This window comes from Triturus cristatus, chromosome 7 (genome assembly GCF_964204655.1).
Source record: "Triturus cristatus chromosome 7, aTriCri1.1, whole genome shotgun sequence".
Classification (NCBI taxonomy): Eukaryota; Metazoa; Chordata; class Amphibia; order Caudata; family Salamandridae; genus Triturus; species Triturus cristatus.
Genome location: NC_140590.1, coordinates 1076162409 through 1076692511, shown reverse-complemented (window position 1 = coordinate 1076692511; position 530103 = coordinate 1076162409). Strand labels below are relative to the sequence as shown.

The 530103-nt window shown below is 45.9% G+C and overlaps 2 protein-coding genes across 2 annotated transcripts; both read right to left on the bottom strand.

Moving 5' to 3' along the window:
* Positions 1 to 63859: 63859 nt before the first annotated feature.
* PPARGC1B (PPARG coactivator 1 beta) lies at positions 63860 to 250469 on the bottom strand. Its single transcript, XM_085618187.1, has 12 exons — positions 250336 to 250469; positions 147567 to 147740; positions 134640 to 134849; positions 109676 to 109786; positions 106372 to 107374; positions 102469 to 102499; positions 101603 to 101667; positions 100155 to 100914; positions 80358 to 80415; positions 78456 to 78577; positions 77248 to 77399; positions 63860 to 70197 (listed from the first exon to the last, which is right to left on the bottom strand). Exons 1-12 carry the CDS (start codon positions 250405 to 250407, stop codon positions 70091 to 70093), a joined length of 2865 nt encoding a protein of 954 aa, XP_085474313.1. The 5' UTR covers positions 250408 to 250469; the 3' UTR covers positions 63860 to 70090.
* Positions 250470 to 253970: 3501 nt separating this feature from the next.
* On the bottom strand, positions 253971 to 393581 carry LOC146811117 (uncharacterized). Its single transcript, XM_085615035.1, has 4 exons — positions 392945 to 393581; positions 392537 to 392778; positions 368203 to 368307; positions 253971 to 254884 (listed from the first exon to the last, which is right to left on the bottom strand). The coding sequence occupies exons 1-4, from the start codon at positions 393579 to 393581 to the stop codon at positions 253979 to 253981; spliced, it is 1890 nt and encodes a 629-aa protein (XP_085471161.1). The 3' UTR covers positions 253971 to 253978.
* Positions 393582 to 530103: the final 136522 nt, after the last annotated feature.

Sequence of the window (530103 nt, the reverse complement as noted above, 5' to 3'; positions counted from 1 at the left end):
GAGTCAATCGACAACAATGAGGATAAAACATAATATTTAAATAATCTCAAAGTCTGATGATATTGCTGAATTTGAAAATATACAAAAGAAAGAAAATTTGGACAAATAGCACCTTGGCACCTTTGATGCCAGTATACCTGGGTAACATTTGGGTCTAAGAACTAAAGTTGCCAGAGGGCCAGTCTTGGCGTCTGAGCAACCAGATGACAGAGTGACCTGAGCACTTTCATCAGGCTATAAGTGCCCGCTTGAGTCTAAAGATGCTGAGTGTAATAGCAAAGTGAATTCTACCCTTGGCTCGCACTGTTCGGGACAAGGTGTCATAATTTTAAAAGTGCGTTGTGCAGTACTGAAAGTACAAATGTATTTATGTTCAATTAATTAAAATCATAACGTATTTATCTTTAAAAAAAATAGTTGGATAGTCCGATAAATAAATAGTATAAAGCATAATATAAAAATGCTTAAAATTTGGCATTTAAAAAGATTTTTTCCTGTGAAAGGCTCAGTAATTCAAGACTTGTGTCCTCTTAGCCGGGAGTCTTGCTGTCGTGGTCGTGTTCCGCCCGGTGGTCTGTGCTACAAGCAATGCAGCTCGAAATATGTTGATGAATTTCCCTAGCTTTGCAAGAGACTGTGGCGTATTGTCAGAAAAGCATATATCCGATGCCTCCCTGCTGAGTCTGAGGCCATTGTCTCGACAAAGAGGAATTAAAAGGCGACTTCAATCATTGGCAAGTTGGGGGCAGCAGCACAGCAAGTGCAGCCAGGACTCGAGGTGGTAGTTCCCTAACCTGCAGGAAGCTAGCCTGTCCCTGCGTGCCCAGTGTGGATTAAAGTTGGCGATGGGCAGCGCTAGTAGCCTCATGGAGGTGATTTTCTTTTGAACCTGAGGAGACAGTGAGTACTTGAAGTATGGCTGGGCTTTCCCATGTGGATGTATGACGTTACAACGCATGCTGTTACAACGCATGCTGTTACAACGCATGCTGTTACAACGAAAGTTTTACAACGCGAGTGCATTGACAACGCAGAACATTACAACGCAAGTCTTTACATCGACTTGCACTAGATGGCGTGCTAACATTAAAAAAGTGTAATTTACTATTCCAACTCCAGTCCACGTAACAGTAGGGAAGGTGTTGGGATAGTAAACTAGACTATTTTTAATGTTAGCACGCCATCTAGTGCAAGTCGATGTAAACACTTGCGTTGTAATGTCCTGCATTGTCAATGCACTCGCGTTGTAACAGTTTTGTTGTAATGGTAGTGCGTTGTAAAAGTTGCGTTGTAAAGGTTGTTCCCCTTCCCATGTATGTAGGAGGCATCCAGGGCTGTGCAGAGTGGTCTGTGTTGGCACATTTCAATGTCTTTTTCGAATGAGGCTTGAATAATTTAATCATTCACTGCCTTTTTCCATGATGGGAGGAGAATGTTTGGGTTGGTCAAGTTTGTTGTTTTGATCTTCAGTACACTGACTGCTAGGAGTAACTGTGAGCGCCATGGTAAGCCTTCTTCTTCAAACATTAGTTTGAGTTGAGCTTTTAGGGATGGGGCTGGGCCCAGCATGGTTCTGATGTAATATTTTATTAGGTCGCCTAGGCAGGTGAGATCCGGACTTGTCAGTCCCAGCTCCAGCCTCATCCTGGCCCTCCTTGCATGCCAAGGATAGGTAAAGATCTTTTTGTAAGCTGTTGTTTGGGAGTTCGTGAGGCACGAGACGAGTTTTCCAGGGAAGGCTAGGTGGCCATAGTGAAGGGCAGTACTAGCTTGGCTCGCAGGACGTTTAGTATTGATTCAGCTGTTAAGCTGTGTAGCTGGTGGGTTATGCGTTTGAAGCTACAGATAACCCTGCTCCCTTTGTTCTGAGGTGTTTGAGATGGGCACCTGGTTTGCCCCTTCGTTGAACCAGACGCTTAGGTAATTATAGCTTGTGCAGGTGGTTATTTGCTGATTGTGCAGAATCATTGGGCTTACGATGCAAGCCAGGTTCAATGTATACATTATACAATGTCGAGGGGCCTATCAGGTCTGCCTGGCCCTCATCCCAGGCTAAAAGCACATAATCCGCACTAGTCCTAGCCAAGGTGTCGTGAAAAGGCTGCGGGATGAATAATAAAGTTCATAGTGCAATAACATCAGGCTTAAGGGGTTATTCTTAGGCTAGAGTCTGGTGACGGCATAAAGACTGCCCTTTTAGCTATCTGAAGGGCTTGGATTCAGTAACTTAAGGACTTCCCTAAGGAATTTCACACGCCTAGCTGAAAGCTGTACATCGACACCACCCAAGCATGCAGTGATCACCTGGTTACATTGATATATGCCCAAACGACGGAATATCGGCTTTAACTAGTAGCACCTTAGACTTTTTAGCCAAGAGCAAACACAAACAATGTGCATCAGAGATACCTGCTTAAAGTTGCTCAGTTGGCCATTATGATCAGAGGAGCCTTTTAGGTGTCCAAATTTGTATGCTCTCAGTGGCATTAATCCGCATCTGAGCCTGCTAATTTTTTTTCTAAAGACCACTTTCATGTGGCTGGAAAGATATGAGGCTTTTCCCAGATCTTGGTAGAGAGACATGCATAGATCCACATGAGCCACTCGTGCAAGTTCCTGCCTCTCCTCTTCTGATATTATTTTTGAATTTTTAGCTAAAGTGTTTGAGGTTAGCTTTGGTGTAAGATTTTGGTCCATGATGCTTTGCATGCCGAAAGGTTTTATTGAGCTCCTCACGAATGATTCCCATTGGAGATTGTGATCTTAAATGCCTAGCCAAATCAATTCTTTAAGGCTTCCCTTTGGGGGCCGACTTGAGTTTGACATAGCAACCCATGAACTGTGTCTTTGACATGAATGACTGTTTGTATAGAGCAAATTCCAATCCTATTTGGGACAACAGATTGGCATCTGGCAGATGGAACAAGCACCCGTAGCATCGGGTTTGAGCTTTGTCCAGCCGTGCTGAGATACAGTATTTGACTATCAATAAACCATAGGTTATGGTTGGCATGAACTTGACATCGATTACTTTGCAAAGACCTGTGAGATATGGGCCACATATATTTTTTTACCTAATTGTTTTAAACTTAAACCATATAATACCATCTCGAGACACACAACAGCCAGAATGCAATAGAGAACACACGTGCCTCACATGCTATGACACACGCGCACAATCAGCCTGCATTTGATGGAGTGCACTAGTATCACCGAAATCATGCTTGATATAACTCATGCTCTGATAGATATTCTGAATTTGATGGAGTGAATTGATATTCAACATTTAATGAAAAAATGGGTATTGGATAAATGTCTACAGGCTGCGTGTCTAGTGGGTTCTAGCCCACTGAGAGCTCTGCTTGTGTTATTCCTAAAAAACGTCTATTTTGGGACCTAATGTTTATGCTGTTTGTTTATATACTTCTTGTCTGCTCCATTGTCACTGTCAAATTTTAGTCCTACTTCTATGTCTGTGACATGTCTGATTGCTGCTTTTGAATATCTAGCCTCTCCATCAATACTCAGACGTACATTCACCACAGAGGCACGACAATGGCCTCGCCGTGAGTTAAACTCATGGAAGGATCAAGCAGTCGCCTCACCGTATTTCACACACCATGTTCAGGGTGAGGCATCACAGGCTTCACACTAGCTCACAGTCAGTAAGGAATCTCAGCAGCCTGCTTTTCCAGGGCTCTCTTCAAAACTATTTTATCCCAGCTGAGATGTTAGAAGGCCTCTGTACAACAGGATCCAAATTTCGCCCATGAAAACTACAGAAATGCAATAAATACTCCCCTAGGCCCCCAGCAGCAGACCTATACCTCCTCCAACAGTATCTTGTTTTTTACAACCTCAAATTAATTGTTTTCCCCCACAAGTATTTTCTTTACATGCACTGAACTTGAATCTCGTCAGGAGTGATATTAAATATCACCTATTCAAATTTCTTTTTAGTTAGGTAATTTTTTAAGGAGTGTTTTTTTTTTTAATCTTTAAGGCAGTCCTCTCAGCTAGAAACAATAGGGCAACTATCAAGCACTTTATTTTTGTGTTATAATCATAGGCAACACAATTACAATGTTATGAACACATTTTTTAAATCTGATTCAGAAATATAACAGGCTTAAGCAAATGGGCAGTTAACACAGACAGGGTTTATGAGTTGTTACAACACAGATCTTCAACAGTTGTTCCCAACCGTAAACTACTCTTCTGCAATGTGGGCAAAGACAATGCTGCCCACCAGCCAGCACTAAACATAAAGGGCCTCATTTATATTATTTTGATGCACGGCAGCGCAGCTAGCCTTCCAGCTGTGCTGCCCAGCGTTAAAAGAAAAGGGCAGGAATACGCGGCATGGCGGATTCCTGTCCTTTTCTCCTGCGCTCGCGCACAATGGGCTGCTATGCGCCCACGCAGGCACGCTTGCGCCATGGTACAAGGGTGTCTGCGTCGTAAGGGTGATTGTTTTTGTGCAGGAAGGGACACCTTCCTGCACAAAAACAATCACAAGAGGTGTTTTCCTCTTTCTATGTGTGCTGCAGAATGCAGCACACATAGAAAGAGGGAAACAAGGAGAAATAAAGGTAATTCTCCTTGTTGTGCGTCCCTTACACCTTCCCTGGGGAGGCGTAGGAATCTGATGTACTCCCAGGTTTACAAAACCTTGTAACTCTAGGAATGCATCAGGTTCCATAGTTGTTGCGTGGGAACACCCACAGCAACAACCATGGAACACCCCTGACACGCATTGCACTGTGTGAAAGGGATGTTCAATGGGAGTTGCTGTGGGTGTTCCCACGCAACATCCACGGAAACTGATGTATTCCCATGTTTACACGGCCATGAAAAGCCACACAAGGTGGCTTTACCTGGCCTTTTTAATATGGGCAGGCACACTGGGCAAAGGGTGTGTCGAAAAAAGTGAAGCACCGGCGACGCAATGGGCTTGTAAATAAGTCCCAAACTGTTTTCTTACTGTATGGACCAACAATAAACTAATCCCCAGCATCTCAAGCAGCTCTCCTACTGAATAGGTGTTGTTAGTTCGCATACCATTAGTGCGCATACCATTAGTGCGCGGATTTTACTTCGCATATGGCATTTCTACGCATTTTTCTACTTCGTATGCTTTTACTTTGCATCTGCTTGTAAATCAGTTTGTGATCATTTTCATTCTTTTCATACATTAAATAAATAAACACCCCAACACTACACAGATTTCTAAATGTAAAAACACTACACTACACACAACAAACTTCACAACAATACTCTAATCCCTTCAACACTACCCCAGAACGACACTAACCTGTGCCCCAGTCCTGCCACTACATGCAAACACTTCCCTACATGACCCCCTGACACTACTCTAAACCCTAAAACACTACTTTACACTACACAAACACTACCCCCAGCACGACCCTACCCCTAACCCTACCCCCAGTCCATCCCCTACACTTAAACACTACCCTACACAACCCCCTAAGACAACCCTAAACCCTAACGCACTACCCTACACTACACCTACACTACAACACTACCCTAACCCTACACCACTACCCCAAGGACGACCCTGCCCCTAACACCACTCCACTCCACTACAAATACACAACACAACCCTTAAAACTACACAGCCCCACTTACCTCTCTCTCCTCGTTGTCCCTCTCGTCTCGCGTGGTTCCTCTCTGCTCCGGCTTCCTGCCTCGTCTACAAACGGATGCGCCTTTAACATAACGATGGCGATAGCGCATACAATTCCTACGCATGCGTTGTACAAAGCATGTGATGTAACAGCATGCGTACTAACGGCGACGCGTTGTTCATCGCATGCGTACTAACGCTTGTGTAGTAATGGTACGCAAACAAGTGTCCGCGTACTAATGGATGTTTCCCCTCCTACTTCTTGGTCCAACCGTAGGCTACTCTCGTACAATCTGTGTTGGAAATCACCTACTCCCTGAACCAATTATTATTACTCTTCTCTAGTGCCGCTCAATCATAAACTTCTCCCTAGCAGCCTGGGCTAACCATAACTTCTCTCCCACTTCCTGAATCACTTGTGGCTTTTTGAGCCTAGCTCATTCATGTCACAGACATAACATGAAGGAAGTTGCTTCTGGATTTGTGTGATGCAGACACAATTATCCCAGTGAGTATGTGTAATGGCAGCAGTGGAATGACAGGATATGCCGACTGTTAGCTGGCCTGTACTCTGGCACTAAACTGGGCGGCTGCCGCGAGGACCCTGTGAACATGTTGAATGCCCTTCTTCTTGGAGAATCACTCCAGGCCTTTCAATATTCTTCTGGGTCACTGGTGAACAATATCAAAAATCAGCAGTTGAGCAGGTGTATTTTTTTAATCTACATAGTGCCTAATCTGGTATATAAAGTGATCTCCTAGTTGCTTCAAGCAATGAAGAGATGCTTAATCAGGCAAATTAATGCAAAGATATCATATAAAGGAAGTGGTTGCTTTTGCCAGGGCAAGCAGCAAACCTTCAGGAAGCATAGGCCAGCGCATCTAAGATATGGAAACAAGGTTCTTTGATGTAGCAATATGTGTACTATTTAATATATTCAAGGCATTGTTCATAGCTATCTTTTATTATCAACACCTTGATACTATGCACATGTAAATTTCACTGTCCTATTTTTAATAGAGCTTAGTATCACCAGAGACACTCTTGTAAATTGATAACCAGGTTGTTTGATTGGCTTAGTGAAAGTAAACATATGGAAATGCTGTAAAAGCCAACATTGTTTGAATAATGTCCATAATGTAGGCAGAATCAAAGGCTGTAAACACTGCATTTTTAATGTATATTATATATATATATATATGTACATAAAATTCAGCGTTTACATCTTTTGATTCTACCTATATTATATATATGAGTGTGTCAAATGTAAGTGGAATCAGGCACAGGCAGTAACACCGATTGTAAACCCTGCTCCACTCAAATGATGTGCCACGGATAGGAGCAGGGTATCACACCACAATAGGTGAGTGTCCCATGACTCCACTATGGAGATACCTGTAGTCACTTCATATAACTTCCTTATAGGGAGCACAACACTTCCAGTCTTCTTTTTTTAAATTGTTTTTAATTTCACTTTTGTAGGAGAACTCCTACTCACTGTATAGGGTATGTTGACACTTGGTGACAAAGGACGTTTACTTGTGCCATTTGGTCAAGGGGGTAATCACCACTATGTGAGATCGACCTGTACAGTACTTATTTTAATCACTGCCTTTGCTTGGGATGCCTTCCTTAAAACTTTCCTTTCTTTCTAGGTTCCCTTAGGCATATGGCGAGATCGTTTTCCATATAACAGGTGGCAGGTAACAGTTGTACTTACCACGTTGTGTAGATTATTGACAGTTCAATAGGTCCTGAGGAATTGCCACGGATCAATAGGACCACCGGGCAAGAAACATGTCGACCACCACAGAAGAGCTTAGCCAAGCTGAATCATAATATCAGCCAGCTGCCACTCTGTTTTCATTTTTAATCAGGTGGAGAGCCACCCTTAATAAAATTATATTTCTGGACTCTCCAACTTGTTTTAACCCACACACCTGCACTCACATCTACACCACTAGGTTCCTCTCACACACACTGCATCATACGTCCAGGAACTAAAGATCTCCGCCAAAGAGCCCCTTTTTAGGGTGCCCGTCGGGCATTGCAGCGCCGGCCCGACGAGGAGCAGGTCCATATGATGAAGCATGACACCTAGCTTGCTGGGTGTGTGAGGACCCTAGTTCCGAATAGAGGAATTCCTCTTTCTTACGGTCTCTTCTCTGCACCCACACTCCCCCGTCTCGCTTAGGAACTGCATACTCTTTCTTTTCAATACGACTTATTGGGCATGTATGCTGGACCTTCTTAAATAAAAGCCCGCCAGTCCCTCTTTTGATAACATAGAATATGCACACTTGACACAGAATTTACGGATACTGTTGGTATTATGTCCTTAGTGTAAGCAGACAGGCTTTACATGGTGCACTGTCTGTATCATTTGCATAATATATGTGAACTGCACTTTTTTACCATATACAAGTACAACAATACACAAAACCACAGGCTGTAAATACAGCGCTATTCATATAATCCTACAATATGCTTGGTGTTGGCAGAACAACAGACACACAATAAACCCTATACTTTTTATATCATGCTCTGCATAGACAAAAGTTCTATTTGTGGCTCGTGCTTATTGTAGGCAGACACACAAACTGTAAACATACTGGAGCATATTTTTTATCATTTTATGCAATTTGCTGCACTACATTGCATGACTTGAGAGAGCAGAAATGCTCCACATTTACACAGATATTTAATTTAATTTTGGCATTTATAGAGCGCGAACGAATACCCGTGGGCGTCTCGGCGCTAGACTGAACGACTGAATCTCCACAGCATTGGAAAGACCAGGGGGATTACTGATTAAACAACCAAGTTTTCAGGCTCTTGCGAAACTGAAATAATGATTTGCTGGATCTGATATGCTGAGGAAGCATATTCCAGATCTTGGGAGCTGCTACCGTAAAGCGGCGGTCACCCCATGAGACAGTTTTAGAGCGTGGGACCACTAGATTATTAAGAGTCATGGATCTGAGTTGTCTAGTTGGTCTATAAAGTTTAAGTTGGTCCTTGAGAGGGCGTGGACCTTGGTCGTGTAGGGTTTTATAAATTATACAAAGAGATTTGAAAGTGATCCTGTTCTTGATAGTTAACCAGTGGAGTGTCCTGATGGTGTCCGAGATGGGTGCAAACTTGGGTGTTCTTGTCAGGAGGCGTGCTGCCGCGTTCTGTATGGTTTGTAGTTTTTTTATAACTCTGGTTTGACCATTAAGAAAAAGCAAGTTACAGTAGTCCAAAGAGGGAAGGACCAAGGAGGTCACCAGAGTTTTGGCAGCAGCATCTGGGAGAACTGGCATGATTTTTCTTATCATCTTTAATTTGTGGTGAGCTGTAGCTGCTACTTTATTGGCATGTGCCATAAAGTTGAGATGATCATCAAAAATAATTCCCAGGTTCCTAACCTTGGAGGTCGGATTGGGTGGAATGCCGAACTCGGGGGGCCACCAAAAAGCAGGCCAGATCGGAGAGAGGGGTCCAAAGATGACCACCTCCGTTTTATCGGAGTTAAGCTTTAGGCAGTTCCCTGCCATCCACTCTCCTATCAGGCTCATGGTATTTTGAAATCGTTCTGCCACTTCCGTCCCTTTATCCTTAATGGCCAATACCAGTTGTGTATCATCAGCATAAGAAGTTAGGCTCATCCCAGATGCCTTTATTATACTTGCAAGGTCCGACACATAGATATTAAATAGCGTCAGACTCAGGGATGAGCCTTGGGGAACCTCACACGGGAGCGACAGCTTAGCTGACTGATATGGTCCCAGGGTGACCACCTGAGTTCTGTCGGCTAGGAAAGACGAGAGCAACTCTCTAGCCAGATTGTCAATACCCTTCTTCCCGACACGGTCGACCAGGATCTTGTGGTCGACCGTATCAAAAGCCGCTGAGAGATCCAGCAGTACAAGCAGCGCTGTCATGCCCTGATCACGAGTGGTTCTAATATCATCGGCTGCCTTGAGAATGGCAGTTTCTGTGCCGTGGTATTTACGGAAACCGTAATGTGTGTCATCCAAGAGCAGGTTTGTCTCTAGGTATTCTGAGAGCTGCTGATTCATCGCCTTTTCTGCCACTTTAGCTAGGAAGGGAAGACTAGCTATGGGCCTATAGTTCTTGAGCTCTTCAGTATCAAGACTGGGTTTTTTCAATAGAGGTTTAATCAGCGTGTTTTTAAGGCAGTTAGGGTAGATCCCAGAGGTCAGAATGGTATTACAGACCTGGGTAATGACAGGGGCGGTAGTGTCCATCGCCATGGAAAATACTGCAGGAGGGCAGGGATCCAAGGCCGAACCTGATTTAATAGATTTCATGATAGTGATTATCTGATCAGTGGAAAGGGTCCTAAAGCTGGTCATAGAACTACTGGGGCTGGTATAAGCAGGGGGAACTTTGCTGATGTAATTTTGAGAGGAAAAGGCTTGGTAGATGTTATTAACCTTGGAGTAGAAAAATTCTGACAACGCGTCACAAAGTGATTGGGACGGGGGTGGATGTAGATCTGGCGCATTACCAGTCAGAGTTTTTGTAATGGTGAACAGTTGTCTGCTAGAATTTTTAGATGTTTCGATTTGCTCGGAAAAATATATTTTTTTGGTAGCCACAATCGTGGATTTATAAGTGGCCAGGGATTCTTTATAGATAATCTTACTTTTGGGGTCATAGCTTCTGCGCCATTGCCTTTCCTTGTTCCTGCTTATTTGTTTTAAGGCTCTTAGTTCATCGGTGAGCCACGGAGCAGTAGGAGTGCTTCTGTTCCTGGAGTAACGTTTAATGGGTACCAGATGATTTGAAGCCTTGCTGAACCAATCGTGAAATTGGTTGGTAGCGGTGATAGGATCAGCAGATAAGATAGGGCGGGTTTCATCTAGTAATGCTACGAGTTTATCCTGGTCTAGACTCTTCCAAACTTTAAAGGGGAGTGTTATAGAAGATACAGCCTTGTTCTTCGCTGCTTCCTTAATTGTTAAACCGCTGAAAATGGCATAATGATTCGTCCAAGGCATGGGCGAGATGTGTGATATATGTAGGCCCTCTGCGTTGGAGAAAATACCATCCAGTGTATGTCCTGCTTTGTGAGTAGGGGCGGTGACTAGTTGTCTGAGACCCATGATTTCTAGGTCCGAGATGAGGGCAACGGTGTCCCTGTCCTCCAGTTGTTCTAGATGAAAATTCACATCGCCCATCATTGTAACAGATGCTTCTGTGGCTATGACTTCTGTTATAACGCTGAGGTTGGTGAGGAAGTTTGCTTTGGTCCCCGGGGGACGATATAGAAGTACACCCTTAAAATTATAGAGGGCTGTAAGTTTTATATCGAAATACATAGCTTCACAAGCGGTGACAGGTATGGGTGATGTTCGAACTTCGAGGTACTCTCGAATTATGATCGCTAGCCCCCCACCCTTTTTTCCAAGCCTGTCCTGTCGGTAGACTTTATAACCAGAAGGAACTGCCACAGCAAGATCGGGGCCTGAAGCGTCATCTGCCCAGGTTTCCGTGATGTACAGTACATCCAAGTTATTGTCGATAATAAGGTCAGCAATTTCTTGGCTGTGTTTAACTAAGGAGCGCGCATTAATAAGTGCCATGAGAGTGACCACTTCATTGGTGTCATTCTGCTTATTGACAGCCAGCATGGTGTTATAAGTCCGGATCATGATGCTGCAGTGTGGGCAGGTCAAGTAGGCATCCTTATTTAATAGTGAAGGATCATATATGATGCATTGTGAGGAGGGGGCGAGTTGGAGCCTCATAAGAGTTGAGCGGTCATATGTTTGCTTGATTTGTGAGGAAAATACAACAGGGGTCGTGGCCCCTGGCCCGGAACAGGCGCGGACGGGCGCAGACGGGCTTGCCTTTGGCGAGCCGCCGGCGCGCCCGCTGCGCTCGCCCGCTGCGCGGACGAGTGTTCCTTCCCATTTATCCGTGTGAGGAGGGCGTGAGGCGTCGAGCAGCTGCAGCGCTACCCCTCCCTCACCCAAGATGGCCGGCCCCTTCCTTCACAGCGCGAGAGTGTGACAGAACGCGCGAGGAGTGATGGCAAGGCGGCGAACAAGTAAGTAGCAGCAATTAGGGTTTAAAAGGATTTAAAAAGGTTAAACAGCAAAGTATACATCAAAGTTAAAAACTATGAGATAAAATTGCTAAACGCTAAGTAAAATCCCCCGGCTTCCGCCTCAGGGGAGAGACCAGTGCAAGTCAGCGCGATGCAAAATCTGGCTGGTTAAGTACTCTGGGAGGGCGGGAGGTGTCGAGCAGCTGCAGCACTACCCCTCCCTCACCCAAGATGGCCGGCCCCTTCCTTCACAGCGCGAGAGTGTGACAGAACGCGCGAGGAGTGATGGCAAGGCGGCGAACAAGTAAGTAGCAGCAATTAGGGTTCAAAAGGATTTAAAAAGGTTAAACAGCAAAGTATACATCAAAGTTAAAAACTATGAGATAAAATTGCTAAACGCTAAGTAAAATCCCCCGGCTTCCGCCTCAGGGGAGAGACCAGTGCAATATAGAGCATTTCCACTCTCTCCTTGAGCTGGCGCACTGTGTGCTGCCTAGGACCAATGTAGGCACCCTTGCACCATAGTGCACAGGCGCCTACGTTATGGGCAAGATTGTTTTTGAGCAGAAAGGAATACCTCCCTGCACAAAAACAATCCTTAGAGGCATATTCCTCATTCTGTGTGGGCTGCAGAGTGCAGAGTGCATCGCATATGGAAAGGGGAAGTAATGAGGAAAATTTTTTATTTACAAGTCTTTGTAAATTTGGGTTTGCATCAAAATACATAGGTAGTTGCATAGGAATGCTCATGCTCCACACATGTAACGCCTTCCTGAAATAAGGTAGCTCAAGGCAGTGCTATGTGCTGCGTTACCTTGTATTTACTAAACCCTGCAAAGCCACACAAAGTGGCTTTGCATGGCTTAGTAAATGCCAAAAATGTCGGGACTATGCCACAAAAGTGACGCAGCCCAAATGCAAAATCAGTAAATCCTTTTTTTGCATCATGAGCTGAGGGGCTTACTCATGAGAGGCTTGAGCCGCCAGATCCTCACTTTTTGTGATGCTCTGGGGGTGGAAGCCTCTCAGTCATATCTATGAGGCTATGTAGCGCCACTCTGCGTGGCTTTGCATGGCCTCAGAGATATGGAGTAAGACAAAGCAGCTCAAGTCACCGCTTTGCCTTACCTACTCTGCATCTAGGAGGCGCTCCATGGGCGTTGTGGTGGATTTTCCTACGCAGCACCCATGAATTTGGATGCTTCCCCAGATTTACTTAATCACGTAAACCTGGGGCAGCGCCAAAACCTTAGGCCACCCCAGAACAGGCGTAACAAGGAGAAATATTTGTATTTCTCCTCTTTATTTCCTCTTTCCATGTGTGCTGGATTCAACAGCACACATAGAAAGAGAAAAACATTTCTACGGAATTTTTTATGTGCAGGAAGGGGCCCCTTCCTGCACCAAAACAATTCTGCCTGCAACAGAGGCCCCCTTGCAACATGGTGCAAGGATGCCTACTTTGGCGCTAGGCAGCAAATTGTTCACCAGCGCAGGAGTATTTCGTTAAATATGGTGCATTCCTGCCCTTTCATATTGGTATAGGCCACCGCAGCAAGAAAACTTGAAGTGCTGCTCTATGCCAATTCCTCATAAATGAGGCCCTTGGTGTAGAGAGACAAATACAGACAGGAAAAAGTACTACACCACAGCACTTCCTGTTATGTGAAAATATTTCCCATAACAGCCTCTTGCTGTGATGTACGCCTTTCCTGTGAGTCTGGAAGTCTTTGAATTAGGTGGTAAAATGGATTATCACCTTCAGTATCCAGAAGTAAAAAACAATGGTTTACAAGCCCCATGCGCCACCATTATGTCACTTTTTCCCATATTAAAAGTGACGCATCGGCGGCGCAAGGGGCTTGTAAATAAGCCCCGATGACGTTTGGAAAAAGGGTTCTCCAAATACCGCAACAGCGTTGGGTTGCTGTGCTAAAGTTTCTGGGGAGTGTGTGAAATATATAGCACAAGCAGAGAGAGATAGACAGAGACAAGACTTCTTTCCAGTAAATATTGCACTGTAACGCGTCATCTTTAATGGGACTTATAAGATCTGGGCGCTCTAGGACGTTCATATTCCCATCTGGCTGCGTGTATACACAAGTTACATTTTGACCACTGGAGGGTGGGACACCTCATGCCTTCTGTTTTCCTTACACAAGGAAGTGGCATTTTTTTTCCTGACATCCTTTTTTTACCAGTGCTAAAGTTGTTTAAGTTGGAATGTTTGTCTGCACATTCAAAATGATCCCCGTATATGGCAGGACAGCTAATATTTGACGAATTATCCAATTTATTTGTTTTATTAAAACTCGTAATGTACAATAAATAGGTATATTTGTGGTACGGTTGAAATATTTTAACAATTTTCCTTGTTCAAATAGAAACAATAAAATACAAAAAGAACAAACGAAAAAAAAAGAACTTATATCTAGCAGTTATTTGTCATTGAATTATTGTTTGTACATCACTCAGATTTTTTGAGAAAAGCAGAAGTTGAAAGCTTCCTACGAGTGTTTACTTTCCAGTCGATGCGGCCTATTCTCAGAGGTAAAATTTGTTGTAAATGTATGTTTGGAGTCAAATTTACCTTTTCTACGCCTGCCATGAAGTTATGAATGGTTTCCTGGCCGGTGTAAACCCATTTACGGGTGCAAAGGCATTCGAAGGCATGTCAGACCCTGTTCTGGGGCCTCTGGCAGGGTCTCCGGGGCCACTACTGAGGTGGTTGGGGCTTTTGCATTTGGTGTCTTTGAGTCCATCCTACCATAGTTGTGCAATGTAGGCCAAGTACACCCCCTCAGCACTTGACTCTCACGGTAGCGAAGGAGAGCAGTCAAAGAATTCTCATGCAGGTTGTGTGTGGCGGACATGAACTCAGAACTCAACAGTCAACAAATAGACACAATATAATACTGTCCAGCCCATTGCTTTTCTTGTAACAGGTACTTCAGTAACAGCCCAATATTTTATACCACATCAGGCATGGGAGTCACTTACAGGGTTCTTCTACCATTATGGTTACAACCAATCATAAACCTCCTGCACGTTTCACCTGGGGTTCTAGATCAGGGCCATTAATTCCTGTCCTACTACAGTGATCCAGAACCGTGGCTCTAGCTCCCACTTTTCTAAGAGGGTGTGTTTGTGTGGGGGCACCAAAGGCAAGAATCGACTCAGGTGCGAATGCACTATGTGGGTGACAGTGTAAAAAATGGCGATTTGTAGGTTAGTTCAAATTATAACTTTCTAAAGAGTTTGTGGCTGAACTAATGCAGGATTTCACTGCACAGTTCTGGTGCAAGACACAGTCTCTCAGTCATTTAAACATGGCCTCCTGTTATCTGTCCGTAAGGAATATTGCTCAGCATTTCTGACGTCTTTCTGCTCCCTTTGAGGTCACACCAGAGTCCTCTGGCAGAAAGAGCATGGTTGCAGTGGTGGCTGTGACTCTTGGATCAAATTTGAGTTGTGGCACAGCCGCTCAGCTTTTCCTTGGCAATCACAGACTCTAGGCCATCAGGGAAGCCATCAGCTGCAGCAATGGTAAAGACTGGATGCACAGCTCTTTGGCGGAAGGAGGCAGGCTTCACATTCTTGACAGAGATTCCAGGCAGCCCTGTGGCACTTAAAAGTGGATGTTGCTTCATGTAGTTGATAAAAGGAGCCATATAGGGAGGCCAGGTGACCCCTTGCAGCTTGGGTCGGCTCATTTCTGAACTCAAGTCTGCTTCTTCTGAATGTTCCATGTTACATGCAGCAGAAACAAGGCTGGTCCTCTCCTATTGGACAGTCACTCCTCCAGTAGGGTGAGGCACTCTCCTTCCCTCTCTGAGCAGGCAGGCATGCTTCTAGTCTCCATGCAAACCCAAAGCTTCTTCAGCAAGTTGCAAGGACTTTAGGTGGTGTCCCTTGGCTCTTGGGAGACTGCCTGTCCTACAGACACCAGCCCTGATCTTAGCTGTGTGAGTATCCTGTGGAGCACTCCTTTCCTTGGTCAAGACTAACATGGAACAGGAAAAAAAGTGGGGTAGTTTAGGCCCACGTTTATGCTAATTTTCCAGAGGGGATATGGATTCACTGTCCAAGGACCTAGAACCTGTTTGAGGTGGTCCCCTTTCAAATGTCCTTTGCTCGCTTCGGTGGATACACATCCTTTGCACAATGTGATGGTTCTCACAGCAGGTAGTAATGATTCTGGCTCCGAGCAGGAATATCCAAACCATGGGCAAAATGGAGTGTCGAGTCTCTGCACCTGACTGTCATTTGCATTTGAGAAGAAGAAATCAGGGACAGGCCAAAGGGATGGCCCTGCCTAGGAACTTCCCCACGTTTAACAACAGAATCTGCTGCCTCTCCCTCTTCCTCCTACCATCCTCCAAATGGCAGTGCTCAGGAATGAGTAATTAGCATTCCTTTGCTATAAGGTCCTCACAGAATTTCTAGAACTATCCCGTTTTCTATCTTCCCTCACGTCAGTATTTCTGGGAGTCCATCCTCTAGCCACAGGCATGCAGACAATACACTTTCACTGTCTGTGGAAGCTGTATCCACCCATCATCTTGTTGCATGTTAAAATGGTCTTGCAGCCATGTGCCACACATCCACTGTGTATTCATGCACCCAACACATGCACAGGGTAAGCACAAGGCTCTGGGTGGTAAACACCTGATGCAAAATATTTGTAGGTGTAAATTAATGATTAGACGAGGTGTCAATGATGATATGAAGGGGGGGGCAATGTACATCCAACTGCATTTAGAACCAAATTGCTGAAGGAATCTCTAGACTTAAAAATTCTGCAAATGGCACGAAAAGAAGGGCTAACAGCGGCTCATGCAAAGGGCATGAAATCAGAAATAATTACAACAGAACAAATACAATGAATGAATGGAAAGATGAAAAGTATAGCTATAACTAATAAAGTGTGCAAAGAAAAAAAGTTATCAGATTAGTGTGGGTTTGTGTTCCCACACACAGGAACCTGTTAGACCTTAGTACAAAAATGTTGATTTTTTTTTTTTAAATTAATGGACATATTTCTGTAGGATTTGCATTGTGTTTGCATCACGTAACGTGGTGCATGCACAACACAAACCTTCAAATGAGATTTATCAAGCCACGCAAGGCCACTTTGCTTTGCCATGATTGGCTTGATAAATCTTAAGTAATGCAACTCTGCGCAAATTGGCAGATTGCGTTAATCTGCCCCAGGGAGGTGTTCCATGGGCATTGCACAGATGTTACACGCAACACCCATGGATTTTGACACATTCCCAGATTTACCATTACTGGTAGACCTGGGAATGCTCCAAAAAGCTTATCCTTCCAGCTGAAGCATAATGAGGAGAAATATCTTTCTTTTTCTTCTTTACTTCCCTTTTCTTTGTGTGCTGCATTCAGCAGGACACATAGGAAGAGGAATTTCTCCCTGGAGACTGTTCTGGAGCAGGAATGATGGATTGAAAAGAGAAATGTTAACAACCTGGAAAAATCTATGAATTAACCTGCTCAACAGAGATCAAATTAATCAACAGCATCTTATAAAGCTTTAAGAGGGGCAGCGCACCTCTGCATTTGAACTTGATAGAGCTCCTTGTAATAAAACATGTAAATCTGAATACGCGAAAATGCTTATTAGATCTATACTTCATCCATCAAGTGTTAATACCTTTCCGTGGAAGCCTGTCATCCAGTCATCAATTTAGGCAAAATTGAGGAAACAATTATAAATGGAAACATAGCAATGAAAGAGGAGATAGATGTATTGAAAGGGGAAATACATGCACTTTGAGGAGCAATATTACTGTCCAAGTTAGGAGTTTAATGGTAATGACATTTAAATTGACAGAGGAGCCTTGAATTCAAAGGAAATTCCCAAAGTTGTTAAAGATATTAAGGAAACTCACATATAAAACAACATGTCAAAGAACCTGATTGCCTTGAAACACAAACACTTAGAAGAGTGCCCATAGAGTTGCCAAAGAAAAACTAAAAAGACTTTGATAGACTGCTGGAACAAAATATAATAGAAGGAATGTCAGAGCCAACACTCTTGGGGGCAGTTTTGAAATTAGATGCCTCGCCCTTACGCCATGCAAGAGGGTGCAAGGGTGACACAGCTAGATTTATCAAGCCATGCAAGGCCACCTTGCATGGCTTGATAAATCTAGAGTAATGCAACGCAGCACAAGCCGGTGTGTTGCGTTACTCTGCCCCAGGGAGGTATTCCATGGGTGGATGTGGATGTTCTAACGTATCCAACCATGGAATTTGGCGCATTCCCAGATTTACCATTAGTGGTAGACCTGGAAATGCGTCAAAATCCTACGTCTCCCCGGGTGAGGCGGAACAAGGAGAAATATTCTTATTTCTTTTCTTTTTTTCTATGTGTGCGCATTCTGCAGCCTATATAAAAAGCGGAAAATGCCTAAGGGGATTGTGTTCCTTTCTGCACAAAACCAATACTGTCTGCAATGCAGGCACATTGCACCATGACTCGAGGGTGCCTGCATTGGCGCTAGTTAATACATTGTGCGCCAGTGCAAGGAAAGGACAGTTATACGCCGAATCATGTTAAATATGGCACATTGCTGCCCTTTCACACAGCGCAGCAAAGCAGCTTGCTGCATGGAAAAATTATAAATCTGCCCCTTGGTCATCCCGATTGTAGCAGTGTCGAAGAAAGAAACTGACAAAATTTGCATTATTGTATGCGTGAATAAGAAATAAAGTAATTGAACAAGAACGGCACCCAGCACCTCTGTTAGGAGACATGATAAGCTTATTTGTCTCGACCTGTTATGTTTCCAATAATAGAAAAAACTATTGGTTTCCTCTGACTGTAGATTTTTGTGGACAAACAGACACAGCTTGTCATTTTTTTTCCCATAGTTATTCGAGTGAGGTTCATATGTCTTGTTGGAAATTTGCCCTTTTTACAGGGTCATCCCAGATTTTTGCCTGCTGTTACTGAACTCGTTTTGAGTTAGCCACAGAACTCTGTGCACTTTATCCTTGCTAACTATTGGTAACGTGCTTTTTGCTCTCCTCTCTAAGCATGGGTAAATCGACATACACATGATTGCCACATTTAATTTATTTAAAAATCCATAGTATGTGGTACTAAATGTACTTAGGTCATGTAAGCTAAATGCTGAGAGTGGGCTGCAGCACTCAGCATGCTTTAAAGGGCTAATGTTTGGGGAGGGGTTAACCCCTCCCCAAACATTAGCCCTTTAAAGCATGTCTCCAAGCCTGCCCTTGAACCCTGAGTGAGCAGTTTTAAACTGCAATTGCATCCTGTCAAAATATACCTTTTGCCAGTCTCAAACCTTCCTTTTTAATACTTGTAAGTCACCCTAATATGGTCCTAAATGCCCATAGTGCTGGGTGCATGGTATTTAAAAAGTAGGGCCTATATATTTTACGTTTTTCGTGCCCTGACAGTGAAAAATCTTCAAACATATCTGAGGAAAAATCCCCAAAGTTTGTTTTTTCACTGTAGCAAGGCCAGCTCTCCCATAGGAAAACTCTGAGTTACATTATAATAATTTATAATGCATAACTTTTTCGTACAGTTCATAATTTCTCACTAAAATTGTGCGTTTCTGGAAAGTATAAACGTCAAAACTGTGCGAAACTGAGTCCACAAACACCATCAGGATATGTCGGCCTTAGATCTGGCTAGCTCACAGTGCACCATCTGTACCCCTAACTTTGCAAGATAACAGGTGGTATGTGCAACCTCAGAACTTGACAACACTGACTCCCCAACTATATATTGGAAACAGATCTAAAACCTTTTCGTTTGATAAATCATGCTTGCCCAAAGGGAAACACAAGAAATACTCACATTGGCATTTTAAATATTTATTGAAGCAATAAGATTCTTGTGTAAAATGCGGTGCTGCATTATCATTAGAGGGAAACAAAACAGAGTAATCAGCATCACAAGAATGGTAAGGAAAATGAACAATTAAACGATTGTGCTGCTACATAGATTATATGCTTGCATCTGAGAATGGTTATGCTCCTACCTAGCGCTCCCTATTCCAGTGTCCCTAGGGTGGGGGAATCTGCCAGAATCCCTGTCGGTATGTTTAATCTGAGAGCCCGTTTTGGTGTAGAGCTGTGCGCCATCCTTCTCAGGAGGTAGACAGGATTCAGCTGGGCTGGAATTCCACCATGGGGTGACCTTAACTGTGTCAGCAAATGCTCCTCTCCCTAAGCAAGGGAGTGATGTTGTTTACATAATAAATGTCACCCATGTTGCCATGCCGAAGCCCCAGTCAGGCCGCCATTATTGATTCTATCTTTACAGAACTGTCGAAGAGTGGACGATAACAAACAACAACATTTTGCGCAGTGAACTTAGCCCTGTTACAGAATCTTCAAGGCTCTGATAATATGCCTACAAAGAAATGTAAATGTAAGCAACGTGATTTCAGAGAATATTATCCCATACAAGCACGCAAGCAAATATGTGCCAAGTGTCAACATTCAAGAAAAGATGTCAACTCTAAGTATGTTTGTGTAGCACAACTCTACATATGAGCATCTAAAATGGTGGTGTTCTTGCCCGGGCCGAATGTGACCACATAACTTCAGTTTGGGAGCACCTAGAGCCATACGTCAAGGACTCATTTTAATAGTAATTTAAAATCCAGCTTAATGGTCAAGTCAGATTTTATATAACTATTTTAAAAATAGCATTTTTAGAAAGTCTTGCATTTTTCTGCCTAAACTAAAAGGGCTTTTCCACCAGACATCATGTAAATGATTCAACTATCAGGCCACAAGATTAGGTATTTGTGAGACAGCCTTAATTGAAGAAAACTGATGCGTTGTTCCAGGTACTTAACTATATGTAAGCCAAGTGAAAGGGATGATGATCACTGCAACTTCTTTACAAAAGTCCATTAGGAGAAATGTGTCACATTTAAATGGTGATAAATTCAAACTTATTATCCATGAAGTTAGAATCTGCAAAGAAGCTTTAACTCATATCAGGAGATACCAATTAAATATCACAAGATCAGAATGTTCCACCACAAGACAGTTCTGACCATGAAGTTACACATGGATCACCTCTGAATGGATCTCCCGTGGATGCTGCTAGTACATCTATTTGTATATCTATCCGAAATATTCGCAGACTACAGTTTTTAATTGAACATATGTGATAAAACAGGGTTGCACTCTTGTTTCATGTGTTTAAATTTTTAGTTTTTTTCAGTATTTTTTCTTTTTTCTTTCTTTTCTCTCTTTTTGCTTCTTTTTTTTCACTTACTTGCTCATTTGAAAACAGGGCAGATGTAAAGTCCAACACCTTGCCCGGGCAAAGATGGGCAGCTTCCTTCTGAAGTGTAGCTTGACTGGTTCATATGCTAAGGTAGTTGGAGAGTTATGAGCTTTACCAATGCGTCATCACGGGCCCACTTTAAAACTCCAGGCCGCAGCAGGTAAAAGATATATATAAAGAAAATCGGAATAGAGGGATCAATCTCTGGTTTATTTAAGCACAAGAAACAGTAAATTATCTTGGCAATATATTTTTTCTTTTATCAAAACTTCAATGATTATTTTTCAGAAGCGGATATCTCTTGGTGAACATCAGAGTACTTTACACATAATATATCCAAAACAATCACAAAAAAATTCATTACACAACGACCCATATATACAACTTCATACAACATATATACATCTTATATATATACAACAATATATCACATATAAATTCCCCTAACTATTAATAGTAATATGTACACTTCTTATTCACAGTAATACATTCAGAGGTAATCCTCTTGGCGTCAGAGGTATTAATCCTCTATCGTGATTTATTATATGCGCCAGATAACTAATTTTTTTAGTCAACCCAGTCTGTGGATTCCTCATAGATCAGTTTGTCGACGCGTTCGCGTTTCAGCCTCCAATTATTTGGCTTCCTCAGGACGGGAATTACGGTCTATCTGTAAGTAATCCGAGCGGGTCCCTCTTCAAGAGCGGCTCTAAGTCAATTCTTCCATATCGGCTCCCTCTGTGTACTTGCTGAAGTAAAGGGGCGCCTCATGTTCATCCTTTAAATCTCGGCAACGTCTTCCAATAATTATAGTTGCGGTGCTCCGTCAATAACTCGGACGCTTCTTCCAAACGCTCAAATCCGCAGCAGGTAAAAGAGGCATGGTACTGGTCCCATTGGTTTGAGGAAATGCACAGCTGACTCCAGGCCTCAAAGACCGGCCCAGACAGGGTGACGCCACTGTTGGCCTGAGCAGGGACCTACAGTTAATGTAGCTCAGGGTAGCCACCCAGGCAATCAGTGTGGTTCCCCACTATGCCACAGGCCCAGCAGTAGTAGGTAGGTAGCCTCAGGTAGTATAAATGCCTGAACTTGCTCTGGGCAACGCCAGTCGGAGAAGTAACAAGGCCGTCACCCTTCAGCAAACGCAGCCAGCAATATAGAGTAATGGGAGGTAAGGCTTAGCACAGTCCATTATCTCAGTCCATCACTCCCAATGGCTAGGGCTCCATGGGCTACAGAGTGGGAATAGCTCCCCAGGAGTCAGGAAGAACTGACAGGGCAGTGGAGGCAGGGGGGAGAGGACTAGGCCCCAAGCAGTACAACGATGGTGGTGCTGCATACACTGTGGACAAAGCTAGGCTGCTGATGTAGGAGGCCGCTGGAACCTTTTGAGCCCCCCATAAGGTACAAATTAGCACCAGGAGAGGCCTTGTGGACTCCATCATCAGAGCCTGGACTTGGCGCACCTCCGTCGAGGCCCAGCAGGACTGCAGAACAGCTGGACCAGAGTGGGACACCATATGTCTCCTGTGTATGAAGTAGAAAGTGCTGAGGCACAGCACCAGATGGCAACTGGAGCCAGGCCAAGGCTCGGGTTTAAGAGCTGCCTCCACTGCCCCTGCAACATAGGCTGATCTCCTGATGGCGGCCGACGTATCTGAGCAGCAGCGACTACCAGACTCCAGGTGGTTCCCCAGAGGATAAAACAGATCTGGCAGGGCGGCTGGGTTGTCAGGATCCACCACCTAGAGAAACCAGCTGCAGGCTCCAGCTGCGGGCAGCCAGTGGAGAAAGCTGGCACCACTACAGAACTAGATCAGACAGCGGACATATTGGTCGACTACAAGCTCCACCTCCTTAAAGTTCTTCCTAAAGAGGCCTGACAGACATCTAGGGGCAGATTTACAACTTCTGGCGCATCTCTGCAAATCAGCAGGGATGCGTCAGAACAGATGCGTCACATAATCCCCCCCTTGCGCCACCACAGATGCGCCGCATTTACAATGCGGCGCACCATGGTGCAAGGAGGGGAAGATGCGTGACGCATCTTGTGGCATACGGGGGCCGCCCATACTTAACGTGGTGCATCACTCCTTAAGCCTGCTTCAAGCAGGCATAAGGATTTGACGCAGCAGTGTCGTAAAACTGACTCAGTGAAATCTTGTGGATTTCACTGTGTCAGTTTTACGGGGCTTTCCTGCGAGGGAACGCCCACCCTGCGACAGAATGCCCACATGAAACCTGACGCAGGTTTCATGTGGCGCAGGGCTTTACAACGTGACGCATCTGCCTAGATGCGTCACGTTGTAAATAATTTGCAACGTGGCGCATGGTTTACGCCGCCGCTGTGTCACAAAGTGACGCAATGGCGGCGTAAAAGTGTGGCAAGGGGCTTGTAAATCTGCCCCCTCGAGTACAACTCACAGATTATAAAGGCTTATCGTAGAGGAAAATAACCCCATAAACCTAGAGTGCTCGCTGTATCCTCACAGATAAATTGTCTCCTAGAGACCCCAAACATGGAAAACCGCAATATCCCAAACTATGGACTTAGTCAATATAATCACAAACAGTAAGAAAGGCCTACTAACATTGACACTGCATTCACATTTGTTAAACCAGTCTTCTTAAACCAATCTACAACAATCAGGTAGACCCAATGACAAGTCCCTCTAGTGAAAGACAATAAATGTAGCTACACTTGAGAAAATGCATATTTCTGTTAACAATGGGCACTGACCCTAGAGCTAAGCAAACCTCCTGATGTGCTGTGTTTTTTACTTCTTCGGGGTCATTCGTACTCCTCGAATCTCACCTGGTGTACTTCGGTTGCCTAGCAACCCCAGGACCTTGTTACCTCTACCTGGTCAAGGCTATTGAAGGCCTTTCCAACTGTTAGACCCTGGTGGGCAGCTCTGAACAGATGCTCTCCTGTTCCTGGGCACTTCGTGCTATAGAGCTTCAGCCAAAGGCACCACTTTCCAGGAGTTCCCTGGCTCCCGGACTTGGTTGATCTCAGTTCTTTTCCTTCCTATGCAGCGGTGCCCTCCTTTTCTAGAAGCCGTCTTCTTGCAGAATACACTTTTAAAGCCCTTTGTAACAGCAAGTTTACAATGCTTCCTCAAGGCAGTTGCTGCATCTCCAGCAAGATTAAGACTCACAGCCCTTTAGCCACCAGTCTGATGAGAATGCAAGGCAATCTTCTCCTCTAAGGGATGCAGTCCACCAACCCTCTTTCTCCAGCAGACAGTTGCAATTTTGTCCAGGCCATCTACAGCTCTCTTGTCAGAGGGCTTGGCCCAGGTGGCTCACCCCTACCCCTGTAAGAAAGCAAGAAATCTAGGGGCATATTATCAAGCCAGGTGATAAAATTATCACCGCTTTATCGGCAGAAAACTGCAGCTGAAGCGGCGATAAAGGGCTTGATAATATGCTCTATGGAATTCCAAATGAAGCCCATGTTAGATGTCCTTCACATCTAACATGGGCTTCAATTGGAATTCCATAGAGCATATTATCAAGCCCATTATCGCCGCTCTAGCGGCAGTTTTCTGCCGCTAAAACTGCGATAATTTTATCGCCTGGCTTGATAATATGCCCCCAAAGATCTTGGCCCTGGATCTCGCATAATCCCCATTGACACTGAGGTGTGGGGCTTTCCACTGACCACTAAGAACACTGGCACAATGACCTGGGATTCTGTTCAGTATTTTTTTTTTTTTTGTAAAAACATTTTTTATTGTTTTCTCAACAACACAACCCCCCAGGGCCCCCGAGGGTACCAACAGGTCACAAGAGAGTATCATATGAGTCCGACTACACAATTATACAATGACATAAATACTCTTCCCTTGTGGGCCCCCCCTCCCATCCCCCCCACCCTTGTCAGTGTGCCCCCTACTCCTAGTCTTCCGATGGTAAGCCCTACTCCCGTAACATATTATTTGCAGGGGTGGTCCGTCCCAGTTCTACCAACTTAAGTGCGTTCCAGGAGCCCTCCCTGGCATGGGTCACCGTCCATCATCCCGATTCTGTTCAGTATTTATCCTAGTTTTGTAGGCAACAACATGGATTTCAGGGATCCATCTTTACACCGGGTGTCATTCAGTTTCTGACATTTGATTTATTAGCCCCAGACTGGTCAGGATAAATCATATGTCACCCAAAGTTCGGCAGGAAGAGGGAATGGAGCTGGGGGTATTACTCAAAGAAACCCAAAACAAAGGCAAAGGAAAAAATAAGCCGAAAGGTGTCAGGAACTGCCCTAGTGCTTCAAACTACCACCTTCTTTTCACTAGAGCACCAATACACAGGACCTCTGGATTATTCTGCAATCTGCACCCCCCTCTGACAGTGTCTCTCCATCCTCCAACACAGGGATTCAAAATATATTCCTGCCCCATATGTAGTATTTCTATAGAGCAAACCAAGGTAAAAGGCAGCGTTGCGAGAAACAGGGCGAAACGCAAGCATAAAGTAGACGAGTGATAGGAAAGAGAGCTGGTTTGTGGACTGTTTATGCATCGTGATGCGGTATTCTTTAAAGAGGTGCGTCTTTAACTCTTTTCTAAACTGGAGCAGCATCGGAGCAGTCCTGGTGGATACTGGGATGTTGTTTCAGATGCTGGGTGCATAGATGAAAAGGGCTTACTGCCTAAGTAAGCACAACAGACATATTCTATAATTACCTTAAGCGATTCACACAACCAGCATAGTGCACATACACTCTTCACTTGTCCCTTGCAACCTAGCCAAAGCTCCTGACCTTAGCAATCCACAGGAAGTTGGATTTATATTAAAAGACCGTCACTAAAGGTGAGAGCTCATGATCGGATTTAAACAGAGCTTACAGTGTGTGAGATTCCATTACGGACACTGCCCACAGAGCAGTAGGTTAAATATCAGAGGCTAGAAAGTGACAAAAATGTAGTTTTTACAGGTTAGATTCCATTTTCCAAGCAAGTGGATACAGCTTTGAGGAAGCATGGAATCCCTTAAAATATTTTTGAAGTCAGGGCCCTGGATTCCTCTTGGGCAGTATTTGGAAGATCTGGAGGAACTGGAGGATTTCTGCGGTCTATGTCCTTGTAGAGGGTGGAGGTGGAGCAGGACAATTAGCTTGCTGCCATGACTTTGTGTCAGCATTCAGAGATCATGGTTTTAATTTTTTACCTTGTGGGTGATTAGGTAACATCCTGGCTAATTATTTTCTGCGCTTTTGGTTGTGTTAGCATGGTTTGGATTGGGCAACATTTTGGCAAATTCTACTTTTCCGTATAAGTTCCGTATAAGTTGCAATCAGTGAGTGTGGGAGCCACTCTTAAAGTTCCTCCAATGTCTTTCTCCTGCGCTGCCATTAGAGCCCTTCCTTTCTGGGATGGGCTGAGGAAGGTGGATGCAGTACTAAATTTAACAGATTGCAACAAAACCTCGGGCCTCATTTACAAGAAAGTGCTGCAGCAGGGCACCGCAAGCCCTTTGGCTGCGCCACGCTGCAGCACTTTCAAAGCACAGGAATGCACCATATCTACAAGGATATGACAGATCCCTTTGCTCTCCCCTGCTCTGGTGCACAATTTGATGCCATGTGTCGACAAAGGCACCCTTGCACCATCGTGCAAGGATGCCTGCTTTACGGGGATCATTGTTTATGTGCAGGAAGGTGTTCCTTCCTGCACGTAAACAATCTGAAATTGCGTTTTTCAACTTCTATGTGTGCTGCATTAGCACACACAGAACTTGCAAAATGTATTTTTTTAATGATTCTTTATGTGCAGAAACGACACCTTCCTGCACATAAACAATCACCAGAGGTGATTTCCTTGTTCTATGTGTGCTGCAGAATACAGCCTGCAGAGAAAGAGGAAAAAAACGAGGAGAAATTAATACATTTCTCCTCAGTGCACCTCCCTACGGCCTCCTCTGGGAAGGCGTAGCATTCAGACGCATGTCCAGGTTTACGATTTCTTGTAAATGTGGAAATGTGTCAGGTTCCGTGGGTGTTGCGTGGGAACACCCACAGCAACACCCATGGAATGCCTCTTTCAAGCAAGGTGCTGTGTGTAAAGGGGCCCATATTTACAAAGACAGGAAAAGCCACCCTGCATGGCTTTTCCTGTCATTGTAAATATGGGGCAGCAAAATGTGCCGCCGGTGCATCACAAAAAGTGACGCACCGGCAGCGCAAGGGGATTGTAAAGAAGCCCCCTCAAGTTTAGGCCTCTGCCTATTTGCACACCTGGAGAGAGGATCTTTTTCTGTTCAACTGCTTCTTTATATAACCAGATGGGTCGGTTTGCAGTGCTGTCTCCATCCAAATGAAGCCCTTCTTTCTCTATTACTGTTTAATACTCTTAGCAAGAAGATCTTTGATTATTTGCTCACTTTTAAGCAAATTGAAGTACATAATCTGGAATTCCTTCTGGGGGCTTAGAGAGTAAATGAAGAGATTTACTGATCATTTCGAAATACAATTATTTGGGCCTTGTCGTGGTTGGGCCACTGCCTTTTTCGTGTATTGTGATTCACTACAGCATTTTCATGAATGTTTGTGTGCTTTGCTGCCACTGTGTTTACAACTAAAAACGGAGCATCACTCACTATGAGATTCTTTTATAAACAAATGACTGACAATGTGTTCTTTCCCTGCTCTACAGAGGACAAAAGAGTCTCCCCGAATAAGTAAGTAAGCACTCAAGGTTGTGTGCATGGTATGAGTTGATTAAAAAACTTTACAAGCGGAAGGACAGTATTGATTAGGGTTAGTGATGTTCCTGAGAAAGGCCTACTGAACCATAAAGGAAAATGATTTTGACGTGGCATATAGACCAGAGGCGCAAGGGACAGAAGGGCAGAATTACAAGCCCCGTACGGCACATTTGCGCCACCGTTGCGTCACTTTTGTGATGCAGCGGCGGCCCAAAGCCAGTGCCATGCTGCGGGGTATTTACAACGTTCTGTAGCACGCATAGAAAGAGGAACAAGCCTCTTGTGATTATTTTTGTACAGGAAGGTTTCCCTCCTGTACAAAAATAATCATCCCCGCAACGCAGGCACCCTTGCACGATGGTGCAAATGTGCCTGAGTTGGCGCACGGCAGCCCATTGTGTGTCGACGCAGGGGAAAAGGACAGGAATGATCCGTATCTTATAGATACGGCATATTTCTGCCCTTTTCTTTTGCCACAGGGCAGCGCAGTAGGAAGGCCTGCGGCTCTTCCCTACGGCAAAACCTCATAAATGAGGCCCCAATTGTCCATTTCGGCACAGAAAGTTTCCAGTCTTTTAAACCCTATTAATGTAACGTACGTATAAATTAAATCTTTAGGGTTTTATCCTAGATAATTTTAAGTCACCTTGATCCATATAATATCTAGGAGCTCCCTGAGATAGATAGAGGCCACTCAGAAGTATCACCACTGCCTGAGGATCCCAATGATGAATCATGGGTGAGGAATCCTTTAAAACCCAATAAGGTTCTCTCTATTCTCTGAGCCGGGGATGGGAACCTGTGGGGAATATTTCCTGACAATCCTGTGCGAAGAAGGGAACCTTACCTTGCTGATAGATGATTTATAGTATGGCAGATGGTAAGTCTCCCAGAAATTTCTCCTATTTCCTCCCCCACTGTTAATTAAAAAGACCAATAGGACTAACTGTGACCAGCCTGAAACTAATGCTCAAGGCTAAGCAAATCTAAGCTTATCCCCCCTATAACCCCCCCACACCCGCACATTCCGCACAAGCGGAGCACCAGCCGTAAGAAAATTGTCATTAGTTCCTCTGAAGTGGGCTCTCTGCTCAGCTGTTCAATGGCAGTGACTTGATACGATATACTGACAGTACCCACTCCCCAGAAATCCCACACCCAAGGCATTATAATGAAAGACTTTGGTAACACCATTCAAAGGCCTTGGGTGTCTAAAACCACCTCCCATGAAGCTGCAAATAGACCCAACATTGAAATCCACTGCACTCTGTCATGGAAGAATATCCTATCTGTGAGACCAGGAGTTGAGGCTGAGCTCACACAACTGGAGGAAATAGAGGTCATTGAATAAGTGTCCATCTCTACATCTTGAGTCTCCCTACAGTAGCTGCTACCAACCCAAAGAAACCCAGAGCCTGTTGGATATTTGTCAAAATGAGACTCCTAAACAAGGCAATAAAATGATGCTTATCTTGCACACCCCCATCAATGACCTTATCAGAGACCTGAAGAGGGCATGATGGTTTTGAACCTTGATTATGCTGTTTGGAAAGTCACTGGAGAACACAATACCAGTGTCGCCATCTTGGCCCCTGGAACCACCTGACCATGATCTTGAGTGCATTATTTCCCTCGGCCACAAGCATTTACACACTTCACAGGGTAAACGTAAATGTTTTGCGCTTGGAGAGTTATGTGTACAAAGTGGAGAGCATGTTAATGCACTTGAAATCAAATAGCATCATCTGCCCTGGGATACCAATGGAAAATAAAAATAGTATCCATGTGTCCCTTCGTCTTCATGTTACAAAAGTGACTTCCAGTGAAGTTGTGTTGCAGCTCTGACGTGTGACAGACAGGCAAGTGCAATTTTTTCTTTAGCTGGTAAAAGACAGAAATAGAGAACACCATAAGGCCAGGGGTTCTGGAAGTTGGAGAGGTGCTGCAACACCCCCAAGATATTCCTGCAGGAGTTCAGAGGGGGAATGAGCACAGAAGAAACCTTTCAGTATAGGTTTTACCATGTTGCATTTGCTGTGAGGTCTCTTGAAGGTGGCTGAGTTTGTTGGGGGGAACCTTGATAATAGCACACCTGTTATTGTGTTGCTTCTTGACCTGTTGGCTGCATTCGGCACGGTGCCCCATTCCATTCTGGTGAATAGACTCAGTCATCTAGGAATTCAGGGTAAGGCCCTCTCTTAGCTCAAGTCCTCCATGGAGGGCAGATCCCAATGTGTGTACCTACACCCTTTTTCTTCAGCATCTAAATCTGTGGTGTGTGGGGTACCACAGGGATCAGCCCTTAGCTCGATTTTGTTCAACCCTCACCTCAGCCCACCGGCAGAACTCATCAAAACCTCTATTATGAAGGTAGTGTCATACGCAGATGATACCCAACTGCTATTTTCTTTTCAGGATGGCTCAAAGGCAGCCTTTCATAGCTTCAGAGAATGACTCAAAGAACTTGTGACATGGATGGAGTTTAATTGTCTGAAACTAAATTCCGATAAAACTGAAGTTTTGGTTTTCAGTCAAGACGGGCCTCCGCTGTCTAACCTCTGGTGACCTGATCCCCCCACCCAATGCCAACTCCTTCTGTCAGAAATCTTGGCATCTTGGCATCACATTTGATTCGGCACTCTTCTTTGCCACTCAAGTCAAACAGATCTCTGTGGTCTGTTTCCTAAATCTCAAAACCATAAGAAAGTTCCTTCATTTGGTCCAGAAGAGACTCGAAAAACTGTAGTCCATGTTATGGTAACTTCTCGATTGGACTACTCGAACAGTCTCTATCTCGGTGTGCCTGTGGGCTTGATACGCAGACTACAGTTAATCCAGAATGCAGCCGCCAGACTGATACAGAGAGTCCCTCCCCGTCAATAAATCTCTCCCCATCTAATGCAGTTGCACTGGCTTCCTGTGGTACAGTGCATTAAATTTATAGCTGTGATGCTGGCCTTTAGAGCACTCTGCAGAGCTGCCCGGTGCTATTTGAAGAACAGATTCATCCCGTAAATCCAAGCAAGAGTACTAAGGTCTAATAGCCTCTACCTGTTCAGGATTCCTAAATTCTTAAAGATACTCCACGAAGGAAGCTCTTTCACAGTTCTTACTGCCAAGCTTTAGAACAGTCTGCCATCCTAACTGCGCGATGAGGGGGGATGCCCCGAAACCGGTCCCAGGATACTTGTTTCCGGTCCAGGGAGGACATGGCTTGGCAGTTCAGGCTGGACTGTTCCCCTAGGCACAGGGTCAAGACTGATCAAGACATATGGCTGGGTCCAAACCGGGATGCCATGGTTTGCACAAGAACAATGGATTTAGCCCTGATCTATTTACTAGGGGTGAATGTTTGATTTTCTCTGCATTCCTTTGAACATATGTGTGTCTTTTGCTTCCTCGCCCTAAGTGCGCCGAGTATGCCCAGATGTGGGTCCCGGGCTCACTGTGTTTCTGTGTTCAAGCTAGCCTGTCTGATGAGGGATGATGCCCCGAAACCGATCCCAGGATGCTTTTTTCCGGTTCAGGGAGATCTCTTGACTGGGGGTGAATATTTGATTTGCTCTGCATTCTGTCCATCACCTGTGTGTCTTCTTATGTAGAAAGAGAGGCAGGGAACACGAAAGATTAAGTTACAGGGTGGCAGAGAACTATAGAGATTAAGATGTTCTTATGTAGAAAGAGAGGCAGGGAACACGAAAGATTAAGTTACAGGGTGGCAGAGAACTATAGAGATTAAGATGGATGAGCAAGGTAGGGAGAGGAAGATGAATAAGAAAGGGATAATAAGGCAGCAAATGAAAGGTAAATAGAAATGTGGAGATTGTTGAGGTAGGAATAGGCTGGAGAAGCAGAGGTAGTCAGAAAGAAAAATAGGTTTAGAGATAAGAGAAGTAAGGCTAGGAGATATTGGGAGTATGTGAGAAAGAAAAAGAGAGTTTTGTGAGTATCCCAATAACTTTACGAAAGGGCCCTTGAAGGTGGGGGGCCTTTGAAAAGGCCCACATTGCCCATGCCTTGAAGCATCTCTGCTGTGAAGCTGGAACCAGTCATCAATTTCAGAAGTTATACAAGGATCAGGCCTTCCACTTCGGGCGATGCTTTGGTTGGTCTCACTGGAAACCACTGTGTTTTCAGTATTAGATGTGATCAGTGGATTCCATCCTATGTGGGTCCCGTAATTGGAGTGTCACTGTGTAATATAGAATGTGGGGGGCACGGGATTCGGAGAGCTCTGTGAGGAAATTCGAATTAACATTCAAGGAGAAGGGTTTCAAGGATCACAGGTAATTTCACAAAGCACACAGGAAGAACACGAAATGGAAGAACAGGTACTTACTCAAAGAGAATGAAAGAACTGAGAAGCATAAAAGAGAGTGAAAAAGAGAGGAGGGGCAATTTTGGTAGGATTGTTAGAAAACCAATGAAATGTAAAGATTTGTGTTGTGATTAGTTTTTTCATATAATTGTTTTACTAGCACTGATATTATCGGATATGTTAACTTTTTTACTTTTGTAAGATTTTCTGTTTTGTTTAGTATTCATATGGTTCCTCTTTGTCAATAAAACGGAGTGTGTTGTGTTGGTGTTGCAAATGGGATTTGTCCTATGTGGGTCCTGTAATTGGAATGTCACTACGTAATATAGAATGTGGGCGGCACGGGATTCGGGAGTGCTGTGAGGACGGTGCTGTTTCCGAAGTACTACACACACTGCACCAAGGTTTACTTAAATAAATGAAATCTGGAACCTAATGTTGCAGGACTTGGATTATAGCGCCTTGGATCCAGCAGCAAAGCATCAAACAATGTGCTTAAGGAGCGTGCTCACCCAAGCTACAAAGCTTTCCCCTCAAGCAGCACAAACATCACCCTCTGTACAGTTGCCATTTCCAGAGTCGAGTCCATACACATAGCTTTTCATTTGCTTCAGTGCTCTGTAGTAGTTACATATTTGCTGGATCCCCATTGGCTAAGCACAATGCGTATTTCTTTAAGTGCAAAATATCAACCAATCGTCTGCCTCAACTGACAGACTCACATCCAGACCCTTTCCATGCACCTGACCCTGCCATCCATTTCTGATGCGCAACAGACCTAGAAGTGGAATAATAACAACAAGGAGATGAAGACGTATTTTATAATGTACAACTAAAAAATATAAAACATAACAAATAATTTCTTGATCCTTATTTTCTTGCAGGAAAAAACTTGTCCATCAAAGTTAACGTTACACTTGAATATATTCAGGTTGAACAAACCTGTAAATTCGATACAGGCCACTAGATGGCAGGCCCACATAAGTAACCAGCGCCGATAATCTCAATGTGTTTTCGTGCCTATTTATTTCTGTGTGATTTGCAAGAGTTTGAGGGGCATATGTACAAGCCCCTATCACCACTACAACGTCACCTTTATCGACATTGTGGTGGCAATAGGGGCTTAGCCTTATTTACAAGGCAGTCTTAAGCCACTTAACGTGGCTTAACGCTGCCTTGTAGATAAGGCCCCCTTTCACGCTATGGTTAGCGTGAAAGGGGTGGACAGTGGGTGTTGCGGTCGGTGTTCCACCGTGACACCCATTGGTTTTGACGCTACCCCTTATGTACAAGGGCATACATAGGAGACTTTGCCAAAATTAAGACGAGGTAAAACCTGTTCTTAAGTTGGCGAAACGATGAGAAATGCATTATTTCTCCTCATTTTTGCTTTTTCCATGTGTGCTGCCTTGCGCATCACACAATGAAAAAGCAAAATGCCATGGATTTTTTATGTACAGGAAGGGAAATCTAGATGCAAATGCAGATCTAGAGCCTCATACCTGATGCAAAAGCAGATCTGGAACCCCACTCCTAGATGCAAATGCAGCAGGGGGGAAACAAAGGCTCCCACCTTGTTAGCACTTCACACACTTAAGAGAGGCAGCTTTTCACTTTGTTCTGTCCCTGTTTACAAGATATACATGCCCTGTAAGAATGACAGATGTGGTGGTCTTTCCCAGTATTTACACAAAATAAATGTAATTTATATAGCGCGTACTACCCCTGAGGAGGCGTTGTACTAATTTAAATACCACTATTTTTTCTTTTAAAGCACTATGGGTAGAGAAAGTTTACGCTGACAAAAGGCAATATTGTCTTCTGTGTAGCTTAAAAAAGTGTGATTCTTCAGCATGAATAAGGGGGGTTTCCCTGTATACTCGAAATGCGCTCAAATGTACTCATGATAGACCTGCTTAACATATATGTGAGGGCTTCAGATCTGATGTCACTTCTTATGATGCCACTTCCTGTGATGTCACTTCCTGTGATGTCACGCACTGTGATGCCACGCACCGTGCTGTCACATGCCGCGATATCACATGCCGCGATGTCACGCGCCGTAATGTCACATGCTGTGATGCCACTTGCATTCTGATAAACTAAGTTAGTCCCCCCACTTCTTTTTTTAGGACTTATGCCATGCCTGTGTCTCTACGAAGCTGATCAATGAATCACTGTGTTCCTGGGATAGTGTTGATGAAATTCTGAGGTTATTAACCGTGTCAGTTACGAAGTATAACTGTGTGAACTGCCCTTTAATTCCTCAAACTTTGTGAGAAATAGTATGTGCATGCATTATAAATAAATTTAAAAAAATGAAAATAAAAAACTGATTGAAATATGAGAATATCGGTACACGCCCCTTTAATTGAAGGACATTTGTGCTGTAACATGCCTTGTTGCATAAAAGTGCCTTGGGTGCGACCTCGTGTGCAAGCATTGTTAAAGTGAACATGATAAGCATTGAGTGCCCAAGTGCCATACACTCATGTATATTATCGATATGCGAGTGCAAAAGTCCACCATTTAAAGTAATATTAACGAGATATTCACACAAAATGGCTCACAGTGTATCTCATGTTAGGAGCGTATATGACCAGTCTCTATCGGGTGTATAAGCCGGCTGCCATGTTGCCAGATTTTGAAACCCATCCCAAGCCCAAAGATGCTCAAGTATAAGCCCAAATTCATCTCAATGCAGTCCAGTGTCAGCCCAAAAACCAGCCCAAAGTCGAAACTCTCAAATTTTGCAAAAGTAGTCTCCAGAAGACATTTTAAGGATGTATTTAAATTTTATTCAATATATAGATAGTGGGAGGAGGTTCACTGGGCACCTGTATTAATAAATACTCATTTTCAAGACCACTCAAGGCACCAATACCTGAACGCGATTGTGAATTTTGCAACTATACACACGACCATGGACCGAGATTATGGTTCTGTCAGTGGACGAATATTGGAAGCTATTAGAGCAAAAATGAATGTCTTCGCTGATATACCTTGTGGGTTGGAATTATCACCACATTTGAAATAGATTAGGACAAGTGACATTAGAGCCTTGAAAAAGTCGTAGGTTAATATTCCCACTGTGGCGACTAAACACGTGTTGGCTGGCTAAGAACTTGTACGAATAAAAGAAAAAAGAGGAAAAGAATAAAAGAACCTCATCACTATGTTTGCTTTGTGATTAAGTAGACTTGCATACGCTACTGCTGTCATTTGTTTAGGAAATAGAGTAACCTGTGCTGGGGTTTGCAATTTCCTGTCTTTGTAGCTTAATCCACAAGTTTTGGGGAGCCCGGTGGTTCCCTCCACCCTACAGCACCGTTGAATTGATATAGTTCTTTTGAGATATTGGTGAAATAACCCTTGTATCACCAGTTTCCCTAACATTATACCACCTACCATTTGTTATTCATTTTCAAGACCAGTCACCACTTTGACTTTACATCTTGTAGTTCTGTCACTACTCAACCAAATCTGAACCTGGCATTCATGAATTACCTCTACAAAAGCAGATTATAAACCACTTTAGGTCTATGGATAGGAATTTCAATGCTATCTCAACAATGTGGCTCCAAGAAAGAATAATGGAAAAGTTATGCAAAATTAACACTACATAATGATCAACATATTAAGAAACAGCCCCTCATATTAAAGTAGTTGCAACACAACTTGTTTGGCACTGCTTAACATTCTCTTTACTTGTCTGAAGATATTCAACAACAAAAAACTCCTTCACAATGACAGTATGGGTGGGACAAAAGCAAAAACCAACATTGCAGTAGACATATCTGAAACACAGTTTTTGTGCAAAACAAGTGTACGTAAATGTGAAGCAACAGTGGAAAAACGAAGGGTTGCTACAGTAAGACGAGAGTTCCACACTTTTCCAGTTAAAATGAAAGGAGAGGCTAGAAAAGAGACAGTCACCTAGTCTGACCGATTCCCTGCCCTCTGATCTAAAATCCTTCACTGTGACCACTTACTCTGGCACTGAAAGTATAGAGGACATTGGTGTTTCCATTGTGTTGCAGCAAGCGCTCTACTAAAGCTCCTAGTCTTGGCAAGCAGCAGATGGATTTGGTTGGGTTACAGATGAATGCAAGGCTGTTGGAGCAGAAAGGAAAATGACCCAATTTCCCAGAATTTTTGTCGACACCCTCAACACCGACACTCCCTCAACTCTGATACTTTCATACTGTGTGTGTTCCATCCCACTTCATTCCCCTTCATCATTAGCACTGTCTTGCTCCCAAACCACCATTGGTCTGGGCCCTCTCATGAGGTTCCTTTACTCCTATCACCCAGCCAGGGCTTTAATTATTCTTGCTCTTAACTTCAAATTCATTTATTTATTTTATTTATTTATGGCGTTTGTAAAGCGCTCTACAACCCTACGGGCATCCTGGCGCTGTGTACATATAGCTGAAAAAAACACTGTGCATCAGGGGCAGAAGGGATATCTTATGATTCTGAATAGTTAAATTTTAGGGAAAAGCCATGTTTTCACCTTTTTTCGGAAGGCCATCAGTTCATCTGTTTTCCCGATGTCAATCAGTAGTCTATTCCACAGATGAGCTGCCGCTATGCTGAAAGCTCTGCCACCGCAGGTGGCTTTCCTGATCCTTGGTATGCCGATGAGATTGGAAGAGGAGGATCGAAGGGACCGAGTGGGTTCATACCACTTAAATTTGTTTTGAAGTGGACGGGGGCCCATCCCATGCACTGCCTTAAAGACAGTGCATAGGGATTTAAAAAGGATCCTCTGGTGTACAGGTAGCCAGTGTAAATCTACCAAAGCGAGAGTAGTGGAGAATCTTCGCCCAAGGGAGAGTGTCAATTTTGCTGCAGCCGCCTGGATGCTCTGAAGTCTGGAAATCAGGTAGATAGGGGATTCCAGTAACAGAGCGTTACAGTAATCCAGGTGGCTGAGAATGGTACTCCTAACTATGGTGGCTCTAACTTGTGTTGGTAAAAGGGGCAGTAGTTTACGAAGTCCTCGCATTAAGGCAAAGCAGCTACTAACCTGCTTATTGACATTGGTCTCTAGACTCAGACTGTCATTGAAACTGACTCCGAGGTTCCTCACTGATTTCACTGGGGTTAATGACTCGCCTGGCTCCAGAGGCCAGAAGCCCAAGGGTAGACTTCTAGTGATTCTACCTACTTTGCAATGCATTATTTCGGTTTTGTCACTGTTAAATTGTAATGAGTTCTGATTTAACCAGGATGTCATTTCCAACATACAGGTGTGAAAGGCCTCAAGTGAGTCTGCGTGGGCACCATCAAGAGAGATCATCAGCTGCGTGTCATCCGCATAGTTGATCACGCTACTGCCTTGAGCCTTGATGATGCCCATCAGGGGTTGCATATATACGTTAAAGAGTATCGGGCTAATTGCAGACCCCTGTGGGACCCCATATGGAACTGTAACAAACTCTGACTGGTACGGAGGAATTGCTACTGCCTGCCATCTGTCCGTCAAATAGGAGTGGAACCAGTCGAGCGCAGCTACCCCAACTCCAATGCTCTTCAGTCTTGTCAGCAGAATGTCGTGACTCACCGTATCGAATGCGGCGGACAGGTCAAGCAGGATTAAGATTGCTGATTCTCCCCTGTCCGCCCTCATTCATAGGTCGTACAGAACCATCAGCAGAGCTGACTCGGTTCCATGAGCTGGTCTGAAACCGAATTGCTCCTCTTCAAGGATGTTGTTAGTTTCCAGGAAGAGGGCTAGTGCCCTGCAAACCAGCCGCTCCATGATCTTAATTGGGTATGGCAGGAGCGATATAGGTCGATAGTTTTTATGGCAGTTCGGGTCGAGATTTGATTTCTTCAGCAGGGGGGTGACGACTGCCAATTTCCAGTCTTTTGGTACAGTGCCTGTGTTAAAGGATTGAATACACAGCTGTCGAAGTACTGGAAAGAGTTTGTCCCCGAATTCCTTTACTATTTTATGAGGAAGAGGGTCCAAAGGGGATCCTGATGTTATATTAAGGGCTGTACTTGTAAATTCTAGTTCTGTCGGGGTCTCAAAATTCTCCAATAATTGCCCTTGGAGTGGGGCGTCTTACATTTCCTTCGTTCTTCTCCCTATTCTCGGTGTTACTATTATACTGCACTAGAGGAATGGAGACATCCTTCATACCCTCGATGATTTTGGTAATTTTTTCCTGAAAGAAGGATGCTAGACCATCACATAGTTCTTGTGAGGGCTTGATTGGGCTATTAGCACATTCAGGATGAGACAGCTCTTTGACTATCCTGAAGGTGTCACGAGATTTGTTGGAGCTGTTTAATATTAGGTCTGCAAAGTAGTTTGCTTTGGCTATGGTGATCTCTTTCTTATAATGCACAATTGTCTGCCTCCAGATCAGTTTCTCCTGCTCTAGATAATTTTCTCTCCAATGCCTCTCCGCCTTTTTACAGGCATTTTTCAGTTCTTTCAATTTATCCGTATACCAGAGGGCGGAGGGTTTTCCTCTTTTTCTAATAGCTTTCAATGGTGCAATAACGTCAAGTTTCCTGATTACCTCTTTACATAGTAGATGATAATTGGTGGTAATGTCGTTCTCTAGACCAAACGAGTTCCCAACTTGACGGAAGTCGAACTTCCCTTCCTCTTTCCTTTTTAACAGACCCTTCCAGTCACAGCTAATGAAGGTCCTAGCCTGCGTGTTTGTTGACCCTGTATTAATCAAGGTATGGATGTTAAATAGTAGGAGATGGTGGTCTGACCAATCTACTGGTAGAGGTATTCCCATAGTAATGAGATCCTCTGCAGCAAATATTAAGTCCAGTATATTCCCTTGCCTATGTGTGGGGGTTGTTACCCATTGTTTCAGACCTAAGTTGTTGCAGGATTGTGTAATATTGTAAAAGGCCGTGTGTAGTTGGTCGTTATCCCACAGGTTAAAATCTCCCAATACCAATAGCCTGCTATGTGAGATTGACATGTTATTAATAACAATGATCAGTTCCTGCTGTTGCCTTATATTGATGTGCCCCGGTGTCCTATAGCAGATTAGGCCCGTGAGGCAATGGCCTGAATCGTGTCTGATCGATATCCCGAGAACCTCGGCACATGAGACCGTGTCGATACCCAATGTTACCATATTTAACTCTTCCCTGAAAATAATTCCTATTCCTCCACCTCGTCCCATAGTCCTGGGTTTATGAACAATCTTATATCCTACCGGACATGCCGGCCCTAGCTCTGATTCCATTCCCGCCGCCGTCCATGTCTCGGTTAAAAATAGAATATCCAGGTTGTTGGATTCGATCAGTAGCTGTATTTCAGTGGCATGTTTCGGGAGAGATCTGACATTTAGTAATCCACTAATTAATTCTCCCTTAGTAGTGTGCTTATTTTCAGCATGCTTTAGCGGGATATGCCTGTTGCCTGAGATCTGATCCGGATTAGATAATGATTCAAGTGGGAGGGGATTAGTATGTGGCAAACGCCCTAGGCAATTGGGGCAAGGGTCCTTATCCTCAGATATTATATTAGGGGCTAGGCGTGGGCAGGTAGCTCTGCCAGCCAGTGGGTCCAGCAACATCAGTGCTTCCCTACTATATCTGTATGCCTCAAGGTCCAGAGAAGGTCGGGCGGGGGGGGTTGCCATGAGCCCGGTCTCGGCGCGGACGAGCGCAGACGAGCTTGCCGTAAGTGCGCCTTCGGCGCGCAATCGTCGCGCCCGCTGCGCTCGTCCGCTGCGCTTCCGGCAGAGACACATCCTTTATGGAGGTGGGGAAGGTGACCAGGGGGCGTGGCTGGTGTCAGTGGGCGTGCCTTTGGAATCCGGCCAATGGCATCCGGTTTTCAGAAACCCACCCGCCCACGTCAGCGTTCTGCCCGCTGTATGGGGAGAATAGTGCCTAGATCCTTTTAAAACCCAAATATTGCACAAATTATACATATTTAAAAAACTCACAGAGTCCCTGCTCCCGGCTGTGCCTCAGGAGAATCAGCTAAGACGCCGCGCTCGTAGTCAGCGCGCGTTTTGTGACAGATAGGGGGGCGTGGCTGGTGTCAGTGGGCGTGCCTTTGGAATCCGGCCAATGGCGTCCGGTTTTCGGAAACCCACCCGCCCACGTCAGCGTTCTGCCCGCTGTACGGGGAGAATAGTGCCTAGATCCTTTTAAAACCCAAATATTGCACAAATTATACAAATTTAAAAAACTCACAGAGTCCCTGCTCCCGGCTGTGCCTCAGGAGAATCAGCTTAATTACAGCAAATCGCCATGAATGATTGCTCATCTGCAGGAAGGTGTCCCTTCCTGCACATAAGCAATCATTTAACAAATGATGATTTGCAACTTCTATATGTGCTGCACAGTGCAGCCCACAGAAGTTACAATTCGGCATTCTGGATTGTGCAGGAAGGGACAACTTCTGCACGTAAACAATCATTCTCTTAACGCTGGCACCATTTCAATATTGTGCAAAGGTGCCTACATTGGTGCTACGCAGCCGAGTTTAGAGCCAGCGCTAGGAAAAATGCAGGGATATGCCGCACCATTGTAAATGCAGCACATCTCTGCGTTTTCAGAATGGAGGAGCATGGCATTAGCAATTTTTGCGTAACGCCACGCTTCGCCATTCTCTTGTGAATATGCCTCTTAGTTTGGCGTGCGTGCATATTCTGCATTGCCGATCCCTGGTGAGTGGCACCACTGCTGAAACAAGGCCAATGGAAGTACCAATGGGTGAGGCGGACTGGCCTCAAGGGACCTGTGACTTTAGTGACAGAGTCACTATTGCTCTAGGGTGTGCTGCTTTGTAGGCCTACCTGCAAGACTGGAGTTCAGTATGGATTGTGGTGGACAGACCTTCAAGGTGCTATGACACCAGGGCTTCTAAGGTCTAGCTAGGGTTTCTAAGGTCTAGGGAATGTGCTGCCTCAGGAGAGTGGTCTGGTGGACTTTTCATGAAGGCTGAACCTGGTTCCCCAGTACAAAATTCGGCAGCTCTGGCCATAGTGTCACATCCTTTCTCCCACTGAACACTATACTGTCCCAGTGAGAGAAACTAGCACTGCCTTCAGCTCCATCCCAATTGCGCCCCGCAATAAACACCTGGATGCAACTCAATTCAAATTATGCACAAGAGTAATATGCTGCCTGAAAATAAAGTAACAACATCCTGGAAAAAGCAAACCCTCATAGGGAGTGCAAGATTAAGTAAAGCATGTGAAATGTAAGCAGAACAATATGGTTATTACCTTAACACTTGTGTACTCATTATTTAGAAATGAATGAGTGTTTTTGCTCTGAAAAGAACTGATAAGGATCACAATAAACATTTTACACTCCAGTCATCAACCAGGTATTGCAGTACCTCCTGGAATGGTGCACTACCACACCCAGGGAAAACAATGTTATTCAAAAAATGACGAGAAACAAATGTTGCACTTCAATGGCAAACTCTGTAAAGTGGCGCTAATGTGTTTGTGTGAGAATAAAACCAATCTGGCCACTTTGCAACTGCTGTGTAATGCTTTATTCAGCTATTCATTTTTCCTATTTTGCACCTGTTTTTTCTCTTGGTCCCGAGGCTACACTGTGAAACAGAAATATGTAAGAAAAAGACGACATTTCCAACAAAAGTGTTTCTTTCTTTTTTGTATCCATTTCACATGGGGACGAATGAAGGAAAGTAGAATGAAACAGAGGATAAGAGACGTTTATTGAAGCACAGGTGTCAGCAAGTGAGGACCTGAGAGAGAGACAGAAAGAGAGGGAATAAAAGCAAGAGGGGGCAGCTGACAGCGGCAGCGCAGAAAAAGTGGACACTTCCTACACTAATATCACCTTAATACACCTGCTGGGCACTACACGCGACAGAAGCAGGCTGATGGGTAGGCAAACAAACCCTGCCTTGACACTTGTGACTCCTCCTCTCTTGAGCTCTCGTGGTCTACAGCACTCCGAGTACGATGCGCGCCGAAAAATAGGCAAATTAAAAAGTTTTTTTTTTAAATGATGACAGGCCTGCCCCTCGCAAGATCATTGGTCCATCCTCTCTGCGGGCAGGCCATCAACAAGATGCAGGGCCGTCATACGTAGCGAGTTCACGCTATGAATGATTGACGGCCCTATTACAGCCTATTGCAGATTCTCTGTGGGCGCCGCAGGAACTACTAATTTTGCACACACTAGGGCAAATGTCGCCCAACTTCCCGCAACCCACCAGGGTAGTTTTTTCCCGCACGAATGGGAAAGATTTCGCCCATTTGTGCAGGAAACGCCCAATCTGGCAACACTATTCGCAAGGTGAAATGCATGTGTTAGTTTTGTACATATATTTGTTTACATAGGAGCCATAAAAATTGAAAAGGGACTGAAGTCAAATGTATGACCAGTCAGCGCCATTGTTAAACGATGTTGTTAAACAGTAAATTGCCCTAAGTAACTCTGGTGTACATCACAGAGTGAAAAACACTATATTACACATGTTGGTAATATGAACATCTGTACAAATACATTAAATAATAAACAATAAAGCATGAATAATAGCTTAACATAGATGTCAACAGAGATCTTCATTGTAACGGTATATACAATGTGTGTTAAAAGGTCTCTGACATGTTTCAAACTAAGTCAAAATGACTCAGGTATATTCCATTGTAAAAATTCAGTGGATCACGAGTTTGCGGGATTGACAACAGAGATAGGCACCCTGTGTCTCACTTCAATCACTCCGTTCATGGGGATGAATTGTGATCTCAAATGAACTGCCTTTTCTAAGTGAGTGCCCCTGCTGGGCAATTTCTGACTTTTGTGGGAGGAGGCCATGCAAGCGGAATTGATTATATGTTAATATCCAGAAATTTTACAAGCATGGTAGGGATTACAAAGTCCTTGCTCCCTGTTCTAGTGACCATAACCCCTTAATGGTGTCCTTTTAAATACAGCAAAACCAAAGGGGATGATGGACGGAGTGTTAAACATTGCAAGCACTCACCCCCAGTCAACTGATCTGGGTTTAATCCATCATCATTCTTTAGCTCACTCCGCCACCCCAGTTCAGACATGGCCATATGGAAATCAGTCGGACCCTGTGCATCATGGGAACAGTCCAGCCCAAACTGCCAAGCCATGTCTTCCCTGGACCGGAAACAATCATCCTGGGACCGGTTTCGGGTTCATAACCCTCATCAGCCAGGCTATCTTAAATCCAGTGGCAAAGTGAGCAATGTACCCACGTCTGGGCATACCCTGCCAAATTAGGGCGAACAAAGCAAAACCAAAGGGGATGATGGATGGAGTGTTGAACATTGCAAGCACTCACCCCCAGTCAACTGATCTGGGTGTAATCCATCATCGTTCTTTAGCTCACTCCCCAGTAAATACAGACAGGGGGGTCCTAATTGCCCAAAGTTCCTATTGGATATAATATTAATCAAGGTATTACTATTAGGCTTAAATGGGCTCAGATAAGCCCACAGGCTTTTGTCCGTAAAATAATTTGCAAGAACTTTGACCTTGTAAACAGATGTTTAAGCATTGAGAATCCGCCAGCTGTTATTGTACGGGATTTTTAAATTTTATGTACAGCTATTTCTTCTGTACCTGCGGCGAAATTCCAACGTCCTAAGGAGAAACCTTTAGTACGGAGGTTTAATAGTGCTTGCACAAAAGCCCACAAAGACTTACAAAGCTATAATTAAACAGAGGAAAGATAAGTTAAGGTCAAAGGCTTGGTCAGATTTAGAGGCAGCAAGGATACTTAAAGACATTAAGAAGTTCTGGGACGCTTTTAATCGTCCGGTGTTTGCAGACGCCCCCTTCGATAAAATGGACGTCCTAATTTTAAAGGACAATTGGGTGGCACATTTCAGACAACAAAATTAATACTGCAAATAAGGGGGGAGCTTTGGATGACCAGGAATCTCAAGGGCTTCTTTTGAGTAATTCTATTTGGTAGAAGAGGTGGAGAATGCAATTTCTAATGGCATTTGCAGAAAGCTCTGAATCCAGATGGAATTCCCGTTGACCTTTTTAAGGAAATTTGTACACTTTGTGCTCCCATATTAAAACATATTTTTAAAGCTGCTATTGTTGACCTCTGCCAGCCTCCGAGAGAGAGGAAATAGTGGTTTCAGGGTTTAAAAAGGGTGACACAAATGATCAGGGGTGCTATAGACCGATTTCATTGATTGACTCAACAGTGGAAGTGGAGGTACTCCTGTTCTGTTTGGAAAGCTGTGCCGACGCAAATAATGTCTTGTCTATAATCCACTTTGGTTTTAGGTGTGGAATGGGCACAGTGAAGCAATGCGTCAATCTGTCATGGATTGCCAGCAAATATGTCAAGCCCATGAAGATCTCTTCACATCTTGCCTTCATTGACTTGTTATGCACGTTTGACTCTGTCAATCGTGACAGATTATGGGTCATACTGGGAAAGATGGGGGTACAGGCACAACTAATTATCCTACTATGGGGCATATTATCAAGCCAGGCGATAAAATTATCGCCGCTTTAGCGGCAGAAAACCGCCGCTAAAACGGCAATAATGGGCTTGATAATATGCTCTTTGGAATTCCAAATGAAGCCCATTTTAAATGTGAAGGACGTCTAACATGGGCTTCAATTGGAATTCCATAGAGCATATTATCAAGCCCATTATCGCCGTTTTAGCGGCAGTGTTCTGCCGCTAAAGCGGCGATAATTTTCTCGCCTGGCTTGATGATATGCCCCTAAGTAGGTTACATCTGGACACTACTGTAAAGATTTGTTAAGGCCCTAGTGGTGAAAAAACGTAGTTTATTTTTATCAATGAAAAGGGTCCACCAGAGGTGTATTTTGGCCCCATTCCTTTTTTTATATAACCCAATGGTTTAGAGGTGCTTCTGCAAGAGAAATATCTCGATTATCTTAAGATTGGCGGTGATTTTATTCCAACACTTTTATATGCAGACGATGCTATACTTATGGCTAGGACCGCCAATAGCCTACAGAAATCCCTTGGTGCTTTTGTCGATTTTATGACATCCCTGGATCTAAAAGTTAATCATAAAAAATCATATGTTATGGTCTGTAAATCCAAAAGAACCAAGTCCAGAACATTCATGGTCCAGAGGAATGCAATCGAAAAAATGTAACATTTTCCCACCTGGGAATTGTCTTCAACTCTCAGCTCTTATGGGGCCCTCTACTTACCTTGAGAGCTCTGCAATCCTAAGAGTAGTGGAGGCACTGTTTCGTTTTGCAACTCAATTGGGTCAGAAGTCAGTTAAGGAGATGCTGACTCTCTATAAAGCGAAATGTTTATCAATAACCTCGTACAGTGCAGACATCTTGGGCTATAGCAATTGAGCCAAGCTTCAGGTAGTGGAGAATAACTTCATCAATAGGTTACTGATGGTACCGAAAAGTGCATCGAATCTCTTTAGCCATTCTGAATTGGGATTGGAACATGTTGAGGATGGAATTGGCCAAGCTCCTTTGTTGCTATGGGCAAGGGTTGGGTTACTCCTGAATCAGAGATCTCTAGGTCTATTATTCGAGATTGTCTCTCTACTCTAAACGCTGATAGTTTCCCACGGCTTAGTTATCTGAAACGGATCCTTGAAGACTTGGGATTAAGTAGTTTTTTAAATAAAATTGGTTTAATACCACACCATGCAAGATCTGTGATTAAATTTGCATTTCCGTCATGGATTTGTTTACATCAGTCTTGAATCAGCAGAAATCTGTGACCCATTTAAACAGTAGTGCACTTATAACCCAACCGCAATCTTGTCACGTTTTTAGGTCTCGCTGAGTCAGCGCATGCGCTGCTCTGCGAGACATTTAGTCAGTGGCTTTTGGAAATGCTTCCAAAGGCTGTTGCCAGCCACCAGCTTTCGGTTACGCACACAAACGAGCACGCGCGCCTCGCTCCGCCTCTGCAGTCAACGCTCCAAGGCATCCCTCATGTGCTGAGCACAGAGCGCAGCATCGCGATCGCGATCACTTTCACCGCGTTCGCGATCACTTTCGCTTTCACGGCCGCGCGTCGTTACTTTTACGGACGCGCGACCAATGCTTGTTATTTTTCTCATCTTGCTTGTGTGCTGTTAAACAAGAAAGTGTTGTAACCCTGAATTGCGGGCAGCTTCACAGCAGGTTGTGGGGAGCCTGGCTTGCAACAGTGTCCGAACTGTCTCCATCTGCTGCTGCCCTGCGTGCTTCCCACAGGGGGACCGGGCTAATTTTTCAGTCAATTAGCAGAAGGTCTGCCTTTGTTCTGCAAGTGCATCCCTTTCGCCCCCCCCCCCCCCCCCCCAGGGCTCTTCTTACAGCACGGACACTGCATTTAGATGTGCTTTCTGAAAAAAGCATATCATATTTTATTTCTGGCTGACCTCTATGACATTGTTGGGCAAACGCTGTCTTGGGCAATCACGGAAACCTGCTCTGAAAGTGCTCGGAGCACATTTTGATTCCTTTGTGATGAGCAATAAAAACAACTTGGTTTAACGGGTGTGAGCCTGTTTGACAGCTCGTTATCATTTCTTTTTTTCCTAAATTTGGAAAGCAATAAAGCAAGATCCGCAAAAAGAAAATTGTTTTGTTAATGCCAGACACATTAATAAGGTCGGATGAGTAGAAGAGTGACAACGAGGCAGTCATAAAACTTTCTTGGTAACAAGTCATCTTTATATTGCTTTGAAATGAAGTGTGCAGGGCCATGATTGTGGCGCTTTTGCAGATTAATTCTTATTAGCAGAACATGGCATCAGCAGTTGGAAAGCTTTAATAGTACACTTTACACGCATTTCAGAATGTATTCCAATCTTCTATTCAAACTCTAGCACATCAAATGTGATAGAGTATTCAGATTGTATGTATGCATAGATAATTATGATTGTGATTAGTCTAGAGAAGGAGAGGAGTTAAAAAACTCAACTTTGAAAAATTATTGAACCACATGTAACCAAGTGCACACACACAAACACACACGCACACATATATGCAAAGACAAACCAACTGCTCTCTCTCTTTTTCTCACACACAACCACTCACACTGACATACACGTTAGGTCACACCTATTGTTGAGGACAAGTGTAGCCTCCATATTGTGGGCTATACATGTCCACACATACAACACGTGACATCCATTAACAGATCCACATGCATATTCAAGTATACATGCCCTCTAAATCTCTCTACATTACAGGATATTGTCCTTGCTATAATCAGGATCACTGGAAATTAATGTGGCAGTGCTAGTCAAAAGCATGAAAAACTCTGAGCTCGAATCTTGAGGGAGTTAATCGTTACTGGGCAGTGTAAGTGGTTGGTACTGTCACCATACATGTATCGTTCTCGGATACTCTAACACTCAACTTGGACAACCAAGTAACCCATTTTATACACTGAACCAGTGACACCACACACATATAGGCCCAACAAGAAATTCTCTCTGTCACTTGGAGTGTCTAGTGTTATGTAGGGCAGACTTATAGGACGAGGAACTGTAGAGCTTAAGCTTATTGGATAGTTCAGTTTTAACTACACGTCTAATGTGGTGAATGGCCCTTCACACACAGACTGAGTTTAATTGTTTGAGAGTGCATATGCTAAGGCTCTACTGGAAAGAAAGAGGAAATAAAACCACATATGTCAGCTGTCTAGAGGATGACCGTCTGTATGCATCCCCAAAGAGCATCCAGGCAATGGTGAGGCCCAATATTCACAGTCAGTGTGATTGTCAGTGCAGACATTGAAATAAGGTCAATCACAATGGGGCAAAAAGTACAGGGTTATGAATAGCTGCCCCTACTGAGTCAGTCAGTCAGACTGAATGTGAGCATTGGCAGATGCCACATCCGATGCTGAGGTGCATGGTGGTTGGACGTAGCGAGAGTGTGGGCTAAGACAATGAAATGGGAGCCAGTCTAGGAGTGCCTGACGCAAATAATATGAGATCCTGCTGTGGGGCTGGGAGCTTGGTTGTGTGTGTGTGTATGTGTGTGGGTGGGTAGCTGGGTGGTTGCATCTGTGCATTAGTGCAGGCATGTTTTGTGTGTGCATGTCAAAATGTGTGTGCGCGGCTGTGCGCACATGTGTCTTGTGTGTGTGAGTAGAGAGAGAGGCATAGACTCTCTGACTTGGTAGCAGTGGCCATTCTTTGTGAACACTTTAATCTTACTCCTTTTATCTTAGCCTATCACTTCTTTAATCTGGGGGTAGCCCCCATTACACAGCAAATAACTTTAGCATGATGGGCCCTCTCTTGGCATAATAGTGGACCTTCTAAGAATTTTGTGGAAATCTCTTGACATTATAATGTTATATTGCTGGACTTGGCATAACATTGGCCATGCTTGTTATATTGTCGGCAACCTTTGACAGTAGAGAGGTCATGCCTGAAATAATGGTGTTCTTGTCATAATTGTGGTCCTCATTGGTTATGGTATGTTATGTGATATTATGTGATGTTATGTTATGTTATTATGCAACAGACATTTGTATAGCATTGTATTGCCATTAGTATGGTCTTGCAGTCATGTTGAAGGGTTGGCGTCCTTTGCATCATGCAGACTCCGGCATAACCATCATTCTTGGCATACTGTGAGTATAATTAGAAATTGGGTAGGGTCCAGGGGTGACTACAGACAAGATGAAGCCTATTCATGGCACACTGTGATAATGTTCACATTAAGGATGTCTGTCTTATCATAATGCTAAACTTATCAATATGGGTCCTATTTGTTTGCATTATCTTAGCCTTGCATGTGGTGATGGTTGTTACAGTAAGGATATTGTGCTGCATAACTAAATACTTAGAAGGTCCCAAAGGCGAGACCTATTGGCTATGCCAATGCTTGCTATAAGGGATCAGCAATATAGATTTTACTTGACTAGGTTTCGTTTGTCTTTGGTACACTTTTTGGTAGCTTTCCTGCAGCAATATGACAAAGCAGAGTACTTTACATTTTGTTCTGTTATGTCCTTTATATAAGTCAGTGAGAGCTATATTCTTAACACCACTGTTGATGGCACTTCGCCCCTGTTATATAGAAGGTTTTAACTACCTGCTTTCCCTGGAGTCTATTGATATCTGTCAAGCGGTTTTAAATTTCATTGGAGGAGCCATTGCATTTAGAAAGTGGTATGGATAAGGGTGGGTAGATGTATTATGTAACTGATTGTGTTTTTTTTTCTTTCTTTTAAGTGTATGACATTTTTAGCCACATGAATATGTATTTTTACTGTTGAAAATTATATGATATCGGTGTTAATATTACTTGGGAATGTTATATTGACTAAATACAGGAATTATTGTCTGTTTTAATTGTAACAGGCTGAGCTTGTTTTAAAATGTGATATTTGTGTGCTTTTATGATTTATTTGCTAAATCGAATAAAGCTTGTTTTGAATTTAATTGAATGGACTCAGGTATGACTGTAAGTATACAGCATGCAACACACACAGTGAGCTGAAAATTCTTAACTGTGTGTTTCCCATGTCAATAAACTTCCATACGGAAAAGAGAAAACAGAATATAAATGAAAATGTAGCATAAATGTCTACAAAAATCTTCATGGTAATATGGTGTATACGCTGTGTTTCCGAAGATCAGCTGGGCATTTTTGGCAATCTCTTGATGTCCCTGATGATTTAAAGCAATTGTGATTCTCTGGAGACTTTTGCAGATCACAATCGTGTCACCTTTTAGGCGGTTCACCTCTCCCATTAGACTCAGTGCATGCCTGGCTTTTCATATTTCCACCAGTTTTTGATGTGTCTCTTCTCTTACCTTGCTGCATGCACAGATAAAAACATCTTCCATCCGTTTTCTTGCGGTACTATTTTCGCCATCGGCATGCATAGATGTGTAGTTTCACCACAATCTTTACTAGGGGCAGAGCTTTTGGATAAGCTCCCTGGGATATAAGCTGTACAAAGGCTGCCAAAGATTTGGTAAAATGTTGGTTCTCAGTGGTGGTCTTTGCTAGGTGTCGAAATAGGTAATCAACCGGGTTGTCCAATCCTGGCCTATACTTGATTTCAAAGTTGTGCTAAAATTGTGATGCTCCTTTACAAGGTGGTACCAACAGTTTGTGGTACATTAGACTGAAAAGTCCATCACAACGGGGTATAGATGGAAGTGGTTGCACACTAATCCGACTGCCAGGGCTTCATGTTATGAATCAGACTACCCTTTCTTGTAAATAGACAGCAGCAAATGCTATTGAGTTCCAGTATTCCCGCTGATGTTTCTGAAAAAGTACTATCCTTGGCCCAAAGGGACTTGTGTCCTATGAGTTCTGTCTTGGTTTGGGTGTCAAGCAGGGCATCATGGTGTTCTGCCTTGCCTTGATGTCATTGAATTCCGTCTCATGTTTGCAGTGCCAGAACCATGCAGTAGATGATTTTGTGAAGTTGTGAAAGTGTTGTGACATAGTGGCTAGGTTGTGAATGAAGCCACCACATTAATTGATCATACCCAGGAAGCTCCCGACTTAGAGGCAGTTCTAGGCCCTGGCGCCTTCATGATGTTCTCAGTTTTCTGGAGGTCTTTGCAAATTCCTTTGAGTGAAAATATGTAGCTGAAGAACTTTATATTGTTTCTCACAAACTTATGCTTTTCTTTGTGAAAGGTAGCCCACCAGCTCTAAGACACTGCTGAGTGTCTTGAAGTATTTTGTTGCGCTCGGCCAGCATTTGTGCATAGGCAAGGATAAGATCACGCAGACTTATGACTCCCAGTAGTCCATTCAGGGTTTATCACTCTGCATTCTGCATTCTGAAAGACGTTGGCATCAAATGAGACCTCAAAGCTCAGTCACCTGTACCGTCTCAGTCCAATATGAGTCAAGAATGTAGTGGTGTACTGACTCTCCTTGCCCAACATCAACTGGTGGTACCTTGCGTTCAACTCTAGCTCATAAAAACACCTTGCACTCTTCAAATCTGCCAATGTGTTGTTGAGGTAGGAAAATAGGTCTCTCTCGCTAAATCTCTTTGGTGGGTCATCTCATTTTGATACAAATTCTGATGGCAGCAACCTTGTTGTGTTTTTTGGTCACCACTATGATTGATACCCATGCTGTGTGCAAAGTCACTGATCACTCCCATGTCTTCCAGATGTTCCAGATTAAGCCCAACTTTCTTTCAGAAGTAAAGCTCGTGTGTCAGAGGGCAGCCAGCTTGATAGTGTTATTGATGTGGAGTTTGACAGCTCTCACCTTTGGACACAAGGATTGAGTTAATTTCCCTGATGTTAAGGCAGCATACAAACATGATCAAACCTAGGGTCTCTGCTGTGGCACAACTGATGAATCTGCCCATGCCGTCATTAACAATGAAGAACCTGGTCTGCAAAGTCTGAGATTAGTCGTGCAAAGAGGTGGTGAAAACGCCTTCGACTAGTAGTGGAGAGTGACTGCCGTGTGCAAAGATGTTTTTTGTCTTCGGCTGTGCAGACAATGGTCAGAGGAGGTATGATTGTGTCTTTTCCATGATGTTGCCTGATGTCCCTGTGTTTATTAGTGCAACAATCATTGTCTTGTTGATGTCGATCTCACATTTTGGAGGAGGTCTCCTGCCATTGGACCGCTGATCAATGGCGCAGATGAGTTTTTTTTTCATCTGCTTCAATTTCTCCATCTGGGCATGGTTCTTGAAGGCTTGTGGATTCATCTGGCGGGCATGTCCATCATGCCTTCGTGTCATCATTGGAGTGTACAGTTCTTTTTTAACTCTCCTTCCACCTCTTCTCCTGTGACATCTTCTGCATACTCTTGCACAGTAATTTTGAAGCCCACGTGTGGGCATGTCTTGCCATGCGCTAGACAGTCTGTTGCATAGTGGGGTTTTCCATCACAGTATCCACTTGGAAGTGAGCCACCAGTGTTGTTTCTGCTTCTGGATGGAGACATATTGGGCGCTGGTTTGGACAGTGTCTTCTATTTCTATTTTGATAGTTTGGGTTAGCTCCTCGCTCTCTTCCTGTTCCATTTTTGTCATAGCTGTTTCCATTGTGGTGAGTCAGGCCTCAGCTCCTTTATGCAATCTGCCATACTGGGGATTTCATTGAGAGTTACTCTCAGTTTGGGAAGGATCCATTGTCGTAGACCTGCTGATCAGCAGCTTTGAATCATTTTTACTCAAACTTCTCGTCGTCTTTGGATGGCTGGCTGTTTTCCCTAGGTCCCCTCTATTACTGTTACTTATGTTCCAGTATCCAAGGCCAGAGGCTACATGGAACTACATACTCATCCTATGGTTATTTCAGAATTGGGGGCATGGTTCTGACTTGGGGTCTTCTCCAGGGCTTAGTCATGCATTCAACTTTTATCTCTATAGCAGATTTACTTACATTACTTAGAACACACTGCAAACATACTATTTAGAACCTATTCCCTAATTAGGTGCAGGGGGTTCACAAAGACCCACTCCAAAAATACCACACAAAGCTAGTGGAAAGTGTTAAGCTTCAAAAGCATTGGCAGAGTCGAGCCTTTTCTATTACTTTTTCAGCCTATGCCAGGAAGGCACTGATCTGGGTGAGGGTAGGTATCCTTTTTTGAGTCAAACACAGTTATGGTAGGTGGGGAGGACAGATTTGTCCTAGTAGAGGGCAAGCTAGATGGAACCTCGGTTATACATACATTCCTGAATTATTTGCCAGATCAGCTAGCTCAGTGGACGCATTTTCCAGAGATTCAAGAAAGCGGTGGGGGATGACTTTAATTGTGTACTAGGTAGGTGACATACACCCACCCGCAGGCTGCGATGCTCCCTAATGCAGAGGCACTGTCTCTCTGGCTCAAACAGTGGTTCACGGTGGAGGTGTGGAGGCTACACCACCTTAGGGTCAGGCTTTATTCATGTTATTCCCTCCTACATGACCTATAAGTGCTTCTGCATCAGGTAATCTGTTCCTCTTCGATCTTCCCGCTTGTCTCCTTCTCTGGTTATCTAGCCAGCCAGGATGGTATCTGATGACAATACTGAAGAAAGACTTGACTTGGGCAAAGACCATCCCTTGTCTACTCATTGCACATTCAATGCTCCGTGTTAGACGATTCTGCAATCAGAAGAAAACCTGGCCAATAGAATGCATGATTATGTGGTCAATCTGTCATTACTGTCGCAATATATAAACAGACATTCACAAGAAATAAAGAGAGATTAGGAACAATTACATCCCTAATGCAGCAACAGATTTGTCTCAGCACCTAAGTCAGGACATCTCCACAACTAAACACACAAGGCCAAGTGGGGGTCCCATTAACATTGATGGAAAAGCTAATAATAATAATTATTATTATAATAATAATAATAATAATACAAATATAAAGTCCATCTGATAGCCAGAAAGGTGTCCTGGAGCGAAGAGGTGGAAGTAAATTGTTACAAAGGTGTGCGGCATGCACAGAAAAATGTCTGCCACGTTTTGCCCTTTAAAACCTGAGAACGATAAAGTAGGTAAGCATTCGCAGAAGATGACGGTTGGATCGATACAGATCAAAATTCTGTGGAACAAAACAGGGCCCAGCCTGACGGATAGCTTTATGTGCAATGCAGAGGGACTTAAACATAACCCTCTTCGGGGGTAGCCAGTGTCACGAATCCAAAACGCCAGATATAGAGGAGTAGCGGGAGTGAAACAATGCAAGTCTGGCAGCCACAACTTGGATTGATAGATAGGTTTCAGAATGCATTCAGAGCAACCCAGGAATAATTAGTTACAGTAATCAAGCCTACTCAAAATTGAGACTGTACCACAAGGGAACCCACATGAATTGGGAGAAACATGCAGGACACGCATCAAAGAGAAACATGAGGGTGATATTCTATTAACCTGACTTGACGTCAATATGGAAGCCAAGATTATGGACCGAGGAAGAGGTAGATGGGATAGAACCTCCATACTCTCCTGTCAGAATCTTCTGAGAGTGGCCAAAACGACAGGGACTGCTGATGGAAGAACACAGGATTTCAATCTTATCTGCATTGAATTTTGAGGAGTTCCAATCTAGCCATGATGTAATGGCATGCATACATGCAGTTATGAATGGCCTCAAATGGAATTTTTTTATCTTGGTCAACTGATATAATCAGCAGCGTATCGTGTGAGTAATTCATTAAGTTCAGCCCATGAGCTAAAAGAATTGTGACAGAGGTCTAGGATAAATATTAAACAAGGTCGGACTCAAGGAAGGTCCTCGAGAAACAGCTTGGCCCACGGCTTTAAACTTGGCATGGAAAGGGAGGGAGAGTAACAGCGTGAGATATCGTTCAGGTAAGATTTACACCACCTCATGGCTGTTTCTTCTGTTTTACCACCCACTGCCATCCTGGCAATAAAGACGTTATGGGTGACCATATCAATGGCGGGAGCATCTCTAGTAACACAAGGGACAAAAAGTGGTCCTTGTCTGCCGCCATTCTAATATAATCCAGGACAGAGAAAAACAGATTTGGTACCATGTCCAAGAAATCAGATATGAGCTTGATGACATATTTCTCCATGACCTTCCCCAGAAATGACAGAAACAATATGGGCCAAAAATTGCTCAAGTTTGACGGATCGGCTGTAGGTTTTTTTCTAGTACAGGAACCACCATGTCCTTTTTCCATTCTTAAGGTATGGAACCATCAGATAAAGACCGATTCCGTAAAGAGCTGGCCAAGGAAGAAAACATTTCCCTACAGATCATAAAGGGTAAAGGGTCACTAGGGGACCCAGAAGAAGTAAAATCAGAATTTTTTAGGAACATTTCAGGGACTATATGGACACGATCTGCCAGAATTTGTATTTTACTACCCCTCGTCGGTTAATGCTGGTTCCTTTGCTCCACAACTAATTTCCACACTAGCTAAGCTCAAGTGTCTTTTTGACCTAGGCTACCTACAACATTGGTACTTTTGTCCTCAAAAAGTCAACTGCGTTATCACAGAGTCATTGAGAGTGTGCGAAAGGAGTGGTATTCGCTACCCGTGCAATGGAGAAATACATTTTTTGCCACATTGGGAATATCTAAAATCTACTTGGATAAAAACTATAATTTTTTATTTGAGTGTAACCTCTGTACAAAATATGAAACAAGTTCCAGAATAGACCCATAATGCTCCTTCTAAGGTGCTCAAATATTCTTCTAATATTTGCACTACGGCTTGGTGACTGCCCCACTCCTTCCTCTGGTTTGAATACAAGAGTGACCAGACAATGGACTTCAACATATGTGTCACCCCGTCAAAGGGAACACAATTAAAAAAATATATTGTTCAAAGACGTTAGTTTTTTTCACACATGGCCTACCCTAATTTGTTCACATATTGTCCATTCCATGTTTTTGAGTGACTACGTTTCCAGGGTAACAATTTCTAGTGAAATACCCAGCTGCAGAATAAATAGACAGATATTTTGTATCGAGAGAGATGAATATCTAATTTCATAGTAGAAGTTCCATTAAGTAATTTGAGTGATGTTATGTTTCATATGTGACATTTGTGAATGGAACCAATACTCTTTAATGGTATGGAGTGCAAAATGTCAATTTTTTTATCCAATGAAGAGAGAGCTGTTGTAGCTATACGTGGATGCATAGATTGATAGAAAAGACTTTGTTTGGTGCCAATACTGGTATATTAATAAAATGGTGAATTTATTTGTGTGCTGAAAACTTTATTTGTAAAAAGCTATCTGTATTTTTGTCACATGTTGGTCAGAGGATTGAAAAATCCTCTGTGCAGTCTTTTCCGACAGTGGATCTCCCAAGAATCTCCCAGCACTGCTGACCAAAGGGGAGGTCCCGTTACAGGGAGGGGGAACATAGGGGAAGGGGGGTCGTTGTGCAGCCCTGAAACCTATGACAAGCCAAGTCCAAAAAATTAGGGCTTGCTCTGTATTAGCTAGGCTCCAGTCTATTGTAACGTATTGTATCATTTGTAAAGCACTTCATAACCAGATTTGGGTTCTGGGCGTCCTTTCGAAGTTCATGGATTACAAAGATGTTGGTATAAGTGTGATCTATGCAGAGGGGGTGAGTGAGGTGAATGAGATTTGGAGTGTGCACCAAACATGGGGTGGCGGGGCCCGCGCTTAAGTATTTAGGAGCTTATTTAGGGGTTGCATAGAGTGAGGATCGCCATTAAGCAACGGCTTTTCGCTCTTTACCGCTCTCACGGTATGATACCGTGAGCGGAGATTCAACTGTTTACGCTGATGGTAACCCGTAGACTGACAGTCCGTCTGCCATGGGACCACCAGGTCATAGTGTCACTCACCGCACCCTATTTAGAGAGGAGTGACCATCATGCACTTTCCCTACCAAGAGAGAGTGTGAAGTCAATGACTCAAACGTATGCATTTATGTTAGTAAAATACTAGAGGGGAGGATGCAGAAGGGTGAAGGTGGATGAAAGGGCAGTGAAACTGGACTGGGGTCCAGGCCATAGCAAGCCAAGACAGGAAAGTTGACATATGAAGATCCTCTTAGCTGCTCTTAGGCTGCACGCCCTAGGAGGCATGGTTAACAATCTTGAGATGGGGGGGAGGAGTACCAGCGAAAGACGGTGCAGCCAGGGTAGGAGCTAGCAAACAGCAGGTAGAAGTAGAGGTACAGGAGCCAGGCTCTCCAAATCTGTGGTCTAAAGGATATCTCGGTTAAGGAATTGGTCTCTCTAGATCTGAAAACAGCTGCCCATCGTAATTAAGGGGTGAGCAGCACCATAATATGGTCAGACCATCCAGATTCAGATCATGGGTAAGGACAGGCCTCTTAAACCATGAAGTGTTTGAATTTACCCTATATAGAATCCTCCTCATAAAGACAATAGCATCAGACATGTGGACAGCGCACAACAAAAACACAAATGTGTCGGAGTGCTTAAATAGTCGTTTCTCTAACCTGACTCCTTGTCAATGCTAATTTGTATCCTTATAACTTTGTGGATCAGTTGAATATCGTGCACCGGAGGATCCCTTTTGGGCATCTTTACCAAATGAACCAGTGTGATCAGAACACTAACAGAGTACACTCCGGGTTGTGAAAAGAGCAGTTCACAAGGAGTTTCATATTAGAGCATTTGTATGCCTAACCAAGTTTTCTTTCTTCAAGGCATAGTAACAAGTAGCTTGTTCATATCTCAAAGCTAGATTTATATTTGTTTGCAGGAACAATCAATTATTTATGCAAGGAATGGTTGTGGTACTCCCTTGCTTTCTTGTAGGTTCCTTGTCCCAAATCTCAGCCACTTCACCCAATGTCGAGTTTATTGGTCCCATACAAGCAAAGCGCACTCAGTCATCCTCTCAGGTTTTGGGATGGGCATCACCACATCTAAACTTCTGGAAGACCCATATGCATCACAAGATCTTGATTTTTATACCCCACTCCAGTTAAGTCAAACCTCGAGATGACAACAATAGCAACCAGAGTTTCAGTGAGGTAATCACAGAAGTACCTGCCACACTGACAATTGACAAGTAGGCAAAATACGTGAAGATATGGGCATGGTAGCTGCAAGCAAGAAGACAGCTTCTGGCCCTTGTAGCTATCACACCACAGCATACAAAAAATACTGCCTGTTCGTGTTGGGTAGAAATGCGAATCTCCTTGATTTGATGTCAGTCAATAAATAACTGGTATGAGGACTGTTCACTTTCCACTTCTGAAGAAAGCTAAACCTGATAGTGAATTATCTTTTGTGTGATATTACCGCAGATTTTTGCCTTAACTTTTTTGGCTGGCAGTAGAACTCCTTTTAACAAGATGAAATTGGTATACTCTTAATTGACATATCTAACATACCTATACGCCCTTAGTATACTGCACAAACTGTACCCAGAGCCTGTAAGTTAAATTTGGTAGCGGACTACAGCACCCATTGTGCCACCCACTACAGTGACAGTGTAAAACATGGCTTCAGGACTAACAGTGTAGCTTGACTGTAGGAGTGCAAAAACTGCAATCCGAACAGTTATAATAATCCCATTTGACGTTAAAATATTAATAAGCCACCATTATGCAGAACTTGTAGCTTACAAGGCAAGGTGCATGGTATTTAAAAGTAATACATGTAGACATTTAATGTTAACATATCCTTAAAGTAACTAGCACCCAAAGCTATTTTTCACCATGGCAGGTCTAGCTCGCCTATGTAGAAAACCAGAGTACAGATTAAAATACTAATACTGTAGCATGAGAATGGGACTAGATAGAGAGAAAAACCAAACATTTTTGATAGTTACTGAAAATCCAATTGAATAGTGAAGTCAGATTTTGTGATAAATATTAAGGAGAATAAACTTTAAAAAGTTTATTTTTCCCTGCCTGAAGTTCCTGAAGGTTAATTCGCATTTGCTCTTCAACTACTGCCCAGCCAGTAATTAGCATTTTAATAGGTGTGAAATTCCTCCCATGAACTACAAAATAGTTCACTGATTCACAGGTTGACCTGAATGGGAAGAGCTGACTCCTCTGAATCTCACAGAATACACAGGGTGAGGGCTAAAGGCATCCTCTTCGACATTATAGTGTCAAATCCTACTTGACAGGTCTGCTGGAGTTTACATATATTACTAGCAAGGCAATTATTGTGTATCCACTCTCTGGTTACTGGAAACCCCTGCTTATGTTCTACCAGACTTCTGTCTCTGGGTTTATTCGGGGTACATAGGCTGCCTCAAACTGGATTTTCGTGTTAGATGTGGGAGGACACTAGTATTACCACAGTCTACTCACCACACACACATACCCAGCATTCAGAGCCCAAGTTGAGTGTGGGCGAACACTTTTACCATCTTGACAATACCCAAAGTGGGTAGGGTTGGCCTTGGAAACCTTTACCCCATTGATTAGGATGTGCTTAAGAGTAATTCCCACCCACTAGCAAGAACAGATATAAATGTGGCACTTCTAGGCACCCAATTCAGAACATGCCTGGACCTGAGAAAGAACAGAAGAGAACTGGACTTGCTGTTTGTGACTTGAGAGGAGCCCTGAAGGACCAGGCCTGCTGCATCTTGTACCCAGTTAACAGAGGGACTCCAACAGTCATAATGCTGACCTCCTGTTATAGCTACAAGGATATATCAAGCTATTAGAGGCCTTTCCTACAACTTTGAAGCCGACAAGTGGCAACTGGACCTGGACTAGCCCATGTCGTTGGCCTCTGCCTGGCAGCTTGTGAGACTCTAAGTTCATCCCCGCAGTCCTGGGGAGGTCTTCAAAATCGCACTGTATAATGAATTGAGTCTTAAGGGACTAATGTCAGAAGATAAGAGTCTTTGACTAGGATGAACTTGGTAGGTGTTTCTGACCTACACTCCATCGCAGTCAGTGTCAAATTGTGCCTAGTCCCCACTATGCTCCTTGATGCTATACCTACTTAAATCTTTAAAAATCCATATCTCTGGTTCCTCTTATTGGATTTTTTCATGTGGGTGTCATTTTGTTTATTCATTTTTACTCTAATTTGGTTTGAGATTTTCATTGTTGCGAATTTTGACTTTATTTGTGTTTTGGTACTTCATGAATACTTTACACATTGGCCTAAAATAAGCCCATTTAGTCTGAGCCATGTCTACCAAGGTGTTGAGCTGCGGTCAATTTAGTGCCTTTGAGGGTTCACCCTGACAAGTGCTGTGATTATTACCCCAATTAAACCAATTTCTTACAGTGCCCAATATACTTGACAACGTTCTGCAATAAAAGTATTCTACATGTGAAACAACTGAATAAAAGTTTATTTTAGTAAATAAATCCAACAGTCGCACTACCATGCTATACTTTTTAGCTTTTTTCTCACAAATGCCACTTTCAGAGCTGCAAATCTGTATGGGATAGAGAATGAATGGGGTAAGTTTATGTTTTGCCTAGATATCCACTGCAGGGAAGCCTTCTAGTCTATGAGCGGAGACAGTTGTATTTATGGTTATTAATAAATGACTCACAATAAAGTCTGTATTAATGTCCTTTAAGCCAATGACATTGATTGGATCGACGAATGTCCATGCATAAAACTGGTTTGAGTCGGTGGAGATTTTTTTTATTATTGCTCTTTGCACAGATCCATGGGTTGGAGGCAGAACATGAGGCATCAATCTCAGTCTCCATCCTGGACTGACCTTGATCAGATGGCTAGATTACTCTGACAAACTTCCCTATGTTGTAGTAAACAGTCTCTTGCGCTATGGTCTGTCAGTCCGGTTAATTTAGGTGAGATTACATTTTATCTGTTGGTGTGCCAGGTTTCCTCATTTATTTACTCCCCTGCACTTGACTTATAATTGCCTTCCTCCTCCGCCTGGACTCACTTCCCAACTAGTTGAGGAGTATGATTTTCCGCACAGCCCAACCCTCTCCTCCCGTGAGGCAGTGTGCTAGGATAAAGAACTACTGCCTTCTCAGGGTTGAGAGACCCTGGAGTAACACCTGCCTACTGTTTTGAGAACCTACACTAAGACAAGATATAAAGCACTTAGCAGGAAACTTTGTTCTCACAAATTTATGCTAAGCAAGCCTTACTTCTTCAAACCCTTATACATTTTTATTCAGAGAGTAGTCTCTGGGGGTATCCAGCAGCGTGGATATAAATATTAAACAAGGAAAACCAGTTTCACACCGAGATTAGTTTTCCAAAATTCCATGTCCCTATGCGGCAACAAGAAATCACCTTACTCTACTATTGCATGGTATTGTCCAGTGCTAGTGCTGCTATACAGAGCTTTGCCCCACTCTGGTAGAATGAACAAGTTGCATACCTTTCGTATCGCTCATTCTAGCAGAAACTCTATCTAATTGTAGATTCCTCAACTTGGAATATTCCCCTGGTGCCAGGCAGATCTGAAAACTTTTTTCAGCGTTACTGCCGCTCACTGCTAGGTGGTGCTGTGTGACTCCGTACCACGTGGGATGCGATGGAGCGGAGCCACATATGGTCGCCATCCCTGCAAGCTGAAGTCTGATTCTTATTTCCCGTTTCAAGCCCTCAGACGTGGAGGCAAGGTACGAGTTCGCTGATCTCTCACATGGGACCCTTTTAGATGTTAAAAAGACGCCACTCAACAGAATGGGGCGTGGTGGAAAGTTAGCATCTATATGTTGATAGAGTATTCAAGAGCATTACAGAAGGTAAATGACTTGTTCTTCTGATGAATACATCTCAGCAAAGGTTCCTCACCTTAAAATAGATACCAAAGAAGTACCTCCACAAGGTGGCAGGTCTGTGCAGTGGACTCGGACCAAAAAGTCCTGTTGGGCCAAGTGGGCAAAGAGTTCTTTCTGACGAACACGCCGTCAAGGCAGAAAGTGCTTTGTGGACATATGGACAGACTCCCACATCACAACCTGGCAGATGTTAAAGACAGACACTGTGAGGAAATGCAGTAGTAGTAGTACTCTTAGACATGGTGTAATGTGCCCTCAGACCTCTTGGGGACTTTCCCATGGCCTGTGCGTAGAGGAATTTCATGCAGAGGACTAGCCATCTCAACAGGGTCCTCATCTGCACAGCCCTTTCTTCACCCTAGAGAACCCTACAAAAAGCTGATGGTCTACATGGTGTCCCTTGCTGCACTCAAAGTAAAAGCTTAATGTTCTTTCGGCGTCAAGCAGATGGAGCCTCTCCTCTTTTGAGGAGTTAGAAGGGGTAAAGAAAGCAGGCACAGTGATGATTGCTCAACATGAAAGGGACACTGGAGTATACAAAAGGTGAAGGAAAGAATGTTTGAATTAATCTAAGCCGCTGGCAACTACTCAAGCACTACCCCAGTCCATAGTTATTTTGCACACAGTGCCACTTCAGTTTAGACCCAGTCGTATGCAAATCAGTCTTGATCCTGCTCAAATGGGAACAGTCCAGCCCGAACAGCCAGGCCAAGTCCTCCCTGAACAGGGACACAAGCAACCTAGTACCTGTTGTGCCCTGATTAGAGCCGGATACAGCTTAGTTCCAGTGGCAGAGTGTGCATGGGAACCACGTTTGGGAATATCCATTCTAATTAAGGTGACCCACTGAAATATACAAAAAGTGATGGAGGGAATGCAGAAATTAATCTCAGCCACAGGTAACTACTGGGGGGGCGCATGCCAGTCGATAATTATTTTCCTTACCATGCCACCTCAGTTTGGACCCACCCATATGCAAATCAGTCTTGACCCTGCTCCAATGGGAACAGTTCAACCGAACTAACGATGGACTGGGATACACATGAGGATTTACTAACGGCTGAGATTAATGGAAGCATTCCATGCATCACTTTTTGTACATTCCGTATAACGGGTAAGCCCAGTTGTGGGTCACAACACAGTCATCGAAACCAAGGTATACTTGGCAGATGAGCACTAATATGGGAAAAATGGGTCCTGGATTCTTCGTGTTCCGGTTCAGGTTAGACCTGGTACTGCAGTTCAGGCTGGACTGTTTCCAGTGGAGGAGGGTCAAGACTGATTTGCATATGGCTGGGTAATGTGTATGCGAGTGACACACACACTCTTTCTTTCACTCTAGCAGATTTCAACAAATGAAACATTGGCAAACACAAAAGGTCTGGCTTTATGTGGTACTGCTTTGAAGCAGACATGCACAAATACAGTTTGCAAGCATAAGCACATTAAAGCCAGAACTATTCGGGGGAATGTTTTTCTCTAGTATGAAGATTTACTCGAATGCTGTTTTGGAACATTTATAGATTTTCTTTCTGAAATAGTATGTTGTGACTCTTTCGTTCCAGAGTTAGCCAAAAGGTTTTGATTTTGTTAAAATTATATGTATACTGTGCTCATCTATAGTTGGTTTCAGCCAGCCCTCTTCATCAATAGGTCTCACACATTTTCTTCCAGCTACTACAGCATACAGCTGGGCCGGCCCTCTTTAACCATTGAAAAACTTCACTGTGAAACTTACTGCTGTTTTGGAACATTTATACATTTTTTTTCTGAAACAGTATGTTGTGACTTTTTCGTTCCAGAGTTTGCCAAGACCGTATGATTTTATTATAATTATATGCATACTGTACTCATCTGTTATAGGCCTCTTCATCCATAGGTATCTCATTGCGTAATTCACATTTTCTTCCAGCCTCTACAGCAAATAGCTGGGTCAGCCCTCTCAGTGGTGTAGCTGGACCTGTGTTTGCCGACTGTGACGGTCCCTGCATTTGCTGCCCCACGAAGGCCGCAGATAAGAGCGAAGAGTGGGGGGTGGCAGGGAGACAGACGACGACAAAGGTAAAAGTGCTTGCTACACTACTGAGCCCTCTTCAGCCATTGGATAAGTTCACAGAGAGAGATGGACTCCTGCTCTCTTTAGTGCTAGAAACTACTATGGCAATGTGTGCATTTTGAAAACAAAAATATTTTTCCTTTTGCCATTTTCTTTTTTAAATTTAGATTAACGAGGTCCCAGTAACTTCCCAAACAATAACGGCTAGCAAAAACCATGGAAAAAACAAAAGAAGCGCTGACAAAGGAAAAAGGCTGGAAGACCAAGCTAACCTATTGGCTTTGTCAACGTTTGCTGTATGTATATTGAAATTACAATTGAAAATCTGAAAAACAACATCTCAAACAGTGCTGTCTAAATGCTAAACACTTACTAAAACTGAGGTCCGGAACAGGTGCAAGTTTTTTTGAGCTGATGTGGTTTTCTTTTAATTTATATTTAACATAGCAGCAATAATAGACGGAGAGTAGCGGTAACTGAAATAACCACATTTGTGAATTAAAAAAGAAGTGATTTTGTTAATTGTTTTTCCAATTTACAGATGTACAGTTGATTACATTTAATGTAGAATCTGGTGTGACATGAAGTTCCTCAAATGGGCAACAAATTTCTTTCATTTACTGTAAACATGTTCGCATAGATGTAATAGTTTTATTTGTCTGCAAGATCACAGTAACTATTTACAGAACATGAGTAGAGAGATTCTACATACAGTCTTTGAGATGTAAACAAGAACCTCCTGAGGCGCAGGAGAAGGAAGATATTGTGGGGCAAGGAGAAACAATCCATGACAATAAAATACAGAATTTAAAATACAAACTTTATAACTTTCTGGACAAAACATCATTTTGGTTAAATTACCTACAAAGCTACAAAAATCAATCATGTAGAAATAAAAAAGAAAAAACAACATAATTTCCTTTATAAGGTAGTTTGTGAAATCACACATAGGATGTAAAAATTTAACAAACGGATAAAGGCATAGGAATTTGTGCCAGCGTTGGTTAAAAGTACTTTACATAAATAAGAGAACAAAATGTAAAAGTGAAATATTATGTCCGTAAAAAAACCTCTACCAATTAAAAAAATAATGTTTTCAATTAATCACTAAAATTAACTATAAGCAGTGTTTCTTGAAAAAAAAAACAAGTAGAAATTAGACTACTTATAAATAAAATGGAGGAAGTACTCCTCCCATCCTTGTGAAATTTCCACACCTTTTTTCCCCCAGAAGTACATTGGGTCACACACAGACACACACACTATGTGCAGACTACCCTCCTGCACCACTAATTCAGATATTTTCTGATATCGTAATGCCCCTTAAAGCCCCTCTTAGAATATGAAAATACGACCTGTTATAGCCGTGATCTATTTCCAAAACAAAAACAAGGCAATATGTTCAACTCTTGCTCTGGAGATAGTTTGGAGAAACCCATGTGGGTACAGTGGGTCTGAAATTTACTGGACAGCAAAATAGGGAAGGTGGCCAGTGCAGTTCCCAAGATGCAACTGAGCAGGGATGTGTGCGCTGCTAAGCTATAGTGAGCATCTTGGAGATGTGTGTGTGGGGGGGGGGCGCAGTAAGTAATACTAAGGGACTTTAATTTCCTATATTATGAAGTAAATGGAGCTATAGATGTGGAAGTCAGGTAAAACTATATATTTTACATTATTTTAAGATCTGTCAATGCTCTCGCGATAAAAAAAAATCCCCAGTATGTACCGCAGGCTTTTGAAGTCTGTTAGCTATTTTGCAATGAACATCTGTGGTGGAAATAAATCGGTGCATGAACCACCGAACTGTAAAAAACATCCTGCTGGTAAACTGAAAGTCCGCCAACAACCTTTGCTGTTCTTTCTGGCTCCATTTTCCAGAGCAGCACCTCTGTTGGAATGTATGAGTGGCATCTCGTCTTTCTCATCTTAGATTGCAATTTCCAAGACATCCCCTCCTATTAACATTTTAATGGATACTTCCTTCAAAATGGAGGAGGAGTTGTGTGATGTCCAGAGGATAATATGAAAATCTCATATGGGTAGTATCTGGAATTACAAACACTAAATTGGGTCTGTGCTAAGAAACAGCATAAGAAGAAAACTCCATATGATGGGAGGAGAACAAGAACTGCAATAGAATTGCAGAAAATAAGTATAGACAGAGGGAAGGACATCTCTGCACCATAAGAATAGGCTGCTATTACTGGTTCGTGGGAGGGACTGAGCTGTAGCAGCTTCCAATGGAAGGTAAAAAGTCTGTGCAGGAGCGCCTCCTGCCCAACAATCTAAAGGGCAAATGCTCCCATTCTCTAGTCTCACCAGGACATATCATTTTTCTTTAACTTTTAATACAGAACATTCAGGACATTAACACCATTTAGGGGTTTTCTCCTCTGCAAGGAACCCCACTTGCATGGGGGAAGCTGTTGATTCAATAGATCACAATTTAACACCCTTAGGACACAAACATTGTGCTGATCCAAAAATAGGTTTTACTTCACCCACAACCGCTGCTCTCACTTGAACCCACCCCCCTATACGTAATGGCTTCTCTTTCGTTTTTGTTACCTCTATGTGTCTTACGAGAACGTCTTAAGTGCTTGTGACTGATTATTCCATTCCACTATAACCCTGCGGGTTCTTTACAAACCCCAACATTTTGTCATTTGTATGTTCTGCTCATGATAGGCTTGGATTTCCAATTTTATAATGCCTTTGCATCCAACCCATGAGAATAACCAGCTACTAAAAACAAGCATTCGCTGTGCATTCACTTTTCCCAGGCCGAAGGTGTCCTGCTCTACGATCAAAGGACCAGACCGGTCACCTGCCTGGTGGTTGGCTGGAAGCAGAAGGGCTGGTTACCCCACTGCTCTAGATAGCTGTGCGTTTCTAATGCGTGTTCTCACGTGTGCATAAGTACCGGTGAATGTTCTTTCAAAATGATAATCTAAAGGCCTCAGGAAATGCATTAAAAAAACACAAAGCAAGCTCTTATTGCATCCTATCCCAGTAGTTCTGGCTTGAATTGTTGCGTGGTGCAGCTCATGTTCAATACATTTGTAGGATATTGGCCACTGTTGCAGCAAGTGGAATTCAGTTTAGGTTCCATGGAGCAGAAAGCAGACTGAGCCGAAACATGTTGGTGTCAATGGTTGTTGCTCACCAGAAGTTGATGGAGGGAAGCAGTTTAGTACAACGCCAACATCAGCGTGTCCACCTTAAAAATGTCTTATTTTTGTTTGGAACCACAGCAAATTAGCCAATGGATTTTACAGGGAGATGCAATAAAGCATTTTGTTGCTGCCTCAAAAATATTCCTTTCGGAGACATAAGCACGGCACAGAATAGTACATTTCCACCCTAAGGGTGTCATTGTTTATACATTCTACAGTAAAGCTCTATTGCAATCACATGTAAACATCATTGTTTAGAAGAAACAAAGGCAGAGCTACAATGAGGCCCTCGCCAAAGACAGACGCTCAATCCTTTCTCTGAACTAAGGGTGGGTCAGAAACACTACATCTTTGGGAAAACTACATATACCTCCAATTTATTCTAAGGCTTTTGAGGCTATTATTGCCTGTCTGTACAGTATGGCTAAATCCCACAGGCCCGCCATTGTCAAAGATCTGCAACATGTAAAGGTCTATGGAATGGGAAAAAGTTTATCCATGACGTAAGCATGTCTGGAATCCTTTTATCCTCCCTCCTGTTTGGACGTCAGGAACTTTATGTAATATCCTGATATCCCAAATCATTTCCATTGGCCAAGTCAATGGAGAATATGGCTTTTATGATACCATGGTGGGCAAATGCATCATGGAATTCTACTCTGCATGGCTTCTAGTTCTTAGACATGTTGCACATAAAAACAAGAAACGAGGCACAAAAGGCCTTTGGAAATTTCTTCGCTTATTGCTAAAAAATATTTTCTGCGGGGTTGGAGGGGAGGAGGCAAAGGCAGAAAATATATTCCCCAAATCCCAGAAGACAGTAAGAGGCAGGCATAATACAGTGGTGGAAATAAGGGCAACTTTAATGGAGCTCTCCAATTGTAAGGCTCCCTCTGCAGTCATATGCTGGAGCTCAGAAGTAACCTCAGATTAGGCATAACCAGGGCCAATGGAATTATGTGATTTTGCAGCCGCAGTTTTCCACATCATTATCGATTTGCCGCTCCTGCCACATAATTCATCTGCTGCATAATCTGCAGATTTTAACAAAAAAATGTTTATATCCCAAATGGATTAAAAGTTACTAAAAATGTGATAACGTGTACCCGTGCAGTGGAAGGCCCTTCACAAAGGTTGACTAGTCATTTTAAAGTTGCAGATTGCAGCATTCGATTATTAAGCAAGTACTAATGAGGTGAAATCTTTTCCCAGACACCTTTAACATGAGTAAAAAAGTGACAAAATAATACAATACTAAGACCACAAGATGTGCTGAATTATGCTACATAATTTGCCTCTTCTTGCAACATATTTAGTCACCCCTTTGCATAAAATTTGTCCATCACATAATTACAGTGGTCCTTTATATAACTCAACCAAGGGAAAAACAGTATGGAGTTTAGGAATTGATGTGTGACCCCTTGTTAAACAAATGGACGACTAGCATCTTGGGACAGGCCATGGTAATTTCTTATCTAAAAACTCCTCCAAGTCAATACCTAATTGCCGCTATTTATTTTAACCTGCTTAATGGAAATTAGTTAAATTGCCAGATATTCACAGCTTTAATTTGGGCAGAAAATGGTTTTTTCGGACCATCCTCGTCAACAAAAGACTTGTGTTGTACAACACCTATCCGCTAAGGAGAAGAGAAGACCATCTAACAAGTTCAGCAGCCTTCGAGCACCTTTATCTTGCCTTCTCATGAATGATTTTAGGTTTCCAGCCACAGCAGAGACCCTATAGCGACACAATTAAGGCACATTACACTACGCAGATCAAACATCTTCTATGGCATTTATTGCAAGTCTTAATTTCCAATAAGTGGGATTCCATGTTGTGCGGGGCTAATGCAACCACACCAACTTCCCCCTCTTTCACACAGACGGGGGGAAAGGCCTATGCGGCAAGATCTGACATTCTACTAATAATCAGCACCAGCAATGCCAGCAGCAATTTGGGAAATATATTCCCTCTTGCAGCAAGCTTGTTCACCTTTTGTCAGTCCCTCATTATTTTCCCCTTGCTTCATAACCCACTCCCATCCATCTGGGAATTTGGAAAGTGCTCCATTTGCACACAGAAGACAAGTAGAGCTTATTTTTTATAAATAAAGAAGTTCTGGGGCCCATGGTTTTGCGCAAGAAGCCACTGTAGGGTGCTCTCCCGACTGGAGCTAACATCACTGCCACATGCCAGTATAAACACTGCCTACTAAACATAACACCACTAACAATGTAACAGTTTGGAAAATTCCAGGTCATCCAAAGCAGTAGATTTTTTTTGTTTTTTTAATGATCAAAATTATTATTAATCTGATGTGCTTCATACAAACAATAGACAGACAGCACCTCCATGTGGTGGGCTGTCATTAATAAATGCTGGTGTTGACAATAAGTGCCAAACACGGGAAAACACCAGCACAAATTCAGCACTGAAGACAAGTTACACATTTGTAACATTAGTTGTCTATCCTGTAGATTCCTGCCTGCCACCTAGGACTATGCTAACTATCCAGGACCTGTTCTGTCCATTGAATATTGCAAACAATATTTATAGGGCAGACAAGGGTTGGAGTGCACACACCTCTCAAGCTAAATTCTAGCCTTCAACAAAGCGATTCTAGAGGTGTCTGTTGGTATGTTTTAAGGGGTCTCTCAGTGTCCCACAGATAGAATAAATAACGCAGAGTGTTGATAACCCCTGAAAGTGTCTATAATCTGCAAGATTCAGGGTTATCGATTTACTAACACCTTAATGGAGATTATTGTTTTAAGCAGATTCTGAATAAGTCACTTTCCAGAAGGAAAGCCAGCGGTGGTTGAACCCCTGCCAAGGCAAACCAGTCAGTTATCTGTCTGAGGTCGCAACACTAACTTCCACTAAGCAGGGTGACAATAACATACATTTTTGAAGCTACAAAATACAATTCAGCAGGTCGCGCCCACCGTTTAGATGGAGAACTTCATTGTGTGCCAGAAAAACACCTTATCATTGGTTAGTTAATGAATGCACCGATTCTTGGAGGCAGCTCACTTCATTAGGAATATTACAATCGATTATGTCTCTGATCAACACTTTTGGGAGCTGGTGCCAGGGTATGGCCTAGTTAAAGTGGCTTTTGTACTCTTGTGGTATTGCTGATTGAACGTCATATATTCTTTGGCAAACACCTCATTACAATGCATAGTTTTAAACCAAGGAAACACACATTGAACCAGGAACATACAGTACAGGGCTAACAATAAATACATCTTTAGGATAGAACTTCTCTTTTTTTATATTAAAAAGTAGTTAGGAGGTCCACCTCTATACACAATTGACATCTTTGTTGTCACACACAACAGATGGCAATGGCAAATGGAAAATACATTTGGAACTCCATGACGGGGACAGGTCAAGGGCGAAGGAGGACCGCAGGAGGGGTCAATGTCTACAAGCACACCAAGAATAACCAGTCTGAAGCGACGATGCTATAGTGTGGCAGTGGGACATCAAACACCGGTGAGACTCACAAACAGAAGCAGCTTTGCTCAATGTAAACATCAATTTAAAGGGATACAAGTCTTTGTTCCTTTCTCTTTCTGGTCTCCCTACCCCCAATAGACTCAGTTTTTTTTTAGAACGTAAACATTTCCGAAGTGCCTTGACTGAGGTATTGAGGTGCTTCTGGAGGGGTAAGGCCATTACCGCTGTAGGCTGCGCTGTGCTTCCTTCAACAGGCTGTCGAAGTCCATGGTCTCATACTTGCTCTTCATGGAGGCCGACGGGGACATGTCCTCCATGTTTGAATCTGAGGGCGGAAAAATTAAACGGGCTGCGTGAGAGACTGTAAGTGCAACGGATCGTCGTAAGCTAAGCTCTCCAGACATATGGCGGATGTAGGTTGTGTGAGATTTACCCCACCAGGATGCAACTGGGCCTATTAAATGCAACAGATTAACATACTTCATTCTTCCCAGAAAGCACCTCCAGAAGGAACGCGTTACTTACCTGTAACTGCGGTTATCCAGTATTGGTATCTTTCATAGATTCACATGCCTGAATCATTCCCCGTCGTCGGGAATGGGAGTCACCGGTAAATAACAAAGTAATGTCCAGAAGACATAAGACAGTCATAGGCCTCAGAGGCCTTAGCTTAGTAAGCTATCCACGTCCTTATGTAAAAAGGACCAAATTTTGGCCAGAGCCAATCAGCTAACACCACCCTCTAGAACCTTCCTGGTAGGAGCTCTAGTCCCTCAGATTTTCGTGAGCACAGTGCTAAGCAGCTGTATACTGAGAGATCCGAGAGAGCCCTTCCAGGGGAGGCGGGTGGGTTGCATGTGAATCTATGAAAGATACCAATACTGGATAACCGCAGTTACAGGTAAGTAACGCGTTCCTTATCCAGTATTAGGGTATCTTTCATAGATTCACATGCCTGAATCAGAGTAGCAAGCAGTGAATAAAGCACATTTCGAAAGATATGGATAACATACAGGTATTAGATAACCACATCTATCCGAGATAAACAACAGTGCTACCGTAAAGCAATGAATAAGTAAAGCATACATTATAGTGCGAAATGTGCATAAACTGAGGATGGTGGGATGAAAGAAAGGGCTCACCTCTATTTAAAAAGATGACGTAGTACCGCTTGACCCACTGACGCATCCTTCATGATCTCCGCATCCAGGCAGTAATGCTTGGTGAAGGTATGCGGCGTCTTCCATGTGGCCGCTCTACAAATGTCCACAATGGGCACCCCAGCAAAAAGAGCCATGGAAGTAGACATGGCCCTTGTGGAGTGGGCACGGACCGTTGTTCTCAACGGACGTCCTGCCTGTTGGTGACAGAAAGAAATGGCCGAAGAAATCCAGCGGGAAATGCTCTGTTTTGTGAGCGGAAGCCCTCGTCGAGGTCTGCTGTAGGCTATGAATAGCTGATTTGATTTTCGAAAAGATTTCGTTCTCTCAATGTAAAATTTCAAGCAACGTTGAATGTCTAGTGAATGTAGAGTTCGTTCCGCCACTGTTTGTGGATTTGGGAAGAATGATTGTAAAACAATAGGTTCGATGAGGTGGAAGTGAGATGGAACCTTGGGGATGAAAGCTGGATTTGTGCGGAGAAGGACTCTATCCTTTCTGAATTGCAGGAATGGGTCCTGGATAGAGAATGCTTGGAGCTCTCCCACTCGCCTTGCCGAGGTAAGAGCTAGCAGAAGTGCCACCTTCCAGGAAACAAATTTAAGGTCAGCTCTGTGGATGGGCTCAAACGGGTGCTTCATTAGTTGAGCTAGAACTATGTTAAGGTGCCAGGCCGGTGGAACAGGCTTTACTGGAGGGAATGTGCGAAACAGTCCTTTCATGAATTGCTTTATGAGTCTATGAGACCATAAAGAGGGGCCGGAAGAAGATCTTCTGAAACGTGAGATTGCAGCTAGGTGAACTTTAATGGAGGCATGAGCAAGACCAGATTCTGCTAGATGTAAAAGGTAGGGTAAGACTTGTCCTGGGGTGGAAGAGAAAGGATGCAACTTATTCGTCTTACACCAGATACAGAATCTTTTCCACTTGAGTGAATAGGTCTTGTTGGTACTATCTGCTCGAGCCCGAGCTAAAATTCGCCTGCAGTCTGGAGGAATGTCTAGGCCCCGAAACTCTCTGAACTCAGGAGCCAAGCTGATAACCTGAGAGAGGCTAGATCCGGATGTTGAATCTGCTGATCGCTGAGCGTCAGAAGAGATGGAAAAGTTTTCAGCCTGATCGGAGGTTCCTGGGAGAGGAGGTGAAGTTCCGAGAACCAGTGTTGGCGTGGCCAAGCTGGGGCTACCAATATCAAAGTGCAAGGCTCCGCCTTCATCTTCCGTAGTACCCTGGGGATCAGGGGAAATGGCGGAAAGGCGTATGCAAAGACGTTGCACCATGCTATCGAAAAGGCATTCCCCAGGGATCCTGGTTGGGGATGCCAGCTTGCAAAGTATTGGCATTTGGCGTTGCGTTGGGTGGCGAATAGGTCCAGCTGAGGTGTGCCCCATTGGGCGAAGATATTGTTGAGGACCTGCTGATCCAGCTCCCACTCGTGGCACGCTGCCTGCCTCCTGCTTAGATAATCTGCCAACACATTGTGGGTGCCTGGAACATAATCTGCTCGGAGAGAGATGTTGTGGCGGAGCAGCCAGTTCCAGATTTTCTGCGATTCGCGCGAAAGTGTCAGTGAACGGGTCCCTCCCTGCTTGTTCAGGTAGTGCATTGTCGTGGTGTTGTCTGTCCGGACAAGCACTACTGAGTTCTTTATCCTCGGGAGGAAAGCCACTAGAGCTAGGTAGACTGCTCGGAGCTCTAAAAGGTTGATATGAAGCATTTTTTCCGAAAGGGACCACTTTCCGCTTATCTGTAGCTCCTGAAGGAAAGCTCCCCAGCCTTCTAAGGAAGCGTCCGTGGTGATTATATGAGGAGTAGCAGGAAGCAAGAAAGGCAAGCCTTGCGAAAGGTTCTTGGGGCAAACCCACCATTGCAGAGCCTGTTTGATCGCCGGGGTTACTTGGATGACGTCGTCGAAAGACCCTGTACACTGGATCCACTGGTTCGACAGAGCCTCTTGTAGGGGTCGCATCCGCAAGCGGCAATGTGGGATTAAAAGAATGCAGGAGGACATCATCCCGAGGAGGGATTTGAAGAGGCGCACCGAGAGTGTCTTTCTTGTCATTACCTGGAGTGCCAGAGATTGAAGTTTGTCCTGGCGTTCCTGTGACGGGAATGCTTTCCTGTGGATGGTGTCTAGTGTGGCTCCCAAAAATTGCATGCATTGGGATGGTTGCAGGACAGATTTGTCGTGGTTGAGAGTGAGCCCCAGTGACTCGAAGAGTGTCAGACAAGCGTTGGAAGAACTTATCACGCCTTCTTGTGATGGGGACTTGATAAGCCAGTCGTCTAAATACGGGAAGACTTGGTGGTGGAACCGGCGTAGGTACGCCGCCACTGGTGCTAGGCATTTGGTGAAAATGCGTGGCGCCGATTTGAGCCCAAATGGCAGAACCCGAAACTGGTAATGCCTGCCCGCCACCATGAAACGCAGGAACTTCTTGTGGTTGCGGTGTATTGGGACATGAAAATAGGCGTCTTGAAGGTCCACCGACACCATGTAGTCGTTTGCGTTGAGTAAATGCAAAACCTCCTGTATGGTAATCATTCGAAACGACTGTTTTTTCAGAAATTTGTTGAGATTTCTGAGGTCCAATATGGGTCTCCATTTCTTCTCTTTCTTTCGGATGAGAAAGAAATGGGAGTAGAACCCTCTCCCTCGTTGGCTGAGGGGAACTTTTTCTATAGCTCCCTTTAGAAGCATAATCTTTATTTCTTGGAGTAATGGGCGTAGGTTTTTGTGAGCCCTCTGGCGGGGAGGAGTTTGAGGAGGAATTTGTGTGAATTCCAGGGAATGGCCGAATTGTATTAATTGAAGGACCCATCGGTCCGTAGTTATCGTTTGCCAATTTTTGAGAAAATGGGAGATTTTTCCGCCAATCTTGTAGGGTGGAGACAAGTTTGAGCCCGGCTGCATCTGGAAGTCATTGCCGCCACGCGGCACCTTTTTGTCTTCCTCCTCTGTTACGAAAGGAAGTTTTGTGGTAAGACGACTGTTGTCGCTGCTGAGATTGTGGACGGTACTGCTGGGAAGAGGAGAAAGAGGAACGCTGTTGAAAGTCTCCTCTGGAGGAAGTCTGGCCTCTTCCTCTTGACCCACGAAAGGAAGGGTTCCGAGATTGCAGAGACCCCAGGGCTCTGGCAGTATCTGTATCTTTTTTGATACCTTGCAATGCCTCGTCAATAAGAGAACCGAATAGAAACTGGCCATCATAAGGCATGTCCAGGACTTTTGTCTGGACCTCCGGCCTGAAAGAAGTTGCCTTGAGCCAACCCTGGCGCCGGAGAGCAGCCGCACCAGCCAGCTGTCTAAAGCCTGTGGAAGCAATATCCATTGCACAGTCTATCAGTTCCGTGGCAGATCGCTCACCCTCCAACAGAATCTTCTTTGCCTCTTCTTTTAAGTCAGAAGGCAAATCCGCTAGATATGGGGCAATGTCCGCCCACATTTGTCGGTTGTACCGTCCCAATAGTGCAGTAGCGTTGGAGGCACGCACTGTCAAGGCTGACATAGAGGAGAAACGTTTCCCTATGTTATCCATACGTCGCCCTTCTTTATCCGGCGGAGCTGTCAACAGCGCAGCTGGGTTGTTTGACCTCCTCTGCGCAGCCTGAGTGATAACCGAGTCCGGCTTTGGGTGGCCTGTAAGACAAACCGGAGCAGTGTCCGGAGCTTTATACTTCTTGTCCAGGCGTGGTAGAACCGGTGGCATTGATGAAGGGTTCTGCATTATCTTTATGCCCTGGTCCCAAATATAATCTATTATCGGAATTGCCCGGACGGTCTTCTTGAAGGGTTCCTTAAAGTCATATAAGAAACAGTCCTGTTGATGCGAAGGCATCGGGATCTGGAAGCGCTGGGCCGCCCTTTCAATGATGTTGTGGAAACCGCCGATGTCGTCGGGCGGTGAGTCGGCTGTGGTAGGGACAGGCGAAACAGGAGCCGGAAGGATGTAATCGTCCCATTCATCTTGTTGGGATTGGACGTCCTGGAGTTCTCCTTCCTCAGGTTCCTCCTCCTCCTCCTCCTCCTCGTCGTCCGTGGCGGGCCGAGGCGGAGGTGCCGTCCTCTCCAAACGCAGTGGAGGCGGTCGTGGCCGTGTAGCCTCCTCCTTGGAAGGCCCCGCAGGCATCGGTGGAGGTGCCGGAGTCGGAAAACGCTGCTTATAGTCCGTTATTAAGAGCTGAAGGTCTGTGACCAAGGTTGCCGGTAGACACACCATGGAAGGTGGAGGCGGCATGTATTCTCGATGAGGAACCTCCTCATAATCCTGGGGATTGTCTTCGTAATCCGAGACATCCTGGTACTTCACATGGAGTTGTGATGGACTAGTCGCCGCAGGAAAGAGACTAGCGTCGTCCGAATCCTCCTCTTCAAAGAGGCGAGTGGGAGGCAAGGTTGAGACCTTACTGGGCGAAGTGAGGGCCGGAGTCAATGCACGCTTGGTTATTTGTACATGCACAAATGTACTCTGGTCGTCCGTGTCCATACTCCTCAAGGGGCTCGATGGTATAGCTGTAACCGACGTTACAGGTATCAATGCCGTCGACGGGATCGTCGTCGGGGTCGTCGTCAACGACGAGGATGATGAAGACGGTCTCCTCGTCGACGATGACGTCGACGACGGCGTCGTCGGTGATATTCTCGTCGACGGTGTCTTCGTCGTCGACGGTGTCTTCGTCGACGACGGTGTCTTCGTCGTTGATAGCTTCGTCGACGATGTTGTCGTCGACGATGATGAAGCTCTCGTCGACGGTGTCGTCGTCGTCGACCCTCCCGTCGACAGCTTACTCGACGACGCCTTTTTTATGGCTAACGTCGACGGGATTGACTTGCCTGCCGTCGACGATGGAGTTGTCGTCGTCGAGGACATGGAATGGGATGTCATCGTCGATAGAGTCGTCGTCGACGATGTAACTGAAATCGCTGTCGAAGGAGATTTTCTCGTCGACGCTACTGTCGACATTGTTGTCGTCGACGAGGTGGCAATAGGCTTTTTGAAGGTGTGGGGCATCACCTTAGGAGACGAGCTCCCTGGAACAGGCGAATCCTGGACCTCTGAAGACTTTTTCTGCGTCTTCTTTTGAGGTGGCTGCGACGAAGGGCCCGGCGATGCCACCCTTGGTCTTTTAGATGAGGAGTGAGACGCAACTGAAGAACTCTCACTCTCCTCAGAGGCCACATCCTCCTTGTCCTTTAGCCTTTGCAGCCAGATTAAAAGGCGCCCCTCTCGGTCTTTCAAGGTCTTAGATGAGAAAGTCCGACATACCTTGCAGTCCTTAGAACTGTGACTGGGATAGAGACAATACAAGCAGTCCTTGTGTTGGTCGTCGATATGTAGCCTCTTTTTTCCACAAGAGGCGCAGGGCCTGAATAAACCCTTCTTAGGTGTATCAGCCATGCTGAAAATCCAGAATGTTGAGAAGAAATGCTGTCAAATCCAAAGAAATGAGCAGAGCTCAGTGGAGACTCCCTTAGCACGACGTGCGGTAGAAAATCTGAGGGACTAGAGCTCCTACCAGGAAGGTTCTAGAGGGTGGTGTTAGCTGATTGGCTCTGGCCAAAATTTGGTCCTTTTTACATAAGGACGTGGATAGCTTACTAAGCTAAGGCCTCTGAGGCCTATGACTGTCTTATGTCTTCTGGACATTACTTTGTTATTTACCGGTGACTCCCATTCCCGACGACGGGGAATGATTCAGGCATGTGAATCTATGAAAGATACCCTAATACTGGATAACCATTTTTCTCTCCATTCCTGCCAGTTATGCTTTAACTCATTTTATATGATCTACAAGTGATTAAAAAAGGAAGTTGTTGAGTGCTAAGATGCGCACAATACAGCATTTGTTCCTCGCCCTTAGTTAATGGAGGAGTGTTCTGCTGCTGGTATATCAGCCTGAAGCCAACAACTCCAGGTTCTATCCAGTTCAAGGAGATTAAGGAGAAAGTTGCACAGTATGCTAGACTTTCAGTGAAAACAGACCCATCTAGAATTGACCTCCAAGCGCAAGCATGAACTCTGGCATCCATGTTTATCGTTTAATGTCACTGATAAGAAAGAGACCCAAACAACTTCTGGAAGGAGGCTCATCATAGTCATCTTTACAAGATTGCTAAGACTGGTCCCCTTATATCTCCCACCTGCACCACCCTATTATCTTTTGAGAGAGTTTGATCTCCCAACAGGCACATTCCGTGTGGTCACCGGCCTTACCGAGGTCAGTGTATCTGGTCCAGAAGGGCCTCAGGCCCCCGTAGCTCAGCTGGAAGGCCGGCTCCTGCCTCTTACGCAGGGAGGCGCCATTCTTCAACGACAGAGCAGCATTCTCCGAGCATCTGAAGGTGACGAAGCCATACTTGCCCCCTCTTGAGCATTAAGAAAAGAAAACAGGTCTTCATTATACCTTCTGTTTATGGTTCGTAACTTTCACATTTCAACACGACCTCTGCATTTCGCGACTTTGTGCAAACATTGTTATGAGGTGTTATCAGTTCAAAGCAAAGCATTTATACAAAAAACACACCAACCTGATCTCCACAAACATAATCATACGCACACATATATCACAACTCTATACACAGACACTATATGGGTAGATGAGAATCACCCATTGCTTTAATTAACTAAAAAACCTCTAAAAGTCACTGCTGACATTAAAAAGACACTATCTTTAAAGCCCGGATGCCAGAAGTATGGGACTGTCAGGGATCCAGAACAGACCTGGCAGCCATATTCTATCCAGCAACATGTTTTTCCTCAACACTGTGTAATCGTGGGTTTGAAACCCTTCCGACTGCTTTTCTCATTTTCCAAAATTTTGCCTGATTTTGGATTTACGAAAATTTCAACAAGCACCACTCCACCAAACATTAACTGCAACTCTTTGTTGGTACCGTTAACTCTAAGTTACCATCTGAAACAAAACCCTTGGTGGATGAACTCAAACTTCTAGAGCCCAAAATTGATAAAATAGTGGGAGGAACTCCACAAACTGTTAAAAGGTACAGTGAAATGTAAGTGCTTCCAAACTGCCACAGCTACACACCTCTGATGAACTTCAAAGAAGTGATATTTTCACTAGGAGGTGCACGGAAGCAAAAATGTGAGGAAATGTATTACCACACAAATATCAACACTGGCAACAATGTGCTTGGATATGAGATTTTGGGATAACAACCCAAGGACTGATTGCGATTGTGACGAAGCAAATTAACCCTAGAACCACTAAGAGCAAAAGGCCATTAAAGTTGTGAACAGTTGGAGGTGATGAATTAGTCTGGCTTGCTGTACTGCATATACATTAAGCATTTTGCACACTTAAAAGTGCACGTAATCAGTTTTTAAAAGTGTACAGGTTAATTTTCAAATAATGGCACATGGATTTTTTCCCCCAAAAAGTACAGAATTGTAGATTATCTTACTTATTGTTTCTAGTGAGCACCCTGCACTCTGTGATCTCCCCGAAAACTTCAAAACGCTTCTTTAGCTCACCAGAGCTCATGCTGCTGGAAAGATTCCGGATATAGACCATCCGACCCTCGTCCTGCACAGGAAGAAAGAGAGAGAGAGTAGTTAAAACCACCCCATCAGAACCCTCATGGAGGTCATTCTACACCATAGCCGCGTTTCATTTTTCTATTAACCCTTCGTTCTCCAAGCCACTTGGAAATCTCCCATGCTCAATCTGCACTACCGCTGCCTTGTGAATGGAGTCCTGATGTGGGTTTAAGGCCCCTTCAAGCTTGAGCTTACGGTGGGGTGGCCAACTTTCAATAAAACACCCGTCGGACATTTAGAGCGTTGCAAGTACGTTTACAATAAAGTCATAGGTGAGATGCTTGAATTAATCTCAGTCACTAGTAATTACTCGGGCCACATTCCATTCCATCATTTTTTGACTCTGAATGCCACCTCGGAGTTGACCCAGCTATTTGCAAATCACTGCAACATCACATTAAAGCAAGCATGCATTCCATCCATCACTTTTTTGTTTACTTTAGAGCAACGTTGCAAGTGGGATCAGTAGTTCCAGATAGGGGTCCTGTGCACACTACGGCTAAGCTATGCTTGTCTGGTGAGCCCTAATAAGGATGACACCGATCTAGGGTCGCTTGTGTTCTGGTTCAAGGAGCACATGGCCTGGCAGTTCAGGCTGGACTGTTCTGGTTCGAGCAGGGTCTAGACCGATAAGCATATTGCAGAGTCTAAATTGAGGCAACATGGCATGCAAGACAACTCGGTACTTAGCAGTCGCTGAGAATAATTCAAGCATTACATCCATCGCTTTTTGCATTCTTAATTGGTACATCTAGAACTAAGTATAAAATGAGATGTGAATATCTTTAGGGACAGGACAAATACATTGATATACTTTTAAAAAGTAGGGACTAGCCCTCAAAAATGACGACTGTTTGCAAGAAGTACCTCTGGACATAAACCTATCAGGAGTCAATTCCAACCATAGTACTGTCTCAAACAGAACCTTCATTTTGACACACAACAGTCGGTGTTGCGATCAGCAGGTGACCCTCTACCTAATACTTTCCTATAAAGTGCTGTGTTGCAGGCTTGCCTTCATCTAAGCATATGGAGATTACCAAACTCCTCATAGCGCTCCAAGGTCCTCAAATTAAGGAATAACTTCACGTAGATGAATAATATTTAATCCCACAAATGTGCAGGAAATCAGAATCATTGGTCTTTTTTCTAAAATACCCAAAACCAATCTACTTACTTTTGCCTCTTAATACTGAAATCTAATCTATTACCATTACGAAAAACTGTGGATTGTTTTTTACGTTTTCCAGTTTATCTAAACATTTTCTTATGAAGAAAAGAATCACACCATTCTATTTTTGTAGGACATTTTGGTGGAGCTTCATTTGTTTTAGAGTAAATTCACCAAGGGAGTAAGGAGCAAAAGATTCGGTTTTTAGTTAGTCACAATTTTACCTGAAGAAAAGAAAAATCTGCTGGCTGCTCACGAGAATCCAGTAAATCCTCAGAAGCTCTCGAATGGAGTCATAACACAGTATACTATTGCCTTGGTCTTGTCAGCAAGTCAGCTAGACCACTCAAGGGAGCATGGCCACCAGTGCCCAGAACTCAAGAGGACAGAGAGTATTTACTCCAGTGTCATTGCAGGCACACCGTACTCCGTCCTTACTATCTATGCTGCCATTTTGCCAACTATTTGCACTTTTCAGCTTATGAGAGGGGTCCCTATAATAGGTGCACATCTGCAAGCTCCTGGTATATATTTTTTGATTAAATCCTGCAGGTTTAGGGCACAAATCTGGTAAAACATTTAATATGGTACTTACAATTGCACGTTGACGACTTCGCTGGACGTGCCCATGGCTCTGCTCACTGGTTTCACACCTGGTTGAATAAAGAAGGATGTGGTTTACTTATCTGACCAGCGATTTAAGCAAACCAATGAACATATAGCAAAAAAATTCAGATAGAGACGGTAGAGAACTTCTACTCTAACAGATGAAACAGAAAAGGCAAATGGTTATATGGAACAGCAAATTGAAAGCCACCTACTTCCGATCATATTAAGTGGACTAACCGCACGCCAGCATCTAAAAGGAGCTCTACCATAGGGACTATGGGGACACGGGAAAGGGCATGGAGGTATGACCTTTGTGCGAGCAAAGCATGGTGGTATTTACCCTTCTAAGAAAGCCCCCAAATCAAATATCGACCATAGACATGCAGTAGCTGAGGTGAGCAAGAACTGTAGCTTTCGGCGGTCCATACATAAAATTCACTAGGGGTTCGGCCACAGCAAGGTCAGGTATAGCATGCAAAAGACGAGAAGAAACTCACTAGAGATGCGCTTTGCTAGCCTTTGGCAAAGAAGGTTCATTTAATATCTTAGTCCAGACACTCTACACTCCTGTGCTCGTGCACCTGTGTTTGTCGACTTATTTCTCTGAGCACATATCGCAGATCCGCTCATGATCTTAGGAGTGGCTTGCAATGCCCGCCTGCCCATGCCCCGCGCCACTCTGACACCACAATCTGTTCCTCATTCCTTTGTTGTAGAATGGGAAGTCCTGCTTTTTTCCAATCCGTGTGACTTTCCCGTCAGTGACAACAAAGACCTTGTTAGATGTATTATGCAGAAATTTAAGGTCACACTATGAGCTTAGGGCACTCTCTCGGTCAATATTACATTTTAAGCTAACTTCATGTCACAACGTTTGGTTTACAGCGCATCCCGAATGTATGTATTTGGTATTTGTATAGCAAAACCCTAGTCAAGAGTCAGCAGAGCGATGGGCAGGATTTAAAGCAGCAATACAGCCAGAGAGGGACTGCAGAGAGAAGCAGGGCTCAGCAAGGAGAGGGGGGGGGGGGGGGGGGGCGTTACTTCGTTGTGATGTAGTGTTCTTTAAAGAGATGTGTCTTATTTTAATTTTGAGTTTTTTGTGCTTGAGTTTGTAATTTCTCACTGTAGCTCGGCGAAACTCTGTTATGTACACGTCAAGAGAGATCCCAGCGACACTGCCAATAATCAGTACTTGTGCCTCTGCAGTGCCTACAGTGCTTTGTGTTACCCTGGTATTTCATCTTCTACTGGCAATGAAAGATTCGTACAAACTATTTGGATATCTTTCCATTTAGAACTAGTGCTCTTAAATAACTGGAAGGTTAGATGGTAGCATGTTACAAAAATTCAGTGGAGAATAAGTGGTCATCTTGTCCTGACAACAGGAGACTAAGCTGCGAGTTTGGAGTTTCATGGAACAACTCGAGAAGAATTTCTTGTGCTGCTGTGATAGAGTCCACTTGTGAATATAGAAAATTGTGGACAGAGGATGGCATAGGAAATGAATGGAAACACTTAACTGATTCAAGGGTGACACTACATTGTCTCTATGGTGGCAAAAAGTTCTATCGAAGGCACGCCTGACTGAGTGAATATGCCTTGAACCACTCCAAGGCTGCAGACGCCATTGATGTTCCACCAGGTGACACCTGCTGAGTCTCAGCGACTCCTGGCAGTGTCCAGCACCCCAGACTGCCATGCTTGATACAGTACAACATGGCGGTTGTGTTGTCCGTTAGGATCTGGATCTGTTTTCCCTAGATGAATGGGAGAATGACCTTTGGGGTTAGCTGGACAGTTCGCAGCTCCTGAAAATTGATATGGTGCCTCTTCTCCAACAGAGATCAAAGACCCTGGATTTCCATCTCGTCCAGGGGACCATTCCATCCCGAAATTAAGCATCTGTCACCACTGAGACTTCTGGGTGAGGGTAGGATAACAGTCTTCCATAGGTCAGGATGGCATCCACCACTCAACATTGAAGATCACGGGCTGCCCCGTGTGATATATATTTATGCTGTCCAGGAGACAACTTTAAGGCTGAGCGCCGTGCAGGCAGAGGTTCACCTGCAGCTTTCACATGTGCCAAAGGGCGCAGGAAGCCAAGAGAATGGAGGAGGCAATGAGACTAAGAAGCCTCAGAACTGTCTGCACCGTAACAGATGATTCCAATGTTTCAGGTACAGCCCTAACATGAATGCCCCAAACTGGCTATGGTGATGGAGAGGTTGCCCCAGTGAATGAAATCTTCTGCACGGTTTGCAGATGGGGCTTATTGATGGAGAACCTCAGGAATGACGTTTAGAATCAGTCGGAGTATGCAGAGTTTTCCAGGAATGAAAGCAGGAAAATTGTGGACAGAGGATGGCATAGGAAATGAATGGAAACACTTAACTGATTCTTGGGTGACACTACATTGTCTCTATTGGGCCATCCTGTGGTCTTCTCCTCGGGTACGCTCTCTACAGGTCCCTTGGCCAACAGTGATCGAACTTTCAGGACGAAGATGGAGGCATGATGAGGACAAATTCAAGCAAGAGTGGGAGGAACAGGAGTGGGAAAAGATATCAGCAGGAGGGTGTAACCATGCTGAATATCTTGTAAAACCCAAAGGTCTGAGGTAACTGCGAGCAAGATGGGCAGGAGAACAAATTGTAACCTGCCCTCCATGCTGCAAACAAGGGAAGAAGCAGGAATCATAGTGGTTCAGCTTTAGTTGTGGCAGGGGGACGAAGAAAAACATGAATGCTGTCTCTGCTAATGACTATGAACTGTGCCACCACCACGTCCTCTCAAACCTCGAAAGGACTGCTATGGTTGCAGCACGTATTGCCTCTGGAAACTAGCAAGGTCTTGTTCGTACCCTTTGCATTGGAGTACTGTTGGAGGAATTTACAAGCCGGCAACAGTTGGCCCAAAGAAAAGGGCCATGGTGTGGCTCCAAGTAAATCTACCTTATCTCCACAAAACCTGGAGCCTTCAAAATGCATATTCATAAAGGATGCCTGCGAGCCCTCAGAAACCCCTTTGGGGTGCATCCATGCATGACAACAGAACACAACACTAGTGCCCATGGCATGGATAACGCAATCTGCTGTGTCAGGGCGGGCGCCCAAAATATACTTAGCAACATCCTGACCATCATGGATTGCCTGTGCGAAAGCATTCCTGAATGTTTTTGGAATGGCTTGCAAGATCTCGCTGGCCATATACCAGGAGACGTGTATGGCAGCATGGCAGACACTGCGTTCAAGGACCGCAATACCAAGAAGATCTCTCTTCCCATACAAGTCAACGCACTTCAACCCCTTCTGAGACAAGGTCATAGTATAAGCATTAGGGTTGATCTTCCTGGTGGAGGCTTGAACCTCTAAGCTTTCAGGAGTCAGATGCTGGTTCAGAAAAACTAGGTCCACCAGAGCAGAGCTATCACACCTCACAAAGAGGCAACTCACCAGCAGAGCCGAGCATGGCTTAAACCAGATCGCAACCAATGTTCCCATCAGAGCATCATTAAAAGGCTGCAAGGGCTTAATATGATGAACTGGTTATACTGTAGTCCAACAGCCATAATACCTTGAAAAAGCTTCCCATCAGACAAAATCCTTATCAACAGAGGTACCAGGCAGGGTTGTCCCCTGCCCCCCTCTTTCTACTAGCGTTATAACCGTTAGCAATTGCCATTCACTGTTTGCAGGAGATGGTGGGCATAGACAGTCCAGCTGGCGATGTAAAGATTATGTTGTAGGCTTATGACGTCCTGATGATGTTGATTTCCCCGGAGATATCCATCCCAGCTCGGATGGATTTGGTTCAGATTTATGTTTTCTGGATATATGATTAATTGGGCTAAGAGCGACGCCATGGCAACGGCATCTCATAGGACAGCCCACTCTTTACGGTCAGCCTTTCAAATGGGTGCAGAATAAGATCAGGTACCTAGGAATACGGATTAGTGGTAACATTCAGAAGATGGTAAAGAACAACAAGGATGTTCTTACTGAGCAGATAAGAGATATTTCTTGAAGTGGAATTAATTGACGTTTTCCATGTGGGCCTGAACAATTAAGATGGTGGTAACACCCCCATTTTAATTATGGTTTTGGTATGCTGCCACTTACTGAGTCATAACCAGCTTCAACAAATTGACAGTCTGATCAAGAATTATATTTGGCAATGTGATTTGCCGAGACTGGCAATGGTTAAGTTACATATTGCAATACCTGGAGGTGGCCCTAGACTGCCAAAAATAGAACTTTATCACACTTTCAAGCACCTGTCTTAATTAGTGTACCACGTCACCTCGGACTTGGAAACGCCAGACTGGGTTGAACTGGAAAACCATTTACAAGGCTGTGTCAAGGGCCTGCAGCTGATTTATGCCAGTCACCATAAGACAGACAGAAAAGACAATCCTATAGTGATAGGATTCAGGCAAATGTGGATAGCTGGGCTCAAAACTTACAGCAAAGAGTTTCTCAATCTGCAGGCATCCCTCTGAAACAATTCTGATATTCATATGATAAGAAAATGCTGAACTGGGTGTCGTGGACACAGAAAGGCAACTTGTGCATTAACCTGTAAAACTTTAGACGATCTATGTGCAGAATTCCAACTGGAATCTATCCAATTATTTTATTGTTGGTAATTTAAGAACTGTGTCAATGCAAACTGACTAAAATAGGGATAGCACAAGAAAACTGGTCAAACCACATGTACCTAGAACGTTGGGGCAACCTCTGGTATCTACGAAACACTGATTGAAGAGGCATATTCTAAAGTCATTGCGAAATATATCCAACCAAATAACAGCTATATATTCAAGTCCCTTTTACTGATCCAGAGTGATTTACTCTCCCGGCTAATCATGATTGCAGCCTTCGGAAGGCCAGACTGACATTCAATTATTTTAAAGGTAATTCATGATTGGCACTGGTCTCCAAATAAACTACACACAGCAAAGCTGGCTCTGGATTTGAGATGCTGGGGGTCGGAGGAGATATGGTGCTTATTTTATGGCATAGTCTGGTTTATCTGAATTTCTGTAATTCAGTCTGGTATCAAATTAAATACACAAGTGACTTAAATCTAAAACCCCCTCTAGACTTGCTATACTCCATGATGTACGTGGAATTCCTGGAATCCCAAAAGAGATGGCTGGACTTAGCGCTGGCAGTAAGTACCTTGTGTATCTTGAGGTAGTGAAAAACAAAAATGCCTCCCACGCTGGGAGAACGATAGAGGTTATGGCATCAAACACATGAACCCTTGATTTATAAAGTAGATGTTCAACTGCAAATCTTTTGAAGCAATCTGGGAACTGTATGTCACATAATGGCTTACGGTCGCCCACCATCGGCAGTGTTAAATGGTAGCGGCAGTTTCAGTCGATAACCTTTCAAGTATTGCCCGGCGGTAATCGCCTCTCATACCACTCGATAATTTACCAATGAAAGAGGCAGGCGCCGGAGACTGGAAGGCAGGAAACAAGGTTTTATTCCGTCGGAGCAGAACACATCAGATCAGACAGCAAGGTATCGTCACGAGGTGCTCTAACTGCATCTCTGAGACCTGGTCTCTTATACACTGGTTTATTGCTTTATTACACATAGTACATTCTTGAGATTCCCTTGATGCCTGAAAGAACATCCCCTGAAGCCCCGGCTCAGATCCGATCCCACACATAGATACAGTAGAAGTTCCCACCCTACCCGCAGTGGGAGATGGCTATCGCGCAGCAGGGAATTCCGCTAATTCCCGGGGGTGTGTGCAACTGGCCGGGTCTCAGGGGGTAGGGGCTTTGATCTACTGTAATCCCTTTGATGTGGGGTGTTTCCCTTACAGTAGGGGCAGTAAACTGCATCCGCAGGGCTAGGTGATGGCCTGGGACCAGTTCAGACAATGGGGCGCAGAGGAAGGGGGTTATCAAAGGAGAGGCATGACCATGTATGGGTTGTCGGTTGGGAGTGGTTCCGTAGCAGGGTCGCGCAGAAGGAGAGGGTTTATGGCCTGTATGAGAGAGCGGGGGTGGCCGGCGCGCGGGGGATGCTTGCAGCGCCAGGGGAAAGCGCTGGCGGTCGAGAGTGAGCGGGGAGAGAGTGGGGTGCCTAAAATGGCAGCCGTGCATTCGTTGTGCGTGGCGCTGGGGAGAGGCAAGATGGCGCAGATGATGTTCAGTTTGCACGCTAAATTTCCACAGTCCTCCCTTTTAACATATCTCGCCAGCTTGCCTAGTTTGGATCTATCCCCATAATACCCCGCACCTCCACCTCGTTCAGAGCTCTCATCCGCTCAGTTTCAAAGTCCAAAGTCTTAGGGCAGATGCGGTTCATAAAAAGCGAACATAAAGGTGGCAGACACTGAATCCCCAAGCAACATCCACATAGTATCACAATTGGTATCAGGATAAATGAAAACAGCCTCCATCCCCAACCTTTAATAGTGTCCCAAAACCAACTCCCCAGTGACCATTCTTCTTGTTCTTGATGGACCTCTGCGGACAGTCTGTGGAGGTGTTCAATTGCTTTGTAGACTGAGGGTGAGTTATCCGGTACGTAGGTACAACAGCTGGACCCAATGATGCGGCATGCTCCTCCACGATCTGCCAGAACCACGTCTAGAACAAGGCGGTTCTGGAGAGCCACCAGGCGGACGGCCTGAAGCTCAGCGGTGTTGTTGGCGAGGGCGCCAGCTGTAATGTTCATTGCCGTTTCGACTGCCTGGGTTAAGTGGCGGATGGCACGGCTGTTTGCCATTGGACCCCAGAGTGGAACAAGGCCTTTGACTGCGTCCATGAACTGTGCTCCGGTGGAGTCGGCCTGTACAATGTCTTTGGCCCGTTTCTGTCGGTGATGGTTTGCTGGAGCCACATACGTCGGAGGAAGGACAAAGGCGATGTAGCAGGTGCCTCCCCAACCTTTCGGAAGCCAGGTGTAGGCCTTAGTACCACAGATGAAGTACATATTCGGGGAGGCAACAAAGGAGGGTGGGTCAACTGAGTCCAATGTTCGGGTGATGAGGCAGGAGCTGTGGCCCACCAGCTGTGCCCCCAGGCCTTCGAGGCATACAGACCCAGTGATGTTGATGACGGACAGGGCCACTGTTAGGGTGGCGGCCGTCCGTTTCCGGAGGTAAGAGAAGGTGGGTCTGGCTGGATTGTTGAACACTTGCATTTCAACTCGTTCTTTGGCAGGGATGTCCATGTGAAAGGAAGTGTTCGATCTCAGAGGGCAGAAGAGGGCAGAGGTTCTTCCAGTTTTGTTCAGCCAGAACCCATGGTAGAAGTGTGACATGGTTCTGCCGGAAGTGGCGTTGTCCTTGTAGCTTTCTTGCAGGAGGATTAGCCAGGCGAGGCAGGAGCCATGGACAGAAAAAGGTGAAGGGATGAAAGGGATAGAGTGTCCAGTGGCATGTGGTAGCAGTCCACAGATCCAGCAATTAGTGGCGTTGGTAGCAAGATTGTGTTGGTGGAGCAACTGTACAAAAGAGTTATTCCAGAACTCCTTACGCCTTTCTCGGAGTTGGGGTGAAAGCGAGATCAGATGATGTTCTTTCGTGGTGGTAGGTTGAACGGTGGCCAGTAATGTCTTATGAGCGGGTGTGCTCTCCTCCATGATCCAGAAGGTGACCATGAGGAGAAGGCAAAAGAGAAGGGTAATGAAAAGTGCAATAGTCTTTAAGCTGTGCATTCGGTCAGCCTTTGGGTTTCTGTAGTGGATCTTCGGACGTCCCATTGCTTCCATCATCTTCATGTTGGGCGCTTCCATCACCTTCAAGAGACTCGGTAGCGGGCAGAACCACAGACTTTGTTTGGTTTCTCTTCTGGTGGCCTTCGAGGTGACTAGGCTACTGCTTTGAGATTTCCACCTAGCTTGTGGTCTGCTTAGCCGAAGTTCTCTCCTTTCGTCGCAAGTTATACCCTTCTTTGGATGGCACAGTGGGATCAGGATATCTCACTAACTCGAGTGTCTCTGTATCTGGGCAGTGGCTCAGGGGTGGTCGGTCTTTGTCCAGAAGTTCCTCTTGGGCGGTGATGTTGTCCGTGGTTGTCAGGGTCGGTGATACCTTCTTGCAGTGGTGTGCATGCAGCCAATTGCGTTTCCCCTCCACTCGAAGAGCTGTTCGGGTGGTGATCAGGACTTGCAGGGGACCCGTCCACCGGGGCTCCAGACTCTTGGTGCGCTGGAAGTTACGCACTAGGACGAAGTCGCCGGGTTGGATGTCGTGTCCCGGGCCCCTGGAAACATCGGGAATGGCGTGCAGCACCTGCTGATGGATAACAGACAACGTCTTAGTTAGGTTATACAAATAGTCAGACATGAGGACGTCCGGGACGTCGTGGATGGACGATGGTTTTGGTGCAGTCCAAAGGTTCATGGGCCGCCCGAAGACGACCTCGTAGGGGGTTAAGTGGTGTTTGGTGGGGGTGGAACGCATTGATAGCAATGCTAGTGGGAGAGCGTCTGGCCATCTTAGCCCTGTGGTGGCGACTATTTTTGCTATCTTAAGCTTCAATATGGCATTGTGTCGCTCAACCAAGCCTGCAGATTGGGGATGGAAGACCGCGTGGAACTTCTGTTTTACACCCAACCCTTTTAAGATGAGTTGGATAACTTCGGCTACGAAGTGGGGGCCATTGTCGCTCCACAAAATTCGACAAAGGCCGTATCGGGGGAAGAATTCCTTCAGTAGTACTTTTGCGGTAGTCATAGCGGTGTTGTCGTGGGTTGGGTAGGCTTCCACCCACTTGCTGAAGGCACACACAACGACAAGCACATACTTTAAACCTTGGCACCTTTCTAGCTGGACGTAGTCCATTTGTAGGACCTCAAAGGGGTGATTGGGGACCCCAAACCCTCCCCGGGGTACAGCAGTTCCTTTCCCAGGGTTGTGTTGGAGGCATACTAGGCATTGTTGGACCAGTCGTTTGGCTGAGTCTGGTATTCTGTCGTTGTGCCAGACTTTGGAGATGAGTTCGATCATGGGGGCAGACCCTATGTGTGCGGGGGAGTGTGCCATGGTCAGCATGGGGATCAAGTATGAGTCGGGCAGCAGCCATTTGTTCGAGTCTTTAGTTCGCCAACAACCGTCATCGTCCTTCAATCCTACCCGGGCCCAATCAGTTAATTCGTGTGGTGTGCTGGCTAGTTGGATATCCCTAATCGTTTCCCTAGCATCCTTCCAATTCTCAGTTTGTGACCTGGTCACGTACATGCGGGTCGTGGACCTATTCTCGGCTGTGGTTCGGGCAGTAATGTCAGCTAGTGCGTTTCCCTGACCTATAATGTCTGTCACCTTCTTGTGTGCCTGGCATTTGATCACGGCTATCCGTGTGGGGAGGAGGATTGCTTCGGTCAGGGCAGAGACTAGATCTCCATGCAGGATGGGTGTGCCATGCGAGGTCAAGAATCCCCTCTCTTTCCATAAGAGCCCGAAGTGGTGAACTACCCCAAAGGCGTATTGGCTGTCTGTGTAAATGTTTGCGGTTGTCCCTGCTGCCAGGATGCAGGCTCGTGTGAGGGCAATTAGTTCAGCCGCCTGTGCGGATCGCTGGGGGATGCGGGCTGTTTCAACAACGGTTCGGGCCGTGGTGACTGCATAGGCAGCTGAGGTGGTGCCATCGGGGAGCTTGATACATGAGCCATCCACCCACAGTTCTCCGTCAGGGTTCGGGAAGGCAGTATCCCGGAGGTCAACCCTACTCTTGGTCTGTTCGTCGGTGAGGGTCACGCAGTCATGTATAGGGGACGCATTGGGGTCAGTGTCAGGGAGAGGTAGTAGAGTGGCTGGGTTCAGAGTGGTGCATCGTTTCAATGTGATGTGGGGTGCAAGCAGAGTCAGTTCGTACCCAGTCAGTCGTGCGCTAGTCAGGTGTTGAGTTTTGGTTTGGTTCAGGAGGGTATCAACAGCATGGGGCACCAATACAGTGAGGGGGTTCGAGAGCACGATCCCCTCACTTTGTCGGATAGAGACAGCAGCGGCGCCTACTGCTCGAAGGCAGGCGGGCAAGGCTCTGGCTACGGGGTCGAGAGTGGCAGAGAAGTAGGCACAAGGGCGTTGTTTAGGGCCTATGGACTGGGTTAGGACAGACAATGCGCATCCCTCCCTTTCGTGGGTGTAGAGGGAGAAAGGTTTAGTGTAGTTTGGGGTTCCTAGGACTGGGGCTGAGCAGAGGGCGTCCCGTAATTCTTTGAAGGAGGATTGGCATTCGGGTGTCCAGGGGAGGGGGAAGGGGGTATCTTTAGCCAGCAGGGAAAGCAGAGGTTTTACGATAAGACTGAAATTTGGCAACCACTGACGACAGAAGGAGGTGAGGCCCACTAGGGACCGCACTTGCTTCTGAGTTTTGGGAACAGGGGTTTCTAGGATGGTTTGAATTCGGTCAGGGGTAAGTTTCCTCCCGTCTTTGGATAGTAGGTGGCCTAGATACGTTACTTGGGGCTGGCAGAATTGCAATTTCTTTCTGGAGACCTTGTGACCGTTCTCCGCAAGGAAGCGGAGGAGGTGAATGGTGGCTGTGACGGCAAGTGGAGTGGTGTCGGCCGCCAAAAGAATGTCATCAACGTACTGTATCAACGCCACTCCATCGGGTAGTTGGACTGCATCTAGTTGCCTCTTGAGGGCCTGGCTGTAAATACTGGGACTCTCAGTGTAGCCTTGGGGTGCCCTACAGAATCTGTACGAACGGGCTTTTAAAGTGAAGCCGAACAGGTAGCGGCTGTCTGGGTGGATGGGGATGGAAAAGAATGCGTTCTTGAGGTCAATAACAGTAAAGATGGTGGCGGTGGATGGAATCAGGGTGAGGATGGTGGTGATGTCTGAGACTACGGGGTACTGGGGTATGACTACTTTGTTAACCTCTCGCAAGTCAACAATGAAACGGTAGGCTTTCTCATCCCCCTCGCCTTGCTTCTTTACAATGGGTAGGATAGGGCTGTTGCAAACATTACTCGCTACTTCTTCTACCACTCCTGCCTCGACCAGGGACTCGATGATTTCCACCAATGCCTTCTCGCCTTCGGGGGATATCCGATACTGAGGAAGCTTTGGGAGCACTGCGTCCGGTCGGACGGTTATGTGTACCGGGTCGATCACCATGCGCCCTACATCTGAGTCGGTTTTAGCCCATAGATGTGAAGGTAATGTGTCGAGTAGGGACATATCGGCATCGGTTATAGAGAGCATACGCCGAGTGTGACAGGGTCTGGACAGATCTGGGTTATCGTGTAGGATGACTCGAACTCCGTCTGGGGAGCATCTGATAGTGGCTCGAAAATGTTTTAGCAAATCAAGTCCCATAATAGCATCGGGGGTGTTGGAGGAGAGCAGAAAGGTCGTGTCAGTGGTGTTATCTTCTAAATCAAAGGGGATTGGTGCTGATAAGGGGTTAGTGGAGGGCGTTCCGTCAAAGCCTATTGAGGTTACGTGTGAGCCAGACAAGGGTGCCCTAGGAATCAGTCGTTTAGATAACGCACTACGTGTCGCCCCAGTATCTACCAGGAATGGAGATTTTGTGCCCAAGACCTTAGCGGTGACGTAAGGACCTTGCTGGTCAACACGGAGTTCGACTGGATCCCTCCCTTGCCCCTGGCGGTCCTATGCGAAGTCATGAGTGCTTTCATAGTCGGACTGCTGACACTGGTTTTGTCGGGGGAGATCAAAGGTGTTTGGTCTGCCTGGCCTGTCGTTGATGGCGTCGTTCGTGTGCCCTCGTCCCCGTCCTCTATTTCTGGGGTCATATGCAGTGTCTCTGGGGTTTCTATTTTTATTCATTTCCAGAAGGACCGGGCACTGGGATTTCCAGTGTCCGAACCCTCTACAGAACGCACATTGGTTCCCATCTAAGTCTCTCCGTCCGTTGTAGGGTGTAGGTGTATGGTCTCTAGGGGGTAGCTTTCCAGGGGCGGTTGGTTGGTAGTTCTCTTTCGGGGGTTCCCTTCCTATGGTCACCCCTTGCAACTGAGCTATCATCACCCTCTCCTTTAATTCCTTTTTCTTCTTCTCTGACGCTCTATCGTTCTCGTTTTTCTGGTTTTCGTAGTATTGGGCCATCTGGAGAATTGCTGCGGGTTTGGAGGCTGCCCAACTGCTCTCGCTGGTCTGTAACTTCTGGGAAACTTCTGGCGACAGACCCTTTACATAATTCTGGACAAAGAGGTGGTGTCCGGTTGCGGTGGTCATGTCTTGGCCACTGTAATCGGAAAACACAGTCTCGAATCGGGAGAAGTATTCAGACACATCTTCCTGGGGTTTCTGGCGGCAAGCCGTCACTATCGACCAGTCTACCTTTCTTTCTGGGATTAGAGTCTTCAGCTTTTGTACAATCTTGTCTGGGAGCTCTAAGATGGCTTTCGGGGGTTTCTGTCCTGGCTCTCGCTGTTTATCTATGGTATCGAGTTGTACCCAGGTATATCCGAACGGCTCAGCGTGGTCAACTTTCCGGATTTGTTTCCACACATCAGCCGGCAGACATAGCCCAAAGAACAAGTCGATATCTGCTAACGTCATTATCGTTGAGCCTAAGGCTGTGCCTAATTCAGTGTAGAAGGCAGTCGGGTTCTTTCTCAAGTCGGGTAGGGTCTTTCTAAAGGTCAAAATATCTTGCCGGTCCCACGGCTGGTAGACCCAGTTATATACAACCCTTCCCTTCGCATCTTGGTGGTTGATGTCGTCGTGCGTTCCCTGACCTCGTGGGGGGACCCAATAGGGGGCAGCTTCTTTAATGGGCATCATGGCATCGGCCCTTCCTCCCTGGGGCTTAGTTGCTATGGGGGTTTCTGTTTTGGTTGTCTGTCCATGTTCTTTAAGGTGTCGGTAGACCTCGAGTGTACGAGTGAAGAGGTTCGTTACATCGCCCTCTCTTTCTTCCCCAATGTCTACCTTCCTATATAGGGCCGCTAGGCCTTCGGGACCTTTATCGTGGTACCTATCCTCATATGTATTCAGGGTGTGATAACAGAGCCGTACGACGAAGTGTCGTCTGCGGCTGTCGGCATACGATTTATACACGTCCGTTATATACTCCTCACTTTCTTTTCGCTCCACCAGCGTCCCTACTATCTTGTCAATTCCTGCTCGTTCATCTTTAGTTAACCGATTCATTCTGGTGGACTCTTTCTTTCCTATCTCATGGTCGTCTAGCGTTGTAGTCGACGTTAGGTTCAGTACAAGAGGCTCAGCCGGCGCGGAGGCCGTGAGGGCCGAGGCCCCTGTACTGCTTTCGTTCGTGTTCGGGGGTTGTGGGTGTTGCACTACCGATTGGGAGGGTGCATACGGAGGGGGCATGTAAATGGTCGGGGGACCTAACAGTAATTCGTCATTCGTTTGCTGCTTGGAGGACAATACAGGGTAGAGCAAAGAAGGGGTTCTAACAGCGTACTGGCCTGAGGTTTCGGGCTCCTGTCTTAGTTTAGTTTCCCTTCTCTCCTTTATGTCTTCTTCTAACTTTTTAGCGGCTAGGTGAGCTGCCTTTCGTAATTCCTTTTCTGCTTTTACTTCTTCCCTCTTTTTCCGTTGCGTCGCTTCTTTGCGCCACATGCCAATACTGTCAAGCATAGTAGGCGTCGTCTTATTGCTACGCAGAGCTACTTCTAGCGCTTCTATCTTGCGGTCGTCGAAGGATCCCATCAGTGGCCACTGACTTTCGGGGTCCTTCTTGGTATATTTATGCCACAGCTTGCTATAAGCCACGGCGACTAGTCCGTATTTAGTGAACATGTCCTTATTAGGGGTGCCTTCCAGTGGAGTCGGGTGGTTCACCTCTAATAAGCGGTCCGGGCAGAACCAACTACCAATCAGTGGGGAGAAGATAGGCATGACGGGTTTCAACGGGGACAAAAGTCAGCACTACCTATCTTTTCACTGCTTGCAAAGACTAGACAGAATATCTCTATTCCTCGTTATTTGTAAGCAGAGAATACCTCCAAAGAACCAATATCGAACAACTAGTGTTCGGACAATCAATCAATCAATCAATGGGGAGATAAAGATAGGCACGACGGGTTTCAACGGGGACAAAAGTCTGCGTTACCTACCCTTCACTATTTGCAAAGACTAGACAGAATATTCCTATTCTACGTTATTTGCAAACAGAGAATATCTCAAAAAGTACTATTCTTCAAAACAATCAATGTTCGGACAATCAATCAATGGGGAGATAAAGATAGGCACGACGGGTTTCAACGGGGACAAAAGTCTGCGTTACCTACCCTTCACTATCTGCAAAGGGAGAGAGAGAGAGTATTTCTACTCCTCCCCGTTTGTAGACAGCGAATATCTCAAAAAGAACAATCAATGAGCAATACTAGTATTCAAACAATCAATCAATTATTTCGCACTTTTGTCGTATTTCACGACCTTACCCGGACCGCGTGGACAGTTTCTCGTCTTCCGCCTCCAGCGCCCGATCGTCCTCTATTCTCCGTATTTGCCGCGGCACTCCTGATGGTTCCCAGTCAGGACCGTAGATCACTCGAGAGAGGTCTGCTCGGAACCAGTGAAGTTCGGATGATCGGCTGCCAGACGAGGGTCTATTGGGCAGGAGCTCTCCCGATCGTTGCAGTCGTTCACTCTGTCGTCGGGACCTCTCCCACTGGATCCACGTGTCGCTGATGGGCCCCACGTTTGGGACGCCAATTGTTAAATGGTAGCGGCAGTTTCAGTCGATAACCTTTCAAGTATTGCCCGGCGGTAATCGCCTCTCATACCACTCGATAATTTACCAATGAAAGAGGCAGGCGCCGGAGACTGGAAGGCAGGAAACAAGGTTTTATTCCGTCGGAGCAGAACACATCAGATCAGACAGCAAGGTATCGTCACGAGGTGCTCTAACTGCATCTCTGAGACCTGGTCTCTTATACACTGGTTTATTGCTTTATTACACATAGTACATTCTTGAGATTCCCTTGATGCCTGAAAGAACATCCCCTGAAGCCCCGGCTCAGATCCGATCCCACACATAGATACAGTAGAAGTTCCCACCCTACCCGCAGTGGGAGATGGCTATCGCGCAGCAGGGAATTCCGCTAATTCCCGGGGGTGTGTGCAACTGGCCGGGTCTCAGGGGGTAGGGGCTTTGATCTACTGTAATCCCTTTGATGTGGGGTGTTTCCCTTACAGTAGGGGCAGTAAACTGCATCCGCAGGGCTAGGTGATGGCCTGGGACCAGTTCAGACAATGGGGCGCAGAGGAAGGGGGTTATCAAAGGAGAGGCATGACCATGTATGGGTTGTCGGTTGGGAGTGGTTCCGTAGCAGGGTCGCGCAGAAGGAGAGGGTTTATGGCCTGTATGAGAGAGCGGGGGTGGCCGGCGCGCGGGGGATGCTTGCAGCGCCAGGGGAAAGCGCTGGCGGTCGAGAGTGAGCGGGGAGAGAGTGGGGTGCCTAAAATGGCGGCCGTGCATTCGTTGTGCGTGGCGCTGGGGAGAGGCAAGATGGCGCAGATGATGTTCAGTTTGCACGCTAAATTTCCACAGCAGTGAAACAGCAAGATGAGCAGGTGTGCTGTAATAACGTTCTTGGGAATGTTCCGTACGACGAATATATCTAGATTGGCCTTTGGATGGATATATTAGAAGTCATATCACCTCATTAGTTAATTAGGGTTCTGAGTACTGTTTGAGGAAACACCACATTATTAATGTTTCTGAGAGTTTATCATTGCGATCATATCTTCTGTTTTTTTGTGTAAAATGAAACACAAAAAAGCAGCAAAGGCTCCAAAGATGCAAGCTCAGGCTGCAAAATCTCAGTGAACAGATTTGCCTTGGTTTCATCCATGGGCTACTGGAGGTCTAGCACTGCTGGGCTCTGCGGGTCTACCAGCGTGACCAGGACACTCCCCTTTGTAGAGGGACCGTCTGCGGAATCCAATTCTGCATTAGGTGATGTGCATTTAGGTCACTAGCATTCTGCAAATCAACTTTCAAGCGGTAATTGATATAATGGGGAGGGAGGAAGTTAACTACCTCTTTGTCATGATCATTTTGGAGGCCCTGGTCAACTTCTGATTCAGATCCAAACAAGGTCTCAAGCCTTCGGTACTTCAGAGGTTATGGCAATATCACGGTCTGGGATTCCTCCCAAAGGCTGTACTTTTGTTATCTTACATTGAGACAGACTGAGATGACGCTGAAGGTGGCACTGCATCCAAAACTGGTCTCTAATGCGAAACCTCTGGAGCAGAGACTGGTGCCAGAGCAGTTGGGACAGACGTAGCCTATGGCACAGCTACTGAAGTACAGGGTCAAGACTGATTTGCATATGACTGGGTCCAAACTGGGGTGGCGTAGTGAGCAAAAGAATGATGGATTTAACTCAGATCTTTTGCCTGGGGATGAATGTTTGATTGCTTCAGCATTCAATCCATCATTTGTTGTCGCAGCACTTTTCGCCCTAAGTAGGATGGGTATGCCCAGACGTGGGTCCCTTGCTCGCTGTGCCACTGGATTCAAGCTAGCCTGGATGATGAGGGGTGTTACCCCGAAACCGGACCCATGATGTTTGTTCCATTCCAGGGAGGACCCGGCTTGGCAGTTCGGGCTGGACTGTTCCCAGGGACTGATTTGCATATGGCTGGGTCCACACTGGTGTGGCGTAACGGGCAAAAGAACAATGGATTTAACCCAGATCTTTTGACTGGGGGTGAACGTTTGATTATTTCAGCATTCCATCCATCATTTGTTATTGCACCACTAAAGTATGGGTCGGCACTGGCTGGGGGCTCAGTGGGCTCTAATAGGGTCAGTCGGTGACAGGACAGGCCCCGCTGGCAGAAGTCCAAACGTGAGATCCAGCAGGTCCATGGGCCCGCAGGCCTTCCAGATAGGCCCAGAATCATCCCAAACCATTGCAATTTTGTCTCATTAAAGGCCTTCACTTGCAGATGATGGCCTTGGAAACTGAGCGTGATGGGACCACTTATGGGGTAGCTCTAAGTTGGATGATTGAGGTGAAGTTGGGTCCTTCTAATGCAGACTAGGAGACATCTCTCAAGAGTGTGAGTGACGGGAGAGAGACAACTTCTATTTAGATTTATCGTGTTTATGACAAGGACTATCTTTCAACGTAGTCTTTGACTTACACAAGGATGGTGACTTTGACTAATATCAAGACTTAGCATGGGAACGGGCCCAGGACTTGGCACACAAGTTATCCAGCTTCTTGTGCTTGGCAAAGTAAAGCTTTGCCAAGTGATTTCTGGTGCATCAGGGAATATTTGTCACAGTACTTCAAATCATGCAGACAGCCTTTACACTGAAGACAGACGTCGTGCCGGTTCATGATCAACATGTGTTGACTGCAGTTATGACACAGTTGGAAGCCTTTAAACATTTCCCTAACACACTTTCCGACACGGAGATTTTGTAGTGAATAAGGCACAGAATAAAGGTGGCAAGCGGAGCTCTAGATCCGCATTAAAGGACGCAAAAACAATGGGAACCAACATAAGCACGAAGAGATGCCGTCAATATACTCAATTTCGGAGGAGGTGCGATTCAGCGCTGGTTCTTCAGGCACCAACTGCTTGCACCCAGGAGTAACTGCTAAAAACGTTCCGGATCCACTCTGGAATTCAAAAGGTGAGGAACCAAAATGTGAAACATCTGCAGTTAGGAGTAGCCGAGAGAAATAAATGGGCATACAGTGTCTATAAACAGAGCTCATTTACATGTACATTGGTTATCCTGTAAGTTTGGTGTGGATGTAACCCTCCTAGAAGTACGTTGTACAGCTGTGTCTTACAGAAATGTTAAAGCTCCTCTTCACTGGTGGATGGGAGAGGGCACCTCACCTGGGGAGCCAATTACATAGCAGGCCTTGCATGGACTAGCATGATCAGCTCCACCTCCAAAGACTGCAACCATCCCTGCTCCTGCAATAGAGGGCACCTCTGAAAGCCGGTGGAAGTGCAAGGGATGAGCACTTACATTAATCAGAGCGTGAAAATTTCAACCCAGGCAAAGGACTGAAGACACTAAAGTTTAAAAACTATGTTTCAAGAACATTGTTATAAAAGTGGATTTGAAAGAGGAGCACTTCCTCAAGCATAAATGCTTACAGCGTTTGGACAATTCACTGACAGTGCTTGTATGTGCATATGAACATACATACCTGAGTCTCTATACATATATGTTGAGGTATAAATAACACACAAACCCATCTGAGAAGCAACAAACCCCTGCACAACAATGATTTAGGGAAGTTACGAACATTTCATGTAAAAACCTCAAACAATCATGAACCAATGTTACAAGTGGAACACCACTTCAGACACCAGGGCCATGTATCTAAAGGCACACTCGCCCTCTTTAAAAACAAGCTCAAAGGTGACCGTTATCTGGAGACCAATGAGTAGGATAAATTACTTACCTGTAATCCAAGTTCTCTTCCAGGGGAATACTCATCAAGGTCATAAGCACTGAATAGACCCACCTATGTGTGGGGACCACGGAGCATACAAAAAATACATATGTATATACACATGTATGTTTAAGGAATTAAAAATACGAAGTACCCTCAAAACATATATATATATATACATATACATACATACACACACACACACACATATATGCAGCCTAGAACACCAAGCGATAAAATGCCAAAACGGCATTGAATTTTGGCAAAGGTTATTTGTGATTTTCATATTAATTCAGTCAATTACCCTTACTTTTTTCACGAACCAATCCACACCTCCAGAGAAGGCGTTACATTCTCTTGATCTCAAAAAGGTTCTTAAATGTGATCTGGATAAAACCAAGGACATAAGGAAATCAGACCGTTTATTTAAAAATTATGGTCCCATGTGCGCTGGTTTCCCTTCCTCTAAACAAACCATCTCTAGATGGATAGTCTCTTGCATCTCCTTTTCTTACCAGTTAGCTGGAATGGCCCCCACTATGGCTCTTCTCAGAAATATACCCATTGCAGAAATCTGTAAAGCTGTGGCAATCATTACCCACCTTTGTTCGCCACTATTGCTTAGATTGTGACACTCAGGCGGATGCTCAGTTTTCGCAAGCCTCCTTTAGGAACTTGTTTGGGTAAATTACCCTTAGGGTGTGTTAACGGTTCTGGTTTTCGTCCGCAGGGCTTGCTATTCCATTCAGTACTTATGATAATTGAGAAGTATCCCGTGGAAGAGAAGGATAAGTTACTTACCTGTAAACCTAATTCTCTTCCAGGACTATACTCATCAAAGTCATAAGCAACACAACCTCCTCCTCCCCGGACGAATACCATTTACAGTAGCACTCTTATTCCTTACGATCACTACACATTGTGACACGCTGTAAAAAAGACCTGACCTAACTGTCGCCTGTGGGGCATGATGGGAGCATGGAGGTCTTAAAGGCAGGGTGCCAGTTATATTCTGTTGTTTATGCAGGCTAAGGGCTAACATGCCTTCTATTACCTTGACTTTTGCTTTGAAAATAAAGGCTATGTTTAAACAGTGAAAGCGTACATGTTCTTTGTAACAGAAATTCTGTAAGTTATATATTTATTTTAAATGAAAAATTCAATGCATTTTTTTAATATATATTTGAGGGAACTTCGTATATTGAATTCCTTAAACATACATGCATATATATGTATTTTTGTATGCTCCGGGGTCTCCTCATGTGGGCGTGGCTATTCAGGGCTTATGACTATTGATGAATAAACCCTGGAAGAGCCTTAATTATACACCTGCTCTTGCCTGCATTTTGTGAATCCCACACCCTCTTATTACCATGGTTAGCCTCCCTAAGACACTTCTGTTGTATTCCTCAAAAACATACCTTAAATTTCTGCAGCTTGCTGGGGATCTGGACCTGCAGGTGGACCTGGAGCCGGACAGACTGCGGTAACGTGATTGACTGCTGGTGCGGCTTGTAGGGCTCCTGTGTGGGCACTGCTTGGACTTGAAAGGGGGGCTGTGTACATCCTCTGCCTGTGAGCCGTCAGTCTCACTGCCACTGTCCTCAAAGACTGTATCCTCACTAGGACTCAGGCTAGGCGTAATGTCCACGTCCTCCAGAGCCTGGTCAAGGAAGCCAAAGTGCTTGGTGAGGCTGGCACGAATCTCAAAGTCTCTGAGCTGATTTTCATCCTCTGTGGGAGACTCCTGCAGCTTTATGCCATCCGTGCTGCCCCCTGAAAGTCTATGCTTTGGTGGCACTGACGCTAATGACAGGTGCTTGTTCGCCAACTTGCTTGGGGGTTCCCACGACTTCAACACTTTTCTCTGTGTCAAGGCCTCAGACCGCACAACCTGACAGTAGTCATGGTCACCAAAGGAGCGGGACAGAGGCCTCTTGGTGCTCTGTTGCTCCTTCCAGCACGGTCGCCCTGCTGCACGACTCAGGTGTGCAAACAACTCTGTCCTCGCCGGCTGCCTCCTGCAGGACTTGCCAGAGATCGCCAAGGAGCTTTCGGCGCCATCGCCGGTAGGTGAGGGGAAGTTGGGGACCTTGTCCTTCACAAGTTTGCACTCTATGTCAGGCTTGAACAAATCGTCATCAGCTGACTTGTAGGGTGGCGTCGTTGGTGGTGTTAGACCTTTAGAGAAAAATAATGATATTAAAGTAAACAAATAAAGGAGCAAACAAAGCAGGGTGCAAAGAGCAACTCATGGACGGCACAACCCAATTTCTTTCCAAAGAATATCAACTCTTATCTTCCTTAATTGGCCACTGGGGCCCCATAATGCTATACAAACTGCTCTATGGAGATTGAAATTGTCTTCATGAGAAAGAGGACCATCTCGTGAGGCAGGGATGGCAGGGATCAGAAACAGAAGAAAGAAACCAATCCGTAAGAGCAGAGGAACAGAGGTAGTTTCTTCCAATGAAAGACTCCCAGTGGGTTGTGGGCGCTACTGGGCTCATGACAGTCATTAGCACAGAAGAGGAACCCACTTGACCCTCCACTGCACCCAGTAGAGAGCTGCAGGAGAAGCACATCCAGGGACGCTGGTCTATTTCCCCCAGAGCCTTCTGTCAAAGCTGCTGTGCTCTCCTCTACAGTTCAGTCCTCTCTCCGGTGGAGTGGACACTATTATGTTCTCACTGCTACACGGGAAAACTTGATAATAATGGGCCACAGCAGCCACCATTTCTTTGCATACTTTTTCCCTCCAGATCCACCTCTTCCTTCGGCCTCAGATTGACTTCCAAACGAGCTCGTAAGCAGTACTGGGAGCCGCCCAGCCACCACCACGACCACCGTAGGTCACCTATGTGCTTACCTGCTGTCCCGCACAACTCCACGGAGACGCCCTGGTCAAAACCCTTCTTCGTATATACAGAATCACTGTGGGACCAAGAACAAGACAGGGTTAAGGATGGGGATAGCAGCACAAAAAAAAAATCTGTTAGAATCCTAATAACAAAGAGTCACTTTAAAGCTAGTCCTAACTTCATGCAGGCCCCTAGTCTCTAGAAGTGACAGAACAGACCCAGGACTCCAGATCAGGTCTCCTCTGTTATTCGGACTCCAACCTTCCCTGGGTGCCTCTACTCTGTGGAAGTGAGATGCTTTGGGTCGGAGAGTGTGCTGGGTCTTTGAGAACAATACCCTCTGGTTCCCGGTGCGTGTACATCAAGAGAAAAATATGCTATGGTCCCCAATGCATGCGTGGCAATTGAGTGAGAGGATCCTGTTCCTGGTGCATGCATGTCAGAAGAGGAAGAGATGCTCTGGTTCGCAGTATATGTATGTCACATGAAAATGAGACTACAGGGTCTCTAGCATTACCCAGTCACATAGTTCACTTCAAGTCTGAGGCATGAGTATATGACACAGGGTCACCGACCGATGGCGCATCCTGGTATAAACCCAGCTGATGTGTAGGCCATCTACCCAGAGCAAGACATTCAGTCTTGTTGAGAGGAATAAAAACATCTGCTGGAGAGACGGAATAAATGAGGATCCCCGACACTCTCGAGGGCACTTGTATGTGGACATTTGTGTGCGAAGACAGACAAGGTTCCAAAACTCAACTATTATGCTTTTCCAAGGAGGCAACAGCTGTTGCACACCTTTTGCCATGAACAAGTGTGGGCACCTATGCCTACCATCATCAGGGGGCTGAAACATTCTGGAAATATTTACCTTTCAGGTGAGGGCAGCGTGAAGCCAAGATCTGAAAAATAAAAAAGGAAAGAAAGAGAATGCATCACACAGATAGTCTTCAAAAGAATACAAATTTAGTACACAGTACAGAAGGCAAAGGTAAGGAAGATAAGGAAAAGTATGCCAGTGACCCAGACTGCTTTTTTGGGCTTTGGTGGGAGGGAGGATGGGACAAAGTTATCCACCATGTGCGATCCATCAGCATTCCTGAGAGAGAGAAGCGTGTTGTGGGTTAGGTTCATAGTATGTGTGAGACTTGGGATGGCTCAAGCCCCAGCATGGAGCCACAGATACATCACAGAGGATATCCAGCTCCAAGCAGGGATTTCATAACTCACTGCCATGCAGCGACATGCCAAGGATTAAAATAAAACTCCTAACCTAGTCACAACCTCAGTGGTGGAGTTTAATTCCATTTGAACCCAATCCTTTACACCCAGATTTATTCAACTACCCACTAAAATATTTTCATGTTAGAAGACTGTGGTGGAACTTCATATGAGTTACTCTGGCCACCTGTAGCATCTATTTACTTGAACCTTTTCCTTCCCATATGGTGAACACTCTAGATTATTACCATTTGGTGTCCATTTCCCTGCTCTTTTAGAAAGGTAAGGGCTGAGCTGTGCGCTTTTGCTGCATAAATCTAGCTTTCATCGAGTGATAATAAAACGTGAGCTCGAAATGTATCCCTTTGGAGGAGTTTGCCTATTGTAGAGATCATTTTTTTCAAAAGCCCATCCTTTGACCCAGACGATATAATCTGTACAAGAATATGGACAATATAATGCTACTCTGTCCCAAACCATAAAGATGTAGATCTAAACCTCCTAAACGTGTGACATGCTTTGAGAAGACAATACGCACACCTGCGGCCAGGGCTAACATCTTTGTATCAGTTTGCAGGCTACAGCAAGGTCAATGGTGAAAATCCATACATATAAAAGTTCAATCAGAAAATCACAGGTATTGGAAGAGCAAGCTGACATATGCAAACTGTGTGCCGTATGCATCTTCAGCCCCTCATCTGGGGAACCCTAGCAAGGGGGAATGTTTAGTCCTCGCACTCTAAGTTCTGACCTTTCAGCTTAGAGTTTACAGAGCTATCTGCGTGGAAGTGCAACAATGGCCTTTATGTGGGAGGACATAGGAATCCCGCTGATCAGTAAATGGACAGTGACCATCTGAGACACTGCTATTATGAGTGATATTTAGCATGTGTGTACCTACCATTAATATTTATTTGAAAAGTTTTATAGAGCGCGAACAAGACCCCAAAGGGGTATCAGAGCATTGTACAGCGTTGTCATCAGCAATTATACAGAACATAAAGAAGGTGAGTGAGATTACAATCTGAAGGAAAACATTCACAAATAAGGAGTAGTGTGTATCAGAGGTGCCCTACAGCGCTCCGAGTAAAACATCATACTCATAGTAAGAACCAAGCTGTGCGATGAACATCCCTGAATAGCAAAAATCAGCAGTTGATGTAGTTGAAAGGAGCTATCGAGGACTAGAACAAAAAGAGGGTGAGATCATATCATACAACATCAGTGAAAATATTTCACGTTTTAGGTTATTAACAGAACATACGAGTATTATCAGCGCATTAGTGTTCCTTCATTAGTAGTCTTTTGACCAGTTTTTTCAAGGAGGTAGTGGAAGGATTTGACATTGCTTTTTCAGAGCGGCAGTGACATTCTAAAACAGTCCCAAGGTTTCCAACACAGAATGGAATTTGATAGTGTGTGGAGCTGTGTGTTCAGCAGAGTGAATGGAATGATTCATCTCACATTGGATACCAAAGATCAGATACTGGCCACAGAGAGGTGATGTACATTTTTTTGCTCCTGCCCCAATTGTAGGCTAATGTTCAACCTTTGGACGTCACAACATGTCTATACTCTCCTAGGGCTGAAAAGATGAGTTTGCACTTTTCCGATCCTCGATTGTATGAATTTTTTGATTTAGGACTCCTGGGGAATCTACAAATGTGACCAGAGTAAACATGTGTTTTTCTACTTTGTAACTCTCAAATCGGTCTCTTGCAAAACAGGTAAAACAAAGTATTGCAACGATACACCATTTTGGGACACGTTTTTCGATTTTTGCTAGTTTTATCAAAATTAGGATATGCAAGGAGTACACTGGAGACGGTGAATTTGTACACAAAACAATGAAATCCAATCCTGATTTTAAAAGACCACAGAAAAGGTATATTTTGCAGGAATACAACACTTCCTGTTCATATTAAGGGACAACAAGAGGACTGTGTCAACCTCGATGGATGCAGCACTTTATTAACTTTACAAGGTTACGCCTGAATCCCTGCCAAGTGATCAATTTGTTCTTGGCGATTTTTCTCTCTGGCTACCAAGCCCCATGGATTGACTATTGTGATATGGGAGCCTGGCTATGTGTTTGTTAAACTGTGGCTTCCATTGCATTGGTGCTTTGTACCACCATGCTGCAGATGTTTGGTCACCAGACTGTGATGGTTTAGATATTTGGTTGGCATGCTCTGGTGCTCTGACTGCCAACTCATGCTTCGTATATAGGTTCAAATGGCCGCTCTTTCGGCAATCACCTACACCATTGGCTGCACACAGATCAACCCACTTTCAATTACCTATGACTGATGCTGTCATCCCACCCTCATCACATATAAAGGTTGCCGTTACACTGGACCCAACCAATAAACTGTAGCTTTGGGAGCTTGTTTAGATAATGAGGTCTCTGTAATCCCATTCATCTAACTACCCCTGAAAAAGGTAGACCCAATGTCAATGTTGTTATCTGAATCTGGGGGGGCCTTCTATAAATCGAGCCCCGGACAGACGGACACACAAAGCCTGTGCCTACAGCCCTCGAGGGATGCTTTGGTTACCTCGTTTAGAAAAATCGCTCTCCCATGCATCTACCGACCTAAGGCACTGGGTAGGGAAGGCAATCTAAATCGTGGGGGAAGAGACAGTAAATGTGTCAATCTCCTCCTTCTTCAAATCATATCTGTTCCTTAACAAGGGGCTCAGGAAGTGAGAGGAGAATTTTAAAGCGTCAGTGACATATATATCGCTTCTAGGGATTGGGGAAAGGTGCCCTGGCCAACACTTATTTATTGATTCTAAGTGGATGGGCAAACACTGTTCCTGATTCAGAGGCAGAAGGTGTCTAGGCCTTGGTTCCCATAGAGTCCCTTAGAGGTCCACAAAAAACTGACATATAATCTGAAGGGCTAAACTCAGAGGATCCCCATTTACCGTTTTAGAGGAGTGCAGTATTTTTCCGAATCCTTGGACACTAAGCCAACTTGGTGGAACACGATTACCTTAAAGTCAGGTACATAAGACTATAAAAACACATACAAGTCTAAAATACTTCCAAGTTACAGAAGGGACCAAGAACCCAGATGCTGGACCCTCCCTGACACAAGAGGGGCGATTTAATGGATTAACCACGGACCACAAAAGGCGATAACTATTGCCCATCACCTATTTCATATATATGAGTTTCAGACTCTTGTGGCAGTAACTAATACTTAACTAAGAAGATTTTTTATTAAATATCCAATTTAGAAACGATTTTAGTGTGCAACTCACGTTCTACTTTTTAATGGTCTCTTCTCTACTAAGGACTTTCATTGATTTGTCGGTTTTGTACAGTATAGCGTTTCCAAAACATTGCAGGATTATTAGGTGAGCAATAATGTGTCTTGAATATTGGACCAAGATGTGAGGTGCCAGTCTGATTTTTCACTGCCTAATTTTGTGAGTGACATTCAAATGGGGGAGCTTCCAGCAGTGCACAACATGGTGGTGATTTCAGAATTTAGGTATCAGCTCCAGCTTACTCCCCACCTCAGTCGCCCCCGTTTGTCGTTACCTGTTTCTGTTCTGTGTGGCTGGAGCAGTTGCTCGGAAGCTTCCAGGTTTTCCACTTCACTCTTTACGCTCACAGCCTCCTCAACTGCACCGAGCCCACTCTCCACCTCACACAGGGCTTCATTGAGGTCGTCTTCTGTGAAGGACAGCCACTGGCCAAACTCTGGATTCAACCGGCCAGAGCGCCGCACGGCATGGATCGTGCTCTCTGGTTTTGGGGCAACCTTTGCAGATGCACCCTCATGTCTTACTAGGGATGGCCGTCTCATGTCCCGCCCAGTGCCACCTGCCTTGCTTTGTGCAAAAGGACAAGGTATGAAGGCTGCTTTCACCGGGAGTTGCATTTTGCCCTTAGATGCATACATTGTGTTGTTCTCCACCTCTTGCTTGATTTCTGTGGGCGACTTGCACCTGGAGGGGCTAATTAATGAGGCATAGGTTGGCTGCACCAGTCGATATGGCTTACTCACGTCGCTGGCGACATCTTGAGCCAGCAGCTTCCTCAGTATAGAATTTTCTGAACACAGTTTTTTCGGACGACATTTTGTTGAGCTGGCTAGGTTGAAAGTGGTCTTAGAGATAATGGGCTTTTGTGGCAGGGACGTCATCTTGGCTTTCTTGAAAACACTGCCATCATGCCGATGCTTGCCATGTGAGTCCTGGGCACTCAGCTTCCTGAGTGGGAGGCAGTAGGTATGCATGTACTGGATAAGCCCCACCATAGCCTGTTGCTCCTTTTCGCAGATAAACTGAGGTTCCACCTCACACTGAGGGCTCTGCTTGGAGTCGCTGGCACCCTGGGGGAGCTTGTCCTCGCCATCGCTGCTCCCTCCATCCCCAGAGTCATTATTGCAGGCCTGGGACACGCTCTCGCTAGTGCTCTGACTCTCCTCGGTCACAGATTGTGGAACATGTTGAGGAGACACTAAGTGCTTGTGTAGTTCGGTGCAGCTACGGCCCTGCCTGCGGCTTGATGTGGACTTCCTCTCCCGCGAGACCTCAGCCTAGGAGCAATGGAAACAAAGGCACAGTCAGGCGAATAGTTTCTAGTGGGTACGAGTAAAAACTTCAGCATGGTGATTGTAGTGCATAAGCGAAAACAATAGTGTCAAGTACATGGAGCAGGGCACTGGACAGGGCTACACTTGAAACCTCATTCTCCCAGCCACAGTCTCCTTAGGAATTGCATGGGCGAAATCGTGCAAAGAAGACTTGTACAAATATCCGACCATTTGCTCTGGAGGGGGTCATTCCAGTGTGGGTGAGGCAAGGATTAAGAATGATTGCAATCTGAAGGGGTGCAGGCGGGGTGAGCAAATCAGCAGAGTGCTTAAGGATAGAGTGGCGTGGATTCTGACAAGTCCTAGAAAAGGGGTGGGAAATCAAAGTCATGATTAGATTTGAAGAGCAGGATCAGGGACCTTTCAATGAATCAGTGGTAAGAGAGTCTGCCTACCCTCTAAGGGGCTGGTGGGTGACGTAGTCGGAACACCATTGCTAGGTGGTGATATGAACAAAGTGAAAATCAAGCTCAAAGAAAGCTACAGAAGTTGTGTTGATTAATGGCATTCACAGAGTCCCTTTCAAATGTGCCACCGGATGTCTTAATCTCACAGCCCAAATTTTAAGCAATTTCAGGTTTTTTGTTTTTCTTCCAAAGAACCTTGATAGAATACGTTCAAAAGTGGTGAAAATATTTCTTAACTTCAGCCCTGAAGCAGACTGACAAAAGTTTTAGCTCATAAACAGTTCGGGTGGATGGATCTTGTGAACATTTAGGAAGTTGCAATGAGTGGCAGTGGAGGTGAGGACCATTTAGGTTTATTTCAAGATCAAAATGGCTGCTTAGTTTCCAGGTATGGAGAGGATGGAGTGCAGTCTGAGGACATTACATGAAGAGTTAAGGAAAGTATGCCATTCCTTGGTTAGGTTGAGCATCAAGTAAAGGGTAGACCTCCAGAAAGGTAGTCGCGGGTGCGGTTGTAACGAGTGACCTTTAGAAGAGGGAAAAGAGACCAAGATTAGGGTCGCACGCAATTAAGATGCATGCAAAGCAAAAGAAGGATATGACAGTGGCCAGACCTGTGGGGTAGAAGCAGTGGAATAATTTTGCCGGAACAGAGCCTGACAGGAGGGAGGAGGAGAATGGGGTTTGGGGAGAGGGGCTCAGTTAGTCAAGCATAGAAGAGAAAGTTCCAATGGTGAAGAATGTGAAGAACGTGGCATGCGATATTTCAGTGAGGCTGTGAGAAGGTCCTGGTCTGCAGTATGGCACGTGGTAGACAGGTGAAAGAAGAGGAGATAGGCAGTCCTAGTGGGAATGCTCTAGAGGATGGATAGTGGGTTGGATGTCCTGAAGTAAGTGGTAATGACAAGAGTCTTTGGAAGTGGAGTAAAGAGGTGGGGTGGTGGCTTCAGGAGGATAGTGGTTGCAAAGTCATCAGCAGGCAACCATGAAAACTTGGTGAATGTAAAAGACGAACAAAGGTGGGCCTGGGTTGTGTATGTGAGACAGTCGAGAGAAATTTTGAAAGGGTGACTGAGGCGAGAGTATACGTGTTTGAAAGTATTTGGATCTGACATGCCAAGAGCAGCAGAATTAACAGTTCACGCTTTTATGTACATTGCTGGCGATTTTGAATAGGAAGGTTGTTTACATCTGAAGAGGTGGAATGAAGTGTGTGATTTAGATTGCAGATAGTTGTCACCACATATTACAAATGGAATTGTTGTTTTGTACTGAGATATATAGATTGCTTGTGAAATGCTCACTATCAAAGCCCGAGAACGTGGAAAGGGCCCCATTAAGTCACCCTCATTGTTGGTCTGTCTTGCTCATAAGGCAGTGTCAGGCTGGAGAAACATCTGAAGGTATAAAGGAGTGACCCTGCGGCTGATGGGCTGCCAGAATGAGGTTTCCACTGGTAAAGCAAGCTGAGGCTCTGCCATGCGACACAGGGGCATTACTCCACCTCTACACGAGGGAGGACAGAAGTAAGTTTGGTGGGAGAGTGAACAAGCTGACTCACAGTGAGTCCTCCCATTCCACCAGCTTCGATGGCCCCCTATGTCTTGAAACAATGACTCTACAGTGATCATCTTCAGTCGGATCTCCAGTGCCCGCACCGTGTCACCAGGACTAAAACAGTCCATTGGCTACTTAAACACATTGTTGTGGAACAAAGGTTACAAAGGCCCATTAAGGGTCCCAGCGAGCAGAGGTATCATCTCCAAGTTTGCGAGTAAACTAATATTGTGCCTAACATGAACTTCCCTTGACACTCACCAACAATCTCAAAACTTACCTTAAGACAAGGTCTCTGCAGCCTGGGCTTAAGCCCCACTTTTCGCTGGAAGCTCTCCTCCTTGGGCAACTCGCCCCCTGAGGGTGCCGCAGTAAGTAGTAGCTTCTTGAGCTGTGGAGACAACCCGGGGAGAAGAAATCAGCCATCTAACACTGTCCAAGCTTAATCCACATAACTCAACCACATTACTTAATGAAATTACAGCAGATAAGCAGTAAACAAGACATTAATAAGGTTTCTTCATTGCTCAGTCTCTACACCAACTACCACCATCTGAATTCTTCCAGCAACACTGGCGCCCCGAGGAACCTTCTGGGCAGGAGCACTTATAGCACATAAAAGCACTACACCAGCCCACTGTACAAGTCAGGGGGGTATCCCTAGAGACCTTACAAGGGAATGGAATACAGGTGACCATGGTGAGAAAACGGAGATCAGGCCCTCTTACAATCAGCAGAGTATGGGCAGTGAAAGCTGCTCGTCTGCTGTCTGAGTGACTCGCCACAGCGCTCCAACTTCCAGGGGAATGGGTCTGTTGAGAAGTGTCCACAGTTCCCCTTGGACCTGACTAAGACTGCAGCCTTAATGCAAATTGCAATATAATTCAGTGCAGAAAAGCTTGCAGAAATGTGGGGTAAGCCCGTGTTTGCAGCTCTGCAGAACACCACAGTAAGTAAAAGGGGATGTCCTTGCACTGTCTTAAACTCAAAGGGTTTTGTGAGGGCTGCAGCAGGAGTTCAAAAGCTAGATTTTCCCATTGCTAAAGCTACCATGAACTGAACTGGGAGGAGCTTGTCCTCCTGAGAGGCTCTGCGACAGAATGCGTCAAGATGTTGTGATGGCTGCTATGTAAATCGTGATGAAATTCAGAAATCTTCAAATAACTGAAACCCAATACCGCAACCCATAGCCTCAGCCTCAGGCCCTTGGAGATTGCTGTACTACCAACAGTTGATTGAAGTCTGATCACCAATATGCTCCTGGGAACAAAGCAACTTCTTCCACTGAAATGGAAATCCCCAACCGTACTAACGATGCAAGCATGAGGGGAAAAGCACAGGCCGTTATTGGCCATTGAGAAGCAGTCCCAAGACCTCAGATGAACCAACCATAAATTTGATGGCCAGTGGCAAGCATTGTTAGATTATTTTACCGACCAAAGGGCTGCAGTATGGTGGACCCAGGCCACTGAGATCCCTTCGACTGTCGATCACTTGAGAGAATACATGCGAGTAACGCTACCCGTGTCTAGTCGAAGGGAAAGATGATGCAGTGTAATACCCCAGGTGGACTAAAAAGTGAGGTCATAAAGTTGCTTATTGTATGACCATTAGAGGGCTGCAAGTCTGGGGGGAATTTTTGGTTGATAAGTAAGTTCTTCAAATTATGGTTTCTACAGTATGTTGTAAGATATGGTCAAATCAACAAACAATTCTTTGGGACAAATTTCTTCACAAAGCTGCCTTTATGGGTACCTAGCATGATTCTTTGGTAAAGTAAAACATGACAAACTATGCCAAATACAGCGTCAAGTTTAGCCAAAAACAAGCGCGTTTAGAGGAACACTGCCCGCGTAGCTACCAGCGTACACAATTACATGTGCAGTCTGCTCCTCAGAGGTACTTCTAGTCTGTTCAGCAGACTCGTGGAATAACAAATTAAATAAATGAAAACACTACTATCCGGATTCGATGGGGAGTTTATAAGGCGGACGCACTTACCTTTCGGTAAGGCGTGAAGGGTATGCGTGACCGAGTGTATGAAGGGGCAGGTGAGAACACGAGCCCGGAGAGCGAGTTCTCATTTTTTACAAGTAGCCAGGCGGATTACAGAAGTACTGAAGCTCAGCAGAGAAGGACGACACTTAATGGAAAGGGCACACCCTCAGAAGCTTGGCGGCATCACATTCTACTTGTGGTAACCTGCACCCTCCAGGTCATTATGGAGAGAGTTTTCATTCCTTGACTTCTGTGTGATACCCCAATGTATTCTGGGGGCAGTAATCTTGTTTTGCTTCCAGTAACACCTAGATTGGAGACCGTGAGGTGCTCGCCCTAGCCGTACTAGGCAGCTCATTGGAATCGTGCACCGGCAAGTGAAAATTTTGCTTTCCAAAAAGTTGTGTTCATTTTATTTTTTGTTTGTGTGTTTTAATTTATTTTCTTGAAATACAGATAAAGGAAACAATTTGCAATGCAACTATCTTGCTCGAGTATTTTAATTCAGCATTGGGAGGGATTAACAAGTGAAAGGAAAAGAATAGAAAACCCTCTGTGGTAAGAAAAGAAGGGCGTGAGAGGATTGAGAGTGGAAAAGCTGTGTGCCTGGTGCAATAAAAAGCAGTGGGCTTGGCAAAGCTCCTAAAAAATGCAATAGATTCAATTTAACCACTACAGTGGTGGCCAGGAGGATTGCCAAGCAAAGGGAAATTGTCACCAGATGTCCACGGTGTGGCAAAAAATATTTATTTTCCCCTTAAATGTGGTTTCCTGCACTTGGAACCTACATCTCGAAAAATAAAGGCCTGTGGTTAGTTAGTTACATTACACAAACTGGACAGGGTGTATGTAGCGCACTGCGCCCTTCCCTTTATCCCCAATGGCCAGTGTTGCTCCTGGGAGATTCAGATGCTGGCATTCTGTGCAGAGCGGAGATAAAAACGAGTAATACACACATTTTATCTGAATTGCTTTTTAGAATATTATAATGACTGTACCAATGCAGAAAATGCAACAGTTAATTATATACGATATGAAAAAAAAACTTCATCTAAAATGAATATTAGAATAACAAACATATATTTCTAGAGCGTAGCAAAATAATTGAAAATTAAATGAAATTCCACAAAATGCACAATATAGATTTTTCAAACCACATAAGTATGTATACATATACAATTTTCAAGACGATGTGTTCATTCTTTTTCAACTATGTTTCGTAGAATCCCAATATTATTATCAATATTTTAAATTTGTAAAGCTTTTGTTTAGTGAGCATGGAGAGAACAGCGAATAAAAATCCCTGCCATGGAGTCTCCCCGGAACCACGATTCCGCATCTTCAGAGTATTTTGCATAATTATGGATTCATCACATTTGCCACATAATCCATCATATGCTGCACAATTTGCAGATTTCAACAATCGTTTCTAGCTTAAATGGATCATGAATTAGTACTCAAAGTGTCACATACTGTGCAACATTGTATAAGATGAAGATTAACTGGACAACTTTCAGTTTCCGTTTCCAGGTATTGAATTGGTACAAATGAGGTTCAAGTTTTAACCCAGCAGTATTCATTTTTTTTTAAATGACAAAATAGCAAAAGAAATGTGGCACCGAATGATAAGCCTAAAGCACGCAGCATGGGTTTACTTGCTGCATAGATTAGTCAAAACTATTGCACAATGAGTGCAAATGCCACATAGTTCCAGTGGTCCTTGTGATAATCGATCCCTGCGAAAACAGGCGAATGCACTAGTGCACGAACCGGCTGACATAAAGGTAAGCATCTCTACTACCCATGGAGGGACCCTACCATTAAAGCAAAGAGTTTAGGCATACGACGTGTGTTGGGGAGACCAGGTCCACTGGCGGAGCTTGAGTGAGTCTGGTGAGGGAGGGAGTATGTAGGCGCCTGCAGGGTAGAGTCTGTGTGGAGTTCAGTTGAGCTGAGTTGAGTTCAGTTGGTGTTAGGTCAGACTAGAGCTTTATAGGAATATTGATAGCACGGCCAATCGGGCTGCTCACGGAAGCTGGGTGCGTGCTAACTCGCCACAGACAGGCTAGAGGGGCACTGCAAACTTCTGATGGAAGGTCCCAGTCCTGGAAAGGTCAGCACTAGGCTGTCCTGAGGCAGGTTCCCCTGGGATCAGGCTGTTCTCAAAATTCTTGCAGAGGGAGGTGGCCCTGGGGGCAGCCAGATGGTGGAAGGAATCATGACCCACCAGCAGCCCAGATCACCACAAGGGCTCCCAGCTCATGGTTGAAAGGCGGAGAGAATAACTCCAAGCCATCACCCACTGGAATGAACGTATACCCACCTAGCACACAGCCAGGCATACAAGGATAGCCTTACCTTCAGGGAGTCTGAGCCTGCATGTCTAATTCAGGAGCCCACGGAGAGCACTGGGGAGGCCCTCTCTCACGGCATACTGTCTTTGCATCTTTAGACAGTGATGAGCTGAGATCTCCACCTGGGAGTCCACGTGGGGGAGGAGCGCGATCAAATACACAAGCGGGAAACATCTGGCTCATTTAACACCTCAGATCAGGGACATCTGGGTGCTGCTAGGGCCTATAGTGAACACGAGGCAGCGTGCGCCACCTCCGAGGCTTCTGTTAATCGGACTTCCAGTTCGAGACAAGCAGAGCAGAGACGTTCAGAGGGTGGTTTGGAAGACGGCATGGTGGGGGGGCCTTAATTTCAATGTGCCCCTGCACTTTTGTTCCAGCCGGCACGATTTGTGGCTGCTTGGTTTGGTGCCGCAACGGTTGGCGCCTGGCGCCTGCTATGTTGCTGGAGGGCGCAGGAGGATTTTGGCTGGGTAAGGCTGGGTAAGTCTCAGACACCCCACGCCGCCTCGCTGCAATTTGGTATAACGCTTAGTCACGTTGCTCCCTGCCATAGCAGCAGCCCAGCAGTAGCAACAGCGATTGGGGATATAAGGAAAGCATCCAGCGTCTGGGAGGGGCATGAATACCAGATGGCGCAGAATTTGGAATCGACCACCCCAGCCAATCATGAGAAATTAAAAATGGTTCCCCAAGACAGCATAAATAAGCAAGGAGGCACTGAGCCCACTAAGGTCTTAAGCAACCAGGAGCACAGGCAAGGCCTAGTGGCCACTGAGTTCACACCACCCAACACTCTAGCACCTTATCGCATGAGGAAGTGGGAGAGAAAATGTACAAGGAAAGACAGAAATCGGGCATATTCGGCGAGAACCATCAAAGGGGAAGTCTACGAAAAAAAGGCGACAAGGGTAACTGTTAATGCAAGTTTTAGAACCTACACTGGTCACTTTTAATTTGCCACACATTCAAGTTAAAGTTATGGCTTGTAAGGAGTTATTGAAGAGTTGGGGCATAAAAATAGTGCCCTTCAAGGAGGATTGCTAAGCCTCCACCTGGTTTCAGTACCAGATAAACCTGCAAGGGAGAGCGGAATTCATACCTCAACCTTCCAGAGAAGAAAAGTGGGTCGGATGTAACAGGTACCCTCAATCCTGAAAGGTGCAGTGGGTTGGTCTTCCTCCTCAAGAACTGATGATACAGACAACAAAGGCCCACACGGTGGAAGGCTTAAGGTCAAGACTAGTAACTAAATTTGGTGAACTGGACAGTAAGCTCTAGTTCCCAGTTCCTGAGTGTAAGAACGATTGCTGAGCTCTGTTTTAAACATTTTAACTGTTTTTAAAGCCTTTTTATTCCACTTTTACCTCTCTGAGTGTGATTTCCCACTTGAGCCTCATTCGCCTCACCTGGCCGGTACTGAACTCCTCCCCCGCACGCACTCACAAAAGTCTTGCGACCGTGAGGGTGTCAGCTGCTGCACAGCAGGGCTGATTGGCGGGGAGGAGCCAGGGGTCACGGGGGCATATATAAAGCACGCTGGAGCGGACACGCAGCGGACGCGCGCAGCGGGCACGCCGAAGGCGCGCCTAAGGCAAGCCCGTCTGCGCTCGTCCGCGCCCTGACGGGCCCAGGGGCCAAAACCCCTGTCCGACTTCTGTCGTACTCCAGCTCAGAACTAAAATCACTTAATCTGCACCGCTGCCCCTTATATATCGAGACTACTATTGCACTCATGAGAGAAGGTCTCCTCCTGCCCACGAAGGATAGGACTCACTCCAAATCCACCCTCATTCAGGGTCGTGCTCCCCCTCTCACGTTCGATTCTGAATATGCTACTTACCAGTATGCATCTGTTCTTGGCATGTAGGGCTGCTGACATTCATATCTGTGCATAGATCGCCGCCTAGTGTTGGGTCCGGATGTTTGCACGTTGTTGTCCTGGAAGAGTCTTCGAAGTATCCTTGGATAGGTGACTCCTCCCCTGGACTACAGTGCGCATGGGCATCCTCTCCATCCTCAGATTGTTTTTCGCCATTGTGGCAGTGATGGAGTAGATACAGAAAGTGATGACCATGCTTGCAATAATTCTGAGAGCTGCAGCTGCGACAGGCGCCGGGGAGGAGGGAGGGCGATATGAATGTCAGCAGCCCTACATGCCAAGAACAGATGCATACTGGTAAGTAGCATATTCAGTTCGAGGCATGTGGGCTGCTGAATTCATATCTGTGCATAGAATACATAGCAGTGCCCTCTATTGGCGGCGGCTACCCGTGCCAGCTGCAGCGGTCTGAAAAAGTGTTTTGAGAACAGCCTGTCCTACAGCTGCCTGCTGTTTTGACTGCACATCTACGCAATAGTGTTTTGTAAATGTGTGTGTAGTGGACCATGTGGCTGCTCTGCATATATCATGCAGGGGAATGTTTCCTAGGAAGGCCATGGAAGCCCCCAACTTGCGTGTTGAGTGGGCTCGTGGTGGAATAGTTAATGTGCGTTTTGCCTTTTGATAACAGATTTGAATACACTTAACTATCCATCTGGCTATCCCTGCTTTGGAGATGGCGTTACCTTTGTGGTGTGGGGCAAAGGCAACGAACAGTTGTTTTGTCTTCCTGAAGGGTTTAGTCCTGTCGATGTAGTACATGAGGGCCCTCCGTACATCTAGTGTATGTAATGCCCTCTCTGCAACAGTTTGTGGGTTTTGGAAGAAAACGGGCAGTTCAATAGTCTGGTTCATGTGGAACTGCGATATTACCTTGGGCATGAATTTGGGGTTGGTACGTAGTACGACCCTGTTGGCGTGAACCTGAATAAATGGCTCTTGAACGGTTAGTGCCTGGAGTTCACTAACTCTTCTTAGGGAAGTGATCGCTACCAGGAAGGCTACTTTCCAGGTAAGGAATTGAATCTCGCATGAGTGTAGAGGTTCAAAGGGTGGACCCATCAGGCGTGTGAGGACCAAGTTGAGGTTCCACATTGGAGCCGGTGGGTGACTAGGTGGAATGACTCGTTTGAGTCCTTCCAAGAATGCTTTGATGGCAGGCACTCTGAAGAGAGAGAGGTGCTGCCTGGTTTGCAGATAGGCTGATATTGCGGTCAAATGGACCCGTATAGAGGTGTACGCCAGATTGCATCGGTATAGGTGTAAGAGGTAACATATGATGTTGTGGATGGATGCGTCCAGCGGGTTAATGTCATTATTACCGCAATAAATGACGAACCGTTTCCATTTGGCTGCATAGCAAGCTCTTGTAGTGGGTCTCCTGGCCTCCTTGATGATGTCCATACAGTCAGGTGGCAGATTGAGATAGCCAAACTCTAGGACTTCAGGAGCCAGATCGCCAGGTTCAGCTGTTGCGGATCTGGGTGCTGAACCTCTCCATGGTTCTGCGTCAAATGCGCGGGTTTGATCCGCAGCCTTTGATGCGGTACCACGGAAAGTTCGAGGAAGGTGGTGTACCACGGCTGGCGTGCCCACGTGGGAGCAACTAGGACGAGTGTCAGGGAGTGTTGTCGGAGTTTGCGAGCCACCAGCGGTATCAATGGTGCTGGAGGAAAAGCGTACGCAAATTTGCCGGACCAGTTCATCCATATCGCATTGCCCTGCGACTGCGGGTGTGGGAATCTGGCGGCGAAGCTTTGGCATTTTGCGTTTTCGCTTGTCGCGAATAGGTCTATTTCTGGGTGACCCCACTGCTGGAAGTACGGTTGGAGTACCGATGGGTGTAACTCCCACTCGTGCATCTGGTGGCTGTGTCTGCTGAGCAGATCCGCCATCTGGTTGTCCTTGCCGGGGAGGTGTTCCGCCATGAGGAACATGTTCCTCTGAATGGCCCACTTCCACATGCTCTGAGCCAGATGAGACAACTGTGGAGAGTGTGTCCCTCCCTGCTTCTGTATGTAGTACATTGCGGTCATGTTGTCCGTCCGGATCAACACGACCTTGTTGCACAGATGTACTTTGAAAGCCTTCATGGCCAGGAAGATTGCCATCAGTTCCAGAAGGTTGATGTGCATCTTCTTCTGTTGTGTCGTCCATAGTCCCTGCACTGTGTAGTGGAGTACATGAGCTCCCCATCCCTGGAGAGACGCGTCCGCTGTCAGTACTATTTGTGGAACAGGCTCTTGGAACGGTCGGCCCTTGCAAAGGTTTTGTGGATTCCACCAATGCAGAGAGTTGTATGCCCGACCGCTCACCAACACTAGGTCTTTCAACTGTCCTTGAGCCTGATTCCACTGACGTGCTAGGCACTCCTGAAGTGGGCGCATATGTAATCTCGCGTGCGGGACTATGAAGATGCAGGAGGCCATCATGCCTATCAACTGCATAAACACTCGCGCTGGAAGCGAGTGGTTGGGTCTGAACTTGGAGATCAGCGCTTGTATGCCGTTGATCCTCACTAAATTTGGCTGAGCTGTGGCCGCCAGAGTGTCTATAGTCGCACCTAGGTACTGTTGTACGTGTGCGGGCTGGAGATGAGACTTTGGGTAATTTAGTGAGAATCCCAGACTGTGAAGAAGGTGAATGGTACGGGACACGTGGCTTGCACATTGCTGGGCCGATCTCGCTTGAACGAGCCAGTCGTCTAGGTAGGGGTAGACGTGTATGTGCTGTCTCCGTAAATGTGCCGCCACCGTAGCTAGGCACTTTGTGAAAACCCTGGGCGCTGTTGTCACGCCGAAGGGAAGGACTTTGAACTGATAGTGCTGCCCCTGAACAGTGAACCTGAGGTATTTTTTGTGTGAGGGGTGGATGGGTATGTGAAAATACGCATCCTTGAGGTCCAGTGATGCTAGGAAGTCTCCCTGCTGGAGAAGCGGAAGGACTTGCTGTAGAGTGAGCATGTGAAAGTGCTCCGAAAGAATGTACTGGTTCAGGGGTCTCAGGTCTAATATAGGCCTGAGCGACCCGTCCTTTTTTGGAATTAAGAAGTAGAGGGAGTAAACCCCCGTGCCCCGCTCGTGGACGGGTACGACCTCGATAGCGCCTTTTAGAAGCATACTTTCTACCTCTTGCTGTAAGAGCGTCAAGTGCTCTGAAGACATAGGACGGTTTCTTGGTGGTATTGTGGGTGGAGTGGAAGTTAACTCCAGACAGTAACCGTATTTTATAATATCTTTGACCCACCTGTCCGTGGTGATGGAGTTCCACGTGGACAGGAACCGTTGTAGCCTTCCCCCGACAGGTGTTATGTGGTCGGGAGGAAGGGAGAGGGCGTCACTGCTTGTTCTTGGGGGAGGACCTGGTGTTGCCGTAGCCACGTCCTCTGCCCTTGGTACTGGAGCCACGATAGCCACCTCGGGTGTTCTTATCGTAGGTGGTCTGCGTATTACCCTTGTTATATGTTTGTTGTGACCCCTGTCCTCTGCCTGCTCCCTTGTTTCCGGGGCGACGAAAGGAGCCGCTCCGAAAGGACTGAGTTTGTAGGGCGCCCATGGACTTTGCAGTGTCCGTGTCCTTTTTTATCTTCTCGAGGGTGGCGTCAACCTCAGGCCCGAACAAAAAGTCGGGGTTGACAGGCTGATTAAGGATATTGTTTTGTACCTCAGGCTTGAATCCTGAGATACGTAGCCAGGCGTGACGTCGTAGGATGACGCTAGTGTTGATGGCCCTGGCAGCCGTGTCAGCAGCGTCTAGTGCACATTTGATGGCAGCATTTGTGAGTAGCTGTCCCTCTCTGATAAGGATTTCTGCACCTTCTTTGTAGGGGTCAGGGAGGTGTTGAAGGAGTTGCTCCATTGTGTCATAGTGCGCCCTATCGTAGCGAGCGAGGAGCGCTTGAGTGTTAGCTATGCGCCATATGCTTGCAGCTTGTGCGGCAACTCGCTTGCCGGAGGTCTCCAGCACCTTGGACTCCTTGTCCGGGGGAGGAGCGTCACCCGTTGTCTGCGAGTGTGCCCTCTTGCGGGCATTCGCCACAACGATGGAGTCGAGTGGTAATTGTCCTCTGATGTAAGTAGGATCCCCAGGTGCTGATCTGTATTTCTTATCGATCCTGGGGTTTATCACTCGTGCCCTGGTGGGTTCCCTGAAAATGTCAGTGGCTGGCTTAAGGACCCCCTTCAACATTGGCAGAGTCTTTACATGTCTTTCTGAGGATGCAAAGGTGTCCATTAGAAAGTCATCTTCGATGATATCAGAGTGAAGCTGTACATCATGGTTGTTCGCCGCCCGTTCAATCAGAGCGTTGAACGCCGCAGTATCCTCTGTGGGTGACGTTTTTGCCCCATATAGTTGTGGGTCCTGTGCATCAAGAGGTGCACTGGGGTCTGCAGGGTCGCCCCAAGTTTGGTCAGGGTCCTGCTGGTCATCAGGGTCCGTGTCCACATGGTAGGGGACTTGTTCACCCATGTAGTCCTCCAATGCATCCGTGTCGGAGCGTGTGGGGGAGGCCCGGTGTGGATCCTGGTAGGGTGAATGAAAGGGTTCATACAGGAGAGGTTCTGTGTCCACAGGCAGCTTCCTCTTTAGCGGGATCCTGAAAGGTTCCAATGGCGGTTCCGAAGTTATCCTTCGGTCGTGGAGAATCATCCTGCCAGTGTCGGCGTCGATGACGCGTGACGGTGACGGCTCGACAGGCGTAACCGCAGTTTTGGTGGCCTGTGTCCTGAGTTGAAACGCCTTCGGGATTGTGGATGGAGGCAAGCCGAAGGTAATGCTGGTCGGCACCGACGAAACCGCTGGATCGATCGAACCCGACTGGTCCTGGAGGGCAGCCTTGGTTTTGCAGCCTGGCATTGCGCCAGGCCGTACTCGGGGCGCCTTAGAGGTCGTGGCCCCCGCCAGGGTCGTCGAGGCGGCTGCAGATATCTTCTGCGCCCGTGGTGCATCGAGCCGAGGTGCGGAGATCACCGTCGACGTCTTCGACACGTGAGGTTTCGGTGTCGTCGAGGGGGTGCTGCGAGGCGTAGCAGGCGGGACGGCCCTCGGTGTCGGTGGCGTCGACGCCGGTAACCGAGCAGGTTTTTCGGCGCCGATGGCCTTCTTCCGTTTGTCGACTCCCATGTCGCCCGTCTCGAGTTCGGCACCGAAGTCCCCCTTGGTGCGGTCGGTGCCGACACGGTGCGCCGGCGTCGAAGGTGTTGAAGGCCTCGATCCGACTAGCGCCACTTTCAGTTTCGGTTTCGTAGGAACCTGAGCAGCTTTCGGTTTCGGTTTCGTGGAAGGGAAACCAGCTGGCTTAAGCGGTAATGGCTGCCGCTGAACGTCCGAGGCCGGGCCCGAGGGCGGGGCCGAAGGACTGCGTGATAGGTCTCGGGTAAGGCCCGAAGGCGATCCCTCGACCGGAGCCATAGTCTGTGGCACTGGTGAATTCTCGGTTTGAACAGGTAGGCCTTGTTCATCATCGGAGCTACTCTCTTCGGCCCCTAAGGCCTCCTCGTCGTCTCCTACCTCGGTGTCGTCTTCACCTCTGTGGAAGAGTGACTCGTCGGCCTCGTCCGATCCGGGTTCTTGGTCGGAAACGGGACTGGAGGGTAAGACTTCTACTTCTTCGACGTCGTCCGCGTCGTCGAAGATGTCAGCTGGGGCCGGTGCCGCGTGCTGCGCTTCGAGCCTCGCCGCTCGACGATTCCGCAGAGTCTTCTTTGAACGGAACCGGGCACAGGCCATACATGTCGACTCGTCGTGGTCCGGCGAAAGGCATTTGTTGCACACCGGATGGACGTCGATGTGTGGGTACTTCGCATTACATACCGGACACCTTTTGAATGGCGTCCTCGATTCCATCGTCGAAGTAGTTGATGGACAGGTAAATGCGAACAAAGTCGGTGCTGGAAGTTAGTAAACTAACAGAGAGTATCGAAAACCGATCGATAAACAGTACCGACGCGAACTAAAGGCCTCGACAAAATTTTTTCCTAACTTGAGCTAAGATAGCACATCCGAACCCAATGGCGGAAAAAAACAATCTGAGGATGGAGAGGATGCCCATGCGCACTGTAGTCCAGGGGAGGAGTCACCTATCCAAGGATACTTCGAAGACTCTTCCAGGACAACAACGTGCAAACATCCGGACCCAACACTAGGCGGCGATCTATGCACAGATATGAATTCAGCAGCCCACATGCCTCGAACACTGAAATTAATAGCCCTGAATACGCGCTCCCTTCATAAGCATGCCACCGAAATCTTTACGCTCCTACAAAATGAGGCCCCTGATATCCTCGCCCTGTCTGAAACTTGGTTGGACGAAGAGTCCGGCCCTACCCTACTGGCTGCAATGCCAGATGGCTATGATGCAGTCTGGCACAACCGACCTGCCGGTAAAAGAGGCGGAGGGGTAGCGTTCCTTTTTAAAAAATACCTGAGCATAGAAAAAGTGTTGGCTGAATCCCTGGCTGGGGCAGATATGCTAACCATCAGGGTCTGCCATCACTCCTCAAGTATTACGATCTCCATGCTCTATCGTCCCCCCAAATGCTCCCCCAACTTTACTGATCTCCTCACCGAATGCATCTCTAACCTCCGGTCACGTTTTCAACATCTCCTGGTAATGGGAGATTTTAACTTTCATTGGGATCAACAACCCAAGGAGGCTCAGGCCCGCCAACTAGAAGAGACTTTCACCAACCTTGGTTTCTCCCAATTAATTACAACCCCCACCCATGTGCTGGGACACACTCTAGACCTGGTTTGTTCAACCGCCCCCTTCATTACACTAAAAGAGGTCACCCCTTGTCCTTGGTCGGACCACTTCTGCATTAACCTGATACTTCCTCTTACCAAACATATAACTCCGCCCCCTGCGGCCTGGAAACGGGTGCGCACCTGGTCAAAAATAGATGGCCCGACACTGTTAAGCGCCCTCCGCGCCCGCCCATCTAAGAAGCAGGTGCAAGCGGACATTGAAATAGGGACCACTGCCCTTACCGACCGACTTCGTGCGGCCATCAACACAGTTGCCCCTGAAAAGAGAATAAAAATCTGCAATAAAGGCAAAGGCGTTCCGTGGTTTACGGAAGAACTCAGGACTTCCAAACGCACGCTACGCCACTACGAACGACAATGGCGAAAAAATTATGAACTTCAGGTCCTGACTGATTATAAAGCAAAACTAGCCTCATATAAAAAGGCGCTGCTGTGCAGAAAGGCGGAATTTTACGAAAATAGGATTTCGTCTGCAACCAATAAACAAAAAGAAACGTTCAGAATCCTGAAGGAACTTAGTCAGAAAAAATCTCAGTCTACCCCATCCTGCCAGGAACAATGCAATAACTTCCTCGAAAATTTCTCCAATAAAATCCAGGATATACTGACTGAGATTGACAACTCCCCCTGTATACCATCACCTTATGCAGAGGATGCCTCACAGGGCTCTAGTACAGATACCCTTTCCTTTTTCCAACCCCTTGACATAGAAACCCTCCGATGCCTGGCCAAAAAGATCAAATCAGGCTCGCCAGCCGATCCTTGCCCTCCTATAATATTCAATCTAGCACTTCCAGAAATTGAGCAGGACATCCTCGCACTCCTAAACTCCTCTCTACGGATGGGGGAGGTTCCATGCTGCTTCAAGGAAGCCAGGATCATCCCCCTTCTCAAAAAACCCGGTGCGGATATTTCGAACATGAAACATTTCCGCCCTATCTCCCAACTCCCCTTTCTTGCTAAAATACTAGAACAGCATGTCCTGCAAAATCTTTCCAGGTTCCTTGAGGATCATCACCTCCTGGGGGACAGGCAAGCCGGCTTCCGAGCTCACCATAGCACAGAATTAGTGATGCTATCAGTACTGGATGATATTAGACGGACTGCCGACATTAAAAAGCCCTGTGTGCTGGCTCTTTACCCTGTGGAGTCCCACAAGGGTCCGCACTCTCACCCCTTCTCTTTAATATCTACCTCAGTCCACTTATCAAGGCTCTGGCGGCTATGGAGTGTCAGATCTTCAACTATGCAGACGACACCCAAATCATCCTTCACATTGATAACTCCCCTCAAGCACAATCCCGGGCAAAAGAGATCCTACGCTTTAGTCAACTGGATGATGGCTAACTCTCTTAAAATCAACCCTGACAAAACCGAAGTCCTTGCCATGACGGATGACCGCAACCCCTGGAACTCCTTGTACTGGCCCCAGGAGTTGGGCGAGGCCCCAGTCCCGATCCCAGTGGTTAAAAGCCTGGGAATTAAAGTGGATGACAAACTCACCCTAGCCAATCAAGTTTCCACGGTATTTGGCACTTGTGTGGGCCTTCTCCGGCTACTCAGGAGGCTCTCCCCCATTCTCTCATTCTCCGCCATGAGAACTATTGTGTCTGCCATTATCTTGGCTCGCCTTGACTACGCCAATTCCTTGTATATCGGACTCCCGGACTCCTTAGTGAGAAAACTCCAGATAATTATGATTGATGCTGCTAGGCTCATTTTTAAACTACCAAGGCACACGCGAGCCTCAGCCCTTCTACAACGCCTCCACTGGTTGCCCATAAAACAAAGAGCTAAATTTAAGGGCCTGTGTATCGCCCACAAAGCTATCTATGGCCAAGCCCCACACTACATCAAGCAAAGACTCACAAATTACGTGCCAGGGCGCACACTTAGGTCCTCCACAGGGAGCCTCCTATACTGCCCAAGGTTCAACTACGTCACCAAAGGAGGAAGGATCTTCTCCTCCCTCCTCCCCACTCTATGGAACAGGCTGCCTAGCCAACTCCGTGCGGAAAACCGCCTTCTCCCCTTTAGAAAACAACTAAAAACCATCCTGTTCAAAGAAGCCTGGGCGTAACTGTAACTGTATTGCTTGGATTCAACGCTACTCTTCTTACAGCGCTTAGAGACCTTTTGGGTATTAAGCGCTCAACAAATCTAAATTAACATAACATAACATAACATAACTGGAGTCGGCTGCCATCTGTTCTGTCAGCGGAATACCATGAAGACTGAAACAAGAAACCCTTGGGCACTACACAACACAGCATGGCGTGTTGAATATCTGCTCTTGGAATTTGGGAGGTCATGCCCAGAAAATCGAAGATGCTTTGATATCTGAGTACTATAAGTTTGATATCGTTGCTGTATAGGAGACATGGGCACAATCTAGCATCCAGGTAATTGGGTTAATTGAATTTAACAGATTGGAATGCAAAAGTAGCACCCATGAAAGAGCTAAAGGTGGACTAATGGCCTATGTGTTGTCCACACTTGCAGCAAAAGTCGCAATGCTAAATATAAACGAGCCATGGCTATTGGCGCTGGTTCTGGATGAATGGGACAAGCAGATTAATACCCTGCCAGCTCCAGTTCAAATCAACATCAATCCAAGAGAAAAAACAGGCATAGTGGAAAATTTGGGTCAATCTGCTATTGGAGTGGAAAGGAGACCCACGGATGGCAAAACTGATGATCACTGGTGATTTCAATTTGAATCTTTTTCAAGATACTTACGAGGATGGCGACGAAGCGCCATATGCCCTGCCCGCTCGAAGTTATCCTTCACGTAGCAGACAAGACATCCTTTGTAAAAAAACTTTTGAGGGCTTGTGATTTAGCCAGATTGGTAATGTTAAATGGCCGTCTCCCGGGGGATATCCCACCGGCCTGGACAGGGTCCTGCAGCAAGAAAAACTCCTACCTTGGTAATACGATAGGCTGACTTACAGATTGCGTGTAAGGTCCTTGAGGCGAGTAGCCGGGGACATTTTTAACTTTTAAAATTGTAAAACCGTATTTCTCTGTGTTGAACTTTTTTTTAAAATAATTACATTTGTTGGTGGAATCAACACTAACAAACCCCCCCAGGCACATCCTTACCTTGCCTACGCTCGCGCTAACTCCCAGAGGCTTCCAGCAGCCGATTAGGCGCTGCTCGAACTACATTCAGGGCCGCCATTTTGGGTGAGTCAGAGGACGAGCAGAGCAAGTGCTCGGTCCTCCCACCCTGACCAGTATAAAAGCGACTCTGTAGCTCATAGCGCGGATTGCTGACTTACAGATTGCGTGTAAGGTCCTTGAGGCGAGTAGCCGGGGACATTTTTAACTTTTAAAATTGTAATACCGTATTTCTCTGTGTTGAACTTTTTTTTAAAAATAATTACATTTGTTGGTGGAATCAACACTAACAAACCCCCCCCAGGCACATCCTTACCTTGCCTACGCTCGCGCTAACTCCCAGAGGCTTCCAGCAGCCGATTAGGCGCTGCTCGAACTACATTCAGGGCCGCCATTTTGGGTGAGTCAGAGGACGAGCAGAGCAAGTGCTCGGTCCTCCCACCCTGACCAGTATAAAATGTGCCCCCAACCTCGGAAGCGCAGCGGACGAGCGCAGCAGGCGCACCGAAGGTAAGCCAAAGGTAAGCCCGTCTACGCCCGTCCGCGCCACGGCGGGCCAGGGGCCATGTCTCCCTGCTCAACCCATTCTTAACTCTTTTGCATACTCAAGTAATGCACTCATGCAACTAAGGAGCTCCACATCTGTCGCATGTCTGCACTCATTAACGCTTCAGGACCGCCATTTCAAATGTCAAACCTGTCATTTTAGTTTAATCCCACCACTATCTCCATACATCTGCAATACTAAATTGGCCCTGCTTAATTGCAGATCACTTCCGAAACATAGGACAGAGATAAATCTTCTGCTTCTAGAAACAAACATCGAGGTCTTGTTTCTGACCGAAACTTGGATCACTCCCTCATCAAACCCTGATATCGTTCAATCCCTACCCACGGGCTACCTTATTAAACACTATGACAGAACATTAGGAACAGGTGGAGGTATCGCCGTCATCTTCAAGGCCCACCTGACCTGTCTATTCAAGGAAAGTTCAATTCAAGATTGTGAGAATATTCATTTCTCCATCTCCTTGTCCCCTGAAACAACTCTTTCTGGACTACTAATTTACCGACCCCCGGGCCCATACTGACATTCCTCAACTCACTGGTGGACTCAATCACCTCGTTAGCTTGTCTTTTCCCCAACTTCACAGTATTGGGTGATTTGAATATCCACTTTGATGACCTTGAGAATAAACAAGCGGTAGATCTTATAGAAGACTTAGCAGCCATAAACCTAAAACTGATCAATAACTCCCCCACACATATTAAGGGCCACTTATTGGACCCAATCTTCTCAAACATCCCGGAACTTATAATGGACAGGCCCACACCCATCCCCTGGTCAGACCACCACATTATTACTTTCAAGTACCCACTCACTGTCCAAGTCCCTCACCCCCCCGTACCCAAGGCCCCCACACGCCCTTGGTGTAAACTAGACACAATAGATTGGTCTAGCCGTTTAGCGGCGTCTATTCCTACCATCGACCCGGACCCCTCCCTAGCGGATGCTCAAATCCGGTCCTGGATAGAAACCTCTCTGGACGACGTTCTTCCCGTTAAATTACTTCCTAGTAAGAGAGGCTCACCAAACTCACCATGGTTTACCCTTGAACTACGCCTACTCCGGAAAACCTGCAAAAAACTAGAACGTCTCTGGAGGAAAGACTGGGGCATGATAAGTAGAGGAAGCTATAAAGCAGCATTAAAGCTTTATAAAAACTGCATAAAAAGCACTCAAGCCGCATATTACGAGGGAAAAATACTTGCGGCTGCCAACTCCTCTAAGGAGACATACTGGATAATCCGTTCATTAATAAAAAATACCCGAACCAGAGCCCATCGCCGACCCTTCTGGCACCAGATGTTCCCAGTTAGCCGAGTTCTTTGCATCTAAAATTTTGAAACTTGTGGAATCTTTCCCCACTCATCATCCACTTTCTGGCACTCCCCCCTTCCCTGCACGTTCGGAGGTCCCTCTCCTTACCACTTTCTCCCCAGTATCCACTGAAAAGGTCACCAGCCTTTTGAATCTAATAAAGAGCGGATCTCCCGCTGACCCTGCTCCCATGAGCAAACTAAAATTGATCACCCCCATCCTAACTCCCCCGCTCACCAGTCTGATCAATGCCTCACTTACGCAGGGGACGGTCCCCGCCGCCTGGAAGAAAGCGGTGGTGCGAGCACTTTTAAAGAAACCACACCTTGACCCCACCAACCCCTCCAATTTCAGACCCATTTCACTTCTCCCAGGATTCAGCAAAATGACTGAGAGAATTGTGAATGAACAGCTCTCCTGTTTCCTGGAGACCCATAACCTCCTACGTCATTCCCAGACTGGGTTCAGACCAGGTCAAGGGACCGATACCGCACTCCTGGCCGTAGTCGAAGAAGCCAGATCAATTTTGGACGCAGGGGGATCAGTGGCAGTGATCCCCCTCGACCTAAGTGCTGCTTTCGATACGGTAGACCATACCATCCTCATCCACCGTCTTCATCTAGCTGGCGTCACCGGCCTAGCCCTAGCATGGCTGAAATCCTTTCTGGACGATAGATTCTTCAGGGTATCTGATGGCTACGGCCATTCTAAACTTCTCCCCCTGAAGTGTGGGGTTCCTCAGGGTTCGTCCCTGAGCCCCACTTTATTCAATGTATACATGACCCCTTTGGATGACATCGTCGAACCCTTCGGCATAAAGGTGGTCATGTATGCAGATGACACTCAGCTAATCGTCTCCATTAACCAGTCGAATCACTGCATGGAGAATCTATCCTCATGCTTACAAAATATCTCAAAATGGATGATCGACTCTCGTCTCAAGTTAAATGGGGAAAAGTCCGAGATCCTGCTGCTAGGAGACCCCTGCAAACTGCCTAGATACTCTCCTGGCCCCCCTGTATGGGCACCCCTCCCTCCCCAAAGAAAGAAATTAAGAGCCTGGGCATCTGGCTAGACCAAGATCTAAGCTTCAGAGCCCAAGCAAGAAGGACGGCTGGTACGTGCTTTGGCCTCCTTCGAGCTGCACGGAAAATCTTTCCCCTGATCCCTGCCCAGGCCAGAAAATTTTTAATCCAAGGCCTTATCCTATCACGACTGGACTACGGCAATGTCCTATATTTAGGTGCCCCCATTGCCGTTTCGAATAAACTCCAGCATGTACAAAACGCCGCAGCAAGGCTACTCATAGGGATAAAACCCAGATGCTCAGCCAAACCCGCCCTTAAAGCCCTCCACTGGCTTCCAATAAAGGATCGAATCATCTTCAAAACCCTGTGCATCTCGCATAAGATCCTTCAGGGCAAAGGTCCTCCAATACTAAAATCAATCATCAAATGGCATAAACCTGCCAGACAGCTGAGATCAGCGGCCCTCTCTCTAGTTTCTGTCCCCAGAATTAAACGAGTACGTACAGGAGGTCGTCTCTTTGCTCATAACGCCCCCAAATTGTGGAACACCCTCCCCCTCGCCATCCGGGAGGAAACTGACCTGCTGCGATTCCGCAAGCAACTAAAAACCTGGCTTTTCCCTCAATAAACCTCATCACGAACTCTGCAACAGTCTCCATAGCGCTGGGACGCCTACGGGTAGCTACGCGCTCTATAAATCAGACAATAAATAAATAAGTGCCAGTTTATATAGTAGGATAGTTGATTTCAAAATTGATCAGAGACCTGAGAATAATTATAACCCACAAAACCTCTGGATCAGTGCCACTACAACCGCTCTGGGCTGTGCACGGATAGTGCAGGTTGAAGCTCATACTGAAAATCTAAAATGCCTTAAATGGAGTGCGGATAAGATTTAGGACCGGGGAAGTGAAGCGATGAGAATTCTGAAAGAACTATCAGTTAACATGCAAAATCCAATAAAGGCATGGGAATGTCTTTTGGAGAAGCTAGAAGCAAGGTATCCGGCTAATAACACACACAACAGCGCAAGCTTCAAGCATAATAAAATCATCAACTGGCCAAAGCTGATTCGCTTTATAAGATCCCGGATCAGCAGAACTCTCCAACAACTATTGCACACACCGCAGTATTCAGCATTGCTAAAGTGCCTACGAGCTGGTCGCAGGAGGTTTAAAAAAAAAAAAAGAGGTTTAAAGCACACTATAAGGATGTACAGATGCCTCTTCTGCCCTTGGTCCTAGTCTTGGTCGATAAGAAATGGAACATAGTATGGGCCCAGCCGACATAGCACTTACTAAAACCAATAGCAATGATGACCTAGACATCTTAGAATATCCAACTGCGTCAATGCAGAAAGTTATCAAGAACTCACGTACTAACAGTGCGCCTGGCCCCAATGGAAAACAGCCAGCCCTCTTGAAGCAAAATGTTATGATTTGGGCAGGTTTTCTGATCTCGATATTAAATCATATATAGCTAACTAAAAGTATTCCAGAAAGCTGGAGAGGGGGGTAGCTGTGTCCCCAAGTAATTATCAGTTGATATCCCTGCTCGATGTAAATCTAAAAATAATTCAACACTACTCCTGCAAGACTTCTTGGAGTGGACGACAGAGGCAAGAAGGATACCAATGAATCAAACATGGTTTACGAAAAAGCAAGGGACCATTTCTAACCTGATAGCAGTGGGTCTCATCATGAAAAGGGTGATTGATACCCGCACACCGTATTCATGTGTTCTGTGGACTTTAAAATAGCTTTTGAGGGTGTTCCTCGAGTTATGCTTTGGGAGAAGTTACAACATTAGGGAATCCCACCAAAGCTTTAGAGGGCAATTCAGCTGCTTTATACAAAAACCTGGGTGAAGATCAAGGTGAGGGGCGGGCAGCACCTGACTAGAGAAGCCAACACTTCCCTAGGACTGAAGCAGGGATGTGTATTAGCACCACTTCAGTTTAACCTGCTCCTTTCAGATCTTTTGCCATCCCTTGCTGAAGTGATGTTGCATGCACCAAGTCTTGGAGGCCAACAGTAGTGCAATATTTTATATGCAGATGACCTGCTCTTGTTAATACTCGAGTAGGACTGCAAAGACTGATCAACAGGCTTGCTGAGTGCTTGGTTAAAAATCAATTGGAAATCAGTCTCAAAAAGACCAAAGTCATACCCTTAAATCGTTGGGGAAATGGTGCTTCAATGGGGCCAATATTGATGAAACAGCAACCTATACGTGTTAGAGTTTAAACTGGACTCAAGGAGCTCCTTCGCCGCGCAAAACTTTGACTTTTCTAATTTAAGGAAAAGCCTTTGAGGGCACAATCTAAAGGCATTGATAACAGTGATGAAAGCAAAACTCATTCCTACGATATCATACGGAGGCGAGGTAATGCTGGGTGAAGATGCTAATATCTTGAAGAAGCTTATAATAAGAACGTATAAACGAGTGTTTCAGCTACCGAAGTCTGCCTCCCAAGCCCAAGTAAGATTAGAATTTTCTTTGATAAAACAATCGCTAGCTAGACAAGGGGGTTTTGTTAAATGTTGTCATCGATTGCGGAGTGCCCCTGAAGACTAATTGGCACGGCTTGCTTGGGTGAAAATCAACTTGCAAATGGGGAAAAGTCAATTTGCTAAGTACCAAGTACCTAGAGAGCAGCATAGAGAATCTTGGTATTTCAGGTTTATGGCAATTGGACACGTATCATTATACCTTCAAGAAAACGCTGAATAAATGCAGCCAACGTACAAGCCATTTGGAGGATAAAATCACATTGGCAAAACGAGCATGAGGGTGGCTGGTAAAAAATTCTTTAAATATCAGCAAGGAACAACCCTACATTGAGGCGCCATTTTCATTGACCATCAAGAGGGAACTTATAAAAATGTGATTTGGTCTGATTCCATCTCTTGACTTCTCACCAATGTGGCAAAAAGATGGCCCAACCGGAGGACAAAATGTATCACTTGTGCCATCAGGCAAATGAAACCTTCATGCATATACTTTGTGTATGCCCCAGCTTACTAGTACATCGGAGGACTCTGGTGCATAAATAGTTTTTAGCCATGAGAGTAAGAACATGTAGGTCGGCGGCCATAGAGGCTTTAAACCCAGAGAACTTTATGCTGAACATTCGATTGGTGCAATTTTTAATAATCGGATAGAAGCCGTGTAAATAGAGATTTTTTTATTGGCTTAGTCAGGTGTACACGCTTATGAGACTCTAGAAGGTCCCTTTTTCACGATGGACTGCTAGGAGCCACTCTATTTACAGGCCCTTGGGAAATGACCCATTGTGTATGCTCCTTTGCACAGTATATTTGCTGGTGTTTGCACAATGCATTTTTACATGATTTTCCTGTGCTTAGCCAGGTTGATATAGGACGGTCCATGTCTTTAAATTGTTTATGCTTGTTTGCACAGTATGTCCTTTGATGCATTTTAGCCAGCTTGATATATATATGTATTGATTATTTAACTCAGTTGACTTTGCTGAAGATGAAATTATGATTGTTTGAATTGTGTACGTTTCTAGTTTTTATTAATTAATAAACTAATAATAAACTGAACTGAACCTCCGGAGAGTGTTTCTACAATACCCACTAACCACTGATTTAATTATCTGTCAGGGTGACAGTCATGGGAGCATCTTCTGACAGAGTGAGCAGTGTGTCTGTCTTGATTGTTGGAGGTAATACTGGCTACTGGGCCAAGACATCCAGGTGTAGGCGCCATATTCCTATTTAAGTTCGAGATTAAAGGTTTAGAACCAGAGTTGGGGGCCACACCCATATACCTGCATCCAGGGGTTTAAGTGCGATGAAAAAACTGTGGGTCTCTCAAAGGGGTGTGGTCGATGTACTTAGGGCCTTGGCTTAAAACTGTGTGAGCTAAAAATCTGTGCTTAGCATGGTGCGCCGCTCGACTGGTATGTTGCTGCCTCTGTCATTGCATCCAGATATTTGATACAACAAGTAATATTACACCTATAACAAGCCAGGACTATTGGTTTTGTCAATGGTCGTTAGTTGCATAAGATAAATCAGCAACAACGATGGCTTCATTGTATATAATACTGAAAATGCTTCCGTTCTGAAGTGATGCGACTGGGAAAGCACTATAACGAGGCTCTTTGAAGTGACATCACAGGCAGTGAAGAGTGACACTGCTACAGACTTCAGATTTATTTCCCACCCTGATGGTGAGGGCAAAAATGGAGAGCCCAATAGAGACCCTCCTCTCAGCACTCACTTATTAGAACGGACCCGGCCGACAATAAGCCCTGGCTGCATCTCAAATAACGCTACTTCTCTCCCAAAATCGGGTGGCTTCCATTCAACTGGGCACGTATAGCTGAATAGGGCTTAGTTTTAAAAATGGTGATCAGCAATGCAAATTCAATTTAACAGATACATTTGAACTCTGACTCACCATGAGCGGCTCTGCCTACCGCTCTGCCTACCGCTTGCTCACTCGACTCGATTAGATGAGACGTTATTTAAAAACAGAGACAAAAATAACCCGAGGTTGTGATTTCTTGGCCACCGGAGAGGGCACCATCACGCAAGCAATGATAACATGTGGAACGCGAGATTTTTTCATACCAGTTTTCTTTTTAAAGAGCAGGTGAGAAGGGAATGTCTACCATTTATAGTTAATCGGATTACAGTTCTTTATACCGCAGAGTCGGCGAGGCAGCGCAGCGAGTTGGAAGCTGCTCTTCAAGGCTCCACCTGAAGCCAGAAAGTCAAATTCGTTCAATCCAGCAGGTCACGGGGTTGGGTGGCCCAAAATGGATGGTTTTGCAGTAACGTAGGCCGCAAGTGGCAGTATTATCCACCTCGGGTGCTATATGAAGACATCGTATTTAGTCAAGGGATAAACCAGGGTTTGGGACTTCCAGGGCAGAGAAAGGCGACCGCCAGGAATAGTGGCCTCTGACTTCGTGTTACGTTTTGCCGTTGCATTCTGGTACATGCAGTCCGATTTTATCCTATTATAAACACAGGACTACAAACACCTGAATGCAGGAAAAGATTAGCAGTGAATGAGCCCCTAAGAATGGAACGTGAAACCTTGAGAGCTCTGCTGATGGCACAGTAACCCTGGTGGGGTAGCTTGACCGGCATGTTGACTGCACAGAAAACAGGCCGGTGCAATTGAAGAAATAATAGGGCAGAGGTTTTAGAACAGTTGCATCAAAGCACTCCAGAGGAGGCTGGGGACGGGGTGGGGGGGAGAAAAGAGAAAACATACCTGCTTGTCGCCAGCCGCTGCCTCTCCTTCAACGCAGGAACCAGGAAAATGAAGCACACAGGCTCCCAGACTCCCCTAGCCAATCACAGCTGCATTGCAGCAGCGTTGTGATTGGTCGGAGCGCCGTGGTCTGGCGCTAATAGATGGACGGGCATGCTGTGCATGTACTCTACCCAGGCTGTACAATACAGCCAGAGAGGAACATTCAAAGTACGCATGAAGGTTTGCGCAGGACGGTTTGGTTGGCCCAAGACGGCTGGCCAAACCGTCACGCGCACCTAAGGTGCAGTAGCAACCACTACTTCTCCCTCCAGGTCACGGGAGCCCAGTCCCGCCCCAACCTAATCTGCAACTGCAAGCGCAATACTAAAAATAAAATGATAATAACGTTCCGACATTTTTTCTTTTTCCTCTGCACTGCTCTTGAAGCAGGGCACGCTCCTCCGCTGTGACTACATCTAATACACCCTAGTGGCCTTTCATATTTACTGGCCTATCATGGAGCCCGACTATCTCTCCACAGGCCAGTCCGTCTCTAGTCCTCACTTGGCTAATTCTCACAGTGGTCCACATTCCAAGTCCGAGTCCATAACAGAGTCAGGCTTGAGGTGCCCGCAGTGCTCGAAGCTGCCAATGGGATGCCTATCCCGGGAACTAACTCTTCACGCTGGGATCCAATGGCCCGCAGGGCCGGATGCTAGGAGCTGGCACGCCAGAGTGCCGGGCTTCTTGGGGAGGAAGGCCAGCGCCAAGACCCTTAAATCATCAGGTTAGAAAACCACAACTGCTTAGGAACAAAACATCAGTAAAGTTTCTACATCATTACTACTACAAATTTAGGTTAAAGCCTTAAATGGAAAAAATTCAGACCTTTGTCGGCTATCATACCCATGCAGCCGGCTAGTCAGGGTAGGCATCCATTGCCACTTTAAACAGTAGGAAGTGGTTCTTACTATAGACAGCTCATCTTCATCGGCGTCAGAGGGCGGGGGCGACTCTGCCACCGCCGTGTAGCAGGCGGGGCTGGCCGGGGAGGCCGGCGGGGCGAGGAAGCCTCCGTCGCGTGTGGCGGCAAAGACAGGCAGGCCAAGATCGTCGTCTTGTATGTTGTCCAGCGTTTGGGTGAGGGCGGCCAGCAGGGCCTCATTTTCACTGTCTATGATCTGCAAGGAGAAAAAGAGAGAACCATGAGGGTGGAAAGGGCTGCATCGTGGGGCGGCATTTGGCTCCTGCCATAAACCTACATTTCACATACATTGTACTGGCACATAAATGCCAGTGCATTAAATGGGCTGGTACTGCCCGGTACAGAGTACTGGCACTTTTTTATTTTGAGAGGGAGAATACCGGCACTTCTCAAGAGAGACGTAATACTTTCAATTGGAGAGTACCAGCCCTTCTCAGAAGCAAAGCAGGTACCCTGGTACAGAGTACCTGCACTTCAGTTTTTCTATTTCAAGCACTGATAACTGCGCATAAATAAAAAGGGGAAAATACCGAATATTAAGCGTGACAGGGAGTGGTGATTGTCAGAAGATAATGGAACCCTAGCTAACACAGAAAAATTATTTATTTAAGAATTATTCTTAAACTTGTTTACCATTTTACAAAGAGGTGTATGCAGACTGATAAATGTAGCAACATATATTTCAAACATGTAGATACATTCTTTACAGCACATGTAAGGCGTAAAAAAATTAAATACATTTAATACATGGCCACCTCTCATACGTACGTACCTTCCTCACACCCACTCATACACCTAAACAACGAGTTGCTCTTTCTACAGGATGTTACCAATTTATTGACACATCTACTTGAGCAGTGCTAGATCCACATATAGTGAAGTCAAGCTATAAAACCGTGACACGTTGTTGTACCTCCACTTGTGATTCTGGAGCACCTTCTTCAGGACAGCACAATGTTTCTGATCAATTCCTGGCCAACAGTCCGATCATTACAGCGGGCAATAGGACAACCAACGTGTATCTGCACCGCGATTCCAGTCTATCTAGTCCAGGTATGTGCTACCAACCCAATTCTTCATTTGACAGTCCTGTGATAGCACCCTACAGTTAAACATCCCCCATCCTTACTTTCCTCTTTCGAGAAAATGAACCTCTGATCCTTTGTTTAGTGAGTTAGATTTTATCAGAGCCAAGATCTAGTTTAGTGAAGGATTCCTCCTGCACTGTGTAAAGAAACATGGATTTCGAACTATCCATCGGAATCACAGAAGCCTTTGATGCTGTAGTATTAGGAAAACATTTCAAGTACCACACTACACATGCCAGTGCGACGACTCTTGGAAAAAGATGCCCAGAGTTTACTCATATTTTGTGTGGTGTTGAAAAATCAACACGATCTAGAGATTCTTCCTGGCTTTTTCCAAACCTTTTGATGAAACTCTATAAGACAGCTGAACTACAGCAAGAAGTTTCGAAGGCAGGGTGTGAAGAAATATATATATAATTATTTTTTTCCAAACAGAACTGCCCAAAAGACGTAGAGCCACACAGGTAGGTTTTTTTCCCTTCAATTTATTCCAAACAGCAATTCAGTTACGCTGGGACCCCACTTCCAACAGGATCGCCAACGTGTTTCGGGGTATGTCCCTTCCTCATGGTGAAAATAGCAAATGAGACAGTCAATATCAAAGCTCTAAAATACAGTTCCCGCCCCAATGGGTGTGGCCTATTCAGGCATGCTGGTCCTTGTAGTTGTATCAAGCTATAGTAGCATGGCTTCGAGCTGTAGTTGCATGTCTCTTTAGTCAGTAAAGTCAATTGATTACCTCAAGTAGGTTAGGATGCAGGAAACCATTTCGCTGACTTGCTCTTTTTGTCTGAAATATGGGCTACCTCCCATTCACTGGAGACTCGTTTCCTTGCTCCAAGGGTCTGCTGTTTTTCCAAGCCATGCTACTAAAGCTTGATATATATATATATATATATGTTGAAAAATCAACACGACCTGGAGCTTCTTCCTGGCTTTTTCCAAACTTTTGATGCAACTCTATAAGATAGCTGAACTACAGCAAGCTTGCTCAGAGGTTTCGAAGGCAGGGTGTGGAGAACTGTATGTATATATATATCTAGTTCAGAAAAGATCAAATTGCTACACTTGAAGGGGCTATTGTGAGTGGATACACACAAAGTCAAAGACATATCATGCTCTAAAGCAACATACAGGGTTCAGTGCAACAAAACACCAACCCCGCACCAGCCACCAGAAGGAATGGACAGCTGACATAGGGGACATCACAAGGTATTTGTTCTGCTTGGAGATATTACTTGTCTTCCAAAGGGTCAGCAGTTACCCAATCTTCTCTAGAAGGACGCCACTGCCCATTCCCCACCAAACTTACCAAAGCAGGACTCATGACATCGGTCCCTTGTTGAAAGAAGTCAACAGGCCGCTGGGGTTACAATGCTAAATTTCAAACAGTGAGGACTGGCCTTTACAGAAACAACATGCTGTTCCTTCGACTCTGCTTCACAACATGTTGCACTATTGAATCCAGCTATTAAATTGACACAGTATCAATATCCTCTAGTCAATTTTATACTCACTCACTTTCTTTTGAGCACTTCCTCACAGCCATCATACGGCGAAAATTCTCCAAAAGATCTCCGCAAAAGTGACCCTTCGGGAGACCCGTAGGACACTGCAGCGCCGGCCCGACAAGGAGCAACCATCCTATGATGAAGCATGACATCCCTTGTGATGCATGAGGGCAACACGTAAAAGTCTCGCTGACTCTCCTATCTACAACCTCGACTGCTTTTCGCCTACTCTTTTCTTTTTTTTAGGAACAGTGAACCCTCGTTTTGGAGAATACTTTACTTTGGAGCACGGGCACTGGACATTTTTTCACTCTCAGTCCCCCCTCCTCTTTTGTTAAGTTGCACTATTGAAACTCCCCAATTAAAAAAAAATACTGAATTTTAAATATTAATTTCAGCCAAACGACATTTTATGTTTCCTTTCATTTTACTGAACACTGCTTGTAACAATGCTGTCGTATTTTCACTCTTTGGAATTTACTATGTTCCGGCTTTTTATATTTGAAGGAAGAGCGTTAACCTCTTCAGTGCCCATGACGAGATAGTCTCGTCATGGAGCACGGTCGCGCTGTGCCCATGACGAGACTATCTCGTCATGAACCCCACCCACTAATAAAACGCCCGGCACAGGAGGGGGAAAGGGCGTGGCACAGAAGGGGTTAATAAATCCTTGACCAGACTAATGCCAAGGCTTATGAAACCCTTAGCAGTTGCAGCCAAAATATTGCAGGTATTCCAACAGAGGAGTGGTGATCCTTCTGAACAACACACTTTAGAACCAAGTGAATGTGTTCCTGTTTTCAGAAGGTGGGAGGCCTGGGAGGTGGGAGGACCGGAGAGGCAGAAGAACAGTACTTAGCCCATGGAGGTGTGCTCAGAGTTGGCTCGGCATAGACTGCCTGTTGGCTGTTCCAGGGTCACTGTCATTTACTAATCTGTCCCCAAAGCTGGGGTAATCCCTTAGGGGTCATATGGCCTAATTCACATCACGGAAATATATTGGGATCTTGAATTACTCTGCGCCTTCTTGGAATTGAAAACTTGAGAAGAATTCCACACTAGACTCATGGCTATGTTTTTGCCGTTACTGGATTACATTTAAATTGTGCTTCACAGGTACTTCAATGGAATACCTGAACGGCCTGTGCCATAGAAGGCTGGATGACCCCTGCCTTCTCAACAAGGAAAAACTTGAGCTGAGATGTGCCCCAACACAAACATCAATCAACCACAGGTAGGGCAAAAGAACTGGACCGCGCGCCACCCATTGTCAAGGCTTCCATTAGGAGACTGGCCTTTTTTAAGACAATGGTTTGATTTTCAACTGCCAAACATGCACAGTTACATCACAAGACTATCTTTTTTGTGAGAAAGGTCTATGGGGCCTGATCCACTGAGACTAACATAGCATACAGTGTAAACACAATTACATTTGCTTGATCAAAGATGCTGAATTAGCAAAGCTTGAGACCATGACAGGCAGCCATGTCTACAAACGTGGAAGTCAATGCTAGCCACTAGAAGACCTACTAAAGCTTGAAGCGGGTGCTGATCTGTGCCAACATTTAGCCATTCGTGATTGAAAACTGCTTAGACTCATCTACCACAAACTTCTTGTGGCAGTTCCACATGAAAAAGTAAGTTGTGGCATGGTGTCTAAGCTCGACGAGGTCAGATCTCGAATCCCTGCTTCACTGCCAGTAAACCGTGTGCAGATTACATCATTTACGTTTAACTAAGTTATCTCATCTATTACACTTTTCAATGTTCGTAACGCACTCCGTGCTTTGCATCCTTTAAGAAGATGCTCTGTAATAAATAGTCCCTTGTGCAAACACGGCAGGCTCCTATCAGCCTAGAGAAGCAGTAAACAGTGGTTAAAGAGCTTCAAAAGTGGACACTGAGTGATTGAATGGTAAGACATAAGAGGGCAAACAGATTTAAGGAGGGGGTATTTGGGAACCAGAACCAAGGTACCACAGTCACTAAGTAACAGGCCAGCACAGTCAAGTGGACAGCCAGCAGTGGGAATTTTGTATGATGTCTATTGACCATCAGCAAGGCCGTATAGGCCACCTGCCAGCATAGTCCCCTGCACTGCCACCGTGCATAGTGCTGCTGGTCTTTCTGTTAGGGCATCAAAAACACAAAGTGATGGATGGAACGCTTGAATTAATCTCAGCGAATGGCCACATCCCAATCCATCGTTCGTCGTCCACCGTGCCACCCGAGTTTGGACTCTGCTATTTGGAAATGAGCCTTAACTCTGCCCCTTATGGGAACAGTCCAGCCTGAACTGCCAAGCCAGGTCCTCCCGGAACTAGAAAGCAAGCAAACTAGGGCCCTTTTCACCCTTATTATTTTTATCAAGGGTGATTTGCAAATGGCTGAGTCCAAACTGAGGTGGCATGTTGTGCACAATAATGGACTGGCATTTGGCCCAGAGTAATTACCAGTGGTTAAGATTAATACAAGCATTCCTTCAATCACTTTAAGTAGACTTTTGTATGTTGCCCCACTTGGTATGCCCAGACATGAGTCCCGTACACACTGTTTCACTGGAACCAAGCTATACTCGGCTGATGAGCCCATAACAAGGGCAAAACTGGTCCTGGGTTGTCTGCGTTTCGGTTCAGGGTCCATCTGGCTTGCCAGTTTGGGCTGGACTGCTCCCGCTGAGGCAGGATCAAGACTGATTTGCGTATAACTGGTTCCAAACTGAGGGAGAATGGTGTGTAAAATAAGGATGGACCAGGGAGTAATTACCAGTAGCTAAATTTAAATCAAGCATTCCATCCATCACTTTTTTGTATACTTTGGTCTTTCTGTTGGGTGCAGTGAGCACATGTGGCCACCAGGGGTCACTGATAACGCGCAACACAGCACATGAGCAAGGTTAGCTGTAGGAACATTCCACCAGCAGCGACAAAAGCAGCGCGATATCCAGTGACAAAGGTCAGTAGAAGAAAGGTGACGCGGAGACGTTCTGCACAGTAAGTACTATTAAGGGAGTAATGGGGGGTGACTCAGCCAGCGTTTCACTGCAAGAAGTGGCTATGAATGTATAACTTGATTCTGTAAATTGTTGCAGCAACCACCTTTTCTTTCAGTCTTTCATACGTCTACATGTATGTATAAGCTTCAGAAGGGTGCGCACGAAAGGGGCCCTAATGATTTGGAAGGAAAAGGGGAGGGGGGGGGGGTAGCACAACATACATTTGGAGATGAAAAATCTGTTCGTGACTGGATATGAATGACATGCTGATAATCTAGGAAAATGGGGCACTCATTTTCCCAGCGGATCTATTCCAATCTCTTTTTTTCTGGGTCAGAGGAACTGCATAGCCTGGCCTCTCCGTCTCATTGACTCGTGCAGAGCCTGGAATCAGAGCGGCCATTCCTAGTCCAGGCACTGCAGCCCTTGCTTCTCCTTCCCCTCACCGCCGGCTGGGCCTCGAGCCCCAAACGCCTCCCAGGCCGTACCCCCCCACCACCACCACTCCCCGACGCAGAGGCTGCGACCAGGCCTGTTGGGCTTTCCCTTGATGCACCCGTGAAGACCCAGGCCTCTGCGTGCCTCTCCCACGTCGCACTGACTGGATTTTGTATTCTTGTCTGTTTAGCATCCTGCAGCCTGGCCTTGGTGCTCTTCTCCCGTTGGTCATGCAGAACAGGGCCACGGCGACTCACTGGCTGCAGAGCCCGTCCTTCTCCATTTGCTCCCCCTTACACTGACTGCAGAGTGGAGCCTCGCCGCTCCTATGCCAGGCCACACTGGCAGAGGAGACTGGCCTCTCTGCCAGCACCTGCCTTCTCACTGTGGCTGCAGGCTTCAGCCCTAAACTCTCCGGTCTGTATGCCAGCTCTGGCTCTGCGGCCCCATCATACACCCTGAACGTTTCCGTTACGAAACAAAGCAAAAAACAGAGGATCTGTTGGGAGGTGTCTGAAAAAAGTGGTTCTCTCTGGGCTTTCCGATGTTCGAAAGAGTACAGCCCAATTACCCTCTTAATCTGTTACGAAATGGCCTCCTTCCTCTTGCGGCCAACACACTTCTGCTCTTAATGACCGAAAGCAAAGCTCTACCATGACAGGAAGATGAAACCAGGAAGCATCCACTCCAAAACCTGCTGCCGAGAAGAGCGAGCATGGTTTGCCCTTTGCTGACTCTGGACACAGCTACTCTCTGAGCTCCACCAGCTCAACTTGTGGTAGATCTACCACCGGATGAGGTGAGGGAAGGTAAACTAGCATCCAGGATTTTCCTCTGTCCCTCTCACTCCCCCTTCGCTTGGACACCCCCACCCACTTTTTTTTCAGTTTCTATATAGCGCAAAGTGGACCCAAAGGTATTGGAGCGCTTTACATGAGCACCAGGTACATTACACAAGGACACATTCATTTTTTGGTAGGCACGGGGCGATTACGTGATTTGCCCAGAATCACAGGATATTGAGCCGACGTCAGACTCAAACCTGGTTCCCCAGCTCCAAAGTCAGTAGGTCTGGTCGTTAGGTAACCGGTCTCAGTTGCAGGGCCAAGTCACGATCTGTTGAAGGGACAATGGGAGGCACAGCCCGCTGAAACTTAAAGAGGGCCTGTACCACCCAACCCATCAAACTATCTGCCTTTCAAGCATATTTGCTTAAAGTGGGTGGTGCGCTTGTTCCCAAACCAGGTGCCATATGGGGAATGGAGAGGAAAGTGAGATGATAAAGGTATCCAGTCACTATCTTTCAACATTGAAGCTCAGTCTTGGCATCACTTCCATACCATCTGGTCTGTAAATCATCTGATAAAAAAGTTGCAAATTAAAACAATGTGAAAGCCACCTCAAACTAGCAGTGGCTGAAAGGGGCAGACCTAAAACCCTCTTCTGTGAATTGTGTTGACATGAGCCCTAAAAGACATTAGCTATCTCTAGCCAGGCCAATTTAAAGAAAAAAATGACAGGGGCCTCAAAGGAAACAAATTCACATTTGAGCTCCTTTTGTGTGGCATGGACAGAAAGCACTGTGGAGAGAAGTCTCTCCCCGGGATGCTGGAACAGGTAATGCGTCGGTGTGCCCTGCTGTTAAATGCACCTGCTGCTAAGATCGAGACTATTCTGTAAGGCCCTGGGGACAGTTCTAATAAGATAGGTCGATGGGCTAATATATCTACTTCCGAAAACGTAGAGAAACCCCTCAATAGTTAATGCAATTGGTTAAGAGATCTCTGTGTGACCCGGCTGTCTCTGGTTTCAACACATCTTTCATGAGCTCCAAGGCAGCAAAATCTGCATTAAATGAGTTACGCAGTTCATCTCTCCTAACCTGGTGCCGGCTGGCCATAATGCTTTCTGAATCATATATCCTTCTAACTTATCAAAAAACGCGGCAAAAAACTTCAAACACAGACTACTTAAAACCCATCCGGAAACCCTTATCTCAGACTCATTCTTCTCCACCAGAAAGGGTGATACCATAAATGATCTCATCTTTTTTTTTACCAAACGGCATGCCCAATGGTCGCAATCTAATGTTATTTGCCAATTTTTCCCCACCATCATGAATACCGCGGCTAACTTCAAATTCACCCCCTGCGGAAGGGCTAGCCCCCCCAGCGGTCCCAGTCTCCGCAAAGGCTATCCCCTACCTCTCCACCAATAGCCTCTGACCCTACATCTGCTCCGAAGTGCTCCATTCCAGCTTCCTTTACTCACAATAACAACTCCCCCTCTTTGCTTGTTTTGAACGAACTGCGTCAGCTCAGTCATCATTCTAGTCTTCCTGCTCTCCCCCCCACTGCTAGATAGCTCTAACTCCATTAGCTCCAGTGTTCACAGCACTGCCCCGATTCTCCCCCAGATCCCTTCTCTCTGCTCAAACCGCAATTCCGAACTGCTCCTACGGGCCTCCAGAGGCCTCCATCCGTCTGACCCCTCCTCCCCTATCCTGCCCAGCCCTATGAGCACGCTACACCATTTCCCAGAATCCCTTCCCACTGGGCACATACATCCACCACCTGCCCGCCTATCCCCTGCCTCCACTAGCTCTATACTTCTACAGGATCCCCTGAACCCAGTCTCCCAAACCCATTCCCTCACTCAAGTGGAAGGCAGACTGAACGAGATAGCACTCTGCCTACAACTTAAGGTAGAGGTTCATAGCCTACTACATATCACCAAGAAACTATCAGCCAACTCCAGACGAAGTTGTTCCATTATGGACAATCGCCATATCCGCTTTGCCCCCTGATAACGGGTGTACCTAGATCTCTCCCCCCCCCTATTCTGCGGTCACCGTCCCACTTCACCCACACTCCCCATAGTTGGGCCTCCACACCATACCCTAACGACCCTTCTTGCCCCTCCAGATGTCGAGCCTCCTTGTCAGATATGGATATTCATTCTCTCCTACTCTCATACGATCCGGCACATCCCTACACCATAACAAACCTCCAACAAATTGAATCCATCCCCACGGATACTTTCAGGGAACCTATGCCAAACACCAGAGCATTAAATGAGAACAACCTCACGAGAGTCACCATCACACTACCTGCACCACCGGACACCAACATAAGTCTCAAATGCGTGCTCCTAAATAGTAGATCAGCAGTTAAACATGCCGCGTAGATTGCCGACCTCATCCTTACCCAGGACCTTGACCTCGTAATGCTGACTGAAACCTGGCTAAATGACTCAGTTGATCCCACCCTGGACATTTCAGATCCTCCCAACTACGATATCAATAGGTTGGACAGAACAAGTGGACAAGGTGGCGGCATTCGTGTTTGCACTGTTGCAATCTAACAGTGAAAGTACTTTAATCCAACCTCCTACAGTCTTGTGAATACCTATGCATTGAAATGACTGGTAGCAACAATCAGTCATGCAAACTTCACACGTTCTACCACCCCCCTCGCCATAACCTTCCCTTCACAGAACAGATCATGGACATTATCTCGGCCAATGCAGATTTCCATGGCCCTCGGGTCTTCTTGGAAGATTTCAACCTCCACTGGAATGATGGGAAAGATGTGGTGCTCAATAGCCTTAAATACTTCCTACTAGACCTCAACCTAATCCAAATCTGTGACAGCCCTACTCATATCAAAGGAGCTACCTTAGATCTTGTCATTAGTAAGCCCAACTCCATCCATCTAGACTCGATCGTACCGTGTGACTGGTCAGACCACTATTGCATCACCTTCCTCATTCTGGAGTCGATAAGAGCAAGCAGAGCCCAACCTAAAAACCCTAAACAGTTGAAAAGATGTCTACGGAACATCAACTCTCAAGATCTGACTGCTCTCTGCGAGAACATACTGCCCCCTCCTGTGAACATGTCGGATGTCCACGACCTTACGGCCCAATACAACCACTCAATGCTCCCTGTGCTAGACTCAGTTGCACCTCTACAGCTTAAAAGAACATTCTCTAAAAACTGTGGCTCAATGATAAATCTTAATTCCGAAAGAAGAAATTTAAGACTTGCAGAAAGGTTGTGGCGATCCTATCCCTCCCTTGAACATCTCTACCATCTGAGATCCCTAAGAAGCATATACAATAAACGCATCAGATGCTCGAAGGCCGCCTTTTATCAGAAATCAGCTAGAGCAAGCAAAAAAAGTCCCAAAAAACGTTTTGAACTCATCATGTCCCAAGCTAACAGTAATCCTAATCTCTCATCACTGGGTCACGGGTCACTGCCGAACTGCGAAGAATTTGCTGATTTCTTCACTGATAAGACCACTAAGATTGAAACTGAATTACGCTCTGCCCTTGATCACCTGTCGCTCAGTCCACTGAACACCCTGCTTCCCCCAGGGTTTGATACCACAGTCCCTGCGCAGCCCCACCTCCCCAAAAACAACGCATCCTGGAGTCTTTTCCAAACTTTGGATGAATGCACTATTCGCGAAATACTGTTGACTCTGAAACCCTCCAATCACTACAACGACCCCCTGCCATCGAACCTTTTCCCGGAAGTCAGAACCTCGTTACTAACTCTTTGGACTACAATCGTCAACAAATCACTTCGGCAAGGTGCTATTCCGGATTGCTTAAATCGGGTCAAGTTACCCCGATTCTAACGAAACCATCTGCTGATCCCACTGACCTTCACAACTTTCGTCCAATCTCTAACATCCCCACCTTGGCAAAGCGTCTGGAGAAATGTGTGCTCGCCCAACTCTGTAATCACATCGACCATTTCCAACTCCTGGACCAATGCCAATCTGGTTTCCGCCCGGGCCAGAGTACAGTCTGCACTAACGCACATTGTCGATGATGCGCTTAGAATGTTGGACCATAATGAGCCGTCCCTACTGATCGTTCTTGACCTTTCGTCAGCATTTGATACTGTTAAACACGATAACCTAATTGACCTCCTAGAACACAGGATGGGGTTGTCAGGGCCTGTTCTAAACTGCTTCTCTTCATTCCTCCATAACAGATCCCAAAGCTTAAAGGTAAACCAATCCCTGTACCATCCTTCGCCGGTCACTCTGGGGGTTCCCCAGGGCTCAGTGCTTTCTCCCACGCTCTTTAACCTGGTCATTGAGCCACTGACAGAAATTCTGAAAGCATCCAGCATTCCCTACCACATGTATGCGGATGATACCCAACTATACCTGAAGATCGCCTCCCCCGAGGACATTCAGTCCCTCAAATCAGTCCTTCTTGAAACACAAAGCTGGCCGACACGTAACCACCTAAAGCTAAATGCTCTCAAAACTGAATTCCTCCTAATCTCACTCCATAAGCAATCTCCGGTCATGGAACAATGGTTGAATCAACTTACTGCTCTTAACTGTAGACCTCACCTTGTTGATTCGGCAACCTCTCTGGGTATTGAGTTAGACAAAAGTTTGAACATGCAGCAGCACATCAGTACCCTCACCAAAGGAGCGAACTTCCAACTCAGCATCCTGAGGAAAATCAAACCCTATCTCTCTGCTCCTGACCTAAAGGTTGTAGTGCCAGCATTAGTGATTTCAAAGCTGGACTATGGTAGAGCAACGCTTTGCCGCTTCCCCAAAATGATGACGGCTCCTCTTAGGGTTGCCCTCAATTCCGCTGCTAGGCTCATAACTGGTACAAAAAAATTCAACCATATTTCTCCGGACTTAATGGCCCTGAATTGGCTTCCACATGAAGCTCGGATACGGCTAAAAATCGCATGCACGGAACACAAAGCCATCCACTTCAATACCCCGCTATACCTCGCTCAGAAATTGGAGCTCTTGTGTGGTTCGAGAGCCTCCAGAAGTGCCAGCACTCTATTGCTCAAACTACAAAAATTCAAGAAAAAGAAGACCTACAATCGAGCCTTCTCAGGGATGGCTCAGAGAATCTGGAACTCCCTTCCCCCCGAAATCAGGGTGAACCCTTCCACTGTCCTCTTCAAAAAAGAAGTCAAAGGGCTCCTGATGAAGAAACTTCTGCCTCAATCGGGCGACACCATTTGATATGGGGATTCTGCCGTGGACTTGTAGCCCAGCGGCCTGGTTCACAAGAATGTCGGACTCTATTAGACTATATTTTTGTTTGCTTGTACCCTTTCTGGATATATAAACTGTAAAGCGCTCCGATACCCTCAGTGGTCATGTTCGCGCTATATAAAACTTTTAAAATAAATAAATACATTTAAAAAATAAAATAAATGGAACGCCACATTCTTGCATTTGAGCCCAACCAACCTGCTGGACCCTTATTTATTTGCCCTGCGCACACCCTTGCTGCATCCAGAGCTGGTCATTTTTTAGTTCTTGCCTAGGCAGCGCTTGTGCTGTCTCTTTGAGACATGCTGTATTCAGGTATGGACTTTAAGCTCCACCCATCTTTTCAATTGGCTCCTATGACTGTCTTTTGTAAATGATGGCTTTTGATTCCAGGCTTAGTAGTCCCTCCTTAGTACCTCCCCCTCTTCTGTTGTTACCTCACATGAAGACAGCCCCTTACATGTGTCCTTACTCTCTTGGTTTCATTAATAGTTAGTGAGCACTATTTAGTTAAGTAATGTCTTGCTGAAGTAGCCACAACATGCTGTCCAGCTTTTGCAAGCCCTGGTAGGATATTTTTTGAGAAAAAAAACATTCTCATTTGCAATGCCATTAGCTCTAAATGTAACTAATGCAAGACCTATTGTATTGCAAATGCTTGTTTTCCCTTGTGGCCTATCGTTTGACATCGGTGAACGAACAACAATTTTAGGCAGCATCTGAGAGAAGTGACCTCAGGGTTGAAGAATGGACTTCCTCACAGCCATACTTGGAGGGGCTGGGCCTTCCTAACTGACGCTGTGGCTGTTTCACAACTGCCCGTACCTTGAAGAGATCAGACTCGTCTGTGCTGTACAGGCTGGACTTGGTGCTCGGCGGTGCGCTGCCCCACGGAAGCTCGTCAAAGTAGCTGGAGGAGTCGAAGTCGCCTGCGTCTAGCTGCGAGAGGTCCAACTCGGAGAAATCTAATGAGAGGGCCTCCTCGCCCGGCACCTGATTCTGCAAAAAAGCAAATGGCAGGACATTATGCAAGGCAGTGGGGTAGGATAAATCAGTGCGAAAAGCTTAACAGTGCAACAACAGAACAAGACACATTCAAGGTGGATAATGTCACAGCTATGCATGTGATAAACAGGAGCATGGTTGGGCTGGCACAGAGCATAGGCCCAGGCAGCAAAATAAAAGTGGCTCCCATTAGCGTATCAGAAAGCTAAAAAAGGCCCACGTAATGCAAATCGACAGCTCTGAACTTTCAAGCACACACTGTCAAGGCCTTTTGCAAATCAAGGCTGACAGCATGCCACTGGAATCAAGCTATCCTGGCTGAAGAGGGGTGAAATCCCGAAACCGGTCCTAGGATGCTTGTTTCCAGTCCAGGGAGGACCTGGCTTGGCAGTTCGAGCTGGACTGTTCCCATGAGGCACAGGGTCAAGACTTATTTGCATATGGCTGGGTTCAAACTGGAACGGCATGGTGAGCAAAAAAACGATGGATTTAGGCCCAGATCACTGTACTGGGGTGAATGTATGACATTGTTCTGCATTCTGTCCATCAACTGTTGTTTTTGCATTTGACAGCATGCACTTGTGCATGCTGCTGGCCATGTTTGCAATAATATTATGGAAAACAACAGTAAAACAACCCAGCAGACCACAGAACAGCACACAAACCGCAAAATACCCACGCCTCACACACTAACCTGTCAGACCTGCCGTTTGGCACTGCCCGACTGCCCTAAATGGCCAGTTTGACCCCAACAATGTGGCAGGCAAATGGCTTCTGGTCCACAATGGACTTAAGTCCATGTTATGTTGTTGAATACCTGGGAAAAAAAAGAGGGATAAGGATGCAACCAGAACATGCAGAGAAGGCGGAGAACTTCTGGTCCTCACAGTGCGACCATTAGAGAACCAACACCGAAGCACTAGCGGCCTCCAATGTAGGCGAGAGAGGGGTCTGACAAGGGTCTTCCTGTGTTTATAGGATCAAAGTCCATAGTTGTTCTATCCAGATGTTTTTTTTCCAGTTTTTCTTTAATCATTCATCTATATTTTTAGGGTATGTCAAAAAACACTTTCCTAAAAAGGCACCACCTATACTTCAACCCTTGTGTGCCCATGGAGAGAACCAGGCTAAGACTGAGAGAGGGTTTGGAGGCCAAAATGACCAACATCCATTTTGTCTTGAAGGGGCACTGCACCTCAACTATTAGAGTGGGTGCGCTGGCTGCTGTGAAATTAGTGTTTTGTTTGGAGGGGCAGAGGCTGAAAGCACTGCAGTACCACAGAGGTATGTATGCCTGCCTAACTAGCTGCATGTAAAGTCCAGTTATGCCATGTAACAGAGGCCTTTTCACACTCACTCAGAAAGTGTGGGGATAGCACAGTATGGGTTTAAAAGTACTCCAAACAAGATGCTGATGCGTGTGACAAGATAGTGAATGCATGTAAAATAAATGGTAGTATTGTCACTCCGATGGAGCTCCGTTCCCCTCTAGGATTCTACTGAGCGTCAGGTTGCCACGACTACACCCAAACTGAGGGAGAACCGTTTGGGAAACTCCTATGCACCCCATTTCTGTCTCTCAAGTCTGGGGGTATACACAAGCCCTCCTCCAAAATAGCCGGGACAGCAGGTATGAAATTACCTTTGAAGATGTGTCTTTCTCCTGAGTGGCTTGGGCATAGAATACACATTGGATCCAAACAAAAAACATCAAACCAAGAGAGATAAAAAGCATGGAAATCTGCGTTTCAGCTTCACAGGCTGGCACTAAAATCTTTAAATATCACAAACCACTTGATCTTAAGAGGGATGTTAGTCAGCTGCAACCAGCTAGTTCTCTTCCGCCTGTTGACAGATATCTGTCTTAGAGAACATCTCCCATGTTTAACAAGGAGAGTAAAGAATCTGCAAAGAGTCTGTTGAAGTTCCCTGGAGGCCAGTCTTCAGACAATAGTAGCTGCTGCAACAATGGCCAAGTGCAGATGAGCTGACTTCCAGAAATGTAGGGGGTGGCCTAGCTTGCTTGAGCCTACAGTGACATTTTTAATAATGTGGAGATCCCCTTCCAATACCCCTGCTAACACCTAGCTTCAATCTGGCGAGGTAGATTCAAAGACCCCCCTTTTTAGGTCGAGGACTACCGGTCTGCCGGAGGCAGAACCGGAAGTCGGAAGATTTCATGTTTTCTAGAGTGGCTATTTAGCCCGCCTCTCTTTTTGCTTCTCCTCCATTGGCTGGCTTCCTAAACGGAGGCCAGCCATTGGAGGAGAGAGCCGTCCCTCCAAATAGGCTCCGTCTTTTTCAGATTCGGGGGCGTGTTTCTTGCTGTTCTTTCCACTTTTAGCCACGCCCTTTTTCGAACAGCAGGAACACGCCCCCGAATCCGAAAAAGTTTGGAAGCTCCCATCCGCCATTTTTTATCTATCCTCTGGCCGTGAGGATCTTCTTGCTGTTGCTCTCGCGCGCTGCCCGCCTGCGTCCTCCTCGCTGCCCTGCAAACCGGGTTTTCAGGCTGTGCTTGTTTTTCCTCCTTTGTGCGTTTTCCCGATTGTGCGAGCAATCCGATGGACCCTGACGGCTCGAATTACAAACTTCGTAAGGATCACGCACTTTCCCGGTTCGCAGCGCCTTAAAGGCTGCTCTCTTTGCTTGTTTTTTATTGACTGGGCTCTTTTTAGCACCACGGTGCAGAGCAATGTATTGTGCACGGAGCTGCAGGGACTTCGCGTGACACCAGTAGATCCATGGATAACTAAAGCATTCGCCTATTATACAACGAGGCTGCATTTTGCGAACATTTCATTTTGGAAAAAAAAGTATGTTCTGTTCAGTAATTGACTGCGCAAACACATAAGAGTTTATAACTTGGCCAAATACTCCTTCGGATACGCAAGTGAGTAGTGCTTCACACAACCAGCGATCAAAGTGCATGAAAAAAAGTACGGGAATTGTGATCCTGGGTTAATTGTGGGGAGGGAGGGGGGGGGAGAAGGGGAGAGGGCGTGGGAACAAAGTGAAAGGCCTGGCTGAAGAGAACTAAATAATCTTAATTATGTTGGTGTATCACCTTTAGGTAACGGCATACAACATAACGCACACCTTAAATGAAAAATAAACGCAAGGGAAACTAGTGAGGGGGACATATGCTATTTGACGTTATGACGACGACTCTATTGATTAATACGATCACTGCGGAGATCTGTCGGTGTAACGAGATCTGAATCCGGGTTGGTGTGGTGGGGAACAATGACGTGTATTTTTAGTACTACGAGGTCTACCCTGTGGCAGAAAGCCCTGTGATTACATTATTTTAAACTAGCATTGCACAGTATGAGATTGGCTGCCACAAGTGTGCAGAAGATTTAGTTTCACGATTAAAAAAGCTCTTCTAAAATATACATTTTATTAATACACAAACTGCACCTAGTCCAAACATTTTTTTAACTGTCCATTAAAAGCACACGTTGGTAACCACCTCAGCATACCTCTGAAAAAGAATGAAGCTTTGTAACCAACAAGCTTCAAAGGGCTCCACCACCGGCCCCCGAGCAGCCTTTACATTCGCAGATCAATCAGTCGCACATATTTACATTTCTTTCAGCAGGCACCCTAGCAAAAAGTCCTGTTTCTTGTTCAGGGTCGTACCTCTCTCGCGCCTTCATAACACCGGAGACTCTCCCCCACCCCCACCCCCCCCCCCCCCCCACCACCCATTTTCACTTCCAGCTGTTTAAGCTAACTGCCCCCGGGATCGTTGTCCTTTACAAAAAGAAGGGGAGCTGTTTTTGTTAAAGGAAAAAATAAATATGGGCAAGTCCTGCCCCACAGATCCTGTCCACTTTGACCTCTGCACACAGTAGAGTGACCACATGGCACCAAAAGCCATATTTATTGCTGGTCCTGGACTCTCTTTTCACAGTGTGTATGTATACTTTGCAAGCCTTCACTTCAGGTCCTACTGAATGAGTTGCAATAACACGCCCAGAGTCGCCTTACAGTGTCGCGGAAGCGTTTGAACCAGAACCCCCAACCCCGGCCATTTTCGTATGGCAGATTGGGATGTAGCCAGCGATGATGCACATTTTGGCCAGCACAATTTCAAAGGGTTCTTTCCTCATTTGCGGAGGTCATATCCTCATGCGAGTGAGGAAACACCCCTACAGGTGGGGAGATTCCTTTGCTCCTATGCAGTTTTACTAACACACGTGCATGTTTAAACCAACATTGTGGGAGTGCAAGCATTGTTTGGCAGCTAGTGCGCTGTATGCACACCTCTGGCGTTGCCCTTCACCCAGGAGGTGCATTTTAGAGGGCGGCGGAAGTGTGGGCGTGTGTGGAGGTCTCTGTGGTCCCTGAAATGAATTCCTTGCCTGCCGCTGCTGTCACACACTTCACTTTGGATCTGCCGCTATAGTATGAAGTCACCCCTCCTCATGGAATTGCGTCACTGCCCTCAAGGCAGACGACTTGAGTGTGCTTCTGGAACACGCATATTTCCCCAAACAATCTCACGCACCGTCACGGTCTTTGCCAGGTACACACGCAAAACAGACCAGCAGTGTCAGGTCCCTAATTTGGCCCCTGGTAACAATGGCCGTTAAATGTACAATACTAGGGTTTGATTACAAAAACACTTTGCACTGGTGCAAACACTTATGCAGCGTTTCTGGTGCTTGAGTAATATGAAACGAAGAAAACAGTATATGGGCAATCATGGTACAAACTTAATATTTCTGCTGTGCTAACATAGTAAGATTTTTTTTTTCCTATTCCAGAAGTTTCACGCAGGCCCCAGACAGCAAGGCTAAATGTCACACATCGCCTTTAAGCGAATTCTGACTTTAGAGCCAGCAGTACTGCTAAGACTTGTAATGCTTGTTTTTTTTATTGTAAGCACGGATATGCTTTCAAAGTCCTGTTGATTAAAAAACATGGCCGGTTATATGTGTCCCTGCATGGGAGCAATCCGGCAGCTATGGCCAGAGAAAGGCACCCTTAGCTTTTTTCACCATGTATTTGTTCCAGTTGGCACGTTTTGCGCAGAAACGAAAAAGTAGTATTGAAGTTTCTCCAATAAAATGTTGGCGTCCATCTTATATGTTCTGCCACATATGACCATACAGGATTTATGGACTCTTGCGTCAATCATAGATAGTAGTCAAAATACCCATGGCAGGTGTGATGCCTTTAGCTTTACTCTGATTTTGTTGTTTGTTGTTACCTCACAACATCCCTCTCCCTCACTCTTTCACTACCTCACTCTCTATCTACCTCACTCTCTATCTCACTACCTCACTCTCTAACTCACTACCTCACTTTCTCTCTGCTAATGCAATAGGTATCACATATGCAAACAAAAACGCTAATGCCAATAGAAATGACAATGCCATTTATTTAGGGATACAAAAATGATAAAAAAATAATGAGCAATACCAATAGCTCTACCTATAATATTGCCGAGACCATTGCATTGTAAATGCTTGTTTATCTTGGGAAAGAGTATCGGAAGACTGTCCTTAGTCACAAATGTCTTCTTAACCAGCCCTAGGCTTCGAGATCCAGTCTGATGACTCACACTGGAAGGTACATATTGAACATTCGCCCATTCAGGCTACGATTAGAACTTTGTCATTTGTGGCTGGAACCAGACCTAACAACCAACATCCTCAAGAAGGTCTTTCAGTGAAGTCAGACCACTGCCCCAGAGTGGCTAGAAGTAACAGTATTAGATCTATATATCTTAAATGCGATTTGGGATACATAAGAAGATGTAAGAGCAGAGGTTCCTCTGTACAAGTCTCAGCTCCGGTTTTATGTCCATGCATAAAAATGCAGGATACTTAAACGACCTGGTACAGATCTCTGCTCCCTTCTAACCATCTCACTGTGTCTGAGAAAATCTTCTTACAAAGGCACATTCCTTGCCCTACTGACAGCGCTCCAACACAAACCTATTCAGACTCTGTCTTGTCCGCGAAGGAATCTATGCAACATATTAGAAGGTCATTCCGTGGGCTATTAAAAGCATTGTGAAGCCCCACGAAAAAGCAAACTATGAGCGGTGTGTTAATTAACAACAACCATCTAGAATAAAAGTGTCCACATGAGGACTCCTGGTCTGGAGGATTTGCTGCATTTCTCTAGGCCATGTCCAAATACTGTGATGGAGTTTTGAGGACTCAAACTCAGACAGAGAAGACCAAGTCAGCCTAGTAAAGTATTACTAACTTTGGTACAGAATTTAAATTACATAGGTTAAAATAGAGAGAAGGAGGGGATACGAATGGCGAATGAAATGGCTTAAAAGGATGAACATACTACAGGAGGTCACATATTGACTGTAGTAGGGAAAAGGTTGATTGAATGCGCGTAGTGCTGCTCTTGTAGTCATATACACTCAATCACAGCTATCTGTGCCCGGTGCTGCATGTGCGCTCCTGCAACCTTTCCAACCCCCTCCTTTCTGCTTTTCACCTCTGTCTCAAAGTCAAGGACTTCAGCTGATCTCTCAGAGATATATCCATCCTTCAAGGGTGCAGCCGTATAATTGTGCTGCATCATTTAGACAGCCCATCAGATCCCTGCCGCAGGTCGCAAAGTGGTCCAATTTGTACCTGGCTCCAGGGTTCGTTTTTAAAAGAGCATTTTTTAGCAGGGTGTTGGCTGTGGCTTGCCCTATATGGGAGATGTTGCATGAGCACCCTGAGGTCTGGAATCATCCTCTAAACTCTATAAAATGTGAGACTGACTGTATGGTGTCAATGCTTATCTTATAATATAACTGATGAACTTCTTACTCTTGGTATGCAGGACCCGAATGTATCCCTTACAAAAGCATCTATTGTCAAGTTTGGTTGATTACAACATATCACAATTCGCTTTGCCTTGCAGCATTGCTAACCTCTATATTACTAGTTCTGCCTATTTGTTTCCAATTGCTCCAGCTTCTCTTTTTGTTACACAAACCTTTAAACTGGGTTTAATTTCATAACTGAAACAGAAGAACAGACTAAGTTCTGCAAAAATGCGACAAACATAAAAAAATAAAACAACAAAAAAGTTGCAGCATTTCCAAGACGGGGCTCCACCTCTTTTGAACTCCATCCCTCTCAGTTGTAAGAACCACTGAGAGACCTGCTTCTGGCATGAATAACCTAAGAAACTGGACACGCTGCACGATGCCATAACCCTGATTTCAACCTGCGTCACTGCTACACGGTTGGTGCTCACAGCATGCCACAGTCGAGGAAAATGAGCTCTATGTACCCTCGGTTGAAAGTCAGGCCGCAGCGTCCACATGCAATCTACCTGCCCAGAGAGGCACCAGGCCCCGGCGGCCTGCTGTAAGAAGGATAAGCCGGGGTGCCCCCACACCAGCTGTTCAAAGGTCTTAAGAGATCTCCACCCGGGGTGCCACAGCCAGGTCAAACGTGGATTATCCCGTGGTTGTCGGTAATTACAGTGGAAACAGGAGGCTTTTAACACGCATAAGGTATAAACAGACCTGCGGGACACTTAACAAATTGTCACACTGCTATAGCGCAGGGACCTACAGCCACGGCCAACATAAGCCCTCATCGGCAGCCAAACAAAAACTGAATTTGAGCATTCTGGAACAAACCAAATTCAACAGGAGGGAAGCGTAGGGCTGTAGAACTGGTAGTCTGGTGTCAACAGTGGGCAGGAAATGGCTAGGCGGGCCTGGTGCTCCCGGGTAAGACGGACCGGGGCTGCTGCCTCACCTCGGATTCAATGGCACTTGCCTCTCACGATGTGGCAAGAGTTCAGCTTGTAGCCTTGAACCCCATGACCGACAGCGCGTGTCACGCAGCATGTGGGCAGAGGTAATTCAGGACCCCCCCCCCCTCCCCCCACTTCAGAGGTTCTGGCGAGTTCTGACAACACAGGAGCCAAAGGGGCACGTGCCACAAACCGTCTGCCACGAAGGCCTGGAGAGACGCCCAAAAACCGGGCACCCCTCTTCATCCCAAGAGCGTGCTATGTCATCTGAATGTAGCGTGGGGGCACTATTTACTCAAATGGTACAGCAAGGGAGCCATGGATCCTAAGGTAACCAGGGCAATAGGGCCGTGCACACTTATGGTCTAATAAAGGCTACCATAATTTGGGTGCCAGGCTCCCCACCCCCAGGAAACACTGAGCCCGGAGCCACAGCACCTTTTGCACCAGTGACAGCAAAGTTCCTGGTTGTTCGAGCACATTCGCTGTGCCCCTCCCCATCCTACCCACTCAGGACACCTGCAATATCTTCTCCCTCCGCGATAACTGCAGCATCCCAGGGCCTCCTTGCCTCCTCCTATCCCTCCTGGAGCCCCCCCCCCCCCCCCGCCACCTCGCCTTTCAAGATCGATGGCTACCCCGTGCAGCATGAAGGCTCTGGGAACATTGCTAAAAATATCCCATCTAATTACAGCGAGCAGCTGCGGCCCTGCAGCGCACTCCGGATTTCCACTGCGCGCGCACCGGGGCCTTGCTGCACTCGAGCTGCCACCTTGCTTCACGCGCCTAAAGACCGCCTTTCCATCCCCGGACTTCGCTATTAGAAATCATTATCATCGGGCCTGTCAGTCCAACTGATTCTGTGGAGCAACCAAGGTCGCGTAGTATTGTCAAACGTAAGCCCAACATGGAAAGATGGCGATCACAGCCAAGACAGCCTTTGCCCCCACGTTCACGGTGTGAATGAGTGAGCTACTTGGATCGCTGGGAGTTCGAAAGCCCCAAATCACGGACGGTGTCGCATTTACTGTTTTGCTGTTTTGCTTCTGAACACAGAGTAATGGGCTGGGTTCCCTTAACACACCGGCGATTGGATGACCACCCCACTCCAGGCCATTACACAGTTTCTAGTCCTTGACTTGTGCATGTCAGCCAGTGCATTCTGGACGTAGTAGTCTAAGTTATGCTTACATGAAATAAATTAGACTAAAACATCTACTAATGATTTGTTGGTGAAACGTCCTCTACTAGAAACACTGTCCGTGATGGCATGGAGTGGGGTCACCCTACCAGGGATCAACTTGGTTATAATTATCATTTGCGAGGGGAGGTCTCCGACAGAGCTTTAATGGCATTGGTCCAGGGAAAAAGCTAATCAGTTAGAGTGCGGAGAGGGCAACTCGACTGAAAAGAAAAGTCTCAAATGGCTGTACTATGCTTTTTGACACTCTGTGACAAGCAAAGTCCAGGATGGAGTCCCCGACTGGTGCTGCTTGAATAACCTCCAGCAAAGAGCCAAGCATGGAGTCTGTGAGTGGTGCAAACAAAGGCAAGCACTGGATTCACTGCAGCTTACAACCGAATGAGAATTGTAGAAACGGGGAGTGTAAGTTTGTTTCGAGTCTCCCATTTTATCGATAAGAACATAAGGCTTAGCCCATTTACTACAGAACACAAAATACTAACTGTTAGACCCAGCGGTTTCGGGCTGGCTGAGACGGATCCAAGTAAGTCAGAATCCACCACTCCAAATAGGATGAGTATGATACACTTGTCCGATAACCTGTGCTTACCCTCGGGTAGCTTGGCACCGAGCAGTCAGGCTTATCCTCTGGGCTCGAGTGTAAAGGGTTGACACAACAACCCCCCTCGCGACACACTGTGTACACCACAAAACGACTCCACACCATATTTATGAACACACTTGTCTTGGTATTACACACACACATTGAAATCAAAACGAGATACACATTGTATATACAATCTACAGTTATACACAACTGTAAGACTTCTCTATTGAAATCAAAATAAAACACATTGTATATACACTTTACAGTTAGATGCAATTGTCAGCCTTTCCCATTGGAGAAAGTTCAAATAGTCACTAGTCTCTGACTATGCCTTGTGACCCAACCCCTCAGTCCTTCAACTCCACCAGCCAACAATACACGTTGCTCCGGCTGGAGCCCTGTTGACTAGACAGTCGGAACCACCTAACACGGAAAGAAACAGTTACTTTGTTTCATCCATCCAGATTAGACCTCCTGGCACCCGACGGCACCTGCACGAGTGCGTGATCGCTATCCCCCGTAGACAAAAATGTTGTGACCCAGGAAGCTAACGTGCTTCCACATCTGGAAAAATGTTTTTTTCACCCTCAAGCAGAGGTGTGCCTGCCGTAGACCCCCTACAGTCAGGTGTAGATGCCCACAAAACACACAAAACCCCTTGTGTCTCGGCACAGTGTTTTCCACAACTAAGCATCCTATGGTGTGGGTCCAGGGAGAGGGAACCAACAACCTCAGACAGAGGCGTGATGTCAAGCACTGTTGCCTTCCCGATCTGGAGGCCGAAGACAGTCTTAGCTTCCGGCTCAGGCTCCCTCAACATCCCTTAGACACCACACGCTCTAGAGTGGGAGCCAGCACAGGTCCCCTAGTTGCAAGCACGGGTCACTTGGACTCTGCGTGCTTCCCCCTTCGATCTCCTCACATCCCGGCACCTAAGATGACTACTGATCTTTGTGCACACATTCCTCGTGCACAGCAAGATAATGGTGTATGTCAATATGGTTCTTGTCCCAACCACGATTACTTCCACTTGTCTCCGCTGCACTCCGTGTGGTCCTTACGATCTTGTGGAGACAGTGAGATCCTCTGTGACCATGGGATTCCATGGCCAGGAGGCCAGCTCACTGGCCCTTGGAGAGTACTTCGAGATCCAGGCCACAACAGTTGGCACTTAGCGGCAGGTCAGCAACATCCAGGCAAAATCCACCAAGTGATATGCTCCTTCCTAGAGCACGACAAGCTCCAAGCCAACACAAGTCTGCAAACAGTCCAGTTGCAACCCATCCTGCCCTAAATATTCCCTGTGTCAATGTTCCACTATCAAACCACCGTAGTATAGTTCCAAATCCAAAAGTGTCTCTACTTTCAGAAGCCGAAGCCCAAGTAGTTGTACTCACCATGGCCTTTGAAGATATGATCAGTTCAAAAGGTCACCTTTGAAATGCACAGGCCCTCTCTGAATGTTGTCCTGTCTGCCATCCTACCCAAGGAGGTTTGATCACCTTTGCGCCTTGGAATGCAGGTGCCAATTCCACCCTCACACAACCGTCCTAGAAAAGGCCCCTCAGAGTCAGAGGTCCGCAATTTTCCATGAATTCCTAGTTAAAGGCCTTCTATCATGATTGTACAAATGTGGATGTCCCTCTAGCACCCAGATGTGAATTAGGAGACAAGCCGCCAGGCACACTGAGCCACGAGCCTTGAAACGCCAACAATTCCAAAGTGACATTTCAATCACATAATGTTGAACCCCCTCCTACTACCGGAGAGGATTCGCCATTACGAACTCATCAATACCAAACACTTTACTGCCCGTAGGAAATAGCCTTTCCCTACACTCCCTCATGCTAATCCAATGCAGGAAGCAGGCTGCATTATACCAAACGCACTATCCGGTGTCATTCATGACTCTTGCAGATAAGACATACACACACCTGCCCGACCTCTTCCCAACACCGCACCTTGTCACTAAAGAGAACTTTGATATTGCAGGAGACATGGCACATTGCTTTTTAAGTGCCAAACTCAGTAATAGTAACCTGTGCACCGTGCACACATGCCTCACCAGGCCAAACCTGTGGCACCATCGATTAGCTCCATCCGTGGATGGCACCACCAGTGCGGCAGGCCCACGGAGGTGCATTAGAGATACATGTAGCAGGTATTGGACTTACCCCATTACAAGGGACTTACAGCTAACTTGAATCAGCCAAACATATATAAACCGATCCACAGTATGCATATGACGAGCACAGCGCTTTGACACAAGGTTAGGAGAGACCACGCCAACAGAGGCCAGGTCTAACACTAACTATATGGACTAGCTTAAACACAAACAAAAATGTTGTGCATAGTGCTGTCTTAGTATATTTTGAGACAGATGCAAAGCAGCTGGATTACAAGCAGGTAGAACTTTTTTTGTACAGAGCCATAAAGTAAGGTGGAGATCCGGGTAGTCGATTTTTTGGAGCCCGTGTTTTTTGCAAAATATCTTTTTTGCAGTTTAGTTATGATTTCACAACCTGCAGAATATAACTCCTGGTGCAATAGCGGCCGAGGAATCTTCAAGATAGATTGACTCCCAGCAGGAAAGCAGTCCTTGCTGCTTTCCGGGTCTATTAAATGAATCCCACCGACAAGGGTAACGGCAGTATTTTTATAGAGGCATATAACTGCAAGATTGCGGCAGCAAGCGTTATATAATAAAGTGAATTATAAGTCACCGTATGTCAAAAAAATGCATATACATCAAAACTATTTTACTGCTTCCAAGAGCTACACCATTGCATATCCCTCGGCTGTGTGCATTCTTGCTGTAATGTCATGGAACTTTCATAAAGCTACTTTGCTTCTGGCTGGCCACCTGCAAGGGCAGGGTCACCTTGCACTTCTCATTGCCGTGCTGACTCTGTGATGAAGTCTTATGAAGCACATTGCATGTGTGTCCTGTAGACGTCATTGCCTAAAGGACTTGCTGCCATCATCACTTGTGCTGGAACACCAGCACACCTCTTATCCTCCAGCTGATGGGAGTACTGGCTGCAGACTGTCCCAGCATTCTGCAGTGCAGTGTTTGGTATGTGAGCTCTGAGCTTGAAAAGACCTCGCCACTCAACAAGGGAACAGCTGAGAAATGAAAATCCAATGCCTCCGGCTTGTAACCTATTATTAAAACTCTGCAGGTATTCGTATGGGAGGAGGGAAGTCCTCTGCCCTTTCAAATGTGGGGAGAGGTGGTGTTTCTGCAAAATGGAGAGCTCCAGATCCTGCATGGAGACCCTGCCTGGTGTAAGTGGCCCTGCATTAAGCCCCCAGTGGTGTTCACTGCACGCACAGGCCTCCTACTGTTTGAAAGTGACAGCTTTAAGTGGAGACCAACCTGGATGTTCAAAATGTAGACACAACCCAAGAAGGAGGTCATTTTTGAGACACTTGCGGAGGAACGCTGAAAGTGCTCACCCAACTTCGAAGGCAGGCTATAGTGGCTAGGTTTGAGGATGGATGGCCGAGGGGATGGTCCAAGGCAAAAGCATTGGTGGAAACAGCTGTGGGACGAGTACATAACACAAAATGCGAAGCACTGTGCGTAACTCCACACTTAAATTCGATATGGAAAATTCCACTTGTATCATTCATTGTAACAACATAATCACAATTAGCATGTTTCTGCAGATGACATTTATGGATATATTCCATGTATGTTTTGTTTGCTACCTTCTTCATTTCAGATTGAGTGTGTGGACCACACTTTACCCGCTGGCAGCAACTGATGTGTAAGATTTAGCACCCAGTATCACTTGGCAACTCTTCACTGTCAGGACCGGGCTGCATGTCTGCACATCTCAGTTGTCACTTTTGCGGTTTTGTTAACTTACACATGTAAAATGCTTGCTGGGGCTCACCGCTCTATGTGTTGTTAAGGCCACAGTCTGTCCCTGGTCGTGTGCTCGCCTTTCAGCCCGCCCTTACAGCCTTTCAGTTCAGCAAGTGGTTGAGCTTTGGGACAGTGGGGCTATGCAAGTGAGCACCCACACATAAACCCAGACTGCTCAAAGCAATCAACTACCACTATGAACTGTATGCTCCACCAGAGAAGGTGACACTCCCTTACTCAGCCCTCCCTGTTCAGTCATGAGACCAGTGAACTTTATCCCAGTTCAAAATGATCAGCATTGCATAACTGCTCTGGACAGCTGGGGCTCTGCCAAGAGACACCTTCTCTGAAGGGAAGGGGGGGGGGGGGTCAGGAAGAGCCACTGCTGCAGGCACCATTTCATCATAGATGCAAATGGGAGTACACGCTGCAAAAGCAGGTCATTCCCAAGGGCATCCAGTGAGGGAGGAAAACAGCCAGGTCCGGCTACCCTTAAAAACTCTCCAGTGTACACAGACAAACATGTTGATATACACACAAGAGCAGTACCAGCGAACCATAAACTCACCAAGCACACAGACCCACGGAACCAAGGATGTGAAAAGTGGTCATCTAGCACCCAGACAACAGCTCGGTGATTGAACCACAAGGCCATCAGTAACAGAGGCGGACAGCACTACTATCGAGCCAGGAGGAAAAAACACCACTTGGGCGCACAAAAACACAAAAGAGCCACATGGAACAGAGCAAAACATTTAGCTATGCAGTCACCAAATGTTAAGACTTGCAGTGTAAACCTCGATCCACTGGAAAACAAATTACCCAGAGCCCACATCCGGCTAACAGGGGAAAAACACATGACCCAGCCTTTGAATACCACAGTCAAACTACAAAACACCTCTACAGACAGTACCATCAGGAGCTGCTAGCTTCACAAGCACCAATACCCACAGCTCCTCCATAGAGCCTTGGTTACATCAATTACACATGCCAATAGCACCAACATCAAGCCATATAGTGTACCCCCCTCAGACCCACACTCCACCTCTGAGCTGCACTAAGACACAGATAGTCAAATACCCAGACTAACATTGGCACCATCAAGCTTAGGTGGCTGCCAAGCACTGAAGACCAGTACTGACCACCAATCAGCACAATATAATCTTCAGGTTACTGCACCAACAGGCGCTATGTCATAGAACATAGAACCACCAATAAGCACTGGACCACAGAACCACTAACAGCAACCAAGAACTCTGAATTGAACAATACACAGGTGGTGTTGGTTTAAGTGAGCTAAGAAGCCGCGAGCAGCAGGCTCCTCTCATTTGCCACAACCCCAGTTACCCCATCATGGTGCAACCTGCTTAGTATGGTTACAGTCGAATCTACCAGCTGCGGGTCGTTGCACCGAGAAGTGTTGTGACGAGACAGGAGCTGCTGCCACATTAACAAGCTCGGTAGAAGGAAGTGGAGTGAAATTGTACACAATGATCCCGTTTTTGGCAGACACCGCTGTATAATGCAATCAAATTAAAAAAAGGACAGCCTTCAACGAGTTTCCCACGGCTCCATGGAGACGGTACAATTTAGAGGCCAGGGATGGCTGTATCTGTATTTGGTAAACACCCCTGCTTATTCAGAGTACAGAGGGCGCCACGAAAAAGTAGCTAAAGCCTGCGGGTGGGCAGGGCATGGTCTCCTTTATACCGCGCGAACCTTCACGCTATAACGCTGGGAAGCAGCACTAATGGCAGGATGCTGGCTATATAAGCATGTCTAACATAATATGATAGAAGACTGGAAGAGGCCAGCTGGGTGACATGCTAGCTCATCCCCACTCAGTGGGAAGAGCGCCCTCTGGAGGTATGCGTGTGTAAAGCGCAGTTTACAAGATACAATCTAGGCGAGAAAATCTCAGCTTTTATCTTGCAGAGTGGACACAATCACACCACCGGGTTGGATAATAATAAGCGCTACACAATAGAACACGTTGCTGGAAAGGTCACCGTCTCCGGCATTGTTGGCTCCCTACGGGAAGCTCCCGGAGGCATCAATGTTTCATATTCAGGAAGGGCTAAACCTTTCCGCTTGTCCCTACACCACCCCAAGTGGAGGAAGGCGTGCACGGCCCTACTTCTCGTCTCTTAATAGTCGATATCTTCATTGTTTGCCACCATCTGTTTGGCATCAGAAGATTCCCTCCGCCGGGCAAACACTGCCCAATGAAACCCACTACCTAGCCCAGCCCCCCAGGGCCCACACTGAGAAAGGGGCGCACCCAGAGCCTCGCCACTGAAAAATCACCCCTTGGGCCTGAGGAAGCGCCACAGTGAAAAAAGGCATCATCCCGACGGACAAATTGTAGGAGTCCAAATGGTAGGGTGGGCTGGGATGGAGTCCGTCGCATGTCGGGAGAACCTTGCCCCATAGTGCATCGTGCACTTGGCCCTTCCTTCTCAGCAAATTGCATTGTATGGCACTGTAGCATTTATGTGGCGCTTAACGCTCCTTTGTGGGGAGCAGAATGGTTTCTGAAAGGTAGCGCTCTATCTACAGGTGGGTGCGTTGGTGGAAGGCCGCTGTATTTGTTTTCGTTCTCTTTCGCACACAAGACCACACTTTCTTTTATCCTTCCAGTTACCTGATGCCGGGTCATCTATGCACTCCGCGATCCTTCCATTCATACCAGTTTTCAGCTCGATGCCTTTTCTCTTTTCCATGTTCCCTGTTCATCCCTGGCTCTTTGCCAACCCCCACCCCACACACCCCCAGTTCATCAAGGCACCCCGTCTGTCGTCGATTTTCCCCTTCCATCCAATTATCCGAGGCACCCTTTCTCTCCCCCTTCTTTCCTGCTCTAGATTCATCACAGTCCCTCTCCTAAGCACCTGCTATCGCTCACCCATCACACTGAACCATAAGATGTGCTCGCACAAACTGAGCCCTTCTTTTCAAAATTTCCAAAATTGTCATATTCGCCTTTTCAGCTTGTGCACACCAGTCTGCAGGGGAACTAGGTAAGAAATGTCTACCTTTCAAAATTGACCTGGGCTCTGCCATGGCCTCCTCGCCTGCATGCCAGTCACCTATTGGCAGAGTGCCCTTTCACACCCACGGCCTTCCTGGGAGCAGGGGATGGGTGCATCAGATTTGCATAAGCCTTGCCTGGAAAAGGCTGGGCACGAGGGCACAGCTACCTGATAAGATACTCTTGTAAGAAAGATCCGTGGCAGAGGGCCTGCTGCAAGGAAATGTGTGTAATCTGCCTGTCAAAGGTTAAACTCCTTTGTAAGTAGCGCCTTCCATCCCTTCTAGATCAATAAAACATGTGTTATGACTCACTGACTTGGGTAATGGTAGTACTTAAATTTAAAACAAAGTCTAGTCGTTTGTTGTCTGGATCCAGAACTTATCCCATATTACCCCAATGATCACCCCTTTCACTGCCACTTATCACCCCTGCAACACTTACAAATATTCTCCAACTACAGGGCCCTCCAATGTTCCAACGCAGATTACACAAAACGGAAGCTACACAACACCAACAAGTAAAACCAATTCAAAGGCCTAAGAAACCAGACTGGTTTAGGGCCATGGGTGGCTGCTTGTTTCCCCATACTTCATGATTCTAAAACTGAATTACTGTTCGGGATTACTAAACACTCCTCCAAGTGAGGCAACCACCATAGCACCAGACATAAAGCACAGTAATCAACGTAGAGGTAAAAAGAAACTTGCACACCATCGATGGTTCTGTGGTCAGCACACGGATCCGTAAGACATGTGTGTAGTACCTACTGCCAATGCTTTGGTCTGTGAGTGCTGCCTGGGGGTCTAAGCAAAATAATACGTGAGAAACGTAGCTTTGGACCACACAATCTGGGGGCACACGCTACAGGTGGCACTAAGCCATTACCCAACAAATGTGGACATTTTAAAGGGGACAAAGGCCAGCTAGTTGCTGTTAGCTAATCACAGCTATTAATTTGGTCATAAGTCAATATTTTAGCCTTCAGATATTTGGGGCCTACCAATGCAGTCACATATGTAGTATCCAAAGGGGTTTAATGGGAAACCTAGATTTCACAGGGAGCCAACACTGCTCACACCAAGCTTTGGAAACTCGATTTGCTTTCCTAAGGACTGCTGCTCAAGTGGCCTGCGCATTCTTGGTCCTTGGAGTTGGGAAATCGTGTGGTCAGGCTGCTCAATTACAGACCATTCAGTAAAGCAACGTATATAGCCTCCTCAGACCGATCTTCTTTTCTGCCCTTGTGCACCCTGCACGCTACATTCCACCAAGAAGCTGTTACTTTGATCACAAAACTTTAAGGCGTGCCCTTCAACGGTTCTTCTGTCTGTACCACAAATACTTTCACTAAAGGGCCAGAACATTTCTCAGAAAGACAGGAGGTAGCCTCCTTGCAGTCCATAGACACCAGCTGAGGCACAAGCTCCTCGCAGACACTCACACAGACACAAACCACACTGCCCCACTGTCCATGCGTCCACTCTTCAGTTCAGTGGTCTCAAAAGAAGCCTGGGGTTGAGGCACACGTCAGGGACACGACAGCCGACTGTTACGCACTCAACGCCGCGCACCTTGCAGAACGCCGACGAAGATGCGCACGTGTCAAGGCTAGCCACTGCCTTTCACCAGGCTGGGAAGATGTTGTCGGAGCACAATTGCCGATAATCACCCGTACAGTTGGCATTTCTATTTCAGAAGGGGCAGGTATAGTTGTTTATGTTTTACTCCCTGTCTTCATATCCAATTACATTGTCTAACTTTTTGGCACACTGGGTTAGAGCATAATGGCGACAGGCTATTATAGATCACTTGGCATTCCCAATTTCCGGGCAAGGAAAGGTAGTTGCTCAGAATGTTCCCGCGGGTTCCCACAGACTTGTCTACCCCCTGGGTCATTCCTCCTATGGGCTAGAACTGAGACAGGTAGGGGACCTTCTGCTACCGGTGTCCCAACTACGTTGAAAGTCAACGCTGGGGTAGACGTACACTGGAGGGCAGGATTACGAATTGGGTTGTCCCTAAGTTTTGGGGTCAAACTAGGTGGGAGCTTTAGGTCCACAATCCTTAGGAAGCATCCAGAATTCCTTTTACCCAAGTAAGGGCAGCAGCGATAGATAAGTATCAGCGAGTGGGTAACATACACCGGCCTTTCAGCGACATCGTGCCCCGCGGGCACGATGGCGTGCCCCGGGGTCACAATGTGTAAAGCCAGTCTCATGTAGAGGTATGCCCAGGTGTATATTGGGTGCTTCTTAAGGGTGTAGCCACCAATTCAGTCGGTGGTATCCCCCAGCAGATCCACTGAAAGTACGCAATACACTTTTGCGAGTTCAAGCATCCAGGGTCTGAGATAGTTAGCAGGCAATGGCATCTGCGATCCAACGTCAGTTAAGCAAGCGAGGTCACTGCATAAGTTGTCACTACATGAAAGGGTGAGGTGTCACCTATAGCGGGAAGAACACATACATGGTCAAACCTGATTCCACACCTATAAGGTGTTCGCCAGGGTTAGCATTCAAAGGGGTTGGTGCAATTGTCTGGTCAACGGGGGGGAAGTAAGTGCACTCCAGAACCAAGGGAAGGTGACCTGTTGCTGCAGTTAAGCTCAAAAGCCCCGCACGGTCAGCTATACTAGCCATGCTTGGTGGGGATGCGGTCAGCCAACATAGTGTGCTGTCGTCCCAATAAATGAGGTACAAGGTGTCAAGCACTTGGGCTACTATGTCAATCGAACATTTGGCACGTCCAGTGTTCACAAAAACCATACTTTTCAGGGCAGGTAATTTCCAGCGCTGGGGATGCTCCGGGGTGGCAGTGGGTACCTCTCCCCCCCCCTCCCCCCCCCCATTATGGCATATTCGCGATTGGGGGTAAGTAGGACTTAGTCTGCTTTTAATGTTAGGCACCACATTACAGACATGGTGCTTGGTGCAAATTAGAAACTGTGCCGCCCAGAGTTGGGACGGGGCGGATGTCATGTGACGCGGTGAAACTTTCCCGCATGAGGTGTATAGTGCTTGCACAGCTTCACAGGCCGATAGCATGCCTTGTTTCTTCAGACACTGCTGTTCCAAGCTACCGTCAAGGGCGTACCGCTTTTTCAGTTAAATTCTCTAAGCCGTATACCAGGGGGTTCCACCACGGGAGAACTGAACGGTCAAATTACTAACGTCAAGGGCTTTGGGATATAGATGGGGTCGTCTATACCAACCATCTAGATTTGCAGGAGGCTCTAGACAGGAGAGTTAGCGGGCAAGACTAAAGCTATTTTGGTGGGGGGCTCTGGCGGCGACGGTGGCCGCCTCCAGAGCTGTGGCGGAGTTACAGGGCAATCTGGAAGCAAATGGGTACCGAAGGGTACCTCTGCGCGGCACCATAGGGGGTGCCAGAGCCCAGGAGCCTCATGGGAGGTTCCTGGAAAACTGTGTCGGCGCCCCGTTATTCCTTCGGGCGGTTGTGGGCCTGAACAACCGTGGGCTTGCCTTGCTACGCTCCGCCCTGAAAGGGGCATGAGTAATAAGGGACCGTGATCCGGGAAGAGGATCACCGAAGGGGCAGCACAGATGGGGTTCGCCCCGGTGCTGCTTGGCTCAGCAGGCGGGCAGGTGGCCCAGATGGTTGCCTGCCCTTGGATCGCCCGTAAGATAACCCACCATATTACATAACGGTGTATGTAATAAACCTGCAGCAGTTTCTTACCCAAACAAAATTTGTGTGGTGTGTTTTATTTATGCGTAGAACATGCGTGCTATTGTGGGGGGGTGGGGAGTGTTGCCTCCTGCTGCCACTATCGCGGGTGTTTGATGGATCCTAGCATTGATATGCGCTCTTGCTTGCGCACGGGTACTCTGGTGAGACCTGGCAGGCCCTGGGTGAGAGACAGCGTCAGCACATCTGAACGACAGCGGCCTGCCCTTCAGCTGCTTCCTTATCACTGTGGTGAAACCCAGAGAAAGCACCACCTAGGAGGTTGCAGGCTACAAAACCAAAGTCTGCTTTCAGGCCTTCTTTTGCGAGTTGGTTCGAGGTCCAACGTGGCAGAAATGCGCTTCGACACATCGTCAGGGGTGGTAAGCGCTATATAAATACAATTAATCTAAGACGGGGCCCACAAACTATCTATCAACTGTGGCAGACAGATTCATGCCACTGAGAGTTTAGTGCAATTGCTCTTGGATCAACTGAGGGGTCGTTTTGTCCTTGGGTAAACCTTTACTATGCCCTAGTTGAGGCATTGTGTGCAGGATGTGTCGTCCTCCACTAGACCACAGTGCAAACCCTATGGAACTTCAGTAGAAACACTTAACGTCAGGCACTACACATGGAACCTTCCTTACATCAGGCCACCACGACCAACAGAGCAAGACTCACATGACGGGGTGCCCGATATCACTGTCATAAGACATGATGTTCTGATGCCCAGTACCTCAACACTGGCAACCGGATGAACAATATTTTGATGACAGACATTCTGATGGCAGATAGTGTAATGAGTGCTATGTTGTTGCCTTAAATTTTGATGCCCAGTATTTTACTACCATATAATCAAGGAAGCGGGAATCCGGTGGCTAAACCTTAGCAGAAGCAATGCTAGAACAGTTTTCCACTACTAGATAAAAGTTATTGTGCCATAGAGAGGAAGGTAAACATTTTAGTGAATACGAGAGACAAGTGCTTCCTGTCCCTTGTCTCCCGAGTTGCAAGACAGGAAATCATGGTTGTGAATTTCGTGCAGCTTCTTGGTCACCGTGTTGTGATCGCAGGGGGTATTTAAAAGGGACCATCTCGCTGCCTCCCCTGATTTGCCAGCCATCGCAACACCGGGACTAGGATGCAGTTCTACAAAATTGATCCACTCACCCAGGCCTTTGGTGACAGAAAGAACACAACTCCTCAGAGAAATAGAAAGTCTTTCGACACCAAAATACCTCCTAGGACAGCATAGAGGGGATGAACAGCAATCCTTAGATATACAAAGAACAGCCACACGGCTCACGGTCATAGTCTCACGGTCGCTAATGCAGAGCATGGGGCACTATCTATCCCCTGTTCTTATAATCTGCCCATTTTGACAGCTTGATGTGTGGGGGGAGCAGGACTATGGCAGGTGGTCCAGAGCAGAAGGGGTTGGGACTGCACTCCAGGGATATAGGTGGCTTCTCCTGTGTGCTCCAGGCAAGTGTGCAAAAGGTTAGGATATTTAGCCCTTAGTGCTGTGACCCCTCAGGAAATCGATCAATGGCTATATGCAGTGTGGCCAATCACTCAGGAGGGTATCCAGGCACTGCGGGTCGTGCTGGTTCACAATGGAATCAGTTAAACAACAGGTCTTGAGTGCCTTCTGCAATGCTAGGAGAGAGGTAAAGGTCCCGAGCTGCAAGAGAAGGTCGTTCCAGGTTTTCGCAGCGGGGTAGGAGAATGATCATCCTCTGCTGTAGCATCGGCAGATGCGGGGGGGGATTGAATGAGAAAGGGATGCAGGTCGCAGGAGTCTGGATGGTTGCTGGAAGTTCAGGCGGTGGTTGATGTCGGCTCGACCTTGGTTGTGCAGGGCCTTGAAGATATGGACCAGCACCTCGAAATGCCATCTTTTCTATATGGGGGATTCAGTGGAGTTTCCTAAAGTGAGGGGTGATGTGGGTTTACCTAGTAAAGTCGAGGATGAGTATAGCAGGGGAGTTCTGTATGGCCTGGAGTTTCGGCAGAAGGTGTGTGGTGATTCCTTCGTAGAGTGTGTTGCCGTAGTCCAGTTAGCTGGTGACTAGGGCTTGATTGACAGTGTCGCAAGTGAATTGGGGGGGGCGTGGTCCAACCTTGGGGTCGTCGGTCACTATCTGTAAGATACATAGAGCAGTTTGGAACACAAACTCCATAACAGCTAGCACCCGTGTTGAAAATCTCAAGAGAGGTCGTACATCGAATGGGCATGGAATCTGAACTATTGTCCCCATAGTTGGTTTGATGCACTCCGGTGGGCAGTGGTACAAGCAGACAGTGGTATGCAGGAAAGGGTTGGCTTTTGTGAGCGACGTGGCTAGGTACTGCTGGGGAGTGCCAAACAAGTGTTGCCACAGACAAGCAGCGTAAGGTGTTGGCATTAACTGCAGTAATTGGCAGGGTGTGTGAAGCGCTTTGATTGGTGAGAAGCCTTAGGCGCTGGCACAGTTAATAAGTGTGAGGAGCCTATCCTTTTGTGAATTCCCTAAGGCCAAAGAAAACTCAATTTGACCCTTTCATGACACTAATAAATATAGTTTTGTATTGAGGAGGGGCAACAAGTTTACTTGAGAAAAATACATGTAGAGTATAGTCCATTTCCAGATGAAATTTTGTACTGAAAGTTTTTATGTAAATGAGTGTGACTCCTATGGTAATAAAACATTCTTTCACAACGCGGACACTTTATCTGCAACCTCTGCATCACAGGCACAGCCAGAGGAGCCACAACCCGCTGCCACTGGCGTCTGAAAACAAAAGAACAGCGTCCCCTCGAGCAGACACAGAATAAATCCATCTGCTAGTGAGAGAGGAGGAGGCCGGTGCACAAGAACCTGCCCCTCAGCAAGACCTAGTGAACGGATGTTGTCCGAAAACACATTAAGAGCTCACGGGCACATTGCAAAATTTATTTTTGAAAGCAATTTGTTAAACCTTTTACTGTGCCTACAGAATACTCAAAATAATGCATACAGGTAAAATGTTTACGTGTTTGCATCCTCAGTGGGAAGCAGGCAGGTCATCCCACAAGGGGCAGATATAGAACTGCACAAGCAAAGGAAAACTACAGGATCTGGTGCATCTAAGTAGGGAAATCTGTGCAGAAGGGCTTTAAGTGGGATGAAAAAACTGGGGGGGGGGGGTCTCTCATAGGGGAGTGGCCGATGAAATTAAAGGTGCGGCTTGAAACACTTAAACTAAAAATCTGTACTCAGCATAGTGTGCCGCCCCACTGGTATTTTGCTGCTTCTGTCACTGCATCTAGATATACCATACAACAAGAAACATTACACCTACAACAAGCCAGGGCTTTTGGCTTTGTCAATAGTAGTAAGGTGCATAAGATAAATAACAAGCAGAAACTATGTCTTTGTTGTATATAATATTGAAAATGCTTCATATCTTGTGTGCGAGCTTGTGGCATAAGGCTACAGCTGCTGACTTTTGAGGTGAAAAAGCAGGTTTGAGCCTGACGTTTGCTCAACATCCTGTGTGATTGATAACAGGAATATGTCCTTGTGTAATGTGACTGGTGCTCATGTAAAGCGTTCCAATACCTTCAGCCGAGTTTGCGCTATATAGGACTGAAAAAAACGAGTCTCTTTGAAGTTAACTCAAAGGCGGTGAGGGATGGCACTGCTGCAAAGATGTTTTTATTTCACCCTGAGGGTGAGGGCAAAAGTGGAGAGCCCGATAGGGACCCGTCTCAGCACCGGCTTTTTAGCACTGACGGTGCTGAGCACCGGGCAGGAGCTGGCCCACTTAAAGCCCTGCTGTGCAGGGACCCAACAAGGATCGCTGTAGGGTATCTTTCTGTGTGTGCAGCTCCATTTTCTCCTCTTGGGCTTCCGGAGCTGCGGTCAACAGTTTTGCACTCCCAGAGGATGCAGAATATCCTATTCCTGGAAATAGAAAAGGGCTGAAGCTGTGCAGTGATAATCCAAGATGCAAAGGCAGAGAGGGGGGTGTGGTGGAGGCAAGAAAAAGAGAGAAGAGATGATACAGTGGATGTGGTGGGGGGTTTAACTTGAAGGAAGTCTGTACTAGTATCTATATCAGAGGATCCCCACGGACAGGAGTACAGAAATAGCTCTAGAGGGCAATGCGCAGCCGAATCCAGCGAAGGAGAAACTAGTGAGATATCCCTTGGAACAGCATACCTCCCCACTCAAACTGCTGTGCATGTTGAAAACTGTACCAACAAAGCTGTGCACAGTGTCAAAATCAGCACCCCAAATATTGTCCTGCTCATGATAAAAGGCAGCCCCAAAGCATGCTTACATAACCTGCTGCAGAATGTCATGTTATGTGGAAAAACAGCGTCGCAGAGTATCAGTCCTGCAGAATTCCCCCACGCCATGAAAAAAAAGCTCACAACCATGTCATGCACCAGGTAAAACAGAGCTCCCATGAAAACAGAACATTATAGGAAATCCTCAGGCAAAGTAACGCGCCACGTGCTATCATAACAATATTACACCACTGGAATGTTGGGAGCACCACTGAAGATGGTGGATTTTGCGTGGGCTAATAATGGCTGGTATAGACCTTCTGCTCGAACATTCCAGGATTTTTTAAATTATTTTCTCACTATAATTTAGAACAATCTACCCTTAGAGAGTGAAATGTTCTGGTAGCTTGATAGCATTTCTGCTTCCAGCATTAGCAATCATTAAAGGCCCTCTCCCTCATTTGGTCCCACATCTGTAGCTTAGGTGAATAACGTGGTAGCCAGCCAATGTAGAACTCAGCAGGGGGGGGGGGGGTGATAATATAGTGAGATGGTCTATGATAAAATAGGATGCCCATTAGAATAAGTAGGTCCAATATAAACGAGCCTCACATGGGATGTTGCATACTACAGATACACCGTTTTACTTAAGACATCAATGGTCAGATGTCCAAAGAATACTGGCAAAAAAAAAAAGCTGTCAGAATTTACCACCACACTTTCTGAGACCAATACTTAATTTTGCAAACCGACCCCGGAAATAATAAATCGGTTCACAGAAAAATAATCACATAGAACAACCTTCCTAATAAATATTTGTTAGGCAGCTCACAATCTGCGACCAACTGTTGCTGGCTGCAGTCACACGGATGTGGGCCTGCTAGGGACAGCAGACCACCATCCCAAGCAATGTTTCAAAATTGACTACAGAAGAAAGTATGTGGGCCTCATCGCCCGCCCTACACCGCACTTATTTCTGGAATACCCGATGGAGTGTGAGAAAGATGGCTTTGGAAGTGCCTGCAGTGTGCAATGCAAAGGCCGCACAGCATCGTGACAGCACTACAAAACGTGTGGCTATATATAGCGCTCCCTGCTCTGCAGACTTCACGAGGAGGCGATAACACACTCATCTAATCGATGGGTTGTTGTTACTAGGGCGACTGACGGATCCCAGCGCACGTGTCAAAAGATGGCAATGGGGGGGTCGGGCACAAGGATGTCAAGCTGCGAGATTCTCCTCCTCTCCTGCGTGAGGCTGACACTTATAATGCACTGTGCTCTTCTGGTGTATGCAATAAAAGACATCCTCGCGTTAGTACAAGCAGTGCGGAATGCAGCATCCCGCGCACCTACAGCCACAATCACATCACCCCACTTCTGATATCACTATAGCGCCTGCCATTTTCTAACCTACGACGCCATCTATATAGGCCATTGTGAAGGTGCACACACACAGTACAGCAAGAACACTTTGAGGCAAATTCAGAATGAAACATTTAGTATAAGACCTTGAAAATTTGGTGCAGACTGGTCAAAGGGTATTTAGGTTATTAGCAAAAACAAACAAACATTGGCAAAGCCAATGAGTTTTATCTCGCTAACCTATTGTCTTTGCCAATACTTTTTACCAATAATAAAAAAAAAGTATATAGAAAGGCCCCTACATAGCCACTTCTGTCTGTTGTGTCAAGTATGATGATGTATACTCCATCACACGTGTGCTTATATTTTGGGGGGAGTTTTATATAGCGCGAACTAGACCCGAGACATCGGGTATCAGAGCGTTTTACATAGCACCAGTTTTGTTACAGAAGGACACATTCATTTTTGTTAGGCACGGGGAGACTAAGTGATTTGCCCAGAATCACAGGATGTTGAGCGGCCTTTCCGAGACTCGAACCCGGTTTCTCAGCTTCAAGGGCAACTGCTCTATCCCTAAGGCTACATCCTTATGGAACAATGCTGGTGCCCTTTTCTTTTTTATTTACGATTTAAGATGGTGCACATCACTTGGGGCCCGATGTATAAAGCAGTTTTCCCGATCCCAAAAGCCTGATTCGCAGACTCAGGATGTTTGTGACCGAAAAAATTCCCTTTTTAATGTACACAAAATGCTATTCTGTAACTTGTTACCGACTAGCAATTTGCATTTGCGATTCAGTATTTGAAAAAGGCGTGCTTTGGGCATCCCTTCCAAATACTGAATCTGTATTGTATGTATTACTGTTTTGGGAATGAATTCAGACTGCAAAACAGTAATACTTTACCAAAATGTAAAAGTGGTGATGACCCATTCGCAAATGGGAAGGCATGGGAGTAATTATTGAAACACAGGCCCTCTGAAGATGTGCTTAATGGAAAAGAAAAAAGCAGTTCCCTAAATGCAAGCAGTGGGAGGATACAATCAAAAAGAATGGATTGTAAAGAGGCTGAACTCCAAGGGAGGGAAAATTACAAGAACATGAAGGCAAGCCAACGAATATGCAAGCAAACAAGAGTGTCATAAAACTGGTGGACAAAGCCCACTGCAAGTTTTTGATATAGACCACCAGAAGCTTCCACCTATGGATATCTAGAAGCTGTCTGGTACACAAGACCTAAGTACTATTTTTCTTAAAAACAGAGATCTATATTGCCCAGCTGTCATATTTTAGAATTGGCGACCGTGACTGTAGGTACAGTTAAAAATGAAAGACCCATATGAAATGTTTTCTACTGATTACTAATAACTTTTACCTCATTTGACAAATCTGTACATCCTTAAACAAAAAAAACAACAAAAAAAAGTAAAATACATGCCTCAGAGACAGCTTTGTGCACGCAAGTCAAATAATTGAGTGTTTGATATTACACTACATTTGCCATAAAAGAAGGCATTTAATCAAATTTAGTCGGTTTAATTTGAAAAACCAAATAAAACCTAATTGAATGAGAGGGTTCATGAGTCAGAATCTGGCAGGCTCTGTCAGTCAGCTCACACTGCAATTCCGTGTTTGTGAACCACTTTATGGAAAGAGAGGACAGTGGGTGACGTTTCAAGAGAATGGTCATGTTGCCTCTCGGGAAGGCTGGAACAAATCCTATAGGTCAGGTGTGAAAAGTGCCCTTTGTCCCAAAATAATAGTTATTTTTGAACAGAAGGCCGACAAACTCAAATTAGTTTCTTTAAGTCAACATGCACGTTATCTTTCCCATGAAATGCCACCCATGCAATCCGCACTAGTTTTGTGTGGTAGCGCAGAGAAACACGGTTTGAGGAGCGCTTCTTAGTGGCCTTACTGTGCGTGAATCGTCCATTCTTTGTGTATGCGTTTTGTGTCCGAGTGAGGGAGCCACAAAGCTCAAACGTGTTTTGTGGTTATGCAAACATGAATGTTGACAATTGCACGTGGACTGTGTTGTTAGGGGGTACCCGGTTGCCAACCCACAAATTGGCTCCATATGCCGTATGGGCATGGTTGTGGACGGACTGTAATGATTAATTATACATGTGTGTGGGTAGCCTGGTATAGCCTCGCCGCAGTATACACACATAGCATGCAAACGAGGGCACAGCTCGGTTTACACTACACAGCGCGAATGCCGAGGCAGCCTTCGTAGAGCCGGCAAGTTTGATCCCCTCCGCAACAGCATTTTATAAACGGTCATGGGGCAGGCCATGGGCGACAGTTTTCACTTGGGCAGGGCAGGTGCAAGAATAACGGCCGATGTGAGCGCTCCATGTGCGGGGACAGGCGCGAGTGCGGGGGAGAAACTGCCGGTGGTGAACGCAGACATCTCTAAGTGGCTCGTGCCTTCAACAGAGGCCCCTCCCTTGTACTTACCTTAGTAAATTAAATCCCCCCTTGGGCATAGTCTTTTCCCTCTTACTAACTGTTTGGATGATTAACAGGTCACCATGGGCCACAATAGGTTATTCCATGTTCTTGCTCACTCTATGTGGGCTCAATCCCTTTCTGCAGGGACTCGAGTATATGTGCGATGCTGGACAGCGATAACAAAGATCACAGTAGAGCGCCTACTGACATTTGAGATTATGTAGCGCTATACAAGGTATTTCATGTGTTCATAAAAGTGAGCAGGGTCGACAGCCCTAGAGCCAGTTATATGGGCTTGCGGGACTTGGGCCTCACCAATAATTTATAATCGGTCAGGACTGGGTCGTTTAACGGATCATTTATTGCCAGGCATCTGCTTTCAGAAAGAGGTGAGAAAGTGTGATCAGCATTTATAAAGGGGATGGGCGAGGGGTGGCAGCGATATATAAAACCCGGAACTCAAAGCCATCTTATTTCTCATGCCTTGAGCAACCAAGCATCACACAATTCAAAGCAATAGAACCCGGACCCCCCCATAGCGACCCCGTTCCACCCATTGAGTACCCACAAACCATTCACTACTCCAAGGTGTGGGAAAATTAGGCCATGTTTAATACAAAACAAGTTATTCATAAACATGACAATCAATAACATTGATAAATTGCTAGGTTATAAATTCTTGCATATCACATTTAATGCTTTCAAGCGTTCTGAATTCATAACCTAATATTCTTGTCCCTAATACCCTCCAGCACTAAGGGGCCTCCAGGCTCGCATCCCCGCCGATTGAGAACCACGCAAGGCGCCACCCACCTGCGTCCTTGAGTAGTGAGCCCCCCAGCCCTTGGTCCTTATCCGTCTATTTCCGGGGGGCCCACCCCTCGCCACCAGGCTGCCAAAGGAGGCTCGTGTGACCTGTCGCCCTTGCCTCCCCAGCAGCCGGTGTCCCCATTCTCCCTGCAGAGAGCTTACCATCTCTCCCCTCAGTGCTGGCCTCAGGAGTATGCCAGCAGGCCTCCCGCTAAAAAGGAGTCCGTCGTCCGGGCAGGAATCGCAGCAAACAGAGGATGAGTGGAGGTGAGAGCCAGGCCTAAATAGCCCCCAAACCCCGCCTCCACTCTTCCCCACCGGAAGTCTACGTTGGGCCCACGTCGTGGTGACCCGGAAGGACTACTACTGGCCAGCAACCAATTGGGTTGCTGGCCACGCTAAAGCATAAGGGGGTGTGTCCCGGGGCGGGGGGGCCAGGCCCTAAGAGCGTGCTTTCCGATGGTCGCGCTTGGCAAACATTTACTTTACTTGTTGCACAACCGCCCTTTTAAAACGCACTAAGTGTATGTAGCCCTTTGTTTAAAATTTAATATTTACTCATTCACAAGGTCAACTACAAAATATTATTTTCACATTTTCATTTGGGATAATATGTAGCTTATTTTTATAGTGCTTAGTCAGGATGAGTCTTCATTGCACTAATAAACACATAACATGAAAGTAAACCTCTTAGACGCCTGCATGTGGTTCATAAATGAAAATATGCACTAAAGATCTTAAATTAACATACATATAGAATACACAGTGGGAAGTTTTTACCTCAACTACGACTGTAAAGGAAGGCGTGGCAACGTTGCAATAGTCATCCATATGATGAAACTACACTGATGCACATTGCCTATGCTAATTCGCCACACAGCACCCACCCCCAAGTAATTTTAAAACGTAATGTCTACTTTCGAAGTGCAGGCGAAAGCAAGCTTAGACGCTGAGTATTGGTTCGTTGGTGAGCAAAATGAATACATAACTTATTGATTTGTGTTCTTGAGTTATGGCGAGTGTTTAATTCCAGGGTCGTTTCCATGGACTTTCTTTGCATGTGTGTAAATCGTGCAGGACATGCGCGTCACCATTCCTCACAGTGGAACTGCCCATACGACCAGACTATACCAACAAGTCGCTGAACCTGGCTTTTATGTAAAAGCAATAAGTAAATTAACAGTGTAGAGGTCTTGGTGGGGACTCGCCTTTAAACGAAGTCTGCACATCTGCCGCTGACCGCGGCCCCCGCAGGGGGCCACTCGGCGGTCGGCGCCTTAGTGGCCCCGGGGCCCCGGTCACCCCTCCCCACTCCCTCCTTTGGGGGGGGCGGGTGCGGGGATCCCGATTGTTGCCCCCCTCCGTGTCAAGGGCCGGAAGTGACGCGAAAGGCGCGTCACTTCCGGGCCCAGGTGTGAGGGGAAGACTATTTAGCCTTCCCCCACCCTCACTGGCGACCTCTTTGTCGCCCACCTCGCCTTTTGCGCCGGACACGCCGTCTCGGGAGGTCGTCCATTGTCCCCCCTGCTGGACACGATTTCAACTGGTTGGCTCGTTGTCTGTCGATCGTCGTTTTGCGGTGAGTTTTGCGTTCCTCGGTGACCTGATGTTGCCACTGGCCACGGTGTTCATATCTAGGCCCGGGTGCTGGGCCTCCAATTTTATATCCGCGGGGGGACAAATTGAGCGGGAGTCGGGGCCCGCAGTCTGTCGGGTGCGCAGGCTCCTGGCATGGATCAGGACAGGAACCGGTCAGAACGAGGCCGATGGGCAGAGAGGAAGACCACCTTCCCTGGGCAGTCTGGTTGGTGGTAATTAGCGCCGTTGCCTTGGGTTACAGGCCCGGGCCTGTGTTCCTTCGTCGCATTATAGAAGAATGTCGGATTTGAGCAGGCGGGTCTTGGTACACTGGGTGACGGAATCAGTCTATGGCAGTTGTGACTATGTGAGCGGTGGCTCTTTCGGGATCCCCCGGTATGTGCCTTCGCCTAAATGAATAAGGAAAGCACACAAATTAATTTGAATGGCCAGCAGGTGGCAGGCAAAGGCTACAAGGGAAGTAAGTTGTCTCATAACAGCTGAGATATGTTTATAACGATCCCGGTTATACCAGTTTCTTGTGTGCTGATTTTCTTTGCCGTATTCATTTCAATATGCTTCCTGGCCCTACCATAGGACAGCTAGACACAGCAGGGAACTGTAAAGTGAGATCGATTTGTTGGCATGGGAGGACATTGAGTTTCACGAAGCAGCATTTCAGCTGAGGTTTCGCCGCAAATAGTTTCAAAGGCTCTTTCATAATTAAAGCTTCTATTGCTACGACTGAATAAGAAACCGGATTAGGATAGTGCCCAGGGGAGGTAGCCAGGATGCTGTTCTTGGTGTATTTTAATGAAGGGATTTCGATTTGCAGGTTAGACGTCGCCGATTTTGTGCCCTAGGGGCCATATGTATGCCCCGGGTGGAGCCCTGTTGGCCTGATTGTGCATGCCCTTCGTGCCTCGGGTTGATCGGCATGTTTCCCTCAGGTGTGGGGGCAGATACTGGTGCTTGTGCAGACACCTGGGGGCAGGTAGCTTACACAAACACATGGGAGCAGGTAGAGACAGTAAAAGTTTGATGGGCGGTGCAGCTCAGCCGGGGTCCCAGGCTGGGCAAAGGAGCGGGCGGAAGTCCACTTCCTACGCCCATGCACATAACTATCGCTGAATATTAAATGTAAATATCATTAGTATTTGTACGAGTGCGCATGTTCATTTTCAATGATCCAGCCAAAGAGGGCATGAAAAAGCTGAAATTGGATCATGAATCCAAAACTGTTCCTAACAGGGGCCCCCAAAATATGCTTGGCCCAGGGCCCCCAAAATCCTTAAAATGTCCCTGGGCGGAACTTCTCGCATCACCGACTCCCGAATGCCCGGCCATGCGTGTGATTTTCAAGCTTGGGGCAAAGGTGACCGTTGCGGAAGTTGGGGAGTGCGGGCCACGCATGGCTGATGCCATTGAGCTGCGGCCCCGTCCCCTTGCGTCGATGGTTGTGCCCTGCAGCCTGCCTGCTCCCGGGCGTTGAAGAGCCTGGGGCGGGCCTTGGGCCGCGTCATTTCGTTGCATCGGGGGAAACGCGGCGAGTAGTGCAGGGCTGCCCTCGCGAGGGCGGCGCCGCCCACCGGGGGGGGGTGGCGTCCAATGAGCTGTTGAGGCTCGCGATACCGACGACTGTATTGCCGGAAACAAAGGGGAAAGGGTTGTGGTCCGTCGGCTGCGCGCCGCCTCTGGTGCAGTAATGCAGAGGGGGCGAGACGCGAGGTCGCGTCCACATTCTGTGAGTCACTTAATCACTAATTCACTCAATTCCCCGTGCCTAATTATATGTACGTAAACATGAACTTAATTATGGTTCTATGTAGAGCGTTCGCTACGATGAGGTGGCCTAACGGCCAGGGCGCTCGACCTCGGACCTCGGGAACTAGGTTCGAGTCTCGGTAATGCCGATGAACTTCCTGTGATTCGGGGCAAAACACTTGATCTCCCCGTGCCTTACAAAACGTGAATGTGGGTCCTCATGTAACGGAACGGGGGCTATGTAAGGCGCTGTAATACTTAATTGGTTTCGGGTCAAGTTCGCGCTATATAAAACTCGGCAAATATTTTCAATGCCTTCGGGTCGAGCTCGCGCTATCTACAATACGCGTAAAGGCGTAACCTATACATGAACCGAGGCTCATGTCCTCAAGGTCCGCTAGGAGCGGTGCCAGTTCACTGAGGCTCGGAGAATGGACGGGAGCGGTGGGAGCATCCCAGTCCCATGGTGTGTCCTCCTGTGCGGGACCCTAATCTTTAAAACGGTGTCTTTTCACCAATATCAGCGTGAGAAAAGAGGTTGTGGCGGAACGGCCAGAGCTGCCGACATTGTAAATAGGAACCAGGTTCGAGCCTCGGCGTCGGCAAAACATCCCGTGATTCGGGGCAATTCACTTAATCTCCCCGTGCCCAACAAGAAACAAGCAACCTCGGAGCGGGGGACCAGGGTGCGAGAGTCGGTATTGTCTTTTATATTGAATGCGGAGACGATTCATAAAATATGCATAAAAGCATAATCGAGACATGAACCACGCCTTATGGCTTCAAGGTCCGAATCTGGTTCGGCAGACACCTTCATCCCCAGCGAACGGATATGGCCCAAGGGAGAGTGGGGAGCGGTGCCGGTTTCTGAGGCCGGGCGTATGGACGGGAGCGGTGGGAGCATCCCTGTCCCATGGTGTGTCCTCCTGTACGGGGCCTTGTCCGCCTGTCGTGGCATCTCCTCACCCCCGCCGCACTGACTCTGGGGGTGCGAGGTCTTAGAGCTTCGGAGCCGCGTCCGCATCGCGAGTCGATAGGCCTCCCTGATTCCACTCGTAGGGAGCAAATGCGTTTGTCGGTTTACATCGGTGCTCGGGTACAGCGCTTTCAGACCTTCGCGATGTACAACTATAGTTGGGTTGTGATTTGAATAGCGAATGGCCCTTGGCCCTGACAACGATACAGGGTACTTAACCAGGGGCGAGCCGCGAGGTCGCGTCCACATTCTGTGATTCGGGGCTAATCACTTAATCACTCCGTGCCTCAATGTGTATGTAAATACGGTGCTACGGGATATATGCATAAAGAGCGAAACGTATACAAGGACCGAGGCTCAGGTCATCAATCTCAATCTGGTTGGTGTTTCGAGTCTCGGGGCCGCATTCTGTGATTCGGGGCACATCACTTAATCTTAACGCCCCCGTGCCTAAATATGTATGTAAATGCGGTGCTTCACGCTCCAATACCTTCGGGTCGAGTCGCGCAGGATAAAGAAGATATGCAGAGATTTCCAACTTAGGGGCAGGGAAGCAAGGTTCGAGTCTCGGGGTCGACGCCACATCCTGGGATCCCGGGCGAATCACTTAATCCCCCCGTGCCTGAATGTAAGCGGTGCTCATGTAGAGCGCTCTAATACCTTAGCGCTATATAAATCTACATTAAATAAATAACACTTGAATGGTGCTTGGCCCTGACAATGATACAAGTGACCCCAAGATGCGGGGGCAAAAGTACAAAATAGCCATTGTCATACAAGGCGTATTTGGTCCCCGGGACATTACGTCACATGCTTGACAGAACCTGGTCGAGCGCCTCCTATACCTTGTTCAATTGCGCTCACCTTTCAATTCTCTCTCCTAGATCGTGCTTGGTGTCCGGTTGACCGACGGAACCCGCTGGTGACAGGACAAGGGTGTAAGTGGCGCAGGGGGCAAATTACCGATACCTTTGCGCTGTTGAAACATGCACAATTGGAACACTAGGTGGGCTCTCCCCACGTTGCCTGTGATGTGTTTATCGCCGGTTTTGAATGAGGGAATGGGACTAGATTGCTTGCTGGCGGTGGACCTCGTGCACGTTAGTTGGTATGGGAGCGGACAGCCAATAACCCGCGCACCCGGCGCACGGTGGGAGCGGGCATGAGCGTGCGTGGGTCCTTTGCCTTGGGACGCTTGCTCGCAAAGTTACAGGTTCAGGTTACATTGATTCTGTATCGGTTGGCGTACCTTTCGTTTGGTCCGGTAGAGCACACAGGTTAGTGATCGCCCGCGGGGCATACTTCACAATGGCGGTCGCCCTCGCGAGCGAAGTAAATTAACGGGGGTGCGGCCGGCTTGAAGCCGCATACCCTGTGCCGTGGGAGCCGGTAGGAGACTAGTGTGGGTTCACAGCCCCAAGGCACCAGCACTGCAAGGCTGGGAGCTGCCTGGGTCCCCGCTGATCGCGGTAAGTGCAACCCCTGTGGCTCTCCCTGGTTAAAGTTAAGGTTATCGCCCCCCCTCCAGTCGGCTACGCTGCCGTCGAGGGTGGGGGGGGGGCATGCAGTGGGCTGCGTGCGGCAGGCGTAATGGACCTGGCTCGGGGATCGTTTAGTATGACACGAATCTGGTAAGCCCCCCGCGCTTGAATGTGTAATGTAAATAAGGTGCTCAGGTAAAGCGCTCCAACACCTTCAGGTCGAGTTCGCGCTATATAATTCTGCAACATGTATTGCTGATTTCCTATAGGGCAGTTAAATGACACAAGTGCGTGCATTGTTCACATACGCGATTATGGGCATTAATAAACCCCCGGCACCTCAATGAAAATCTGGTGCGGTGCTCGCGTGATCCGGTTGGGGAGCGGGTAATATGGTACGAATTTCTTAAGCACCCCTTGCGTAAAGATGTATTGTAAATACGGTGCTCATGTAAAGTGCTCCAAATGCCTTCCGGTCGAGTTCGCACTATATAAATATGCACCATGTAATTGCAGGCTTCCGATAAGGCAGATACATGATACCAATACATGCACTGTTCACAGCATGCGATTACGGGTTTACTAATCCCTCCACGCACCGCAAGGGTTAATCGGGTGCGGTGTTCGCGTGACCTGGAATGGGTTTCGTGTTCTGTGGTACGAATTTCTCACGCTCCCCGTGCCTGTACGTGTAACGTAAATACAGTGCTCATGTGAAGCGGTGCAATACCTTTGGCGGCGAGTTCGCGCTATACAATATGCAACAGGTATGTGCTGGCTTGCTATAAGGCAGATACTTGATAAAAGTGCAGGCATCGTTCACAAGTCTTTGCTCTGATACCTTCGGGTCGAGTTCACGCTAGATAAATATGCAGCATGTATTGCTGATTTCCTATAATGCAGACACATATTCCACTGCAACCATAGACAGAGTTCGGGTTGCTTATGTGGGCCGCCTTCAACGGTCACTGATATGGGGAACTCACACATATCTAACTGTAACCTAGACACCCGGGTGGGTGCCTAGTCGGGCAGGGCAACGCAACCGAGATAGAAGGGTAGTTATTATCTAATGCTAAAGGAAGTCTGGATTGAGCCACTAGATGGTGTAGATATGGGTGCAGCTCAGCGCCCCAATCCCATTGAATTCGGGGACGCACTGGCATAGCGGCAAAAGAATAAGTGGTCACCACATAGCGCATCACTAGGGCCTAATCACGGCAAGGTTACCGGCGTGATTGTCCAAGTGGTTGCGGGTGCGCCGCTCGCGAGCGGATTGCAACCCGTGGTTTTCCTCTGTCTCAAATCGACCGATAGTTCATGGTTAAGCCGTTTGGCCTGCAGCACACTGAGCTGGGCTCCATAACCAAGAGTTAGGCCTGCAGGAGGATTAGCTGAAGGAACCATATAGGAATAGGTCCAGATGTACTTTGGGGGGCATTCCCCTGCAACCAAAGACAGATTTCGGGTTGCGCAATGAAGACCTTCCACCCGGCTGGTGGGTGGTATGGTTGTTATATAGCAAGTGTGCGGTCGTTCAAAGTTTGGTAAAGACCACGTAGAGCCCCAGGGCATCAGGGCATTATTGACCGTGCAGCACTCGCTACGTTCAGAATAGGGCCGGTATTTGCACCAAAGTCTCCGGTTGGTTCCCACAGACTTGTCTGCTCCCAAGGTTATCCTCCAGGGGTAGAACTTGACCTAAGGGGGTATTGCCTGCTTCGGCGGCACAAATAAGCGATAGCTACGCCGGGATGGAGTTACCATGCAGGTCCTGCCACCACTGGGTTCCCCCCAGGTGATGGGATCAAGTTAGGTGGGACCGCGAAGTCTACGGTTCTTGGGAAACTTCCTGCAGTAGGGCATTTAGCAACAGATAAGATACCAGCGTGTGAGTATCAGATATCTGCTTTCCAGCAGCTCCGTGCCCTGGGAGCACACGTGTTGCCCTAACTCTGTGGCCCTCCCACAAGGGAGCCGGGTAGCAAAACAAGTGAATAGGCTCCTTAGGCGGGCCTCTGGCCTTCAGCTGGGTGTAATCACCATCAATTGAAGAGAGGCCCAGGTAAAAGGGGCTTTCCGTAATGCTTGGAGGACCATTGCGGTTGGTGGCACCCCCCACCGGAATCACTGGTCGCGTACGGCAGCTGCAGGAGACTGGTGCTGCTGTTCCAATATCTGGGGTGTCAGCGGGGCAAATACAAGGGGACATTATGACAGCGCGCAACGCTTAAGCCAAACAGATTCCCGAAGCTGGTATGCCTATGGGATCATCACTGAGGGATCCGTAGGGGCATAATTCCTATAAGGTATAAGGGATGGTGGGCAGGGGCAAGAGTCGCCCCTTGCCCATGGTCACGCGCTGGCAGTGAGGTGCACTCCTGTGCCCCAGGTTAACTATCTGAGGGGACTGTACAAATGTTAAGTAACCCTTCTCGTCATAATAGTCAAAGCGGGCAGGCCCAGGATTGTGAATAGGTGTAACCTTCCCGCTGGGGGGCGAATAGTTATCGCACATCTTCACAGGCCCCTCTATTTCAACAGACCCCATCCGATTGGGATAGCGTCTGGAGATTGGGGACATAGATGGGGCCATCTACAATCCAGGAGCTATAGCTCACTGGTATGTCTTGGGCCTGTGGTTATAAGGGATCTCACAGGGTTTGAGTCCCGCCCAAAGGGGTTTGGGCTTTATTCGCCATGAGATGATCCGGGGGAATGTAAAGGGGTACTTCGACTTGGATGGAGTACACCTCTCCCAAAGAGGCATGGATCTGTTTTATTGGATTTAAGCGAAGCATTGGTGAATAGAGGGTGCAGGTAAAGAGCTAGGTTGGTGGGGGGCCCTGGCTGCGACGGTTAGCCGCCTCCAGGGCTGTGGCGGAGTTACAGGGCGATCTGGAAGCAGGCCGGTACAAAGGGTACCTCTGCGCGGCACCACGTGGTGCCTGAGCCAAAACGAGGAGCCTCCAGAGAGGTCCCGGAAGCCGGTCGGCGCCCCGCTAGGCCTGTGGGCGGTTGTGGGCCTGAACAACCGGGGGCTTGCTATGCGACGCTCCGCCCCGAGAGGGGGGGTGTGAGTAGAATCTCAACGGCACGTGATCGAAAAAAGAATCACTTGGGGGGCAGCACTTGCGGCTCGTTCCCGTGCTGCCCGGCTCATCAGGCGGGGCAGGTGAAGTAGATGGCCGCCTGCCCTTGGATCGCCCGTAAGATAACCCACCTATTACATATCCTGGAATTATGTAATAAATCCTGCAGCATTTGTTACCCAGTTACAACTGTTTCTTGTGTCTTCTTTGGGTAACCTAATTTGGGGGAGGGGGGAAAGCGGGGTGCCCCTGGGGGTACTATGCCGCTGACCGCGGCCCCCGCAGGGGGCCACTCGGCGGTCGGCGCCTTAGTGGCCCCGGGGCCCCGGTCACCCCTCCCCACTCCCTCCTTTGGGGGGGGCGGGTGCGGGGATCCCGATTGTTGCCCCCCTCCGTGTCAAGGGCCGGAAGTGACGCGAAAGGCGCGTCACTTCCGGGCCCAGGTGTGAGGGGAAGACTATTTAGCCTTCCCCCACCCTCACTGGCGACCTCTTTGTCGCCCACCTCGCCTTTTTACCCTCCCTACCGCTTACCCGGCGTGGTGTGGTGGGGTGGGGTTTTTGGCTGAACGTTTTAATGTTTTCTTTTCGTTGCAGGCGGAGTTACAGGGCGATCTGGAAGCAGGCCGGTACAAAGGGTACCTCTGCGCGGCACCACGTGGTGCCTGAGCCAAAACGAGGAGCCTCCAGAGAGGTCCCGGAAGCCGGTCGGCGCCCCGCTAGGCCTGTGGGCGGTTGTGGGCCTGAACAACCGGGGGCTTGCTATGCGACGCTCCGCCCCGAGAGGGGGGGTGTGAGTAGAATCTCAACGGCACGTGATCGAAAAAAGAATCACTTGGGGGGCAGCACTTGCGGCTCGTTCCCGTGCTGCCCGGCTCATCAGGCGGGGCAGGTGAAGTAGATGGCCGCCTGCCCTTGGATCGCCCGTAAGATAACCCACCTATTACATATCCTGGAATTATGTAATAAATCCTGCAGCATTTGTTACCCAGTTACAACTGTTTCTTGTGTCTTCTTTGGGTAACCTAATTTGGGGGAGGGGGGAAAGCGGGGTGCCCCTGGGGGTACTATGCTTGCAGTAGGACAAATGAGTCGGCACGAGGCGCCATTACTGACAAGAGTGTCCAAACCACAGGTACTAGTGTTTCACAGACCCACTACCTATCAATAGTGCGGCAGGTTTAGCGGCAGCAGGGACTAGGAGTATGAGGGGGCACTGCCCCTCAATTAGCACTTTTTAATACAGAATATGGCTTCATAAGGTACCGTTGCTACGTCACTGCTTGTGATTGACAGGTCACGGTTATGTACTATGTCGAATGAATCCAACCCACATTTGCAGGATATTGCAACACTGAAGAACCCCATAGACGCCAGGGCCAGACAACGGAGCCGGTTATACCTGCACATTGACGGGAACTGGAAGAACCTGCCGGAGCCCCGCCGCAAGAAGCGGGAACAGCCCTCGGGTCCTTGGCTGGCTTCAACAGCGCAGGGCGGCGCGCGGGCATGACGTGCCAGCAGGAGCACAGAGCGCCGAGCTCCTGCGCGCGCACCAGCGCGAGACACCGCCAAAACGTTGGCGTTCCCCAGGTTCGGGCATGAGTAGTAAGTACGTGCACTCCAAGCTAACTCTTTAATCCCTGGGAGTTATAATCATGGTTTTATAACTGGGTTATGGGGGCAACGGACGGAAGCATACACCCAACTGTGGGTGAGTCCTGTACTCCGTTTATTGGGAGAGCTGCGAGTTCTGTTTTCGCGGCACGTGGGTTGAAGAAATTAACTTGTTTTCAGATTCTAAACATACAACCTATCCCCCTTAACTGACACCACCGACCCGAGCCCAGCGCTTAAGGGAGGAGGCCAGCCCCTGGAGAAAAGGGCTAGCCCCCCCCCCCCCCCCACCCACACACACACACAAACACACATTAGAACACGACAGAAGGTAAAATACACTCATTTCACATTAATAGACTGCTACGGTTATTAATTAAAAAACAAGTCTAGGAACGGTTTCCGGTGAAGATTTGGCAAAACGCTCCAGGCAATCTCCCTCCAGCCCGACAACATTTACCGGAAAGGGGTACAGATAGGGGGTAAACAGGAAAAAAATCCATCTAACAAAACAGGGGCATCCGGTAGCGCTCTGAGGTCCGGTCACCCGCCTGCATGTAGCTCTACTTCGACCTGCGCGTGGAGGAAATACTATTCGAACAAGCCCTCGCAAATGCTCTACTATACAACGAGGTATTCATATTTAATAATGTCTTGCCGGGGTGTAAAGCCCCACCTACATTTTAGGGGAGGAAGCCTATGGTCCAGTGAGCCTGGTTTGTATAGGCCTCAGTGCCACATTTGCATATGGTCCTGCTTTCACTTCAGTATTAAAAAAGTTAACATGTGCACGAGCAATCATCCTGACACGGACGCAGTTACACAGTGCGATCAATTTGTTAATCCCAAAATAACACTCCACCTCCTACTACACGCCTTAGCCCCTAGACAGAGCCACTCTGTGCCAGCTTTCCTGTACTGTTTGTGCCACCTGAGCTGTCTGTGCCTAGCCTAACACACGCAAGAGGATGGGTGGGCTGGCAAAGTTGTGCAACGGGCCGAGAACAGGATTAGGGCCAAAGGTCAGGTGCAGACATTGTTCTGCGTAGAGTAGGCCTATAATAAGGCGCCGCGAGATGTTGGAGGCAGGCAGGTGGGTAAGCAAACCTGTGTGGATCCAGGCCCTGGTACAGTAGGGGCCCTGCAGAACATACACAAGTGATGAGCATTGGCATCCGCCTGCTGTTCTGGATACTGGAGTCGCAGCCGGTGTTGCTGCACGGTGGGTTGGAGGTGCAACGAGAGACCGGAGTGTCACAGTACCGGGAAGCGTCAGCACCCTGGATGAGTACATATCCACTGTTGTGATCGCAGAGGTGTGGGTTTAGAGCATGGGTCTTCAAACTGGGGTACGGGTCCAGCTAGGGGGGCCTCAACTGATCGGGGAGGGGCTCTGGCCAAAAGAAGCATTATGCTAATAACAGTGCTTTGTTTTCAGCGGGTAAAAAATGAGTGTCAGTAAGCTACTCTGTAATGGGCCAGCACAAACATCTTTTGTGATTTATATCCTGGCTGGGAGAAGGTATAAAAAGGTAAGGGACTCAAAATATACTTCAAAACCCTACCCCCATTTCTAATAATCATACTGTGGATATCTTTACCCGTTAGTAAGGTCTGCCTGACCAAAATACTATGTCTGGCAATCATGTATTTGAGTGCATTTCTAGAACAGGAACAGAACTTAACTGCAATGTTCAAATAAGTCTAGGCATTTAAACATTGCCAGTGTATTAGAGTAATCGTGAAAATTTGTAGAGGGGGCCCGATGATTATGGTTGACTACGTGTTATGCAAACGCCAGTAGCATAACATATGTAACTGCCCATCACATTACAGCATCTGGGAGCAATATAAACTCAGCTTTTTATACAGAATATCTCAAGTTTAAGACCCCCGGTGCTCCAGTTGTGAAGTCCTGCATTGATCCAAGAGCTAGCAACAGCAGTCAACCTCTCCCTTCTCCGGGGTGTAGAGAAAATTGTCAGCCCTACACCCATTTGTGTTTGTCACCTGTAGGACGCAGACATGCCCCAGCAGCAGGGGCATGGACCCACTGAGCTGACATAACCGATCTCAGAGTAGACATCAGAGCAGTTGTGCCAAACCTATAGGTTTTGCAATACATAAACTTCCTGGTTGTGCAATCGGGGGGTTTTCACAGAAAAACAGAGAAGCCCAGTGCAGCGGGGGGCTAGGGGGGCCGGTTAGTATGGTCGAGATATTTAAAGTGTGGCAACATTGGGAAAGGGATACTGGAGAAAGTAGACCAGTACAGCTGGGGTGATCAGTGCAGATGAAGACCCCGCACCCCCAAACCAGGGACTGAAGGGCGATCAAAATGGGCGCAGTGGATTAAGATCAACCAACTTAAACTCAGTGACGTGGAAACGGCCAAGTACCAACCAACAATCATCTGACCCAAAGAACTCGAGGCACCAACAGCGAAATCAAAGGAAGTAGAAACATTGGAGTGTTCCAACATATCCCTAATCCTGCACAATGCAGACACATCTTCCATTAGTTGGTATACCTGCACAATGCAGACACATCTTCCATCAGTTGGTATACCTGCACAATGCAGACACATCTTCCATCAGTTGGTATACCTGCACAATGCAGACACATCTTCCATCAGTTGGTATACCCACACACTACAGTCTATTCCCACCTCCTGACGTTGCACATAAACTTTGCAAATGGCTTGTACAGAAGGGCTCTCCTCTTCTACTTCGTAAAATGGGAATGATTCACAACAACCCATCAAGGCTGCTAATACACCTGCATACAAGGGGAACTCATGACATGGGTGCTGCATGCACTCCACTGGCTACCTACCAGACGTTCTGCCTTCATGGCACTTTGTATAGTACACAGATCCTTCCCGTGAAAGGACTATGGTTCCTAGAAGATACATTCCAAAGACAGTCTAAGATTAAACATTTCTGCTCTGGACAAGCACCTCATATAACCCTTGCCTCCTATAAGAAAAGACCGTTAGTGAACCGTCAGCGACAGCGGCACAACTTTGGACCCTTATCAGCTAAGCTACGAAGCATACAAGATCATTTAAGGTTTAGGAACGAAGTATAGACATGGGTCTTTACAAAATAAGGAAGCATAACCACACACGATTCAGCTCTTCGAGAAATAAGGCTACAAACCCAGGTCAAGACATGACTTTTCCAGAAAGAAAGGTACAGGACCAAACTGGCGTCTAGGCACCTTGTTGTCAAACAGATGAGGTCAGAACATAACACTTTACTCAAGAGTGCTCCAAAACAATGGAGCAAGGTTAGTTGCAAAAGTCCCTCACCCCTGATTGTAGGAAGTTCTTGCCTTGAACTAGACTTCTGATTCTCTGGCTGCACTTTATGTATGGCAGACAATGGGGACAGCTTCTCCAATCCCAGCTTGGACCAGTAGACAACTTGCTGCAGGCAGAGGCGTGTCTTGGTCAGTAAGTGAGGTGGGGAGTTACCTTCAGATTTTCCGACAATCACGCTGCTATATCATGTTAATCATTATATATGAAGGCAGCGCTTGAGGGGGGCTGTTAGAAAAGGTAGACGGACCGGGAGGGCCGGCCGGGGTCAGGGGGAGAGGTCTCCGGGGAGAGCCGTCTCCAGCGATCGTACAGACAAGTAACTTCCCCCCCCCACAGACAGATACCACACACGGATAAGGTTCAGTGTTCTTTATAGGTACTTAGTTATGATACGGTAGGATGGTACAAGGAGGTCTGGACGCAGGGGTCCCCTCGATTAGAGTCTCGTAAGGTAGGGAAGGGGGTAGCGGGTCAGTCTATTTACCAATCAGGTAGTTCGGATGAGATGATGATGAGCTCACAATCCTCGAGCTTGGTGGTTAGGTGGTACGGTCCGCGGCAGCGCCAGCAGGTCCCGGTAAGGATGGTCGATACAACGGGCCGCGGCAGCGCCAGCAGGTCCCCGGAAGATGTACGGTCCGCGGCAGCGCCAGCAGGTCCCGGTGAGGATGGTCGTTACAACGGGCCGCGGCAGCGCCAGCAGGTCCCAGGAAGATGACGGTCCGCGGCAGCGCCAGCAGGTCCCGGTGAGGATGGTCGTTACAACGGGCCGCGGCGGCGCCAGCAGGTCCCAGGAAGATGAAGGTTGCAGAAGGCCGCGGCAGCGCCAGCAGGCAGGACGATAGTTCACAAGAGCGGGCTACGGCAGCGCCAGTAGACCGTCAGGGTTGAGTTCACTCGGTGTCTCTCGACTCCAGGATACAACTGCCTTCCTGCTCCGGAGCTGCCTCAGTTATAGGGCTGGTGCCCTTTGATGTCCGGACCCTCGCACTTGGAGGTCGGAGGGTCCGGGATGAAGGTGTCCAGACACCCAGCAGGGGGTGGAGCCAGCGCCTGGGGGAGCTGGAGGCGATCGGCACCTGGCGGGGGAAGAGCTCTTGACACTTCGTTCTCCCATTGACCTGCCAAGTGGTCCGCTCACCTCCTGGGTGGATGGTGGTGCCGGGATGTCGGGGCCGGCCAGGCCCGGGGTTAGGGTCGAGGTGAGGCCACGCGGCCGCGTGGTGCAGGGCCCAAGATGGCGGCTTGACCCGGCCGGGGAAGCCGGTGGGGCTGGACCCCGTGATGAGTAGGGGTCCGAGGGCAGAGGGTCCGTCGGGAGACGGAGTACAGGGGTTTGTCACGGGGGTATGCCTGGGGGGCCGGAGCTCGGGCCCTGTCGTGCGGGGAGGGAGCAAGCCCTCTGTGTGGCCTGTCCAACATGCGTCCCCCCCCAGCTGAAGGCGGGGAGAGTCACCCATCTCCTTGGGGACTCTCTTCGTCGAGGCGGAAAAAGCGGGACAGGCCATCCGCGTTGGCGTGGTCTTGGCCTGGTCGGTGCTCCACAGTGAAGTCCATTCCCTGCAGGGAAATGGACCAGCGCAAGAGTTTTGGGTTCTCCCCCCGCATCTGCATCAGCCATTGCAGGGGTCGATGGTCGGTTTGTACCCGGAAGTGGGTACCGAAGAGATAGGGTCGGAGCTTTTTGAGGGCCCACACTACTGCAAATGCCTCCCTCTCGATGGTGCTCCAACGCTGTTCTCGGGCCAGGAGACGTCGACTGATGAAGGCCACCGGCTGGTCATGACCTTCGGGGTTCAGCTGGGAGAGGACGGCCCCGATGCCGTGGTCGGAGGCGTCGGTCTGCACCACAAATTCCCGACTGTAATCGGGGGCCTGGAGCACCGGGGCGGTGCACAGGGCGGCCTTCAGCTCCTCGAAGGCCGCTTGACAATCAGGAGTCCAGTGGACCCGCTTCGGTTGATTCTTGGATGTGAGTCCCGTGAGGGGCCCCACGATGCTGCCGTAGTCCTTCACGAACCGCCGGTAGTAGCCGGTGAGCCCCAAGAAGGCTCGGACCTCGGTCTGGGTGACGGGGGGCTGCCAGGACTGGATGGCAGCAATCTTAAGTTGTAGTGGGGCCACCAGCCCGCTTCCCACTTGGTTCCCAAGGTAGGTCACAGACCCTTGGCCAATTTGGCACTTGCCGGCCTTAATGGTGAGGCCGGCCCGCTGGAGGGCTTGGAGGACCTCTTGGAGGTGACGGAGGTGGTCGGACCAGTGGCGGCTGTATACAGCGATATCGTCCAGGTAGGCAGCGCTGAATTCTTCGAGCCCTGCCAAGACCTGGTTCACAAGACGTTGGAATGTGGCGGGGGCATTCTTCATGCCAAAGGGCATGACCTTAAATTGATAGTGGCCATCGGGGGTGGAGAAGGCTGACCGTTCCTGAGCCCTGGGTGTGAGGCCGATCTGCCAGTAGCCCGCCGTTAGGTCGAAGATACTAAGGTAGCGGGCGGCCCCCAGCCGGTCGATCAGCTCGTCTGCTCGGGGGATGGGATGAGCGTCGGTCCGGGTGACAGCGTTCAAGCCCCGGTAGTCGACGCAGAATCTCAGTTCAGGGGCGGTGCCGGGGGCAGCGGCCTTGGGAACTAATACAACCGGACTGGCCCAGGGACTGTCCGAGGGCTCGATGACCCCGATCGTGAGCATCTTGGCCACCTCCTCCTGTATGCAGGCCCGTACCCGATCTGGTACGCGGTAGGCCCGGTGCCGGACAGGGGGACTGTCCCCGGTGTCTACGTCGTGCAAACACCAAGGGGTGACCCCGGGGGTGAGGGAGAACAGGGCAGCGAACTGCAGCAGGAGGTCCCGGCAGTCCTGGCGTTGCTCCGAAGTGAGGGCGTCAGAGAGCCGGACCCCATCCACGGAGCCGTCCTTCTCCTGAGTCTTTAAGAGATCCGGGAGGGGCTCGGAGTCTTCCTCTGTACCACTGTCTGTCGCCATCAGGAGGCTTAGTTCGGAGCGCACAAAGTGTGGTTTGAGCCGGTTGGTGTGGAGGACCCGCAGGGGGTTCCGGGTGGACCCCGTGTCGATGAGGTAAGTGACGGGGCTTTTACGCTCGACCACTTTGAAGGGCCCCGTCCACTTGTCTTGCAGGGCACATGGTTCAGTGGGGGACATCACCCATACTTGCTGCCCAGGCTCGAATTCAACGGAGGAGGCATTGTGATCATACCACCTCTTCATGTCCTCCTGACTGGCCTCGAGGTTCGCCTTGGCCATCTCCCTGAAGCGCCGGGTCTGGTTCCGTAGGGCCAGGATGTATTTGAAGACGTCGGGAGGGGTCGTTAAGGGGGCCATCTCCCAACCTTCCTTGACTAGGCTGAGGGGCCCTCGCACAGGGTGCCCGTACAAGAGTTCGAAAGGGCTAAAGCCGAGGGACTTCTGGGGGACTTCTCGGTAGGCGAAGAGGAGGCACGGGAGCAGCACATCCCACTGGCGACGGAGAGGCTCTTCCAATCCCCCAATCATCCCCTTGAGAGTGCGGTTAAAACGCTCCACTAGTCCGTTCCCTTGGGGGTGATAGGGGGTCGTGAATCTGTAGGTGACCCCGCATTGTTGCCAGAGGGACTTCATGTATTTAGATATGAAATTCGTACCTCGGTCGCTGACGACTTCTCGGGGGAAGCCTACCCTGGAGAAGATCCCCATCAGGGCCCGGCCAACCACCGGAGCTGTCACTGTCCGTAGGGGCACCGCCTCGGGGTAGCGGGTGGCATGGTCCACTAGTACCAAGATGAACCTGTGTCCTTGTGCCGTGCGGGGGTCCAGAGGCCCCACAATGTCTATCCCCACCCTCTCGAACGGGGTGGTGACCACAGGGAAGGGTTGTAGAGGGGCCTTCAGCTTCCGACCACTCTTCCCGCTGGCTTGGCACGTGGGGCAAGATCGGCAGTGGTTCAGGACGTCATTCCTCATTTTTGGCCAGAAAAAGTGGGTCACCAGGCGACTGTATGTTTTGTCCTGGCCCAGGTGTCCAGCCAGGGGGACATCGTGGGCCAGGTTGAGCAGAAAGTCTCGGAAGCGGAGCGGTACCACCAGAACTCGACCGGCCCCCAGCTCGGCGATTCTTTGCTCGCTGTAGAGCAGGTCGTTGTCCCAGTAGACCCAGTGGGTTCCGGTGGTGTCCCCTGTGTTTTGGGTATCGGCTTGTTGGCGGAGTCCCTCGAGGGAGGGACAGGTCTTTTGTTCCTGGCGGAACTGTTCTTGGGTGGGCCCCCCCTCTTGACGCCACTGAGCCAGATCCGGAAGGTCCGGGTGTTGCGCGTCTGCTTCGATAGTCGGGTCCGGGAGGTCGGACTCGCCGTTGTCCTCGACGGGGGCAACCGGGGGCGGAGGTGCTGGCCATTCGGTTTCTTCTGATCGGGGGGTGGCACGGGCGGCCATGGACCGGGTGGTTATGCAGGCCCAGTCCGGGAGGCCCAGCATTCCCAGGTGCTCTCTTTTCTCGACGGTGGCCCACGGGGAACTCTCCAGGTCATTCCCCAGGAGGCAGTCCACAGGGGCATCGTCCCGGACCGTCACCTTCAGTAGGCCGGAGACCCCTCCCCATTCAAACGGGACGCAGGCCATCTTACACATACTCTCAGAGTTATCTGCCGAGCGGACGGGGCAGAGAATGTTCGGCAGGATCTGCTCGGGCTTCACCAGATGACAGCGGACGGCCGTCACGCTGGCGCCGGTGTCACGCAAGGCCTCGGCTCTCTGTCCATTAATGGTCACCCACTGACCGTATTTTCTGGTGTTGGCGGGTAGGGGAGCCCGCGGAACCATGTCTCTTCCCCCTAGGCATGCCAGGACCATGGCGGCCGGTTCCCACCCTTGCTGGGCCGGCTCGTACTCTTCGGGTCCCTCCGATGATTGTTCTTCCCCTAGGGCAGCGGCCGCTACCTGGCGGGGCTTGGGTGTTTGATTCAACGGGCAGTTCGGGTCATTGGCGTAGTGGCCTAGTCGCTGGCACCGGTGGCACGTGACGTTGGCTCGGTACCCAGGCCGCAACGGGGGGTTGCCCCGGCCGGCCGGAGGCGGGGTGCTGGCCACGGGTGTTGCTGGTAAGGCGTCTCTCCCTCGCCCCTGGCCCCCTCCTCCTCCCCGAGGACGGTGCTGGCCTTGGTTGCCTCTGTTCTGGTCGTGGGGCCCTCTCCGGCCCACTCGGGTGCTTTCCCACCGGTCAGCTTCGGCGGCGAGCTGCCGGGGGTCGGTCAGCTTACTGTCGAGTAGGTGCTGCCTGAGCTCGACGAAACAGTTGTTTGACAGGTGCTCCCATACCATAAGGTTGAAGAGTTGTTCGTACGTGGTGACCTGACTTCCCTTGATCCAACCTTCGAATGCCCGGCTGAAATAGTTCACGTATTCTACCCAAGTTGTACCTGGGATCCTGGTGCAATCTCTGAACCTCTGGCGGTACATCTCGGGCGGGAGGCCGTAGCGGGTGAGGAGGGCAGCCTTCATGTGGTCGTAGGACGACATTTGGTGATCGGGGAGCTGCAGCAGGGCATCGCGACCCTCGTTGATGAATCTCCCCCAAAGTCCGGCTCCCCAATCACTCCGGTCGATCCGGTGGGAGGTCATGGCGATCTCATAGGCTTTAAACCACTGTTGTATGTCGTCTTCTCGGACATATTCGCGGACAACATCCTTGGGGATGTGAACTTTCTTCTCACTTGGCCCCGGGGTGTGTGGTCGCTCAGGCACCCCCAGTTCCTTATTCTGTTTGCGCAGTTCTATTTCCGCTAGTCGGCGCTCGTGCTCGAGCGTTATTTTTTTCTCTTCCAGCTCTCTCTGTCTCTGCTTTTCTTCTCGTTCCTCTCGAAGCCGCATATGCTCGAGGTTGAGTTTCTGTTCAGCTAACTTGAGTTCCCCATCCATCTTGAGTCGTGCCATCTCCAACTCGTGTAATCTGACTCTGTCTCTTTCTCGGATCTCCTCTTGCGGGAGGCCCGTTCCCCGCTCCTCGGGAGTCGTGGCGTTCCCCTCTGGTGTGATGCTGGTTTGGTCTGGTGTGACGCTGCTTTGGCCGGAGGGTCCTGTGACCCCCGTTTCTGTCCATGACTCCAGAGCGCGCTTTAGATCATCCTTGGTACTCAGGCCGGTGGTAGCAATGCCAAGTTCTATGCAAAATTGTCTCAGTTCGCGGTGGTTGTATTCTTCTAATTTCTCCATTTGGAATTTCTCGGTGGAGCTGCTATCTTTGGTCGACATCGTGCTTATGTCGTGGGGTGAGCTACTTTCTGTACGATTACGCGTTGATTCGGATCCCGCCGCTGGCCACCAATGTTAGAAAAGGTAGACGGACCGGGAGGGCCGGCCGGGGTCAGGGGGAGAGGTCTCCGGGGAGAGCCGTCTCCAGCGATCGTACAGACAAGTAACTTCCCCCCCCCACAGACAGATACCACACACGGATAAGGTTCAGTGTTCTTTATAGGTACTTAGTTATGATACGGTAGGATGGTACAAGGAGGTCTGGACGCAGGGGTCCCCTCGATTAGAGTCTCGTAAGGTAGGGAAGGGGGTAGCGGGTCAGTCTATTTACCAATCAGGTAGTTCGGATGAGATGATGATGAGCTCACAATCCTCGAGCTTGGTGGTTAGGTGGTACGGTCCGCGGCAGCGCCAGCAGGTCCCGGTAAGGATGGTCGATACAACGGGCCGCGGCAGCGCCAGCAGGTCCCCGGAAGATGTACGGTCCGCGGCAGCGCCAGCAGGTCCCGGTGAGGATGGTCGTTACAACGGGCCGCGGCAGCGCCAGCAGGTCCCAGGAAGATGACGGTCCGCGGCAGCGCCAGCAGGTCCCGGTGAGGATGGTCGTTACAACGGGCCGCGGCGGCGCCAGCAGGTCCCAGGAAGATGAAGGTTGCAGAAGGCCGCGGCAGCGCCAGCAGGCAGGACGATAGTTCACAAGAGCGGGCTACGGCAGCGCCAGTAGACCGTCAGGGTTGAGTTCACTCGGTGTCTCTCGACTCCAGGATACAACTGCCTTCCTGCTCCGGAGCTGCCCCAGTTATAGGGCTGGTGCCCTTTGATGTCCGGACCCTCGCACTTGGAGGTCGGAGGGTCCGGGATGAAGGTGTCCAGACACCCAGCAGGGGGTGGAGCCAGCGCCTGGGGGAGCTGGAGGCGATCGGCACCTGGCGGGGGAAGAGCTCTTGACACTTCGTTCTCCCATTGACCTGCCAAGTGGTCCGCTCACCTCCTGGGTGGATGGTGGTGCCGGGATGTCGGGGCCGGCCAGGCCCGGGGTTAGGGTCGAGGTGAGGCCACGCGGCCGCGTGGTGCAGGGCCCAAGATGGCGGCTTGACCCGGCCGGGGAAGCCGGTGGGGCTGGACCCCGTGATGAGTAGGGGTCCGAGGGCAGAGGGTCCGTCGGGAGACGGAGTACAGGGGTTTGTCACGGGGGTATGCCTGGGGGGCCGGAGCTCGGGCCCTGTCGTGCGGGGAGGGAGCAAGCCCTCTGTGTGGCCTGTCCAACAGGGGCCAATAGGCCAGTGGAAGGGGAAAGGTTTGTGGATTGTGAGGGGTACTTAAAACAGAGTATTTTGTCAAATAACCATGTTTGAAGGGCTTTAAAACAGAGACAAGGGTGTATGTGTTTTTATCTGAGTACTTAAAAATCCCAGATGAAATCCGATAGGCACTTTATCATACCAGACTGAAAGCTCCTGCCCCCAAATATTTATTAAATAATACATTTATTATGAGTTGTAACACCCAAAACACACCCCCTGTGGCTACGTCCCTAGCTCCAGGCCACTCAACAATCCGTACAAGCCACGTAAGATAGCTATACATTTAAAGCACCATCACAGACCCTAGTATACAAATTCACTGAATACTAAGAGGGCATACCATTCATTACTATTAACTGGATAAAGTGAGACATTTATATACTCTTTTTATATAATAATGGTTGGTATCCTGAATGACTCTATTGCATCCATCCCTGCAGGCCCCACTGTTATCCCTCAGAAGCCTCCAGTGCTTAATCTGCAAAAAATAAAAATAAAGTGTCACAGCCCTCAGGAGGACACTGGAGCTTGCACCACCCATTGTCACTGCCAGCGCTGACAATGACGGTGCCTACACAACTACTATCTGTTGGAAATGGCCCTTTTTAGGGTGTTTCCCTCGACTTTTTGCTTTTGTCCCTCCTGGTTTTCCGCTGATCTATGTGATAGCCTTAGGACTTTGAGCTCTTTTGACACTGCCATTCAATGCCAAAGCACTGGGCTTGTCATATACATACTGATGATTGGTGTATACATGACTGTCTGACTTGAGTTAGCTGTAAGTCCCTTTAATAGGGGTAAGACATATACTTAGGGCATGGACCTCAAATTCTCCTCCTTGGGCCTGCAGCACTGGTTTTGCCACCCACGGAGGTAGCTCTTCAAACGTGCCACTGGTTTGCCCTGGCAGGGGCCTGTGTGTGCAGGTTACTGTTGATCGGATTGGCATTTTAAAAGCTACTTGCCAAGGTTCTGCATGTTTCTCGCTACATCAGAGTACTCCCTGGGGGCAGGGTGTGGCGTCTGGAATAGGTAGGGCATGGGAGCGAGTGCGCTACATGCACTGGAAGTGAATGGCACTGAATAGTGTGTTTGGTACGGTGGGGCCTGCTTCTCGCATTGATTAACTTGCGGATTCAGTGGACAGTCTATTGAGCAGTACTTCCTACGTACAAAAGAGTAGCAGTATAGTGTTTGATATTGATTAGTTAGTAATGGCAAATCCTCTCCGGTGGTGTTAGTGGATTCAACATTACTAACGTGGAAATCCCACCTTGGGATGGTGGCCATTTCTGTGCTAGTGGCACTGTGTGCCTGTCAACCTGTCTCCAATCCACATCTGAGTGCTGGGGGGACAGCTACATCTTTGCATTCCTGATAGAAGGCCATAAACTAGGGGGTCAAGGGAAACTGCAGACATCTGACCCTGAGGGGCCTTCCTGGGACGGTATGAGGGGGTGGAATTGGCACCTGCATTCCAAGGGGCAGGGTCTGGGCGCCACAAAAGATATTGACCAAGCTTCCCAGGGTAGGATGGCAGACAGGAAAACGTTTATAGAGGGCCTGTGCATTTCAAAGGAAGTGTTTTGAACTGATCTTATCATCAAAGGTCATTGTGGGTATGCCCTCAGGAGCTAGAGAAGCTTTTGGGATCCAAACACTACTATGCTGGTTCGACGCTGGAACATCAACAAGGGGAACCATTGGGGCAGAAGGGGCTGCAACTGGGTTATCCGTTGACTTGTGGTGGCTTGGGGCTTGTCGTGCTCTAGGAAGGGGACTATCACTTGGTGGATTTAGCCTGGATGTTGCTGGCCTGCAGCCAATTGCCAGCTGTCATGGCCGTCCCTAAGCACTCTCCAATGGATGGTAGGGACAAGGACTATCCTGACATACGCCGTAATCACACTGTGCAGAGGAGTGTGCTCGTAAAGAACAGCGGGCCGCCTGGGTGCCGTAAAGTGAGGAGTTTGAGGAGAGTTGGGTAAGTTTTTCGAGTCCGATGGACCCGTGGTTGCAACTGGAAACCTGTGCTAGCTCGCACTCCATAGTGTGTGGTGTATGAGGGGTGTGGGGGTATGTTTGCCGAGTCCACCGGACCCGAGCTGGAAGCCAAGACATCTTCGGCCTTCGGATCGGGAGGACGACAGTGCCTGGCTTCACTGCTTCCATCCGAGGAATGCCGGCTCCCTTTCTCCGGACCCACAAAACAAGGTACTCTGTTGTTGAGAATATCGTGACTGGACCCGAGGGGTCTCGTTGGGTCTTGGTGCACGCATGGCTGGCTGCCTGGAGCAACTGCAGCTCACACCTTCACCTGCAGGGAAATATTTCTCCAATTTGGAAGCACACCAGCTTCCAGTGTAATAGTCTTTTGCCTACAGGAGGGATAGTGATCCCACACTTGTGAGTGTGCTGCTGGGAGTCGGAAGTCCTAATCTGGAGGGACGAAACCAAGTAACTGTTTCTTTCCTCAATAGGTGGTCCTGACAATCTAATCATAGTGTCACCAGCGGGTGCAATGTGTATAGTTGGCTGGTGTTCTTTGAGTGGCTGGGTCACAAGACATAGTCAAAACCTGTGATTTCTTGAACATTACAACTGTACGGGGCATGCAATAGTGGGAATGTTGTGTTTTATGCTAATGTGTTAGCAGGAAAGCTGAATATCTCTGAACAGCCTGCATATATGGTTCTGTCGCTTTTGATGTAGGAGGGATTGCTTGGATCGTGAACACCTTGGGGAAGTACGCACATGGGTTTATGTTGCTTATGAGGCTGAGGGGATAACGGGGCAAGTGGGACAGTTCAACAATTGCATATAACTGTAAAGTATATATGGAATGTGTATGTTGTTTTGATTTCAATGTGTGTAATACAAAGACCAGTGTTTTATACACACGGTATGGAATTATTTTTTAGTGTACTCAGTGTGTTGCGAGGGTGGTGTTGTGCCAATACTTTACACTTTTACCCTGAGGATAGGCCTAACTACTCTGTGTTAAGCTACCCAAGGGTAAGCACAGGTTATCGGACAAAGGTATTGTACTCATCCTATCTAGGACAGTGGATTCTGTTTGGCTTTGATGAGTTTCAGCCAGCCAGAAAACACTGGGTCGAAAACTAACCAGCACACTGCTACAAGTGTGACAATTCAGACTGTTTGAGGACCCCAAAGCTAGAAGAATGGCTTGCCGGCAGGTATTAGTTGTTTTAAATGCATACTAAATTAATAATCAACTGTTTTTCTGCTCATCTTTCAAACAGCGCCACCATGAGGCAGCTGTCATAAGTGCTGGTGTTGACAATTAAGTGCCTGTGCCAAGCACCGGAAACCACCGGCCCAGATTAAGCTCTGCAAGCCTCCTGAAATGTTAATGCATAAAATTATTTTGTTACAACAGCTTACAACAGACATGACTTTAATACGGACCACCCCTGCCTCAAGCGCCCCTCCAAAGGTACGCAGATCTTTTACCTTGAATGCTGTATCCAGCACAAATGATGTGGGTTGGTGGTTCTGCATTCATCCTGAAATTCCATAAGGGACCTGCAGAGTAACTCACAGCAACTGACCAATGTAAACTGTTTGTGTATGGTTTGTCCCTCTTCTCACCACTGTCCATTCACACGTGCCCCACAATGTTTCCCACACAGACCTCTCTGTAAACACATCAATAACTCCATTATAGTACAGCACGCTATCCATCCAATGATGCACTTCGGCACATTATCAGGGCTGGGAAGCGCTATTCACACTACATGGGGATGGTTGAGAAGGGAGGAGGACGAGATATAAACATGTGACTCCCTACAAGGGACAGCGAGTGCAGAGGTGCGATTGATCACTGTAAGAATGGCGTGAGTCTGGATGTAGTGTCAGCACTGGAAGCGCAGCTTGTGCGTAAAATTAGAAAACGCGAATCTGCTTCCAGCAGAGGTGGAGACCAGAAACAGGAAATTAAGGTGGCGTGGGACAGGAGCGCGGGATTAGCAAGGTGGGGAGGAAACCAAAACCAGCCCTGGTAAAAATGCTCAAGCCAGCCAAACGCTGCAGGAGACCAGGGCCAGGGGTTGAAAGGGGCACGCGGGGTATAGCTAGCAGGGGTGCAGCAGGTGCAGTGGCACCAACGCTTAGTAGCCATTAAACAGGTTATTGCTGTATTTTACTAGTCAAGCAGTAGTCAGGGGACGCCTTTTCCTTGCCTCACAGCACCATCACACCCTTGGGAGCATGGCAGGCTGGAGGCCAGGTAGATAGGTGTGTGGGAGTGTGCGGTGACACATTGGTATCCAATGAAAAACTGAGCGACCTCCCTTGAAGACTTCCTCTGCACACCTATATAAACTGAGCTGGTACTCCGCGACCCGGGCCTGTCCTCGGTGGCTCTCGGGGTAGGATTACCCGAATCTGAAGATGCGAGGGGGGTGGGGGGCACAGGCCGCGCGCCTGCTGTTCACAGTTACATCGTTCGGGTTTCCGCGGCCTCCCGCTCTTCTGCGTTGTAAGCAGCGGGTCCTGGGCTCTGTGCACCAGATCCGGTTTATGTTGGACACTTCTGAAACAAAACCCGACCCCGGGCTGTCATTGTATCCGCTGCTCGGAGCACGCGCGGGCCAGGGATGAAAGGGTTTCTCCAATGCACGCAGCTTGGGTTCAAGCATTATTGGAGAGGATGCAAGCTATAGGACCCGGATCCGTTCCCCTCACTAGCATCCCAGCCGCTGCCTTCCCGGGCTCTCTCCGGGTTGGCTTCGTTGCACAGTCCCTCGTCCTTTAGCCTCCGACCTTCAAACGAGAACCGTTCTAGAGAAGTGCCTCAAAAATCTAGAAGCCCCTTCCGCCGGCCCCTGCCGTCCCAGGCCCCAAGCAGTACCGCCTTTAAAAGGCATTAATGGACTTCTCTTCGAAAGACACTTGGGCTGGGTCAATGCCCTCCCATGACTCTTGGCGATCCTCCTGTCCGTTTAAAAAAAAAAACATGTGCTTTATATCACATTCATTCTCTCAGTGACTGCTGGTAAATGTACTCTTACGAAGCGGGGTGATACCCTATACGCGCTATGTGAAATCTCTAAATGAATAAACAAAGAAACAAAGGGGAGAATACACCCTGGAAACACTAGGGCCGGTGACACTGCAGATAAGGCCCCCAGACCTGGACACAATACAAGGGTCAGGCCTGCAAAACGGGGCAACGAGCACCAGATGTGACCTGCAAAGACACTACCGTAGATGCGGGTGACTATGACTGACGGCACGTGAACAGCGGCCTGCAGACCCGGACACGTGCTGCTGCTCACAGGTCCTTACACCTGCACTCTGGGATGCCCAGAAACCGAAACAACTTGGTGGAGAGTGGGGAGGGCATCGCGTACTTACAAATGGACACGTGAGAGTGGGGAGGGTCGCCTCAGACAGGGTCGAAGAAAGACAGTTCCCAGAGTCTGCTCATTAGATTTGGGGTGGAGCGAGCGGGTGGCGGAGTGTCAGGCTGTTCCCAGGCAGTGCCGCCGCTCCCCGAGGGGACGTCTGATAAGGCAGGAGGGTGCTCGGCCAAGGCCAGGCGGAGAACCGCGCATTCCCGCTCAGCCGGGCTGGAGTACCGGCTGTCGCCCTCCCGGCGGCCTGCGCAGGCCCGCGCGGAATGAGGAAGACGAAAGGACAACCAAACAAGGCAAAGATCAGGGAGCCACAATAGCTGGACCGGGCCCAAGATGTGCAAGGAGCACCGGGCCCAGGCTGCGCAAGAAGGGCCCCGGCCCAGGCTGCGCAAGAAGGGCCCCGGCCGGACCCTGCCTGCACGTTATTCCTTTTCAATCCTTTTGTTTACCCCATTTAGCTATTTTTTTTTAATTTAAATTATTTATTTATCAATCGCTTAAAAGGAAATATGACGGGTTTTGCTAGATTTTGGGTACAAGTGTTTGTGCCAGTTACAGTATCTAACAGGTAAATACTTGTTTGTTTTTTTACAAAAACAAACAAACGCAAGACGTCTTCTGCGTCAAAGGTTGCGCCCTACCTAAGATGTCACCCGAGTTGAAAGAGCTTGTAATGTCATTGACTCTACACCTCTGATTGTGGTTCAAAGCTGCTTCCGGCAAGCGGACTTGGGCACAGGCCAGACGGTACAAGTTGGACCTTGTCCGAGCTGTGAGATTACCAGATCGTTCCACGCTGGCATGCTGCAAAGTTTAGAGACCCGGGCTTTCTTTTTTTACATTTTTTTTAAAGAAGGTTATCCGGTGCATCAGCTTCATGGGTCTAGGCGGGTTCCTTCTATCAGTTCAATATAAGCAAACAAACACTATAACGGCCAGAATTCGCTGTTTAAAAAAAAAAAGTAAGAGTAGAACTTGAAACACGGTGCCCTGCCCACATTAAGCTACCTGGCATCCTTGATCCTGTAACAGTGGACTTCGGCATAGGCAGGAGGTGCTGCGCCCAGCCACCTGTGCAAGTCCTGATCTGGGCCAAGCAGGAGAGGCTGTGCGGAGGGGAAGGCCAGGAGGTAAATTAAATTAGGGCCACAAGGGAATAGGTAATGAGGGTAGAAACAGGATTTACTTCACTCTGTTGTAGGTGAGGACTGCAAGTGTAACAACCTTTTCAGAAAAAGCATTATATTCGTAGCTCATCTCCAAGTGGGGTTTCAAAGTATAAAGTGGCCAGTGAAAGGCCAAAGGTCCTGGGATGCTACTTCTGTAATATCGATGAGAGGATAAAGGGCGTAATGGCATTTTCTCTACCCCTGGGATTTCGGTCAAGGAATCTCATTAACAAGGAAGGCTTAGGTGTAGGGTTGATGGGCCCTTCCAGGATGTGCTGGAGTGACCGTCAGACTACGCAAGGCGGAAAGACACGGACTGCCGCAAGAAACGAATGGCCGGCGATCAGTCCTTACTGTGCAAGGAGCTCCCAGAGCTCAGTCCAGACTATCCAAGCAGGCCAAGGAGCGAGATGCACATGGCATGCCCTGAAACCACTTACCGAGGTAGACCCCTAGCCCAGAAAGGCTCTGCAGGGCCTGCCCTGCTACCCGGCCATCAGTGGGGTCTCTGGGGCCAGGCGGTTTTTGGAGAGCCTGTTCAAGGCCAGACCGTGCCAACGGGAGGAGGCACTCATCACATCCGAGCAGGCAGTAGAGCAGTGCCACAGTATTGCTACATCTAAGCCCTGGAGGATGATGACAAAGGTAATTTTACAGTACCACACACATGCTAACAGTAACACACTCTTACGGATTAAGAAAAAGTGGGCTTTAAAAAATAAGCATTTGCGAGGAGTGGCTCAGCACCGTCCTGGCAGGGTTTAGGATTGGAAGTCTACCGGTGGGTAGATAAAGAAAATCCCCTCCAAAGAGTGAAAATGCACCACTTTCAATGTGGAATTTGGAAGCGTCATTAAGGTATCCATACTGGAAGAAGTGCAGATGGTTCAACGTATCAGTCCATTTTCAAAAGAGATGAGGCAGGCCTCACTGAGCCATAAAGCATTTAAGTGGCGAGTATGTCCCATGTTGGACCAATTCATTTTAGTACCTAACTGGATCCGACGCAGTGGGACACACAGTATACCAATTAAGAAACAGGGCAGGCTCTCGGCACCCCATCACCTTTCAATTAAGCAGTAGAGTCAAGAGGGCTTGCAGGGGCGGGGGGCTGGGTGATGTGCAGTGTACGGACAGGCACCACACTTGGCAGCCACAAGACGTAGCTTTATGCCAGTGTTTCCTCTAAACAGTTTAACTTGTGCCTTCACTAGATGGTTATTTTCTGCATCACAAGACACTTCACTGTGCACGCAGCCTTCCATATTCCTCTGTATGTAGTTGCTGCAGGATATTTTGAAAAAGTCCATGCCAACAAGAAGGTAATGTAAATGCAGAACTTGGGTTTTAAACGACCATTCTGAGAAAGCGTAATGTCACCTTTTTAGGATCTACTTATCTTCACAGAGATCCTGAAGTAAATAAATGGTAACCTGAGATTTTAGTGATCCAGAGCAAATGGTGATGGGGCAACTGACGGAGCTGCGAACAGCACATCGTCATGATAAGAACAGCCCTCATTGTTTAGCAGAAAGCACGGCTCGCTTAGCAGCTTCTCAAGGTGATCCTCCTTCCTGGTACATGGACTACTCGTCTTGTTACCAGCAGCATCCCACCTTATCTCATAAAGATAGCCTGGCTAGTGGAGAGTTACCCACTCTGTTCTCAGACGTCCCGCATACAAATTCTGTTCCTGGCATTCCCTAAAGGGGACATCAAAGGACCAGGATATTAGCAGTGTGTCCCTGAAGGAAAATCGCTCATCACCTAGGTGCTAGCAGGTACAACAATGCTGCACCTGGAGTCACAAGGACCAGTCCTCATCCTCCAATCTCCAGCTGGTACATGGACTCCACCCACATCCCTTAGCCAATTAAAGGAGAGAGGTAACCCTCTCTTCGGTTCCAATCAAAAAAGGGAGGGAACCCTCACTTCGGTTTGTAGAAGACTACCACCTCTAAAGCAGCGATGGACCCGCTTCTTTGTAAACTATGACTGGAAGGCTAGCAGTGTTGTCGGTTGTCAACATCGTATACATTTGTCAAAATGGGAGATGGCCGGATCATCAAGGAATATTTCATAAATCCTGATTAGAGAGCCCATCCACGCTGAGACTCAGTGAGACTTGGGGTTATCTTCAGCGGATGCACAAGACAAAGAAAATTGACCACTGAGCCTACCTGCTTGCCCCGAGTTCCTCTCCAGGGAGATGAAGAGCCGTCTTCTAAATATGGGCCAAACCAACTTTCATGTCTTAGAAAGCTGTGGTGAGGGTGTTGAGAGCTGGTACTAACATTGTAGGTCCAGCCCTCTGCTACGTAATCTCTGTTCTCAGGTCAAAGGTCAGTCTGCTGAGAGGGTGCTAGCTGTGGATCAGTGCTAACATCACTGTAGGTAGTTGCCTTATAGTAACACCACAAGAGGGTGCCAGTTTCCAACACATATTCTTCTGGCTAGCGCACTTCTCTACAGAAGTTTACTGCTGCACACCCGTTTCATGTAAAAAAAAAAAGAAAACAGCTATGGGGGGGGGGGGGGGGGGCTCAAAAATGGCAAACACATTGTTTCACAGTTACTTGATAAAACATTTAATAGTTCAAACTCTGCAGTTATGCTCACTTATCCGTTTTAAAATTGAATCAAATTTATGATTGGGAACATGCTGTGGGCAGCCTGGACTCTATAAAGTGTAGAAGTTTCTGCAGAGAGATCAATTTTCTTCAAAAACTGGGTGTAGGGGGAAAATGTGGTGAGGCGAGAAGATTTTGAAGATCATTTGGACCTCCCTGCCCCTTTGATACCTACCCCCAGCCAAGACTTGAGTTACAAAATATGGAATGATAGCCCATTACAGAATGGCTCACTGCCACTTTATTTCCATTAAAACACAGCACTGTTTTCATCATAATGCTTCTCTTGGACATTGTCTTGGCCCCACACATAAAACAATTTCAGACGTGCCGCCAGTGGGGAAGCATCCTCTTATGTCAAGGCCTCTGGTCTAGAGGCACTTAAATGGGTCCAAACAATGATAGCACCAAAACTGGGTGACACTCCTGGCAAGGTCATCTGGTACGGCACAGAGCCCTTGCATCCAGCAAAGCTTCAAATGAATAGAACTTTTTTTGCGGATTTATATAGTGGCAACTCAACCCGAAGGTATCAGAGCGCTTTACATGAGCACCAGTTGCGTTACACAAGGACACATTCATTTTTGGTAGGCACAGGGGGATTAAGTGATTTACTCAGAATCACAGTATGTTGAGCCGAGGCTCGAACCTGGTTCCCCAGCTCCACAGTCGACAGCTCTGGCCTTTACGCAAGCACATGTAAAATGTTTCTGAAGACAAGTTGCAATTTCTCGAGAACAGTATCCAAGAGTGTGCAGAACCAATCTCATCATCTAAAACCACTAAGGGGCACTTTGGCTCGCAAACTGTATAGAACAATCGCACAAACAGAGCCTGAGAATGCATAAGCTCTTTTGCAACAGTCTGGGAACGGGCAGACTAGATAGGCCTGAGCTTCAGACAAGGTGTGCCAAACTTCACAGCACATGCAGACATGCTATTTGTTCCACTCTGCCCTCACCTCCTCCCAAAACATTGTACCTTTTCTTCTGAAGCATAAAAGACAAATAGTGCTGAATGGCAACTTGAATAGAAGTGAAATGCACCCGATTTTCTCTGCTTATAATATTGTATTAAGAAAAATCCCATATCCCATCGCTAACACTCTCCTCCGCCAGAGCTAACGCGAGGCACTCCCCACAGGAGTGCCGAAGAATTCAAGGTGTGCCTTCCTCTGGGTGTGGATCTGCAGGCAAGAAAGGATTTCACACAGTCTGCCGGCCATATCAATCTACCTGCAAACTGCAGGCACATGACCACACTTTTCCCTTCAGAAACCAGGCTTGGAAACCCTGGTTTCCAATACGCCAAGGTGTTGCCTAGCTTCTAGCGGATAGCCCTGGAGATCTGCAGAGTGCTGGAAACAGCAGCCACTAGTCCTGGTTGGGTGAAAGGTACTAAAAAAAGGCAGAATGTCTGGCTGAAAGGTCAGTCGGTGTCTAGCAGTAGCGGCCCGTGCAGGTAAGAGCAGTGGGGCCAGCGTGGGTGATTCGAGAGACGACCAGGAGGGGAAATTAAATAAATAAATAATTTTCTCTTGTCGTCGTCTGTCAAAATTCCACCCTTACCCCCCTCCAAACCGGCCCTACTGCTCTTACCTGCATGGGCCGCTGCGGGTGCCTAGCGCCTACTTGGAGAGGATGGTTGAGCCTTTCCCCTCCCTCCTCCACACCCAAACCCAGTCGGATGAAGCACCACTGCTCGGGGCTTTATTCACAGCCTTCTTGACGGTGGTAAGATGTTCAAGGACCCGAGGTGGGCATTGGTGCTGCTGTACTCTGATGAGTTAGAATTTGTGCTTTTCTCTTTATATCGGACAGCTGCTCCAGTATCAAGCGTATTCATCCCAGCATTAATTCTGGGACGCGCTGGGGAGTCATTTTTAGGTCAAGGTTTAGCCAAGACCTTTTGTTCTCACTACATTTACATTAGAAATGTATTCTTACTTACTGGGGCTTTCTGCCAGCCTTATTCACCCGCTGGTCTGTTGCTGTATCATTCACATTTTTCTTTCGCCCACTTAACCTAGGGTAATGGGTCAGCCCACTTCAGTCATTGGCTAAATGTGAGTGACAGCATTCTGCCATTTCTGAAGAATCACATTGTAGTTTCTTAAGTGTCGGGGACTACTATCTCAATATGAGTTTTTTTTATACAATTTTTTAAAATTGTTTTTTGCGTTTTATTATTATATTGGGGAGGGTCCATCAGCTCCCAAACAATAAAGCTGTACAAAAACAATGACTAATTAAAAATAACCATTGACAAAGCCAAAAGGCGGGAAGCCAACTCTAGACCGACTGGCTTAACAATGCTTGGTTTTAGGCTTTCCTACAAAGGCCTTGCTGTACAGTTAGAAGATAATTTTTTTTGTTCTATACAGAGGTTGTGCCATTCAAGAAAGGGTTATGTGGCGGGGTCAATTTAGAGGCTGCCTGGCCTTATATATGGAGGACTCTCAACCCTTACGGCTTTACTATGGTGCTGGCCATGATCTCTATTTTCTCGGTTACGCAATTTGAGACAGTGGAGTTCAGGATATATTTCTCTGCAGTTTACAGTGCTTTCCACCACGAGAGAAGAGAGATCTAAAAAAAACACCATATGACTCAATGTCACAAGAACACGTTTTTTCCAATCCTGGTCTTTCCTTCCATATGTCACTTCCTCCTTGTATCACAGTCAAGTGGTTACAGTTGAACCAAACCAAGATCATGAGTCCCAGTACATACCAATGTGTGAAATGTAAACTAGAACAAGAAATGAGGCATCTTTATGACATGGAGTAATATTTGAATCCTGATGTGCCCTTACGGGAGGATTTGGATCGGCTGAAGTCAGGAAGAGGAAGCAATAGAAGTCACCGAGGTGTCCATGACTAAGATGGAGCACCTTCGCTGGTTCTTCTTGTTAAGACCTTGGTCGCTCAAATTGAGTCCTTCAACCTAATACTGCTGCGCAGAAGCCATGTTACAATATCACACTGCTTCCATAGGAACTCGGAACTACTTTCAGTTTGCTAGGTTCCCCAATATGGAACTTAACGAAACCAGAATTTACTTTAAGACAGGTGCAGTTACCTCAGGTGCGAGGACTGATCCTAGAGCACGTCAGCTGAGAAGGCTATCTATTGCAAATCCCACTGGGACACATTGCCTTCACAACGAGTTTACTATGGAGTACATTTTATCTGGTACATTACCTGAAATTTTATTTCAATTCATCACATTCGTGCATGGCAATGATGCCCGGGTATTTGGAGGCTGTCGGCTATTTCTTTGGCCATTGGTCGGTTGCTCTAACTTGTAAAGCCCAAAGAAAAGATATATGCCCGATTTCACATGATCCCAGTATGTGCTGGGGCTGAGGATTACACTCTTGACCAATATCTGAGGTGCTCCAAAAAGCATGCTTTCTTTCCTGGGAACAAGGACCGTTTTGAAGAGCAGCTGCATCACGTCTTGAAGTAAGATCATATTGGGTGATGTCTGAGCAAGGCAGAAGCAGGTTTTTAGATCCTTCTCTTTCCCTAAATCCCTCCCGGCAGAAGGCCATGGTCGATTGTGGCTGGGGGAAGTTTTCCTGAACATTGTGTACCTCTCAACAGTGCAATTTGTGGACCTTTAAAATGAGCAATTTGCAATTTCTCTGATTTGTTTTGGTTGGGAGGTTCTTGTCCTCTGTACAGCCTGCCAGAAACTCCACAGGTAGGTGCTACAGAGCCTTAAGTTTCTATATTTTCCAACGTAGATCTTCTAAATGGGTGCATGTGTGCGGTTGGGGCAGACCCACCCTTCATTTTTAAATACACCAAACTACCTGGACTGCAGCACCACATCATACATGGGCCTTGGAAACCTGTCAGGGCTGTTCATAGGGTGTGCACTACGTCTAGTATGCACACTCTCTCGAAAGGACATGTATACTACACCTAGACCCATGGATTGCATGCACATTGTCGGCAGGTCATCTACTTTACATATACACTGTGCCTACGTCCACACAGTATGTACTTTGCACACACCCTCGGTTGTATTACACAGACTATATCAGGCAGGAGTCCAACCAGCGCGCTCTGTACACACAGCTGCCTTCCTCTAACCCGACTTCACACTGAATAAGAGTCTAAAAACCCCTTCCCTTCACAAAAATGTTTCCCCCTTTTTATCCCAGCTGTATATGGGCCCCACCAACGTTCAACACTGACCATTTTATCATCTACATGACTCAATCACCAGACACTGAGCTGCACATGCAAAACTACGAAGCAGGCAACGCAACCAAAATATACAACAAATACAGCTCTCACGCACTTGCCCACTAAAGGGAGTGAGGTCTCAGATGTTTATATACATGAGACCCAACTCCTACTGGGTCCACTAAGCACTTTAAGTCAAGGGAGAAGCAAGAAATGTAACCCCCCCTCCCCCGCCCTACTTTGAACAATACCTGCAATAGCAGCTTGAGAGCAAACTGGACCTGGCTCCCCAGAAAAGATCTATCCGTCCATCCATCCATTCTTTCACCATTCCATCTAGTCATCCATCAATTCATGCTTTCAAAGTTTTTATCTATCATTTTAACCTTCTTTAAATCCTCCTTCCTTCCTTCTTTTCACCTTACTTGCAGCATTCCTCCTATTCCACTTCTTCACCACTTTTTATCTACTCTTCCTTTTCTCTCCTCTCTCCCTCTATTCCTTTCCTTCTTTCTCACTTTTATCATTTCTCCTTTTCTCTCCTCTCTCTTTCCTTCTTTCTCACTTTTATCATTTCTCCTTTTCTCTCCTCTTTCCTTCTTTCTCACTTTTATCATTTCGCCGCCACTGTACATGGCTCTCGCGGAGCTCCTTTGTTCACACCCTTTGCTACGAGCTATTTTTAAGCTATCTGTAGACAAGCAGATCAAACAAGCCTATAAAAAAAACTAATTAATGTTACAGTTACCCAGTGTTATCCCCCACTGTACCTGCTACCGCGGGGTGTTCATGACGCCACTGATTGTAGTGCTTTTCAGCAAGCAGCTCGACACCAGGAGAGGGTTGTAGGAGACAGAGGGAAGAGAGACCCGACGCATTAGATCTTCAGCCACACTGAGAAAGCCAGAGAGCCCCTACACAGCCAGTGCCAGACAACACTGGTGGGACATAGCCTCTGAACGCCCCCGTCCCTCAGGACTGTCCAAGACACCACTGTCTCACGCAGCTTTGTGATGTGCCCATGGGTCTGGTTCAGTTTCTCCATTTGCCCTTAGGGTGACCCTCGGTGCAAAATTCCCCCTGGCCCATGAAAACACCCTTTTTATGCCACCCTCTCTGGATCAGATTACTACCTGTGCCACCATTGGACATGCTCCTGTGGACTGCTTACAAACGTTTCAGTGGTTAAATATTTCAGGATATCATCACCCCTACGGTACTGCAGGACACATCAGCACTCCCATATAAGTTTTAAGGAATATAAACATATATATGGAAATCTCATTGGAAGCAAGCATTGCTACGAATAACCTACTAAATGGCGACATTCCCAAAGGCTCTTCAGTCAGCCATTCACATTAATTTAGACAATCGCATAAGCTAGTATCATCAAAAACAAGCTTTGGCAAAGCTTACAGAGCTGACCTTCGGGACTTATTGGTTTGACCAATGCATCTGGGGAGGCTGTGCAGCATCAGCTAAAAAGCATTTTTGCCAATGCTGTGCTGCTTCGACCATAAAATAAAATAAGGCACGATGACGTGGCTGCTGCTGGTGGCTGCACCATTTCATAAGGACTGAAGGGGAACCGGAGGAGCGGGTAGGGTGTGGGGAAAGAGCAGGGAGAGGGTGGGTAAAATAAGAATTAAAGGTGGGTGAAGGGAGGAGCCCGAAAAGTAGCACAAAAGGGAGAAAACAGTACCTAGGCCAGGGGTTGGGGAGGAGGAGGGGGTGGAGGGAAGCACATGAATGACAGCAGGCAGCAATCGAGGGAGAGAGCAGTGCCAGGTGAATTTGGTAGGAAGTGTTTAACACATGAGTGAACGAGTTGGAAAACACATGCACTCTCATGGAGTGCTAACTGACAGGGGAAAAAAAGTAGTTCTCTTAAAGTGAGCAATAGAATGATACAAGGCAGTCAGTCAATAGTGTGGTAAAGAGGCTATGCTATACAGCAGGGACAAAACGGGAAGAGGAAGGCAAACCATAAAATAAGAAGCAAGTACTTGAGAGTGACAATAAAGCCAAACGCTGATAAGTAATAGGCAGGGCAACTGGATTTATGCTACTGTGCAGCTGCAGTGTTTTTCTCATAATTATAGATTTGCCTCTTTACCCACATAATCCATCACCTGCTGACAATCTGCAGATTTTAAACAAAAAATCGTTTGTAGCGCAAACGGTTAAAAAGTTGCTGAAGCATGTTGCAGTGCAGTGGAAGGTCCTTTTTAAAGGTGGACTGGTCACCCCTCTGTTGCTTAGTACTGTACGTAGGTGTTAGACTGGTAATAAGGAGGTGGAACCAATGCCCAGACAGTGCTAACAAGCTAAAATATGACAAAATAATGAAGTAATACTATCACAAATTTTCCCGCATTATGCCACATAATTTGTTTTTTCTTGCCACATTAGTCATGGGTGGAAACAAAGGATATGCAGTTCCTAAAGTGGACGCAGGGTGTGATAGATTAACTGGAGGGTACCACGGTGATGTAAGGGATCTGATGTGAAAGACAGGAGTTAAGATAACTCCTTATTTGGAAAAGAAGACCCTCACACACCCAACAAGCGGGTGTCTTGCTTCATCACCGGGTCTTTGCTCCTTATCGGGCCGGCAAGTGCAATGCCCGATCAGGCTCCTAATGGGGCCTTCCTAGCGGAGATCTTTTTTTCCAACGCCGGTGGGAGAGGTGTGTGTGGGGGGAGTTAGTTACAATAGTGAGTGTAGGTGCAAATGAGGTGAGAGTGAGTGTATTAAAACAGGGGTAGGTGATCCACTAAATAATTTTAATAAAGCGTGGTCACCATCCTGGTTAAAACAAAACATATAATCCGCACATTTCTCACCTTTAGTTATGTGAGTGAATGTACTAGGGGGATCAATAGGGCAACATGTTTCTTGCCTTAGAATATAGTAAATGGCAATTCTTCAGGACCGGAAAAATAATGCGGCTACCTACACCTTTTTGGTGGTGCCCACAGTCTCTAAGAGTTAATAATTGTGGACACGCATACAGCACCCTAAAAATGTGTGGTACCGTAGATAAAAGAGCACACCCTCCTGGGCTGTGCTGAATTCAAGGCTGGGGTGAGAAAACACTACAATTAGTGTCCCTCCTGGGCTGTGCTGAATTCAAGGCCGGGGTGAGAAAACACTACAATTAGTGTCAGTTCCATAGTATCGGAAGCACCGTCCGCCTAACGTCTCACCAGCCACAACATAATTTAGTCATCCCTGTTGCATAATTCACGTGGCCCTGGCAATAGGTGTGCTGTAAACCCACTTTAAGTTTTTCAGAAGCCCACAAACAGTCTTTTGAGAATAAACAGATGACGGTGAAAGCGGAATCTAGAAAGCCATGAAGCACTAATATAGTCTTTCAGAATCATTATATACCCTACCTTTCTAGATAGGGGCAGACTAGAGAGGGTTTCATTGCAGCCATCGACAAGCAGGCCTTGGCCCTGGCTTCCTTTCAGACCCACCTTAGAGTACACCTCTGCGTAGTCTTGCCCACCTAGAAACCACCACCGTCCTTTCATCATTGCAGGTCGCCTCCAGACCCAATAAATCTATTTAGGCCGCAAGCAGAAGTAAACTTGCTTGAAAACCATTGTAAGATCTTGAGGACTAAAAAGCAGAAGAGCTGCTCCCCAAAGTAAGTTTCAAATCCAAATTTCTTAAGTGTACTCTGTTTGTATATCGGTGTCAGTTTGAAAAACTCAACCGAGGTCCTACTTTCAAAACATGTCACTTCCCCTAACCCTCTACTTATTGGTGTATTCTGTGTCATATTTTAACTCTACTTATTGGTATATTCTATGTCATAATTACTGACACTATCAACCATTCCCCACATCACAAACTTCTTCCACTGAGGAGCCAGTAGCATTTTCGATTCGAACTGAAATTCCTGAAAGGTTAGAGAAAAAAGAAAAACTTGACGCGGCCGAATGCTAGAGTGACCAGGCCTAGAGTGCAAATGTCAAAACTTTCCTTGTACCTTTGAAAGGCTGGGGCAAACTTTCTGCCATGTGCCTCCGAAAAGAGGACTAGTCTACTTGGGCAAATGCCCGAGATCCCTTCTGCTGATCATGTGATGATGCCTCCTCCCCCTCCCAATAATCCGGACAAAAGGGGTCAATTTTAAGACCAGAGCAACCCTGGAACCCTCAACGAGGCCCTGAGACTCTTTTGGTCAAATAATAATATTCAACAACAAATGACTCTTTTCAAACGTCAGTTCCAAACCCACCCTGCACCATTTACCAACACTTGACAGCGCTCACGGCAAAGGTAGGGAGAACACACCAAGAACAAAATTGGTGCAGGTCTCATAACTGTCCAAAAAGCACCAGACATTACTGGAGTTAGGGAACCAGAGATCATCTGGTGTTTCTAGGATGCGGTGAACTAAGCAGACATACAGTGTGGCCTTCGGCACTTCAATGCAAGAATACTTTCTTTCCCAAAGCAAATTGCAGCAAGGGTAAACAGTAGCTGGCCTTGCCTGAATGAGTAACTAAACTGAATACATGTCACCTTCGCACTGGAAGTGCTGAGAAAACAACTCTCTGCAGGCCATAAACATGGCAACAGAATTTTTAAAGGCTAAGCAATGAAGCTTTCGGCAGTAAAATATGGATTCATTCGCTCCTTTTACAGCACATTATAACACTATAATAAGCAAAAGGTTCAATCAACTGCACGCTCTTTTTACAAGTGGCATAGATTTGTGAAAAAACTTCTGAGGAAGAAAATGCACAATGAGTGAAAAAAGAAGATGAAAATCAACTGAGAAAAGCCACTGTGAGTGGAGGAACCTCTAACTCTGGAAATCTTCCATGAGCATACCCTTACTAACGGGGTTCGGACCCAGACTCTGTGGGAGTACCGCTTATGGAATTTAAAAGTCTTCAGGGAGATGTTCCAAAGCCTGAGTCTGTCTCACAGGGGCAGCTTGTACTCCTGGAGCTCTCCAGGACAGGTTCCTCAGTGTCAAACTTCGTCTGACACCTTGGGGTTTTCCTGGACAAGACTTCATATAATATCAAGGTTTGCACCACCTTCAGCACAAATCCACAATGCAGAAGTTCTCCATGCGTTGGTCTCCCTTCCTTGGCTTTATTCATCCAAACTTCTCAAAGAGCGGATCTCTAATCTTAAGGTTCTAAACAGATGTTGCCACCTCCTCGGATTTATGTCCAGATATTGTGAATTTCTCCAAAGTGATTATTACTTCACAGGTTACAGCCACAGACTTTAATTTGTTTTTTGCAAGGCTTGATCCTGGCGCTCTTGTAGCCCAGCCATAGTGCTGTCCATTGAGCGCCCCTAGATACTGTGCATGAATCCTCCTGGGAAGCAAAGCCCAATCTGTGGCAAATGAGCCCCCTGGTAAGTTTTTCCAACATTAACATACAAAACATGGAGTGTAATACGGTGTACATAGAACAACTGACAACACATCTTGGAACTAAAACAATACAGAAGCAAGTAAACAATAAACATCTATAGCAAAAAGAGACATTCACAGAAAAAACATAGAAAAAAACAAACAACAATTGATCAGTCTATACTTTAAATTGATTTATGCACCAATGAACATTTGATTAATTCAAATATAAAGTATAGAATGAACAACTGTTGTTTGTTTTTTCTGTGAATGTCTCTTTTTGCTATGGATGTGTATTGTTTACTTGCTTCTGTATTGTTTTAGTTCCAAGATGTGTTGTCAGTTGTTCTATGCACACTGCGTTACACTCCATGTTTTGTATGTTAGTGCTTCATTAGAGTGTTGTTGGTGGTGCCTTCGAATATATCACATGTAAATATTCCTATAAATGTTTCTGTCCTATAGTATTTATTTATAATGAATATATGTATATAAAAAGGTAAAAAAAGATTTGCTAAATATATTTTTATACTTTGGACTAATAAACTTTTAAAACCACTGGTCTGTATTAGAACAGTTTTTGTATTATGGACGGATTGCTATGAACTGATTGATATTGTTTTGGAGAAGTTTCTGTTGTTGTGTACTCGGTTATTTCCCTGCTTTCTTCTCCAAACTCATTCAGTATAACCAGGGACCCGCTTTTGTCTTCCTTAAGTTTTTACAACATGCCTCGCCCCTGCTCCGAAGAGCAAGGGCAATTTCCCTTCAGTGCGGCTACTTCCCTCCCACCTCCACATATAAAAGGTACACTAGTTATTTTTTATTTTTACTCAAACATTTCCAAGCACCAGCAGAACAAACTGTAATAAACATAATTGTTGCAATATAGACTGAAAAAACACCTCCATTAGGTTCTCTATCAGGATGTAACGCAAGTATGCAGAAATTCTAGTTCACATTACAAAATAAGTATTGGCCAAGTCAAGAGGTCTCAGCTTTAAAAGACCTAGCTTCTGGATTTGCCAATGCTTTTTTATTCGAAATTTGACAAACACGTCATGATCATGGGCACGCACTGATAGCAATCTGGCAAAAATGCACATGCATTACGAAGCATGCCGATCATTTTTTCCTTTTTAATTAATCATTCTAACAGTGCAGATGGCCATGCCAGAACGATAACTGATTTTTTTTTTAAAGCAATTGAACCCTTTGCAGCTGCCAGGCCCTTGTGAAAAAGTGTGGGCAGGGGAGATGAGCAAGGGAGGGAGACAGTAAGAAAACAAAAGAGTCCCCTAAAGCCAGCAGTGGGAGGACATGACTCATCCAATCAGAATACTGTGAGACCAAAATGTTTCCAGGCTGGACAAACACAGGAAGTGTATGAAGGCCATTGATTAAAAAGCAGACAGCTGATAGACAACAAATCCATACAGTCACGAGGAGGGGTCTATCACGATTAGGGGGCTGATCCAAAGCCCATGATAAGTTTATAAAATATATTGGAGACAACAGCTCTGCCTCCTGACAGTTTGAGCTGTATGGAGCAGGGACCTAACCCCAGCTGGTATGATCAATCGACCAAAATGTTATGGAGGTTTTCTACCTGGAAATGAAAACATGAGCAGTGTCTTGGGTTATCACAGGAATCCAGGTCACAGTGTTTGTAGTCCTGGCTCTCCATTTACATATCAATGCTTTTGTGTTAAAATTGAGTAAACCAAGGCTGTAACTTACAGAATCTACTCCTGTGGAACATGAAAGTCTAGGTCTGCAACCAGGAGCGGCCCCTGCAGGTAAGAGTGGTGAGGCGGGTTGGGGGTGGGAATGGGGTGTCAACAGACGATGTAAAATTACATTTAAAAAAAAAAGAAAAACACCTTGCACTCGCAGCATCGCCCACGAGCGCAAGATAAGTGGTTTTCTTTTTTTAAATTTAATTCTACATCGTCGTCTTCTGTCGACTACCTAGCCACCCGACACCCCCGCTCTTACCTGCACAGGCCGCTCCGGCCTGCAACCAAGGTGCCCATTTGACATGGAGTCATGGTGACCCTAATGGAATGGTTCCCCTTAGCTAGAAAACATAAGTGAAGCCTTCACCAATGATCATTTTCAAACCTTGTAAGTGTGGCGAGTAATGGGAGCAGAGCACAATGCACCATTTTCGTTTTACTCTGTGGCTGGTGGTGGAGGTGGGTGGCAGGACACCTGCTATACATTATTTTTTAGCATACACCTTGTGTAGTTCGGTGGGGGGGGGGGGGGTGGCTGAAGAAGTTCCGTCATCTTGTGGACACCTTCCTCATAATTCCTCTACCCATGAACAGAGGAAGGGAGATTTTTTCTAGAGGGGGCAGCCGGGGCACACATAACATAGGATTGTGCATGGGGACCTGTCAATAAATTGGTTGTTTCCCACCTTTGATTTCCAGTTGACATCATGGACACAGAAATAATTCTGATTGGTTTATATCTTCCTGCAAAAGTGTCAATATTTCATAATAAGTATGCAAGATAAAGTTATAAGCAGGGTAGCTAAATTTAAATTGTTTACAATAGCCTGCGAGTTCCCAAGTATTGCAACCTTTGAAAAACATAACAGGGTGCTGCCATGAAGAGGAACCAAGAGAGGTGAGAGGAAGAACATCAAACACTGGTATGACAGCTTGCTGGGTATAGTTGGGAGCTGGCCAGGAACACTACCTCCCATTCCTTGGCTGGCATTTAGCAACTAAATGCATTTTGGAGGTTGGCGGTCCAGGTTCACCTCGACTGAACCGGTTGCATTAAAGCTCAATATTAAAATTGTGAATAGAACTGGATGTTAAAATGGAATAAGGTGTCCTCTTTCTCATAGTTTATTCTGGTAACCTTATCAGTTGGTTGAGGGCCAGTTGCAAAGTCCTGCACGCAGCCCCGCGGTGTACAGTGCAAGTCAAAAAGGTCAGATTTGCAGGTAATCCACAGAGGATAAATATCAATGCAATTACTTAACTAGAACTCATTCACACAGTCATTGATTATCCCGAGAATCCAGCACGGAGCTGACCTCGCGCAATCTACGTGGGACATCTCTGGTGTAACCAGCGCGGCGAATGTTTGAATCCCTGTGGTGCCAAATCAGTCTTTCATCTTTTAGTTTAATAAAATGAGTAACAAGTCAACACATACTGTTTAAGAGCTAACATGCAATCCTGTTTTAGAAGCACCATTTCTAATTATCCAACATATATTAATGGATCTGTCATATTGCCAACCATGGGTATGTCAGAGGCTCATAGATGCAGGAAGGCTTCCAAAAAGAGGAACTGAGGAGCAGTGTCCAGTCAGTCCTAAGTGGCAAGGGTTTTATGTACCCCGTAACCTCAATCAGCTTCAACCGTTAAACGCTCAGCCTTTTCATTAGCAGGGTGGACCAACATTACAGACCAAGAAAGCTTCAAACAAGCTGAAAAGGCATGGAATGTAAGTTTCTAAACATCTGACAAAATTGCCTCATTGAAATCTATCCTGATTTGCATCTAGGGCTCACTCCCCTGGGCAGTGCTCCGGTGTTCGCCAGTTGGGTTTACACTTTAAAAATCCCACTACATATATGCAGTTTTGAATAAAATAATATCGAAAGGAAAATTTAAAAAGATCGACATATCACGACTAGTGCTCTGCCAATACCACAGTGGAGAGGTTTTCAAATTCTTGTACACACTGAGATGAGGAGTTACATGTATACATATGTTGGAACACTGAAAATTGAAAGGCCATTATTGATGGTCCAGTATATACCCCCATCATCATGTACTTCACTCTAGGGTTGCCAACATGTTCCATGTCTTCAGGGCGAATGATTTCCATTCTTGACCTCGTGACCCTCCTGATGACAATGACACGTAACTGAAATGGACAGGGCATAAAACATGGTGGCACTATGACTTATAGTGAGGTTGCATCCCTCACACTTCGACCCTGGCCTGAAATACTTGCTTTAGAGATTTGAACTCGATAAATGCACTCCCAAACCCACACCTTCCCCAATACACGGCAACTGTTGGTGACCAGCCCTAGGACGAACGCCTGTCTGAACCTAGAAACTGAGCCCTAGACCTGGTGAGGATCAGCAGAAGATGCGCAGAAAGAGCAGATTCAGAGAGAGAGGATGGTGAAAACGTGCCGGTAAACAACCAGGTGCTCTTACTTAACACCCCTCCCCCATACACAGACAAACACACACACACCCTCTGTGCCAGAGAACACACCTTCTGCATTGCTGACATTGGGCTCATTCCATTGCTACTATTTACCACTGTCCAGTGCACCGTGGGAATGTTTGAAGACTCTCCAGGTTGCGATTTACAACTCCTGGTCAACTAGGCCCTTGAGTACAGATATTACTTGGAAAGTGGCCACAGCCAGGAGGGATCCACCAACAAAATAATTTTCTAAATGCAAGCCGTTCATCCCAATGCACAGCCATGTAAAGTTCCCAGGGCAGACCTATCCGTGTGGTTCCCAGGGCTCTCAAACTATTACTTTCCTAGACCAGCAAGAAACTAAACTGGAAAACAATCGAAAGAAGGCCTGAGGCACTAGTGAACGCTGGAAAATGTAAACTGTAACCTCCCAAAAAGTCCCAGTTTTCAAAGGATGATCAATTTCCACTTACCTGACATGAATGCTCTGTATCCAAAGCCACACAGCCTCAGCAAAGCCCAGTAAGCTGTCTTGGAATCCTTCCTAGACATCAGGAGTCTGCTGTGCCTGTCCTGTGTGGCAGGCACAGATGCCCTGGAAACTTCTCCTGTTCGCCTCGATGTTTGTAAGCAGAGCAGAGATCCCCATGGCCTCAAATGCCTCCTGCACAGACTAACATCGGCCCATTCCAAGCGTAGGTGGAGGCACCAATTGTATTTGGTTACACTGTGCTATGTAACATATGTGTGGTCTTGTGGGATCCCGTTTCTAAAGCAGTAAGAGTTTGACACCCCTGGTCTTCACCACTCATTCTCATGATCACCGTTGTTTTTTTAAATGCTTTATTAAACATATTCCACTTCTGGTAGTTAACTTGAATCTTATTTCTACAGTTTTGCATCTTAAGAGTGCATGCAATCTCAAAATAGCCTCTTCTGTATTCCTAAAACACTGCATGAAAAACTCTTGTAACCTTTCTTACAAGTTAGACTTTCCTTACTTTCTGCCCTGTACATGCATCCTCTTTCTGGGAACAGCCTACCTTAAAATCACATTATCTTTGTCATTGTATGTCTACGAATTGCCCTCATTTCATTCCAAATTTTCAAAACTCACAACCTCTCCATCTTTGAAAGTCATACCTCCAACCCAACAATAACAAATCTCCTCTCTCACCTGTTAATCCCACCAATCATCTGCATGAACTCACATGCCCTCTCCCACTAATGATGACACCTAACCTCTGTTAATTTAAACCACCAAAAAGAAACTGGAGTAAATGCATGGAATGGAGTTCTTGAGAGCGCAAGACTAATTCTAATACCCACTTGATGAACCACTAACCTTGGATTCAAGTGCAGCTTGCTGCCCCTTGTATACCACTTTTATGCCTCATCGGGGTGGTATGCACTATATAAATGCAATTACAATACAATATGTAACCTTCCTAGCACCCAATAATACCATAACACGCAGGGTTTGGGCAGTCGCTTGGAGTTCATAGAGGCTACATGAGAATTTTTTTATAATGCTTGACACTTTTACATTCACATGAAACAATACTACTATGGTGTGTCCATCACTCAGGAGTGCACCAGTCCACAGCAATAAACCACCCATCGCCAACTGACCAGGCAGGGAACAACTGAAGAGATTGATCACATGCCGTCGGCCAACGATGGACTTTTATTTAGTCTACCACCTCAGGTTCCGACAAGGCACATACCATGACCAATTCTTGACATCTCACAATAACATCAGAACTTGAGTGATAGGAATCCTAGCAGATCTTGCTACCTTTTCTCACTCTAATCATGCCGACAAAGGACCATAAACCTATCTCAGAATGGACAACTACTGAAGTAACCAGCTAAGGGGAGTATGATCATAAACATAAATCCATAAATGCAATTGCAGAGCTGCTCAAAGCTTCTGGTTTACTGGGAAAAAAAACTGCCCACCTCTCTCTCACACGTCTTCCATCTATCACATTGATAAGCGCTTCGTTCCATAAAACGTTAACCGCACCTTGGTGATGATCATGCACGACATGAAAACACTTCCCACACAGGATCGAAACAAAGACAATACTCTTCCACTTACACACCCTATAAGGTGTAAAGTGCAACCCAAGTAGACAAGCGCCCCGCACAAACGGGTAGTAAGCACTATATAAATGCTGCAATACAATTAAAACAGCACCTGGCAACAAACTTCACAACACATCTAGGGTAGGCAGGCTTTGATCGCTGGAAATGAAAGGAAACTAGGTAAGTCTTGGCCAGGCTTTGCAAGCAACAGTGCACAGCATTCTGGACTTGTGAAAACAGGCAGACCAGTCTCTGAAACTTTCCAGCACTGCCCAGGAACTCTAGAACCATTGAAAAGGAATCACAGTGAAAAGAGGTGACACATGGGAACCATTTTGAGAATGAAAGGATAACGAAAAGAGAAAAACAAGTTGAAATAGCGAGAAAAGCTAGACTATTTAACCAGATCCATTTGACAGTGTTTATATAAAGCTCGGATGTGGGGTTCGCAGAATGGAGGGAAAAGAAGGTCTTGTGGACAAATTGAAGCACAACTACTAAATGTGGTGCATTTAGTAGTATAGGCGTGGAAGAGGGGGCAGAGTTGAAGAAAGGGAGAAGTTTCAGACAACAAAGTGGCGCTGGGAGGAAGCTGGTGAGTAGAGGTCAGGTATGCTCACAGCACTGGTGGAGGAAATTACTGGAACTGAGTCCTGTGAGAAGAGCTGGTTACTGTGGTATGGCTTCATGGCTTTGTTCAAGGAGGATGAAGGCCACACTCCTAGGATCACTATCTCCAGCCTGCTACAGTCAGACAAAGTCAACACAGCAATATCATACCCAAAGGTAACCAAGTGTCAAACCTCTCCAAAACTTCAGAACATCTCTCTGGACCTTGGTCAGAAGACCAAAGCATGGCCACACTACAACTCAATCTGTATGGAAGCTCCGGCTGTTAATAAAGCAGTCAAGTCCAACATGCACAGGAGTTCCAGCTCGCATAAAATGGAACAAGGCAACCAGGTGCTCAAGCTCCAGCGTGCATCTTATTGGACAAGGCAACCAGGTATAAAGAGCTTTGGTGAGCAGCTCAAACGACAAGGTAACCAGGCACTCAAGCTCCGGTGTGCATCTTTTAGGACAAGGCAGCCAGGCACTCAAGTTCTGGTGTGGGTCTTATAGGACAAAGTACCAGGCGCTCCTGCTTTGGTGAGCATCTTATAGGACAAAGCAACCAGGTGCTCAAGCTCTGACGAGCATTTTTTAGGACAAAGCAACCACGAACTCAAGCTACAGTGTGAATCTTATAGGACAAGGCAACCAGGCACTCTAGCTCCAGGGTGCATCTTATAGGACAAGGAAACCAGGCACTCAAGCTCCAGCGTGCATCTTATAGAACAAGCCAACGAGGAACTTGGGCTCCGGCGTTCATCTTATACAAGGCAAACAGTCGCTCAAGCTTCGGCGTGCATCTTATAGGACGAGAAAACCAGGTGCTCTAGCTCCGGGGTGCATTTTATAGGACAAAGCAACCAGGCACTCAAGCTCCAGTGTGCATCTTATAGGACAAGGCAACCAGGCACTCAAGCTCCAGTGTGCATCTATTAGGACAAGGCAGCCAGGCACTCAAGCTCTGGCGTGTGTCTTTTAGGACAAAATAATCAGGCGCTCAAGCTTCGGTGTGCATCTCATAGGACAAGGCAACCAGGTGCTCAAGCTCCAGCGTGTATTTTATAGAACAAAGCAACCAGTCACACAAGCTCCAATGTGCATCTTATAGGACAAGGCAACCAGGCACTTAAGCTCCAGCATGCATCTTATAGAACAAGCCAATGAGGAACTCAGGCTCCGGCGTGCCTCTGATACAAGGCAACCAGTCTCTCAAGCTCCAGCGTGCATCTTATAGAACAAGCCAACGAGGAACTCGGGCTCCGGCGTGCATCTGATACAAGGCAACCAGGCTCTCAAGCTCCAGCGTGCATCTTATAGAACAAGCCAACGAGGAACTCGGGCTCCGGCGTGCATCTTATACAAAGCAACCAGGCTCTCAAGCTCCAGCGTGCATCTTCTAGAACAAGCCAACGAGGAACTCGGGCTCCGCCGTGCATCTTATACAAAGTAGCCAGGCTCTCAAGCTCCAGCGTGCATCTTCTAGAACAAGGCAACCAGGCCCACAAGCTCTGGCGTTCATCTTACACAACAAAGCAACCAGGTGCTCAAACTCCAACGTGCATCTTATATGACAAGGCAACCAGATATAGGAGCTTCTGCGTGCAGCCCAGAGAACAAGGCAACCAAGCACCCAAGCTCCAGCGAGCATCTTATAAGACAAAGCAAGCAGGTCCTCAAGCTCAAGCTTTGGGGTGAATCTTATGGGACAAGAAAACCAGGTGCTCTAGCTCCAGGGTTGAATTTTATAGGACAAAGCAACCAGGCCCTCAAGCTCCAGAGTGCATCTTATAAGACAAAGCAAGCAGGCCCTCAAGCTCCAGAGTGCATTTCATAGAACAAGACAACCAGGCACTCAAGATCCAGCATGTATATTCTAGAGTAAGGGAATCAGGCGCTCAAGCGTGCATCTCTTAGATCAATGCAAATAGGCTCTCAAACTCTGGCGTGCATCTTATACAACAAGGCAACCTGGTGCTCAAGCTCCAGCTTGCATCTTATAGAATAAGGCAACCAGGCAATCAATCTCAAGCGTGCCTCTTCTAGATCAAGGCAACCAGGCTCTCAAGCTCCGGCGTGCATCTTATACAACAAGGTAACCAGGCCCTCAAGCTCCAGCATGCATCTTATCGGACAAGGCAACCAGGTATATTCAGCACGCAGCCCGGAGAACAAGACAACCTGGCACTCAAGCTCCTTATAGGACAAGGCAACCAAGTGTAAGAGCTCTGGTGAGCATCTCAAAGGACAATAAAACCAGGCCCTCTAGCTCTGGCATGCATCTTATAGGACAAGGCAACCAGGCGCTAAAGCTCCAGTGAGCATCTTACAGGAAAAAGCAACCAGACGTACAAGCTGGAATACAATTAAGTTGCTGTTGGTAGGGGGGAAATGAGAAGTGTTTTTTTTTAAAGAAGGAAGTGGCAGCGTAGACTTCATTCTCTCAAGTGCAAAGTATGCAGTTACCACACAGGAGGCGCAGCAGAGGCTGGTGTTAAAGTGCCCCTTCAAAAGCAGGATCTTGGACACATATTAACTTTCAAGCGAGGTACCTATGTATTAAGGCCTTGTGTAGGGAGACTTGTAACTGAGCCACTATATTTTACTGGGCAGACCTAATCCCGAGAGCTGCCCTGTTCTAGGGGATCAGGTGTCTGTATTGTGTCAAATTCGGAGGCCAAGATTCCAGAAGGGTAAAGGCGCATTGCAGGCAGTCCTGAGAAGCAGTAAAACATGAATATGTTTACAGCGCGGAAACTCGGGGGCGGATGGACAGAGCACCAGCAAATCTAAAAGTATTAACAGGCTGAGAATGGCTTTATTTTCCAGCGGGCGATTAGTCCTAAATTCAGAAGCCCTGGTAGGCAAATGATGGCATTAGTTGCCCTCCCAGTCCCAACACAAGTGTTGAAGACACAAACACGCAATTCCATTACGAACTGGGATGTGCATGGGAAAGCAAGTGTAAAGGTAGACACCATGCCTTGTGATGTGCTGAAAATTACCATCTAGTGAGCTGTGATGAAACGTAAACACTGGTCGGGCTGCTAGTTCTAATCCAGGTCTGTGGTTCAAATCCTTCATTTTCATTAAATAATTAGAAACAAAAGTAGATTTATTTTGTATTTCCATCTGCTTTCATTTTTCTCTTTTTCGCTTCAGTAAATAGGCCCTACTGTGTCACGCAGCTCACCACCTGTCACTGGCCGGTCCGCCTTGAATCCGCTTTGCCAGATGCAGTTTCCATCCCACTGAAGCTGAAAGTTGTGCCAAATCTAACTGGGAACAATGGACCCTGGAGAGCGGCAGTAATATACTGGGCCTGCCAGAAGTAGGCACACAGCAGACACCAGTGGCGAGAGTTTCAGCGAAGGATTTTGTACATCACAGGACTACAACCCGAGACTGTGGCTAATAAAAGATCTCAATGGTAGCCCCCGGGCGCCCCGCGGGAGCTTGGTAAAGGACTCCATGCCGATGCTCGGAGAGCACTCTCTGTGTGACCTTATGCAAGTCACGCCGGCCTAGATAGCCGAGTCTCCCCTCTCTGGAGCCGGGGGTACTGCGGTTCACCTGGGGTCGCGGCAGTTCAGTGTCGCTGTCCATGAACTTGGGAAACAAGTGCAGTTTAAAGAAAAAGGCAATGAACACGCCCAGGGAGATAGGATTTATGCGACTACCTCCTGCCACTTCGCTCCACGTGGCCTCCCAACACTAGCCGTCATCGCATAGATCCTTCATTTAAAAGCAGATTATTAGAAACCCATAGCGTTCTTATGATGACGTTAGCAGGCACTAGCAAAATAAAGTCCAACCGCAAACAATCGGTTTGGTACAGCGCTGAGGAGATCTCGAGCAAGGCGCCTCGCACCATCGCCCAGAAGAGGGTTCTACCACCAAGAAGACCAGAGTTATTCATATTTGCCCGCATTTTCCCACTGCCCTAAAAAACAGCGGGGTGCCCAGTCGGGCACTGGAAGATTTCCTCTGGCCATTAGCCCACTGGCCTTTAAACAACCCTTTAACTGTGATGCAAGCCCTACCCATGCAGACATGGTTTCGTCTGGGCATCATTGGCGCCACCTGTTGGACTCTGCCCTCCATTTTTTGAAGGAACCCGGAGTCTCATCGTCCACACATCTGCAACCACCTCTCCCACTCATGTTTCATTAGTTGCTGCCGGCTGTGGACAGTCACAGCCCCTCCATGCAGGTTCAAGGGAGTGAGGGCCCGCACCACTTTGCTGGGACTGGAGAAGTGGGGGCCATCGCTCCGGAGCCCGGCAACTCATCTCCGACTACACCCTGGCTGGCGCTGGACTCCGCTGTACCCTGGCACAGCCACATTATGTGCTGCCAAAGGCACACTGTCACAAAACCATTTTACGCCGCAACACAGCACTAGTTCAGGGCCCACAAACACACTGACGAGTCACACAACAAACCAGCCAACACTACTGGCCCAGTCCTCTGCTTCTGGCCCTGGTCTGGGGCTTCCTTGTGGCCAGATCGCTTAGGAAGTCACCCTCCGACATCAGGAGGATGCGGCGCTGCTGGAGATGACTAAAAAAGGAAGAAACAATGGGATCCTGCGCTCTGGAGCCGGTCGCTAGGAGACCGACGTGTTTCTGCGCTCTCCTCCGTGCCCGTCCTGCATCCGCCGGCATTCCTGCCCGGCGCGAGTCACAAGACTTGTCACGAGACACGCCGGGACCTGCCGCCAGCGCTCTAAATCAGGACCCTCTCGGGAGGGGTCCGCCCCCTAGGAGCAGGGACCCAGAGACCTCCCGCTGTGCGTCTCCCAGCACAGGGAGAGGAGTGCTACGAATTCCGTTAGACAGAGGAAAAGCAGTGAGAGATTACGTGGGCCACTGCGAATGTCCTACAAATTGTCACAGAGCAATGTAGGGTATGCTACTGCTTTTATGGACTGCGATCCGTCCGCTTGAGGCAGCAAAAATAATTGTGCATAGATACATATTACAGGGTTGTGATCGAAGCCTTGCAGGAGTGTGTCCCACTAATAGATTAACTAGAGTGCTGAGGCAGACTGAGGTGCTCTGGAGGAGCTGAGTGACTCCAGTGTGCCAGAACGCGTTAGTGCTACATTTACTATTATGCTCGGGCGCTGCGGCTACCCGTATTTGTAGCACGGAGTGTTTCAGGGGTCAGGGTTCAGACAGAGCTAAGCTTTGCTCCAAGATAGCCCTACGCAAAACCAAATCTGGCGTCCCTTCCCGCGCTTCCTCTTAAAGTTTCTATGTATTGAACATCTGAAAGAGTAGAGGGAAGGTGAGTGGGCAAGATAAGAGGCGCCATGAAAAAAAACCCACACAAAGAGCAGTCCCACGGCCGCCAGCAACCCCAAGAGAGCGCCTTTATACACCTTTTCTTTGGGCCCAAGTGGTAGGAAGTTCGCGGGAGAGAGCTCCAGCGCCCTCTCGGTTGGGGCGCCCGGGGCTCAGCCCGCACATGGTAAATGGCAACCCTGGGTTCAGGTGTACTTGTTCTATAATCTGCCAGTACTAGGGTTGGAGAGGGTTCTATTGACAAGAGCCCGACACGCCCTGCCACTCCATTTCAATATCCCAGCTGGTGGAACGGGAGGCCATGCACGCGGCGGGCTAGACTCTTTCCTTAAAGTGGACAGAACAATCTTTGGCCCACAGACCCTTCGGTTCATCATTCTTTTATCTTTCGCCAGGGATGCCTCAGACATTATACGGAACAGTACAGCCCCTTTGGTTAAACTTATCACATCTTTGCCTTGGTGGTGTCTACTACTCAGAGTACCCACGACGTATACTCAAAACAGAGGAGCAACTTTCTTATTCTCTGGAGAAGTTCCAAAACCTTCCATACTTCAATGCAAATTAATCATCAGAGGCTTAACCAGGGTAAGGTAGAAACTTTTTTCCCCAGGAGGCTCAACTATTTACTCTGAATGTTGGTGGCCCAGATTGCTAGGTTTTCCATTTCAGCCACTGAAGTACGGCAAGAATCTTGGAACCATTTTTGAAAAAAAGCCGTTTTATCAGCCACAGTTTGCTCAGCTTTTTCCTTGCGTACATAGCATCTCGAAGCACCAAAATGGTTCTTCCACCAACTTTATTATAAAAATGAAGTTTAAGAACGGCTTTCTAAAATTTTTTTAAACTGACTTAAAATCATCCAAAATGAGACTGTCCATCTGATGCAGGGGCTCTTTTAGAGGGAACATGTATATATAAGTCACACTGACGTTATAGTTAGGTTCAAATTTCACTAGTACAAAACCATTGAAATTCAGCAGTTATAGTTACCTGAGCTAACTATAATCACGCCCCCGCAATGCACTGCTTATGACCTCACATATTATATCACTCACGACATGGTCAATCACATCACTGATGACATCTCAAATGACATCACTGATGATGTCATTCAGTCATTGTAAGTATTTTCTAACAGTTTATGATTGTTAAACATTATACTATGCTACTACAAAAGTTAAATTACTATACAGGCATACTACTAATGAGTGATACAACTTCTAACATATATTCTGTATATCGCTGTGTGACTGGCTGTATCCATGTGTGAGCTGGTGTGTGAGTGGCTGTACGGGAGTATAAGTGGGTGCTGTGTAGGTGAGCAAGTGACTATGTGAGTGGCTGTGTGAGTAGCTGTATGGGTGTGTGAGTGGGTCTGTCAGTTGCTGTATGGGTGAGTGAGTGGCTGCATTATGTGTGAGTGACTATATGGGTTAATGAGTGGGTGTCTGAATGGCTGCATGAGTGAGTGGCTAGGTATGTGTAAGTGGGTGTATGGGTGAGTGGCTGTTTAGTTAAGTGAGTTGTTGTGTGAGTGGCTGTTTTGGAGAGTGAGAGTCTGTGTGAATGGCTGTATGGATGAGTGAGCAGAGGTGGGTGTGCTTGTATGAATGTGTGAAAGGTATGTAAGTGGTTGAGTGTGTGAGTGCCTGTATAGTGGAGTGAGGGGCTGTGTTGAGAGGCTGAGTGGGTGTGTGAGTGGCTGTATAGGTGGATAAGTGTGTGTCTGAGTAGCTGCATGGGTGTGTGTGTGTGTGTGTGGTTGTGTGAGTGGCTGTATGGGTGAGAGACTGGTTGTATGAGTGACTGTAGGGGTAAGTGAATGACTGTTTGAGTGGCTGTACGAGTGAGGGAGTGGGTGGATGTGTGAGTGGCTCTATGGAGGACTGTGTGGGTGTGTGAGTACTGGTATGGGTCTGTAAATGGGTATGTGAGTGATTGTATGGGTATGTGAGTGGTTGTGTGAGTGGGAGTAGAAGAGGTAGTATGGGGGTGGGGGTGCGAGCGGGTCTTTGGATGATGTCATCAGTGATGTCATTTGAGATGTCATCAGTGATGTCACTGACCATGTCATGAGTGACGTGAAGTCATAAGCTGTGCATTGCGGGGGCATAAGTTATAGTTACCTGCTGAATTTCAATGGTTTTGTACCAGTGAAATCTGAGCCTAAATAGAACGTCCCTGTAACCTTGGTTTTTTTCAGGCAATTCCTAAGTTTAAGAAAAATTCTATTTCCTAACTATAAAGTCCCAGTAACCTTTGTTATTTTCAGCGAATTTTAAAGAATTTCGAAGTCTATTTCCCAACTATATCGTCCCTGTAACCATTGTTTTTATTAGTGAATTACTAAGTTTTTTTAATGTTATTTCCTAACTACATCTTTGCACCTTTGTTTTTTGAGTGAATTTCTAAAGTTTTTTTAGTTTTATTAAGGCCCCCACCAATTGTTATTTACTTGAGCACCAGGGAGGTGGAGGTCCCACAGGTGTAAATAAGTCCTTCGAGGGGTGTCCCATACGCCCCCTCCATTAAAAAAAATCTATATCTGCATGCTCCCAGGACCTGGCTCACCCGTTGACAAATCTTCAAACATGCTTCTTTTTTGCTATGAATTCACTAAGTTTCATGATTTTGCTGCAATGTTTTTTGTTTTTTTTAAACCTTTTTGCCCTGGCGTGTTCCCTACATGACCCCAAGACCAAGGCTAGGGTGTTAGGGTATTTGTACCCTGCCCCCATTTCTTTTGCTTTTTGTTTTTTAGACTGGGCTGAACCTGAGTTCCAAGATGGCTGCCAACACTTCCTAGTTGAAATGTTGGTAGCCAATCAGAGTTCTGCAGTTCTCTGCACAAACTTGTCATTATTCGTTAGGCTTCGTGACCCTAGATATAGAAATTTGGATTTCCTTTGATATCTCCAAATCTACTGAATGGATTAACACCAAATGCCTAAAAGCGTGATCTGTGAACCAAAAGCTAAATTTTTACCAAATTTAATTTAATTCCGTCCAGCTGTTCAGGCTGTAGTCATGTTCAAAATCCATATGGGAATTAACGTGGACCTCCCCTTTTACTTTGCCCCTGCTTGACAATCACCCCCAAAAGGTTCTATGCACAACTAGAATGAACAGCGCACTTTTTTTGGAACATTTTATGAAGATTTTTCAACCAGCGCCATAGAACTAGGCAAGTCAACAAAACACTTTTCCTATGGAAATATGGTCTTAACTAGAACTACCTACTGGCAATTGCCACTAGGAAATTATATATATATTATATATATATATATATATATATATACACACACACACATATGTATTTTACAGGGGACAAACACTGCACTGGCTACCTTTCCAAAAATGGCTATTATTTAAGTGCCCCAGTAGTTGTCGAAGTGATGCAGCAGCAGTGTCCCCTCTTAGCAACACAGCTTTAACAGGTATGATAAAACGTTAAGATTCGCCAAAGCTTTATTTCCATCTGCTGCACATGTCAAAAAGCCAGGACACGGTGCAGCTCCTACTCTTTTGTCACAGACAAATTGAACACTCTCCTGGTTAAGAGGATTAAATACTATTCATCATTTTGCCAAGCACTTAAAACAAGGCTCTTTTCACTTTATTTGTATGAGCATAATTGTAAAACCCACAAGTGCTAATGGATATATGGCAGCTTTTGGACCTTTATTCCCTTCCCCCACACTCTTGCTTCGGAGATACCTTTTTCGAGCTCTTGCCTACTGACAGCTTTTGGTCAAAAACCTATTACCTTTATCACGTTAAAATATGTTCATATAATAGGCTTTGGGACAGTCCATACTCTTGATTGGATGGCTTTCTTGTCTATGTCATTTCCCAGCTTCTTATTCATTGGCTTTCCTCTCTTCTTTGTTTTCCCTGCCTATGGAGCATTTCTTCTTTAGCATGTTCGGATTGAATTACTTGTATCCTTCCAATGCTAACATCGGGAAACTTTTTTTTTTATTTACTCATTCCATGGGAGTACATATCTTTACCACTCCCTTCCAAAAATTCTATAAAACCCACTCTCTCCCATTTTCCTTCCCAGCATCTCTCCTTACCACCCCATGTTTAGATACTTATTTTTATTCAAGAGCTATTTTTATGAGGGCCTGGTGGCTCGACATACTGCTACCGGGCCACTCATTCCTTGCATAACTCCTACATTGGCTCGAGCACGCCCCTAGCGTTAGTTTTATTATACAAAAAAATCCACAAATGCTTTTTGGCCAGGGCCAGGTAGCAGCATGCTGCTAACTGGCCACTTACTTTTTCGTCTCTCATCAGCCTGCACCTGAGCTCTACCGCTGCTCCACCGCCCTCAACCTTCCTGATCCATTATTTTTATTATTGATAAAATATAAAAATATATATATTTACAGATGGCCCAGGCTGCTGTACACTGCTCTTAATTTTAATGCTCACATGCATTCTTTTTTTTACATTTAATATATGAGACTGCCCATCTTCAAACAGTAAATGAAACTTAAGAGTTCCGTCCAAAATGGCTACCAGTGATTTACGATGCATATGCATACAATAGGGGACGTCTTGGAATGTTTTAAAGTAAACGTTTCATTTTTGGAATGATGTTTACTCAAAGAAATATCTTTCCAAAAGGGATGCGGTGGCATGCGCAGGCGTTGTCACATTACGACGCCTATGCACACCACAATGACTATCTTTGAAGAGGGTTTTCTCTGGGAAAACACCATTCAATAATGGCCACTGTGACGTTGGCGGGCATCACAACATCACAACACATGTGCACGCCATCACAGCTATTTTTTATTTTACTTTTTTGCCTTTACTAAATTAAACAAGCTTTGGCAAATCCAACAGCTCTCCACATATTTTTAAAGGCAAGACCGGCAGCTTTAAGTATTTGTTGCACACACTAGTGAGATCTATTCAGGGCCAAGTGATATAACGATGGATACACTTACCCACTGATTTTTAATATGCTGTTGGTGAAGCAGAAGAGTGATTTTCTACTTCACAATTTCACAGGCATTGAATAATGGTGCCACAGTGTGCCTACTATGTTTATTAAAGACAGTGCCAACCTCACAGGTTGACTTTGCCAAAGCTTGTTTAGCCTAACAGTGTGCAATACAAGTGCACTAAATTCAAACTCAGGGGCTGAGGTGCACGGGCCGTGCTGCATAATGTACCTGAAATCATACAGAAAGGGATGCTGTAGGCCAGAACTTAAATGAAGTGGCAGAGCTGTGCAATTTCCATTACAGGTATAGGGGGAAGTGTTGCACAACAGTATTGAGTTTCAGACAGCACAGGAGTGCAATGCACCAATACTTGCCTAGAGGGGAGTGTTACAGATCAGGAGTGGGGAAAAGATGAAGATTTGTGTACTGCCCCAGTACTGGTCCTGTGAGGGTGCTGCAAATCAGGATTATGGTGCAGCACCAAACGACATACTCGCCCAGTGCTGCAATAGAGGGGAGCTTTCTTGGTTAGGATTGTGGTATATTGGCAAAGCGGTACACCCTGATGAAGGGCGCTTCGCAGCCCGAAATGCATTGGGATTTTAATAAAACACTGCTGGTGATGAACTTTGCATCATTCGTATTCTTTCAAGAGGCCTGGATGGGCACAGTTTGAATATTAGAAACCTGAAAATAGGCAGTATTTTCCAAAAGTGGATTCAAATCGCAAAAAGAAAATGAAGGATAAAAGATGATGAATATAGATTCAAATGATTACATGGATGAACTCAATGGGTACATATGCGCCAAAGAAGGAGGCGTTCAGCTGTGCGTCTGGTTGGGGGCAAGAGGTTGCCCCATCTCTAGTAATTGTTGTTTTTTCAGTGGCTTTTGGGCATGCCACTTTACCAGTCTGCACGCATTCTTGGAATACTTGGATAAACTTTGCAAATCATTGATTATAAGGTGTGCATCCCAACCCCCTCAACTGAATGACTTATACTTTGCCCTACTCGGGGATTGCACCCGCTGTTCAAAGATGGATAATGAAGGTGAACAAGAAAATAGCGTTAAGAATCCACGAAGTCGGCGAAACATCAAGTTCATCACTAATATAAAGTTACAGCGCAGAGAAAATAGATTCTTATGGATTGTAAGGGTCAGATGAATTATGATTAATTATTCTACATCCAGTTCTGAAACATTTTCAAGGAAAGTTTACCGGCAAATTGGATTACCGGCGAACTGCATTATGGGACACGTAGTATGTCTGATTAACATGAAGGTGTAACGTTGTTTGTTTAATTAACGTGCAGGTGCTATGGCGGGAAATGGTGCACCCTGGGCCAATTGGGAGAAAGGAGGGATGATTAGAGTGTTGATAAGAGGGAGGGAGTACGTGGTGTCTAATCACGGCTTGTGACGATGCTCAGAACGGAAGGATTTTAATTTTCCACAGCAGGTATGGGATGAGTTATAATGTTTGCTGCAAGGATATGGATAAATAAGATCGGGGAAAAATAAGTGAACGTTGTTGTCATAGAGTAATGTGAGACACGAGTGGAAAATGTAAAGGTCAGAGGGGCATGAAAGTGAAGGGTTTATGATGCTTTCACTAAACACATGATTACCCGGAGGTGCTGGAATCAGTGGGTTGGGGTTGAAAACAGAGAGACATTAACGATGAGAAACGGAGTACTGTAAAGGTTTATTGTTGATGTTTAAAAAACAGATGGTGACCTTAATGTTTCAGAAGAAACAGGTGGGAGTGTAGTGAGGAAAGCATCAAGAAAGATAAACAGGAATGAGGGTAGTTTGGGAACGAAGTGATATTTACAAACGAAGGAAGGTAAAAACCTAGTGACATGGTTTAGTGGAGATATTGGCTCATTAAGCAAACAATATAACAGGGATAGGAGTGCTAACAAAAGATTGCATTGGTGTAAAATATCGAGTTGCAATGTTAATTTGAAACTGTGTTTAATCAAAAAAGTTTTGGCTTGTGTCTTTAGATAATGTAAAATGTGTACCTGTGTTTAGATTATTAATTGGCAATTATTTTTATTATCATTCATAGTGACCCCTGATGAAGGGCGCTTCGCAGCCCGAAATGCATTGGGATTTTAATAAAACACTGCTGGTGATGAACTTTGCATCATTCGTATTCTTTCAAGAGGCCTGGATGGGCACAGTTTGAATATTAGAAACCTGAAAATAGGCAGTATTTTCCAAAAGTGGATTCAAATCGCAAAAAGAAAATGAAGGATAAAAGATGATGAATATAGATTCAAATGATTACATGGATGAACTCAATGGGTACATATGCGCCAAAGAAGGAGGCGTTCAGCTGTGCGTCTGCTTGGGGGCAAGAGGTTGCCCCATCTCTAGTAAAAGCGGTACAATGACCTGGTAGCAGACAGCGGAGTGTCACACACTTGGAACTGTGTGTCCTGGTTTAACAGTATAGATGTCCCAGTACTGCCATAGTATGTGTGGTGTTGGTCGGTGCAGAGTTGCCTCAGGAGAGGTACATCATTTGCCAGTACGCCTGTACAGTGGAGTCTTGCGGATCGGGGTACAGGCGAACGGGCAAAGCTGTACAATGGTCCAATACTCACACTGTGTGGTGTTGCAACACAGAACAGTAGCAGAGCGGAGTAGTTCCCCGCTTAGAAACAGAGGTAAAAGGCTGAGGGCTGGGAAGATGGGGAACCAACTCCACCTCCCGACCCCCCAACAGAAGAATACACACAACCAAAGAAAGTTTTTAAAAAATAAAAGTATGGGTTGTATTTATTTACAAACTACTTTTCTTTAACCTTCACTAATCACCTCATGCATATTGCCTGGACAAATACATCTAAAATTGTTTCACAACAATCACAATATTTACAAAAGCAACTTTTGATATTTACATACATTTTTGTGTCTGTTTCAACTTTTATGCATCCAGGTCATCCTTGCTCCAGCCTAGAAGCACACCTCATAGTTCATTAACAGTTGCCTATGGCCAAACATCTAACCCCTTAACAGGTTTAATCGGCTTTACAGACCTGGGTATATGAATTAAAAAAGTGTCGCTGTGCTCAGGCGCCCACCTTTTCTTCAAACAACCCAGACTCTGGAATCAGTCCTGGGCAAACCTCACTAGACGCCCCAGGTTGAGCCAGATCTCCCTTGCACTCCACAGGCCTCACGGTTTGAGGAAAGGGGTCCTCTCTATTGCCTAATAACTGTAAACCCTCTGGCATCTCCATTCCCTAATAACTGTAAACCCTCTGGCACAGGTCATGGGCAAAAACTGTTCCTGCAATTTCTGAACACGTGATCCTACGAGATGTAAAGTTGTACAAGAACATTAATCACCAAAAGGAGCAATATTAACACCCCCAGCACCCCAACCACCAACGAGGAAATTAGCAACCACAGCACAGAACATGTGCCGTACTTCCGGTCAGTGACAGGAGTATACTCAGATCCCTGCATGCCCCCGCCCCCTTCAGCCCCCTTGGCTAGTCTCATTTCTGTAGCACGTTGACGACAGTGAGGGGCACAACGAGAAACACGCACTTTTTATTTCACCTGACCCACTACAGCATGTGAGGATAACGCGCGTTTATATCCCAGTACTCCAGTTCCTAACTAGCTGAGAGGAGGTTGGCACTAAATGCACTGAACATTACACAAAACATAACAGCTATTGCTGAAGACACAGCGACGGCCTTCTGCTCTGATTCACTGTGATCAAGAGGCTATGAAGGTATGGGACTAGTAAATTACGCACTCATCTGCGCAGCAGGCGCCATACTTAATATGTTAAACTATTTCACCGGGTATACATATTGTAGGCCTATTAACCCAAAAAAGGCCTTCAAGTGAGCCAAGGCAGAAGTAATGCACACTACCACTACCCCACACCATACACGTGGATTCATTGGTCATGCGCTGTGTCACCATCAACAGTAAAAATGCTTCTTTGCCTTCACCATCTGGAAGTCCATGAGGTCGGTGACCTCCTACTTGTTTGGATGTTAATTGTCGTTTTCTCCCATGCTTTATGCTTTCGTTTTATGTTTCTTGTGTTTATTTTTATTTTCCATGTAAAGGAGGAAGACGCGTAGTAAACTTATGCTCCTCACAACATGGCCACCTTTGGTCATTAGACCTTTCTCTGTGTTCTCACCTCTTAAGCCTCCCAGAATACCTGTGTGCGGTCTACTTTGTACTTGAATGTTCCACACTTGTCAGTTGGGGGTCTGGTCAGCTGGCGAGGTGTAGTGCTCTGCTGTGTCTTAATAAACCTATCCTGTAACTTAACTAGAAGTATCTTGTGATCTATGTACATCATTTATCTACATCATTCTTCCTTGCCCAGAGCCGTGCACGGCCCTCACCGGTGTCTTCTCCTCACAACTGCCAACTTTACAACGCCAGCTACTCACGCTAGACACTGGATTGCGCCCTTCCTGCTCAGGAGTCAGAAGAGGGCCCTCACCTATTGCCCATTCAATCCACGGCCTCTTGTGGAAAGAAAACTAGGCAGTTCGTTACATAAACCTAGCATTAGGTGCATCATGAATGCGATTATGTAAAAAGCAAGATCACTAGTGGCTCGAGGCGGTGCAGAGAGCGGTTGCCGGAGCCCACAATGGTACGTGCAGAACGTGATTACATTCTAAAGTGAAAGTGAATATCCCTCAGACTTACAGGAAGCCCTCGAGACGTTTCCTCCATTGAAAGCAGCGCGTGCGGTCCCGCCAGAGGCTGCCTTTGCTAACATAGAGCCCGTGCGAAGTTAAAACTTTGGCGCCATTCTTGCCCCTCCTTCCATATTATTTCTTCTTCTCTCTCCAATGTATTCCCTTTAACCTCTTCTAATCTCTCTTCCTTTTCTCTCGCATAAAATGAGCAATTTAAAATGCTGCCTCTTGTCTGCAGTGTGTGTACTTTCTGATGGTATGCACCAGCAGCCCCCTCACGTCAGTGCTCTTCTCAGAGGATTAGACGGCTGCTTCAAGGGCTGGGGGAGCGGGCACCAGTTGCCTGCAGCGCAGAGGAGGTAGAAAGGGGGCGAGGGTGCAGGTGATGAATCTAGCTCAGCAGTGTAACGCTGCACTTGGATCACCATGCTCACTGAGTGCTGTGTACAGGGCACACTGTTGCTTTTAAATGATGCATGGAACCAGTGGCATGAACAGGGCAGCCAGTTCCAGACCACTTGCTATTTATTTGCATGGTTTTCTTTTTGTGCTGGGCATGGCAGAGATCTCCCGTTCATCTCTCACTTCTCCGCTGCTTGACACCGACAGTGCGGGCTGCTTTTGATGCCCTTGTACAGTGTCAGAACAATGCAGCGGAGACCAGTCGTGTGGCACATCAACTGGGCAGTCACCCGACCTTATAACAGCTTGAGGCGGCCAGGAAGCTTTGTGGTTGGTGGTCTGCACTGATTGTATTTACCACCCCCTCCTACATGCTGATGGTATGTGAGTAGTGTGTTGTGGTGTCTGTGTGTGTACTTTTACCTTTTAAGGCACGGGGAGATTAAGCGATTTGTCCAGAATCACAAGATGTTGAGTGGTCGCCGGGATTCGAAACAGGTTCCCCAGTTCCAAAGGCGCCAGCTGTGGCCGTAATGCCACACCATCTCCCATGTTAGTGGGGGAGCCTTTGTGTAAACAGGTCAAGTACTCTCATTCTCTCTCCCCCTCACCTGAATAGCTTATTTAGATGCTAAATTAAAACCGAATTGCTCTGGGAAGGGGCAAAAGGGAGAAGGGGGGGCAAAGGGACCGAGACTAAGGGAGGGTAACAAGACAGTTTATTTAGCGCCTGAAGAGAATTGGGCGCCTCAAAATGAAGTGTATGAGTAAAAGCAGGTTTCCATGCCAGCTCTGGGCACCTCTCTTAATTTAGGCGCTCTGGGCCTGGGCCCAGCTCACCCATACCTAAAGCCGCCCCTGGGTCTCATGTTCAAGTACACCAGACAGTGTCTTCCCTCACACGGCGGAGAGGTGGAGAGAGAAGGAAACAGCAGGATGGAACATGGAAAGAAAGCTCAGCAGGTTAAAGGCACATGTTAGGTATGGCTCACACCAAGAGCCACCATTGTGAATATTAGATTCTACATCTGCTTAGTTAGAGCAACGTAGCAGCAACAGAGGGTAACAAACACTGTTTGCGACTGTTGCTACACTGACAGGGCTCAAGAGAGCAGTCTCTTTGCGTGTGATCACCGAGAGCACAGCTTCAGAGGCGAAAGCAGGCACAGAGGGTTTTGGGTGGCAGGGTGTTTTTTTTTAACACATTTGCTACAAGAAGGAGATGCCATGTTATTTGTTGGCTTCCAGATCATTAATATTCCCCTGCGCAGCAGTTGAGCGCAGGGACAGATTCTTTTTTTCAGATATTAAAAAACATAAAATTATAGATGGATAAAAAATGAATAGGTGGCATCTCGGACAGGGACAGCGTCCCTCTCGTCACCGAGACACCCTTGGTGAGAAATGCCTCCATCATTCACTGTTACCAATCTAACATTCTATGTCTTTTAAGCCTTAGCTGCCAGCCTCCGAACACAGCCAGTTTAGTAGGTTGAGTTTCTGAAGAGGATAAAAGGAGTACCATAGAGATGGGTAACTGTATTAAGTGGCTCATCAACCCGCTGAGACTGGCCCACACCAGCCTGATTCCAGCGCTCCTTCTCCTCCTGTTGATGTCTCTGCCCGATTAAGACTGGAACACAGTGCGCTGTGCACATTTCACATAGAGATGGGCGAGCAGCAGATCCCCCTCTTCAGTCTCGCTGGTTGGCAGCGCCTTGAGACATGCCACAGTGGAGAGCAGAGGAAGATGGACTCAGAAATAACTGACCTGGACAGGGCCCCGGGGCACAGTAGTCTCCTGTCCGAAGCGATGGAGGGTATTTGACGCCAGAGAGTGCTTCTTTTCCGTGTCCTTGCTGTTTCGCGCTTCTGTAAATGAAATTAAGTAGGACCTGATGGCCCACAGATCCGCACCCACCTTCTCCCTCTCAATAAATTTAGGGCAGGAAGTTCCCAACTAAAGCCCAGGCCTGCCGCAACCATGACCCTCACAAGGAATAATGAGATAGAAGGCCCCCTGCAGCAGGCCCTGCTACCACTTCAGGGCCAGAAATACATTTGAGACAGGAGGGCTCTCAGAAGAATGGGCCATTTTAACACCCTATGCCTGCATGGGACTGAGCCCCTTCTAGGTTGACTTTTCTTTATAACAGCCAATCAACAGCAGTGTAGAACACAGTAATGTGCATTCATTCATTTTTTCCTTAAATTAGGCCCTGTGAGCAACAAGCCACCAACATGGCCGAACTCGGGGGCAGGAAACCCCAACCAGTAGGCCCGTCTCCCCCCTTTCTTCCCCCCCCAGAAACCTTGATCCATAAACTCGGGGGGGGGGGGTGTAGCTGGATTAATATCACAGTCATCTGCTCTTGGCACTGCATCTACACCCCTCCCCTAAGCAAGCATCCAGGCCCACTGGTACTCCCACCCATCATCCTGAAACATAGTCCACCGGAAAGGCCAGGAACAGGTGATCCATGGACATGCAGTCATTCCCCTCCCACCCACTGACCAGATGTTATGTATACCGTATTTATAAAGCACGCATACACCAAAAAGATCTCATGGCGCTGAAAGCTTAGAGGCAGAAGAGACCAAAAGCTTAGCTGTGAGCCTGTCTAAAGAGCCAGGTCATTAACAAACCCCTGAAGCCCGCACAGAAAGTCATCGCTTTGATGTTGAAGGGAAGGGAATTATATATATTTGGTGCGATCACGGCAAACCTGGTTCCACCAAATCTCTTCCTGTTAAATTCAGGGACCTCTAATAGATTATGATGGGCTGATCTAAGATTAGGTTTAGGAATGTAACCTCGGATTCTAGAGGTCACAAACGCTGGGCTTTTGCCATGTCGAGATTAGAAGATAATGCACCCAAGTTTGAAAAGTGTCCTGAGCGACTGGAAGCCAGTGCAATTTCACCATCAAAGGTTTGATGTGGCCCTGGAGCGTTGATGCCCTCTGGTGCGTTGCATACCCTCCATATCTATTCCATAACTAGCAGTAGGTTGCAACAAGATGTGCTGTTTGTGCCCAAGTGCTTTCATGAACAGAATCAAGTCACCTCTGGGCACACCTGCCTTTAACCATATGCCTACCAGGCTCAGCTAGTCTATGAGCAGAATGTCCATCATCCACGATTGTGTTAGGAGAGAGGGGTTCGACAGAAAATATTTTGCTGTAGGGGTCTCGGAATAGAAAAGTTTGAAGACCGCTGACCCAAATGCGACTGTAGCAGAAATCTGTCTGCGACCCACAGGTCAAAATCTCAAATCTAGTTTTACCCCATCTCAACTTTTTATACTGGATTGATTAAAAAACTTTTGAGATGTTTAACAAAAACGGCTATTAGCTAAGAATTTGTAGCGTGGGCAAAGCCTACCGACAGAAACAACAAGCATTTGCAATGTAATAGGTCTCACATTTGAAAGAGTTTAAGTAATTGGCGTTGTAAATGACAATGCCTTTTATTTATCTGTTTTGATAATGAAAACACAAATAAAAGGCATTGTCATTTACAATGCCAATAGCTCAAACTCTTGTAAATTCAAGAGCTATTTCACTTCAACGAAGTGGCCGCCATTGTCCTGGGCGGCTTGGAAAGTGAAACCGCGCATGGCATGCAGAATGTTGCAGGAAAGCACATCGTACCTGCAGTACGAGAAACTCTTTAAAGAAAATAGTGCTTACAGACCAAATAAGACATACTGTGTAACAACATAAGTAAAAGGGCCAGTCCTCATGGGAGGTTACAAATGAAGACAAGGTGGTACCGAGGAGGGACTAACAAGCATATTAACGAATCAGAAGCCAGCGTTTACAAAAAACAATGACACAAGCAAATGAAAAATGTGGGCGGAGCTTCAAGCCCATACTCGAATACAGCATGCCTTGCAGAGCAGTGCATGCGCTGCCCTGGCTCGACCTAAATACTAGCACTTAATACCACATGATTATGTGATCGACCAGATGAGTTTAAATAAATGTTTTCATTAACTGAGGTTTAAATGTGAAAATATAACCCAATGCATTTTGTGGAGCCACAATATTGTAGTGTGTGCCCGGCCCTCCTAAAATAGGTTTAGAGTAACACAAGGTCAAACCGACCCAGTTTATATCGGGCTCACAGTAAAGCTAAAGTGACCAAGGTTTTTACAGAAAAAAGTTGCGGTGTTGCATTGTAGGCCGTGTACGAGAGCGATACCCTGTACAAACAAGACCACAATGTGCCTGAGAAGCTATGTGCCAATTGCTTGCTTAATCTCCACAACGGCCCCAACAGCGCTGGGATGCCTGGCTTCACCTTGGGGGTGCCCAGGAGTGGACATTTCACAGGGAAAAGCCAGGAAGGGTTCCACAGCGGTATGAGTACAGCGCCAGGACACCCTAGGGTAGCAGTGCGCTATACAAGTACAACACATTTACATTTACATGTGTAGATGGTGGTACTAGTTTGGGCCGCTGTATCAGCCACAGGAAGTATAAGAATTAGATTTGCTCAACGAGCCCACTTTTCAACGAGTGGGGCATTCATTATGACTTTTAATCTTACATGCAGACAAAATAGGGGACACGAGTTTAAACTGCCAACTGATAAATAAAATGCGAGTTCTAATCCCTGCTTCCTCGCATGACCACATTGAGTGATTCTGGGAACGCACTGCATGTCCTTGGGCAGAAATTCTGTTATCTACCAAAATGATAAGAGCTTAGAAATAGACTAAATCAAAGCATTAGGTGGCGTTTCGAAATTAAAATAAATGCATATTCAAACTATTTCCAAACTCTAGGAGTGTTGGCACCGCACTCCATAGTAAGCAGGAAGGTGTGGACGATATTTGAACCCCGAGCATCAGTACTGTGGCAGATTAAAATGATGGCATTGTATGGGCAGGGCCAACTGATACTCTAAACCGCAGGGTTATTGATTAACAAAGGGTGCTGTGGTAACCTGGCCGGTGCATGGCACAACACTTTGGCTAAAGGGGAGAAACAACGTACATAGCCTTCACAGATCAGGATGTGAATGTCTTATTAGGTGCCAGTGACAAAATGAAAATTATTATAGAATTAAGGGCCAAAGCCTGTAAGGAGGCGTTTACACATTTCAGAATTGTGGCCTGGCGGGTTAAGACTACTGACTGGGAATCCAGGGGCTGTCGGATCCAATTTTGGTTTTCCCATTTAAAACATGCCATCTCCTTGTGCCTCACTTTTTTACTTTTTTTCTGCCAACAAAGACTGAACAATACTGTAATAATTAATATATGATGTGACAGTGTAACGCACCTCCTTATACATACCTGTTGAGTAAGCCAGTAGAATGCACAGTATAATGCGCCAACAGTGAAGATAAGTAATAGGGAAAAGAACAGAATGGCGTCTTGTACTAATATATTAGCCATAAACGGTCTTCTCAATGCATTCATAGCATTTACTCAACCATGGAAGTATATAATGGACAGCTGCATCTGCCATAGCTCATCAAAATGCACACACTCTTGTATAGCAAATGTGCTGCATTGTAACTGCATTTATATAGTGCTTAATACCACTGAGAAGGTATTTTTTTTTTTTTTGCAGAGTTTTATATAGCGCAAACTTGACCTGAATCCAAACAGGTATCAGAGCACTTTACATAGCACCAGTTACGTTACATGTGGTAACACATTCATTTTTTGTTAGGCACGGGGAGATTAAGTGATTTGCCCAGAATCACAGGAAGTTCAGCGTCAATACCGAGACTCGAACCCAGTTCCCCAGGTCCGAGGTCAAGCGTCCTAGCCGTTAGGCCAACTCCTCTCCCCAAGGTATGGAAGCACTTTACGGCGGTCAGCTCGCTGCTCCAGAAAACAATATTAATCAAGGAGCTATTGGAATTAGTCTTGTGCTCTCCAGAAGACGATCCCATGCTTTTGCTCCAGTTTCTTTCCGGTAGATTAAATTGATGCGGTTAGATGTGATCATTAGACTAGCAACTTGAATTCATGCGAATGATTGCTGGGATTAACTAATAGATTAGAGCAGATTGGGTATTATTAGATTGAGGGGGTATGGTTTCAAATGAGAGATTGTGATCTATGCAATGAGGTGTGGTTATTTTGGAGAAAAGCAATATTAGCGATTATAGCAAACATGAATGCAATTTAGGTGGAGTGTATTCTGGGCGAGACAGTAATCAGGGTAGGGAGAGACAACCTTCAGACCATTTAAGTCAGGGTCAATTCTTCATGCAGGGCTTGAGGAAAATGTAGGACCCTTTGAGACTGCATGCAACAGGATGCAAAACTGTAGAAAGAACTGGTAGTTGCGTGCGAGGTAGAGCAATAATAAGGACTCCCAAAGGCTTAATCTGTAGTTCTCATTGAAAGGACACTTGACAGAGAACCAAACCAAAAGAAGGAAGAGAGCAAGAGACAGTATGAGAAAAGCTGTAACCAAATGTAAAACAGTTCAAAAGTGCATCCAAACAAGCACTGGCAAATCTATTAGGTCTTGCCTTTGCGAGATCTATTGGCGAAGTCAAAATTTCAAACGTGTTGCACAAGCCGCTGCGCAATACCGCTTAGAGAAAAAAGAAGTGCTGTGAGAACCCCAGCGCAGTCCACGCGGCTGTTTACAAAAAGTGGGGGGAAGCAACACAAGGGAGGAGAGGTGGGAGCAGCAATAATGGACATGAGGAGTAAAAAAAGTAAAACAAGGGAGGTTCTGGAAGGAAGTGGGAGCACCAGATGGGAAGAGGGGGCAGGAAAGAAGAAATAGTACCTCAACCACAGCACGGTTGGTGGACAGACACTAAGTTAAATCAATCTGTGCTTGGTTCATGCTCCACTGAAAGGAACAGAAGTGACACTTGGCCTGCACTGGCCAATTAGGAGGCAGCAAAGAAGAGTGACACTGAAGCCAACAAATAGAAAGCAAAGGTGGGCGCCAAGCCTTTTAAAGTAAACAATAACGTCTCGCAAGGGAGAGTGCATGAGCTGTCACAGGCTCAACCTAAAAAAAATTATTAGCAATGGTACAAAAGTGTTCCTACGAAAATATGCTTGTTTGATGACTACTGATTAAACCACAGCTGGACAGCGCAATGCTTTCACATTAGCTCTGAGATTTCAGATTCTGCGGTTTCAATTTAATTAATAACAAGAGTCAGCACGGTTTTTACTCTGCCGAATTTATTGGCATTTGATCGCATAAACAAACATGGATGTGCAATGGATAGCCTATCAGTTCTGCATTCTACTACAAATACTTTTCACTACACGAGCTTGACATCGGCCACAAATGGCAGAACTAATTACATATAAAACAAATCAACCCGTCTCAATTTTAAAACCGAAACTTAAGGTAAAACAGAAACTGAACAGAGTTAAAGAAAAAAACACTAACGCGTCATTAGATGGTAGTGGCAAAAAAATTAATATGGTATCTATTTCGGGTTGCAATTGAGAAGCTGTGGGTAAGGGTCTGCTAAACGAGGATGGAGGAGAGCATTGGGTGGGATTCCATGCCACGTGCGCCTGTCCACTCCCACCACCACGTGCTCTGCAGGCTCTGCCGTTCCATTCACAAGTCAATGGGTTGTAGAAAGCTGGAGGGCGGGGCTCTTCGTAGTAAAGCAGTGACGTCAGCGGCTGCCTTGGGAAGTGCCCCCCTCGTGGAAAGTGCCGGGCATGTGATGCTAGCCGCCCGCGCGGCGCTGGCGTCAGCACTGACAGCCGCGGGAACAGCTATCGTGTCCAAAGAAGTCACATGCTTGCTGCACGCCCCCTGAGCGCAGGTCATTAACCCCCGGAGCGCCCGGTCTGGAGCCGCTGGGTGCAGGGCATGCCGCATCCTGGGCTCCCTGGCACAGACTACTAAGCCCCTAGGGGCCGCGGAAGTCCTATTAACCCTTAAGCGGCCGGAGCATTGCATCACCACTTGAGCTCCATGAAGGGCCGGCTACACCGGTGTCGCGGGGCCTGCCCAAGCTGGTCACGCGGCTACAGTTCATGGACACATTGCATAAGTCCTCTCTGGGGCTGTGCTGCAACTCAAACGTGGAGCTGCTGGGGAACTTTTGACAACCAGCGTCCCCCTCCTACTGCTGTTGGTTTAATAGCACTGCAGTCAAATAGATAATCCGTGTGTCAGATGCGGGCTGGCGACTATGAAAGAAGGGTCATTTCCTGGCAAAGTGGTGCCCGTGAAAGTGCTACTAGACGCCTGGCACAGAGGCAGCCACAGATCCGAATGTACATAAAGGGGTGAACGCAATGGTATTGGCGGCTCTACGTACAATACATCAAAGTAGGCGGGCATACTATACATGTGAACTAACCATTTATCTGACACGCGAATGGTTTCTTTAAGCTGCCATAGAAAGCAAAATAGCCCACCTCCGTAAATACACGTTCTATGCGTCGGTTTTGCTAGATTTCCAACCTGTTTCTAGCAAGTAAAACAGATCACTGAATAACGTGCATCGGCTCATTAACCAATTAACACATCTACGCTACCAGGTTTGCCCCAAGCCACAGAGAAGAAGCTATATATTTTTAGAAATGACCATGCCGTATCGGAGGTCTACCGAAAAAAAAGCATAAAGAATAATCAAAGAAACGTACACATACAGACACCATTCCATGATACGTGCAAGCAGCACAGAAGCCCATGCAGTTAAAAATACACACAATACTGTCCGCATCACATTTAAAATGCATCGCACCTATTGCAGAGGCAACCAGACAAACATCCGTGAGCACTTAGTTACAGGGTGATAAATAGCCAGATACGCCGAAGAACACACGCAGCAAGCACCGCACACATGCAGCCAACATGTCACAAATGGGGGCAGCAATGGAGATTTCGCCTGAAACCGTGCCCTCCTAAGACAGACCCACGTAGATGTAATGCATACTGGAAATAATGTCTTTTTGCATTGTACTCCAGTTGATCCTCTACTAGAATGTCCCCCAGGGCTTGAACCCATTCTCTCCTGTCTTCACGTTACACAACAGGTGTATGCATTAATGCCAGACCCACAGCAAGCGGCTTTCACTGCACCAATCTGGCTAGAGCAGGACGGAACGGGCCATGCATGAGAGCAGAGCTGTGCTGTGTCAACAGTACAGCCACTGCAGGTACCCTCCTACCAGGAAGGAACACAGCACACCTGACTCCCTCCCATTGCACCCCGCCCGCTACACGCAAGCACCTGGAAAGAACAGGTCCAGACTTACCAGCACCCACCTGGCACATGACCCACCACGTCAGCCCTGGTCAGACGCTCAACCAGTTTCGGCGTCCCACTTACCATTGCAGAACAACCTACCCACCCAGGGGGGCACACCACAAGGCCTAGGCCAACTCATAAGCACAGACAAGTGTCCTTTCTGCCTACGTTGTCAAATATGGGTGCATTTTAGAACGCACCCATATTGACCCATATCGACCAGTCCTGAGATCTCACTTTGGGGCTGCAGGGCTCGCGGCACTACGGCGCAAGCGCAGTGTTGCAACTCCAATCTCGAAAGGCAGGAGCCAGTCTGCCCGTCACCAAACTACCAATATTGCAGCAGGTTGGTTCTTACAACCCCCACCCCTTTCGACTACGCAGAGAAATAGGCAATCCCCACCCTCACATTAGTTAGTACACCAGCATTCTATTTTCTTTCAGTAGTATACTAGTTTTCTGTTTGCATTAACATCTAAGTGGGTTCAGATGTAGGCACATCTTACGATATGTTTGGAGGTCTGTTTAGGTTCGTATATTTCTTTCACACTGTGTAATCATATTTAACTCTGAATGACATTGCATTTATTCCACATGCACACTTCATGCAACGCATCTTGCATTCTGTATAATGTGCCTACTCTCCTGCATGGGAGCACATATTGGTTTCTTCTGTGCAGAATTTAATTAGGAACTGGGCAAGGTTTATTTCTAATATACACGTAATATCAAATTGCTACGAGAAACAATAACCGCATATTGCACAAGTAAAACATTTTATACATCACGTGTAATTTCTTCTTGATCAGTATCACCACCCAGGGGAACACACTATGCATACTCTATCTAACCTATGCAGTGTTTCTTTCATTCTTGTAACCTCTCTGTGCTGTCCAGCCGGGTAAACCTACGCACACTATGACGCGTGGTTCATTTCCACTTCCTCCTCCCAGTGTTCACCAGAGCCGCAGTGGAGGCTGCAGATGGCACCCACCCTGCAGACAGCTGCCTCCAGCTTCCCATGAGCACGCCTCGGTGTCACGAGACAGCTCCACGTGTGAAGAATGAATGGAGTTCGCGAAGGTCTGACGCTGGAAGGAGAGGAAACTGCAGCGGGGAACCTATAAACAGCACACGGAGGGGTCTCTAGCACGTGTGTGAACTATATGGGAAGATTTAGGGGGGACCATGTGCCAGATACATGAGAGAGAGAAGCGCTTGCAAACACGTTGTGGGCTTCAAGCTTATGAAACACGTTGTGGGCGTCAAGCTTATGAAACAGATTCGCTGGCATGTGGCAACCATCGACCTTAAAAGCATGCACAGGGAGAGGGAGCAAACGCAAGACCCGTTAAGCACATGACGATCAAACCCTGCAATGCTTGGAGGGTCACACGAGGGGCTACAACAACCGTGTGTAGTCTGGGACGCCCCATCTTCCTTGCGTTGGATTCTCGCCTCCAAGAGCGGTGCTGCTAAAAGGCAGAGGACACGTAGCGATTGCTGCAACTTACGCCGGGAAGTGGAGTGATTAGCTGAATAGCAAGTCTTGGGGTAGCCGGACGACAGGGCAAGTGACAAAGCGCGGACACAGAGTGCATAGGTGGGCAGGGTACGTGGGTGCGGAAGACACACCTCGCTCTGACAGAAGGCACGAGGGCATTCTGCGCTCCTGCCTTCCCGAGCCCTCGTGCAGTGAGCAAGGTTGCACGAGACTGCAGCACAGCAGCAAGTGTGAGCCGCTCACTGCGTAGCGGCGCGCGAGAGGGGCTTGAGCGCGAAGCCGGCGCTGATTGGGCAGCGGGAGCCTCACGCCGGCCGGCAGCCGTGTGTGTGTGTTTCTCACACCGGCGAGTCTTGTCTCTTGGTGGCATCTCTCCTGCAGCGCTCTGCTCTCTGCCGTTCCCGGCTCTTTTTGCTTCCTCACCTCAGACTCCTCTAGGTAGCTGAATACGAATGAACTGAGTGCCTCGTCCAGCTCCTCGCCGCACTCCGCCATCTTACAGCAGCGCCTCCGCGGCCCGTGTGAGGGAGTGTGGCGAGAGCGGGCTGAGGAGAGCGGAGTAGGCGGAGCCAGAGACCGAGAGGGGAGTGGCAGTGTAAAGCAGCATTACAGTGGCTCCTTTTGACAGTACATGCTGGCTCTAGCCTGGTACGTGCAATTGCTTCGCTCCAGCACACACACCGGCCCGCAGCCTGGCGCACTGGCTGTAAAGCCTCACCGCAGCTCCCTTTATTCTCATCTTCCACGACGTCTTCAGAATTAAACATTGCTCCGGCCTATTTTAGTATCTCGCAATTAACTACTGGAACCCACTCTGGTCAGATGGAACTTTTTACTTGCCTGATAGCATGGAGGGAATATTACCGTTATCACAATTACAGTCTGCAATTTGCCATAATCAAGGACTCGAAACTTAATCTCTTGGCTCTCTGGTTTTTATTATCAACATAAAGATTTGGAGATACAAAGTCCTCAACACGAGGCACAACAAGTACATAGGCACTAAAACAAATGCTACTCTACGAAGAATCCGCATACGGCTAAAAATAACTAAAAGTACAATCTCTAAAAGCATGAGGTAGAACACTACCAAGCAGATGTCGATACTAGGGACACTGAACCATACCATCTCTGTCCCTACTCTGTACTAGGTGACATCCCTACATAGCAATCCCTTGAGACCCTCATCAGAATAAAAGGTGTCAGAGCGAAACTTCCTAAGAAGTCCTCACTTAGAGAGCTTGGTCTAAGTTGCCCCCTCTACCCTTCGCCTAGCCGTCCTCTGCTTTGGGCTGCCCCGCTCTGCTCTGCCTCCACCCTCGGGGCGCTGTCCCTAATACAGTACCCCAAGTCTCCGAACACGCCCTTTGCGCCTCCTCTCCTTCCGGGGTCGTCTTTCAGTACTTTTCCACAGAGCGCTGTCCAGTTCCATCGTCCATCGCTTGGCCTTGAGTCCCAGACGCCATCCGCACTAGGAGTTACGATTGGCACATTCCAATACACTCCCATGTCTGGCTTTCTCTACATAATTCAAATTATGAACAAAGAGCTTCTCTACTAACGAGCAACTGTCCTTGCACCTGGGGTGAGATCATGCAAAGCAGACATTCTTCACATCTTTTAAGTTGCAATTTACTACAGCCTAAACCTCTACTGGAATAAATCCCTTTTGGCCTATTGCCCTTGGCTAACATAAGAAAATACCAGGCCTTTCGCCTCAACGATATATGCGAATTCTGGCCACTACTTCGGTTACACAAGCAGGTTTCAATCACAGTATTGACATTTACGTCTTTCTTTCATGTGTGGTCAACCTAAACAACCTACAGACACGAAGTCTGGGGTACACATTTCTAACACCACATTGCATTTCCCGTAGCTAAACACTATACATTTCTCTAATACGTTTACCATGTGCTTGTACATAGCTAGCACTTCTACTTAAAATCGATATAGGTTATACAGTTGTAATACATTGCACACGAAATCCCTGAGTACACATTTGGTTATATACGGGTGCCGACTAACAGTGAATATAACGCACCCCTACAATTCTCAAACTTTATAAACGCTACATCAGTTCCCCCCTTTGATGACATCCGTCATCACACCATTACATTTCCTTCTTCAGAACTGATTTAAACCGTGCTAGTCATAACATTTCCATGTCGGACTCCCTCCAGTTTCTTAAGACTCTCATATTGCTGCTCCTGGAGCTTTGCCAACCTCCTCTCGTTTGCCTTTAAAGCTCTTTCAACCTTGCCTCCTTGATACCACTTCCATGCCTTCACACATCCCCACAAACAGATCACACAAACCACGGCAATAATAATTGGTTTCAACACTGAACCTAGAAATCCCCTTCCCAGATTCGCAAACCAAGTTCCCACTCTTCCAAATCCTAATCCAATCTTCTCCCACACATTCACCTCCGTCAGATCCGTAATCTCCTTGTGAATAGTCGTTATGTTGTCTATGTACTTCCCTATCTCCTTCGAGTTGTCTGGAATATACGTGCAGCATTCCTGAACTTTCAATAATTTGCAGACTCCGCCTTCTTTTGCTAACAACACATCTAAAGCAAGGCGATTCTGCAAAACCATATTCCGGATCGACAACATCTCTCCAGCCACCAATATCAAAGATCTCGCCGTGTTCATAGACAACTCATCAACTACAGTCGCCAACCTTCGGATCTTCACATCATTCAACACCACACCCATACTAGGTATCATTGCTCCGTATATGTCCCCAATCACTGCACCGGCATTTGTAGCCCTACGTTTCCTGGGCGGTCGCTTCGTCTCTAACAACTCCAAGTCCCTTGTGTGATAAATCTTCGGGAATATGATAGCCAAATAGCATACTCCATACCAATTGTCGGGTAGTCTGACATAAGCATTCGTCCCACAAACATAATACACTGTCGGGATTACTTCTACTGGACCTTGCATAAAATTCTTAGCATAAGCTTCCACTGTAAAAGTCTGAGAACAAATGCTATGTCCTACTGCGACCTTCTCCGTCTTGGATTGAGGCCGTGCAATACACAAATTCCCTCTCTGTGCCTCATCCAATGCTATTGGTCCATAACTTCCCTTAGATCTGTGAGCTCTCTCCTCGTCCGTCCAATCTACTGGGCTATCTCCGGTGTGTCGTGTCTCGGTCAACTTTCTATACCTGTCCTCTACTTGGTCTATGAATTTCTTCTCTATCTCTGATAACGCACATGTCAGGTTATTCCTGTGAGCATGCGCCGTATCCAGTTTCACAGTCGGTCTAAAATATTTCAGGAGTCTGTCCTCTTTCTTATCCAGATCATATCTATTCAAATGCTTGATTGCTGGCACCTCGGGAAGTACCGTGTCAAAATTTGAGAAGAAATACTCGAACTGTCTCCTGTCATAAAATAAACTGAGCCATATGCTACAAGAAATCCCATAAGTCAATGGGAGATGATGATACTTGATACCCTCATCCACTGAAGCAGGCAACTGCATGCACACATAACAATCCTTCACATCCATCGCATCAACATACTCATACAGCAACCTTGCATACGCGTTAAGCTTAAAATCACCCTTTGACAAATCCATGTGAAGTCTGCGAACATCTCTCAACTCCGATGATTCCTGTTCGCTAATACTAACACCACTCTGCCCTGGGGTAATAGGTGTGGGTGCTCCCTGAACCTTCCCCTCTTGCCTGTGAGCCACCATGTAGGAACTGATCACTACCGCAAATATGGTGACTACTACAACTCCTATCAATGTGCCTATTATCAGTTTAGCCCTACGATGTGGGTTTACAGGATCTGCCATCTTCGGAATATGCTCAATGTCCAATGCAGCCTCTGAAAGGATAAGTCTCTTTCTCATTAATGTCTCTTTCGTTAACTTAGGCAACCCTCCCTAACTTTCTTCGTTCTACAACGGAAAAATCCCTAATTTTGTTCTTCTTCCGCTCGGCTCTAGGTAATCTTCTTCTTAGCTTGCAACCTTTCTCAAATCAATCTAACATAAGCGCCGGTCCCAACAGCTCCAAGACTCCCTGCAATATTTCGAGCTTAAGAATAATCAGTTCTTGTGGATCTGGCACAGTCGTGAACGTCGGGAACTCCAAATTGTCCAAGATCATACCTCGAATGACACTTAGGAATGGCGGACTTGGGATATGAATCGTCAGAATCCCTTCGATCTCCAATCCCGGAACTTTCAGCAACACTTCCACCCTCTGGAGCGGGACACTGTTGACCAATGTCATCGACCTCAATCTTCCCGTGCTCGGTAACCCTGGCATCAGTCACTTGGTATGCCCACTCCGGGGAAGCGTACTTCCGACTTGGCACTCGAGTTCTCTTGGACCTTCTCACACCACCTTGAGGATTTTCCTCGTCTCCCGATTCTTCTTCTGGTTCTTCCGAAACTGGTGCAAGGTCGGTGTCTGGGGCCAACCTCAGGTTCACCCGGTTCTGCTTTGCGGGCCAAACCCTTTCCGCTTCGGTGGCTCCCCCAGTCTTCTCTCCGATACCCTGTGCACTGACTTCCTCTTCTTCGGCAGAACTCGATTCTGTACTACCCACTGCACCTCTCGCTCCTTCGCCGGTTTCTGGGTCAGTACTTTCTTCACGTCCTCCCCCAACTCGATTCAGTGCACCATCAGCCGCTTCAGCAACCCTTACAGCTTGACTGGCCCTCTCTGGCGATTCTGTCGGCTCACTGGGATCTTGATTCTCGAGAGGGGCTGTATCTTCCAAGGGTGCTGGAACTCTGCGGGTATGAGAAGCATGCACCCAGTTCGATAACCCTCCGCACTTGACAGCAGTGTTCGTAACAAGGATTACTTGGAAAGGGCCACGCCACCTAGCATCCAAACAACTCTTCCTCACGTGCTTTCGGACCAGGACCCAATCGCCTGGGTCCAAGTCGTGGCACCTGTCACTCGCAGCTGGAACCGTTGCTGTCTGCACCTGCTGAGACACAGAACGGACCACGTCAGCAAGGCCTTTACAATAGTCCAGGATCATATCATCAGTGATATTTATCAGAGCAGTGGCAGGTATTGCAGGCAAACGCATCGCTCTTCCCATGAGGATTTCATGGGGTGACAACCCAGTTCTTCTATCAGGCACACTTCGAAGGCTCATAAGGACCAAAGGTAATGCGTCAGGCCATTTCAGAGACGTAGAGGAACACACTTTCGCCATCCGAGCCTTCAGAGTTCCATTCACCTGTTCCACTATCCCTGAAGCCTCTGGTCTATAGCTACAGTGTAACTTCTGATCTATATTCAAAGCAGCACAAAGCAACTTCATAACTTCGCTGTGGAAATGAGTTCCTCTGTCCGATTCAAAGGACGTCGGGAACCCGTACCTTGGAATGAGTTCTCTCAATAAGAGTTTCGCTACTGTGAGTGTGTCACATCTGCGTGTAGGGTACGCCTCCACCCATCTGGAAAAGACACATACTATCACTAATATGTACCTCAACCCATTACACTTCGGCATTTCGACAAAATCCAACTGCATCCTATTGAAAGGTCCCCCTGACCTCCCTATGTGGCTCAATGTCACAGCAGTTCTTTTCCCTACATTCATCTGTTGGCAAGTGACACATCTCTGGCACACAGTTTCAGCCACGGCACGAAACTTCGGATTGTACCACGTCTGACGAAACACTCTCATCATGGCATCCCTACCCAGATGTACAGCACCATGTATCAACCTCGCCATGGGATTCAACAAACTTTCCGGCAACACTGCTCGTCCATCATTCGAAACCCATATATCCACATCTCCCTTCTCACATCCAGCTCGTATCCAGCTGTCCCGTTCCTGATCTGAGACCCCTTCCTGAAGCTGCTTCAGTTCCTCCCATGTGTCAGCCACTGCTAACATCTGACCATACACCACCTCTTCCCCGGTTTCCTCAATGTGGATCTCAGTAAAGTTGCATCCCTGCTCTGCACAAAATCGAGCTACTTCGTCTGCATAGTTATTTCCCAACGAGACAAAGTCGCTTCCCTTCGTGTGGGCTGCACATTTAACAACAGCAATTTCATCCGGACCTTGCAATGCTTTTAACAATTTCCGCACATGATCACCATTTCTTATAGGAGAACCTGAAGACGTCATAAACCCTCTCTGGGACCATAGCTGTCCGAAGTCATGAACCACACCAAACCCGTACTGGCTGTCCGTGTAAATAGTTACACGGATCTTGTCGGCTGCCAAACAGGCACGAGTCAGGGCAATGAGCTCAGCCACCTGCGCGGAGTGTACTCCTTCTAAACAAGCGGCTTCAACCACACCCGTAATGGTGCATACAGCAAACGCTGCTCTCAATCGACCGACACTGTCTCTTAAACATGAACCGTCTACAAAGAAAATCTCATCTGACACCGGGAGCGGTTCATCGACAATGTCGGGTCTCGGTTTGGTGCATAGTTCAGTCACATCGAGACAATCATGGTCCTCACAATCTTCATTATCATCTATTTTTAGAGCAGGCAACAGTGTAGCAGGATTTAAAACAGCACACCTCTTCAATGTCACATTATCGGCTGCAAGAATAACTTGCTCATAACGAGTCAGCCTATTATTCGTGAGGTGCTGCGTTTTAGTCCTAGTCATCAACAATTCAACAGAATGTGGCACATGTACAGTAAGTGGATGACCCATCACAATGCTCTCACATCTCTCAATGCTGACACCTGTTGCTGCAACGGATCTGAGACATCCGGGCAACGCAGAAGCTACTGGATCTAGAGTAGCTGAGAAATAAGCAACTGGTCTACGGACACCTCCATGATTCTGGGTTAACACTGCTAATGCGCAACCTTCTCTTTCGCAGCAGAACAATGCAAATGCCTTGTTATAATCCGGCATTCCCAACGCAGGAGCGCTACATAAGGCTTCTCTCAGCCTCAGAAATGATTTCAAACAGTCGTCGTCCCATGGTACCGGATCACTTACATCCTTTCGCGTCAGCCGCTGCAAAGGCATCGCTTCAAAGGAAAAGTTTGGGATCCACTGGCGGCAATAGCCCACCATTCCCAAAAACATTCTAACTTCCCTCTGCGTCGAGGGAACTGGCATTCTCAAAATCGCATCAATGCGATCTGGAGACACCTTCCTTTTACCCTTTTCAATCCTGTGCCCCAAATACTGTACCTCAGGTAAACAGTATTGCAGCTTGTTTGGAGACACCTTGTGACCGTTCTCTCCCAGGAAATTCAACAACGCAATGGTATCGATCCTGCAAGCGTCTTCTGTCTCTGACGCGACAAGCAGGTCGTCAATGTATTGCACCAAAACAGAGTTTTTCGGCAACACAAGACCTTCCAGATTCTTCTTTAACAGCTGATTGAAAATCGATGGGCTCTCCGTATACCCCTGTGGGATACGGCACCACGTTAATATACGATTTTCTAGCCTAAAGGCAAAAAGAAATCTACTCTCTTCATGTAGGGGAATCGAAAAGAATGCCTGACACAAGTCAATCACTGTGAACCATCCAGCTTCGCATGGGATCTGGAACAGTATCACAGATGGATTCGGTACCACTGGACAACATGGAACAACTATGTCGTTTATTTTCCGCAGGTCTTGCACTATCCTGAACTTCCCACTCGGTTTCTGCAGTCCCATAATGGGTGAATTACATGGACTACCCATGATCTCCACCAGTATTCCCTGCCTAATCATAGACTCAATCACAGGTTTGATCCCAGCAATCGTCTCAGGCGACAGTTTATACTGAGGGGTTCTCGGGAATTCCGCGTTTGGCTTAACCTGTATCTTCACTGGTTCCACTCCCCTGACTAAGCCGATCTCCTCTCCGCTTAGATCCCACACATCGGTCGCAACTGACTCCCTCAAGTCCTGTGGAAGCTCCTCCACTGTCAGAGCCGGGTACACTTCCACGCACCCCTGCTGATTTGCAACCTTAAAGGTCGCGTCGTCATCTCTGGTCTGTACCTCTACTCCCCTCGGGGTACAGTAAATTGTGCAATTGAGCTTACACAATAAATCTCTTCCCAACAGACAAACAGGACTAGAATCGCACACCACGAACTGATGTCGATCCCTAAAGTTTCCTATCCTGACGGGAATCGGTTCCGTCAAGGGGCTAACTAGTCTCTTGTTCGCCACTCCAACCACTTGTATACTTTCTCCCGAGAGGGCTACCCCCGGAACTACTGCTGATCTTATGGTTGACCTGGTAGCCCCCGTATCTACCAAAAAGGTAGTAGGGCGTCCATCGAGTTCGGCTTCCACAAAGGGTCCCTTCTGATCTACCTCTAGTATGGCCCTGAGTAGGCAATCATCGTCCTGACCCAAACTTAACTGCGCCAGCAAATCTGCATCCCTCTCCTCTTCCACTTCGAACATGGGCATCTGCAAATAAGTCCGAGCTCCCTGCTGTATGTTCTGCATCCTGGGTGGCTGGGGAACCTGCACCTGCGAGACGCCTGTCCCCCCTTGCATCGTTCTCGGTACGGTCACCGTCTGTACCTGTTCCGCCCCAGGGACCTGACCCATTCCTCCCTCCATCTGCGGCTGATTATAGGGGTTCAAGGGACACTCGCGCCTCCAGTGTCCCACCTGGTGACACTGGTGACAAGCAGTCGTCTTCTTCAAGATCGCTACATCTATTCCTGTCCTAGGGTCTACGGGTCTCGGCCTTCCCTGACCCTGCATATTCTGATTCCCTGTCTGATAATTTCCCTGTCTTCGCCCCACTGGACCCCCATTCGGCGGTCCCTGAGCCGCTTGCATCTGAATGAGCAATAAGTTATCCTTCATCTTCTTGTGCTTTGACTCAATCTCATCCGTGCAGTACCTGGCGTACCGCAAGATCTCGTCTACGGGCTTATTCTGCCAACAGATCAAATGCTGCTGTATCATAAGACTGACCTCGGGCTTCAAACCCAACACGAACTTAGACACAAACTGTCCCATGTCCTTTGTTTCCAGCTCATCTAACCCACTGTACTGCTTAAAAGCTTTCAAAAGTCTCTCATAGAATTCATGTACTGTCTCCTTGGGCTCCTGCACTGTCCTGTCTATCTTCACCCAATCGATATCTTGGGGTGAAACCTTCGATTTCAACCAGGTAATTACCTTATCGTACAGCCTCATTACCACGGGCGACGGACCATTAGTAACTATGTTCCTATCAGGCTCATAGTCCGGCCAATCAACAGCAATTTTACATGCGTTCCACAGATCTCCCGGAACTACGATATCGAATAAGGTGTTCAGATCTATCCACAACACCTTCGAAATCTTAACGAAACGCTCAACTTGCTTGTACCACTCTGCAGGCTTCTCCCTGAGCCTGGGAAAATCATTCGTAAATGAGGCTAAATCCCCCCTGCTCCATGGTACATGCACGTATCCTCCATTCGCCACCTCTCTCAAAGGAAGGATCTTTACCTCCTGCAAATCTCCTTCAGAGCTCCCTCCTTTCGCTCCCCTAGAATTCCTTTTCCTAGCCCATTTCTCTTGCCATTTGTCGAGCATCAGCCATATTCTCATAGCTACAATCAATTCCTTGGTATGTGACCTTAGACCAACAACCCTTTTCTCTTCCAATTCCCGCTCGGTACAATGCATCCTATGGCTCCCTTGCAATGCTCTAGTCTTGGATAGATCCACCCCATATTCTCTAGCCAAACCCGCCAGTTTCTCATGTGCCACTCGTGCTTTACGAGTCACATCCTTTGCCACAAAAAGCAATTCATCGGGAGTATAGGTCAATACTCTCTCCAGAGGTAGATTCCCATATATTATTTCATCCGCCTCTGCTTTAAGTCTTACTACATCTATCATTCCTGCCTTCAAGGCTCCTTTCAACACCTGACAACTTGCTCCACGTCCCTCATCATACTCGCATTCCGATTCCTGCTCTCTCCTTTCCTCTGGTAGTTCTATGGGAGCAGAGTGGCTCGTAAAGGCAACTGGGGTTGTCCCCGCTCGGCCCATATTCCAGCTCATTTGCTTCTTTGGCGGTACCCATGATCCTAAATCTGGTCTCGACTCCATCAGAGTCCTCGGCCTCACCGGTCTCTCGTCCTCTTCGCCCCTAGATGTGTCCGACACCGCTGCTAATGGTGTACTCCACTGCACAGGGCTTGGAGGTCGGGCCGTTGCCCCTTCCAACTCACTTTCCCCACTTTCTCGCCTAGTTCTCTCTGCCTCTCGTTCGGACCTCTCTCTCGCCTCTGATTCCGGGCTGTATATGGACACAATCGGTCCAATGGTGACCGGTACCCTCAATGCATCCGGTAACCTCATCTCTCCTTCAATCCTTCGGCTGGTCCCCGACTGACCCTGTGAACTCGCTGTTTCAAACGAGACCAACCCTTCCACTCGGGTCTCGGGCTGGATCGTTACCCTTCTAGTTTCCTCTCTCTCGCTCCACCTATCATCTGCCTCATCCGGGTTATAAGGGGGTGGTCTCTCGTCTAGCAATCTTTGCAATATATCATCATCAGAATCACTATCCTCTTTCTGTGCTTTCCCATTCCTTATCCCCGTCTCCTCCATTATCGCGGGATACAGTTTCGCTTCCTCAATTGTCTGCACTCTCCATCTTTTCTCTGCTGCGTCCCATTTGGCATCCTGAAACGCCCTAATCGACTTCCTCATCCTCTCCTGACTTCTTCCCTTTTCCTTATCATGCGCTGCTCGGATCCACGCATGTAATGCTTCAAACTGTGCTGGTCTTGGCAAGGGTTTTAAGGACCCCATCACCGTCTTCAGTTGGTACAGCACCGCTAATCTAAATGAGCCGTACCTCGGGAAAGCTAATTCCCCTTCACCTTGTGTAACCTTGTGCCAATTCTCGATCCAAACGATAGTATGTAACCCCACATTCTGTGCCATGTAATGTGCCGGTGTATCCTCGGGAGGAGCTTCTTCTCCCCCGCGGACAACCACATGCCTATCACCTCTACACAACTCTCGCAAAGCCCTAAGACACTTCATAATGAGCAAATTCGATCTCGCGCTCTATTTACTTCTTATTCCCAAATCCTCCAATAACAGCGCGACTCACACCAACCGGCCTATCACAGCGCGACACCCTCTGACGTCACCTTCCTTCGTTCGCAGCAGTTCCCTTCTCCAAAACTCGTTTCACGCTTACTCACGTCCCATTCATACACTGAAATAACCAATCAAGTTATTTCTCTGGCTGTCCGTCCACAGCCTCTGACTGTCCGTCCACAGTCTCTCGACCTTGTTGACCTCGATTGGCGCCCGTCTGCCCCCGTCCGGCCAGACAAAAACGCCTCTGATAGGTTTACTAACACTCCGATCTGCTCACCACAACCCACGACCAGCGTTAAGTTGCCATACACACACGCATTCGCTCCCCCTATCTCGGTCCAGGTGATCGATGGTACCTCACGATCTCCTTTGGGTGGTCAACAAAATCTATCTCAGGTGTCTTCTACACCACAATTCCCGGGCTGCGCGCGCTCACAGCCTGATCTCACAATCACACGACATACACAACAACTCCGCAAGACATCACACAACAAATCAACACCGCAATCTACAACATCTCATTTTCATACTCACTCCTGGAACTGCTGCTTTCGGCCGTGCTGCTACTCGCCGTCGATGCTCATCTGCCGCCGTCTGCTGCTCGCCATCTGATGATTCAGCATCACTTATCGTCTCTTGGGCCTCAAGGGTCACTTATCCTTATCTAATCTTCCCTCGCTATCAGTAAGAAACCATCCTCGTTTGCTACCAACTGCTCCGGCCTATTTTAGTATCTCGCAATTAACTACTGGAACCCACTCTGGTCAGATGGAACTTTTTACTTGCCTGATAGCATGGAGGGAATATTACCGTTATCACAATTACAGTCTGCAATTTGCCATAATCAAGGACTCGAAACTTAATCTCTTGGCTCTCTGGTTTTTATTATCAACATAAAGATTTGGAGATACAAAGTCCTCAACACGAGGCACAACAAGTACATAGGCACTAAAACAAATGCTACTCTACGAAGAATCCGCATACGGCTAAAAATAACTAAAAGTACAATCTCTAAAAGCATGAGGTAGAACACTACCAAGCAGATGTCGATACTAGGGACACTGAACCATACCATCTCTGTCCCTACTCTGTACTAGGTGACATCCCTACATAGCAATCCCTTGAGACCCTCATCAGAATAAAAGGTGTCAGAGCGAAACTTCCTAAGAAGTCCTCACTTAGAGAGCTTGGTCTAAGTTGCCCCCTCTACCCTTCGCCTAGCCGTCCTCTGCTTTGGGCTGCCCCGCTCTGCTCTGCCTCCACCCTCGGGGCGCTGTCCCTAATACAGTACCCCAAGTCTCCGAACACGCCCTTTGCGCCTCCTCTCCTTCCGGGGTCGTCTTTCAGTACTTTTCCACAGAGCGCTGTCCAGTTCCATCGTCCATCGCTTGGCCTTGAGTCCCAGACGCCATCCGCACTAGGAGTTACGATTGGCACATTCCAATACACTCCCATGTCTGGCTTTCTCTACATAATTCAAATTATGAACAAAGAGCTTCTCTACTAACGAGCAACTGTCCTTGCACCTGGGGTGAGATCATGCAAAGCAGACATTCTTCACATCTTTTAAGTTGCAATTTACTACAGCCTAAACCTCTACTGGAATAAATCCCTTTTGGCCTATTGCCCTTGGCTAACATAAGAAAATACCAGGCCTTTCGCCTCAACGATATATGCGAATTCTGGCCACTACTTCGGTTACACAAGCAGGTTTCAATCACAGTATTGACATTTACGTCTTTCTTTCATGTGTGGTCAACCTAAACAACCTACAGACACGAAGTCTGGGGTACACATTTCTAACACCACATTGCATTTCCCGTAGCTAAACACTATACATTTCTCTAATACGTTTACCATGTGCTTGTACATAGCTAGCACTTCTACTTAAAATCGATATAGGTTATACAGTTGTAATACATTGCACACGAAATCCCTGAGTACACATTTGGTTATATACGGGTGCCGACTAACAGTGAATATAACGCACCCCTACAATTCTCAAACTTTATAAACGCTACATCAACATCATGACTCGCCATGAGCAAGGACATTATATAACACACCTTCACCTGAATATAGCGCTTTTTAACACACCGAGACAGTATTCAGTCTGGCCTATCTACATTATTTTTGCATTCTGAGGTGGTATATAGAAGTTACCTGTCCAAGGTGCTTAATCTGCCACCACAGTACTCCCCTGGCTGGCTATGGACCCTGACACCTGTCGGCTAGGTAAATAGATGTGTCTGTGGTACTTTACATAATGCAGCAATACAAGCCTTTCTATGGTGTTTTGGATCAGGGACAGATTGGTAACGCGGGCACTCTGGCAATGCCCGAGGGGCCGGTATCCGAATTCCAGCTGTGGGCTGCTTTTTTGAGCAGCCTGGAGGGACGATTTGGGCAGTTTCTGCATTGTTCGTTGCCACCAGCGGCCCAGTGGGTGTCTGAGTGGCCTTTCTGGAGGTAAACGGGCTTCCATTACCTCCCTTTTATCAATGGGCGGAGGTGTCACTCCCTTTCTCTCGCTGGGCCGGCCCATTTATGCATATTGAGCGGGGACATTGGACCTGAGCAAAAGTAGCCTCACTTGTTTTCAGGTGTGTTTCACCAGTGTAAACTAATCCGTGCATTTTTTTTTAACGCTACCCCCTCCCTTTTTAAAATAAAATTTCGCCGAAGCAGTGTTTTGCGGAAAGGCAATATGGAAATGTGGGCCACTTTTTTTTAGCGTGGCTGGGCCGATTTTTAATCCCAATCCAACCCTGCTTTGGATATTGGGGCAATACAGCTATGATTATCGTGCTTGTCATTCTGGACCGATCCGGAACTGATCTACCCCTGGCTCAAAGTGTAGAAAGATGTCAGCTTCCAGCGGTAAGAAGATGACTCCGGTTTATCCATAATAGAGGTGCAACATCTACAGCAACCGCCCACAAATGACAACCATTTCTAGTTTTCCCCATAGGAGCAGCACAGTTTCAGAGTCCAAACCAGAATTTCGAAGATCAAATGAAGCTCACAGTAGTTTTTTTTCCAACTTCTCCCCAACGTTCCTTCCCACAATCTCAGTCCAGTATTCTGTAGCACCTCGTGCACACCAACATTCACATTCTACAAATCAACATTTTATGCCGCCACACGCACACCAACACCCACACAATAAAGGTGCATAAGTATTGGAAAACGAGGCAGCATCTGTGAGGCCTGCACAAATAACATGACTACATTTGTCCTTCACTGGGAACCAAACACCCAATTGTAGCGCCTGACTCTCAGAGGGTAGCGTTGCAGAGCAGTCTGAGGCTTACTCAAGGGAGGTGGTGTGGGCTAGTAATCGCCATTTGCAGGTGCACAAAAATAACACTCAATAGTTGATTGTCCAGTCTGTGCTTTGCTTTATAAAAGTAAGAGTAAATTTATTAAACACACACCACTCAATACTATACACCAATTTACAAATATACATAAACTGTTGGAATTACTTTGTGACATTGCATAACATCTTCACCCCTCCCGCAGGGGGGGTGGGGTCTAGTACCACCACTCCCATGTATGCACATCAACTTGCCCCCAATGCAGTTAGTTGAACATAACCTGGAGCGAGGGCCCTGCGCACTGGCACCATCCAAGTGGCGACCCACCCCATTACCTCAACAAGCATTAAAAAGGGGTAAACCTGCCTTGGTGACACATGACCCTGACTGATCATCTCCTACTGACCATAAAGTATGCACCTCTATATCTTAAGGGCTGGCAGTCTGGGGTCTTCACCTAAGCGCAGCAGCAAGAATCCATGTTTACGCACACTTCAGAATGATAGTACTCATCACCTTGGTTGATCATTGAATGCATTGAAATTACAGCCCCTAAGGGCATCACAGATGAAATCACAGGATTGCGCATATACAGCCAGACACCCTAGCAGGACTGTCTGGCAACATAGCCCCACTTGGCTTATGACATCTCCTTACACATGTGACTTACAGTCCCTTCAAGAGAAGTACTCCTGGCAACTACACTTCTCCTGCAGTGCGCCTCTTCACTTTAAAAGAAATCACAGGTAAAAGCATGGGATTACGTAAATACAGCCAGACCCCCTAGCAGGAAGGTCCAGCAACATAACTCCATTTAGCTTAACATCACCTTACACATGTGACTTACAGTCCCTTCAAAAGAAGTACTCCAGGCAACTACACTTCTCCTGCAGTGCGCCTCTTCACTTTAAAAGGAATCACAGGTAAAAGCATGGGATTACGTAAATACAGCCAGACCCCCTAGCAGGAAGGTCCAGCAACATAACTCCATTTAGCTTAACATCACCTTACACGGGTACTTCACTTTACACATGTGACTTTCAGTCCACCTAAAAAGAAATAACCAATAGTAAATGCATTTCGGTGCAATTACACCACTTCACCTCCAGGGGATGCCCTTCTCCAGACATCCCCAACTCAGCCCTTCACTCCATGATGCACTTCATAGTACACCCTCAGCTGTAGAACATAAGTTCCAGCCTATAAGGTGTTAAAGGCTGGCTGAGCCCTTGAGGGGTTATTCTTTCAGATGCCCTGTGAAACTTAGGGGTGGACTGTTCTTCTTTATGCTGGGGGAGACTGCGGTGCTCCTGCAGCCCCCCTGCACCCCTTTTCACACATGAGTGTGACCCCCTCCTCTGGGGGCCCCCAGGCACCAAAATGGCAGATTTATTCGTGCTGGGGGGGAGGGAAAGACAGCGCTTCTCCAGCAGTTCCCCCAGCACCTTTTCACAAGTGAGGATGACCCCCCTCCTCTGGGGGCCACAAAGCACCAAAACGGCAGATTTCCAAATGCCTGGTGAGGCATTATGGGGCGCTTCATGCTCCTCTTTACCAGCCCCAGCCACTGGGAACACTCCTCCGCCCTCAGGGTCTCTGATTCAGCAGGGTGCTGTCTTCACTGGCTCCCTGCGCCAGCCTTTCACCAGGCTCTCCTTCTGGGCCTCTCTTCTCCCTGTGCAGAGGCCCCTGCTTCTTTGCACCAGTCCTGGGCTCTTCTTCTGGTGCAGATAGGGTCCTGGGGGCAGTCAGGGGGTCTCTCCTTCCAACTGCCCATTGCGCCAGGCTCCAGCACCTTCACCCTCAGCAGACCACACCCCAGAGAGACCTTCTCTTCCTGTGCAAGCACTTTTTAAAAGTTGAGTAGGGGGCTGGCAGGAAGTCTCTGTTGGTCCTATCAAACAGCGACACATCACGTCCCTGCCCCTACTCCCTCCTTCTTGTCCAGCCTCTGAGCTTGTTCAAAATGGCGCCGTCCAGGGTTTCTGCCACATGTCTCGGAAGCAACTTCCCCCCAAGCTGCCTTCCCTCCTTGATGCAGCCGGGTGCCTGGCACCCAGCAACAGCGGTTGATGGATTGGCCTGTAGCCCCACCCATCTTCTCTTCGTGGAGAGGAGTCCCTCGCTGGTGGAAGAAAGGTTATCAATCCATCCAGCTGAGGTCAGCCCTCAGCCTGGGTCTGGTCATGGCTGGCTCAGAGAAATATGACAGTTCTGGATGACCCAAAAGCAGTACAAATATGACTTTGGACTAGGCAGAATACTTCTTTTCACATTTGCTACATTGGACTTAAGTGCGTGTCTGGAATCGGTAGGCCTAATTGAAGTTAATCTAGCCCCTGGCTCCACATTTCCATAGGAGAATAAGGAAGTGAAAACACAGTAAAACACACTGACTTTCCCTGGCATGTCTCTTCCATCCTGAGTTCACTGTGGGTGAGTCCCAACTTATGAGGCTCCCCAACAGTAAAAGCTCAACAATAAGGTGTTCATAAAGCGAAAAATCCGGGCAGCCCCTAGTGTCAGAACCACCTTCTAACAATAAGTATTTCACAATACCACAAACTCCTCAACATTCTAAACAAGGAATGAGAAGAAAAACCTGAAAACACAGAACATAACACACGTTCTCCTTAAAATAACAAGTCCACTCTAACCTTTCACATAACATACCCACCCAAAACCACCACACCACCAAAACCCACAGAAACTTAATGACACCAACAACACACATACACAGGAAAAAATGAGCAAACTATAAAAAAACATACAAAAATATCAACACCAGAACATTAAATCTCACAGAATCCATGAGCCTGAAATGGGTACTTCCACTGGAAACTGCCAATTCGGTCTCAGCTCGACTAGTAGGGGCTGATTACGAGTTTGGTGGTGTGGCGGCGTGACCGCACCACCACTGCACCGTCAAACTCGCGTGAGAACTGCCCGCCATATTATGACATTTTTAGTCACTGGCTGGTGGTTCTTTTGACGTTCCCACGGTGGTGCCTCTCAAATAGGCACTGTAATGTGAACGTCAAAGGAAGTTCCAGCCCGGCATTGACTGTGAAGTCCATGCCGTGCAAGAACTGGGGGTGCATGCACACAGGCGGGCACATGGGAGGTCTAAGGGCCTAATTATGATTTTGGCAGTCCTCTTACCGTCAGACTTGCTTGTGGTGTGGCGGCAGTGGTGGTCTTCTGGCCGCCACATTACGATCATGTCGGTTGTGCTGCTCTGAAACTGCCTCCAGGGAACCGCCGTTCCTTGGTGGTGGCGCGGCGGTCTTGACATTGTAATATGCTTGGCAGGACAGCCGTGGTCTCGCCAAGCATAATACGACTTTCCTCACCGCCACGGATTTCATGGATATCTTTCCCCCATGAAAACAGTGGCTGCCTTGTGTCTCACTCCATGTGGATGCACACAGGGGGGCACAACATGTTCCCCACTGTGTGCATGCACCCCCAGTTGCAGCACGGCATGGACTTCACAGTCCATGCCATGCCAGAACTTCTTTTGAAGTTCCCATTGCGGTTCCTATTTTATATTTATATTTTATAGGCACCGCTGTGGAAACACCAAAAGCACCACCCGCCAGTGACAAAAAATTCATAATACGGCACGCAGTTCTCACATGGTTTTGGCAGTGCGGCAACGGGGCAGTCCCACTGCTGCCCCACCAAACTCGTAATCAGCCCCTTAGTGTCTGTTTCTAACCATCCACACCCATATGTGCAAGAGTTCCTTCTAACATCACCACATCACCTTCCTGTTCCCCAATTCCAACAGGAACCCTCACACAATGTCCAGAATCAACCTCTAACTTCTTCTGCTCACCCACCACATACAAAATACATCACCATCATCTGCAGAGACATCAGGCTCATTCAAAATGGCCACCTGAGACACCGACAGTGGCAGCCGGCATGGCTCGTGGGATCAGAATAAAAAAAAAAGAAAAATTACCTTGAGGCCGGGTCCTGCTCTCCTGCCTCCGTGTCTGACAGAAACAGAAAGCATTGTTAAAGCAAATGGGGTGACCCAGTATCCCGCAGAACTGGGAAGTCAATTGGTGTGAAAAACAATTGGGTCTGTAGGGTATTTCACTCTAATAAACGTAGTTCCTTATTCAATTTTGGCTTCCACCTATTTGGCAAATTTTAAAATAAATAATTTTTTGTAGACATATCCACAGACATACGTATATAACGAGTCTTTGACAGCAAAACCATTAAAAAATCAGGAGGTATATTATTATTCATATACTATGAGTACTTGCACTAGCCCACAGGGCCACTGGTTTCATACATACAAAGTGCACACAAACAAAAATGGGTACAAAATACACAATGGGTGCAGAGTGTCACAAATACAAACATTTAAATCCACAATACATGACATGTATTGCACAACAGTACAAAACAAGAAATTCAATGATGGTGTCCAGAGGTAGTTCAAAGAGAGACAAGCTTATGTCCTTATTGCTAGGATGTGAGGTATGCTTGATCGCAATAAGGAGCACCAGTAGTACCCTATTAAGTCATGTGCTCATATCTAGCATCACCACGGGTCTTCATCAGGACAAAATATTATGAAAGTATGGTCTTTATGTTTGGTAGAGCAATGGGCACCAAGTTGCCCCAGTGAACCACTGAAAGAACAATCGATGCTTAGAAAGTTTGACTCACTGATTCATCTCACAAGTCCAGAATGAAGACTTATGCAGAGAAGCACTGATGTGCTCGGGACATTACATTTCAGAAAGAGGATCACGTCCTTGTCAAGCAGAGGTGAAAATGCAAATCTAATGCTCTATTCAATGTCAATCCATTGCATGTTGTGACTACCAGGGACACATGGTGAGTGCTCACCATCGTGGAAAGTTCATTACAAGGGATTCTTCACATGTCAAGTGCCTGGCTCAGAGTCTGTCAGTTCTAGACATCCGGAGCAAGACTTTGTCATCAGAAGACCAGGAGAGCACTAGGTCTGCCTCAGTGGCTAACTCACCAGTGCCTGCTGCAGTTGTTTCTCCTAAGCCTCACAATACAAGATCTGGAAGAGTGGTTTGAGCACCTCAAAACCTATTGAGGAATTATGATGTGTATTTGTTTTGTTTGTATTTTTATTTAACAAACGGGAAGATGTAGTGTATTGTGTATTATAGAGTGTGGGACTCCATGGTCCCTAACGGACTCCATAGTCTAGTGATTTAAGTGATTGGGTGTGGTTAAACAATTCATGAGGCAGTAGGTGTCAGCTAACGGTTACAATAGAATTAAAAACGTTAAATAATGAGCTCTGTGTGTGGTGTCATTTACATTTCATTTCATTGACATGGTAGCAGGCTTGGAAGGACGCTACACAATGTAGGTTGAAAATTGGGCTGGAAATACACAGTCCCAATTTTTCAAGGCTTTCAATGGGGAAGGCATGCACAAGCATCCATGTAGCAGGTTGGGCTTGTTTGGTGCGCTTGGTGCATTTAGGGTTTAGGTTTTTTCAGTTCTCTGTCTGTAACACAATTGATGTCCATAGTTTACCTAAAATGCCCCAAAAATTACATAAACTAATGAATTATTACCCAAAATGCTAGTCCTCCATCTCATGTCTAAAAAGGACGCGAGGAGGTAGTTTATGGTAAAAATGGTGGAAATCTTCTTTATGTAACGTAGTGTAGTAGCGTAAACTCAGGCACGAAAAAATTGTAATATGAATACCAGAAAATATGCAATTTTACATCAGCATAAAGCAAATTTATACTGGACTTAATCTGTACTTAACAGAGCTGTATTTTATCACCACATCTCCATTTGTTCTTCCCTCTCAACCCACTGCCATCTATTGTCGCCTAGCATCCAGTCTGCATTGCAACCTCCCGTTTTAGAGTATTGAGAATGTGTACCCCTGCCCTGAGTTTCTCCTTACGAGGTTTTGATGGTTGTTGGCCTCAGTGTGCATACCCATCATTTATGTGTGCTGAAGACCCCCTGTGAACTCGAATGCGAGGGGGAGTGGGGTCTTATAGTGAGTATGTGTACACCATATGCATCCTTCTTTATTGAGAGTAACTATGGTCAGGTCACCAGGGAGGATTAGAGGATTGACAGTGGTGGCAGCAACAGATCATAATAGCTTAGCAGGCCTTTTTACCTGTTGCCTGCCAGGATGATTTGCCTACTGACCTCCCTTGTTTTGAATTGGTCTGACAGTCCCCTACAGCCAAATTCTTCTCTCCATCCCTGTGAATTATAAATAACACAGATATTGTTAGAGTCTGTATGTGCAGGAGGGTGTGAAGGAAGTGACCCAATTAGGGTCACTCGGGTCACTCACGACCACCTCTCAGCCTTACTCACAAATGAAGAGTCAGTCAGATTGTAGAGAATACAACCCAAAGGTATTTATTAGAGGTACACTCAAGTGGAGTCCAGTCTGACCAGCCTCCTTGAATTGCTGCAGAGGGACTGACTTCAGCAAGCATGGCAACCCATGAAATACAGTTCAGAACCGATAATAACACACCCTTACTGGAAATTTCCAGTTGGTAGCTGGTGAATAATGGAGATACAGAAGAATGGCTCTAGATCCTGAGACCCGGTACATGCTATCCCAACGCCAAGGTCACTCTGCCTGCGCCCACTGCTCTAAGGGTGGGAGGAGGCCTATCTACAGGGAAAGGTATGCACTAGCAAAGACAGTCTATTCATTAGCACAGCGAAGCTCAGCCTTGGAGAAACAAAAAAAACAATCGCAGGTGCTTTCAGCTCAAGCAGACAGAAAATGAGACAGAAGTTAGTTTTGATCATGGCTCAAAATAGCAGCTGAATATAAAATGGTACAGCGAATGCTAACCTAAGTTGTACAATGCATAGCGAATTTGGCTAAAAACATTTGTATTCCAACAGGTGTGCGTAGAGTGTATGTGCTGTGCATGACTGTGGCAACCCAGGAATCCTTTTTATTTCCTGCACAGGCGTGATGCTTTGGATGGAGGTTGGAGAGAGACAACCAGACAGCAATATGAGTTGCAGGGGACTGCCAAAACTTTCCTCAGTTTTTGTTGTGGTAAGAAGGATAGGACATAGAGGGCCTCTTTGCAGTTTAAGGACAGCACAAGCCCCCTTCCTGAGTCATTTTAGGTCAAAGCCTACTAGCTAATGACATCTCGGGGCCTTCGGAAAGCTTCCCTAAGAATATATTCCACCCATTGCTTACCATTGGCTTTGTGGTTGCTTGCTTTCTATTTGCTGGCTATTTATGTTTTAGGCTGTCCAGCTTGATTTTGTCCCTTCTTTTGCCCATACCCTGAATTATTCTATCAGTAGTGTATTTTTGTAATCAGGTCTTTAAATCTTGTGCATCCAAAGACAGTGCTTAAATGTCAGGCTGTGTCTTCCAGGAAGCTTGGTGTTTACTTTTTCATCTCTGACTTCAAAGTGAGAGGATTTATGTGACAATCATGCTGACTACTGCGGATGTGCTTGAGGAAGGCTGCAGATGTCATTTTGTTTGCTAGCACACAACAACATTGAAATGTCTGTAAATGAACTGGGCAGATATTTCAGAATACATCCCAATTAGAAACGCATAAATGAAGCAAAAATTTTGGTAATTCTGAAGTGTGGGGGAAACAAATATTTTAATGCGATCAAAACCAATCAATCGATACACTAGGGGATGACATTTCCACACATTATTTTGTGTGCCCTGTATACTTTTATCAGTAAAACTGCATGTTTATGCAAATGTAATAACCATTTCAATTGAGTATGTGTTCTCTGTAATGGCGGTACACTACCACACTATACATACTTAACTTTACCCCACTCCACTCTACTCTGCCCCACTTGACACCGCTGCAGTCTACTCTGCACCACTCAACACTATGCCACTCCACCCCACTCCACACTGCGTCGCTGCAGTCTACTCTGCACCACTCAACACTGTGCCGCTTCACTCCATCCCACTCCACACTGCGTCACTGCACTTTACTCTGCACCATTCCATTCTATTCCACTTCACTCTATGCCTCTCTACTCTACACCACTCTACTCTATGCCAATGAACTCTACCCCACACTACTCTACTATGCACCACTGCACGCATTCACACTGCACTCTACACCACTCAACTCTGGGCTACTCCACTGTATGCCACTCTACTCTGAAACACTGCACTCTATGCCACTGCCCTCTATGCCAATGCACTCTATTCTGTACCACTCCACTCTATGCCATTACACTCTATGCCAATCCACTCTAAGCCACTCTAATCTACGCTGCACTCTACACCACTCTACTCTAAGCTACTGTACTCTACTATGCACCACTCCACTCTGCTCTGAAACAATCTTCTCTTCGCCAATGCACTCTACGCCACTGCATTTAGGGGCACTGCACTCAGAGCTCCTGCACTCTACGCCCCTCCATTCCACGCCACTCCACTCTACTCTGCGCCACTGCACTGTACTCTGGACCACTGCACTGTACGCCAATGTACTCTACACCACTTTACTCAGAACCAATGCACTCTATGCCACTGAACTCTACGCCAATCTACTCTGCACCACGGCACTATATGCCCTATACTGTACTCTACAACACTTTACGCCACTGCACTATACACCGCTGCACTATACGCTGCTGCACCATACTCTATTGTACTCTATGTCACTGCTCTGTATGCCATTATATTCTACTCTGTACCACTGTACTCTACGCCACTGCTCTCTGTGCCGCTCTACCCTGCACCACTCTATGCCACTGCTCTTGACACTAATGCACTTTACGCCACTGTATTTTATACACCACTGCACTCTACGACAACACTGCACTCTCTGCTACTGACCTCTACTTCACTATACTCTATACCAATGCACTCTATGCCACTGCACTCTACTCTACACCACTCTACTTTATGCAACTCTATGCCAATGTACTCCATACCACTCCACTCTATGCCACTACATTCTACGCCACTCTATTCTATGCCACTCCAATCTACTCTGCACCACTCTACTCTACACCACTCTACTGCACTCTACGCGATGCATTGTTTGTCACTAAACTCTACGCCACTCTACGCTACTGTACTCTACTCCAATTCACTCTAAGCTACCCTTATCTATTCTGCACTACTGCACTCTAAGACTCTGCACTCTATGACACTGCACTCTACGCCACTGCACTCTATGCAAATCTACTCTGAACCACTGCACTGTACGCCACTAGACTCTACTGTGCAACACTCTACTTTACACCACTCTGCTCTACACCATTGCACTCTACATCACTTTAGTCCGCACCATTCTATGCCACTGCACTCTACATCAATGCACTCTGTACCATGCTACTCTATACAACTGCACTCTACAACGCTCTACTCTGCGACACTGCACTCTCCACCACTAAACTCTATGCCAATCTACTCTGCGCCACTGCACTCTATGCCACTGCACTTTACTCTGCACCACACTACTCTTCGCCACTCTACTGCACTCTATGCCAGTGCACTCTATGCCAATGCACTCTACACCACTACACTCTAATCTATTGTGCACCATTGCTCTCTATGACACTGCACTCTACGCCACTTCACTCTATGCTTCTCAACTCTACTCTGCACCACTCTACTCTATGCCAGTGCACTCTTCCCCACTCTACTATACATCACTGCACTCTTAGCCACTGCACTCTACACCACTTCAGTCTAGGCCACTCCACTCTACTCTGCACCTCGCAACTCTATGACACTCTACTCTGGAACACTGCACTCTATGCTACTGCACTCTATGCTCATTCATTCTACACCACTACTCTATGCCACTACACTCTAGTCTACTCTGCACCACTCTACTCTACGCCACTGTGCTCTATGCTACTGCACTCTACTTTAAACCACGGCACTCTATGCCAATGCACTCAACACCACTTTACTCAAAACCAATACACTCTATGCCACTGCACTCTACGCCAACTACTCTACACCACTGCACTCTACGCCACTATACTCTACTCTGCAGCACTCTACGCCACTGCACTCTATGCCACTCTACACCAATGCAGACTATGTCAGTGCACTCTACACCACTCTGTTCTATTCTGTTCCACTGTACTCTATTCCACTGCTCTCTACACCAATCTACTCTGCATTGCTCTACTCTGCACCACTCTGCTCTGCGCCACTCTATGCCACTGCACTCTATGCCACTGCACTCTATGACACTCTACTCTGAACCACTACACTTTCGCCACTTTATTCTATGCCACTGCATGCTACTCCACTTTACATCATTGTGCTCTATGTCCCTGCATTCTATGCCTCTCTATTCTACTGTGCACCACTCTACTCTGCACCACTGCACTTTATACCACTGCACTCTATGCCAATGCACTCTACACCACAACACTCTAATCTATTGTGCACCACTGCTCTCTATGACACTGCACTCTTTGCCACTTCACTCTTCACCTCTCTACTCTACTCTGCACCACTCTAATCTATGCCAGTGCACTCTTCCCTACTCTACTATGCATCACTGCACTCTTCGCCACTGCACTCTACTGCACTTCAGTCTAGGCAACTCCACTCTACTCTGCGCCACTCTACTCTATGCCACCCTACTTTGTAACTCTGCACTCTATGCTAATTCACTAATCGCCACTACACCATGCCACTACACCCTAGCCTACTCTGCACCACTCTACTCTATGCCACTGTACTCTACCCTGCACCACTCCACACTACCCTGCATCACTCCACACTACGCAATTTCACTCTACTCTGACACAATCTACTCTATGCCACTGCACTCTGTGCCACTGTACCCCGCTCTGCCCCACTCCACTCTATGCCACTGCACTCTATGATACTCTACTATTCTATACTCCACTCTACTCTAAGCCACTGTGCTCTACCCTGCACCACTCCACTTTACACAATTTAATTCTACTCTGAAACAATCCACTCTATGTCACTGCACTCAAGGCCACTGCACTCTACGCCACTTTACTCCACTCTGCACCACTGTACTCTATGCCACTGTACTCCATGACCCTGGACTCTATACTGCTCCTCTCGATGCTACTCTACTCTGCACCGCTCCACTGTACTCTATGCCACTGCGCTCTACCTACTCTACTTTAAACCATGGCACTCTATGCCAATGCACTCAGCACCACTTTACTCAAAACCAATACACTCTATGCCAACTTCTCTGCACCACTCCACCCTCCTCCACTATACTCTACTCTGCAACACTCCACGCCACTGCAGGCTATGCTACTCTATGCCATTTCACACAATGTCAGTGCACTCTACACCAATCTGTTCTATTCTGCACCACTGTACTCTATGCCACTGCTCTCTGCACCAATCTACTCTGCATTGCTCTACTCTGCACCACTCTGCTCTGTGCCACTCTATGCCACTGTACTCTACACCACTGTACTCTATGCCACTGCACTCTATGCCACTGCACTCTATGCCATTGCACTCTATGACACTCTACGCTGCAAGACTGCACTCTCCGCCATTGAACTCAATGCCACTCTACTCTGCACCTCTACACTCTACACCACTGCACGCTATGCCATTGCATGCTACTCCACTCTACATCATTGTGCTCTATGTCACTGAATTCTATGCCACTCTATTCTACTGTGTACCACTATACTATACGCCACTGCTCTCTGCACCACTCTACTCTGCACCACTGCACTTTATACCACTGCACTCTATGATACTCTACTATTCTATACACCATTCTACTCTAAGCCACTGTGCTCTACCCTGCACCACTCCACTTTACGCAATTTAATTCTACTCTGAAACAATCCACTCTATGTCACTACACTCAAGGCCACTGCACTCTACGCCGCTTTACTCCACTCTGCACCACTGTACTGTATGCCACTGTACTCCATGCCCCTGCACTCTATACTGCTCCTCTCTTTGCTACTCTACTCTACTCTGCACTGCTCCACTGTACTCTATGCCACTGCACTCTACCTACTCTACTTTAAACCACGACACTCTATGCCAATGCACTCAACACCACTTTACTCAAAACCAATACACTCTATGCCAACTTCTCTGCACCACTCCATCCTACGCCACTATACTCTACTCTGCAACACTCCACGCCACTGCACGCTATGCTACTCTATGTCATTGCACACTATGCCAGTGCACTCTACACCACTCTGTTCTATTCTGCACCACTTTGGTCTATGCCACTGCTCTCTGCGCCAATCTACTCTACATTGCTCTACTCTGCATCACTCTGCTCTGCGCCATCCTATGTCACTGCACTCTATGCCACTGTACTCTACACCACTCTACGATGCAGGACTGCACTCTCTGCCATTGAACTCAATGCCACACTACTCTGCCCCACTATACTCTACGCCACTGTACGCTATGCCACTGTATGCTACTCCACTCTACATCATTGTGCTCTATGTCACTGCCACTCCATTCTACTGTGCATCACTACACTTTACACCACAGCTCTCTGCACCACTCTACTCTACACTGAAACAATCTACTCTACGCCACTGCACTCTATGCCACTCTATTCGACTCTGCCCCTCTCCACTCTACGTTACTGCACTCTACGACACTCTACTCTACACTCATTTTCTCTATGCCACTGTGCTCTACACCACCACTCTATGTTATTGCACTCTACCCTGCACCACTCCACTTTACCCTGCACCACTCCGCTCTATTCAATTTAATTCTACTCTGAAACAATCTACTATACGTCACTGCACTCTACGCCACTGTCCTCCACTTTGCGTCACTGCACTCTACGCCACTCTACTCCACTCTGTGTCACTGTACTCTGCGCCACTCTACTCTATGCTGCAGCACTGTACTCTATGCTACTGCACTTTACACCACTCTACTTCAAGCCACTGCACTCTACACCAATGCATATCCCTTTACTCAAAACCAATACACTGTACGCCAACTACTCTGCACCACTGCACTCTATGCAACTATACTCTACTCTAAAACACTGTACTCCACTGCATGCTACACCACTTTACACCATTGCAATCTATGTCACTGCACTCTACTCCACTCTATTCTACTCTTCACCGCCATACTCTACACCACTGCTCTCTACACTACTCTACTCTGCATCACTCCAGTCTGCGACACTCTACTCTATGCCATTTCACTGTATGCCACTGCACTCTATGACACTCTACTCTGCAAGACCGAACACTCCGCAAATGAACTCATTGCCACTCTGCTCCACTGAACTCTATGCCACTGCACACTACACCACTGCATGCTAGGCCACTCTACACCATTGTGCTCCACATCACTGCACTATTGGTCACTCTATTCTACTCTGCACCACTGTACTTTATGCCACTGTTCTCTGCACCACTCTACTCTGCACCACGCTACTCTACACCATCCTACTCTTTGCCAGCGCACTCTATGACACTGTGCTTTATGCCAATGCATTCTATTCCACTACACTCTGCATCACTCCACCCAATCTTCTCTGTAACACTGCACTCCACTCTATATATTCTAGTCTACGCCACTGCATTATACTCTATGATGTTCTACTCCATTAAACTGTACTCCATTCTATGACACTCTACTCCACTCTATGCCAGTGCACTCTACAACACTCCACTCCACTCTGTGCCACGCTACAACACTATTCTACTCTACGACACTCTACGCAACTTTCTATGCCACTTCATGCCACTTTACTCCAATCTATTCTACAATACACTACTCCACTGTACCCCACTCTGACACTCTATGCCACTCCAATTTACACCACTCAACTCTAAAACACTCTACTCCACTCTATGCCATTCCACTTTCCTTCACAACTCAACTCTATGCCACTCCACTCTATGACAATCTACTCTGCTGTACACCACGTACTCTACAAGACTCTACTTCACCGCACCCTCTACGCCACTCCACTCTGTGCTACACCACTTCATGACTCTATGTCACTCTACTCTACCACACTCTACTCCACTCTGGGTCACTCAACTCTACTCCACTCTATGCCCTTCCACTCTACGACACTCTACTCCCTCTATGCCACTCCACGCCACTCTACTCTACTGAACTTTGCGACATTCTACTCTATTCCACTCCACTCCACACCACTCTCCTTTAGCCCACTACCTTTTAGCCATGCTGAACAGCAGCCACGCTGGTGCACAAGTTGGGTAAAACATATTGGCAAAGTCAATAGCTCTTGCATAGGTGAGACCTATTGGCTTTGCTGTTGCTTGTTACCCAGAGGAGTTACCACCAACAGGCTGAGAGGTAGCTATTTAAGCAAGCTGCTCTCTGTTTTGTGCCTGCGCTTGGATTCTCGTGACAGAAACACTCAATCTTCCTGTGAACAATATAGGACCAAGACTATGGCACGCCCAGTCTAGTAGAAATATGCATAATATTGGAACTGCCTGAACTCAGTCATAGAGGAGATTTTGTAGAATGCACAAATTATGTCTGCAATGTTGATCTATGGAGCAGGAAACATCAGTGTTTTTTGCCAGGATCTTGAGTACCAGGGGTACCACACCAGTGGAGACTGAGAAAGACGTTCCATGGTTAGGGTCACTGACTGCTAACTCCCCTTTGCTAGGTACAGGAACAGGAACCTGGAAATCCTGCATCCTGCCAAGAAGGCTCCTGCCTTGAGATGCCTTAAAGGGATGTGGCCACTAACTGCTGAGGAGGAGTGCAAGAGGTACCCCTGCACGAGGAGAAGGCTGCCTAGAAGAGGTCACCTTCAAGCAGCTACGCAGGGAGAGAACAGTAAGCTCGCCGTAGCCCATGGAAGGATCTGCCCTGTCAGCTGTATGAGGCCTCATGACCTTTGGTTTTCTTGCATTGCACCGCAGATCGAGATCACTCGATCCCCTAATCTGTGGTTGCAGTTGGGGTTTTGTGACTCACCCTGCTTTTTCAGCAGCGCCACGCAGAAAGCAACCAAAAGCAAAATGTTATGTTTGAAGATAGCTATACGTAGTTTCAAGGGCAAGCACAGGAGACCTTTGGAGGGATGCATCTGCTGATGCTCCTGCAAGGAAAGTATGTGAGGATGCCCAAGACCACAAGCAGCGCTCTAACAAGTGGCGGATTATAGGAAGTGGTGGGCACTGAAGACACTGAGGTATTGTGTTACCAAAACTCTTTGAGGCAGATCTACAAGGATGTGCCGCAGCGTGGCACTGCAAGCCCTTTGGCTACACCACGTTGCGGCACTTCCGAAGCACAGGGATGAGACATATTTACAAGAATATGTTGCATCTCTGTGCTTCCCCCTGCGCTGGCACACAAACTGCTGCCATGCGCCTACACCCTTGCACCATGGTGCAAGGATGCTTGCGTCATGGGGAGATAGTTTTTGTGCAGGAAGGGACACCTTCCTGCACAAAAACAATTACTACAGGCATTTCCATCTTTCAATGCGTGCTGTAGAATTCAGCACGTATTGAAAGGGGAAAAAACGAGGAGAAATGAAAACATTTCTCCTCGTTGCGCCTCGCAACGCCACCTCTAGGGTGGCGTAGCATTCACATGCATCTCCAGATTTATAATTTCTCGTAAATCCGGAGATGTTCTATGGGTGTTGCGTGGGAACACCCACAGCAACACCCATGGAACGCACCTTCAACGCAAAGTGCTGCATGTGAATGGGCCGTATTTACAAGGAGAGGCAAAGTCACGCAGGGTGGCTTTTCTTCTCCTTGTAGATATGAAGTAGTCCCCTGCGCCGCCAGTACGTCACGAAAAGTGATGTACTGGTGGCGCAGGAGACTAGTAAGTCCGTCTCCTGATATAGGAGAAGTCTTAGAGACACCCGGGTGGGCATAAGACATTAGAACTGACCCTGTTGTGACCTCTGCCTAGCCTATAGCCACTGCCTGAGAGAAGTGCGAGAGAAATATAGTCCCTGAGGCTTGGGGCCTTCTGGATGTATCCTTGTACCCTGGTCTGGATAAGGAACCTTGGGGTAATAACCAATTGTATTAAGTTCTCAGGTGAGCACTGTGTACATTATGTTTGCCGCTGTATTCGTGTGTAGTATTGAGCTGATTGGCTTGATTGTGGAGACTTACACGCCTTATACTTGGTACCCACTTGCCTCTGTTGATTTTAGTTTGAGCACCGGGCTATTGGGAGAGCATCTCCAAGCTACAGTGTAGGGTCCCCTTCACACTGCTGGGCTACGTGAAGCTCAGTCTATTGTCTGTGGGTTCATTCCATAGTCCCTAGAGAATCTTTAGTCAAAGCCTGGACCCAGTGTGGTCCAGAGTGCTAATCATCCTTAATATTGAGGTGATTTTGAATGGTGTTTTTGTGGGAGGTGGTAGTCTGTGATGACAGCCAGTAGAGCATTGCCACCAATTAGGCAATGCTCTGAACTGGATGGTAGGTCTAAAGTCATGCAGTGGGAGATATTCTTTGACTTTTGGACAAGTGACAGTAGATTCCAAATTGTTTTTGCCTTCTTAGCAATGTGGGTCTGGAAGAAGAATGTTTTGATATGGATTCAGAGGGACATGGGGCCATATGTAGAAAGCAAATTTGCGATCGCAAACGCTGAAATTCGCCGAATTTCGGCGTTTGCGATCGCAAATTTGCTAAGTGGAATGTAGGAAGGCAAATCTGCATGCAAAATAAGGAATCGCTAAATTTGCGATTCCTTATTTTGCAATTGCATTTAAGGAATCGCAAATTTTGCGATTCCTTAAATGCAATGTAGGAACCTCCAAAAAAGTGCTATTTGGCCTTAAGGAATCGCAAATTACCACCAACTACAGGTTGGTGGTAATTTGCGATTTCTTGTAATAATGCAGTTTTTTGCATTTTTCAAAGTGGAATGTGGTGCACACACATGCCCTTAGGGCATGTATGTGCACCACATGTGCACCCATGCTAATTTCAGGGGTGCAACAGGGTGTCCTATTGACACCCTTGCAACCTTGAAATTGCATTCTCAATTTGCGATTCTCTAATTGAGAATCGCAAATTGAGAATGTCTTCCTATTCATTCCTATGGGCCTTTTAGCCCATAGGAATGCATGGCAAGGTATTCCTTATTTGCGATTCTCAATTAGAGAATCGCAAATAAGGAATGGGTGGGATTCGCAAAAAAAATTGCTAATCCTACCTACATTGCATTTTGCTATTCTCTAATTGCGATTCCTTAAAAATTGCAATTAGAGAATCGCAAAACACAGTCTACCTACATATGGCCCATGGTGCTTTTGACAAGCCAGGAAGTGTTTGTCTCAGTGCAGTGAGATATTCTTGTACCTGAACTTCTTTTGTTGTTGTTGATCAAGACAAACTCTGTTTTCAGGTTTTTTTAAATCTTCAAGATGGTCTTTGGCATCCAGTCTTTGATTTAAATAAGAGACATTTATGTAGGTGATGAATATTCTTTATAAGATGAGATCGTCAAGTAGAGCTCTCTGTCAGCGTGTACTGGTGAATCTTGATGAACTTGCGGCCATCAGAAAACCTCAGAGTTTCCATCTTTCTCACCAACTCTGGACCTATTCATACTGCTAATGAGACTGTTTCTGATTTTAGATGTTCTGCTAAACCAAGGAACAGTACCTGAACCAGCCAAAAAATAGCAAACACAAACCCTGTCTACATGTTATGTTTGAAGAGATCCATGCACCAAACCTGTGTCGGATATGCAGCATGCATTGTTGGTGCGACTTTTTGTCATAAAGCACTATTCTTGTACTCTGCATCCAACTGGAGTGATGCGCTCTTCCTCTTCTCAATGCATCCATTATCAACCCCACACCGTAAGAATATGTAGGCCATGATGAAAAATGGGGAAATGGGACAGGGAATTAAAGAAATCCGAGACACTGGATATCACTACTGCTATTCATCTTACTGCTAGTCACTGACATCTATAGGCAAAGGCGAATATTTAAGAAGAAACCGGATAGCTCTAATGATCTGTCATTGATGTTGATCATCTAGCACTAGCAGTACCTAAATTATACCTTAAACATATCCCTGTATGACCAACTCTCTTAGGGGCTGATTCACAGAACTAATCTGAGACAAAATCCTAAAATTACTACTTTTGGTATTCACAGAAGGTAATTAGTAGTAGTAAAGTTAGGACTACTAACTTTACTACTATTAACTTGAGACACACTCCTAAACGTACTACTTTTGGTATTCACAGAAGGTAATTAGTAGTAGTAAAGTTAGGATTACTAACTTTACTACTACTAACTTGAGACAAAATCCTAAACTTACTACTTTTGGTATTCACAGAAGGTAAGTAGTAGTAGTAAAGTTAGGACTACTAACTTTACTACTACTAACTTGAGACAAAATCCTAAACTTACTACTTTTGGTATTCACAGAAGGCATTTAGTAGTAGTAAAGTTAGTAGTCCTAACTTTACTACTACTAAATGCCTTCTGTGATTACCAAAAGTAGTAAGTTTAGGATTTTGTTTCAGATTAGTTCTGTGAATCCGGCTCGGCCCCTATGTTCTTTAAGTGAAGCTGACATTTCTAAAACTGATGCAAAAACAACAATTGATGGACAGAATGCAGAACAATGTCATACATTCACCCCAGTACAGAGATCTGGGCCTAAATCCATCGTTTTTTTGCTCACCATGCCATTCCAGTTTGAACCCAGCCATATGCAAATCAGTCTTGACCCTGTGCCCCATGGGAACAGTCCAGCCCGAACTGCCAAGCCAGGTCCTCCCTGGACTGGAAACAAGCATCCTAGGACCGGTTTCGGGCTTTCAGCCCTCGTCAGCCAGGACAGCTTGATTCCAGTGGCATGGAGAGCAAGGGACTCACGTCTGAGCATACCCTTCCCACTCGGGGTGACAAATGCAAAAACAACAATTGATGGACAGAATGCAGAACAATGTCATACATTCACCCCAGTACAGAGATCTGGGCCTAAATCCATCGTTTTTTTGCTCACCATGCCATTCCAGTTTGAACCCAGCCATATGCAAATCAGTCTTGACCCTGTGCCCCATGGGAACAGTCCAGCCCGAACTGCCAAGCCAGGTCCTCCCTGGACTGGAAACAAGCATCCTAGGACCGGTTTTGGGCATTCAGCCCTCGTCAGCCAGGATAGCTTGATTCCAGTGGCATGGAGAGCAAGGGACTCACGTCTGAGCATACACTTCCCACTCGGGGTGACAAATGCAAAAACAACAATTGATGGACAGAATGCAGAACAATGTCATACATTCACCCCAGTACAGAGATCTGGGCCTAAATCCATAGTTTTTTTGCTCACCATGCCATTCCAGTTTGAACCCAGCCATATGCAAATCAGTCTTGACCCTGTGCCCCATGGGAACAGTCCAGCCCGAACTGCCAAGCCAGGTCCTCCCTGGACTGGAAACAAGCATCCTAGGACCGGTTTCGGGCTTTCAGCCCTCGTCAGCCAGGATAGCTTGATTCCAGTGGCATGGAGAGCAAGGGACTCACGTCTGAGCATACCCTTCCCACTCGGGGTGACAAATGCAAAAACAACAATTGATGGACAGAATGCAGAACAATGTCATACATTCACCCCAGTACAGAGATCTGGGCCTAAATCCATCGTTTTTTTGCTCACCATGCCATTCCAGTTTGAACCCAGCCATATGCAAATCAGTCTTGACCCTGTGCCCCATGGGAACAGTCCAGCCCGAACTGCCAAGCCAGGTCCTCCGTGCTCACTACGCCACTGGAGTCAAGCTATCCTGGCTGATGACGGCTGATAGCCAGAAACCGGTCCTAGGATGCTTGATTCCGGTCCAGGGAAGACATGGCTTGGCAGTTTGGGCTGGACTGTTCCCATGAGGCACAGGATCAAGACTGATTTGCATATGGCCATGTCTGAACTGGGGTGGCGTAGTGGGCAAAAGAACGATGGATTTAACTCAGATCTCTTGACTGGGGGAGAATGTCTGCATTGTCAGCATTCCGTCCATCATTTGTTTGTTGTAACGCTTTTCGCCCTAAGTGGGATGGGTATGCCCAGACGTGGGTCCCGTGCTCACTACGCCACTGGAGTCAAGCTATCCTGGCTGATGACGGCTGATAGCCAGAAACCGGTCCTAGGATGCTTGATTCCGGTCCAGGGAAGACATGGCTTGGCAGTTCGGGCTGGACTGTTCCCATGAGGCACAGGATCAAGACTGATTTGCATATGGCCATGTCTGAACTGGGGTGGCGTAGTGGGCAAAAGAACGATGGATTTAACTCAGATCTCTTGACTGGGGGAGAATGTCTGTATTGTCAGCATTCCGTCCATCATTTGTTTGTTGTAACGCTTTTCGCCCTAAGTGGGAAGGGTATGCCCAGACGTGGGTCCCGTGCTCACTACGCCACTGGAGTCAAGCTATCCTGGCTGATGACGGCTAATAGCCAGAAACTGGTCCTAGGATGCTTGATTCCGGTCCAGGGAAGACATGGCTTGGCAGTTCGGGCTGGACTGTTCCTGTAGTAAGGACTCCCTTAATACGTACATACATTGTTAAGTTAGCATAACCACGTCAGAAGTTAGAAAGCCATCTTGCTGCTTTTGCACACGACACTGCGTTCACATGTTATTGCTTAAACGAACTGCTGACTCGAGTTTTGCCTCACACGAGAGCAATCTGTTGTTACCATCCCGAGCTCTGCGAAGCGACCTTGGTCTGCACACGATGTGACAAACAGTCTGAGTTGTTAGACAATGCATGTTTTCCACTCTAGGTTGATCGACCCACTATTTAGTCATAACACACGAGCAGCTGCACATACCTGAAAGTTGATGCTTTTAATATCACGGACATCATGTTTATTATTCAGACCGAAGACGAGCCTTCCTGCGAGAAGACTCCTGATGCTCCTGTGATGTGATTTCACTAAGCTGATCTTTGAGGTATGGGGTCCCCTATTCAAGCCTAAGAGACCTTCTGTTAGACTAATAATAATATTAGCTTCTTAGTAAAGGGAAAGTGGTAGTATCCACTGTCATTATAACATGATCACCCCTTTTATATTCTATGGAATTGTAACTATGTTGATGGTTTTGATTTTAATCATTTGTCTGCTTGTATTAGCCAAAGTACTGCATATTAGGACACGTGGTCTATAAAAATAAACTCTTTTTATTTTCACCGTGTCTCTGTTGATTCTTGTTGTGGACTGATGTGAGAATAATATACGAACAGGTATTTCCGATTCCCACCATTCCTGAGTATGTACTGAGTCGCGTGTTCTGGGTTGTCTTTTCATTGGGACCTCCGAGCTAAATCTCGGATAACGAATGGGACACTTATGCTAGCCGGATACTGGGTTCTGGGTTCTGAGGTGAGTTTCTGGTACACCACAACTCACTGAGGTCCTGGGGTTCTACGCATAGTTCTGTGTATAAGCAGAATCCCTGCAACATGGCGCACCTAACGTTTGGTCTATGAGTTGAAACGCCTTAGTAGTGCTCGCGTTTGTCCACAACACCCTCATTCTTGTGTCCGGATAACAAGTCTGACGGATTTAAACCTACCTAGGTCTATTGATATAGGTTCTTTCAAGCTTGATAATTAAAAAGGTTATTGAACCCTTGTGCTACTGATAGTTTCAAGTGTGTGTTGTCCTAATGTCGGTGGATATTGCGGCGCATAGCCGTGCAGCTCTGAAACGTCATTTGACGCAGTATGGGGTACCGGACACTGGTATGAACGTCATCTTTGTAGTGGGAGCCGATGCGGCTCATCCCTATGAGTTGTTCTACTCTTGGGTGACGATTCCAGCGGTGGGGGATGATGACACCTTTCATTCTTACACTGCCGCTGCAGTGCCGGCGAACTATACGCCGTATAGGACACAGGAAATACCAATATCTGCTTGGCAGCACCATATTTGGTTTAATGGCGCCCTTCCCCATGTGGTTATACCGCCGAGAATGGGCCCTTTATCAATTGCAGGGGCCACTTGGCCGGTACTAGCCGGATTTACGCCTCATCCCCGTTACCTCACGGTGACGGTGGCTGAGTTGCGTGTACTACACACTGCCCTCATTACGGTATATAGGGCGTTAGTGCAGTATGTGTCGCGCAATATGCAGGCGGGGACACCTGCTGTTGCGGGACAGCCTACTGATCATCACGCGGTGGTCATTAGTCCTGTTATGGTTAATTCTGTTATGGGCAAGCGCCCCCAAACTAGGGATGATTTCCCCTTTTGGCTTGCTGAAAAATTTGACCAAATAGAAGCGGTTTACCCGAATACTACTCCTGTGGAGAAACACAGGATCCTCACCATTAGTTTGCCTAAGGACTTGGTCCCCCACATTGATGATTGTGCAAATTGGGGCAAGGTCTTTGCAGCGACGTACGCGCAGTGCTTTGGCACTCCGTCTATGTTGCAGCTGCCCTCCGTTATCAAAAGAGTTCAAGAGAACCATGGTGCGGAGTCTGCGATAGAGTTAGGGATGCGGCTCCTCGGGCAATTTGACCTGGTGGCTACCATGATAATTGGTAACCTGAAGGGTGATGCTTTGCATTTCCAGGTTCGTAATGAACTGAAACGAGTTCCTGAGGAGGACAAACCGCAGGAATTTGCGAAAATAATCGCAGAGGCATATCGGGATTTGGGTCGTAGCTCTTTAGGAGTTAAGCCTGTAATAAAGAATCCCAATCTAAAACAGCAGGGTAAGGCAGAAACGTCTGGTAAGGACGACCGGCCCTTTTTTCCTAAACAAAAATGGCAGGTTAAACAACAGGGAAAGCAGCAGCAACAGAAACAGGGCTCTCGGCCTGCCTCTCCCGTACAGTCAAGTAGCGAACGCACTTATGATCTGCGCGATCGTGCTGCTATAAAGTCTCCTGATAGATTTCAGGTTTCTGAACAGCGCTCTCCTCGTTCTTCACAGGAAACATCGGCTACACAGTCCGGTGGCGGAGGCGGTGGCAAAGGTCGGGGTGCTCCACAACAGCGTGACCAGCCCCGACAGACTGAGGGTAAAGGCAAGCAGGACGAATTTGCACGACAAAGACCCCCGTTTCAAAAGAAGAAAGTGGCGGCTCTGACGGCAAGGTATGCCTCAGATAGTGCGGACACAGCTTCGGAACCGGACATGGGCGCTGACGCTCCTGGACAGCGCAGCGGAAATTACCATAGTCCATCAAGCTCTGCGTCCATTTCTGGCGGTGACAGCAACTGATATATCGGTTACTGTGGAAACAGCTGACACCAGAGTGGCTCCCCCTGACAGACTTTATGAAATAGTCTTATTAATAGAGGGTGACATACAACGTACAATAAAAGGGATTTTTGGGATAATCTGACCACCACCTATGATATCCTCCTAGCGGAGGCAGATTGGCCCCCAGCTTTCATTTTAGAGGCTCCTAGAGGGGAGGAAGTAATCCTCCCGTCCTTTGCGCACACAGTGCCTAAGGACCAAGCTGAAGTGTATGCTGAGGAGTGGGCGCTTGCGCTTGCGCCGGCGGTGTATCGTACTCGGGTGGGATGGGACAGATTGTCCCCCTGCCATGAGATTCCATTGCGGTCTATGCCCCAGCCTCAACCTCAATATCCTATGCGTCGTGAAGCGAGACCCCACGTCGCGGCAATCCTTGAACAATTGGAATATCAGGGTGTTATTGAAACATGTGTGTCCCCTATGAATAACCCTTTATTCACTGTGACGAAGCCTGACGGCTCGTACCGTTTAGTTTTGGATTACCGGCACCTAAACTCCCATTGCCGGACCTGCGCGGTACAAAATACACATAGCTCGGCTTTGGTCGACAGTCTCGTGCGTAAGAGATTTAAAACGACACTTGACATTTCCAATGGCTTTTTTAGCCACAACCTGTCCACACTGAGTAGCCAGTGGACAGCGTTTACTTCTGGCGGAAAACAAAAACAGTTTAGAAGATTAGCCATGGGTTACAAAAATAGCCCTGGCGTCTTTTCTGCTCGCGTGGTTTCTCTTTTAGAAAGAATAGACCCCGAAGCATACTCCTATGTTGACGATATCTATCTTACGGATGATGAGCTGATGCCGCATCTGTCTCGGGTTGACAATATTATCGTGAGTTTTGCTGACTATGGCTACAAATTCAATTTTGCGAAGTCACACATCGCGGAATATACGGTGTTGTTTTTGGGCTACGAGCTCAACAATGAAGGTAAGGGGTTAGCCCCCCACTTTCTGGAAAAGTGTGCACGCTTAAGTGCTCCTACGACACTGAAGAAATTACAATCTCTGCTGGGTTTTCTGAATTTCGGCCGTACGTACATTCCTGATTATGCCCAGCGTATCAAGCCGCTTTACGCCTTGGTACAGCCTTCGTTTTCGAAATCTAGCTGGCAGCTAGAACACTCTGCAATTTTACAGTCTTTACAGGCTGACCTTCTTGCTTCACAATACTTGCTGACACGTGATAACCGCACTAACCTGGTAATAAGAATAGTACCAGGCGCCGTGGGGTTCACGTATTTGACGTTTAATGAGGGCGACACAGTCCCCATTGCGTACAAATCCCACTTGTACACCTCTGCTGAATTACGTTTTTCCACGGTCGAAAAAGTTCTGACTGCTGTGCAGATGGCGATCCTCAAGGAACGCGCACTGTCGCATGGGAAACAGATTCTGGTTGTAACTCCATATCCTGCTTTAGAGGCAGGAAAGCAAGTGTACCCAATTCTAAAGCTTTGCATCCACGGTGGATACAATGGGCTACAACACTGACGTCGCCAGACGTCACTTACATCTTTGATGCCTCATTACAGACTCAAGAGTACTTGCAGTATGAATTCGTTCATCCGGCACCTCTGTCTTTGCGCCCGCTCGAAGAATACCATTGTGTCATATACACTGACGGGTCTGCGCAACCCGCAATTGGATCGAAGCACGCTTATTCTGCGGCTTGCGCAATTGTCGTAGGTACATTCGTAAATGGTGAATTCCAATCTGATGCAGTGCATACGCAGTCATTGGGTGATTGTACCGCGCAATTGGCGGAGCTCCGGGCTCTGGTGCTTGCACTGGAGTTTGCTGATCCCCGAGTCACTACTCTTATAGTGAGTGACTCCTTCTACTGTGTCCAGTCCTACAATGACAATTTACACTTCTGGTCTCAGAATGATTACCGCGACACTAAAGGTAGCACAATTAAGCATAAAACGCTTTGGGTTCGAGTGGCGGACTTTAAAGAACGTCTCCCTCTCGTAAGTGTTATTCACACTCTTGGTCACCAGCGGCTTGGTGTCCATGCTGTCGGCAACAGCTTAGCTGACGAGGCAGCGAAAACAGCAGTGGCTACATACTTAGTGGCAGCAGTTACAAGATCCAAAAGTAAGATTGATGATGACATCTTGGCAGCTATTGCTGCTACAGAGAAGGGAGGAGATTACCCGAAGGGTTTTCCCTCTCGGTATATTTATCATTTAAGTCCTGATAACGTCCCATTAGTGAGAATTAACGACGTTGGTGATAGAATAATTCCCAACGCGGACTGCAGACCAGCACTGATCTTGGCTGCGCACGAGGGGTTGGCGTCAGCCCACGCCGGTGTGTCAGCTACAATATCTCTGCTACAACAACGTTACTGGTGGTTTGGTTTATATAAACAAGCGCGCGCTTATGTTCTTGATTGTGACATTTGCCAACAGATTAAACCTTCTACTGTTGCGCGCCCACCACAGACACAGCTGTACATCTCTAATAAGCCATTTGGTTGTGTTTATTTAGATCACTGCGGTCCTTTTTCTTCTGATACTGCGTACAAGTACATCTTGGTTGCAGTGGATTCGTGCACACGTTTTCTATGGGTATGGCCACAAAGGAGTGCTGACTCGCGGACTGTCATCAGGGATTTGCGTGTCTTTGTGGGAACTTTTGCGTGTGGTACCTTCCATTCTGATCAGGGCCCTGCGTTCGCCTCTAAGGCTTACAAGGAGGCTATGAAAAATTTGGGGGTCCTAGTCAAATTTTCGTCTCCCTACCGACCTGAGGGTAATAGTGTGGTGGAGCGAATGAACCGTGACTTAAAGCAATCATTGACAGCACGTGTTTTAGGCACAGGCCGGAACTGGCTAGCCCATTTGTATAACGTCCAACGTGCACTAAATAATCTCCCTAGAAGGTCTCTGGGTGGGCGGACCCCGTACATGATGCTCTTCGGAATCAGAATGTTTGTTCCAGACCTTGATGGTCTAGACATTGCGGCGTCGACCGCACCCTTTGACGTGGATGATCACTGTGCTGTTTTGCAGACTCTACAAGAAGCCAGAGACTCTCTTTCGAAAGAACATTTGCCCTCCACGTCTGAAGCTGAGGTTCAGATTCCGGTAGTCGGCTGGCTACCCCGAGTTGGTGATCTGGTCCGTGAGAAGGTGGAGAACAAGAAGGAGTTCGGCCCCTCTTATCGTGCACCAGTTCCAGTGCTTGGAGTGCAGGGTACAAGAACAGTCATTTTACCTCCACTTCCTGGTCGCAAAGAAAACAGGTACATCTCTATTGACAATGTCAAACTTCAGCGAGTGGCCGATACTTCTTAGTATGACTCCGGCAGTTTCATGCCAGACAATGCAAAGAAGTTCAATGATGGTTCCTGCTTCTACCACCTTGTCTGATGTTGCAATCGAGATGCATTCAGTTACTGATCCCTTGCTGATACCACCGGCTGGTGGTTTGTCCGATGAGACTGAGTATGCTTATCCTACACGTGGACCTTCGCCTGTTTTACAATCTACAGCACTTGGCCAGTCCCGTTTTTCCTTTGACACTAACTCTTTGCCCTCAACTCCCCCATCAAACATTGCTGTTTTTGTGAGCTGGTTTAAGAAACATTTTTTGATAGCTCCTTGGACATACATCTGGTTGATGCTTTTTGGTATTTTTTTGTTTATGTCCATTGGATTTGTTGTAGTTTTCTTCCGTTTGGTGGATGGCCATTATCTCCAAGAGAGATCGACAATTAGACTTATCAATGGAACTTTGGCCCCCCACTCCTCATCCCACATCATGAAAAGGGACCAGACTTTTGTGAATATTACTGCCTGGCCCGTCATGGATGGAATCGCATGGGATGCAGTTAAATTTCAAATTCATGGGCCTACAGAGGTCATTAATGTGCCTAATGTATTTCGTGTTTCTATGGGTGATGTAGTTAAACAGAACATACGTTCTGATGATTGGGATGTACACGCCATTGAAGCACTGTTTTCAGATTTGAAATATTATGCCGCCTTTGATGCAGAGGATTTGTATGAAAATGCGGCTAATTATGCGGAACAGTATTGTTTTCAACATTATGGCAATCACTTCCTGCATAAATCGAATTCGTTTAGAAATTTTGTAAATTTTACCCAGTGGGAACATTGTCCCACCCCCTCGTTTGGCAGTTCACACACATTAGTTGATAAGTTTACTTATTTCACTGATTTCAGTGTTTCAGCCCCGGCATCCTTTTATTTTAAAGTTAAGCCTGAGTCTGCCTCCAAGGTTAGACTGACACACACCAAATTGCTATATTCTAAGTCCTTTATGGATGAGTTGTCAATCAAAGGTTATGATCTATGGAAGGCTACTATTGATCTTAAGTCGGTTTGGGGTTCCAAACCGTGGCAGGTTCAGGGAACTGAAGCTTTACACCGTGCCTGTCTAGTACCAAATCATATGTTGTTTTTAAATGCATCCATCTTCCAAACCACCTGTTTCGGATTGGCCACTTCTAAAAAACTAAATTCGCCTTCTATGCCGGATCTGGGTGCTTACCCAAATTGGTATAATCACACAGATCTGTCCCTTCCTGCTTTGCAGTTATTGGTTTCCAATTCGTCTTTCAATATTTCGAAATTTAATAGTGAGGGATGGTTAATTTGGCAAAGCAGTTCTGATACCTGTCAACGTCGTTTTCTAGGACTGAAACCGGGGTATACTCAAGATCGCGTGGACCCCCGGTTTGAGTCGTCACATACAGTAACTACATACTCTGTGGGGAAATTATGTCAGTCCTGGCTGCGACATTCCACCTTGGCATCTGTCAAATGTTCATTTATCAAAGTTACATGACAAAATAGATTTGAATGATTTTGTTAAAGGTCCTGTGGGTGGAAGATCCAAGAGATGGGCGTATGCTATTTACAACGAAGTATGGAAACTGTCGCAAATTGAGGCAGCTTCAAGATTGAGAGCTATTGATCAGGCTAATATGGAAAAAGTATTAGCAGTTATTGATAACAGCATTAACACTCTTTCTTCTCGCATTTATACATTAGATAATATTGTATCTTCAATTGTGGATATTGTGCAGGATGATATGTCTGTGTTGTATCATGGTCAAAACCAGTTGCGTTCTGTTATGCAGTTTGCATGGACATTACAAACATTGAAGGCAGGGAAGGTCCCTTGGGACTATCTGAATACAACATCGTTATTTCTTCCCTTTAACCTTACTGACAAACAGCAGTTCATGTCCATGAAGGATGCTACATATTCCTTGCTCCATATTGAGAAATTGGAGCCGTTACCTTTTTCTGTTGCGGAAGTCGATTCCGCTGTGTGGCTCTTACACGGATTGATAAGTCTACCGTTTGCGCTTTTTAAGTTTACCTCTTGTATGAAACACTATGCTCTGGGTAGATATGAACAGCTGGGCACCGCTTTCATACATGAAGTCTGGTCCCTCCCCTTTACGTATAGATGTACAAGGGACGGTACTGAGGTTTATCTGAAGGGTGAAGAATGTACAACGTCACCTGATCATTCTGTTGTGTGTAGGCACATTCAATTGCACGGTGCTTGTAATGTACACGCTCCGAACTTGGCCTGCGTCCTCAAAGGTATCCCGGTACCAGTGATTACGCCATCTTTCACGCTGCTTGCAAACGGTAGTTATTTAATTTTGAACAATGAAGCTTGCTGCGGGATGTTAGTAGGGATCCCGTATATAGTAACTGTAACACAGAGGGTTGTCTGCTGCAATAACGTCCTGTTTCCACCCCCGCATGGGAGGCTGGATGCTCCTATCTGGCCTTCAATTCCAACCTTGAAAGCAGAGTTCGACAAGATGAGCAGAATAAGAGCGCTATTGTCCCAAAAGGAGGTGCCATTGACTTCCTCCCGGGAAACATTTGTCCTTCACGTAGCAAATACGCGCACCGAGGTACAGGCGCTTTTGAATACTGACCTCCCCCTGCATTTTGGTGCTTTGATCCAAACAATTTTCAATGCCTCGTCCACGACTGGCCTGGCTCATTTTTTTAAACTTGTGGGCTCGGGCCTCGTGACCTCTTTCCAAACTATTTTTGGTGTGATTCCGGCGTTTTTTCATTCTATTTTCTCCAGCGTCTTTGGAGGTGTCCCGTTAATTCTGGCTCTAGTGGCAGGTGTGCTACTTTTACTTTTCATCTTGCGGAATGGCTGCTCTTTCTGTGCCACACGACAGCCTGTCCCGTCTGCAGCTTCTTCGTGACAGGATGCTTGATTACTATGGTGTCCTGCCGTTGGCGACTTTGAGCCTGGCATATGGATTATCCTTCCGGTATTCCTACTTCACCTGCGTGCAACCTGTCTTCCACTGCCTAGATTGTCCCTTTGAATGGCCTATGGATTTGTGTTTAACCAACATGGTGTCTCCGGACCCGGATTATGATCGACTGATGAGGCCCTTAGTGTCTCACGAGTCTGCCTGTTCTGGTGTTCGGATTATGGCCTGCGGTGCGGCACATGGTATCCTGGGTAATTGGGACATCGTGAGAGCGGCATATGACTTCTTGAATACTGACCTGTCCGCTGCTGCTGCCATTACGCTGCACCTAACCATCGGAATCAGAGGAGGGTGGGACTGCGAGGACCAGCTCCCTTAGCGCCTGGAGTTACATCGGCGCAGCTGGGTCCTCTTCCCTGGCCCTCCCCCTTGACCTGTGCAGCAACTCACGGCCCCCGCTTCGCGGGAGCCGCTCGGGGATTTAAACTCGTGGCTTCAGAAGAACTTTGTGTGCTTTGAATACTGACCTGTCCGCTGCTGCTGCCATTACGCTGCACCTAACCATCGGAATCAGAGGAGGGTGGGACTGCGAGGACCAGCTCCCTTAGCGCCTGGAGTTACATCGGCGCAGCTGGGTCCTCTTCCCTGGCCCTCCCCCTTGACCTGTGCAGCAACTCACGGCCCCCGCTTCGCGGGTGCCGCTCAGGGATTTAAACTCGTGGCTTCAGAAGAACTTTGTGTGCTTTGAATACTGACCTGTCCGCTGCTGCTGCCATTACGCTGCACCTAACCATCGGAATCAGAGGAGGGTGGGACTGCGAGGACCAGCTCCCTTAGCGCCTGGAGTTACATCGGCGCAGCTGGGTCCTCTTCCCTGGCCCTCCCCCTTGACCTGTGCAGAAACTCACGGCCCCCGCTTCGCGGGTGCCGCTCGGGGATTTCAACTCGTGGCTTCAGAAGAACTTTGTGTGCTTTGAATACTGACCTGTCCGCTGCTGCTGCCATTACGCTGCACCTAACCATCGGAATCAGAGGAGGGTGGGACTGCGAGGACCAGCTCCCTTAGCGCCTGGAGTTACATCGGCGCAGCTGGGTCCTCTTCCCTGGCCCTCCCCCTTGACCTGTGCAGCAACTCACGGCCCCCGCTTCGCGGGAGCCGCTCGGGGATTTAAACTCGTGGCTTCAGAAGAACTTTGTGTGCTTTGAATACTGACCTGTCCGCTGCTGCTGCCATTACGCTGCACCTAACCATCGGAATCAGAGGAGGGTGGGACTGCGAGGACCAGCTCCCTTAGCGCCTGGAGTTACATCGGCGCAGCTGGGTCCTGTGGAAATATGGATTTTTCTGGTCAGTTATGTCCCCTATCTTGGACCCCAACGGTTCTATGTGCATGTTACAAGTACATGTATGTTCCCTCCAGTTCCAGTTATGAAGACGCAAATACATGTGCGTCCACCGTTAACATGTCCTCTGTCAGATCCGCCATGAATAAGCCGGATATTCCATTCCTAAGTATGAAAAGCCACCGGCTTTATATGGTTCACCTATGCCATTTTACAGTCCAGGCAAGTAGGCCCTGATTCTGTCATCAAACTCTTCTTGCCTTCTGCCTCTGAAAACTCCAGTCTGAGCCTGCATCTGTGACCATGAACTTTGTCTCATTCTCTGCGCGGCTCACGAAGCCTGACATCAGCCTATTCTCTGCCAAGAACTGTATTTCACCTTCGAGTTATCTGCTTCACCCCTCAGCCGATGCATTCCTGTCTAGTAGTTTAAATAAACATTCTTCCAGCTACCGAGCAATGGCTCGGCTTCTCTGTCCTCATGCAAGTAATTCATAGTCCTGTTACCATGGAATATTCCTACCCCCTCGCATTTAGTGTAGACACTTAGACGCTTGTACACGCACGCACAGTCAGTATAGAATAGATTCTGTCCGAGAGTCCTTCTTTTGTGGATAACATAGTTCTTTAAACATAGGATGTTAGATATGATTTGGGATTAGGTTGACTTGACCCCCCAGACTTTTCGTCTCCACATGTAGAGCTAAATGTCAAGTCCCCTTCACCCCCTAGTTGCACGTCAATCACACGTCATACTGCTGCGCGCGCATCTATGCCAAGTATTATCTTATAGATCCACCTATATATGACATCATAACCAATTATGTTCCTTTTTACTCCTTATTACACCCATTTTCGGTTACGCATATGAATCGTAATTTTCCTTATCAATTGTTACGCCTACTGTATTCGCTTCATTGTAATGTATGTACTATAAAAGTCATTTCTTGTCAATAAAATATGTACTTCACTTCCTGAACCTCCGTGGTGATGGAACTTGGAGCAACCGATTATAATCGTTCATTGGAATAAAGCCCATTCCGAACCTCTGATACCACGGATTCTGCCTCTCATTTTACTGAGCTATTTTATTATGTTTCCGTATCAAATTAAGTCCCGGTAATGAATTTTATTTACCACATGAATGGCGCCCGAATAGGGACACTTTCTCATCTCACGCGCCGGCGGTGAGTTGCAGGCCCGGTCTCCTGCCACAGCTGGACGGACAATAACGCGTACCAGCAGGATTTCCTGTGTCTCCCTCCGGTTAAGCGGGGGCGACTGAGGCTGCGATCAACACCCAGACGAGGCGGTGAGAAGTGCGAAGTATCCCGACCAGAGCCTAGCTGAGAGAGCAAGATCCGAGGTATACAGAGGCCCACCAGTTTCCGAAGTCACAAGTCGAGTCCAGTCTCCGTAGTGTTCGAGTCGAGTCCAGTCCGGTCCAAGTTCAGTCTCCGAGGCCTTCCGTTTCCGAAGCTACCCGGTGAGTACCATTGCTGGGGAGGCATTTCTGACGTGAACATAGGTTGTGCCGGTCAAGACGGGTTTGGGTACACAAATCCGGTCTGCACTGTTTTAGCAGTGTATATGTACTGTTTAGCAGTATATCAAGTATTCCGAAGTATCTAGTTATTGTCAAAGAATTATGCTTGGTGATTAGTTATGCAGACGATCATCATTGTTGGTTATTTTAAAGGTTAAAAAAATGTTTAATGTTTATTGTTTAATGTGTTAAACGTCCTGCATATTGTGGTATGAATGGTTGTTCATTATTGTGCTTTTGTACTAAGTGTGTTCAAGATTAAGTATCAGATCAGTTAGTGTGTTCAAGATTAAGTATCAGATCAGTTCTCAATATGCCGCTCTTTTCGAAACTAAGACAGATCACTACAAGAAAAGGGGTACTCGAAGAAGCCGTTCCTATTCCTCCTAGGGACACTCCAGGGTACTTCATGTATCATAAACATGGCTTAGACGCTATATTATTTCTTGATTTATGGGTAGACTACACCAAGGAATTACCAGAAAGTCAGAGGTGGCCCACAGCGGGAACCTGGGATGCAGAGTGCATCATGAAAGTCGAGGAAGAGTTATGGAAAAAGAAAGCTAGACAATCACAGAAAGACGCCATTGAATTATGGCGTAAAGAATCACATAGACGAACAGAAAAAGCACGTAGACAGGAAGAGAAGAGTAAAGAGAATTCTAATGAAGTTCGAGAAAATCTATTAATTAAAGAAGGTGCACGAGTGAAATCAGAACAAGTAGACAGACAAAGAAATGCCCTTATGAATGGTATGTATCCCCTTCTGGCCGAAGGATTACCTAAGGCTACTCCAGAAATACCGAAAGACTTGCCGCCCCCATTATTTCCAATAAAGGTACATCCTAAGGGGCATCCTAGAACCGCAGAAGATGTTTTTCTCTCCTCATATTTAGATGACGCAGCTCCCGAGTATGCTAATTCCGCCCCACATAGACCGCCTATCAGGGAGGTTCAACGCCAAGACCCAGTACCCGTATCCCTACAGCAACAGATCGTGTCACAAGTTCCGGCAAGCACATCTGTTTCTACATCTGTTTCTACAGCTGCTTCTATAGCTGTGTCTACACCTATAGTTGCTGTGTCACGTTCAACGAATCCTTTCACACCCGACACCCCAGATGGGGCTACGGGAGGTGCTAGTAACATTTTTTCTACGCCACCCAGAATAAATAAACTTACTTTTCAAGAGTCAGGACATTCACGTACCCCCAAACTCATAAATGCCCGTACGCTTAAGGAACTTCTTATAGATTGTAGATATGACCCTGTGCCCGGAAAAGAGGACGAAATGACCCTAGCATCATTACGTATCAGACGAGCCGCAGTGTATTTAGGGAAATTACCAGGAATGACTGCGCATCTAGATAAAATATACCATTTTGTCCAAACAGGGCGAGATCCAGAATGTATTAACAGAGCTATGGAATACCAAAAAGTAGAGATACAGGGGGAACTGTTACGTTTCCTCATAAATTGTGTGATCAGAAATGAAGACCGACCGGGGGTAGACCCGGAAGCAATGCAAATTCTTACCAGATGGAGCCAGAATATATCAGAAGGTAGACATGATAAACAAAATTGTATAATAGCCATGTGCCGAAAGATCCGTAAAGAAATAGAACGCCTACACGAAGAAAGATTAGCGGTAGACGAGTTCAAACAAAACGAGGGGGAAGGGTCAGGACTGCCCGCAGGACAGTCAGACACCATAGCCTATGTAGGTAAAAGAAGATCTTGTAATAGTAATAGACGTCCTATTGACCCGATACGTCCGATATGTCCAGATAATAACAGGAATTTCCGAATACCTATAATTAACATCAGGTCTAACGAGCATTCGTTCCAAGCCGCCGACAAACTACTCCGAGAACGAAGGGGTTATCATTTCCTCGATTCTATGGATGAACAAGATTTAGCTAGGGCAGCTGTCCATTGGGTGGACAGTCCCGGAAAATATAGTGATGATACAGTAGCACGCGCATTTTTGAATCTCACCCCAGATGAACAGCGGTTAGCTGGGATTTATATGATTCAGCAACTCATTATACTATATCAGAGTCAGCATTCGGACCCTGGTCCCTTACCTGACATATTGACTGAATTGCTTATGAATAGATGGAAAGGTTCAGGTACTAAATTAATTAAAGAAATTCTAGAATCAAGAAAGCAATACATTCTTTTTGAATGTTCAGAACATGTCTCACTACCCATTAAGGAAAGAACCACGTATTACATGGACAGACAGAATCCCTTACGAGAAGTGCACCCAATAAAGGGCGAGGACAATGAGTTTAAACGCGTATTTGTATATACGCCCATATCAAAAATAGAATTGTTAGAAATGAAGAAAGTGGTACCCAGTCATGACAAAGATCCAGCGGGTTTTCACCGAGAAATTAAAGACATGTTACTCATGGGAGAGTATACCTATCCCGACATTATGACAATATTAAAGGTATTAATGCCTGCTGGCATTTATGAGAAACTCAGGGAAAAAGAGTGGGAGGTAGGAGACCAAAAGATAGAATGGTCAGTATTGGAAGCAGAAGAAAAGGCCCGAACTGCAGGAGCAGGACTTGGGGATAAAACTAAAGCACTACCAGGTTTATTAATACAGGTACTGCCACGTTTACTAACTACAAAAAAGGAAGATTGGGGTACAATTTCAGCCTGTAAACAAAAGCAAGATGAAGACACTAGTGATTACTATGCCCGATTTGAAAAATGTTTTGGTATAAATAGTGGCATAAAAGCAAGTAGCGAATCATACCCACATCTGTTTGTAACAAAATTAGTAGAAAATGCCCTGCCCCAAGTAAAGAATAGAGTATTAAAATTCGAGAGTACCTGGCAAGGTAACACTCCATCACAAATGTTACAAATGTTACAGTACCATCACAATAGAATTAGAGAGGAACAAGAACATGAACACAGACGCATGAAAGACACGAAAATGAAAATGTTAGTTTCTCAGACAGTTCCAGCTGAAGGACATAAAAAGGGTATGACACATTCCGATTCAGCCGGACCTGTAAAAGGGACATGCAATTATTGTAAAAAGCCAGGTCATTACGTACACGATTGTCCAGTTTTGAAACATAATATCACCATAGGTAAAACACAAGAAAGACCACGGCCACCTAGACAGGACCAGAATGAACAAGGAGCCCCGCAGCATGCACAGTCCATGCCAGCTCCACCACAGTCTGTACAGTTTGTGCCAGCTGCACCAGCGCTGCCCGTTGCTGCCACACACACCACGACACGACAACTGTACCAGACCGCACAGTATGACTATCCTGATTATCAACGATATGCATGAACCAGCCTAGAGAGGGAAGTTGACTTACCCCTTATCGAGATCCCGGTAGACCAAGAAGGACCTTATGTGCATAGTGAATTATTAGGCCAAGATAGAAAATTTTTACTCGATACCGGGGCAAGTCGAACAACCATAAAACGTAGTGAAGTTCCAGGGGCACCCCTCTCAGGCTCACAGAATATTTCCCTTGGTTTTTCAGGAAAACCTATTGTTAATGAAGTGTCACAACCTCTTCCACTTACGATAGGACCTTTGACCCGAACTACAGATTTATTGCTTACTAAATCATGTCCAGAAAATCTGTTAGGAATAAAAACACTGAAAGCTCTAGGAGCCATAATATGTTGTTCTCCGGAAGGAGTAAGGTTGTTTTTACGTGATTTTAAAGGTCATTATGTGTCTAGAGACATGGATCCCCGACTGCAGACTTTACCTACACATCTATGGGCACAAGGCCCTACTGATGTTGGTTGCATGAATATTACACCATATCGAGTCACATTAAAGGCAGGAGTGGTACTACCACGAATGCGACAATACAAGTTACCACCAGATGCTGTAGTGGCTTTACTACAAATCATTGACGAGCTCATTACCCAAGGAGTAGTTGTAGAAACAGACTCCAATGTATGTAATTCACCGATAATTCCGATTCTTAAACGAACAGATCCAAAGGCCCCGCCAGTATATCGATTGGTTATTGATCTGCGCGAATTAAACAAATGCATTGTGCCACAATTTCCTGTGGTCCCAGATATCTCGTCATTACTGACAGCTATTGATTCCGAAGCGACATTCTTTACTGTAATCGATCTCAAGAATGCCTTTTTCAGCGTCCCAATAGATCCAGAAAGCCAATATTTGTTCGGATTTAGTTTAAATGGACGTAGCTTTAAATTCTCACGCGCACCTCAAGGATTTACAGAAAGCCCCAGCATCTATAGCCAAGCACTGAAACGAGAACTTGACAGTATCCACATGCCAGTTAACACTGCCTTGCTTCAATATGTCGATGATCTGTTGATCACCGCGAGAAGTGAACCGGAATGTGAAAAAGCATCACTGACAGTTTTACAATTTCTAGCTGAAAAGGGACACAAGGTGTCCCCTTCTAAGCTGCAATTCTGTGTCCAGCGAGTTATTTATCTTGGGCACTCGCTGTCCAAGGAGGGAAGGCAGCTTACACCCGACCGCATTCAGTTAATAGCTAACATGCCAATACCCAAGACACAAAAGGAGGTACGGGCTTTCATAGGCCTCACGTCATATTGCAGGCAGTGGATCCCTCAGTACGCATTTCTAGCAAAACCACTCATTCAGTTGACAACACAGGAGGCAGCCACATCGACTGTTCTCCCTTGGACTCAGGAACATACATAGGCTGTCCGGAATTCGGTTAAAACCGACTCTCCCCGACACTACCCTACCGGGTGAAAATTATCTGACTCGGTTTAAACCGAGTTTCGCAGATTTTTCGCATTCGTTGCACTGCTTCATTTGTTGCACTGCTTGGCCACTTGAGGGCGCCAAAGCAGTACAAAACATATTGAGACGGGCTATGGTTGGTCGCAGAACAGAGATCAGGCTACGGGCGACACGGTCTCGAACATGTCTGTTATTTTGTCCTTTTTATCGACTGCGCCAATTCCTATTAACACGCTGCTGTTGTGTTCCTCCGCCCATGCAATGTTTTCTGTTCCTGTGGAAACGTTTGCTGATCTAGTCAAAAACAGGGGCCATTGGAAGAGGGGAAACACATTTTGACACGCAAGGAAAATCCATTTCTGAGCCTCTGTGAGAATGAGTCTGAAGAGGAGGAGGAGCCTGAAAAGATTCCAGACATTCAGAGAGATGACTTGGCCATGCGCAAAACTCAAGGCAGCGCTTCGCAGCCTCGGGAGCCTACGAGCTTTGTCACCGCCTCGATAACCAAGGCAGACTTAGAGACCTGGGAGAGGCTAAAAGTGTCAGCGGAAACGAGGTTGGTTGAGCTGCATTTCTAGACTTCAGTAGATGTGAACGGACACTTTATAGACAGCTATGCACAGAAACATTGAGTTTGAAAAGTAGCACAGATCTATAAACCTCTTAGAAAGAAAGGCACCCGCTTGTACTCGCGTGCTTTGTCTTGTCACCCTTTAGTTTTATTTTGATAAAGACATCACAGGGCCATATAGCACCCTATTGAAGACCACATAAACCCTTCTTCTATAGGTAGTGTGAATAAGAGTAGCTCCTCTGCCCTCTATCACACGGCTAACTACCGCAGCCACTTTGTAAGTCAGCGTGGTTTATACATTCATGCACCTATGTATGTACACATACAGGTCCATGCCTTCCTCCTCACACTCAGTCACTTTCCTCTTTGTCACTATCCTCCCTCCTCTGACCACCTCTCTTCTTTCATCTGTTCACAGCATCTGTATAGGAGCATATACTTGTGCTTGATTCTCCACTGCAGTTATTATAGTGATTTTGAGGATATTACAAGCCCTTTGTTCACGAGCTGCTCAACCTGTTGCCAGGAAGAGTGAATATGCGAGGTGTATTATTCTGCCCTGGAGTCTTAAGTGTAATTTAAAATTGTTTTAGAAACTGGGTCTTGCCACTCTAGAAACATATTTAAGAGCATTGCATTGTGCTTTCAGTGTGGGTGGCTGGAAGAGTATTAAATGACCACATTGCACCCAGAACCATGACCTGGAAAGATGTATTTGCTGAAGTGGAGGTTGCAATGCTGCCCCAACAACCAAGGCAATGAATGAATGAGTGTCTTTTATATAGCGCGCAGATACTGCGAGTGTCGCGGCGCTCGGCTTGAAAGTACAGGTGAAGAGGGGCAGAGTCCCCAAAGGTGTCCCAGAGTCCTCAAAGCCTAAAAAGATGTGTCTTCAGAGCCTTATGAAGGGAATTCCTCGGGAATGAAAGATAGCAGCGACAGAGCGCAATGAACACGGGGAGAAGGGAACGATGCACAGCAGACGCATCTATTGCATGTGTGCTAAAGAATTCTTCGTGTTACACAGATCGGCCTTTTCTTCCAATGTTGCCATGGATACGGGCAGGCGCGCAACACCCATTGGACTCACAGGGCTTCAGCCCCCCCCCCCCCCCCCCGTCGTGTGTGGCAGCCCGGGATGAGACACCTTCCCGGGCAAAAAAGCAGCCGCACCCGAGCACTTCACAGGTCTTTAAAAGACCATTTGCATGTTAATGAGGCCTCGCTGCTGTTTCACCCCTTCTAAGAGCCCCTGCAGCTCCACTCTGCCTATTGCTTAAAGTTCAGCCCCCCCCCCGAAATTTTTGCCCAGCCCCCCCCCCCCCCCCCCGAAATTTGGCTCTAGTTGCGCCTCTGATATCTTGTATATCACGTGGTTCATCGAGTAGTTTAATCTGACACACGTGTCTCTTCGGTGGCGTGTCAGTCGTAGTGTTGTTTAAGGCGCTATATTTAGCAACTCGTAAAACGGCGCTGATGTGCGTCCTGCTAATTCGGATCTGAACTCTCCCGGCTAAACTAATGTCTTCATCCTGCACCATTTGTTCAATAACGGTGAACCACCTGTCACTGCAGCAAACAATCAAACCACCCGTTGATTAACATTTTATGATTGCTGCAGCTGCCTAAATAGTATGAAAAATATGCACATCTCTCTCGGTTAGTCTGTTTTCACTTTCCAGCTCTCAGATTAATGACTGAAAAATAGTGTGAAACTGTTTTACAACCAAATTTGTGAAACCGAAAGGGCAGCTGACACTGTTTATAAATTCTTTATGGAAATCTGAGCACAGTTGGAACTAACACAGAATAATGTATAGCTATGCCTGTTGTGTTTATTGCCAATAGAGTGGCTGACTAGGAGATTAAATACCGACCACATCTGGTGTACGAGTGTTAGTTTCTTTTATTAACTATAAATCCCATATCTAGCTTTTATTTAACCCCTCCCACATGTCACAGTCAAGCCACGCAGAGGATACGTCCAGAGGTGGATCACTTCTGAGTAGCCTAATAATACCCCCCCGAAATTTTTGCTCAGCCCCCCCCCGAAATTTTTGCCCCCCCCCGACCCCCCCTCGAAATTTGGCTCTAGTTGCGCCTCTGGATACAGGCTTTTATTTTGGGCTCAGCGATTTCAGTTTCCATTGTTGCATGTTAAACCTGAGGGATAGTTAAGAGGAATGAAGAAGAAAGGCAACCCGCTCTTGCCTCGAATGAGCTAAAATCGGCCACTAAGTATTGGCGACAGTCAAGGAGCGCTGGCACTTGTTTACAGAACACACTTGGAAGAGCTACAATAATAAAGCCAGCGCGAAACAGGATAATACATTTTTAAAAATGAGAACAGTGGACCGGGGCTAATTTTGATTGGTCAATGACTTATTTTCTAGAGCTTAATGGTCATCTACAAACATGCATTAGGTATGTATTTAAAAGAATGGGTCCTGTTGGGCATGTGGCAAGTGTGCAGGGAAAAGCACACAGAGAGGAGAGTGCAATACGGCGGAATGGGAAGGAGGCCCACGGGCAAGAAAGAATATAGCGCTGAGAAATGCACATGTGGGAGGTAACTGGAACACACCTGCACTCTCATGCCAACATTTCGGAAGAGCAACGTGGGAGATTGGAAAAAACAAAAAAAATCGGGAGAATGGGTTACTGTCATGTGTGGGCTTTGGAAGTGTGCTGCTGCAAGATCGGACATTTGACGGCCCAGAGAGTACATCAGTTACCATTAGGTTGCTGTGTGGTGGCGCCGATAGGCCACGTAATGGTGCCATTAAGAACGGCCCTGATGCGTTGCTGGCATTCACTTGCTAACCTCGTGACATCCGGGGTTAGCCCTTTTATTCACGGTTCTACGTGACTATGCACGACCAAACCATTCCATGGGTTGGGAGGGGGTTGATAAGTACATACAAACGATGGGGTTATGACCTAGCCATTATATGCTGTTCAACAAACTATGTATTCAGCAATTACTTTATTGCTGTCTTCAACACTGAAGCTCCGGAGTTAACTGTATCATGAGAAAACAATAGCAATCGAAAATGTGAAAAAAAGTGTTAGGAGTAGCCCAAGATGCAGCTCTACATATTTCCTCTCAGGACAGACCCCCTGTCTTTGCCCAAGAGTCAGCCATGGCACGAGTTGATTTGGCTAAAAAAAATTATTGAAACCTGAGTTATTGCTTGCTTAACGCATCTGCTAAAATATTTTAGGAACTTACTGACTAAGGACGAATGCCCATTAAGTAATTTGATGGAACCCTGCACAAACGAATTGCTGCCCACTAAGCTGCCAAAGGAGAAAGGGATAACCTCATGGATAAACCGTCTCTTAAAAAATCCAGATTTTTAAAGGGATCACCAGAGATAGGATCTACATATGATTTCTCATACCAGGAAGAAAAATTGGCCCTATGTTTTGCATAGCATTTAAGAGACGAGGGTTTCTTAGCCAAATGGATATCACATGCCACTTTCTTTGAACACTGTTGCAACCTGGACCTCTCAATTTCCAGGCTACCAACCCCAGTTGGTAGAACTACTCATGAGTCAACTACAGAAAACGAAGCGCCGAGGATGAAGAGACAATGGCAGATGGGGAAGAATTGCCAACTGTATCAGAATGAGTTAATGTGAATGATACAATAAGAACCTCATGCCAACTTCGTAATAGTGGAAGGTATGTAAGATGCTTAAGTAATGGTATACAAAGCACAAAAGGGGCATGAACCATTCTGAGAAAACTACAAAATGATTCTCTCGTTTTGGGACAGTCGTTCTTGGGCATGAGAGTCTAGGAGTGATTACTGATGGTTAGTGCACTGCTCTGTCAAGCAGTTTCTAAGTACCAAGATCACATTTGAAGTTGACAGTAAGGGAATCAAACATTTAGAAGCAGAACAGGGAAAACATGGTCATCAGACTTCTATGGCTGAAGGAAGTCGGTGCATAAATATATGAATAATTGCAAATATTCTCAATTTTCTGTGAGAAATGGTGATAAACAAAGATGAAAAACCATTCTAATTATTTTACCCTCATTCAAATTGATGATAAAAGTATAGGAAACTGGACCCACTATCTTTATTTTAAGCATTCTTAAATATTTAGAAAATAATACAACTAAAGGAAGTCTCTTTGGCTGAAATTTGTGAGTCCTGATATCATGGCCATGTGGGCTGGCAGTAGAGACATTTAAGTGGCATTTAGCCAAGATAGTATACGTGTAGTGCTGCTTGGAAGAGGGATCAGAAAACATTCTCTCTTCAAGTGGTTCACTTTGCAGTGATAGTGAGACATCCAAGACTGAATCATGCCTAACTTAAATAGGAATGTGTGTGACATTTGTATAATTTACTTGCAAAATTTAAGAAAAATTATGCTTACGTACATACAAAACCAGCATTTAGCGCCAAATTTGACTTGTAAAAATGTATTTTAACGTCATATACACTGTACATAGACTGTCTATATTCCATGCACTAATTAAGAAAGCAAACAATAATAAAAGCAAAGCGTCCCATAAACACCGGTAAAACACCGTTTCAGTTGTTTTTTATAGCGCGAAAATTAGTAACCACTGAAAAGCACTGTTTTTTTGAGGTATTGAAATCACTGGAAAACACTGAAAAAACACCACCAGAATTTACCAAAAATAGAAACTGAAAACAGGAAAGCCTAAACATACACAAGCTTTTGAAAGCCTAAAGAAAGCTTTATGTCAAGCACCTGTTTTAGCAACGCCATGTTACAGAAAACAGTTTACACTCTTTGTTACAGAATGCGAAGGTACTGCCTTGTCAGTACTCACACAGGAACAAGCAGGAGCACACAAACCATGTGCTTATTTTTCTAGTACATTAGATCCCGTAGCTCAGGCTTTGCCTGCATGCCTAAAATCAGTGGCAGCGACAGCTTTAACAATCAGACAAAGCGATGCCATAGTGTTAGGACATCCATTGACAGTTCAAGTACCACATGCAGTAGAGGTTCTTGTAAATAGAACGCAAACACAACACTTGACTATAGCGCGACTTACAGGGTACGAACTTACATTGTTCCAGCCACATATAGAAATCAGACGCTGTAACACATTGAATCCTGCCACACTTTTGCCAGTAACCGGAACAGACCCACTAGCCCATGACTGTATTGAAGTTATTACAATAACGACGAAACCTAGACAAGACTTAACCGATGTCCCATTGTCAGACCCAGACCTGACATTGTATGTAGATGGTTCATGTATGAGAACAAATACAGGAGAGTTAGTGGCTGCTTACGCAGTCACAACAGATACTGAAGTCATTGAAACTAATCGTATAAATACTTTGTCAGCTCAAGCCGCAGAGCTCATCGCTCTGACACAAGCCTGTATTCAAGCCACAAATAAAAAAGTCAACATATACACTGATTCACGTTATGCATTCAGAGTTGGACATGACTTCGGCGTGCTATGGCGAGAGAGAGGTTATTTAACTTCCCACGGTGCCCACATTCAGCACGGACCCCTCATTCATGCCTTATTAGATGCAATACATCTACCTACTGCAATATCAATTATGAAATGTAAGGCTCATACGAAGGTTACTGATGTCATTTCTCAAGGCAATGATCTAGCCGACAGAACAGCTAAACAGACTGCTCAAGCTCAAACCTCCGACATGACAAAGACAATAGTCCCGATGCCGACACATTGTATGACAGTTAAAGATCCTACTTTTGACGTAATTGACATACAGACACATGCTACGCCAGACGAAATAAAGAAATGGACTGAATTAGGAGGGATCCAAACGGACCAAGGATGGATGATGAAGGAAAAGTCTGTGTGGTTCCTTCCTGATTCAATGGTCCAAGTTATAGTTAACACTATACATAGTCCAGCACATCTAGGAGAAAAAGCTATGCTAGACAGCATTCAACACATTTGGTTCAATAAACATTTACGAGCAGCAGCCAAACAAAAGGTCCGTACCTGTATGATCTGTTGCCAGTTCAACCCAGGAAAAAGTGTTCCCGTAGAGCAAGGTGGATTTCATCCTCCTAATCACCCTTTTGAAGTCCTCCAGATGGATTATATCCAGATGGAACGATGTCGAGGATTCAAATATGTTCTCGTAGTTGTCTGCGCTCTGTCCCGTTGGACGGAGGCATACCCGGTTTCAGATTACACTGCCCCGACTACTGCCAAACAGTTAGTTCGAGAATTCTTCCCACGATACGGTTTACCACGTGTTGTTCACTCAGATAACGGCCAGCCGTTCTCATCCGAATTAATGAAACATGTTTCACTTTTGTTAGGTTATCAGTGGAAATTCCACTGTGTCCGACACCCCGAAGCAGCAGGTCTCGTAGAAAGACATAATCAGACCCTGAAAATTAGATTGTCCAAAATATGCAGGGAGAAAGGTGTCGACTGGGTAGTAGCACTACCAGTTGCACTCTTTTTCACAAGAATGGTAGCACACTCTCGAACAGGGCTATCCCCGTATGAGGTGATCTTCGGCAGACCACCAAATATGTGGGGGACGCCTATACCACGCAAAATAACTGATGTTGACTGTAATATGCTGACAGATTACTTGGCTTCCTTGATGTCTGCACTACAATCTTGTCGTTCACAGGTAGCTGCAGCCTTTCCCGACAACACTGAGGTGAAACCCCATGACGTAGTTCCGGGGGACCTTGTGCTTGTGAGAAATTTCGACCGAAAGACTCAGCTGGAGCCCAGGTGGAAGACACCCCAGTTGGTCCTGCTGACCACAAGGACAGCCGTGAAGATCGAGGGCAGGAAAGGATGGGTGCATTCAAGTCATATCAAGAAATTTCATGGACTTCCTTCAGATGTAAACAGCCCACCTCGTGTGTCCTCACCAATTGACTCAAAACTACCTCTGGCTGAGGTCGACAGTAAAGAACTATATAAACTAAAATTAAGGCCTAGGCCGTCGGACGATTTGATTGTTTAAGTCCTCTCCTAGGTGAAGCGGTTGAATCTGTCTCTGACATGTATCGCCTAGACCTGAATCATGGACAGTCGCGAAAAATGATGAAACGACAGGCGTATTGTAAATCACTGCGTAGCCATTGCATAGTGACATTATTAATCTTGTTTTTCTTAAATCTTTTAATAATTACTGCAAGTATATTGTTGCACATATATTACCCTATTGCCAGAAACGTTTACAATGTTACTGCTGAACATTCTTTTAGTGACCTACCGCCACATGAATTGTCTTATAGACTTGCGCTGCGCAATAACACTTTCATTAGTATGTTACATCATTCCCACCAGACTAGTAATGCAACTAATTGTTGGGTGTGTGGCCGACTCCCTCCCTATCAGAATTATGAAGGAGTTCTGCCTTTCTTTCCACATCCGTTTACACATAATGGCTCCTGTGGAGCATGGTTTAGTTTAATCAATTCCATAGACTCAGATACAGCAGTTTACCAAGACCATTGGGTATGGGGAAATCTGAACCTAGTTTTATTCAAAGTCTGTTACCCTGACAAGGAGGGTCGCCCCAAAGGAACAGGAACTGATCTAGAAAATGAAGTATATGGATTAGGTAACTTCACACCTAATCTCATGGTTCTAAATGTCGAATCCGAAGTTGAACTAGTTTTACCAACCATGTCAGTATTCCCAGCGAAAGGTGAATTGTGTGTAAGAAAAGTTGGTTCCATACATATGGGCCATAGCAAATGCACTACTATAGTAGAATTCAGTGATCAAGGCAAATCCTCATTTAGAGCTTATCGCCACTCCTACTTTATATGTGGTCAGACTGCATATATGCGTCTACCTCTAGATTGGGATGGTACCTGCTACATTGCATTCCTTTTGCCACCTGTTTTCCTAGCTCCTCCTGATTATTATAGAAATATTCATTTAGTACACAACAGAGAGCGGAGAGATCTCCCAATTGTCGATTATACTGAAACAGCATGGGAAAAATACACAGATTTCAATAAAGGCATCTTTCCCTATATAGGTACTGTTACTAATAGTAAGCTGATACGTAGATTAACTAGAACCCTTGAAGCAGTAGTGAATGAAACTATTTCCGCTTTAGGCAATTTAACAGAAGAGCAGTCTGCTATGCGGATTGTTGTGCTTCAAAATCGTCTTGTCCTTGACGTCATCCTGGCTGATAGGGGCGGAGCTTGTAGGGTCATCGGATCAAGCTGTTGCATTTTCATACCAGAAAATTCGCCATCTGTATATAAAGCTATAACTCGCCTTCATAAGATTGTAAGCCAGATACACCAGAACCCAGGCACTTGGACTTGGTCCGGTTGGTTTTGGAGTGTGATATCAGCCTGGGGATGGAGAGTTCTATCCTTCCTAGGTATTGGCCTTCTCATACTATTCAGTTGCTGTCTATGTCTACAATGTGGACCAGCGATCTGTGGTCTGTGTGCCACATCGTGTATTCCACCACCAAGATCTCATTCGTCACGGAAGAAGAAAGAAGAACAAATGATGTTATATGAACAGATCAATGGATTAATGAAGATTGATATCTCTTGACGGGCAAGTAGGGGACAAGGAGGGAATGTGGAAATATGGATTTTTCTGGTCAGTTATGTCCCCTATCTTGGACCCCAACGGTTCTATGTGCATGTTACAAGTACATGTATGTTCCCTCCAGTTCCAGTTATGAAGACGCAAATACATGTGCGTCCACCGTTAACATGTCCTCTGTCAGATCCGCCATGAATAAGCCGGATATTCCATTCCTAAGTATGAAAAGCCACCGGCTTTATATGGTTCACCTATGCCATTTTACAGTCCAGGCAAGTAGGCCCTGATTCTGTCATCAAACTCTTCTTGCCTTCTGCCTCTGAAAACTCCAGTCTGAGCCTGCATCTGTGACCATGAACTTTGTCTCATTCTCTGCGCGGCTCACGAAGCCTGACATCAGCCTATTCTCTGCCAAGAACTGTATTTCACCTTCGAGTTATCTGCTTCACCCCTCAGCCGATGCATTCCTGTCTAGTAGTTTAAATAAACATTCTTCCAGCTACCGAGCAATGGCTCGGCTTCTCTGTCCTCATGCAAGTAATTCATAGTCCTGTTACCATGGAATATTCCTACCCCCTCGCATTTAGTGTAGACACTTAGACGCTTGTACACGCACGCACAGTCAGTATAGAATAGATTCTGTCCGAGAGTCCTTCTTTTGTGGATAACATAGTTCTTTAAACATAGGATGTTAGATATGATTTGGGATTAGGTTGACTTGACCCCCCAGACTTTTCGTCTCCACATGTAGAGCTAAATGTCAAGTCCCCTTCACCCCCTAGTTGCACGTCAATCACACGTCATACTGCTGCGCGCGCATCTATGCCAAGTATTATCTTATAGATCCACCTATATATGACATCATAACCAATTATGTTCCTTTTTACTCCTTATTACACCCATTTTCGGTTACGCATATGAATCGTCATTTTCCTTATCAATTGTTACGCCTACTGTATTCGCTTCATTGTAATGTATGTACTATAAAAGTCATTTCTTGTCAATAAAATATGTACTTCACTTCCTGAACCTCCGTGGTGATGGAACTTGGAGCAACCGATTATAATCGTTCATTGGAATAAAGCCCATTCCGAACCTCTGATACCACGGATTCTGCCTCTCATTTTACTGAGCTATTTTATTATGTTTCCGTATCAAATTAAGTCCCGGTAATGAATTTTATTTACCACAGTCCTCTTCCCTGGCCCTCCCCCTTGACCTGTGCAGCAACTCACGGCCCCCGCTTCGCGGGTGCCGCTCGGGGATTTCAACTCGTGGCTTCAGAAGAACTTTGTGTGCTTTGAATACTGACCTGTCCGCTGCTGCTGCCATTACGCTGCACCTAACCATCGGAATCAGAGGAGGGTGGGACTGCGAGGACCAGCTCCCTTAGCGCCTGGAGTTACATCGGCGCAGCTGGGTCCTCTTCCCTGGCCCTCCCCCTTGACCTGTGCAGCAACTCACGGCCCCCGCTTCGCGGGGGCCGCTCGGGGATTTAAACTCGTGGCTTCAGAAGAACTTTGTGTGCTTTGAATACTGACCTGTCCGCTGCTGCTGCCATTACGCTGCACCTAACCATCGGAATCAGAGGAGGGTGGGACTGCGAGGACCAGCTCCCTTAGCGCCTGGAGTTACATCGGCGCAGCTGGGTCCACTTCCCTGGCCCCTCCCCCCTGTTGCACCTAATTGGATATATACCATCCACTCACGCCGCGCTAGCGGAACGCGCGCGGAACGAAGCCCGGCGCGAAGCCCGGGCCAAGGGCGGGCCCGTCTGAGCCCGTCCGTGACCGATCGAGGCCGGGCCGGGCCCACCCCCTAACGTCTGAGGAAGAAGATCTGAAAGGTGAGACCGTGCTTGCTGGGGTCCTTTGATTTGTATAACCAGTTGGCCTTGTCGTAGATTCTTGCTCAGCATACAATGAGCAAGCCTGGAAATAGAGAAGGCATGCCTTTGGGTTCAACAGGAGGAGCCTTGATGGGAACCCTTGATAACTTTCTCGTACGTGTCCAGTCAGTTCTGGCTAAGGACATAGAGCTAACAGAAAAAAGACAGTCTCTTGATGTTTTATGTGACAAGAGATCATCATTGGGAACCATTGCGAGCTCCAGATCTCCACCGTGTCACATGCATGCCATCCCGACATCTGTGGGGCTAACATCCCCCGCGATGGAAGTGTGTAACAGCGTAACCATAGTATCCACTCCCCCCCTACCTGAAACGTCGGGTGTCATGGCGGAAGGGTCAGTTGCAGATATTGCCGTATCACAATCTAAGCCTTTAACACCTATTAAGACCCGTTCCGCAAGTAGCGCCAACGGGGGTGGTGCTAAACAGTATACAGGCCTAACTGGGAAAAACAAGCGCAGAGGCGGCCAACAGTCTATGGCAACTAAAAAGGTGAATCCTGGTCCTATGGCCAGCATAGGATCAGATTCTGTTTTATGTCCTCAAACTATTATAAGAGAAGGAAGACAAAATTCCCCGTCATTTGAGGGGGGTACCCCCGTGAATCAGGGAGACAAAGCTTTTTGGAAAAAACTGGACACAATTTTAAAAAATGTATGTGCTCCTATTTACGAAAGACTAGGGTCTATTGAAAGCAGACTTGTGTGCATGGAACTGGCATGGTCTTCGGCGCGGCAACGGGTTGACGGAAGTGGCTTGGATAGCCAACTGGGATGTGTCAATGACCAAACTGGATGCAACAAATCCAATTGCACTAAGAACACCCAAGTTAAAGTCAATGTCGCTGCAAATACTGAAACACAAAGGCCAACAGAACAATGCGACACAGTGGAAGAAGTCAACCAGCAAAACGGAAAAATTAATCCAAAATCTAATTCAGCTGATGATGGAACAAATAGAACTTTATCCACCCTAACAAACAATGCTGAACAGTCCGTACAGGCACAATCTCTGGCCCAGTCCCCCTCAGATTTGATTGATATACATCTCCCCCTCGAGGCTGCCCCATATGTAGTTGTTCTGACCGGTGTCCCACCTTTGGCAAACGGCAGTAGGGAAACATATTGGGCCTTAAAAAACAAATGTATATTTTGGCTCAACACTAAACGGCCACTGCCGGATAATATGCGAGCCGAAATTCTATTCGCCAGGAGGGTAAACTGGGTGGGCAGCAAACCTAAGACAACTAAGGGTGACTGTGTCATTATCAATTTTAGGGATAAACACTGTGTTGATTATATTTGTGGATGGTCCCAGATCGTTGATATCTCATCCCCAGTTAGAACAGTGCCACTGTCTTATTTTTACGCTCCATCATCCCAACCTTTGTTAAGATCATTTGGAAGGAAAGATATGCGCATGGGTCAATCAATGGGGGACATTAGGTCCTTTAATCGATATGATGTGTTGTCTGGTCTGTCTGATTGTGATTGACAGAAGTGTAACAGTGGTTGCTCTAGTCTTGTAAAGGAGTGTGCGGCCCCTGAGATAGTCCATGGAAATAAAATGGTTGAGATGTTGAGAATGGTGGACCCTAGAGCTGACAGCGATATAAACATGATTGCTGCAACAAGTGATATTACTAGAGATGTAGAGCAAGTCCCATGCCTTGTGTCTGGACAGGACATACCAGCTGTAATGCCATCTGTTACGAATATAGGTCAATCTAAAGGAACCCTTGGTGCTGCAGGATGTACAACATTTTTATCCTGGAATGTGGCTGGTATAGGATCCAAATTAGTGTCACCTTTATGGACTGATTTCATTGATGACCATGACATCTGCCTCTTCCAGGAGACATGGTCGGTAGAGCCAGTGTTCAGGATAGGTTATCTGAACTTCTATGTCCCTGCAGTCAAAAGGCCAAAGGGCCGTCCAGTAGGAGGCTTGGTCATATGGATTAAACAATCACTAAAGTGCAAAATACATCCTTTCCAAAACCAGCATAACGATATCCTAGGCATAAGATTAAATTTTCCACCAAACTCGTGCATAGACATTTATAATGTGTATGCTAGAGGATTGCCGGGGGGTAAAAAGTCGGAGGTGGTAACTACACTTAACTTTCTTGTTGAATCAAGATCTACTAATATATTCCCACTAGTTGCAGGTGACTTCAATACGACCTTCGAACCGTTGGGTCACCATGACTTGCATTTATCGGAAGAGGAGGATATAAGATGGGGTATCCCGCACCGCGAGACTAAAATAGTAAGTAAATGGACTGAGGCTGCCCTATACCTAAAGGGGTTCTGCCTGACCAACCAACTGAGGGCGGCAAATGGCAGGACACCCTCTGACAGAACGAGGTGTAAAACCTTTGATAATGGTGTTAGGTCTAGCACAATAGACTATATCTTGGTCCATCTTGGGATGTGGCATGGTCTCGAGGATATGATGGTAAAACCTCGAATCGAAAGTGACCATAACCCACTAGTAGCCTACTTTAGATCAGGCATGGGAGAAAGTATGGTAAATGTAAGTGTTATGGAAGGTCTGCCTGTTCGGCTTACAAATGACGAACGTCACCTGAAGTGGGAAAAAGTTGTACAGCAACCCGATCTTGTCGACAAAATAAAAAGTAGTTTGGATGAGGTGTTGTCACTAATAGGGACGGATTGTAATATTAGCCAATCTGATATAACTGTAGAGAATATATATACTACGTTTTTTGCCAAACTTAAAAACTATTTCTGCGAAAAAACTTTAGCAAAACGGTCCTACAAAAAAAAACAAGAGAATTGGTTTAATACTAACTGTCAGCAAGCACGGAAAGAACTAGGAACTGCGCTCAAATATAAAGATTTGAACAAAATAAAGCAGGCACGGAGTAACTATAAGAGGGTACTATGGAACGCCAGAAAGGAGTGGGAGGAGAGTGAATGGCAAGACCTTAAGATCGCGTGTAGCGGAAAGAATCAAAAGAAGTTCTGGGACATTTTTAAGTGGAAAAGGGGGGAAGTTATAGAAAGCCCACATAATTCTGTTCCCCAGGACGCTTGGATAAAGTTTTTTAAAAGCCAGTATGCTAAGGATACTGACGATAGTCAGTTTGTATATGAACCCATTTTTTATAGCGAATCACCTTTTAGTGTTAAAGAGGTTGACAGAGCTCTCGATACTGTAAACTTAGGCCGGGCACCAGGTATGGACCTAATCCCTGTAGACGTGTTTGTATATGATAGACAGAGATGGCGCCTTTATATTGCCTACCTGGCCAATGCCATTGCTCAGGGTATGGCAATACCACAATCTTGGAAAGGCGCTGAAATAGTCCCTATATATAAAAAAGGGGACAAGTCTTTGGCTAGCAACTACAGGCCTATTAGCTTAATAGACGCCATGCAAAAAATTATTGGACGGCTGGTGTTGGGGAAAATCCAGTCCTGGATGGAGGATGCAAATATTCTGAGTCCTCTACAGGCTGGTTTTCGCCCCAAGACCAGTACTATCGATCAGGTTTTTAGATTTCTAATGCTGTATTGGAGGACAGTGGTTTTAGATAAAGGTGTCTTGTACGCAGTATTTGTCGACCTGCGGGCGGCATTTGATTTGGTCCCGCGCGGCAAACTGTGGCAAGTACTCAAGGAGCTGGGGATGGCGCCGGAGTTGCTGGCACTTGTCGTCCGCTTACATGAGGACAATTTTGCTCGGGTACGTTGGGGTAAACCCGGAGAGGTTACCGAACCTTTCCCCGTTGGGAGGGGTGTGCGGCAGGGTTGCGTCTTGGCACCTACCCTGTTCTCACTCTTCGTCAACGGGGTGGCAGAGTTCCTCTCCAGGGTCCCCACGGATGCCCCAGCTTTGGCTGGGGCTCGTGTCCCGGTCCTCATGTTTGCGGATGACACTTTGTTGGTTTCGAAAACTCCGATTGGCCTCCAGCTGACCTTGCGGCACTTCGAAGAGTTTTGTCTATCGCGTGGACTGGAAATCAATGTCGCAAAGACCAAGTTCATGGTGCTCAACGGTCCTAGACCCAATAAAATGTATAGACCATTCAAAGGTGCAATCCTTATGAATGGATCCCCACTAGAACAGGTCGATGCATTTACATATTTGGGAGTAACACTGCAGAAAAATATGCACTGGAATAACCATATAGAACTCTCGATACTAAAATACCAACAACAGTCTGGTATTCTAATGAAACGGTTTAAAGCCTCGCAGTCACAGCCAATGGAGCCATTTTTAGAGATATATACGATGAAGATCCGTAGTTCGGCTCTATACGGGTCTGAGCTGTGGGGGTATGGCAAAAACCCACAGCGTTTGAATACCATGGAAAAGGAGTATATTCGGAAAGCTGTTGGTGTTCCCCAGAGCACCCCCTTGTTACCCCTTTTTCGCGATCTTGGTTTAAAATCCTTGCAGGACGTAGCTTATCTGCGTCCTTTGCTATATTGGCGCAGGGTATGGACAACCGATGAGCTTAGCCATTATGCAATGGGCCTAAAGGAAATCATAGAAAAAGATTCCTCTCATAGGATCGAATGGTTGAAATCTCTAAAATCATTATTATATCGCATGGGACTGAGAGATCTGTGGGACGACCCCTCTAATGCAGACTTCCCTTCAAAAGACTTTTTGAAAAATAGCTATTGGGAGATGATTGGCTTAGAATCATATATTAAGGGGTGCTCATCTACTTTAACTGGCAGATTTCTGGAATTCAAACCCGACACCAGACTGGAATTGTATTGGGGCCTAATAGAAGTTCCTTCTGATCGCAAATTATTTTTCCAGTTCAGGATAGGCTCACTTCCGGTGCGATCACTTACATCTCATTGGGTAGTGGGGTCAGAAAGCAGATGCCCAAAATGTTTAGACAAGCACGAATCTATGAGCCATTTTGTCCTCTTTTGCCCGCTCTATACCGTTCCACGTAAGAAATGGGTATTACCTGTTTGCCGATTGTTGGGAACTCGAAGATACGAGGTAGCCATGAGAATTTTGTCAACTGATCCAAGCCCGACAATCTCTATTGCAATGGCAAAATACATTAAGTGGGCGTCGGCCATTCGGTCTAAATTGATCAAATGCCAAAGTAATTTTTAGGTATTTTTTGCTATATTTTGCTATATTTTTAGGCTGGTTCGTCAATGTACCATGCATACTGTCATTTTATAATATGCTTTTTTATATTGTAATTTTTAAATGTAAAAATGTGTTGAATTTTTGTGCATACTGTTTTTGTCACTTTTACAACTTAATTGTTGAATAAAGTATTGAATTGAATTGAATATGAGTTACTTGGAAGTACACGCTGGTTGCCCTCTGATGGTGCTAGAGGCTCCGCTGATAGAAGAACACGTATGTTCCTTTTCTTTACTTAACTGGATGGCTGAAACCTTCAGTGGCCGTGCCAATGATTTTCTGCTGGAGGCTGTGGCCACGTATGCTGCATATACTTTCATGGATTGAGTGAACTTTCGTCCACTGTGTTTTCCTCATGTGTCTTGAACTGTCCCTGTACGTCTGCACTTCCGCCCGGTGAGGCGTTTTTTCCTTTTTTCACCCCCCACGACACGTTTGAGGTTTTTTGTTTTTTCTCCTTTTTTTGGGGTTTTTTCTGTTCGAACTTTGCCTGAACTGACCAGTTCTTTTTTAAATTGGATACGCCTTGTTCTGCTCTGTCGCGCTTGAACTCTGCGTTCTCTCTTTTCTTGCATACTAAGTAGTGCTTCGATCAAGGGGGCATGTAGTAAGGACTCCCTTAATACGTACATACACTGTTAAGTTAGCATAACCACGTCAGAAGTTAGAAAGCCATCTTGCTGCTTTTGCACACGACACTGCGCTCACATGTTATTGCTTAAACGAACTGCTGACTCGAGTTTTGCCTCACACGAGAGCAATCTGTTGTTACCATCCCGAGCTCTGCGAAGCGACCTTGGTCTGCACACGATGTCACTAACAGTCTGAGTTGTTAGACAATGCATGTTTTCCACTCTAGGTTGATCGACCCACTATTTAGTCATAACACACGAGCAGCTGCACATACCTGAAAGTTGGTGCTTTTAATATCACGGACATCATGTTTATTATTCAGACCGAAGACGAGCCTTCCTGCGAGAAGACTCCTGATGCTCCTGTGATGTGATTTCACTAAGCTGATCTTTGAGGTATGGGGTCCCCTATTCAAGCCTAAGAGACCTTCTGTTAGACTAATAATAATATTAGCTTCTTAGTAAAGGGAAAGTGGTAGTATCCACTGTCATTATAACATGATCACCCCTTTTATATTCTATGGAATTGTAACTATGTTGATGGTTTTGATTTTAATCATTTGTCTGCTTGTATTAGCCAAAGTACTGCATATTAGGACACGTGGTCTATAAAAATAAACTCTTTTTATTTTCACCGTGTCTCTGTTGATTCTTGTTGTGGACTGATGTGAGAATAATATACGAACAGGTATTTCCGATTCCCACCATTCCTGAGTATGTACTGAGTCGCGTGTTCTGGGTTGTCTTTTCATTGGGACCTCCGAGCTAAATCTCGGATAACGAATGGGACACTTATGCTAGCCGGATACTGGGTTCTGGGTTCTGAGGTGAGTTTCTGGTACACCACAACTCACTGAGGTCCTGGGGTTCTACGCATAGTTCTGTGTATAAGCAGAATCCCTGCAACATTCCCATGAGGCACAGGATCAAGACTGATTTGCATATGGCCATGTCTGAACTGGGGTGGCGTAGTGGGCAAAAGAACGATGGATTTAACTCAGATCTCTTGACTGGGGGAGAATGTCTGCATTGTCAGCATTCCGTCCATCATTTGTTTGTTGTAACGCTTTTCGCCCTAATTGGGATGGGTATGCCCAGACGTGGGTCCCGTGCTCACTACGCCACTGGAGTCAAGCTATCCTGGCTGATGACGGCTGATAGCCAGAAACCGGTCCTAGGATGCTTGATTCCGGTCCAGGGAAGACATGGCTTGGCAGTTCGGGCTGGACTGTTCCCATGAGGCACAGGATCAAGACTGATTTGCATATGGCCATGTCTGAACTGGGGTGGCGTAGTGGGCAAAAGAACGATGGATTTAACTCAGATCTCTTGACTGGGGGAGAATGTCTGCATTGTCAGCATTCCGTCCATCATTTGTTTGTTGTAACGTATTTCTAAAACTGAAGCATAACATTTAGTACCTCATTAATATAGAACTTTCACTTTCATTTGACTAGGAACCTACCTCCTCCTTCATGAATATTTACTTGCTTTCAAATGTCCTCCAGTAGGCAATAATAAATGCAGATTCCGGATTCAAGATCTCATCTGCAGCAATACTGTGGCACAATTGTTTAGCAAGGACACTGTATAGCATGAGGAAGGGTATACCCAATGATCCAAGATGGCTGCCACCATCTCCAAACAATGTGAGAATTCAATGAGTCCTAGGAAATATAGTTCTCTTGTAGGGAGCATCACACAGTGCCATAGTACGTGCTCTACAACCCCAAAGCCTTTCAAGAGGCAGTGCCAACATTCAGTAATCACCACCGGCCTTCCCTTCCTTGGAATGAATGTGGTGGCAGCGGACTTGGAGTATTACACCCCTGCACTTGCTGATTACCGACCTTTAAGCCATGCATCCTTACACCTCCAGTTCCTTTCAACTGCTCAAAACGTTTGCTTCAACGTTCGGTTAATTTGAAAGCACATTTCACAAATGAATGTGAGAGGGTAATATTAAAATAGAAAGTGCCTCATTAGAGTTGGAAGGAACTTCAAAATCCTCCTGTTTCTGTAGAAACTCTAAATCCGAAATAGATTTGAAAGCCTGAATGTCATCTGCCGTATTATAACTGTGGTGAAGGAAATTAAGCTGGCGGGTTCAACTCAATATTTAGAGTTTCATCAGCCATTGGGGGATTTTTTAAGTTGCCTCAAAACTTTAAGTTAAGCCCAAAGTCTTTTATGTTCTATTCACACGGCATGCATTGGCTCTTCATACTCAATGAGTTTAAAGTTCACAAATACAAACCTTAAATAATTATATTTTACCAGCAGTTATATGATTATTTTCATGAAATGTTAAGATTGACCGTATCTCGTAAATCAATCAATCAATCATGAAATTTATATTGCGCACTACTCACCCGGATGGGTCTCAAGGCGCATTGGGGAGGGGGTCTGCTACTGCTCAAACAGCCAGGTCTTGAGCTGTCTCCTGAAGGCGAGGTGGTCCCGGGTCAGTCGCAGGTGGACGGGCAGGAAGTTCCATGTCTTAGCCGCCAGGTAGGAGAAGGATCTTCCTCCGGCGGTGGTTCTCTGGATGCGAGGGACGACGGCGAGGGCGAGGTTTGCGGATCGTAGCTGGCGGGTGGGCGTGTAGAAGGTTAGGCGGTCGTTGAGGTATCTTGGGCCAAGGTCGTGGAGGGATTTGTGTGCGTGGGTGAGGAGTCTGAACGTGATCCTCTTGTTGACGGGGAGCCAGTGCAGGTCTCTCAGGTGGCTCGAGATGTGGCTGCGTCGGGGGACGTCCAGGATGAGTCGGGCGGAGGCGTTCTGGATACGTTGAAGTCTTTTCTGAAGCTTGGCTGTTGTACCGGCGTAGAGGGTGTTTCCGTAGTCTAGTCTGCTGGTGACGAGGGCCTGGGTGACCGTCTTCCTGGTCTCGGTCGGGATCCAACGGAAGATCTTACGGAGCATGCGAAGGTTGTGGAAGCAGGCTGAGGATACGGCGTTGACTTGTCTGGTCATCGATAGGGAGGAGTTCAGGATGACGCCCAAGTTGCGTGCGTGGTCCGTTGGTTTGGGTGCGGTGCCTAGGGCCGGGGGCCACCAGGAGTCGTTCCATGCGGAGGGCGACGGTCCCAGGATGAGGACTTCTGTCTTGTCCGTGTTCAACTTCAGGCGGCTGATGTTCATCCATTCGGCGACGTCTTTCATCCCTTCGTGTAGGCTGGCTTTGGCGGTGTCGGGGTCTCTGGTGAGGGAGAGAATCAGCTGGGTGTCATCGGCGTAGGAAATGATGTTGAGGTTGTGTTGGTGTGCGATGGCAGCGAGGGGTTTCATGTAGATGTTGAAGAGAGTGGGGCTGAGCGATGATCCTTGCGGGACGCCGCAGATGACTTCGGTGGCCGCAGAGCGGAACGGAGGGAGGTGTACTCTCTGTGTTCTGCCGGAGAGGTAGGAGATGATCCATTTCAGGGCCTTCCCTTGGATGCCGGTGTCGCTGAGGCGTTGGACTAGGGTGCGGTGGCAGACAGTGTCAAATGCTGTCGAGAGGTCTAGGAGGATGAGTGCCGCTGTTTCACCGTTGTCGAGCAGGGCTCGGATGTCGTCGGTGGCAGCGATGAGGGCGGTCTCGGTGCTGTGGTTGGCTCTGAATCCGAACTGCGATGGGTCGAGGGATCCGTTCGTCTTGAGGAAGGCGGCTAGTTGCTTGTTGACGATCTTCTCGAAGACCTTGGCAGGGAAGGGAAGGAGCGAGATGGGGCGGAAGTTCTTGAGGTCGGTCGGGTCCGCTGTAGGTTTCTTCAGCAGTGCGCTGAGCTCGGCGTGTTTCCAGCTCTCCGGGAAGGTGGCTGTGTTGAGGGAGGTGTTGATGATGTCTCGGAGGTGGGGTGCGATGGTAGAGGCGGCCTTGTTGAAGACATGGTGGGGGCACGGGTCGGTCGGAGATCCGGAGTGGATGGTGTTCATCATGCGTGTCGTGTCTTCGGGGGTCACCTTGGTCCATGTCTGGAGGGTGGCGGCGGGGTGTGTAGGTTCGGCCGATGGGTGCTGGGGTGGAACGCCGAAGCTGTTGTGGATGTCGGCGATCTTGCGGTGGAAGTACGAGGCGAGGGAGTCGCAGAGGTCCTGCGAGGGAGTGATGTTTCGACCTTAGACTATTACCATTCTTCTAATTATTTAAATAACTATAATGTTAAAATGTTGAGTAAGCATTTCTGCTTTGAATGGAACATCATATTTCATGTATATATAATAATTGATTTCATTTGTATATGACTTTGTATATGACTCTACCTTCTCACCACATCCCATGAGCAAAGCCTCCTTAGCAATGCTACCTAGGATCCTCAAGGAGGCTTTGGATGTGCAGGTTTCCGATCCTGATTTAGCATCTAGAATTCTGTTCTGTAAGGATTGCATGCAGTCTCATCTTTGCTACTGATTTGGGGTCCCTAGTACCTCAACAGTTTGAGACATCATTCAGTAATGACCATCCCCTCCATCACACCCATGCAATCACTCTCACAAATCAGTTCCATACTAGCCCTTTTAGGGTCTGAGTGTAAAGGTGATGGGGTGGTGCAACATTATTAGTGCTGGAGCCTCAGGTATGGGAACTGCAGTTAACATCCTCATACTCCAGATTTGAAATTGTAAGGTTATCTGCCATGTATTCCTCCTTCTTCCCACCTTGCTCCTTCTTAGACCTATATCCCTGGCATTGTCTCCCTCTCTCCATATATCCTTACATCTAATGTTTCTGGTGAGACTTAGCTTCTTGAGGCAGGAGGTTTACAAGTCTGGGAAAGGAAGCTTTTGTCTGGGGCATCCTATGGGGAAAACGCTCACTCTCTCTCCACTCACTACTGACAGCTCACTCAGCTTGACAGGGCAGCCGAGAATCATTCAGATTAGCAGTTGTCTGATTCTACAATGATCCTTCTATGAACTCAGCACACACGCTCCAATTTCCTCAATTTGTTTCATTTTCACCGCTAAATTGTAAGAGTTTAAAATGAATTTTATGGGACAGCATTAATGGTTGTCCTGTGGTATGTGCTCGGATTATTCAGCAGGCCACCAATGTCAGTTTTTCCTCAAGACCATGTAGTAGTACTGAAAAGACTTCTCAGGTTTCCAACTAACCAATGTAGCATATTATTAGCTACGTTATATTTACAGTATTGTAAAAAAAATAGATTAACGGTGATTGTCTCAAGTTTCTAGTCCAACCAATCAATAATTTTCTGTCCCAGAAGTTGCGTGCTGATTCGAGTAACTGTTCATTTATTCAGTGATTCAGCCTAATACCTTCAATGGATTATAAGGGCCAGTGTTACCCAATGAATATTTAGTACCATGAATAGCTTCAAAGCTGTCTTTAGTGTTGAAAGACTGTGGAGTCCCAAGGTTAAACAAGGATTGGCATAGCCAATAGGTCTCGCCTTTGGGACCTTTTAAGTGTTTAGCCATGCAACAGTTGCATAACTAAATACTTATAAGGTCCCAAAAGCGAGACCTATTGGCTATGTGAAATGAAAGTGATCGCGATCGCGATAAAACATCAAGGCCGCCGTGCGGCCGCGAAAGTGAAAGTTATCGCGGTCAAGTGCGGAGCGCGCACCCGCGCACATGCACTGTAGCTCTAGGCTGGCCTGGTAGCACTTTTTGGAGCCCTCTCAATAAGTCTTGCCAGACCAGTTCATGCGCTGGGTCAGGCGAGACCTAAAAAATGGTGTCACTTGAAAATGTCTTAACCCTAGCTGAATGTTTTAATTATTGAGTTAACGCCAGTGGCAGCTCCTCTGCTAAGGCGGAGGAGCGTCGCCCCACTGCCTTGATGCAGCAAAAGAAAGGAACAAATAAAATGATGATAACTAATGTTATCATCATTTTATTTTGTCCTCCTATTTTGCTTGCATGAGGGGGCTGGGCGGGGCTGTAAAGCAGGGGAGGAGTGGTACAACCCTCCTAAGTGCTCAATGACTGTTTGGTCGGCCCTCTGGGGCCACCCAAAACAGTCATGCGCACTTTCCCTGTTCTCCATGCAGGCTGCATTACAGCCTGTATGGACAACATGCTCACCCCTCCAGTCCCTGACTGAGCGCCGTGTCAGTGATTTTTTTTACCTAACTCCTCCCTCCCCCCACCACTTCTTCTCCACCCGCCCCACTGCGGTGGGAGGTAGTAGCTGTGACTGGTTTAAGCCTGAATGAAAATGAATCAAAATCTATCAACGGTGGAATAAAAGTTCTGTTAGCTCAGTTTCTTTTAAACAAGGTCTAAATCTCATAGTTCCCTGAGATGCCGGCGTACTCTTGTACCCCAGGTTGTCCCTGTAGCTGATGGTTGGTGTCAGCGGTCTATGAGATCTTTCGGCTGCCTTAATATGTAAAGGAAGCCATTTGTAAGATATGGTTTATAGAAAAGTGACATATGAGAATTTCAGAGTGTCACGCCATCCTAATTGCACTTGCCATTGTGAACTGACAACCTGGGAGTAAGTAGTACCTGCCCCCTCCTAGTGGCTGACTTTGAGATGTTCTCGGAAAAGAGGGCAGTGTGACAGACATTGAGTGCAGACCTTGTTTCCAGTGGTCATAGAATGTTGAAGGACATTTTCTGGTCAAACAAGCAAAGACTCTTAAGTTTGAGACAGCCAACTTGGCTGAGGTGAGGGATTGCTTAAGTAGGCCCTAGAATGCGGGGAGAGTCTTGTTACTGTGGAAGATGTATGGAGACGTAAGAAAGAGAAGGATGACATATAAAACATGGACATCTGTGAGGACGAAGCATCATTGTAGTGCATTAGGCGGTCAGAGAATTGTATATGGCAAAGCAGAGATGATCAGATTAGGGAATAAATTATACAAAGGCGCCAACAGAAAAGAGATTTGAAATATAAAGGGCAAGCATAGCAAGACCTTTCTTTAGGAGAAGCGTAAAATACAAATGCAGAGGGTGGATTGATAGGCTGAAGTTGGAAAGGGAGGTTGTGCAGAAGACCATGAAATTAAATGGTGACATTTCCTTTTGGTTATTAATCACAATATAAAGTAAAGATTTTATACAGACATGAAAGTCTGTAGAGAAATGTTGACAGTTTCTGTACTAACACGTGGGTGAGTAACTACAGGGCTTCAAATCCTAGACTTTCACAACTGTAAAATTAGTGAAGAGGGATAGACACCCAGAACATTATAACAATAGCATTTGCAATATGAAAAGGTCTGAATTACAACTGAAAGCGCCTCTCCGGTCATTGTTTAGTTGAGGCATTGAACAAGTCAACATACATGCACTCTATCCCTCGTCCTTGCACTTAAACATCCATGCATCCACCAACTGACTCATTCTTAAGATTCAGCCACTTACCCATCCACAACAAAAGACACACAAAATCAACAAGCATGTGGAAAATAAATTGAAAGAAGAAAAGATGAAAAAGTAAAATCCGGCCACCAACTAGTAATGGTGGGCACATGCTTGCAATACAAAAAATTGAACAAAGCAGAGGGCAATATTATACATTTTCGAAAGCATAAATGTATGGATATACTGTTGTGCTGATATCAGGAGGACAACGTAATACACAGTGGATATCATGGACCAGTAAAACAATGATACATCATGGACACCACCATTCCAAGATGGCTGAAGCGGTTAGAAATCCTGGCCGCACAGGATGCAGCACACTGTATATGAAATGAACGGCAAGCAAACAGTCTGTAGGACTCCCTGGGGAGCTGCAGGGAAATAAAAGAGAATGTGGAAAAGAAGAAATGGCTAACGGAATGGCCACAAGCCCAGACACTAAAGCACTCTACTTTTCCTATGTGCATATGTGATCAAGCAAAATGTCTTTACTCACAGGGTCATGAGGTCAATGATGAAATGGACTAACCCATTGCCCCATTAAGTACGCTGTCACGGGGAGATGCAGAATGTGAATGACACTCAAACAGACAGAAGAGTAGTGAACTAAAGACCCTCTATGTATGTACAGTTTTTTTTATTTTAAGGGCTTGGCAGGTATATCTGCATTTGTCACCCCGAGTGGGACGGGTGTGCCCAGACGTGGGTCCCATGCTCTGCATGCCACTGGAGTCAAGCTATCCTGGCTGATGAGGACTGAAAGTCCGAAACCGGTCCTAGGATGCTTGTTTCCAGTTCAGGGAGGACCAGGCCTGGCAGTTCGGGCTGGGCTGTTCCCATTGGGCGCAGGGTCAAGACTGATTTACATATAGCTGGGTCCAAACTGGAATGGCATGCTGAGGAAAAAAAGATGGATTTAGGCCCAAATCTCTGTACTGGGGTGAATGTATGACATTGTTCTGCATTCTGTCCATCAATTGTTCTTTTTGCAGGTATATCTGCCTGCCAGTCCCTCAAAATTGCCAGATCCTCATAAGAGTATTTAGAGTATGCTAATCTCCTACCACAGGGTTTGCCTAAGGCAGTAACCAACACCAAAATACTTACTTACTACATTTTTCTTTGAGATCCCATGTAACAAAATGTCTGTCTATAGACATTAACACAGTACAATATCAATCCACCCTTAAAGCCCTATTGCCCTTAGCATATGATTTGAACAATACATAAATCAGGCCTGAGTAAACAGATTGGAACTGTAGCATCTGACATAACTTTTCTTAATGAACTAATCAGGCCCTAATCTGTTATCATTGGCTTATTAACATAACCAACTAAGGCCTTCTATATAGAGCATACGCTTTCCTACAACAACAAAAAACATTAACTAGACAGTCGCAAAATAGGAATATGTACAAAGGTAGAGTTGGCAAAACAACCTATAAACCAACTTCAGCAGAGTGCCTAGCACGAATTCTTGCACAGTAAAGCTTTTACCCCATGGTTTTATAAAATGAAGTCACTACCACCATACCACTTGCCTATTTTAGAAATCTATGAGACTGCATGTTACATGATATCGTTTTGCAAGCTTTAATACAATGTTTTCCGGGATTTAATACAGTATCCACCTTTAAAGGCCTAGTGGCGATGCATGGCCAAGATGGCCGCGAAGGTAGGAGCGAGTTCGTTGAGCTCCACCGCCTCAAACGCCGATGGTGCAGGTCACTGATGGAACAGCTGTCCTGCCCATAGGGAACCCGTACACATTTCCTGGGCCCTCACCTGCCAGGATTTTGGTGCCTCTGCGGCAGCATCGCAAGATGGTGGCTGCCACGCAGAGTATGGTGCACAGCAGCCGTGCCTCAGCCCCGGCCAGGAGATGACACCAGGTATGCCGGCTTCCCTTGAGGATCGTGCAGGCCGCTGCGACCTGAGGTTGCAGTCGTGGACCTCAATACCCATTGAGCACTGTCCAAAGCTTCAGATGGAGCACTCCACAGTGGGAACAGCTGAACGCAGAGCCTTGAGATGAGCTCCGAACCCTCCGCAGCCTACACCACTCACCATGCAGTTGCTGGCCCTTCAGGATCGGTTGGTTGGACCCGTCTATATGGGGCTGCGAGACATCGCTTGGCGCCCACTATGATAGTAGGAGGGAGAGCAAAGCGCTAAGACACAGCGACATGCAGTGAGGCTGGCACCCCCCTTCACTTGCACCTCTCCCTGCGCCACTGCTTGCCCCTCGGGCCTGCTTGGTTTGCTCCATCTTGACAGTGGAGGAGGCGTCACCTGGGATGAGGAAGCTGGGTCCTGTGCACCCAGCTTAAAGGTCAGCCTGCGGCGGAGGCCCCCTTTGGACCAGCTTGGGCTTTGTTCACCTAGCTCAAGGACCTGTCATATCTCACCCAACACTCATAAGGGGGAGATGGCTGTGGACGCATGCCGACAATGAGGTCACCCCAATTGTGAGTGCAAAGACCCTCCCCCCACCCTGAGCAGCTAGCTTTGCTTAGTGACACGACACTCTGTTCCTCCATGCTGGGAGGGCCCAGCGGATTCCGATCTTGACATAGCTCCTCAACCAGAGAGCCTTCACTATCTTGACCTGTTTCAGCCTGCACCCACATATAACTGCCCCTACGGGGTGGGATCCGGTGACCACCTTGGCATTGCACAGGACCATGAAGGACTCTGCACTTAGAAATATTTTCACTAAGGATCCTCTAAAAAAACAGACCACTTTGTTGAACCCCCAGTTGGAGACAGCTTGCTCCACGACACATAACCTGAAGGGCTGGATCAGGTAGAGTCAGGGTGCTCCTCGGCCGCGCCTTCATGGAGGCACTGTTCGTCAAACTCAGAGATGACAGTGGGATAGCTACTTGGTGCCCCGGGCACCACGCAGGATAGCCTCACCTGCAACCACCATTACCAGCAGAAAGAAGCCATCATGGCAGCGGTGCGTGATCATGGCCCCATACTATTCGACAGAGTACAAATATGACTCTATCAAAACCTGTACTCCATTACAACACAGCAACGTTATATGCATAAACCTGCAATATTCCTCTGTGAACAAGGCATCAATACAAATGACGGCACCTGTTCCACCTGATCTTTGTCTGGAACAATGAAACCCACATGATGTGCACGTTAAAGGAGGCCAGCGACATCCTAGGTCTGGACAACTTCAGGTGTGACGCGTCCAACAGCTGTCGGCCCTGGGGGATGGGCCCACACCAGCCGGGAGAGTGGCACAACTGCAAGAACCACACATGCAAACCAACAGCAAACGAAAGCCAACAGGAATGCTCAGCACTATTGCAGCCCCTCCCTCCAACATCAAGATACTAGACACAGATATCCCTCGCCTCCCAAGCTGTAGCCTGCTGGGTTTACCAAATACAATCCCCTACCCATTGCATTCTAACAAGGAGAGTGCATCACTGTGGCTTTATTTCAGCCAAACAGGTTATAACCTCGAAGTGGGGCACTCAAAACTCGCAATCTTACTTGATAACAAACTGCTGCAGTTAGATAAAATGTGGGCCCATGTTTCCAATTTTATCATGAGAATTCAGAGAACTCTCCGGCCCAAAGTACCTTCAGGCCCTTAGACTAACCAGGCCTCTGCCCGCACAGACCCACGATAGCAGGGAGAGACCAGCACCAACCTGCAATACCACATATGCCTAGCCCGATGAACCAGTGGAGCTCACGGGCATCTATGGTGGAAGTTAATTCCCTTCCTGTATAGTTAGGCTATCTGATTTTAGGTTTAAACCTATCTTAACTGATAAAACCCCACCGAAAGGAAAATAGTCATCACCAGTGTAAACATATAAACACTGAAAATACACCTTCACAACCACAAACTAAGTGACATTCAAAGAAAGGAAAAGATGAGTAAAAGAGTCATTTTTATTTCTTCCTGAAGGGGCTAATACAATGTAACTTTGCTATACAAGGCAGCAGCAAGGAATACTGGGCTAACAATAGTCTGCTTGAGTTTTGTTGTTTACCAAGTGTTCAGTGTAATTGGAGTAGATGTGAAACATCTCCTTGAAAGTAGGCTGGGCGACACTTTTAGTCACTTTGGCACTGCAACGTGCTCCATGTTAGAATTCTTGACATTTGGTAAGCAAAGAAATGCTGAGGAACAATTCAGGAAATGTAATTTTACAGTCTATGGGAAATGGCTTGCAATGATTCATAGAAATGTCCCTTCACCAACCATGGAATTTGAAGTTAATGAAGCCTCACTGGGGTACTTTTCAGAAGTTCTAGATCCCTTCTGAATTTTCTCCAGACTTTAAAAAGTACTGCTTCATTTTTGAACGCTTCAATAACTGAGGGCATATGCGCCTAATTCAATGCATATGTTGGAGAACATGTCCTAGAGAATCACAATCTTCAGGTGCTCCACATTGGCATGGAAATCTATGTCATTGGGCAGAGTTAGTAAATTGTGTACTGGCTATTTTAGTGTTGCCTGTCTTAAGTGCCAATGTTGAGAGGGCCTTTTTACTGATAAACGTTTACATAGGAGGGAAAGAGCTAGCACACATGATCAAAGACTCATTAAAGAAGTACTGTACGGCGTACTACAATCAGTTTGACCTGTAAAAATGTTTTTGGACCTCATATACCCTGTACACACGCTGTTTATACACCTGCACTATCAGTGTAGAAAGCAAGCAATAATTAAAAGGAAAACATTCCATAAACACCGGAAAAACACTGTTTCTGTTGTTTTTAATGTCGCGAAAATGTGTAACCACTGATAACCACAGTTTTTTTTTGGTATTGAAAACACTGAAAAAACCCCAACAGAATTTACCAAAAATAGAACCTGAAAACAGGAAAGTCTATGTATAGTCCTCCCTTATGTAGTCCTGTCACTCCCTCCCCTCCACTGTGGTATCGTCTGGCCCCCACCTAGACCTTGCCCAAACCCCCCTCTGTTTACCTCCCCCCATTTGGTTGCCTCACAAGCCTCTGGTTGGAGGTGAGTGCATTTGTTACTGATTTCACTAAATTAAAAGATATAAACCATACATGCTTAGTGGTGTCTGCATATGTTTATCACAATAAATAAGTCAGGCATTCCGCTTTTGTTATAGCTTGGCATAATTAACAGATCAGACATAACATTAAAGACCAGACCGACTAACTTTGCTATACTGTACTTCTTTAAAATAAACAGATCAGTTCTATGGCATTTGACATAACATTTTCAAATGAACATATCAAGCCAACAGAATTCATCAATGAGTTGACCCCATAACCAACTGAGGCCTCCTGTATTGCACATCAGCTAGCAACCATCAGGCACACAGTCAAAGTTACAAATATGCACAAAATTATAGTTGACAAAACAACATAAAACCCTCTGAAAAGGGTCTAACAAGGATTAATACGTTGCTATCTTCAACTCCAAGTGTTTGTCCGAGAGGGGATAACCAACATCAAAACCCTTGCCTACAATGGTAATCTGTGAGATTCGATTTAACATGAGATCTGTCTACAGCCTCTCAAACAGTGTAATAGCAATTGCTCTTTAAAGGTCTAATGCCTTTAACAAACTCTTTCCACAATTCTATCTTTGTCATAACTTTTCACAATAAACATATCGGACCTGTGGTGTAATATGTTTATGTTTATGTTTGGTGCTTGTATAGCGCTCGAATGCCGAAGCGTGTTGGTGCTGAGGTGTGAGGGCAGAAAAGTATGGTTGTAAAAAGGGGCCTATGCGGCTGTAAAAAGCTGGGTTTTCAAGCTCTTCCTGAAAAGCTGGAGGTTGGATTGAAGCCTCATAGACAGAGGCAGCTTATTCCAGAGTTTGGCCACACAGTGTGTTATTGCTCGGCCTCCCCATCTTGCTCGTCTTATCTTTGTAGTTTCAATGAGACCTTGACTGGCCGATCTAAGGGTGTGTGAAGGAACATAGGGCCCGATTCACAGAACTAACTTAAGACAAAATTGTAAACTTACTACCATTTTGGTATTCACAGAAGGCACTTACTCATTTCGGTATTCACAGAAGTTAGGAGTCCTAACTTTAGAACTCCTAAATGCCTTCTGTGAATACCGAAAGTCTTAAAGTTAAGATTTTTCTCAGTTTAGGAGTAGTAAAGTTAGGACTCCTAACTTTACTACTCCTAAACTGAGAAAAATCCTAATTTTAAGACTTTCGGTATTCACAGAAGGCATTTAGGAGACCTAAAGTTAAGAGTCCTAACTTTACTACTCCTAAACTGAGAAAAATCCCAACTTTAAGACTTTCGGTATTCACAGAAGGCATTTAGGAGTCCTAACTTTACTACTCCTAAACTGAGAAAAAACCTAACTTTAAGACTTTCGGTATTCACAGAAGGCATTTAGGAGTCCTAGAGTTAGGAGTCCTAACTTCTGTGACTACCAAAATGAGTAAGTGCCTTCTGTGAATACCAAAATGAGTAAGTGCCTTCTGTGAATACCAAAATGGTAGTAAGTTTAGGATTTTGTTTTAAGTTAGTTTTGTGAATCGGGCCCCTGGGGCACGAAAAGTTTTTGAAGGTCATCAGTACTGCCCCCATAGATTGCCTTATGCACAAGTGTTAAAGATTTGAACTCTATACACTGTTTGATGAGCAGCCAGTGAAGTGATCTAATTCCGGCTGAGGTTGGCTGTCCTCTATGTAATCCCAGTAAAAGTCTGGCTGCGGCGTTTTGTAGGGACTGCAGTTTTTGCAGTTGGAATTTATCAATTCCCAAGAACAAAGCATTGGAATAATCCAATTTTGATTAAAAAAAAAGAGCCACCATCACTGTTCTTTGTAGCTCCTGGGGTATAAAAGGAAAGATCTACCTCAAAGTTTTTTGTAGAAAAAAACATGAGGAAATAAGGCTATTCACCTGTGCACCAAAATTGAGCTTGTTATCAAAAATGATCCCCAGATTTCTGACCTTCTCCACTGGGCATGGACACTCTCCGGCCACCAAGACCGGTTCCACAGGACCTGGCCCAACTCCATCACCTCTGTACATACATTTTCCTCTAAGAACCAATCAGGCCTATCTATAGACTTTATCATTGGTTTTCCACTAGAACGATCTCATTCCTTCTGAATACTGTATAAGCTTTCCCAAAAGGCAACTTTCAGGCTTCGTCAAAAAATTATTAATATACCAAACATTATAGTTGGCAAAACAATATAGAATACTTTGTTAGAAGGTTATCTGGGATTATCAAACTGCAAATATTCTACCAGCATTGTCAGAGGGGAGGAACCAACACTAAAACCCTTGCCTACTAAAGTAGCATGTGAGAATCTATGTAAAGCAATCATATCTACAGTCTTTAACACAGTGTAATAACAATCCCATCCTTAAAGGCCTATTGGCTGTAGCATGACTTTCACATTAAATAAGTCATACCTATTAGGTTTGTCATTCATTTTCATAATAAGAAGTTTAGACCTATGGCTTCTGACATAACTTTTATCAAAGAACTAATCAGGGTCAAATTACTGTTTTTTCACCATAACCAGTTCAGGGCTACTGTATTCCGCATAACCTTTCTCACAACGCAACTATTGGAATACTGTCATAAAATTACAAAAGACAAAGTTACTCCCTCCCTCTGAAAGACCATTAACTATCTGTGTTGACGAGAGGCAACTACCTCGAAACACGTGTCCAGGGATGGCATTTATTATTACACTTTGTAGCATAGGTGTACTCGCCGCTGCTACTCTATCATCCACAATCCTATGGGGCTACTTGCTAAAGACCAGCGGAGTGCGCCCACGTGAAAAGAATGTTTGAAGCTCCCTGAGCGATTGGCTGACGAGCCTGGAGTCTGCACCCGCGCGCCGCCACGAAAGGTACTTAAACCTTATATTTTTTGGCAGTCTACGGCACCCCCCACACAGTCCTGCTCCCTGCTGACGAGAGGCAACTACCTCGAAACACGTGTCCAGGGATGGCATTTATTATTACACTTTGTAGCATAGGTGTACTCGCCGCTGCTACTCTATCATCCACAATCCTATGGGGCTACTTGCTAAAGACCAGCGGAGTGCGCCCACGTGAAAAGAATGTTTGAAGCTCCCTGAGCGATTGGCTGACGAGCCTGGAGTCTGCACCCGCGCGCCGCCACGAAAGGTACTTAAACCTTATATTTTTTGGCAGTCTACGGCACCCCCCACACAGTCCTGCTCCCTGCTGACGAGAGGCAACTACCTCGAAACACGTGTCCAGGGATGGCATTTATTATTACACTTTGTAGCATAGGTGTACTCGCCGCTGCTACTCTATCATCCACAATCCTATGGGGCTACTTGCTAAAGACCAGCGGAGTGCGCCCACGTGAAAAGAATGTTTGAAGCTCCCTGAGCGATTGGCTGACGAGCCTGGAGTCTGCACCCGCGCGCCGCCACGAAAGGTACTTAAACCTTATATTTTTTGGCAGTCTACGGCACCCCCCACACAGTCCTGCTCCCTGCTGACGAGAGGCAACTACCTCGAAACACGTGTCCAGGGATGGCATTTATTATTACACTTTGTAGCATAGGTGTACTCGCCGCTGCTACTCTATCATCCACAATCCTATGGGGCTACTTGCTAAAGACCAGCGGAGTGCGCCCACGTGAAAAGAATGTTTGAAGCTCCCTGAGCGATTGGCTGACGAGCCTGGAGTCTGCACCCGCGCGCCGCCACGAAAGGTACTTAAACCTTATATTTTTTGGCAGTCTACGGCACCCCCCACACAGTCCTGCTCCCTGCTGACGAGAGGCAACTACCTCGAAACACGTGTCCAGGGATGGCATTTATTATTACACTTTGTAGCATAGGTGTACTCGCCGCTGCTACTCTATCATCCACAATCCTATGGGGCTACTTGCTAAAGACCAGCGGAGTGCGCCCACGTGAAAAGAATGTTTGAAGCTCCCTGAGCGATTGGCTGACGAGCCTGGAGTCTGCACCCGCGCGCCGCCACGAAAGGTACTTAAACCTTATATTTTTTGGCAGTCTACGGCACCCCCCACACAGTCCTGCTCCCTGCTGACGAGAGGCAACTACCTCGAAACACGTGTCCAGGGATGGCATTTATTATTACACTTTGTAGCATAGGTGTACTCGCCGCTGCTACTCTATCATCCACAATCCTATGGGGCTACTTGCTAAAGACCAGCGGAGTGCGCCCACGTGAAAAGAATGTTTGAAGCTCCCTGAGCGATTGGCTGACGAGCCTGGAGTCTGCACCCGCGCGCCGCCACGAAAGGTACTTAAACCTTATATTTTTTGGCAGTCTACGGCACCCCCCACACAGTCCTGCTCCCTGCTGACGAGAGGCAACTACCTCGAAACACGTGTCCAGGGATGGCATTTATTATTACACTTTGTAGCATAGGTGTACTCGCCGCTGCTACTCTATCATCCACAATCCTATGGGGCTACTTGCTAAAGACCAGCGGAGTGCGCCCACGTGAAAAGAATGTTTGAAGCTCCCTGAGCGATTGGCTGACGAGCCTGGAGTCTGCACCCGCGCGCCGCCACGAAAGGTACTTAAACCTTATATTTTTTGGCAGTCTACGGCACCCCCCACACAGTCCTGCTCCCTGCTGACGAGAGGCAACTACCTCGAAACACGTGTCCAGGGATGGCATTTATTATTACACTTTGTAGCATAGGTGTACTCGCCGCTGCTACTCTATCATCCACAATCCTATGGGGCTACTTGCTAAAGACCAGCGGAGTGCGCCCACGTGAAAAGAATGTTTGAAGCTCCCTGAGCGATTGGCTGACGAGCCTGGAGTCTGCACCCGCGCGCCGCCACGAAAGGTACTTAAACCTTATATTTTTTGGCAGTCTACGGCACCCCCCACACAGTCCTGCTCCCTGCTGACGAGAGGCAACTACCTCGAAACACGTGTCCAGGGATGGCATTTATTATTACACTTTGTAGCATAGGTGTACTCGCCGCTGCTACTCTATCATCCACAATCCTATGGGGCTACTTGCTAAAGACCAGCGGAGTGCGCCCACGTGAAAAGAATGTTTGAAGCTCCCTGAGCGATTGGCTGACGAGCCTGGAGTCTGCACCCGCGCGCCGCCACGAAAGGTACTTAAACCTTATATTTTTTGGCAGTCTACGGCACCCCCCACACAGTCCTGCTCCCTGCTGACGAGAGGCAACTACCTCGAAACACGTGTCCAGGGATGGCATTTATTATTACACTTTGTAGCATAGGTGTACTCGCCGCTGCTACTCTATCATCCACAATCCTATGGGGCTACTTGCTAAAGACCAGCGGAGTGCGCCCACGTGAAAAGAATGTTTGAAGCTCCCTGAGCGATTGGCTGACGAGCCTGGAGTCTGCACCCGCGCGCCGCCACGAAAGGTACTTAAACCTTATATTTTTTGGCAGTCTACGGCACCCCCCACACAGTCCTGCTCCCTGCTGACGAGAGGCAACTACCTCGAAACACGTGTCCAGGGATGGCATTTATTATTACACTTTGTAGCATAGGTGTACTCGCCGCTGCTACTCTATCATCCACAATCCTATGGGGCTACTTGCTAAAGACCAGCGGAGTGCGCCCACGTGAAAAGAATGTTTGAAGCTCCCTGAGCGATTGGCTGACGAGCCTGGAGTCTGCACCCGCGCGCCGCCACGAAAGGTACTTAAACCTTATATTTTTTGGCAGTCTACGGCACCCCCCACACAGTCCTGCTCCCTGCTGACGAGAGGCAACTACCTCGAAACACGTGTCCAGGGATGGCATTTATTATTACACTTTGTAGCATAGGTGTACTCGCCGCTGCTACTCTATCATCCACAATCCTATGGGGCTACTTGCTAAAGACCAGCGGAGTGCGCCCACGTGAAAAGAATGTTTGAAGCTCCCTGAGCGATTGGCTGACGAGCCTGGAGTCTGCACCCGCGCGCCGCCACGAAAGGTACTTAAACCTTATATTTTTTGGCAGTCTACGGCACCCCCCACACAGTCCTGCTCCCTGCTGACGAGAGGCAACTACCTCGAAACACGTGTCCAGGGATGGCATTTATTATTACACTTTGTAGCATAGGTGTACTCGCCGCTGCTACTCTATCATCCACAATCCTATGGGGCTACTTGCTAAAGACCAGCGGAGTGCGCCCACGTGAAAAGAATGTTTGAAGCTCCCTGAGCGATTGGCTGACGAGCCTGGAGTCTGCACCCGCGCGCCGCCACGAAAGGTACTTAAACCTTATATTTTTTGGCAGTCTACGGCACCCCCCACACAGTCCTGCTCCCTGCTGACGAGAGGCAACTACCTCGAAACACGTGTCCAGGGATGGCATTTATTATTACACTTTGTAGCATAGGTGTACTCGCCGCTGCTACTCTATCATCCACAATCCTATGGGGCTACTTGCTAAAGACCAGCGGAGTGCGCCCACGTGAAAAGAATGTTTGAAGCTCCCTGAGCGATTGGCTGACGAGCCTGGAGTCTGCACCCGCGCGCCGCCACGAAAGGTACTTAAACCTTATATTTTTTGGCAGTCTACGGCACCCCCCACACAGTCCTGCTCCCTGCTGACGAGAGGCAACTACCTCGAAACACGTGTCCAGGGATGGCATTTATTATTACACTTTGTAGCATAGGTGTACTCGCCGCTGCTACTCTATCATCCACAATCCTATGGGGCTACTTGCTAAAGACCAGCGGAGTGCGCCCACGTGAAAAGAATGTTTGAAGCTCCCTGAGCGATTGGCTGACGAGCCTGGAGTCTGCACCCGCGCGCCGCCACGAAAGGTACTTAAACCTTATATTTTTTGGCAGTCTACGGCACCCCCCACACAGTCCTGCTCCCTGCTGACGAGAGGCAACTACCTCGAAACACGTGTCCAGGGATGGCATTTATTATTACACTTTGTAGCATAGGTGTACTCGCCGCTGCTACTCTATCATCCACAATCCTATGGGGCTACTTGCTAAAGACCAGCGGAGTGCGCCCACGTGAAAAGAATGTTTGAAGCTCCCTGAGCGATTGGCTGACGAGCCTGGAGTCTGCACCCGCGCGCCGCCACGAAAGGTACTTAAACCTTATATTTTTTGGCAGTCTACGGCACCCCCCACACAGTCCTGCTCCCTGCTGACGAGAGGCAACTACCTCGAAACACGTGTCCAGGGATGGCATTTATTATTACACTTTGTAGCATAGGTGTACTCGCCGCTGCTACTCTATCATCCACAATCCTATGGGGCTACTTGCTAAAGACCAGCGGAGTGCGCCCACGTGAAAAGAATGTTTGAAGCTCCCTGAGCGATTGGCTGACGAGCCTGGAGTCTGCACCCGCGCGCCGCCACGAAAGGTACTTAAACCTTATATTTTTTGGCAGTCTACGGCACCCCCCACACAGTCCTGCTCCCTGCTGACGAGAGGCAACTACCTCGAAACACGTGTCCAGGGATGGCATTTATTATTACACTTTGTAGCATAGGTGTACTCGCCGCTGCTACTCTATCATCCACAATCCTATGGGGCTACTTGCTAAAGACCAGCGGAGTGCGCCCACGTGAAAAGAATGTTTGAAGCTCCCTGAGCGATTGGCTGACGAGCCTGGAGTCTGCACCCGCGCGCCGCCACGAAAGGTACTTAAACCTTATATTTTTTGGCAGTCTACGGCACCCCCCACACAGTCCTGCTCCCTGCTGACGAGAGGCAACTACCTCGAAACACGTGTCCAGGGATGGCATTTATTATTACACTTTGTAGCATAGGTGTACTCGCCGCTGCTACTCTATCATCCACAATCCTATGGGGCTACTTGCTAAAGACCAGCGGAGTGCGCCCACGTGAAAAGAATGTTTGAAGCTCCCTGAGCGATTGGCTGACGAGCCTGGAGTCTGCACCCGCGCGCCGCCACGAAAGGTACTTAAACCTTATATTTTTTGGCAGTCTACGGCACCCCCCACACAGTCCTGCTCCCTGCTGACGAGAGGCAACTACCTCGAAACACGTGTCCAGGGATGGCATTTATTATTACACTTTGTAGCATAGGTGTACTCGCCGCTGCTACTCTATCATCCACAATCCTATGGGGCTACTTGCTAAAGACCAGCGGAGTGCGCCCACGTGAAAAGAATGTTTGAAGCTCCCTGAGCGATTGGCTGACGAGCCTGGAGTCTGCACCCGCGCGCCGCCACGAAAGGTACTTAAACCTTATATTTTTTGGCAGTCTACGGCACCCCCCACACAGTCCTGCTCCCTGCTGACGAGAGGCAACTACCTCGAAACACGTGTCCAGGGATGGCATTTATTATTACACTTTGTAGCATAGGTGTACTCGCCGCTGCTACTCTATCATCCACAATCCTATGGGGCTACTTGCTAAAGACCAGCGGAGTGCGCCCACGTGAAAGGAAAAAAACTATCTGTGTGTCGTTATACTGTAGTAGAGGTGTCGTTTTTTCCCCTTAATTTCGTTCTTTGGCAATTTCTTGTTTTCTAAGACAAATTATTATTTGAAACAATTGCTGTGTTTAAAAAAAATAATGAAATTACAATATATACAAAATTGCAGTTGGTAAAACTATATGCAGCCCTTCCTAAAATGGCATAACCGTAATTCTTTGTTGTACTGTATTAAATTGTAATTGCAATTTTATAGCGCTTGGTACCCCAGACGAGGCATCAAAGCTGGGACCCATAAAGGATTAGTGGTGAATTAGTAAAGTGAAATATGAAAGTAATTTGAGTGGTGGATATGTTAGTCAGTTAATTGGATTGAGAAGGATAGCGGAGGGATTGAAGAGGGGAAAAGGTTTGCATTTATATAGCAGTTGCTACCCCTGATGGGGTGTTTAAGCGCGTTTTCGGCGAGTAGCACGCTACTCCGGAACCCATAAAGGATTAGTAAAAGATGAGTAAAAGGGAGGTGGAAGGGAAAAAGTGAAAGAGAAGGGTTTAGAAAGGTTTGTTTTGGGGGATCGGAATAGTAAAAGAAGTATGAGATGATGCAAGGAGGGGTAGAGTAGGGAAAAGTCTAGAAAGGGTAATTATGGTGACAGTAAAATATTCTATGCAGAGCGTTTGCCACAAAGGAAAACAGGGAAGTAACAAATGCCAAAAGGCGTGCCTACTATGGTAAACTGAGAAATTCCCTGCCACAAAATACCTGTCTTCAACATGTAGTATAGTGTAAATAAAAAACACTATTAAAGACCCATTGTTGTTAATATATTTGTCATAGATTTCCTTGATAAACAGATTAGGCCTGTAGCCTTGGCTTATCATAACAACCAATTTAGACCCACTATGTTGAGCATAATCTTTGCTACAGGGCAAGAAATGTGGACTACAGGCACTTTTTTTCAGCGAAAGCGCACAACTTCTGTCCAATCAAAACCTATACTGAAGGTAATCAACGTTTGAACGAGGCTGAAGCCCCTCTCGCTGTAGTGCAACTTTACGCTTTTTTTTCTGTTGATCACATAAGTAGCGCGACAGCTGCGCCTGGCCTAAAAATGTGCTCTATAAACACAGGATCTGGACTGGAATTAGGCTGCAAAGGCATGGTTTACAATCTCTTCGCGTTAATTACACACGGCCCGCCCCTGACAGATCGGTGCGCGCTATTGGTTCTTGACAGACGGCTTCAAGACCCAGTATTTTCAAATGTCTGTCACTGTCAGTCGAGGACATTCGCCGAGGAGACCAAAGGGATTGCCAGCCAGCTGCTGGGGCCGGGTACATGGCCCGTGGAGACCGGATACAGTTACCCGCGTGTGGCCTTTGGCAACAGTAGAAGAGGAGAGATCAGTTCATTCCACGAGGGCCCATGTTTATTTTACAGAGAGCAGTAAGGGAAGTCGCAGAATACATTACGGTTTGAGTGGGGCTAGGGGACAGGCAAGAACAACAACGCGCATTTGCATTTCTATGGGAGGTGAAACAGCCAATAAGAAGCCCCTTCTGCTGCTGATTGACATCTTCACTCTGAGAATGCTTGCTCCATGTTCCCACCTGTTACGTCACTTTCAGGTCAGCCGTTGTTCACTTGCTAAACCCGTTGTGCTCTTTTCACAAACATTGCCAGGACAGAGGGATGTGTCATGCACATGGCCCGGGTGTTGTCCATTTGCGACAAACAAGCGAAAACATAAGTGAAGCAGCCCGGTTCCTACCGAGCATCAGTAAATAGTGCTTCAGGTACATCAGATTTTTGATTTTTTCATTCACTGCCTTAACATTCCAAAAGTCTTTCTTACTTTATTCCCGCAGTAGGATGAGCACTGGGAACTTTTTGGGGGTTTTGCCTGTGGGAGCAGCCATTCTGGCGCCACTGTAAATGGTTTTCCAGTACGGCTCAGTCTTTAATTTCTAGCAATATTCGGGGTAGGTACTAAAGGACAAGGCAGATTTAGCAGCTGGTATGACTGGCAACTCTTAACTGACATCAGGGGAAGACAGAATTAGGTACCCAGTTCTGAATCTAAAACCAGTTGTCTAGCCACTAGATTATAGCGCTTCCCCTGCGATATCCCTCTCCTGGTGTTTTGAGAGTCATGCCTACAAGAGAAAAGACAAGAATGTCTAATTACTCCTTTTAAGAATACACAAACAGACAAATGCTTTGAGTATATATTTTTTTACACAATTCTTGTTGTGAAAGACTAACAACTATCATGTGTCTTTTACCTTAGGTGTATCTCAACAAAGGCGCAAATATAAGATACACTTGTTCAAAGGCTATATTGCTACTGTATGAGGAACACAGTTGTGCAGCAACAGCAATTGCTCACAGGCATCCCCAGGAGGGAGCCAGATGTCATCATCGGATGCGGCGTGACGCTCTCTAGGGAATCCCTGACGCAGGCAGTGTGCAGATAGGGGACTAGCTGGAAACATGTTTGCAAGGCAGTTTTTCCGGGGGAGTTCATCACTATGTACTCTGAATCCCAGAAGATAGTTAAAGAAAGATCACAGTAAAACCTCTGAGTCGGTCTCAAACATTCATCTCATTTAGTATTCTCTTTGAATGAGCTGTATTTGCTCTGTTTTATAGCTTTATACAGAAAAGATGGTCCACAGGAGCTGGGTGCCTTGCACTTCTCTGAGCATGCTGACATCTTCTGAACGCTCATTGCCATTGACTCATTGCAAGCAACATCATAGGATGCGCCCAAGAGACTACAGATGCAGCAGGCTGCACTCTCTTTCGGGTAGTCTCGGTGCTGTAGTCACCATCCTTCTAACTTGCCATAATCTTCTGCCCCTTCTAATTTCTATTATATGCAGTGGTATTGGTTGCTCTAGGACACTGCCGGTAAAAGGCAAAACCAAAATAGTGTATTGCAAGAAAATGCCTCACATTGGTCAATACGTTATGTGATCTCTGCATTTCAGAATTCAGATGATGCTGAACACCACTCAATAAAGTCCACTAAATTTATGATAAGAGGTAAGTTATATTCACTGCGACTAATATGTGGGAGGCACCGGGGCTCATTATGACAATAGCAACGCAAGAAGTTTGTGGAATAAGGGGACACAAGTTAGGATCATTAGAGCCTACTATTCCTGCTAACAAGTCTAGTGGAAATTGATTGACTTTGTCAAGGACTGTAAATAGGCTCAGAAACCTCAAAGTACAGGGCTAGCAGTCCATTCCCCCAATGCAGGATGCCCCTGTCACCTATTAATCTTGCCACAACCTTATTGTGTGCCACTTCTGTAGGAGTCCCAACCCCTGTTTTGCGCCCTCTACTGAACAGTTATCATTTAAGAGAATAGAGATGGCTATCATTATGGCAAAATCTAAAGAGGAGGCAAGCAGCAGAAGATTCAGTTTCAGTTACAGGAAAGGACAAGAAACCTATAGGTGTATACAAGAGTTGGTAAGAAGGGGGTGATGGAGCAGGGTTTCGCAAAAATGAAACCTGCTTGGATCGAGTACCTCCATAATACGTACTAACAGTAAATAGATTTGATAAAATCTAACATGCACCCACATGAACATAGGGGAATTGATTTGCGCATGCCTGAAATAACACGTAAATTAATAATTTGTAATAATCTTGTGTTCAGAAAATAAACCAAGAAGTTGCATGAGTAGGTCGCATGTACATCAGTGTTTTGCACATTGCATCCTGCTTTGGAGAGTTAACTATTAATGCCGCTTTGAACTAAGCTTATGCTAGGTAACATTAATGGGGAAGTAGTGCAAGGTGGGAAGGAAACAGTGAAGGTTTCATTGTCATATAATTAATAATTGTTTGTTTTCATTTACTTTAGCACGTTGAATAAGGCCTCCATTTTAAAGATTAACATGGTTGGGAGGGGGAGGTTTCCTCGGAGCAAATCTACTCTGACATGAGATAAGCAAAACGCGCTGAGAATCGCAGATGACATGAAGGGGTGAAAGCCAGAGCATCAGACAACTGCCAATTATGTACCTGAGCGTTAGACCGGGAATGTGCTCTGCGGAAATATTGACTGAATAAAGAAAATTGAAATAAAATGTATCATATATATAGAACACATGAATAAACTGAAGTTTGGACCATGGGAATCTTTTTACACAATAACGTTATCAACTCTGTCAACAATCTATTGAAATGTATTATTTTTAGATGAACCTGTTGTCTCTTCATCTATCCCTCCGTTAGGTATTTTATTGTTTGGCATAATCATTCTGCTGAACTCTTTTGTCTCTCTCTCTATCCACTCCTTCAGTGCATAATGTCATTGCAAAGATGAGTCTTTGTGAATTTGTATAATTTTTCTGGTTGTGATGTTCGATGTTTGTAATTGTGATCTGACGCAAATGAGCATTTACTTTGAATTTTTAAGATAAAACTCACTTATTACCTTACCAAGAGTGTGTGCTTAATTTGAGAAATGTTTGGTGAGTTAGTGTCTTATCATTACCACCAACTACTCAACTAATTGGTCCACCGACCAAATAGAGGAAGAGTTGATATCAATATTAGTTATTTAAACAAATTGTTTTAGGAGATGTTTACGAGAGATAAGAAATGAACGAAACAAATTGACCCTAGCGTATCAGGGATACTGGGTGAATGTGTATGGTCCATTGTAGTGATTTGTGGAATGTCAATCCCTGATCGATTATTGGTATTGGCGCTGGATCAGGCGACACGGCTATAGAGAAATTGAGACCTCTAATCACCCGAGGCTAAAAGAGTTCGTTTTGGAGGCAAACAAGCTAACCCTCAACACTACTGTTGCTACCTCTGCTTCCTCTCTTACACCTTTTGTGTCTCACCATTTCCAAAGAGATAATGCCCACGTACACCATTGGTATAAATGTCAGAGGAGACAACATTGGTTCTGCAGAACTGTCGTCTCCATTATTGGAACAAGATTGCTGGACCTGGCCCTGTCTGCGAGGTCACCTTCAAATGTTTTGCCTTCACCCCTCCTGTTTTCTGAACTGATTTTTGTTGGCTTTTAGGACTCTGTGCATTTTTGCACTGATAACCAGTGCTTGTGATAACATTGGGGTACCTTATTACATTCAATAAGTGCTAACCTTTGATTGGGAGCAGGTAGGGAAGTCATATTTGATGTATGAGGATTTGGAATTTGAAATCCACTTTAATTGTAAAGTCAGATTTTAGTCACAATTCTGAAAATACATCTTGTGGAAAGTTGGCTTTTTCTTGTACTAGCCATTTTTGTGCCTGCAGTCTGTTGCTGGGTCACATGACAAGGACTTTAGTGTAGCCTATTGTGCCCCACACAGACTGGGACCGGGGCAGGGAGGCAGGAGATTCATGAAAACTCTGTAAAGGGAAACTCCAGAAGCTTCTCCTACTTCAGAGTGGGCACCAGGTATAAATATTAGACCCTCAGATCCACTCATCAGTACACCCCGAGACCTGTTGAAAACTCAGAAGAAGGACTGCTGTGCTGCTCTGCTGCAAGAAGGACTGCCCTTCTGCCTGTGTGAGGAGGACTGAACTTGCATCTTGAAGCCAGGACCACCAGAGTAAATCTATGGGCTAGTTGGATCACCACCTGATCATAGCCTCAGCGACAAAAAAGGCTCCAACTATCTTGAACACTGCACCTGGACTCTGCCTGCTGTGAGTCCTAAACCCCCCCAAGTAGTGCTCCTTCAGTTCTGGACCCTTGTAAGAGGGGGGCTAAATGTGCTCTGCCAGCTCAGCTGTGGTATCATCAGAACGGATGCAGTGTACGCAAACCCTACGCAGATCTTTGCAGCACCTCATCGGAAATCCCCCAGCGTGACTCAGCTCTGACACAAACCCGCAAAGCAGTCTTCATAGCTCACCAGAACCGCTGCTTCGTGATGCATCCTCGATGTGAATCTCGCAGCTTTCCATCGGGATTGACACAGATTGTCGCAGCCTGGACACAGACCTGCACTGCAACCCTCGCAGCTCATCGGAACCGCCGCTGTACAACTCATCCTCAACACAAGCTCACACCACAGCCCTCACAGGTCAACAGTGCCAACGCTGCACGACGCATCTTCAATGCGGACCTCACATTACTTCTCGGGACCACCGGAGCGCATGCTTTGCAACCAGGATTTAAGTTACATTTGTCAGACGGACCCTTTTGGTCCCTGTATCTGGCCCATTCTCCATTGTGGTCAGCTTGAACTTGTGACTAAGTCCCAGTCTGGGGCGACCAGATAACCACAGTTGGCGCTTTGTGCTTTTAAGCACTATTTTTACCTAAATCTTTAAAATTGCATGTCTCCGGTTCTACTAATAATTGGATTTTAGCTGTTTTGGTGACAAATAATTTATAAAATTTTACTCTTGATTTTTAGGTCTCGCCTGCCTTTCGATAAGCGATCGCACAGCTAGACTTATGTAGGGGCTTCAGAAAATGCTCCCAAAGGCTTCCCAGGCGGATCGGGTGGCGGTTATGCGCACAACCACGCGCATTCCATTTGCCACCAGCTACTTCCTGTGCGTGCGCTGCCTCACGCATTCAGAGAGATTTAGTAAGGGGCACAAGACCTTAGGAATGTGGTTTATGGCCAGTGCATGTGAGGCATTCAAGCGCGAAGCTGGCATCTGGCATCGGACTTGAAAGCAGCAGACTGCTTTCGCCAGCGCGCGCTCGGCCGCACTTCCTGCATCCCCTCTTACAACAATTAACTTTCGTTATAACTCACACCCCATATGCTCGTTCCCTCCCACCCTTCCTTTGAAGTCCGCTTTTCTTGTTGTTTACAAACCACGCCACACACTGCTGCACGCCACACACTGCTGCACGCCACACACTGCTGCATGCCGCACACTGCTGCATGCCGCACACTACCGCACGCCACACACTGCTGCATTACACACTGCTGCATTACACACTGCTGCACGCCACACACTGCTGCACGCCACACACTGCTGCACGCCTCACACTGCTACACGAAACACTGCTGCACGCCTCACACTGCTGCACGCCTCACACTGCTGCACGCCACACACTGCTGCACGCCACACACTGCTGCACGCCACACACTGCTGCACGCCTCACACTGCTGCACGCCTCAAACTGCTGCATGCCTCACACTGCTGCACGCCGCACACTGCTGCACGCCACACACTGCTGCACGCCACACACTGCTGCATGCCGCTGCACGCCACACACTGCTGCACGCCACACACTGCTGCATGCCGCTGCACGCCACACACTGCTGCATGCCACACACTGCTGCACGCCACACACTGCTGCATGCAGCACACTGCTGCATGCGCACACTGCTGCACGTCGACAGTGCTGCACGCCGCACACTGCTACACGAAATACTGCTGCACGCCACATACTGCTGCACGCCACACACTGCTGCACGCCACACACTGCTGCACGCCACACACTGCTGCACGCCGCACAATGCTACACGAAACACTGCTGCACGCCACACACTGCTGCACGCCACACACTGCTGCATGCCGCACACTGCTGCATGCCCCACACTGCTGCACGCCACACACTGCTGCACACTGCTGCATTACTCACTGCTGCCTGCTGCATGACACTGCTGCACGCAGCACACTGCTGCACGCCGCACACTGCTGCATGCCGCTGCACGCCACACATTGCTGCACACCACACATTGCTGCACGCCTCACACTGCTGCACGCCGCACACTGGTGCATGCCGCACACTGCTGCACGCCACACACTGCTGCATGCCACACACTGCTGCACGCCACACACTGCTGCACGCCACACACTGCTGAACGCCACACAATGCTGCACACCACACACTGCTGCACGCCGCACAATGCTACACGAAACACTGCTGCACGCCACACACTGCTGCACAGCACACACTGCTGCATGCCGCACACTGCTGCACGCCACGCACTGCTGCACACTGCTGCATTACTCACTGCTGCATGCTGCACGACACTGCTGCATGCAGCACACTGCTGCATGCCGCACACTGCTGCATGCCACACAGTGCTGCATGCCTCACACTGCTACACGAAACACTGCTGCACGCCACACACTGCTGCATGCCGCACACTGCTGCACGCCACACACTGCTGCACGCCGCACACTGCTGCACGCCTCACACTGCTGCACACCACACACTGCTGCACGCCGCACACTGCTGCACGCCGCACACTGCTGCCCGCTGCACACTGCTGCACACCACACACTGCTGCATGCCACACACTGCTGCATGCCGCTGCATGCCACACACTGCTGCACGCCACACACTGCTGCATGCCGCACACTGCTGCACACCACACACTGCTGCACGCCGCACACTGCTGCATGCCTCACACTGCTGCACGCCACACACTGCTGCAGGCCGCACACTGCTGCATGCCTCACACTGCTGCATGCCACACACTGCTGCACACCACACACTGCTGCACACCACACACTGCTGCACGCCACACACTGCTGCATGCCGCTGCATGCCACACACTGCTGCATGCCACACACTGCTGCACGCCACCCACTGCTGCACGCCGCACACTGCTGCACACCACACACTGCTGCACACCGCACACTGCTGCATGTCGCACACTGCTGCATGCCGCACACTGCTGCACGCCGCACACTGCTGCATGCCTCACACTGCTGCACGCCACACACTGCTGCACGCCGCACACTGCTGCACGCCGCACACTGCTGCACACCACACACTGCTTCACCGCACACACTGCTGCATGCCGCACACTGCTGCACGCCGCACACTGCTGCATGCCGCACACTGCTGCACGCCAGACACTGCTGCACACCACACACTGCTGTACGCCGCACAATGCTACACGAAACACTGCTGCATGCCACACACTGCTGCACGCCACACACTGCTGCACGCCGCACACTGCTGCACGCCACACACTGCTGCACACTGCTGCATTACTCAATGCTGCATGCTGCATGACACTGCTGCACACCGCACACTGCTGCACGCCGCACACTGCTGCATGCCACACAGTGCTGCATGCCTCACACTGCTACACGAAACAATGCTGCACGCCACACACTGCTGCACGCCGCACACTGCTGCACACCACACACTGCTGCACGCCGCACACTGCTGCATGCCGCACACTGCTGCACGCCTCACACTGCTGCATGCCGCACACTGCTGCACGCCTCACACTGCTGCACGCCGCACACTGCTGCACACCGCACACTGCTGCATGCCGCACACTGCTGCACTCCACACACTGCTGCACTCCACGCACTGCTTTTATGCGAGTTTACGCTACTGACATTGTAAATGACAATGCCTTTTATTTGTTTTAAAACCAAAACATAAATAAAAGGTATTGTAATTTTACAATGCCAATAGCTCAAACTCTTATAAATGCGAGACCTATTGCATTGCAAATGCTTGTCTAAATTGGTTTGGGATTTTTCTTGTGTTGAGTTTTCACTTTATTACTGTTTGTGTGCTGCATAAATACTTTACATATTACCTCTAAGCTAAGCCTGACTGCTTTTGTGCCAAGAGACAAGAGGGTTACACACAAACTAATTTAATGACTTTAGTAGTTAACCCTGATGTGTATTGTGGTTGCTGCTTGAATCCAGGACCCTTTCCAACCAACAGCCACATTTCTCACAAAGATGATCCTTGTCTTGATTGGCCTTTGATAGGATATCATATGAGTGTTAGAGGGATATTCCGGTGAGGTTGTGTTTGTTTGGGTTACCTCTTGCCCAATATCACATTAACTTTAAAAGTTACAGTAACAGTAGTGTTCTCTTTTGAGACAGGGAGCCATCCTGTAATGGACATGAGCTTTAAAAATACTATTTTAGGGATTTTTGATAGACACCAGAAAACCTGTCTCAAACTTTCATAGAATTTAGTTCTAAAGATGAAGAGCTGAAACATTTAAAGAGACAAGAGGATTTCATGAGAAATGTATTGTGCATCATAGGCATGTTGTTAATATCAACACAGGCCTTTTCCGCTGCCCACCATTGTAAACCTCACTGGAGGCTAAATGGACAACCCATAAGAAATTTGCTCAGAGAATGACCGGGGCGGGCATGATCAGTACACGCGTGATGCATGGGTTGAACTGGCAGGGCTACATTTTTAGGGCAGTGTCAATACAAAGATTGGAGTTTGTTGCAAAGAAGTCTTTCTACATAAACCACTCAGACTTCCTAACTCAATCCTTTCCTTGAAAGAATGTGAACAAGATTAATTTCCTCACCTAACTAAATGTTAAAAGAGTGAGATTTGGAAGTCATTTTTGAATGTTGCATGAATCTTTATTTTTGGAATGTTTACCTATCTTTGGCTGTGAGGGTTATACTTTCGTGGCTTGTGCAAGTTGCCTTGTTAGGATGAAATGTGAGGCATCTGATGGTCACTGTGATTTTATACTGATGTAGAGGAGGGTATTGTCCAGCCCTCCCCTGCCCTCCTTGCTGGTCCAATTGAAGTGGACCTGTTTGTATTGTGTGTCGGTGCTCATTGTCCTCATTCGAATTCTAGGCTCTGTTTATTCATATTTCCGCAGCATTTGATACAAATTCAGGTTTATTCAATTCACCTTGCAGATGATTCAATATAATACTCAAAATATGCATGGATCTGGTTACCTAGTCCTGACAAACTCTCTACTATCAAATCAGAGATCATTGGAGATGACAGCAGATGTTCCAGCCATTCTTTCCTTACTTCAGGCTATTCCAGTGAAAAAAATAGCAATTCAGGGAGCCTTCAATTGCTGCCTCATTACTGACGTAGGAGTCTCACTTGCTGCCTTTCATCCCTCCCCTTTATGAAATCTCTCCAATGTCTCTTCTATAATTCAGCCAGTCTCTCGTTGGACTGGATAATTTAAAGAATAGGATCCCTTCCTTAAGCATCAAGGTCCTTTATTCCCTCAAATTCTACCATCTATCCTTGAAGGGGGTGCAAAGTTGCAAGACTGACAACTTCTCTGACAACTTCTCCAATGTGTTTTTTACATGCCCCCTATGAAGGGACAGACATTCAGTGCAACTCTGCACTGTGGCATTAATCTTTCTGCCTCATTCTGTCCTCTCTCCTGGTGATGCTCTGTTTGACATAGCACTTGCTGCATAAGAATTACTTGAGTACCGAAGAATATCATTATTAATTGAACAAGCATTGGCAAAGCCAATAGGGTTCTCCTTTGGGACCTATTTACTGTTTCTGTGCTCTTTTGTGAAGGCTGTTCAGCACTGGTTAAAAGCAAAATGAAAAAGAAAATATGCATCATGGTCCATGCATAGCGTGCACGCATCATGATGCTACTGGTGTCCGCATCATTTAGTAGGCATGCTCAAGCGCGATAACATGTGTGTGCACATGTGCCACCACACATGGGCACATCTGCTGGATGATGCGGATGCAATTTATTAATTTCTTTATTTTCCAATCCAAGATGGATACCACTTGGCGTGGTAAACAAAAACATTCATTTTTAAATGCAAAAAGTGCATCTCTGCAATTGGAGCACCCCGGCAACAAATGGGAGCTGCTGGGTCCTCCAAGAAATGTAAATAACTTATACAAATAAATATTGAAAGGACACCAAGGGGTGGGTGAGCAACAGAGGAAAGGGTGGGGAAAAGAATGAGAAAAGCTGTCGAGAAGGAGGTGTGAGGGGATGTACCTGTACTCACCTACAAGTACAAAAACTCTAGTTGTGACCTTGAAGACATGATAGAGTTTGATTACTATTAGTATTGCTCCTTAGGAAGCAGACGTTAATCTAAACCCTAAGTTGGATATGATTGAATAAAGCAACCTTCAAAAATTATATTTGTACTGCAACAAAGTGCTGAGTTTAATTTATATGTTCCTCATTCTCTCGCATGACACACCACCCAGCAAGACGTATCTAAATATACAATTAAAATGATAAAATAACTAGAAACCTCACATATTTAGAAGTGGCTGTTCTGTAGGATGTCCCTGGAGTTGTTCCACTTGAGTTCCATTCTCTATCACTCATTTATATTACAGGCGTGTATAGTGCTCATGTACCACAGAGGTGCATCTATTAAACACTATTACACAAGTCTATACTGACCTGTCAATATTTCGGTTTTGATATTTTGTCCTCGATATTCTTTTTTAATTTCATAAGAATTGTATTACGTTTTCAAGAGCAGAGCAAAACAAAGCAAAGGAAACACGACTGAGTGGCGGTATATCCGGATGCATAATATTCAGAAAACATGCGCAGGATCCGATGACAGTCTATAAATTCTTACAACAACAAAAACAGATAACTCTAAAAAATGTGAAAGCAAAATACATAGCACTGCAATAGCAATACAAAATAAAAACAAAAAGTAAGAGACAGGATGGAAATTCTGGAATGGTTTACTGTGGGACCTCTTGCCATCCAATAGTTGGGTACGCTTGTCCTCGATATTCCGTGCCATCTATATTCTGGTTTCGATATTCAGGGAGCACACCGTGGTTACAACATAGCATTGCGTCATGGTTGTACTGCGTCATTCATGTTACCGCTCACCGTCTCGCGCCCTTTCCCATTGTTCACTAGCATGAATATCTCTCCATGTAATAATAGATCACTAATTGCTGGAATGCAGTTTCTCTTATGTTATCGACCTAGAATTGTGGGAGATCTCCTTTGTGCGCTGTTAGCCCGCGCGGCTTCAAGGCCGAATGAGTAATATTGCTGGCACAGCTCTGGATGCCCGATGGTCACCTGAACTATTGCTTATTGTCTCAGCGTACATATGTCCCCAGCTTCTCCGCGGGGGGTCATAGATTCATATCTCCAGGAACAAAATATCCCACAGTAACTCTCCCCAGCCTGTCCTTCTGCCAGCGACTAGAGGAAGCCAGAGATCTATGGTCCGATTAAGAGGGATTTGCTGATGCGCAGGCGGCCAAGGCCAGGGTAAGGTCACTGGACGGCCACTTCACGCAGCACGAAAAATGATCTTTTGGGGAAAATATGTTGAGATTCATGTTATCAGCTCCACAAGTGAGCCACCCTTTGTTTCTTTCTTTTTTTCATAGTGACACTTAGGTCCTCATGTTTGATATGTGTGTGGGGGGAGGTAAAATTCTGACTTTTGTGTGAATTCCTACTGCAGAGGGATTGCAAAGGCGATATTTCTAATAAACATCGAACCACCACAATTCCCCCCCCCTGGAAAATGTCAGCAGGTGGAACCTGTCGCAGTTTACCAGTAGAAAACATGTGGAAAATTCCAATACACACAGAACTTGATTCAGAAAACACCAATTCTGCATGTAATTTCTAATTTTGCAGAGGAAAACACAGAACTGGTGGTGTTTACTGCATCGATTTTATAACATGCCTCACAGTGACGGTATTGCAAAGTGCAGCTAACACCTCACCCGTTTCTGGCCCCAGTGTACCCAGGGCATAGAATGTAAACATGGTCCCTTATGCAGAGCTTACCGAACAAATTGAACTGGGAACTTCTCGTCCAAACACCTTTACATACTCTTTTGTAGACATAGGCATACAAATTAAAACTTTATATTTTATTTCGCAGTTGTCTATTGCACGGTATCTGAATTCTGCTTGAAAGGATTTTAAAACAGGCATAGGAAAAAGCCAATAGGTCTGGCTTGCATTTAGATTATTGACACAAATATTTTTCAAAAGCATGCTGCAGTGAAAACAACAAAAATAAATGCTTGCTTTCTGTATACTGTGCATCCATGAGCTAAATAAATGTAATGTGTCCAGATTCAGTGCACTTTCGAGATGTAAAATAGTCCCTCCTGCATTGCAATGCGTGCGCTCCATACGAGGCATAGTGATACACCAAACAGCGGATGGCATGAGGTAAGAGAAATGTATTGCTCTGGGTGCAACCAATGCTCACTCTATGCCTGTTTTAAGGCATTGGTAACAATGAGTCTTAAACACAATTGCACTGTCAATGCATACCAAAAATATTTTACATTTCATATTTGTAAAGCGTGGCATATACCCGAAGGCTTCTTGGCGCTGGAGTCTGAGAAATTCTGCACTAAAAAGGCCAAAAGCCGAAATCTAAAGAGGGGGTGAAAATAACCATGTTTTGAGATGATTTCTAAAAATCATGAGATTCGGCTGACTTCTGAGGTACCAGAGCAGCTGATTCCATAACTGACAGGTGGCATAGACAAAGCTTCTAACCCTCCCCAAGACACTTTACTAATCTTAGGTACCTTCACTGTCCTAGAGGATGCAGATCTAAGGCATCTCCTAGGAATGCACCAGGAGAATATTGTCTTGAAATATTCTGGACCGGTATGATGGAGTGCTTCATGCGCTGTACACAGTGCTTGAAATCTGTTTTTTTTACAGTGAGCAAATGAAGCTCCTTTAGTGGGTTTGAGACTGTGTCGGACTTTTAAATGTCCTTGCGGAGGTGTGCCACAGCATTCTGTACTCTCTGCAGTTTCCTTAAAGCGCCTTGCTGCATGCCTAAATAAGGGGCATTGCAGTAATCTAATCTCGCTAAAACCAGGGATACAATAGCTGTTTTTTTGTCAATCAAAAGGAATAAAAGACATGATTTTCTTTAAAAATTTTAACATGAAAAAACATGGAAAGATGAGATTGTTAGCCTGGTGAGTAAAGGAGTGTTTGGAGTCGAAGATTGCCCCTAAATTTCTCACTTTGGGTACCGGTATTGTGAGGGGGCCAAGGTCTGAGGCCACCATGAAAGGTTCCAAAACGAGGTGTCCTTCCCAAAAAGGAGCCCCTCTGTTTTTTCTGAACTTAATTTAAGGTAGTGGCTACTCATCCAGCTAACTATGGCCAGCATTCAATAATTGAAACAAAGTGCCACTTCCTCCATGCTGCCAGTGACTGACGCTACAATTTAACTGTGGTCAGCATACGAAATCGCTAAAAATCATCCAAAATATAGAAGAAAAAAGTGGCACAATGCATAAAAATATATCACAGTACCCCAGGAAGCACAAGTACTCCAGTGTGCAGCCAGAAAGGGATTGAAAGATAGTAGCCACAAAAATGATTTTCATTAACCAAGTGGTAGGGCTGAGAGAAAATGTTTGAGCTGTTGTAATTGGAGTTTTTCACAAGTGAGTTGACATTTTTTTATTTCCTGACACCTCCCGCAGTACCTAAAGAAGAAAATGAAAATACGACAAAAATATACATTTTATGACTTGCTTCAAATATAAGCTTCCATTTCAGTCTCGCAGTCATTAAAAGCAATCCTCCGTCTGAGCGGACTGATATTGTATTGCATGAGGTTTGAGGCATTAGACGGCTGTAGTGTAACATTTACTCTCAGGATTAAAAGGAAGGCCTACTTATCAAATATAATGTACAAGGACTTGCAGTTACTATCCAACAAAGATTCAAACTGAGAATGAAACCGGGCACACATACTGTACAATTTTTTTCCAACATGTCAAAGATTGGACTGGCCAAAATCATTCAACCGCAGATAATGACTTGTGGTGATAAAGTATATTTTCTCAATTTATGTTCAATTCCACCCTTATTCCCATTAAGGAACAAGGCTAGGGCGGTCGACCTCGAATCTGGGAACTGGGTTCGAGTCTCGGCAATGACGCTGAACATCCTGTGATTCTGGTTAAATCACTTAATCTCCCGGTGCCTAACAAAAATTAATGTGTCCTCATGTAATGCAACTGGTGCTATGTAAAGAGCTCTGATACCCGATTCGGGTCATGTTCGCCCTATATAAAACTCTGTCAAAAAAATGAAATTAAAATAAATAAATGAAAACGCTGACTTGTAGGCCTTAAAAAAAATCTGCGATAATGTCTTTTTGTGGGGTGGTGAGAGCAAAGTGGAAGTGCTGAGGTGCAAAGTGCTGATCCTCGTAGTGAGACAGGCTTGAGGGAACAGATCAACTAAAAATTACTACCAAGTACTGATTCAGAGCTTTAAAATGCCCCCTGCTCGAAAGAACTCATTAAATTAAGAGGAAAGCCAGGGCAACACGGATCAATGTCTTTCTGTTAATTATTAGGAGACCATATATTTCTGGGTCCTCCTTAAGGCAATCAAGCGCTGGTTGTGGTGCAGCAGAGCATAACGAGGCGTGCTGTAACTTATGCGGCTTACTGTGCCAAAATATATCCAGTCATGAAGCCAACGAAGGAGTCCCCTTCATATGTCTTTGCCCTTGGGTCTAATATTTGCCCGTTTTGTGTGTAGATATCCTGGGAGACAATCTTTTGGCCCTATCAATATAATTATGCCATTTTTAAATACTTTTTTGATTCTTATTGTGTACATTTAGGCAGTGGCGTAACCTAAAATGATGCCCCCCTGCAGAATATGAGGGCCCCTGAGTCTCCCATATTTCACAGATATTTATTGGCCTATGGCGGAAGGGGGGCCCTCTAAAGTGCTTGGGGGGTTGCAGGGGCCTGTGTTACGCCCCTGCATTTATGATATCAAAGAAATCACGACAAGGAGAGATCAAATACAGTTAATTTGCATTTTGCAAAAATATGGCGTGCATCGGGCTCTTAAAAGCTAAACATATCACGTGAAGCTGTATCACTTTCATCTTAAATCTAACTCCTGATTGACTATACATACATAAATATTTGATGCATTGTTATGAGATCTTTGAATGTGCTGCATCCGTGCTGTGGAGAAATGGAAATATGAGCAGGCAAAAAACACAAGTTCTTAGATTTCTAGAAACTCCAAGGTCTCCGAATGCGCCCTGCAGATGGTGAAACGCACATTTAGCTGCTAAGATGTGTGTTTTGCTTGAATGTAGTTTAGAGAATTTGGTGTAGTCATGAGAATGTGTCAATAAATTGTGATAAAGATTTTTTTTTTGTTTGAAAAGCTTTATTAGCATTTAATGACACATAAACACATCAGCAACATATTGATAAAAAATACAAATGTAAAGAAATAACATATTAAAAAGCTGATATTTAAAGGAAAAGAGCAAAAGCTATTTTTGGAATTTTAAACAAGGTAGAGGGGGAAGGAAGGGGATGTCAGTGTCCTAATAGGAGAGAAATAGGAATAATGAAATAAAACAGAGAAAGGCATACTAGATTACTATTCATAAATAAGTAAATAAGGATTATTGAATGTGTAAATAAATCAAGGAGGTTTAAATTTATCAGAGGTAAGGTGCGAATTATCTTGCAAAACCATACGGTCTAAATAGGAGGTAAGGGGTAACCAGAATAGATCTCTATTAATGGTCGGATTACATGAGGAGGCGAAAGCAACATCAAGTCTATGGAAATGACAGAGGGTATTCCACCAATGTTGTATGGAGAGCTTTGTGAGAGTTTTCCAGTTGAAAGAAATGTGTTGAAAGGCTAAAGCAAGCATAAGATCAAAAAGACCACGATTATGTGGGGGAAGGTCTAAAGAGTCAGAAAGGTTTCCAGCAAAGAGAAGGGGTATAGGTAAGGAATGGAAATTGGAAACAAACGAGACATGTATGACCAAACCTTTTCCCAGAAATAGGAAACAGGAGAACAGAGAAAGAGAAGATGAATGAGATTGGCATTAGGAGAACTGCAAGCCCAACAGTTAGAATCAGCACTGGAGGAAGAGAACCTTGCCAAAGAAACAGGGGAAAAGTAAAGCCTATGGTAAAGGAAAAACATAGTTTGGGTGAGAGAGGCAGAGCGAGAGATTTTTAAAGATCTGGACCAAAGTTTATCCCAAAAAGTGATAGACCATTCACATCCCAGATCCGGCTTCCCAAGAAAGTTCTAATTTAGACTTAGCACGGTCTGGATTGGGGGCTAAAAAATATTTATAAATAAGAGAGGCTTTAGGAAAAGTAAGAAGTATTTTGAGTAGCGGATTTTGGGTGACCGGTGAAGGTGAAGGAGGAAGAGAAAAATATATGTCAAGAACAAATGCCATAAGAGTAATAAACTTCTGTAAAAAGGAGCGAGGGCAGTGGAATAGGGATTGAAATTTGGGAAAGGTACAAGGAGAAGTTCCGTTGAAAAGGTGCTTAACCCATATAATACCCTTTAATCTCCACTCCTTCCAAAAAATGGGTCTATTTTTAAGAAGAATAAGTGAATTATGCCAGATAGGGGAATCTAAGAAAGATTTACGAGAAATAGAACTAGGGGAAGTCAAAGATTTCAAGAGAGAACATGTATGTCTAAATAGGGGAAAGGAAGTGTGAGAAGTCTTAGCAGAAAAACCTATAACTTCCTTAAAAGAGAAGGGTAACAGTAAAGTTTGTTCAATGGAAAACCAGAGAGGAGTAAAGGGAGAGGAATCTGACGTGAGCCATTTAGAAGCTTGGCGAACAGAGAAGGATTTATGATAAAGACGAAAGTCCGGGAAGTTCATTCCACCGTTAGATTTTGGCTTTCGAAGGGAGGTCAAAGCAATTCTGGATTTTTTATTTTTCCAGAGAAAACCAGAAAGACACGAATCAATGCGCTTAAAATATATAGCTGGAATATGAACGGGAAGCATGGAGAGTACATAAATTAAAATTGGAGCAATCATCATTTTAATCGAATCCAATCGGCCCCACCAAGAAAGAAAAAGAGGATTCCAAGAAGAAAGTAATTTCTCAATTCGAGACAAGACTGTGGACATATTCAATTAAACTGAAGAGGTGATGGAATTGGAAAACCATATGCCCAGGTATTTGATTTTTTAACTATTCCAAGCAAAACCAGTGGTAGAGAAGGAATAGGGAAGACAGAATTTGGTGAGGGGGAGAATTTCAGTCTTGTCTGAGTTGATTTTGTAACCGGAGACCAGCAAAAAGGATTCAAATTCAAGTAATAATGGAGGAATAGAGGTTTCAGGGGTGGAGATAAATAAAAGAATATCATCTGCATATGCAGAAAGTTTTAATTGATGATCACCATAAGGAAATCCGGAAATGGAATCATTATTACGGATGGAAGTCAAAAAGGGTTCAAGGGCCAGAACGAAAAGAAGAGGGGATAAAGGGCGGCCTTGACGGACGCCACGCTGCAGAGAAAAATAAGAAGAGACACGGCCATTAACTAAAACAGAAGCCTTAGGGGCTGAATACAATAAGGAAATAAGCGATATGAATTTAGGACCAAAACCATGCCAACGTAGAGATGCAAACAAAAAAGACCAATCTACTCTATCAAAGGCCTTCTCTGCATCGACAGATGTAGCAGTCAAAGAGATAGAAAGGGAGGGAATTTTATTCAAAACATTGAGAAGAAGACGTGAATTATCCGAGGTAAGCCTACCCTTAACAAAACCACATTGTTCTTTACCAATAAGATGAATCATAAGGGGATCTAAACGCAAAGCAAGCAACTTAGCAAATAATTTATAATCAACATTGACTAGAGAGATCGGTCTGTACTTTTTACAAAATTGGGGATCACGACCGTCTTTAGGGATGAGGCAGAAAATAGCTGCTTGAAAAGTGCCTTCTGTCTTACCAATTGAGTAAAACGATTGAAAGAGTTTTAAAAGCTTGGGGAGTAACAAGTCAGAGAAATGCAAATAAAATTCCACAGAAAACCCATCTGGGCCAGGTGTCTTCCCTTTAGTAAGAGTTTGTAGTGCATTAGAAAGTTCATTAAGAGAGAGATCATTTTCAAGATTGAGGAAATTGATCTGGGAAGTAGAAGGAGAAGGAATTGCTTCAAAATAAGCTTCAATGAGATCCGAAGAGGGAGGAGATTCTGGCGTGTAAAGATTTTGATAAAAAAGTTGGAATTCATTAAGTATATCCTTATCTTTATGTAAAAGGGAGTTATTAGAAGAATAAATAGAATCTATGAAAGTTCGTTCTATGCGATTTTTTAGATAATTTGCTAAGAGCTTTCCTGCTTTATTACGGCCACCATAGAAATGGGCGCTACTACGAAGAAGCACAGATGAAGCATTGTCCGTAGTAGTTTTGTTGAACTCTAGCTTAGCACGTATCAATGCTGGCGAAACTGAATCCTTTGAGGATGTATAAAATTCATGTTCCAAAAGCTTAATATGTGCGAGAGTGTTTTTCCGTTCCTGAAGATAGCGTTTTTTTTTCTTGGAGACAAAGTCTATAATGTAACCCCGTGCAGTGGCCTTAAAGGAGTCCCAAAGAATATGGGGGGAAGAGGCGGAGTCACAATTGAGTTCAAAAAATTCATTAATAAAGGAGCGAAAGGAAGAGGAAAAAAGAGGGTCATGAAGGAGAGAGTTATTAAAACGCCATTGAGAAGATTTTGGATGTGGAGGGAGTAAATCAAGGTCTGTAACAATTGGAGCATGGTCAGAAATGACTATGGGTTCAATAGATGAGGATAGAAGATTTTAAGACAAAGATTGAGAGAGAAAGATATAGTCTAAACGAGAGAGAGATGCATGAGGAGGAGAGAAAAAAGAGTAGTCGAGAGTGTCAGGATGAGAGAGTCTCCAAGAATCAATAAGATGTATTTGAGAAATGGTATTAAGAAATTGTGTGTGAGATTTGTGTGGAATAAAACGGACTGTAGATTTGCGATCAAGAAAAGGGTCAACAATTTGGTTGCAATCGGCACCTAAAACAAATAAATCATCTTGAAATTGAATACATTTTTGTGTAATCAAAGGCCAAAAAGAGCAATCAGGTTGTGTAGGACCGTAAATATTAAAAACAGTTAAAGAGACAGAGTTAATTAACAGCTTGGCTAGTATCCATCTGCCTTCTGTGTCATGTTCTTGCAACAAAACTTTACATTTCAATTTTTCATGGCATAGGATGACAACACCATTCTTTTTATTAGGAGAAGGAGAGAACAAAACCGTACCCACCCAGCCTCGTTTTAACTTGAGTGATTCAATTTCGGTAAGATGGGTCTCTTGTAAAAGAACTATATCCGGATTATAGGAGGCTAGGTGGGAAAGGACTCTCTGTCTTTTAATAGGATTGATAAAACCCTTTACATTCCAGGTTATTACTCTGAATGTGAATAGAGAAAAAATGTCAACGGAATGGGGTCTAGAAAGACTGAATCAATATTGTAAATGATAAGGAGAGAAAAAATACTTTGACTTGTAATAGGGCGAACGGAGCCTTTCACATACCAAAAGCTAGCACTGAATTCAAAAACATTAACAAACCAAGGAAAACGAAACATTTCATGACAAAATGATAAAGGATAGAATAGGAAGAAGAGGAGGAAGAGAAGAAAGAATGTACATATAGGAAAAAGAAGGAAGAATGGAGCTTTTAGGAAGAAAGGAGAGAGAAGGAAGAAGGAAAGAAGGGAGGAAAGAAAAAACATAAGAAGAGACAGTACATATCCAAAAAGGACGACTGAGAACAACATACCTGAGGGGAATAAAAAAGGAGGACAGTGGGGCGGTGGCGACATATGACAAAACGAACCACCAGGAAGTGAAAGTCCAGCCTTCATCGGGACGATAGGGAAGGAGAGGGGAGTCATACGAAGTAAAAGGATGTAAAGCTGTATGGATAAACAAAGGTAACAATCAACGTAAGATTTAAATCAGAAAAGAGATAAAGAATATAAGCAGGTGATAAATAACAAAAGATGTTAATTCTGAAAAACTACGCTTCGAAGATAAACAACTACAAAAAGAAGCGAACAGAAAAAAGAACATTATAAAACAATATAAAATATCAGAAGAAAAGTTAATTACATAACATGCAAGAGGAAGAGATACGAAAACATCAGGAAGCAACCTGTAAGGAGAAAAAGAGAGATTAGATATTCAACCATTAGAAGGATTAGATGTGTCCATGCCACCAACAGTATGAATATGAATAAAGTTCTTAAGTTCTGCAGGATCTTGGAAAGACCATGTTTGGTTTTGATATGTCACTTTGAAGACACACGGGTGAAATAAACCAAACCTAGCACCAAGAGTTCGAAGAGGAGCACGAAGATTTAGGAACTCTTTCCGTCTAGACGCAGTAGCATTGGAAACATCTTGGATTAAGAACACTCTCTGACCCATCCAGGAGATTTGACGTTTAGACCTGGCTGTAGCAAGGATTGAAAGAAGATCCGTAAATTTCAAGAAGAGAATGATGACGCCTCGAGGCTTAACTGGATTAGTTGGAGAAGACAAGCGAGGACCGAGTCTATGAGCCCTTTGAATGCTGAGAGAGGTAGTAGATGGCATGTCCAGAAGTTTCGGAAGGAAAGAGGAGAAGAATGACACAGGATCATCACCCTCCAAAGACTCCGGCAGACCATAAATACGTAGGTTATTTCTCCGATTTCTGTTTTCCAAATCCTCTGTATGCTGTTGGAGGCGGAGGATTGATTTTTCCAAAGAAGAGATGCGCTGGGAATTGACCTGTATCTCCGAGGCCCGCTGTTCCAATTAACCCACTCTGTCATTCATTGCAGACCATTTATCCTCAAGGAGTTGTAGTTTATTGTTAGTTTCTTCCACAATCGGGCGCAGGGCGCGGATCTCCTCCAACAACAACTCCATAGAGATGGGAGATAGTGTCTTATCCGGAGACGGGAGGTCATGTTTCAGACGTTTACTTGAAGAAGTGGGTGGAGAGGGCTTAGTCGAAGCAGCCGGTGTCAAAGAAGGGCGGTTAGAAGTTACTCCAGCCATCTGAGCCATATTAGAAGAGGAGTACGATGCTGAGGAAGAGGAAGGCGGAGCCAAAGGGGTATGATTTGATGGTATGAAAACAAATGTTGGCTTACGCAACCTTCCCATAAATGACAGAGGTCAGTGCGCAAAATATACGTATGTCAGAGGCAGTATAACTAGACAGGCATTGAAAGAGTTGGTATCCTGTAAACCAGAAGAGTGTTGATAAGTCACGAAAGGATGCGAGGAGCCGTCTAATTATAATATAATAAGGTGACGTGAAATAACCAGGTGCTGAGGCAGCAGAGCAATTATCAATTAAAACTAGCAGTTCCAGATAAGTTGTAGTCTTATAGCGCCTATTGGAAAAGCAACAGTTAGAAAAGGGCGCCAAGCATGAAACCACAGGTATGTCCAGAGGCAGCCACGCGGAATCCTTACTAGAAGCACAACACAATCCGGGTTCAAATGTATGCAGACATCATTAAAAAGGGCAGCAGCGGGTCAAGCAGGTCAAGCAATGAGGAGCATTAATCAATTATATCCACTTGCCTCATAAAGATGAAATATGATAGTCCAGCCGCCCTGTATGGCACACGCATTGTTGATGATGAAAGGAAAGCCCGCAGTGTGAGGGAACGAGCGCTCCTAAGATGGCGGTGGTGTGAGGAGAAAGTTCCAGGCACGAAAACGGAATGAAGCGCAGCGCGCTTAGACCAAAAAATTATCTCCCCGGAATCCCCACATCTTCCGGTGCATAATGCGGGGAAATACTTCAAGCGTTTATGGCAGGAAACGCATCGGCAAGCTCCGAGAGTGTCCCGGTGAAGCGGAGCGAAATGTCTAGGCGGCCATTTTGTTGGCGCCGTAGCCACGCCCCCTGTGATAAAGATTTTTGAATGAGTGCATATTAGTCTTTGATTCATATTCAGGTATATTTCCTTCCTCTTCTTAGAAACAGGCTGTTTTTACTGTGTTAGTTCCAGAAAGGATGATGCAGATTTCAGGTACACAGCATATTAATAACATGACAAAAGCCGGATAAAGGCACCCATATGACCTTGCACATTTATGTGCAATCCCATATTTATACCCACTTTATTGGTCTATGTAACAGATGTTACTTCATATCCTTTTCAGATGTTTCCTATTCTGTGCGTTGTTATACTATTTATTTATTGAGTTTTATTGAGCGCAAACATGACCCTTTCGGGTGTCAGAGCGCAGTCTAACATGGAGCATAACAGCATATACAAGTGATCCTTTAGGGAATCAGAGGGCGGTACAACATGAGAAACAAACATGTATGAGTATACAAATGAGGGGAACAACAAAAGTGAGTAAGTGCAGGCGAGGGTCGGCATAAGTAGTCTGGATTCGGGGTAGTCTTTTAAAAGATATGTAGAGTACCACTGGGGAAGGGATCTGATCATTAGTAGTTGTTTTACTTTCCATTTGAATTGGGCCATTGAAAGGGTGGATCTGGTCTCGGGGAAGTGAGTTCCAAATTTTGGGGGCAATTCTATGTTAGAAATATGTCTATTTGCCATAGGTCAGGCTACCAAATCGCTCTCTCTTAGAATGGGGCTTTGAAAAAGAGCCACTGATTCCAGGATGTCAGAGTGAAAATTGGATCATAAAGTCCGAAATATCAACAGACGGTGGTTTTCCCATAGCCTCATAAGAAAAGTAACTACTTCTTCTCAGCTTGTCAGTATCTTTCATTTGATGAAGGATGCTTGAGGGCTTGTTCTCAACTTTTGTGCCTTGTGAGGCAACAGTCCGATCCCTGGCTTTGACCTTCATATTACCAATCTGATACTCTTGCCAGATCCAAGGGTCCTTTAACTGATATTTAGAAAAGGCTGATTTGAGTTAATATGGACCCTTGTTCCACACAACTTAGTGCTGCAAGAAAAATAATTTAAAACATAATGGCCTTCTTGACTGACAGCTAATGAAATGTGGTTTCACTGATATGATATGGCCTTCTTTTTTTAGTCCAAATATGGTTGTAGCAGATCAATTATAAACTTTCTGAAACCTTACTAGTTTATCTGCTGGGAGCCCTTGGTCATCCATATTTACACATTTCAGTTTTGGTAGCTTTATGTGCTGTCAGTTGTGGAGTGTGCAAGAATGTTACCTAATTTCATACCAGTATCAACTTCAAGTTACAGCTATTAACGACCTCATGCATTTGTTTCTTAATTAATAAATTGTGACAAAAGTAAATGCCCAGATGATTTTTACTGCCCAACTAGTCTGAGGAGGCTAGAACAATGCTTCCGATTAGTAATCAGGGATTAATGAAGAAGAAATATACTTTATGAATGTTGAGGTCCAACTTACTTCCTATCATCGTTTGAACATGTCCCACAGTCACTCCTACCCATGCTAAACATTTTAACCTTCCTCTTCGCTTTCAGCGGCACCATCAGCTGCCATCTGCTGCCTATCGGATCATTTTGATAGTACGGCCTGGCTCCATCAGCCTAAATAAGATAACACTAAACCTTGAGGAGCTCCACAGTTCTGAGTCTGTGACAGGAACAGAAATGAGCCAGGGTGTGTATTGGTAGCAGGGTGTTAGGAAAGAGGCTGGCTAGCCTTTGACTGGTTTGCGAACCTAAAATCCTTATTTTACGCATTCCATCCAAATCTTATTTTACAACAAGTTGAATGGAACCATCAGGTGCCAATGAAGTATGAATGCTGACCCCTCCCGGTCATTTGAACACATCTGACTGACTCCATCCTGTGGAATGAGTGGGAAGAGTAACAGTGAGTATCAGGGAAGAAAGAATATTCGGGGCGTCCTAGAATATAAGCTTAAACCAGTCCAGAAGTGTGCAACACTGTCTCGCGAGAGGTCTGATTTCTTTAGAAGGGGACACAATTGCATTCTTTAGGAACAAGGTTATTCTCTACACAGAAATGGTTTACAATCCTTGCATTGGTGGAGTTACATCTGGTGCTAGGGGCTTCAGCACTGGTGCCGTGCAGGGATCAGATGGAGATCCCTATACGGCCTCAGTAAAGAGCTAAGACACCATCTTCAATATTGCGAAAGAATAAATATCGGAATTTTGAAAATGCAAGGGGAATGAGATTGAACGTGACCCAGAAACAGTTGCACCCACATACCTTTTCTTTTTTTCTGAAAAGTTCTTGCTTAGGCTTTCATTGAGGGGACTACTGTGGTATCAGCACAGTCGATTGAGTTGGCTGCTTACAAACCTTAATCTGCTCTGAAGAGCTGCAGGCTGCTTGATAGATTATATATTTTATTACTTTCCCTCCTCAGTCTTTCTTGAATAGTGATATAGTGGGGGAGTCGGTCTGCCCCAGACCGTATAAGTTTTGGGGTGGGGTGGCCTACCCCCGGTCTTACCTGCGCCCGTCGCGGGCGGCAAACACAGGAATTGCCAGCAGTCCCCCCATCACCCTCACTCTTACATGCAGCCGTCACAAGGTGGCAAAAGCAGGGACCGCCACGAGCGACAAAAGGTCTACCTATGCCACTGTTCCTGACGGACCTACACACTGAACTCCCTTCTCACTCACATGTTATTTATGTTCTTCTTGCCAGCACTCTTGACTCTGTTCTTGGATCTTTGAACCAAACCATACATTTGCTACTGTCTTTTGATAGCCTTTAAATAATCTTTCTTTAGCAATTATATAAGGTGCAAGAAACTTCAGCCTATCAATTAGTACAGCATTTGGCACACCTGAGCTATCTTCTAAAGAGCCTTCACCCATACAGCCGATCTGGAACATTTAGTTCCTATTATTGCCTCTTGTAGATCATTCCAGAGTACAACATAGTCAATGATAATCTGTCTATGAGGTTGCTGTATAGTGGGCTTCAAGTGTAGTTTTGTTATGTTGATTTGTATAGCACACTAATTACCCAAGAGGGTATCCAGGCTTGGGCAGGTGGGTAGGTATGCGGTCCCAAGCTGCTTACATGAAGAGCCGGGTCGTCAGCTTCTTACAGAACTCAGTAAGTGAGGAGGAGGCTCTGATGTGTAGAGAGAGTTTGTTCCATGTCTTGGGTGCAATGTAGGAGAATCAGCAACTCCAGTTTTGCTTTTTCATATGCAGGGAATGTGTGTGAGTGAGGCAGAGCATAGCTGTCTGGTGGGTTGGTGAAAGTGTATGTTCCTGTTCAGGTATTCTGGTTCTGTGTTGTGTAGGGCTTTATATGTGTGTGAGAGAAGTTTGAATTGGCTGTGCTTGTGAATGGGGAGAAACTGAAGCGTTCTGAGGTGCTGTGTGATGTGGGTGTGGCATGGGAGGTCAGGTATGAGAAGGGCCAGATTGGGAAGCAAAACCGACCCTGACAAACAGCTCAACCAGCCTCCGGGGTTGAGGGGGGCCTGTGGAGGGTGGTACAGAGCACCACTCCCGTCTCACCATCGCCTTTTTTTTTTACAGGGGGCCGATATTGCAGCTGTGCTTCAAAACCGGCCCCCGGTAAAAAAAAAACTGCCCCCAGGGGTTCAAAACCAGCCCCCTCCCTGGCGGCCCACCGGGAAAATGCCGGGTGCTCACTACGGCCAGTCCAGCCCTGAGTATGAGTCTTGCAGCTGCGCTCTTACCCATGGTTCTTGACAATGGCTTACCCAGCCCAACTGATGTCCTTTATGATGTGCGAGTGAAGCCACTTAATTTGCAAAATCAAGAACTTCCAAGAAGGTCCTTAATTGATTTGATAAGGCCTGAGCTTCAGCACCATCTACCTTTCAGATAGCGACTGGCGATCATGATTTCATCTTCTGAAAATTTCTTATCAGGGCATGTTGACCTATAAAATATTGCTATTATTAATGGGCCAAAAAACGATTTCAACGCAAGAAGGACATTAAACCATGACCATGTCAAACGAGCTGGTACTCCTCTTTTCTTTCTGTTTTCAATAGATAGACTAAGGTTTATCGGGTAGCCTCCTCCAACTGAGATGTGGATCCCCGAAACCCTTGTGTCAGTAATTTCCTAGGTCATGCTCGGTAACAGGGTCTTGCAGGAGCGCGGTTGTATGCCCTTTCGATATGGCATTTACCATCCCTCTGTTTACTACTCTCAGTAGCCTTGCTGGACCCCTATTTCCTGAAACCGAAATCTTTGTTCATGAAAGATGCTGAACCATCTTGCCACTTTGAGTGTTCAGCAATAGATTAGACTCTGCCTCGGGATTCTTATGCGCTGGGTTTTCCTCTTCTCTAATCTGAACCTTGTGCACTATCTCATTCTCCCCCACACTTCCCCAGTAGGGCCTTGTGGTACCCATCTCATTTGTTCCCATTGCAGATAAGAATGGTTGCACCGGCTTAGGAGGGGGATTATTTAGCATAGTACTATGCCTTTACAAAGGCTTGATCAGAGATTTACAAGAAAATGGCAAAACATTGAACAGTTTTGTCGAAGTCATTTTCGTAATTGAAGTTTGAAGAGGAGCCCATTGTGATCTTTTCAAGCACCCCTGTAGCTTCCTTTCCATCCATCAATGCTTTGACTAATGTATTTTTTAATGAACAAAGGCGGTTTTGTTCTTTTGTATGCATTCCTTCCTGACTGTGATGAATAGAATATGGAAGCAGTGCATGTTAATTACGTTCCCTTGCCCAGGGTCACACAATGTGATCTCCTTGCGAAGCCTCCTGGCCCAACAGCTAGCAATTTAGCGATAACGCCACACCTCCCACCTTTGGGATGTGTTAACTGCATGACACGGAAGTCTTTGCTCCGTGGTAACATGGCTTTGTTGAACAGTCTCACAACTACACTCTACAGCTGTACTTATATTTAGAGCCTTTTGTCTTGAGTGACGCCCTAATAGATGGGTGTCCAACTCTGGTCCAAAGAGCGCCGTGGGAGGCTCTCGGCATATCCGCAAGAGGTAAATATACAGAGAGCAAATTTAAACTGGAATCAGTTTGACTGGCAGCGGTAGCTCTGTAAATCTGGCACTGCTCTTACGCATTGGTTGTTAAGACAATGGTGTTTTACAACCGTTGCCATTTAGACGCACAGCTTGGCCTTATTTGGTCTTGGTGCTACTTGCCTGACTACAGTACCAGTTTAGCGTCTCTCAGAGGCGTCGCTTCCATTGATGCAGCATGTGCAGTTACACCAGGGTCCAGAGGCCAGAGTGGCCAATTGAACCCTGATTATTGCTGCGTTTTATAATTCAAACGCAGCCAGTCTGCCCGGTACATTCCTTGCACTAGGGGCCATGATACACTCACTTCGCCACTGGCAGTACTGATTTGCCATGCTGAAGGCTGGGAACGCGGGAGAAACGCAGGAACCGGACAGACAGCCTCCTGTGAGTTATGGAACGAGCCGATGATGCCTTACACCACGAGGGCCGGGAATTGGGCGCGCGCGTGCGTCGCTTGCGTAGGACAGTCGCGAGCTTCTCGAGCATTCCTACGTCGCTGGAGGCCTTGATGAACTGCTGAGCCGGCAGAACCACCGGCCTGTTCCTTCCACCCGCTGCTCTGCAGCTGGACGGAAAACGGCCCTTTCCACTTCGCTATATATTAAAGCTGTTTAATATGATCCCAGCCTAGGATAAACCCATCCCACTATATTTATGTTAGATAGCCTGTACCTTTTTCTCTGGATCCTGGGGCAGTCGACGATTATAGGGCAGTCTGCGCGGTGGTGGGTACTGTTGTTTGCTACTGATGTGCAGAGCAGGAGTCTCCACTGCACCCTAGTTGCATAACCAAGATCATTGGGTTATATATGCCAATATGCTGACGTGTTTCTGTTTCAACCACTCCCTTCTCCACGCACCTGCTGGTGCCTCTCCAATGCCCCATGGTGGTGCTGACGGAGCACGGGAATACTATGAGGCATGCCGTCTTGTAAACAGGCTCTTCACTAAACACATTGGGGCAGATTTATGTTTCCTGGCGCATCCCTGCAAATCAGCAGGGATGCGCCAGGAAAGATGCGTCACGCAACTTTACCCTTGCGCCACCACAGATGCGCCGCATTTACAATGCAGTGCATCGTGGCGCAAGGATAAACAGATGCGTGACGCATCTGATGGCGTAAGGGCGGCGCATTGCTGGAGTCGCGTCGCAAGCACGACGCAACTCCAGAAATGTTTAGGGGCTGCCCATACCTAACATGCTGCGTCATGCCTTACGCCTGCTTCAAGCAGGCGCAAGGTTTTGATGCAGCAGCTTTTTCCGATGGAACGCCCACTCCGATGGAACGCCCACCCTGCATACATTAAACCTGACGTAGGTTTAATGTAGCGCAGGGCTTTACAACGTGACGCATCTCCCTAGATGCGTCACGTTGTAAATAAGGCGCAACATGGCGCATGGTTTACGCCGCCTCTGCGTCACAAAAGTGACACAACGGCGGCGTAAAAGTGGCGCAAGTCTAACATAAACCTGCCCCATTGTGCTCTACAGTGAGTTATACTCTTAGGTATTTTGGCTCTCTAGCACTATCACAGGTCAGCAGTGAAGGATGCGAGAAGGTTTGGAGATCAGATAATGTGTAGCACAGCTAATTATGCTGAATAAAATCCTTAAAACTGAATACATTTTTATTTACATGAAAGAAAAATATGGGCATTTAAAATAATGATGTGCATAGAATAAGATTGAAAAAGGCCTGAATGTCTCCTGAAGCCAACGTAGGATCAGGAAATGTTGCATTTGTGTGACAAAGCTCTACAATCAAACAACATGGATACCATCAGTGAAAGGGTCAAGAAAGGGTGTCTTCAGCATACCTCATAAACTCTCGGGTTTGCCATAGTCTCCATTTACAAACAGCCATTTACTTAGGGGGTGGGGGGGGGGGGTGGTACACAGTTAAATCTGGTCATAATAGCTCTGCTCTTGTTACTTAGCAGTTCCAGGTGCAAAGAGGGACACATTAGTGGGTATGAGCATAGAAGACTTAGGGGTATATTCACAAGACCGTGTGATAACTACCGCAAGAGTAGAGTAACGCAACTTTTAATATCGCAGCCCATCGCGGGAAAATAACCCGTGACAACGTGGAATTCACAACAAAGCAGTAGCAAGCGATAGTCTGCCGAAACCGCGGACAATGTCTGCGATACAACCACCACGACGGCAATAAAACCACAAACCATAACACCAAAATGAGGAAATCATGTCTAAGCAGCGCCAGGCCTGCAACACACACATGGCAGGCGGGAAAAATCACCATAATAGTAGAAAAAAACACCCAAACACAAACTGACCAACCCCACAAGCACCCCGGACAACCAGCCTGGGAGCTGGGGGACAGGGAAGGGCAAGGACAAGAAGACCAGAAAGGCAAAGTTCAGTCGCAGGCAAACAGAATCATAGTCACGGAGGTGATGGAACACCATCAACAACTCTTCGTCACCTCCAATGTGTCATTGGGCACCAAAACTGGAATATGGCGGGACATCGGCGACAAGGAGAATGCCGTCGGAGAGCACAAGCGGACAATGGACGAGGTCAAGAGGCGATGGAATGACTTCAAGCGGAAGACCAAGGAGAAACTCTCTGCCAACCAGAAGGCAGCAATGCAGACCCGAGGTGGGGGGCCAGCGCCACAGCTGGAGCTGGATGACATGGAGGAGCTGGTGTCGACAGTCATCAGTGTGGATACTGTGGCCGGAGTCGGGGGACCTGACACTGCTCGACAGGACACAACACAACCGCAACAGTGTGAGTGACCACCAGGTACTGGGGTGACGGGTGGAGATGGCCACGATGGCACACATGCACAATCAAGCAGGACACAGTACACACCCTCAATGACCCTGGCACCTCGCCCAGACCCACAGACTGTCACAATGCACAATGCCATGCTGTCAAAATGTCAACCTGTACCATGCGGCTACATACAAGTGGAAACATTCTAATACACCTTCTCCCCTTCACATCGCAGAGGCATCGTCAACACCTCCTGCAGAGCAGTCCCAGCCACTCTTCACTGATGACGAGGAGGACAACACCAGCATCGATGCACAAGCCCTCCTAGACATCATTGACCTAATCTGCGACTCACCTACAGGATCAGGGCAGCCCAGCTACATCGAGGAGACCCCACCCACCACACAAAACACCCAGCAGGGGGCACCCACAGACCGGCACCCTCCCAAGTCCCTTAGGAACAACAAATGGCCTTTCAACGCCGTGTGCTGGAGGGCCAGAGGGAGACGGCTGAGCAGGTGCGGGTGGGGTTCGAACTCATGGCTGCCAAACTGGACGCCATCCTTGGGTGTCTATGTCCACCCCATGGTTTCCAACGAGCCCTGACTGACATTGCTGGAGTCTTGGCGCGGAGAGTAGAACAGCTGTCCGCTCAGAGTGGCTCCAGTGATACCAGCCGTGAGCTGGCACACATGCGGAGGCTCATGGAGGACATGGTGCGTATGGAGGCGGAAAGGATGGCAGCCACCGCTGTACATCATCGAAATGTATCTGGGATATATCATGCCTTGCAGACCTCCATCATGGCATTGCCCCCACAAGGCGTGGCGCTGATGAATGCTGCTGCCCCCACACCATCCACATACCCGCCCCCTGGTGTGTCAGTGCCTCACAGTGCAGCAGACGTATCCAACCATGCCCCTGATGTGTCAGTGGCACACAGTGCCGCAGCCGGGACTGCCACACCCACAGGGGAGGCAGGGCACACATCCGGGGAAGAGGACGTGGATGGGTTTGTGATCAGGAGGCACTAGCATTATTTTCTACCACCTGGCCTGTTTCTGCTTGGTGCCGCACATGGCCTCATGACCTTCCACTGACCCCCAATACACTCCGATGCACTCACCTTGGACAGCGACATGGACTGCCACATCCTGTTCGACGACCAATGACATGGCAGACAGTCTGTGGACTGTACCCTTCCTCTTCCACAGTACATGTCATCCCCGGATGGACTCTGGCTGGCCCTCCACAGGCCCATATTGTGTAGTGTGCTTGGTATTCCCTTGTACCGCTCCAGCTGCATAACTGCACTGGATGTGCAAATAAACATCCAGTGATGCACTGTTGTGTCATGTCTTACATCATTCAGGTATGGATGTGTGGATGAATGTGGGGACAGTGCCTTCCCTTGCATCAATGATGCTCATCCTGTGGGATGCGACTCAGAGGGTGCGACATTGCATTTTGTGTACCTGGTCCCGTGAACACTACAACAGGGACACACACATCAGTCACTTCTTTGTCCGGAGAAGGACTGAACCATGCCCCGAGCCCACGAGTCATTGTGGCAAGCCCTGTGCTGGTCCGGCGTACGGCGGGCCAGACCACTTCAATGACGCACTGAGGGGGGCCATCATTGCTACCCGTCGCAGGCGTACTCGCTGGTGGTGTGCAGGTCACTGGTCTAGTCGTCAGCATGTCACAGCCACTCCCTGAGGGCAGGTTTGCACACACACCACACCCATCCAGCACAGGCGTCACTGGTCATGTGACTCCACCAACAGAAGGGGCCGACGACGTCACATTCCCCTCTTCCGGTGGTGACTGGGATGACGGCCGCTCCCCGCTTCTCATTCATAAAGGGCCCATGAGTTGTTGCGCACAGGGTTGGTGGCACCCGAGGCCTTGCGTCCGGCATGGGCCTGCCACCACGTGGCGTGGACTGGATTTGCACAGGGTTAGTGGCACTCGGAGCATTGCGGCCGACACAGGCACCTCACCATGGGACGGTGACTTTGGTTGCACTGAGTCAGTGGCACCTTAAGCTGCTGAGCGGGTGTGTAGCCTGCGATGATGCCCCGTCCCGGCGATCGGGACAGCTCAGGTTTTGTGTGCCCTGCTGGACCGCAGTGCAGGCCAGAGCCAGCGGGCAGCGTGGGCCTACCGGCACGTGGTGCCCCTTCCGGGATCCCAGAGTTAGTGGCACCCATTGGGCTGAGCGGGTGTGCAGCCTGCGATGGTGCCGGCTGCACTGGTATGTCCTCTGCCGTGGAGTAATCAAGACCCAGCACCAAACGTGAGACCTGTTGGCCTGCGGAGCATGGCTGCATGGTGTGGAGGGTGCCATGTCCGCGGGCCCCGGGCTTGTGGCTTGCAGCGGAACGTGGTGGGACCTCTCTTCTACGTGCCGGTGGTGGAAGGTGAGCAGTGAGGCCTGGGTGTGCCTGGGCGGGCATGCTCTGATGGGCAGCAGGAAGGGTTGGGGTGCCTCTGCCTGGGTGTGCATGGGCAGGCAGGCAATGTTGTCTTGTGCAGGTGTGTGTACTATGCCAGTCATATAGCTGGACTCTGTTTCAACTGGTGGCTCTGACTCATATGTGTGACCTGGTGAACTGTGATACATACCTGCACCTGGTTGGGAGACACACCGGTGGCAGCAGGTGAGCAGTGTGGCCAGGGTGCACAGGGCGGCACTCTCTTTCTCTCCCCCACTCTACTTCTCTCTTTCCCCCTCTCTTCTTCTCTCTCTCTCCCCTCTCTTCTTCTCTCTCTCCACCTCTCTTCTTCTCTCTCTCCTCTCTCTTCTTCTCTCTCTCTCTCTACCCCTCTCTTCTTCTCTCTCTCCCCCTCTCTTCTTCTCTCCCACTCTCACCCCCCTCTTCTTCTATCTCTCTCCCCCTCTCTTCCTCTCTCTCCCCTTCGCTCTCTCTCTGTCCTTTGATGTGCGGAGGACACACCTTCTCATCATGATTTTTGTCTTACAGGCTGGGACCTACGGATTGTCCCGAGGGGAGCAGCCATGTGTCTTCATTTCATTTCATTGTTCATTTTAATAAAGTTTCATTTGTTGCTTCGAAAGTGAATGTGTGCTGCTCTTTCCTGTGTCGACACATGCATGTCACCGGTTATGATTGTGCGACGTCAGGAGGATTATTTTTAACCCTGGGCGTAGTTCACGTAGTCGCGCTACACGAAGCTACGTGAAGATGTTCTTGCACTACGCGAGCTACGCGTAGATACGCGAGCGTGCGTAGTTGCTTGGGGCGCCCGTTCGCGATGCGTTTTTCTTGTTCGGGAGCGCATTGTGCGTGTTCGGGCGCTGTTTGCGTGCTCAGTGGATAATATCTTGCGAACTTACCCATGCGGTCACCTATGGGCGCGGCCATCTTGTTTTTCAATTGTCCCGCCCGCTCGCGATGCCTTATTTCCCGTTCCGGGTCGCGTATAACGTGTTCGCGATGCGCATGTCATGTTCGGGAGCGCATTTTATTTGTTCGCGACAATTATTGCGTGTTCACGAGAAATATCGCGCAAACTTACCCACGTGGTCGCGAATGGGCGCAGCCAACTTGTTTTTTACTCTATGCTATGGTTCTGGGCCTACTTTTCTATCCTCCCTTAATCTTTGCAATCCTTAGTTTTTTACACAGTTTTTCTGACTTTTTTTTATTTATCATCTATCTCTCTCTGTCCCTAAGTTTATATTTTGCATTTTATTTCTACTTTCACTGTTTTTTTAACTTTATAATACTTTTTTCTTTAAGCTACTACTTCTTCCCCCTAACTTTCTTTTTTCCCTTCGGTGCAGGCCCGGCAGCTTTTTGGCGAGGCGGAGGTGGCCGCCCTTGTTTTTTTTATCCAGCGCCACCTCCCCTTGACCTTGGCAGCAGGCCGCAGGCTCGGCTCTGGGTACCCTACCCAGAAGCGTCACCGTCGGTGGGCGAAGGTGTGCCGGGCAGTGTTTCGGTGCTCAGGGGTCCGGTGCACCCATAACCAGCTGGCCCACCGGTGGTCTGACATCCTGGACCGGGAGCAGGACCTGTTAGACCTGCTAGGTGTCGAGGTCGTGGGGCTTGGTGAGTAACTAATATATAGTAGTATAAGTATTCTTATGTATTCATTTTTGATGAATTACAAGATTAATGCTGCTAACGTTGCTGGTAAATTACGTTTCAAAATCTTCTGTGATTGTAGGACACAAGTGCTTGGCGCTACTCTTACTTGTTTGCAACTTTGCGCTAGCTTGGGCTGATTAATGTAAGAGTTTATTTTAGAAAACTGAAGTTAAGTAATGCTATTGCTAGAGAGACTCTAGTCCTTCCATTGTCCTCCTATGAAATAGTGGTGGATAGATACTAGGTTTAGTTAGTATTAGTTCATAATTTTTTTACGGTCTGCGTGACGCCTCCTCTGTCACTGAGTGCTGCTTACCCCAGTCCTCCGTAGAACCTTTTGTAGTTTGTTTAGTGAGTGGTAGGCTTAGCAGGGCCAGTCAGTAGCAAAACAAGATCAGACGCAACCAACCCACAATTTGGTGTATGCACAAATATATGCATGTGTCCTCCATCTCATCTATGCATTTTTGATGGCTAAAAAAATGGAAATCCAGACTTAGTGAACAATTGGCCCGTCTGGAATAGGTGGTCTAGGTAAGGTGGTACTTAGGCTTCGTTAGTATTGTGGAATCAGAATGATTATGGAACACTGGAGTGTTCATAAATAAGTAGACGATCCGTGAATCCAGCAAGCAGCCCAGTAGTCGATCCATCTGATTAGATAGGTCAATTCTATTGCAATTGTTGTTTCCTAAAATGTTTTTTGACTTTTTTAAAATTATTTATTTGTTTCACAGCACTCCTTAATGTTTGTCTCTTTCTTTATTATATCTTACATGAACATCAGCACCACCCAGGGGCAAGAAGAAGGGGTCCGAGTCGGCGGGACAACAACCAGAGGACCACTCCTCTACAGAGGCCCCTGCTGCTGGTCCCAGTAAGTCCTCCAGTGGTTAATATTAACAATTATATTTCCCTAAGTTTTACTGCATCTTTTTTTCCCAAACTATTAATTATGGTTTCACTTTCTAATTCTATTTTTTACAAAAGCTTCTTTGACCTTGACTATCTGTTTCCAAATTCTGGTTATCCCTGCCTCTAAGTTCCTTCTAGACTCTCTGTACTACTACTACTATTAGTCTGTCTGTAGCTAAGCTTGCACAGTTGGCCACTCTTTATTGAAGGTTTTCTTTGGAATAAAACTCAGATTGACCAATAGCTCTAGCCACTGTGTCCTGTCCTCTGGGTTGTCCTCTTCTAGTCTTCTTAATCTTGAGGCTTTGACAATTCCCACCAACAAAATGCCCAACCAGATATTTGACTAATATTTTGGATAGGAAAGTACATACTACTACTGTTGTAGGGATTCTGCACAGCCACATACAGAACTATGCACAAGAAAATAGGATGCCGTGATGGGAGGTTGGACCTTACTCACACCTCAGTCAGAAGAACCCACAGTCCCCTGACCGACTAGCTATAGTGTCTCATTAGGTCCCGACCCCCCACACGAAGATACACAATGATGATGAAACAACCCAGAACATAACACCCTTTTGCTCACTCACTTGTGTAAGTCCACCCCACCACATCAAATACCACAGAGTCTATGTGTAAGTTCAAAATGTTTATTTTCAAATAAGTAACAAGCTCTGTACGTCGTTCTCTGAAATTATTACTACAGCCAGCTTCAACAGCAAAAAGCATAAGATTAAAACAGTAAACATTTACAAGTGCATGATACTATTCAAAATATCTTTGTGAATTCTGGAAGACCCTCACCGTAGAACGTAGAAATACTGGTTATATGCATCATAAGCTCTGCAAATCTCTGGTTTGTAGAAGGGAATCTTCCGCCTATTATGAGAAAAATGGTGCGCGTTAGATAGTATAATGCAAGCATTTTGCAGTCATGCCAAAAAGTGTAACATGTACATGTGATGGCTAAGCAATATGGACTAACCGAACTCCATAACAAAGTGGCTTGTTTTTCGACCTCTTCACTTGCATGCAACACTCATGTGGCCTCAAAGGCGTCTACTGCACAACAAGCTGCGAGGTAATATGCGCAAAAAGAGTAGTAGACATGATAAATCTGAAAGGGTTACATTGCTCAGGCTAACTTTCCAAAGAGTAGAGTAGGACTAGATGACCCTAGGGACCATAATAACACTACTAGTGTCTGTCTACTGACTCTACTCTAGTACCCAATTTGGACTAGTGATGATGTATGTTGTATTAACTTTTTTTTCAATCTTCCTAGTGAAAACTAATAAAATAGGGGGAGGTGTACAGGCATCTAAAAATATGTAATATTTTTCTAGGCATACTACCAACCACCAGTGCCGGCGGGGTCAGCGGCGATGGGAATGCGGCCAACCCGGAGGGGGCGGGAGACCAGGCAGCACCTGCAGGAGCTATGGGGGGGAGCCAGCAGCAGTGGCGGGTGGTGGTAAGTTATACTCATTACTTATTGACATTACTACTAGATGGAAGTGTGTTCACTTCACTCACTGTACTGTGAGACTTATTAAGTTGTAGTGAACATTATACAACGGTTGAAGAAGACACCCTTTACTTAGCATTAGCAATGCATTAGCAATAGCATTAGCAGCGTGAGTTGAGTAACCGATGGCCTCTTCTATCTGACTCCAACTCAGCTGTGAAGGTTTTATGGAGAAGACTAAAACTCAGATCAGATGACCTTGATGGATGTGTTGAACAAAGTGGGAAAGAAGGGTAGAAGGAGGAAGGACGGGCGAGATGTAATATGACTGGCAGGGAAGGATATGTTGGAAGCATGCATAGGTGGCTGATAGGAATCAGATCAGATGCAAGGGTTGTTAAAGGATGGATGGAAGGTGAAAGAAGATGCCTGCCTGGGTGGGCGACACAGTATGGGTGGATACTAGATAGCAAGAATCATCAGCGGTGTTTGGTTCAAACTCAAAGCCAAGGCAAGCAAGGAAGGAGCGGACGCATGGGTGGTTGTTGGTGAAACCAACTAAGGTTTGTTAAGAGATATATAAAAAAGAATGATAGACATTTACTTTAATGGATGTATGCCTGGATGTACTATCATCAATAGACAGCATAGGTGGAGACTGTCACTGGAGAGTCTTACTTTGAAGAGAATGTAAAAGAAATTGCGCCAGAGTAGCAAAGCGGAGGGGAATATAAGTAGTATTTTCAGAATACAGTTGACTCACAGTAGTTTGCAAGGACATCTTATATATATATTATCAAGCACCTTCCTCCGACTCCGAGGACCACTCCCTACCTATGTTAATGTATTTTCGATTGCGTCAGCCAGCCTGCAAAGGGTGGCCTATCTGTAGGTTACACAATCAATGAAAACAAAGTACCCTATGCAGTAGCGGTCGGTGGTGGGAGTGCTGGCAGGCGGTGACGTGGGGAGGGGCAGGGTGGGGGGGTAGTAAACGATGTATTACGTCCAAATACAGGTAAGTAAACATAAAAATAAATAAAACCATTTTCATTGTGCGCACTGCACTGCCAAATGCGATGCAGTGCGTGCAACAAAATTTGTTTTATTTATTTATATGTATTGTTTACTTACCTGTAATTATCCGTAATCCATAGTTTACTACCCCCCACCCTGCCCCTCCCCACGTCACCACCCGGCAGAACTCCCACCACCGACCGCTACTGACCTGATGTCGTGTTCCCATGTATAATATAAGCAATGATCATTGGATCAGATAAATAATCTGCCTTTTTGTAGTACCCAGGGTAGGGTGAAAGTGAAATTGAGCAATTGCCCTCATGTAACAGAGAGAGTATGGCCTGTGCCATTCGTAATACAAAAATATGAGCTTCCCCACCTGCAGACAGTAGTAGTAAATAAAACTAATGTGAGTCTTCATCATGTGACTCGTATCTGTTTCTCTTGGGTGCAAGCTTAGCTGACTGAGCTGGCATGCCGGCTACAACAAGGTTATGTAATTTCGCTAACTAGAGATAAGAACAAGATGACTGGTGTGTACTGGAGTACATAGTGCTAGTATAATGCCTGAAACTCCCACAAATGTTAGAGTCCGAGGAAGTAGGAGGATAGATACTTACCACAAATGTTATATACTGTGCTTGCTAGTGATACTGTGCCACTATGTGTTGAATGAATTTTGTGTTACTGTTTTGCTAATAGTATTGGTTACAACAATGTTCTTCAATATCAAGCCCTGCTGCCCCCCACCCTGGATGTAACTTCAGGGCATTTCGCCATCAGATGCTCTTCCGGATGGCACACTTGGAGGAGCACCTAGAGGAGCGGGTGAAAATCCTGGTAGATAAACATCTGAAAGTCCACCGAATTTAGGACCTTGTTGAATTGCCCCTTTTTTAATTCCTTTTGTTGTTGGGTGGGTTTTGGGCGTTGGGGTTTTTTCTGGACATTTGGGACTTTTGGACATTGGTTGGGGTTAGGGAGGGGGGTGGGTCAGGTCAGAGTGGGATAGTTTCTTTTTGTTAGGGAAATAAATTATATATTATTTACTTAAACATACGATGTTAATGTTTTGTGGGTGGGTTACCGTTTTGCGAATTTACTTCACATGGTTGGTTTCCTTGCTGCTGCAGGCCCGCAGCCAGTGTTTGATTTAAAAGATCTGCCGATTTTGTAACACACAAACAGATAGATGGGGTACCCCTCACTGAGTTATTTTATTGGTCCTACTAGTACTGTCAGTCTCTCCTCCTAGTCCATTATACCTCCCACCAAGCTTATCTTACCTGTGATTGATGATGATTAAGTTCGGCACAGCGATGGCTGCATGGTTTCCCAAGGGAATGTAGAAGATGCCATGGTTGTGGTGGTAGTAGTAGACACTGGCACTTGAAAAAAAAAAAGAGACAGTCACTTGCCTGAGAGAGACTGTGGGAGTACTAGTAGAACGAAGTAAAGTACAGCATGGGTGGGCAAGCAGAAGAAGATCCTTGCCCTGCCTTGAAATTGAATTAGTGTTGCTTTCACCACATCTGCCCCAGCAAGCGTGTGATCAATTATTGGTGTACATTTAATGTAGACACATCACACCTCAATATAAATCACACAGCCCGGGGGAAGAGGGTTAGGGATTGATGAATGGATGGGAAGGGGGGTTTGGGGAAAGGTTTGACAAAGAAAAACAGACAGTATGCATGGATACTACAAAAGTAAAACACAATCTTGGAAGACGGCCAGAATCCATTATCCAAGAAATCTATAATGTAAGAAAAAGGAAATGCATGCATGATGATGAAGAGAACTTGATGGTTAATGAGTTGTACTTACTAACTACTACTACACAATTAGACAGTACAGGGCAGAAATTATTAATATGAAATTTGCCTTGCCTCTCTGCCCTCAGAGCGAACCAAATTACATGCTGTACCGGGCTTACTTTTATTTTTAAAGCTAGCAAAGAAAATGAAAAAATAGTTGTACGAATCAATTACCAAACACACCACAACACACAGTCGTAATGATTAAGGAGAAAAAAGGAATCAAATAAATGAAAAGACTAATGATGAATGATACTAAATTTACTGAATTATCCTGGTCCAATTGTGGAGTTTTATTTTTCTCGTCATTCATCTTGGTCCTCCCTTCCATGGACACTCCGCACATCAATCTTGGGTACCACTGCCTGCCTGATGCGGATTGGTAAAGTAAGTGTGAATTGTTTCTCCCACTATAGCACAGGGTAAAGGCTGGCCTGTAAGTGTAGATGGAAAAACAAAAGGAGTATTGAAAAATAACTGAATAAAAAAAAAAAACTCAATTACAGTGGAGTGCAAGAAGAGAAGACAAGACTCTTGAGAGAACACTTTCAGACTGAGGTGGCTTGGATACATCGTGTCTACTCTACAGCAGTAAGCTACAACAACAACAGGACAGGAGCCAGAACAGAACAGGCCCACCACGGCACCGGGCCGGCCCGGGACCCAACCTCCATTTACCTTAAATTTTGACAGAGCCAGACAAAAGGCATATACAGCAACCTAGCATTTTCCAAACCAAGTGACTAAATCAATGCGCCACTGTCAGTCATACCACTACACTCTACTCAAGTCCACACCACTACACGGACATGTAGCCTAGGTCTGCTGTGGTTCTTGTTGAATTGTTGTGTTTACCTTTTATGCCAGTCCATGAAACGCAGTTATTCCATCAATTATCTCCGATCCAACTGACTGGCTGTGTGCAAAGATAGTATGGTCATCATCATGACCGTGTGGTACGTGTTCTCCAACACCAACTCAGTCTGTAGTGACTCCGTTTAAGTTTATATTCCATATTACAAAATTGCAATGGATATTGGCCTGCACCTGCAGTAGTAGGAGTACACTGTGGTTATTAAACAACAAGGAAACATTGTCTGTCACTTGAGTCACTTTTACTTTGTAGATAAACTAGTATAGTTTGACTTCATGCACATTCACTCGTAGTCAGCAAGCATCCAATGCAATGCATGCCATCATTCATTAATCGTTACCTGTCTTGCTCTTCTCTTTGGGTGTCATATCAGATGCCTAGCCTTCTGACAGTGATGAGTTTCGGCTCAGAAACAAAACAGAAGATAGCTGTAGTCACGCTTCACTTCTTATGGAGGGACTGTTAGAGAAAACATTTATTGTACTATTCTCCATCCAATGTCTGGCTTGCTTGAAATGTATTTAGGGAGAGTAAGGAAGATGGAGCAGGACTCTGAGGAGTGGAGTGGACAGTTATGCACAGACTTGCAACTCCAATAGGGAAATAAAAAGAGGAGACGGTGTTGATGGATTTATTGTGATTAGATTTGAACCAGAAAAACAGATACACACACAAATAAAGGAAGGAAGAACAATTTGAAAGCCTAGTTGTCAGGGAAGAGGAGTTCGTCCTCAAACTCTGGTGGTTCGGACAGAAATATGTCATGTAACCCATTACTTATGTAATCGAAGTCGCTCTCCTCTTCCTGCTGTGATTCACGTATTTTGTACTCCGGTGGTATAAAGTGCTGATTCATTTTGATCATGGTTAATCTCTCCACGCTTTTGGGCGAGAGACTGGTCCTTTTCACAGTAACAATGGCACCAGCAGCACTGAAAACACGCTCAGAAGAGACACTTGCAACAGGGCAAGCCACATACTTTATCGCCAGCCTGCTGAGCACTGGCCATTGGCTTCTTTTCCCATACCAATACACCAATGGGCTTTGCTCCATGAAGACCTCTGTTGTGTCATCCAGATTGGCCTGGACCATCAGCTCAATGTTCAGGGGTACTCTGATTTGCTTGGCCTCTTTTGCCTTTGCATCAGCAATGGACGTACAAAACCCTTTCCGTAGAAACCAATCACTTGCCGTTTTTTTTACATGTGGCTGATGATCCTGTTGGTGCTGTTGTTGATGTTATTGCTGGTAGTGTTGGTGACTGCTGGGAGGCAAACGCACTGCTCTCAGGCTCTGAAGTAGAACTTGATTCTGGGTGCCCTGTAGTACTTGTTCTGGCCTGGGGTGGCGGGCCTCTAATTAAGAGCAGTTCGTTTTCGAAGTCAGTGGCTTCCTTAGCTATCAAAGTATTGTACTTGGCAACATCCACTTCTGAAAAAGGAATTACTTCTTTACTGCTCAGCAATAATTTGTAACATGGATCCAAAATTGAGGCAGTAATGTAATGTCGATGTGACACAATGTTATTTGAAATCCTTGTAGTTTCAGATAAGCGAACGGCTAAGGTGTCCGCCAAATAATATGCGTCTACTTTGTCATCCACACGTGCATACGTTTCAGACACCTTCAGCTCTTGCTCTAGCATGTACAACAATGGGATAGCTTGGCCCATAATACAGTCCTCCCTCACGTGTGAAGACCTCAAAAGGAAGTAGCATCTCTGTCAGGCATTTAACGAGGTCCCATTGGGCCATCTCAACGGTCATGCCTTTCACAGTAGGATCTCCTTATATTTTCATGACATAAGCATTGAGTGGTACGTACTGCTCAAACAGACGCTCAAGCATGTAATAAGTTGAGTTCCAACGTGTTGGCACCTCCTGGATGAGTGCTTTGACTGGCATTTTATTCTTACGTTGAATGACCCTCAGCTGCTTCCGGGCTTTAAAAGAATGGTTGAAATGTGTGCATATTCTTCTGCATGTGGTCAGTAAGTTGCTGACTTTGCTTTCATTTTTCAGAAAGTCTTGAACAACAATGTTAATGCAGTGTGCCAAACACGGGACCCTGAAATAGCCACCATCTTTCATGGCCCTAATTACATTACTGCCATTGTCCGTGGCAACAAATCCAATGTTAAGCCCTCTTGGTCGCAGCCACTCAAAGACCTTGCTGTTATGTTAAACTCATCCAAAATGTTTGCAGCAGTATGAGATTTCGCCATAGCTAACATGGCTACAGTTGCATGTTTGCGAGTGTCATTAAAAATCTCAGCAGTGTCAACAACACCTGCAGATATCTTATCTTTAACACCCGAAAAAGAGACCCAGTGTGCAGTGATGCACATGTAATCAGTGGCTTGGCAACTGGTCCACATGTCTGTTGCCAGGTGGATACTCTGAACAGCACTCTGTTTTAAGGCTTTTCCAAGCAATTTCAGCACGTCGTGATGTAGTGCTGGAACAGCAACTCTTGCGAAATAGTAGCGACTGGGAACCTTCCATTTTGGGCAGATGGTTGTCACAAATTCCAGAAAACCCACCCCTTCAACAAAAGAAAAAGGGAGAAGGTCCAGTGCTAACATTTTGGCCAGCTTCGCATTGTACAAACGTGCTATTGGGTGGTTGCGTTCGTACTGCCCCTCCGTCCTAGTAAACATGCTAAGAATGGTAGGCTGCGTGGTATTCCTTCCTGTTATGCTCAAAGTCGCACTTTTTAAAAAAAGCAGTACTCCTTGGTGTCTCAGGCTGACTCTTACTCTTGTGCCACTGAGATGTTGCTGAGGATGTGGGCGTTACCACTGCAGTGCTGGGGACAGGGCTACTTTGTGTACCACTACCACAGAGAATGTCTCCCTCTTCTTCTTCTTCCTGTTCCACCGTGAGCGGACCTTCTTCTACTCGTTTATCCCCACCAACAGCAATGGTTCCAGTTTTTATGCGATTAAGGTGTTCCTCCCAGTGGATTGCGTGGTGTTTCTTCAGATGGGTCATTTGGCCTCCATAGTTTGTACCAAGCTTACCACGACTAACAGAGGTATGACAAATGGAGCATATAGCAATGTTCTCCTCCTTTTCGCTAACCGTAAAGAAGTCCCACACTGGGGAGCTTAACTTTTGTCTCCTGCTGGAGGTGCCACTTACAATGCCGGATGAACTGGAGGGTGTGCGTTGAATTTGACTCTGTGCAGTACCACTACCTACTTCTGCTGAGGTGGTGCTTGTGTTGGATGTAGGACGCTGCCGGCCCTTTTCTAATGTAAATATGGAAGCTGGAGGTCGTGTTGGTGTTACCTGTGTTGGAGGTAAGCGTGCTACATCCCTCGCAGCCATTTTGGATAGGGTAAAAATGTTGGTCTCCATCTCCTCTGGGCCGGGAGTGATGTTCGTGATGAATGGCTCATCATCATCATCATCAGCATCCTGCTCTTCTACATCAGCCTCCATAAGTGTAAGGCTTTCTGGAACCTTCCTTTTCCCATGCCTGATCTTGGGACGAGTTTACCTCTCAGACTCAGTTTGTGGCTTCCAAGTGGCATCTAGATCATCAGAAGGGGGGCTTGGCGAAGAACTTGATGGACTAACCCTCCTTTTCCTTGCTGGGGATTTGGAAGACAATGGAACTTCTGAAGGAGTGGCTTCCTCTTCTTCCTCTGCATGAGGCTCAATTTCCTGAACTGCCCCTACTTCGGGAGGAACAACAACTACTATTGCGGGCGGTGGTTGCGGCTGTTGTTGTTGACCACTTATCTGCTGTGTTTCCTCCTGCGTTGATTGTGTACTACTTTGAGATAGTGATAAGTTTAGTTCAGGCTCAGCATCACTGCTTTCCACCATTAGGCTGGCTACCTCTTCCACACTCATCTGCTTGGGCCTGGGTTGGTGGGTTGGGCCCACTGATGCAGAGGTGCTGCCCCAAGCTTGGTCCCCGGACACCGCTGCTGCAGGAGTCATTTTTGGTGTCCCAAAAAAGGTTTTGGGCGGCACACCAGACTTAAGTGACACTTCCTTCTTCTTCTGTTCCTTCTTCTCAATGGCAACTTTCTTGGTACTGGAGGACCTGCTACCTGCTTTCTTTGGGGGCATCTTCTTCAGATGTCAACAGCACTCAGTTGCACAAGTTGCAGAGATGGCTGGTCAGGTCACTCACACATCATGTCATGTACAGCAGCAGGATGTCGGTCTGGCACTATAACGGGCGATGATGACACACCTCCTCCTCAGTCTTTTGTGCACCTAAAAGCAAAGAATCCAGAAGAACATCAGTCAAAAGATAGTACAATCAAACTAATATAATATATAACTTCTTAGTGTGTGGTGGGTGGTCACAATTATTAAATTTTATTAAGTCAGTGAACAACAACAGTGTAGCTATTTATGAGACTTTGACAACAAGGCCAGGGCTCCTGGTGTACTACTGTACTGTGTACACTCAGGAAGAATAAGAATAGCAAATAACAAAAACATAAATGTACTGTAGCCTGTTTGCCCTAAATAATTTTTTTTGCATCACATGGGATGGATGCAGCATCAGGGAGCAACAACAACGAAGACATACACATAAAAAGGCATTTATTTACCACACCCAAAAAGTGAAATATACCCCGGAAAAAAGTAAAACCCACATTTTGCAATTCAATCCAAAGGCATCCATGCCATACATGATGTTGAAATTCAACAGGCAACACAAAAACAGTTGTTTAACTTCCATGCACCAGTGATGATTGATGAGTAGTACCCCTGGGCCTACTGGCAGACTCGGCCACAAGCTTGGAGGCCTATGGAAAAAGCACAGTGGCTGGTCCCACAAAATGGCCGCCACCACATAGCCAGGCCCCTCACAAAAACAAGAAAAGGTCAGGAATACAAAACAGACAATGCAGGCCTATGGCAAAAGAACCATGTGTGGCTTTACAAAATGGCCGCCACCCACATGGTCAGGCCACCCACCACAATAATAACAAAAAAGTGAATACAAAGGACAGGAACAGGAAGTTGGAGTCTCTGTGGAACTTACTTCCGCTTTTAAAATTTAAAAAAAAAAAAAAAAGTGACTCCATGCTCTAAACTACAGCAAAATGACAACCTGAGGAGTTTTTTTTAGCAAAATGCACAAAATCATCGATTTCAAGAAGGCTTTATGTTGCTCGCGAGATATTGTTTGCCAGATTGCAAATTCTGCGTGTTTGGCATCGAGAACTGTACAAAAAGTCGTTATCGCGTGCGCGAACACGCATTTTGAGAGCGCGAAAAAGACAAAAACTGTAAGTCCGCGTTGTTGCGCTGTGCAGAGTTGCCAAAAGTATGCAAGCTGAATTCCTAGGGTTACCTACTGGCTGAAAGCCCTATTTATTTAACACACATCTAAAAACTGCAATTCCACCCCAAAAATCACCTTTTGCAATTCAATCCAATGCCATTCATGCCATACATGATGTTGAAATTCAACAGACAACACAAAAATAGTTGTTTAACTTCCATGCACCCGTGATGATTGATGAGTAGTACCCCATGGCCTACTGGCAGACTAGGCCACAAGCTTGGAGGCCTATGGAAAAAGCACAGTGGCTGGTCCCACAAAATGGCCACCACCACATGGCCAGGCCACTCATAAAAACAAGAAAAGGTCAGGAATACAAAACAGGCAATGCAGGCCTATGGCAAAAGCACAATGCGTGGCTTCACAAAATGGCCGCCACCCACATGGTCAGGCCACCCACCACAATAATAAAAAAAAAGTTAATACAAAGGACAGGAACAGGAAGTTGGAGTCTCTTTGGAACTTACTTCCTCTTTTAAAACATTAAAAAAAAAAAAAAGTGACTCCATGCTCCAAACTACAGCAAAATGACAACCTGGTGAGTTTTTTTAGCAAAATGCACAAAATCATCGATTTCAAGAAGGCTTTATGTTGCTCGCGAGATATTGTTTGCCAGATTGCAAATTCTGCGTGTTTGGCATCGAGAACTGTACAAAAAGTCGTTATCGCGTGCGCGAACACGCATTTTGAGAGCGCGAAAAAGACAAAAACTGTAAGTCCGCGTTGTTGCTCTGTGCAGAGTTGCCAAAAGTACGCGAGCTGAATTCCTAGGGTTACCTACTGGCTGAAAGCCCTATTTATTTAACACACATCTAAAAACTGCAATTCCACCCCAAAAACCACCTTTTGCAATTCAATCCAAAGCCATCCATGCTATACATGATGTTGAAATTCAACAGACAACACATAAACAGTTGTTTAACTTCCATGCACCCGTGATGATTGATGAGTAGTACCCCTGGGCCTACTGGCAGACTAGGCCACAAGCTTGGAGGCCTATGGAAAAAGCACAGTGGCTGGTCCCACAAAATGGCTGCCACCACATGGCCAGGCCACTCACAAAAACAAGAAAAGGTCAGGAATACAAGACAGACAATAGAGGCCTATGTCAAAAGCACAATGCGTGGCTTCACAAAATGGCCGCCACCCACATGGTCAGGCCACCCACCACAATAATAACAAAAAAGTGAATACAAAGGACAGGAAGTTGGAGTCTCTGTGGAACTTACTTCATCCTTTAAATTTTTTTTTTTTTAAATAAAGTGACTCAATGCTCCAAACTACAGCAAAATGACAACCTTTGGAGTTTTTTTAGCAAAATGCACAAAATCATCGTTTTCGAGAAGGTTTTATGTTGCTCGCGAGATATTGTTTGCCAGATTGCAAATTCTGTGTGTTCGGCATCGTGAACTGTACAAAAAGTCGTTATCGCGTGCGCGAACACGCATATTGAGAGCGCGAAAAAGACAAAAACTGTAAGTCCGCGTTGTCGCGCTGTGCAGAGTTGCCAAAAGTACGCGAGCTGAATTCCTAGGGTTACCTACTGGCTGAAAGCCCTATTTATTGAACACAAATCCAAAAACTGCAATTCCACCCCAAAAACGTTTTCCTTTATGGAACACTGTGTATTGATTTATGCTGTCACTAATCAATTTCTACTTATATTTCTGTAAACCAACTAATCTAAATAAAGATGACAAAACAATGCTAATCTTTTAAGATAAATAAAGGTGTTAAAACCTTCACCAACCTCTCATTAACGGTGACATCAGGATTACCTGAGAACGAATTCTGTAAGCTGGGTATTTGATCTTAAAACCACACTTGGATAATCCTCTGGTTCTCACACCACACCTTTAAAAACAGATGTGCTCCATTTTTAACCAAATAACCAATGCTGCTAATTCCCTCACAAGAACTCTTCAAGATACTTAAGGACTTACCGCACTCACATGCGTTTAGCTCTGTCATACCTGCTTCACAGCAACTCTGCAACATGCTTGCAGATTTCTTTGAGAAAATAGTGGAAGCAATTTACAGAAAATTCCCAGCTAAACAGCAGCAGTTCAATTATGTTACTCCATTATCGCCTTACAATGGTTTTCTCCCATGTTAGGACAGATTCGCTCGAATTACTAAAGAGCATGTCCTATCTGCTTTGAGGACTGCCAAATCTGGTTAGCCTATGGATGCTTGTCCCCCTAGAACGGTGCCACTTTGTCAGCTAAACTTGCTCCAGCAATTTAGTCTCCATTCAACCTGTCCATTGAATCCACTAAAATACCACTGGCTTTGAAAACAGCTCCGGTTGTCCCTCTACAGAAAAAACCTAACATTGATCCCACAAATCTGAGCAACTACCGCCCAATCTCCTTACTTCCTCTATTAGAAAAAATCATTGAGTGTCATCTGAACAAACAGCTCATTACATTTCTGGATGATCACTCAATCTTGGATCCCTCCCATTCGGGATTCTGAGCAGCACATAGTACCAAAACTGCTCTTTTAAGCAGTAACCAATTCTATCAGTCTATCTTTGAATGGTGGTGTCTCTGTCATTCTGGTACTATTGGACCTCTCTGCGGCTTTCAACACCGTTTCTCATTCAGTTCTAATTAGCAGACTGCATGAGATTGTTGTCTGATGGATCGCCCTGTAGTGGTTAACTGACTTTCTAAAAGATCGGACCCAAATTACTATACTGGGTTCCTTTAAATCTCGGCAGGTTCCTCTCACCAAGGGAGTGCTTCAAAGCTCATCACTGAGCCCAACGTTATCTAATATTTTTGCTGCTCCCCTGGCACAGCTGGTGAGATACCATGGCTTTGAAGTAATCTCGTACGTCGATAATCCGCAGCTGATCATCACTATAGGACAGGACATTGAATACTCAAGACATCACTTCCAAAGCAGTATAAAAGAAGTTGTTGCCTGGATGGCTGGAAACTGTTTTCAACTCAATAGTGAGAAGATGGAGGTCTTGCTATTTGGCAAGGTGCATCAGCTCTGGTCACCGGACTGGTGGCAGGCGGAGTTGGGCACAACTCTAACCCCCAGCCATTCAATGAAAACTTTAGGGATTAAAATCGACCAGGAACAGACAATGAAAAATCATGTTGCTGCAGTAAAAGGGACTTGTTTTGACACCATGCACACCCTGAAGAAGTTTTTGCCTTGGCTCCCTTCCTTGCCAAGAAAACACTGATACAGGCGCTGGTTATCAGTCACCTGGAATACAGCAATGCCTTGTTGATGGCAGCCAATGATACTCATCTTACAAAACTTCAGGTCGTACAAAATACAGCTGCCAACGGGTGATCCCTCAGCTCCTATTGTAAGGTCCTTGCACTGGCTGCCAGTTAGGAAGCCCATCTTTTTAAAGATTTGCTGTCTTGCCCACAAAACCCTTTTAGAAAATGTAGATTTTCCACAGCCTTGATGGGCAGAAAATCTGGATTTTATTAAAGACATGGAGGCTAATATTATGCAATATTCCTTTATTGCCACCACACACAGCAGCATATTCAAAGCTTCTAGAACTGTTAAACTTAGAACACCCAATACATTCCAAAAAGCATAAAACCCCCCAGCAACTAGTCCACTTCCTTCTTTATTGACCTGCGAACATAGTAGGTAAGTAAAAGTCAATTATGAGTTCTCTTAAGAGTTTCAAAACGCCTTGAAAACCACTTGAAAAAACCCACAAAACATCCAACGATGATGAAGATCTCGAAACCCCTTAGAATTGTCCAGATGTGAAAAGATAAAACAACATTAGGGCAAGGAAACAAAACTGGGCGGGATAATATCAGCCTCTGTGTCTTTAATAAAATCCAAATTTTCTGCCCATCAAGGCTGTGGAAAATCTACATTTTATGTCAAGACCGGAGGCTAATATTATGCAAGTTTTAAGCTTATTTATCATATAAGAAGCAGCATTATCAATTGGTTTGAAATAAAAACATCTGAACACAGAATCAGAAGACCAATCTGCACAGCGTAAAATGTCCTGAAGACTACCCCCAATCAGACACACCTTAGAAGCAGCAGAAGCTCTCGCATAATTTGCACCAAACATACTCACATCTACCCCACACTTAACCAACAATTCCTTCACCCACCTAGCCAAAGTTGGCAAAGAGACAGTTTTGTGGGGATGCCTAAAAGAGATCAACAATTGATCAACTCCAGAGGACCTAACAAGAAAAGTTATTTTCTCATAATCCTTAACACAACGAACCACACACAACTTTTCCCTCTCATCAAAATAAGGATAGAAAATTGTAGCCAAATTTTTCTTAGTCCTCTTTCTAATACTAAAACAAATCCCTTCAGGTGTATAAGATCTAAAAGACACCTCCAAAGCCTTAACATCAGAGACCCTGCAATAAGAAATCAGACATAACAAAGTAGTCAATTTAATCGATAAATCCCTTAGACTCAAATCACAATTATCACTCCACGAATCCAAGAACTTCAAAAACACTTGAAACATCTCACAGAAATGAATACCTTGTCCCCGGGTGTTTAGCAATTCTAATGCTTCTCAGCAACCTCCTTAACAAAATATCTTGCCCTACTGAAAAACCATTTACTAAAATATGACCTGCAGAGATTGCAGACCTATACAAATTCACCGTCCTATAAGCTAGACCTTTCGAAAATAACTCAGACAAAAAATGTACCACCTGAACTAAATTTGCTGAAACGGGATCATAACCACATTCAGAACACCAGCGATCCCACTTTTCCAGGCCAATCTATAAGCCTTCCTAGTTCCTGGGGCCCATCACTCCTCAATGAGTCTTGAAGCTTCTTTTGAAAGACCTGGCTTTTCCCAAACTCTCCTGAAAGTTTCCAAGCCACTAACTGAAGTTGGCCTGCTTCCACAAGACTGTGAACCTCCCCTTGAGGTCCGCGAAGAATCCCTTGAAATACCGATAACAAAATTGGGAGATCTACACTCATCTCCAACATGATCGGGTACCAAGCTTGTGAGATACACAACGGAGTCACAACAACCACTGTTTCCTTCCACTTGCGCATCATCCCTGAAACTCTGCTTATCATTGCAAAAGGAGGAAACGCATAAGCATGAAGATTCCTCCAGTCCTGCAGGAAAGCATCAACCCCTGCTGCATCCGGATCCAGACGCCAACTGAAAAACCTTTCCACCTGATGATTCACCCTGTTCACAAAAAGATCCACTTGAAACGGACCCCACAAACAATTCAACCTCCTGAACATACCTCTGTCCAATATCCAGTCGCTCGAATCCCTGAAATTCCTCGAGAACCAGTCCGCAACCGAGTTTGACAAACCCGGAATATGTTCTGCCTGATCAGAGAGACCTCTCCAAACAATACTCCCAAAGGATTTTCGCAATACCTGCCAGTCCCTCTGAACGAGGACCACCCAACTTGTTCACATAACGAACTGCCGACACATTGTCCATTCTTAAAATCACTGAACATTTCACACTCTTCTCTGCAAAACACCTTATTGCAAAAGAACCTGCCAACAACTCCAAACAATTTACATGCAAGGTCTTCTCCTGATCTGTCCAGCGTCCACCAGTTCTCAACCAACCACAACTTGCACCCCAGCCTTCCAAGTTTGCATCCGATTCTATAACAAGATCTGCATTCTCTCCAAAAATTGCACGCCCATTCCATGGCTCCATATTTCTCAACCATCAAATCATTTCCTGTCTTGCTTCCAAAGAAAGACAAACATTCTCTGAGTACCTCAAACCATTCCTTAAGTGACACACTTTCAATCTTTGTAAGACCCGATAATGCAAAGGGCCTGGAAAAATAGCCTGAATTGTAGAAGAGAGAAGACCAACAAACGGGCTAACATTCTCAATGAAACACAATCTAACTTCTGAATATTCTTTAACTCCTTCCTTATCCTTTTTAACTTTTCATTTGGTAATCTCAAAAAACCTCCCACAGTGTCTATCACAAAACCCAAGAACTGAGTTTGCTGATTTGGCACAAACTGCGATTTCGTTCTGTTCACAACAAAACCCAAAAATTCCAACAGATTCACAGCCAGATCCGTATGACGAATCAAAACAGATTTGTCTTGATCCATAATCAATATGTTGTTCAAATAAATAATCAGACGTACACCCCTCTGTCTCAGATAAGTTGCTACTGGGCGAAGAACCTTTGTAAAGCACCATGGTGCCGAAGATAAACCGAAAGGAAGACACACAAACTTCCACAAGCTCTCTTTCCACTGGAATTTAAAAGCCTCTGATGTCCCTCCCAAATTGGAACTGTCAAATACGCATCTTTCAAGTCCAGATGAGTCATCCAATCTCCCTTCTGCAGACCATCCTTTAATAAATGCATTCCTTCCATCTTTAAGTGATGGTGCACCACCCAATCGTTCAGCTTTCTCAAATTTATGACAAGACGTAAACCCTTTTCTTTCTCGACCAGAAATATATTGCTCACAAACCCATCTGCCAAATCTAAGTCTCTCACAACAGCACCCTTTGCAATCAATTCTTGAATCTCTATATCTATCAACCTTACTTAAATCTTTTGAAATTTCTTGGGCCACCTTTTCTGCACTGGTAAACCTATAAACTTTATTTGAAAACCCTGAACAGTTTCCAACACCCAAGGATCCTTTCTAAGCACCAACCAATTTTCTCAAAATTGGGCAAGTCTGCCGCCCAACTTTAAGGGGATAACAGAAAGGCCTTGACTTACCGACTGAGCCTCTGCCTCTTCTTTCCACACAAAAGTTTCTTCCTTGAAACTTACTCCTCTGTGGAAATAATCCTCCACCACGGAAGGATTGTTGTCCTTGATTACCCTTGAATCCATGAGTAAAGCAGCCTCTAGTGATGCCTTGACCACGGCTGGGGAACCGACTCCTCGTTTGCCCGGCCTGACCAAAAACACATTCCTGAAAAACCCTTTTAATATCTTTTTGGGACTTTTGCAGTGAACTAAAAGCACCAACATATCTGGAGAGTTACTTAATAAAAGCATCACCAAATAAAAGGCCTTTAGCCAAATGCCCTTCCTCCTTTCCTGCCAATTCCGCCCACTTAGGGTCGATTTTTAATAAAACATTTTTCCTTCTTTTAATGGATAAAGCTGTATTAGCATTACCCAGAAGACAAATAGCCCTCTGAATCCATTGGCGTAACTCCTCAACATCCACATCCTTCTTATTTACATAGGCTTCCTCAGCCAATTCAAACACCTTAGATAAAGGACCCATTACATCCAAAAGTATATCTTGACAAGACCTCAGACCTTTATCAAGACCCTTCCTAGGGTCACGCCCTCCTTTGGTAATAAAAGCAATAATGTTTGCATCCAAATCCGGTGTAACAACCACCTTATTATCAAGAGAGTGACTCGGACATTCAGATCTTAATGTGACTTGCACCTCTTTGGAAATTTCTCTCCTGATCCAATACTCAATATACTGAGCCACATGCTCCGAGGGGGACCACTCGGGCGACAAAGGATGTTTAATCATGAGTGGATCAAACATAGATTGTCCAAAAGGATCCAAAATTGATCCATCATCCTTTTCCAAATTACTCCCTTTTGCCAATGACACATCATCAAAAACCTCCTCCTCAGAATCAAATTCCAATGAGCAACTGAGCTCCACCTCAGCACTACCTGAGGACTCGTCACAAAGCACCACGTTGTGTTTACGACCTTTCAAACTTTTAGTAGTACCACTTTGCGGGCCCTCATTTCGCCCCTCATGGATGCCCTCAGCATTGTTCATATGGCTGTCTCTATAGCAAACATGTTATACCTTTGTAGACTTCATTCTTTTAGACAAGCCTACAATGCTTGTAACATGTTTCTTTTTTTGTGATGCTTTCTTTACTGATCTTTCAGCCACCTCAGCCTCGGTAGCCGACCCGAACTGTTCCTTTTCAGGAACAATAGATGTCTTAGCAAGACTTCTTCTCCATTCTCAAAGATACCTCACAAGTTATTTTCTCAATAGCCTTGTTCAGTTTCTCCTCCAGAGAAATCTCAACTGAGCCCTCTTCTAGATCTTCTAGATCCATCACCCGAAAAATGTAATCTTCACAGACGCTAATTATCACACAACAGTCTATTCAAAAATGTATTCAGCACAAAACAAAGTAAAGAATGAAAAATAAAACACCTTTTACTATAATAATCACCAAATATCAAAACTACAATGCTAATAAGAAAATACTAAGCTTAAGAAGGACTGACCAAAATATGACAAAGCTCTTACTAAGAAGACTGATCAGTCGCTAAATGGGGAGAACAATCTCCTTCTCATACCAACGTTCTAAATGAAACGCCCGCTATGGAAATACAAGATGCTCAAAATACATAAATCACTTCCGCGAACTCGTTCGCGAACAGATATGCATCATTGTGTAAACATCACCATGGCAACACTGCTTAGTACTTGAGGAGACATAGAATAAACATCACCGTAGTAACACTGCGATGCACCCGCTACGGCAATCCCCTCAGCTCAATTCAAAACGTGCATCACCACGATCACACGCGCCGGGGAGCCGCGAGCAGGTAACAAATCAACACGGAAAGCGTCTCCATAGCAATGTCTCCGCGAGCCACACCATTAAAAATTAACGGTTATGGCTTACGTAGACAGAACCACAAGACTGCCTCAAAAATCAATTTTATATTAAATAAACCTAACACGGTGTTGCGGGGATTCTGCACATATACAGATCTATGCACAGGAAAACGGGACCTCAGTGAATAGGGGTGTACCAACCTACCACATTAGTACCCAAAATCCAAAACCGACTAGCTATAGTGTCTCATTCATTTCCATCTACAGCGAAGCTACCAATGATTAGACAACCCAGAACACGTCACTCTATCTTGGGAATCGCGGGAGCCAGACACTCTTTCGCTCACTCACTCATACTTGTCCACAATGCGAGTAATCAGAGACGCTGTATAGTTTAAAATGTTTATTTCAACTAACGCGTTCTATGGTCCAATACACGTGTCAATACTAGCAGCAAAATGCATAAACACAATATAGTCAGCATTGTTACAATACCCTAGAATACAAACAGGGATATCAAAAACAGTGGAAAAGGGCTAAACGACCTAACCACCCTCCCCGTGACAAGAGATAAAAAAGAAGACCTCTGGGCTTTGTAAGCAGACCCCCATACCTCAAGGCCTAGATGCAATGTTCACATCGTAGGACAAGCACAGCTCTTCTCTTCGGAAAGGTGTCTCTCCAAGTGTGTCAAAACATGTTTTGTTTGCAATATTAAAGCACACGATTTCCAGTAGTGCAGCTGTGTGTGTCATGTTATGTCTAGGTGCAAGGGGCTGACCAGAACGGAATAACAAAGAGCATTGTTATTCGACCTTGAACATCGTGTGCAGACTAAACCTCAGAGTACAGCAGAGAACGTCCAAGGTAGACAGTTCTCCTGTGAAAGGGGCCCAAACAGTGTCTTGCGAAATATATGCATGCAGCGTCGTCCGCAAAATAACAGCCTCATGGCAGCGATGCTCATGCTAACTTAGCCAATGTCGACAATGGACATATAAGCTATACTACAGCGGGCACTGTAAAATTAGCCTATTTTAAATTAACAAGCGCTCCAAATCATAAACTAACCCACTTTAATTAGAGAACATGAAGCTCCATAAACGAAATCTTGATTTTAAATTAGTTAAAACCACTGAAACTCAACCCCAAACAGAGCACAAAGAACAGACATTCGCAAGGATGCAATACAAAATGCATTCACTGTAAACTTATTAGATACAAATTATTTGTACTTATCTCTGTGAGCAGCAGCAATAAAAGAAGGAAGTGGACTAGTTGCTGGGGGGTTTTATGCTTTTTGGAATGTTTTGTGTGTCCTAGTTCTACAGTTCTAGAAGCCTCCGTTCTTGCCATAAAATCCCCTTCATACTTGAAAAATAAACAATGCCGTTACTGCCCGACATACACAATAAAGAGATCCAGTGACAAAGCGCTCCTCTCTATCCCCATGATTCGGCTCTCTAGATATGGATGTAGATTCTTCTCTTACACCGCTCCAAGGGCATGGAACCAACTTCCTGTCCATCTGCGTGACTGTGCAGATTTCAGTCAATTTAAGAAGCTGTTGAAAACCTGGCTATCCTAGATCTATGACGATGGTTCTGAAGAGGTTACCCCCGAGACACCTTCGGGTGTGATTCGGTGTGCTCTACAAATGGATATCATATTATATACATTTTACTAATGGTGTAGATGCCTCTGTGAACTCAAAAGAATGACAGATACCAAATGCCAAGTGGAGGGCAACTCACAACTGTTTAATAGAGGCTGAATAATCACTACACAATGTCTTGGAAATTGCAATAAAACAGTGACTGTTCCAAAATGCAAAATTTAACAATGGGTTATGCTGCAGTAACATGCATTTAATGCTTAAAATGGGATTTGTGTTTTTTAAAAACTTTTTTTACAACAACATAAATAAACTATTAGTATGCGGGAATGATTACTTTTCTCCTCGGTGACTTTTCCAGAGCCGCACTCTGCTAGTACCTGTATTCATCAAGAAATTACTAAATAAGCAAATATACTCCTTTTCATAAATGATCAGACCCGTCTGCAAGACATTAAGTTGGTCAACACAAATTAAACAAGGAGCTAACAAGGTGCAACATCTTACAATAGTCTGCTGTGAAATTACACATTTTACGCAGCTTACCCATGGACAGTTTTCCTCATAGCGAAATGTGTACCGGAGGGTATATATTTCATGTGGATTCTCAAGCATTGTAGACTTGTCTTTGCGCCGTATATAAGGGCTAAATCAGCGCAAGGTCGATAATGACATAATTAGCACTCAACTCTTACCAGATATGGGATTGAACATTTTTTCTCCATTCTCCTTTCATGCAGATGTTGATTTTCATGATGCCCATTCACTGCCTAAGTCTTAGAAGATGTGGGTCTCACAGTCAATTGTTTATATGATTTTCTCTCTAGGTGAGAAGCAAGGGTTTAAGGATGTTGCACCACAGACAACTTTAAGATTGGAGCTAGACATTCACAGTCAAAGGCCAAACCTGATGACACCACTGGAAGTGGAAGAAAATGCCTTAATGTTGCAACTACCAGACACAGAGAGGGTGCTAATGGTAAGATGGCAAACTTACCTCTGATCTACTCTCTGTTTGAATGTTTATTTACCCCTGTTTTTGAACTTTTCGGACCACCCTAAGCCGCAGGTGTCACGCATGGAGCATTACAATCACTTCCCACTTCCACTGCCTCCTCTATCACCCTTCCTTTTCAATTCATGTCAGACCCTATTTCATCAATACCAATTCATGTATCTTGCATTTTGCTTCTGGGTGCCCTTTTCCCTTGAGATATTGTTCTTGCCTTGCTATGTTTTGATATCTGCAGTAACTAACTCCAGGTAGCCGTGATGTATTTAATTTAGGTTTATTGAGTTAGTTACATGTAGATAGGTAGTAGAGATACAGCCTCACCAGGAGCAGTCTGCCTGCTGCTCAGCCCATACTCCAACTGACATGCTCAAGCATCCAGGCACCCAAAAATTCCTTTAAAGATTCTCACAGCAACATTCAATGCATCACATTCACACAGGCTGAGCAGCTAGGGAGTAAGTAACCAAATAAATACAACACAGGTTACTACATACCTTCCCATCTTCTACAAAACAAAAAAACAACCACCAAGAAGAGGAAGGTTCAAACAAAGAGAACCCCAAGAAACACAAAAAACAAAGATGGGACTATTACCCATTCAAACATAAGTGAGAACACTGCACAATGAGGCATTTGTGTCCTACATAGACAATACTAATAACAATAATGCGGCAAAAATGTGAGTACCTCACCAAACACCATATGTGTGTGTAACAAACTTCAACACACACAACCCAAATATCTATGTAAATGTGGTGCGGTGTGCGTGTCACCATAGATTAGCAGGAGATTGCATGAAAATATCAAAGGAATTGCATACAGCGTGATAATACATTTGGCTGAGAGACATGTTTAAAAAAATAGCACAGTCAATACATTAATTACAATTTGCACAAAAGCATGGCCTCAACACAAGAATGTTATTTAAAAGACGTCTGACCATACACGCTAGATTTGTAGTTTGACAATAAATACATTTCCCCCTAAAAGAAAACATTTGTGGCAGCCTGAATAAAGCAATGTAGAAGCATGTACCCTGCAGTGACATTCAGGCAAAGTACTCTGTGACCATATGAGTAGCAACTCCTAAGAAAAATACTTGAGCAAAGTCAACTGACATAAACCTTCAAACAAATAAAACTTGAAAGCAGGAGTCTTGGACCCAGAGGAATATCTTTCACTATATGTTCATCAAAAAGGAAAAATGTTCAAACAATGAGACATTACTACCGAACCATACGTTGAAAGAAGCATCAGACCAAAAGGATCCACAACGTGACAAGTCTTCCCCATGGTCTTGTAACACCACACCAAACCATTCCATGGATAGACAGAAAAGCAGTCCACTTGGATACATCGACGTCCCCGGTCTCCTAGAGAACGCAGTAAGGCTTTAATAAAAAAAACAACGTGGTTGGCAGAAACCGATCCAACTTGCTGGGCACGAGATAACTCAACCAAGCTCTGATGCATGAGTGGTGCTGCCACACCCAAAATGGCATCACGCAGGAGACGCCACGCCAGAAGGCTCACAGCGCGTCCATGCAGCAGAGCGTCCCACAGCAGTCAGAAGCTGAGTCTGAAGATGCGTCGAAGAATAGACGTCACAGATGATTCCCCGAGGGCACAGCACAACTACAAAATGCAGGTGAGATTGCGTGTGCTATGTGCTTCACGCGCCTCTCTTTTCAAACCGCACAACTGCGGTTTAACTGTAATTAGTCCAGGGAGCCTCTAGAGACCCAACAAAGAAAAACAGCCTCACCAATGGATGTAACAATATTTTCCTCACTGCAAAGGTCTTGCTCTCGCCGCTGACACCCCAATGAGGAACTTCGATTTTTGATTACGATCGAATCGACCCGCCATTTTGTAACCCGCCGCCATTTTGTGTTGCCATCACTCAGGCAGCACGGCGAACGAAGTCTATTCTGCTTTTTCCGTAGCTTGGTGTCGAAATCCGTCCGTGGCCTTGTTTGTGAAGCTGATGTTTGGACTAGCCGAGTACACTAATCCGTGTCTGGCTTTCCTAATCCCTGTTTCAACTATCTGTAGGCTCACACCATTCTTTCCCGATCATATCTTATCGACTGGCCTTCACTGTCTCCTGCTAGCATTCTCTTGTGTCATGCCTGTCCTCCAATACACACAAACGTATCTCACCACCTGCAAGTCAGTTGTAATCTGTTAATAAATTAGTTCGGGGGTGGGATGACAAACACAGTTGGAGGAGAGGTCTCTTCGAGTCATCTGATCTTTCTGTTTTCGAACCCTTCTTACTGGTTCCGCTTTGTTTTCCACTTACCCTATTGGCTCTTTTCTTCTTTGCTTGGGGCGTGTGTTTTGTTAATAATTCTGTATTGTATAGTATTTAATCTGATGCGCCACAGAGTGAAGTGGCAGTCTCCTGAGAATCTACTTTGTGTACTTCTAGGATAACTGTACTAGCTGCAGCTAAATAAATCCAATCTTCTAACGCCGACAGAGTGTCCCGTGTCTCTGTGTAACGAAGCAGGTGAACCCAGAAGACGGAGGGCGTACCCTGCGCCGCCAGGTCCAAAAGGTTCTGGTTCTTTAATTGGCGCCCAACATGGGGCGGCTTCAGTGGTACCGGTTCTGCTCGAAGGTCGTGAGGAACCTCGCAAGAAAATTCCGGAGGGTTCGCGAGCCACACTAAGCGACCCCTGTATGTCGAAAGTGGTCCGAAGGTCTTTTGCAGCGCGGTTACTCCTTCCTGACGGCTACTGGCGACCGCTGCCCTGACTGCTGCCCTGCTTTGGCCCATTCCTTTGGTGATGTATGGTAAAGCGAGACAATAGACGGGCCTCTGTTGGTGGAAGAAGACGTCCTTAGTTAAGTTAAGTATTTTCGTGGGTCGCGCCCACAAATTTTGGTTCTTTGTTTGATGTCCTTAGGTTACTTAGATTTAGTTTTTGCAAAGACTAAAGCCGAGGGTAAGTGCATTTGTGCTGCGTAAACTGAATTTTACTCCCTTGAAGTTTGTGAACAGTCCGGAGACATTGTGAAATGCCTGGTCTGACTAAGTTTGGAAGAATTTGTTGTCTTGGCTGTATTAGGGACTCCCGACTTGAGGACTCTTGTCCGATTCCTTCGGTTGGAACTCCCACATATGAGCTCTACTCGAAACATGGTATCGGCCCCATTGCCTTTAACGAGACATGGACTCGATACACGAAGAAAGATGGTGTTCTTAAATGGCCAGAAAACTGTCGTTTTGATCCGGATGTGCTAGATAATTTAGAAACAGTTTTGTTCAAAAGAAAAGCCCGGCCGGCAATGTTTGACTCTCTTCGCCTTGGCGTAAGGAAGCCAAACAGAAAGAAATTAAACAAGCAAAACGACTTAGGAAGGCACAGGGTATGACGATTATATAGGCTGCCCAACAGTTCAAAAATGATGAAATTGATAATGCGACTGAAATCTCAGAAAGACGACATCGCATGGCGATAGATAAATGCTATCCAGTGTTGCCTGTTTCTCCTTCTGATAATAAGAAAGATATAGAAGAAGATCCCTTAATGTCTCATTTATTAAGGTTGCCTCCACCTTATGCGCAAAATGCCAATGTGCCTCAGCCATTACAGCCTGCTCAGCCGCTGGTAGTACCTCCGCCGGTTCCGGCTCTTCAGCATTTGCCTCCTCCAGTACTACCGCCCTTGCCGGTTTCACCATTAGTCTCAACTTCTCAACCTTTATCTCCTGATCTTAGCTCTCCTTTGCCTTCTGCTCCTCCCGTAATTTCTAGTTCTTCTCTTGATAATTCTCCTAATATTCTGTCTCCAGTTCTGATGTCTAATTCACCGTCTATGCGTAAGCGTCTCACAGATTCTGTTACTAGTATTTTGTCTCCTTTCTTTGGAGCTCTTAATGCGTCTCCGGCTTTTGCTCGAAGACAATCTCATAGTCAGTTCCCAGATTTCGAGGAACGAGAGAAGCTAGATTCTCTTGCACGAAGATGGATCAAGAAGGGTCCGCAATATAGTGTGTCTAATATTATGCCTACCTTTTTGCAATGGAATGCACCTACACAAAGGTATGTTTTTAATGTAATGTGCGATATTCTCATTAAAGAATGGGACGATGTGAGTTCGAGTCCGATCTCACAAGATTTATTAGATGTCCAAGCCGATTTTGAAAAAGGACTTATTGTAGGTTCCAAAGTTGAGGAAGCTGTAAGGGCACTCATCTCATATAGAACCTTATTGTTCTCTCAGATTTTTCTTGATTCTGATCCGTCGGTTAAACTGACATCGAAAAATTACCCTATGAGAGAGGTTCCTCCAGTATGGAAGGAAGAAGTTGCGGCAGCAGGTGCTAATCCAGCTATTCCAGCTCACTTTCAGCGTATATGGGTACATGTACCATGGAAGAGATCTGAAGTTTTGGCCCTTAAACAGACTCTACCAGATCCTCGTAAGAACCCTGCAGGTTATTACAAAGAATTATCGCAGACAATTGATGCTTGTATTATGAATCTGGCAGATATTGATATGCTAATGGGTAATGTAGTCCCACAGACAATATGGGCTAAGATTCGTAGAGAGGATCACGCACAGGAACTGGGTGCTACTTGGGATGTCATAGCTGATACAGATAGAGACCAAGTGGGTGGTGCAAAACCTGACGCTTTGATCTCGGAGCTTCCTGGTAGAATCATTACGTTAATGAAAACTATGATGCCTGCTTTGAGAGTGAATTGGGATAAGCTAGCAGCATGTAAACAAAAGAAAGATGAAAGTGTCTCTGATTTCTTTACTCGCTTCGAGGAGACATTTATTGATCATAGTGGTCAAGATATGGCTACCGAGGGTGGACAGCGATTATTCGTAGACAAATTTGTATTCAATTTGCTTCCCGAGCTGTCACACAAATTAAAGGATTCAGAAAGTACTTGGGCTGTTTCTTCTTCTGCCCAAATATTGGCTACTGCACAATATTACGAGAATAGGGACAAAGAAGAAAAAGAAAAGCAAGAGAAAAAGACGAAAGATTTAAAAACTAAGGTCCTCTTGCAGCAAGCTTATCCGCCACGTTATGTTCAGCCTCAGACTCAACAGCCACCGCAGTTTCAGAGACTGTATCAGAAACCTGAGCCATACATTCCCCGACCTTTGTTAGGTCCTAATCAATGTGCTTATTGTAGAGAGGAAGGTCATTTTAAGAGCAGTTGTCCAATTTTATTGCAGCGCAATGGAGCATCATCTGCTCCACGAGGTCGTGCTGGCCTCCAGTCAGCAAACAGAGGTAGAGGTCGAGGTATGTTGACTCAAGAACAGCGTGCCCTTCCTTCTCCTAATTCCATGAACTACTTTGATCAGCAGAATGTGAGATCCACTCAGTATTATAATGAGGACCATTATGTTGAAGGCGAAAATGAGAGTCTTCATGCCAACTAGGACAGCCATGGACAAAGTAGAGGAGTTGTGCCAATCCCAGTAAATCAAAATGGCCCTTATGTTAACGTCACTACAATGGGTGTATCAGAGCCATTTCTTCTAGTTACTGGAGCAATGAGAAGTTCTATTATTCATTCTAAACTCCCTGGCGCACCTTTGTCTGGCTTAACAAATGTTTCTGTAGGATTCTCTGGCACCCCTGTTCGCAATCCGGTTTCTTGTCCTTTGCCAATTTCCGTTGGTCCTTATGATTTGGAAGCTTCACTTTTGTTAACGAATGGTTGTGGTGAAAATCTGTTGGGTCTAGACCTATTGAAAAGGATGCATGCTACCATATATTGTTCTCCTTCAGGCGTACATCTCACTCTAGGTCAGAAGTTGATCTCCCCAATGTATCTGTCTAAAGATCAGTTTCCTCCTGAGTTGCTTTCTCTTCCGACAGCACTTTGGGCCACGGGTCCGAATGATGTGGGTTGTCTTGAGATACCGCCTTATGTTGTTACTCTTAAGCCCAATGTTGAATTACCACATATCCCACAATATCGAATTTCTGCTGAAGGTGAAAAAGCGCTTTTAGAAATCATTCACGCTCTAATTCGGAAGGGTGTGGTCGAAGAAACGAGAGGTAACACATGCAATAGCCCTATTCTTCCTGTTCTTAAACGTACTGATCCTTCTCAACCTCCTGTGTACCGGTTTGTGATTGATCTGCGAGAAGTAAACAAAATTGTGATTCCACAATGTCCTGTTGTTCCAGATATCACTGCTTTGTTGACTATGATACCTTCCACAGCGACTTGGTTTTCTGTTATTGATCTAAAGAATGCCTTCTTTAGTATTCCAATTGCAGAAGAGAGTAGGGACATTTTTTGTTTTTCTCTTGGAGGCTGAAGCTTCCGATTTAAGCGCGCACCCCAAGGGTACTGTGAAAGTCCCTCCATTTACAGTCAAACTTTGAAATGTCATCTTGACACTTTTCATTTACCGTCTGGTGCCGCCCTTATTCAATATATGGACGACTTGTTAGTCGCCGCCGATTCAGAAGATATCTGCAAGGATGCCACTGTAGCACTGTTGCGTCACTTGTTTAAGCTGAATCATAAGGTTTCACCTTCCAAACTACAGTATGTTTGTCGAGAGGTTACCTACTTGGGTCATCTCCTATCAAAGGAGGGACGACGATTGACACCAGAACGAATTCAGGTGGTTGCTCGAATGTCTGTACCATCCACACAAAGGGAAGTACGTGCTTTTCTGGGAATCACTTCTTATTGTAGACAGTGGATCCCTAACTTCTCTTTGATCGCCAAACCTTTGTTGGCATTCACTTTAAAAGATACGTCTCAGCCCCTTCCTTGGACTGAAGAGTGCCAAAAGAGTTTCACTGATTTACGCACTGCTCTGTGTTCTGCTCCTGTACTGGGTACCCCAGATTACACCAAGCCTTTTACGCTGTATGTTCACGAGAAAGAAGGTTGTGCATTATCAGTCTTGACACAGCAATTTGGAGATAGACAACGGCCATGTGCTTATTTTTCGGCTACGTTAGATCCCGTAGCTAAAGCATTGCCTAGTTGTCTCAAAGCCACAGCAGCCGCGGCGATTTCTATTCGACAGTCCGCTGGGCCAGTGTTAGATAACACTCTCATTGTCATGGTACCACATGCGGTGGATACCTTACTAAACAGAACGAAGACACAGCATCTCACTAGTACACGTTTAACTGGTTACAAGCTAACGCTATTGGCTAGTCACGTACATATCAAACGATGCAACACTCTGAATCCAGCTACTTTGTTGCCCCTTCCAAATGAGGAGAGTGTTGAGGATCAACATGACTGTTTCTTCCGCACTGAGGAAGAGACAAAAGGAAGCATTGATTTGAGAGACACACCATTAGAGAATCCAGATGGGACTCTATGGGTAGATGGTTCTTGTTTTAAGATGCCTAATGGAGATACGGTTTCAGCCTATGCTGTAACTACCTTACATACGATTGTGGAAACTGCACGTGTTAGACACAATTCAGCGCAAGCAGCAGAGTTGATAGCACTGACGAGAGCTTGTGTATTATCAAAAGAGAAGAGAGTGAACGTGTACACTGACAGTCAGTATGCCTTTGGTGTCGCGTTCAATTTTGGGCGTCTCTGGAAGGAGAGGGGTTACCTAACTTCCCATGGCACTAAGATACAGCATGGTCAGTTAGTGACTGATCTCCTTGAGTCACTTGCTTTACCTGTCCAAATAGCGATAGTGAAGTGTAGTGCTCACAAGAAGATTACGGATGATGTTGGACGAGGAAATGCATTTGCTGATGAAACAGCAAAGAAAACAGCGAAAGATTCAATGAGTCGAATGTATATGGCAGGTCCTGCGAATTGGGTCAGAGAGAGAGGAATGTGTGAGAATACAGTGGAAAGCGTGAAAACGATTCAGAAAGAGGCTACAGAAAGAGAGTTGAGCATGTGGAGAGAAAGTACGGGAATGTTAGATGAGAAGGGTTGTTGGGTAGAATTATCCGAACATCAACGTTGGTTGTTACCGGATGCTTATGTACTCCCAGTGGTTACTATGGCTCATGGTCCAGCTCACCTTATTGCAAAAGGCATTTGTAAACTGTTAGCTCCAGTTTGGCAGAATGAGAACATCCCGAAATGTGCAGACAACGTAGTAACACATTGTATTGTTTGTCTGATGTATAATCCAGGAAAAGGAACCCCCACTCCAGCAGGTCACTTTGCTCCTCCGACATACCCATTTGAGGTGTTGCAAATCGATTACATTCACATGGATCGATGCAACAACCTCAAATATGTTCTGGTGGTAGTATGTGCCTTTTCGAGATGGATAGAAGCATACCCTTTGAAAGACAACACAGCTTTGTCCACAGCCAAAATCCTTCTAAAGGAATTCTTTCCCAGATTTGGATTGCCGCGCAATGTCTGGAGTGACAATGGGAGCGAATTTGTTGGCCAAGTCATGCAGAAAGTTTGTGCAGGTCTAGGAATCAAGCAAAAGTTCCATGCGGTAAATCATCCCCAATCAGCAGGTTTAGTAGAATGCTACAATGGGACCTTGAAACTAAAGTTAGCGAAGATTCAAGCAAGTACGGGACTTAATTGGCCTGACGCTTTGCCATTAGCTTTGCTATCCACCAGAACTGCAGTACACTCTCGTCTGGGACTTAGCCCTTACGAAGTGGTGTTTGGCCGTCCGGCCAACATATGGGGAATACCTCGTCCTAAAAAGTTCTCAGATTTGCCCTACACAATGTTGATTGACTATTTGCATGACCTTACAACTAAATTGCATGTCCTTCATCGACAGGTTCAGAGTGCTTTGCCGGAGGCTTCCACAGATCCAGGTCACTCCATCCGTCCAGGTGACTGGGTCTGCATCCGCAATTTTCAGAAGAAGAAGAATTTGGAGCCCAGATGGCGGAAGCCCCAAATGGTCCTTCTCACGACAAGGACAGCAGTTAAAGTTGAAGGAAAGAAAAATTGGATTCACGGTGTACACTGCAAGAAAGTACCTTTGCCCTTGCCTTTCGATCAGTGGGTTCGTAGAGGAGTTGGTGACTGTGAAGGCGAAACAGTTCCACGATTTGTACCCTTTAGCGATGCACACCTGAATGGGACATTGTCTGAGAAAGAGGACGACGACATTTTACAGGAAGCGATTCCATTGCATTGTCGCTTGAATACGACTGAACCAAGAACATTGTTTCAAAATCAGAGTGTTCCTGGGAAGGATCGCTACAATCTTAGGCCCAGACAAAAGAACATTTGAGACTTTCTTCTCCCTTGTGTAGTGTTCTGTTTAGGTTGCAGGGTCACGGTAGGAGTCTAGGTCACGACCTGAGTAGTGACAATAGGTCTGCAGAATCTTTCAGTGTCATAGGACGGTTGAGCATCGTGACTTTAGTGATTGAGGAAGATTGCCGTGAGCATCCACTAGTGAAAATGGAAACTACACCAAGTATTGAAGAGAGAAGAAATGAAACAAAGAAAGCATCTTGTAAAATAATGTACAGTCGTTATAGTATAACCCTATGTGTTTTGATATCATTATGTATTGCTTTGGCGATTATTGGTTGGATAGTTTATGTTTTGCAGCCAAGAAACACCTCCCTTTCCTCCTCTTTGCCATCTTCTACTATCTCTCCACACCTCTTTCATACTTTCCCTTCACATGAACTTGTCAGAAGAACCGAATATTACAACAATTCTTTTGTCCAGCTGTTACACCAACATCAATTAGTGGTCAACACAACTGATTGTTGGGTATGTGGTCTTATGCCGCATACTACTGAGAAAGGAATACCATATTTGGTTCTCCCTTTCTCCTATGAGGGTTCTGCTTGGGCATTCTTTGTTATTTTCTCAAATGCATATCAAAGTAAATTCAGACGGTCTGTTGCTTCACAAATTAATTATCCGGATTTCAGTCATAGTTCTTTGATTAAAGGTATGGTAGTTATGGCTAAAATCATGGAGAATAGCAAGATTTCTATTGATGAGAGAAAAGCCTACACCAATTGGAACGTCACCCAATACATGTCGAGTCTTAATAATAAAATGGAAAGGAGAAATCCTCACCAATCTGGACGATACCGCATCAAGGTAACTTCTGTTTAAAAATAAACGATCGCTCTTCTGACACTGCACCAAAAAGTAACTGCTCCTACACGTACATTTATTCCTCCCTGAACTCACCTCCTCTAGTACCGTCCCAAAGCACCTATTTCATTTGTTATGATAGAGCTTATACCTGGTTGCCAACGGGTTTCTCTGGTACCTGCTACATAGCTTTCCTTCTTCCTCCTACTTACACTGCTTCTGCCAATTATCACCGAACCCGTCTCAGCCGAGGAATTATTGACTCCAAAGACACCGCAGGACAAGAAGGAGGAGATTTCCTTAAAGGTTTTCTTCCTTTCTGGGGTCCAATGGCCAACAGCAGAAATATAAGGCAAATGGTCCGTGTTGTAGAGACTACAATAGACATCACTGTAGGACCCTTGAGTAATATCACGGCGGAACTACAGGCGGATCGTCTTATGACCTTACAAAATCGAGTTGCCTTAGACTTTATTCTTGCCAATCGTGGTGGAGTATGTAAATTGATCGGGTCAAGCTGTTGTATTTTCATTCCTAATGACGCTCTGACAGTATACCAAGCTATTTCCAAGTTGCATATAATCTCCGAGTCTATTCATCAGGACGAAGGAGATTGGTCCTTAACGGAATGGTTTTGGGGACTACTGTTCAAATGGGGTTGGAAAGCATTGACATTCCTTGGAGTAATCTTAACAATCATATTTTCCTGTTGCCTTTGTATGCACTGTGGTCCCGCTATCTGTGATCTTTGTGCTACTATGTGCATTTCCAGACCCAAACCTCAAGTAGCAGAAAACATAAGGATGATGCTACAACAACAGCTTGATGATCTCATGGCTATTGATGTGGACTCAGATTAACATGAGTCTGTCTTGCCTGAGTTCTGGCAAAAGGAGGGTCTGAGGAACTTCGATTTACGATTACGATCGAATCGACCCGCCATTTTGTAACCCGCCGCCATTTTGTGTTGCCATCACTCAGGCAGCACGGCGAACGAAGTCTATTCTGCTTTTTCCGTAGCTTGGTGTCGAAATCCGTCCTCGGCCTTGTTTGTGAAGCTGATGTTTAGACTAGCCGAGTACACTAATCCGTGTCTGGCTTTCCTAATCCCTGTTTCAACTATCTGTAGGCTCACACCATTCTTTCCCGATCATATCTTATTGACTGGCCTTCACTGTCTCCTGCTAGCATTCTCTTGTGTCATGCCTGTCCTCCAATACACACAAACGTATCTCACCACCTGCAAGTCAGTTGTAATCTGTTAATAAATTAGTTCGGGGGTGGGATGACAAACACAGTTGGAGGAGAGGTCTCTTCGAGTCATCTGATCTTTCTGTTTTCGAACCCTTCTTACTGGTTCCGCTTTGTTTTCCACTTACCCTATTGGCTCTTTTCTTCTTTGCTTGGGGCGTGTGTTTTGTTAATAATTCTGTATTGTATAGTATTTAATCTGATGCGCCACAGAGTGAAGTGGCAGTCTCCTGAGAATCTACTTTGTGTACTTCTAGGATAACTGTACTAGCTGCAGCTTAATAAATCCAATCTTCTAACGCCGACAGAGTGTCCCGTGTCTCTGTGTAACGAAGCAGGTGAACCCAGAAGACGGAGGGCGTACCCTGCGCCGCCAGGTCCAAAAGGTTCTGGTTCTTCACCAACCATGTTGGAATTGAATCCATGCGTGTCCAAAACACATAAATGAACACAACAACACCGATGTGTGGAGCCTTTGAAGTCCTCGCACTGAGACAAAGTCTAAGCTCCCCCAAAGCAATGTAAATTGAATCCATATTCCGCTCTTGTGAAGCCACTAGCTTCTTTAACATCTGATTCATTATAGTGGCAGGCGTCATAGTGGCAGATACGTTAGGATGTGGAACTAGTGAGGCTTAGCCCATACATCCACTAACATAAAAGTTCTTAAATGAAGGCCAAAGGAGCATGTCCATGTTTGGAGCTGGCCGCTGATTTGCTTCCTCAGCAAATCTCTCCAGGTGCAGGTTGCCAGGAGCATAAAAACACATTGTACAGTTATTACCTTTCTTACACATACATCAGGATGACAATGGAGGTTGACAGGTTACATTGAAGGCAGAGTTCTTGTAGATGTGGCCACATGAAGAAGTACAGAACACATGGGTTGGAGCTGTCCGAAGTAATGGACACAGGTGGAGTGCTCAGCGTCACACAAGCTGTCACAGTAAATGGAATAGGCAAGAAGTACAAGCAGGCTGGGGCTGTCCGGTGGAAAGGACACTGGTGGGGCTGACACGCCTTGTACATCAGACTGGAGGTTTCTTCTTAGTTTCTGTAGCTTTCCTTTGAAGATTTCTTGTTTCAACAGTCCTTTTTAAAAACATGCGTAGTTTCTGTTCATGAATCATTGCCACAAATCTGTAGTAACTAACTCCAGGTAGCCGTGATGTATTTAATTTAGGTTTATTGAGTTAGTTACATGTAGATAGGTAGTAGATACAGCCTTACCAGGAGCAGTTTGCCTGCTCCAACTGACACTCTCCAGCATCCAGGCACGCAAACATTCCATTAAAGACTCTCACACCAACTTTCCATGCATCACATTTACACTGGCTGAGCAGCTAGGGAGTAAGTAACCAAAAAAATACAACACAGGTTACTACATAATCAATGAAAAAAATACCTGCTGAATGCCAAGGCTTCATTTCATGCTTCCTTTTTTCACCACTGTAGCCTTTTTGTCTCTCTATCTCACTCTTTTACATTTAGGGGCTTATTTACAAGCCCCTTGCGCCACCGGTGTGTCACTTTTAATACGGGAAAAAGTTACGTAACTGTGGCGCAAGGGGCTTGTAAATAAGCTCCCCACTTTCTTCCTTGCTCTCTCCTTACAGCACTGATAATATGTTTCTCATCCACCTTCTTTCTCACTTTTCTGCTGTTCTCTATTCTCTTGGTCCGGGTCAAAGTCTGATGATGAAACATAAATCCTAATCCCAGAAAATGAGTAACTGTTACCACCTGCACAAATTAAGCACTGATTAAATGCCTCCGCCCTGCACTGGCTCTCTCCTTATGAGACTAATTCATCAGATCATTCAAGTACTGGTGGCAGGAAGTTAAGTTGATGGGTTCTTCTCAATAAGCTCACCATGGAGGGATATTCCTTTCTCTTTACTTTCTTGTAGTAACGCCATCCAAGAGATTAGTTGCTTTTTTTGCTGTGTTTAAGGAGCCTTTATCTCACTTACAACCTCAGTTCTAAGAGGTTTCTCTGCCACGGGCTGCATGCGTTTTGACCAACAATGTGGTGGTAAGCAATGGGTAGCGTCTATGCAAGGTAGCAAACGTCTCGCAAGAGAGAGCACATGCGCTGCCTTGGGCAAGACCTAAACACCGGGACCTGGCCCCAAAGATGTGGTCAGTTTTTGCCTCGTAACTGAAACACATTTCTAGTGAAATTCTGCAGCTGCAGCCATTTAACTTCAACAATAATGCATCGATGGTCATAACTTAATAGATTATGTTCAGTCTAGCAAAGGCCGCCCCGAAGGGGGCTCGAGGGCCGGCGCCATAATGGACGCCAGAGCCCAACAAGGAACGGAACTGGTTCTCGCCAGCGAGAAGCGCCGCAGGGCGAAACACCCTGAGGCCCCCGCCCCCTTCCAAGAACAATAGGAAAAGAGGAAGGGGAGATATACGACAACGCTTCCCCTGGGGCAGTCCACTTGCACATCATGGGGGCTGGGGGAGGGGCGGCAACGATTTTCAAATAGCCGCTTTTCCTGAGGCGGCCGTCTCCACCGGACCCAGGAAACAGCAAAGAAGGACCACCCAGCCAGCAGAAAGAACAAGGTATCCAGCTACCATGAGAGGTGCAGGGAGTCGGAGGACTGCGCGGCCCCCGCTGGGGCATGGCAGGTCAGGACGGAATGGACAGAGGTCGCGAGACTCAGTAGCGACCCCCAGCTCCCCAGGCAGCAGGCGAAGACGAGGAGGTTCTTGGCGCCGAAAGCAGTCGCAGGGTAAGGGCTCAAGCAACGAAGAGTGGCTGCGTTTCCTGCTGGTCATCCTTGCTAGTTATAATAATTGTGTAACACTAGGTTTATGTACGAGTTAGGTAAAGTAACCCATAGTAACAGCGATTGTTGCTGTAGGCTGGAAGCCCAGCGTCTAAGGGCTGGACTGACGCCTCATAACGCCGACACCGCGGCGGGTGCCACCACCTCAATTTACCCCGTAATAGAAATACGAGAAGCGTAAATCAGGCTGGTAGGATGGCTCAGTGGGTGACGGGTTTGCGCAATGTCCGCAAAAGGCGTAGGATTCAATATAAAATAAATAAGAAGAAGCCAAAAATGCCGGGGAAGTGTATCCTGGTAATTAAGTGAGCTCCGAGGGTTGCGAATGCCATTAGCGGGGCACCCCCCACCCCCCCTTTCCTTAATCCATCTAAATCAGTCCGGTTTCCGGGTCACAGGCATGGCGGGCCTGGCATCAAATGCGAGCCTTCCTACTGTATCCTTCGATGTTACTATAGAGAGACAGGTGAGGCACGTCCCGGTGGGAGTACGGTTAGGAGGCACCTAGTTCTTATTCTCATACTGTCGACCGAGCGCACAGTAGTTAATGCCCCCCCTTCCGACCGTCGGCAAGATATAAGAGGATGTGGTCCGTCGGCTGCGCTGCCGCCTCTGGTGCAGGAAACCAGGGTTCGAGCCTCGAGGTCGTGTCCACATTCTGTGATTCTGGGCAAATCACTTAATCTCCCCGTGCCTGAATGTGTAATGTAAATACGGTGCTATGTAAAGCGCTCCAATACCTTCGGGTTGAGTTCGCGCTATATAAATATGCAAAAAAATATATATATTTACCGGGTGTAGCAGCTTCCTATGCCCCGAGTGCTGCAGGTTAGATACAGGAAGCAATTCCCTCTGGCGGCCTTCCATGGCTGAAAATTCTGCAAGACTCGAGGCCACCGCAGCGCCTATGGCATACATCAGAGCAACAGAGGGGGAAAACTCAGTCGACATACTAACCGCTCAGCGAGTTAAGCGCTGCCGCCCGGTGCGACCTGTACGTCACGAGTTCTAATCCTGGCAAGACTGAGAAATTCTGTTGATCATCACTATATACGTTTAAAGAAATCTTAAATCTCCAATATAAAAAAAAAAAAAAAAAAAATTTTTTGGGGAGCTTAAAGATTTCCCTGAGGAACACTCCGGTGCGATATGCAGCAAAAGAGTGAGTGTTCACCGAATAATCCCTGGTAACGCAAACTGTAATTAATGTACAAGAGATTACAAACAGCCTGTGATTCTGGGCAAATCGCTTAATCTAACAAGAAATGACCGTGTCCTTAACTGGTCACGAAACCTACGAAAATGTCACAACCTAACATTACAAGATATTGTCTGTACAATAATAAAAAAAAAATAATAGCTCTTAAACACAGTGAATTTTTGTCCTCTGGGACCAGGGTGCATATCTCGCCAAATGCTGGCAAGATTAAAAAAAACAAAAAAAAAAGAAATGAACACAGGGGTGTGGCTTAACGGCTAGGGCAGTCGACTTTGAAACCGGGGATCCAGGTTCGAGTCTCGGCGTCTGCTCAAAACATCCTATGATTCTGGGCAAATCACGTTACATCCCCGTGCCATAAAATAAATGTGTCCTTTTTGTAAGATAGCATGTGTTCATAGAAAGCGCTTTAATACCTTCGGGTCGAGCCTGCGCTACATAAAAGTGCCAGAAAATAAATAAACAAAGTAAAACGTTTCGCAGACAGGGGTAGCATCGCCCACTATTTAAATCCTGTGCGACCAAGTGGTGCACCACCTGGCAGGAAATAGTAGCTGAATGAAGCATGCGTGTGTTGCCTATAATCGCTGTGCTCCCAGCCTTCTGGTGCCCATGACAGAGTGAGGTTCCAGGAGTAGAACTAAGCAGGGTGTGTTGCCTATCATCGCCGTGCTTACCAGCCTTCTGGCACCTGTAGAAGAGTGCCTTTCCAGTAGGTTTGGATCAGGCACTCAGAAAGGGAGGACTGTGCTGAAGTTACACAGTGCTTTCATGGGAGCGCCAAGCCTGTATCACCAGGTGTCACTGGGGCGATATCTATCAACACATGGACCCGGCGGAGAGAAGGAGCTCCGTGAGGCTTTGGGTGATTCGCATCACAGCTGGGTGCCGAACCACTGCGAGGACTCACTTAAGGAGCCCGCGTAAGACCTGTTGGAGCGAGCTGGTATGCGAGGCCATGGCTCGTTAAGGTCCCCGAAGAAAAATCTTTTACAGTGTCCCTTGTATGTGCCAAGCGACTGGAGCTGCCCTGACGAAATCGCCATAAATATACTGGGCGATGAAACCTGTTGGCACTACATAACGGTATGCATATTAAGCAACCTTTTTAATTGTTGATTTGGGTGCACGTCGAAGGAAGAATAAAGTTTGAACCTATTGTGGGTGCATCCTCTTCAACCTTTTACCTTCACTATTCAGTCGCTCTTGGTATGTGATTTCTTCACCACGTACCGTCACAGTTTTGGTTTATTTTTGGACACTTTCTTTGTTATTTCTTGGAGCGTGATGGCAACCAATGATGATAAGAGTGGGCAGAGCTGATGAGTACCAATCAGCAGGCTCAATTGGTGTTGTGCACGTGAGGTGCCATCGCGTCTCTTTCACATTTTTTCCTTATTTTTTCTATTATTTGTATTAGAAAAAAACACACCCGGTGTATTCTACGCGTGTCTATGCACTTTGAGTTTTGTCAGGGGGATTGCCAGAAGTAAAACTATTTTTAAACTGAAGGTGGCTAGCTTAGCTGGTGACTACCCCAAAAATTTTAAAAAACGGGGAGTATTATATACCTAAAGTAATAGGATTTGAACCGCAGCTAACAAGAAATTATCTTACCTTCGAAGCCCTAGGCCTTTGTTTATAGATATTGATTGAGAGGAGGGCGGCCTAGGTTCTTTTTCCCTCTGTAGCTCCTTATTGTGTCACTGGGGCGATGCCAGAGCAGCCAAGGTGGGGAACTAACCCCTGTGAGCCTACTCTTCTTAGTCGGATCTTGGTCAGGCCACATAAATGATTATCTGTGTGCGTTACAAGAACTACACTGGTTGGCTTCATAGAAGAGGAGTGGGGCGTTATGAGCGCATTGGAAACAGAAGTACAGGCCCTGTCTTATGAACGAAAACGTGACTTGGCTAATGTGGCTGATGGGCATTTGCCGAGGCAAATATTCAAATGTGATATTGTTCAACGGAGAATCACGGATCTTTGGGAACACAGTTGTGTAGCCCGTCAGACATAGATTTATGCAGGGTCACCACATTAACCTTATTGGTCAGTGAGTAAACGCTTCAGGGATCTCCAGGACGGCGTGCAGGTTTTTCGCAGCTAGGAGGCCCCGGGTTCAAGGCCCACCCCCCCAATAAAAAGGGGGGTGCACAAAAAAAAAACAAATAAAACATGGCTCAGTATCCGGTGAGGCTGGAAAAAACTATTCCCCTACTCATAAGCAGGTATGAGCAGTCTTGGGCAATGTGGCTGGTGCTCATGTATCGCACTCAGTTACTTTCATGCAGAGTACGCGCTAGATGAAAGCAGCAGAATACAAACCATGGGGGTTTAAGTGCGACTGGATAGTTTCACAGGTAGATGTTTAGGTACCAACCGGGAGCAGAGGACTCTAGACGTTAGAAGCCCCAACGACACGTGATCGGAAGTTTTCACCGGGTGCTAACGTGAGGGCCACTGCAAAATTATCATCATTCACACACAGGGCTTAGGCCCATATGAATCTACATCCACTAAAAGGGGCCAGCGTCCATAGAGGAGAATGAGCTTAAACACCCATCAAGTGAAGTGCAAAGGGGGACACTAAGTTATTTATATGCCGATATGCTGGGCAGGTATTTGAGAAAGGTGTGCGAGAGATGGAAGATTGTAGAAAAACCAGGTCACAGGATGATAGATTAGAAGAACATACCTAGGTCGAGTCCTTTCCTTGCCTCAGGACCACTGGTTCAAACCCCTGTTCATCATGCAAAAAAAAAAAAAATAATAATAATAATACACCAGGGCAAGGGCACACGAGGGTTGCCCATCCAAGTGCAGGAACAAATCAATAACCTCTACATATACGTGGGCATGTGCCCCCGGCAGCGCAGCCTGGGGGATACTAATCAGGATTGCTGGTTTCTCAGTGACACTTACTGGGGGAGCCTGCCTGGGGCATTGGTGAAGTAGAGTATGTTATTTGATGAATGTATGCTGTATCACGCCTTCACAAGCGGTATCTGACTGTCTCCCAATTTTTTCTTTCATGTATGCCCCATGGCGAGAGGAGACAGTACTGTAAGACACCGAAGAAGGACACAGGTGTGCCAGGGCATATGGGCAAAGATGGAGCAGAGCACATCATTGCGTTTGTGGGAAGAGTGCCGTTGGAGTTGACCAGATGTGGGGGGGAGCCGCAGGAAGACGTAAGCCTCCCTGGCGGCGTGGCGGAAACAACAAGTGTATTGGTATGGGAGCACACCGACAGGGCGGTGTGTAGAAGGAGGGCCACTCACTCTGGGATGCCGCACGGCAGGGTGAGTACGTCTGACAAAATCGGGGTAGCAAACGGAGACGGCGCTCGCAGCCCAGCCCCCGCCAGAAAGTGGGGCACAAAAGAGACTAACAAGGTAGCGAGTTGGGGCCTAACTCCGGGAAAAGGCTACCCCCCACATGCAAAGGGGCGTGGTAAACAACAAAGAACAATCTACGAGCTGTCAGGGTGATTTACGACCCTAGGAGTTGCAAATGAGCAAAAGACAACCCCCGATTTATGGCCAGTCGATGATTTATGATGCTCATGCAGAATGATTTATGACAGCGAAATGATGACAGATTGTGACAGAATGATTTATGACATACCGATGATTGATGACCCATGATTTATGGCTGATGATTTATGATGCTCATGCAGAAGGATTTATGACAATGAAGTTATGATAGTTTGTGACAGAATGATTTATGACATACCGATGATTTATGTCCTATGATTTATGGCTGCTGATTTATGGTGTCAGGCAGAGTGATTTATGGCAACAAAATAAGGACCAATTGTGGCAGAATGATTTATGACACACAATGATTTATGACCCATGATTTATGATGTCTAGCTGACAATGTGTGACATCCGATTTGTAATAATGTGTGACAATGATTTATGACCCCGGCCCCCAAGGGGGTGTCCATGGGAGTTGTACAAGTGTGACGTATGTAATAAGTAATAAAAACTGCGGCCAACAACGACCACCAAATACGACGCCTGTTGGCTGTGTTTAGTAATGCAGATGCACAAGTATGGTATGGTTCCTGGAATGGGCGCAGTGCGGCCGTTATAGCAAAGGCCGCCCCCGAAGGGGGCTCGAGGGCCGGCTCCATAATGGCCGCCAGAGCCCAACAAGGAACGGAACTGGTTCTCGCCAGCAAGAAGCGCCGCAGAGCGAAACGCCCTGAGGCCCCCGCCCCCTTCCAATAACAATGGGAAAAGAGGAAGGGGGGATATACGACAACACTTCCCCTGGGGCAGCCCACTTGCACATCATGGGAGCTGGGGGAGTGGCACCAACGATTTTCAAATCCCACCCACCCACCCACACCTAGGGAGCAGCAGCGTTGCAGTGCTGACGAAAACAAAAGGAACTACGGGTACAAGGGTTGGATAGGGAGACACACCGACGGACGGTGTGCGGGAGTAGGGCCACTCACTTTGGGAATGCCCACGGCAGGGTGAGTTGGCCGACAAAATGGGGGTAGGTAATGGAGACGGCGCTCGCAGCCCAGCCCCCGCCAGTCGGCAGTGCACAACAGTCTTAACAAGGTAGCGAGTTGGAGCCTGACTCTGGTTGGAAGCTGCCCCCACGCAACGAGAGCGCACAGAGAGTGCAAATCCAACGGCGGAAACAACAAGTATATTGCTTTGGTATGGGAGCACACCGACAGGGCGGTGTGTAGAAGGAGGGCCACTCACTCTGGGATGCCGCACGGCAGGGTGAGTACGCCTGACAAAATCGGGGTAGCAAACGGAGACGGCGCTCACAGCCCAGCCCCCGCCAGAAGGTGGGGCACAAAAGAGACTAACAAGGTAGCGAGTTGGGGCCTAACTCCGGGGAAAGGCTACCCCCCACATGCAAAGGGGCGTGGTAAACAACAAAGAACAATCTACGAGCTGTCAGGGTGATTTACGACCCTAGGAGTTGCAAATGAGCAAAAGACAAACCAGTGATTTATGGCCCGCCGATGATTTATGGCGGATGATTTATGATGCTCATGCAGAATGATTTATGACAGCGGAATGATGACAGATTGTGACAGAATGATTTATGACATACCGATGATTTATGACCCATGATTTATGGCTGATGATTTATGATGCTCATGCAGAAGGATTTATGACAACAAAATAGGGTCCAATTGTGGCAGAATGCTTTATGACACACAATGATTTATTACCCATGATTTATGATGTCTTGCTGACAATGTGTGACATCCAATTTGTAATAATGTGTGACAATGATTCATGACCCCGGCCCCCAAGGGGGTGTCCAGGGGAGTTGTACAAGTGTGACGTATGTAAAAAGTAATAAAAACTGCGGCCAACAACGACCACCAAATACGACGACTGTTGGCTGTGTTTAGTAATGCAGATGCACAAGTATGGTACGATTCCTGGAATGGGTGCAGTGCGGCCGTTATCTTTCTTCCCCTTGTCACTCTCTCTGCTCCTGTCTCTCAGTCTCTCTGCCTTTTTCACTTTATTTGCATCTCTCTTTCCTTATCCCCTCTTCCTCCCTATCTCTCTCACCCTTTTCCCCATAACTCCCTCTCCATTGTTTTTCTTCAGTCTCTAGCTATACCAATATCCAGCACAGTGTGTGCAGTGAGTGCACGCGAACCGATGCACAGTGCATTTTTTCTCATGATTCAGCATGTCCATGTCTGAAACTTAAACCCTGCATTAATTGACTGATTAAGTCTGAGTCATACTGTGAATATGAGTAGGTTTACCTGCCAAATGCAAAACCTATTGAGACATTAAGAGCTGAAATAAAAGGAGAGCCAGACGCTATAAAAGAAAGACGAGAGGCTGTGACGTGGGAGTGTGTGTTCTAATGCACCATTGATTGCATGCTCTGAAGTAAAAGGCCACTACTGTGCAGGTCTCGTCAGCGTCATTGTGCCTACCTAATTAATTCATTGAGGCCCTGGTACATCTGAACCACTCAGAGCTTCTAAATATAGACTGCAATGGCAGGGGGCGGGTAGGATAACAGGGGTGCCCACCTCACACGAGTCCAGTCAGGACAGTGCGGCCGGTGTTGGTTTCAGACTACTTGTAGCTCAGCCAGTCTCACAAAAGTCTCAGGTACTCCCAGCTCCGTGTGCCTGGGATGCACTCTGCAGAGAGGCTTCAGTGAAAGGCAGTCAGCAAACTACTTCCGTTATACATCAGTACCTCGCACAGGGAGATGGATGAGTGCAGCTGCTGAGATGCACTGTAGAGACCTATATCTCCACTGCTAGCAGGCAGCCAGCAGAATACAGTGGTAAGCTGAACTATGAAAGCACAGCTCCTCTGGGGATAAAAGGAGAGGGGTGAGCAGTTCTTAGTTTATAAAAACTAGATAAGTATAGGTACCCCATGTTTTTACCTAGGACACAATTCTTCCTAATGTCGGATGGTAGAAATTGGGTCTCTTGATGGCAGAGGTTTGCACCTTGTCACACACACACACACACACACACACGCACGCACACACACACACGCACACACGCACGCACGCACGCACGCACACACACACACACACACACACACTCTCTCTCTCTCTCTCTCTCTCTCTCTCTCTCTCTCTCTCTCTCTCTCTCTAACACAATCAAAACACCACAAAGATACTCCACCAAACAGGTTTAGAATAATAGAGAATACTTTTATGAGTAAAACAAGACCTATATGACAAAAATCCAATAAGTAGAACCAGAGTTATATATTTTTAAAGAATAAATCAAAAAGTAGTGCTTAGAGTCAAATACCACTTAGGGGTTTAACCTCTGCTTACCACCAGGTTAGACTACATCCTTCCTCTCAAGACCTCACAGCCTTCTTAACACCCTTTGGCACCTTTAGGTTTCTAAAAATGCCCTTTGGACTATTTTCGGCTGCTTTGGAGGTCTGAAAGGTGTAAAGGTGTATCAAGACGATGTGCACATTTTTGGGGTTGATTTAGATCAACATGATATGAGGCTGAGGTCTGTGTTGAAGAAGTTACAAGATGCTGGGCTCACTCTTCGGGCTGTCAAATGCAAATTTAATGTCAAGAAGATAGAATACCTTGGGCACTTTGTATCAGCGGAAGGTATTAAACCAAAGGCGGCACTTGTAAATTCCATTCTCAATTTACGTTCACCTTCTAGCAAGGGTAAGCTTGTCAAATTTTTGGGTATGGCTGAATTTTACCACAAATTTGTTCCTAATTTTGCAGGCAAGACCTTGACCCTAATGTCTTTATTGAAGAAATGGAGTGAATTTGTGTGGTCCAAACATTGAGAAGAGGAATTTATTAGTATCAAGAAATATCTCAACAATGCACCGTGCCTGAGTAGCTTTGACCCTGCAAAGATGTCTTATCTCATGACTGATGCCAGCTCCACTGGTCTAGGGGTCGTTTTGTTGCAAAAGACTGATGGTAAAGAAAACAACAGTCTTGTTCATCTTCAGGCCTTTGAGAGGTGCTGAATGTAATTATTCGGTTGTCGAAAAAGAGACACTGGGTGTGTTCTGGGCCATACGCAAGTTGAAAAAATGTCTGTGTGGGAAAAGGTTTAAAATTCTATCTCACCACAAACCACTTAAAGAGGTCTTCTCTAAGAAGGGCATAGATTTTGTTTCCCACTGCATACGCAAATGGGTGGTGGCCCTGCAAGAATTTGATTTTGATTTATCGTACTTACTTGGTTCTAACAATGTTCTCGCAGACTGTCTTTCTAGGCTTGGGTGTGCAACTGATGACACTGTTGATGATGTTGAGTGGTTTGGAGGAGAGTACTTAGAAGAGGAAGTGAATGTGTGTTTGATCAGTGAGGGTGTTATTTCAGAAAGCGAATGGAGGGAACATCTTGTGGGTGATGTAATAATAATAATAATAATAATAACAACGTTATTCGATTTGATACACAAATCATAAAAGCATATAAATAACAATTAATAGAAGAATCACAGAAATACACTTGACTAAAATACAAAATCATTACTAAAAATAAATGACCTACTATGTATCACCAATGAAATAAAACTCATTAATATACTCCATCCCCCTTGTTGTTCTTAACTTTAGAGCGGCTTTTAAAAAATGTACCACCCAATAAAGAGTAAAGACATCAAACGACAATTTTAAAAACAACAGAGCTACCCGTGCCTGTCTAAATCTAGCTTTTCTTAGCAGGCCTTTTAAAAACAATTTCCTGGGGAAGGCATATTACGGGCAGAGTAAAACTAAGTGAAGGGTGTCCTGCGGAGACTTACTGTCGCAGCCGCAGGGCCCCCTCTCTTCTGGATTTTTAATGAAACCTGCCGGTACTGTTAATAGGTGATGAATATAATTTAGTCTGAAGCGGTAGACCAAAAAACGATAATGGGCACTTGTCACTAGTGTTAAGAAGGGTTCTATGCCCTGTGTTGTTTTAACTAGGATGTGATCTCTCACCGAGCGTTTCCCCAGTTCAACAGTTTCGCGCTGCGCCGTTGCAAACGTTCGATACAGTGTTTTGATATCACTTATGTCTTTTGACTTTATTGTCTCCTTTTTGTCAAATAGGTTTGGGCGACCTAGGTTAACAAAAGAATCCCTAACATATTTCAGCCATAGAATTTTTCACGCATGCTCCAGGGAGAGACAGTCATGCACTACCATCCTTCTCAAAGGCACCTCGTCATTAGTCCAAATCTTCAGCCAACATACTAGGGGCTTCACTCCTGCACTGTCTGATACGTACCTCACCCCCAACTCCTCGTGTGCACAGTATGCTGGGGTACTATGTGGAACTTTCAACATACGTCTTAGATATTTATTCTCTTCCCTTTGCAAGTTGGTAGGTTTAACAAATCCCCTCACCTCGCTACCGTAGAGGACTTTAGAACAGCAGATGGAATTATACAATTTTAAAATCACGCCTGGCAGGATGTTGTTACTTAACCCCGGCTTATTTGGGTCAGAAAAACAGAGGTTAAGTGGGTGATGTAGCTTTGCAAAAGGTCATCGCCATGGTGAAAGGTGTTTGGTGTGAGAAGAAGGACTGTGATGATGTGCTCAGAGGTTTTCGGCATGTCAAGGAGGATTTGGCTGTGGTGGAAGAGCTACTTATGCAAGGTAGTAGGCCCTCCACTTGATTTGAGAGTAAAATTAGTGAGGAATGCTCATGCCTCACACATGGGCATTGCCAAGACCAAGTAGAGGATCAGAGAGGTGTACTGGTGGCCTGCCATGGATGTTTTCGTTAAAAGACTTGTTCAGGAGTGTGCCGAGTGTGAAAATTGTGACAAGATGCTCAAGTGTAGGACACAACCCATGGTCATTAGCGACCAGGCTGCCGCTCCCTGGTCTGACATAGCCATAGACATTTTGGGGCCAGTGAAATTAAGATCTCAAGTTTGTTATGTCATTGTGTGTATGGACTTGTTTTCACGGTGGCCTGAGATAAAGGTTGTGAATTCTGTGGAGTCTGGTGTTGTGGTTGGGGTCTTAGATGAACTCTTTGAACGTGAAGGCTTCCCACAAACTCTCTTGTCTGATAATGGAGTTCAATTCACTTCACGAATCATGGAAGATTTTCTGGCCTCAAGGGGGATTGGGCACAAGAGGTCTGCCCTGTATCATCCACAAAGTAATGGTGTTGTGGAAAGGTTCATCAAGGTTCTTAAGGAGGCTATGCAACAGGCCAGATCCTGTGGTGATTGCTGGGAGGTAGCTGTGAGAAGGAAGGTTAGGAAGTATCAGTTAACTCCCCATTCTTCTACTGGCATAGCCCCTTTTCGGTTGTTTAAGGGTAGAATGGCGAACGTTGAGGTGGCTCCCTCTTGGGTATCTGCCAAGAGAGCATTGGTTGATGACAAGGTGGGTAGCACGGATAGTTGGAAAGAAAGAGAGAGATCTAAGATGGATGAAAGGAAAGTCCGGTACGATGAAAGAAAGGCTGTGAAGAGCACGGTAATTAATGTTGGTGAGTGGGTCAAAATCAAATCGCCAAGGAAAACCAGTGGAGCTTCCAAATTCAGTCAGCCACTTCAGGTTATCAAGGTGTTTAAGAATGCCATAAAGACAAGTGATCACAGGATTTGGAATCTGGGGAGAGTGGCAAAATATCGCACTTTTCCACCTTTGGGTCCCACCACTTGTACCTACTTCCTCGCAGTTGGCGGAACATGAACCTGAGGCTCCTGGAAGGGGTTCCAGACCACTATGCTTAAAGCGTGTTCCCCTTCACTTACAAGATTTTGTTTATTAAGTTATCTTGATGCATTTTGTTTTGTGTAGGATATGTTTGGTTTCTTTCAGGTCTTCGATGCCCCTCTTGTTTGTCCTGATTTATGAAGTTTAATCTGCTGTTTGTTAGTGAAGGGGGAGGTGATGTGATGTGCTCAACCTTCTTGTCAGCCACAGCCTCCATGTTCTGGAATGTGGTGAAGGTTGCTTAGTGCTGTTTGAACTTACAAGTTCAGTTACCCTTGGCTTGCAGCTGGATGGGGTCTCTATGTTTCTACGCTCTTGAATAAAGTCTCCTCTATTCAACTATCTACGGCCAGATTCATCCTTGCGAGAGACGTACTTTCACAGATAAGAGTATTATGAATTATATTTGTGTATTGTCTCTGCTATTATTCACTACTTCTTAGACACGCCACATATGGCGGCTTTAACTAAGTACCGTACTTACAAATGTAAGCCAGATTTGTTTATAATTTTCTCCACACCCATGTAGAATGTTTGTGATACAATTCACACAGCAACTAACAAATAACATTAGGGTTTACTTACTGTTTCGCTTTTTACGGCTTTTTCACATTTATTTTTACGAACACAGTGCCTGTTACACTAGTTTTCATGTGTTGTTTTTACCATATTGAGGCACAACGTGCACGACAACCCTAATGATACCGAACAAGAAGTTTCAAGTATTAGCCATTATCATGGTTAATTATTCGTAGCAGAATGCATTTACTTTACCTGTACCTTTTTGTAAACACCATATGACAGACACTGGAATATTACAGTATTTTCAAGGCTGGAGACCCTCATGCTATGCATTGTATTTAATGGATATTTTGATAGCTAAAAATACAATCTACTCTTTCTACACTTTATATTGTACTTACTAATTAGATACGCTCCTATTCGAACAATATACTCTAAAATATATATTTTTCTAAATTCTAGACACAAGAACACGGCTTCTCATAATATTGCATGCTATAGCATCTAAGAGTAGAATGGGGCTATAGTATCAAGGAACGGCGATAACATTATCGCCGCTTTAGCGGCATAAAACTGCTGCGAAAGCGGCGATAATGGGCTTGATAATATGCCCTTGAGAATTCCCATTGAAGCCCATGCTCACACCAGAACCTGGGCTTCTATGGGAATTCACAAGGGCATATTATCAAGCCCATTATCGCCGCTTTAGCGGCAGTTTCCTGCCGCTAAAGCGGCGATAATGTTATCGCCGTTCCTTGATAATATGGCCCTTCCTTTTTTCCATGTTTGGTTTGCATGTCTGTGATGGTATTATATGTTTTGAGTTTCAAAGTTTCTTTTATATGAAATAACCATGACACTGTTTTTGGATCTCATTTGCCTGCGAATACTTGCTGGTTAAAACTGTTGGAGGTAATTTAGTTATAGATCTATACACTTATAAAGCATTCATATATTATTTTGATCCGGATGAAAATAATTTGCTACCTACCGTGACGGAACACATGTTAGTTGGATTTATTCAAATTAAAGGAATAAATAAACAGAAGGACTAACCAAATACTACTGTGATATGGGTTTCTTCAGAGTGCTGGCAACCAGTTTATCACCAATGCAGTATATGTTTGATAACAGCCATGTCTCTTTCTTCCGCCACCCTAGATGTCCTGTCTCTTTACCTTACTCTTGCAAATTCTTTTTCATCTCTGCTTTCTCCTTTTGGTACTGTTTTCCAGAGTCTTTTTCTTCCTCCTTCTTTTTCCCTTTGCTGTCTCCCCCCACCTTCTCTGGTTGAAAGTCTGATGATTTAAAGTCACAGTCCCAAAAATCATTGCCGTGGCCCACCACCTATAACCTGGGGCGCAACTAGATCCGAACTTTGAGGGGGCTAAGACTTCCAGCTAGGGCTGGCCCTAGCGCTGGTCGCGCATGGTGCAACAGTCTTTTTTGGCGCCCCTCCCCCATTTCCTCCTTCTCCATGAATTCCCTCATTACCACTCGCCAAAAATGCACCTCATCTCTGTATAGCCCCTTTCTGGTAAATATTTCATTTTTTTATAGGGCTACTCTTAGTTTGCTCACACTCAGTTCAGTCATCTGCATGGTACACGTTCTTTGTAGCAGGCACATTAACCCTCTGCACTGTGTGGGTGACAGGAGTGCCAATGTGAGTGCATGGTGTGCGATGCAACAGAGTGAGAGTAGGGTAAGAGGAGTGATTGCAGGGTGAGTGAGGTGACCATATGAATTTGGGTACAGATGTAAGTGCAGAGTGGGACGAATGAATGTATGGTTAGTGATGGGCTTGTTTGAGTGAGATTGCAGCGTGAGCAGTGATGGGGACAGGTGACTAAAGTGTCACATGAGTGCACGTTGAGTAGTGTGCTTGTGTAACTGCAGGGTGGGGTACAGGGTGAACAGTGCAAGTGCGTTGTGAGTGCAGAGTTATCACTGTGAGTGCAGAGTGAGTGGAGTGCTCATGTGTGGTGGAAGAACTGTGTGAGTTCATGGCGAGTGGCATGAGTGCAGTGTGGTCACTGTGAGTGCAGGGTGAATGGTGTGAGTGCATGGTGATCAGTGCGAGTGCATTGTGATCGCAGGGTGAGCGTGAAAGTGAAGGGCGAGAATAAGGAGTGAGTTGTCTGGATGCAGGGAGCATTCCCAGACACTTGAAGTAACTCAACATGTTCTTGAGGGCTGGCGTATAGTTGCAGATATAAGTTAAACTATTGCTATTATGGCATTATTCAGGGTCAGGGCCAGATTGGCCATAGCGGCCACTGGGCGTATTTTCAGTGGGCCGGAAAGATGTGGGCCGGGGGGAGGGGGAAATGGGAGAGGGGGCTGGGGCTGAAGCCCTCTCAGCCTTATGGGCGTTGCGCACCTGCCTATAACCACCTTCATAAATTAACAAGTGCCGTAGTGCTTCACAATATTCATTTATATATATATATGCTGCAGACAAATGAAGGTACAGTAGTGCCACTTTCCCCTCTGCATGCAGATACATATGTTTCTAGAGAGGCAGACATCAAAGAGAACAAATCCCAGTTACCTGGGTAGTCATGAATTTTTAAGTGCACAACTTTGTCAGTGGCTGTCGTTAAAATGGTATTAACCCCAAGTAGTTTTTGGAAACACTGCAACAATGCAGTTTTTCAGGGGAAAAAATATTTATATTTTTAAAAGTCCCAAAAATTTGTTTAAACAAAAGATTGAACCTGGCTGAAGCAAAAATGCAAATGTGGAAGCATGCATATTTCTGAACACATATTCCTCTATTAACTTATTTTCTACATCATTTATATTTGGTTCCTTATCAAACAATGTAGGTTGAGAAGTGAATGTGGAACATATAGCTTGCATGCCACAAATATTCCTGAGGTGTTGAGTGAAGAAAATTGGTACATATGCATAACCTATGTACTGGAGGCCACATAGGCGTATTATGGCATAATAATCAACACCACCAACAGTTTCATAGGATATTTATTAAAGTTGCTGAGTGTCCAGTTCAGTTTACAGGGGCAATGGGTGCAGAGGAAGAGGAACGCCTCCACCAACACTCGTTCCAGCTGCCATAATGTTCAGGGAAATCCAAAGGTTTGGATCAAACTCCATATATATTTACACCAAAACTGATCAAATTTGCGCCTGTGATTTATCAGCACTGCAGAGGAAGGCATCCCAATCAATTCAGATAAGTTACTGGTATTTTAATGACAGGATACCCCGAAATAAATCCTATTGTTCCAGCTTTATTATACAGCTAATCATTTCATGCAATCTGTTTGAGAACATTGACTTCAACATTGTACTATTTTATGCCAGAAGACCGTAAATAGGCGATGATATGATTTGACTGGCTGTCTACTAATACCATTCCACTCCATGTTCAAAGAGCAGCACCTTCACTCTGCATTAGCATTTCCTAGACTATTCTAAGTCGCCTATTTCACAGTTTACAACTGTGTAGCTATTGTAGTATTTATGTATTAAGAGAGGAGAAGGAGAAATCCCATTGGGGATTGGGAGGAATACATTACAATATTCAATCACAACGCTCATTTTGTGGAGTTCAGTTGTATGCACGCAGGCACATGCAATTTCAAGGCTTTTCCTGAATTTCAACTAGTTCGTCTCTGTCCTCAGGTTTTGGCGCCATCCATCATCACCAAAGGACCTCTCGTAGCGAGGAGCTGAGTATTTTCTCAGACGTAAAAAAAAGTTCTGCCTCTTTCCTATATAAAGCGTAATGGAATGTGGGTCGGGCGGAGATGCATGTTACAAGAAAAAGAGACAAAGGAAGTGGGTTGAGGATGATGTACTGGTGCGATTTTACACAGCAGGATGGAATTTGTATTGTGCAGATCTTTAGTGCAAACTCAAGTACAAGCTGCACCGAGTAAATTGACCTTTTGTCCTGGACTGTGGCTTAACATCAACAAATCAACAATGCATCAATAACAGTGAAGCACATTAGGCCTCACAAGAGTACAGAGAACAGCAGATTTGGAAACCATGAAGGTTTATTAGCAGATTAGCAAAGTTACAAACTCAAATCATTTAAGGTTATCAAAGATAAATGGTCAGTTAAATGAAAGTTTCCATTATATAATTCAAATCAATTCAAACTTAGCAAATGCAAGCAAAACCCCTGGAACTGTTATAAAGTTAATAAATTCAGATCCACTTAAAGGGAAGATTCCCTAATTTGCAAAGCTAAAATCAGGGCTTTAAGTGGGGCGGGTCCTACTGGCAGCTCCAAAAAGCAGGTGCTGAGACGGATCCCTATAGGGCTTTCCATTTTTGCCTTCACCCTCCGGGTGGAAAAACAAAAACTCTCTAACACTACCACCCTTCACTGGACTCATCATTTCAGAACTGAAGCATTTTCAATATTATGTTCAACAAACCCATAATTGTTGATTATTTATCTTATGCAAATAACAACCAGTGAGAATGTCAACAGTCCTGGCTTGCTGTAGAGGTGATTTTACTTGTAGTATTATATATCTGTATGCAATGACAGAAGCAGTAGAGTACCAGTCAAGCGGCAAACTATGCTGAGGACAGATGTTTAGTTTGTGTTCTTAAGCCACGCCCTTAATCACATCAGCCACGCCCCTTTGAGAGACTTCCTCGGTTTTTTCATCCCACTTAAAGCCCTGGCTAAAGGAAATTGTGAAAAATCATGAGCGAAGTCAAGCTGAAGATGTCAGCAAGTGAAGTCCCTAAAAGTCAGAATCAAAGGAAGATTCAATCAGGTAAGTTGGAATGGACTTGCTCAGGAGTCTGTCTTTGAGTAGGAGAAGAGAGGTGTCTAGTCTCGAGAGAGTGAAAAAAGCAATCTGACTCTAGTTCAGCATTGCGCAATTAAGTCATACAATTGTTGACAGTGAAGAACAACTCCATAGGGTTTGCCTGAAGAGAACCAAACAGAATCTAACATTTCACGACTAAACATTTTCAGTCTTATTCCCAGACATTGGACAATGAACGCTTTCTTGCCGCACAGGCTTCAAGAGATATCTCGTATCAGGATGATAAATTGCGGCCGGCCAGTCCTCAGCACAGGTGCAGTGATTCATTATTCAGCCCTCCATGAAACACACACAGCTAAAGGTTTGCACAGAAACTTTAAACAAGACAGTATATATTGATTGAAAGTTGACAATTACAGCTCTGCTCCTGAAACAAGAGAAAGAGGAAAAGAACATCACAGCCAAAAGTACAATTTCATGTTAGCTTGAATCATTTAAACTGAGGCCTACATTACCTATGGTCAACTTTAACATACAGATCATATATGTATATTGTTGTATTCTAGTCCTGCATTCCTCTTCCCCCTTCCCCCCCTCCTTGTCCTCGCCTTATGGGCTGTCCCATCTTTAGAATGTTGGAGCGAAGCTCCTCTTAGAATGTTGGCATTCTCGTGTGAGAGGCCGTAGGATCCACTGGAATAAACTGTCACTTCTACTCTTGCTGTTTCCTGAGAGTTATTTACAACAGATATTTTGGCGACGAGTTACCTTACCGTGCTGGGGACGGTTGGATCCTACCCCCAGTGTCTTCTGCCTCTCATTTATCCTTCCTGGCGGTGGATTATTCAAGGAAGATTGGTTCCTGCACAGCTACTGACTTTACACGGCCAGTCTAGTTTCCTGACGTGCTCCTCTTGGCTGCTGAAGAGTGGTTCCTGTCATTACTGCTGGGACTCTCCTTGGTGTTTATTCCTGCGGGGCCTGCCAACCTCGATGACCGGCGTTTCCTGGTTAGCCGCCTGCTGTCGTGAAGCTGTTACGCGACCTGTGCCATCTTGCCAAACGGAGCGTGGTGAGTTCCCGAGTGATGGAAAAGAGCGTATGAGGGGATCGGCGCTGTGCAAGCTGTGGCGGAGCTGAAGGCATCGTCAGTTGTTCCGGAGGCCGTAGCGTTAATTCCGCTTGAATTGACTTTGTCAGCGTTGTGGATGAGTGTAGCGCTGTGCTGCCTTTCATTCTAGACTCTGTTCCCGGCCGCTCGCTCCCATAGGACCTCCCGTCTGCCTCAGGAGTCTCGAGCGTTGTCACAGGCTGCCCGCTGAGCATCATTTCCCCCGATTGTATGCCGTTTCAGGAGGTGTGTGTCAAAGGGGACGCTTGTGCTGCTCTTCACGAGGGTGGTTCCAGAGAGAAAAGTTTTGTTTCCTGTCAGAGCTGGGACGACGTAGTTTCCTCATCAAGGACTGCCTGTTTCCGGGTGTTCCCGTGGTCCCGCTGACTGAACTCCAGTGAGGTTACTCAGTAGACAGACACTGCTCCCTGGCTTCCCTAACACTGCTCCCCCTGCTGGGAAATTTTATAGCACACTTTAATTTTGTATTCCTCACAGTTCATTCTGCCTGTGGGGAAGCTTTCGCTGACAGGCTCTGCTCACGAAATTGTGTTACCTTCATCCAGTACTTTGCCACCTGCTGTTCATTACGTCATACGCTGGGTAAAGGTCATTTCATGTTGTGCAGCCATAATTACTTCAAGTTTATTCTCCATCATTAGTCTGCCTGTGGTGAAGTTTTCGCTGACAGGCTCAGCTCATGAAATTTTCGGTACTTTCATTCTGTACTCTGCCTCCTGCCTGTTTCATTGCGTAAGGTGGTTCCACGTTGTGCGGCCACATATTCTTCTATTTGGTTCTCCATCATTAGCTTTGCCACTCGTTTCTTTTCTTCCCTCATTTCATCCTACTTCTTTTATTTTTCTTTTCTGTCGTTTTCTTCTCTACGCTTTCCTTTCATACTCCGCTATGTCTGCATTCGCAATGTCTCAACCCCCTCCATTTCTGGATGAGAGTGGAGATCCGGTGATCCCATGGAAAAAATGGGTAAATCTGTTTGAATCGTACCTAATTGCAATTGGGGGTGACAGGTTTTCTGCTATGCGAAAACAACATGTCCTTCTGCATAACCTGGGGAAGCAAGGGAGAGATATTTTTGATGACCTGCCTGATTCAATTGTTGAAGGTGCAAATGTGGGTGCTGGGGGCGAGGGGGAGGCCCAATTTGACGTGTATCAGTTAACATTGTTGAAACTAGAAGCCCAATTTGGTGATAAAATCAATATTGTATTAGAACGCCACAAGTTCTTTTTGCGCATTCAAGGGAAAAATGAGAAAGTGATAAATTACATTGCCATTCTGAGAGGTTTAGCCTCGACGTGTGAGTTTGGAATGTTGACCGAGTCACTAATTAGGGATCAGCTGGTAAGATGTACCTGCAACAAGAAGATCCAAGAAAGACTTCTCGCAGAAGCCCCTGACTTAAAACATGCCATTGACATTGCTAAGAGCATAGAACACACAGCTTACTGTATGAATGAAATGAAAGAAGCCGTGGAGGTGAAACAAGTAACGGAAAACAACATACACAAGATCTCCAGTAGAAACTACAAACATAAACCTTCGCCTTCCAGTCCTGAAGTACAGACCGCATCAGGAAATAAGCCAAAATGCTACAGGTGCGGAAATCCCAATCATCTGGCCAACAACGCAAGCTGTCCAGCAAAGGGAGTTTTATGCAGCAAGTGCAAGAAAAGAGGCCATTTTTCAAAATTCTGCCACAGTGCAAAAAACAGTGTCACCCACATGATAAGCAGTGAGTTGGACCATCAACAACCAAGCGAGGATATAGTTTTTCAGGTATCCAATTTTTCAGAATGCAGCAACACTGCCTACCCCAAGTGCGAGATATTTTTGGACAACGTTAAGTATGAGGTATACGCTGACTCTTGTTCCCCATATACCCTCGTTAATGAAGTCACATTCCTGGCCAATTCAGGAACTAGTGCGTCCAGCCTCTTACCTCCAGACATCAAACCTGGGGGTTATAATCAGGATCCTATACCACTAGTAGGAATGAGACTCATGAACATTAACTTCAAGGACAGATCAACCGTGGGAAAGGTCTACATCACAAGGAATGGGTCCAACCTTCTAGGGTGGAAACACCAAAAGGATCTGGGAATCAAACTGGACCCCAATGCACCGGAACCCGTGTACTTGATCGACAGGGTCAATGTTGGAATGGAAATCTGCAGTCGCTTCCCAGAGGTGTTTACAGACAAACTCGGACTCCTAAAAGGCTTTCTCCACAAAATCAAACTGAAGGCCAATGCCAGACCGATCATCCACAGGCCCAGGTCTATCCCACTGCTGACGAGGGAACCGCTTAAGAAGGAACTGGACAGATTGGAAGAGTGCAAGATCATTGAGAGGATCGAGAGTTCTGAATGGTTGGCGCCCATTGTGGTAGCTGCAAAAGGGGGTAACAAAGGGATTCGTCTGTGTGTGGACCTCAGGGACTTGAACTCTAACATTTGGGTCGACCGACATCCCCTCCCCAACATCAACGAAATGCTATCGGCCATCCATGGGGCCAAAGTCTTCACGGTCCTAGACTTATCCTCGGCGTACCACCAAGTCGCTCTCCACCCAGATTCTAAGCCCCTCACCTCCTTCATAACCCCGCACGGAGCTTATCAGTTTTCAAGATTGCCTTTTGGCCTGGCATCTGCGGCAGCAGTGTTTCAACGCGTCATGCAACACATACTACAAGGGCTACAAAACGTTCTTTGCTTCCAGGACGACATCCTGATTCATGGTTCATCAGTGGAGGAGCACAATAGAATTCTGGAAGCAGTGTTGACCAGACTGAGTAAGGCAGGTTTCACCACTCAGAAAGACAAATGTAAAATAGGGGTGGAATCAGTAGTCTATCTAGGCCACACCATCTCAAGCGAGGGAATCAAACCTAAATCCAGTTTGGTGGACTCCGTCAAACTAGCCCCTGCACCCACAAACAAGGATGAACTCAAATCATTCCTGGGGTAGGCGGAGTACATGTCTAAGTTCATCAAAAACTTTGCGGACCAGGTGCATCCCCTCAGAGAGTTACTGAAGAAGGGGTCGGAATTTGATTGGAAACAAGATCACCAATCAGCTTTCCAACTCATTAAAGAAGCCATCGTTGATGCACCAATTCTGAGGGCTTTCAACCCCAATGCTAAAACTACTCTCACCACAGATGCCAGCGCGAAGGGCTTGGGAGCTTCCCTGACGCAGAGAACTAACGGCCAAGAATCGGTGATCGCCTTTGCTTCTAGAACTCTGAGAGATGCCGAGCTGAACTACTCGACAATAGAAAAAGAAGCTTTGGCATGCTACTGGGCCATAAACCATTTCAAGTATTTCCTATGGGGCATTCCGTTTGTACTGAGGACGGACCACAAACCCTTACTACCGTTATTCTCCACTAAACGTTTGGAAAATACCACTCCTCGTATATCTAAATGGGTACTGAGTCTACAAGGGTTCAACTACACCATGGTATATGTCCCTGGAAGTGAAAATAGAGTAGCGGACTGTCTCTCCAGACTACCAAGGACCAATGGGAACCTGATACAAAACCCACCAGACGAGACTATCCTTTTAGTCGAAATTCCAGCCATCAATCGAGAGGAGTGGGAGAAATCCATGAGAGATGACATCGATTTCGCAACACTGAGGAATTTGATAAGCAAGGGTTGGCCTGTTAACAAGCAGGAGGTGCCAGAGTCCATGCGCCATTTTTGGCCGGTGCGGGACGAATTATCCATGGTTGAGAACCAAATTTGCAGAGGAAATAAAATCATCCCTCCAAAAGACATGTATGAAAGGGTAATACAGATTGCCCATGAAGGCCACCCAGGGAGGAGCATGACGAAGAGCAAAATTAGGCAACACTATTGGTTCCCCGGGATGGATTCGCTGGTGGAGGATCAAGTAAAGAATTGCACAGCCTGTAGTAGTTGTGACAAAACCAAGAGTGTCCGCAAAGCACCTTTGATTCCCGTGGAAGTACCCTCCGTACCATGGGAAAAATTAGGATTGGACATAATTGGGCCTTTGAATTTATTGAACCAAGCCCATAGATTCATGTTTGTTCTCATAGATTACCACTCTCATTGGATTGTAACAAGACTGGTATCGTCTATCACTACTGCGTCGCTGTTGAACTTCCTAAGAGACGCCTTTTCTAAGGAGGGTATACCAGGTGTCATAATTACAGACAATGGAGTTCAATTCGCTTCAGAGGAAATGAAGCAGTTCATGTCCACACTGTCCATTTCACACATCAAGACCCCGCTCTACTGTCCCAAAGCCAATGGATTGGTGGAAAGGGCAAACAGAATGTTAAAGGATACCATCCAGCTTGCTTTGAGCTCCCAGATTCCGGTAGAGGAAGCCATCAGGAAAATGCTGTGGTCATATCATACATCACCCAATGCGGTCTCGGGAGTGTCACCGTTTATATCTCTCAAAGGGAGAAACCCGGGTTCCAAACTCACTCCCAACTGGCTAAATGGAGGAACTCCCGTGTGGGTGGACAGAGACGCTGTGTCGGAAGATACTCACAAGCATCAACAAAAGTACAAGCACAGGTACGACCAGCGTTGGGGAGTGTCACAAAAAAGATGGAGTGAAGGCCAGTGGGTGGTCGTTAAGAAGCCATCCCTGTCTAAGGCCAAGATCTCCTCATTTTCTAAACCACTGAGGATAACGCGGGTCAACAACAATTCGGTGGTGCTGGAAGATGGAGGCACGTGGAGTATGGACAACATAGCGAAGTGTCCAAGCACTACTGGATCCAAACCCACCTGTGGAAAAGATCACAGTCCTGAAACGCCTATGGGGGGGAAACTCAGAGGGGCTAGGGAATGTAAACCTCCGAGTTGGCATTCTGACTACGAAATGGGACCATAAGCTTCTTTGGGTCTCTCTCTCTCCTCTTCATTAGGGTTTGTTAGCCTCCAGGTATGGGTATTGAGCTGTGGTGGGATTGCGATGATGCATTTCTCCTTCTGACTATGTTTGGAAAGTTACAGCATTGGTTGCGCTTTCTTTCTGTTTGGCCAGTGACATTTCAAACTGTACATATTTTAGTCTTGTGTAAAATTTTCTGCCTCGCAGGGAGATGTGTTGTATTCTAGTCCTGCATTCCTCTTCCCCCTTCCCCCCCTCCTTGTCCTCGCCTTATGGGCTGTCCCATCTTTAGAATGTTGGAGCGAAGCTCCTCTTAGAATGTTGGCATTCTCGTGTGAGAGGCCGTAGGATCCACAGGAATAAACTGTCACTTCTACTCTTGCTGTTTCCTGAGAGTTATTTACAACAGATATATTTATATATAGTGAAGATTAGTGTACGTTATGCAAAGCATGAAATAGTGATGGGGTGTCACAAATCCCTGCTCTCATCACATAATACATTCATAAGTCCCAGGTGACTGAATTTCAAATGACAGTTTTTGACTTCTGCTGTTTACGTCTAAATTATTACGCATCCCTCAAATTAACATATATGTGACTCTGCAACTCCAAGTTCTCTATCTCTTCTGTCTTTTATTTTCTCCTATTTCCCTTTGTCACTAGTTCACCTCTCTTACGCCTTTATCTATTCATTTCAGTCATCAATAAAATTCCCATTATAAAAAGAAATAAGCATGTAACTAAGGTAGCAGTTATCCATATGCGGGTCAATATAGTCTCTAAAAGTCCACTGTCAATGCCACTAAGCCATCTAACAACTGCAGAAACTCATTTGCCTATTGCCTCAAATCTCTAGAAACATCAGAGATATTAGTAATAAACTTATTAGTCCCATTAGTCTTGGTAGGCACATAAGTGCAGCACTGCTTAACGCGTAAATGGCAACAGACTCTGTCCTTCTTATAGAGCAGCATATCCAAAGCAGGCCTAGTCTGGAAAACCATTGCTCTAATTGTGACAAGCTCTGTATTAATGCCAGTAAATGCTCCTACAGTGTTGGTGGTAAGACAGTCCATCAACGTAGACAGTTTTCTAATCTTCAGAACGTTTACAACTACTTATACAGAAGGAATCCTAGCTCCAAAGATGTTACCAACTACTTGCAAAGCACTACGCTTGGGTTTGCCATGAAGCACTACTCCCATATCATCTATCTCATCTACATGATAAACCTCAGGAAACATTAAAGCCAGATAGCAGCTACCTATCCAATTAACAGTAATCTGAAAATAAGCTTTCTTCGGGCACACATAACACACTCCAGGATCAAAAGGATTCTTTACAGAAAACACCTGCTCGGGCATAACTTCAAATCTTTGTGCACACTCACTCGAACCCACCACCCAAAGGTTCTTCATTTGTTCCTATCACCTCATAAAATGGAGCTTTCTCTACTGGTGCTAGTCCAAATTCAACTTTGGGTGTATTTCAGCAGCTTGAAACCGTTCTTCTTCCTGACCCCAATTTCCCTAAATGCCTCTCCTTGTCTTTATTTCAGTTTCTTCTCTTCTTTGCTCCAATTCCTCAATAAAATACTTTTTAGGCTTAGTCACCTTGAATGTAATCCTTTTCATATGAAATTGGGGAACATCAATCTCTGATACATACCAAATATAATGCTTTACCTTCTTTACGGAAATTGCACCATCATGTGGATTCCAATTCTTATCCATGGGCATATCGCCTAAAAGCAGATTCTATTTTGAAAGATAATACTCAAAACAACCCTTGTGATAAAGAAGACTATGAATAATACTACAGGGCAGAGATTAGGTGAGGGACAAGTAATGGCAAGTCACCCCCCCTGCAGTAGATACAAGTTTTAAGGTGCAGATGTAACAGTCATGCATGTGCATGAGTTTTGAATATTCATGCAAAAGATTGAAAAACACACTATCTGAGACGTTTCCCTCAGAACGGCGTCTATGGTAAATCTTCATCTTAAACCTATGCTATTCCTCTACATGAGCTGGATTTGCAATAGTTGAAGCATGACCAACAGGGGAATATAAACCCACTGGTAGACCGATCATGAACATAACCAAGCCAACAGTCATTATGGTTAATATCACTCTACATTTCTTTGGTGAATTAGACACCATGGTTTCTCTGGAGTCAGACCTCAAAGAACGCAAAAATCAAAAGCCAAAACAAATTCTATTTGTTGTCTTCTACATGCGCAAATCAGCAAAATGTTGATTCGTTCAAAGATGAGTATATATGCTCAGTTATCTTCATAAATTGTACCTAATTCTACATCAGCTTCTCATAAATTGACAACCCTTCTCTTCTACAGGAGCCTGGGCCTAAGAGGTTTGTTTAGTTTCAGCAAAGTTCTCTGGTCATTTGAACCGTTCACTTGTATTGGGTCAGTTAAAATAAAAAAAATAGTCAATCTTCACTGCGGTAGCCCTATTCATAGAGCTTTTTCAATGAAAATTGATCCTCAGTCTCATGAGTTCTCAAGAAAAGCTCACTTTCAGCAAGGTACGTCCATTCAGGAGCTTCAACTAGGCACCTGTATTCTCTTTGATCTCCTGACTACTGGCTGTTCACTATCACTTTCACATTGCTCACTTGTCTCTGTTACTTTATTGATAGTCTTTGGGTCCGCAGATATGACTGCTCCCAGTCCCTTGCACTTCCTTGGCCACCTATCACTTTTTTGTTCCCCTCTAGCTGCACTGCTTGGAAATTCTTCAGGAGTTATTGTTCACAGCTCCTTCACTGTGGTTACTCTTGTCTTATTCACCACAGGCTCAGCACCTGTCTCTGGTTGACACTAAGACACTAGGACACACTCCTCTCCCCTCTCTGGTCATTTGGTGAGCTCAGGAGTTTGACTCTACAAATCAATGATGTGGTTTCCACCACCTCACACTTGTGTCACATTTCGGCTGAGAGAAGCATGTACCCAATTCGGGAGGCCATCACATTTCACAGCAGTGTTCATCACAAAGATGACTTGACAGAGACCATGCCATTGGGGTTCCAAGCATCTGTTCCTGATGTGTCTCTTCATCAACACCCAATCTCCTGAACTTAAGTGATGGCACTGTTCACTGCTTGGAATGGGAGTAGCAGCCTCAACTTGATGAGAGACAGGTGACACCATTTCAACCAGACCTTTGCACCAGTCATGAACTACATCATCTGTAATATTCACAAGTGCAGCTGTAGGTCTCGCATGTGGAGTGCTTCAACGACTCATCAGCACCAAGCCCACTTGAGAGGGAAGGGGATGTGCACACTTTGACAAGTCATGACTTTAGAATCTTGTTGATCTGTTTTACGAAACCGGATGCCTCATGGCCTGTAAATACATTGGAATCTCTGATCCACTTTCAGGGCTACACACTTCATCATCATCAATTCATTCTTGAAGTGAGTCTGATCATCTGACCCCAGAGGAACCAGCAAGCTGAAGTGAAGGATCAGTTCCCTTAATAACACCTTGATCACATGGAGACCATCGTTACTCCAAGTTGGTATGCCTCCACTCTGCGAGAAAAGATGTACACTACCACTAAAATGTAATTACATTCGGGTTTCTTGACAAAATTAAGTACATGTAATTGAAAGGCACACCTGATCCACCTAAATGACTCATGGTAACCACTGTCCTTCTACCCACATTTAACTGCTGGCAGGTGACACATCAGTGACACAGATTCTCTTTAATGACAGAGAACCATGGATTGTGTCTTAAACAAATCTACCATCATGATGCTCCCTGTATGGGTGGGGCCATGCTATCCACGGCACACAACATAGTGTCTGTCAAGACAGGTCTCCCATCTATCGACACCCAAATCTCATCCTGATTCTTCACACACCCTACTCCCTCATGTCCATTTTTTGGGCCTCCTCCTACAAACTCTTAATCTCTGCACATGTATCAGCAACGGTCAAGAAAAGGCTCACAGTACCATAATTTTATAATCATTTGAATGGGCTCTATTCAGTGTGCAAGACCCAAGAGCTCAGTATCTGGCCCTCTTGTCTTCATAGCAGTTACCAGCAGTCACAAAATCACATCCACCCATGTGCTGCACGTTTCACAACCGCTATTTCAGGGAGCAACTGTAAAACCACTAACAGGTCCTTAACATAATTCCAGATCTGGATAGGAGAGCTAGAGGAGGTCATGAAACCCATTTCGGATGACAACTTTCCAAAATAATGGACCACACAAAACAAAACAGACTCTATTAAGAAAGATCAGTTCAGACACCTGTGGGGAGGATACATTGCCCAAATATAAGGTTTCCACTACACATTCTAAGGTAAGGTGCAGACCGCATTGGCTGCTTTCAAAACTTCTTGTCCATTTCTTAAACAAGAGCACAAACAACATATAATCAGGCTGCTCTTCCAAAGGGATGTCTCCAATGTTGAGTCTTGGCTTGGTACTCAACTGTGTAACGTCCAGACAGTCATGGTCAACCCCATCATCATTTTCATCAGTAACAGGCAAAGGCAACTGTATTACAGGTTTCAAACAGTTACACTTCCGACAAGAGTAATGTTGTTGAAAGCAAGAATTAGCTTCTCGTACCTGGTCATCCTGCTATGTGTGATGTGTTATGTTCATGTTAAGGTGAGTAAGACCAAAACGGAATAGGGAACCATAACTGAAAAGGGTACCCCCTGACAATGCCCTAACATTCCTGAATCTTGCTACCCACTGACGCCACCACCTTTAGGCAACCTGGCAAAGCTGTGGCTAATGGGTCAAGTGTGGCAGAAAAATATCCCTCATGACTTTAGATTTTTTATAGGTCTGTGTTTAAACGGACAACAAGCACTCATCAAACAGCAATATAATACAAACTCCTTGTCATAATCTGGTATTCCTAGAGCCGGGGCATGGCTGAGTCTTCAACTACTCCGCCAGAGGAAGGTACTCAAGCATTCATTGTTCCAAGGTAGTGGATCAGACGCATTTTAGTGTGTAAGCCTTTGTGGATCTTTTGCCACTAGGGAAAAGTTGGGAATCTACTCACAATAGTAGTCCTGCATTCCCAGAAACATCCTGACTTATCTTTGCTTTGAGAGAGCGATCATTGTCAAAATGGTAGAGATTCTCTCTTGGGATGCCATTATAGCTCCTTTCTCAATCTGGTATCCCGGATATAGAACTTCCTTCTAAAAGTACTGCAATTTGGTGGGGTAACTTTGTGTCTGTTCTCTGCCAAGTGATTCAACAGGACAATGGCGTCTTGTCCGCATGCATCTGTAGTGTCAATGCCACCAGTAGGTTGTCAATATATATATTGAACTAGGACTGCATTGCATGGCAACTGTGAGGTCTCCAGATTTTTCTCCAGTATCTGATTGAAAATCGAAGGGCTTTCTATATACCCCTGTGGGTCTTAGCACCATGCAAGAACTTTATTTTGGATTCTGAAGTCAAGTAGGAAACGTCTTTCCTCATGAAGAGGAATGGAGAACTCTTGACACAAATCAATAACGGTAAACCACTCAGCTTTTCATGGTATTTGGAAGAGTATCATGGCAGGATTCAAGACCACGGGACAACATGGGACAACAATATTATTGACATTTATCAGGTCCTGAACAATTCCCTACTTCTTATTTGCAAACCCATTATAGGTGAGTTGCAGGAACACTCTAGTATCTCTTATGAGATACCCTGTTCTAGCATGAACTCAATTACGGGAGTAATTCCTGCCAACGCCTCTGGTGTGTGATTGTACGTTGACATTCGGGGATATTCTGCATTTTGCTTGATTGCTATTCTCACAGCTTCATCATTTATGATTAGGCCAATATCTTTGCAAGGAAATTCCCAGACCTTCTCCTTTGTGGAGTCCTGGAGGTCAGGAAGTAAGTTCTCCCTTGTCAAAACAAGGAAAAATCCAAGGCCTGATGTTTGCGTGCTTAGTTTAAAGTCTACATCCGCATTGTGTGTCTGAAGCTCAACACCATCCAGTGTACAATAAATCACACAATTGAGCTTGCAAAGTAAATCCCTGCCCAATAGATTGACTGGACTTGATAATACATTACAAACTGATGGTCTTCTTCAAGGGGACCTATCTTCACATGGACTTTAACTGAATAAAGGATTTACAACATGTTTTTTGGAAAGGCCTATAACCTGGACTTGTTTTCCCTAGAGATGTGGGTTTGGGGCCTCTACAGTTCTTATGGAAGAACGGGTAGCTCTATTGGCAATCAGAAATGACATGGGATGGCTATTTACCTCTCCATCCACATATGGGCCACTGTGGTCAACCTCAAAGAATGCGCTAAGCACACAATCTGCCTCTTCTGTCAATCAATGTCATTGTGATTGATCAGAAGTCAGATCAACGAAACTGTTGAAGACCAGGAACTGTTGGAAACTGTCAGGGTTCATGAAAGAGTTTGGTGAACTTTAGGGTTCAGATTAATGTTAAGCCTCGGACCATTAATATATGGTTACATTAAAGGGGTTTGGGGCAAATGAGCATTTTTAGGTCTTTGCATTTGCATATGTTGCATCTGCATTGTATTCATGCCTGACATCTGAACATCAATTTTCATTTGATTTGGATTCAGCCTACATTCCCGCTTTCAATATCCCACCATATTACAATAATGAGACAGAGTGGTATTTTTCAACATACTTATGACCATCCCCAAATTCGAGGCAACTGACATTGCTTGTTCCAAATCATTTCAGACACTGTTCCATTCTACATCATCTGACCACCACCTTGATAGCCAGCTCCCTGCAGTCCTGAGCCAACACTAGGAACATAGCCTGAATTTATTATATATTGGCCATTCCGAAATCCTTTCTGTGCTAACTTAGTTTCGCCTACGCGAATTTCACTTTGGTCTTTATGTCTTGCCTCTAAATCATCACTGCAATACTTTGCATACTGCAGGAGTTCATCCAGAGGTTTCAACTGCCACAAATCATGTTCTTCTGAATAGGCGATTTAATCTCTGGGTGCAAATCAAGAACAAACTGAGAGGCAGAATTATTGAGATTTCCTCTTTCAGGATTTTCCTATCCACTATGCTTCCGAAAACCGTACATTAACCGCTCATAATAAGCATGCACAGACTTTATAGAATCTTTGGTAGTTTTTGATATTTTCAACCAATATATCGCTTTAAAAACAAAAAGGCGATGGACGGAATGCTTGAATAAATCTCAGGCACTGGCAATCGCTCTTCCTGCATCCAAATCCATCAGTTTTCACCCACCACGCCACCTTAGTTTGGACCCAGCTATATGCAAATCAGTCTTGACTCTGCTCCTAATGTGAACAGTCCAGCCTGAACTGTCAGGCCAGGTCCTCCCTGAACCAGAAAACAAGTAACATAGGTCCGGTTTCACCCTAGCTAGGTCTCTTCAGACCTTTATAGCTTGGTTCCAGCATCACAGTGAGTCCGGGACCCATGTCTGGGCATACCTGGTGCACTTAGGTCATCAAATGCAAAAACAACAAGGTGATGGATGGAATATTTGAATTATTCTCAGCCACTGGCAGTTGCTTGTGCCTTCATCCCAATCCATCATTTTTTGCCCACCATGCAACCTCAGTTTGGACCCTGCCACTTGTAATTAAGTCTTGACCCTGCTCCTCATCGAAACAGTCCAGCCCAAACTGTCAGGCCAGGTCTTACCCGAACCAGAGCACAAGTAACCTAGGACCAGTTTCGCCCTAGTTATGGCTCTTCAGGCAAGTATAGCTTGGTTTCACTGGCACAGTGAGCCCGGGACCCACTTCTGGGCATACCTGCCGCACTTAGACCATCAAATGCAAAAACAACAAGGTTAAGGATGGAATGCTTGAATAGTTCTCAGCCACTGGCAGTCACTCGGGCTGCATCCCAATCCATCATTTTTCACCTACCACGCCACCTCACTTCGATCCCAGCCTTATGCAAATCAGTCTTGACCCTGCTCCTCATGAGAACAACCAACCTGAACTGCCAGGCCAGGTCCTCCCTGAACCAGAACACAAGCAACCTAGGACTAGTTTGGCCCTAGTTAGAGTTCTTCAGCCAGGTATAGCTTGGTTCCAGTGGCACAGTGAGCCTGGGACCCATGTAAGGGTATTCCCAACGCACTTAGGGTATCAAATGCAAAAACAACAAGGTGATGGATGGAATGCTTGATTTAATCTCATCCTTTGGCAGTCGCCCAGGCCGCATCCCAATACATTGTTTTTGCCCCCCATGCCACCTCATTTTGGATCTAGCTATATGCAAATCATTCATGACTCTGCTCCACATGGGAAGAGTCTTGGCCATAACTAGAGTGAAACCGGTCCTGGGTTGCTTGTGTTCCAGTTCAGGGAGGACATGACTTGTCAGTTCAGGCTCGACTGTTCTTATTGAAGCAGGGTCAAGACTGATTTGCATATAGCTGGGTCCAAACTGTGGTGGCATGGTGTGAAGAATAACGATGTATTCGGATGTGGCCCGAGTGATTACCAGTGGGTGAAATGAATTCTAGCATTCCATCCATCACTGTTTTGTATACCTATAAAATTCTTTATGCAGAACCTATGTCTTCAGAAAGGCAATCACCTGGTTATACTTTTCCATAACAACAGCAGAAGGGGCATTAGTTTGAGCAGCACTTGGCAGTTTGTCAGTCGGCCACTGCACTGATACCCTGCGCTTAGGCCACAAATCACAAGGAATGACAATATAAAGAAAAGTTTTCAAGTCCTCCCAAAGAACCTTTTTTCATAAAACACTCAACCTGTGAGCGCCAACGGTCAGGATTTTCTCTCCGTTTTGCAAATTGATTTGTAAATGTAACGAGATAACCACAACTCCAAGGTACATGTGCATATCAGAGGCGCAACTAGAACCAAATTTCGGGGGGGGCAAAAAAATGTTTTCGGGGGGGCTGAATCTTTAGGCAATAGGCAGAGTGGAGCTGCAGGGGCTCTTAGAAGGGGTGAAACAACAGCGAGGCCTCATTAACATGCAAATGGTCCTTTAAAGACCTGTGAAGTGCTCGGGTGCGGCTCTGTGTGTGCCCGGGAAGCTGTCTCATCCCGCGCTGCCACACACGACGGGGGGGCTGGGGGGGGCTGAAGCCCTTTGAGTCCAATGGGTGTTGCGCGCCTGGTGCATATCCACCCCCATGCAGAGGTCGAAGTGTGCAGGATCTAAAGGACACAACATACAAAGCAGTTTTCCTACTGTATATTAAAAGGCAACCATCTGGGGATGGTTAATTCTGACATTTTTTATGCTTGAGCTGAAGTGGAGGGGAACAGGGCTGGCTTTAAAGCTGGTAGCACCCAGTGTGACAGTCTTTTTTGGCTCCCCAAAGACCTCCTTCTCCATGAATTCCTTCACTGCCATTTCTCCATATTATCTCTATCACTTACATTTCATATTTTTATAGTACTGCTCATAGTTTACTCACACTCAGGCCCTAATTACAATGGTGGGGGCGGACCGTTGCGGAAAGGAACCGCCCGGCCTTAGGTTGGAGGTTCTGACCGTAGTATTACGATGCGACCACCCGCAGGGTGGTCCCAAACCTCCATTTGTCAATGGAAGCATGTGCAGTGGGCGGAAAAGGTTTGTAAACATCCCTGCTCTGTGTGGCAGGCACCTCAGGATGCCTGCCACACTGTGCAGGGATGTTTAGGGGTGTACCATAGGTGCCCCCCAGGATCCATTGTGGAGGGACAGGGGGCAGGGGCCCCTGCTAGGAGCCCCTAATGACATTTCCAACAGCCTTTTGCAAGAAACATTCTTATTGCTGATGTAATTTAGAACATGATGCGCTGACAGTTGATGAAGCCTAGAGCTGCTGGAGGTTGCTGTTCCTGGAAATGGAATAAAAAAAGCTTAATTTACACTTGTGTGGTGTAAATTACTACACCTTTCCATGTCGGAAAGGCCGACAAGGAATGGCTGTCAGAAACCAATATCATCATCCAGATGGCGAAGCCGTTGTCATTAAGAGATTATGCAGTCTATCCGATCCACCGACAGGCACCTAACTACCTCGGAATCCCCCTGTAGATTTCACTCAGACCGCCGTCATCCTAATACAGCGGTCAGGCTGTAAACCTTCCATGTCAAGCTAGAAAGCTTCCGACCAGCGGTTGGAGACTTTGCGCCCGACATCGTAATGAGGCCCTTTGGGCTCTGCATGGTACATTTTCTATGCAGCATGCACATTAACCCTACGCACTACTTTATGATGAGCCAAAACTTCCACTAGACAAAATTCTGATCTCTCACCAGTAGGAACATTAATTACCAGAGTTATGTTGACATTTTTATTGTTGCCTGAAAACTGCTGTACTCACAAGGAAGTTCACACGCTTTTAAACCAATGCTTATTTTTAAACACAGCGTCCCCCACCAAAGTCAGTGTCAGGTATGGCTAAACCGGTGGCACAGCCCGAAAGCACTTTGTGGGAGCCTATCTTATACTGTGTGCAACGAAAATTTCTAAATAATAACATACATATTCACAGTGCTGTCACAGGCTTGGACCCCATTACAGTAAAAACATACAAGTCAATATTTCCCACTGCATCAACTGGAATTAAATTCTGTGCCTCTCTGGTTACATACATAGATATCTGCAGTGATTGCAATGACCAGCAGAAGTTTTACAACTTAAAATTGTGCATTTTTCACAGATTAGCTTAACTTGCATTTATTTTTCATGCAAGGAGCAGATTATTTTATATGCAGTTACTTGAATGTGAAAGACTAATGAAATAAATAAAGGATATTCTGTTCTTTTAGCCTTGCCTTTGATATTGCCCCCACGCTCATAGACCCTGCCCGCTTTGGACTCGGGATGACAGTTCCCATACTTTTTTTAATGCACTACGACTACTACCCCCATACACCTCTCTCAATTGGTAAACTTTAACCTCTACTTCGCTTTGGCTACCCTTCCCATCTGGTTCCATAGACTCATCTTTCTTTTTCTTCCTCTTCTCTTTCTGAGCCCACCGATCTTCAATCTTTTGAGTATCTCTCCACTTCTGAATGCTTTCAACGAACTCACTTAGGTGTAGTTTTAGCCCAGGCGGTTGCATGTTCTCGAGAGTTTCCTAACTTATGAACATCCTGAAATTTGTCTTTGATTCTTGCTTTTCAACAAATTGACTTCAAACTCAGTGACTATTCCCTCTATAGTTTCAGCATAGTCTTTGCACAGAAACAAAAGTTATTTTCATTGTACCCATCTAATTAATCTAACTCTAAATGTGTCTGATTAATTTCCTCAAACCCTGCATTTAGTCTCAAAACATCCATTGATCTTGTGGGAACATCCCTCTCTAGGGTTTGTAACTCATGACTTTACTCAACCTCTACAACAGGCCCACTCATAATGGGAGCTCCACCTATTCGAGGTCTAGCTCCTGAATCTAAAGTAGCACCAACATTTGGTGTAGCGGGGACTGTGGTAACTTTAGTTGTATCTGGGACCGTGATAATAACAGTAATACTCAAGGCTCCCAATGGCGGACCCAATGTAACAAGGGGAAAGCCTCCTTCAGGGAGACCCTGATCAAGGGGCGCACTTGCACCTACATCAACGGGTGCTGTTGGCTCTCTGGGCTATTGATTCCCTCCAGTCTGATGAACAGTATTATATGGAGATGGTCGGGAAGCCAATAGATCATCCAAAAAGTCATCACTGGAATCACTATCATTAGTTTCATCTTTCTTCTCTTCAATCCCACCCCCTTATTGTAATTTCTTCCTCTCTGCTCTGCCTCTCATTATTGCTGGGTACATCCTTATACATATGGTATCGCTTTGTTTGGCCTAATTTGGCAGGGTATGCCCAGACGTGGGTCCCTTGCTCACTTTGCCACTGGATTCAAGATAGCCTGGCTGATGAGGGTTATGAACCTGAAACCGGTCCCAGGATGCTTGTTTCTGGTCCAGGGAAGACATGGCTTGGCAGTTTGGGCTGAACTGTTCCCATGAGCCACAGGGTCAGACTTATTTGCATATGGCCATGTCTGAACTGGGGTGGTGGAGTGAGCTAAAGAATCATGATGGATTAAACCCAGATCAGTTGACTGGGGGTGAGTGTTTGATTAGCTCAAACGCTCTGTCCATCATCTACTTTGGTATCGCTACATCCTTATACATCCCAATTATTCTACCTCCATTATTGCTGTTCTGCATATAATGTGTCTTTCATCAAACTAAAGGCCTTATTCTTTACTCTGGTCTGGTAATTCTTGAATTTTGCATGTGTAGCACGCTCCCACGCATTCAATGCCTCATATGGGCTGGTCTGTGTGGAGATTTCATCTCCTACAACACTTGCCCCAAATTCCCAATTATCCTCTGATTAAATGTACCATGGGGGGTAAACTGCAAGGTCACTTCATTCTGGTGAACTTATTCCATTGTTTGATGCAGAAACATGTGTGTGAGCCTACCTTGGTTGTCATGTAATGTGCGGGTGTGCCCCTGGATGGGCCTCCTTGACCTCATGGACAGGTATTCCTACATAAACACTAAACAAAGCTCTCAATTTCTTGACATATTTAATCTTTACTTCACGTGAGAGGCAACCCAAAATCAATAAAGCTTCAATTGAAATAACCAACAGTTTTCAGGAAATAACAATGCAATACTACAGTGCACAATTGCACTGTGTTTGATACGACTGTATGGACCACTCAAAGCACTCTCTGACGTAACGACTAATCCCAGCATGACACAATCACCAACTGGCCAATACCAACACTGCAACATATGAGGCATCTCATAGCACCTCACAGCAGCTCTCACTCACCAGCGATCAGCTTTGCATGAGCAAATTATTAAATACCAAAAGCAAAACAATAACTGTCTGTTCCACCAAATAAAAATCCAAAGTCACTGATCTCTCTAGGGAAGAATGGGGAATATCGCCCTCCTGGTGCTATCACACATACAAAGTGAATTCAGTGGGAAATCACCCTGAGTAGTCTGGTCTTTTCCCGTGAACCAAGGATTCAACTTAACACTAATCTCAGTTAGTACACCGTCACAAAAGAAGTTTAAGAAGACCCTATATTAGCACTTCACAGTCACTAAATAATATAACTCAATATCTATTCCGGGGTCTTGGATTACAACTAATCTGATAACCAACTTCAACTCTTTTCAGCAAGAGTGGTTCTCTTCATAAAAACAAGCAAAATTCAAAAAACAGCATTTCAAATCTAAACTTCAACACAGCACCCTCCCTCACCCAAATGGACATCACACCGCGAAAAACACTACCTCCTCAAAACCGAAAACACCACAACACTCAATAACACACAATCAAAGACACATTATCCTACTTATACTCACACACCTAAGACACTGCAACCACTTCAGGATTGCTTGAACATCGCCAATTCTCCAATGTGGACCATGGAAGTTCAGGAACAAGGACTGGGCTAGGGCAGATTCAGACTGTCTCTGGGGCAAATTCTAAGTCTCTATACCTCAGCAGGAACCATCCTCTGCTGCCAGATTTGTTGCAGCGGGATGAGATTTGCACAATTCAGATAGTTGGTGCAAACTCACGTACAAGCTGTACTCGAGCGGATGGTCCTTCAGTCTTGAACTGAGGCTGAGCATCAACAAATCAACAATACCTCAATGACAGTGAAGCACATTAGGCCCCACAAAGATGAGAGAGAGCAGTAGCTTTGCAAACCATGAAGGTTTATTAGCAGATTAGCATAGATACAATCTGAAATCATTTAAGCTCATCAAAGATAAATGGTCAGCTGCATGAATTATTTAAGGTTTGGCAGACAAGTAACTCGGGACCTGATTTAGACTTTGGCAGATGGAAGTAAGTCTGTTCTTATGGCAGAGTACTTTACTTCAGCCATACTGAGGGACCTCTGCCCACCAAGTTTAGAGATGTCCGCTGGCCCAGTGGACATTTAATAACATTGTCAGGACCCGTCATCACCGTGGTTCTTGCCAATGTTTTAAGAGTTTGACGGACAGTACCGTCAAACTTTTAACATGTTTTTTAGTATTTTCAAAAGCAACATCCCAAAGAGAGATTTTGTTTTTGAAAATAGAAGATCCAAAGACCTAGGAGTTGTCTCCCATGGTGTGGGGATAATTTTGCAGTTTTCAGTTCCCCTTATCGCCAGGTGGTAATACACAGTGAAAACTAGCCCTTCAATGCCCACTCTAAATCGGGTGGGTGGTCAAATCCCCAACCTTCTGATGGCCCTTAGTCTGTTGGGCTGTCAGAGGAGTACGTCAGGGACTGAGACAGAGTCGTCTCTGTTGGTGACATAGTTAAGGTCCACGCTTGCCTGTTAATCACACGGGTGGACCTTCAATTAGGAGGAGAGCGTAGTCCATTGAAACCGCTACTGAGTACCCTCTCAACCAAATTCTAAATCCGGACCAACGAGCATCTCCCCCTTATGGAGGTCTGTAGCTTGTTATTTTATATCTGCTCGATAGGGTAATTTGTCAGAAGGTACACAATCAGGGCTGGACTGGGAACCAAAACCGGCCCTGGCACAGTTCTCGGCTGGCCCCCCTAAGAGGTTGGGGGTGCGGCTGAGCTGTTTGCCAGAGCCGGTTTCAGCCGATTTTGTTACAGGGGCCGATTTTGTAGCTATGCTGCAAAATGTCGCTGTAACAAAAACGGCCCCCTAGGGTCCCAAAAGTGGGCCGCACCTTGGTGGCCAATCCGGCCCTGTACACAATCCACAAAAGTATTTGCACAATTGTGTGGCACTAGGCAATATTTTGCATTTTAGTTGTGTGTAGTCATATTCACAAAGAGTATTCAAGTTTGAGATTCATGATTTAGATTGAGATCCTGGGGTTAGACGCCTTTGCCTAGAGCTGAGATTTATTAGTTATGCTCTCCTTGGAGTTATGGAATTGAAACCTAAAGTCCTGTTTCCCAAGGCGCTTTTAAATGTCTAGAATCTCAATCTAGCGATGTCTCTTCGTGCTCCAAAGGTAATGATTAATATTCTCTTTCTCTGCAGTCACTGGCATTGGGCCAGTGTTCCCTGTGATTCTTTTGAGAAAGATTTAATCTCGGTGCACTGGAGAAGGCGCCATAAGATCTGGTGTTTGCTCTCTCTTTTCTTCATAATCAGGTGCACCCACACTTTTATTTTGGGTATGAGTGTTTGAAGTGTGAGAAGGTGGTTTCCCAAACTTTATGATTTTTTCAAATGTCAAATTTCAAGCTCACTTTGACAACACCACGAAGATAGCAACGTTTTAAAAAATATATATTTTGAGTTTTAAAGTCTCACAAAAATCGGTGTTGCAGGTAAAAGACAACTGCAAAAAAAAAAAAACAGAAAAACTTTTAGCGCCTGCAGATTTTTTATAGGCAATGTAATTCGTAAATTCTTGAAGTTGCCACATTTGGCACATCTGCTACATTGTGTGTGAAAATATCACTTTACACACATTTCTAGTGCTTCGTCTTCACAACCGTCAATAGGTGTTTGTCTGTTAGCTCTATTTCTACTTGTGATTGTGGCAGGGAAGTTGTTTCAGCAGGAGTGAGTGGTCATTATGAAAGAAGTATGTCAAATTTAAGACAGAAGGATTGGTTTCCACCCACTCACCATCACTCCCCTTCTCTGTGTATAACTCATTAATCAGGTGAAGAATCCTAATGACCGCATCCCTTTAGTCATAGAACGATCATTCCAAAAAGTCACAAAACTATTCTGCCCATCTTTAGCTTACTTGCATTTATTACTATGGTTGACTGACAGACCACCTAGCAGGTCTATTATAGGCCTTTTTTGCAATTAATATTTATTTTGAAACGCAAATGTTGAATACATTCAGGGTTTAAGTCACAACGAATAATGATATCGAGAAGTCACCACCATCAAAAAAAGAAAATCCCACAGAAATCCAACCCCAGGCAAAATGTTACCTTGCCATTAAACAACATACCACCAGTTACATAGTTAACATATAAAGACACAATCATACATAGACAGCAATCATGTTCTACCCAGTCTTTTAGTAGCTAGAACACTATAGAAAATAATATAAGCAATACTTACATATTTTTTAACTTTCACTTAAATGAGGGAAGGAGGTGGGCCCTCCATCTTGATTCTGGTGATACACAATCTTTTTCCTCTGAACCTGACCTTCTTCAGGAGCGGCTGCAAAATGCCTTCCATGGGCGAGTAAGATAAAGCAGTGCTGGACCACCCTCCATATTAGAACCAGCATTTGCATTTCAATCTTTGCAATAATTACAAACCATCCATGTCTATCCTGGGTCTTTGACCAGAGATGACATCATTGTAGTCTAATCAGGGTGCTTCGATTGTGTACTGCTTTTAACCTACCTTTCGAATTGGTTTTATACATTACATAGAATATGGCAGTTATAAAAGCACCACAATGTGAAATGTCAGTCTATGTGTTTTAGCCCCTAGAACAGGGGCAATGTATATACATTATAGTAGAATGATAATATACTGATATTTGGCTACTAATAATTGACTGATTTTACTGACACCCGAAGTTGTAATGTGCACTGTTTGTACTGTTTGTATTGAGCTTGGAGGCAGGACAAGGGCGGTGGTCATGTCCACAGCAGAGAATGTAGCAACAACAACTCACAATCAATAATTTACTCCTGTGAATGCACAGTGAGGTGGATTGTGTCCATGTCTGTACTTGTTTTAGACATTTCATCACCTGGGACATTCCATTTGATTACGCATGTGGATCCACTAGAATATGCGTATCGCAGGCATACAAGTGACACCTCAGACTTCAGTCCTTCACTAGGAGTGACAGGGGAAGCATACCCGAGTTAAAGAAAGAGACGTGGCTATGGCCAAGCTCTGATGGATTCCGCAAGACTCTTTCAGTGCCAGGGAGAAGTAATCACCCAAGTGGACTCGCTGTTTCCTTCCTCGAAGAAAGGAGCAAAAGTTATCCTCCGTGGAGTCTCTGCCAGTCCCCATGCCCCTATCCAAGCTCCCAGGACAGGAGCTAACCATGATCTCTACTCTAAAATGCCGTTGACATGTCTGGAAGCAAGAGAGCTGCCTGTCCTCCTTCATCTTTGAGATCAAGCAATCTCTCACTCATGTCCATTAAGGCTGTCTCAGACTCCTCGCTTACAACAAACCTCTCTCCAGATGAGACAACAGGCAGTTGCCCTCAAAGTGCTGAGTTTTGGCATGCTTCCCTGTTCTTTCTGTTCACAACCAATTTTGGCAAATAATAGTACTGAAGAACCAAACGCTTTAGGAAGAGAATTATGGGACGTTGGTGGTCCATAGTCAATCCAAAGTATGTAATAATTGTCTGGCCTTCTAATTGGGCGAGTTCCTTTCTGGCTCAGCGTAGCTGGCGATTAGTGATTAGCAGAGTATTTATTGATTAATACAATTCTTTTTTTTTTAATAATCTTTTTTTTAAGTTTAACAGTAAACATACATACATGTTGCATATAGTATAGCACGGTCGTCACAGTTATCATTACATTATCTCCGGTGGGTAACAGTATGATTAATACAATTCTTAAAGACTTTGACAAAAAAACAAAATTTGAGAACAAATTGACTTGTCACTCCTGAATTGATGCAATGCACTAGGAATACTCCCCTAATTCTTGAGCGTCCCGGAGTTTTGTAAATAAGAATCCACAATGCAGCAAAAAGAGCTTCTTTTATTTAGCATCACCAATTCAGTCAGCGGTCACCTCACAACGTTTTCCTGATCATGACAGTTGACAGCACTTAGAACATTCCAAAGTGAGTCCCGGGGAGGCGTGAGGTGGAATGTACCATCATGATGAAAAGAGAGGGAGTACACTAAAGTTGGATGTGAGACATAACACTTAGCTTCCAGTTCTATTCTTCGGCTACAGATAGCTTTAGTCGCTTCTAAGCTGGCCTATAGTTTCTGTTCTACTTGGACTGGACTTCCTGAACTTGTGTCTTTTTCATTTTATTTCAGCACTCCAATGGAGTGCATATTTCCTTTCTCTCTTTCTCTATTTTCTGTGTTTTCTACTTCTCTTGATTTTCCTTCCCCTTCTTGGCTCAAACTTCTTGGTTTTGCTAGTGCTTGTTTTGTAATGAAAGTGAAGTCTAGAATCTGTGCTAATGATGCTGAGACTTGCTAACAGTCAGAGTTCAAACGTTCTTACACCCTCTTTTGTTTCATAAACAAGTTAAACTGGCATTCACCAAGGAGATTGTTTTGTTTGGCTGCCACTCTGATATTGTTTATGCACCATTCCAAGTGCTGAACAGCAAGGTGTGCTCTCTATGTGGGTGCATAACTCTGCCACGAATTAGCTTCCTTTCTCGTTTTGTTGTCTGTTGGAAATCTGATCCCCACTCAGGCCTCTGAAAAGATATGCTAACTGTTCTCGTTTCACATATTGGGGAGTTGGTGGCTCACCAACATGTCTGTATTTTAAGTTTTGCATTTGTTGTAGCTTTTTCCTTCCCCCACACAGAAGCAGTTTGCTTTATAGAGTGCAGTTTTTGAGTCTCGCCTGGCGTTAGCAGCGCGCATGCGCTGCACTCGCCATAAGAAGGCCTTTTGGAATCGATACGGATTCCAAGCGTGCACACGGACAGACTGGAGATGTGCACGCGGGGACTGGATGCTTCACTGGCGGCGTGACACTCTGGGGACTTTTTGTTTGGCTCAGCAAACTGTACTTTTCAATATTTGATGCTTTGAATAAGCATGCTGCGCTGCTTACTAAAAGCATCAAATATTGAAAAAAAAGAGTCAGCAATCTTTGATTGTGCTCATTGGAGCGAGTGTTTGCATGCTTGAGTTTTTTTTTTTTTTTAAATAGGACGAACCTTTCCGAAGAAGGGGCAGACCGCGTGCATTACGTGGGTAAGTGCTGATTACGAAGGGAATTTTGATTCGTGGGAGTCACTTTGAATAATGTAACTTCGTGTTCGTCATTTAAAAAACACTTGCACGTCTTAGCACTGCCCTCTTAACCGTTCATTGGTACGTTGAGTATATCTAGTGACACCGGTTAAAAGTCCAGTGGAGGTGTCCTTTGTAGACTCGCACCTGTTTGTCATAGGGCGATAATTTCAAGATATCCTTTATTTTGCAGTTTCCTATTTCATTTATACAAGAAATGGGGTTTGGAAATTTGAGGTTTATTTGGAGCTTCCCATCCCAAACCATTTGACACGAACTCCCACCCAGGATAAGTGATAAAAGATTTTGGGCCATATGTAGGTAAATTACATTTACCGATTCAAAAATACCAAATTTTACCGATTCGGTATTTATGAATCGGTAAATGTAATTTAGGGAAAAAAATACCGATTCGGTAAGTGTCGGTATTTTAGAAGTGGTATTTACCGATAGGAGGCCCATAGGAATCAATGAGAAGCCAGTTACCATTACCGAATCGGTAAATACCGATTCGGTAATGGGGGGAGGCATCATCATGGGTGGCAGGGTGTCACATTGACACCCTGTTGCACCCCGGATTCATCCATGTGTGCACATGTGGCGCACATACATGCCCTAGGGGCATGTATGTCTGCCACATTGCATACTTCACAGTGCACAAAAATGCATTTTTACACCTATTCGTCATTTACCACCAACTTTTAGTTGGTGGTAAATAACGAATCCCCACACCCACCACACACTCCCCCTACATCTCATTTCTGTATTCGGTATTTACCGAATCAGTAAAATTACCGATTCGGTAATTTTACCGATTCGGTAAATTACCGAATACAGAAATGATCCCCCTACATTGCAAAAGCCTAAATACCAGTCGGTAACGGTATATTTACCGAAAATCGGCCGTTACCGACCGGTATTGGGCTACCTACATATGGCCCTTTATGTTGGCTACCTACACGGTGCTTTACTGCCACTCGTGTGTTTTTTCTTTTTTTCACAAAAAACATAGCACAGTTTTCGGCAATATATTCCTCTTGCCCAGTGCCTAGGCTGAGATGAGCAGTATTAGCGTCGGAGAGAGAACGTCTAGATACCTTGGCGGATGTGTGACTACAGGGAAATGTCTCTCCTCCTAGTGAAGTATAATTGCACCCTAACTAGGGTTTTTATCTGCAATAGAAGTGACACAAAAAAGCCTGCATCCTATTAGATACCTATGCATTTAGATTGCATGGATCAAACTGTTTTATGCTTTGACCTTAAAGGAGGCTCCCGAAGAGGCTGGAGCTGAATGAACCAAAGCAAAAGCCTTAACCACTACCCTAGATATCGGTTTAGCATATCTGTTTGAATTGTTTTCAGCGCGTTTCATTTGTTCCTTAATATGGCGCTGGAGGCAGGGCAGAGTTGGGAGATGGGGGGGAGTGTCGACTCTCAGGAGCTATTGCAAGACTTTCTTGATCCAGCCTGGCGCCAGGAGGGATTCACATCTGTTCATAAATTGGGAAACCGAGGCCGATGGAAAGACTCGCTTCTTCGAACTACCTGAGGCGGTATCCAATTGGTTGGACGAATGGAAGACGTCAACAGAGAGTGGCTCCAGAGATCACTGAAACGGACAGTCATACTTCACCAGTAAGACTCTACTTAATTCCCGGCCGCCTGTTCATCCCATAGAGTAACTATCACTAACTGACTTGTGACACCTGGGACGTCGACATGTAATCTTGCGCACTGCAGCAACTGATAGACTTTACTTTGACTCAATTAGACTTTAAGCACCTGAAGTTTGCAACAATGGGCAAGGGGGTTGACTAGGCGCTTAGGCCTCCCCCTAGTATCTTCTTTTAGTAACTTGCTGTGCGACAGGCACTCTGAATTTGATATTAATTGGCAGTTCGGGGCCCAGAGTGCAGGGGAGCAGGGTGAGGGGTTGTTGGGAGGGGTTGTTTTTATTTGTTTGTTATCCTTTGATTCGTCTCGACAGTACAGTCCACATTTATTGCAAAAGTTATCGCACTCCACTCAGATACCAATGGGTATACAGCGGAACAAAGAAATCAAAATCTTGAGTTGGAATGTTAACGGCCTGGGGGACAAAATCAAAAGAGGTGTGGTACTGCAATATGTCAAGAGATTGGCGCCAGACATCGTGTTGCTTCAGGAAACTCACTTAGTCGATAACACATGCAAGGCACTGCATAGATGAGGTTACTCAATGGTCGCACACGCGGGTTTTACGTCCAATTCAAGAGGTGTAGGCGTCATGCAAAAAAGATCATGTCCCCTGTCACTCACGTCCACCTGGACGGATGACCGAGGCAGACATGTCGGGATCACTGGCACTTGGGAGGGTCAAACCATTACCTTTATGTCGGTATATGCACCGCCAGGCTTACAAGCCACGACTTTTACCAACCTCAGCAGTATACTGCTAGCGCTACCTGATGGGCACCTGGTACTTGGCGGAGACTTCAACTCAATACTCTCTGGCACGATGGACAGACACCCCCCTCACACATTACCTCACACTCCACACTCCTTCTCCAGTTTCCTGGAGGCAATGGGACTAGTGGATGGATGGAGAACATATAACTCAGACAAAATTCAACACACCTTTCACTCCGGGGCACATAATAGCCTTTCCCATCTTGTCTACATAATAGTCCCTGCTCCGCAAGTCACGAATATCCATGAGATTCGACATCTAGCTAGGGGTATTTCTGACCACTCCCCATTGTGGGTCCACATAGTCATAGACCAAATACAAGTAGGACGAGTTGCCCCTATCAATCCATGATACCTTAAAAACCCGAAAATACGCAAAGATGTAATCAAGTCCATAGACAACTACTTCTCGGAGAACGAACCCACTGTTGACTCTCCACAGATACTGTGGGAAGCCTTTAAAACAGTTCTCTGGGGTCAGGCCCTCTCCCTAATAGCGGGATCCAAAAAAGACAAAAAAAAAGACATCGCTGACTCAGAACAAGAGCTGTATCGTCTCCAACAAGACATAGGCTCTGACATCACTCCTGACGTTCTCCATACACTCCGCCTACGCCAAGATGAATACCGCACATTAGTCACTGACCGTGCTAAAACCCTATGTCAAGACAGAATGGGTCGTATCTACGACTGGGGAGATAAGGCCGGAAAACTAATCGCCTGGCTTGATAAAAAGGAGCACGCTAGTAGGCTCATCCCGGAACTTGGGGACACTGACATGTCGCCCGTAACAGACCCCCAAGACATAGTTAACCAATTTGCAGAATACTTCCGTAATGTCTACTGCTCGGTGGCACCATACACTGAGGACGACTCCTCGAATCTTCTGAGGGGCATTTCCCTTCCCGCACTCTCTGACGCTGACCAAGCATATATGGACAGTGACCTCACCACTGACGAGATAGCTCTTGCGATACGAGCGTTGCACCCGGGCAAGGCCCTCGGCCCAAACGGTATCCCAATCGAACTCTACAAGCTCCGGCCAGATAAACTGGCGTGTATCTAAAAGCTATGTACGAGGACAGCCTTAAACAGGGATCGCTACCCCTAGACCAAAGAATTGCAACCATTGTCACAATCTATAAGGAAGGGAAAACCAAAACAGACTGCGCTTCCTACCGCCCTATCTCGCTGTTAAACGCAAAACCTAAAATCCTTGCAAAAGTACTCGCTAATAGGCTGCTTAAAGTAATAGGGGACTTAATACACCCTGATCAATCAGGATTTATGCCACGGAGAAACACGGCTCTAAATCTACGCAGAGTACACGGGGTTCTGGGTAGGGCACTGACCATATGGGAGGACGCAATCATAGTTTCTCTGGATGCCACCATGGCATTTGATACGATTGAGTGGCCTTATCTATTTGCCGTGCTCACAAAACTGGGATTTGGGCCTGGATTTAGCCCATGGGTGCGTCTGTTATATAGTGAACCTATGGCTCAAGTAGTCGTTAACAACAAAAAATCGTAGGCCTTCCCACTCAGCCGAGAACCCGTCAGGGATGTCCCCTCTCTCCCTTATTATTCGCATTAGCACTTGAAACCCTTGCAGCATGGATCCGGAGAGACCCAGTAATCCGTGGAATGAGATGGTCTCTGGACTGGGAGGACCGTATTTCCCTATATGCGGATGATGTCCTTCTGTATCTCACATCCCCCAAGAGATACCTGGTCTCTGTCTTCGATATCCTAGCCATTTTTGGCAGATACTCCGGGTGCACTATCAATTGGCAAAAATCCCTCATATATGTACTCTATGGAGGACCTCCTCCGCTCCCCCAAAACTGCCCGATACCGATAGTTACGGAAGGCTTCAAATACCTGGGTATATTCATCTCCCTTGACCAATCCCTTTGATATGCCCATAACCTTGTTCCCCCACTAGAAAGGCTCAGACGAGATATTGCGAATTGGAAGTCACTCTCGCTCTCATTGCTGGGAAAGGCGGCCCTATTTAAAATGATGTCCCTACCCCGCTTCCTATACGCATTACAAAACGCGGCTGACCCGGTCCCAAACTCGTATTTTAAAGAAATAGAGGGGCTCCAACGGGACCTTTTATGGGATGGGAAACCACGTATCGCTTTACAAAAACTCACGCTCAATTGGTACGACGGAGAGATAGGGTTGCCCGACATCAAAAAATATTACTGGGCTGCGCACCTAGCAGCCATAAACCACGGAACATACAGCCACCCTGACGATCCAGGGTTTAACATGGATCGATGGCTTCTCCCACACGGAACTTATAATCGAGCACTCTACTCAAAACCGGGCCGGTATCCACTGACTGGTCCTACCAATCATGCAGTTAAAATCTAGCATTCAGCGACTAAGTCACTTGGTTGGAATCATAAACTACACCCCTGTGGGACTCACAGGCCTTAGGAGATCTGGAGAACTCAAAGGGCTTTGACAAGTGGGAATTGATAGGAATTTCACATATTAAAGACCTCTCGGACACAGGAGGCGTGAAGTCCTTCGACGCCCTTCAGCGACAACACGAATTGGCAGACTCAGAGCATTTCCGATATCTGCAAATCCGACATGCACTACAATCAGTATTGCCCCGAGGCTCCTCTCCTCCAGACTCATCCCCACTGGAGGACCGAATACTTGATGGCCACTTACCCAAAAAAGCCATCTCCCTCACTTATCGAAAACTTATTAACAATATGGAAGATCCTCTTCGTTCACTACAAGACAAGTGGATTGGGGATGGTATTGAGCTGGAAGACGAGACTGGCAAATAGCAGTCTCCTCCCCGAAGACTGTTGCGATTCCAGCTCGTCTCCGCTTAGTGCAACTGAAGATCCTACACAGAGTTTACATAACAGGTCCCCAATTGTTACACATGGGTGGGTTAGCGGGTGGGTCTTGCAGGCGGGGATGCACATCATATCGCACTGTGAGCCAGTCCAGGAATACTGACGTACGATACAGGAAGTGATGGGTGAAGCATTGGGGGTTGAGATTAGGCCAGAGGCGCGCAGATTCCTCCTTAACATATGGGAGCCCACTGACCTCACCACTCATACTACACAGTGGGTCACTCTTGGCTACATTGTCGCCAAGAGGAACATAGCCCAGCTCTGGGGGGCCTCGCACGCACCCACCATCACAGACTGGAAGAAGGACCTTGATTGGTGTATGCTGAGGGAAAAGACGGTAAACATAGCCCGCGGCTGCCCCAGAAAATGGTCCAAGGTATGGGAGCCCTGGAATGAGTATCGTGGCAGTGTGTGTGTTCCACCCCGTAGTTTCGACTGTGATCATGCCCCCAATGAATTATCCTACTGTATGTATATAATGCAACTGGCTCCACTGTGGTCCCATCCATTGTTTTTGCGGAACTGTACTTATATGTCGAACTTGTTAATAAAAAGATTCATAAAAAATAAAAATAAATTGGGAAACCACAAAAAAAGAGCATTACGGTGGGTAAGTTACTTATATCACTCGCCTGAATTCTCATGCTACCAGCTTGATGCATGACTTAATAGAGGAGGTCTCCTGTGCCTTTCATCCTGCTTTCCTGATGCCAATAGTCCTGCAGAAGCTGAGACACCGCTCTTCCTATAGAATATTCTTAGCGACACCAACTTGACATTCCAAAGCTATATTCTTACATATACTCCTATCTACTGCATGAGAGCCACACCTGCCTTCCCCACAGGACACCCCCGGTCCATTGAATGTGCTGAAAGAAAACGGAGATACAGGTGGGAATGTTCTATAATCTACAGCTCCAGATCATGGCTTCTAACTGACATGGTAGAAGATTACCACTAATGTATGAGGCGGCTACAATCTCACCCTTCAGTTGATTACCCAGATCTCCAGATCCATAGCACCACATCTTGCTCCTATCCCTGGCATATTGAAGGTCTGCTACTGGCCGGAGCTCTGACCTGTCATGAAGCTCATCACATCACGGTTTGTTAACCCCCATGTCTCTCACAGTCCAAGCAACAATCCTATGTGTGCTTAGACCTGTGAGCCTAAGAGCAGAGAACAAACCGAAAAGGTGACGTGTGTTGAGTTATAGTGCAGGTCTTTGTGCCCAAGTCAGCCTATACCAGGCAAAAATAAACAAATCGGTTAATGTGACTCGGACAACCTTTTTATGGGTCTACGCTGTTCTGGCCAAACCTAACGAAAAATATGTTGGTCTCATTCCGCCTATGTAGCGCAGTGCACGTAAAACAAGCCCAACTCCTCTGAACATGGAGGACACCAGCATGCCCGTGACACGTTTGACTGTATTATCATTTTAAGTGGCTATCTCCTTGAAAACGTGTCTCTACATCAACACCAGAAGTGTGTTTTTAGAAAGCCAGCTGTTTTTACATCACATCTAAAGGGAGTGAACATTTACAAACCAACACAACTCTGGGATATTTCCAGTTGGGTTCATTCATTCCCTGTTTTAGAGGATTAGTTAGTAAAAGACTGCAGCGCTGAGATGTGTCAGGCAGTTTCTGGGGTATGCGGCTTGGATTGTGCACGCTGTTGCTGTGGATTTCCTGTTTTAAATGGAAGGAGAGTGTATTGAGGTGGGCGAAGGTTGCGCAAACTAGGTTGCACCTGGTTGTACTGATCTGTTTACTGTATTCTAAGTACTTGTCTGGTTGGATATGATTGTGCAGTAATGCCCCTTGGTGCCCACGATAATACGGGTGCATCAGTGCGCATGATGGGCCTCTCCATCTGTGGCAGGTGTTCGATGTGCTCTGGGCCGGACTGGCCGTAGCAGGCACCGGGCAATCCCCCGGTGCGCCGCACAGGTGGGGGCCGGTTTTGGGCCCCAGGGGGCCGATTTTGTTACAGGGCCGTTTTTGCCGCATAGCTGGGGGGGGGGGGGGGGGGGGGGTTGTGGCTGGCCGGCCGAGCACTTTGCCAGGGCCGGTTTTGGTTCCCAGTACGGCCCTGGATGTGCTGCACTTCGATTGGCCAGTCTGAAAAGATCTGTGGAAGGAAGTGATGTCTGGCAGCGTCGATCCATTTGTCTGGAAACCCTGAGGTCTCCCAGTGGACACCCATGGAATCTCGACTGTTAGGGCTGCTTCCGAAGGCATTACTGTCGGTAGGTAACGTCACACGAGTCCATCAATACTCCCTTTTCTCCACTAAACGAACCCTTCGAGTACCTGGGGTAGCAACTGATGAAATGAAATGCATGGTCCCTAACTCCCATCTTGAAGGAATCGGAGCAGAATGACAACTAGGGTGAGTGTGCACAGCCTCATCCTATGGAAGGCATGTAGTGGTCACCCCTAGGACAGGTATGCTAGGACAGGTGTCTTCGATTTCTCGCCCATCTCTAGGTGCAACCTGATGCGTGCTCCCGCGCCCGGCGGGCGGGAAATACTTCAGTGTGCTCACCAGAACCCGAAGGGTAAGTTCAGTCCATCTGTGAGCTATGAAAGTTGATCCCCATTTCATATGCTGGGGGCTGCTACTATTGTTCAGGACTGATGGCTGAGCAAAGCCTACAGGCGCCAATAGCTTCCCAGTCATAGCACCATGAAATGTCCTGAAGGCTCAAGGTCATAATGACATCCAAAATAATATCCACGACACAAATGTTAGCAGCACATTTAACAACTAAATAATCTTGATGACCTGTTTCTCACCACATGGCATAGTATCACTGCATTAACAAAGCGGAAATACCTGCAAACACACTTGCAACTTATTCTAAAATGGGTTATGTAGTATCCTAAACGAGAGCCCTAGCCTACATGGACACAACATCATAATGGTATGAAAAATAAAATATTTCACGTCGATACTTTAGTAAGAAAAAAGTAAACTCAGTTGTACATGACAGCAGTTGACATTTTGGACTTCTCATTTGTGTTGTAAATATTCTGTGTCCAAACTTATAACTGGATACCCCATCTCTTCCTATGTTTGATGCTTTCCCTGAAAGATGACCTTCCCTGTATCTTGCTATGGACAAAACTGGAAACAGGGTGGCTGAAGGATGAGAACACAAACCAATTCTTGATAGACCGAGGGCAAATGACCCTCTAAGATGAACTGTGCCCCTGGAAAGGCACACATTCGTAGATTTTTGGCAAATCTCATAGAAACACTATCTCAGTTTACCTTTTAAGTTTTTTAGTTACTGTGTACATAGATGTGGTCTTCAGATCTCACAAATGAAATGTATTTTGAAACTCATTCTTAACCCGCTGGGACTTAAACTATCTCTTTATTTTGTATAGATGTTAATTAAATGTCTGCCTTAGTACAAAAGCGTGTGATCTACATTCCACAATAAACTCAAGTGCAGAAGAAATAATTTGTATCGGCACATGATTTTTCTTTAAGCAAAATACGGTGGTGCTGGCTCTCGCATGTGGCACCCTACACTGTTGGTTTCAAAAGGTTGACTGACTGACTCTCTCACTCACTAACTGATGGAATGACTCACTCACTGACTGAGTGACTCTCTCACTGACTGACTAACTCACTCTGGGGCATATCAACAACAACCGGCGATAATTATCACTGAGCGCACTTAGCGCTCTGATAATTTTCGCCGGCTAGCGCCGATTTTTATCGCTGAGATAGCGTGCTATTAGCAACGCTTATCTCATCAGCGATAAACATCCTAGCGCTAACTGGCTAACGTGAGATTATCGCTGGAAACCCAGCGATAATCTCACGTTAGCTTGTTGATCGGGACTCACAAACTTAGCCATGATATCCACCTTCCATAGGATATCATGGCTAAGTCAGTCCTGAAGCAGGCGTAAAGAAAGTAGCGATAATAGGGGTTATCGCTACTTTTCCTGACGCTATGCTTCATAGCGTTAGGCTTGCTGATAGGAGAAATGTCGCTTAGCGACATTTCTCCTGTCATGCCAGGTCAGGAACGCCCACTTTGCATCTCATTAGAGATGCAAAGCTGGGCGTTAGGAATCCTGACGCTAAAGCAAGGTTTGACGCGTTAGCGTGACCTTGCTAATTAGGCGATAAAATTATCGCCGCTTTTCGGCCGAAAACGGCTGCAAAAGCGGCGATAATTTTTTATCGCCTGCTTGTTGATATGCCCCTCTCTCTCTCTCACACACTGACTGACTGACTCTCACTCTCTCACTGACTGACTCTCTCAATCTCTCTCACTGACTGACTCTCACTCTCTCACTGACTGACTGACTCTCACTGACTCTCTCACTTTCTCTCTGACTGACTCTCTCACTGACTGACTGACTCTCACTGACTCACTCTCTCTCTCTTTCACTGACTCACTGACTGACTGACTAACTCACTCTCTCTCTCACTGACTGACTCTGACTCTCACTGACTGAGTCTGACTCTCACTCTCACTGACTGACTCAGACTCTCACTCTCACTGACTGATTCTATCTCACTGACTGATTCCCTCTCACTGACTGACTCTCTCAATGACTGGCACTCTCTCTCTCTCACTGACTAATTCACTCTCTCTCACTGAGTGACTCACTCACTCTCTCTCACTGACAGACTATCTCTCTCTCTCACTGACTGACTCACTCTCTCTCTCATTGACTAATTCACTCTCTCTCACTGAGTGACTCACTCTCTCTCACTGACTGACTCTCTCTCTCTCTCTCTGACTGACTGACAAATTTACTCTCTCAATCTCTCTCTCACTGACTGACTCTCATTCTCACTGACTGACTCTGACTGACTGACTCTCTCACTGATCGACTGACTGAGTCTCTCACTGACGGACTCTCTCTCACTGACTCTCTCTCTCACTGACTGACTCTCACTCTCTCACTGACTCTCGCCGACTGACTGACTCTCACTCTCTCTCACTGACTGACTGACTCTCTCACTGACTGACTCTCTCACTGACTGTTATACAGGTATTATTTCCCAACCTTCACCCTACTGTTATTTATGCCCCCCTCCCCCCCCCCCCCAATAACAAAAAAACAGAACAAGCAACCACTGGGACAAGCAGATAGAAGTTGCCAGCATTGAAAGGACAAAAAAAAAAACCTCAAGACATTATTTATTGTTAATACTTTTTTAATATGGTCGTTCAGTTGTACATAATGCTTTCTTGGTCATATATATGGTAACAAAAATGCTTCTGATACTTCTTTATTATAACTTTTCAGGATGCTGCAGACTTATGTAAAGCACAGCTTAAAGACATAGGCAAAGTCAATATCTCTGGCTAAAGACTTATAAGGTCCCAAAGGTGAGACCTATTGGCTATGCCAATGCTTGTTCTTATTCTGTTGGGAACATTTCGATAATGAGGTGCTTGGATCAGTATGGCGTGTGGGGTCTGGCTGATATTAGAGTGGAGAAACCATGTGAGAGGGAAATATATAATGCAAAGATATATATCTGTAGTGACCGGCTAGTCACGTTCTAATGTTTCCCAAATACTGTTTTTCCACCAGCCACTCCTTGAGGGCTGGCTTCAACACTCACCCCACCCTCATGTATCACAGATGTCACCGGTTAGGTGACCCTGCCAGTAAAAGGGTCCGGGCACACGTGTCCTGGCCAGTTCCAGATAGCATACCACTGTGTCTGCGTGGTCATTCTAACTGCATGAGGGCCTGGGGCCCCGATCCTTACAAAATCTTCATTGTGCAAGGGTTAGTGGATAAGTTACTAACTTCTGACCCTTGGAGGATGGGTTTTAATCCTGACTTCTGCTCTTGGCTAAGGGATCATGGGGATTGTGAGCAAATCGATGTATGTCTCTGTAAGTGTGTTTCATAAGATTACATAATAAAACATCTGTGCATGTCATTTGCAGATCAAAATCAGAACGTAAAACCCTGCAGCAAGATTACCATTTCCGCCAAGCTTTCATTTGTGAGTCACACATGTAGAAATAGGGCATGATGTGTGGCAATATCATCACAATGCTTTTTTACATATTGTTACTTCCTTAATCAACGCCCAATTTACGCCATGCATGGAGCAAAGTGACAATTATGTTGCTTCATCTCCAGGATGTTGTCCCCTTTACCATCTGTGTTTCCTTTTCAGATTTCAAATAAATAATGTTCTCATTTTCTCTATAAATTCTTTTGTTACCAGCAGTGGCGGCTGGCAGGAAACGAGGTTGGCGGGGCAGGGCGGGTGAGACAAATAATAAAACAAAAAACGACTTACCTTTTGCTGGCCACTGTCTTCCCCCTTTGGTCCCTTCACACGCCACCCTCTCCTCTGCTTCGGTAGCGGATGGAAGCCGGAAGCACACTGGCTCCCTCCCCTAAGCCAATCCAAACGCTCGACTGCAACGTTGTAACTGGTCTGAATGCTGTGGTTCAGCACTCAGATGGGGAATGTGAGGCTGGGCATGTTCCTCACCAGGCTGTGCATTACAGCCAGGTGGGGGACATGCAAAGTGCGCATGAATGTTTGGCCAGCCTGAGAGGGCCGGCCAAGCAGTCACGTGTACTTGGAGTGTGAAACCCACTCCTCCTCCTGTAACCCCAGCCCCGCCTCACCGTAAAGCAGCCCGTAGTGAAAAATAAAATGATAATAACTTGGTTATTATTATTTAGTTTTTCCGCTGAAGTGCTCTTAAAGCAGTGGATGACGTTCCTCCGCCTTCGCCTCCACCTACCAGGTTGGCCTCGTCCACGCTACATAAAACTGCAAAAATAATTAGCAGTGGCAAAGCCAGTCAGTGTGCCACTAGCTGCCAGTCGTTTGGCTTTGTCATTTCAAACTTTGTTTTGCAGTTATTATAAAAAAGTTGTGGAAGCTGCTGGACCTTTGAGAAAATTAGAAATACGCTGGAAAAATAAATATATATGTTTATATTTGGGCTCACAAACTACATAAAGCCATAGTAGTAGTTGGCATTGAAGTCATCTACTTTGTGTGCTCCTTGTCAGGGGGACAATTGTTGTCACTCATAGTGAAGTTAGCCAATGGCTGAAGAACGCTGACCCATTTCCCCATGCTGTATGCAGTAATGAGTGGAAGAAAAATGTGCATAACACAACAACAGATCAATGGACGAAGAGGGCTGGGTGTGATTCCATATAAGTAAGTGTATAAGATATTTAATTTTGCTAAAATCAAAATGGCTTGGATAATGTCAGAATTAAAAATAAAACAACAAAATGTTCTAACATAAGTGACAATGCACCTTCTGGTGCTGCTCTCTCTTCAAAGCCACAAAACTTGCGTTGCTTTTGTTCCTATTCATAAACAACCTACCCTAGTTGTTCAGGTTGCACTATTGCTATTGGAGAAGGACCAAGGCTGATAGGTCCCAGCCTGCAATAGCACCATGAGCAAAATAATGAGGATATGGAAGCGGCCCGCGGTGAAGACAATGATGGGGCTTCACTGCAGAATATGAAGAGGGGCCCCTGGGTCTCCCATATCTCCCATATATTCATTTGTCTAGTGCTAAATAGAATCCCTCCTGCGCCGCAGGGGCTGCAGGAGCCTGCGTTATTCCCCTGGATGAAGAAGAGAAAAACACTAATACACTGTAATATGTAGATTGTCAATTCTGTACAGGAATCACAGCTCTTTGCAATATGTTTTTGCGAAACTCTCTATCCCAGGTCCTGAGCACGCATGTCAAGTAGTTTTGTAAATGTGATTACACCTCCCGCGAACCCCGGGAACCTTATTCTCCATGTCATGAGGCCTTCATAATAAGCATGACCTGAAAGAAGAGATCTGTACATACCAAACATTTCGATGTAGGACATATGAACTGCCAGTGTACTAACATTTTGTACTTAGAATTTCATTAAGTGATTTACATCAATGTACTGAATGTAATCAATAAACAGTTTGTAAGTTCGAAAGGATGAAATACATGTACACACTAATCCATACATGCAGCACAGCAGGAAGACAAATTATTTGAAACAGTAGTAAAACCCAAATGTATATAAACATAAGCCTAAAAACAATAAAATGAATATATGTGCTGCTGTATTAATATTAACTTAACTGACTGTTCAGACTTTCATTGTAAAATTCACATCTTCCTGGATTATAATGTTTATATAGAGATGTAGAATGTAGCTATAAATAATGGGGATGGTTTTCACTGAGGGGGTCGGTGTCTTGAGTTGTCTCAGATGTGACTCTAAACTTTGGGTGCATAGCATTCCACTTATTGAAAGCTACTATTCTATAATTTAATATAATGGTTGCCCGCAATCAACTCCCTCTCCTGATCTGATGCCATGCACCAGCTGTGGTTACGGAGATCTACACAACATCTCACCGTCTTACTCTTATCCATGACCACCAACCCCACTATGCAAATTGTAAGAAATTGAATTAGTAATTGGGGTGGGGAACTACCCACTTCATAGAATAAACACAACCCTTGACAGGCGGGGAGAACAAAATGCCAATGATAGTCAATGGTAGAGGTAGACTGTGACTTAGGCGCAATTTGATGTTGACCGCGATAGAGCGCAGGTCAGATACACCAACCAGGCTCCTCCTGGTCAAACATTTTACCTTCTGACTTGGTCATTTAAGTACTAATCCACCACAAGGGTACACTTCGAAAGCCCCCAACAACCTCAGGGAAGGCACGTAGAGACTTCTCAGGGTGTAAGGTGGAGTCCAGCACTAGGGTCCGGTCCAGGCTCATTTTCCACTGGTCTGCTGGGCATGTGTGGGAAAAGGCCTGTTGTAACTTGTTGTAACTTGTTGTGTCCCTGTAGCTTTAATAGAAGGTCAGCCTAATGACACTTAGAGTCCACCTCTTTGTCCTAGGTAAAAATGGTGCATGTCCAGTCCTCAAGTGCTCCTCTCAGGTCTCACACAGAAGGTTCGGTTCTCTTCTGCTCTTCCCCGGGTCCAGGAGTGTTCTGAAGTGGGTGTCTTGAGTTTTGACATATAGGCCTGGCAGGAGCTAGTGGATGGGAATGACTCCTGGGCAGGCTCTAAACAATGGGATACAAGTTCCTGGGACCAACTCTACCCACTTTGGGCATTTTCAAGGTGGTGTATGTCTTTGGCAACACTGAACTTGGGCTCTGAAGACTTGGAGTGTGTGGGGGGAGTGTACTATGGTAATCGTAGTGTCCTCCCACATCTAACACTGAAATCTAGTTTTAAGCAGGTACCTCAACAATCATACGCTGATACACAAGAATTCTCTTGCATCCTGTTCTCACTCTATGAAGTGTTCCCCAAGTGTAATATATAAAAGCCCAGCAGACCTGTCAAGCAGGGTTGGACACTCCAGCAGGATTTAACACTGTAATGTCAAGACAAATGCTCACTGCCCTACCCTGCTTTATTTCTCAGTGTCAGTGCCCATTCTCGTCAACCTATTGCTTGTTCCTAAGGTATTTTGCATCCATACAGCTGTTCAAAAGGTAATTACTGGCTGGCAGAAGTAGAAGCGCAAATGCAAATGTCCCTTTAAAGACTTTAGGCAGGGAAAATGAAAATTTTGTAATAGTACATTATCCTTACTATTTACGAAAAATCTGACTTCATTATTGAATTGGATTTTTAATACTATTAAAAACAGTTGAATCATTTTTCTAGCTGTTTCCGACCAAAATTAGTATTATTATATGCACGCACACACACACACATTCATACATATATGAGTGTATATATGGGAAACAGCCTTAACGATGCAGAGCAAACTATATGGGACTGAACCATGCAGGCGGTACCACGGTAAGGGGGAGGTAGGGACTTTTGGTTTAGGGTGTTTTTAGGGTTTAGGGCAGAGGGGCAGGAGTGTGATCTTAACCACACATGCCCATTTACCAAACATGTCTTTACCATGAAATTGTGTGGTGAAGGCATGCGTGATAAAGAGGGGGTCGGGGTTTAGACTGCGTGGTTAAGGAATGTGTTGTTGAAGCATGCGTTTTTCCATCACACAAGCGTGTATATATATATATATATTCACTGAAAAAACCATAGGTTTCACACATGTTATAGTTAGCTGGACATTTCACTCCTGAAAAACCATTGAAATTCCCCCGTTATAGTTAGTGCAGGCAACTATAACTCACGCGACCGCAATCCTCTGCTGATGACGTCAGATATTACATCACTGTATTTAGACACTTATTTACCCATGTCTTCTTCCATTAATTTTTAGCTATACATATATTACAAATATTTTTTTTTCAGAAAGACACATATGTCATCAGTGATGTAATATCTGACGTCATCAGCAGAGGATTAACCTTTGATCTTTATAAATTGTGGATATATTCATATCGTTGACTAATTAATTTGGATTTAACCGCAGTAATCTATTTGTAACAGTGATTATGATGTCACACTCCCACAATCGAAGTATTTTGTTTATGTTTACTTTGAGTCAACTTTTTGATTGGGTGAAACTGTCTTTTTAATGGGAGGTCCGGCATCAGCGCGTCAGGTGATCAAGATCGCGGAGGCGATCGAAATGCGTCTGAGGTGGACACTTGTCCAACGAACTGAAAATAAAAAGTGGCTGGATTGAAACTTTGAAGCCGTTTGGTGCAATTCTTTGGAATGGCAGTTTTCAAACATTAACTGAGGTGCGTACCTGCGTTCAAACTCCCTTTGGGAAATTGGGAGTTCAGGACTTTGTCTGTATATATATATGTGTGTGTGCATGTGTCTGTATATATATATATATATAAATCTATATTATCTACTGGCGGTTGCCAGTAGATAGTTATAGTTAGGACCGTGTTTCCATAGGAAATCTGAAAATTCTATTTTGAATAACTTTGGCGCCGGTTGACGAATCTTCGTGAAATTTTCAAAACTAATGGGGCGCTCTGCTTAGCTCCTACCCTGAAAGTCTTGGGGAGATTTGTCAAGCGGGGGCCGAGAAAAAAGGGGGGTCCCAAAACGCGTTTTCCCCATGCATTTTCTCATAGGACCTTTAGTCGAAGGTACAGCCCGAACGGCTGAACAGAATTACTTGAAATTTGGCAAAGAGGTAGTCCTCAGGTCAGGGAAGTGTCTTTTGCATATATGGAGTCAATCTGTTCAGTAGTTCCTGAGAAAATTGCAGTTAAAAGCACATAAATATCTATAGCCGCGCACCGTGCGCGCACCGTGCGTGCACCCTAACGTGCGCGAGCGTAATTCTGATTGGTGGTTACATGTCAGTCAATGTTCGAATCGGTCGAAATCAGAAAGTGTCGTCCGCCATTTTGTTTGTTTTGAGTCCGAGAGTGAAAAAGGAAGGTGGCGAACGTGAAAAGGGGGCAGGGTAGAGAGTTCCTGACCCCCTAGCCTATGTCAGGGGGTCCCTGAAGGACCCCGAAGGCAGAAAAAAACATTTTTAATTTTTTGAAAAAAAATCGCGGGGTGCGCGCACCGTGCGCGCACCGTGCACGTACGGTGAACAACCATTAAAAAAAGAAAAAAAAGAAAAATTTTAAACCGTAGTTTATAGTAAAATAAGTAAATAAAAAATAAAATAATAAATACATAACTTAGCATTTAAAAAACCGTACAAATTCACTGAAAAAGCCATAGGTTTCACACACGTTATAGTTAGGAATTAGCATTTAAAAAACCTTGCAAATTCACTTAAAAAACCATAGGTTTCACACATGTTATAGTTAGGTGGACATTTCACTCGTAAAAAACCAATGAAATTCCCCCGTTATAGTTAGTTGAGATAACTATAACTCGCACGACCGCCACTCTATCACAAGGATGATGTCATCAGTGATGTCTTGAGTGATGCCACTGACCATGTCATGAGTGATGTAATATGTGACGTCATGAGCAGAGGGTTGCGGGCGCGCGAGTTATAGTTATCTCAACTAACTATAACGGGGGAATTTCATTGGTTTTTTACGAGTGAAATGTCCACCTAACTATAACATGTGTGAAACCTATGGTTTTTTAAGTGAATATATATATTGATAAGACGAATATCCCAAAACAGACAATTCTCAAGCCCACTGATCCAAAAGTTAGTGATGCCATCTCTCATTTGGGTAAAAGTTACTACAAAAGCTATATCAATTGGACCCACTCATCAGAAAAGTGAACCAGTATGAGATAATAATGGCTTCCAACATGTAAAACCTTAAATGTGAATTTAAAAAAAAAGGAATTTTATCGAAAGAAATGGGAGAGCTCTGCCCGTCAAGATTTTCATTGATTGTAAAGTTACCTTATAAATGGGAATGTAACTCATCATCAAGATTCATCCCATCAGGAGATTTTGTGCCAGCTTGCAAAATAAAGCGTCATTCTAACTTGCGTAGTGAGGCCAGTCAGTTGCCACCCCTCTGGTGCATGATGACAGAGTCTAGACCAAAATATGTAGCCTGTGTCCAATCTAAATATATATATAATGAAGTCTTCATGTTCATATATATGGAGCTAAGAATAGTCTAAACCTATAGATATAAACCTACCTTCATGGTCTTTTGGTAGTCGATATTCTGGCTACACTAATATGGGAGCATGATATTTTTGTGATTGATATTCTCAAACAACTTTCTGCCCTGCCTATTTTGGGAAAAATAATTAGTAGGGCCACTTGGGATATGATAAGCAACCCTGAGTGCAGTGCTGACTAGTGTTATTCCATAGGGGAAGAAAATGTCAAAGAAAACTAATAAAAAATGTTGCTGCGTGGACTGCAGACTTCAAAAGAAGTCTGCAACCATCACTTTGAAATCAAAGTAACAAAAGGACACTTCCTAACCTTTTTTACATTGATTTGAAGGAAGTATCTGGGGGATTTTCAAATTGTGAACCCGAAGCCATGCCAATGTGAATGTCATGTGATAACCCCCTACAGTCATTCCATTCTCTTCACACAAAATCATAGCCATGAAATGGAGTATGGGAAGCTGTCCTATAAGAGAAATCCTATCTTTATCCACCAAGCCAACCGGACCAAGAATAAAGGCGGGTAGGAGAGCCTGCACACTCCCAGTTTTGGCCAAGGACTCGAAGCAGCCTGTGCATCACTTTGGGTGGGGAAAATGAGGGCCATCAGCCTGGTCAATATGGCCGATGGTCCCATAGTTCAGGGCGGCCTCTATCCACTTCCCCACTCCTCCTGAGTGCCTAATGTGAGGGAGGACAGTACTAAGTTCTCCTAGCCTGGCTGAAGGATTTTGATAATATCAATGTCAGAAGCCTCCACCACTCATTTCACCCTCCCCAGCCAGACTGTGATGCCCAAGAGAATTCCATGAATGGTTCGGTGGCACGAGCATCAACCTCAAGCTCTCCAGCCTGACCCCTGGGCATAGAGAGAGATCCAATAGTTTACATCCCCTCCACAGCCCTTTCATTGCCCCCATCATCGTCCACAGTTGGGGGCAATCTGTCTGGGCATGCCTCCTTTTTACCACGCATTGTCATCCCAATCTTCACACTGTCTGGCATTGCTGCAATGCATAGTGCGACAGTGAAAGCATAATATGTCAAACTGACCACTCACCTAGCTGTCACTGTCTCACCATGCATCGCACCAGGCGCCAAGCTATTGCGAAGGCAGAAGGTGGCCAATATGACCACAACCCAGCCTCCCAATGTCACCAGAGATTCCAAGACTTGATGATCAGGAGTACAGGAGCCTCCTACCTACAGAGGGAGGTTGAATGGCTGTCAATTGACCAATCCACTTTGCTTCAACCACAGAATTAGAACTAAACTGTCCAAGTGAGATTACTCTGATTACTTAAAGGGCCATTCACTTCCTTCACTGGCAGAGCCATTTATGTTCATTGCTGCCTGGAGCCACTGACGCTTATCACTGTCAGAGGCCACTGATGTATGTATCAACTGTGATCATGGCTACATCTTGATGCAAAATGTGATCTTTGATTACATCCTGCACCCAGTCTTCACATTGACTGAACTACTTCAGCACAGCCTTCGGCCGTGTGTAGCAGACGTTACATGCAAGGTTTTGTGTTTCTCCCAGCCTGCACCCATCTCCTGTACCCACCGAACACATTGTGCACGGACTTAAGCTAGGCACAGACAATGCAGGACGTGCCCTCAAGCCATTCCAATTGTCCACCTCGGATGATGGTCTTTAGCCATACGCATATGACTCTGGGGGCATTTCTTGGCCTTGTGCAAGTCTCTGCACCTGGCCTTCTGTCTCTAGAACCCTCTTTGCACTGGGCACATGGCATGGCTCTGGACTGCAGCCTACACAAAACCTCCATCCCCATAAAACTAACAGAGTGTAAACCCTAGACATAGATTCTTCAATAGTAGCCATGTCCACGGAGGTCATTGCACTCAATCTTCATCCATGCACATAGAGGACGAGCATAGGGGCTCCATGCAGACCAGAATTTTACTTTAATTTTCTGTTAAACATTTTTATTCCTGTGTGTGGTTGTGTAAGCAGGGCCCAGTGCACTGCTTTGCATGGGGGCCCATAATGCTGTCAAGACGGCCCTAGGCACAGCACAAGGCCTTCGGAAACTCCCTCCGCCCAACCATGCAAAGCAGGCTGTAGGCCTCCAGCCAGGCCTAGTGTTAGCGGGTGGGCCGGGTGAGCCAGGCCCACCCAAACATGAGCCTTTGCCCTTGCAGTGAATCTGCCACCGATGTACAACAACAATAAAACATGTTCAGATAACTGGTGATTTATAATTCTGCTGTAGAGCAACCATTAGGCTGTTGGTTGTTTTTAAATGCAGATGAACTGCATTTTGTGTGGCTAGCTCAGTGGGTTACTACCTTTGTCAGAGATCCTTGTGTTACTTGCAGTTCAGAAGTTATTATCCTAACAGAGGACAGTGACCTATGAACTGTCATCAAAGAGCGATACCAAAGGGGATGATGGGCGGAGCGTTTGAGCTAATCAAACACTCACCCCAGTCAACTGATCTGGGTTTAATCCATCATCATTCTTTAGCTCACTCCACCACCCCAGTTCAGACATGGCCATATGCAAATCAGTCTGACCCTGTGCCTCATGGGAACAGTCCAGCCCGAACTGCCAAGCCATGTCTTCCCTGGACTGGAAACAAGCATCCTGGGACCGGTTTCGGGTTCATAACCCTCTTCAGCCAGGCTATCTTGAATTCAGTGGCAAAGTGAGCAAGGGACCCACGTCTGAGCATACCCTGCCAACTTAGGGCGAACAAAGCGATACCAAAGGGGATGATGGACGGAGCGTTTGAGCTAATCAAACACTCACCCCCAGTCAACTGATCTGGGTTTAATCCATCATCATTCTTTAGCTCACTCCACCACCCCAGTTCAGACATGGCCATATGCAAATCACTCTGACCCTGAGCCTCATGGGAACAGTCCAGCCCGAATTGCCAAGCCATGTTTTCCCTGGACCGGAAACAAGCATCCTGGGACCGGTTCCGGGTTCATAACCCTTTTCAGCCAGGCTATCTTGAATCCAGTGGCAAAGTGAGCAAGAGACCCACGTCTGGGCATACCCTGCCAACTTAGGGCGAACAAAGCGATACCAAAGGGGATGATGGACGGAGCGTTTGAGCTAATCAAACACTCACCCCCAGTCAACTGATCTGGGTTTAATCCATCATCATTCTTTAGCTCACTCCACCACCCCAGTTCAGACATGGCCATCTGCAAATCAGTCTGACCCTGTGCCGCATGGGAACAGTCCAGTCTGAACTGCTAAGCCATGTCTTCCCTGGACCGGAAACAAGCATCCTGGGACCGGTTTTGGGTTCATAACCCTTTTCAGCCTGGCTATCTTGAATCCAGTGGCAAATTGAGCAAGAGACCCACGTCTGGGCATACCCTGCCAACTTAGGGCGAACAAAGCGATACCAAAGGGGATGATGGACGGAGCGTTTGAGCTAATCAAACACTCAACCCCAGTCAACTGATCTGCCTTTAATCCATCATCATTCTTTAGCTCACTCCACCACCCCAGTTCAGACATGGCCATCTGCAAATCAGTCTGACCCTGTGCCTCATGGCAACAGTCCAGTCCGAACTGCTAAGCCATGTCTTCCCTGAACCGAAAACAAGCATCCTGGGACTGGTTTCGGCTTCATAACCCTCTTCAGCCAGGCTATCTTGAATCCAGTGGCAAAGTGAGCAAGGTACCCACGTCTGGGCATACCCTGCCAACTTAGGACGAACAAAGCGATATCAAAGGGGATGATGGACGGAGTGTTCGACCTAATCAAACACTCACCCCCAGTCAACTGATCTGGGTTTAATCCATCATCATTCTTTAGCTCACTCCACCACCCCAGTTCAGACATGGCCATATGCAAATCAGTCTGACCCTGTGCCTCATGGGAATAGTCCAGCCCGAACTGCCAAGCCATGTCTTCCCTGGACTAGAAACAAGCATCCTGGGGCCTGGTTTCGGGTTCATAATCCTCTTCAGCCAGGCTATCTTGAATCCAGTGGCAAAGTGAGCAAGGGACCCATATCTGGGCATACCCCTGCCAACTTAGGGCGAACAAAGCGATACCAAAGGGGATGATGGACGGAGCATTTGAGCTAATCAAACACTCACCCCCAGTCAACTGATCGGGGTTTAATCCATCATCATTCTTTAGCTCACTCCACCACCCCAGTTCAGACATGGCCATATGCAAATCAGTCTGACCCTGTGCCTCATGGGAACAGTCCAGCCCGAACTGCCAAGCCATGTCTTCCCTGGACCGGAAACAAGCATCCTGGGACCAGTTTCAGGTTCATAACCCTCTTCAGCCAGGCTATCTTGAATCCAGTGGCAAAGTGAGCAAGGGACCCACGTCTGAGCATACCCTGCCAACTTAGGGCGAACAAAGCGATACCAAAGGGGATGATGGGCGGAGCGTTTGAGCTAATCAAACACTCACCCCAGTCAACTGATCTGGGTTTAATCCATCATCATTCTTTAGCTCACTCCACCACCCCGGGTTCAGACATGGCCATATGCAAATCAGTCTGACCCTGTGCCTCATGGGAACAGTTCAGCCCGAACTGCCAAGCCATGTCTTCCCTGGACCGGAAACAAGCATCCTGGGACCGGTTTAGGGTTCATAACCCTCTTCAGCCAGGCTATCTTGAATCCAGTGGCAAAGTGAGCAAGGGACCCACATCTGAGCATACCCTGCCAACTTAGGGCGAACAAAGCGATACCAAAGGGGATAATGGACGGAGCGTTTGAGCTAATCAAACACTCACCCCCAGTCAACTGATCTGGGTTTAATCCATCATCATTCTTTAGCTCACTCCACCACCCCAGTTCAGAAATGGCCATATGCAAATCACTCTGACCCTGAGCCTCATTGGAACAGTCCAGCCCGAACTGCCAAGCCATGTCTTCCCTAGACCAGAAACAAGCATCCTGGGACCGGTTCCGGGTTCATAACCCTTTTCAGCCAGGCTATCTTGAATCCAGTGGCAAAGTGAGCAAGAGACCCACGTCTGGGCATACCCTGCCAACTTAGGGCGAACAAAGCGATACCAAAGGGGATGATGGACGGAGCGTTTGAGCTAATCAAACACTCACCCCCAGTCAACTGATCTGGGTTTAATCCATCATCATTCTTTAGCTCACTCCACCACCCCAGTTCAGACATAGCCATATGCAAATCAGTCTGACCCTGTGCCTCATGGGAACAGTCCAGCCCGAACTGCCAAGCCATGTCTTCCCTGGACCGGAAACAAGCATCCTGGGACCGGTTTCGGGTTCATAATCCTCTTCAGCCAGGCTATCTTGAATCCAGTGGCAAAGTGAGCAAGGGACCCACGTCTGGGCATACCCTGCCAACTTAGGGCAAACAAAGCGATAACAAAGGGGATGATGGACGGAGCGTTTGAGCTAATCAAACACTCACCCCCAGTCAACTGATCTGGGTTTAATCCATCATCATTCTTTAGCTCACTCCACCACCCCAGTTCAGACATGGCCATATGCAAATCAGTCTGATCCTGTGCCTCATGGGAACAGTCCAGCCCGAACTGCCAAGCCATGTCTTCCCTGGACCGAAAACAAGCATCCTGGGACCAGTTTCGGGTACATAACCCTTTTCAGCCAGGCTATCTTGAATCCAGTGGCAAAGTGAGCAAGGGACCCACATCTGGGCATACCCTGCCAACCTAGGGCGAACAAAGTGATACCAAAGGGGATGATGGACGGAGCGTTTGAGCTAATCAAACACTCACCCCCAGTCAACTGATCTGGGTTTAATCCATCATCATTCTTTAGCTCACTCCACCACCCCAGTTCAGACATGGCCATATGCAAATCAGTCTGACCCTGTGCCTCATGGGAACAGTCCAGCCGAACTGCCAAGCCATGTCTTCCCTGGACTGGAAACAAGCATCCTGGGACCGGTTTCGGGTTCATAACCCTCTTCAGCCAGGCTATCTTGAATTCAGTGGCAAAGTGAGCAAGGGACCCACGTCTGAGCATACCCTGCCAACTTAGGGCGAACAAAGCGATACCAAAGGGGATGATGGACGGAGCGTTTGAGCTAATCAAACACTCACCCCCAGTCAACTGATCTGGGTTTAATCCATCATCATTCTTTAGCTCACTCCACCACCCCAGTTCAGACATGGCCATATGCAAATCACTCTGACCCTGAGCCTCATGGGAACAGTCCAGCCCGAATTGCCAAGCCATGTTTTCCCTGGACCGGAAACAAGCATCCTGGGACCGGTTCCGGGTTCATAACCCTTTTCAGCCAGGCTATCTTGAATCCAGTGGCAAAGTGAGCAAGAGACCCACGTCTGGGCATACCCTGCCAACTTAGGGCGAACAAAGCGATACCAAAGGGGATGATGGACGGAGCGTTTGAGCTAATCAAACACTCACCCCCAGTCAACTGATCTGGGTTTAATCCATCATCATTCTTTAGCTCACTCCACCACCCCAGTTCAGACATGGCCATCTGCAAATCAGTCTGACCCTGTGCCGCATGGGAACAGTCCAGTCTGAACTTCTAAGCCATGTCTTCCCTGGACCGGAAACAAGCATCCTGGGACCGGTTTTGGGTTCATAACCCTTTTCAGCCTGGCTATCTTGAATCCAGTGGCAAATTGAACAAGAGACCCACGTCTGGGCATACCCTGCCAACTTAGGGCGAACAAAGCGATACCAAAGGGGATGATGGACGGAGCGTTTGAGCTAATCAAACACTCAACCCCAGTCAACTGATCTGCCTTTAATCCATCATCATTCTTTCGCTCACTCCACCACCCCAGTTCAGACATGGCCATCTGCAAATCAGTCTGACCCTGTGCCTCATGGCAACAGTCCAGTCCGAACTGCTAAGCCATGTCTTCCCTGAACCGAAAACAAGCATCCTGGGACTGGTTTCGGCTTCATAACCCTCTTCAGCCAGGCTATCTTGAATCCAGTGGCAAAGTGAGCAAGGTACCCACGTCTGGGCATACCCTGCCAACTTAGGACGAACAAAGCGATATCAAAGGGGATGATGGACGGAGTGTTCGACCTAATCAAACACTCACCCCCAGTCAACTGATCTGGGTTTAATCCATCATCATTCTTTAGCTCACTCCACCACCCCAGTTCAGACATGGCCATATGCAAATCAGTCTGACCCTGTGCCTCATGGGAATAGTCCAGCCCGAACTGCCAAGCCATGTCTTCCCTGGACTAGAAACAAGCATCCTGGGGCCTGGTTTCGGGTTCATAATCCTCTTCAGCCAGGCTATCTTGAATCCAGTGGCAAAGTGAGCAAGGGACCCATATCTGGGCATACCCCTGCCAACTTAGGGCGAACAAAGCGATACCAAAGGGGATGATGGACGGAGCATTTGAGCTAATCAAACACTCACCCCCAGTCAACTGATCGGGGTTTAATCCATCATCATTCTTTAGCTCACTCCACCACCCCAGTTCAGACATGGCCATATGCAAATCAGTCTGACCCTGTGCCTCATGGGAACAGTCCAGCCCGAACTGCCAAGCCATGTCTTCCCTGGACCGGAAACAAGCATCCTGGGACCAGTTTCGGGTTCATAACCCTCTTCAGCCAGGCTATCTTGAATCCAGTGGCAAAGTGAGCAAGGGACCCACGTCTGAGCATACCCTGCCAATTTAGGGCGAACAAAGCGATACCAAAGGGGATGATGGGCGGAGCGTTTGAGCTAATCAAACACTCACCCCAGTCAACTGATCTGGGTTTAATCCATCATCATTCTTTAGCTCACTCCACCACCCCGGGTTCAGACATGGCCATATGCAAATCAGTCTGACCCTGTGCCTCATGGGAACAGTTCAGCCCGAACTGCCAAGCCATGTCTTCCCTGGACCGGAAACAAGCATCCTGGGACCGGTTTAGGGTTCATAACCCTCTTCAGCCAGGCTATCTTGAATCCAGTGGCAAAGTGAGCAAGGGACCCACATCTGAGCATACCCTGCCAACTTAGGGCGAACAAAGCGATACCAAAGGGGATAATGGACGGAGCGTTTGAGCTAATCAAACACTCACCCCCAGTCAACTGATCTGGGTTTAATCCATCATCATTCTTTAGCTCACTCCACCACCCCAGTTCAGAAATGGCCATATGCAAATCACTCTGACCCTGAGCCTCATTGGAACAGTCCAGCCCGAACTGCCAAGCCATGTCTTCCCTAGACCAGAAACAAGCATCCTGGGACCGGTTCCGGGTTCATAACCCTTTTCAGCCAGGCTATCTTGAATCCAGTGGCAAAGTGAGCAAGAGACCCACGTCTGGGCATACCCTGCCAACTTAGGGCGAACAAAGCGATACCAAAGGGGATGATGGACGGAGCGTTTGAGCTAATCAAACACTCACCCCCAGTCAACTGATCTGGGTTTAATCCATCATCATTCTTTAGCTCACTCCACCACCCCAGTTCAGACATAGCCATATGCAAATCAGTCTGACCCTGTGCCTCATGGGAACAGTCCAGCCCGAACTGCCAAGCCATGTCTTCCCTGGACCGGAAACAAGCATCCTGGGACCGGTTTCGGGTTCATAATCCTCTTCAGCCAGGCTATCTTGAATCCAGTGGCAAAGTGAGCAAGGGACCCACGTCTGGGCATACCCTGCCAACTTAGGGCAAACAAAGCGATAACAAAGGGGATGATGGACGGAGCGTTTGAGCTAATCAAACACTCACCCCCAGTCAACTGATCTGGGTTTAATCCATCATCATTCTTTAGCTCACTCCACCACCCCAGTTCAGACATGGCCATATGCAAATCAGTCTGACCCTGTGCCTCATGGGAACAGTCCAGCCCGAACTGCCAAGCCATGTCTTCCCTGGACCGAAAACAAGCATCCTGGGACCAGTTTCGGGTACATAACCCTTTTCAGCCAGGCTATCTTGAATCCAGTGGCAAAGTGAGCAAGGGACCCACATGTGGGCATACCCTGCCAACCTAGGGCGAACAAAGTGATACCAAAGGGGATGATGGACGGAGCGTTTGAGCTAATCAAACACTCACCCCCAGGCAACTGATCTGGGTTTAATCCATCTTCATTCTTTAGCTCACTCCACCACCCCAGTTCAGACATGGACATATGCAAATCAGTCTGACCCTGAGCCTCATGGGAACAGTCCAGCCCGAATTGCCAAGCCATGTTTTCCCTGGACCGGAAACAAGCATCCTGGGACCGGTTCCGGGTTGATAACCCTTTTCAGCCAGGCTATATTGAATCCAGTGGCAAAGTGAGCAAGGGACCCACGTCTGGGCATACCCTGCCAACTTAGGGCAAACAAAGCGGTAACAAAGGGGATGATGGACGGAGCGTTTGAGCTAATCAAACACTCACCCCCAGTCAACTGATCTGGGTTTAATCCATCATCATTCTTTAGCTCACTCCACCACCCCAGTTCAGACATGGCCATATGCAAATCAGTCTGACCCTGTGCCTCATGGGAACAGTCCAGCCCGAACTGCCAAGCCATGTCTTTCCTGGACCGGAAACAAGCATCCTGGGACCGGTTTTGGGTTCATAACCCTCTTCAGCCAGGCTATCTTGAATCCAGTGGCAAAGTGAGCAAGGGACCCACATCTGGGCATACCCTGCCAACTTAGGGCGAACAAAGTGATACCAAAGGGGATGATGGACCAAGCGTTTGAGCTAATCAAACACTCACCCCCAGTCAACTGATCTGGGTTTAGTCCATCATCATTCTTTAGGTCACTCCACCACCCCAGTTCAGACATGGCCATATGCAAATCAGTCTGACCCTGTGCCTCATGGGAACAGTCCAGCCCGAACTGCCAAGCCATGTCTTCCCTGAACCGAAAACAAGCATCCTGGGACCAGTTTCGGGTACATAACCATTTTCAGCCAGGCTATCTTGAATCCAGTGGCAAAGTGAGCAAGGGACCCACATCTGGGCATACCCTGCCAACCTAGGGCGAACAAAGTGATACCAAAGGGGATGATGGACGGAGCGTTTGAGCTAATCAAACACTCACCCCCAGGCAACTGATCTGGGTTTAATCCATCTTCATTCTTTAGCTCACTCCACCACCCCAGTTCAGACATGGACATATGCAAATCAGTCTGACCATGTGCCTCATGGGAACAGTCCAGCACGAACTGCCAAGCCATGTCTTCCCTGGACCGGAAACAGGTGGCTGATATGGGGCTGGGGCCCAAGGTCAGCTGTGAGATAAGATGCACTGGAGAGGGGTGGTAGAAAAGTAGATAATCAAGCCTGTAAGGGAGCACGCTGCAGAGTCTGGGGTCAGGTGGAGGTAGTAAAGAAGATGGATTCTCCCTGAATGCTCACACAGATGGTGCCTGAGTAGTGTCAGTTGCCCGATACTCCCACCTTAAAACCTCTTCTTCCCATCAATGGGACATTACATGAAAAAAAAAACTTTTTGAGAGTGATAACATTTAGAAAGAGATTTTGAAAAGAGTGGGTATTACTGGGCCTTGTAAGACTAAGAAGAGATGAGGAAAGGACCTGAACCTGGTCTGGTTAGACATATAAGTGCCAAATCGGGCTCGCAGTGGCCCACACGATTACACCCTTGGCCCACCCAAATAAAAGTTCCTGGAGCCGGGCCTACCTCCAGCCCCTGTGGCCTGGGAGCACACTTGCCCAGAGTATATTCAGAACGTAGACCTGGGAGGGACAGAAGAAGAAAGGGAAAGTAGCCTCCGTGCTTTACACAAGTGCAGTAAAAACAAGTTTTGCTTCTCGTTGGTATGATCTCACAGCAGAGAATACCCCAGCACTAGAGATCTATGTTCCTGCTAATGGTTTCTTATTAAAGCTATAAATAAGATATGTCGTCTCCTTTGTCCATAGGAAAAAAAAATCAATTATGCTCGAGGCATTTTGAGAAGAGAGCTTGTCTGTGATGCAAATCGTCCTTTCTTAAAGCGTTGTAGTGTTTAATCTCATGTTTCCTTTGAACGGTGACAGGTGGCAGGAAGCAGATCCCTTCTTCCCCCTTCCCTAGGCTGAGAATGGAAAGTTTGACACATCATGCAACAGGCCTGTTGTGAAACAGGAGCCCTTGACTTACAGCAGGGCACCGCAGAGGAGCCGTGCTCGTTCATGGTGGGGGCGGGGCGGGGCAGGCTGTTCGTTATCTAAGTCCTCTTTCTCTCTATAAATGCTGCTGATTCAGAAACTATGGAACAGGTGGGAATCGATAGTACAAAGAGAGGGCTGCATCATGGCTGGACATGGAATACCACTGTGGAAATGTGGCTAAAATCTTTCATTTTCATTGTGGGATTTCTGCTTGTGTGCGGCAGGGGTCTTGGATAGGCATCTATGGAGGTATTACAGTGAAGTACTGTACCGCACCTGCTACTAATTTGTTTATATTTTTATTTAATTCCTTTAATATTCATTTTTGTTACATGGGTGGTTTTATTGCATCTTGCAATCAAATTTTGCTAATCTGTAGCCAGCTGTGTATTTGGTATAATGTATGTAATCAGAGGTACTTGCTTCAGAGAGCACAAAAGCAATTACGATGTTTAGTGGAGAGAAACACGTGAGGGGGATAGAAAGAGCTGCAGGTCTTTAAGGGTGTGGGGGTGTCAGGTTGTATACATTAACAGAAGGCACCGCACTCAACAGAATTCAGACTAAATGTCCAAGCTCTGTTCCTACAAAACTGCAACCTTGGAAGCAACATCCTGCTCACCAGACTCTCTGCTTCCACACTAGACCCTCTGGCCTGGATCATACACTCTACTACCCTTTTGAAATTATGACCACATCATTCTTATCCTTAAGCGCTTGCGTGGTGCCGATCCAAACCCTTATTGTCTTTCAGATCTGTTGCATCATAGGCGTGCTCAATGGACATAACATAAGAAGTTAGGAATTTGGAAAACTTTTAGTCACAAAGGGAAAAAAGAAACAAATTCTTCCTCGACTATGGACCCAAGATCTGAAAAAACATCCCTTCACACATCAGACTTGTACTGTCAGTTCCGGCAATCAGAGACAGCTAAAGTCTCACCTCTTCATGAAGCACCTCAACACGCTTTGTTAAGGACACTCCCTGCTTTTCTGTCCTCTGGCTTGGTACAAGCGTTACACTGCCTCACAAAACTGCAAATGCTTTCAAATCGCCCCTTGCCTTTTCTAGGGTAGATCTTGTGTCACCTCACTGCTGCTTACAGACTCTATTGCTCTCTTGCTACAGTTTGCTCTAGAAAAAACAGTAAATGCATGCATACATTTGCAATCTCTAAGAGACATGCTGCTGAAACAGACATATGTTACATCTCCTTCCAGGTAGGCCTTCAATATCATTGATGCATGCTGATCAGTAGATCTTGTTCTCTGGGCCAAGTAGGCAAGTTTTTATTTTGCCAGTCTCCATTTTCTTGTTGTAGAGCATAATGAAAACATATCTTGACTAGACCACTTGGGTCTAGTAGGCCGGCGCTGTTGCAAGTATTGGCTACAGGTGTTTCCTGGAAATCCTTTAAAGCGAGTGGAGCAAATCCCTTTGAACCGTATACAAGGAACTTTTAGAAACTCGAAGAAGTACCTCAGTGTTTATTAAATTTGGTCTTCAATGTTAATATTGATAATTATCCCTGACAGCATAAAGCTGGTTTCTGTAGTCTGGGCGGTACAGGATAACAAATCAGACGAGTGATGCTCCATGTTTGGTTGCAAGGAAAGAGATCATATCTCAAATGAGGCTGGAATGATGATTACAAGTTTTAGTTCATTTGGCTGCAGAGAGAAATTTCACTCAAAAATGAAACCAAGATTCTAGCAGTTTTAGACAGCTTAAGATTTTTGTCAGAGTAGAAGAATACCAGAAAGGTATCTGAGGTACATCATATAACCCTTCAATGGGGATTTTTGTCATATCCACAGTCACAAACACATTTATGGTGAAAACAGTTTTGGCTGAGCATAGGTGTCCTGGAAGTAGTGTGACAGAAGATACTTCAGCAGGGACACGAAGTCGGTATGTCGATTGGAAAACTGAAAACATATAGGAGTGTATTTAAAGTTTGGCGAACTGTACTCCGCTCAGCCTCAGTTGTATTGAGTGGTGAGATTGGAGGATGAGCAGCGTGCAGATAGACGTCTGTGATTGATGGGGGCAATGCACCCTCTTTGGTTATTGCTTAATAGGACTGGATGGGGAAACGTTTTGAAGAAGAAATGGGCAAAGTGAAGCAGATCAATACAATGTTTATTGCCATGGGCACTGATTAACCAATGGGCAGAGCCCTGCCCTATGATGAGCTTTCTAATTATTACAGTGTTTGACAAAGCTGGGCTCCCTTCAGGTCTCTTTATTCACAAATGACGAACTTGCATGCTGGTGGAAAGCCAAGAAGTGAACACAAGTGTTGTGCAAGGTGATCCATATTGCAGACACCCCAAATACATAGTTATGCATTTGTTCACTCCAACCCCATTAGTTAGGGGGGCATATTAGCTGGTTTCTTGCTTTCTATCCCTATAAGGAATAAGTACTGATTTTAGACAGCACAACCCCTAACAGGCATGGGGAATAACGTTCATATTTTACATTTCCACTACCCAGCAAATGGATGAAACTAGGAAGGTATATAGAGATGCTCATGGGCTATATAACTATACCAATATGGGGCTTTGCAAGGCACATTTCTGAAGTGCCCCTGACTACAGGCCTACCCCAGCACAAATCATCGAGCTCTGCAGTAGATGGCTAAGCATGTTTGAAACATATTCAGTGAACACACAAGGAAAATTAAGACTAAGGCACTACAGTACTTCAGGAACTACAAATAAAGGTTTTCAAACCAGGGGCAATGAAAGTGTACCGGATAGTGCCTGTATCTTACAAAGTTTGTTGTCAGAGGCATACCTACAAATTAGCAAAGACAGTTAGATGGAATTGAAAGAGAAGAAGAAAAGGTTATGAAAAGTATAATATTTGTTTAAAAAAATGCTAAGTTGCAAATAATTATCAATAGTTACACCAAGGTGTTAATGATAACCTGTAATTTTCAATGGTATCCGACATTGCCAAGTGTAAGACTTGAACAGGCTTACTATTACTCTGTCTTAAATTAAGAGTTTCACGATTTATACATGAGCCACACAAATGCCTAAGAAATCATTTCAGCCGGGCACATTATTATTATTGTTGTTATTTTATTATTATTGTTGGACTTGGCACTTTCTGCAGAGTCACCCCCAAAAGTTTTGCCTTCAGCCCTCCTGTTTTTCTGAAATTCGTTTTTGTAGCTGCAAACCAGTGCTAAAGGGCTTGTGCTCACTCCACTAAGCAGGGAAACAATTGGCATATCATGTTCCCAACTGGAACATTTATTTACTTATAAGTCCCTAGTAAATTGGTGCAACTTGTGCCCAGGGCCTGTAAAATAAACGAGTGGACTTGCAGCACTTATTGTGCCACCCTCTTAAGTAGCCTTTTAAAACATGTCTCAGGCCTGCCATTGCAGCCTGTGTGCATTTTTAAACTTCCAGTTTGACCTGGCAAAATCAATATTTTCTCAGGCTCAAACCTTTATTTTTAATACATATAAGTCCCCTATAACGTAGACCCTAAGCAGCCCTTCGGACAGGGTGCAGTATATTTGAAAAGCTTGGAAATGTACTTTGAAGTTTTACATATCCTGGCAGTGAAAGACTTAAATTCCCTTTTCACTAATGCAAGGCCTACCTGTCCCATAGGATAACATTGCATTAACTTATTACATTTAATAAGTGATAACCTTTGATTGTGAGCTGGTTAGAATGTCATGTTTTGACTTAAATGAATTGTAATTCAAACTTCTCTTTAATGGTAAAATCTGATTTTAGATTACAATTTTGCAAATATTAATTTTAGAAAGTTGGCATTTCCTTTGCATAACCATATGGTGCCTGCAGCCTGTGTCCTGGGTCACATGACTTTAATAAGCATGGCAGTTGGCCTTTGTATATTCCTCCTAGACAGTGGCACAAAGGGGGACTAGGTGTTGGCAGGATGGGCCATCCTGTCAGGAATTAAGGGGCGGAGCTGTGCACTGTGCATTTCAAAGGAACTGCCTCAGCACACTCACAAAGGACTTGACATTAGCTTTTTGTCACACCGGACACCAAGCAGTCCGGGCAGGTAGGAAGGAAATTTCAGCACCATCTGTGGGGAAAAAAGTCTAGAAGCTTCTCCCATTTCAAAGCTGACACCAGGTATAAAAATAGGAACCTTGAACCGCTATTCAGTACACTCCAGGATCTGTGGAAGACTGCATATGAGCTGCACAGGACTGCCCTGCTGCTTTAGGCCTGCCTTGTTTGTCAAAGGATTGCCCTTCTGCTGCCAGAGCCTCTGTTGTTCTTCAGCTGGCTTTCCTGCTGCTCGAGGTCTACCTTCTTCTTCGAAGAACTGCCAGGCTGCTTGAGGCCTGCCTTGCTGCCTGAAGAAGAGAGGACCATCTCCTTGAATCCAGGACTACCGGTTGGCTGACCTCCTGTTCTGAGCTACAGAGATACAGGCTCCAGAGTCCTCCCTGCAACTGCCCAACTGACCTGCTGCAACTTGCCATGCCTGAACCTGCAACTGGACCTGTCTAGCCTCTGCTAGAGTGAGTTCTTGTTCCTCAAGAGGTGGCTTCCCATGTCCTGGACCTTTGGCTGGCATCTGTTGAGCTCCTCTTGTGAAATCCTGATGTTTTAAACTCTGCACGCCGGACTTTGAGAAGGTAACTTTTTCAGCAGGAGTAACCTGGTCCCTGTCCCAGGCTCACTCTTCATCGCAGTTTGTCTGAGTGTATGAATTTGTCCTGGTCTTGCCCCACCAAATACCACAGTTAGCACTTTCTACTTCCTGGCACTATTTCTACTTAAACTTTCAAAATTGCATATCTCCAGTTCTACGAATGAGGTTTTGTAATTTTGATCTCATTTTATTTCTTATAAGTTATACTATTTTTCTACATTGGTTTGGGATTTTATTGTGTTATGTTTTCACTTCATTGCTGTTTATGTGCTGCATAAATACTTTGTACTTTGCTTCTAAATTAAGCCTGACTTTGTGGCACGCTACCAGACGGTTAAGCACAGGTTAATTTAGTGACTTTATGATTCACCCTGAAAAGGATTATTGCCTAAGTGAGGCTTCCACCCTCTCAACCAATTACACAACCTCTCACAATGATCATTATTAGTAGTAGTAGTATTTAATTAATTAATTATTTTTTTTACAAATTACGACTAGCTGGTTGTACGAGAGGAATGTGGCAGAGATATGCTCCATAAAAAGGCCTTCTGGCTTTGTCTCCTGACTGCCCCCACCGGCCATTCGAACAGAAGGCTCCTGATGCCAGACATCTGCTGATTTCATTTTATTGCTACGGCCTTGAGACAACTTACGAAACATTCAGCGAAATATTTATTTCATCGCATGAATTTATTTCAAAGCGCTTTTCCAGTTGCTCCACTGTTCTGGAAAGCGTTGAGGACATTGCGACGTGACAATGTGCCATGTCACTCACTCAAGCGGCAATTCTGGGTTGCTTCATCGTGCACTATTCTTCTCCTGAGCACAAGATAGTATGGGATCTCACATGAAGAATGTATGATTGTGCAGTTAGGAAGTAAAATAATGCTTACCTATCTTCTTGCAGTGCATGTATATGTTCTCCTCCACCAATCTCTCCCAGGTGTACAGTGCTCTTAAGCAGTTCAACAGTTCAACTGAGATTGGTGCTTTAGAAAACTTTGATAATTAATTAACAAATCCATTTAATATTTGCCAATTTAATAGGTCTCGAGTTCGCTGCATGCCCTCTGGGTTTGTAAATGCTTGCTTTGTATTGTCATAGTTTTTGCAAAATAAACAGTTGAGGGATCTGCCAACCACTCACTAGTATGACAAAAGAAAACAAGCATTGGCATAGCCAATAGGTCTCGCCTTTGTGACCTTATAAGTGTTTAGCCATGCAACAGTTGCATAACTAAATACTTATAAGGTCCCAAAAGCGAGACCTATTGGCTATGCAAAGCGGCCTTGCGGCCGTGAAAGTAAAAGTGATCACGATCAAACATCAAAGTGGCCGCTAAAGTGAAAGTAATTGCGGTAAAGCGCAGCACGCGTGCCCGGGCACATGCACTGTAGCTCCAGGCTGGCCTGGTAGCACTTTTTGGAGCCCTCTCAATAAGTCTCACCAGACCAGCGCATGCGCTGGGTCAGGCGAGACCTAAAAATGGCTAAAAGCAAAAATATTTTTTGTCTCGAAAATCACCGATTGCCATATTACTACCTGACATTGAAAAAAATGTCTTTGTTTATGTTTTGTGCTCCCTGTGAAAGAGCAGAATGTAGCCATTCAAAATGAAGTTTGCCGCTGACTAAAGTGGGCTGAGCCACTGCCTGGGCCACTGGAATTATGCAATTATGTATAATTATAGATTTGCTGCATGTGCACACAATCCATTATCCAATGCATAATCTGCAGATATTAACCCCCCAAAAAGTTGATTCTAGCTCAAACGCTTCAAAAGTTACTAAAAAGACAGCAACACATGTTGCCGCACAGTGGGCGGCCCTTTTCGGGCTTGAACTGGTCACCTTTCTGTTGCTTATTGCTGTATTTCAGTGTTAAACTTTTTCTAATGCGGTGCAACCAGTGCCCAGACAGTCTTAACAAGTCAAAAAATGACACAATAATGAAATAATACTATCTCAAAATGTGCTGCATTATGGCGCATAATTGACCTTTTCTTACCACATAATTGACTAGTTCCTGCTGCATAATTTATACCTCTACTGCCGCATACATCCAGGAGCCCTACCCACTCCCCAATGTTGTAGTCAGTGGAATTAAAATGTGAATGACACAACAGACCAATGGATAAAGAGGGCTGGCCTAAAGCCCCTATAACTCAGTATATGTTAGATTTACGTTGACTAAAAGCAAAAGAACGCTGCTTTAGCGGCAGATTCCTGCCACTAAAGCGGTGATAATGTTATCGCCATTCCTTGATAATATGGCCCTGGGTTAACACCGGCCCTAAAAAAATATTTCCGGACACCCTCTAACATTTCTAGTAAAGGGTGAGCATTTAATTGTATGTGAATGTATGTTTTTCTTTTGCCTTTTCTCCTTTATTTCGTTTCTATGTTTGAAACCATGAGTGTGAAGTTACACCACTGCCCAATGATATGTGGAAAAACAGACTTTACCATGTGATACTGATGGAGCAGGGTTTTTACTTTAAAACCGAATACCTGTTTCATTTTCGCATGTTATAATTAAAAGTACTACTGATTAATTATTAATTACTTAAATATGTCAAAGTCATGTCTAACCAACCTTATTAACAAGAGAATTACACGTGGGAATGCTATTGCATGGCTACAATAATAAGTGTACTAAGTTGGTGAGCAAACTGACAGAAATCGATGTTGCTTATGTAATGTTATCGTGTTTGCGCTTATAATTAATATGCATTAATGGCTTTTGATGTTGCAAATGGCTAAATAAATACATACACATAAGGGTATTAGCACGGGAATAACACTGTTTAATCATTTCCGTGCAGTAATTCTGTTTTATGTCTTATTTCATTTAAGTTGGCCAATGAGGCCTACCAGAAAATGGCTACCACCCGCTGCCTGCATTTGAGTTGATGGAAACTTTTGCAAGAAAGCTTCGCGCTGCCTGTGACCTTGCCCACTCGACAAAACTGAAAAGCCATGATCATGATGACAAATCCGGGATGGTTGCCAAGAGCCCCTGAACATGAAGTTTGTTGCAAAAGTGAAAACTGAACTTATGAACTGTTGATCCCACCACTGGGATACAAATTATCTTAGAAAAAAAAACATCCGTAGATGTATTGAATTAGTCATGGACATTCAATTTTTCTATTCATTATTTGGGACAATCTAAGTGTGAGAAAATCTCGGGCAGTATCGCAAATGTACCAAGATGATATTATTTCCGCCATTCATCCGTTCTGAACAATGAATTGTAACTTTACAGAATGTAAATTTAGTATAAATATTAGTAGACTAGAGAGGTCTAGCGCCACTTCTTCCCGAACTGATGATCCGAGGTCTCTATGCTGACGGAGAGGACGGTGACTCTACATGACTGCAGGAAACTCTGTTTCTTCTACTGAGGACCGGTTCTGACTTAGGATCTGAAATTTAGACAGAATAGGTAAATATGAGAGAAATTAATTTGCATTTAATTGGCTTTTCCTGCAATTTTAGATAAACGAACATTCTGTTTGGATCTCTGTGTCGGGTGGTTATTTTTTTGTCATGATTATTGAATTTATTTGCATATTGTGTGAAATGTTTTGCTAGATTTATAGGCAACTAGTTGGTCGCATCGACCTCAGAGTACATGCAGATTGGTTAGGTTATCAGAAAGTGTTTTCCCCGTATACATGGCACAGATAAGAGTGGTAGGATGAATGTTGGTGTAATGGGCCCCACCAGCGTGTAATGTGTGTGTGCGTGTGTGACTGTGAGATCACTCCGTCCGTTGAAGTAGAGGGGATTTGGAAGCTCCTATCTGCACCAGTTTCTTGGTAGCAGAATAATGGTTAACTATTGTCTTGGTCTAGCGAAATTGCGTGTATATAGGCTTGTTGAATATTGATTGATATTTGTACTAACACTGTATATTGAAGTTGTGTTGAGTTTTATGTATTGTGAACGGCTTCTGGGACGTAGGGAGTCAGTGACAGTTCCGTAGTAGGGCAGAGGGAAGGGCTGCTCTTGGAATAGGCGGAATTGTTGGCCCTGTATGCAGGCAGGGGAAAACGTGTGACAATAGAAGTTGCGCGTCGCATTGTCTGGGTTCGATAAGGTAGCATCGCCGTGTGTTGCCATTAGAAACGTATTTTCTGTGTGAGAGAAGTGTATATGATAGCGAAGGTAATCTGTGAAGTTCTGGTTCTAGGTATCAGGGATCCTTATGGCATTCCGTTATTGCTTATCACTAGAAAGGTAATAGGTATTATCTGAGCTTGTTAGAAGGACGGAGCAGAGGTAAGCGCTGCTTTGTTAACGGGTGATATAATTCTGTAGTAGGACAGGCTGTTCGCTGTTCTCGGGAAAGACAGAATTCTGTGTGAATGTATTACATTTTCTGGAATGAAAGTGCGTGAATGAGAAGGCATTCTGGTTAATTGTGAAACTCTTAGGAAGCATTCCGGAGAAAACAGTTAATTGGTGCTTGTTAGAAGGGTAGAGTAGAGGGATGTGCTACTTTATCAACGGAAGTAACGATTCTGTATTAGGGCAGAGGTAAGCGCTGCTCTCGAGAAAGACAGAATTCTCGTGGGAAAGGTCTTTTGCTGTTCTGTGGCTAGCGAAGCAGACAATGGAGATGTTTGTATGTTGTAACTAACAGACTCGTAGAAGTTGAAACAAAGTCTACCAAGTAGTCTTGTAAAGGAGGGGTAGACGAGAGAGACAGGAGACAGGAGCAGAAGCTGCTGCAGCGACTGCTGACGTCAGGGAGACCGCGCTGTGATTGGACAGTGGGTTGGAACGGTAAAGGCACGGTGATTGGTGTGCTAGATTACGCCGCACTAGGATTGGGAGACATACAGGGTGACGTAGACGCTCCAGGATTGGTGCGTTGGTGTGAGTCGCGCTGGGATTCGTGGACTGAGCCAGTGACGTAGACGCTCCAGGATTGGTGAGATGGTGTGAGTCGCGCTGCAATTGGACAGGAGATCGTACAGTTGTAGAAAGAGCAAAAAGCTTGTAGGAAATAAGAAAATGTATTACCACGCTGAGGAAAAGAAAAAGAAATCCTTGTTTAGTAAGGTTAAAACCTGGTTCGACAAGGATAAGGATATTGTAACTAGGGAAGGACAGTTACTTCCTCCGATAAGAACCCCAGCATCCTTCATGGTTGCAAAGTATGGGTATCATACCTGTATTTGGTTAGATAACTGGGTGAAGTATACCAAAGATGATGGAGTGTTAGCGTTCCCGGAACATGGCTCATTTAATCTGGCCATACTGAGGAACTTACGGGAGCAGATGATGAGCTTAGAGCCTCGGCCTAGGCCGACGCAGTTTGAGGCATTGACTGAATGGGAAGATGAAATGCATGAACGAGAAAAGCAGAGAGGTGGGGGTAGTTACAGGTACATGTTTGGGCGAAAATATGATCGCGAAACCCATCATGATCGGATGAGAAGGTGGCGTGACGCCAGTATGACCGAGGGACTATATCCTGTAAGAACAGCAGAGGAGTCAGAGGGGAGAAAGTGTACCGAGAAAGAACATAGTATAGAACCCAGGAGATATGGGGCAAATGAGTCTGATGATGATGTCCTAGAGGACATGCTCTATAAAAGACCACCCCCGTATAGACGAGAACCCGAGGTAGGAACAGCAGTGACCCCGATGAGAGACACCCTGCGGATTATTAAGACAGAGGGTACCACCCCTGGGTTGAAAAGCAGTTGTTCACTGGCGGAAAGAGAAAGAGAGAGAGATAGAAAGAGAGAAAGAGAGAGAGATAGATAAAGGGAAAGAGAGAGAGATAGAGAGAGAGAAAGAGAGAGAGAAAGAGAGAGAGAAAGAGAAAGAGAAAGAGAGAGAAAGAGAAAGAGAAAGAGAGATAGAAAGGGAGAATGAACTTGAGGATGAAAAGACCAGAGAACTAGCAAGAACTACCTTTGAACTGACAGAGAAAATCAGAGACCTGACTAAAAATCTTGAGGCAGTTACAGTGCCTGTGACATTAGGCCCGGTTATGCCGATTTTTGACAAGCAGAGGACGGGCGAAAGTGGTTTGACGGTACCATATGTGGGCAATAGATTGATTGTTCCTCCGGAGCAGGCAGAAATGAGAGCAGGAGAAACCCAGTGGAGAACAGGAGAAAATCAGTGGAGACATACCATATGTGGAGGAGAATTGAGTGTGCAGACTAACTCAAGTTTGAATTCTGGATGTGTGGAAGGGAACAGAGGATCGATCTTAGAACCACAAAGAATGACAGAACCAGGGGGTGCAGAAAAATCTGTGGGATTAACTGCTGAAGATTTGAATGATTGGCTGAAGGCTTTGCAGAAGAAAGAAAAAGAATCACAGGGAATTGATGTAGCTAGGCTACGTATGGAAATGGAAGAGATGATTGTAGGAACACTCCCTACAGAAACACTGAAAAATTATCAGGAAGGGGAGATCCTCTTCCTGTGTAAAAGTATCACATGGAGAGCAAAGAACATACATGACAGGTTGAAAGGAATAGCCAGTGAATTGGGGATTGACATGGACAAGGTAAAAGCTTTACAAAAGCCTTACCGAGTGGATTTTACAGATAAGGACATTGAGAATCTGAACAATGCAGGCCGAACAGGACAGATTAAGGAAATGATTGCTTTGCTGAAGAAATGGGGAGATGTAGAAAGATGGAAAGACAGATGGTACCAAAAGCGAGAGGATGGGACAGATAGAACGTACTCAACATTCCCTCTGAAAGAAAAAGAAAAGGCAGTAACAGCTTACCCTATGAGGGAGATTCCAGGAGGTGGGTATGTACATGTTCCATGGACCAGACAGGATATTTTATCCTTCACAAATGATTTCCCTCGACTAAGGGAGAAGCCCGTCGAGTGGTATAGACAGGTCGACAGATTTGTGAAATTGTCAAAAGTGCTGTGGATTGACCTGAATAGTCTGTTTGATATAATTGTACCAGCAGACCTGTGGGCAGAATGTAAAATAGTCATAGACTGGCCCACTAAGGAATACCCAAGAGATCCAAAGACAGGAGCTCCAGATCCGGAGGTAATGAAGAAATATGAGCAGGTTATGGCCTTCTTGAAAAATAAGGTACCCCCCAAGGAAACAGATTGGGTTAAAATAGATCGAACACATCAAGAACTGAAGGAATCAGTACATGCATATTATGAAAGACTAATCTTAGCTTTCAAACAGTTCAGTGGAGATGAACATCTGGGTGACAAAGACCTGAGCCATTTTGTATATAGATTTGTGTATGGTTTGCGGCCGGAAATCAGTGAAATGATAAGGCAGCATACCGTAGACTGGCAGAGCAAGAAGATTGATGAGATTCTGACACATGCAAAATACTTCAGTGATGAGATTGAGGCAAAGCAGAGGAAGATAAAAGAAAAGGCAATGTGGGCACAGGTGAAAGTTGCAGAAAGACAGGAAGCTCAATTGGTTGAACAAGCAAATAACCCAGGAAATAAACCTAGGTTTAGTTCAGGCAAAGGGAAAGGAAATATTGAAGAAGCGAAGAAAAAGTTCCCATGCCACAACTGTGGAAAATTAGGGCACTGAAATTCGAGTGTAAGAATCCACCGTCTACTAATGATGACAATCCATCATTGAATTCACAGGTGCAGCATCAGCCACAGCAGAAGGCTGCTAAACAGCAGAATCAGGTGCCAAAACCACCCTTGCCGCAGAGAAAAGGATCCCAGAAGTACAGCCAAGAATCGGGGTTCTACGATGAAGAGCAGGTAATCAAGCCAAAACGCGCAAGCGCTGTTTCTCAGTACTGGCTGAAAAATGAGGGAAGTGACTCCGAGGGAGATTTTTGACGGTGCCGAAGAGAGGAGGAGGAGTGCGTACTTGGCGCAACTCTAGAAATAGACCAGGCAGGACCTTTTGTAGATGGGAAAATTAATGGTGAAAGTGTTACTTTTCTAGTTGACACCGGTGCCACAAGGTCGACTGTCAGGTCAGCTGATATAAAGAATCTTCCTCTCTCGGACGAAGCAATCCAAGTAGTTGGTGTGTCCAACACACAGATTAAAACTCTACTTACTGAACCAGTAAGAGTTAGAATAGGGAAATTTTCAGACATGCACCAATTTGTGGTGTGTGACACTAGTCCCGTGAACTTGCTAGGCAGGGACCTGCTGTGCAAGATGAATTGCACTATTTTCTGTACTCCAGATGGAATAACCTTTGAAACACCAGATGAGGATGTCCTATACAGAATGACGATGGATAACAGGGAATGTGAGGCTTTGGGGACATATGCTGTATTTAACCCAGATGCATTACCCCCAGAATTGAAACAGACAGTGAAAGCAGCAGTTTGGGATTTTACTGGAGAAGATGTAGGTCTGATGAGAAATGTAGATCCAGTAAAGATTACTGTAAAAGAGGGAGTGGTTTACCCAAACATACCGCAATACAGACTGACGCCTGAAATAATTGAAGGAATAACTCCCATAATTGAGAAGATGATTCAGCAGGGGGTGTTAAGAGAAATATTGAGCAGCCCATGTAATTCACCAATAATGGGACTGAAGAAACCTAATGGAAAGTTCAGAATAGTACAGGATTTGAGAAAAATTAACAAGATTGTTGTGTCATGTTGTCCCATTGTGCCAAATCCATCAGTGATTTTGTATCAGATTCCCCATGATGCAGAATGGTATACTGTAATTGATGTATGTCATGCTTTCTTTTCAATTCCCTTGCATCATGACAGCCAGCCAATATTTTCTTTTAGATTTGGAGAGCGGATTTTGGCATGGTGCCGAATTCCACAGGGGTATACAGAGAGCCCTTCAATATTTAATCAATTGCTAAAGAAATCTCTGGAAAGTCTGACAATGCCTGAAAATTCAGTCTTGGTCCAGTATATTGATGACCTACTTGTGGCATCAAAAACACGTGAAGCTTGTGAAGTAGACACCATTGCATTACTGAATCACTTGGCAGATGGAGGATTAAAAGTATCTCCAGCCAAATTGCAATTCTGCAAGAAAAAAGTCCAGTATCTGGGACATAATATTGAGAAAGGCCTGAGAAAAGTGACCATTGACAGGATCAAAATCATTAGAGGAATGAGAGCCCCAATGACACAAAGAGAGGTGAGAATGTTCCTGGGAATGGTGGGTTACTGTCGTCAGTGGATAAGTAACTTTTCCCTGATTGCCAAACCATTGATTAAATTGACCAAAAGTGAGGTGAAAGACCCATTAGAACTAAACCCAGAAGAAATGGCTGCATTCAGAGAGTTAAAAGACAGACTATGTGAAGCTCCTGCCCTGGGAATGCCTGATTATGAAAAGGAATTTGAGCTGTATTGTAGTGAGAGAAATGGATGTGCACTTTCAGTGTTAATCCAGAAACATGGACGTCTGAGGAGGCCAATTGCCTATTTCTCAGCAACTCTTGACCCAGTAGCTGTGGGTTTACCAGGTTGCCTGAAAGCAGTAGCTGCTACCTGCAAAAGTATGGAACAAAGTGAGGGGATCATAATGGGATATCCTGTACGGGTATTCGTACCTCATGATGTGGCAATCCTTTTGACAAGGAGCCGGACACAGTTCATGTCTCATAGTCGGCTGACTAAATATGAGAAAGTCATTCTTGGTGCAACCAATGTAAGCCTGGAGAGATGTGTGAATGTGAATCCAGTGACACTGTTGCCTGATGCTGAATGTGTGGGTGTGAGAAATGAAGTTGATCATGACTGCCTGGATGTGCTTGATTATTGTACAAAACCAAGACCAGACATAAGAGATCTGCCACTGCCTGAAAGTGATCAAGTGTTGTTTGTGGATGGATCTTGTCTGAGAACAGATGAAGGAGTGCTGAGTGCTGCATATGCTGTGTGTAAAGTCTCGGAAGTTGTGGAAGCATCACCCTTGAAAGGAGTTAAATCCGCTCAGGTGGCAGAATTGGTGGCACTGACAAAAGCCTGCAAGATTGGGAGGAGTGTGAGAGTGACTGTGATGACTGATAGCCAGTATGGCTTCGGAGTTGTCCATGACTTCGGCCAGTTATGGCTACAAAGAGGTTTCCTGACCTCAAGTGGAACTCCCATAAAGAATGATGAAGTGGTTGGAAAATTGCTAGAGGCGATACAGCTGCCAAAAGAACTAGCAGTTGTAAAATGTGCTGCTCATGGTCAGGGTGATGATTTTGTTACTGTGGGAAATAAATTTGCTAATGACATAGCACAATACTGTGCAAGAAACAATCATTCCATTAACCGGAGTAAAGAGAGAGAAATATCTTCTTGTTCCTTAATGTTTACTAATGAGGTGGGAACATGGGAGGAAGTAAAACAGCTGCAGGATGAGGCAGGAGATGAGGAAATGAGAGATTTGGTGAAAGCAGGTTGTGCACCTAGAGAAAAAGATCATGTGTGGGTCTATAGGGATGGAAGACCAGTCATGCCAAATAGCATGCTATCAACAATGGCAAGGATGTATCATGGCCAAGGACACCTGGGAAGAGATGCTATGATAAGGGCCTTTAAACAAACCTGGTACAGTCCAAAGTTCAGGCTGATAGCAGAAAGTCTCTGTCAGAGATGTCTGATATGTCAGCAATTCAATCCTGGAAAGAAAACAGTGGTAAGCCTAGGAACAATAGGCAGGGAGGGAGGACCCTTCACAAGAATGCAGATAGACTTCATTGAAATGCCCCCAGTCAATAGATTGAGGTATGTCCTGGTGGTGGTCTGTTTATTCTCCAGGTGGGTGGGGGCATATCCTACAAGAAGAAATGATGGGATAACAGTGGCCAAATTACTGTTAAGAGAGTTCATCCCAAGGTACGGGTTCCCAGTAACCATTGAATCAGACAGAGGAGGACATTTTTATAATTAAATCATGGGTCTAATCTGTGAAGCATTGAGTGTACAGCAGAAGCTACATTGTGCTTACCGACCAGAGGCTTCTGGTGTGGTTGAACAAATGAATGGTACCATCAAAAACAGAATTGGCAAAATGTGCTTAGCCACAGGAATGAAATGGCCCGATGTCTTGCCTCTAGTCCTGATGACCATTAGGTCTACTCCAGATAGAACAACAGGTTTGAGTCCACATGACATTATCATGGGACGTGCTATGAGACATGCATTTGTACCAGTCAACAAGCTGATGACTATAACTGATGACATGATTTTGGATTACTGTAAGGGCCTGGCTGACGCAGTTCATTCTTTGTTTCACCAGGTTGGAGAAGACGCCACCACACTTGAAAAGAAACCAGCCCATGATCTGAGCCCAGGGGACTGGGTAAGGATAAAAGTCCACAGAAGAAGGAATTGCCTGGTTCCAAGGTGGGGAAGGCCAAGACAAGTCATCTTGACCACAACGACTGCTGTGAAGTGTGCTGGAGTGAAAAATTGGATACATGCAAGTCACACACTGAGAGTTCCAAATCCAAGAGACGGCACTGGAAAAGAATACTTTGAAGGATCCGATTCCAGTGATGATGCAGACAGTGAGACAGTAAGAAGAAAAAAGAATCCTGAAAGTGGGGAAAGTGAGTCAAGGGAAATTTTCATCCCATCAGAAGAGGTTCTGAAAAGAACAGTGCAAACTGCAGAGGCAAGTTCAGATTCTGAAGAAGTGCCTGAGGTTCTAACTGACAGTGTCCAACACAAAAAGAAAGAAAGAAAAGAAAAGAACCTTCCAACAGAAGTGACACCTGAATCAAATGAGGAAATTGGACAAGTTCCACCTGAGATAAACATAGAAAAAGAAGGGACAGACAAAGACAGAGGGGGACAGATTGCGGAAAAACCCCGAGTAGGTGTAGGGAACATCAACAACAAGCTAGGTGAAGGGACAAGTAGACAGCAAGAAGATTGCGTGTCGGAGACCCGAGGAGGGACAGAAGTAGGGAAATCTCAATTGGTGGAAAAAGAGACTGTTGGAGAAAAGGCAGTTGTTGGAGAAAAGAAAGCTGTTGATGAACAAGAGGCAACTGAAACAGAGTCTGATGAAAGTGACAATGAGATACATGGAGGACGAGTTCTGAGAAAGAGAACTTGGCTTGGAGAAAGAAACAATAAAGAAGAAAAACAAAAGAGAAATGCTAAAGGTGATCTCTGGCCAAATAAGATAAAGAGACTGAGGTACAGACTGACACGAGTTAACTCTTCGAAAGCTGAACAAGTGAACGAAGTGTCAAGTCAAAATCCTACCAAGGAAGAAGAAACAAAGATACCTGAGAGAACTAAAAGAATAAGGAAACCAAACCAGAGGTACAAGTCACCGGAATGGACGTATGTGGCACTGCCTGAACAAGGAGAAGAGGCAGACAGTCAAGGAAGTCCAGAGGAGGCTTTACTGAAAGAGGTTGCCGAAGAAGAAGCTGTGGGAATCCTGAGAGTTATCTTGTCCGACATTGGAGAAGAGACGGATGTTCAGGACCTGATACAGTTTGATGATGATGAAGAAGCAGTGAAAAGTGATGAAAATCCAAATTGAGTAAATCCAAGGAAAATCACTTGGAAAAGAGAAGAAAAAGCAATACTAAAATAACAGATTGTAATATTCTGGTTGGTACTTGCTGCCCTTAAGTTCAGTAGAGGAGTAGAAGAGGCTAAGTCAAAAGACACGGTCGAATTAACCAAATGGCTAACACCGAGAATAATAAAAGTAGATGTACCTTTCTGAAAAGATGGTGCAAGATGTGCTGCTGCTGTACAGGTTTATTAATGCTGCTTTGGAGCGTGCTTGCTCTATTGATTTCATTTAGAGTCACTATAGACACTTTAGAAGGTCATACTGAGAACAGAACTAATATAGGGAAAAGTTCACAGAAAATAGTACCAACTAGAACTAGCAATGTACATACACATAAAGATAGGTCGATTAATGATTTTTCTAGCAATGTTTTTTCTAAATTGTTGTATGAGTACGTAAAGACAATGGAAGTAAGGGATTGCTACGATTGCATGCAATTACCTGCCTCTGTTTCGGAAGGAGTGACTTATCATCATCTTCCGGCTATGTATGGAATTTCCTGTAGTGTGCTGATTAGTATATTTTATCAGTTAGGGAAATTAGATTATAATATGTCTAATGTAGATAATATTCTTGGGCAGTTGCCTATGAATAAAGCACTGAATCCTGCAAAAGAAGCTAACACTTTAGTTGAGATTTTTTTAGAAACCAAAGAATTAACATTAGAATATGTTTTTAGAAACAATTTAACTTGCAGTTTGAAAGGAGAAGAGAAGAATTTTCTAGATATGGTTGAGAGAAGAAGGTTGAACATGCACAAGAAAGCAGAAGGGCATAAAATGAGTGACACAATGTGGGATATTGAGAAAGAAAAGGAGTTGAAAAATGGAGCCAGTCCAACTATGGCTATAGATGCCCCACAGAAAGGCAAACTGTGCATTACCAGGAAGAGATCCCAATATGATTATTATTTTATAGGGACTAGTGAGTGCCATGATACATACTTTATTGCAACCGGATGGGGATTTAGAGGAGTAGAATATCAAGTTTTTCCGGGAGTGTATTATATTTGTGGGAACAAGGCTTATTACCGTTTGCCTGACCATTGGTTTGGTACATGTTATGTTGGCCTGGTCTTTCCAAAAAAAATTCACATGGATAGAGTAGAAAATGTTGAACAAACTAATCCATTAACACGCTATAGAAGAGAAACATGGACAGAAGTTGTAGGAGTTATTTTTGGAGCTTTAATTCCAGCAGTGGGAATTTCTTTGAATGCATTTGGCATTCGGAAGCTGTCAACAGTGGTGGATCGCTTGTCAACAAGCACCACTGGAGGCTTTCTTTTGGTTAATACAGAAATGGTTGCTTTGCGTGCTATGGCAATGCAAAATCGACTTGCCCTTGACATTCTTTTGGCAAAAGAGGGTGGAATCTGTGGAATGCTGAAAGTTCAACATTGTTGCACTTACATTCCTGACGAAAGCAAAGATCTAAAAGTTTATATCAAAAATATTACTGATTTGCATGAAGAATTAGTACCACTGGAAGCTGAAAGTATCTGGACTAGAATGGCTAATGAGATGATTGCTATTAAGAATTTTATAGCTAAAATAGGTAGTACTATTTTTGGTAAGATATTATTTCCATTAACCTGTGTAATTGTTGCATTATTGATCCTTAGATTAGGGTGTATGTGTTGTAGATATAGAAGAAATAAAAAGAAAATCATAAAAGAAAATGTTAAAAAGAGACAAAAGAAACCAGAAAGAGATCCACAAGAAATAGAATTAGAAGAGCTAAGAGAAAGCATGTATATAGAAACTAAGAAGGAGGATGAGAGGGAAACAAGGGTTTGAAAGAATGAACAAGAAGATATTTTGAATTCCTCCAAAAGGGGAAATTGATTTTTTTTTTGGGGGGGGGTTTGATTTTTGTGGTGATAAGATATCACCAAAGGGGGGATTGATGGAGCAGGGTTTTTACTTTAAAACCGAATACCTGTTTCATTTTCGCATGTTATAATTAAAAGTACTACTGATTAATTATTAATTACTTAAATATGTCAAAGTCATGTCTAACCAACCTTATTAACAAGAGAATTACACGTGGGAATGCTATTGCATGGCTACAATAATAAGTGTACTAAGTTGGTGAGCAAACTGACCGAAATCGATGTTGCTTATGTAATGTTATCGTGTTTGTGCTTATAATTAATATGCATTAATGGCTTTTGATGTTGCAAATGGCTAAATAAATGCATACACATCAGGGTATTAGCACGGGAATAACACTGTTTAATCATTTCCGTGCAGTAATTCTGTTTTATGTCTTATTTCATTTAGGTTGGCCAATGAGGCCTACCAGAAAATGGCTACCACCCGCTGCCTGCATTTGAGTTGATGGAAACTTTTGCAAGAAAGCTTCGCGCTGCCTGTGACCTTGCCCACTCGACAAAACTGAAAAGCCATGATCATGATGACAAATCCGGGATGGTTGCCAAGAGCCCCTGAACATGAAGTTTGTTGCAAAAGTGAAAACTGAACTTATGAACTGTTGATCCCACCACTGGGATACAAATTATCTTAGAAAAAAAAACATCCGTAGATGTATCGAATTAGTCATGGACATTCAATTTTCTATTCATTATTTGGGACAATCTAAGTGTGAGAAAATCTCGGGCAGTATCGCAAATGTACCAAGATGATATTATTTCCGCCATTCATCCGTTCGGAACAATGAATTGTAACTTTACAGAATGTAAATTTAGTATAAATATTAGTAGACTAGAGAGGTCTAGCGCCACTTCTTCCTGAACTGATGATCCGAGGTCTCTATGCTGACGGAGAGGACGGTGACTCTACATGACTGCAGGAAACTCTGTTTCTTCTACTGAGGACCGGTTCTAACTTAGGATCTGACATTTAGACAGAATAGGTAAATATGAGAGAAATTAATTTGCATTTAATTGGCTTTTCCTACAATTTTAGATAAACAAACATTCTGTTTGGATCTCTGTGTCGGGTGGTTATTTTTTTGTCATGATTATTGAATTTATTTGCATATTGTGTGAAATGTTTTGCTAGATTTATAAGCAACTAGTTGGTCGCATCGACCTCAGAGTACATGGAGATTGGTTAGGTTATCAGAAAGTGTTTTCCCCTTATACATGGCACAGATAAGAGTGGTAGGATGAATGTTGGTGTAATGGGCCCCACCAGCGTGTAATGTGTGTGTGCGACTGTGAGATCACTCCGTCCGTGGAAGTAGAGGGGATTCGGAAGCTCCTATCTGCACCAATACCTTCTTTATACTGTGTGCCACACAGTAACATGTCACAATTGGAACTCGTTGCTGCAAGCCTTTAAGCATGACTGGTATCTCCTTGTATGTTCCAAGTCCATGCAGTTATCAATCTTCTAGTTCTGACCTAGCTCTGCCTTTGAGCACGTGCCGAATAGATGACGTAAATACACTCACTAGGTAGCATGCAATTCAGTCCATTTTGTGGGTAGGTCAATGCTAGGCACAGCAAAAGACACATCTGTTCAGTTAGTCACTGGTATTACAAATGAGTATGTGTGATGTTACTGCTTTTTAACAACATGGTAATTAAAATCCACAATCAAAATTGATCATTAAAATCTCCTGTATGACGTCACGTCATTTGTTGTTTCTGGCAAGGGTTACTTCCTGCTCATCTGCATTTGTTTTTACATCTGCTTCTCAAAAGAATCCTGTGCTTTCCTCTGCTGCATTCAGGTGAACATGTTGTCACACAGAGCCAAGGACCCCTGGCTCTAAAAAGTACTGACAGGTGGTGACACGCTGCTACTCAAACAGGCAAAAGTACCACAATTTTATGTGATACAAATGTATTAATCCCTGAAGGTCATGATTGAGGGTTCTAGTGGCTGGCTGCAGAGGTGCTTGCCTCAAAACGAATGGGACACACATGCTTGACTGCAGCAATATTTGCCTCAGGACGAATCCATGAGGAGCTCACACAGGGCCTTACTTATGAAGGCCTGTGTCACATTTACGCCGCCGTTGCATCACTTTTAGTGACGCTGCAGCGGCGTAGATAATGACTCATTTTGTGCCATATTTACGAAGTGATGCAATGAGGCAGATGCATCACTTTGTAAACCCCTCCATTACATTATATCTGCATGAGGTATGATGTATGCAGGGTGGGCTTCCCCCGCAAGAAAGGGTCATAGGAGTGGCGCATTTAAATCTATAAGATTTCACTGCGCCACTTCTAGGACGCCAATGAGTCAAAACCTTATGCCTGCCTCATGGCAGGCGTAAGGGTGATGCAGCCCCTTTCACATGGGGCTTGCCCCATGTGAAAGGACACAATGCTGGAGTTGCGTAAGTTTCAGACACACCCCAGCAATGTGCCATATTTGTGCCGACAGATACGCCAGTAATACTGATGTATCTGTCAATCTTTGCGACATGATTTTCCATACAGTAAAGATGAGGGGGGGTAAAAGCAACAGGAGTAAACACATAGACCTGGTTGAGATCTAGGTGAAGTAGTATAAACAAACTACTACTACTGTAAAGGTTATTGTAAATAATTACCTGTGAACCATAAGTCCTTGTTTGTGTATAATGATCACGCTTTCACTCTGCGCCGTCGCTGTTTTCACTTGTCACCTGCGCTGTCCACCTTTGAGTGTCACGAGCACTTGTGTGCACAAAGCTGTTTGGGTTACTCACATATTAATTGCTTACAGTGCTGTTACAACTGTTCCCAGTTGTTCCGTACCCATCTCTTATCTTGTCCTGCAACTTGCTTGTATTCATCCAAATATATGATGCCTTCGGCACATCCAAATGAATTATGAGTCTCCCTACCTTCTTTTCTTGCAATGTTTTGTGGATGCTTAATCATCCGTCCTTTCAATAATACCGGTTGAGACATTGTTGTTTGTTTATACAGTAAAGATGACGCATCCATCATGTCGCAAGGAGGGGGCACTAAGAAGTGTTGCATCGCTGCTTTCACACAGCGATGCGACACTTCTTATAAATGAGGCTCACATTGTTTTAGGAAGGGCAGTATTCACTGCTCTTGTGCGATACTAATGGTTACCACCGCTGTGAAAAGCTACACTCTTGGAATTAGAAGCTTTAAAAACAGATGCTTTTCTGGTAACTGTAGAGGTAATCCATGTGATTTGAGAATGATAGAAAAGGGGCGCTGTAACCTACCGAAACCATAACTGTCTCTTGCTCATCAGTTTATTGCTTCCCACTTAGCGGGAGACAGATCAACTCTTTAGTGCGTACACAATTTAAGTGGGTTTTACCTCCTTTGGTTCTTACAATGTATGGATTTAGTTACAGCCTTGTAGATTATGCTGTCAAAATATTTACATTTGAAGTGTATTCTAATTCTGCGCCTCGGGAAGTTTCTATTCACTTTGCCCAGTTCCACAGTCCAGCCTGTGGTGCTTGATGGAGTCCTCTTATTCTTTCAAGATAACCCACTACGTTGGGATTTTTTAAAAAGTTAACTTTTTTTGTATTTAGAGGATGGGTCCTAAACATCCTCACTAATTGTTGATGTGACATACATCACCGGTGCTCTTTCTAGGTGGCAGAACCCAAGCGCAAGGGATTCAAATCTTTCGGTAATATACATTCCATTATATAACCCAGGCGTGGGCACCCTGATGTAGATCATTTTACTACTTGCGATTTTCTACATTCAACAAAGCCAATGATTCCTTCAATGTTTTTCTCATTGCCAGTATACCATGAAATGCTTTCAATTAAACTCCAAGTAAAATCCTATTGTCTTAGAATTTTCAGGCGCTCATTTTTAGGAGACTTTGAACAAAGTTCAACTTTTTATAGTATGGGACTTTTCATGCAAGAGGCCTGAATGGCGGGTTTGAAGTCTATTTGTTTTCTTGTAGGGTTTGCAATTTTAAACAGTTCAGCATTTCTTAACTTTGACCGCAGAGATCTACAGTCATAATTGGTTAGATGGTCTTGATTTTTAGGCTCAGATTTGTTTGACATGCAGAAACATGCCTGTCTTGGATGTGCCTATACAGCACAAAGTAACATCTTTAAAATCTTCCTCACTTTTCTATTTGCCAAGCACCCTTATGATGAACTCCTGAAGTGTCTGGGTCCAGTCAAGATGCTGGCTCCTGTTCCTAAGGTCCAGATGGAAGATGACAATAAAGACAATGCCTGGTTGAGTGACAGTAAGCAGGTCATCAGATGTGTACCCTAAATGTGGTATGAAAGTTATATCGATTTTCTATCACTTACATAATGTAATGTTTATTGAGGTCATTGCTATCATTCTCCGTACATCACTTAATAGCTACTCACTGCCAGAGAGTATGAACAAGACTAAGCCTTCTTTGCCCTAGTCTATCTGCTGCACAGTGGACAGTGATAATTGCACCACTCACCATTAGAATTGGGGAAGCATCTCTTGAAAGCTGCAAGTGTCTCCTTTGAAACAGAACCCAAAATTGAAACTTGATCGCCTCAAGTCCAAATCCAACTAAGCCACTTTCTGTTCTCCAAGGTTTTGCTAATCTCTGTTTTTCTGGGACACCCTATCTGGTCTCCTCATAACCTATCCTCAGTAGTTGTAACTTTTGGTACCCTTTGTATCCTGTTCCATAGGTGAACACCGAAGGATCAGTCAAACGACCCTTCAGACAAAGACTGTTTATCGCACGTTTAATATTGGATGAGAAAAAACGACCTATGTCTCACAGAAAAAATAATGTAGATTTTGCTTTAACAACTCCAAAGGCTGCTAGCTGCTCAAGTTTCATGGCCGTCTTCCATGGTAGCCTCTAACTCCTTCAAGATCTCTAAGAAACCTGGGAACCACCATTAATTGCATCTTTCTTTCATCAAACAGAGGCAACATGACCAATAATGTAGTTTCTTACCCCAGCCATCGCTGTGGCTTTCTTGTGCTATCCAAAATCCTCTCCTGAATTGTTCCCAACCTTGTTTTGGGCAATCTATACAATGGGAATCCCACCAAGACGAAGAAAATATTCAGAGTGCCAAAAATGCAAACAAATTGAGTGTCACTGTGAGGATTCATGGACAGAATGTCTAGCATAGAAAGAGAAATATTCTAGAGAGAGGGTCAGATGCTGGCTTCAGCTACAAGACGATGGGGGCAGCAAAGCTGCTTCTGGCACAGAAAGTGCATCTGCAACCGCTGGCACCATAACAAGAAGAGCCTGCAATGACTTTGGCCAATGAATGAAGTTGATGGGCTGCTAGGTCTTGAGAAAGGTTCTTCATAGATAAGTGAGGGGTAAGACAGGTAGAGGAGATGTTCTCTTTACATGCTAGGCCCTTAGGTACAGGGCCAGGAACATGGTCCTAGTCACAGCATCACCCCCCCCCCTCCAAATGTAACTATCTCCCAGCTTTCAACCACACACTGCAACATTCTGTTGCTTCATTCACTCTCAGAAATCCAGACACCAGCTCAGGTACACATGGAATGGGGACATTTAGGATGGCACACACCTCCCTTTCTTTCAAACAAAACAAAGAACAGTCATTTCCTTGCACAAACAGCACAGGGACAAATATTGACAATCACGCAATCTACAACATGTCTAGGTTGCACATTCACCCACCATAACCTGTTAAAACTCTTCAACACCCACATAGACGCACAAAGACAACAAATAGCAGTTACGGTAACTGTGATGGGAGGAGGAAAACACCACAACCTTCCGAGACATGAGAAGCTCAATATCTCATGTCAAACAAAAAATCAGACAACTAGGTTTGACTAACACTGCACAATAGTTCACGACCTGCAAGCCTTGCGACCTCCTCAGACATAAGGCCCTGCCACCATATGTCTTCACACTCCAATGATGCCACATGTTTTTTCATGTAGGACATGTTGTCAAGAATTCCCAGTCACACAATAGCCAGGGCCTGGAACCCTTCTTAGACAAAATGCTTCCCAGTCATACTAACATCTACACATGTATGGCACAAATGACACAAGAACAGAAATTTTAACCGGGCAATACCTCAACTCAAAACTCTCTTTACAAAGTAAAACACACAACCTTTCATAACCGCAGCACTGATACACAGTGTCTCTTGACATCCACATCAAATTACTAAATTAACCAGCTAACATAGACATAGCAAACACTTATATGCAATCTCCATAGATACACAATTCAAATCCACATAACACAATTATACATAACAGTTCTGCTCATTTCCATATGTGCAGGAAACAAATCTGAACCTGCACACAATCTCCATATGTACCCAATACGTAAGCAAAGTTGGACGCAATCTCCATACATACATGATCCCTAAGCCAATCATACACAATCTCCATACATATACCACATCGAAACTCTGGATCGGTATGCGCAGTACATCTTATTTATTACACTGATCTTGTAGCTTCTGTCATTCGTTGGCATCGTGTAAGTCACATGCATGTTTGCTTTAATCACTTTGAATGTATTTCTGCAAATTGCTCTCGCCTCATTTCAAAGATCACAACCTCTCCTTCTTTGAAAGTCAAACTTCTGCAACCTAACAACACCTAATCACCTCCAGCTCATCTACTAATCCCACCAACCATCTGTGATACCGCACATAAACTGCCCCCACCCCCACTAATGATCTCTCCTACCTCCTATTGACTTAATCTGCCTCAGAGACCCTGGAGCAAAAGCATGGAATGTCCTCCACCAGAGCACACGCCTAATCCCTTTAACCAAAAATAACCACTGGATTGAGCTTTACCTCGGATTCCAGATCAGACGGCTGCCTGGCTTAAAGTGCGTGAGCGCTTCGAAGATGTAGAAAGTGCTATGTCAATGTAATTTAAATACAGTACCATTTGAACGTGTAGAAACAAGCTCGAACACAATACTCAAGGAGAAAGGTTTAAAAGTGCATTGAAAGCAGTTCTACAGACACTGACTTCATTTCAGAAACTGGGCATCCCTTCTCCAGAGCACATCACACATCTTTATTATCAGTTGCTAACCAGAGTCCCATAATGAGGGTGGCGGCCTTAAACCTGTTGGATGGCACCATTGCATAGAAACACTTTTACTCCCTGGCATGTCCTTGTAAAAATCCTAGCAAAATGTGGTTCTTTTTATGGTGCCATGAAACAGTTACAGCAAACACTGCAGTAACTGTGTGAAGTACTCTAAATCAAACACATGCTGAAATCAAAACACAATGTTTGAGGTTGCTGCAATCGTTTGCAATTTAGAACAAACTTTTTATTTTATTTCACATAGTTATACAATGTTCAAGTTTCATAAACCTTGTGACATCAACAGGACCTCGAGGCACTAGTACAGGCTGCCAAAGGTTAACTAACATGCATAGAGCAGAGCCGCCACGCAAACAATGTTTAACGATCACGAGATAACAACAAATTATATGAAAATGTGAACTTTCCAGCTACTGCTTTCAACTTGTACCTAAAAACCTAAAAGGCTGTAGGTTCCTCCACCCAGCCAACTGACATCAAATGGTATTCGTTTGGTCATCTAGAGGCCTGCAGGACGGTGAAATGATTCAAATGAACTCATTATTTTATGGAAGTTCTTGGACATTTTTATATTTGCTCAATCATTTTCGCAAGCTAAAGTGCTCTAGACACTTACGTTGATTTCTTTTATTCCCTTTGTACAGCATGCAACCTCATTTTATTTGATGTTTTTAAAAAATATATATATCCTACTGGTGCGTGATCTCTGCTAATGACATTTACAAATATGTGTGCATAGATTTATAAGAGCCATACTTGTTCTCATAATCTGATGTTTGCCAAAGGTCACAACCTGGAACTAATCTAAAGGGTTTAGTGCCGGCCACAGCCAGGCATAATGTGCAGTTGCCTCCTATCAATAACTGATTTAATAACTGGGTTTCTAAGTGGAGTTGATAACCAGATATTATTTGTCAATGATCCTGCTGGAAGACATGGCTGTAAGGCACCCACAGGCCTCCACCAAGGTTAGATACACAGAGCTAGAAAGCAAGGAAGGCTCGAGTTCCAAGGTAAGCAGTGGCACTTGATTTCCTATTTGCCTTAACCTTAACTGTGCATGTCTATCTGTGTCATTGCTATTCTGTCTGTACTGTTTCAGTGCTCGCTTTGTAAAACCAATAAATAAAAAATAAATAAATGTTTTTGCAACCTGCTGCCGGCACCGCTGAATGGTGGGGTTGCCGACTACCTCGGATGCCTAGTCTTTATTTAATTTGATGACTTTCTTTCAAACCCTACACTTCCTCTCACCCGATCTCCATCTTCCATGTATTTTTGCATTCATAGTTTCACTCTTTGTTTAACTTTTCCTATATTTCCCTTCCTTCTATGTTCTCGATGTTCTGACTTCTCTTTTACTGTGGAAGAAAGTCTACTTCTGTAAAACAAGTCCTGGTTTCCGAACACGAGCGCCAGTGCTCCCCCTCTGCACCCCCTTGTACAATGTAAGCACTGGAGAGAAGCACTTGCCATCGCCCCCTTTATGCAAGCTGAGCAGGGCATCCCAAGTACCTGCCCGACACTTGTTTTGCAATTGACGACATTCCCTTTTTAGGTCGAGGGACCGTCCGGTCTGCCAAAGGCAGAACTGGAAGTCCGGAGATCTTATGATGCTTAGAGTGGCTATTTAGCCCACCTCTCTTTTTGGCTCTCCTCCATTGGCTGGCTTCCTAAACAGAGGCCAGCCATTGGAGGAGAGAGCCGTCCCTCCAAATAGGCTCCGTCTTTTTCAGATTCGGGGGCGTGTTCCGTGATCTTCTTTCCACTTTTTAGCCACGCCCTTTTTAGGTCTCGGCTCGAAGGCTGCGCTTGCGCAGTCTCGCTCCGAGACCGAGATTTAATGTTTTGGAGAAGAGGGGCTTGAACCCGCCCCTCTTCTCTCCTCTTCTCCATTGGCTGGCCTCTTAAATGCTGGCCAGCCATTGGAGAAGAGTCTTTGTCTCGCAAAACAAGCCCCGTCCTTTTCGGATTCGGGGGCGTGTTTTTTCGCTACTTTTCGCTGGGCGTGTTTTTCTCTCCTCCAGCCAATGGCAAGAGGAGAGAAAAGAAAAACACGCCCCGAATCCGAAACCGCCGCTGCGTTTCTCCGAGGCATTTCTGCTTCGCCTCGGAGAAAGGCGGCGGTGTTCATGGCTCTCGCTGCCCTATCCTCGCAACCTGGAGCTTGTGGTGAGGTGTGCTCTGATGTTTACGTTTCCAACACACGTCACAAACCATAACACGTTTAAATCCTGGTTTCTCCACTTGACACCAACCGTGTGATCTTGCGCAAACCACTTTAACTCCCGGTGCAAAGTTCCGGATTTCCCGGGAACGGTCTAAGCTCCAATATTAAGCCTTATCTTGGAAGACTGCATCCTCCTGCACTGGAGCCGCACTGTTGGGGTCCCCCGTACCCCAGGATGTCCTCGGTGCTGGCAGAGCTGCAGAAAGTAGGTCCAAGGGTCCGTCCCTGCCGCGCCGCTCCTTATGCACCCTTGGCTCCTCTGTGCACTGCACCCTCAGCTGCAGCGGGTGGAGAACGAAGGATCCGCTGAAGAGTGGGTGCGGTGCCCTGGCACCCCCGGGTCCGCACGGGTCCAGCTGGGAGTGCGAGGTGAGTGTGTGGGGTGCCACAGGTGCACTCTTCTTCCCCTGCAGTTAGCCTTGCGGAGCTCTCAGCTATGGCACAGTACCGGTGCTTGACACGGATCCTCCCCCCTACCTTTAAGTACAGTGCATCCACCCTATCCAATTACAGCGCCATTTCCACCCCCGCGGCCCCTCCCGGCCCCTTGTGCGCTCTATTGTTTGCTAACAAGCTTCTGATGCAATTTAAGAGCCGCCAGACTCTGCCAGGCCGGGAGGATGTGCCTTATTCATGAGGCGCTGCGGTGGCGAACCTTCAAGTCTTGGCACCTCCCACAGTGCCCTCGTGTGATGGGCAAGACTCTATAGGTCACCCCTCTAAAGGCAGCTCAGTGTGTTGGGACCCTACTGCAAAGAGTACCGTTAAACTCAGGCTGTCATGATTGGGCAGATATAGGCCGCAATCCTTACGAGGTCGATATATTTACAGCCATATGTGAAACTCAACCTGTTATCCTTCGGAGATCTATATAATCAGAGCCACTTGAATTATGCGATTCTGCAGCCGCAGCGTTTTCCACATAATTATAGATTTGCCCCATTTGCCACTTGATCCATCCACTGCTGTATCTGCAGATTTTAACCAAACAATGCGTCTAGCTGAATCGCATCAAACGTTACTAAATATGTGGCGACCCCTGTTTCCGCACAATAGAATGCCACCCGCAAAGGTTGACTGGTTATCCATCCTTCAGTTGTTTATGACCGTATTTGGTTGTTAAACTGGTATCAAATCTTTTGCCAGAAAGTGTTAGCAAGTATAAAAAAACACAAAATAATGAAGCAATACTATAAAAAAGTGCCTCATTATACTGCATAGTTGCCTTTTTTGCCTCCTAGTTTGGTCCTCCCTTTCTGCGTCATTCGAGTGGCCTAGGAGATAATAAATATCATAATTCAAATTAGGCATGTCATCTTTCCGAGGTCGATAAAAATAGTCCTGCAGGTGACACAGCCTTTAATCCTTCTGAGGCTGCGAATGTGAAGGACATTCTACTCACTCCCTCCACTGTTCAACAGCAATCTAGATGATACCATGAAAGGGGCGGGGGAGGGGGGAAATAAATGCTCTATAATTGTATTATCTTAGCTTTTATTTGTCTCGGGGATTGTATTCACAATGTTAGCATACACTATACATTGGTTCTTTTCTCTCCGGCAGATCTAGCATCTTTGAGCTTACCCCTTTACTGCACCTCCTTTCAGCACTGAAGTTGGCAGACATAGTGATTGTGGTGTGGCTGTGGTGTGAAGGGAACGTTTGGGAGTACTTGTGAGGGGGGAGATTAAAGTTAACAACCTCTGACTGTTCGGGGCAACGCGTTCTGCTTACATGATGCGTGTGAGCTCAGATGCATGATGGGTCGTGTAGTTTCCTTGGTCCTTGCGAGGGTAGTTAATCCTACCCAGATTGTATTTTTGTTACAGGTTCGGATTTATAATTCTCCTGTAAGAATGAGTTAAAAGTAGGGCTACAAGTCTTAGAAGGCACAGCGAAAAACCTGAACTCGGCGAGCTGCTCACGCATGGATCAGGGCACACGAGAACTTAAACAAATTCGCCTTCAAAGTCTCCTAAGTGGTCGAGGTCAAGAGGCAGGTCAGTGGGTCCTATAATTCAAACAGAGGACGTAGACTTAGGGCTAGAGCAGCCGACTTTGGAGCTGACGCACAGGGTTCGAGTGTCGGCCTTGGTTCAGCATCCTGTGATATCTTAATCTTCCCGTGTTTATAAAAAATGAATGTGTCTTGTGTAAGGTAACTGGTGGTCATTTAAAGCGCTCCAATACCTTCGGGTAGAGGTTGCGCTATATCAACCTGCAAAAAACATAAACAATGGATTTAGGAAGAGAAGGGGGCCGCAGAGGTGGGTGTTCATAGCTCTTTGACTTCACAGCCTGTAAGCGCTTTGTGAATATACACATCGTTAGTTTAAACAAGCGTGCGCCTCGCGCTACATGTGGGAGGGGTGGGGGGGAGTGCAAGAGCACACAAAGCGTTTCCCTTGCAGGAGCATTTGAGAGTGATTAAGCTATTGACATTGTAAATAACAATGCCGTTTCTTTAAATCTTTTAAAAACAACAACATAAACAAAAATAATGTCATGAGCAATGCCAATAGCTCTAACTTTAACAATGCCGAGACCATTGCATTGTAAATGCTTGTTTGTCATGTGGGTTTCGGATATGTATTACTGTTTGGTTGCCACAGTATATCAATCCCTCTTTTATGTGAACCAACAAAAACAACAATATAAACAATCTCTCATATCCCCTGGACAGAAGAGAACTCTTCAGCTCACATATCAAGCATGTCAAAGGGGTGTAAAGATTCCCTCTTTCCTCTTTCTCTTCCTTCTTTTTTCTTTTCTCTTTCTCTTTCATATCAAAAAATGTAAAATGCTATTTTGTTCTAGGGGACAATCTTTCATTATTGCTTCATTTTTGGACTTATTTGTTTATTATTTATAGTTATTTCAAGTTGCTCATCCATCTAATATGTTTATTTTGTTTGATGGTTTCCTTGCTATTTTTATATAACTATTGTTATAAGGTTGTTCCATGTTTCTAAATGCTTCAATAAAGCTCTTTAAACTAAACAAAAAAGGGGTGCAAAGATCTATTGCATAGATCCCTCAGTGCAACGCGCTCCAAGGGGATCAGGTGCAGATAAAGTTAATACTGCATAACACAACATTAGAATGAGAAGAGCAATTTCACTGAAAGAGGCGACTCACCTCCCCTGCCCACCTCCCTCCTGATTGCAGCGCTATCTCGCCCATCGCTGATCCTAATAATAATGCTGCTGGATGGACATTCGAGACACTTTAGCAACCTAAAGACTGTTCACGAATCTTCATTTAATATTCCCACCATTACAGTTGGCTGCATGCTGCAGGCCATATTACAGTATCAAAAGCTATGGGCGTGGCCAGCAGGCTCATCCGGATGGGGATTTCCAGGCTATCAGTATCTTTCCAAGACGTCGATTTCCCATCACCAGAATTTCTGGTCAAGCAGGTTCTGGTTTCATTGAGTGCTTCTGCAGCGGACACTTCCGCAGCTCTGACGGCGGTTCTTTGAGTAGCTAATGGTTTGTTGGTTTGGTGGCTTCTCCTAACGCGACATTAGTCTAGGTTTGGCCGGGTGCAGCTGTGTCTGTGGGTCCTCTGTATTCATCGACATATCCTGCCAGTCCCAGGCTGTCGATACGTCAGTACAAAAGTGAGATTTGTCATCTTCTATCACACTGCGCTTGCCTGGAAACAGTGACATCTATTTAAGATGCATATTTCTAAGTCTCTTCTTCTCCTCCATGAGAGATCACTGATGCTTCATAGTCCAAGTAGATTAGGGCTCTTGCTTTCTCAATGTTCAACTTGCCGTTCTATCTTCTGCAGTGCAAGTCGAGGACCTTCTGCCAGTCCCATCGGGGCCGTGGCATAATGCAATAGTGCATATTTGTCTTCCCAGCTGCCTCTATATTTAACCACAGGCTTTGTTGTACTTGATTGGTCAACGATGGTGTTGTAAGTAGTAGAAATCTGTGTTTCATGCTGGAACTTTGTAGGGAGTTTGAAGTGATTGGTCCCGCCTGCTAACATAATGGTTGTATTTGTTAGATGCAGTGCTAAACCATGGGATTCACCTCCTCTTTTCAATAGTCACTTTCAGGCAGTCTTCTTTTTTTAATCAAAAGCACCTTGTACCCAGGACTTGTATGTCATACATAAAATGTGAAAAGCAACCTTTAAATTCCAGAATCCAAAAGCAAAACTACAAGTCGCAGAATTCAAAATGCTCTAGGCTAGAGAGCTAGGAGTATTTAACGGTGGTCCTTATGCTACCAGGCAACTCGAAAAATTGGACGTTACTCCAGGGCAGGGGTGTAAGACAGGCCCCTGTAGCCGATGCAGCACAGTGATGAACCCAACCCTTCGGACATCCCCTTTCAGCCCAAGGCTAGTGAATATCTGTGAGATATGGGAGACTCAGGCACCACTCATCGCATTCTGCAGGGGGGCCCCCATCGTTTTGTGTTAGGCCACTGCTCCGGGGAGTCACACGGACGCTGTTGTAGCCGACACGTGTGATTCCGGCAGACTGAGTCGACCTCCTCTGACTATTCTACCATTCTGTACTCATGGTAACAAGATTGAATAATGGCAGCTAGGCCGAAGCTGGCATGTACTTTGAGGGAACGCAAAGTTCTTCTCAGATGATGAACTACATTAATAGTGCGTCATAAATCATCTCTGAGATCTGACTTTGCCGCAGATGTCACCAGGTGGGGCTGGCATCATTGGTGTCTCTGGAGGAGTGTGTGACTTCTAGAGGGGACTGTGACTTTCAGAGGGAAGGACCCTCTGAAATGAGGTCTCTTTTGTGTAGTGTAGGTCAGCGGCATGTGTTGGGCTTGAGCAAGTGGCAATTACGACAAGCCCTTCCCTCACAGCTATGTCCTGAATCAGGCTCAATTTGACGCACTGCCGCGTGAGTGGATGTCTATTTTCCATCAACAAAATTATTTTTTATCCAGCTGAAGGAGTTAATATATTTATTTGGGAGGTTTTTTATGCGCGACACGCCACCTAGATAACTTTATTGCGCTGGAACAGAAACTAGAAATAATAGATTGGCTATGAAAGTTCGCGTCCAGTCAGAGGCATAAGATGGGGCTGGATCTGACATTTCCCATCTTTCCCATAGCTTCAATTAAAGGACTATATGAAGTGTTCGGAGGTCAGGAGTATCTTGACTAGAAAGTATAAGGCTTCCCAAGAGAGTGGGAGTTCACATATTGAGACCCTGGGCGCCTGGATCTCCCACTAAATTTTTAATCATTCTAAACGTAATTCTCATCTATCAGTGTCATGCACTATGCTGCGCGTATGTAACAGTGTCATGCACTATGCTGCACGTAGTAAGCTTTATGTTTAATATAATGTGCTCATTTTAACAAATAATAGTGTGAGTATAGAAGAAGGACACGGTTTCCACTTGTGCTTTGGTCTTTCTTTTAAAACAGCCTCCTTAGGTTTCCAGGCACTGCTCTAAAATTAGCATTAGTGAAGACCGAACTATTCAGTTTCCACCTCCTCGAGGAGGACTCGTGAAAACAGAAACGCTTTAGATTGTTTTCATTCCTTACAGCAAGAATACAGCTTTCCTTCTTAGGGCCAGTGGGAGAAAGGGCTCTCGCTCAGCATGATCCGGATGGGTTGCCATGTTGTAGATCATAGAAAGCGTCAGTTGGTAATTTGGGGTTTGGAGGCTTCCTCGGCTGCCGCCTTAGAAACATGGTATGTCATCACTCCGTAGCCAGGGTAATATCTGTTGTTCTACCTGCGACTGTGGACAGTTGCATACTTCACAACCGATTCCCTGCACTGCAGCGCCCAGTTTGTTTTCTTAAAGCTTTTTTATTCTAACAATAGGTGCATTGTACATTTCTACCTTTTGTATGGTCGTGATCTGAGCGCCCTCTCTCTGCTCTTCTAGGATTTCTCAATGACCGGATTTTTGCCTGCCATCGTTTTGTTTGGTCTGTGAAGTATCACCAGTGTTTTGTTTAGGGTGGTTAGTGCTGGTCATTGTGAAGAATACTCTTTAGTGTGAATTTCTCTCAATGCATGGATGTAGCCCTTATATTCTGGCGCTGGTGATATCACTTTGTTGTTAACTATTACATGTGATAAACCAGCATGGCATTATCAACATAGGCAGATTCGGCATTTATCACTGTTGAGGGAGAAAAGGGGCATCATGAACCATTCCATGGTTGGCATATTGAGAGCCATGGCCCTTCTCCACGGTGAACAATGATAATAAATAGTGTATTACACTCTATATGACTTTGATGGGACCTACAAGGAGCCAGTGTCTAGCCATCATTGGGAAAGTTTTGTTATGACAAATAAAAACCTTGTACATGATCTTCAATAATTGATACACACATACACAAAGAGCATACTTTTTCTGGTCGTCTACACACTTGCGGCATGGTGGACAATCTCTGCCCTAGTACAGCCCACTAACTGTGGATTCCAGAATAGCGTAGTACCTGCTGTAAATCGCTTCAACACCTTTTCAGGAGTAGTGTAGGAGAGTAGGATCTGCTTCTTATAGATACCCCCACTTTTTTTGCTGATGTTTCACTGTTTTCGACTTAGTCTGGCTAGGATCCTGCTATTCAGGACCCCAGCCTAGCTGCTTTCTCTCTAAATTGATTGCATGTACTTTAGGAACACCACAGATTGGATTCTGGGATACCCTTATAAGTCCCTAGTATATGGTATACTATGTACCCAGGGCATAGGTACCCCAGAGGCCTCTCAGGGGCTGCACCATGTATTATGCCACCTTTGGGAGACCACTCAAAATGACACCTTGGGTCTGCTACAGCAGCCTGTATAAGGTGGTGCATGCACCCCTTACTTAGATATGGGTTCACTATATCTATCCATCAGTTGTGGAACTCTCTGCCTTTGGACCTACGGTCCTCTTCTTCTCTCCTTCTGTTTAGGAAGAGCCTCAAGACGTGGCTTTTTAACCTGTAGGGTGTCTTTGTCTTTTTTTGTCTTTTTTTCTTTAGTCTGTTTTTATGTTTTCGGTTTTAATGAGCTGCCTCGATAAAGCGCCGAGACACTCCACGGAGTAGCCGTGCGCTATAGAAATAAAAGTTTAACATAACATAACATAACATAACATCACTGCACATATGAATCTATCAGTCACCCCTATGAAGGCAGGGTGCTGGAGCAGAGCCCCTCTGCAGCCTTCGGAACCTCTATTCTGGGTTTGTTTGTGATGCAGCCTACCATATACTCTTAAGTGCATTATAACCTCGCGGTAAATGCTAACTTTAAAACGGCTGCATGGAAACATGTCGTGTTTGGTGTCAAACACCTTGGAATCATACCTCCCCACCAGTAACTGGTGTGGGAGGTATGATTCCACCCTGCTAGAGGGAGAAAAATGACTACCCGATACACCCGGTACCAGCTTTACAAACCGTGGCATCACAAAATGGAGGCTGCCAGTCACAGACACGAGTCTGCCCTCCTGCTGCTGGATGAAACTCCAACAGGGAACGGCTGGACAATAGGTTTCCTGTCACAGGGAGGTGTGACCACCTCCCAGACAGGCTTTAGTGTATTGGGGCTGGGTGGGTGCCCTCTGAGAGTACTTTGATGTCTGCACCGGGGGAACATTTGGTGTCCCTGTGCATAGTACAGCTCAAATCGGTTGCAGGGGCTACCAGCCCCTGCTCTGGCGTGAAACTGGACAAAGGACATGAGTGTAGCCACCTTTCTGTCCTGACACTCCCATAGGTGGGTCCCCAGAGTTTGTCCCACCCCTTTCTTGGGTATAAAGTAGGAACCCCTGGCTACAGGGCTTTAGATTTACCTGGACGAAACTCTGCTACAGAAACCAGGTACTTCAACTATCTACACTACGTTGGATGACCGAAGAATCTCCCTTGGAGTAAAGGAGTTACTCCCCTGCAAGGCAGGCACCTGAAATGCATCTGACCGGTTTGCATCTACTCAGCTCCTGAAAGACTCCAAAGATTTTGCAACACAGGAGGTGGGTTCCTAAGCTTCCCCGAGGCTGACCAGAGCTCTCAGCAAACCTGAGACCTGCAGCCCTTGTGGGGACCGTGCAACCTGTACCCCTGGACACCGTGCACATTTGCAGCAGCATATGCTTTTTGGCAATCCCTGAGACTGTGTTTTGCTACTTGTAGTCCAGACCCCGAGCAGTGATTCCACTGAAGATTACCAGCCTACACTCCACGAGTGTTCCGTGGGCTGGTATTTTGTGATTCCTCTTGAGGTCCCTTCACGATCCCTGGTCCGTCGACCTGTGGGTCCGTGTCAAGGCAACTTTAACTTTCAGTGGGCTGTCCTGGTTGCTCCAGACGTGCCCTGACTCTCCATTGCTTGGGGAGTCCCCAGGACCTTGCTGGTCCAGACCGAAGCATCTTTTCTCTGACCGCACGTGTTGCAGTTGCCAAGGCTTTTTGGTCTCCATTCTGGACACTGACCCCCCAGCACTCGACATCCTTTGTGGGAAAGCTTGCCTGCAGACTTTGGTCATCGTCGACGTCTTCTGGTCCCCGTGGCTGCAGAGTCAAGCTTCACCTCTTCGCACCTGAAACACTCAGCATCAGTGGGCATTCGTCTACAGAGCCCCTGGTCACTGGCAAGTGACCCTGACTCTATCCCCTCTGCTTTCAGGTTCTTCTCAGCTCTGATCGAGGCTTGGATCACACTGGACACTTTACCTCTTCATGGCAGCAGCACTTTGTGGCATCACGCCATTGAAAACGATGAAGATTCTCAACACCATTTGACACCTATGCACCCGGCTTCCCTGGGTTAGGTAACACGAGTCCTTCGGTGCTCACATGGGTGCTGGCCTTAGAACCATCAAAGTTTGAAAGAGTTTGCTCAAAGTCCTCTCCTAAGTGTCCTTAATCTTTAAAATTACAACTGCGACTTTCCCATAGGATTGTACGGGGCTCGCGGCTGTGTTCTCACACTGCACTCATCCCCCATGGGTCCCCTGTGTCACTACCTTGGGTGGTTCTTTGGGGTCCCAGTGATTCTACATGCTCTAGGCACTGTGTCTCGTCAAGTCGTGGTTATTATACCACTTTCTTAATACATGGTTTGGTCTCCCCCTGGGGCCCACTGTGTATTGTGCTATTTACTGTCGTTCTAGTACTGAAATATTGTGTATCTTGTTCTCTAATCTTATAAAGAGGTTAGTAGGGAGTGCTTAGAAATGAATACATATATTTTATATATACCATGTGGGGTTCTCCTTTCATTTGGTCATTCAGGAGGTTATGATCTGGTAAACCAAGCTGCTCTACATTCCTTCGAGACTTAGCCTGAAGGCTGCTCTCCATAGCTACCACTAGGATAGCTTTCAATAAAGGTTGTATTTAACCTAATCATCAATAAGGGTTGTTTGGACTAGTGCCAGGTACCCACTATAACTAGTGGACAGCATATACCAGGCCGACGTCTCACAAGTAGTAACCATTGTATAAGTGCAATTGCAAAACGATACACTAGATCAAAGAATCGGACGTCAAGAAACAGACAAGGTGGTAGTAACTCGATTACTGACTGGTAGTCTTCATTAATGTCAGAGCAGGCCTTTCTCTTCATAGTGCTGGGTTTAACACCCCTCCACTAGCTCCCATGCTCCTCTCTTACTTTTCTGTAACGATGCTTTGTATAGCTTGGCATGGTGTTGTAAAATGAAGGTGTTTGGGCTCTTTTGTAGTTAAATGGAGTAGAGACTAAAAAGTAAAATGGAGAAAACTGTTTCTTAAGGTTATTAGGGATGAAGTGTATTTCTTGAGGGGACAGAAGTTGCATATCTCCAGGGTGAGGACACCCATGAATCTGGGCTGCTGGTTGTGGTGCTTAAAGTCTCCCTGTGTTGGGCAACTATCGTGTCTAGAAAGATCGTTGTGGGTTGATTACTGAAAAGGTGTGGTGGTTGGATGGGAGGGTGTAAACGCTTAAGAAGCATTGGTATGCAATGCAATGGACTTTGAACTTAATTCTGGCAATGAAGAGAAGAAGGTGAGTTTACTCAGAAGTAGCTTGCTGTTTCTTCACTTACAGGCCCACAAGCAGTCTCATTGTACACGCTTTGGACCTAATCCTGCTGGAACTCAGAAAGGCCATCATAAAGGGTCGTAGGAGGGTCCAATGTTTCATACTATGGAGCAATAAAACCCCTAAATCACCATCTTATCCCAAGAAGAACTACAATCCATACTTCACATAGAAGATAGTACTAGGCCGCAGAGTTAAAAATCAGGACTGTTTCCAGGATGGCTTAATTTGAGGCCCACCAGTACTCATTTTTGGGGACCAGAATTTAGTTTTGCTCATTAGGGGCCATATGTAGGTAGCCTCACATTTACCGATTCATAAATACCGAATTTTACCGATTCGGTATTTATGAATCGGTAAATGTGATGTAGGTAATGATTCGGTAAAGTTTACCGAATCGGAAAAATTCGGTAATCTTGAATCGGTATTTACCGATTCAGTAATGAGGCATACCTTCCCATTGATTCCTATGGGCCTGGAGGCCCATAGGAATCAATGGGAAGGTATGCCTCATTACCAAATCGGTAAATACCGATTCGGTAATGGGGGGAGCATATACAAGGGTGGCAGGGTGTCACATTGACACACTGTTGCACCCCTGAATCTTGCATTTGTGCACATGTGGCGCACATACATGCCCTAAGGGCATGTATGTCTGCCACATGGCACACTTAAATCAGCAAAATATTGCTTTTTGCAAGGTATTCGTTATTTATCACCAACCTGTATTTGGTGGTAAATAACGAATTTCTAATACTAATTTTCACTCTTTAGAGAGCTCCCTACATCTGATTTCAGGATTCGGTATTTACCGAATTGGTATTTTACCGATTTCTTAATTTCCGATTCGGTAAATACCGAATCCAGAAATCAGCCCCCTACATCGCAAATGCCTAAATACCGGTCGGTAACGGGATATTTACCGAATTTCGGCCGTTACCGACCGGTATTTGGCTTCCTACATGAGGCCCTAGACGTTGACACGAGCAAGAGAGGGAACAACACACAAAGGGGAAAGATTTAGGAAGAGAAATACTGAAACCCATTGCAAGGGGAGAAAGCAAGAACCTACACAACCGAGATAAAGGCGAAGGGAGTGTCTGATGGTGGATGGAAGAGCCATGAGAACGAATCAAGGAAACACAGCCTTGCTATTTGGTACCGTGATGTTTAAAAGCACTGTCCGAGGGTTTCTGAGCAGAGCCTTGGGTACTGGCACTCACTAACACTACAAAGTAGGCACTGGTCCCCAGTGATCTAATTGGGGGAACTCCAGCCACGGCTAAGCCCTGAGAAAGCAAAATATACAACTGTCATTGAACCAGGGTCCTCTGTTTCTGAACTTCACCAGCTGAAGATTACAATAATCATACCTGCCTGCAGGTCACAAGGTGCAGCTGCGATGCAGTGCTATCAGACGTTTCTTTTTGAATGAAAACGAAGCAACCCCATGGATAAAGTCCTTTTTCACTGGTTTCCCACGACCCAACATTTTATTTTATTTCAATTGATCAACAAAGTTATTGCCCTTTCATTTTTATATACCATGTCAAGACTTCTATTGCTTATGACTTAGGATAATGGTTCTATGTACACTGTTTACTAAAAATCTTAACGAATGCTGGTCGTTGGTATTCTCTGTCCAGTGAGACCCTTTTTAGGTCGAGCCTGAGCCAGCGCGCATGCGCTACTCTGCAAGGCTTCGTGTGGCTTCTCTGGCTTCTCTGTGTGGGTCTGATTCCTCCCACACATTGGATTGGTCTTTGCGTGTGTCTTTCAAAAATGAAAGTACGCAAATGGCCAAAGGCGGGTGTATGTCCCTCCTCCTTTCCAATGTTCACTCCTACGGCGTTTTGCTCTCGGGAGCGAGCAGCGGCCCGCAGGGTGGCAGCTGCATTCCTCGTGGGTCAGGTTACCATTTCCACACCGACAGCAGTTTCTATGCACATCGGATGCTGCTCACTATATAGTGCAGGTAATATACTGTGCGGTAGGAGTCCAAACCCCATCAATGCAACTGTGGTGATGTTTTGAAATACATTCTTTGTGTTTTCTTGCCAACCTGCCACACGCCATCAGCTAGCTCCACATGAGCGACTTCCTATTTTCAAGGGCTGTTCAAGAATGACCAAAGTTCTGTTTCTTTTTTAAGCACTCTATCATTTTAAAAAGAAACAATGAACGCCCTCGCTTTCATTGCAACAGGCTGGCAGAGCAAAGTGACTTCCTTTCCCATTGGTACGGGGCAGATGGCTTATTACTGTATTGATGTTTTTTTCTCCTCGTCTATGGCTGGTTCTGTTTGTCTGCATGGGGCATAACCCCCAATCTTTTGCATCTCGAGAGGCCAACACCTTCAACAGGCAGCTGGCTTGCTACCGCAAATTCTCTCCGTGCACGTCTGTGCCCTGCCACCCAATGTTTCATTTGCCATACGTTTGCATTGCAAGCCTGAGCATACCCTCCCAGAAACACTGCAGCTCTCACTGTTTCCGACACCACATCGGACCCTGTCTTTGTGAAGGCCGGTCAGGAGGGCGAATCCATCACCTGACTGTGTGTTTTGGCGCTTCCTGCTTGGAGCTTTCTCTGGCTGCCACTTTAATCGCCTCTCTCCTCTTGACCTGCTGCTGCTGTGTATCCGAGCCCCTCTCCTCATGCCCTTTTGCCCCAAAAAAAGCAACTGTAACTTCCACAATCGTGCTGTCTCACACCCAGTCATTTACATTTTGCTTTCCCGTTACTGTTTTTGCTGACCCCTCCTACCTCCCCTTGTTTCTGCCGCCCGCCCCACTTGCCCGCCCCTGTTTCTTCTCTCTCCAGCACTCCCATTCCTGTATCTTCTCACCCTCCCAACCCCGTCTATTTATTCAACCAACAAAAGGTAAAAAAGCACCCAGCGCTGACCGCTACATAGCACTCTTTTTTTTAGCATCCCTTTATTCTCCCCCCACTTATCTCGGGTACCGGTGGGAGAGGCTTCTGTTGTTTGCGGTTTCTACTTTTGAGAGTGTCAGGTTTCTAGGGGTTAACTGTACATGCATTTTTAAGTCGACAATCCCTTCTGTGGAAGTTGAGCACAGTTAACTCTCTTCAAAGGTTTAGTGCAAATTACTAAATAACATAACGTGTATTTGTAAAACACATGTTCACTCTCGGAGTCTCTTGGAACTGATAACGTATTTGCTGTTGCTTACGCCAATGGTACTGATTTGTCAACCTTGCAAGGACCATTGGTAGTATGGGCTTTCCAGGATTCGAACCGCGGCAAATCAGGCAGACACAGATTAATGATGTATGTAACTGGCTTAAGTTGCGCTGAAAGGTCCTATCTTCAGCCAGCTATCTTTGCACTGCTTCTGTTACTAACTCACCTGCGAGGCAGATACTGCAGTACTGTGGAAAAGAAAAACAATGTAATTGTTTTCCAAATTAGAAACAAAAATCCTCCAAGTCAACCTGCTTCTCTATAAAATATCCAGAAACCTAGCCCAGAGCTATTGTCATTGTTCAGCGCTCCTGCGCGTTCTACAAACACATAAACATCCATACATGCATGCACATATACAAGAGGGCAGATACTAGAGTGCCACCGAGGAACACTCCAGTGCTTATACACTCACAACCAGATCTCACACTAGTGAATGTAACACACAAGGTTGTGTTGCAGTTAAATTGGCTTTAAGTCACCAATGTTAATCTTGAATTTATAATGTAATAATTTTCAACTGTCAAAATAAGAACAAAGATATGCTGGCATTAACTGGTGCCAGTTTATACTGCGCCTGAGCTCAGTAGAAAAGAGTACACGCTGCAAACTATTGACAGCTCACACTGATTTAAACATTCAGTCAATATACTGGTGTCCAAACCATGGCATACTCGCCACTCTCTTGCCTTTTATGTTTCTTAATTGCCCTTGGTGTACAGGTTTGGTGCTCAGATTTTTAACTGTTTTGACGATTACATTTTACTGCCTTCCTCTTGCATTAAGGCAACCCAGGATAATGTGCTGCATGGCTCACCATTTATAAGATCCGAAAGGCGAGACCTATTGGCTATGCCAATGCTTGTTACAAATTATCAAGCCATGGGCTGTATTTCACACACAGTAGCCTGTGCCCTTACTTACATAAGCCAGGCCTCTTGTGGAGAGTTCTTAGATACACCTCTTAGACCACGCCCCTCTAAGAGCTCCGCCTCCTTTTTCCTCTCATTTACTCACAGGCTTGCAGACAGTGGTTTCGCCATCAACATACTTGTTATTTATAAAAAAAAATGTCAGGAATTTTCTGATTTACTGATGGAATCGAGTCTCCCAGGGCAGGATGCGCCGTCCCAGCTCTCTGACTCAAAGCTGTGTTCCCAGGGTAGTTATTAGAGAAGCTTGTAAAGAGAGCCCGCGCGCCGCTCTCTCCCGCGCTAGATTGATGGCTATTATACAAGCTCGCGGGAAGAAGCGGGAAGCAGGGCCCGTGCTGCCTCTCACAACCAGCTGCACGAGATACCAAGGCTAAAAAAAGCTGCTTTAAAGGTTGCAACGCTGCTCTGCCCGATAAAGATTATTTTAATTCTGCTACAGCTGTAGTTCTCTCAGCCTGGCTCTGCCGGGCCTCCTTCGCGTTTCGAGTTTTATAAGACAACGGCTCTGTAGTGTGTACAAAACAATTTCACCCTTGCAAACATGACCTCCAAAAGACACCCAAGGACCCACTAAAAATCCGTGCATTTCACAACCTTGCTGGGAGAATTGACCTCTATGTAAATTATGCAGTCGGGCATCCCAGAAAATCACTTTAGGCTGTGCAAGGGGTATGCAATGCGCTATGAAAATATCCATAAAATACATCACAATAGGTACAATGTTGTGTGTAGTCAAAAAAGTCTGTTTACAACTTTAGTGGTTTTTTTTTTTACACTCTGTGCAGTTATTTTTGCATGTATTTGATCAATTCTCTCTTGGAAAATGAAATCCCTGCTCTCCCCCATCAAGAGATCTCACCCAAGGTCAGTTATAGTTTCATGTTTCATTTTCCCACAGAGCTGTGCACCGGGGAGCCCACTGGCGCCCACAGAGGAAAAGATGAACACATGAGATATGATCAAGAGCTCTAGCCTTGGAAAAGACCAAGCAAGCGTATCAGTGGCAGGCAGTATAGCAGTGCATTGATTGCAAGGTGGGACTTTTACCTTAGACAGCACCCACATCTTCTGACTAATAGTCTTTCAGGGCGATCTGCTGCTGGCTGTCACCCATCTGTTTTCCACCCGCTAAGAAGAAGAAGGCCCCTAGTCTTCATCACAGGTGGGGACCCTCTCATTTCCTGGGTAATTATGGCAGACGGTGGAAATCAAATATCCGATCATCTCTAGATAACACCTGTTATTCAATGCATTGGTGCATGCAGGGCCCTGGAATTCTGATCAATATAAAAAAAACTGCACTTACTTCTTTACCACCATTTGAATGGTTCACAGAAATGTAGCTTCGCTTCTAGATGTAGTTATGCTTATTTCTGGATTTGGTGTGTTTTCTCAGAATTTATATACAACGTATTCCTACTGTGTGCCTTAACTTGCGATTAAAAGATTAGCTTGGCTACATTTGTTTCGCTGGTTATTTTTATTAGAGGATACTTTTCCATTTCTTTTACTTTGTTTGTTATTCCATTTCCTTGTTTGTCTCTGAAAGAAGCTACCAGAAAATGTTGTGTTTATTAAGAGCGCACTATCCTTTACCCTAATACTTCACTAGCAAGAATACTAAGGAAAACCACTAGACTGCTTGAAGGTGAACATCAGGAAACAAACAATAGAAATTGTGTTGTCGTGCCACTCAAGAGACACACAATTGATGGACGGAATGGAGAACAAATCAAAACATTCTCCCCCAGTCAAGAGATCTGGGTCAAATCCATCATTCTTTTGCTCCGCATGCCACCCAAGTTTAGACATTGCCATATGCAAATCTTGACCCTGTGCCTTATGGGAACAGTCCAGCCCGAACTGCCAAGCCAGGTCCTCGCTGGACCGTAAACAAGCATCCTAGGACCGGTTTCGGGGTTTCACCACTCATCAGCCATGATAGCTTGAATCCTGGGGCGAATGTATGACATTGTTCTACATTCTGTCCATCAATTGTTGTTTTTGCATTTGTCACCCTGAATGGGACAGGTATGCCCAGACATGGATCCCGTGCTCTCCATGCCACTGGAGTCAAGGTATCCTGGCTGATGAGGGGTAAAACCCCGAAACCGGTCCTGGGATGCTTGTTTCCAGTCCAGGGAGGACCTGGCCTGGCAGTTCGGGCTGAACTGTTCCAATTAGGCACAGGGTCAAGACTGATTTGCATATGGCTGGGTTCAAACTGGAATGGCATGGTGAGCAAAAAAAACGATCGATTTAGGCCCAGATCTCTGTACTGGGGTGAATGTATGACATTGTTCTGCATTCTGTCCATCAATTGTTCTTTTTGCATTTGTCACCTCGAGTGGGACGGGTATGCGCAGACCAGGGTCCCGTGCTCTCCATGCCACTGGAGTCAAGGTATCCTGGCTGATGAGGAGTGAAACCCTGAAACCGGTCCTGGGATGCTTGTTTCCAATCCAGGGAGGACCTGGCCTGGCAGTTCGGGCTGAAATGTTCCAATTGGGCACAGGGTCAAGACTGATTTGCATATGACTGGGTTCAACCTGGAATGGCATGGTGAGCAAAAAAACAATGGATTTAGGCCCAGTTCTCTGTACGGGGGTGAATGTATGACATTGTTCTGCATGATGTCCATCAATTGTTGTTTTTGCATTTGTCACCCCAATTGTGACGGTATGCCCATACGTGGGTCCCATGATCACTATGCCACTGGAGTCAAGCTATCCTAGCTGATGAGGGGTGAAACCCTGAAAATGGTCCTAGGATGCTTGATTCCAGTCCAGGGAGGCCCTGGCATGGCAATTCGACCTGGCCTGTTCCAACTGGGTGCAGGATCAAGACTTATTTGCATATGTCTGTGTTCAAACTGGAATGGCATGGTGAGCAAATAAACGATGGATTTAGGTCCAGATGTACTGGGGTGAATGTATAATATAGTTCTGCATTCTGTCCATCAATTGTTGTTTTTGCATTTGTCCTGCCACTCAAAGCAAAGCAAACTCGAAGTAAAAGACTGTGGCCTTGCAAGGTCATGAGACCGAGATGTCCGCTACCTTTCTGTGCAGCCAGCTCTGGACCTCAACAACACTGAAGCCCATGATCTGAGATGCAGGATGAAGTCCCAGATATGACACATGTAGATGTTGCAGACAAAAGAGTCAAAAGTGCCCTTGTGAATCCAGCTCCAGAAAGGCCAGCTGAATGACCACGTGATCAGCTCCCCCAAGGGTCAGCACTCTAAATTTCTTGAAATGCTGGATCGGAGTTGTTGGGTGCCCCAAACCTACATCCATGGCCATTGTATCTGACGAACAGGATTTATTACAGGAGACTTAAAGAACAGCACACAACGTTTCTCAAGCAAGTGTTTCAAGGTCTCTCCCATCGAACAGCCCTTTGAACACCTTTCGAGAGATGCCAAAGAATGCTGACTCAACATTCAAAAACAATAAAGAAAAGTGCAGCAATAAGTATATAACAGGAGTCATCAAGGGGCCTGTGCCAGACCAGTCTCTATGCTAAAGGAGGGAAAGTGAAGCAAGAGGTAAACGATTGTCCCTTCGTGACCTATACGTTGCATGTGAGGCCACAAAAAATACACTGGCTCTTAATGAATGAAAGAGTAAACAAGTGAAAATTGGGAAAATGAAACCTATGTTTACAAGCAGAAACAACGTCCTGGGTGAAAACAGGGCATAGACAGAGTTCTCCAGGCCATGCCACCATCTCTTGTCTTACTATGCAATGAGAGAACCAATCACCTCATCCTCCTTTTTCAATGCATGTGAATGCACCAGGCTGGATCCCCGGAGTAGTTTCAAACCTTTACGTTCACTTTCACAAAGTGGACCTATTAAACCGCACCGTGAATCCCAGACCAAAACTCAGCCTGTTACACTCAAAATTCGGAGAGAGGCTGGATTGGCAGGTCCCTCTCACTGCACCATTAAAGCAGCGGGAGTGGATCCAACCAGAGGGAAGGCTTAGTGCCGCCTTCTTGCCCAGAAGTACACCTGTTGAAATCAAAACCCGAAAAGCAGCCTATCCATTTAGGTTTTTTTTCCCTTTAATAACAAGGGGAGCCTTTCCATCCCCCCTTTCATAAATAAGCATGTTATGGTGTCAACAGAAGTCGTTTGTCCCATATGTACCGGGGTTCATGTTTTAAATTGTGAGGACTTTCAACGTCTAATATTCATAGCACGTCATATATAACTTTGCATTTGACACATATGTTATTCCTCGTAGGGCATGTAATGTCTTCCAAAACACACTTCACTCAGTGAACATAGAGAGAATGTTTGGTAAATGATGTAGGGCTAGCTTTTAAATTCTACTCCTCTGTTTGAAACTATATGCCAGGGAGGTGGAATTCAAGAGGGAGCACGCGCCACGAGCTCAGATTTCTATTTTTTCCTCAGACATGACCTTCAGAGCAGTTGTGCAAGAAAACGCCCGTGACCTTGGGGACGAGGACTCACAAAGAGACTTGCCCATAGCCCTGGGCTCAAAGGCTGCTTAATGCAATCAGTGTGAAGCAAAATCAGCCAAAATACACACTCATCGGAGCAAGAGCTGCGGGTCACACTGAGGGAAGTGAGAGAGAGAGATGCCAGGTGAACGTCGAGATATTCCGAGGGAGTATGGATTGCACCTGTATAACCTGTGCATACGCCCCTTTCACGGCTTTAGATTCGTTTGAACGAGTAATAAGAACAGAAAATGTACCCTTCGCTGAGCTTACAATATGGCCGCCAGGGGCTTCAGCTATGAGGTCATATATTGCCCTAAACTGAGGTGCAAACCACAAGATTATTGCCCTGTTGTAAATATACTGTGGGCATATGGCTTGTCAGGCACTCCTTAGCTGGGGGGAGGTGTGTGTGGGTGTGTGTGTGTGCGTGTGCGTGTGTGTGTGTTTATATCCAAAAGCAATATGTGCTGTTAGAGCTGGTTCTTCATTCAGAATTCCTTTATTTCCAAGAAATATGTTCTTATAGAAATATTACACACATTTCCAATTCCTAAAAGTAGCCAATTTTAGTAACCTAAAACAACAATACAAGAGTGAAACATTCAGCCACGCTTACTTATAAATTGTACAATTATAACCATATAAACATTAAAATGTCTCCCTACCCAGACCCAATACAATCCACAGCCCAGAATCTTACGTTTTAAAAACATTTCAATAAAAATAATAGGAGTTTAACCAATAGCAAAACAATTCATTTTGCCCTAATCAGAGTTCTAAAGTGCAATATGCATAGCAGGTTATCACAACCTTCTTATTTGGAGATCTTCACCTTACTAAATATAAACACACTCATACCAACCTAGATCTTGAGCACTGAGGTGACGATAGTACCACCTGAGTCTGAGTGATTTTACGTGTATATTGGCCAACGGCAATAGCTACATCTCGAAATCAGAGACTATGAATAAACTCTAGCCCCGTGTCCCTAGACTGGATCCCGCAATTTTTCAATACAGTCCGAAGTACCTTTTTCCTTGCCTCAATACAGAATACACAATCCATCAATAAGTGGCTCACTGAATATTTCCTACACCTCTTACAGGGACACTGACTATTGTTCTTAACAACCTTTGTTTTGAATCCCCTAATATTCCTCCCAGATTCTTCATTCAGAATCACACACACAAATTGTAATATGCCATATGGCACTGTGTAAAGCGTATTGCACACTCATTGATGACATCCTTACAGTATATAGACAGACTGTCATCCTAGAGCACCAG

Coding starts and splice junctions, on each gene's coding strand:
- PPARGC1B (XM_085618187.1), bottom strand. CDS start 250,407: ATGGCGGAGTGCGGCGAGGAGCTGGACGAGGCACTCAGTTCATTCGTA. Junction 102,500..106,371: donor GCCACACAGAACAGAAACAG/GTAACGACAAAC, acceptor TTTATTTTTCAG/ATCTTGGCTTCACGCTGCCC. Junction 80,416..100,154: donor GCAAGCTGCAGAAATTTAAG/GTATGTTTTTGA, acceptor TTATTCAACCAG/GTGTGAAACCAGTGAGCAGA.
- LOC146811117 (XM_085615035.1), bottom strand. CDS start 393,581: ATGAACAATGCTGAGGGCATCCATGAGGGGCGAAATGAGGGCCCGCAA. Junction 392,779..392,944: donor GAGGGCTATTTGTCTTCTGG/GTAATGCTAATA, acceptor TGGTGCTTTTAG/TTCACTGCAAAAGTCCCAAA. Junction 368,308..392,536: donor AAGAGGCAGAGGCTCAGTCG/GTAAGTCAAGGC, acceptor TTATGCAACTAG/GGTGCAGTGGAGACTCCTGC.